The sequence below is a fragment of the Ornithodoros turicata genome, chromosome 5 (genome assembly GCF_037126465.1).
Source record: "Ornithodoros turicata isolate Travis chromosome 5, ASM3712646v1, whole genome shotgun sequence".
Taxonomy (NCBI): domain Eukaryota; kingdom Metazoa; phylum Arthropoda; class Arachnida; order Ixodida; family Argasidae; genus Ornithodoros; species Ornithodoros turicata.
The window spans coordinates 81,492,306-82,069,021 of record NC_088205.1 but is presented as its reverse complement, the minus strand read 5'-3'; the positions used below and the strand labels follow the sequence as shown (position 1 = coordinate 82,069,021).

The window sequence follows — 576,716 nt, the reverse complement described above, 5'->3', positions numbered from 1 at the left end:
GTACTAATAAAAGAGTAACAGTGTGTGTAGTACAGGTCTTCCGAAGCCAGCTAATGAATGTATACAGTGCCTATTCGGCATCCACACTTCCGCGTCCTGCAACAGCTCGTGAGGAAACCTTCGCGCCGGCTCTTGGTAATGAGAGCCGGCGTGTATCGATCGGTCCAGTCGTCGCCCTCGTGACTTTCTTCCTTCTTTGTATTTTGCGAGACGGTCCCAAAGAAGGGCTTCATTTCCACTTCCGGAGAAGGAAGACTTAAACAGGCAATCAACCGGACTCCTGACTACGTGACCAACGATTGATTAACGGACGGCCATTCTCTCCAAGCATGCAAGAAGGGAAAGTGAAAAGAGAGCTCTCCGCAGCGCGTAAACATGCGACATGATCCGTGTTATGTAAACATAATGCAGCTGTTTGTTTCGTTGTTGTTTGCTCTTTCACCAGCCTCGCTGGATAATCTGGTCGTGCCTCCACGAAGTGATCGCGAGGTCGCGGAGGTCCGGAACCTCGTCGGGGACGCAGTCACTCGCTGATTGTACGTATAGTAGAGATACCGTTGCTAGCGGTTGTATAAATTTCATATCACGCGGTGCTGCCCGAAGTTTTTTTTTAGAGAACGCCCGGATAGGGAAATTTAACCTACGAATCGAACCCAACGGGCCACCTGGGCATCGCTCATTATCATAGTTTGCTCGCGACTAAAAACAAACACAGAAAACTACGGGTAATTATTTCCTGCTTGAGAAATTTCTTGTGGATTGATTAATTGATTTTCAAAAGAAAAATGGGGATGTTAGTCCCGAGCCACTCGGGACTGGCTACTCCAGGACGCGTTATGTAGGAAAGAAGACAGGGAAACTACACAAACCCATACACTTCGAAACAGAATGGGTGAAAAGGTCACCACTGAACTTGGCAAACAAAAACAGCAGTGTAGGAGAGACCACGTGCGAAATCTCAATGCACAAAAAACAAAGAGCGTCAAGAGCGGATTGATTGATTTTAAAAGAAAAAAATGGAGATGGTAGTCTCGAGCCACTCGGGACTGGCTACTCCAGGACGCGTTATTAATAAAAGAAAGGGAAACTACACTAACCTCGACGCTTTGAAACGCTTTGAAAGAATAAATGAGAACATCATCACCGAGCTTGTCACCAAAAGCGAAGTCTCAAGGCACTAAAAACAAAGAGTGTCACAATGTGTCAAACAGGTCCGTCGAGACGAGAAATTGCACAAGGGCGCGCATGGCAGGTATGAGCTGATTTGCTGGCCAGCACCCAAGAACCTTTTCGGTGGAGTATGGCCGATTATCCAGGCGAGACAGGGACGACACAAGGGTACATCGGTGTGCACTGTACCTCGGGCAGTCTTGGAGTATATGATCCACGTCCTCAACTACATCACACAGACTGCAGTTGGGGGACGGGACCATGCCGAGCTTAAACAAAAGTCGTCCACTGTATGGCACGTTGAGGCGAAGCCTGTAGATGAGCGACGTGATGGGTCGAGGAAGCGCTGACGGCATATAAAAACGGAGATCTGGGTCCACCCTGCGCAGGAACGGACATTGCGGTCCGTTCCACTGATCTTATGTTGTCTTTGCTCTTACATACATACATAGGTATTTACTGCCATATACATAAGTGATTGGGGTAGCCTGGTCCTCGATTATTGAAACACGCGTAGTGATCATTTATCTGTTTGGTTGTATAGGAGCAAACACCTTTATATCTTTCTTCCTACATCTATCCTATGGAGATATCGAATCTGAAGTGCTCTCGGGCTATAGCACTGCGAAGTTCCATCGAAGTTCCATCTGTACAAAAAATTGTACCGAGGTACATTTTGTCGAGCCACTCCTGAGCACGCTTGTCTCCCTTTCGAATACTGTAAACGTATTTTTATTCGCCACGTATTAATTTTCGCGAATTTCGCGACCGCTAAAAAATCGCGAAAAGTTATACTCGCGAACATAGCTTGACGTTTGTCCCATGAAAGGAAATAACCCTGGAATCGCGAAATTAAATACTCGCGAATTTACAACTTCACAACCGACTGAATGCGCGATTAACGAAAATTAATACATCGCGAATAAAAATGCGTTTACAGCATTTTTTTTAAAGTTTCGTGTTAGCGCCGCGAAGCAACTGTGGCTATGAGCGGCGTACAGACGTGCACAGATGGAGAGAGGACAGCAGGAAGGAGTGGGGGGGGGGGACAGGGTGGTTAGTATGCTACCTGGGAAGACTTCAGTGGTAGCTGAGCCGAGATTCATCTGAAAAGTCTCCAGGAAAACCCAGGGAAAACCTCAGACAGCACACAGCCGGTGGTAAGATTCGAACCCACAACCTCCCAGCTTTCGAATAATTATTTGTCTGGAGTACAGAAGGAAATGTGTCTACACGGTCGCACTATTCCGGCTGTATTTTACTAACAGTGTAATTTCCTTTCCTATTTTCAATCCGGTTTGTGAATTTTCGAGCGTCTGTTTGCTCAAACTAGCCCCTGTATGACATTTCTAAGATTCCTTAGTTCTTACTCAACTATTTGCTGATACTGATCCATATACTGCTCGTTATATTCCCATACTGTTTGATATCCAATATGTGAGTTCGCGAACGTCGAAATTCCTAAAGCGTACAGCTATAATATTTCGAATACTTTAGTTCTTACTCAACTATTTCATAACATTGATTCGTATACTCTTTGTAATACTATTTCTGAGCTGTAAGCCCTAATTTTTTTTTTCCTTTTCATCTCTTCTTTATTTTCCCAAGAAAAATTGGGCCCAGGTACAAAAGGGATTAGGATCCTTGACGAGGAACCTGGTCCTCTACAAGCAGTCACAGCGATTTTATTTCGCATATTTCTTAGTTGTTACCTATTTCTTCGTATTGGTTTCTCTCGTATATTTATAATCCTATTTCCCTCGCAATGAGACTTAACACTATTCTATTTCTTGTTTCCGAACTACAATTAAAATTTATATACTATTTTATGCAACGAAGCGAAAAACAACTGCTACACTATACTATTCCTGGTAGCCATTACTTTTCTCGTGAAAACAGTTTCGTAGAGGGCGCTCTGATCGCGCAGCTGCCATTTTGTTCCAGTGTGACGAGCAGCGTGGTTCTCGAGGGGGAAATGGGCCGAAAAATGTTTCGACGCAACAACGCAGGACGCATCCGTTGATGCTGGTTAGACGCCGTTAACGAGTCCCACGAGGAATGACGTCCAAAGGTGCTCAAAAATTAGCTGATTATATAGCGGGTTAACCGGTACTGTATTCTGGCTTTCATCTGCTCTATCATCATACGGGAAACGTTCAACGAACCACTATCGCCGGCCCCATTCGTAATGATTCAGACAAATATGGACTCGGAAAAATGATTTTTCTGTAGTGCAGAACTTCGCGACGGGTACTACTGAGTACTACGCTGTGAGTTTGCTTCATAACTCTGATATGCGAACCTAACGACGGCTGATTAGCTGAGCGCAGTACTAATCAGCACTGCGAAGAGCCTGATATTAGGCGGAAACTTCTTATTAGAGTGGACGGTCCCCGTAAAGGAAGATAACTCTCAAGACTTCTGCACTGACCGTCCACGACCATCATATCGTCTCATTAATTAACTTTCTTCGTCTCCCTTGAGAAGTCTCTTCCTCTTCCTTCAACACTTCAACACAAGGCTCCACACCACCAAGAAAGCCACCTTATTTTTCCGACTTATTAACGAAAGGAAATATCTCGTCGAAAACTTGTAACTCGCAAGTGGAAAGTTCGGCAAACGTCTAGCTCATGAAAAACTTATTCGTTTCCCACCTAAAGAAGGCTTTTCGAGCGGATCCTTAGAGAGAAATAGAGTCTACGAGGAGCCAGAACTAATTAGACACCTCTTCGTACGAGGTATTCCTAATGAGTGGCTCCTCCCTGGGGCAAACTTTTAATGTGACCCTTGTACCTGCCACGGCACCCGTATGGTAAAATTTCTCAAAGCGGGCGGGTGTCGAGTTATAGAGTTTAGGACGGGTCGACAAGGAAGCCCTATTTGCATATTCCGCAGCCTGTTTTAGATGGCAACAAATTGATTTCAATTAACATACACGCAGTTAGGGAGAGGTGTTTCCCCGTCCAGACACACGAGTAGGGAAATTAGGGAAGATGTTAGCTGCGGGGGAGGAGGGATGACTCTTCCTAAAAGTATTCTCTTTCTTCTGTGTGCAGATGTGCTTGTGTGGTGTAACTCTGTGGCGAGAATGGTATTAAGAAGTGGGGCAGAAAGGCATCTGGTGATCATTCAGAAAACGTAAAAGCATCCTCACCTTTCTCCTTTCTTTCCTTTCGTTTCTCTTTTCTTTTCCTTTCCTTTCTTTTTGTTTCTTGTTTTCTTTCCCTTTCCTTTCTTTTTGTTTCTTTTCTTTTCCTTCCCTTTCGTTCTGTTTCTTGTTTTCTTTCCCTTTCCTTTCTTTCTGTTGCTTTTTGTTTTTCTTTCTTTCCTCTGTTTCGATCCCCCTTTTTCTTTTTTCTTCCTTTTCTTTTTCGTTTGCCCCTTCCCCCTTTTTTTTCGGAATAGCAAGCCGGCTCTTTGCCTGGCTAACCTTTCCTTTCTTTTTTTCTTAATAAACATATCCCCCCCCTCTCCTCACCAGCTACTGCCTGCAGATAATATGCACTTATGGGCACATAGCTCTGTGTGACGTAAGCGTATTGAACGTTAAATAGCGCTGGCAATAAATATGTCTGCAGTGTATAACGCCCCAAGTATTGATAGCACAAACTGAATGCCGGACCCTCGGTTTCCAGTGTACAATAAATCGTCCTTCAACATAAACCAAACAGCAATGGTAGAAGTGCAAGGGTGCAGGCGAGCTGCACAGTAAGTCATTTTACACCTTTATTTGCTCAAACAAGGTGTATTCTTATAAAAACACCCTTTTCTATTCCACAAAGAGTGCAAAAAGTGCATTACTAAAGGTGTAATATCGACATACACCACGTCTTATCCAATGTGGATCATTAAGGGTGTAAAGTGGGGTGTTCAAACAGGTGTTTTCCGTCGAATGCACCTCTTTTACACCCATTTGAATTGGGAGTATGGTGTTAAAAATGGTGTTTTATTTCGCGAGAGAAAAATTATGCTGGTTTCACAGCTCCGCCAAGCAAGTAATCACATTATAGACGATAACCTCAGTTAAAAACACAATATTTGACAGGGACGGATGTTAGAAATTTAACCTATACCTTTGACTCGTTGCAAACGTGGGTGTTAATTGCAAAAACACATTCCCGCCACCGTTACAAACGTTACCCGCCCCACCACATGTAACGAATGTGCCCCAATAAATTTTATTTCAGTATATGATGCATCCGACACGCCAATATAGGCTACTGAGGGTGCCCCAGGTCTCTTTATGCCTCTGCACTCACGTTGGTCCCACAGTGTTAACAAGCTAACGAGGCGTGCCTGCGACGCCTGCACTCCGGTTTAGGTTCTACGATGGAACCACGGCTGGAAGTGTACCGCGTTCGCGGTGCTGCTTGCCATAGAAGCAAGAACGTCGAACTGTTTGTCTCAGCCAGTGGTGTCGCTATGCTGCCGCGGAAGCTCCTATTACACTATTTGCGAGGGAATATTTTCTAGCAAATAATTCCATCATAAAAGGTGTTTTCAATAGAATACTCCCATTTTAAGGGTGTTTTTGTTTTTAAACACCCATTATAATAGTGTTTTATTAGGAATACACTTAAGTAAAGGGTGCATTAGGAAACACCCATCATTTGAGTGTAAAGGCAACACCAAAAAGGTGTGCGCCATGGGACAAGCCATTTACACCAAAAAAGTGTAAAAAAGTTTACTGTGTGGTACATTGTAAAAACGACGATAAAACCAGAGACACGGAACAGAAGAGAGAACATGTCGTGTTGTCTTTTTCTGTTCCGTGTCTCTGGTTTTATCGTCGTTTTTAAAACAAACAGGCTCGGTGTACTAGACGGATTTCTAGCAAATTCGTTAGCCGAATGAATTACTTAGGCTATGCAGTCTAACCATGATAGTGTTTATTTCTGTTTAGTGATACTTTTTCTCTCTCTTTCTTTTTTGTATGAGCTGGGTGCTAGTCACTCGGGCGAAATGGCTTTTTGAAGAAAAAAAATCGGTAAATATCATTTCAAGTACCGTTCAGTAAAACAAAACCAAACCAAATGACGAAAGGTCTCGCCCGCACATTTTCTACTTCCAACGTCAAGAAAGTCAAGGTTGTGCCGCCCTTTTCCCTGTCCTCCATGACCTTTACGCATCGCGCAGAAAACAAAATAAAAGCTGTTTTTCTACGGCACAAAGGATATTTGAAGCCCTGTCGCTGCTGCCCGAGTGTCCACCTTGATCGGAGCATCTGTCACATCCAGGCGCGTGTGTCCAGCAATTGTATGGTAGATGTTCCCTCTCTTCGTTATCTCCTCGTACCTGGACTCGTCCGTATTGTTTGCCGCCCCCCCTTCGCATGTATCATTGTTCTCTTTTCTTTTCTTGTCTGTGGGCGTCGGAAGCAGGGCAGACGTGCTACGTGCCATTGCGGCAATCATCATGAAACCGAAACTCCGGCATTTTTCTGTTCGTGTTGCCAGTGAAAGTGTCGAAAGCCCCGAACACCAGAAACACTCTGTCGAACATAGACTATTTGAAATGGAGAGCTTTCTCTATTCCCGGTTGCGAAATTCCCGATCTCGAAACAACGAAAAGGCTCGATGTCGTTGTTTAAACATCCCATGTCACTAATTAACCTCTCAACCTCACGAGTTTTCACGAAGTCGTTTTAGCGAACGATAGCTACGGTTTTTTGCGGTCACTGCATTCTTAAAAATGAACTTCACCGCATAGCACGCACCTAGCCAACCATCATCTCGAATAATACCGTTATCTGTCCCGATTTGTTGAAAACGGGAGGCGTACGCCTGTTTTGTGACACCTAGGCTGTTCATAGTTGTCACAAAAAAGGCGTACGCTCCCGGTTTTCAACAAATCAGGGAAGATAACGATATCATGCCAGATGATGGTTGGCTAGGAGCGTGCTATGCGGTGAAGTTCAATTCTAACATCTGTTATCACATCATCTCATCTCATTCTGGCTACAGTCGTGACGCAGCCCACATTCGTGAGGCCAACAACGGCAACCCGGTTTGCGTCGCCACCACATTTCTAAGAGTGTATGCTTAGGAGGGCAGACACGCTGGATCAGCAGCTTTGTTAGTTTATTATCAGGTTAGTTTAAGTTCGGTGTTTGCTTTTTCTGTCCAGGCTTTCTCGCGCGCGAGTGTGCATTTTTGGCAGCTTCTTTTCAATAAGGGGGGGAGGCGGCACGAAACATTTATTTCCAGCGGTGTATTTTCTAACGGGGATTTCGATCACTTTACTTCGTGGTACACCCCCTGAAGTACAAAGGAGAAGCCGGGGAAATAAACGAATCGAACCCCGCATGAGACCCCGGAAGCGAACCCGGCCACATTCTTGGCGCATTTCCGGTCCTTCTCTTCCACTTTCTTTACAACACTACACCGCTTTCCAATTTTCAATCCCCTTAAACTCGCCCGCCCACTCGTTAAATTGATTTTTCTTTGTGTTTTATCCGCCTAGACTGCCTAAGAAAAAAAAAAAAAGAAAGAGAGAGAAGAGAAACATGATACTTTAAGAAGGACATAAAGCAAAATCATTAAATGAGGAGCAGTATTTAAAGAGACGAAAAGAAATTGAAATCCACTGCTCCTGCGCGGGTGAATGTCCAAGTAAAGAAATCGTCACTATATTGTGTTTCCGCGAGACGATCTGGGCTCCGGAATCCTCGACGAATTGTCGTCCTATATCGGCGAGTCAATATTATCGGACCTATTTGCGGAAAACAGCACGGGGGGTATCGGGAGAGGGAGAGGAAATTAAAGTTACCCGACGGGACATCCACCGATTAAAAAATGGGTCATTCCAAATCCAGAGAACAGAAAGGTCTCCGGGAGTATTACAAAGGAAATTACTCGAATGGTTGATAATGATGTTTCCGGAACAGGATAATAGAGGCCAGTAAACAAAGCAGGGGGCTAAGGCGCCTTTCGATCGATTAATTGAGTGGTGGACGGTACGGTCCACAACAGTTATGGTAATTCGGAGCAGACACAGTCTCATTGTTGCATCGTCTGGTTTATCGGATGATCTATAATTTAGATGGATGGATGGATGAATTGAGCAACCAGTCTTCCATCCCTGGTCTGTGCAGCGTTGCTGCTGCTGAGGACTAGATTTGGCGTCTTTTTGGCATGCCTTGAAGGGCATGCGACGAGAATCTAGCGATCAACCTAGCAATATAGAAACGTATTTTGAAGATTCAGAATGGGCTCCGCGGCGAAAATATCGGAAAAATCGGCAAAATACGGCAACCGCGGTTAATTTTCTTGCCGTTCGTCCTGGTTTTCTTAAATTTCTTTTTGATTCCGTGACACCACCGCGAAGCAACTACAGCTGTGAGCTGCACACAGATATGGACAGAAGGAGAGCAGCAAAAAGGAGCTGGGAGACAGCTGGAATGGTGCAAGTTCTCGGCCTACTTCAAGGGAACTATGCCAACATTCCTCAGATTTTTTTTGTTTCGTTTTTTTTTTCTGGAAAGCACGAGGGAAACCTCGACAACACATTCCGCCACTTCACGGTTTTCTACGTGGCCTAGCTATAACCTGCCAAACCGGCGGATACTGTGTCTCTAAAATCCAAACAACCTTTATCATTAGTCACAGCAGTGAACCTTAAAGGTCGAAGGTTTTCATTTTTTTTTTTTTTTCTGCCCAGTGTCCCGAACGCAAATCCCCCCAATTACCCAGAGACAACAAGGGAGACCAACCCAGCCCCTGGATTGGTCACCTCACCCATGCGCTTGTCTACTGCAGCAGTTGATCCGTTTCCGGTTGGAGAGCACGCAGTTATATACTGGGAACCAGCTTCCGTTTGGGAACAAATGTCTGGCACCCCGCGCAGGAAGTGCATCTTCTTCCGGTCTCTTCTCTATAACGAGGGACGTGCCCGCAAAGCGAGTTGGACGCCGAAATTAATAGGGAAGAATGCCAGCCCTCACTCGCTCTCGTAAACACGGAGAAAGAACAGCCTCTGTCTGTGGTGGCGGATAGAAAGCATCCACAGTTGGGCGCCGGAAGTTAGTTCCGGTCTGCGAGGCAGCCGGTGAAAGCGGCTCTTTATTCTCGGCCCTGTTGAACGCGTATCGAACTCTTGCAGACCCCTTGTGCGGAGACCAGAATAGATCATGGGTTGTACGACGCCAGGTTTAAGAAAGAAGATGCGACCCATGATGCTACACCCCCCCCCCCCCCCCCCCCAAAAAAAAAAAAACGAGCCCTGTTGACCAGAATAGAACCTAATCAAATCACAATGGGATGAGTAGAAGAAATAGATCAATGCCATCTTAAGCTCAAACCACGATATTTACGTTCAGTTTATAATTCGAACTGAGGCGGCTCGAACAGGATGAGGTGGCTCGGTTTTGGGTCACAGACCATCAATGTTGGGAGGTAGTACGACGGATTGAATGATGGCAATTACCAGCAGGCAGTGGGAGTGCAATCGGCCTCATAACATATTTTCAAAATTTTCCGCTTTTTTCTTTGTTTGTTTGTTTAAAAATTGAGAAATTTAACTCGTCTCCTGACGAGTTCTACTGCTCTTAACATAACCCTCCTCCCCCCTCCCAAATAAAAATAAATAAATAAATAACGCTATACTACTTCACTACTTCTCAAGTTCTCTGCTCGCAAGTACACTATTCTTAAGCTCGCTGATCCTAGAGATCACTAGTTCACAAGAGCATAGAGCAGTGCATCCATCCCACAGCTCTGAACAAATTTCACAAGTGCCGCCAAGGTAGCATTCCTCTTGTTCGGAGCTATCCACTCGATCAAGTGCAGCTTTCAAGGTAGCTCTCTGTGATGCATACCTGTAGTGCAGTGCGTTACAATATACTCACTATCCTCCACTGTTGCACAAACCGAACAATTCGATGAGTCAGCTCTTCCAACTTTATGAAGAAAATGACGGCCATAAGCACATTCAACCGACACCGGTGTCAAAACATCTGAATAGTGAGTTCCCGCTTTCTTTTTCTCATTTTTTTTTTCTTTTTCCTTTTTTGCGATCTTTTCTCCGAAAATCATGGCGTCGACTATCCGACAACCGCGCATGGCTGGTCAGAAAGTGAGCCGATGATTAATTTTTTTTCACATGAGACAACGTAACGATCCCCACTGCTGTGAGGCAACAACGGCAAGCTGTTCCCATCCCCATCATCACCATCACCACCACTTCTTCGCATAAGCCGAGGCAGCATATAGGCGCGACAAGCTGCAATCACCACCATCTTCACATGAGCACGCATGAAGACGTGACTGACGGGTACGATCCTGCCACTTACTCTAAAATTACAACTTCTCCAACGATGAATATTACGCTATATCTTCCGATTAGCGCGATGGTTATCAACTGCATCCCCTTTTGCGCGATGGTTCGCGTAAAAATAACTGCGCTCTCAGTGGTATTGATAGGTCTGTACTGCCAACTGTAGGACGGGACAAGGCGCAATGCTCGCCCACATCGCGTTTCAAAAATAGTACTGCCCTCACAATAAAAACGAAGAGCAGGCACTCACTGCTTTGCCTCCCTCCCCGCCGAACATCAGAACGCATGCTCTCTGTAAAGTGTTATCACAGGTTGAGGCCCAAACAGTGACAAGATCAAATGCGCCAGAGAAAATTATAAGAGGTACCGGTATCAGGCATACCCTTCAGCTCAACAAAGGCCCGTTGTTCCTCGAGTATTAAAGCGGACGAACACCCCATTCTGGTACTGTACTATATGCCGACGCAGAAGACGTACACCTATGCACTTCCGCACCGACATGGCGTGCACTGGCGAGAACAAAGCCGGTTCCTCGTTAATCCCCCCTTCCCGCGAGGATAAAAAAAAAAAAGAGGGGCGGCCGAAAAGATAAAACGGGACGTCATCAATTTTCCATTAAACATCCATTCGACCCGCGTGTAATGCAGCCCTTATGTAAGCGGCGTCCCACGACCAAGTTAGCCACTTCATCGATCGGATCAAGGAAGGATTACTCGGACTTCGCTCTTCCCCGATCTCAAAAAGCGTGCGCTCCAACTAAAGCACATAACTACTTATCGTACTGCACTACCAGGAGGGTTTAAAGCGGGATTTCGCCGTTGGACAGTTTAGCATCCAGAGCAGCGCTAAAAGGCGAATGGTGTATACACTTTCGCCGTGTAGGTCCTGAACAGCGTTACGAACTGCGCCAGGCTGCTTCTGTCAGGCGGAAAAGCGAAGACACGCAGGTGTAAAACAGCCAGTGTCGGTACTGTTTTTAATATTCTTCCTATATGCATAGACCGGCTGATATGCGCGTTCGCCATCAACAGGAAAGATCGCAGAATGTCGCCATCAGAAAAGACGGGAAAACGCGTTTGGAAGCTATAACTTCTTTTGTATGTGGTGTGGTGGAATGTGATGGTGAAACATCCCATCTCATCATCACTTCTCCTTCATTTATTATTGTTGTTGTGAGGGTGAGGTGTTTATGGGATTAATTTTACCCACGCGAGGGAGCTTTAACGTGCATAGCAACCCGTATATAATGTCCCCCGGGGAGCTTGCACCTGTCGCCAAGTTCCCGAAGTCATCGACTGGATCCGAACTCACCACCACGTCACCAAAAAGGGACACCTTTGCAAGGGAAGAATCAAATCCAGCGACTCTGAGTGGGTATCACGTGGAGAAGAAAATCACGTGACTCTCTTCTACAAGTTCCCTCGCTTGCATTGACGTTTCCTGTCATATGCTGTCCTTTTGATGTGCTTGTGTGGAGCGATTGTTTTCGGTAGCTTGCAACTCACAGCAACACTTTATAGAGTTTGAAAAATTCCATTATTCGGGCAAACAGAGCTGCTGTAAGTAACGACTTTTTAATGCCCTGCTAGCACCGCGATACAACTGTGTCTATGAGCGTTGTACGAATATTTAGTACAAATGTGCATGGCAGTCGTCGAAAAAGCCAGACAGCGCAGACAGACGCATTGTGCTGACTCTGGAGTTTTAAGCAAAAACAATTTGAAGAAGGAAATACATCCTTGACGCCATTTCTCGTCTGCCTATACCGTTCAGCTTTCCACTTCCTCAGACTGAATGATATGTTGTTGCCCTCTTCAAGTTCTCACCACGTAGTTTGCCGTCTACTATGAATTCTAAGAATTATTTTGCTACGCGTTTCCGTGTTCGATCTCTGATGTCAGAGGAGAGAAAGAGAGAGACCCGGCAATTCCTATTGGTTCTCGTGGTCACATGACCTCTGACGCGACTGCCTCACTGGCGGAGACACCCGCCGTGATGTCATAGTTGGAGAAGTTTCGGTATTGCCTATTTCCCCTTTTGACTCTAGGATTTGGAATGCAGCTCCACATCGATGCAAATCGCCGACTTTTAGATTTATCTGAAATAACTTTTGGCGAAGCCAACGAAACAACGTGACGCGGACGCTCGCTTAACTTTTCAGCGTTATCTCGCAGCGAGTGAGGGGAAACAAATGCCGCAGAGCACGTTCTTCCCCGCCCGAAGCAGAGCCATCTTTCACCAGGCGGATGAAGGCCACAGAAAACTGACCACCAGCACGGAGACTCCCTCGTGGGGACCATGAATCAAAGGGCCGTTTATTTCGGCGAAACTCCGCCGAGACATGGCGCAAATTCATTAGCCAGGACCAAAGAAGTGGGTGGGACTCCACTCGGGGGTACTCTCGCTCTCAGTGACACGTCATTTCTCGTAGGACGTCAGCGGCGCCTGCGACAGGTCAAAACAAGGATTCTCGCTGATTACCAATCTTGGGGGGTTTCAGGAAATGTTGCGTGCGGCCGAGCTTAGAGTGAGTTTGCCGCGAGGATGAAAGAGAAATCTGCGATCGTTTATCCTGCGGTTCCGTGCGTTGGGGTAGCTAATTTGCTACGCGAGGTTCTCCCAGTTATCGAATATTCGGTCCGTACTGCCCCGAAACACGCTAAAGAGCATTCTCGTGCCAATATTCATACGCGTGGTCGCGTTGCCGCAACTTTTGGTTGTCGAGGTTACCAGCATTGAGCGCTTCCTCCCCCCCCCCCAAAAAAAGTAAATAAATAATATATATACGTATATATATATTATCATTCTTCACTAGAAGATTTTCACCTTCTGCGACAAGTATATGAGTGAATAAGCAGGGTACCTAGTCTTTAAACGAAATGCAAAGCAAACCCGCCCGCCACCTACCTAAGGATGTGACCGAAGTAGAATTGAGGGCGTGTGTGTGTGTGTGGGGGGGGGGGGCATAACAGAGCACTCGAACATGTTCGATTGACTAACAGATGCCCTAAGGTACGTCTAAAAATACGTATTTTCTTAAAAGCAGGGGCGGCGGAGGGGGGGGGAGGGGGTTACAGCGGTTACTGAAGACGCCCTGAATTTGTGAAGGGGGCGCAAAATACCCATGGAGGTGAGGCGCCAAAGTGTTATCTCAAAAGTCGGATGCGAATAGCATGCCATAAACCCTTTTCTTTTGCCTTTTTGGGCCCCGGGCATGAATTGGTGGTGGCGCTGGGGGACGGAAGGGGGGCAACCGGTTGGGATCTGGGGTCCCCCTGAGTTCAGGACGTTGCGCCGCCTCTGCTTAAAAGCACGTATTTTTATGCACGAGTGCCTTTTCCTCCGACCTCAACTTGAAACACAGATGGCAGCTTTTCAAAGTCCGTCGCTACAAAAATCTTGACATCCACCGATAACCTCCCACTTCTGAGCGACCAAATATAGCGAGGCCAGACTTGACGAGAGCCAGATTTTTCCCCCTTCAATGGTAAAGCATGAGTCACGCCGCGGCACACGCCAGACGGCGCTGTTGAACTTCTCAATGTCTTGACGGCTACTACGGGAGACCCAGATAAACTCCGTGAACGACAAGAGTGTGCGGGAATTTCGAAGCAGACGACATATTCGTGATGAGCGCCGCCTCGGGTTACTGGGCGAGTCAAGGGTTGCGTTGGCAGACGAGTTCCGCGACGCCGTCTGCTACGTCGCCTACTGCGTGGGATGACATTCAAGGAATGCGCGACGCACGTCATGGTGTGGTCGTGTTGACGGAATTGTTTCCAACTTGTACGGACAGCGACGTCTGCGTTTTCAGGTGAGGTCTCCTCGCGACGATGATGTTTCGCTGAAGCGAAAATACCGATGGGACGTTCTCTGATATAGGGTACTACTCCCTCCGAAAACGACATTCGCATAGAGTGAGCATGATGGGAAATCGGGTGGCGAAAACGCTCCATAATCCGCTCTTCATCTTCGTGCTCCACGAATTGGAAATGTCATCACTCGCACGTAGGATTATTATTATTAATCGAAAATGTTATCAATAGTACAACCACGTGAGCACTGATTGCTGACAACTGAATTTTTATGATAACATTTTGCATTACCTACATTCGAATTTACCATCATTACATTCATTGTGTTTACGTCGCTTATTACGTCTTGACATTAGCCATATAATACATTGCCAGGAACATGTTTTGTGTTATGCGTCGTTCATGCAATTCGGAACCCGTTTAGCATCGATCGTTCTACTCTCCATGGCTTGCTTAGTAATAATGCACACGGGGTCCAAGAATTGACTTTCCAGTTTTTGCGCTCAATGAAACATTCAAGGAACACCGTATAGATTATCTGGACAAAGTAGTCAACACGTCATTAAAAGATTCACGGTGGTCGATCCATGCGCTGTTTTTCATCCTGAACTATTCATTTCGTGCAATCACAACAATGTTACGACAAACCAGGGACGCCGGAAGGTGAGGACGAGAGAGGGGGCCCCGGCCACCCCTCAAAGCTCAGACTGCGCAGGCCCTTTAGCGCATGGAGATCGGTCAGTGTGTCTCATATTCTTTATTATAAGGTATATCTTTGCAGGATTTGCATAATCACTCGCATAAGTTGCGATTACTGCACGTAACGTTATTTTTATGCAAGGAAAAAAATCTTACTTCGCATAAGCATGTTCACTGCCCATCTGACACAAAACACATTCCAAAACTAAACGTGTCTATTTCTGTTACTCACAATTTGGGAACAAAACAAACAAACTCCAGCTCGTCCTACCTGTGGCGAGGGTCTAGCGACGCCGCTGTGGCAAACTTTAACGGGACAGCCCCGACCCAAACCTAAAAAGTAAAAGTAACATAACATCAAACGGTGCCACGTGCTTTTCTATTGTGCTTAGAATCACGGTGCATTTCTTCTGTCAAGCACGGAAGCCGATTCGATACATAACTTCCTGATTGATTACGCTTTATTAAATCTCAAAGCGAACCTGAAGCATTTCAATTTCTTTCGACACGCTCGAGACATCCTTCCGGGTAGCTTATACATACGTGACTGTAAAACCAAAACCGCAAAAACATGAGAGAAACTGATGTTCTGAGGCTGGAACAACATAGAAGGGACAGATACAAACAAAGCCTGTATGAATGTGTGTATGAGTGAGCAAAAAAGGTAAGAGTGAAATGAGAGTGAATGAGAGTGAGTGGCTGGTTTGTCGTCCCTTCAGATGACGCAACCCGAAAGTCGCTGGAGAGGCGTGTTAGCTTAGCTCAATTCGTAGAGCCCTGGACCGGTAATCCAGAAGACGTGGGTTCGATCCCTACAGCTGGCTAACCTTTTCAGTGACTTTCATCTTTCACCGCAAAAACATACCGGTTCGTTTTCCGCATTTCTCGAAAATTATGAAGCTCCACTTGATGAAATCTTTCATATGGTATCTACACAGAAATTTACATTCGAATACAGACTGTCCCTTTACGGAAACGGATCACGCGCGGCGCGACGACCTTTAAACAAAAGTAAATGGCCACGACCGCGTCCAATTTCGAAGTATCTTGTTTACGAGAACCCTGCAAACGGTGAACAGGAGCGATGATCCACGCTGATCCGGGGCAATAAGGCGGTCCAATCGAGCAGCAGCGTTTCTGGTCCGGAGTTACGACCTGGGATTTGAATCACAGCTACGAGGGAAAAAACCAACGAGGCGGAAAGCAGCAATCTGGTCGCATATGAGACTGGCCAAATGTACATACGCGAGAATTTGTAATCCGTGCCGGCCTTCCGTATACACAGTCTGTTTGCTGGGCCAGATGAACTAAATGGGGGCGTCTGTAAGAGGAGAGGGTGTTTTTGTATGCCAAATCACGAACCAATATTTTTGTTTTGTTCGTGAGATCTACGCATGCGCAAAGGGCCAGGGGTAAGGTCTAACGTCTGAGGTCAGGGGTAACGTCTTCAACAAATCGCCACACGGAACATTCAAACATTTCAAATGTGAACATTTCGACAGTTCCAGAACATTTCGTGACAGTGTCACCCTTCCAGGTTGCGGATGCAGTTTTGTGCATGCACCACGTGACAGAATGCAAATTTATGTGCGGCTTCACACGAATTCTGTTTCGCGTTGTTTATGTGTTAGATATAGTTCTGCGCCTTCAATAACAGATTCTCTTTGTGTGTAGTCTGCTACAAGAAAGCTATTTTGTCCGAATAAACCGAGTTATTATTCTTTGTGCCCTTCTGGACTAGACTCAACTTCTGACATCCTTCCGAAGGAGCTAATAAGTTACACGGAACCTGCAGCTGTAACTATTTGCACCTTTTGTCAAAGAAGTTATAAAATGAGACGGCAATTAATTTACTCAGGTTTTATCATAATCAGTTCTCAAACGTCGTTTCGCTGTCCGTGATAACGTTATGGTGAGAAAGCGCTCCCGTTTCATTTTCACTTGTCCTGTGTTTTACGTTTATTTGTTCGTCCCTTTGTCTTAACCCAAACTCAGGGATATACTACCCGCGACTTTTTTTCTCTCTCTCTTTTTTTTTTTTTTTTTTTTTGTTAAGGATGTGTCTGCGCTGAGGCGGTGAAACTTTACTGACGATAACTTCAACAAAAGAACTATCGTATAAGTGTATCAATATCCGACCGCGCTTGGACGTTTTAGGCGTTAAAATAAAGTTCATGAGAGTCGCGTCCACTCATCTTTCGTTTCTGAAAAGGTAAATGGAAACTACCTTTATTTTAGCCTCGATTACAGCTATAGTTAGATTTCGAAACATAACAAAACAAAGCAACACTAACTCAGTTACTAATGTCGCAAGCCAGCCGCAACTGCAACTTGGTTGCTCTTTGAAGTGACTTACCGGTGACTGTGCGCAAGCAGCATTTTATTCCAGACGCCCGCCCAAGTGTGACGAGCATAAATATTCTTTTCGCTTCAGGAATTCCACAATGCATGAAAAGGATACTCAGCGTGGAGACGTGACAGATTAAGCGTTCGTTATCCATTAGTAGTCGCGACTGAAAGTGATGTAATACCCCGTTTAACGTAACAATCTTTGTGTTAACGTCGGAAATGCCTCAGACGCACGTATTACGTAGCACGAGCGTCGGCATATCGCGCGGCAGTAACTCAGTTATGCTCGGCGGCAGGGTGAGGTTAGAGTGCGGAACAAACGGCGCTCCTAGAGAACTTTTTCTTTTCTTTTCTTTTTTTTTTTTTCGAAGAAGACGACGAAAACCGCCACGGTACAGTTCTTGCTTCGTGCGAGTTTTCTTTTTGCATTTCGAAATAAAGTGGTAGAGACGGTCTGCATATTTTATGCGGAGCCACTGCCACGATTCGTTGCCAAAGAGAGAGAAATAAGAAAAACAAAAAGCAATCTATCTCTCCCTCTCCTTGTTTCTTCCCACCTAGTGATTTAGGACCTGTGTCCGTTTCGGTTGTGAATATCTAGCAGCTGGACGTCTCCTTTATATGCGCGCAGAGGAAAATTAATCCGATGATCAGCCGATGATTCGCTGCCGATCATGCCGTTCACTCAGAGTGCTGGCTTGCTGAGCTCAAGATCGCGGGTTCGATCCCGACCGAAGGGCGGTAGCAATGTTGGGAAGATAAACATTGCTTCCAGCACCGTGTGTACGTCAAAAGATCCCCAGGTGGTCCAAATTATGCGCAGTGGCGACGTGCAACATGTCGCCACACTGCGCGGACAAACCTTACGTCTAACATCACGGTACCATTGCCGTTATATTTCGTGTCTCTATATACTGTTAGAAAAAAAGGTATAAGTAAGGTATAATAATGGGCTGTTATACCTCTTTTTATACCGTCTGCTTCAGATGTATACCTTTGGAGAGTATAAAAGAAGATCACATTTCCGATTTATACCACCAACCCTTCTCGAGGGTATAAAAGAGGTATGAAGGAGGGCTAACGTAACATATTCATACCTGACTACCGCGCGTTTATGCCCGGTGACAGGTATGGATCACCCAGGCTATACCTCTCACGGTTTAAGTGCGGGGATGCTTATACCTTTACTTCCGCAACATGCTCTATCACATCACTATTGCTCTATCACATCAACATGCTCTATCGCATCACTGCTCTATCACTTTTTTATTGAGACGGAATCGCCTGAATTAAACGGATATTCAATAATGTCATTTACTTGTTTCTTTAATGGCTTTTCCCCCCTCATTATAATTCACTGGCTTGCACTGTGGCATTGCGGAGTGCTCATTCACCCTCCCAGGTCCCATTCACGTTCGCTGAGTGACCCCTGGTTTGCCAATCCCGAACGATGCGCTGCTACCCATGACGAGCCGCAGACACGGCGAAACACGTGTCCTCTAGTGCTGTCGCATCGTTCCATGAGTATCTGTTTCTGCGTGCAGCCATAGAAGCCATCTTAATCTGTAATTTTGAACTTCAAACACGCCTAGTGTCATTTAGTTGTTTCTTTAATGGCTTTTTTTTCCTCATTATATATATATGTATACATATATATTTTTTTTTCTTTTGTTCCCTTCAAATGTGATTTTTCGAGTTCCCTCCCCTAAAAATTTGTAGCGAACTGGATTAGAATATACCTTGGCAGCGGTATAGAATGCGGTAGCGTAGAACCTTGCGGCGGAATGCGGTAGAACCATGGTAGCGGTTAGAATGTACCTTGGCAGCGGTACAGTTTGTGTACCCAAATTCTAGACCTCCACTAGGGTATAAACTACTTATACCTTATCGGAAGATATACATTTATGCCCTAGAAGGTACGAGTTATTGCACGGGCGATTTATACCCTAAAAGGTATAAATTGTTCTAACAGTAAACGGTACCTGAGCGAAGGATCATTCGCGCGAACACGACGGTGTTTTTTCTTTTTTCTTTTTTTACGTTCATGGAAAATGTGCCGCGAAAACGGCAAACATCGTACGAATAAGCACTTGTGTACGCTTCGCTTGCTCCCGCGCATCTGCACGTCTTTTTGTCGGTCAGTGAGAAAAAAAAAGGACGTGTCAAGCAACACTGTCGCAAATGCTTCACGCGACAGGACGAACCGAAACTGGAAAAAAAAATCGAATTGTCAAAGTCATCACGCAAAAATAATTTGGCAGCCGAATACCCCGATAGGATGCCTCTAACCAAGTGACCTCTCTCACTACATGTAGGATGTTGATGTTTGCGGAAAAAATATAGTTCTTGTACTCGTCCATATCATCATCGTACTTGGCTCCCGGGGAATTATATTGGCTGCGCGGTAGAATCTGTATTGGTTGCTGACAGGGCGCGATGGATTCTCCCTTGCACAACAACAATCGGCCTGGGAACCGGAAAGCCGTCGGTTTCCGGCCTCCCATCCGGTGTCAGGTTCGGAAGCCCCTATACGTCCACGAAGTACGTGCATGCGAGCCGTACGGACCATTCGTGTGAATCCTGTCCGTGCTGAAGTCGGAGTGAGATAGACCCCGTATGTCACCGGCTCAGATATGGCGGTGAGTCACGAAACATTTTTTCCCCTTTGTTTGACCATTTCCGTCGGACAACGCGGGTTCACAAATCTCTCCTGTGGACTTGCATGAGCACTAACGCCTATCAGAAAATGTGGTCTCACGTTGGTTCACAAAATATGCCGAGTGTGTTCATGTTTTCCAGTATCGGTTACCATTGTTTCGTAACATTTAGCAGTATTGGTGGTCGTTTAATTCCTTAACACTACAAACTTACCGTTGATGCGATCCAGATCCTACTGCTGACCCTAAAAAGAAATTAAAAAAAAGCAAAGCAGAGCTAGGCGTTAAGACTGGTCCGCATGGTGCGTATTTCATGCGTAAAAGTTTGTACGTCGCAGCTGCTCGTAGCGCGTGATTCAGTGCGTCAGAGCAGATTTGATATTTCACGCGGCAGTCAGTTCATGCGTAATTTGCATCTACAATCAGAGCAGGGAACATCTTTTAATGTGATAACCAGTGGATGCCGTTAGGCTGTTCCTCTAAAGGTACTTAGCCTTCCCCATCGTGACTATGTCAGGGGCGGTGACGTACCCATATTTCACGGTCGCTTTCAGTCACGGCCCAGTTTGTGAAGGGTCGTCGCGTATGTGGAACACTATACTTGCACATTCTTGTGTCACCGTTCTCCAATGAGGCATGTAAGACGAGGGCGTCGAGCTGCTTCACAGGGGCAGGAATGTGGGTGGAACCATCCGGAAGGAAGGAAGGGTGGAGAAGCCAAATCATGTCACACCCACTGAGGGGATATTCGGAAGCAGAAGTTCGTTGAATAACAGTGGTTGCCCGGTAAAACGCCCCTTTTCGCCTATCGTAACCTTGACCCTGCGCAGTTGGCGAGCCATTTCGTTGCCTCACGTCGTATGTCACAGAATCGAGGCCTTCGTTTTTCTGTTTTTCTTCCGTATCATACGCGCAGAATATATCGAGTACCGTATTTTCACGCGTATTAGCCGCGGCTTATGCGAGATTTTTTTGTTTTCGCGGACGCTCTGTGGCTTATACGCGGGTGCGGCTTATCTGATGACTATCTTTCCATGTCTGGAACATGACTTAGTGACTTTCTGGAACATGTCTTAGTGAGCCGCTCTGTAATACTGATGTTAGCCTCTTTTCTGTCGAATAAATGATACCCGTTTTCATAGCGATAAAGTCTCTATTGATTTTGTATGCGCATCACTGGTTTAGCGCACAAAGCAATCGCGTCGTATTACCCGCGGCTTATCTGCGAGTGCGGCTTATCTGCAAAAAAAATTTCAAAATGTATCTAAAAATGAGTCCTGCGGCTCTGCGGTGCGGCTAATACGCGTGAAAATACGGTAAATACAGAGTACGCTGCCATCTCTTCGAATTCCAAACCCCACGATTTACAGGAGCCTATTGCTCCTTTGTGAAAGCTTACATAAGTGAGAAGTGCACACGCTCAAGTGACATAAAGTGCTATCACGCTGCGGTCTAAGCCTTGTGTCGTCGGCATGGGGGGGGGGGGGGGGGGGATCTTGGTAGAACGGAAACAGCGCACTAGAACGACGACAGACGCAAGCTTTCATACGTAACACTACGTTTGTATCTCTTCGTAAAAATTGTTCGAGTACAGCTTAGTTCCTCTTTCCCAAGAGTCGTTCCAATGTTGTGAACATCCCCTCCTCCATCTCACCCCAAAAAGGAAACATCAGTGATAACCCCGCAAGACACAAAAAAAGGGCTTCTCCCCAAACCCCTCCAGCCATATATATATACTTTCAAAGTTAACGTTCATCGGCCCCATCCTGCACACCACGCTTTCCCACACAACCGATGGCATCCTCCAAAGCCTTCCTTCTGCTCGTAATCCGTCACGACGTCCCCCTCATCTTTTCTTTCCCCATCCCTGCCTGGAGCGATGACGCTGATGATGGGAGAGGATTTGGACTCCATTTCTGGCCACCCTGTCGGAAGTAATGAGCGGCAAAATGCGCACAAAGCAACTGTGTACCAGGTGTCTTTCAAGTTGCGATTCAATTGCGCCGCCGAAACAATGTTTTTCGCCGACCTTTCCTTTTGTCCCCTTTTTCTGCTTTCCCGTTTTTCCTTTTTTAATTCTCGACGTCCCCAGTAGAAGTTGGCGATTATATAACACCCGCTGTCAGGGCCAATTTTTGCACAAAGGCTCCACGTGATGTTGCAATGAGTCATCATTTCATGTCAGATTTCCCCAAAAGATAGCGCAAGCTCCATGGATGGTGACTGCTACTTTTGCTGTTGGGACGGGGGTGGCATTAGACCTATTTATAGGGTCACAAATCGGGTTTCATTTATTTTTGTGCTGCGCCGGTGGGGAAATTTGGGTGTCGTGGGAAAGGTCTCCAAAAAGAGCGGTTTTTCCCACGAATAAAGGTGAAAAGAAATGTCAATTGGCCACGTGGTTCCACTCAATGTGATTCGCTCAGTACCGCCACCTAGGGAGATAAGTGCGTGACACCGTAACGAGTTCTGCGGACTGGACGTTTGGAATTCGAAAGAGATGGGTAGTTTTTCTCCCATTTTCCTGAAAGCGTGGAAAGTCGCCGCACTGAAAAGGCGTGGCTGTTACTTGCGGGATTTTCAATGGCTCCGTCACGTAAATCAGGCCTTGTGTAGCGCAGGTAGCGTTGGTATATATCATTATTTCAAAACCAAACTAAATTAAAAGCAGTGACACTCGAATCACCTTACATGTTCTCGATAATTCACATAGTTCCTCGATAACCACTTTTACCAACCGGCTTTGAAATCAGCTACGCCTACCACAAACGGAAATTGGGCAACTCGCGACGCTCGAGTCTTTAAAAATCAGTAAAATTGATATACCCCAGTGTATAGGGCAGATGAAGGGACAAGACACAGAACCCAGCGCCCTGCGCTGGGGAGCATCAATTTTACTGATTTGAATATGTTTGTGGTAACAGCTGTCTGGCGACGTAAAGCCCACGAATTATCAATTTAACGTGCTTGACCAACCATGGCAGCCTTCAACGCTTTTTAATGTCGGGTGTTTCTTTTGCATCTACTGTCCATCACTTCCATGTCGAACGAAAAGAGGGGGATCGAGATATGTTCGTTATTCAATTCAATGTTGTATTTATCATATTTAGAGATTTATCAGATTTAGATTTATCAGACAAGGGTCCTACCAAATGAAAAAGGGAAAGGTTTAAAGCACGTGTCACTAAGAAAGCGACACGGAATTTCTCAAAATTAACCCGAACATAATGTACCAAATTTTACGAGCACGTCGGATTCTTTGACGAGCATAAGCATCATTTCTCGAAGAACCAAACAACTTGTGACACTTCCGTGCCTGTAAGAGAAACACGCTAGTTCCTCCGTCCAACTCACTGCCATCTAGCGGCACGCATCGGAAACTAAAGCAAGACACATCAAGAACACGCGTGTAGAAGCGATTTTCTCGGCATCGATTTGCTTCCATTCGTTGTTTACCACTTCCGGGTTGATACGAAAAGAATATTCCCTCCCCATCATCAGACAAACGGTGTAGCCGAACAACGCTGTTTTGCGTTCGATAAGACGCAGTTCAAACACACCCATCGCTGTATTCCTTACGGGAGTGGCACGAATGCACGCCATCTAATCAATACATGTAAGAGCGATGTACGGATATAAGAAAATCATACATCCACTGTATCTTGTGTACGTACTCGTTCCCAATAGTTTGATGGAACGCTTCGAGACGCTCGAGTATTTTGCAACATCTCGCTTATGCGGCGCGGATGGGAGGATCGTACGGAGAAGAATAAAGCAGGGAAGGAGGTACTGTCATTGGCTGAGGAGGGCTTCTCTCTTTTCTTTTCTTTATTTTTAGTTTAACGCTGCTCAGCATCTGCGGCAACTTTCGAAGAAATATGCCCGACTTTGACTGGGGTCGTCCTGTCCTGCAGACCTTAGTTAGAACTGCACCGAAACCAGCCGGAAAATCAAGCCGAAAGCTCAGCGGCACTCGCACTGCCAGCTGCCACACAGGGTCTAGCGTAACCTTGGAGTTCCCATAAGCGAGCCGGTGCTGTATCCACTGGATCACGCTGTCGGTGTGGCCATTGCGGAAATCCGAACTGAAAGTAACACCACTAAGCTGCTGTCATATTCTGCGTCATGGTGCTCAGACACCACGTAGAATATTTTAAACGAGCATGAAAAGAACTTGAAACTTTTTTTTTACACCATCATTTGAGCATACTACCTTCAGGAACCGTCACGCAAAATATTTCGTTTTGGAAGTGCGAATTTACTGAGAAAATTGCTTTGCAAGAGAGCGCGCAGCGGCGACGACCTCGCCCAGCGCTCCTCGCGTCTCGTGACGTCAGGTGGCAGAGGCCTCTTCATTGGCCACCAAGAATCATCTGCTAGCGACAGCGGCCAGTCGAGACGCGCGAGGGGCGGCGCAAAAAGCGACTGCAAAAAGGTAGGGCATACGGCGGAGCAACCCATCCCATCGTCATGCATGCACCTGTTGTTGTTAGAGTGAATTCAAGTCACAGAGTTAGCAAAACTCTGTAATGAACAAGAATTATGTGAAGAAGAACTACGAAAGGCGTTCCTCTATGTCTCGAAATAGCTTTTATTTTCCTCCCTTTGCTTCACCTGTACCGCTTACAGCCACGGTTGCGTAGCGACGCTAACGCTCAAAAAGCTTCACTTCTGACCTGTATATCCGTGATTACCAATGACAAGTAATACGATAAGCCCATTGTAAGTCAAGAGTCTTAAGCGGCATCCCTGAGGGCACACTTGGAGGGTACTTTTCCCATTTCTAGGGAGGTATCTCACTAAGGGTTCACGTGAGGATTCCTTTGCAGAAGAGAGGCATTTATCGTGCTATTCCAGGGTGCAGGCAGCCAATGGGGCGTCCGTGCTTCGATTTTCGATGTCTCCCCCGCAGCAGCCGGCCGTAAGGAATCACTCCTGCCTATCGGAGATCGACATGAACCCGATGGATCGTCTCTCCTCAGAGTTCCGTCTTTCGCTCGATACCAGATTGGACCGATAACAGCAGCACTGCGGGGTATCGAAGCTTCCTGATTGTTAGAGACCTTTCGAAACAAACACGAGCCAAATATATAGTATTCTCGCACGTAGTTTAGGTTTCTGTACCTCGCTCGCCATGACAGCGCCCATACCCCATACTGAGTACCACGTGTTTGTGGCGCAGTTTCATCGACAGACACGCCGATGGGGTACATGCTATTCACTGCATGATGCATACCAGAGTATTAAAGCAAAAAGGGCTTCAAAACACGGGCAAACTTGGGCGACGAGCTCTGACATGAAAGAAGATATACGTATTCCCTTGACGTCTCCCGCGGCGACCTCTCACGCGTAGATGGCGCGATTTCGTAGCACGATCGGTGCCGGTATTCGCGGTGCTCATTTTCTACGCCTCTATACGCCACGCCGAGCAGGATCAGACTCAAGATGTTCCATTGCGGGACTCCATGAGCGGACAGGTAGTTGCCGTCTGTGAAGGAAGCCCGTTATACACAAGAGTACCCGGGATGGCAGGCCAGCTTGAATGAGGGCATGCAGAACGGAGACGTGGCTCATGCTGCCGTAAGCGGTCTGGGGTTCTCACACGCCATATCTTCGCAGTACTATCGAAAGGCGATAGTAACTCGTTTGTTCACGCGACGAGCCTCTATAAGGTATCTTCAAAGAGCCCAGTCCGACTGATGAGCTTTACGTTCAGTTTTGTGATCCGGCCTCCAGTCTCTCGGTGAATTTTTCAAAGTGCCACGAAAATAGAAAGAAAATCACCTCCGCTGCTATCCAGACCAAACAACAACAACTTTATTCTGAGATGATGAATGGGGGTTCTAGAGCTGCCATGCCAGGGAGTCATGGGCTGCTATTCAGACCAGCTGCCCCATGCTTGGTGTCTGGAAAAGTCATTTTAGCGCAGCGATATTTTGCAAACAGTCAGCCTGAAAGCACCGCCCCACGAAGGTAGGAGACCCACCGTTAAGAAGGTGAAGGCGAAGCCTTACGTTCTATAACGTCCGCCCAATCAAGATCGCACGTCTCCAATTTCGAGTCTCGTTTCGTATACGTCATTTTAGGCCAGCGTATTTATCGATGCAGAGAACGTGCGCGGACCCTTCCTGTGGGTCCTCAAGAATAAATATGGTAGTGGTACTGACCTCGTGGCAAAGCAGCCCTCGATGGAGACCCTGCTTACAAAATAAACAGTAACTAAAGCAAAAACAACAACACACACACAAAAAAAAAAGCTCTCGAGGAGGATGGCCCTCCTCTAACATTGCAACAATCATGGGGGACTCGGCGGGTGGAGGAGGAAATATAGCGAGGTGAAGGATCCGTTGGAGGTCCCCGTAATTACGCGCCTGGGCGCGGCTACACCTTGTTCAACGACCTGTATGTCAAACCCCCCTCCCCTAGAAATCCAACCCCCCACCTTCATGATGTATCTGGTTGGGCGGTTCCACTCGGTCGGGGGGTATTACTCGCTGGAGCAGTTGTTGTATGAGCAAGTATCAGGCATGTCGCTAATAAACGCGAGGGTGGACCAAAAATTCGTATTTCGCGAAAAAAAAGAGCTTGTTGGATCTGAGCGGCGACGTTAAACGCTCCCCCCCCTTTTTGTCTCTCTCTCTCTGGTCTGTGTGTGTGTGTGTGTTTAATACGTCTGTGACAGCGACTGCCATTGTAGCTAAGCACGCGATAATTGCAACCAGATTTTGTGGAATGAAATTGAAAACAGTTTTCGCAACGGACATGACGATACATGTATACGTAAGAGATGACAGCTCTCTGTCTTCCAGCCTCAGCCTATAACTATAGAAGGCAAAGTAGAACGCGCGGTGTGACACAAGTGTTTTCCCAATACATCGGGATGTTTGTCTCCCGCCCCCAAACTACTGGGTTTTCTCTTTTTTTTTTAACCAACTGCGGCTAAGTGGTCTGGGGTAGCAAGTCTGACTTCGTCGTAACTTAAATCCCCCCCTTTTTTTTTTTTTGTCTTCTTCTTCTATCACATCAAATCACATCGCGCAAGGCGTGAATAAATAACTTTTATTTACTGTTCTGCGTTATCACCGCGAAGTAACTGCGGGTAGGAAGGGTATACAGATGCGGGGCAAATGGAGATATAGGACATGAGAAGGGAGGGTTCAGCTGTGACAACCCTCCGTATTGGTTGTCAATAAACCTTTCCTGAACATAGTTACAGGCAGTTTTAGTAGGCACCTATATTTAAAAGAAAAAAGAAAAGCAAGATAAGGAAGAAGAATCCATGTGTGACGTGCGAAGGTCGGAGGAGTGTGAACTCTGATTATTAAGCGATGCTTCATTTCTCGTTTCGTTTTCATTTAAAGGGGTTGTGTCAGGTCATCGCACATTTTCCCAGATAAACGTAAACGACAGTTCTTTGCGTCAATATGAACCTGCACTGAAAGTTTCACAGCGAACAGGGTAATAGAAGCGGAGAAAATGAGCACCGCGAATACCGAAACTGACGCGGCTCTGACATCACAGCCCTCACCGCCACCAATGAGGGCACCGCGCGAGAAGTCACGTGCTTACGGCTGCCAATGGGAATGGACGCAACTCTGAGCTCTGTGACGTCTGCTCTTTGCTCGGGAGTGTGTTCGAGGCGGGCTTGTATCTCGTTAAGTACGACACGTAGAACACATTCTTTTTTTCCTCAGTATTCTGGCTTGCAGTACAATGCGTCCATGATGTAATTAACCACATCTACGCAAGTGTCCCATCTCAATTAATGTGCGTCGTACGAACACAATTAAAAACGCAGAAAATTATCCACGTCAAGTTCGTCACCTAATGAAGGCATACGGTGTAAAAAAAAAAAAATGAAGCATCATCCGCAATTGCAAATACAACAACAACAAATTTATTTAATGATGATGATGGAGTTTCATCGCCAGGGGGCGATACTCTACCCCACTGCAAATACGTTGTTGCTCTTTTATTGGCATGTTTGAAAGCGAATGAAAACAATGAGGAGAAACAGAACCCAGGGAAGATCCCTAAAGCGAACATCGATCGGCCAATAATAACGGAGCTGTCCGAAAGCAATAAGTCCGAGAACATTACTTCCCCTTCATTTTCTTTTTTTAACAATTTTTTACGACTGGCTCCGCTTGTTCACATGAGCCAGTAAAAGAGCAACGGCACGTACCACAATCCATACAGGCTCCAAGATTTACGCCCAGCCTGTCGGGTAAAGGCAGTTTTACTCCCTCATAAAATAATAACAATAAATGAGGGGATTCGCTCGCTTCCACCAAGCGAAGGTCGTTCCAGCCTGGCAACCCTGGCCATGAAAGCTGCCGTGTTATGGAAATGTGACGTCACACCCTCTAATATTGGGTAATCAAGGCACAACGCAGGTTTCTGTCTAAAGAAGAGGAACGTTCTAAATAGCCATTCGAAGCTGAAGAATTTGAAATAGCAGGAGGAGGGGCTACTGAAAACAGCCATGAGTAGGACTCTGATATAACGACCACTTGATCGCTATATCCGAAGAAGTTAGGTTTCGACAGTGGGTGACTCGAAAATGCGTGAATTAAAAAAAAAAGAAAAATCGAGATTACGTCGCCGCCTCTGAGGGTCCAACGTAAGTTCTACGAAATCAATGTTGATCCTCGACTATAAGCTGAAGAAGCTCGAGTCACAATATACACGGTCATAACACATTGCGCAGTCGTCGAACAACAGTAAATTTCCTATTTGTAAACGTTGCTTCGAAATTGTTTGTTTCAAAGAATTCTATTTCAGTTTTGTAAGGTAGGGACTGTATCTTGTGTGTAAACAAACTACAGTACGGTGCGTAAATATTGGGCACTTCTGGCAAAGTGACGGGTATCGTGTCCTACTAGCGATTTATCTTCGTTCGGAGCTGCGTTATCTGATTCAGCATGGTTGGACGTGGAAGTGTATTTTTGTATAACTTTCCTCGTACAAGTTTTTCACAAACTTTGAAAATTTGTACCGGCGCAAAGGTGGTCGTGGTAGTGATGGAACTGTTTGCCGTATAGTCGGCCACGCTTAGGCGGGCAACGTCACGACTATCGCACGGGTGGATCGTGCGTCCTGGGCAGACTTCACAGGGAACTGTGCCGACATTTGTCTTAAAGCGTCTGGGGAAAAAACACAGCCGGCGCCCGGATTCGAACCCGGGTCACCCTCCCAGTCTCGGCGTGGAATGCAACCGGTGCAACATCATATAGGAACACCTATGGATTGCGCCACTAACACAAATGTTGTGAATATCGAACTTGTGAATAGGAATCTTATGAGAACTTGAAGAGTAACGAAGTAGAAGCTTCTGGGTGGGGGGTGGGTGGTATGTTAGGAGTTGCAGAAGACGTCGGGAAACGAGTTCAATTTCTGCTTTTTGTCACAGACAGACAAGCAAATGTTACAGTTAAAATGGGAAGTATGACAGCACGCACGTGCAGAGTCTTGGGTTGCGTCGCTCTGCCACTGCATCAGCCATTGCTTTCAAGAATGGTTGGTGGGCATTTCAATTCCGGAAGGCCCAAGGAAGCTGGTCCACGCGTGATAAGGCGATGTCAGGACGACGCGTGTCCAACAGCACCATATCCGCCAACCATCTGAAAGCAGAAATGGCCCTCGTTGTCTCCAAGTGTATGATCCCATTCACCTTTGAAAGACATCGTCCGGCAAACCACGAGTGCCGCGAAACTCACCGATTCGCACAAGCGCGCTCGAGTGGACTTTGCCCGACGAAACCATCAGCAGCGACTGGGGGTTTCTTCTCATCGGCGTGTCTTTCTAGAGTTCCACGTTCCATGTGATCTTCACCCATGACAAGTTTAATCTGGACGTCTCCCGTCTCTACTGGAGGAATTGCGCAGGGACACCCTTTACCATCCCGTATGAAACTTCGGTGGCAGACCAGCGATTGTTTTGGGCGCCTTCTGCAGCAAGGGCGTGCTTAATGTCGCCTTCGTCGGATGTAGAATGTACTCAGTAGCCTATCAGACGGTCCTGAAAGGTCGCCTTATTCCGTTCCTTCGTCGTCGATGTGTCAGGGCGTAGTCTTCTAGCAATTCAATGTTGTAGTACACGCGAGCCAGCCCACCCGAGCAATGCTGGAGGCCAACGAGGTCATGGTCCTGCCTTGACCTGAAGCCATTGGAAAACCTCTGGGGAATCGTTGTGCGCAGGATTTACACGAACGACGCCAGCATGGTACGCGTCAAGAGCTCGAAACGGATGCGAGGAAGTCCATCGATACAGACACACAACCTAATTGAGTGTTCAACAGCGTCACCTCGACGTTATTGCTGCCAATGGAGGCCCTACGAAGTATTGTGCGATGTTTTGTGCTTCTTGCGCACGTGTTACAATACATTTCACAAATTATTAATAAATTAGATAAGAAATTTCATATCCGAAAATATTTCAAAGACACGCCATAACTTACGATTCGGTACATTTTCTGGTTAATAGCACCATTTTCAATTCAACCCAGCACATAGTATGTGACAAACAATCCCCCTTGCTTCCTCTTTTCTTTGAGTAATACCTCTCGTAAGCAGTTATTACGTCGTTCGCGTTATTCTTATAACACCGACCGAAAGCTTCCATTCAGTATTCAATAACGAGTACTGGATCCAAGAAAAGGCGGCGGCGTACACTGCCGCGTTCAGAAGCGCCATCTGCAAACATTGTTCCGTTTAATGACGCGGTAATCTTCGAAGCTCGAGTTTCGCATGACCTTGCGTAACCTCTCGTACTAATTGCATTAGGAAGAGGATGCAGTGCCGGGGCATCGAACGCTCATGCTTCAGGATATAATCAGCGGTTGCTTGAACCGCAGCTTGGAATATCGCGTTCTAGCAAACTTGGAACCGATTCTCAAATTAAAACCCTGCTTTCGCTCCGGGTTGCGACCAGAATAGATCGTGAAAAAAAAATATAGTCGCTGCGCATTCATCGATTGTTTCAAGATATATATCGCAGGTATAAGATCCCAGCCCAGGCAGATCCATCGACTGGTGGCGCCATCTCATTTGGTCTGTTGTGAAGGTCTTTTCGCACTGTTTCTGGAACCTCTTCACGACGACTGGCAGTTTCTTTATTCAGTGTTTGCGCGCGAAGCAGCTGGGGCTATAAGCGGTGTACAGACGTGGACGGATGGAGAGAGGACAGCAGCAAGGAGTGAGAGACAGAGTGATTAGTATGCGTGATTTAGCCCACCTCAGAGGGAAATGTCCCAACATCCGTCTGGGAGAATGTCGGAAAACCTCATCCAGCGCAGCTGGTGGGGAGGATGTGAACTCACCGCCTTCCAGTATTCAGCATGACATTGGAGCTAGCACCAGCGAGGGAATGACGACCACGACCGGCCTCTCTTGCGAACCGCAATCGACTTACGTAATTTAGCCTCACCACTCCTTCAGACGAGGAGGTCAGCCTTAATGATGATGGACAACTGTCCCACATCATCATCATCATCATCCGCGTGTGCATGTCATTATTTTACACAAACACAAACTATTCTTGCGGCTGGGATGATCAAAGTCTATGACACGTGGGTACGTTCACCTCACTAGGTTCAGGCACGCGTTGGCTTTAATCCGGTGTGTTACAAAAGCAGGCTGTGAGCGTTTTAGTGACTCTTCACACGCGTGCAAACTGTCACAAAAAGTGTATGCCTTTCATCTTTATTCTATCTGCCGCAAAGGCATGGCATACGCCTTCCTGCGACAATTTTCGAGTACTCAAAACTGTCACAAGAAAACATCCAACCTGTGTGACGATCGTCAATATTACATAGGTGCGAGAGCACCAGAGTAAGCCGAGGCGGTCATGGAAGCACAGATTGAAAAGAGTATAATGTTTCGGGAACACTCTATAACCTGCACCCAACCGTTTCTTGAAAGCGAGTCTCATACCGATACAATTGGAATTGTTTAGAAAGTATCATTTACCACCCTCGCGAAATAAAATAACAGCCCCCAAGCAACCTCAGTTCAAGGTACGAGAGCGAAAAAAAAAAAAAAAATCTCCTCGAGGCACATTCTGCTTCCAACTTGGTTGTCTGCGCAGCTTTATCTGCAATTTTTCTTTCAAACTACTCATTTCCCGCAAAAAAGTTGTAAATAAAAAAGACATAATAGAAGGAACGACGACGAAAACACATTTTATTTCTTCAAATTGAAGTCAGGAGGGCGGTGGTATAGAGGAGGCGACTCCATTGAAATCGACGGAGACCCCACGCTCCAGAGAGCAGGCAGAATTTAATGGAGTTGCCCTGTTCGCGGCATGCGCTTTCAACAGAGCATCGTGCTTATTACGAAGCCGCAATGATCCTTCTGCTGGCTTTTCTTCCGCGCACTTCCGGGCCTCATTTTCTGTCGATACAACCCTCCTTGTGAAGCTGTTCGATTGACGAAAGAAGGAAAAACCTTGGCTATTTTACTTTTTCGAGCGTGCGAGGGCCCTCTGTCGTTAGTGGTCCTCGGGGGAGAGGGTGACGCAGTAAATACGGGAATGGGAGGATTGTCGAAAATGGACGTCGTTGCCTTTGTTGCCTTGGCAACGCGTTTCGGAAATATTCACGTTTCTAAAGAGGTTGTAAAACGAGTTTTGAAGTCGTTCAAAAGGGGGGATCGTTATTTTACCTAGTGCTCGCTCGGGGTTTCATACTTTTCCCGAAATCGAGAGTGAACTTGGCAAAAGTGAGCGTCAACAACCCGCCATCTCTTTTAACTGTAGGGGAATCGCTTTTCAATGAAACGTCGACGACATTTACCGGGGGTTAAAAGCATAATGTACTAAGTCAACAAGTAGTTCACGAAAAAGCCTTTGAGAAACAGCGCCAGAGGTTGAACCAGGCCCCCTCCTGATTACCGGTCAGGGGTCGGATTCACAAACGCGAGCGTAAGTTACGCTAAGATGCGCTAAGACGTCGTAGCCTGCGACGCGCGTACGACGGCGTCGTATGCGCGATTCACAAAGCTATCGTAGTGGAGAGGGTACCCCCTTTGACGAGGAAGAGGAAGTTGCTCGCTTCCTGTCACGTGCACCTCGGAGACAAACAGTCAAAGGGTGCGAGGCTATGTTTTCGCTATGGTAACGATGACGAAAATGTGTGGTCGCACCAATAGGAGTCCTCCCATTAGAAAAAGACGAAGTTGTTCGTCCCCAAATGTTTTGTTACTGCACGTGCTCTCGGTCTTTCGGTAGCCATAATGGATGCCATGCAATCACAGGCGAAACTCGCGTTCGATGACACAGCAAATATATACCCAGTATGTTCGTCTCGGAGACGGGGGGGGGGGGGGGTGAGGGTGTCTTGTAAACGGTGTGTGGCACTCAGTTTTGCAGTTTTTATGGCTTCTTTTGCCTTTCTTGCAGACAATTTGGAGGGGTGTTGGGGGTGTCTTAGCGGGATGTAGGGGATGCTTTAAAAATCTCTGCGACCCGATTTTACGGAGCACAAAGTTGAAGCATTTGTTGAAGGTTACCAAGCAAAAAAGTGCCTCAATGTCACTTTGGAATGGTCTCGAAGGTTCTGTAGCAAAGTACAATACGTTGGCGCGTATTACGGAGTCTGTTTCCCATCTCCAAATTCACCGCTGCCAAATAACGCCGCCATCTTTCTTCGTAAGACTGCTCGGGAGCTCTCGCAGGATTCTGCCGTAAGCTGCGAAGATTTTGCGACGCGCGCCCTTCGTGAATCTACACTTCGTCGTAACTTTCCCGTACGACGGAGTTACGAAAGATTCCGTCGCACGAGCTCTTTGTGAATCCGGCCCCTGGACTGTTACCTTTACTTTTCTTTTTTTTTACTAATTACAATAATGCTAGCTTTACACCACACTGGTATGACCTTCTCGTGAATTGGGGGGCCTCGAGTAATCAGGACGTTCAGATCATATACTCCTTTCCACTCACTCTTATATGTTTTTTTCACTCACTCACTCACACATTCATACACGAGGCAGGCAGCTGCTGAGAACAGAGGGGGCAAACGAGCCGAGGCGAGCTCCATCTATACAGTCTGAAAACAGAAGCGTACGCCTTTTTGCGACAATTTGGATCTACGATAATTGCTGCAGAAAGGCGTACGCCCCCTTCTTTCTTCAAATCACAATCGATAACCCTATCATTCGGGGGAGTGACTTACGTGCTATGCGGTGAAGTACTGTTTTTAGAGTGTAGGGACAAACACAACACACCCCAGACCGGTAATCGTGAGGCTCCAGCTTCAAACCCTGGCGCTTGCACTCATTGGCTTTTTCGTGAATTACTTCGTCCCTTAGGCTCTTGGAGGCTCTATATGTGTGGAGCTCGTTTGCCTGCCTGTGTGATATATACTGACACGTAAAAATGATCACCGGGAACGCAAATCCGCTAGCGCACATAACTCGCACATGAACGCGCATATTGACCTTCCGAAACTCTTAAAGTGGCCGAGTCATATTTCACAGCCTCAACCTTCCGAGGCGGAGAGCGATAACCCCGGCCGTCATCCATTCTAATCACCGGTCAGTTCCGAGTGACGAAATTGCGCGTGCCCTCTTCCTATGCATCATTCCCGGCAGAGTGCGTTGGTAGAACATCTCGAAACACTCGCCCTCTTCTTATCGGAGATACTTTTAGGGCGACACATTTTTGAGGAGGCACGACTGCATGCAGGAACCACAGGATGTTTAATTAGCATCCCTGCAATTGTGGTGGTGGGCTTATCGCTCTCAACGCGCCAGAGCCTCCCCTGTGTTCAGTTGGTTTGAGGACCACGATAATGAGCGTCGGGGGTTATCGGGCTCATCCCGGCCGGCCGCCCGTCTGCCCAGTGAATAGCCTGCTTACAATGGTGGCCTGTACGAGGACGGCGCATTCAGGCCTAATTTTGTCAACATATTGTGGGTGCATGCTCAGCGTCTCTTTTATATCTTTTGAAGTATACAGACAGGGCGCTGGTACAGCGCGTCTGCTTTGTGTCGCGTTACACTGTGCGGTGCATCTTCATTTTGTGTCGCGGAAAACCTAGACGAAAAAAGGCGAACGAGGTATCCCAAGTTTCCAGCTGGACGGCGCGTTCTGTGGTATTTGATAAAAAATTTTAACGCTACAGTTGATTGGGAAGGATCACCTTGTGCAGTGAAGTTCATTAACTGGCTAGTGGAATAGCAGTATTCTAGAATTTAGTGTTTGTCACTCTTAGTTATAGTACAACAACAACTTTATTTTGTGATTATGTTTGGGGAGTCTCATCGGCGGGGGCGATGCTCTACCCCATTGCTGGTGGTAATGTGGTGAAATGCCTCACAGTAGCTATAGTACAGTGTGCTGTGGAACGCTTCAGAATTTATATCTTAGAAAGAGGCCATATCCGCGGAAATCAGCCAGATAGTGCAGTTGTACCAGACCGGGTTATGGAATTATTCGACTATAATTCCTCGTTTGCACGTTTCGCACAGCTGTTGGCTTGGTGTGGTGAGACAATATCGGGAGTGTTGCCCCCATGAAGATGGACGGCTACTCCAGTTATCGTAACTGAACGAAAAAAGCGGTACAACCACGTTCATGGTCACTGTAAATCCATCAACTTGGTGTCTGTAAAAAAAAAAATGCCTCGAGGATATTATTTTTTTACTCTTTTCCCTTTTGTTCTTCCACAGTTGATGCTATGAGTCCTCCTGCCAGCATCCAGGCTACGTGAACTAGTGCCAAGACTACCCCCCACCTTCTCTGAAGGACCGTACAAGATGGACCACCTCCTAAAAACCTTCCTGGTCCTGGTGAGCCTGCTGTCTTCAGCGCGGGCTTCCTCCTGTCCACAAGCGTGCGTCTGCAAATGGAAGGGCGGCAAACAGACAGCCGAGTGCGTCAGTAAGGGCCTCTTCTCCGTACCCGCCGGTTTGCCGCCCGGCATCCAAGTGATCGACCTGGAGAAGAACAACTTCCACTCACTTCCTTCGAGAACGTTCCAGGAACGCGGTCTCGTCAACCTCCAGAGGATATTCCTCTCCGAGTGCAACCTGGGACGCATCGCTGCCGAAGCCTTCCACCAACTCACCAACCTCATCGAGCTCGACATCAGTAGAAACCTGCTGACCTCAGTTCCGACGTCAGCGCTGCACGGAGTGCCGCACCTCCGCAAGCTCCAGCTGAGCGGTAACCCAATTGCCGCGCTGGAGAACGGCAGCTTCGCCGGACTACGTCATCTTACTTACCTTCATCTGTCCAACTGTCAGTTGACCACCATAGAGCTGGGCGCATTGGATGGTTTGGACGCGCTCGAGTTCCTCATGTTGGACGGGAACCGGCTGGCTACCTTACGGGCCGAGTCGGTGTCCGTGCTGCCTCGGCTGTCGACGCTCTACCTAAATGGCAACCCCTGGCGGTGCGACTGTAGGCTCAGTAGCCTTCGAAGGTGGATGGAGGCGAGGAATATTCCGCTCAGCGTCCCTCCGCGCTGCGCTGAGCCGGATAGGCTGGAAGAACTCTCCTGGGAAGGATTGCCTCTGGAAGAGTTTGCGTGTATGCCGGAGATTGCGCTCACCGCCGATATCTTCGTAAACGTTGAGGAGGGACGCAATGCTACGCTCACGTGTAGGATACACGCACAACCTGCTGCTATTATTCGGTGAGTGTGCGAAGGTTTCCAATGTACTACATTTGAAAGGAGCTCTAGCGAACGTTAATTAATTCTCGGCCAGTGTTGAATCGAAGCCGTTGATTCCTAACCTTTCCTTTCTTTTTTTCTTAATAAACATATCCCCCCCTCCGTTGATTCGGTGTTCACACAAAAAGGAAGTTAAGAATTGACCTGGTCAGCGCACCCGTGGGTTTCAAATGTAGAAAAGGACATAGGGAGAAAACTCAGACCAGCAATGAAGCTTTAATACATTCGGTGCGCGGAGGAACAACAGGGTGGGGAGGAGGGTGCAACATCGTCGTATCGACAAAGCAAGAAATTTGAGACAAGAGCGGCAGTTGAGAGGCTCGCAGACAACGTTTTCCAGAAACGGCGTGCTTCCGAGGTTAAAATAGCTTCTTTGAATGTCAGTTTCTGGCCTGGGAAACGTTATCTGCCAGCTTAACCGCTAGTCTCATGTTTCGGGCTTACGAGACTCACGCTCTCGAGACTTCCCCTCACCCCTTTGTTCCTTCGTGTACTGAATGTACATAAAGCTGTACATTCATTTGGTACACCTCCTCTCCTTGTCTACACCCCATACTCTGGAGTATGCTCCCTACGTCATTGTAAAAGACGGTGTGCCAATATTCAGTACCATAGTTACCTGTTATTTGACCTTTGAGACTGTATTGCTGCGTGTTGCCTATAACGGGGCACACTCTATGCCCATCCTCCTCCCACTATTAAGAGGGAAAATACATTAATTTTGTCCGCGTTGTCACGTATCCCATACGCTTTGTCCAAATGACTCTTTTGTGATGTGTCGCGCTACAAACGGCACTAGGCTTTTCCGAGTAAACGCGACAAGGGGAATCAAAATATGAAATCGAATACACACAATTGTTCGGTTCAGAGGTCCTTACGCGTGCGCGCCGAACGCGGTCCAGTACACAGATTTGTCCAAATGCCTCATTTATGCGGACGCCATCTTACAACATATTATATGCACGCAGGTGGGAAGCAGCCGGCTGGTCTTCCTATAACTGGACGGGTCCGGAGCCCGAACGCTTTCGCGTCCACCAGGACCAGAACGGACCCTTCCAGATAAGCTCCTTATTTATCTCCGCCGTTGGCATGGACGACAGCGGCCTCTTCGTCTGCTCGGCCGAGAACAGAGCCGGACTCTCTTCCACAAACTTCACCTTGACGGTGTTCCGTCCTCCAGCCGCCGTCGCCAGTGGATTATCGAAAACCCAGAAGGTGGGCATCGTACTCGGCAGCTTCATGGTCGTCGTCATCCTGGGCGTCCTGCTATGCCTAGTCATCGTGCGTCAGCGAGCCATCGCCGCAGCGGCGGCCTCCGACACCAAAGTTCCTTCCGGCGTCAACTTCCTCAAACAACTGACCGTCAAGAAGGCCGAAGTCGTGGAAGTGACCACGCCGACAAAAGCTACGGAGTTTTCCGAGAAGCCGCCGCCGCCTAGGCACGAAAACGGAAGCTCCGGGTACGCTTCCGACCAGCAACATACTCCAGACCTGGTGAGTAAAAGCACCGGAATCTCTGGCTACAGACTAGCGCCTTTGGAGCCAGACGTCTATGGAGGCATAGGCAACGGCTACGCCAATCCGGCCGATTCCAGTTATCGACGGTACGGGCCGTGCGACCTTAGCGACTACGCCTTGGGACCTCTTCCCGAAGAGACGTACTCCAACGGATCCACAGCCCAATTACCCTGGCGGGAAGACCCTTACTACAGTGACCAATCCAGCCCGACGCATCAAATGGGCAGTTCTTCAGGAGTACCTCAGCATAGTGCACAACAACCGAAGCGAAGTTTGCCACATCATGCTGTCCATCTACCTGTCGAGGCGAGGTATTCCCCGGACGAAGGGTACGCCGAAGGCAACTACGAGGGCACCGAAGTGTGAATGTTTGGGAAAAAAAGGAAGAGCTGGGATCTATGCCAAAAACGTAAAAATCCAAGAACAGACACGTTGCGTCTCTACAACGCTGGTCTGCGCTGACTTGAGTACGGTGACTAGATGGCATCCGGGTTCTTACGGGATGTTCTTACTACAAGAACGAGGAACTCAAGCGGAGCACGGATTGGCGCATCAATAGTATGAAGGATAGATACCTTTTTTGTGTACAGCCCAGAAAAAAGACTGCATACAAAACTGCATCGATGAGGAAGTCTCGCTCTGTTGAGACATGTGGCGCGCAGTAACGGCTGACAGCGTGTGGAGCAGGCCGAGAGACCTGAATGTCTTTCCTACGGACTCATTTTGTGAAAGCTGACCGTGTGTTTGTGCGTGTCAAGAAAAAACTCGGGCAGCATGTTGTGCTGAAGAACACATGGTGTGAACTGAAGCATCCTGGTGGTTTTATACCCTTCCTGTAGAGGCGTATATGTAACACCTAGCTTGAAAGAGATATTGTAATTATGTTCCTGTACCAAATTTTATGTTGCATTTTTTTCTCAGTGTACCTAAAGAGCATACCGCCCACCGGCACGTGTGGAACACCGGTGCAATGAACACGTCCCTTAGGGGGAAAAGGAGGTTTTTCTCAATCTGAATGAAGTTTAAACGTGTCAGTATCAGTATTTATATGAGATGCGTAGATTCAGCCTGCACGCAACACCGCTTCCCCTTGTTTTTACGCGAGACAGACCAAAGGAAATATGCCTTTGAAAATGGCCCTGAAGGCAGAAGGAACCTTCCTTGTTTTGTAGGTCTGAGGAAATTTACAGACTTCATACCAGAATTCATATTTGGGGTACCGTACACAAAATGGAAACAACGACCAGTGCATTCCACAGGGTGTAACAGCAAGGAGGCCGCACAAATCATACGCGATGTACAGGGATGATACATTCCACGCGAGCAATACTGGGCGGACTGGTATTTTACCGGTACACGCACACTGGAATGTCGATGATAATCCCCTGTCGTAAGGCATACTATATTGATAGGCCGGTTACTTGGGATGCGCGCCAAAGCGACTGTTTCATCGGTGAATCTTTTACGTGAGCAAACCTCTTTTCCTTTTGTGCATACCCCTTCTTGTTGAAACATACCCGTTAAAGACCAAAGAATCGGAATCGCGGGTCGAGGCAGACAAACAAGACTGCTTTCCGAGTTCCGCATGATTAGTTCATTGCAGGGAAGCTACCAACAATAACTTATGAACTATGTCATGGTTCATAACTGTCATGTCATTCTCCCTATTATTATTTTTCGTCAACATCAACATCGAACATGTCATGGTGTGTTCCTTCAGTTTCGACGGTGTAAAACACAGGAGCTGTACCTTGTGGTTGTATGTTTTTTGAGTAGCGTACTCGATGAAGATGGAAAGCTCGAAATTCTGGGATACGGCTTTGTAATGTTAGTGCGGGTCTTCAAGTATTTTAGTTGTGCCCGGATGAAATCAGGCGTCTCACATTTTACAGGCAGCTTCTTCAGGTTCGGTTGGGATGGGTGTTTATGGGAGAATTACCCAACGAATAATCATTCAGAGATTCTTCCGCATAATTTTCCGTATTCCCAACGAAGAACCGCGTCATTTTTCAACGGTATCTGCCGTTCGCCAACCTAACGAGTTATCGATCTCGTAAGACCAAAAATTTCGAATCGCCGACTATTTTTAGTGCACTTCTAAAAAAAATCTAAACCTCTCCGCTAGCATTACACCGCTAACTCCTCCGTCTATTAGAGTTCCGAACCGTATACAGCAATCCAAACACACCAATCAGGTGCCGAAAATAGGTCAATGAGAACAATGCTCAATCAAGAGAAACGCATTTTGAGCAACTGGTCAATCTTCGAACGAGGTTCTTCTTTTCCCACGCAAAAAGAAAACGGAAGCTTTGACGCAACGAACGCGTATATGTTATTACAAAGAGCGATTCCTAATGCGAATATCAAAAATGCGTACGCCGAAAGAGAAATAATGGCTTTGGACAAGAATTTAAACTCCGTAAAAAGCTTCCAATGCAGTCGTCGAAAAAAGCCCCCCCCACCCCCCGAAATATAATACATCTATTCCCCTTCCCGAAGGATTCATTGGGCCGTGAAACAGCAACCGCTCCGGTGCACTTTCCCCGCTAGCGACAAGACATTATTCTTTCGTAGAATCCAGTCGTAAGACATCCAACATTTTTTTCCCCCCTTTTATTTCTCTAGGTTTGCACGACAGCCAACAAAAGACAAGCCGACTGTATGTATGTGTTTATCCTGATATGTGTGGATATATTTATTACCGCAAAGGTATTCCTTTGTCGTGCGAAAAAAAAAAATACACGCTAAGACAAGGACTGATACGCAGTACTGTGAAAAAAAAACTGAAAAGAACAATAAAAGTGTTGCACCGGGTTTTAATAAACAAACAACAACTGAGAATTGAGTAGTGTCTGGGTGGGGTGCGTTGATGAGTGCGTTTTGGGTCGTGGCTCGTTCTTTTTAAATTTTTTTTAAAAATGAAATATGATACTTGACGCGTGTGAATCTCCTTTGCAGTAAATAACACCGCCATCTGCTCGCCAGCTCGCTCCCTATACTTTGAAGCGTAAAGCTAGCTTCCCCGCGCGAACATCTACAGTCCGGTAAAGCACGCTTTACAGGACCTGCAAGTATTGAATTCCAGTGATGGCCACTAACTACTTCTACAGTAGTTTAACTATAACTACTAACTACTTTGTGATTGAGTAGTTTAACTAGTAGTTCAACTACTTTTCAGGGGAGTAGTTAAAACTACTTTTTAACTACTGCAATCTAGTTTAACCACATCTATAACTACTTAACGTTGTCCACCAACACCAATCCCTTGTAGTGTTCTTGTCACCTAAATATGAATCAGAAGCAATAACAAACTTTGGCTCAAGCCACTGCTACGATCGTCAAATACAAAGCTTGCGGCGGGATTCTTTCTGTGCCTAGTCGATAAACTAAGTTGCAGAATTATTTCACAGCAAATCAAATAAGGCTTCACTAGACAAGCATTAGGAGTGAAGATTTAGTACACATGCACGACACAATTGCTCTGCACCGCCGTTCTCATCAAACAAGTAGCTCAAGGTAAAAGTCAGTAACCTAACTACTGTAGTTAACTACTTAAAATAGTAGTTTAACTAGTAGTTGCCACTACATTTCTGCCACTAGTTGATAACTACTTTTTAACTACAACCAGGTAGTTTAACTAGCAGTTTAACTACATGTAGTTAACTACTGGCCATCACTGTTGAATTCTAGCTGGTTTCTTGCTTCCAAATGCCTTTAACAAACACTAGAACCCTACCCATGAAGCCGGGGATAATTTCTTCCGACGCAAACATCTGCCCTTATCACGTGTTAGGTGCGTCACCTTGAGGACCGGCTGAGGAAATATTCAGATAACGCCTCACCAAGAACTTCCACCACCATTCGGAGCCATCCAGTAAAGTCTACCGTTCAATTCTTCCTTCTCTCATTCCACAAGCGAGGGACGATGAACTGAGCAGGCGAACGACTGCCTCTATTCCTGACACTTAGTCGAGGGCTTGTACCTCCCTTGAGGAGCGGGGTAATCTCTCTCAGGAGCCACTCTTCACTTTGACTTCGTCAGTGCAACCTCGCTTGTGTTGGCATAGGACCGGTCTGTCGTGTCCCCATGATACTGCTATCCTGGAAGCGTTATGTTTCTTTTTTGGAAACAAAGCTTAAAAATGAGATAATTTTATCCGAAATGAAGCCTACACACGACTCCACACACACTGCCAATCAACTGTGACTATGAGCAGCGTGTGCTTTCCAACCAACAGGAATAGCTGCGGTTAATGCTTATGGACAGATTGAGAGAGAGAGGAAAGCCGGAATGAGTGGGAACCACGCTAGTATGCGTCCTGGGCTGACTTCGCGGGGAACTGGTTCGACATTCACCTGGAAAGTCTGCCGGAAAATACCGTACAGCACTGCTGGCGGTAATATACGCACCCACCACATCCCAGAGCTGAGGATGACCTTGGAACTGCTTACCAACGAATGGATACTGTATCCACTCGGCCACGTCACTTGTGATGGCGTATTTCGGGTTGGCTACATGCCACAGCCTCCAGTTTTGTTAGCTCCGAATTCATGCGCTGCTAGCGTGCAAAACTGCATTGACTGCACTGACTGCGGTACCAAAAGCAAACTGTACCTCGACATCGAGTCCCCATTGCGACACTATACGGCATTGCGGCGATGCACAAGACACGAATTTCTCCAACATTGTACTACATACCGAAGAAGGATGAAAGATGGAATTCACTGAAAAGGTTAGCCAGCTGTAGGACTCGACCCCACGTCTTCTGGATTACCGGTAATCCAGAAAACGTGGGTTCGAGTCCTACAGCTGGCTAACCTTTTCAGTGAATTCCATCTTTCATCATTAATTTCTTAGGCAGTTTGAGGCTTTGAACGTATTTGTCCTTTCTGTGTTGTTCCAGCCTCAGAACATCAGTTCTCCGTGTATACCGAAGAAGCATAAAAGGTACACTAAAGTACACGTAACGCATAAATAAACTTGGAAGGCATCAGAACGAATGGCACAGATAAATGGGAGAGAGCCGCCAACACAAAAGAGGCACCGCGAACAAAAACGCGAGACGTGGCTCCGGCGTGGACAGGTCGTATTTTATAGGAGGTTCCCTCTAGCTAGGGAGAAGGTCGGACCTTCCGTCTCACCCTCTTCAACACGTGTAAGTAGAAGAACCTGCTCTCTTTTCACAGGTAGAAGCAAAGAGAAGCCACCACCTACAAGATGTCGAAGAGAGGTACGTTTAAGAAGCACGCGACAGTCATAGATGAACGAGTGTAAATGCGGGGACGACGGCGGTTAAACTTTGTCACGAGCAAATCTTTATAGTGGACGGCAGCTCAAACCGGTCCCAAAAAACTTAAAAATAAATAAGAAAAAAAAAAACACCGAGCATTTACGCGAAATGTAACGAGAATGACAGCTACAGCTGTTGTGGGGGGTTCCCTGCGCATTTGCTGCTGTTAACTCCGTCTATAGACGATGTTTCTGTTTTGTTTTTTTATCGAAATTTGTGCAGCGATCGCGCCCTGTCACAACGTTCCACTTCCCGCTCCCGTCGCTCTGTAATTCGCGTTCTCGTGGAGCTGGGTCTTGACGACTCTGATGTTTCCTAGCAGCATCTTGTTCGCTAAACTGCCGCAAAATTACCCCGTCGTCGTCGCTGAGCTAGTTCCTCTACATGCTTCTATGCGTTGGTTTCACTCGCAATCAAGACGACGTCTGTGCTCGCGTTGCTCCGAGGGGCATCGGACTGTGCGAGGTCTACCCATGGCACCCTCCGTCTGCCCGCTGTCAAGAAGCGTAGAAGATAGTCACATGACCACGCTCCCAGCGCCATGCTTCTATGCTTCAGCACCTTGCCGAACTGCCGACGCCAGACACCGAGTTTCCCGCAGAAAGTGCTACCAACAGCGATCGCTGTAAAATGATTTTGCTGACACGCACAGCAAATGTATGCCGAAGATTAGCGGAAACGGATGAAGTTGATCTACCCACGCTCCAAACGGACACAAAGTTGACACACTTTCTGTCTGTTCTGTATGCCTACGTTGTATTTACATTTGCCTCCCCTTCTTCCCAGGGTGCTTAGGTGCATCATTGCATTTATGTGTTTAGTAAAATTATTTCCCGCTTTGAGCTGTTTTCGAGTTGTCTGACTTAATTGGCGCCTACGTTCGGGCCTTTCTCACGATGCAACCTTGTACTTCCATACTTAATCAGATAACAGACAACACAAGAGGCATCGCGCGTTTCGATATCTCGAAAGCTAGTGCCTCTACCGACCCAGGAATAAGTTCAAGATTGATGCGATGCGTTCAATTGGTCCATTTATCGCCTTTAATCGGATGCCCAAATCGTAGTACTTTAGAGAGAGAAAAAATCAATTGCACACTGGGGGAAAACCTCGGTTGAAGCTTGTAACAACGTTAATGAGTGTTAGTTTTACTGTTTTACCCTCCACCTCAGAGTCTTAAGCACTGTCTTGGCGTCACCACAGACGAGTGGACCTTGTATCCCAAGGTATCGAATTCGAACCCGGCCGAGGATGCCAGCAACTTGATGGTATGCGGTCCACGTTGCTTAGACACGACGTTCTCCGCGAAGGACTTGAAATACGGTGTCTTAAGGTTTCATCTCACCTCTGGTGGGCAGAATTAATGCAGAGACAGACCACTGTGGCGTCGTTCATGATCACAGTTTGATCATAATCACAAAGCGAAGCAAAGTCACGAATTATGACGTTGTATCCAGCTGACTCACTGGTAGTGCAAAGGCCGTAAGTGCACAGACATGAGAGAGACTATGGACATTTGAATGGACAGGCAACCAGTCACAAAACCGGTCTTGGGTCTGCATCAGCCGAGCCGTCGCGGTGTCGTGAATCTTCAGCAAGCGTCGTACCCGAGCAGAGACGGTCAAGCCAGAATGAATGGGCTCTGGGAACGGGACGTCTAAGACGCCATCTGTCGAGTGCAAAGAGAACGTTTCGCGGCGCTTTCAAGGTCGCAGGTGCCACGCGCGTGCGTATATAGGCAATTAGGGAGTTTTAGTAAAGAGGAAGCCCTCTACGAAAACGATACGATACAGAAAAAAAAATCAAATCAAAGATCAGCAACGCGATGTCATAGACTTCAAGAGAATAAGGTGATTGGCTTATCATGTTCTCTACCATTTTCTACAAAAGCTCGGTACTGTTAAAGAGGTCCACTGCGCCTGCGATTCAGTACTTAACGAATCCTTCCATCTCATCTCTCCCTCCTGTAAGATGCCAAACTGCGCTGATCATGGGAGACAGTCGTATACATGTCTATTCCTCGGATGCATTCAACACACTGACGCTGTTCAAAGAAAAAAACCAGGAGGGTCACCGTCCCTTCTATTCTGTGACGAATACTCGGTCGGCTTTACCCGCACCCACTCAATTTATTTGTTTTATTTTTTTTTTCAAAATCCCTTCAGGAAGCATAGTAGCGTCGAGTCAATAAAATTTCTTCCACGATCGATTTATCGATCCCCGACGAATCGATCAGTGACGAACGTCTCCACCATCCAGGCAGGTGCCCGTCCTCCCTCTTCGCGTAGAGGAAAAAAGTTTGCGGGTCACGCCTTTTCCCAATAGATCGAAGGGTTCGATAAGCATTGTTTAAGAGCGAGCAGCCAGCAAACGCACGTCCGCACTTCAAGTAGCGGAGGGTGGGTGATGTGGACGTGCGGAAGTCGTGTCACGATCTGTCGCAGAAATGATCGCCGGATGCGGACATGGACAGAGCCCGTATGGCTGAAACGGAATCACGTCTCCAAGACCGATATATTGGAAGAAGTGTGGAAGAGACGAAGGAGAGCTGTTTCAGGATGTCACTCGAAATACGTCATCCCTGATCAGGACACATGTCGCAGGGATGCTGTCCACATCTTTATCCGCCTTGCACCGCTAAAACCAGGCTGTTATGACGGCAACCGTCTCGTCGTTCAGGACGTGTCGACTGTAATCGGGACGAGGCGGAGGTTTAAGTTTGATAACCGTGGAAGACGGCGATAGTTGACAGCGGGAGTAGTACACAATATACAATGGTGAGTTGTAGTGCATCGTACGCTATCGCCCCTTTGCGTACGAAAGACAGCATTGGTGGTTCTGCGCACGCGCAAAACATGGAGCTTCGTGTAGTGCGCAGAGCCATCACGTCATCCCTTACGTACTTTGCCGTAAGCAATCAACGGATACGTCTCACACTATGCGTGCTGGAATTTGTTCTGGAAGATACGGGACTCCGACGGCTACCTCGTCAACGGTTCGTTAAACCTCATGTTCACTGTGTTATGGAAGTGCACACCGCAGGTATCAAAGATACTCTTGCACCACTGTTCATTCAAACGGAACAAAGAAATTATCCATTAAACGCTTCTTCATTACACCCGTTCACCAGTACCGTGCGAATATTCGAATTTTTCGAATATCGAAGCGGATACTTTTATGTTTGCTTCGACTTCCGAACCGAATACGAATTTCGGTATACGAATTGAGAATCGAACCGAGTGCCTCTTCCATATCGGATATATTCGAACAGTTTCCGCGCAAAAAGCCACGCAAGGACAAACAATTAATCTACGGTGAAACCGTCACAGACACCAAGACACTGTCTAAGTGCGTTACTAGTTTAGGTTGCAAAAGGGGACGTCGGACAAAGTAGGAGACACGACAACAGAAACAGCTTTTTTTTTCTGTTGTCGCGTCTCCTACTTTGTCCGACGTCCCCCTTGGCAGCCTAAACTAGTGATGTCACACCAACTACCCCAACTTAGCACTTTGGTCTAAGTGTACTTCCTTAAGTGAAAACGAGGTGGCGCAGCGCTCTGCTTCATCCCCGTTTTCTTTTGTATAGCGCACAGAATGACCACCATCACGGTCGCACACTACTGTTTGCCGGCTGTACAACAAGCTTGCCAACGGGGCACGGAAATATCTTTCTATTCCAGCTACCCTAGTAGCGCGCGAACTAGTATTCTCCGTCTGTGGCCTTACCGTGACATCCAGAAGGGAGTGTCTTCTGCCGGATCATGTAGAGCAGCTAGTGTTTCTGCACGGCACCACCACCTTCTGAATGCACTGTAACAGAGATTTAGCGCTTGTATTTCGCTACCAATTAAAACATATACAGGGTGTTTCAAAAAACGTGTCATTGGGACTTTATAAAAAAACGGGGCGACGGAAAAATACGGGGTAAAGGGCACTTGTGTGGCAACTGAATTTGCTTTCTTGCAAAAATATTTTAATTTGATTTTAATTAACATAAATTGAATTTCTTTAATTGAACTACAAAATTTCCCAACTCAACCTAACGTTTTTTTTACAGAATGAGAGAGCCTGTAGCGAACTTAGTCAGATCCACCAAGAAATCCGCTCGATATTGCAAAGGGTACTGCCCAAAAAAAGTCCCGAAGTTGAGGCTTCAGAGTTTCGGGTATTCAACAGCGCACCAAATCAGTCGGAAAAATGCGCGGAGGGCAGGACATGCTCCTGCCCCCATGAAGCTAGAACAGTTTATCGCCGGACCGGCGTGCAACACAAGACGCGCAGATAACAAGGCAGGTGACATTCCACCATACGTTGATAAGCGGCAAACAAAAATGATTCCGCCTCTTTTTTCCCGCCCTGTGTTTTTTCGACCTTCTATCTTTCATGAGGGCAGGAGCAGTCCTCCTCTCCACGAATCTTTGCGCCTGATTTGGTGCGCCGTTGAATACCCGAAACTTGGAAGCCTCAATTTCGGGACTTTTTTTGGGCAGTTCCATTTGCAATATCGAGCGGATTTCTTAGTGGATCTGACTAAGTTCGCTACGGGCTCTCTAATTCTGTAAAAAAAACGTTAGGTTGACTTGGGAAATTTTGGAGTTCAATTAAAGCAATTCAATTTATTTCAATTAAAATCAAATGAAAATATTTTTTCAAGGTGGCAAATTCAGTTGCCACACAAATGCCGTTTACCCCGTATTTTTCCGTCGCCCCGTTTTTTTATAAAGTTCGAATGACACGTTTTTTGAAACACCCTGTATGTTCTCCGTTTACGTTTCTTGTACGTTTGCACTTTCTTTCCGCGCCGCTTATGCGTGCAAACCGTATTTTGCAACTATTCGCTTCGGTTCTGCCAGTTAATCACTTCATATTCGAATATCCAAATCGGCTATTCGCTTCGTATTCGCTTCGGTCCAATAACTATTCGCTATTCGCGCGGGTCTACCATTTACCATAACGGTGACTCAAGATGGGCGTAACCTACGTTGCACCTTCCCACAACACCCAAATATTGTCAACACTCTAGCTTTCTATCTCCCCGAAACGATGGAGGAGGCTTCATACGGCAGTCCTGTCACGATCGGTAGGAAAACTGATCGAAGACGTGTACATCAGCGACCAGAACAGTGGCAAACAGCAACAGTACGCCGTTTAGTACCCGCCATAATGATTCGGGGGCGCAAGTTGTCCCCCCCCGCATGTAATGAGGGTTTCTCTCCTCAATGTCTTCCCCGATTGTCTTCCAGTTGAGATAAAAGGGGAGGTATCGTTCCGATTGGGTAGATGGCCATTACGTGAGGGATTTCTTGACGTGCTTCTTTCACTTTTCTTTTAGATAGTCTCGTTGAAGTGTAGGAAAAGAAAAGACATCGGTGGAAGAGGCTGATGCCGAGTTAAAGGTCAGTGCCAGAACGAGATTGAGTTTCCCCCCTCCCCCCTTCAAAATTATACGCGATGTTTTCTCTTTTCTTCCTTTTTTATTGACTGCTCCCGTAAGCTGCGCACAGACAGACTGTATACAGCAGGGAGGAGTGGGATACACGGGGGTTAGTATGCGACCTGGGTCAACTTTGAGGGATTTGCGTCTGGAAGGTCGCCGGGAAAGGCCGATGGAAAACCTCGGAAAAACTCCTCCCTGTTTTTAGCGTGATCTCGAAAGTGCCTCCACACCGTGGTTGTTGTATCGACTCGGCACCGCAGATGTGGTGGCTGCACTTCTGACGTTGGCCAAACACTGATACAATTCGGATGATCTGAGTGAGTAACATAGTTCGCAGATCGAACTCTAGGAAGAGGTGTGGGGGTACAAATGGGTCGGCTTCAACCGCGTAACAAAGCGGGTAAAAAAAAAGAGGAAGAAGAAAACACGGATGAAGCTGAAGAAGAAGAAGAAAGGGTCTGTGTCCCTTTTTTTTTTTTGGTGCTTCGCTATGCTATTGCACAGTCAGTACCAACTACCCCGATTCTTTTTCTTTATCTGACTTCAGCGCGACATTAGTACAAGTAGATCAACAGAACCTGTACCGGTACATCTGCACCAACAATAGGAGAGCAGAAAATGCCCCATACATCCCGCGAGGGGACCCGAAGGTACTCCAATTGTCTATGGACCTGCGAAGCACACATTAATCCCGCAGGTGGGACATCGGATCCCCTCCAAGGCGATTAGTATGCACGGATAACACTTGCTTAGGCTATCCTCGCTTGCATGCTGGGGCATAGGTATCGTATACTTGGTAAGGCACTATGTAGTTCATGGCGTGATAGGGAACAAAGCATACGTACGACACAAACGCCTCCTACCAGCTGGTTTTTATTTGGTAGCTTAGTATTTGGTCATATTTATTATCCGAGTGGTTCGCGGGCATTTATTTTTCCAGAAATTCGGGGGGTGTTTATCGACGTCTATTTCATTCCGAGAAATCTGATTTTTTCGGCAGTAATATTAAGACTCGACAATAAATGCGGTAGCTAGAGTAAATTTCAAACCAACAGCCTGTGGTTGCTTTGAAACGATAAAGAAATATTTAAAATATAAAAAAAATAGCTCCATATTTTTTTTATTTTTCAATGACTCACGCAACAGTGATTCTGCGAGAGCGTAGCTGAATGGCAGTGACTGAACGGCGGGCAGGAACGAGCAGTTCGGAATTGTTCCGGATTTACCGTAACGAATACGTAACTTCAAAAACTGTAACCCGATTTCACGATTCACGTACCACTGGTTAGAAGTACTACGAAATCTTGTGTGGAGGAAAAACCTTTGCTACCCCGCCGTCCCGGAGGCTCCAATGAACATTATTCCTTATATCTTAGAATATGACCTAGTTAGGTGATATGACCTTGAGAAAGTTACGTTGCCAAGAGATGACGTTCAGAGCGCGTCCTGGCGTGAAGTAAATGTGAAAGTCCCACTCTTTCGTGACCTTAATGACTTTCTTCACTGAGCATTCTGCAATCGAGTTACAGCGAAGGAATCTACGCGGAATGAAACCGTCAAAGAGAAATCACGAGAGCGGAGGAAATAGAATCACGGTTGGCAACACAATTGAACATTCTCATCCGTCTCGGAATTTTGTACGGTTCCGATCCCCCCAACGTTATTGTTCGCAGCCAAACCGGGCTTTCGGCGCATGTACATCCAAACGCGTCATCGCGTCCATTGTTCGTAGCATGAAATATGACGAACATGCGGCGCTTGAAAGCGTATTTTTTCTGGCAACGACGATATTGTGGCTTAAATTCGAAGACGATGGTGCAATTGGGACTCATCCAAGTTCAGCGCTAATGAGATTTCTTCTGCCTTTCTGAGTAAAAGGCTCTAGAGGAGCGGCTCGAAAAGATCTCGCGGAGTAGCCGAAGAGAATTGCACCAGTACGGCAGCGGACGGAGTTTATTTATTACAATCACCGAGACCCGAGAAACTGAATTATCATTGCGAATTCTTAGAAAATAAACGTGAAAGAGAAAAAAAGATTTATGCGTGTTTCTCATTATGCTTGTCGGGGGGAAAAGTGTTCAAAATGAAAGCTACATTCTGAAAAAGCAAATAAATAACAGAAAATGTTTTCGTTGAGACGAAGTATTGGAAAGAATAGCAATATTGCAATATGCAAATATTGACAATATGTAATATTTTTACGGACGTTAGTATCATGTAACACATGCAGTAACAGGCGTTTTTAGTAACAAACCAAACTTCTCTCATTTCGACCGGTCCCATCATTTTAGTTTTCTTTGCCTTTTACAGGCTACGCGAGGCACACGATGTATTTCGACTATAATGTGTTCTCCTTGGTATGTCTTCATACTTCGTGACAGTGTATAGGGAGAGAAGCTGTCATCCCGAACTCCTCGCTCAACTTGCCCTCCCCCATTTCCTTATTATCGTCAGTGCTAGGATGATCTCTGACCAAAGCAGCTTGATGAGCGAAGCGTACGCAAGCAAAGTTTGGTTTCGAGAAAGTTTTGACTGCGGGAATCACGGCCTATACTATTATACTAGAGACCTGGACATCCGCTAAGCTCCCAGCACCGGGGTAGTATAGTTGTGGCAGTCGCCGCTTCCCTCTGCGATTTGGCGCTAGCTAGCACTATTCGTTTCCACGTGATTTTCCGAATCCACGGCAACGTATGGTGGGCTCTGTTCACAACGACGAAGAGAGTAGCGCGTGCATAGCAACAGCCTGTGTATAGCCCTGATAGTACACTCTAGCCCTGTGTGCCTGTGTAGCAGACAAACGAGTGATGATAATAGTGTAAGTTTCACTTCCTCTCCCCAATAATGCCATGTGGCGCTTGCAGCGGCCAATAGTGGAACTATTGGCTGCAGCTGTTGGCAGCTGCAATGCCTAGATTGAGGAACGATGCGAGCCTAGAGAGACACACCTCGATGTCGAAAGCGCTCCTGATCTTTACCCGATTTTCCATTCTGAGTTCGTTGCGGCCAAAGCCAGACAAAACGCCGTCCCGCAGGAAGGTTGGTGGAGAAGCGGGACAACACCTCGAAAAGCGAGACCTGTAGCACCTAATCGGGATGTTTCGTCAAGTTCAGTTTATTAGGATCAGTGAAGCGACTACATGAACGTACGTGTTGTATGTCGTAACAGGCGGATTGCACCATTTCAAATTAAATTAATGCGTATCTTTCCGTATAGAGATATTACGGGTGACTTTCGAATTTAGGAATGTCTTTCTCGTGCCCAACACTACCAATTAGACGTCCGGCAGCGTTTGTGGCGGTAACGTTTTGGATTCAACGACTAGTCCCATCAACGTTTTCTTCTACTCTATCTACCGGCCAGCAGCCCAGGTTCAAATGGTATTATATCAACAACAACAATAATAAATGAAGGAGAAGTGATGATAACATGGGGTATTGTATAAAAAAAATCGCAAATTTTACAAATACATGTATAATGCACCGTAGAAAAGACTTCGAAAAACGTGTCGTAAAGCAGATCGCAGAACGTAGTCACGACGACATTTAGATCATCATTACATCTTTTATATATATATTTTAGATTACATTAAGATCAGACATTATTTTTTGTAATACGAACATTGTACGCGAAACCCGAATAGTCAACTGAAAATGTTTTGCGTGCCATACGTTTTAAGTTTCATTTTGTAACGTGCTGAGAGGAGAAATAACTGAAAGACTTACACCTAAATCTAAAAGCACGCAACATCGCCTTACGATGACTACGAAGCCCACGTCAAGATCATGAAGCCACACACAAGCAGCAACACAATAGCACTGAATAAGACGTTGAGAAAGACGTCACCACCCTTTTCAAACTGTCACATCTTGAAATGAAACCTGGCTGTTGTATTGGAAACACCAACGACATGATTTCATTTCAGTCGAACACAGTAGCTCAAATGTTAGTCTGCCATCGATGTTCTACCTGTCACGCTTCTTGGAGTGAGGCAGCCAACACATGTTGTGCAACTCAACAATTAAATGAAGAGCCACCGAAAGAAGTCGTCACCTCGTCTTTCTTGCCGGGTTCATAAAAGCCTTCGAGACAGTATTGTGTATCAAAAGTGCAGTGGAAGGGATACAACTATTGACAGTTTAAGTGCGGGAAGCTTCCAACCCTTCTCTTATATCGAACTGCGTTGACGTTATAACAGCCTTTTAGAGCAACGTCTTCAAAAGGACGATCAATCCGTCTTTTTTTGGAACGAGCATTCTCTTTTCTTGATTTCCACTTTAGAGTGCTGTACAGACGAGCACGCTCTCATTCTATATTGTTTGTTAGCACCGCGAAGCAACAGTGGCTATGAGCGGGGCTATGTGGCTGTGTATAGGTAGGAGGATTAGAGGACAACAGGACGGAATGACAGTCGACTTCAGAGGGAATGGACCTTTTCCATATTCGCGTCGCCCCTGGCGGGGGAATGTCGAACGTCGTGTCTTTCCCCCCAATAATGGTGACGCTTTACGAACTGGCACGTACGTTGCGTGGGAAAGTAGCGAGAGAAGAATGCGGAAAGAGTGAAAGCGCATTGTACTCATTACCAGACCTCAAACGTCCGCGTAACCTTGAAACCGATTATCTCCCCACAATGAACGTGACAGTCGCCCGCAGGTGGATCCATGGCGATGTTTTCAGCTCAAAAATGGCGGACTCAAGGGCTCTGCATGCGCATACGCGTTGTCGGAAATGGTCCAACATCTGTCCCAACAGCTACTCGTCCGACAACTCTCTCAACATCTTTCTCAAACCGCACGTCTGGTAGTGGGACACGATTCCACCACTATTTCCACTTACTGTCACAGTTACAAGCAGTGTGCGGATGTTGCGTTCGCTTGGCTATATGATATGCCTGGTACATGTTCCAACTAACGAGTATTACGCCGAATAATCGATTACTTATAGTCGGACTCGACACGGTTTTGAGACATTCAAACTCTTCGATATTCGACGGCGGATACAACATGAGCCAAGCCTGTACGGGACAAGCTACGAACGAGCTAATATGCACTTCTGAAACACTGTTCGCTCACAGCTTGCGTACGGGCCTAGATCACTTCGTGTTAGCGCGTCGAAGCAATTGTGAATTGTATAGAGCGCGTCACTGCACCCATTCCGTTCCTCGCGCGAGACGACGTGTCTAAGGTATGTGCACCGTGCCAGCGCTCCGCTGGCATCCTCGGACGGGTTCCCACCTTCTGCTGTGGTATAAGTAAGCGTTACCAACTGATCAGTTGGTGCATCACCATCTATAATGCAGTAACAGATGAGGCTAAACACTGTACTTGAGCCATACATCGCCAACGCCACTTGCGACAACTTGGTTACCCCAACGTCTCTTCGGCCACCCTGCTCGGGCGAGCCCTGCGCGCAACAAGGGGACGGCTACGACTACCCTCTTGCGCTTTTATGCCTACGGCCTCTCGACAAGCCTCTAGGGCCCCCTTTTTTTTCTTTCTTTTTTTTTTGTGTGTGTGCGATTGTTTTTTTTGTTTTTTTTAAGGAATAGCAGGTTGGCCTACGCCTGGCTAACCTTTCCTCCCTTTCTTTTTCAATAAAATATCGCCCCACAAACACGCACATCGGCCAGTTGCATGACGTCGCCTACGAGGTTGTGAGTTCGTATCCCACTTGTGTGTTTCATCGACTGCCATTCTTGAGTCCCATTCTCTCGTGCCAAAAGAGTCCCCCCTGAGTCACCTATAGAGAACACCTGTTTGAGTGCATCTCTCTGGGAGTTCCCTCCGCGAGTGACGGACCGAGGAATCAGTTGAATCGCGTACGAGAGAGAGTCATCTTTCTGGTGAACCTTACGGCAAAATTTTGCAGCCCTCGATCTCTTCACCTTTTCGTGTTCCGCCAAAGCTGACAGACACAGGCCGGCTGCGTTGAAATGAAATCAGCCGAGCGAACGCCGGGAAGGCCGCAAGACAATTAATTAGGGCGCGCTTTCCACGGCTTCCGAGTTTTTCAAAGCGTCGGCCCTGGTTTCGACGTTCGCCGCTTTTGCTCTTGTTGCTGTTCGCGCCAGGTAAACGGAAGCCCTCGAAAACAAACACTTTTCGCGTCGAGAAGCGCCTCCACTCGCGAACAACATCCAAGGAAGGCCATTAATTAAAGGGCGAGATTATAAAGACCAGGGCTTTCAGGCGAAGTGAGTCTTCACCCCCTTCGCTCTGAAAGGGAGCAAGAGAAAAGTAACAGTAAAAGCGGATTCTTTTACTACCATAATAATAAAATTAATTTGCTTAAATTGTTGCGTAACAATAAATGACTTAATTTATATCGCGATATAACAGTGATGGTAAGGGATGCCCCGGTGGTCGGTCCGTCCATTAAATTCCCCTACATCCTGGGCCGACTTCAGGGGTAACCTCAGCACAGCCGGTGATAAGATTCGAATCCTTGTCACCCGAGATCGCGGGTTCGAACCCGGCCGAGGATGAACTATCCGAGCAGATGAAGCTAGCCTACGAAGCAGACGACAGTGTCGTCTGCTTCGTAGATTAGCTTCATCTGCTCGAGCAACGAGAACCGAACGATATCCGAAATTTTCGACAGTCTGCTTCATTGCGATGGGGCCGTGATGATGTCTTTCATGTCACTTGACGACATCTGCAGCTTTAGTTTCGTTTTCGGGCACAGCGCCAAAACATCCGGTACGGCATGGAACGGAGAGAACTGCTCCTGCGCAAAGCCTAGCGGCAGCGGTGTACGGCAATCAAAATGCGTGGGCTCCGGCATTCTTTCACTCCTATCTCGGAACATGTTGGCTGCATAAATGAAAGCTTGAGGTTTTTTTAAACTTCTGACAAAACTACGGTAGTTTACCAAATTTCGTCGTTATTAGACATGCATACGATTTTTAATGCTTTTTCGAAATGTGTCCAAAGATCTTGCCGCACCCTGTATATTTACGCAGCGTGCGCCCGCATTAAAACCGAGGACGAAAAACGCTTCGGATACCGCAGAGACACTCGAAATCAAAAAACGAGCAGCACAAAAAATGCGAACGACCGACGCAATCTGCTAGCGACAAATTGTTGGGGATGTACACGGGGACAACGGTAGAGAATCACGTTACTCATTTCGTGGTCTGGAAGTGCTTTCGGTGAAAATTTCAGATTTTTTTTAACTTTCCCTCAGCAAAGCTTGCACGAGCAGAAGTGCCTCGCCTTAATGAGACCACTTAAATCGACTCTTTTTTTTTTTTTCGCTGACGAGGACACGCCGCTTCCATTATGTAGTAGAAGCGTAATTTACGAGCTTGCATAACTAAGCCCTAACGACGCGAATCGCAATCAATCACTGAGAGTAGGAAAAATTTTAGTTCTGCCTCGGCCAAAGTAACGGAGATTCTTTCGTTAGTACAACGGCTAGTGATACGGACAAGAAAGACATTGTGATTGGTTTATAAGCGCGTCGTTTCGTGCAGAAGTGTAATACGTGAAGAGACCAATGTTGGTGGGACACGCTGCCGTTACGCAAGACGGTATACATAGCCACGAGAAAAGAAAAAAAAACACGGGACGAGCGTTCGTCTGTTCCTCTACGTGTCTGTGTATCCTACTGAACAAAGCCAACACGCTCTGAATGTGCCCTTTCTATTAACACCGTTATTTTTTGTGCGAGTTTGCAAGGCGAGACGACAGTGTGGCTATAGTAGCCGTGCACAGACACACAGTAGGGGGAGCTGTTGGAGCATCCGCTTGCCTGCGCGAAAATCCTATGTCTGTGATGGGATTCATCCCGCTACCTCCTTTCCCCTACCACCACCAACCGGTCGAGTGGTTACAGCAGCCGACCCCTTGGTCACGCTGAACAACCGTGAGCTCGAATCTTATCACCGACTATGGTGTCTCAACTGTCCCCTGTTTTTTTTTTTTTTTTTTTTTTTCTGGCAGACATTTCACGCGGATGTTCCACGACACGGTTCCCTACTCAGGCAGCACAACACATTTGCCCAATACTGGCCCAATATTGGCAATACCGGCCCAATATTCATCCAATATTGGGCCAATGTTGGGCAACGATGTTGTGCTGCTTGGGTACACTCTTAAGAAAAAGGGTGTACTTTCACTCCTTTCCGTGCCACATACTATATCGCTCCCCTTTTGGGGAGTACAATTACTCTCAAAATGGAGTCTGCTCACTCCCTTCAGACCCTTGAACTCCCTACTGGAGAGTAATATTACACTCCAGTAGGGAGTTAAAGGGTCTGAAGGGAGTGAGGAGACTCCATTTTGAGAGTAATTGTACTCCCCAAAAGGGGAGTGATATATGTGGCACGGAAAGGAGTTAAAGTACACACCTTTTTTTTTTTTTAAGAGCGTACGAATTTGGCGCAGGACGCACATTAACACCTCTGCTTTCCAAACCTTCCTGCTCAGTTCTACATGCGTTTTCCGTGCATCCGTTCATAACCACGATTGCTTCGCGATGTGAGCACTGAATGTATCCATTGACGCGCCGCTGGTATACCTTTCTTCGATACAGTGGCAACGTTAAACGTTACCAGGCTACCAGCACAGGGACCCGGCGTGACAAAGCGATGCGACGACGTTTTGCGATTCCCCTGGATCTGACGAGCTCTTTTGGGAGGTTTTTTTTTTCTTTTTTTTTTTTTTTCCGGTGGCCGGGAAGGGAAGGGTTGTCCGCCGGGAGATCTGGCGCAGCTGTCGCCCAAACGGAAGGATTTAGGCCTGACAGGCGGGGCTCCTCATTGCAATCCCTGATTTACGGCCGCTCCCTTATTGGAAGACAATTCCGGATCAAGCAAACACACGAAACGCCCTCTGCCAGAGGAAATTGCCACTAATGTACTCCGGCATTCTTTCTCCATTTCTTTTTCTTTTTTATCTCCCAGCCGAGTACTTTGCAGGTATTTAATAAAGGCAGACGGCCAACTATTTTTCTCACTTAGATTTTACCTTTTTTTTCTTGCTCGGAAGTTGAAAGTGGCGGCTGCTTAAACTGAACTACTTTATAAACTATCGACGCTGACTGTAATGTTGATGGAGAAACGGGCGCTTCTTTTAGCTATGCCTCGTTTATTTAAAAAGAGAGAGAGAGAGAGCACAGAGAGGGAAACGGGAAAGTGTGTCCCTCTCAATATTAGACTGGATAAAACTAGACAATTTCCAAACGGCAGCCAACGGAATGGAGCTATGAATCGTCTGAAATATGGCACGATGAAAACAAACAACATGCTGGAACATACAGAGGGACAAAAACAACACAAGCCTCAAGGTGCCTGGAAGGCATGAACCGTTGAAATATGGCAGCTGCCGAAAAAGCCAGACAGCGGCAGGATTTGAAGCACGCATCTCTCGATTACCGGTCGCGCGCCTTTATTAATTCGACCACGATGGCATTTTTCTTTTTTCAAAGCTGATTTTAATGCGTCAATCGTATATACGAGATGTGGTGTAGAAAAATAGCTATGTACACCATGTATAGTACAGCACTACTTCCCAGTGACACTCCGCGAACAGGCATCAGGAAGATCTAACATACACCACCACCCAAGAGGGCGGGAGGGATGGAACAATACAAAGGGAAAGCCAACACAAAACTGCCTCAGTAATCAACGGGTCCCGCCCGAAGGATGTCAATCATGTGCAGCCACTTCTAGAATGTCTCCTCACAAGACGTGCAGTTTTTAAAAAAATCACCCAGCGAAAACAGCATTCGTCGAAATATGGGCCACGATCCTACAGACGGTTGATTGGCGTCATATACCCTACGTGGGACCCACAACGACTATAATCCCAATAGGATTTAAAATATCCCAGGTAAGTGCGCTACCAGTCCGCGCAGGAAGATAGCGTATTGAACGGGGAGACGAGAAAATATCTTCCCTGAAAGTGCGCTGGAAGACATCCGAGAACAAGATGGAATCCGTACAGCCGTGAAAGGCATGTTCTATTGTTTCCTCCTCCCTGAAGAGACGGCATGCCGACCTCTTGCCTGGGGACCTCATTTGACTGGACATACATTGTTTCACATTCTCTCCTACAGTCCTCCTTTCATACAGACATTCATACGACACAAGTACATTCATATTTAAACTGAAATATGGCATGGCACTTTCAGGCATGTGTTGTGTTGTCTGTTCCAGCCTCAGAACAGTTGCTTTCCATATGTTTATAGTCTTTATTCCATCGTTTATTTTTTCTTGAATTCCACGTTAGCACCACGAAGCAACTGTGGCTGATGAGCAACGTAGTATAGTACATACGTGGACAGTGAGGAAGGGAGAGAAGGAAGGAGGCAGGGTAACGACGACAACTACTTTATTTGACTGATGATGAGTGGGGAAGTTTGTACGCGTAGGTAAGCAATAGGTAGCGACACGTCCGCGCGCAACCGGAAAACCCAGTCAGCTTGTTGGTGCTACACGCTAAGTGCTGGAAGGTGTTGGGGTCAAATCCCACCGGCTTTGATGTCGGACGCTTTCCCTGGGATTTCTGCCAGACCTCGCAGACAGATGTAAGAACAGATTCCAAATTCCGCTCAGAACGCACGCTAAACTCTATCACCCACTCCTCCCTGCTGTATAGTCTCTCCCTTCTGCCCACATCTGTACACCGTTCATAGTACCAGTTGCTTCGCGATGCTAACATGGTTCACAGAAACAGAGAACGTCTTCATCGTCGACAGGAACCAAACTTGGCGGGGACGCTTCGTGCCCTTTCTGTAACAATTTCGTGACACACGCACAGACGCTGGAAACTTGTTTGATTTGATTTGATTTGGGGTTTTTTGGCGCAAGAGCAGCTCTGGCCATACTGCGCCAAGACAATGGTTAAATATAGCAAGCTTCTATATAGTTAAACAATTAAAAGCTGTGACTACGGCAATTTGATAATGAAGTGAATGATGAAAGTCACCCATGTGGGGTGTGAATGGGCGAGACTTTGAGGCAACCCCAGGCAAGGGAGTCTGGAAACTTGTATGATGAATAGTTTTAGTATTGCGTACGGAGGGAAATAGCGGGTGTACACTCCGCATGCGTCGAACGTGATTTTGCGTTTAGCGCGTACGTAACGTGAACACGTTCTTTCCTTGCGAACGCATGCGGCTGCGTACGCTGCAACTAAAACTCCGAATGGCAACAAAACAAATATTGTACATAAAAACAGGAAAGCAGGTGCACCGTTATTTCAAGAAGCACAAGAAAAAAGTCCGACGACAAATATGTTAGCGTACCGTGCGTTTATCTTTCCGAAAAGATCGAAAAATTCATCGGTAATAGATAAATTAGCAAACCCTGACTTCCATCACGAGACCAAGTGAGGGTGAGGGCTATAAGAGACGTGTCTACAATATGAAAATGAAGCTTGGAAAAAAATAAACGTGGAAATTTATTTCCATATTCCAATTTAAAATAAACCTTTATTTTGTCAGTACAGTGCCGTGCGTCTCTGTCGTCCTTTTCGTAGCCCAGCACTGGGATTTTTACCGCTTTTAATCATCTTAACATAGAGCTCGCGCTTACCGCTTACCTCGCTCTTACCGCTTTGTACGTCACGAACGCCGCCCGATACACATACACTACAACAGGACGCTGACAGAGCCGCTGAGCGGCACAAAACGGGTGCCTTTTATCTTAAAAAAAGAAGAAGAAAAGGCACTGAGAGCGAGACGAGAGTCCTGGTTAGGCGAACTGTCAACATCAGGAACGAGGCTCATACTTCAAAAGAGAGCGGCGCACTTTAATGCTTCGATACATCACGGGGGCAAAAATAGCGTTGGCAATGGTCACATCACCCGGACGACAAACGACCCCCTAATGGCGTCACACACACGCCGCCAATCTTCATACATTTTATAAGAGCCGCCGCCACACTGACGATTCCATAACATGTATTTTGCATCGTTACCAGTGTCCAATTGACTGGCCAAGGTGGGAGAAAAAAAAAACAACTTGGACAAAAGCAAGCGCGTGCGTGTGACGGGCGAGCATTTATTTAAATATCGTACCGCGCGCGGGGATCACCAGAAATATGGGCTGGATGGAAGGACATTAGCGGCACGAGGAGTGCGAGCATATTGTATCCCTTTACAGTATGCGGACGACATTGTCATTAATCAATTGCCGGGGATATTCAAATATTTCCTCCCGAGCACCATTGTGTTCCACACGAGGCCCTGATCAGGTCGTTACATTCGCGCTTTTCACATCATTCTTCCATTCCTTCTTTCACTTGCAAAGTACTTTTTTTCTTCGCAGGTCCCTTTTAGAGTGCTTTTTTTTACCTCTCTTTCTCTCTCGCTCTTTTTACACCTTCGTGGCGCTCTTACCGTTATCTGGTTCGTTTTTTATGTGGCGTTTCTAAAAAAAATTACTCGCGTTTATTATCACGTTTTTATTCTTCCTTTGTACACGTAGAGGGTGGTCACCGAGTATTCATATTCAGGGCACTAAGCTTCTTCTTTTTCTTTTTTTTTTGTTCTTCGTCATTGCCTGATGGAGTGTTTGCCATGTGAGATGGTTCGTTAGTGAGGCAATTAGAAAAGAGACCAACATAAATAGTATGCGCTCTGAAAATAAAAGAATAAGAACGTGAACCTGATGAGACAAGAGGCTGTTCAAACATTTTTTTTTCTCTCTCGCCCTTTGACCATAGAATGTGTGACGCGTTGAGACACGAGACATTACTTGAAATCCAGACATTGTACGACGCAGCATGAAAAGTTATTTTTACGAACATAAAATACCGTAAGGAAATATTTATTTATTCATCGTCGTACCCCGAGGGCCATACGGCAAATATGCTGGAAGCTTCTATTCCGCGCGGTAGCGAAGACAGAAACTCCGCTGAAAATGAATTTACTAATGATAGTTGAAACAGAGACGACAGTGAATACTTTTGTAGCAACGGACTTGACGTCGTTAAGATACATGCGCGAAAGAGATTAAATGAACCCTAACAGCGTGTATTTTCCTTATCGAGCGAGATCGCTGTCCGGGGAATACTCTATTTTTAGACAATTTCTGGACTCATTCCGATAATTCTCAACGTGTACGTGAGGTAGTCGGAGCAGAAAATTTTCTTTTTGAGCTGTTCTTTTCTTTTTGTCCCTTCTGTCAATGACACGAATTATGCTAAATCCTCTTCCAAATTCAGATTCACCTTCTTTCACCGAACCTATTGCGGAAAAGGAAGAGCAATCGTGCCAAAATCACTCTAGAGAGGTGCAAGCTCTACGCAAATACTCAATTATTAGGGAGTTTTATTACATCAGAAGGCGCTCACGATAAGCCAATCGCGCTGTCCCTTTCAAAAGGCTGACTTCACTATCCTCACCTGGGATCTGGCAACGTCTTTTACGTATCGTATCGTCTTTGTACGATGCTTCCGAACGACCTACTAAAAGTCAGACAAAGGTTATTACGCATACGTGTCATATTAGGCGCAAGTGTCATGTTGGCTTGGGCCCATTTGCGTAGCGAAATTCAGGGATGGATATTTCGCGGCAAGAGCTGGTTTCAGGACTGTGTTTCAGTTTTTTTTTTTTCTTTTGCTTCCTTTTTTTTTTTCTTTGCTGGGAATAGTAAGTCGCCGTAGCGCAGGCTAACCTTTCCCTCCTTTTTTTTTTTGTCGTAATAAACATATACCCCCCCGGTTTCAGGATTTTTAAAAGATGGGGTTGTGTCCCGTTCTGCTATCTTGCTTTGGCTCCAAAAGTTCCCTAATTGATAGTTGCATAGTTACATACTCTCCTCTAGAGGATGTCTGCCTGCCCGATACCTCAACTGCAAAAACAATGTCTATTCTGCTCTCACATTTTTATATAAAAAAATATATATAATGGATAAAATCACACATCCTTTATACATGGTGCGTTCACGTGAAACTGACAAAAAAATATCTTTTTTTTTTCTTCGAAAGAGTTGCTGCTCATAGTTACTCCCGATATGACCTACTTAAATGTACAAGCGTTAATAACTTTTTATAAAGAATATCCTTAATTACTGAAAATGGGTTGACGGTTTAACTGCATAAGCTGTAGGGCACAACCTTGAGGCGTCTAATCCTCAAAAATCGAAACCGCAACGAGCCTTCTGTGGCCCCAGTATAAACAGTGTTGTACCCGTTACCGAAATATTGTATCGCGATACAGATACTTCCTTTTTAAGGTAACGAAGTACCGCTGCCGTTACTAAAAAGTAACGCCATACTAGTAAACCCGATACTTTTGCTGAAAATACGAAGAAGTTGCATGAAATCCGCAACACTGAAATATCGCTTACGTGAAAATTCTATAATTGGGAGAAGAGAGGTTTACAACAAAAAAGCAGAACATTTATCATACAGCTTAGACACTTCGGTTGACTTTTAGCAATAGCTCGCGCTCAAAGTTTTCGTCTATCATCCTAGTGCGCTTTCCTGTAGAATGGCTTCACAGATTCTGAACTGCTGTGTACATTTTTTGAAATAGGAGGCGAACGTTCGTAAAGCTGTCCCCGCGGGCTAGTGACAATGAATAAAGGTAAGAAATATGACCGGTGAAGCAAGAGTGGGGGCACTATAAAAGTATCAGTATCGATAACGATACGAAGATCGCATTATCATAAATTTGTAACGGAAATACTTTTCAGATACCGATTTACAAAGGTGTCGATACCGAAAACAGTATGGATTACGGTAACGGCGTTACGTATAACACTGAGTATTAAAAGACGCGAAAATGACAAATCTTGGAGCGTCCTGCGGAGTTCCGTTTTTCCTATCCTCCTCTGGGTGTCACCCTCCCTCGCTCTTACGGCAGGCTGGTTCCTGAATGCATGGTGCACCCCCCTGTACGTGCCACAGACTATGTGACGAGGCCAAGGTTCCAATTCTCAGGCTGTACCACCAAACGCAAAGACCCTCTTCCCTCGACACAGGCGCAGAAATATGTTACGAGCTTTAAAGCGCATCGCGTTCATTAACAGAGACGGCGGCATGAGCTCCAAGAGTGGTAAATCACTGGTTTGTGGCAACATTTATTCCCACTAATGAGGAGATCACAACGCCAGGTTGTTGGCGCCGTCGCATCGCGCAGCTTCCATTATATGTCACGCGGGGACGGGGGAAGCATAATTTCGAGTCCCAGGCACCGTCCATGACAACAACCTAAATGGGGTAACAGGTTATTCGCTTCGGGGTGCCGTCGTTCCTAGCTTAGGGAGGGGAGGGAATTAGGGAGCGTGCCCTATACACGTTGTTAGGAGAATAGGAGTGCCACAGAAGATGATAGCCGACCGCCCAAAAAGGGAGTAACGAAGCAATACGTCTGGGATAACCTCTCCTTTCGCCCATGAACAAAGAGAGAAAAATTCGAGAAGAATGGTTTGTCTATTTTCGTATTTCCTTATGACTACCAGGTAAGAAAGGGGAGCGGTCTAATAGTCAGTCGCGGTCCAGACCCGTATGAGTACCATAAAATGTGATTGTGATGTGATTGGGTGTTAGCGCCGCGAAGCAACTGTGGCTATGAGCGGCGTACAGAGGTGGACAGACGGAGAGAGGACAGCAGGAAGGAGTGGGGGACAGGGGGATTAGTATGCGTCCTGGGCCGACTTCAGAGGGAACTGTGCCGACATTCGTCTGGACAGTCTTCGGAAAACCCAGGGAAAACCTCAGACAGCACAGCCGGCGGTAGGATTCGAACCCACCACCTCCCAGTCTACAGCACGACCTTGAGTACCATAAAATACCACGTTCCACACCGATGCTTTTTATTTGTTGCGTTATTATAGTGATTAGATTCGGTGCATAGAAGATACACACACATGCATGAAGAAGGACAAATGACTTTTTGTAGGGCATTATACATGCGGCTGCCATGTTGAAAAGAGAGAAACGGAATACCCGCTTTCCGAATGACACGCGAACATTACAGTGCAAATACAGAGGAGCGTTCTATGCCATGAAGTTCCTACCCACTACTACTTGGCCCTACCCAGCACGCTGAAGTCACGTCTGCGCTGACACGATTCCTTCGGGAATCTAAACTCCTGGGCATTCTCTGATGTGTCCTATGCGCAGCGATTAGTGAAGGAGCTGTTTTCTCTGTATTTTTGTATAATTTTCTGTATCCCAGCTGTTTTCTTTTGTTTGCTTGAAAGCATTAGGGAATAGCAAGCCCACACCGTGGCTAACCTTTCTCCTTCCCTTTTTTCTTACTTTGCATTAAACATATCCCCCCCCCCCCATGAAGTTCCGTTTAGCGCTGTCACGATTATGTTGCGTTACTACTTTCCGGAAATTAAAACAAAAATACGAAATTTTGACGCTACCTACTGAGAATAAGAAAGAATGATAATAAAAAAGTACATAAAAAGATAGAGCAGACACCGAGAGAAAGCGCTAACTTGGAAAGGTTCGAAAAGGCATAATCTCTCCGTGCGATGCAGTTTACTTTTTCTTTTGGAAACGAATCCAGTGACGGTTTTTCTGTCGCACCTCACAAAATGAAATAAGAGAGCGCTTCTTTTTGCGTAATGCTCGAGGAAAAGGAATCACCATTCTCCTTCCCGTTTTGATATTCCAGCGAAACGACGCGTCCTGACGCAAGGTGCGCACTACCGTTCGCTGCAACAGATGTGTTCGCTCTTCTCTGGGGGGGATGAAAATCAAACTGCTCTCGTTCTCTCATTGGCTGGAAAAGAGACGGACTCGTTGCGCAACTGCAATCATGGAGGCAATCTGATACCGATTATACCGGGCTCCACTCATCACGGCGTATGGAAGCTTTCGAGTAGAATTAGTAGAACGATTGCGTAACTTCGTTCAAACATGTCCCAAAGTTGTCTGCCAGTGATGTATTAACTGATTAGCTGCCATATCGAGTCGGTGTCGACTCCTGGCGCCCAGGCAGACCTCCCGCGAAATTAACCAATTGCAGAAAGCCGAAGAAGCTACATTGTTAGAAGCTTGTTGTTAGTTGCTGTTAGATGGGCTATGACCTGTCTGTGGCGTTCGTCGCCGCTTCGCGACATCTCCAGTGGGTGATGGTGGATGTGTCTGGAATTCCTTTCCTTAGGTGATCTGGGGTAGCCGGCCCTCGTGATGAGGGCTACAATCCCCATTTTTTTCTTTCTTTCAATCAATCAATCAAGCTACATTGTGGTGCGTCACATGGCGTCCCCTCTGTTTTATTATTACGTGTATTCGCCGCTACTGATAACCGTCATACGTGCTGTGACGGAGTGGTAGTTTATCCCAATGAAACGCACAACGGGTATAATACTTAAGCCGCCAACTGCGACTACGAACACACAGACAAACTGAGAGACGTCACACTTCGAAAGTGCGTCAGTCGTCCATTTTGTGACCTGCCGCATCCAAATCTCGTTGTCGAGGGTGACGCGCTTCTCAGGCGCGCTTTTTCGGTTTCGGCTCATTTGCATATCAAATTTCGGGGATAGATATTTTAACGCACGTGCGCGTTTCAGGATTTTTTAAACCTGGAATGGAGTTCAACGGGGATGGTCTCTCAATCTCCTATCTCGCTTTTGCCCGAAATTCCGTAATTACAGAGTTAATTAATGAATTTCAAGTAATTAGTCATTTCGTAGTTACATACTCTCTTCCAGAGGATGTCCGCCTGCCGTGGAACTCAACTGCAAAGACAACATATGTGCTGCTCTCGTAGCTTTTTAGTAAGAATTCTGTAAAGGCTAAAAAATACACCCGGTATGTATAGAAGTATCAGCGATGCGTGAACCCTTTGCTATGGCAAGGCCGAGTGGATGATGCATCAGTCCACTGATGCAGATTCCAAGGTCACTCTAAAGCTGGCAGGCGGTGAGATCGAATATCATCACCGGCAAAACACTGTAGGTGAAGTCGACCCAGGGTGCTCATTAGGCAGCTTTCCTGTTGTTCACGTCTATACACCGCTCATAGCACAGTCACTTCACGGTGCTAACGACGAGTCAAAGAAAAAATATTCTAAATAACCTTTTTTTTTTCTAAACCGTTCGCTCCGCAGAGTTGCGGTCCAACCACAAATTGTTACGCTGCGAATCTCACTTTCTAAGGCTGTACATTTTTCTATTATCTGAGGTAATCGAGTGCAAAAGATGTCGCCCGCACTCCTAACAACCCCTCCAGCCAATGAGGAGAAAGAAAAAGCCTCACGCAGAAAGCCTGCGATGGAGAGGATCGCACTTTTCGCACAACAACCTCTTAAGGTTCCCCTTTCTGCGGAAAGAGGGCCGGAAAATTAATTTCTTTCCGGCCAGACGAAGACTTTCGAAATGGCGCTCATTACAAAGGCTAGCGAGAGAGAGAGAGAGAAAAAGGGGCCGCTAATTTTCAACAATCCCTTTCCCGTCGCAAATGATCCGCGCATCGCTGCAGCCTCCCTGCTGTTCTTGCTGTTGGCAGCGAACCTTTATGCAACAGAGACGGGGAAAGCAACACGAGTGCAATCACCATTTGGAGAGCACCCACTCCCCCCCCCCTCCCCCCTTTTGTAACACAGCGCTCGACTAATTCGAGTGTTTAAAAATTGGGGTAGCGTTTCAAGCAGCTGTTGTTGTTGTTGTTGTGGACCCGCACTGTTGCCCCACTTTTGCCCGTTCTTTAGAAAGCTACAACGTGTACTATGTGTACGGCCTGACTTTGTCGGGTTAAATGCCTTTCTCAAATTCGAAGGGTGTAAAATTCAAGCCTCCCCCCCCCTTCTTTCCTTTATTATTTTTTTTTATAATTCTGTGATCTTCGCAGCAGATTTTGGAGCATATTTATGAGCTCGTATGGTACTCTGGGTCAACGGTGCATCGCACAGCGCCTATATACATGTACGCCCCTGTGGCTATAACGCGCAGCGATTGATGAGGGCGGGGGGATGTGTTTCGTAAGAAAAAAAAAAAGAAAAGGAAAGGTCAGCCAGACGGAGGTCGGCTTGCTATTCCAAAAAAAGAGAAAGGGGAAGAAAAGGAAAAAGAAGAAAGGGAAAGAAAAGATTGAGGAATTTGCTGTGAAAGTGCGGGACGCGCAGTGGTAGTAATGTTTGCAGATTGTTCATGATGGAAAGTAACTGTTCTGCGGCTGAAACACACAAATAGACGAATACAACAAAGAACATGAACAAGTGAAATATAGTATGGCAGTCGCCGAGAAAGCTAAGCAGCGGCGGGAGTCGAACCACGCACCTCTCGATTGCCGGCCGATTGCGCGAACCACCAGAGTGAGTGCGTTTCCCGATTGAGGCTCCTTGGTAAGTAGTCGGAAGGAGATGCCAGCGTAGCGTAGTGGTGAGCGCCCTGCGCTTGCGATTCCCGCCGCTGTCATGTTTCCATTGTCGAGATTGTTCGTCTTGTGTGGCTTACATCAGAGCCGTATATTAAAAGGGAACTTGGCCATTAATGGGTCATGCCTATACCTGAAGCTCCACCCACTTTTTCAGCTTTCTGACCAATAGAGGCATGAAATATGGGGCGCTATCAATCAACCTATCCTCACTATTTGTCCCCCTATCACACATGGGCAGCGCCATTTTGGGTGGCAAGTGGATTGGATGGGATTGAAATGGATACCTCTTGCAATCTGCAAAACTAGAGGATTTTTGTGCAAATTCGATTAACGGAACCTAGGGCGCGCGGGGCACGTCGGGAATTGTCGTCTGCTTCCGTCGTTGTACCGCTGCCGGCAGAACCACCTGCTGGGACACATACTGTCGTCGGTACGATTTTTAAACAAATCTACACGAATAGATGGAATATAAAAGGCAAGAATGATTAGATCCGTGAAATCCAGCAATTAAATATAAGATTGTACAGCACAGTGCAGTTTTTTTGTTATGATTTAATTGTGATCGCCGCGAACGCTGTGTTCCCTAGGCCTAACACCGGCGACAAAACGTATCATTTTCGGGTAGACATCGATGGGTGAGCATCAGTTGAAACTGATTACCGCGAAACGTATACGAGGATGTACAGCAGCTTTCCACGAGTATTCGTTCGTTGCATGGTGACGTCCAGCACACATATTAATCTAGAGGTCATATTGCTCTAGAGTTGGCATCTACGTAGCCTTAGTTTAGTCCGTGTGAAACGTTAGAGGGAGCCAGTCTGTGTGGCTGGTCTTCCGCTCTGATGCCAATACAGAGAAGGGTAAAATCAGATTAGTCTGTGAAAATTTTTTCACGAAATCCCCGCTTCACTGTGTTCGTTTTCGTCGCCATTTTGGGTGGCAGTGAGGTGCCATGGCGACCCCCTTGATAAAAAGCAAACCAATCAGTGGAGCGAAACTGCGATTGACAGGTCGAGCTTCTTTTTATGACTCCTCCCAATGGCTAGACTCAGTTTTAATATGCGGCTCTGGCTTACACTTAATGGAAGCGCTACCGGTGCTGCTGAAACCTCAAGACAGAAGAGACATACAGTCCGTTGACATGCGTCAGACCAACGACATATACTCGCAGCATCTTAACGGCCACAAGGGTCAACGAAACGACTGCGTGAATTAGGCCTATACTCCGTCGAAAAAATTACTCTGTCTTCACCGCCGACAAGCTTAAGAGCACTTTCTCACCCAATCAGCGGAGAGACACCTCATCAACATTTTTCCAACCACCCGACATGAACCCGTAATCCGAACCAATTCCACCGAAAACTCCCTCTTTTTTTCTCTCTCTCTCTCTCTTTCTGCCCTTAATCGGGCCGCCCTGCAAATTGAATCTGCGAATTGCGCTTCCATACCTTTCCATATAACTCCGACAATTCACTCTCATGCGAGAGGAAACCCGGCTGAAAGAAATCTTTATAAACCGACCGCTTTCAAATTCCGTAGATTAATGAGAAAGAATCTCACGTTTCAAACCGTCGTCGTCGACGACGACTGGGCTTGGATTACTAAACACAATGTCTTTCTCCAGTGACGGCTGGAAGTCTCGCGGATTTACCGAAGTTAACGGAAGTTTGTTATAACGCGACGCCTTGTTTCGAAATCCGTCGGAAATATTGAAGTTCATGATGATTCGATATACAGAAACGCTGTGGACGTTCTTTAGCGACGCGCTTCGAAAAAGCGAACTAAGAACTTGGTGACGGCTTCGGCTTTCCTGCCGTTGTCATTCCTGACAATGAGGCATACGACTTTGCGTTGTGATTAACGAGCATGAAGAGAACGACAAATAGGGCACACGCCCCGTTCTCTGAATCCGGTAGTTAACTTCTTATAACGCGATATTCGCGTGTGCCTGCCGCTGCACAACCGCATCAGTGCGCCCATCTTTTGGATCGCGTATCAGCAAGACATCCCCCGAAATCCGCGTGATATGGCGATAAAAGTTTCCACAATTATTGGACTAGACACGATGCTAAGCGACATTCAAGATGGCGTACGGCTTTTTATGACCCGGTGCACTACGGTAAGCCCTAATGCAGCTGGCTTTCCTTCCAACTGCGAGTCACGTGAAACCAGTCGTCACAAAAATTCAACTGAAGTACGCCATGAGGAACATTCTGCGATGAATACTTTATAACACGTTAAGGAACACACAAGTGGATCCCAGTTTCGCGACAAATCAGAAGAATTTGTTCATGAATGGCTGCACAATAAACGATGACGAAGTGGATTTCGATTTTCAGATTACTGGTCTTCAGCCGCTTCTCACATTTGCGGCCTAATAATCCGATTGGATCATAACGTGTTGAGCGGTGAAGTTTCCTTTCGGAAAACGATCCCGTTCCAGATCTAAGGAAGGTCCTTCAACCGTTACAGAACTGAGCATAAAGGCACGCCTTCATGACTTGCGCAGTCTCCCGGAACACAGCCAGTTACCAATTTTCACCCAATCTCAAGACATATCTCTACCTAGATGGTAGTCGATATCTCTTTTAAGTGTACCTTTTCTTATTACGTATGGGCGCCGCGAAACAGCTGTGGCTATGAGCAGCGTACAGACGTGGACTGATGGAGAGAGGACAGCAGGAAGGAGTGGGGGACAGGGGGGTTAGTATATGCGTCCTGGGCCGACTTCAGGGGGAACTGTGCAGACATTCGTCTGGAAAGTCTGCCGGAAAACCCCACGAAAACCTCAGATAGCACATTGAGATGTAGGATTCGAACCCACTACCTGCCGCTTTTCAGCACGACCCTGACTACCACCTACGACCGAGCGCCACGCCGCCGGTGGTCGATATCGCCGTAATCAGACTCGAACTGACCGAGCAACAACTATCACAAACGATCCTTTTGTATCGACCGATTGCAACTCCACAGACAGCCGAATCGTTCCTTTAAACAGCCGAACCATTACGACCTATCTCCACATGCGCAGGCTTCGACTAATCAGATTAAGAGCACACGCGCACAGTGTTGTTGGTGCAAGAGTGCAATCGTGTTGGATTTAGCCTGCCAGCTGTATAACCGAGCCAAAAGTAAACAGGGGGCCCCAGATCATATTGGCTCATGAATAATTTAGTAGGTGAAGTTGCTCCAGGACGCCGGCTACCGTGGATGGAACATAACGCCCGCCTAGCTCAATTCAAGCAGCGGATTGTCTGTTTGTCAGACCCGGAATATATACACCGTAACTCCCGACGTGCGAAATTTCGCGCACATTTGCGAAATAATGAAAAAAAGGATGGGTGGCATAGAGAGTAGTTTGTTCCAACCGAAAGAAAACACGACACAGCATCCAAGTATAAGGATCATAATCTAAGGAGAGTATAGATAGGACCCAGTTTTACGGCTCCCGAAATAATACAATTTTTACACCCGATTTTCGAAAGCATAAAACCCGAAAACACAAGGCCCTAAGTATAGACGATACCCTCGCAACTAATTAGTAGCTGAGGCTAATCAAAAAGGACAGGCGCAGCACTTTGATTCTTTGACCAATAGTACTTTGTTACCTATACATAACAAGTAGTCATATAATAGATTCGTAATTCCGTTCTGGTCAGTAGGTGTTGACAACGGTTCCGAAAATTCCATAAGCGAATCGCCGTACTGCTCTGACGTGGCTTACAGGAGACGAGGGTCTCTAATATAGAAGATGATTACCCTACTCTTGACCCTCCGCTCGGTAGCGTCGTCGACGACGTCACCGCATGGTACGCTTATCATTGGCCGACGTCCCTTTCAGCGAGACGTGCGCGCATACCCAACGTAGGGTCGCCCAAGACCACGAAAGCAGCAGTCAAGAGGCGAAAGGCGGAACAAGAGAGGAAGAAGGAACGTTAGGTTGATCTCAACCGCGCACGTTTTCTTTTAAATAATTTTTAAATAATTATAAATATAATTATTTATATAAATTATAATATAATATAATATAATTATAATATAAATATAAAAATTATATTTATAAATAAATAAACTTTTAAATAATAAACCTGGTTTTCTTTTAAATAATCAATCAATCAATCATCAACCGCGCACGGATAAAACTCGGGAAACATATCAGGTGTACAAGTTTCTCGACATGAAAAGCGTTTTTAGCGAAAATTGTACGGGGATTTTGAGCAATTTCATGGTTTCTTTAATACCTGACCGTTATTCCGTATATAGCTAATTCCTTCAAACACCCTAACGGCGCTGGAAACACTGTGCCGTTCAATTCAGATTTATAAGCCGAGCAAACTACGAGGAGGACGGTACCCAAGACAGGGAGAAACACACACAAAAAAAACTAACGGAACAAACTCTAATGGCCGTGTTGTGTGTTTCTCCCTGTCTCGAGCAAACTACATGAACAAAAAAAAAAGTGAGTGTTTGCACGAAGTAAAGCAAGGTGGATGATTGGACTATATAGTTAGTACATATTCATAAAAGAGGATCTCAAACAAAGGAGGACATAGACCAGACACGGACGAACGCTAAATGCCACTTGAACATTTATTAGAAATTCGAAAAACAACAAGTTCCATTAGATTAGAGTTCCACAAGATTACCACGTTCACGAAGGAAAACCAGTTCTTTCTCCGATAATGCTATTAACGGGATGCTGAGACACGTTTTGTTGTTGTTTTCGAATTTCCAAAAAAATTTCAGTTTGAATTTAGCGTTCGTCCCTTTCTTGTTTTGCGTCCTCGTCTGTTTGCTCTCCTCAATTACACTCTTTAAAAAAAAAAAAGGTGCACTTTAACTCCTTTTTCTTGCCACATATATAACTCCCTTTTGGAGAGTACAATTATTCTGAAGAAGGAGTCTCCTCACTCCCTCAAGGGAGTAGCATAACACCTTTCTCCCTGCAGGAGAGTAATATTACTCCTTTTTTGAGAGTAATTGTACTCTCCAAAAGGGAGCGATATATGTGGGAAGGAAATGAGTTAAAATACACCTTTTTTTTTAAGAGTGTATGACTAGATGTAGGTTACGGCAATATACCCGATCGCAATGAAGAGGTTTCACTTTGCAAATAGGTGCGCAATGCAGAGCCTACATTGATGGGACGAGGCGTTACCTTTGATCCCAGCCGCGCTTCCTGGCAATAATGCTGTCTGGGAAGAGCGCAATGAAGACTAAGAGGCCACCAAATCCCCATCAAATGAAAGCCCGTCTTATTGTCATTCTGACGCTCATCGGCGTACAATGTCTTATGGCTGTCACGGCGCCCGTTGCCCGGACAACGCCTCTTCTCAACGACATAACCTATATACTTTACTTAACCCTGCTCGATTACTTCTCCTTTGCTTGGAAACAACAACCCTACGACGTGCGTGTTCTGTTTGCTAGAAGGATCGTTACTGTTCCTAACGATTCTTTTATTTATTTATTTTTTCAGAAAATTCCGATATGAAAGAACTGTCTATCCCCGATTGTTATGTACAGTATCTCGTCTTTTTGTATTCCCTGCTATTATCGCGAGGCAACTGCACTGTGGCCACGAGCGGTCTACAGGGGTGGAAAGATGGAGAGCAGGAGGCAGTGCGTCTTGGGGTAGATCATAATACCCTTGTCACATGGGCAGTCTTCAACCATTGAGATCAGTGACCATTGAAAATGCAGGTAGCACCACCTGGCGTGTAACGTGTCAGCCTGTCAGGAAACATTGGATCCAATGCGCTTGGAGAAGTTGACGCGTTACTCGCTTGGTGGCGCTACGTGCATCTTCAATGGTCATTGATTTCAATGGTCGTTTCTTTCATCAGTTTTTCCACTGCCCATGACCTAATTTGCTTCGTACAGTTAACGGGGAGTTTATAAAAAAATCGTTCCTCTTAAACATCCCGTAAATTGCGGATGTGATGCTCCATCCATACCTTATGGCGTCATTACAGTTATGTGGTAAATTACACCGAAACGAGTGTCATGCTTTTTATACTAAGAATATTTCATTCGGTTTCCGCTAGTTCACAACTTACAAAACAATACAACGCATAAAAAGGGAAAGGGGCGTGGCTTAGTAGATACAGCTCACGATCGTTGGTAGTACCAACAGTGTGACATCCACAGACTGTGCAGTCTGAGGTTTTCACTGGGTTTTCCGGCATGATTTTTAGGAACCAAATTCCAGCACAGTTCCCCGTGTTTCCTCCCGCTATCTGGCCACACTGGTACGACGTTCATTGCCACAGTTGGTAAGCGGCGCAAACGCGGAATAGTAAAGCGTAGGCAAGTGAACATGCGCTATAGACCAGGGGTTGGGAACCTTTGCAATCCGAATGGCCATATATCACGTCGATTTTTTTTTTTTTTTTTTCAGGGGCCGCAGAACATATTTGAAACCATTCCCAAGTAGCTCTAAATTAACCTGCCACTATTATTAAGCGGTCGAACGAGCTGAAAATTCCTTTAAATTCCTATTACTTTTTAAGCGTAATGTACTGAAAGCTCGCATTTTCCGTGGCTCGTTGCATTCACAATGTTATGGTAAGAGTGTACACAACGCAACACGGAGCGCGCGCTTTTGCCTGAGGAATTCGCTTGCCGTGCCGCTGCCCAGCCAGTCCAGTCTCGGCCTCAAACCCATAACCAACAACACTCAAAACAACACTCCTAAGCACCGGAATCTTTGTCGCGCGCTTGGTCCGCGCTTTGCCGCAACAGCAGCGCAACTGAGCCGCATGCGGGCCGCGGGTTCTAGACGATACTTCGTCGTACTCCACTCGACCTCCATTTACCTTAATCGCGTTCTCCATTTAAATGCGAATTTTAGACGTAAAATATGAACTCTACCCTTGCACGTTCCAATACAATATCAAACGACTCGTCGCCGAACCGCGCATGGACGAAACGGAAACTACCCCGAGAGAAAGCTCTCCCATCTGCACTAAGGTCCCATCGTGCTTCAACAACCTTCATCTGCACCGCTGAGAGCTTGTAAACGCGGTGCAGTGAAGCTCGACTTCAAAGCCCGGCAAATAAACGGCAAGCCCCTCGAGCTTCCTTCAAAGTTCCCCCCCCCCCCCCGCCCCCGAAGCCATTATGCATCTCCCTTTCGCAATCAAACAATTTTCTCTTGGAAGCAGCAAAGCGCACTTTTTCCAGGCAACTTAGTAAATCGTTTCTTTCGACTTGGTGGCCGAATGGCTTGATTTTAATTAGAGCCTCCTCTCGACGGAGTAAACAGCCTTTTACGACGATACTGGTCCGCTCTACTGGGTCACCGGCAAAGACGGTCTTCCGCCTGGTCGGAGGGGCGAGGCGGTGAGGCCGCCATGATAACGGATGACGCCGAGGCTTAGTAGGCGGTGTCAGAGCTAAAGGAGTTGCGGTTCATTAAATCACGCATGCCGGAGTATTCAGAGAGCTGCATCTCTGGGCATTCCGTCTTTAAATGCGGTAACTTTATTAGGGCTTCCATATAGAATTTGAGTACTTGGCGAAAATGCCAAGGAGTGCCGGCTCTATACGACTTCCTCTATCTTTATTAGGTGGTGGTGGTGAAAGAGCTCGATCGCCATTACAGAGGTGGGCAACGGCACGACTAACGCTCCGGGTGAAATGTGCGCCCTGGGCCGACTTCCAGGGGCCGACATATGTCTGACAGTGTCCGAAGAAAACCGGACAGCACATCAGGCACCAGGATTCGAACCCGGGTACCTCCCAGTCTCGACATGACATGGCAAACACGCTATCCACTGAGTCACGCGAACTGGTGTCCTTGTTAGGCCATCTTGCGACCAGAGCTTCGAGCTGAATCGTAACTGACACGTGGAACGCACTCCCCCACAGCAGTAAAGGAACTGTAAAGTGAATGGCAAACCTGTAGAAACCGTATGGTTTTCTGAAAGCTTCTGACTTGGACGCTTCAGATTCGGAATAGTTCTGCTGTATATTGAGCATTTTTTGAGCAACCGAATTTCAAAGGTTGATACGCAAAGCAAGCTAACGGATTCCACAGGCACCCAAACCCTGAACCGACACGCGCCATCTATTGAGAACGCAAGGAACTAGACGAGATAGTGCGTTCATTGCGAAGGTGCAGTTTGTGTATTTCAGGACACTTGAACTCAAGAAGTACAGTGCACAGACGTAAGAAGTACAGTGTGAGCGATTTACACTCTCTTTGGGTCCCCGTGACGTCACTGATTCTTTGAAGGAGCTGAGAGGTTTCTGCCTGGATCCAAGACCTCCCTCGCGGGTTAACTACGACCTCTTCTTTTTATTGCGTGTTATAGCGCCGCGAAGCAACCGTGGCTATACGCGATCCATACGCTAGACCATGCCTCTGGTCTACGGCCATTGATTTTGTGCAAGACGGCTTCTGGATTCTAGCACAATCCGGCGAAGCCAACAATTACGGAACGGCATCTCAGTATCCTTTCAAAGATCGTTCCCTTTGACTAAGTGTTGTTAACTCAACTACCCGGGAAGAGCTACGGCGTAACTCGAAAAAGTTGTCGCGTGCAAAAATGAGACTGATCGAATTCTAAATAATGGAGGGAGACGGACACATGGCCCGAATTTAAGCGACAATCCATACTTGGTCGTTGCTGACTACCAGCGCGTATCGCGGGATATTATATACCTTTGACACAACCCCGACAAAGCCGAGCGTAAAATTTAAAGGGCCGAGAAAACGACTGCTACAGATCGGTCCACGTGAATAAGTAAAGAGGAGAAAGAACATCGATTCTGGACGAAGAAAAAAAGAAAAGAAGAAGACGGGGCATTCAATTCCATCATCGATCAAAGTAGACTTGGAACCCTGCATTTTGTGCAGGTATTTCACGTGCGCGGGGAGGCCTGGAAAGCGGCCCAGCTGTTGGAAAAAGCGCTGCCACGCGGACAAGTGAGCAAAAGACACAAAAGGCGTGTTCTCATATTCAAACTTGCCTAGGAAGAGAACCACTATGTCCGCGTAGGATGTGCCTACAAAAGCTTTCTTTTCTGTCGTCGTTTTCGGGCGATTTATGTAAATGCCGATAAACACCGCTTTTTTTCTTCTCTTTTTTTAGAACGAGTCTACCACACGCGTTAGTGGTGCAAGCCTGCACGCTAGAAGGAAAGAACTTCCCCGCAGAATACCGTTTTACGTTGTATTCGCTGAATACGGAAATGGATTGGACACGAAGGAGTTATAGTTGCCTACGCAATGAAGTGGCCTGTTCACACTGCGCACGCGCTGTCATGTTGTGCGCATGCGGAGTGTCCACGCGCTATTTCCTTGTGCAGGCAGCACTAAAACTCTGAATTGTTAACAAGCAGACATGATGACGCACAGAGAAAGGATGTATACCCAACAAAGATAGATCGACAGCAGTATCTATACGTGATCAGAGCTCTGTGCGGTTACACACCATCGTCAGGATTTTTTTGAGACTTTACGTATTTTCAAAGTGTCACAAGAAGGGGTACGCCGACTATCTCACTGCACAAAACGAGGCAACGACATCAGTTCGCGAGGTCCTTAGCTACGGGTACTGTTGGGAATCCAGAGTCATAAGGGAGTTTTAGGGAACCGGCGCGGTACATATACGGTCGGATCGGTCGGTCGGTCGGAGGGAATAGAAGGAAAACATTTTTCCGATACACTGTGAATATTCTTTGACGGAACAATAATAAGCGTATTCCCACACGTCACGTATATTCGACCAATGAGATATTGTACAATGCTACGAAATGGAACGTTTGAACAGTTATAAGTCACCACAGCATCCCCACATGGAACGGCATTCAAAATGGCGGCTGTGATCTTTTCAGCTATTTTCTACGGCGAGTTTCTGACCTTTAGTCTGACTAACGGTGAACCAGAAATATCAACACATCGCGAGGTTTCCGGGGAACGAAACTTTGTGAGGAACCATTACGCTACTCAAGGAATACTTGTCTGCTGCCAAGTAAGGGGAATCCATCGCGGCGGCGGCCATGTTTCAGGATCGTTGATGAGTCCCGCAAAGAGAATGATCGAAAGCGAACCGAGTGTGAACTTGGAACGGCCAGGAAGATCGCCGCGAGGAAAGGATAATCCCTACGAGGTAAAGCGCATGCGCGTCGCTCCCAAAGGATAGCTCCGGGTGTGCTCAACCGGTTCCCGAAAACTATGTTTTCTGTCCATGGATCATGGAACAGGATTACAGGATTTCAGGATTGAAACAAAGCCGAGACCGCACATATACACAGTAGCACATAAGAAGAAGGAACATGCGAGCTGGTGTATGCGATCCAACGGAGTCGTCTTGGTGGGTTCTTGTTCTGTCGTTGTCTTGTTTCTCACCGTACTCCTCAGACTCAAGGAGATGTTGCCGTTGGATCACATACACAGTCTTTGTGCAGGAACTCTGACGTTTCCTGCCTCCTGAATACTGCCTCTATGTGTTGTCTCTGCTAACGACAAATACTTGTAGATCATTCAAATCAGTGCTAGAAATGAAACAACCCGTTATTGTTGTACAGTTCTGCGTCGCGACAGCGCCACCAGCAGCGTCCCAGTATTCCCCTCAAGCCCCGAAATCCCCAGACTAGGATCCCGAGATTAGGGATATCCCGGATTCCGACACTACCCACGAGTACGTCATGCGGACGGATTCTATGCGCGCACATTTTTTTATGACACTTCACAATGTCACAAAAGGGCGTACGTCCCCGCTTCTCCTGCCATTGACATTTAAAGTAGATTTAAAGGAACCCGAAAGTTGAGAGTTTCACTGCAAGGATAAAACGCTCGCAGCTCACTGCACAGCCTGTCAACGAGAAAGGACACATCGGGTCACCTTCAGCCTTCCTCCAAGGTTGAGTGCGCAACAAGAGAAATAGTGGGAAAGCTGGCAGCTGCCCTCTAGCGGAAAGACCTTCAATTCTTCATGCCACCAAATGGGCAGAGTACACAAGCGGATAACACGTTTCAAAGTTGTGGAGGAAGTGTGCGAAGATAAATATTATGTCAACCAGGTCTATGCTCGCCTTGAGAAGAGTTCTACACGATGATCCATGGAGATTTGGGTGGAATTGCTAGCCTGCAGAGAATCTTCCATGATGCTAAATGCTTTCGTGCCTATCACGGCAAAAAGATCGAGAGCATATACAGGCGAGCTGGTACATGTTGACTAAGAAAATGAAGGATGACACACACATACACGATCTCAAACACAGCAAACCCTTTAATGAAATAGAAAAGCCTAAATCCCCGCCAGCTTCCTAATAGGTGGTGAGGGAGAGAGCGAAGGAACACTAACGCATTTGCCCTTAGTGACAATCTCTTTGAACTGCGTCAAAAGTCGGCACATGGCAGCATTTACAGATTTTTTTTTATAAAAAATGCTATGAGAGCACCATAGATGTCGTTTTTGCAGCGGAGTCCTACGGCCAAGCGAAGATCCTCTTGAAGAAAGTATGAAACTACAAGATGATTAATTACCTACAATGCATTAATTAACTCTTTAATTATAGCGAATTTCGGGCAAAAGCGAGATAGCAGATTGAGAGACTATCCTCGTTGAATGCCATTCCACGTTTAAAAAAAATCCTGAAACACGCTCGTGCGTTAAAATATCCAACCCCGAATTTTGATATGCAAATGAGCCGAAACCGCGGCGACCGGGAACGCAGGGAGTGCAGCGCTTATATCACGTCAGAGGACCACGTGATTTCGAGCGATGGCGGTGATTGATGTAGGTGCCGCTTTCCGGTCCAGATAAGCCGGCGAGGGTGATGTGCTCCTTAGGCGCGCTTTTTTCCATCTCGGCTCATTTGCATACCGAAATTCAGCGATGGATGTAGTTCATGGCACGCGCTCTTTTCTTGATTTTTAAAAGATAGAATGGATTTCAACGAGGATTGTCCCCCGTCCTGCTATCTCGCTTTTTCTCGAATTCCCTATTTAATTAGTTAATTCGTGAATTTTAGATAATTAGTTATCTCGTAGTATACTCTCTTCGAGAGGATGTTCGCCAGGCCGTAGAACTCAACTGCAAAAACGACGTCTATGCTGCTCTCGTAGCTTTTTTTATAAAAGTTCTGCAAAGGCTAAAAAAAAAAACACCCTGCATATCCTTAATATCCAGAGAGATCACATCACAACTCATTCCGCGAAAATCGGAATTTAAGGAATCAGGTCATCGGACAAACTGTTGGGTAGATCAAGAGTATGTAACGCCTCTTTCAAAAAGCGCGACACCATCTTCTGCTACGTGCCAATTTCGCTGACCACAACCCTGGACGGCCTATCAACTAGGATTTGACGGCCAGTGCCGATGACTTACATTCCCCGATTTCCCCACGTCATTGAGAATGTCTGTGATCGAGCGTTTAATGTGGTTGAGATTACCAACGAAAGGTTCGAACAACTCTTTAACAGCGTCGTGAGCCTTCTTACCAAAAAGACTCCGGGGTGGCACAGCCAACCTCCCAGATTTCTCACATTCAACCAGACCCTCTCACAGTTCTCGCAGAACCAGAGTCGTTAATAGACCTCTACTCGAGAAACGTCATCATGACGTTGGTAGACAGACTGAAACCGAAATAAATCGGAAGGGGATGGTTGGGTTCCACGAATGGGCACGTGTTGCCGTCTATTGACAGAAACGTAGGACCGAAGGTCGCGTCCTTTTCAGGGACCATCGTAATCCCCTCAAGACCATGGCTTTCGGGCGCGACCTTGTTCGCCCCCCCCCCCCCTAGCTTCTAGCGTAGTTCAACTCTACCAGATTGGTGGCGCTGTCGGACACTACGACGCCATTTCTTTACAAACAGGGAGAGGTATATTGTGCCAATGGTGTTACCACACTCGACGAACCTGGGGTCTTCGTCACGTGAGGCAAACGGGGCGCTGTTTCGATACGAAGCTCCTTGGGTACAAAATGAAGGCTCAGTCCCTTTCAGAGAATTCGGAGCCTGTCGGACATGTAAAGTTGTGCCCCCTTTCCGACGAGACCTGTTGGCCGACGTTTGGCGAAGTTCAAAAAGATTGTCACAAGGTGGAACTGCGCTAGTGTCCTGTTTTGTTCAGCTCTGCTCTGCGTGCGTGCGTGCGTGCACGCGTGCGCGTTTCCTGCAGCGTTAAATCCACCCCTCATCAGTCATCCGTGTGTACTGTAGATGTGGTATGGGGCTGTTAAGCAAATACTATCACGGAGCACAAAAACAGCATTAAGGTTTACAAAACTGGCTTTTTTTTATTATCTATAACTTTGTGATAAGTTTATCGAGACTAAATCGTAATTTAGTTTATCACTCGTGTGTAATGTTTGCTGCAAATCTGCAATATCCTTTTCTTGTATCTCAGACGCCCGCGTGTTTTAAAGGACCTCGTCTAGCTCACGCCTCTAGTGCCTGGTCCATTCATTTCTAATGTGAACGAATTTAAATAAAGATTATTCTAAACATTATATTATGTCAGCTGTTTCACATAAATCCCCCGGCTGAATAATTCAGCGAGAACTTGCGCTATCACTTTCTTGTTTTCTTTTTTTTTGGGGGGGGGGGGGTTTGTTTCAGTAAGCAACTTTGAGACATGGGGCGGGAAATGACCTTATAAGTTGCTCATTAGCATGCTCTCATTCATTAAATAAAAATACGAACTTTTAAGTTTTATTTCGAACGCTTTCGGAACCTCTGTTTTAGGTATCAGGACGTTCAGCGAAAAATATTCGAAGAAAAATCCCGCGTCGACACTTCGTGACCGTTTCGAGTAATGAACTGGTTTCGGTTTACATATTTCGTGCACGGAGCGGTGTACCAGTGCGCTCTTTCACTTAGCTATCCGACTGCCAATTACGTGTTCATCCGCCTACTTCATACACGGGGGGTGACGGAAGATAAGGAACAGCGCAAGACATGCTTGCAGGTTACTTTATCGTGAACATATTGAATGTATGTTATCCTCAATCAAGTCGACTAGCTCTAGTTAATAAACCCGATAACACCTTATTACATCCAGAATTGTAGTTTGAAACATGCCACAGGACTTTTACCCGCCAGTGGCAACTCCGGACGTGTGAAATGCACTTGACTTCACAAACTCCTAGGTTGACGTCATTAGAGGCCCCTCACCTTCACGAAGCCCTTGCAGGATTAACAAAGACAATCTCACTGAGAAGTTCCACGTTCCCTTGGAATGGTTTTTCGAAGGGGAGACGCCATCATTTCCATCACACTATGGATGCAGCACATGAAAAAGAACCGCAATACTATCGCCCGAAGAAGAAAAAAAATAGGGAAAAAGAGGAAGCCGATAGGGGAGGAAGGGAAGCGTATCACGGCTGGCCAGTCTCCCCTTTTTCAGGAATTCGCTTAACCTTAAAGGGTTGATAGCGGAGGCGAATTTCGCCTTTTCAGCTCAACGTCGTCGTTCAGCACGCAGAATGAAAGAGGGAAAAGAATAACCGAGAAGAAGAAGAAGAAAAGGGTCGTTGGGACGAAACCGGGAAATAGTGAAGGGTGGTCCCAACTAATACGAAAAAAAAACAGAAAAGAAGGCTAGAGCTACCTTCTGATAACGGAATACAAAGGAAGTCTTTGGCGTCGCTACTGATGGATTCAGGGAGCATACTATTCACGTGGACTGCTCCTTTCCCACCTCTCCTTCCTCCTTTTTTATGATATCCGATGGTCAAGCAAAGCCCTAAAGAGGCTGTTCTTCGTTGTTTTTTTCTCTCTCTTCCATTCGAGGGTGTATGGTGTGTACAAATACAATAATGTTACAACTTGCGATCATCGTGTCTCATTGGCAGTCGATATCTAATCTGCTCAGAATAGGATGGATAGTAAAGAACCGTGAAAAAAAAAAAGTAAATGAAAGAGAGGAGACGAAGACAATAGACGGAAGAAATTTAATAATGGGAAATAATAAAGAGGGGTATGGAAGAGGAGATCTATCCTGAGAGAGGGCAAATGAAGGACGCAAGCTGTACGCTTCTTTACCCGAACAGAACATCTCTCGCGAAGTCTTCCCTTGCGAGCAATGTGGTCTCGGCTCTGCGTGTACTTGGAAAGAGCACAAAAAAAAAAGAGAGAAAAGTTAGGTAGTTTTAGTTAAAGGTTTTCTGCATGCATTTATGAATGCCCGCGAAAAGAAAAATGAAACAATAATTTTGAAACTACTGGGCTTCATCGCAAAGCGGGTCTTTACTCAACAGGGTTCGGAAAAACCCGGGTTTTTTTAAAAAAGCCCGCCCCAGTGGGTTTTTTCGGGTGGGTTTTTCGGGTGCTGGGATTTTTTTCCCGAACTGCTGCATATGACACGCAACAGCCGTTCTCCGCCTATTTCTCATGTTTCTGGAAGAAATAATTGTTTGCCGCTGTAGAATTTACGGTAAAGTAACCTCCGAAGCAGTCGTCCCTTTTCCTTCTTTTCTTTTTTTTTTTCCTTCGTTTCTGTATTTCACCCGCGTGTGGGCTTTATTGGGTTTTTCAGCCCGGGTGGACCCAAAAAAACCCGGGTGGGTTTTTTTAAACTGGGTCCATTCGGCGAACCCTGTTACTCAACCAGCATTGTGAACGACACTTTATACTTTTCCTGATTGGAACGTAGAGAACAGCGGTGGTGTCAACTGGATGCGCCGTACACTCGGTGGTTGGTAGGTTCCAATCCTATCACTGGTTAATTGGGCTTTCCGATACATGTCGGCATAACCCTCCCAAAGCTAGTCCAAGACGCATGCTATCCGTCTGCCTTCCACATCTTTCTGTCCGATCACCATCTGCTCATGTACGTATACTGCTCATAGCTACTGTTACTTGGCGATATACGCTAACTCGAAAGGAAGAAAGCAGGAGAGGGAAAGCGGGTCCCCCTTTTTTTGAACTTAACTGTAGACAGTCAAAAAGGCGCCTCAATATGAACACGTCCGTTATAAGCCCCTCCCGAAGGAGTTGGCACATATATATAGAGAGAGAGATCATATTTGACCCTGAGAAGAAATCAATTACTCCAGCAAAGGAATGAACAGCGACATCCATCTAACTTCCTTGAGCTGCGCTGTCCGAAAGAGACTCAAATGTGTGCAGACACTGGATTTCAGGAAGTCTCTTTCTTAGGCCGCGCATTTATCATTCATAATAGCCCGCTTTCTTTTTCTCCGCACGACACAAGCTTTGTCTTCTTCGTCTGGTACCTTTCTTGATCCGGAGAACTCTTCCTCCGTTAAGGTCGTTTTCGCCGCAAGACACCTCGGCCAGCCTGCGTGCTCGCTTTTCACTCTCTGGCTAGGCTGTCTTTTTTTTCTTCTTCTTCTTTCTTCTTCTTCTTTATTCGGCGTTAGCACCTCGTAGCAACTGTACAGATGTGCGGCAGCAAGATGGAGAAAGAGTACAGCAAGAAGGAGTGGGAAACACTTGGTTAGCATGCGCCTTCGGTCGACTTCCGACTGAGTCATAAATACTCATCTGAACTTTTCGGTGAAACCAGAATGGGGCCGAATTATATTTTCCCGCCGAATCATCGCAGGACCGAAAAAGCCCGAGAACATCAGCGGCGTCATCTCCGACATACAAGGGTCGTTCAAGGTTGACCGAGACTTTTGCTCAAGAAAAATCAGTGAGTGAATGTAATTGAATACAACTTTCGGGGGACGAAGTGCGATCCTCCTCGGGTCAGCAGCACGTGCAGCAGCCGCAGCTGTCATGGCGGCGAGCAGTGTGTCTGTAGCTGTGGACCCGCGATTCATAATCAAGTTCCTCGTGAAGGAGCACGCCAAACCAGCTCAGATTTTGCGAAGATTACAGGTACAGTATGGGAAGGAAACGAAAGACTGTACGAATGGTGCAGACAGTTTGGCACGTTCGTCCAACTGCAATCACGCCAGTGAACATCGCAGGCGTTGGGCGAGCCATCCTTCAGAACCGGCGAGTAACAGTTCGAGACCATTGCAGCCCAACGTAATATTATAGGGTCGGCACTGTGGAGATAATCATTCACGAGCACTTACTGTTCCACAAAGTCGGTGCAAGATGGGTTCCCCCCGACACCTCACATTCTGACCAGGAGGGAGCGCGCACGACAGTCTCTGAGCAGCTGCAGAAACAGTTTCAATCCGTGGGGGACGAATGTTTGCAATCAATCATCGCATGTGATGAAACCAGGATGCATCATTTCACCCCAGAGATAAAAAAGCGGCAGCATGGAATGGGAACATAAGGCTTCCCCGCCGCCAAACAAAAGCAAGATATGCAGCCGTCTGCTGGGACGTCCATGAGAACTGCCTCTGGGACACGTGCAGGGTGTCATCCAAGTGGACTACTTGTAGCAAGAAGTCACGATTAATGCCCAGTACTACTTTACGTTGATAAAGGGCGCCGTGCGAAACGCCACTCGAAAAAAAAAAAGAAAGAAAATGGCATGGGACCTTGTCCGGAAGGGCAATTCTTCTTCGTGACAACGCCCCAGCCTCACACGGCAAATTTGACGGTGGCAACCCTGATTGAAATGCTCTGGGAGGTTTTTGCCCCGTGCCCCTTACAGCCCAGATTTAGCCCAAGCGATTGCCATTGTTTGGCCCCTTAAAGAGCACCTTGGAGAAACGACGTTCCACGTAGATAAGCCCTCCAGAAAGATGTGCTGCAGTGGCTACGAGAGCAGCCCATTTCTTTCTCGGCCAAAGGCATTAAACAGTTGCCACGGCGACTGTCTAGAAACGTCGTCTTGTGCTTCCCGAATTTTCCATCGCATTTAAAGAAATAATCGGTCAGCCTTGAACGACCCTTTGTATGTACTTGCACCTGATAAAACGTAAGAAGCAAATGAAGATGTCGCTATACAAATTCCCGAACTGGCTTTGTACACTTCATGCAGTCCCATATGTGCGCAGCTGAATTTCTAAGACATAAGTATCTGCTCAAATGTGCAGGACTTTATATAATGTGATAAATTTCCGAAGCCGTCTGGCACCCCCATTGAAGGAGACTTTCATACGCGGTCAAGTCGACTCTTTTGCGTCTGACGAAGGTCGCTTCGTTGTATAATCAATCGATAAAAACACCATTACGGCACGAAGCTTATCTCTACTGCGCACTCTTGGCCTTTATGCAGTCTCCCTCATAATCCCGCGGCATTATCTTCCTTACAACATTCTAAGCCAAGATTAAAGATTTTTTAACCGAGCAGCGACCGACGAAAAAGAAGAACTGCAGGGTAAACTGCGCTTGAGAACCAACCTTCTTTCCCACCATTATACCGTTTCACAAAGTCGACTACATCTCCATTCAATCGCAGAGAAAGGAGGGTCGAATGTTAAGAACGGAAGAATAACTGAATATAATTACAAACACACCACTCCGAAGGCGGCTTCGAGCGGTGAGCCGGTAAAATCACTCCCTGAATTAAATTATCAGTCCCAGTATCTCCTTTTGTTAAACAACTGGCCTACGCAACCGACTTATTGCAACACGCTCACCTCCTTCTGCCCCTGCTTACTTATTGGCGGAATAGCGTCATCCGAAGTGCAGCACAAAAAGCCGATACGATGAACGCGGTCCTTGTCTCGTAGGAATTAGCATTTTTCGCTCGCACTACAAGTAGGGGAGCCCATAATGAATCCCGGCATACGTACACAGAGTCCACTCCGGTGTGATTCAATCTGGAAAACCTAATTCCGCTGGTGGACTTTTTTTTTCTCTCTCTCTCTTTTTATGGCTCGCATCGCAATTATTGCGCGGCGCCGGCAAGGAGACCGATATGGCGGAACACAATTCCCGACAAACGATTTGTCCTCTGTGCCAACTGCGCGATGCACCGGAGGGAAGCAAGGAGAAGATGCTTACGGCATAATCAAATACCCTTTCTTCGAAAGGTTCGCGAAGAGGGACCGAACGGACGTATAACTACGTTGCCAACTGCTGCGAGGGCTCTTTGATTATAGGCGCGCGAAAGAAAGCTGGTTAGGGTTCGCGGGAAGCGGTAGACACTTATGAGTTGGGGCTTCGTAAGCTCCAGAGCGTACCGTATAGTACTTTCCTCCAATAAGTTATCTCCTCTTTCTCCCCTTCGCTTTCCTTCCCCATTCTTTTGTTCTTTATCAAAACTTTCGTTTTAAAGTCGGACGTCCTTCCCCCCATAGCTGCAAAACTTATTCTACGTACCAGACGTGGGGAATGAGGTGGCTCATCATCGCCACCCCAACGCTACCCCTCAATGAATGTTGCGATGTCCACGTTTCGTAGCTGTCGTCCCTATAACATGAGAGATGTGGGTTCGAGTCCTACAGCCTGGCTAACCTTTTCAGTGACTTCCATCTTTCATTGTCGTCCCTATTTTGTTTCCAATAATTTCATCATTGTCCAGTCTATTCATTCGCCATCCTGAATACAAGTAGCGCAAAAAAAAAAAAAAAAGAATTGGCTTGGGCTAATTGAATTTCGTCTCGTCCTATTGTGTCTTGCCTTTGCGCATATCTCCCCAGACTAGCGAAGTCGACACAATGGGACATTTTCATTAAAGGTGGCGCCATCGCACGGAAATGGTTGAAAATGAACGCGTGTGAGACTCGCTCGCGAGATGAAGCGGCCCTCACATGGCCGACCATACCGTTGCCGCGACCACCCGAAGCGACACCCCCCGACGAAATTCCCGAGCAACGTGAAGCCAATCTAGACAGGCAGACCGCTCGAAGCCCTACGTCACCCTCCCGTCGAAATTGCCGAATCGGCCCCAAGACTCACTCCTGACGAACCTTGGTCCGAGTCCAGAGTTTTTCCCACTTATGACAGCGGGAAAGGGGAATAACATGCTCGTTCATGTTCCGCAGGATTTCCAGAACTGCTTACGCATAAACCCTACGCCTCTGGGAAAAGCAAACGAAAAGACGAAAAGGGAGCTCGTGCCTAATAGTCGCCTAATAGTCGTGGCACTATAGTCCGTGTGAGTGACAAGCTGAGTGAGTACCGCTACGCAGGGTCGGAGTCTACAGGGAGGCAGGGGGGGGGGAGCAATTGCTTCTCCCAGAAGTCCGTGGAGGGGGCAAAAAATGACGGCCGGATGGCCGGAAGTTCACGGTGTGTGGCGTCCCATAATCCGATGCCAGTGGATCATAAAATGCACGCTGTTCTAAACCAACGTGTGTATGTGGCGCATGAAGCAAAAAATACCGTATGGTACGCTCTTCACTCATTCCCTTGTGCCGTGTTTCGTTTCGGGGCGTCATGTGCGCTTAGGAATCACCCACGGAACGCACGACCAAAGAAGTTGTGTGGGAGAGCGGGGGCGGGGGGAGGGCACAAATCTCGGAGTGTGCCCCCCCCCCCCCGGGGCCAAAGAGTAGACGCCGATGCTGCCGAAGGAGGGGCGTAGTCCCATGAAAGCGGTCCATTTTGGCGAAGACAACTTTATCACTCGACTTTAGGAACTCGGTGCAGTTACTCAGCTCCGTCATTCCGACCGTTACACCTACCGGATGTTTGAAAAAAAAAATTAATTGATAACGCAAAATAAAGAGGGCGGAAAGAAATTTAGATCACAAACTCTAACACTGATTATCCGAGACATCATTACTCTTCTGTAGCCCGATCGACGAGTATGGAGGAACGCAATCCTAGCGCAATCAGAGACGCCACTTAGAGAATGGAAATAATTATTCCGCGTCATTTCCTAGCCTGTACAATTTGCATACCTTTTACGCGGAAATGAGGGGCCGTCAAACAAAAAGAAGGAAAAAAAAAAAAACTGTAGTCCTACTTTTTTTTTATTTTCTTCTGTTTCGCAAAACGGAAAAATTAACGGAGCGCAAACTTACAAGACCGGACTTCATTAAAAATCACGCACACGCAAACAAGGAACATTAAAATACAACTGGAACGGAGAGTAAAAAATAAAACGAGATAGACTCCGTGTAAGGGACAGTTGTCGGACCTGGGTTTTCGCGATCGTTAATTTGATACGGAGCGAGATATTATTCGACGGGGGGAAAAATGAAGCCAAGAATATATTTTCATGCAAATGCCGTAAGAAAAAGGTATATCGGGGAGAGGAGGATACAAATGAGGGATTCGGACGTATGTAGGTCACCTTTAATGCGAGCCTCGTACTTTCCATAATCAACCGGCATTTGATTGAAATGCGAGAGAGCGCGGTTCCGTGATTGGAGGATATGTACCACGTGGTACATTTTTGAGTGTGTGATGGATCGGCGCAGTAATGAGCTTATAGCATGACTAAGAATTACGAACGGTCACGGCGGGGAGGGGGGGGGGAGTACATATTTCGTAATAATGTTAAAAGCTTCAATTTTAAATGGCTCGGTATATCGACTGACTGCTGAGTGGCAAAAGCTAGCTTTGGAGACTTTTCATCATGACGCGAAGGAACGGGGCAATACTAAAGTCTAAAAATAAAACACACAATATTCACCAATCCAGTCAGTGAAAATGATGAGGTGCGGGTTCTAGTCCTCCAGCTTTTCAACCTTTTTCGACAACTATCTTATTTCGCTCATCGTAGATGCATAATGTTTTGAAAGACAAAAGACGCGGTTGAATATACCGTTTATTTTTTTATCTTATCTGCAGTATCGCAGTGTGCTTTGGCGTTTTTTAAGCAACAGCTTTATAGGGCCAACCAACGACGACAGCCGTGTAGGTCCGTCCGTGACAGCAGTGGAGAGAGAAGAGAATGAAGAAGCCCTTGCACTCTACCGTCACGCAAAGTCACACTACCAAACCCCACTAGGAGCCTTTGCATAACGCTCCAAAAGCGCGTCACCTATAACTCTAGCCACTTCCACTAAGACATGGTTTCGCTTCGGAGAGCGCGAGGAAGGTTTCTTGTTTGTTCGTGGAGTCGACTGAAGTTGAAGGAAACCGTACCGGTACTGCAGACCCAAAGTTACCTAGGCGCATCAACGAGGCCACCATGTCATTTGAATGCTGCCAAAACGCGTAAAAGCTGGTAGAACTACGTCATAGGACTCGCGTTACGTTGCGCTTCTGATACCCCTTCGTTTGTATTTACGTTCTTTTCATTTTTACCTGTATTTGCATCCTTTCCATAACCCTGTTACCCTCTCATGCCCCAGACTCTGACCCTGTTACCCTCTCAAAACTCCCCCGTCAACTGTATATACGTTCCTGTACCATTTTCATATTTTTGTAACCTGAAGAAGTGCAGTCTCGTGCACGAAAGACTTGTTACCATGTGTAAATAAATAAGTTGCTCCTACCGTTTAATATGACTCTTAGAACTACGTCACTGCACTTTCGTTTCGCTAAATGACTCTGTTTTTTAGATACAATAACATTTTTTTTGGCTGTTAGCGCCGCGAAGCAACTGTGGCTATGAGCGGCGTACAGATGTGGACAGATGGAGAGATGACAGCAGGAAGGAGTGGGGGACAGGGGGATTAGTATGCGTCCTGGGCCGACTTCAGAGGGAACTGTGCCGACATTCGTCTGGAAAGTCGGAAAACCCAGGGAAAACCTCAGACAGCACAGCCGGCGGTAGGATTCGAACCCACCACCTTCCAGTCTTCAGCACGACCTTGGTTACCACCAACGAGCGGACGCCTTAGCCCACTCGGCCATGCCGCTGGTGGATACAATAACAACAACGACACCTTATGAATGGGAAGTTTCATCACTTGGGGCGATACGCTATCCCAATGTTGGTGGCGATGGGGGGAATGAAATAATGAGCCCCATGTGAGTTCGTTCAGTGGAAAGAGTCACGACTCGTTTGACTCTGGAGTCTGGAGTAGCTACTTAACGCGCCCAATGGCACCGGAGCGAGTGTGCAGGCGCCCCAAACCAGTATCGCAACATGGCTACCGGATTTAACCCCGTTTGGCCATATATATGCCAAAAATTCCTACTTGGCTTTTTCCTCCCCGTGGGGTGCTGAACCCAATGACAACCCGGTCACTCCCAGGGGCTCCACTTTAACGATTCAGAAAAAAAAAGGGGGGCGCAAATTGGCCGGCGAGTGAAAGAATTAACGTCTCCGCCACAGCCAAACAGCGCTGTCAAGAAAATCTGGCGTTGAGCTGACAGGCAACGCGGATGTGACCTCCCCTTAGCGAAAAAAAAAAAAAATGTCGCCAACAAAACGCGGTATGTCAACAAACACTCCAAGTAACAAGACCGTATACACGACGAAGGTGTCAGCGACGGTAACTTTGTACTACGTGGGATTAAAATGGCGCCGTCGTCCTCAGCTCGCTTTCTGACGGGATAAAGGGACTCGCTCAAGAAAGGTTGCCCAGATTGAATGTTTCCCTGGCGTGCATTAAAAGTTTCGCGAACCAAAATTTTAAAAAAAAAAGAAAAGTTTCAACAGCACGACCTCTGTGTCTCCTTATGGCTGAGCAGCATTAGAATTGTAAGTGAACCAGAGAGAAATTTGGCGGGATTTCGATAAATCTCGTATCAGAATGGACACCGTCTACGTTTCGATTTCGTAACAGCACTGGCAAAATGTCTGCTCGTGACACATTGCGCGAGTTGTCCCTTTTCAAGCTCTGCTACACGTACTTTGCGCGCGACTCTCCTGTGTGCGTGAATACTAGGACGTAGAAAGTCTTAGCGGGCGTTCACACGGGCCAACTTTCTGCACCAACTCGGACCAACTCTGGAGTTGGTGGCAGTCGGCCGACATCACCGACCATGACCAACTCGAGTTGGTGGGAATCGGTCGCCGAGCGATAACTTCGGAGAGTTGGTGGTGGTCTAACCAATCAACGCGAGGAGCATAGCCACGTGACCCTCCAGGGCCTCAAGCGATTTCGTTCCTGTCGTACTGCCTGGCATGGGTTCAAATCCTACAGGGGTACATGATAATTTTTTAATTTTTTTTTTGTTGCTAGCGCCATATAAACATATCAACAGGCATTTTTTGAGATACTGGTGACCTTCTGGCGAAATAAAATGACTTCGTTTTGATTAATGGCAGTTAAAAAAAAAGTCACCGGCGGTTGGACTTGAACCCATACACCCCGATTGCCCTAAGGTTGGTTGTGGGCGGAGCTAACGAGTTGGTACGTGTGAACGTGGAGACGGTACCGTCTTGAAGTTGGTCCAAAGACGTTGCTTCGAGTTGGTCTGAGTTGGTGCTGAAAATCGGCCCGTGTGAACGCCCCCTTATATGCCTGACACACGGGCACGTTCGAACTCCTTTACACAAAGGGACACCTAACGGAAAGGCGTTGTGTGACGTGACACACAGCAGAAGAGAACCTCCTTTCACGAAGTGGTCCTTTTGGGAAGCTTATATCGGTGATCTCCTGGCCGTATAGCGCAGCCTCGAACGAGGGGCGACACGACGACAATACTCTCGAACGAAGGCTACACCGTGTCTTCATTTTTCAAGAACTCGAAGTCCGCGTGCAGATATTGCAGTGGCAGTACGCATTTTGAATTCGTTGGTCGCATTGTTACGTTTACCGTTACTACGTCGTACGTGTAGGCTGGTTCTAATGGAAATATCTAGCGCGACATCTCTGGGTATATTTTTCGAATGAAACACCAAACGGAGTTAGCGTTTGCCGTGTATCACCGGCGCGGACTCCTTTCGCAAAAGGTGTCATTTGCAGCTGTAAGGTCCCCTCATGGAAAGGAGTTCAAAGGTGCCCGTGTGTTGGTGTATTACTTCCCAAGCAGCAAAATGTACTGAAACTCGAGTGCAATAGGGGTGGACGGGTAGGTGGATGGCCTTGAACAGGCACGTGAAACTGAAGTTCTCTGATAAGACGAATACCGACCACCCCTATTGCACTCGACTTTCAGTACATTGTGCTGCTTGGGTTGGTGTATCGGAAAGATAAGTTCTGTTTGTTCGTATCACTAAGATAGCGCCGTTGCTTATCTGTTCCACACGTGTACGTGGGCCACACCCCGTCTGCTCTGTATTAAGTCGGCAACAGTAAAACATCGCGAGCAGTTGGCACTGGCACCTGACCACGTCGTCACGCTTCATGATACATGGCGTCGGAATAAGTGGCATTCGAACCCACGCCCAATCCCCGTGTAATGATTAAAGAGATTCTGATGTGCAGAAATTTCTCCTCGCGGAATGAAAAATCGCGTTACCTTAATATGGATACAAAAGGAACGGCCGAGATTCACCCGTTGCGTCGTTCGTGATTTATGTGTACGCTCTCTCCCTTTCATTCTCAAGAAGCGCGACACTGTGCAGAGGCCTCCGATATAGGTCTCCTCAAAACGATCTGCCGCGATGATTGGACAAAGCGCTTGAAGAGACCAATGAGAGCGCGCCACGCATTATCTGCCTTCTTGATAGGGAAAGCGTACATTGCGGTTCCTTTCGCTCATACATCATGAACGATGCAACGGGTGAATCCCGGCCGTTCCCTTTGTATTCATGTCAAGGTAACGAGATCTTTCATTCCGCGAGGAGAATTTTTTTTTTCACTTTAGTGACCCTTTAAGGATGCTAAGATATATGAGTAATAAAATGATTACCCCGTTGCCGCAGATCATCCGAGACCATCGTGCAACAAACGGTAAAACCCCAGACAGGGACAGAAAGAGACGTTCTCCATCTTGCCCTGTCGCGGGGTTTACCGCGTCCGTGTGGAATATTATTGAGGCAGCTTTGTACTGTTCCCTCCCTCCCTCTTGGGTGGTGTTGTATGATGGATGCTCGTTTGTGTGTTTCGGGAGTGTAGCTGCAAACTAGCGCCGTGATGTACATAGTGTACATACCTATTGTTCTGCACTACCTCTTGTATATACCATACATACCATGCGCATTAACCTCGTCAACACCCTGCAGCGGGACTTGTTTGCGTTGGGCAAGACCACCTTCGAGCGGCTGTGGTGTTCGCATCCCTCCGTTCGTGTCGTTGATGGATGTGTCATCGTGGAAGGCGCTCCTCCTTAACTGTACATATTGTAATTCATAAGATGTTGTTTATAATCCTTATTTTGTAGTAATTACCTGGTCTTTCTGTTGCGGTTTTGCGCATACTTGGGCTAGCTTATGCCTTAATGTTGTACATAATGTACTTTCCTTTTGTTGGTGTCGCTGTATATATTTTCAGGCTTGCTGTTGCATGTTCTGTTGCGGTTTTATGACACATTGTTGGGTCAATGCCTTGCTGTTGTACATTCTCTATTCCTTTTGTGAGAGAGGTTTTGTTGTAAATATTCTGCTGTCTTGTTGTTGCATGTCGCTTGCGGAGATGTTGCGTGTAATGAACTGTATATAGTCTGATTTTACTGACTTGTGTTCTTTGTAGTTGTGGAGTTTCTGTATGTATTGATGTATGTATGTATTGCTGTTTGTTTGCTGTACTAATTGTCCTATTCACACTTGTATGCATTACCACGTTATATTAAATTTTCCTCCAACAATATACCATTGACTTAAATAAAATAAGTTAAAGTAAGTTTTGGAGAAAAAAAAAGAGCTCGGCAGCTCAGTCGCTAACGTGTTGGCTTGTTGAGCTCAAGATCGCGGGTTCGATCCCGCCAGCGACGTGAAGCACCGTGCACCGTGTGTCGGAGATTTCCGGCGCACGTCAAAAGAACCCCCGGTGGCCTAAATTATCCGCGTGCAACATGTCGCCACACTAGGCTTACACACCTTACGTGTAAAATCTACTCCAATTGCTGATTCTTACCGTAGAGCAATCAATAACTGACCCGTACGGGTTATTTGAACACTCGACCGCACTATCAACGTCGTTCCTCACAATAAGCAACCGTCAGCTAATCATCGTCACTAGTTCAACCCACCATTCAGTAAGTAATGATGATGCACGTCATCCTGCAATGCAATATGCCTGGTGCCATCCCATTTTTCTGAACAGGTCATAACCATAGGCCTCAGAAGTTGACGCGGGTGGTGCGATATCTCTCTCCTATTTCGTCTTGTTCTTTTTTTTTTTCTTTTTATAGCATACACCGTTCCCTTTTAGAGAAAAATAGAACGGCCCACCTATAGTGTCTCAAAAGAAAAAAGAAAAATAAAACAGGAAGAAAAGTCGTCCAACAAACTTCTCCAAAGAACAAGCCGGAGATGTCCACGAGATAAGCCTGAGCGAACATTCAGAGCGCCATATGTGCGAGGTTATCGATTCCTGAAAAGAGTCTCCTTCCTTAGCCAGGTGCTAAGTGCACTTTTCTGTGACAAGTCGGTCAAAATGCCCTTCGAGATGACCCTCCCTATCAACAAAAAGAAAAGAAGAAGAAAACAATCCGCTACTGCAGGTTGCGCAAATGGATAGGGTTTTTCTCTCTTTTTTTTTTTTTTTCTTCTTCGGGGTAAACGCATCTTGCGCGCTATTTTGCATGGACCAGAGAAGAGGGGTCAGAAATGGCCCGGGGACGAGTATGATAGGACGAACGACTCCAGGCGATGTCAAAGGAGTGCCAAATTCCACCACCAGCTGTCGCTGCAAAGCGGATATCGCAGATACCGATGACAGCATCTTGGACGGTTCGGTTGAGATGCAGCCGAGACGTCCAATGTAATAAGGTGGCATATTCAACTACAGTATCCCCACGGGTGTAAAGTTTTGAGCTAAGCTGTCGCCAAAGCTTGTGGCGTGAGAGACTGAGTGACGTGAGGGACTTAGTACAAAAAAAAAAATCGAAAGACGAGCTAGAAGAGGAAAACTGAACGTAGTATCAAGTGTTTTTTCAACCCAAAAAAAGGAAGCGCTTAACCTTGAGAAACGACGCGACGGTACCTCATGAAGTATGCAGGTTGATGAGAGTATGTGTGTAGGCGCCTGTAGTTGGTTTCGCCTTATAGCATACGTGTCATGTAGGCAAAGCACGAGATACAGGATGCGGGGCGACTACGGAGTGGTGCACGATACACGAGCAGAGGAGGAGGAGGAGGATCGGTTATCTTATCTTGCGTTGCGCCCAGGCAGATTTTTATATCTGTTCCCCGCCGTGTCTCCTCCTCCATACTCCTTTTTCGCGTTTCGTTTTCGTTAATCGTTTACAACTGCGACCCTGGACACTGGAATGCACCGATAACCCAAAGCAATAATGGCTACACCACCGACACCAGAGTCACAGTAGGGCCGATTCGAACATTTTTGTAGGCATTTTATATGGCTCATTCAAATTCCGTTTAGAAGTCAGAGTTTAACTTTGTTGAAGTGTCCAGATTATTTATTGTTCTCCTAAGGGTTCTTTGTGGAAACAAGTGATATACAAGACAACTTGCGGAAAAATTATACTTCCATAGCTATCATGTAATGTCGTGCTACATTACGAATATCAAAAACGAAAAATTACGTTTCGTTTGGGGTTACGGGTAGTCTCAGTCCCCACCTTTCGACTTTATTGTTTTTCTTTTTTAGTTTTTTTCCTCGGGACTATATTTAAATCTTTAAAAAGATGCTGGTGACAGAGCCCCCTGCTCGTATTCTTTGTTCTTCTCCATGTGTTTCTCGGCGTCGGACTCCCCCTTTGTCTCTCTGTGCGCATCTTTTTGCGCTTCTAGTAAACCAAGACTACCATATCGAGAGTCATTGTCAGTTTTCGGGACAAATTATTCAAATTAAATTATTACTAAAAAAAAAAAACACTCAACACTGTCACGTCATGGATATAGTGGCTCGTTCCACAAACTTGGCAAACTTCTCTTCAACGTAGAGGGCGCCGACAAACCGAAATATAACACGACCCTACAGGACGAGGTACGAGGACACGGCTTTCGTCTTCCAATTTAAACATTTGAAACTCGAGAGCATCTCACGCGCCACGCTTTTCGCAAAACCCGTTCTTATTAAATTGAGCAGCAAACGTTTGTCCCAAAAGTGTCCTTCCGCTCAAGCTCGTTCTCCTCGCGAGCACAAAGCGAAAGCTTTTCCCGCCTTCTCATCTCCACGACGCTGGCGAATTAAAGAGCCAGAATCCAGCCACCTTCGCTACAGAGCCGAGCCAACATCCGGAGGAGAAACAACACCCATTAATATTTGTCCAGAAGAAAACAGCGAGAGAAAAAGAGGACATCGCATAAAAGAAACAACCATCCCTGTCTCTTTCGTAACCTTCTTCTTTTGGGCTCGAGACGGATTCGTCCTTGAGGCAGTAAAAGCCGTTGTAGTCGACATTGGCTTCTATGTACGGCGATAAAGACGGACGTGGAAGTTATTTATGCAGGCGTGCGTCTGCTATCGATGGCCTCGCCGAGAATCTCGCCGATTAAATTAGAAAACAAGACACTTAGCCTCGAATGCGGGGGCCGCGCATTAATTCCCGGAGATTGGTAGTCGCCGAACACAATCGACTTTTGTGCTTTGCCTTCGACTGCCGCTTTGAATGCGGTATACTTCACCCCTTAGAAGTAATCTAGTTTGGCAATGAGTCGAGTGGATACGCAGCACGTAAAGAAGCACCTGGAAGCTATAAACGATTACTGAAACGGGGCAACTGCTGTTGTTGTTGTTGATGATGATGATAAAACAAGAAAATAATTGGAGGAGTGAGTAGCGATAAGAATAGCTAAACGGGAGGAAGAGGAACAGCGTTCGAGTTCATCCGACGGGAATCACCAGTGGAAAACAGTTGCCGAACGACACCATGCACTTAAAGGGACGGTCGCATCCGTTCCAGTCGATTTCGAAACTATGGTGGGATTTTATTTCCCGTGGAGCTCTGATCGAAAGTTCAACACCAAAGAGTCTCGTAGTTTCACTGTTATTCAATGGAATACATGACAAGAGCAGACGCGGGATGCTGAGCGTATGGCAGAATTCCCTCTCCGAAAAAAAAAAAAAGGAAAAGAAAAGAAAACGAGAGAACGTCACCTCTTAAGACCCAATGAGGGCGCGACCTCGAGAAAAGGAAGGCCCGTCCAAACCAGTCCACCACCTCAGCTGAACTGCCTAGCACATCCGACGCGCCGGCGCCACGTCGCGCACTCTTCTTCCCTCTCCACTAACTGCGCATGCGCGCCGCGCGGTGGCTACAGACAGACCACGCCGCGATTCTTGGCTAGCGAGGACTCTAATGTCAACGCATTAAAGGCGTGTGCCTTACTTTTGGGAAGATGACATGACGCGGAGGAAGGCGACTTTTCTGAGCCGGGAAATTGAAAACTCGCGTGCGCACTGCGCTCGTACTCTTTGTACGAAGACAGTTAACCGGCGATTTATGAACGGTTAACATTTCTCAAAATATCGCTCATAATTCGAGGTTGCGAGTTTATTCCGTTCGTATCGGCACAATAAATGTGTGGTCCCTTAACTTACATCTAGTGCGAGGTCCATTAAAGACATACACACACCAATTTAGACAGGGATACAGAACACATTATACTCGAACTCTGATATAACGTATTATTTGCACTATTTCGTAGCAATTTGCGCGGATGTTCGATGTAAATAATATTTCAGTGCAACAGTATGCTATACGAAGCACATTTGATGCAACAGCGTGTAACGATGTCACTGTGAATTGCAATGTACGCTTATTTGACTTTGCTTATTTGATACACGCATTAATCGCGGGCGTCTTGCTGGAAAAAAAGAATAACCCTATAACACCCGAACGTATCAGTAGCACCCGATGTCACCCCGAATTACAGATTTTAAAATCGCACACGAAAAAGTCAGACCCTATACATATATGGCCTGTCACACAGTCTAATGAGCTGCGTAGGGAAACGAAGCTGCAAGGCTCGGTACAGCTTGACAAGCAGTACGTTATCTCGAAGAAATATGCAGGACGCGCAAAACGTAATGTAATAACCCACGTGATAACGACAACCTCTATCTCTTCGATTTTCTGCACGTAGGTCACTCACCTGGTGCGACGACGACGAACGTGTAATTTGCAGCCTTTTTTTTTTTTCTTCTTCCAGGGTCTGAAAAAAAAAGGTCAATATGTACTGCCGACAGAAAAACTTGTACGTGTCCGTCACAAAATATAATTTCATAGTCTCAACCAGCCTTGGGTCTTAGTGAAATTACAAGCAACTTGCAAAGAGATCATAAGACAAAGTAATGTTTATCATCGTACAAGCTTTCCTGCACTGGACTGCGTTTCATCAGGTACGAAAATAATGAGGAAGTGTACTCATTATTTTCGCACCTGATGAAATGCAATCCACTGCGTGAAAATTTGTACAATAATAAACGGTAGTTTTAGTGTTTTTATCTTTTTATCACTCGTGTTGACCGTACTTGACTCAGTTTCAACATACCCATGTAACTTGTAACCGTAACCGCTTACAACTTTTGACAAACGTGGTTGTAAAACGTAACTTTAGGACATCGTAAACTTCAGCAAACGGACGCGGGTTAAGACAGCAAACGACAGATAGACCTGCAGATATGTCTTAACCCGCTTGTCCGCGTCCTTTTGCTGCAGTTTTTACTTTAGTATGCGCTTCAACCAGCTACCGCGCTTCAATCCACTTGTTAAGTTACTAGGGTTGTGCTAAATTTCCAGAAGTTCCAAACGAATTCCGAAATAACGTTCTGTTGTTCTTTAGAACGTTCTAGCGAGAGAGCTATAGCGCTCCTGTTGCGATGCGTATGAACTGAAACGGTGGAAGCCAACGTTAATTTCGAAAAACAAGTACAGTGGACCCTCGTTATTATGACCATGGTCGTTCCCGAAAATTTGTGTCATAATGCGGAATTGTCATATTAACGGGGGACATTTGCAGAGGTTTCACTAAATTGTTCCCTGTGAGTATGGTCGTAAAGCGCGTATGTCAGATTATCGGGGGTCATATTAACGAGGGTTCACTGTATTCCCAAAGTATAATAACACGCCACGTCATTGTGGTGGGGCAGTACAAGCGCTGAAATGATGTTTCCGAAGCTATAACTCGACTTACGTTTCTTAAACGGTAACAATACAGTCTGCAGATGTACAGTAAGCAATTTACTTCGACTCGCTAGCAGCAGTTGGAACTCGTTACATTTCGAGAACACCCTTTACTATATTCTAACGGGCTAGCTGTACCTGGAACTTCGTAACGTTTCTGAAGTAGCCTACCAACACGTCCGGACTTAATATTTGGGGACTGGTGACGCTATGGACCTTGAATGACACTCGCCCTAAAGTATCGTCTATGCCGCGGTGTTTGACAAATACATCTTTCGTTGCGAGCGCCGTATCCTGTCCTACGCCGCGTCGCCCTTCGTCACTCAAAGATACGATGCCTCTAATATCGGGAGCCGTCGTTGCCGGACACCCCGAGGCAACCGTGAGCCCAAAAAGAAGCAACGGCGGCATGCTGGAAGTTGATACGTTGCCTGGCAACCCCTCGATATTAACGGGCTCATCTCGATACAAACGATGCTCACCGCCCGTGGATAGACGGACACCGGAAGCGACAGAACCTTTTCTCGACAACCGAGCTTCTATCGCGGCATACCGGATATCGTGCACTCATAAAAGGAGGGAAATTAAAGTTCCTTCGTGACGGGACGCATTCATGGTCAGAGCAGTGCTGCATGTGTAGATGTGCAAGTGTTTTTAGTGCGAGTAATGTGTATAAATCAGAGGCAGCGGCTCGTATTTCGAAACGAGCGTAGAAATGCGGGATAGTTGGTAACTGTACATAATGATAAACGGAACGCAGCCAGGGACACGGACGAGGAAGTGCACAAACGAACTGCTGACTCTCAACAAACAGAATCTAATCACAACGTCAGAGGAAGATCACTGTGTTAGCACACCGTCATTGTCACTCTTATCAGCCGAAATTGAATAACTTGGAACGTGCCCGGATCGCAACCATCATGTGTTGAGCAGCTAGTTTTTTTTTTTGTTTGTTTTTTTTTTTTTTTTCGTTTTGCTATTGTGACAAGGTGTCATATTCCTTGTGTCTTGTTTTTGTATTTAAATGTGTGTTTCAAGTAAACTTCTGTTAGTTGAGAGACAGCAGTCCGTTTGTGCACTTCCTCGTCCGTGTCCATGGCTGCGTTCCGTTTATCATTATGACTCGTATTGCGACTGTTGAGCGGCGCCTTCGTTCTCATTCACGGTTCGTGGTAGCGAGACAACCATGATCGTGAGCGACGCCACAGTGGTCAGTGTGTGTGGATAAATTTTGCACGCTGAAATCGCTGCACCCTTCTTTAACGTCCCTCGCGGAGGCCGACGTCACCAACAACAAAAGCAACAACAACGGGTAAATTAATGATGATGAATGGGGAAATTCGCCACATAAGGTGCGGCCCACTACCCCAAGGCACAATGGGGCAGGATGAGATATGTCCTGATGATGAGGTGATATGAACGACACTGAATAGGGGTCGATAGTCAGTGGAGTCAGTGAGACGTCGGCAGAACGCTAGGTAAAAAAAAAATAAATAAAATAAAACACTTGTACTGCTCCACAGGAATACTAGACTGCTTCGAACCCGCTACCTCGGGTGCGGCACCGAGACATTTTACCGTGCAATATCCAACTCATCTAGAACATCGATACCCGTCATCTTTGTGGCATCGACAAACACGTAATTTCCCCGTAAACAGGGCGCGATTTAGATACACTAGGAATCTCACATCCGATGTTTTTTTTTTCGTTCACTGGAAAGTAAAACAACCAAAAAAAGACACCCTCGCCATTTGCTCCTAGAGTAGCCGCAATAAAGGAAGTAATCCGTCACCGTCGCACGCAATACACCTCCTTCTATTTCATCCAGAGAGCAGCCACCTCGCCGTCACTCGCGTCCAGTCGACCGTGAAAAGCAACTTAAAAAAAGAAAAAGCAATCAGGTGATATTGGACGCCATTTCCACCCACCTGGCTACCTTTATTTCCATGCAGATGGATAAAGTCGCGCTCTGCTTCACACAGCACTATACACATATTGCACTGCATATAGAGGATGGTTGGAAAACGGTGCTCCTGCCCCTTTTTAATAACGGTCCACGGAAATTTCGTCAACTGTTCTTTCTCTGTCTTGCAAAGGCAACGCGCTACGAACCGAGGGCTGTCGCAAAGACGCGGCTGTGCTGGGGTGGACGTCGCGTAACTATCAAAACAGCCACTGGGGCTACGTAACAAAATTATTTAATCCGCACCTTGGCATCGTCATACCGTGCCCTGTGACAGAAAACAGCCGTGTGCTCCCGAATTTTTGGTTAACAATAATAAAAATCGAAAGTGAAGGAGAGAGAAGTGTGCTCTACACATCTTTATTCTGCGAGACAGAGCCCCTACTAGTATTCCTTACAATAATATGTCGCGCTGCTGAGATAGGCAACGAATTATTTTGACTATCGTAATTCGTTACTTTTTCGACACGCGTAGCTATACCATGTTATAGCTACAAACTACTGTTGTCTTTGTACGAATATTCCTTCGCTTCAATCCGCTGTAAGACACTTTCCGAGTCATCTCGAGGGCGCTTAACTGCTTAATATATTCTAGCTCCCCGTCCAGGAGGGTGGGTCTCAGTGTCTGTGTACTTGTTTTCTGTCGGAATCACCACCACCACTAATCATCATCATCATCATCCTGCTCACCTTCATTGGCATCATCATCCCAGGAGTTTTCCACCAAAGTAACTGGTGCAAGTGATGTGGAGTTGCGGGCCTCGCATTAGTGAAGCCAAAAATCTCCATTTTATATTTTCTTAAAACCAACCAACCAATCACGTCTTGGACGCGCGAGCCGTTAGTTCTCGTGGTACCCGCCACGCAGACTCTAGGAGATCACATTTTTGATACGGTAGCTATCAATAGAGTAGCTATTGCAACAAAACGCGGGACAAAATAATGTATGTCTGCCCACGGAACATTGAGTGACAGTTCGGTCCTGCCTGCCGCGAGAAGTAGCAACTCCTTTCAGAACAAAGAAGGCCTTCTTCGTCACGTGGCTACAAAGTTGCGGTGTCGTCTGCTTCGGCTCAAGGCGGCTTGTTTCTATGGCTACGGTCACTACAAGTCTACTGGGGAGCGAGACTACGGACAAGCCAACACTGGGGTTGTTTCGCGCGGCGTTGATTTTAACAATGTTCTTCAACGTACGCGTCCTAGTGTTCTAACTTTTTGCGATCGGTAACGGAAGCCACGAATGACGTGGACACGAAGCTCGTGGTGATTGAAAGCGTAGCTGTGACTGTTAGAACCTAACCTAACCTCACGCTATACATAACGCCCAGTAGCAGAGCCAGGGCTTAATCTCAGTTGCATCTGCTACAAATGTGGATCTATGGAAGTTTTAGACATTACCTATACTTGTGATATGCCATTCTGGACCAGTGTGGCGCGGATAGTGCACACGCACCATAACTCATGCAACAACATAATGAGACGTGGTTCCCATTAAGATGCAATGGATGAAGCGCATCCTTGAAAGTGAGCTATCAAACATTACGTTCCACATGTGCCGCAAGGGTTAAGAGCGTCTTTTGAAGCATTCCTCTTTAACGACGTCTGCTTCCGCTCATTCAGTTCAACAAGTAAAAGACGACTGAACAAACAGCGTCTCGCATGTGTCTGGCGAGCCTCGTTATGCGAGCGTACATTTCTTTTACGCGTTTATCGATGTTGCGCTTAACTTTTTTTTTTTTTCTCACTTCGCGGGAAATTCGAGAAAAATGAAACGTACCGTGGTGGGTGGCGCTGCGGTCCGACGGAAAATCGCGAAAGCGAGTTTTATTTCGTCGACTGTTGCGCCGTTTTGTTGTGGACCGGCGGAAAAACCATTTAGCCCAGCTGTTTGAAGGACGATGATTGCCCGTTTTAAAACAACTGAACACCACCATTTGTCATTCAGAAACGCCATGTTTACGACGATCGAAGAATGAACGAAAGGAGCAACGATATATATATATGTAGTTTTTCATTATTTATATTTTCTCCACGAGCGATTTCCGAGCATGAATTCAGTCGTTCCAGTCGTGGAGGGAGAGGTTTCGCGATTGAAATATAATGTCTCCATTTGCTGGAATAGGTTAAGGAATGGAATTTTTTTAGGAAAGTAGTTCCTGCTTCTTTTCTAAGTTGATGAACAAAAAAGAAGCGTGCGGCACTGTACGTCAACCCTCCGGGTTTGAAGCATTAAAAAGAGCACAGACAGTAAGCAGTAAGCAGCTGTAAAGAGTGCCTTATGTATGTATGCCAATTAAGACGGAGAAGACAGGCAAATGACGCAATATTTCCACGACAAGGAAGAGTGGAGAGAAAAATGCCCCAGAAGACTAGTACTGGCTTCAGAAGAAATACAAGAAGATGCATAGAACTAGATGTACAGGTAATACAAGAACCATAAGAAGATGTAGTACAAGGGGTGGAGGACGAACAAGAGGAAGCATCGAACAAGAGGTAAAACGAACAGAACAAGTAGAAGAGGTAGAACAAAGGGCAGAAGATGAATATGAAGAGAGCAGCAGCACAAGAAGCAGGTGACTGCGAAGAAGATTGTGCAGTAGAGAGTGAGGAGGAAGTACGCTTAAGCATGAACTAGAAGATACGTATGTACAAGTGGAAGCACAACAAGAAGAGTAGGTAGGGGCTATGGTAGAGCAAGGGGAACGTGATAAAGTACAGGTTGGGACAAAAGTTTACGGAACACGCGAGCGGCGTACTTTTTCTTCAGTGCGACACCCTAGCGGCTGCAGGAAGCGGGTGAGTTCACTGTTTCGGAGGGGTGGAAGGGTACGTTGTTAGCGACACACAGCGGTAGCTTCCACTTCCCAAATACAACCAGGCGATACCGGAACTACCGCTGTGTCTCTGGCATCGCACGCTTGCACCCCACCGAAGCAGTGAACTCACCCGCTTCCGCCAGCCGCTAGGGTGTCGTACCGACGAAAAAATCCGCCGCTCGCGTGTTCCGTAAACTTTTGTCCCAACCTGTACAACAAGATGAAGTACGCATGGACGAGATGGAGTATAAAAAGCGGAAAACGAAAAGCATAGTCGCTAGAAAAAGAAGAGCTATGGATAGAGGAAGAAGTACAGGAAGAGTACGTACCGGGACAAGTAGAACAACAGGTTACAAGCACAAGAGGGTGGTAACGCTGATAAATTACACGCTGAAGACGTGTAAACCAATCAGGAACACAGATTGAAGGAATACAGATCGAAGAGACAAGCGCTGTTCATGTCTCGTTTCGTTTAGTTGCACTATTCACCCCTGCAGTGTTGTCATCTCGCCGTGCTTCACGCTCGCGACAAAACTGCCGTCCGGAATGTCGTCGTTATCACTCAAAGGCGATTTTCTTCGATGCAAAAAACAGACAAGTTCAACCCTCAGTAAACCTTCTAATACATAATACAGTTGTCAACACAGTGGCCAATGCGAAAACTTTTTCCTCTACAGTCTCTTGGTCACTCCAAGACATCACGAATCTTTGGATTTCTGTATAGATATCGTACGCACATAACGAAACAAGTCGTCATGCTACTTTACTGCTCATTAATCTATTCACATTTTAACTATAGCTTCTTGGTGTGGGGAACAACCACAAAGTATAATTCCTTCGAGTTTGGGATTGTCTACCATATAACCACACCACAACTGGTCCGTTTGAACGGCATTCTTTGATTAATATCCACGATCTATATAGATATAAACGTTTGTGCTAAAACCGAACTGCTCATAAGAAGTCCCTAACTAAGGTTTTGTCACTGTTTCACACCTCAAAGAGCGCAGTTATCTTTATCATCATCGCGCCCAGAGTTTTTCGCATGTCCCCCACTGTAGAACCAGATATGGTGAACAGAGTGTTGCATATACTATATTACCATGTATATTGAACGAATCCTCTATTGATCCACTAACAGCGTCAACGAAAGATATTCATACTGCATGCGTTTAGTCCACATGCCACGGCTGCTTTCTGCGGTGCTTCATTAACGCAATTTTTGTATGGGAGCTGCGAGCCCGACATTGCGACTTTTTTTTTTTCACAGCTCCCACCACAATGTGATATGGAAATATTTCATTCGTTCATTCATTCCTAACTCGTTGAGCCGTGGGGGCGTACGCCCAGCTTTCGTAGCAAGTCGGAAAATGTGCTGCTGCGATACGCCGTTCTGCGAATTCAAGAACTCGCAAATGATTACGTCAGCTAACCTGGAACCTGTAGACCTGAATCTGTAGACAATGCATCTGCAGAAAATCAGTCTTGAGAAAGATACGGGACCGTGTTGCGCTTTATTTTAAAGTTTCCCCGTTCAGTACGCAGGGACGTTCAATCACTGCTCGCAGACGACCGTGGTTTGTCTCCATGACTACGACCGCTAAAAGAAGGTTCATGATTGGCTACCGCCGTTGAAAACACGATCCTGATTGGCTTAGTTGTTACGTCACGTCGATGCGTAAGCAGCCTTTCTCTATCTAGGTGGTGTTGGTGCAGTCTGTTTGTAGCCAGGGCGTAAAGCAAGGTGGCCCACGTAACGCGTGCCCCGTGTTTTCGTCAAAGCAATATGTTACACGTACAGGTTGGGACAAAAGTTTACGGAACATGCGAGCGGCGTATTTTTTCTTTGTCGCGACACCCTAGCGGCTGGCGGAAGCGGGTGAGTTCACTGTTTCAGAGGGGTGGAAGCGTGCGCTGTTAGCGACACACAGCGGTAGCGTCCAGTTCCCGGACACACCCGAGCGACACCGGAACCCCCACTGTGTGTCGCTAACAGCGCATGCTTCCACCCCTCCGAAGCAGTGAACTCACCCGCTTCCGCCAGCCGCTAGGATGTCGCACCGAAGAAAAAATACGCCGCTCGCTTGTTCCGTAAACTTTTGTCCCAACCTGTACCATGTGCCGGGTGATGCTCCGTTTACGGACTGTGGAGCAAATCCGTGTCAGAAAAGAGAAGGGGGGGAGAGAGAGAGAGAGAGAGAACGGCACGCAACGACCTCCGCTAGCAGTGAACGTTCAAAACACTTCTACAACGGAAAGCACGAAATGCAGCGTACTTGGTTCAAGATTAACGTTCTCAAGCGAGGAGCAGCGCACAAAATATTATTACGCCGTCTGGGTGCGAAAGACAGAGCTAAGAAGCAGAAGTAGTGTCGCCTTTTTCTTTTCTTCTTTTTTTTTTATGTTCCGTTTCGAGACACGAAAAATTGCACGAAAAGGGGGGGAAACAAGAGAAAACGCAGCAGGCATATACGTATGAGGAGCGGCACTTCGCACAGCCGCCGCTATCATTCAAGATTATTCGAGGTTCGGTAAGCTTTCGCGCAAGTTTTTTCGTGAAGCAAATGTGGTACAAACGCTGCGTTAGGGACGGGAGAAAACTGGGAGGAGAGGAGTTTGGGGAAAACAAAACCAAGAATGCGTCGCTGCAAACCGACTGGATGACACTTATGTGTCTCGAACGCACGATATGATTTTTTTTTTTTTTTCGCGCGTACTAAGTGGACCAGTCGATATGGTGGGCTAGTGTGAAGCGAGACACACATATGGTCGGCGGGATTCCGATCTGAAAGGCAGCGAGTATAAACAATAGTATAGAATCTGCTCTCGAAATATTATGGTGGTGGTGTTTGGACAAAAGCATTCGTGCGACTGCGTTCTCTACTTTATTCTGCGTTAAAATCGCGAAGCAACGCTGGCTACTATCGGTGTACAAACGTGGAGAAGGGGAATGGACTGAGATAGCATGCGTTCTGAGTCGACTTCAGGGGTGTTCCCATTCAAAAAGTGGACTTGCACTTTGAAATATCTTGGAATTTGAAAGGTAATTTAAAATGTGTTTGAGATAGTGCGCCCTTTCAGCCAGTGCAAGTTTTCTACAAAACAATTTGAAAAATTTCATGGCCTCCGCCGTACTATGCTGCCAATGGAAAGTCAGGGAGTGTTTCCAACGTTGAGGGCCATATCTGAAAGGGACAGTCCTTAGAGCTGTATTCCACTGTAAGTGACGGTCCATGGCGTATATGCCACGAGCGAAATATCAAACAGCGGAGCGCTTTTGAGATAAACATGGAAAAAGGAACGGTAATGCTTACATCCGGTTTCGGCTTTACCGTGACGTTGTTATAATATACTCCCTGCACGTTGCGAGGACCTCCCGAGTGTGCGCGACCGAGATAAAGGTAATTGAGAACTGTTTCGAAGTATTATAAAACATAATCAGCGAGTTTTGTCTCAAATCGGTAGATCGAGTGCTTGGGAGAAGAAAAGCCGGAAGCGAAAGCACTGGGTACAAAATTCAATTATAAATAAATGGCTCCGAATTTAATGGAAATGAAGACTCTGAGCTTCATAAGAAACCACGTGGTAGCGTTCACTTTAGCATTGATTTGGGTCCGGATGGTCGCTTTAAGTATTTATGCGTATATACTGCTAAAAAATTAAAGCACTTGACGGTATCCACCTTCACAGGCGCCCGCAGTTTCACCAAACTAAATATAACCGCGACAAAAATATGAACCAAAGCAAAACACGGCACAAACCTGACAGGAGTCAAATAGGTCAGTTCAGGTCCTCGTTCAGGCAATATGATGCCCGCGGGGTTGCAGTAGAAAAGAAAAAAATAATAAATATGAAGAAATACCACTTAATATACTCCTAGTGTCGTCATCACAGTGTGCCCTTATACGAATTCGACGCTCAGGTGATTGGCCTAGCAGGCCACAGCCTAACATCGAACTGCGGCTGAGCATGATCAATAGTCACCTGTTACGGATCGGACTACACTGATGGATCACGTGCGACGCCTTTTCTGTACCTCTTCATCGATCTGTTTCATCTCCTACCGTATTGTTAGCCGAGCACTCCGCAGAAAAGCCTGCCATTATGTCCAGTGTCTCTCATCGAGCGTGCGACCAAACTGTTGTGAATGCAACTACTGGGGCGTGTCTTGAAAGCAAGTTCGCGTGCCGTGTATGATTCTAACCATGGTTGATTACTGAAAATAATAATGGTGCCGTTTCCGGTACCTAAGAAATTCAATTTTTCGTTTCCGTTACCGTTACCAGATGATTTCCGGTAGCGGTTTCCGTTTTCTTTAGTTTCTGGTAAAGGTAACGAAAATATATTCGTTTTCAGTTTCATTTCCTGCAGAACTGGGGTATTTAACGTTTCCGGTAACAAGCCCTGCTTTCTATGTCATACGTGAAGTAGGAAAACACAGAAGACGTCTTCCCCGACCAATTATACCCCGCACAGATCCAGGCACCAACTTGGCGCAACTTCGGTACAAACTTGAACACAGCCAACAGTTAGTTGCGCGCTTACGACGTTGCGGTTTCGTCCGGATTGGATTGGATTGGATTGGATTATTTTAGTATCCCGATAAGCTTGTGAGCCCCTGCTGTAACCTCTCTGCATGAATCATTCGCGTCGTCTACATGTATTTCGTCATTTAATACCCAAGTACCTAATACCATTAAGTACCCAACCCTGACTGTAACAGACAGTGAAGCCGTCTCATGCTACTACCCTTCGTTCATTTTTCGCATATATATGCTATGCTACGCTGTCGTTAGGGTGTCAAATGAATGCAGCTAAAAAACGTGACAGTTAATTGTGCTAAAATTTGTGGTACGTTTGTGACGAGAACAAAGAGGCGACGAAGTGCACTGTACGCTTCCCTGGTTGATTGTGTTGTTTCTTCGCTGCAGACCGTTCGGCAATGAAAGTTCTCGGGCACAGAGTCTCAAGATAGGATTTCATGCGATTCGAAATAAACTGGCACAAGGATAACGAAGTCGTTAGATAGGAGCAAATACGCATAATTTCTAATTTCACTCGAGCTTCAAACCATCATTCGATTCAATTCTTACGATAAATTATGCGTTTCTTTTTTGTTTTTTTGCTGATTTTTTCAGTGTGGACATTGGGAACATAAAATATTCATTCCCAAGAGGGGTGTTACGACAGTTCTCGTTTTTCTTTTTCAGAAGAAATCGATTAATTGGAAAGCAGGTACACCGCATGTGCGATTCACGCCGATACATTCCAGTTTCAAATGATCGTGCCACTGTTCCGCGATACCACAAACTCTGCAGCAGCTACCGCTGCCCGCACTTTTAAACGGGACCATCAAAATGCGAAGGACGACGCCATCTCATATTTACTCTGGAGGCGGCGGAAAAGAGGCAGCACATAAGCGACACTGAGCAAACGAAGGCAGAGCTAAGCGCAATCGCTGCTTCCTTCCATGTTTGTCCTACAGCGGGGGATTTATTTTCGCCTGGGGTCTCCTTCTTGCGGTTGATTAATTTAAGGAGGGCCCCCGTGATGAAGGACTGCAACCCACTTTTTTTTTTTTTTGTCCATGCCTCCCAATGGTAGCCGCCAAGTAAACAAAAAAAAAGAAAAAGAAGTAGACGAAAGTCGATAGGCCACCGTTGTTTTCTCCCCGCTAAGCGAGCATGTTGACAGCTGCCGGCCCCACAGTGGAGTTCGTTATGTGGACACGGCGCTGTTTTCCCGCTTTTCTCGCTCCTTCCAAAAAGTGTGCCCCCACCACTGAGTTACGAGAGGAATAACGACGCGAGCGTGGACGTTCGTACAGATCGTTATACGTGTATAACGATTGGGAATGAGTAAAGACTCCAGCGTGATTTATCTTGGCACCGCACTTCAGTTTCGTATCTAGCAGACTCCCGAGTGTAGAACAGGGACAGTACACCTATTTCTCAAAATGGAGGAACATTAACGAAATAACGGATGAAAAATGATTTGGGACTTCTCCTTGGGGGAGAAGCGCGCACCGGCCCCCGGTGGATCACTCGTGATTGCTTGTTTTCGGTATACTGCCAATATAACTGCGGCTTCCATTTTCTGTATCTTTATGTAAAAATTATATCGCAGCCGTCAATATTGCGTCGTTTATTTTCTGTCAAGTGCGAGAACCGGAGGAGGGGGATACGTTTATTACGGAGGAAGAAAGATTTACCATACGAGGTTCGGCTTGCTAGTTCTCAAATAAATAATAGGAGAACAAACACGATGGATCAATTAGACATAAATATGAGAAGCAGCAATCCTCCGAGGAGAACTCCGCACCAGAGGAGAGGGAAGGGGAAAGCACGCGTTATGTTTTTAGTTTGAATTTTACGTAAACAAAATACAGAAACCGACACTGAAGATTTTTGTTTAAGTTTAATTTGTACAAGCTTTCGCGTGGAGGTTAACGCTTCCTCAGGTGCAAAGTGAAGTGGTGACACACATAAGTATATATAGTATAGCCATATACACGACTAAATATACTGCTGTACAAAGAAAGGGAAGGGGAAGGAGATATGGTGCCACATGTCTGTGTACAATGAATAGCTGGGCAGACGGATAAGTGACCTCTAACCGTTTAAGAACAGTAAAAGGTGTTATTGTGAACAAAAAGGCTCGCCAACCCAGTTTGTGTTTATGTGATCTACAGGACTTGACACCCCTCTTCGTATACGCTTTTGAATTTTACGCTGAATGTAGCTAGGGTCTTTAGTACTGTAGTGTAATGTTCGTTTGGTTTGGTGCACGGAAAAATGCAATGAGGATGCTGTAATGTAATGTCTTCAATGATAACTTAGGACGCGTAAGCGGACCGCCCACTTCTGTATACGATGTGTACAAGGTGCACAGTGTAATGTGCACCTTGTACACGTCGTGAAGTTCGGTTAAGCAGAAACGTGAGAAGGAAGGCCATTTTAAAGGCTAAATAATTTCCTCGTAAACAGAAACCATCGGTCTACAAAAAGAACAGGCGTCGTCGGTGGGCTCAGCTGGACATGCCAGCAACTTGATGGCATGGCACGAGTTGCACAGACACGTCGACACTCCGCGTGTTGCATATTCTACACGCGGGGGCAATGTGCTCAGATTTCAGCGCACCTTAAAGAACATTGCAGCCACAACGGCATGCAGATCGCTCGGAAGTAGCACGCCACCACCCCACCGTTAAAGAAGCCTCAGTTGGGCAACACCCAGCCACGACCTGAATACAGTGACGTCGTCCACAAAAGAACTTTTAGAATTGCGCGATGTGATCATGAAGGGATGAAAGAAAAGGTGCCAAAAGGGAGACTGAAAAGGTTAGCCAGCTGTAGGACTCGAACCCACATCTTCTGGATTACCGGTCCAGGGCTCTTACCAATTGAGCTAAGCTATCACACACCACCCCCCAGCGACTTCAAAGGGTGCGTCATCTCAAGGGACACACCAGCCACACTCTCTCGCTCATTCTCCTTTCACTCTTACATTTTTGCTCCCTTATACACACATTCATACGACGGGACCGACGCAAGCGGCAACTGTTTAACATGAGAGAACTGATGTTCTGAGGCTGGAACAACATGGAACAACATGTCATATTTGAGGCTTTGTATGTATTTGTCCTTTCTATGTTGTTCCAGCCTCAGAACATCAGTTCTCACATGAAGGGAATATTATGCGAAAAAGATTATGCAGACAAGCAAACCACTAAAAATTAGGACCCGCTACTTTGCATTATATGCTAGCAAATGCGACCACGTGCTACCAAAATAAGAGCAGTACAGTCAATTGGTACATCACTACATGATTGATACACTGTCATAACGTAAACTACTGCATATTCGAGGATATTAACCAGACTTTTGCTTTATCGTTTCGCATATACGACACCAATACCCAAAAAGCCAAGAGACGCCACACTCAGTCTCTCTAAATCCGCTATCAAGGACGCAATCTTCCATGTCTTTCCTGCGTTCAACCTCTTTTTTCCTTGGTTTGAAAAGCACATTTCTGAGGCGTCGCCAGAGAAAGCGGAATACGTGTCGGTTCCAAAGTGCGGGAGAACTTTTACGAGTCGCTCCTGACGCGGTCCCGCCGGAGACGTCGTAAATCCCTCTTTCCCCCAACATGATCGCCTCCTCTTCCTCCAAGCATTCCGGGACAGCAAGGAATGTGAGAGCTGCAAGGTGCTCATATATCCTTCACCAGAGGAACTCGGCCAGGAAGACAATAATCGATAGTTCTTCTTCGGACGCCCACCTGGTCCCTATTATAGTCGCGGAGAAACTATGTGCAACTTTCCCTCCAACTATATAATGGTTCGTGGATTTCATACGCGAGACAACAATGATCATGAGCGACGTCACGCTGGTCGATCTCTGGATTTAGTTGAACCCATCCGAGGGTTCTTAAACGTGCGCTCAAGTGTAGAAACATCCTCTCCTGTTATCAACGAGGACTACCTGTTTGTTCCAAAAAGCGAGCCGTGTCCGGAGTTGCAGCTCCGGTTCGGTGGCCTATGCGATGATAAAAGAGAAAGAAAATTGAAATTATTTGCGGGTACTGTCTTTCATAGCCTAAAAACTCGCATTACTCTGACTTGCCCAACAGGTGTGAAGCGAAATGAAGTGTCTTAGTTCTCTGTCAGTTTAGCGCAGAACAAGCTTCTACTGTAGGCTACACATGTTTGCGCCCACTGTAGTCGTGTTCAAGTTAAAAAGGAAAAGAAATCTAGTCCGCCAACTACATACGCCGTTGGAGATCACATGACGCCAGGAGGAACACCGCAGCGCCGCCATGCGCCATCAGTAGGGGAGCGCACTTTCTGCCGCAGCGTAGTGTCATGCGGCCAGTCTTAACAGCCAATACGGCAGCAGAGTGAGTATGATGGATTACATTATCTGGTGCGGGGAAAGAGCGTGACCTGTCTGTGCCCAGCCATCCTATCTGCGGCGCAGTAATATTTTGAGAGCTGACGGACTAGATTCCTTTTCCTTCTTAAGTTGAACACGACTAATGGAGAAAAGCCACGCCCATCTGCGCGCGTCATGCCCCGTTTGAACACGCATTGTCATATTTAATTTCAAAATCAACTTTAAAGCGTATCTTGCGTGTAACGACCTCGGCAGTGATACTCAACTGATTCAATTACAGCAATTAATTACACTCCCAAGGAAGATTTCGCTAGCTGCAGCTGCAAGCTAAATACGTTTTGAATGTAACTTAATCCGGGTGCTATACCACTCGCTGTATTTCATACTGTGACAATTAACTTCCTTCTATGTCCGCGCGCTGATACTGACGTAGTCACTGATCACTAAGCACCCGACGGCACAGTACCACGGCGAGAGCTTATGTCCACCCAGTGTGTGTCTTGAGAGCGTGCATTTCTTACTCGCGTCGTCACGTATACCACAGCAGTCTGAAACGACTCAAAACTTGCCCGCAGCACAAGCTACGGACATAAGCGTGGCAGCGTTCATCACTGCAACTAATCTTGGCTGACGATCTTCGGTGACGTGCACGCAGCCGCGTGTACAGCAGCGCTGCGGATAATTAATGCCATTGCTGCAGGGGGATATGCCGTCTCCAACGTCTCCTCTCTAATGGATCACTCCTAGAGCAGGCGCAGGACTTCGCATGTGACCTGTGGCATCGCCGCCAGAGGAGCAGCCTTAGAAAAAAAAGGAGTAACCAGAACTCATTTTAGACCAGGAAGGGAGTTGCCTCAGGACAGAAGCCGCCGATATTTCGAACAGAGACTGTTCTTCTTCTGGGCACTGTCCTCATCATTGGCATGGTATTTAAAGTGTTAGGTGTGACGTGTTTAAAGGTTCATGCGAATTGTGGGTCAACAGCCCGGAGGGAAGAAAGGGTCGAAAGGGTCCGTATAGTTTGAGGACTAAATCCATTGCCACAACCATTATTCCCTTTCGGGAGTAAGCTGGCGGAAGTTTGCAGAACATCTGCAGTGTTGGGGAGTAAATTTCGGGGTCAGTGGACTAAAACGGGGAGTAGTTGCAATCTGTACACTCTTAAAAAAAAGGGTGTACTTTAAGTCCTTTTCCTTGCCACATATATCACTCCCTTTTGGAGAGTACAATTACTCTCAAAAAGGGAGTCTCCCTTAAAGGGAGTGGGGTTACGCTCTAACTCCCTACTGCAGAGTAACATTACCCTCCGGTAGAGAGTAAGGGAGTAACGTTACTCCCTTGTGGGAGTGAGGAGACTCCTTTTTTTAGAGTAATTGTACTCTCCAAAAGGGAGTGATATATGTGGCAAGAAAAAGGAGTCAAAGTACACCCCCTTTTTTTTTTAAGAGTGTAGGAGTAGATGTTGTAATTACTCCCCGATATACTCTAATATTTCCCTTTTAGAGCTTGGGAGATATGGGAGATGCAACGAACGCGGTAGACATTGCTGTAACTTTTCACTGTTCCAGCTGAGCTCGATGGCATTTATACTACGAGGGAGTAACGCCTTGGAGTTGTAGACGCGTTGTGCTTTTTCTGGTGTCATCGTCAGGCTTAGCTGGAGTTTGTTCAGGGAGGGGGAGGGACACATCTTTGGGTATTTTCGTGGAGCACAAAATGGAACGTCACTTCAGCGAGGTACTTTTTTATCCATCAATATTATTCGTTTAGAACCGTAGTACAGCGAAGCAACTGTGGCCATATAGTGAACAGTCGTGAACAGATACAGAGCGTGAAGTGCAGAGAGGATTGAATGACGGGGTGAACCTGTAATGCGTGCCGATTTCAGGGCTGACACGTGTAAGACAAGTGCGCGGGAAACTTCACACAGCGCAACCAGAGGTGGAATACGATCCTGCGACCTGTCTTTAGCACGACCTCGGACTAACGACCACCGGGCGAATGCTAGATCAGACTACTAGATGCTGTTGCTATTACAGTTCCCCTTTTTCTTGCGTGTGTTATGCCGATTTTGCTTCATCTTATTTTTTCGAACTGGGGTTTGCACAGATGCGGATGCAGTGGCGGATGCCTGTACATGCGGATTCCCTGTGGATGCGCCTTGCCGCGAACACCCCCATTACTAGCCACGAAAAGTCCCAGTCATCTTTCAAGACACAGATCTCTAAATCCCCGACGGGGAATCCCCTTTCGACTTCTCGGCGTTTTCCAAGGCGAGAAACGGAGCTACAAAAATCGAGGCTTATTTCTAACCGTTCTATAGGACCGTCGCGGAAAGAAGGAAAGACACGCTAAAAAAATTCCTCTCGTCAGTGTCCGAACCGTTTCTGCTCCATAATCATTGAAATCACTTCTTGTTTGCGACAATCCTCGACGTCTATCGAAGACCACAAAAAGGCCGAAAAGAGAGAAATTATCTGAAGAAAGAAACGGGAGAAGTATTAACCCTGATTAGGAATTATCTCAGCTCACCGCCTTCAGTTCTCGCCTGGATCGTATCGCTATATTTCTCTTTTCTTCATCCCCCCCCCCCCCTACACTTTTTTTCCCTCTTTCTTTCGCGGCTTCTAAGTCTCTGTGGCGGCACCAGGAGGCGAAGAACAAGGATGGCTTTTCGAAGAAGAAAATAAAAAGGAGGGGAATAAAAGGGCCATTGTGTATCTGGAAAGTCGGTAGCGGGATTCAGGGGCTTATCGCAGCCGGGCCAGGTTTGGAAATTCAACGCGGACGCGGAAGAAGTTCAGGTGACGTTTCACGAAAGAAAAGCGAGAACAAAGGCTCTGAACCGTGGAACAAAGCCCTGGACAGAGATAAATCAGGTATCGGCGCCTATTTTCGCGGCACGCTAGCGCCGTAAGGCCCCGCAAAAGCAACTTCTTACAAGGATTTTCCCACCCCCAAAAGTAAAGTTTTTTCTTTGATGAATATTCAGGCTGTCTTCAGTGGAGAGTCTGGAGCTGTTTTGGGGTTAGAGAGTTGTGTGGTGTTACACTGTGAGATCCGTGTAAATGGCTGCAAAATTTCATCAGTCGGATCTCTCGGGATACGCAGGAAGAACGAACGGCTTATTCACATCGCGGTGACGTATGTATGCCCACTTTTTTTTTTTTACAGAGGAAGAACCTGTTTCACGTGATGTTCTTTCAAATCCCCGGTCGCTGGTGGCAGCTCCGAGGTCACGCTATGGAATGGAAGGTGTTGGGGTCGAATCCAGCTGACGGTTATGCTCTCTGTAGAGTCACTAAATAAGCTACGCTTCAGAGTAACGACACTGAGGCAAAAACAGCCGCCATGTTGTTTCGGATGACCTCCAGCCCCACCTCTATTTTGGCAGTAGAAATAGATGAAGATGAAGTTCAGCAGTGGAAGAAGACAACACTTCGAAGAGCGCTACATGGATGGCGCCGGAGGTCATCCGAAACAACATGGCGGCTCAGTGTCGATAATCTGAAGCGTAGCTTATTTAGTGACTCTAGCTCTCTGAGCTCGCTCTCTGTCAGACACACAAACACACACATTTCCCCTATCCTGTCTGCATCTTTCCGCTAATTTGTCATAGTTACTTGGCTGTGCTAAAGAAATTCAAGTTGAAGGCATCCTTCCCTTTCCGAGGTGGAAGACACAAAAAATCCTACTAGTGGAGATGCTAGCTGCCTATTCCCCTAACAACCTCATGAGCAACAAACAACCGGGCCGGCTCAATTGAGCGATTATTTTACCGACGGCTCGCGAACGCTCGTCGATGTCGTTATCTTTTCTCATATCGCGCGTACTATAACGTCGGCGCAAGCAAACGCCTTTCCATCGCCGCTCTTAATAAATACGTCGCTCGTAACGCCGTTCTCCGACGATGAAATAAATAAAAGGGTATCTCAATCTCCGTTTTCTGAAGGCCAATTCCTTCCTGTCCCCATCCGTCGCGACACACACACAAATCCTGCAATGCCGGGAGAGCATACATTCCGAATAGAAGTTACGAAGAATCTTCCCAAGCCCCGCAATGCTCGCGGAAGTAAAACAAGGAAGAAAAAAAAACGCGGGGATACAGTGCAGAAGGCGACACAATGTTGAGCAACCAGGGAGTCAATTCGCGCAATCCTGACTTTTCCAATCAAAACCGTGGCCATCCAATCCAAGCAGGGCTCGACACAATGAGACTTTTCCATTGTTGACTAGAGGAACAAAGGACACACACAAAAGACGTGTCTCTCGAGCCTCGGATATATAAACATATATGTACGACCGTGATTTTCTGCTCTGGCGCTTTCCTATCGATGCCGTAATCATAGGCTCTGATCGCTTTTTTTTTTTTTTTTTTTTCCTGTTACCGCTTCTGTAATCAAACCAGCGCGCTACGTTTGTATTTGCCTGAAGCCGGGATAATTTGATCTACTGTGTTGACACGACCGACTTCGGTGACATTGGTTAGGCTCAGCGGCGGTTGGGGATGGAACCGTATCTGTCTATTTCTTCCCAATCGACGTTATCGACGTATTAAAAGTATAATATTTTATCCGCCTGCACGTGGGTGTATATATAACAATATGCGAACCCCCTGTTCCCCTCCCCACTCCTTCCTGCTGCCCTCTCCCCATCTGTCCACGTCGCTCATAGCCACAGTTGCTTCGCGGCGCTTACGCGGAAATTAAAAAATAAAATAAAGCAGGCAATTTTAACAGTTGTTTATTGATATACTGTGTACAGTGAACCCTCGTTAATATGACCCCCGATAATCTGACATACGCGCTTTACGACCATACTCGTGGGGAACAATGCACTGAAACCTCTGCAAATCTCCTCCGTTAATATGACAATTCCGCATTATGACCAAAATTTTCGGGAACGACCATGGTCATAATAACGAGGGTTCACTGTATATATATATTGTGTCTGAAAATAAATGCAATAATTCACACACACAAATATCTCACAATATCTCACATTACAAAATTTCAAAACCTATATTTTTTTAACCATGATCTCAAAGCACCTTTTTATCTGGGCGGCACAGTCCTGTGAAGTCCGTTAAGGTGCAGTAGCTCATGCCTACGTCACCGCGATGTGAATAAGCCGTTCGTTCTTCCTGCGCATCCCGAGAGATCCGAACTGATGAAATTTTGCAGCTATTTACGCGGATCTCACAGTGTAGCGCACACAAGTCTCTAAGCTCAAAACAGCTCCAGACTGTCTATTGAAGGCAGCCTGAATACTCATCGAAGAAAAAAAAAACTTGATATTCTTCTACTTTACGGTGAAAAAAAGAAACTACGAAAGTCGCGCAAATTTAACCAAAACTTACACTACAAAGAATGAAAACAGGGGAAGAGAATATCCTCCTCCGACCTGTACGCAGGTCGTTCAAACCCAAATAGCATCCTTTCGATCCCTGAGACGAGAAGAACTTGGCGAGCTCCCTCTTGCGGAAAGGAGGAAAAAGAGAGAGAGAGATGTTGACACTAGCCGCCATCAGCCTTAGAAAAACACACAGTTCTCCCTCTTCCCCTCGAAGATACATTAGGTGCACAGCCGTATGCAGCTCAAAATATTTGGTTCCATATTTTGAGGACTGATCGATGAAGGAACATTGAAAGGCGAGGAGACGATGGGAGACAGCCGGTGTCAGCGCCCCCGCTTTTAAGCCGCACGGATCATCTTACGAAGGACCAACAAATGTTGGCTGGCACAGGGCCCAAAAATGGTCGCGCGGCTGCTACTGTTATTGCATAACACGAAAGCGACCTAAAATGTCCGCCATGCTTTTTTTCTTTCTTTTTTTTACTTCTTCTTGTCCTTCCTGCTGAGTTTTCGCCACTTTGTGTTGAACGACGCGATGGAATGTCATCCACTACGCGTGATTTGGTGGTAAAAAAGCGGGTACGCAGTGGGAAATTCTAGGCAGCTTTCCAAAAGGGGCGTTCGTTCAGCTCTTTTTGCGACGAAGGTGGAGGAAGAAGACAGTGATTGATTGATTTTTTAAAAAAAATTTTTTTAAAAATAAAAAAAAATTCATAAAAAAAATGGAGATGGTAGTCTCGAGCCACTCGGGACTGGCTACTCCAGGACGCGTTATTAATAAAAGAAAGGGAAACTACACTAACCTCGGCGCTTTGAAACGCTTTGAAAGAATAAATGAGAACATCATCACCGAGCTTGTCACCAAAAGCGAAGTCTCAAGGCACTAAAAACAAAGAGTGTCACAATACAGTACACACACACACACACACAGTACACAGTACACACACACACACACACACACAATACAATACAATCACACACACACAGTCACACAGTACAATATGTAGCCAGCCAACTCGCTAGGCATTTTCGCGATAGGGTACCAGAGCGATTTGGGCCCTCAAAGAATCAAGTGACCGTCATTGGGCATGCCAAGAAATCAAGGTTCAGCGCAATGTACAGTGACGACACCATATTTTATTGGGGTCTTCTCCCACATTTTCGCCTGTACCACACGAAAGTGCTGCGTGCCCTTATTCATATGGATCAGCCATCGCTGAACCTAAAACCTGGAGTGCTATTTTGTGACAACTTGTGTACGCATAAAGTGTCACAAAACAGCGTTCGTCCTCCGCTCACAAAATATCGAAGCACTGACGGACACTTCGCAATTATCAGCTCCTATCTGGGTTTGAGTGTCGTTTGCATACACACCGCTATCTACCCGATTCCAGTCCACAGTCCCAGAGTACAAAACGTCAATCAACCATTTTCGAGAGATTTCGTTCCCTGCCCACAACAAATTGACTCCGAGCCCATCATCACGCCAGTCGTATCGCCGCGGAACTTAGAAAAACGATCACGCCACCGACAGACACCATCTCCAATAAAAAAAAAAAATAAAAAAAAAGAAACCCGAAAAACTAAGTGCACCAGGTTCCTCCTGGCAGAAAGGAACAAAATACTCACACTCTCCGGAACCCTTTGAAAAACGGCACAAAGCAACGACGTCTACACGTCATCAACTATGTGTCCGAAAGCAACTTCATTTATCACGGGCACAAATCTCGAAACAAACAGCCAAACTGCTTCTTTCGTAACTCCGTCGGGATTTCGTTTAAACAACTCGGACGCATTTTCCTCGCCATCTTTGTCTCTTTTGTTGCGCCTATGTTTACGTGTTCGAGCGGTGCCGGCTTCATTTCAGACAACCCATACACAGCAAACAATGAATGGATTCTTTCCGCCCAGGTTTCGCCTTTTTTTTCCCCCTCGCTCTCGCCGAGGATAAACAATAGGTTCCTTCCTGTCGGTCGCGTTGCTTATTGAAAATGTTACCTTTTTGCGCTGTCCCTGCCTTTGCCGACTCGATGCCCAGCTATAACGCCAGGAATTGAGATCCCTTCGGTGGTTCGTAAAAGTATCGGTGACACGTGAAATTGATTCGTCTTATGAAAACTCCCACACAACGCGAGGACAGAGAACCTGGTCGTGTAAGGCAGTTTCGAGGCTAATAGGGAGTTTCAGGGAATGGCGAGAGTACCCCGACTCACTGTACCCCAAGCGGCACAATGTACTGAAAGTCGAGTGCAATAGGGGTGGACGGTATGTGTCTTATCAATGTTCTTTAGTTTCACGAGTCTGTTCAAGGCCTTCCACCTACCCGTCCACCCCTATCGCACTCGACTTTTAGTACATTGTGCTGCTTGGGACGTTACGCGGCTCCGAGTAGATATGCTAAAGAGTATTATGGATATACCTTTTACCCACTCGTTGAAGCCGCTGGGCCACTGGTAAAGTGGCGCACCGATAATACACAACGCTGCAAGGTTGCGTTAGCGTCACTTTTCTTTCTTCTTTTTTTTTTTTTTCCTGCTTTTCATAACTGTATTCGAAGCCGTTGCCTCACTTCTGTTTACATGATCGTCGTTAACTTCACTTCATTTTCCACTTACATATATCATTTAAATAATCATGCGCAGCCAAGCGGTGGGGGTCGAGCCCACACCCTAGGATCTACGGTCCTCATCAACATGCCTCACTCACATGCACACTCACTTCTAAATTATTTGCAGATCACACCCCCATCTATACGCATAGATGCATCGTTCTCTGGTAACGTTCTATGTACGTACTATTGTTTATCGTGTTTCTTCTGTGTTTGCGGCCCGACGTATTACTAGCAAAGTTGCGCAAGTGTACATTTTATCTTCTACTTTCGCGCTTCGCATATTTATAAAAAGAAGACACAGTTGGGACGAAGGGATATTTCTCAGCCGTACGCGGGAGACCACCGAGCGGACGTATAGGCCAGCTTTGAAGGGGAAGACCTTCTCTGACAGGGGCTTCATTATTGAACAATTTCCTTATCGCGACCTCCTCCTCGGGGAACGTTGACTTTGCTCTTTTTAACCTTCTCGCGCTGACAACCACCGATCAAGCGATGGACAAAGTGCACCGTGTTCTAGGTACATTCCCTTAATTGATTGGATTCGTTGCACTTGGGAGAAATTATCTAAAGTAACAGGGAGTTTCGCTTCATTGAGATCACTGTCACAATCGATGTTTGTTGCTGACAGTTCCAAGGGGGCTTAATAAGGAGATGGAGGATGCCTTTTTTTTTTTTTTTTTTTTTTTTGCGACCCCAGTGAAGAGACAATGAGACATCATTTCGAATGACGGACGTTGTCTTTTGCGTTTAGTTCTGATACTCCTAATTCGAATTAGTGGTCTATAAGTGTGGTCGTCTAGCGCTCAAAGACCGTACGACGGTGGTGGGTCTTATTTCTTTGACGCCTCGAACTGATACCGTAACGATTGCAATGAGGTAAGCATTATGCTAATAATTATTACTTTTAATTATCAAATTATGCCGCGTTATCTGTAACCACCGATGTAAGATAACTTGGCTGTAAAAACATGACTGCCACACTGCTGTTTTTTTTTTGTTTAAGCGCTGTGTTAGCAGCGCAGAGCGACTGTTGCTTTGACTATGTAGAGACGTACAACAGTAGAACAACAACAACAATAAATGAAGAAGTGATGATGACATGGGATGTTTCCCCGTGGTAGCCACAGGACACTACCTCATTTCACAGTGGTTAATATGAGAGGATGAATTATGGTGAGAATGAAGCAACGACAAGTCGGAGTTCTGTTTAGAGCTCTTCAAGGAGTCCAGTCAACAACAGTAGAAGTCAAAGCAAAAAATTGGGCATGTTGGTGTTGATGTTGCATGGTTGATAACGAGGTAAAGTTCCTAAAAATGTGGGACGATGCGACGGATGATGAGCGCGTGGATCACGTATTAGCCGTGTGTGATATTTAATGACACTATACTATGTTGCCAATAAGTTCTTTTGTTGGAAGTCTAGCACTTGTCCTGTCGTCTCTTCTCTCGGTCCCGCTCCCAGTGCATCATGCAAGAACAACAGTAGAAAGTCACAAAGAATGAAGCATTTTTGTAGGGAACAAATGTATTTACGTACGAGCTTTCGTGCAGAGTCAGCACGTCCTTGTGACCTTCTTCTTCTTCTTCTTCGTCTTCGTCTTTCTCCGCCGTGGCGCATAGCACGGGGCAATTGGCCACGGATCGTGACATGAGGGCCCAATTAATGACGGTTACGTGAAGCGATGAGAGGATGAGATGAATGAAATGACTGAATAAAAGATGAGTGACCTTCTACTGCTGTACATCTCAACTGGGCTTCGTCTCACACTTCATCGTCTTCTTCGCTATTATGTAGAGACGCGGATGAACAGATAGAGGACACGAGGAAGGGGCTGTGGAAGACATCTCGAGTTTACCTCAAAGGGAACATTGCCGATGTCCTTACGAGATATAACAATCTAGCGCAATCTTTTCCAGGCAGAAGAGAAGCGAGTACTTAAAAATCGTGTAAACGTTTATTAGGAGAGTTTGGCCATTGGGTGGAGCCTGTTCCAAAGCGCGCCATTTGACGTCACACGATGGGCGGCGCCAAGGCCAGTGGCACCATTTTGGATCAGGGCTCTCGTCTTGAAATCTCCCATTCCGCCATTTTGGAGCAGAGGCACAGCCTTGAAATTCCTCCGTGCCGCCGCGGGTCGCCTTTCATCCGGGTCAAGTGGGCGGAGTGATGACGTCTGTGACGTCACGGCGGCTCCCCCATCTCCAAGCGGCAAAAGATCATAGAATGGCCAAACTCTCCGTATAAACGGCTCTGGTGTTAAGTATGAGTGAGTGCCACCTGGTGTAAGACTTACCCGTCTACCGCTACCAATACCGGACCGCCGGTTTTCGCTCACATGCCACCATTAAACAGGTCGCGAAAAATCCTTACCCACTACAGGATCGATACAGCCCTTCATGTCAGACGAAAGAGTCGGATTAGATCCGAGTGGACTCGAAGAAGACGTGTCCCCGGGCTAACTCGTTCCCTTCGTTGATGAATAACGGCCGAGTCAGTTTAAAGCGAAGCCTTCGATTATGACAAAGAAGTCTGAGCCGGCGGCAAACATTAGGAACCGCTTTGAATATTCAAAAAGGACACTCTGCATATCAACGCGTTTGCCAGCGTTTGCAAATGGAAAGTATTACGCAAAATTTAGTACAGAAAATGGAGAGTAAAGCGAAATGTAGGCGGCCGACTTGTTCCAAGGAAAGACGTCATTTAACCCCGTATGGGCAGAGGAAAAGCTGGGAGAGGGAGAGTGAGAGGGGGGAACGAGAAAGGGTTAAGTATTCGTAAGAGGCAGACTTGTGCCCGTTACTCGAAAAAAGTAATTGATTACCGTTACCGTTACCTGTACGGAAAAAGTAACTGATTACCGTTACCAATTACTGGACTCCAAATGTAATTGAGTAACGAGTAGAAAAGTAACGCGTTACTCCGGTCGTTACTCTGCATTCACGCAAATTATACCCGTCTTTGTGTGTCTCAGAGGGGGGAAAGAAAGAAAGAAATCGTTTAACAGCGGAACAACTGAACACGAAAAAAAAAAAAAAAACGCGCAGGACAAGTAGATCTGTACGTCCACTGTATTTATCGCCTGGGAAGACGTTGACCCGATTGTGGAAGAGCATTGCGTGGATCTTCCCATGACTCACTACACCTCCAAAGCTACCACAATGGCGCCACCACACTGGTGTAGTAAGAGATTAGGGAGAGAGACCCTGAAATTCCATAACCTTATTACAGTGACCTCCGCTTGGTATAGTAGAACGGTACAAAAAAGGCTCACTGCACGAGGTCTTGACTTGGGGCAGAACATCTGAAAGATGAGTTAATCTCTACCGGAAAAGTAATCAATTACAGAGTAATCGATTACTCAGAAAAGTAATTACTCGAAAAACTACTTCGACAGTAAAGTAACTGATTACTCTAAAAATTATTCATAAAAGTAATTGATTACAAGTAACGCAATTACTAGTAACGCGTTACGCACAAGTCTGGTAAGAGGAAGCTGAGCAGCCTTTAGAGTAGCTAAGTTCGGAAGCGGCCACGATGCACAAGACCAGTGCTACTGCCGCCGCCGAGAGGAGTTTGGAGAAATGACGAACTCATGACTCCTTCATATCCAATCCAATCCAAGTCGTCTTTTCCGTGTCTTGCGGCCCACGTTTGTCCCGTGTATTATCACCGCCTGTGAAGTTGTCTTATTTCCTGTACTCAACGGAAGCGGTTCTTCACAGTGTACGCCATTTGTTGTAAAACGTCAAAATGGCTTAAATCAATCCAATCGGACGCGCAAATATCAGTGACTTTGCGCCAAACGGAATTTGACCATAATGAGCCAGTAGGGCAGAGGCAGGTCCCTCACAGAATCAGGGAGAGTTCGCGTAAGCACCTACACAGACGCCAAAGTTTCCCAGAAGCGGCGCGTCTCGAATGAGGTACATTACCGCTCCTTCGGGGGTCTTTTCAACTGGCGAAGCTCAATCGCCTAATTTAGGTTCACCCTAATAACACGGGACGTCTCCAATCGGCCACCCCCACTTTAAGCTCATCCATCTCGTAAACTCTACTGGCCAAACTCCATTAGAATCAGGCGCAGATGCGCCGCCCGTCCTCGTGGAGTCTACTCTATGCGATGCTCAAAGGATATTCAATGAAAAACGGCTTCCTTATTAACATAGCCGACCTTTAACCTGGAAACGTGGGTTCGCGGAAATAACCGGGGACGCGACGTTGTTTCCAACCCACGCAGCACAATGTACTGAAAGTGCGAAAGGGTGGAAGAGCTATAATAGTTAGCTTTAGTATATCGTATACGCTAGCGCTTTTGCGTACGTAAGGGATAGCGTTGGCGGTTCTGCGCACGCGCAAAACAGAGAGAGAGAGAGAGAACCACCACGCTCTCCTTTACGTACGCAAAGGCGATAGCGTACGATGCACTAAAAGTCTAAAACTCACTATTGTATTGAAGTTTTCCTTGTCTCGCGCAGCTCCGCGAAATGAGCAGCTCCAGTAAAACATTCATTTTGGCTTGTTGGTTCATTTCCTGGACCATAAAAGTGCTAAAAGAGACAAACACAGAACGACACAACATAGAGCACTTCTTTCAACAATTTAACCCAAGCAGCACAATGTAATGAAAGTCGAGTGCAATAGGGGTGGACGGGTAGGTGGAAGGCCTTGAACAGACTCGTGAAACTAAAGAACATTGATAAGACACATACCGTCCACCCCTATTGCACTCGACTTTCAGTGCATTTTGCTGCTTGGGGTCAAACCATCTTCATTTCACCTTCACATCACCTTGATAAAGGTGATGACACATGTGTTAGCACAGAGAGTATCACACTATCGGAGAGGGAAAGGGAATTCCTGCTGCATAAATGAAGATGGTCTGACAAGCCATTAAATTGTTGAAAGTAGTGCTCTATGTTGTGACGTTCTGTGTTTGTCTCTTTTAGCGCTTTTATCGTCAAGGAGCAGCTCCAGTGATAAGATACAGAAGTGGATAAAGCATCCGCTCGTCCGATCTGAGATCCAAGGACACATGTTGTGCCGTCTGAGCAGGAAACCCCCGAAATACCAGCACAAAAAGCCAAAAAAAATACGGGGAACCAGGACGTACAGGGGACACCTTCCGACGGAATTCCAACACGCCCCTGAGACTAAATCCCCGTACTTCGAGACAACCTGGGTTTTCTGCCAGACTCTCCGATACCCCTGAAGTCGGCCCAGGACAGCTCATCTGCAGCCTACCCGCAATCCTCTCTCTCCACTTGTGTACGCTGCTCGTAGCCACAGTTGCCTCGCGGTGCTAATACGAAGAGTACGTCATCCCCTCCCAATTACCCCATGTCTTTTGTACTTTTCGTATAGGCGTGAGCGAACTCCATTTCCGGATGTCGTACCGTGAATCCAGAGAGCGGGGTATCTTTGCGAAAGGCACAGTTTTAGGCCAACTAGTTTATTTTATTTTACTTATTTATTTATTTATTCCTCGAAATAAAGTTGCTTCTTTCTCGACACCTCCATCTGCATTTTTTTTTTCTTTTTCCTTTCCTTTCAACATAAACTATTACTGAAACCAACTGGTTATTAGATTCCTTGTCGGTTTCCAAATTTGTACTCTGTAAAACTCATCAACTCCGACTCGTCTGTATGTCTGTCTGACCTTGTCGAGCCACCTCCTACTGATTGCGTTTTATTTTTCATTTTCATTTTTTTTTTGTTGATATTTGTATCGCGTTTGTATTTCTCTTCACCCTTACCCTTTTCTCTTGTACCATGTGACTGGTTTTTGATATATGCTTCACCACTTGTAACAGGTCCTCAAACCTGAAGAAGTGCAGCCTACTGCACGAAAGTCTTGTTTTTAATGTATATAGTAAACAGCTGATGCTCTTAACCGTCTTTGTTATTATTGAGAGAAGAGTTAGGAACTCCGCGATCGAGCCAAATTTCTGTCACTCGTACACATTTTCGTATATGTTTTTGAAATAAATTCAACTGAAATTGAATTGGATACCAGCAGTAAATACATTCCTTATATGCTACCAATGAGAGGTAGGAAACTGCAGGAGTGAGAGAAAAATAATCACTTCAGTCGGTGTACTTTCAGCAGCTGTAAAAAAAACTGCTGTAAATTCTGAATTTACATAACGAAAGATTTTTGCTGAGAAAGTGTGGCATGAGGCAGGGGAAGGTGGGGCAATGCGGTTATACTAAGGTTCAAGAATTTTTTTTAGCACGTTCATAACTTGCATATTTTACATGATCGTGAACCACTTTAGTGACAGCAGTAAAAAAACGTTATTTATTTACTTACTAACATCCAACGCCTCCGTACCTCAGTGCACCGCCACGAAATTTCGTCCATGCATGTACCTAGTCCTGTTGAATAAACGTTCCGCATGTGGTGATGATGGCGCCACCAACAAACCGAAAAGCGACGATTTTTTTTTTTTGCATTCCCCCTTTCCCCTACGAAACAGTCGCGCTGAAATCGTTACGTTATGTGATTCGCGATTCGTAACGTGGAGTCACTGTCAGGTTTTCTTTTCTTTCTTATAAGGAACACTGCTGAATTGCTGTATTATCACCATATAAACAAAATACAGAAGCCGACACTGAAGATATCTTCAGCGTCGGCTTCTGTATTTTGTTTATGTGATCTACAGGACTTGACTCCCCTCTTCGTATACGCATCTATTATCACCATAGTAATAGTCAGTTTTAGCATATCGTACGCTATCGCCTCTGCGTACGTAAGAGGTAGCGTTGGTGGTTCTGCGCATGCGCAATACATGAACAGGGCTTTTCGCATTGCGCACATCCACCACACTATCCCTTACGTACGCAAAGGCGACATTGTACGATATACTAAAAGTCACCAATATGCTGCCACTCGCTCCTAAGAAAGAGGGTGATTGGCTTATCACGTTTTTGGAACTGTTATCGTGAACACCTTCCGATGTACTAAAACTCCCTAATAACAACAACACCTTCCTCGACACATTGCGACAAATGCACATTTTCCGACTCTTTCCGCAAATCTCCCGAACCGGTTATTATGGAATCGGGGCGAAAACAGCAACTGGCCGAATGGCGAAGATTATGCGATACCGCACCTCCTCGAGCAGCCGGTGGTGTCGCATCGCTGGTGAGAACTTGGACGGAGGAAGAAGACGGATTTCCCCCCATCAGCGCAAGAAGCTCCTCTCCCTTATAATTAATCTACGCTGTCTCCTAAGACAAAATAAAGGGGAAGAAATCGTGACGAATGCACGACGTGTTACCTAGAGTGGGGAGGGAATGAGAAGGAATTTCATTCGGTACAGATAAAATATGTCATACTTTCGACGCCCCTTCAGTGAAGGATGCAACATGTGCAGTAGGCAGTTTGGCGTCTCGCGTTAATTGCCCCGAGACTAACCTACGAAGTCGTTCGTCAGCTTCGCAGTTCCGTTCGACGCGTCTGCCGTGATGGGTAGCTACCCTCTGTTTTGTTACGCAATGTTGCGCAATAATGCGGTAGCGAACTCCGCTTCTCGTGGCAGCGAAAGAAATATGATTTAATGATCTCTAGAGGAATTTAGGTAAGGAAGTAGACAAAAAAAAAAAACGAGAATTGAAGTCGATCAAGAGACAGCGTAGAACTGATCTCGAACTACAGCAACGTACCAGAGCGTAGCATTACAGCTGATATCCTCACAGGCACTTCTTTCGTAAGAACATGTTTCGTACAGAAAATTTAACCCAAAGTTCGAGGATTTCAAGCATTCCAAAGGGCAGAACCCGAGGAAGGTTGAAATATTAATTGAGCCTTTTTTCGAGTTTTCAACGATGTAACGCCTGACACAGCATGGCATTGACATCCATTGACATCAAGTGGCAAACAGAGTTTCCTCATCACAACAAACCCCGACAGAGTGCGCTCCACCGTGCAGAGGCTTGACAACTCCGCATCACTTGCTGCGTGTTGATTTCGGCTACATTAGTGAGTTTTAAGTATACCGTTTATAAGGATATAGTGCCTATCGGAACCAATCGCAGCCGTGCCTGACTCAGAATCTCATCCACTGATTAGTTCCGGTTGATACGGTTCGACGCAAGCCACGTTGTCAACAGTCCGCTAAAACTCTCTAGCCCCGCCAGCATTTTCAAGGGACACAAGGACTGAGTCTGTATTTAAGGGGGTTCAAGGACCCTTGAAAAGCTTTTTTTTTTTTGTTTAATCAAGGGTAATCAAGGATTTCAAGGGTCTGTACGAACCCGACAATAATAATAATAATTCGTGGCTTCACGTCGCGAGACAGCTATGATCGTTTGCGACGCCACAGAGGTCGGTCTCTGGATTAATTTCGCTCACCTGAGGGTTCTTTAACGTGCGCCAATGTCTCAGCACACGGCACATCGTATTTAACGTCCCTCGCGGAAGACTGTGTGTCTAAGCAAATTGTACCCTGCCAAAACGTTGCTGGCGTCTTCGGCTGGGATACTTGGTTTCTGTATACACGCACTGGGTTCACATCACGTGGCAACAAACCAATAAAATGAAACGGAACACTAATCTGAGTCATACTTTATACGTGGACAACGCTTTTACGACATTCGGGGAGGCGCCCCCTGTGGAATGTATGTGTCAAGATTCGAGGAATTCTCTTACCCCTCCTCCCCTTCCAACTGTGTTCGCGTGCCAGAACCACCGCATTGTCAAAGTCGAAAGAATGTGCCATTTCCGATGCTTGATCAACCAGCGGGAACATTAAAGGGACAGTCCGGGATAACCGGAAGTTGATTTTTTTCCAACTGCCACGGAGGCTTACATGCTGTGTGGAAAGTTTCAGCTCACAAAATCGCGTGGTTTTCGAGATATCGAATAAAAAATACTCCTCTGAAGACATCCGGTTTCGTTTTTCTCCCTCGCATACTCCTTGCCCCTAGGATCCTCTATGTACGTCATCCGTCACGTGAGCACGACGTCCCCAATGGACAAAGTGGAGCGGAGGACTGCGCCGTTGTTGGGAATGCAGAGAGGTGCTTTTGTCCATGAGTGTACTGAACAGAAGGCTGCGTCGTGATACCTGTCTTTACAGTGACGCTACTCTGCATTTTAGTCTACATAACGCGTGATTACTACTCAAAAACATCATAATGGACAAATGCTAGCACGCAACAATCAACTATCGCGCAAACAGGCATCCGCAAGTCACGTGCGGCATTGCTCTTATGCACGTCACGCGAGAGCTCGCTGCGGCCTTTACTCATGACCAACTGCGGCATAGAAAAAAAATCGTATTATAAATCGTGCGATACGATTTCTTCTGAAATATTTTGCACAGTTGTTGTGAGGAGTATTAGAAATCATAAGGCGGTATTTCCCAGACCTATGTTTTCGACCGGACTGTCACTTTAAGGTAGGACTCGGACGACGTTCCGTTCCGTACGTGATGACGACACGCCGGTCCAAGCGTGGAAACGTCAAACCTTGCATTGTTTCGTTGACATGTTACGTGAAGCCAGTGTGTGTACTCTAAATACAACATTATGTCTCGTGACATTTGGCGCGTGTTTAACTTCATAAAGGAACCAATGTATTTTTTTAAATACAAAAATCCGGCAACGTATAGACGAAAGGAAAGGCCAAATAAACTTTCTCCTAGCCTCGATAACGACACTATATGTTTCCAAACCCTGCCCTCTATAAAGCCAGGGTAAGACTCGTCAATCTCCTCTGACAACCGGGATGTCGTAACTGGAGTCCCGCTCTCCAGAAAGGCAATTTCATTCATCCGTTTTCCCCCACGCGTCCAAGATCCATGTCTTTCCCTCCGCTCAACTTCTTCTCATCAAAACCGAGAGCTCCGCATCCCCACCCTTCAATAGAAGTTCGACCCCGGCCAGTCCATTTAGAGACGGGGGTCAGCTGGGACTCGTGGTAATGCATTTCGCTCGGGGGGTCCGTACCTAAACAAGTCATCACCCATCGGATCAGCGGGGGAACCTAATCCCCTTAATCCTTGCGGGAGCAGAGCGTGGATGGATGTTCAGCCAAATACACAGACGCCTGGGCAGACAGTGGGAAGAATTTTCTACACTTTGTCAGACTTCGTGTTAGGACGCCAGGGTAGTTTGGCGGCATACCCTGTAAAGCGTGCTCTGCCGCAGTATAAGGTCCAGTGAGGCAGAGCGAACTATAAGGAATAGCGAAATAGAATAGACTTCAAACGGTTGGAATCATCGAGTTTTGTTACATTTTATGATTACAGTTTTAGTACATCGGTGTAGCACAAGCTATCGCGCAGAGCCAATAAAACTATACATGCTCCTAACCGTTTGAACACTATTCCGATGGACTCCTTCGTGGATGTGACGGGGTTTCTATATTTTGTCCGTTTACTGATTACACTTTGTAATATGCCCAACACAAGAACCTTCATTTTATTCTTCGTTGCCCGAGGACTAACTAACCTCTTCTTCAATTCTTCTTCTTCCGACCCGTCGGCACCCTACACCCTTAACACAATTAAAAACTTACGCAGACTTAGAATCGAGATGCCTCAGTGTACTGGCTATACGATACTTCGTGTCCTGTTGAATACGTAGTCCCGCGAACTCGCATGATTTTTGCCTCGCGATACAACTTCTCCGCCAAATTCTTCTGTAGCCTTCCCTTGTTATTACTGGTTGTTCATTCTTCATCGTATTTCTCAAGATACATCGTCAAGGGAAGCGTATACGAAGAGGGGAGTCAAGTCCTGTAGATCACATAAACAAAATACAGAAACCGACACTGAAGATTTTTGTTTAAGTTTAATTTGTACAAGCTTTCGCGTGGAGGTCCACGCTTCCTCAGGTACCAAAGGAAGGTACCTGAGGTACCAGGTATGTACCTGAGGTACCAGACGATGTATAAACAAAATACAGAAACCGACACTGAAGATTTTTGTTTAAGTTTAATTTGTACAAGCTTTCGCGTGGAGGTCCACGCTTCCTCAGGTACCAAAGGAAGGTACCTGAGGTACCAGGTACCTGAGGAAGCGTGGACCTCCACGCGAAACCTTGTACAAATTAAACTTAAACAAAAATCTTCAGTGTCGGTTTCTGTATTTTGTTTATACATCGTCAAGCAATAGATGAGGCGTAACTTCGTCGCCAAAATTTAAGCTCGCAGAAGGCGCTCACCGCACGACGAAAGACGCCATTTTCGTATAATCCAATAAGACTAGAAAAAATTGCTTCCGTTCAGATATCTTTCTCGTAGCTCTTTGCGAGCGCGTGGACACAAAATGCAGTCTCAGTTTGGCCTCGCCAGGCTCCCGTGACACCAAACTTCGCCCGCGTTGCAGAGACAATTCATCACGACTTAAACGTACCATGTCTGGGTGTTCTCTCTCTCTCTCTCTCTTTTAAGCATTTCTAACCCGCTTCCATGGCTCCACGTGAAATAGTGTGTTCTCCGCCACTAAAGCGGTCGATTATGCTGGGAAGGTGGCCAGGAATGAGAGAAACTGTCGTATCCATCATCGCCATCTGACAGATCTCTACCAACACACAGCTAAACAGCGACACCTACATTTGGTCGTGTCTTTTTTATTTTTTATTTTTTTATTTTTTTCGCGCTGTAGAGCGCGTCGGGGAAACAGCAGTCACCCCAAGAATCAAAGTTGCTGAATTACAAATGACTCCTTTCCCGTTCCCGAATAATGTTTTGGTACGGGAATAGGATTTGTTTTGATCAAAGTATCAAAAAAGGAAATCTTACATTTAAAAAAAAAAACACCATATGATATTTCTTCGAAGTACCATTCCATTCTTCACGCCGTACTTTCGTACAATATGTAGCCCGTTGAAGAAAAACGGAGTAAAAAAATACAACCCGGCATAATTAATGTGCGGCCAACGCGGTCCGTTTCATTCTGCCGCAATTATACCCGGCCAGTTTCTTCTTTTCCCAGTGTTTTTTTTTTTCTTTTTTTCCTACGCGACATTGGGTCCGTAATTTCTTTAGGAACTGCACGAGCACGTGATTTTGGTGAAGATGCTGAACAATTTATCACTTATGATCCATTTGCCAAATGGCCTTGAGAAACCGGAACGATTAAGCTATTTCGTTCGGGCTCGGCACCATAGGGGCAGACTTTTTGGCAGCCTTACATCTTCGGAGCAGAGTGCTGCCTTCGGATAGCTTAAGAATATGGGAAGTATATTCCCTTTTGAGACGACGTGCGCGAATACTTAAAACGTCACAAAATGGCGCAAGCTTCGCTCAACAAACCCAATAAAACGGGCGAATTGTTTTTAATTGCGAGACAGCGGCACGTGCTCAATGATCAACTTACTTCGAAATAGCTGTTTCAGAAATCGGTAACTAAAGTGACCTCGAATTAGTTGATAACGCAGGGCGTACGCCCCCTTTGTGACACATTGCACGTATGTCTACACCGTTAGAGAAAAGCGCGCACTCCATTTTGTGAAGAAATTTGGAGACTGTGTGCGTGGTGCAGCTCTCGTTCTCAGGTCAAGAATATTTGGTTAGTTCTTTTCGTTTTTTTGTTTCAGTGCTCGTCCGTTGCCTTTATTTCTCGGACGTTCGCATTGGCCTTCGTTAATTAGCTCTACAATTAGTCTTACCACCACGAGCTGACAGACCGAGAGAGACAGACATCAGAAAGAAGTGGGAGACGAGCTGGTAATTATGCGTCCCGGGCAGACTTCCAATGGAACTATATGCATATGTGGTTGCAAAGTCCAAACAAAATATCGGACAAGACATCAGACAGACGACGTTGGGGTTCGATTCCACTAGTTCCCCGTCTTTAGCGCTGCCTTGAAGCTCCCGCCAAGGGGATGATGCTGTACCCTGTACGCCGCTAGTTGTGGACGCGTCTTGTCCTTAAGATGGGCGTCTTATCGTGAAGCGTAATAAATTACTCGTATAAAATAGAATGAAATGATCCCAAGCTATAATCAACATCGTGCTAAATGTCTAAGAGGATCGCTGATAATGCAACCCAAGCGAGAGTATTAGAAACACAGCCTGTATGCTCTAGCTTCACTTCGCCAAAAGGGAGCGAAACTTTTCAATCCTGCACTTTCATAGGGACGAGCTCACATCGAGAGAAAATTGTTATTCACGGACTCATTCGCAGGAGCATTTTTCTCCTGTTTTCTTGGAATGCTTCTTATGAAGTCTTCTTCTCGCGCGCTCGGCAACAGTCGGCAACAAACAGCGCCGGCGTCTGCAGCGGCGGAAAGAAGTCGGGTGAAAAAGAAGAAAAAGGTACGCATATATTTTCTCGCCGTCGCAGAATACAGGAATGTCTCCCCGAATGGTCGTTTCTGCCTAATGGAGCCGAGTTTCTTATGCCTCGAATCGGACGCAGCCGAGAAGCTTTTTTTTTACGCTTCCTTTTTTTCTCGTTCCCGAGCAACATCTTTTATGCAGACTTATGCGGCTATTTTTCTTTTTTTACAGCGCGCAGAGTACGCACTCTTAACCCGAACGTTGAGGCGAAACAGTCCATAATTTTACGGGCACAAGTAGTGGTTAGTTGTGCCGCTTAATTGGCGCTGTGTCTACCTGTCTACCTATATGGCAGCATGCTGCTCGTCGTGGGCAGACAGGGAAATCTGCCGGCTTTTGTCGTACAACTTGTGGAGGAATCCCAGAAGAAACCCCCAGACACAACAGTCAGGGTTCCCGAAGTTCCTTGAACCCGGGTGACTTCAGTGTCTCGAAGCGGAAGACTCCTATCAAAACACTGAGCCCCGGAAGCTGGTCGCCTGAACGCCTTCTTACGACTCTTCGCTCAACACGCCCACCACATCATCATCCAATTTATTTATGCATGTATGTATGTGTATGTGTACGCATGCATGTGTATGTGTATGTATGCATGTGTATGTATGCATGTGTATGTATGCATGTGTACGCATGTACGCATGTGTATGTGTATGCATGTATGCATGCGTGCATGTATGTGTATGTGCATGCATGCATGCATGCATGCGTGCGTGCGTGCGTGAGAATGGCTGTTACCCAAGAGCATTTCTACGCTACGCAGTTTATTACTGCATGGTTATTCGTGACTCGACACTTACCGTTAATCTAATTTGTCGTTAACATTATTAACACTTATTATCGGTTAATGTTGCTTTCATTTGCTGCATTTTACATTAGTTTACTGGCATTACGGAATACTTCTATAATAATATTTACGTTCCGTGCTAGTTACTTCGCCGTAGCTCTTATTACACATCCTGAAAGGTACAGTCTGACTGCAACTTTACAAGAACTGCAACTGCCACTTTGCTACTTTACAAGAACCATCGCAATTGGAAGCCGAACAGCCGACCTCACTTAGTTCCCCCTACCAGAGGTTAGCGACGGGGCGTCTAATTAAGCCGCCACAAAGTCAACAGCCACTCATTCCGTGGGACATGTGATGGGGGAGCTTGTTTGGGACGACGACGACAACAACAACAGTGTCGCTAACTAAAGCGCAGCTTCACGTATTGTAAAAGACGACAGCTGCCAGGGGGATCCTCTATTCAAATGAGCTCATCCTCTTCATCAGCGCCCTCTCCACAATCGACGCTCGAGTCTAATGACAGCTGTGGAGGGTATACGCCGCGTTGAAACAAGTAAAAGAACTGGGCGTATAATATATAACAGATTAATACAGGTATGGTACAATGTGTGCGGGAGTAATATAGCACAGGCACAGCCCTGCGACAAAAATCATCGGGACAAAAATGGTATTTGCCGAGGTGACCAATTAATGAATAAATGCTCTGCCACCGGACACCTAACACTGCAAAAGGGGGGAGGGAGAGAGAGAGAGAGAGAGAGAGAGAGAGAGAGAGAGAGAGAGAGAGAGAGAGAGAGAGAGAGAGAGAAATACATGATGAGGGGGGAACACCCATAAAGCCGTGCTATTGCCGTGAAATCAAAGAAGAAGCACATGTTGTGGTTTGTTGTGAAAGTACGGCGGTCATGTATATTTTGACAATTGTGACGACGTCGACGGGCCGTTGACAAGAAAAATAAAACAACGAGAATAAGAGGTCAGAAAAGCTCTCCTCGTGGTCCCTCAAAAAGCAAGCCAGGTGTAAGCGTCTCGCTTGCGGTCCCGTTCCTTACGACGTAACGCAAAAAAACGTGAAACAATATCAATATACAGTGTCTCTTTTTTTATTTTTTAAAGATTCCTTATAAAAAAGCTATGAGAGCAGCATAGATAGTTTTTTTCTTTTTTTTTTTTTCGCTATATCAGGAGTATCTTGTCCCGCGGCTAAGCGGGTTTACACTCGATATTTTTCTTCTACCATCATCATCATCATCATCAGTTCAGCAAAGCTTTTAACAATTTTGTTCCTGTTCTTTGTCTATTATTTATGCAACCCTTACGTACGTATATTGCTTATATCGGAAGGTGTTCATGATATGATGTCAATCATGATATGATGTCAATCGCCCTGTTCCTTTCAAGCGAGTGGCATGCTGAGCTTGGATTTGATAACTTCCTTTATCGTCTCGTTACGTCGACAGCAGTGTAGGTGTAGAAGGAAGAGACGAGGAGGGGAAAAAAGGGAAGCCACCGCAGTTAAACTCGTTCGGCAGAACGCTAAAATATTATTTTCTGACCACTTTTCAATGTGTATAAACTGATGCATTCTAAAAATAAAATAAAATAAAACGCACCAGCACTCCCGCGCAGAGCAAAGGATGACATAACCGTACTCTCTCCGGAAGCGTTACCGGGGAAAGTTCCACGCGCGTCCAGATAGAGGGAGGACCGTTTGACAAATTCTCCTCTTTTCCAATTCACCGGCAGCTTGCTCTCATTGAAAATGGCTGGGTTTGTAATCCGTTCTCGCACGCGTCGAACACTGCGCCGGTGTGCGAGCCAACAACGATGCCGGGGATAACCATCTGCTGCTGGATGTCGTTGCTCGAAATGCATTTATGTATGGCAATAAAGATTGCATCGCGCCAAGGCGACCGCGCGACTTAGAATACGTGAGCCCGTTCAACATTTGAATTTCAAAGTGGCTCCCGCTATGGTCGCGATACGTCTTTGGGAAGCCATAGCCTTACAAATAAGCCGCTCAGGGGAAAGAGAGGTCCTCTTCTTACGAGCCTGGATACGGGGATGTACCGAAATTTGTGTCCTCAACGAAGAGAAAGTCCCGAAGAAGAACAGCCTCGGTAGGTTTTTGAAGCGTACAGATCGGCGTCATGCTTGAGCGCAAAAACAGCGAGTAACAATTCTCCGACTGGACCCCCGTCGTTGACTCGGATGCTGGGAGAAACGGTCACTGGGTGGGCAAAAACGTTGAGGATGACGACGTGCCTCTTTGGTGTCTCATTTAATACAAAGACCACAAAGAAATGCTTCTTTGCTTGTGAAGGGCTTTTTTGGTTTATCGGGGTCCACGCATTAAAACGTAGTTACGCGTTAAAGATGAAAGGTGAAAGTCACTGAAAAGGTTAGCCAGGCTGTAGGGATCGAACCCACATCTTCTGGATTTCCGGTCCAGGGCTCTACCGATTGACTTTCAGCGACTTTCGGGGTGCGTCATCTGAAGGGACGACAAACCAGCCACTCACTCTCACTCACCCTCCTTTCACTCTTACATTTTTTGCTCACTCATACACACATTCATACGACGGAAAGCGACGCAGCGGCACCTGTTGAACAAGAGAGAAACTGATGTTCTGAGGCTGGAACAACATAGATTGTATCTGTCCCTTCTATGTTGTCCCAGCCTCAGAACATCAGTTTCTCTCTTACGCGTTAAACTGCTCTGTACCCAACTGTTATTGCTTTACGATGCACGGGAAAGCGCACTACAGCAAGCGTGATACAAACACTCGGAGTAAAAAAGGGCACTTGTATCCAACGCCTTGGTCCCCCTGTATTTTTTTTCAAACCCTTTCGTATGAACTACTACAGCGTAAGAAACAGCAGCACCATCTCATACGATTAACCGTAGAATATGAGCGCAATTTGTGCAAAACGTCCGCTGCTTTCGCGCGAGACACCTCGTGAAAGCAAAGGAGGAGGAGGAAAGAAAGCTAACCGACTATCAGGAAGACGAAAGAAACTTCCTTTCATTTCCGGTGGAACCTTATCAGCTCCAGAGCGGATACACAGGCACGTATCGGCACCAAAGGCGAGACCATTTATACGTCCGCCTTCCTACTCGAGCATTTCCTCCGTGCACATCGTGCCAAGTAAACGAAAGCAATATCTGATAAGCGCGGTCGCTTCACCAGAAACATTCGAGGAGAACAGAGGGGGAAAATATTCAAAGTAGAGATTGCGGGTACTCTGAGGAAAGGGAAGCTGCAGTTGGATCTAAACTAACTATAGCCCCTCCTCCTGTCACGATGACCAAGCTGTTCGGGTCATGGTCGAAGCCAGCTCACCAACAGCATTTCGTGAAACCACCGTTCACTTTCTCGGACACTGTACGACTTCTGTCCTACACCGTCAGGCTCACTGTTATATTTTTACCAAACTATCGCGAGCTATGGCGTAGATTGCAGAAGGCCTCAAACTCAAATCGAGTCGCGGGGCGCAGCATTGCCCTTAGACCACATCATGGAGTGCCACACAGAAAACAAATAACGGCAATTACCATAAAGTGCCCTATAATATACCATACAATAAAATGAAATGAAAATAAAATGAAAACAGACACACAAACACAGGAGCGGTGTAGGTATTGTGGAGCCGGACGGTCTGTGCAGAATTCGTTACTGAAAAACTCCACTTGGCACACCAAGGGAAACAAATAAGCTACCATTCCGACCTGTGCTGTCTGAGGTTTTCCCCAGGTTTTCCGGCAGACTTTCCAGACGAATGTCGGCACAGTTCCCCCTGAAGTCGGCCCAGGACGCATAATAACCCCCCCCCTCGTCCCCCACTCCTTTCTGCTGTCCTCTTTTCATCTGTCCATGTGTGTACGCCGCTCATAGCCTCATAACCACAGTTTCTTCGCGGCGCTAACACGAAATTTAAAAAACAAAAACAAAAATCGGGTATTGAGAATCTGAAACACGATTTGAGAAGAATACGTAGTTGTTCACGAACGATTATGACAATGTTCAGGAGCACTGAAATTATCTCCTATTTAAGCACTGTATCGTTGCCTTTGCACACTGTTTCAACTTGGGAAAAAGGAAGAAAAATCAGAGAAACAGCTAACTGACATTATTAACAATGGATGGCTTCGGGTTTGCTACTTTAACGTCACCCATACAAAAAATAAGATACAATGGCGTTTGTACATAACTCTTCCGTCTCCACTGTTTTCGGGTGTGCCACTATTGACTTTAATTCACTCGACTATTCACAATTGAACCTCTGTATGCAATAAGGGGATAAGTCGACTTATCCTCTTTTTACTATTTTTGTTGCAATGACACCTACATACCAGTATGCACCTGCCAATGAAAACTTAGGACCTTATTGCGATTTGTTGGCCCGCTACAGCATGGTAAAAAAACGGGAAATGCATTGTGTGTCAATGGGACGGACAATCATATCAGGCCCCTTTTCTCATTTTGGGATTTTTCGACTTATCCCCTTATTGCATACAGAGGTTCAATTACCTTGAGCCGATTTCAATCCCCACCTTAGCTACATCGGTTGTTTACCAAAGTGCACGCGAAGGTCAGGTTGCTGCGTCCGTAACTTGTTTGAGGTTTGAAGGAAGTGAGTCAACAACCTTCATGGCTGGTGAGAATAAAGACGACCGTTTTATTTCTCGTTTTATTATTCGTGCGCCGACGACGTGATACAACCGTGTAAGTTGTGCCGTAATACCACGCAAGGCGAATTGAGCTTCGATATTCGCAAACCGTAGCGTAGGGTCGGCAGGCCAAAACGGGGGAATCTCCACAGATACCGTGTGAATAGCTTGAGAAGGGGAAGGAGCGCTGGATGCAGGATTCGAATTTATGAGCGTTTAGGACACCAAGATGAAGGAACTGAGTGAACAGCCTTCATAGCCCGTGAGAACAAACACGGTTTTATTTCTCGCGCCGAGCGAGGCGCATGATGATGATGATGATAAGCGCAGAAGCTAGTCATGCAAAAGCAAATGGCGATGAGGCCGCCACAGGTTCATGAACGACAAGAAGTGCTCATATGCATATGTTCTGCCTAACATGGACAGGGGACGCCGCGCCGTGAAAGGGTAGAAACAGTTGCTGAAAATCAGGTTTTATTCCTAATTTTTCATTAAAGATTTTGAGAGGGTAGCTTTCCTTCTGCTAGGTGCTCAAGAGCCCTCGAGCCGCAGAATAGATCATTGCAGGCCTAATGCGGCCCGCGTGTTTCCAACCCCTGGGGGGGGGGGGGGGGATATAGGTTTATTGCAAAACAAAACAAAAAACACGAAAGAGGGGAAAGGTTAGCCTGGCTCCAGCAGCCGACTTGCTATTCCCGCTTACAAAAGGAAAAGGGAGAAAAGGACAAATAAAGAGAAAGAAGAAAAAAGAAAGACAAATCGGAAAGAGCGAACCCCTGGTGTAGACCACCTTTAGCGCAGCGAAGGAATCCTAGAAAGTGTTAGGTACGGACTGAGATTTTGACCCAAAATGTGATTTGACATTGTATTTCCTTAGACTCGTTCGAAATGTTGCATCTATGCATATTACGATTATCCGCTTCAGTAGAGACTTCATTGGGTACCCTCATCTTGCTCTACAGTACCCTGACCTATCTCCAAGTGACCACAACGCAAGACAGGAGATATATCTTCGTACTGCGCACTGACGAGAGATGCTAAATGACTGGTGCGGTTCTGAATAGGAAACCTCGCCAGTCAAGTCGTAAAAACATGCAGGCCGTTATGGCACCCATATGGAACATATATTGTCTCACTGCACTGCATAACTTGAACCAGAGCAACACCGTCTTCCTCACGTTGGCTTCTCGCGTTAGTGTTCACTCCGAGAACGTATCGGTTGCGCTGCATTCTAAATTTAGAATGGGAATTGCGCACGCTTCACTGCTGCGCTTTTGTACTTCACAGGCAAAGCACGCTTTACAGGCATGTAACGTTTCCGTGTGGCTTTACGGTTACATTACGACAAGATTGATGCTGGATCGATATCAACGTACAAAGGATGTTGCCTGTGGTACACGTTTGGCACGATTAAAAAAAGTAAGCCGCAGCAATATCGTCATCGACCATTCCTTCCTTGCTAGACAGAACATCCGAAAAAAAATAATGACTCGAGGGGCATCGTAATATCATCAATTTTTAATCATTCCTCCCTCGCTTTCATAACATCCTGCATTTCCACATTTATCTTCACGGTACCCACCGCCCGGAGCCCCGTGACTATCTTGAATCACGTATCGCGGGAGAAGGGGGGAAGGAGGGGGGCGATAACGTCAAACATCATCCTACCGCCCACCCCAAATAAAAAGGATCACTGTAGCAATATAAGTACTCCTTGGAGTACTGTGTAAGTACTGTAACTCGGGGAGCCACTCTCCCCGTCCTTCATATAAAATAGCTTAGAAGCACGGGGTGGAAGACATTTGAGTTTTTGACGGTTATTTCGGATTTCAATTTGCTTCCCGGGAGAAACGAGGCACCAATCAATAGCCGAAGAGGAAATGAAGAAGCAGCCTTATAAGTTCGCAACGGATAAGGGGAGGAATACGGGATGAGTGTTTCCACGGCAACGCCGGCTTCGTACACGCAACCTGCCGTGCCATGTCAGTGGCCAGAGTTCCTCCCCCGCTTATGTGCGCACACACAACGAAGGTCACGTGACCTTTCGGGAGTTGCCTGCCGTCACGAACTTGCGTTGTCGTCCAAACGGTTAGCAACACACAACGGGGATGTTGCCTCCGGTTTTACAGTATAAGAAAAACAACAGCCGAACCGTCAACGACGCTAACCTAAAATTAAACAGGAAACAGTCAGTCGAAGAAGAATGTGTGTTGTTACTCCCGAACAACATCGGTGGGATGGGCTAATGAGAAAACACAGTCTCCCCAACAAAACCGAATACCCTCTGGATGTACGAATAATGTCCTAACGAATTCGTACGTCCGAGAGGATATTCTGAGGATATCCATCGGACGTACGAATTCGTTAGGACATCGTTCGTACATCCAGAGGATATTCGGTGTTGTGGCTGTGATGTTAAGCGAACACGCGTCAAAAACAATTGGAAATTTCCAAGTTCCATACAAAACTATGGCCAGTGCTCACCACGCAGGTATGAGCTTGAACCCTTCTTCACGCCGTTCCATACATTTTCCTAAAGGGCTAAACGCATGGAGCGTTTTTCCGACGTTTTCAGGACGCGCGCGCGCTCGCCGTGCGTGTGACCTCGTAAAAACTAGTTTTTCAACGCGCGCGGAGGGCGTACGCCGGAATCTGTCGACTACAGATATTCGCGCGCGTCTAGGCGCGTTTTCCGAGAAGTAGACAGAACCATGGCCGTCGTGCGGCAGACAAGGTGGCGTATGAGCAGCTCGCATAAATTTTTGGGACATTATCCGTCACACTAAATTTACGTGAACATTTTAATGGTATCTGGAATGAAGGAACGCAGGAACAACAGGAAAGAAGAGCATCGGCACGTTCTAACAGATATTTGTGGTCGACGAATATAGCAACAGTGGCGGGCGTCACTCGCTCCGTACGCGTCCCATGCGTTTCGGGTGGTCGCCTCGCTGGCGTTTCTTCGCCGTGTGTGCAAGGCCATGGCGTACGCGCGACGTTTTGACGCTGAGAAAACGTCCAATGCGTTTCGCTCTTAAGACATTCACGTACACACAACGAGGCGTCTGATGAGCATGATGGAACGTAACCAGGCAGAGACCAGGATGCGAATGGAACCACGCATCAGTGGCGGAATTCAAACACCATTGAAATAAGGCTGTCGTCGAAAAAGCCAGGCAGCGGCGAGACACGAACCCGCGTACGCCTCTTGATTGCCAGTGAGGTGCGTCATCGATTACGATGGGGCAATACGTCTGTAACAAACCTAACCCAATTACACACGTACCATAAAAACGGTTAGGAGCTCCTAACCGTTTTTATGTTACGTGTGTGATTCCCTCATCGCAGGCTCCTTGACAGTGTTCCTTCTCTTTTTGTTGTTTCTCATTTCGACTAACCCAGTTACATAGAAAAGAAACGCAGTACGCCATATAGCGGAAGAACATTAAAATGCACATACTACGCCATTATTTAAGCTGCTTCGGCGGATAACGGTACGTAATCATTACTCGCATAACCTAGCAACCCGCTACAAGCAACATTTAAACAGCTCGTGCAACATATTGAATACATTTGTTCACTTACACGCGAATACTACCCATCACGATTCACTGAAAATTTGGAAAATTCTCTTCTCAAGAACTACACTTGAACAACAAATGCTCAAAGACACCCTCCCTTTTTTATTGAGCGCTTTACACAATCAAAACATATAAATAGAAAGGGCAACAAAAGACACGTTGCGGAAATTCTACAACTGTAGTGCTTTTTCTTTTTTTATATAGAAAAACAATAAAAAGATTTTAAAGTTTGCCGTTAAGGGTTACATCTTTATTTTTTGTTGTTGCTTTCTTTGTTTGTTTATTGGAGATTGCAACGTGTTGCATATGACTCGGAACCCAGATATTATATCACGAAATTGTGTGTGTTTGCTGTACTTCTGCATGCCTCGTAAATGCGGACCCGAGTGTTGTCAAGTGCAAGAGCCTTCACTTTTTGTTCGATCCCATCCATTCAAATGGCAAATAAACGAAATGAAAACACTCCAAACACTGGCACGAATTCCCAAAGACTTGACCAGAGGCCCCCACCCCCACCCACCCCCGTTCAGATAGACAGGATACACTCTCGTTCGCCTCTTGAATGACCTGCGGTCAAGAGCTGGGGGTTCGATTGCAGGCGGCTGTCTGTCTTTTTCAACTCTTGCCTTTTGTCCACGCCTCTACACCGCTATAGCCCCAGTTGCTTCGCTGTGCTTAGTCGGAATCAATAATCACTTTTTTATGTTTGTCCTACATATGTTCTCGATCAAAATGGGTAACGGGCTTATTAAACAAATCATGGTCAAATAATTATCAAACATCATGGTAACGGGGCTTATTAAACAAAAACGCAAAATTTTCTTAGTAAATTTAGTTTATTTAGTTAGTATTTAGTTTATTTAGTAATTTTAGCTTAATTTTAGTAATTTAGCTTAATTCTGGGCTTAGTAGCCCAGACAGGGACGAGCAACAGCAGCCTTGAATACTTCCCTATTTCTCCCATCTACATACGGGGAAAAAGAATCTCATCGCGATCGATGCAATGCACAAAAATAATGGCAATCCACGTCCGAAACTCCCAATCTCGTTACGCAAGCTCCTGTCGCGAGCCGTTCCGAAAATTGCGTTGCCCATTCCGTCCGTTTTAAGCGCCGCTTGTAAAATGAAATGTCACGAAGAAGCCTTTTACTGCGCGCCAAAAGTCACCCTGCAGAGAACGCTCTCCTTACATTCCGATACACCCGTAGGGAGCCTCAATAAAGCCCGGCCCATATAAAAAGAATACGGGGCCCCAACACCTGTTTGACGTTAGGAGCAAGTCGCAGACAGCAAGCTGCCGACGGACGGAGTCATTCGCCCTTACCGGCCTCCGGGGAATCATGAAAAAGGAACACGTCAGGGTGCGCGCCACTTTGGGCTCGTAAAAGAAAGATCGACCTTCCCTTCGCGTCCTCCGAGGATACGGAAGAACACGGTCAGGACACGGGCTATAACAGTAACGCGGGGGGTTGGGCTCTTTGGATGAGATAGTTGCGTTAGGGCTACTACGCGAACGAGTGTTGACCCCGTTAACTTAAAGTGGCGCTGAGGACTAAATCTCGTGTCCTGAGAATTCTACTTTATTGGCGCCATCAAGTCCCGCCTTGAATTCTCGCAAGATAGTGTTACTTTCTGCGACGCGGAAGTTAACTAACGTGTTCACGTGGGCTAGTTGGTACGTGTTAGCTACGAAAGGAACGCAGACAGACAAGGGACGACAGACATCACGCAACAACTGCTTGCTAACAACTGAGAGAATTTAATGCGACAAAACACACAGGGAGGTGACAGGAAAAACTGGCTTGTTAGTCATTATCTTCTTGTCCGGACCACCTTGGTCTAGTTAGACCACCGGACGAGAAGATAATGACTAACAAGCCAGTTTTTTCCTGTCACCTCCCCTCGTGTTTTTCCTTGTTTTTTGTCGCATTAAATTCTGTCACTGGTTAGTAAGCAGTTGTTGCGTGAAGTCTGTCGTCCCTTGTCTTTGGCTGCGTTCTTTTTGTAGCGGAAGTTAAAGGAAACGAATTTCAGATTTTGTAACGACGCGCGCGGTCTGGCTTCCGAGTTCCGACTAGCAACGCTGTTGCTGCACGAACTCCACCACCCCCAATGTCGCCTCTCGTCACCAAATATGTACAGCTCACCAACCTGCGTCACGGACATCCCAGGGATGCCCTGCACCATCTATTCTCCGGAAACGCACAGAAACAGCAATCGCCTTGTTTGCAAACTGTTTGGCCGCTGATCATTGGGTGCGGTCATTTTCGTGGTTTGCGTTCGCGCACGAGCGCGTGATGGTGTCACCTGCCTCTCCACGAAGCTAGTTCCAAAGTCACCTAGGTTGAGAAAGCCTGCTTACTCGTCGACGTGACGTAACAAGTAAGAGTCAGCCAATCAGGATCGTGTTTCCAATGGCGGTAGCCAATCACGAACGTGCTTTCACCGGTCGTGACCATGAAGACGAACCACCGTCGTCTGCGAGTGGTGATTGCACGTCCTCGCGTACTAAATGGGATATCTTTAAAATAAAGCGGAAAACGGTCCCGTATCTTTCTCAAGACTGATTTTCTGAAAAGCGCGTTCCACTTTTTGTCTACATATTCAGGTCTACAGTTTCCGAGCTGCTGCAATCATTTGAGTGTTCTTGAATTCGCAGAACGGCGAATCGCTGTAGCGGGCGAATTCTGACGTAGCGAAGGAGGGAGAGGAGGCAATAAGCGGGTCTTCTGTGTCTAGGTGGCGTTGCTATAGGCTCAAACCTGCACACGAGCTTTACTGACGGCTTTTACATTTGGCGTACGCAGAGCTTCTGAGTGACGTAATTTTACAAGAGGAATCAAAATAAATAATTCTTTAGGTTCCGATAGACGATTTCAGGAAATCCCAGCGCTCCTTGCGCACGCATTGCGTCCTGTTAGATTACTCAAAATGAGGCGAGGGAGATCAGTTCTTCACGTTTCGTTTTCGCTGACCTCTACACCTCGTGGACAATGGGCGGAGAGAGGGAAGGAAGCGAAACAGCTTGGAGACCTTCTCCTTTGTTATAAGCAAGTTCCCACAGTTCAAAGCGACGCCGAGGTTTCTGGGATTTCCTGAAGTCGTCAATTGGTACCAATTCCTTGGTACAAGTCGCAAGTACACGTCGTCCTCGTAGTAGTAGTAGTAGAAGTAGCTGGCGTTTTGGAGCTTGGTGACGCCCGAATAATCGTCTTCCTCGCGGAGAACGTTAAATACCCCAACGAAGATGAATGCCAATATTAATTGGACCAAGCACGTACAGCTTGGGACAAAAGTTTACGGAACACGGCACTTGCGTATTTCATTATCAGAACGGCCCCCTGCTAGCTATCAGGGAGAGATCGAATAAGAAACGGGTGACCGGCTATTATATCCATCTCTCGGTATGTGTGTCCACTCCTCCTGGCTGTTAGGGTGTCGCTCCAATGGAGAAATGCGACAACCCGATGTTCCGTAAACTTTTGTCCCGAGCTGTACCGTCGTTCATGATCATAGAGGCCTCGTGACGTAAGACTATTGTTCTAGACTAATATTCTCTCTGAAAAGTAAGCGGAGCGATCTTAAATTATCTTCTATAGAGCGTTATTTTCCGAAGGTAGTCATACCGGAATATACATCGTGGACTCGAAGCTTCTCTAAAACTTCATCTCCTTATCGCCTTATACGACCCGCACCGACGCCTGCACGCGGTACAAACAGTGGCAAACACAAACACTACACGTGTCACAATCCCCTAAAATCAACACCTGCTCTCCAGCGTCAACAAAGCATAATCCAGTCAACGTCGCCATGTTGATTATAATCTCGCTGCCAGAGAGCAAATTGAAGGCGACGCGAGATGAAAAAAAAAAGAAGTTGGGCGTCGTTGCCGATTGAGTCCCTCGGCAAGTTTATCTTGGGGCGATGTTTGTCGAAACCACCATCGGGCTCCGCTCCAGTCCCGAGGGAAATTCTGTCCGGTTCCTCTTAAAGACGAACAGATTATCTCCCGGAGTAAGTCGCTTTTCTTTTATTATTTTACTCTCTCTCAGCTTTTGCGAGCGATTCCGATTTAAATTCAGACTAAATGGAAACGAGAGAGAAACAAAGTTAGATTTTTTTTTCTTTTTCCTTCAAGATGAGCGGACGAATTGGATCGCTTCCGTTTCGTGTTCATGACTCAGGAAAATTCGAACAGATCCTCTGGATTGGAGGTGAACTCGGTAAGACACCAGGGCGAAAAAAATAAATAAAGGGACGATTACGCAATTGTAACGCGATTTTCAGCGTCAGCTACGTGTGAATCAATGTTTGATGGTCGTTATAATGCAATGGTGACCACAGGCGACCTGGGAACCACACACCGAGCAACTGCGATCACAACACACCGAGAGGAGATGGTCTTCGTCTACACGAGTCCTGAGCGCCGGGGATGGAATGCCCCAGCGGACAGATGTTTATGGCCTCACGGTATGACGATGCCGGCAGAACTTAGCTCATATAAATCGAGGCCGTCCAAAATAAGGCAGTCCGTTTTATCTTTAAAAAATATGACTGGACCAGCATTACTGAATTCAAGCAATCAAATTGCATCCCACTTCTTGCTAACAGAAGGAAGGTTAAAAGGCTGGTGAACATTTTTCGGCTTTTCCTCAATGGCTCTTCGTATATTGAACCAGCCCACCACTTATCGGCCCGTCTTGACCACCATCACAAGCTTAAGACGACATTTGGCATGACAGACTATTTTTATAATTCCCCCCTTCAGACAGGCATCCGTGATTGGAATTCTTTGCCTGAAGAGGTTGTCATGAATAATAACATTGATACTTTTACTAGGGCCTGTGAGAGATTGTACTTAGAGTAGGTAACAGCTTTATGGTTGTGCTTTCTTGTGATTGTCGTGTTTTTTTTATATGTATCCTTTTCCTATTGTTTCCCCCCTCATGTAATGCCATAGCAAGGGCACTTAAGGTATATAAATAAATAAATAAATAAAAATAAATAAATATGGCTGATAGCACTTTACCCATAATAGAGAACTTGATACTGGCTTGCACGTCGTCGACGTCTGTGGTAGCAGTGTGTAGGCCGCCACGGACGAGAACGTTATCTTTTAGCATGATTAGTCACGTGACACCCTTTCGTTTTCTGGGGACGACCACGAGATCTCGCGTGGGTCTGCTCTTAACAGCTGACGCTGTACAAAACATTTCACTGCGTTCTAAGGTTGACTGCTAAGCGTTGATTGCGCGCGCCGAAACACCTAGTAACAACAATAACTATTTTATGATGATGACTGGGCAGTTTCATCGCCAGGGGCGATGGGTGCTTTAAGATGTTGGTAGATATTGGAATGTATTACAATGTACAAGATTGAAACATTGAAGGATACCGTGCACCTCTCCGTGAGGCTGCATAGGAGGGCCAAGAATCTAGCAAGGTTCCTTCGTGAAACGTGTGTGTCTTCTGTGATGTGCTAGGTCAAGGCTTTGGACCCCTCATAGCTTAAACTTGCTTAGAATTCGACTTGGAGTACCCGTCAAACGTCGATTGATGTCAATTCCCTCTTACCCTCATCTCATCTCATCTTCCAGCTATAGTCGTGACGCTGTCCACAACTGCGAGGCCAAAGGCGGCCTGGGCGCCTGTGCAAGTCATTATTTATTCGTGGTCTTCTAAAAATGTTGATAATGAAGAAGAGCGTCGTGAGAAAATTTGCATACATGATGCAATAATGCAGTACCGCCTTCACTTGAGATGATGGTCCTAGCAGCCTGTCGAACAGTGTTACCACATAAGATTAGCGTTCGGTGGCTAACATTACTTGTTTTTGACGGAAGATTGGATTTTAAAAACTAACGTGGAGGTTGTGGCTCCACAAGTGGGCAATCGGCTACTCCAGCTCACTTGACGGTAGATGTATATACGTGCGGTGACTGACGTTGTTGTATTACAGCGATGAAACTCCCAAATCATGATTATTAAAAGAAAGTTGATGTTATTGTTGTTCGTTGTGTCTACGCTACACATATGACACCCGTGTGTTTCCATCAAGCAGAACGACATGCACACGTCAACGAGGGGAATGTGTTATGTCAAAGAGTTCATAATCTGTCACGTAAAACTCTCCATGGAGCAAATCGGTGACAGATAATTTCAGGTAGCATCGGAAGCAACGACAAATTGAAAAATGAACCCATCACGACCCGGTAATGTCCGAGCACAAAGCCATAAAAACTCCACCTCAGCTAAAGGAGACGAGTGTTCATTAGAGGGCTACCACAATCAATCCCCTAACATTCATAGCAAACACCATCAGCAGATGACATCAACATTGCCTTTGAGTTTGAGGTATAGACACAGGACGTGATGCACACACGACAGACAACCACATGTCAACCATGTCTCTGTAAGATGAAGCCTGTTCGACTCGTCCTGTGTTTCACCTCAAGTTCAAGCCAACACCAGCTAGCTTGCCTACTCCCGTTAATTATGTTTACCATCAGCGGGTTCGCTACGTCGAAGGCCCGCTCTTTACTTTAGCCCCGGAGTTTCTCCAGCTGCCAACACACAGGAAAAATCTAAACATGCCGTCAAACTCAACGAGTCACTCTCAGTCACTATCTTCACATTCTCTCCAATGTATTTTCTCATAGACACGAACCAAGATGCCCTTACTGTCTTACTTCTTCATCGTAAATTCGGCACGTACGGCGGCATTTCTATTCTCCTAGACGTCGCCAACACTGCGATACCAACATCACCAACCCTGGTGCCCAGACTCACACCAACCCTGGTGTCAGAATGTTAAACCTCCCAATATGGATTCAAGCGATATCGATTTCGAGGCGCGACACATCCGATATTCATAAATATTCCGTCCTCAACAAGGGTTAGCATTCCTATCCATCTTTGTTTCATGCTGTAGTTTTGTGAGTCTCTGGCACTGGACAACTTTGTTCTGCTTAACTGTTTCTCACGTGACACTATCCCAAGTAAGTGATGATAATGTTTGAGATCAACCGGTCATGTCTTCCTCCATAGCAAACCTTAGTGTAATTTGCACGACAACCTAACTTCATAACCGGACTGCTGCAACAGCGCACATCATTATGTGCTACTGGAGCTGAGCCGCCTCCGGGACATCATAAGAGCTACTGCACAGTGGTACATCTCCGCCAGGGCCTGCTCAGCATGATCAGGGTAAACGCACAACAAAGCCTTCCAGCCGTACTATACGTTGTGACTCGGAAGTGCCATGCGCCTGTCTACGCCAATCACAGACGTGTTTAGATCTGTGGGTGGAGTTCAACCTGAAAGAAATGACTCGTCCGAAAGTATAGATAGAAAAATAAAAACGGAGAAGTTAGTCCCGATTCAGTTAGTTAGTCTCGCGGAGTTTGAACGAATTTTGACGTGAAGATTTCGTATATTCAATCATGCGCCAGATGTGGAAACTGCAAGTGTATAGCTCAATGGCTCGGGAAAGCAGTGTTATATCACGGAGTTAAAACGAATTGTAACCTGAAGATCTCGTATATTCAATCATCAGGACAAATCCAAATCAGGACAACTGTAGCGGGCCGTGTACAACAACGTAGATGGCCACGCGCCTGGAGCACCGGCTTCAGTTCCACCGGCGCGGCCATGGAGATAGGCCACCGTCATCGCCTCTCCGTGGCATACCATCATCGCCGGTCGGGACTCATGTAGAGGAACAACACCTCCTCTACATTTGGTGACCCGAACGTGAGGACCCAAATGTAGAGGAGGTGTTACTACACAATCAAAGCAGTCAGGGCTCGTACTCCGGGGGAAAATACGCATGAACAGTAGAAATAAAAGAAAGACCGCTACTTTGTTCCTGCCTTCATTCATTCCCTATACTTTGCGATCCAATTTATTTGCCTTTCTTCTTACGAAGGCGGCGAGCAGATTAAATTCGAGGCATATTCTACTATCTACAGACCGGAACTCGTCATAGCACCTAACAAAACTAATTTTTTGGCACGGTGCCAATACGGCGATATACAGGAAGCATTAAATTTTCCCTTCAGGCAAGGCATTTCTCCGTAACAGCGGCGACAGCAATTTGGCCCAGTCGCTAAGTACCTTTAACAACCGGGCGATTTCTTGCTCCCAGATCGTTATACGTCCTCGATATCTCTTCTCCAAATCTCCGAGCAAATGAGAAGCGCGAAATTACAAAAAAAAAAAGAAGAAGAAGAAATGAACGTTCCGAAACAAATGACTTAATTAGGAAGAAACCAAAAGACGTTGGCAACGAAAAAGGGTATTCATTACCGCGTCGGACAGATCGAGTTCAAAATTAATATTAATATCCGAAAAGGCGGGAGAAATGATAAAACTTGTTGCGGGCAACCATTAAAATTAATCACCGCCTTTAGATACAGCTGTGGCGCCACCTACCTTTCTCCAAATGACTCCGACTCCGGATTGGTTCGATCAGCCCTTCCCTGGTGTATGGCGGGCAATAAGTGCCTGAAAAGAATGAGGACTTATGAGCCTCTGATGGCGTCAATTAGACGGCGACACTTTTTGAAACGGCAGCAACAACGATTATGGCCCGGGGGCAGTTATAGGTGCTGCCCAGAAGTAGGGTTCAATAAGCAGCTCCCATCTTCCTTGATAGGTGGCTGTTTCCGAGCCGAAAGGATGCCTTTGTTCTTATTGAGCTCTCGGTTACTAGGGGTGGGGGGGTGGAGGGGGGCAAAAGACGTGAGGGAACCTTTTGCGCAGCTGCGTACTCGCATAAGGGTTACTCGGTGATAATGGACTTATTTGCGCGATTAACGGTTCCAGTTAACCCCGAACGAACAGGTGACTGAAATGGTCACTTGGCCGTTATGGGAGCCGCGGGTTCTTAAAGGGGCACTAAAATGCAAAAATGCGCATCATGCCGCTCATATACGGAACACTACGATCGGACCTGTTCCAAATCCACACGCTCACGTTAGGTATGCGCGCGCCCTTCTCCTGCTGTCTCATTGGATACCGTCAATCTTTGCCTCCTGGGGACCCCATTCGTTGCCGCAAAAGACGGCTCTGTTTTCATTGCGTTTTTCTTCTAACCGGTACCACTGTGTGAACTAATTTTCCTTGCATGATGCTAATTAAAACACTGACTTTCATTTGAGAGCAAGTTGTTTTTGCATTTTAGTGCCCCTTTAACATCTGATGAGAGGGCGCAGCTTGAGCACTTTTTCTCGCGGGTAAAGTTTCTCAAAATGCGTTCTGGTGTAATTTGAACTCACAGTCTAGATATATTGGACACTATACGCGGACAATGAGACCGTGGTAGGGCGGTTGACTTCAAACCAGAGGGCCGTGGCGAAATTTCGCGAGGCGACGAGATGCGAGAGAGGGTGAGAAGAGGAGGATGGATTGAGCACAGTAATCGGATGAGAGTACGGTACGTTTTGTAGCTGACAATACACAAGTCGAAGAACGTATTCTGCTTTCTCAGCGAAAACAAAGCATTCCACACAACACAGCACAAAACAGATAGACGGTCGCATGAGGTGTTTCACCGAAGGAGTTGCGGTACTCCCACAGCACGTTGCATGTGGGTTACTATGTGAGTGAGATGGGAATCAGATCAGATGGGAATTACACAGACAGGTGAGGCCGGGACGTACGTCACCGCAGGCATCTACGTAGAATGTCGCCGCCAGTGGGGAAGCGCGAGAGCGGTCACGTGCGTACGGCTGCCAATGGGAATGGCCGCAGCTCCGATGTTAGAGCTCGACAAGTACGTGTGTTCAAATGTTTATAACTCGCAAAGTACGACAAGTAAAAAAGATAATTATTTTTTCCTCAATACCTTAGGTGCAATACAATGCGTGGATGACGTAATGAACCGCATCTACCAAAGTGTCAAAACCCTTTTAAGAATGCGAACGTAGAAAGGTAGAACATCCAGCAAACAGGTGAGGAGAGATCTTGATCTTCATTTGCGGGTGGAAATCGAACGTTTTAAAATCCGCACAGATAAAATGCGGATACAACACCGCGTCTCCGCGCGCATGCTCGAGTCACACTATCCGCGAGTAAGCATTCATATTTCTGCCGATGTTTCCCCAGACGGAGACGCAAATAGAGAGCACCTGCTCGTGAATCCAAAATGGCGTGTACAAGAGGGTCATCCGTTTGCTCAGTGTCAGTTATACCCACGCGCAGCCTTCGATAATCATTGAAGCGCCATGAATGACGTGTCAACTTCGCAAAGAGCATTGGAATTCAATCTTATTTGAGAAGTTCAAGCGTTATACGCTTGGTGGCACTACGTTCAATGGCCATGGTTTCAATTGTCATTGAAGACTGCCCACTCGTGTGACATGGGTATTAACTGCTATTAACTGTGCGTGACAAAGTTCCTGGATAGTTTTTGTGTTCTGAAGTAGAAGTAAAAAACGAATAACATTTTCATCGTGTCGATCTTTCCGTATCACTGCACTGATCGCGGAACTGGATATACCTTTTTTTTTTTCCTGTTAGCGTCGAGAAGCAACTGTGGCTACGAGCCGCGTACAGACGTGAACAGATGGAGAGAGTACAGCAGGAAGCAGTGGGGGGCACACGGGCGTTAGTATGCGTCCTGGGCCGACTTCAAGGGGACCTGTGCCAACGACCTTGGCTACCACCACCGAGCGGATGATTTATCCCGCTCGTCCATGCCACTGGTATAGTGCACCCATTTCAAGCAGCGCGGTTTCGGATACTGCGGGTACTGTGATACCCGCGCCCACCTTTCTAGCGATAACACACCGTTTACTAATCCGCCTTTTCAGAAAGAGCTAAAGCGCAAAATAAAGTGGCAGGCATGAGCGCAGCGCGTGAGCATGTTTTCTTCGTATCCGCGATGGGTATGGAAGGCTATTTTGGGTTCTAATATCAAGACCGCGGAGCCCCAGGAAGCAGCATCGTCTACTGAGGACACTCGTTCTTTCATCACAAGCTCGAGAAAGGTCGTAAGCAGTTTTCTGTGCCGCAGCGCGCCAGCAAATACGGGACTTCTTGCGAGTGCCGGATCTGCTATGTTCACGGCAAGCGAAGAAGCCATGTTCACTTACGAAATCTGCCAAATAACAGTTTTGTGCCACTTTTTAAAGCACGCCACTTTTTATGCCTGCCACCGATGAGGAACTTCATAAACCGTAAGTTGCCATTCAGACCTGAAGCAATGACGCGACGGTGCACGACGATGTTCCGTGTCAGTAGGCGAGAAAATGTTATTTATTTTCTGTTTTAATGTCATATCGTCCGAGATATCATAATATGCGTGGACAGTCAGGAAATAAAAATGAAAAGGTCCGCACTGCCTTTGTGTTACTGAATTAGTGAAGGTGAGTAAGCTACGCAAGGTATGTCGAAAAGGCTGTTTCACGCGTAAAACTTGTATATCAGACTGCGGATCAAAAAATGTGCAACAAAGAGTTGCAGTCAAAGTTGAGGACAAGTGTCGTATAGGTCTAGATCGGAGCCCAGTCTGCGCCCAAAGGCAAAAGAACTGGGATCATGCAGAATCCAGTCTGCAGGCTCCAGTTCTCTGGTGTCCGGTTTTCTGATTTCGTGTGCCTGACCCTGATTTTCAGGCCAGTGCTGTCCGTTGCAGCGCCCTACTGACCCTCCTTCGAATGCTAGCTTCTGCTTCTCGTGCGTACCAATCTGCTTCGCCACACCGGCAAAACAGCTGCTCCGTGCCTACCAGATCGTTTCGGCATTCTGCCGCGTGGTGCGCAGCGGTCTTGCGCATGCGCTGTACACATTTTTGGAAAAGTAGGATTACCTTTTTTTTTTTTCTTCTTCCTACCTGCGAGCGTTATATTCTCTCATTTTGTCCCTAAATCCCCAAAATGCACCTTCCCACCTCTCGGGTGAAAGAAAAGAGGAATAGAGGATAAAACAACTGGAGAATACGCGCTTTCCGGGCGCTATTCGCAGATCCTCTCCGTAATGCCTTCAGATTCCGTGAACCGGCCACGCATACACAGCCGGGAAAAAACAGTCGCTTCCTATCCCAGTAAATCCCCGTCAAGCCATGGAATCCTTGTTTTCTTCCCCATAATCCCGCTCTGTTTCAACTCCGCTTTCTTATTCGGACGGAACAATAATTAGCCGACACCTTCTCTTTTTTTTTCTTCCTTCTCGTTACGAGGCTTTTATTACCGAATAAGATATCCCCGTCCTAATTTAAACTTGACTGCAGACCGACTTATCTAATTATCGAGCTGATCCCTCCAAGATTAGCGAGTGTGTGCTTTCCGCTCTGAATAATAAAAAGCAGCGACGTCAGAGCGCATTTCCCCGAGGGAAGCTTAGCGGGGGCTTCCGCACGGCGCGCACCTTAAGTGGCGATGACAGAAACCAATTTGTTCCGGCTGGGCTAAAAACTTCCCTCTTATGAAAGCCGAGTTTCAACCGCACCGAGTTCGTCACCCGCGAGCTGATGCACGCGAAAAATTTCGTCGCATTATCCGTAATTGGTGCAACTGAGGTGTTGAATCATTTCGTGAGCGTCGTGACAGGAGGCGATGAAAACGTTGAAGGGCGGTACGCCCCCTGAGAAAAAAACGAGCGACAACAGAAAGAAGTTGACCAGCGTCGTGGCCATGTTATTATAGCGCTATAATAACATGGCCACGACGCTGGTCAACGTTGGTGGTATATCCCCAACAACACCGAATATCCTCTGGATGTACGAATTGTGTCCAAACAGATTCGTACGTCCGATGGATATTCTGAGGATATCCGTCGGACGTACGTATTACTTAGGACATTATTCGTACATCCAGAGGATATTCGGTGTCGTCGCGGAAGCTACAAGTATAGACACGCTGAAGACTGGGAGATTGTGAATCCGTGTGCTGAGCGTATACGGCAGTGTCATTCACATCACAACCGGGGAACAAAATGAAATGGGGTTGGTGTATTGGGGGAACATCTCAGCGAGAAGTGACACTTATTTCTGCTTTCGTGTTAGCACCGCGAATGGGAGAGAGGAGGACTGGAATGCGTCCTGGAAAGACTTCGCGAGGAACGGCGACCATATCTGTCTGGAACGTCTGTCAGATGATCCAGAGAAACCCCCAGAACTATGCAACGTGTGCTGCTCTACAAAGGATCTTCCTCCTTAATGGTTTTACACTTTTGTGCGTAGCTTCATGTTTAAACTGGTGAAACTATAGTCGCTATACTTTAAACAAATTCCAAAAGAGCTATTAATATATAGATGGACATACTCTATTAAATCGAAATTCTTTATGGACACCTCTCCGGATCGGCTCGATCACGGGCGCACGAGAAAATACACCACCTGATGGAAATCTAGATGGAGGAAACGTGCCGCCTCTGGTCGTTTGACGCAAGGGGCATCCCAATACAGACTGCTCAGGGATGCTCGTATGTTTTATCTAGTCGGTGGTGTTTTGGTGCTTTATGGCACAAGGAGAGACTAAGCTCGGGTAGGTAGTTCTTCGGGAATACCGGGAGCAAGATGTACCACGTCTAGTACCACCATATAATACTTCCCCCTTTTATCTTGTCCCATCTGTTCCTTTATCCGTCCCGTCCGTCCAGCGCGAGCGAGCGCCAGGCCAACACAACCTTGACACAAAAAAGCCCGCTTACTTGTCGACGTGACGTAACAACTAGGAATCAGCCAATTAAGATCGTGTTGTCAAACGATTGTAGCCAATCACGAACGTGCTTTCAGCGGGCGTAACTGTGAAGACGGGCCACCGTCAGCTTCATGGACAGCAGCTGTCGTCGGCGAGTAGTAAACGCCTCCGTACTAAATGGGAAAACAAAATAAAGCGCAACATGATCCTATATTGTTCTCAAAACTGTGTTTTTTTAAGCGTTTTGTGCTTTTAGTCTACCGGTTCATATTTGCGAAGTTAGCTTCAATCATTTGCGAGTTTCGCGGAACGGCTAATCGCGGTAGCAGACGAATTCTGACTTTATATGTTGACGTAGCGAAGGAAGGAGAGGAGGATATAAGCAGGCCTTCTGTATCTTGGCGGCGTTGGCCATGCCTAGTCGACACATCCTCTCCTTCTTTCTCTACGTAGACACATGTTGGTGGTGGAGATGGACCTGTTTGCCGTGGTCGGCCACGCTCAGGCGGGAAAACGTTACGACGTATCGCCGTGGGGTGGGGGTGGCAGCGAGGATCGTAGACATACGACTTGAGACACAGAGGGCCTGTGGATACGGGCGACTGCTCGTGTGGCTGAAATCGGCTCGTTCCCACGGTTACGCTGCTGAAAACCTGCGTCTCATTGGAGCTCCGAAGGATTATGCCACGTTCGAAAAACGATCATTCTAGGGGACGACGGAGCCGTAAGATTCGAGCCGGTTGACCGCATCTGACCTCTGATACATTTTCTATTATTTCCTGTAGGACAGATTTCCCGTGAAAGTAATTAGTAGAAAAAAAATGCAAAAAAATACTCGACACTTCTGGTGCTCCCGACTGTGAGCTCCACCGTTTACGGCTGGTCTAACTGGGCATCAAGTTCGAGGCTTTAAGTTTCAAACGTATCTAGATAAAACAATAAAATTAATTAATATGAACCGTGTGCCGACACTGACATTACAGCACGCACACGGTGCACAGACATCTACAGATGGCGGAGGGGGCACCGGGAAAGAGTGAGTGACAGGGGGTTGCTGCTCGTTTAACGCCTGGAAACACTGGGTAAAGCTCAGAGCGTACAGGCGATGAAGGGATTCTGTTCGGCCATCTCCTACCCACCACATCTCCTTTTACCGTGGTTGCATTGCTCCTGAGAGCGTGCACGATACCAGTCCCCAACATTGTTGCCAACTGTTCTTTCGAAGTGTGCTACACTCGTCGGAGATCCTAAATAACTGCAATATCGTGTCCATAGACACGAGCGAGCGGACTGGCGACAATAAATCATCCATCGCAGTAAAGTTATGAGGGAGAGCAATAAACGAGTTGACAACCACCACCGCCGCGCTCAGGGTGGACGAAAAAAAAAATCTATATAAGACGGTAAAATATATCGTTCGGACGGTGGAGGAGCAAAAACGAAAATGCTCGATGAAAAACGGAAGCAATGAGGAAGGCATTATGGATGGTGCGATGCGGAAAACAAATGGGCCCGTCCACCTTGCCTGTTAATATCTGCAATCACTCACCGGCCAAGGAAGAAAACAGCAGACGCCGTGCAAACTGCCAGGATGGACGTTTTAATTTCCTGTCGCAACAAAAAGACAATGTAGAGTCAAGAGACTCTCCCTGTCCCGAAGTGTCTTCACAATGGTGGGTAAAGTGGTCGGGTGCGTGGAATTAGCTCAGCAACCTCAACACACGAAGCTCCGTTAAGCGTTCTTTCCAGCGAAAGTCACGTCGGAACGAATTATATGAAGGGAGTGACTTTTTCGGGTTAAACCCGATTCCGCCCGGTTATTCCCCCCCGAACTGACCTCCGACCTACTCGGGTTAAACCCGATTTCTCCCCGAATTCCAGTCACTATGAAACACTCAAGTGACGTTTCCAGTGAAGACGAACAAAGGTCGCAACGTGTAAGGATTACCGATGGAAGGTCACGATCCCGAAAAAAAAAAAAAAAAGGAGAGATTAGGAAATGACTTATTAGACAAGAGGAGAAACAAAAAAACATCCGATAACACCCGAAAGCACAATTATCGCCCAATTTTCCCCCCGAATCACAGATTTAAAAATCGCGCCCGATTTTTACCCCCTGAATCTGAGAAAGGCATTTACGGTAACCCGAAAAAGTCACTCCCTAATTATATGCCATGGCGGCAAGTTACAGGCATCCCGGGCCAACCCACAACGATGAGTGTGTGGGCGGACGCTTTCACACCAGAACCGCCGAGCCCGGTTCGTAACCCTGCGAGTCATCGATGAGTACGATGCATAGCGTCATCCGTACTACGAGGGAGCGTAAGAGTTTACACCTGTGCCTCACTGGCAGAACAAATGACATTGTCGTCTAATGCCATGGTCTAGAAATGGGCCAACCGAATCAGCGAATCCTAGGCAGGGATTCGAGATTCGAGAATCGAATCTTTCGAATCCACCAACCACGTTTGTTTGTTTGTTTTCTAAAAATGGCGCCTCCGGAGTCCGCCGAAAGCCAGATTGGCCGGCGGGCCCCGGGGCGCGCACCACAAACCTCAAAACCCCAGCATAAAGCTCCGACATTACAAGTTTAAAGCTAACATGGTTTTGCTTTTGATTGTTTCTTAGTTTTATGGAAAGAATTCGGACCTCGAGAGTTTGTTTTTCTTGGAGTCGATGAACAACACGTTAAATAAATTACATTTTAAAGAAGTATATATGGTTATGTTTTCTCCTGAAAATGAACTAAAGGTAACATGGTTTCGCTTTTGATTGTTTTAGTTTTATGGAAGGAATTCGGACCTCGAGAGTTTATGTTTTCCCTGCAGTCGATGAACAACACGTTAAATAAATTACATTTAAAGAAGTATATATGGTTATGTTTTCTCCTGAAAGTGAACTAAAGGTAACATGGTTTTGCTTTTGATTGTTTTTTAGTTTTATGGAAAGAAATCGGAATCGAGAGTATGTTTTCCCTGCAGTCGATGAACAACACGTTAAATAAATTACATTTAAAGAAGTATATGGTTATGTTTTCTCCTGGAAGTGAACTATGATTTAATTTGCTTTTCGTTTAACAAAGATATCAAGTTCTGCTTCAAAATATTTTTTTAGTAGAAGCGTTCTATTTTCCTGGCTTTTTACTCGCGTTTTTTTTTTTTTTTCTTTCCTTTTTTTAGGAAAGGAATTGAAAGATTCGGGATCCGTAAGATTCGTGAATTCGCAGAAAATTCCTTGGATTTGGATTCGGGAAATTCTGGATTCGTCCGATCCCTACCAATTATCCTTGCAGTCCTGCCGTCCTTATAGCGCCGACGTGCGTTCTCTTGGTATTGTCGATGAAATTTTCAAACAACTACTGCTTTTCCTTCGTCAAAGGATTGTCGTAGAACCTCAAATTATGAAATAATCTTGTCCTGCACGGTACAAAGTGGTTTTATGCGAGAGTTCAATTCCTACACTACACAGACAATGGGAGGAGAGAGTAAGCATTTAATCGGCAAAAGAGTTACGGCGATCTCACTAAACAGAAACTGTCATTCAGACAAATGTCATTAAAGTAGCACAGAATTCTTTTTTTAACACCCTGTTTTCTTCCTATAAAACTGTTAAGTAGGTCAGTAAGATGCATCATGAGACGTAATTCACCCCACAGAGTCATAATTGTCGCAGAAATTGAATTTAAAGTACGCCGCAGAAAGCGACCGTGCGCAACGGTGGTTGAGAGTAGTGACAGCTTGTGATCTGCCTGTGACCTCGCGCTGACGCTACAGAGTCCGAGCTCGCTGATTGGTTCAGAGGAATGTTGTCTGCTACTCAGCTGTTCGGGGCTCTGAAAAAGCATTGCTCCTGGCTCGGTCATGATTCGGCCGCTGCTTCTATCTCCAATTCCCCGGGGGAGCTGGCAAAACTGGTTTACGGAGGCAAAGGGACAGGGCGCTGACCTCCATTGACCAGCGAACCAGAACGCGCGGACTGTGCAACGTCATCGGTGACGGGGCATCATGCTTCTCCTCCTCGTTATACCCGGAGTAGCGGGTTAAAGGTGAACGCGCGGAGCTATGTTTATGTGAGTTTTTTTTTCTTTTGTCTTTATTTTTTCTGGGAAACAAATTGCGCACATCAAAACCTTTCGTGATATTCGGTAAACTGACACACACATTTTCATCAGACGTCTTAATCTGAGTTTTATATATATATATATATATATATATCCCTCTGTACGTTCAATAAATGTCTCCATGTGGCACTGCACGATTATCATTAAGACTTTAGGCGTTCAGCACTTGATGTCATTTTTTTCGTGCCCGTGTGAATGGTGTGTATCTCCGCGAGCGGAGATGCACCCCTGTAGTCCACACATTGAGAGTGGACATACGAAATGTGCTCTAAACACATCATCTCCGATGAGTGTTTTCGCAACATGGTCAATGTACAGGCAACAGTAACAGCCGTGTGGTGATGGAGGCGTCATGCGCTGGACTAAGCCAATCACAGCCGTTTTTAGATTTCTTGTAGGAGCTCACATGCAGGAGTTAGCGTGTCCCGAATTATGCACTAAACGCTATGCCGGGATAACACCTGTGAACAAAAAAAAGAGTTATCCAATTTACGTAACACCCCCACAACACCGGCCTGAAAGCTTACCTTCATTGAACGAGCTGCCACGGTAAACCATACCTCCCTCTATGCATGTGTTATCCCTACTACGCTCAAGCTATGAACCAAGCGCTAAAACTGAATGAAGCATCGTGTCGCAAAGGCTTCCAAATAACGTCCCCCGCGAGTATTGTCTCATATAAGACACAGCGTGGGCACGCAAAAAGCGCAACTCCAATCCCACGCGTTTGTCATCCTGCACCGTGCATTCACGTTTGACAAGCTTACAGCTACGTAGGCTGTACCGATAGCGTGTTTCGTAAATACGCTCCCGCCTGGGTAGGGTGAGAGAAGAGGATGAGGTTGGAATTGGCAGAACGATAAGCGAAGCCGAATAAAAGCAGTTCTCTTACATGTTTCATGTGCTTTCCAGTGGCTCGAATTGGGCTCATCAAATGTCAAGACCGGTCGTTCACCCCCTTTTTACGTAACAAAATCTGAAAGACGACAGAATTGGCGCAGTGGATGGACCATGACCAGCTTTTATGTGGGTAATGTTTTTACATTGGTGATTATTGAAGCTTTTAACGCTTTGTGTCAGCTGTCATCACAGACTTACGCGCCTGTAAAGCGTGGTTTGCCTGTCATACAGAGGGGTGCTGCAGTAAAGCAAACTCAACGGCACGACTTGAATAACGACGTCTTTGGAAAGATCAGTATCTTTGCTCTTCCTTCCAACTTTGTCCTCTCCCCGACCCTCCTAAAAAATTTCTTTCGTGTAATAAATTTTATTCTTGCACGCTTTTGTTAGGATTTTAAATACTTTTTTGTTGTTCTTTCTTTCAAAGACCGCCAGCACCTGGACACCTTCCGACAGCCGAAAAACACCCCTGAGGCGACTCCATCCAACGTATCTCTTCTAAGAGTGCTTCGTACAATATTCCACGGACAGGTCAAAAGGCGGCGAGCGAACACACTAACCCAACATGAGACATCTTATTTCCGTTGCCACGTCCCCCTCCCCTCCTTTGTAGATATCAGCTTTTCTCTTTGTACCTGCTCGAACGAACTGCTGCTGGCATGCTTTGGCACCTCGGACCAATCACAAGCGCTGCCAGCGACAGTGAAATATGGCTCCCACACCCGAACGAAAATAGAAGCGGGCGAAAGTGAACCTGTGGAAGAGCAACAACGTATGTGCCGGAGCCTTTCCCGCTCCAGGGAATTCAGGCTGAAAAAGGAAAAACAAAGTGGGTCTGTAACACGGACAGCATTTTAGGTGAAAAGACAGCAGACCTGATGGATGTACGGAACTGCACGAATACATGTCTCCCTCCCCCCACCCCTTTTTTTTTTCTTTTCTTTTCCAGCTTTATGGCCTGTGAGGATCTTTTGAGATGCACAGGTATTTATTTATCGGGCCGTTTCTCATTCGCTAGAATAGAGAACAGAGTTGAACCGCCTGAACGTGTGGTGGTTTTAACATGACGGAACCCTATCATAAACCATGCTGCTTCTTCGAAAGCGGTCGTGGCCATGTCAGAATGAATTTGTATAGGAGGTTCGTTGCGTTATTTAAGGCAAGATGCATGCATGCATGAAGGAGTAGGGTGTACGGGTTATTCACCGTTTAATCTTACTTCGCAAGCGGAGAGGGTACAAACATAGCCTCCTATATGGGTGGCTATGGTACAAGGCTGGCTATGATACAAAGACCAGTCCAGGGTTTATTGCAGTATTGGACTCGAAAAATTACTATGTACACAAGCGTTCGCGTCTAGAATTGTGATGACCGGTACAGAGCAACGATAACGCTAAATATTCGGCTTTTCACTTGCATAACATAGCTAAGTCTTACGCAATACTGGTTATACGAAAGATATTACGAAAGGTATAAATAGGGATCAACGTAGAGATATAGCGGACTGCTAATGAATTCCGACTTGCATAATCATCCGTCCGTCTTCGTTGCTGCAATCGTAAAATAGAATATGGTCGGCATGCTGCATTTTCTCTGTTCTCTTTCAGGAACGTAGGCAATAGATTATTATATAAACTGCACGAAGTTTGATGTTTGATGTTTTTTGGCGCAATAACGTCAGAGAAACTGTACGAAGTCCCCCGAGTTCTGAGCTACTCAATATAAATGGATAATAGCGAAGTCGATTTGAAGAAAGGAACAATAACCTCGTTTATAATTTCATCATCGCACGAGCTCTGGCGAAAATATCTTCTTGCATTGTTCTGTAAGACGGCTAATACGTTGGAATAGAATTGATATGTGAAGAAAAATGTGGACACCCACAACTGTGGATCCGTGTAATAAATTATCGTGCACTAGCGTGGCATGCGCCGCTGTAGAAATAAAATTTCAGTTCGTGTGAAACTACCTAACGCAGGAGAGGCAAACGCGTCTGGGAATGTGCTTTACATCATTTTGCTGTACGCACCCTTTGGTCGCTTTGGCTAGTTTGTAATGCACCAGGAAAGTGGAATTCGAACTAAGAACTTAAACACGATACATTTAACAGTGCTAGAGAAAAGTAACAGTAACACAGAAGCGCGCCACTTCTACTAAATTTTGAAAAAAAAAAAAATACAAGATCTATTACCCACGTAAGTACATGAGGACACTAACAATTTCTTATCTATCAGTGCTTTATCCAGGAACAACAAAGAAAGTATATTCACTGGATGGGCGCGATCAGCACTGATAGGAAAATTACACTCGCTTTCGTGCGTATAAATGTCTCGCAAAATTTTGTTCAGTAAACAGTTGAAGTGCCGCGCTTGTCTTTATATCTGTTCTTAGCGTGTAGAACGGTCATATAGTACCTTCGATGTGCAACCGCACAAACCTCAATGTCTGGTGTCCCGTGGGCTACGTGGTGTGAGCAACAGCGCTATCACCATCACCTAAGCACACCCATCCCATCACCAGCACCATCGTGGCAGCAACACGTCAAGGCAAGAAGCACCGCGCAAGCCCCGGGAGTTCATCGGGCATCTTCGACGAGTAACCACCTTCCATGAACTCTTTAATTCTGTCCTTTACCACTCAAAAGCCCTAATAAACCTCTGCTTTGCCTTTCTTAAACTCGCCCTGCTGACTGGTTCCTTCATCCCAACATCTCGTCTAGCTAAACGTGTACGTCATCTGGACCACCGCCCATCAGCGGGGCGACGTACATAGTCTTCCCGCTTACGCCTGACAGTGGACAGACCGCTTCGATCAATTTTGGAAAACCCATGCTCGACAAAGGACGCCCATCTTAGCTTCATAGACTACTTTCTAGCTGAATCACCAGCCTGGATCACATCAAGAGCGAAGGGACGAGCGCTTACTAAAAAGCCAGGATGGCAAGTTATCCTTTGCGTGGGAATGCATCGTATTATCAGTTTTGCTTTCGCAGGCGTTTTGTTTTCGCCCACACAATTGTGGGAGGACCGTACCCTTACGTGTGAATCTTACTCCCAATTATTATACTTTCGCAAGAGCCCCGGAAGCTTCAAGTGTCACGAAGCGCTGATGCGCGCAGTGAGGAGCTTTCTTGTTCGACGGAACTGTGAACACCGACGCGATTTCATGAAATTCGTTGATCAACTAAATGGCACTGAGCGGCATCGAGGCTGCATTCAACAGGACGGCGCAACTTGCCACGCGTCATTGCCGGGTCATTTGCAAGAGCTCCAGGCGAGAGAACTAAACTCGGAGGCTCCACACAGGAAGAAGGCCGAGAAACAAGTGATGATTCGACAAGTGAGTTTTGATGATTGTGCTTCGCGCATGAGGAGCGTGTGGAGGATAATCGTTGTTATATCGATGCAGATGAGGCACCACAGGAGCCCCCCCTACCTGAACATATACAGTAGACTTCCAGTGGTCTTCGCGCGGGAGCGGTGCAGGTGTAGTTTGTGGTATCGAAGGACTGTAAGAAAGGTAACGATAGGTAAGGGAACATCGTGGGGATCAGCTTCAAGCGTTCAATTACCACGGTGTCTTACAGGGTTCGTAGTATGGTCGCTGTAAGGGGAGGGGAGGGGGGCGTCGTTTCGTAGGAAAACATGAGTAGCTGCATGGATGTCCTCGAACGTAAACGGCGTGGGTGCCGATGACGTACGAGTCGGGGTGGGCCGAAGACTACGGAACGTAAGTCTGTTTTGACGGTAGAACGTAGTCGCAGATGTACCGAGCACAGACGAGGCGTTGCGCCGCACGGGTTCCTGGATGCGAGAGGGAGTGCGACATTTTGGAGACCGTCAATAGGAATGGCTACAGATGGATGTTCAGAGTCTGGTCACCAACTGTGGAAGTAAATTCACAGGAAGAAGGCCGAGAAACAAGGGATGATTTAATGTTCGAGCACTGACCATGAGGAGCGTGAAGATGATTATCGTCGTTATCGATGCAGATCGGGCACCACAGAGGTAACAACGAAGCCGCTCCAGATTTGCGAAGCTGTACAACCTCGATGGGCACCCGAAAAACTTGTAAGCAGTAAAGATAACCCAGAAGGGTGTATCACGAAATAAACTGATCGAAACCCCCGATGCAAAATAAACTGGTGGAAGTAAATGTTATCTGACTATTCAATGCACAGTCGAGCGCGGGAAAATGCCAACAGGGAACTTAGACTAACCTGGACATAGAAATGCAAATACTGAACTTATAAATACGACTAAACTAATAATAAACTAACCAACGTGCTGTTTCGTCGTGGCCGCACTCCTAAACCTAACGGCCGCTAAAATGTGGCTTTCGTTCGCTAAAACGATTTGCACAGACATCGAAAACCCGCGAATTTGACCGGTTAAATAGTGATATATCGGATTTTTAAACGCGGCATATATTATCATACGAAGCAATCGAGCACTCTCCTTCATTATCCATGTTACGAAACCGGGAATTTCAATTCGCAGCCGGGAATATCGAGGTCCTCCCACCCAGAAACAACGATACTAATGCGTAAATACGCCCTGCGGTCAGTACAGCATCATGAACGAAGGTACAGCTCCTGTCAAAGTTAACAACGTTGCGGAGCGCGATTACAGCAACCCTTAGGGCCATGAGGAAATCTTAATTGAACAAAATTATTCCGTTAGTTTAACGCGAGGTTTTTGTTCACTTAACATTCCCCCAGTGTCCCAAGGGTGGCCGTTATCGCTCCGGGAGATGAGACGGAATTTTTTTTCCAGCGTTATTATTAAGGTTGACCGGAGCTGTACCATTTCGTCAGCGATGTCTACAACGGTCGCTGTTCCGGGGTTATACACCCGTGGCTCATTCCTCGTCAGGACGAGCACCCGGGATAGAATCCGACTATCTATTTGGCCCGGGTCTCCTTGGACGCTTTCAGACAAGCGTACAGTTCCGTAAGAAGTTGACCCTAGACGCACGAAACAGTATAGCGGCGTCTGGCAAGATGATGATCGAAAACCACTTATCGAGAAAGATATCCTCCAATTTTAGGCCAACTACCTTCGGTGTCAGCATTTAGTCCCTCTCTTCGAATGGCCAAAGTGAACAGCGTTCCTCGAATACTATGCTGTTCTTATACAGCTGGTTTACAGGACCCGGGACCGACTCCCATCTCAAGACAATCTTTCACTCTTGCTTGGGTGGGACAACAAATAATGTCTCCCCCACGAAACCATCCATTCTCTTATACGTTAGGTCGCCATGGAAACGCACTCCTCTGCGTGAGGTACACGGAAGAAAGACGTCGTCTATAAGATGCTCCATCAAGAGTCTTGCATACTTGCAGCGCCAAGGGGTGATTGGCTATCGCTTTCACGTGCAAGCCCTATTTTGTATATTGTGCGTCAAATAGCGCATCATTCAATGGACGTCACACAACTTGCGTAGTGGTTGGTTCGTCGGCCTGCCGGTGTGATGGCATCCTATTCGGGTGGCTCAGTGGTTAGCGTGCTGGCCATGTCACGCCATGTCACCCCGGTTAGAATCCCGGTGTCCTGACTGAGGTTTTTCCTGTGTTTTCCTCAGACGCCTTCAGACATATATGGGCACAGTTCCCTTAGAAGTCGGCCCAGGACGCACATTCCCGCAGTATAGGCGTCAGTCGTGACGTTGCCCACCTCTGCGAGGCCAACAACGGCAAGCCTTTTCACCGCCACCACCAGGGGCGTCCTGGTCATTTGCCCTGCACAGTGTTGTACCCGCTACCCTAAAAAGGTAGCGCAATACCGATACGCGCTACCTGAGCAAAAAGTAACGAAATCCCGATATCGTTACACGTACCTAAAAGTAGCGGAATACCGCTACCGTTACCCGTAAAAAGTAACGCGATACTTCATGCGATACTTTTTAGGAACGAAACAAAAAGTATCGTTGATGACGTACTTCAAACGTCTTAAAATAATAAATAAAATAAAACAATATCTCAAAATAATAAATCGACGTTCAATGGAGGTTACACGTAGTTTGCCTGAAGGCTAAAATTTTGAAAACCGTTTTTTTACAGATTCACTAAAGCCTACCCGGTATCCTGCATATCTTTTTCTCTTCCTCTAAAGCAAATAAAGCACAAAGCAAGTCTACCGATAAAAGGCTCAACAGCTTTGTCACAAAAAGAACTCGCATTGCCCGGAATGAGATTTTAGTAAACATACCATGGTGTGCTTTTTCAAATTGGACGTTGACTTCCTTGACGCACATATAAAGCTTTCCCACCGAGGCGCATAGTAGACATCTGAACACCACGCTACTGTTTTGTACTGTAGCAGGCCATGGTCCCTCCATTGCAGCGGACAAGAAATGGCAACTGTCAAGCACCTAAGCGTACGTGGTGCAATGTCATGTGGAATGTCATGACTCATAGCTAGCTAGGACGGCTCCAGAATGGAGTGACGTCAGTTTGCAGACAACTCCCACAATGCACCAAATCTTCAAGAACGTTCATCCCAAATAGGGAACACGTGGAGGACACATCTTTGCAAGATAACGGCCTCCTGTGCCCTCCTTTTGGCTATTTGCCCGGTCTTCCCAGAATGAGCGCTCAAAGATTGCGCTACCGCAAATTTGTAGCGGAAGTACTTCTTTCGTTACCAGTTTAAAAAAGTAGCGCGATCTCTACTCCGCTACCGAAAAAAGTAACGGATACGGTAGCGCCGCTACTAGTAACGTCGCTACGTACAACACTGGCCCTGCAACGTCTGAGGTAAACCCGGAGACGGCGCCGAAATTCGATCCCGCGTCACCTCCCAGCCACTAAGCCACGGGAGCGTTATTGGGAGGATTTCCGTGCCTTCACTTTGTGGATTACGTTCAAGCATGTGCCTCTCAGTACTTACCTCGAGAAACTACGAGTAGTTCAACGGGAGCAGTTACGTGACACTGGCCTATCGACGTGACCTGCGGAAAAAGGAAAAAGAAATGTTTACCTCACTGCGTATCCCAGATTGGTCTAGTTGACAGTACGTCACATACTTCTCGAGCACGATTATTATTAACATAGTTTACTGCGTTAACAGCATAGCGTCGGTGTATCCGAGCCATCGCAACTAGACTCCGCCATCCTCGATAAGCCCTTTCCACTTCTTTCTTTTTTTTTCTGTCCGACCGTTGCCTCGCCATTACGTCGGACAGGCATTGTCCTCCGTGATCTGCCAGCGAGGCTAATCTGCATGGAGAGCGACGGCGTGCGAGAGTGCGCAACACGAGAGCCTGCGGATGTCAAACGGTCCCTCTTACTCAGAGCCTTGGGCTGTGTAACAGCACCCACTAAAGAAAGAGCGAGTGACGGCGATAAGAGAAGCCCGGTTGACCATCTATCAAAGCGCCTGGACGATAAATAAGCTTCATGAATGTTGTATGTCCCCGGCATCGCATTACACGGCGTCCCCGTTATCGATCCGGCGAGGATTCGAAACGTCCATTCGAGGTCCTAACGCCTACGCATTATATCAAGATATGTTACTTCGTATCGATGTGGGTTCCACGCTAATGCGACCCCGCGCGTTAGCTTTATTCGTTTCGAGTAGTCCGAAGGCTCTCGAAGCGGAAATGGTTTCTATAAGGGCGAGTTTTTTTTATAAAAGGACGCGCATATTCCGCAAATTTCGCGAAAATACAACCCTTATTAGTGATAAAGGCCAATAAACAAAGTGGCCCGGCTTGTAATCAACAGGGAGGTCATAAATCGTTGCTCGGATTAATAGAAATACTACCATTTCTAGCGAGGGCAAATCGACAAGTTACGACAGAAGCACTTCTGTCTCAAGGTAATCTGGCACAAGCACACGCAATTTGGTGACAAACGCCTGAGCTTGGAAGGAAAATAACTCTTCCGTCCGTCTTTCGTCGCCAGGCTCGGCCCAGGCTTTTCTCGTCTTGGGAGTCTACACGGTGATCAATTTTAATTAAGGTTGTAAAGTAGGCAGCCAGTTAAGTTGAGCACAATTACAAAGATTCTACACCTAGATATGTTCCGATGTTCACTAATGTTCTTCGAAAGAAACAATTATGAGGGTTAAGTGAACACCCCACCCCGTGTCACGCTCATTCCTCGTATTATCTTATTATCTTATCGTATCTTATTGTCTCTCCATCTGCCCACGCGTCTGAACGGCACACATAGCCAGAGTTGCATCGCGATGCTAGCGAGGATTAGCAACAAAAAAGTGAAGAGCTTCAACTGCGACCCATTTGGAGCAAGTTCGCCATAAACGCGTGTACTTCTGTTCTGCATAGGGTTGCCACCAGGCCGGTATTATACCGGCACGGCCGGTTATTTGCTCGCTCTGCCGGTTGCCGGTAGGAAGGTGATACCGGCAGCCTTTTGCCGGTATTTGTGGCTCAAGACCTTTCATATGGGCTTTTGTGAGCTCTTCCCTTCAACATTCCACTACAGCTTGAATAAATCTGGAGCACAGACCCAACTCCGTGCAGTCACCATGTGTTTCCTTAGTTACTCGTTATTATTATTATTATTATTATTATTATTATTATTATTATTATTATTATTACACACAGGAACACGTCTCCTCGTATTGTCTTGAGCTCTATCTCTCTTGGGTTCTGTGTGTACTCTTCCACCCCTCACTCACTTCCCTTTCCCGCGAGCCTTTCCCCCTTTCCCTCTATTCCACCTCCTCTCCCTCAGCCGGTATTTTTCACTATGAAAGGTGGCAACCCTAGTTCTGCACCCTCCGCTAGACTCAGAAGCAGGTATCAGCTGGTCCACGTTCTTTTTTGAGCTTCCACAATACCGCGTTGGCCCAGAGAGAGAGAGAGAGAGAGAGAGAGAGATGACATTTGAACTCTTGCATAGAGTTAGACGTGCTCCCGACAAAAGGGGTCCGGAAATCCTTTGTCGTCCTTCATGCAGATTAAGAGCAGCGTGTCATTTTAACGAGCATCCTTCCTAGGCGCCTCCAATCAGATCCCACAAAGGCTGGGCTCCAGTCAGATCTCTCACGCCGTTTCCTCAAATTCCCTGCTCTTACGTTGTTAGCGGCATTTCTGAAGTATAGGCTTTGAACTTTTGGGTTTTTAAAAAGCGCAAGTGCCCGCAACGGTGCTCCAACCAGCTACGCCTCGGTCATTTCAGTCAACTATTTTTCAATAATGCCACAGAGAAACTATTTCATTTATTATTATTATTATTATTATTACTCCATGATAGCACAACATCTGTCCACACGTGGACAGATACTGGGCTGTGGGAGAGACGGACTTATGTGAACCTGCATCCGAAGTTTTACAGCGGTGGTGGTGGTGGTGGTGGTCGCGGCCACACTTGTAGTGAGCAATGTCAAGACTAACGCAGGTAGGATGAGGTAGATTATTAGATGAGGATGAGGTTGGATGAGGTTCCGGGCATTAGTTTACTCCGCGATGATGATCTCGAGACGTCCGTAGGGGGACGCAGAGCACAACACACAAAAAGGCTCAGCTCAGGTACAGGGTTAGATGAGGTTGGTTAGTTTTACAGCAATGGGAGCACGTTATAGACATAGCGCAGAAAATCGGCGCAGCCAATACCGAAACATGCGGTTGGAGAGTGAGTACCGGAAGTGTGGTCGGAGAGGTCACGTGCGTGCGACAACCAATGAGGATGGCTAAGGGTCCGACGCGGCGGAACTTAGCTCCAGAGTTTGTATCTTGGCAATTACAACACGTAGAAACGTAGAAAAACATTTTTTTTTTCCTCAATATCCTCGTATCTAACATATTCTGCCGTGACCACTTTAATAGTTAGTCGACGGCAGTTCGACATTTAGTAGCTTCTCCAACGCTTTGTACTGTAACACTCTCGGTGAATACCAATAATAACACCCAGTCTTCGCGTTCAATGCTAATCCAAGCTCCACTTTGGTTCCTTTCAAATTTCGCAATTTCATTCATTCAACCAATCACCGCCGTTTATTGTATAGACGAGGGAACGAAGCGGACACGTACACGGTCAACTCCCACGTGTACGAAGTGGTTCCAAATTAAAAGTTTAGCAATAAGGTCGCAGAGTGTATATGTGTGTGCAGCGAAGAGTTGCGCGGCCCCCGTCCAACAGGGATCCCCGAGAGAGGCCTAAAAGCACCGGGGGCGATTGGTTCACGCCTTTCATTAGGAGCAGCCAAATGGACGGCAAACACAAAGAGGCTACACTAAGAAGCCTTCCTCTTAGGAGAGCCACCGCGTAGTACATTCGCTCAACTGAGGAGCGCGAAAGAAAAAACGGAAGGACAGTCTCTCTCGAGCGGAGAGTCCTGTTCCAGGGTTACGTAAAGTACGACGTCAGATAGATGCTAAAGAAGCGATATGCGCCTGATTGTACAGACAAAGCCACGCTTGCCTTTAACGCTGCAAGAGGGAGAGGGCGCAGACTAACTGGCGCGTGATGATTAAAAGAACGAAAAACCGAGAGGCACGGGACACGTAGAAAAACACGATGAAGTTCTCAAAAGTACTCCAAGAGCTTGAGAACTTTTTCGTGTTTGTTTAGTGTCCCGTGTCTCTCGGTTTTTCGTTCTTTTAATCGTTTAACACGAGAAATGTGGACTCTTACGGGGTTTGTGCACCTATACCCATGTAGCACAAAGTGGGTGCATAGGGCCAGTTGGGTAGTTTAAGGTGTTCGTGTCTTTTTTCTCTCTGTGTGTGTGTAAGAGACAGTGAATTAAAGCACCGCGCTGATAAGGCCACCTGCCAGCCGCCCCCATGCACATGAACCTTCGCTACTTGGCGCTGCTTGGGAAATGACGGGATGTGGGTTCCCGGAGTTCCGCTGAAGGTTTTTAGCTTTTAAGCGACCGGGGCTCGGTTCATCTTTGAACTTCGTCGACCCTGCGCGTACTTGTCACGTGGACACTATGTCAGCCGAAAACACTGGAGAAATCTGATGGGAAGTAGCGGTCCTGAGGCTGAAATACACAACATACGAACACAACACGCAAGCCTCCAGGTGCTGTCTGACTCTTTCGACGACTGCCATATAGTTCGACTCGAGAATTGCTTCGCGGCATTGAAGATAACTTAAAAGATGCGTCGTTTTCCTTTTAAATATCTATTCTTCAGAGTCAAGGGTATTGTTACCTGTATATTGGTGTGTCGATGGCATATATTTTTCAGACCGTTTCAGCACCATGACGCTCATCTGCTTAACCGCTTCAAACAACTGGTCACTTGATCGCAGCAGCGGCGAGGCTTCGTTGCGCCCGGTAATTACGGCGAGCGTTTTACCGCCATTCCCGCTATATAAAGGGTAAGTTAAATAATTATGGCACGTCGCCATCAAAAAGGATGAAAAGTAAAATTCAGGCTGGCCACGAGCTGTAAAAGATTAAGTGGATCCTTACACGCATACCGGAGGAACTGCGGGGATTACGGCCAGTCACGACACACTTTTGACAGCTCCCCACCATCGGGGGAAGAAAAATATGCGTCCTTTTACGATAAATATTTTTACAATGCTCGGAATGAAAAATCGTTCGAAATTCTCTTCGCGGACTCCGAAATTGTTCGAAAAGCTTGGCAGGATATTGTTCGTTCGCTCCATTTATCGATATACAGACTCGAGATATCAATCAAAAGAAATATATGTGGGTAGAAAAGAATTAATACAATGTTCAGCTTAGTCACGCTGTTGAAGAAAAAAAAGAAAAGAAAACGCGGTTCACGTTCACTGAAGTTCCGGCAAAGGAAGCATCTCAAACAGGACTACACGCAAATGGAGATAAAGTATACACGAGTAACAAATCTGAGTTTCCTATTTTGTGCTGTGTATATGTATAGCTACACGTCGCAAAACGTATCGCGCGTTATGGAAAACTTCGCGAAATAACGTACGGTGTTTGAAGTGAAACAAAGATAAAGATAAATAGATTCTCCGTAATATACGTTGAAGGATACACAGTAGAAATTCATCATATCACAATAAAGTTGTTGTTACACACTAGGACACGCCACAAAAAAAATCATAGCGAAATTGTCATTTGTCAACAGCCCAATGTTTTGAACTATTGTGTTCGTGTTGTCTCGTGTCTTTCGTTCGTTCGTGTTCGTTGTTTTTGCTCATGCCCAGGCTTTTTTTTTTTTTTTTTTTTACTACCGAGTTCCTCCAGCAGCTTGCCTGTATCTACGCGGTTTTCTGTCTCTCCACAAATGTTTGGAGCAGATTTACACGTAAGGTGTGTTAGCCTACATTTGTGTGGAGACACGCTGCACGTGCCGCAGGTTGTAGGACTGCGAATAATTTAGACCACCTAAGGTTCTTTCGACGTGCTCCGGAAATCTCCGACACACGGTGCTGAAAAACAATATTTACCTCCCCCCCCCCATTGTTACTGTCCTCGGCCGGTATCGAACCCGCGATCTTCATATATCATTCGGTTTTGACTGCGGCGGGTTATGCAACAAATAACGTGAGCTCTCGCGAAAGAACGATTATCGTGGCTGACCTCTAGCGAGAAAGAGAGAGGGGAGGAGGGTCTTTCACCCTCTAGAAACCCCTCACCTCATTCAGAACGCTCGTAAGCGAACGAGTGATGTTCACGTCACTTAGAGAGTAAGTGCGCCGCAAGTAGCTTTTTTTTTTTTCAACTTAAACGATGTATGTACTACCGACAAGGAACTGGACCAAATGACGATATTGATATGAATTACTGGCGTGTGTCCTATTGTGTATCCCATGGCACTATGGCATTTATGGAGAGGGCTTTCGCTGCTTCTTTAAAGAGCGATATTTCCACTTGCATGCATGCAGGTTTCACTAGCGGAGAGGGGCGAAGCTCTTTTCTTTGCGGCATTTTGTACGGGTACAAATTGAGGAAGGCATTTGGGCTTTTTGCTTGACTGCCTTTAATTGGGCCAGCATTCCTAGGCAAGTTCATTTTCTTTCTGTTGTGCGTAGCAGGTGCTTCCATTCAAGGAGCAGAGACCGTAGCTAATTACTTAAAAGCTCTGGAGGCTCGTGTTCTCATTTCGTTGCCTTTCGGCCCTCGAAAAATAATTTAGGATAAAACGAGGAGAGTAGTCAGCAAATGCTCCACTAGAAAACGATATCTCGTGTAAGGCTATAAACGGACGGGTTGCAATTCCAAGCTGTTCTTTCTTTCGTCCGTTCTTCACGCGGTTCCGCGAAAAGCGTTCGGTTTATTCATGATACTAGCAAAAGTGTATGGCGGACAGCGACTAAGAACCCAATATATCACGGTCTTTTTACCTTTCCGGGGCAATAAACTCCTACCTATCTCCACGAAAAAAGAAAAAAAAGACCGTGACCAGCTTTTATGTGAGTAATGTCTTACAGGGGTGGTTACTGAGGCTCTTATCGCGTTGTGTCAGATCTGTAATGACAGACTTACGCGCCTGTAAAGCGTGCTTTGCCAGTCAGACAAAAGTGCACTGCAGTAAAGCAAACACAGCGCTACGACTCGAATAACGACGTTTCTGGAAAGATCACTATCTTTACTTTTCCTTTCAATTTTGCCCTCTCCGCGCCTCCCTAAAAATATCTCTGCGTGTAATAAATTAAATTCCTGCGTGTTTTTGTTAGGATTTTAAATATTTCTTAAAAAGAAAAAAAAGGAAAAGAAAAACAATCTGATTCGTAACAAAAGTGGGGTGACCGCGCTTTCGACAAAATGTGCAGACCCCGCGCAAAAAAAAGAGCGTACGCCCTGCCTTCCTCGCAACAATCACGTCACAGAAGAGAGACCGCTAGCGATGAAAGTCAGTCATTAATTATTCCCCTTTGCCACTTTTTTTTAGGAATGTTTTGTTATAATGATCTCGAGCATCATTTCGAAACACGAAACATAAGTTTTCTTTACCAAATAGTTGTTGTTTGTTTCTGATATGTCTATCGCAGCGCCCGTTAAAAACTCTCCAACCCTTAGATCCTCGAAGTCCAACAGCTCCACGTTTGCCTTAACCATGATCCCCAATTATGCGGCTGTCACCGAGGGACTACCGTTCCGATCCCCTTAACGAGCCCATCTCCCCCGGGACGGTAGCTATGCAAGCAGCGTCTCGACGCCGATTACAGGAAAGTCCCCGCTAAAAGCGGTTCCATGTTAAATGCAGCCTGCACGCCCTCACGCCATACGTCTTCATCTTGAACCGTTCATCACGGTGGCGTCATTTCCGCACAGAACCACTCCGCTACCGGAAGTCGCTCGCCGGCAACGAGTTGACAGTTCGTGTTGACAAGCAAAGGCATGCCAATGCCCCGCGGGGTTATTCCAACCTTTGAGAGGCAACGGTCAATATGAGATCGCCGGAGGAAGATTGGCCGTCGAGTAGCGAGATATATAGTTTTCGGTGGTGCGAATATTTGACAACTTTATACGCGTCCTGGAGCGCGGCGAAAGTCAAACACGAACCCGATCCCTATTTCCGAAGCAATCCTGCTGCCACGCAATCTGAAAAAGAAAGTGCACGTCGGACAGGACTGTCGCCGAACTGTCGCGCGCGGTAACGTTTCTATCGCTTTCAATCTGAGAAGGGAAAAAAAAGGGGCATGCGCCCCCTTTGGGTCAAAATTTTGGACTTGTGGCCGGCTTTGGAACAACAGTTATGCTCGTATACTAGGAAGGGGCGTACGCCTCCTCCATGCAAGCTTCAATGAACTAACGTCTATACGAACATATAGACGCTTCCGCGCAACATAAAAGTGTTTGATGAAGGATGAAAGTCACTGAAAAGGTTAGCCAGCTGTAGGACTCGAACCCACATCTTCTGGATTGCCGTTATTCGTGCCGTCATTCATTGCGGATTCATCGTTAATTTCTTAGGCAAATTGAGGCTTTGTATGTATTTGTCCCTTCTATGTTATTCCAGCCTCAGAACATCAGTACTTTCATATAAAAGTCCTTGTATATCGTCAACAGGGGGTGTTGCTAGCATAAGCTATCCAAAGCAGCACAATGTACCGAAAGTCGAGTGCAATAGGGGTGGACGGTATGTGTCTTATCAATGTTCCTTAGTTTCAAGAGTCTGTTCAAGGCCTTCCACCTACCCGTCCACCCCTATTGCACTCGGCTTTCAGTACATTGTGCTGCTTGGGATGTGTCACTACAACTTGCAGCTGCATAAGATGATGTTTCAGTACAGACACCCGTATTACCCGCGTCGTTAGATAAAAAGAAAAGACGAAGCGCAAGATGCGTCCGCCTACAGCACGTGCAGCATGTCGCCACACATAATGCCTTAATAATAATAATAATAATAATAATAATAATAATAATATAATAATAATAATAATATAACCTTAAGTGTAAAACAACTGTCAATTACTGCGAATCATCGTTATGACCATGGTCGTTCCCGAAAATTTTGGTCATAATGCGGAATTGTCATATTAACGGGGGGATTTGCAGAGGTTTCACTGCATTGTTCCCCAAGAGTAGGGTCGTATGTCAGATTATCGGGGGTCATAGTAACGAGGGTTCACTGTATTATGTCCACTCGTTGGACATATGCTATTCTCTGAAACCCTGAATACGTATCATGTGGAGTACTCCCCGCCATCAAGAGTTCCAGAAGGAGAACCGTTCTCTCTTCTGCCGTGACCGGCTGGCCCTGACAATGCTGTGCGGTGAAACACGGTTTGAAGTTTGAAGTAAATCCACTTACGCAATATCTGTGACACTCTGTAGCTGCCACCGCCACGGAGCGCTCCGCGAGAATTAACGTTGTTATAGCACCCGTGAATTAGACTCAAGCGTAGGCTGAGTCTATGTGGAAGCGAGGGTAGTAGCAGGTGGTACCGCCTTCTTAACAAAAGGTGCGTTAAGAGGGCATACCAGCTCCCTCTCCCCACATGCATTCTGTATATTTGAAGCTTTCCCTCCGTAACCAGCGCTCAGATCCGATTTTAGTACGGATGACCATACTGGAAAAGGGGACGCAGAATGTAGATGAGGAGAACCAATCAGCATGCAGGTGAAGCCAATACAAAAAAAAGAACCAACGATGAACACTTCTTGTCGAATGGATGTCGAATTTATGTCCGTGGAATCTTTCTCGTATAGGGTTTGATATTTCTCCGACGTACTGGACATCGCATTTGGTGTGTGACATTAAATAGCAAACATTTGTGCTATTACAGTGGACATCACTGTAACAACGGACTCGCTAAATAATCTATCGCAAGACGACAGGTAAAGGCTTTCTTTTATTTCGTCAAGAATACGGGTTCCTGAAGTCAAACGGACGCCCCTATCTCCTCGATGAGAAAAGGAGAAAGTAGAGGATGCAATAAAAAAAAAAAAAGGCCAGGTTGGTTTATGCCCCACACGTTTGGTTTACGCCCGACAATCGTCGAAAGAACAGTCGATTCCCTGTTTGCTCTCTCGCTGTCAGAGACAATGTATCGAGAAGGAAATGGCTGCTTTTGGCCGCAATGAACGTCGCCGAAGAACTCCTTAGGAAGACGTGTCTTTAAGGGGTCCCATCTCTTCAACGTGTCTATATTCCGTAGTGAATGATAAATTCGTCACTTGTCCGGTGATTCGCCACCAGCTCCCGTGTGGAGGGCCAATCGCTATACGCGTATCGTTAGAATTCGGCCGTATTGTCGTGCCAACTGAAACAGGCTAACGTATCTACATACAGTCGACACGCGCTATAGTATGACACTCCTTAGTATGACACTCCTTAGTATGACATCCTCACTTTATGACCACTTTTGTGGCGCACCGTTTCTTCCCAATGGCGGTGCTGGGTAAAGTCCCCTCGTTATTATGACAACTGGATAATCCGACTATGACCAACATTTCGAGGGACGAACTGGGAAAAGATACGCGTATTCTTCCCCCGTTATTGTAACCGTGCGCCACAGACGGAGTCATCATCCTAACCCAAAAGTCCAGTAGCACTGGGAAGACGTACACGCAGTGAATGACAAAGTCACCACTCCGCTTCTACCAAGTCATCCTCCTGACCCACAAGTCCAGTGGTCCAGGGATGACGTACGCGCGGTATGTATTCGCCATCGCCCGTGCAATTTGGTGCGTGACATTAAATAGCAAACATCTGTGGTATTACAGTGGACATCTCCATTGAGACCACATCCACAACCAATTGAGTCAGCGGAAAAGCTGCATATTGACAGTTTTTCTAACCAAGACGCGTCTAACGGATTTCTTTGGTCGATAAACTGTAAATAAATTGTAAGGTTGTAAGTAATAAATTATTGAATTTAAATATTGTACCCGCAGTATCTGCATCTTCAATAAATGAGACAGAGCCAGACAGACTTCCCTTATGAAGGGCTTCCCTGGAGCATTACCCATGTTGCCCGTTAATATGCCAATTCGCTTTATGACCAAAATCTGCGGGAACGGCCTTGGTCATACGTATTAACGAGGGTTGACCGTATAGGGTTCTTCGCTAAACTGATATCGTAAAATAGCGTATGGGAACTGCTCCACGCGTTAGCACAATAATTATTGCTTAATCTCAGTCACTTTGCAAAGTAACCTCTCCTCCACGGACAAAGCAACGGGAAACGCTATATCATTCTCCTGTTTGTAATGTAATGCATGAGCTCAACTTGAGTCGAATTTTAATAAGCCGAAACCGTATTCCAAAGTTGTAGATCCACGTGAAATATGTTAATTCCAGGGTGTTGTTTAAGCATTAATTCAACGTTCGTGGATCTAATTTTAATAATGAAATACGAAATTTTGCGCAACGAAAGTGGATCCGTAGCCTTCATCGTATATTCCAACGGCTATTCTGGAAGTTAATCCGGAAAGGCACCACATGGAACAGTCAGTCTTTCTCGCAAGTCAAAGGTCACAAAGTAAACTTCGGCAGCATGCGTGGTACATGAAACGAATAAGTAACAACGATTGTAGCATTTCCTTGGCGCTATGAACAGAAGACGGAACACGAGAATGCCGATGATGATGATGATTATGATGATTATTTGGTGTTTAGTGGCGCAAAAACAGCATGTGTTACATAACGGAATGGAACGGAACGGAACACGGGAATGATAATGGTAATTCATGATTTTACGACGAAACAATCACGATCATGACCGACGCCATGTTTGTCTTTGGATTCATTTTGATGATTTGAGGTTAAGTACTTTCAAGAGACAATTGGGACCCCAAACGAACGAATGCTTTCTTGTGACGTCACCGTGCAAAATATTTAAATTACATTGGCAACCAATTATTTGTAACTGAATTTTATAGCCAGTGCTCTCGACGTCGCACTGTCAGTATCTTCCGGGTCCTGTTAGAGGAAACCTACTGATTTCCTGTTTCACCACATCTCCAAATAATAATAATCTAATATAATAATCGAATCTGGGGAGCCAGTGCTTACGTCAGCGTGAAATCGGACGCGATCTCACCTCAAAAACTACGACGCTACGCTGGATTCAGATGGAACGCAACTCTACTCTTAAAATCTGTCAACGCCTCCAGACTGTCCCCTTAAAGGGACGGTCCGTTCCAGTCGATTTCGAAACTATGGTATCATTTTATTAACTCGTCCGCCAATGACCACGGTATAGAAAATCCCACGCCAAATAGTGGCGTCGCTTGACTGTTATTCGACGGAATACGTGACAAGAGCAGACGGCGGATGTTGAGAGTATGCCGGATTTCCCTTTCTGGAAAAAGGCGAAAGCGTCATTGCCTACACAACTAATCAGAACACGGCCCTGAGAAAAAAGAAAAAGAAAGAAATCAGACTGGCACTGACTGGAAGACATATGTATCCTACCGCTATTCGTCGTCATACTGCCATGTTTCTCAGAGGGTTTTCTCAAATTCATTACGAGGTCAGATGGGAGATACAAATAAAAAAAAACGATTAAACTTAAACAATTATTAGACAACGTCGCAACGTCTGCGGCGCATCTTGCACAACGCTTCGCGCGCAGAAAGACGAGAAAATATATGCCACGTAATCACTTCGTTCCCAAAAACGCAAACTAATGAAAGGACCTCCTCGCTAACGAACGGTACATTATTCAAAATAATTACCGTATTCGTGAAAAAGACGGGGAACAAAAAAAAAGTAGGGGCCGGCTAATTATTTCCTGAGGATTCATTACTCCTTGTCGAGGCTTAGTACTCCCAAGTCGACCGCCAGCCATCAAAATATTTCTTCCACAAAGCAATATTTGAGGGGGACGGACATACCACTACGGACATACCACTCTATAGATATATACGAACGAGAAAACGCACCTCAGGATGTCAAAACACACTCCGAACATCCTTAGGCGGGAAAGGAAAAAAACAAAGAAAAGCCCAGAAAAAGCGAGACAAAAAAAAAATCGGCGCGTGTCTACAAAAATACACATCATCTCACGGCATTGATCGGAGGGGAAAAAAACGTAGTGGTGCCGATAATTTATGAGCCTCTGGAGAAAGCCGACCTTCCACTGGCGCTCCAAGCAGCCATTTTGGATTTTTTCCTTTCCCTTTCGCGCTTCAATACATAAAGGCAATTATTTGTTCCGGAAAAATCTTCCAATGTCCGCGAGGAGTTCAAAGGGAAGAACGTTTTGCTTATTTGCGCGCGTTTTCTTCGGAGGCCTAAGTGGAAGAGTAAATGAATATTAACAAGCGTGGCCGTCCGCGCCAAATTGGCGTTTTGAAAAACGAATAAAGTACGCAGACTCCCTCTCGAGGCGAATGCTAGAAGTACACCACTTTGGTCTAATCCTATTATACCTCCCCTTCCATCTTCTGCAGCGGGAAACTTTGTGTCGCAATGATATTACGCAGTGCATAACCGTACAACTTTGCACGCCACGAGACAGCTTTGGAAAGCGAGCTTGAAATGGTTTTGATATGCGGGTGGTGTCGCACACAAACGCGCGGTCTAGAATCACCTTGTTTGAGGGATTAGTGCCAACAGCAGAACCTCGACTAAACAGAATCTATAAGCCTCAATCGTGTAGGACATGTAGGATGGACCTTGCGTGTGGGACCCTTGAAAACATCGAACATATAAGTAATATACAAGCGAGCTGGTGTACATTTGACGTTGGCAACATATCCCAGAGTTTCGGGAAAGACAAATGGACAGAAGGACTGCCTGAATGAGGACAGCAGAAGGAGGAATGGACAGCTCATGTTGACCACTACAAAATTTCTATTTCTCCTTCAAATGTGTTTGCAAATGTTTTTTTTTTTAATTTTGGACTGCTCGTGATATATTGTCATTTTCGTAAACGAGTTGCTCAGTAATGCTCCATTTTGTCAATAATTGAGGTGTCAACCCTAGTTTGTTAACTACGGGATCTCCTCCTGTATAACTTCTGCCAAGTGTAACTGCCTTGTAAACAAATCTGGTAAAAATCTAAAATTTATTTTTAGAATAGAGTGCGTGAGAATAGAGGACCAAAAACGCATGTGTTATGATTTATGTGCGCTATGTGCTATGATATGAACGAAGACTGAACCTCTTCTGTTCTTCGCTTGCACTGCTGCTACGCCTAACAACCGAGAGTTACAAAAAGAAATTCAGAACAAGCCATTTATTAACGCATTGCATCGTTAGTAGCAAACACAGTTGGTGTCGTAAGACAAAACCTTTTGTTGTCGTCGTCAATGTTTTCGGTCGTTTGCAGGCGACACGCTCACGCGGATTCTCGCCTGCCGAACAACAACAACAACTTTATTTTCGGCCTTGGAGAGTGGGGAGTTTCATCGCAAGATATTTCATCGCATGTTTCATCGCCGAGATAGCGAGGCAAGCCAGCTTTTTCGCCCCACGCTATTTTCAAAAAATACTACGCATACCCAAAATCCAAAGCGAAATCTGGGCTCTGGGCATGCGCAGTGCCAATGACGCCCCAAAGAGATTCCAGCTTCCACAGAGCTCCCGTACGGTGTATAGGATTGGCATCGTAGGCACTCCCGCTCAATACGGTCAACCTGATTACAGCCGTCGATTACAACCGCCTACAGTAGGAAAGCCTAGGCCTTTTTTGGCTAATCGCAGGCGGTTCCAAGCACAGTAATCGTGTGGCTACGACTACGATTGCCCGTTACGGCGGGTTATTGTGGCTACGGCCGCGTCGTCACGACTACTGATGGTACATCTCGTAAAGTAACGACAAGGCCTTTTCTTTACTCTGGAAGCCATCTGGAACACGGGAAGCCGCCAAATTATATAGACTATATTATATAGGGAGTGACTTTTTGGGGTTAAACCCGATTCCGCCCGGTTATTCCCCCCGAACTGACCTCCGACTAATTCGGGTTAAACCCGATTTCCCCCGGAATTCCAGTCACTATGAAATCCTCAAGTGACGTTTCCAGTGATGACGAACAAAGGTCGTCACGTGCGTCAGCAATACACCCATGTGTGTCAACACTGTCTATGCCTTCGGGGATTACCGCTGGAAGGTCACGATATCGCAAAAAAAAAAAAAAAAAAAAAAGAGAGATTAGAAAACGACTTAATAGACAAGAGGAGAAACAAAAAAAAAACGATAACACTCGAAGGCACAATTATCGCCCGATTTGTCTCCGAATTACAAGTTTAAAAATAGCGCCCGATTTTTTACCCCCCGAATCTGAAAAAGGCATTTAACCCGAAAAAGTCACTCCCTAACTTGTATACCACGTTAGGCCGGCGAAGTTCTTTGCAGCTTCAGCATTTCAGCGGATCAAAGCTTTCCGTCAACAACGCCGAGGTTTCCACGAGATGTTTATACCTTGAAACGTTTTCTTTTTTCTTTTTCTTTTTTTTTTGCTCGTTCCTGTCTACGCCGTAGATTCCGCTGGGAATCGCGTTGTTGGAAGGTAAGAGAAAGAGCTTGTTCCCGGACGCCCATTATCCGGGCAACAGCAGCGGCTTTCTTTACGATTGCAGCCAGTATCAATGGAAGGCAGTGAGCCGCGACAGAAGGAAGATGGTTCCCAGCTGTTGCCACACTAAAAGCTTCGTCGCAAAACTGGTCGCGACCCTCTGGGGACACACACACACACTTCGATCCTGGACACCAAAGATCATTACGGCGGCCAAATCCCCGTCTTTAGGCTAAAAGACATCTTCCTCCCCCATCACGTTTTGCCTCTCCACTCGATCGCTATACCTTCCGTTCTTTTTTTACGTCTTTGATGCGCGTGGAGGGAGGCGATGCCATGCCGCAAATCAAATCTGTCCTACCGTGATTATATTAACGAAAAGTTATATGAAAAATAAATTATCCGCTTTTAAAATCGTGTAGCGCCGCAAGCAATTGCTCAGCTCGCGTGGTCTAAGCTGGCAGGTTTTAGTGATTTCTATGGTGCTTAATGAGGCCACATTTTCGGTTTCGGCCTCGGAAGCTTCTTTGAGAGCTCTGAGAGGATTACAAAAAGAGCCCGCTTCATTCACTTTTTTCATCAGTCACAAAGTAAAGACACCTCAAACGAGAATTCTAATCGCATTAAGCGCTAGAAAAATATGTCCAAAATCAATGTATCCGACAATATTTCGTCTACGTTGAGCCTCTTACACGATATTTTTATTAGCATATGATTAGCCGACAAGAGTCTCGAAGACTTGGGTTGTAAGCTATAGGTACAATGTTAATCACATGGTAACAGGGTGGATACATAATCCCTCTGCGAGCGTGGCTGGAGAAAGCGGGCACGTTTCTAAATGGTGGAGCCGGTGCTGAGAACCAAACACTCGCTAACACGTTTTTATTTTTGTTATTATTATTATTATTATTATTATTATTATTATTTAGTGTTAGCACCGCGAAGAAAAACGTGACTTGGCGGTCTACAAACGGGGGGGGGGGGGGGGAATTTATTGGCAGAAAAAAAATAAGAAAAAGAGAATACAAACGGGGGTTTGGGTCCTGGGCAGACTTCAGCAAATCCCTTCGGGAACCATGAGTAATGAGTAAAATCTTGCAGCCAAAGAGAGGACGAAGACACAACGGAGTGTGTCTTCGTCCTCTCTTTGGCTGCAAGATTTTACTCATGGCTATGTACCAACTACCCCAAATTTCTACCTTGGTGCCCTTCGGAAAGTCGGGAAAACACGACGAGAAAATAAGACAGCCGGTATCGGGATTCGATCCCGCGAGCTTCCAGTCTTTCGCATGACCTTGGAATTATCCCAATCAACGACGAGTAGCCTTTTGCATCCACTCAGCCATGCCGCCGGCGCGCTAACAGACACGAAGACGCGAAGTCGCTCGTCAACGCCTGAACAGCTCCCGAAGTTGTTGCTCGAACGTATAGCAACTGCAGCAATCATTCTTTCGTTTACTCAAGTCCTCTGTGACCTCGTCAAAATGCCCCTTAATTATGCGCCCAAGCCCTCTTTGTATACATCAAAGGCGTGTCACGGCGATTCAACTGGACAAGCTAATGAGTTCTATTGAACTGTACGGTATACGCTATTTCGGGAAAAGAGACGAGGCCAATGTAGACGCAGGGCGGGAGTCTCCATTAAACGGGATTATTCGATAGACACATACTCGCACTCGAGGTTTTCAACTTAACCAACCAGCATGGGGATGATAGACAACACTCACGAAGGAAGAGTCATATAGTACACCCTTTTGCGGCTTATTTCAGCCAGGGATCGGAACCGGTATTTTTTTCGGTCCGGTTCGGGTTCGGGTTCATGCATATTGGTTCGGTTCGGGTTTAGCTCCGCTGAACCGAAATTACCAGCTTGAACCGGTTCAGGTATATCGGTTCGGTTCGGGTTCGGCTCAGGGAGAACCCCCCCCCCCCCCCCCGCACATACACAGACAAAAAAAAATCTGTCAGCGGTCGGGGCATTTACATGGATTGGAACAGTTACTTTTGTCGGCCTCGGTTTAACCGGTCCACGGGCAGTAATTTTGCTGCACGCAAGCAAGCTTACGCTCACCGTACACGATTGTAAGAGAAAGGTGTGAGATAACCGTTTCAGGTGAGCAAAAAAAAAGGTCGGTCAGTAGTACAATTAATTCACCTCTGAACCGACTCCCGAACCGGTAACCGTATCAATTTTTTTCGGTTCAGTTCCGGTTCGGTTCAGGACAAGCAAAAAAACTGTTCGGGTTCGGTTCGGTTCGGTTCGGGTTCGTCAGAAAATAACGGTTTTTTCCGGTTTTCGGTTCGGGTTCAGTTCCGGTTCCGATCCCTGATTTCAGCACGAACTGTTTCGCACGAAGCAGCCAAACTATAGGCGTACGCTGAAAAAGGTATGAGGGGTCATTAAACGACTATTATATCAGAATATTACAGCGGCTTATGCGCGGGATCATTAAAGCGACAGACTGGGCCAATGTCGCGCCTAAACGTGAAAAAATATTTTTCGATACAATTCCTGGACAATATTTGTAATTAAATAAGATTGCCAGCGCTCGTTCCCGCGTGACGTGACGACCGTCAGCATCCGGTTCCAGTTTTTTGCTCAGTCAAGAATTCTAAACAAATGCGTGTGGTGTGTCATATTCTTGTAACTCTGTGACTGACTCCATCCACAAGTAGTTTCACCTACTTGATGTCAATACACGCATGTGCATGTGGGGTACAGTTGGGAACTGCCTTCATAGGTAGATTCCCCCTACTAGATGACAATACACAGCCATGAGCGTAAAAACGTAGAAGATACAGCGAACACACTATATAGTGTATCACACCAAGAGACCGGGCCAGCGCCGTGACAAGACGCCGTCCGACTTCCGCTTGACGTCTAATTTCATTTATCCTTCAAGGTGCACACAGTGTAAGTACGCCTCCTCATCACCGAATACTTTACACCACCACGCAGCATCAAAGTAGAAAAGATAACAAAAAAGCAGCTTAAGGAAATTCTTTCTCGTGCAATAGTAGCGCATTTTTTCTTCTTCTTCTTCTTGCAGTTGAAGGTTCTTTGCTTTTCTTTAAGGTTACGTAGGGCGCAGAAGAAACACCATTACTTTATGCTACGTAATTATGCTACGTAATTATGCTACGTAAAAGGGTCTCGAGCTTTGCCGAGTGCCCCTTCATTTAGTTTCATTTGAAATGGAAAATAAGCTCCGAATTTACGTGGAAGCGTTCGTGGTAAAAAATTATCGACCAGAAAGTGCGCACAAGCGGACTAACAAGACATCAGTCTAACGACAACAACAACGAAATAAATAATTAGCCGAAGAAGCCATAAATCGGCGGGGCTCGAACACACACTACTCCTCGATTACACTGGTTAAATGCGATAACCACGCTGCCGGGTCTTCGGGACGTCTTGCCAAGAACCTCGAATTCGAACGGACTGAACGGGCTCTCATCCTCTTCACGCCCTCAACTGCACTCAGATACAAATGGTGAAGTAGGTGGCATCTCATGATACATGATGGATGGTAATAAAGCGAGACGAGGTTAGCGCAGAGGTGTCGGGTTCGTCTGACTGAAGTCCTTTGCGAACTTCCTGCGTGTCGTTGAGGCCTAGCCATGCGGTTAGCGCACAAGAGCAGTAATTAACGAGTGTGGGACCTTTTTCGGCCACTTCCACGTTTATTTCGTCCAGTGAGCACTTGTTAGACGCAACTGCGAAGCCGCAAGTAACCAGCCCCTGTCGCATCATCCTAATTAGTCGCGCATAACAGCATACCATGTAAAAACATATCAAGCCACGATTAGGATAAGCCCTCGCTCACCAGAGTCGTTAGTAGGCGTCTATATGATCCATCCGACCGCCAATTAGTATACGCTCCTGATGCTACTATATATGGGCGGCTGGGTCGGTGGCTTTTCTTTTAAAAGCGATAAAACCCCAGTGCAGGGGACACAAAGCGAATACACATACATAGGGGACACAAAGCGAAATTTCGCTTTGTGTCCCCTGCACTGGGGTTTTATCGCTTTTAAATGTACCACCAAACAGCCCGGTTTTTATCGCTTTTTAACCTACAGCTTTTCTTTGCCGAGCGGTCTGCCTGCCGATATGGCGGAATATTGCCAGAGAGGAGCGTGCGTATCGTAGAACCGTGCGTGGGCGTACTTCGTATAGGGGACTGCCCACATTCCCTTCACAGCGTCTGAGGATTACGGGTGGAACCTTTTTATTAGTAATCTTCAAATTAGGCGGTCACGTGGACAAAGCCCCAGGCGAGACCCGGAGGAGCTCCGTTGTGCTACTCGCAAACTTGGAATGAGATTGCTGATAAGCTATCATCTTATCCACAGTGACTGGTCTCCGATCTCAGCGCCAATCATATAGGACACGACCACAATGCGCGCCCGTAACGTCGTGAACGTTCAACCGGACGACAGCAAACGAAAAGAAAGCCGGAGCGAAGAAACAGCCGCGTCATTCTTTTCAATTTAGAACTGCAGAATGCCAAAAGAGAAAACGCGAAGCCTATACCTCACAGATCCAACGCTTCGCGGATAGTATTAAGCAGAAAAAGCAAACACAATCAGAGAACGGGAAGAAAAAGAAAAAAAAAAGAAAACAGCTTTCCTTGTTTCTTTCTTTTTTTTTCCTTTTTTTTTTTCTGTCTCACGTTATGTCTCTGGGTGCGAATGGGAAATCTAAGGTCGTCGTAAAACCCTCGTTTTCACTGTAGAGTACCCGAGCTTATACAAAGCATGTGATGTCAACAGTGAGGCGGCCGCAGGAGAGTCACGTGCTTACGAGAACCAATAGGAATGGGCGGGGCCCTCGCTCCTCCGACGTCACAGCTCGACGCCAGAGTTTATGGACTTGCCTGGTTGTTCTCTCGCCAACACGCTATAAGCCCAACCAGTGAGGGAACGGCCAGAAAAAAACGAAAAAAACAGGAATCAAGCTAGAGGGATGCGTGATCCCATGATCGAACTGCATAGCCTACTCTGGCATGTAGAACAATGTGTGCAGGTAAGCCTCTTTAGGAACATCGTAAAGGTTGAAAGCTTTTTATTAATCGGTTCTCCGAGATTAAAGCACGAACAATTCCCTCCGTCAAACAACGTCGAGGTCTATCGAAAAGTCGACAAGAAATACATTTAAACCCGTTATTATTTTCGCACGAGATGAGCAACATAAGTACGTACAACTCATTACCGAATGCGAGATTTCCAAACTGGGCTCCCACTCCAGTTTAATTTCAATCTTTCCCTAGAACGAAAGAGAAAAACCGCAGTACAGACCACGATGCATGTCTCGCCAAAGTTCGCGGGGGGAGAAAGGAACATATTCGGACAAAGCGCAAGGACAGATAGAAAGGGAGAGAGAGAAAAAAAAAGAAGAAGAACAAGAGATAAGGCAGCGTCGCCAACTTCTAAAACGAAGCCAATTTCCGAGTGATCTGCACAATATAATCTGTGCTCCCGTACCATCCATGTTCCATGGTTCTCTGATGGCTGCTTATCTTACTTCATTTTCCTTTATTCCTTCGATATTTTTTTTTTATCGTCAAGTTCGGATTTGGAATAAAAGTGAATCTGGTTAAAGGGTCACTGTCCCGTTTCTTCTTTTTACGTCTGCAGGCGCGGCAGGACGATTTTAAATTGGGAACTCGATAAATATTCTAGCTGCGAGAGTCAGGAAAGCGATACACGTAAAGGTTGTTATAAAATATTCCGTCGTTCTATAATCACATTGTTTTTTTTCAGTTTCGTAATGAAACAGGGTACGTTGACGTAAATGAGAAAGTAGAGGCTTCGAAGTATATTCGGAGTTTTTTTTTTTTCTCTCTCTCTCTCTCTATTTATTTTTCTTTTTCTATTCCGATCATTTAAAGGAGTTGTGATATTTCTCCCCAAGTTATGCGTGACAGTTGTAAGAGACCGTTGCTTGCATCGATATGAATCCACGCTCCAAGATTTCCAAAGCGCATAATAGCGTAGAAAATCGGCGACGCGAAATGTCGTAACGCATCGGGTTCCGGCATCGCAGCTCAGAGGTCACGTGTCTTCCAGCCCCAAAACAATAGACCTCTCCCTGTTTGTAAACGAGTGACGTCACAGTGTTCGACAGCGCCACCAATTTGGTAGACTTGAACTACGCTCGAAGTTAGGGACGAACAAGGTCGCGCCCGAAAGCCGCGGTTTTGAGGGGATTACGATGGCCCCTGAAAGGGACATGTCCATTCGTGGAACCCAGCCCTCCCCTTCAGATTTGTTTCGGTTCCAGCCTGTCTAACCAACGTCATGATGACGTTTCTCGGGTAGAGGTCTATTGAAACTGCTCTCGCTCCTCAGCGCTCGACGCGAAATTGTGCTCAATGGTTCTTCAATTATTTTTTCCTGCATACTCTCGCGCACAGCACGATGTGTTTGTGACGAACCACAAATATTAAGCTGTCACAACTCAGACTCGAAACCGAAATTCACCCGTACATGAGAGCTAGAAAAGGAGACCAAGAACGATAGTTCAGGGTTGCTATTGCACAGGGTCACTTGAACATTGCGCGGTAGCTTTCGTGTCGACGTTGCAGATCAGGAACGAACACTTTTAACCGTTGGGAGCGCCAGGGGTTGCATGAGTGCGAGTAAGGCAACGTTTCGTCCACGCTGAACAACACGAAAGTCGACGGTTGCTCCGTTGTTTCCCGCTTTGATCATTGGTGAGGACACCAAGGTCATGCTGGAAGAACCAAATCTCACCATCAGCTGTCGTAGGGATTTCCAGGAAAATGTTGCCCATACTCAGTTCCCCTTGAAGTGAACCCAGCCTGCCTCCCAGTCAATACTGCTGTCTTGTCACAATGCAAACATGCAGCAAAGAGCACAGGTCGATTGTTGCTGTTCGCGCTAGTTTCGCAGCAGGGGAGTCTAGTCCGCGGCTTATCGAAAGAATTATCTGTTAAGCGCGTGTATACGTAGATAATCGTGACTTTTGTGCTTTCTTTCCCTTTTTCCCTTCAGGCATCTTAGTGTAAATGTGGCCTGGTGCATGGCTGGTCAAAGGGGGGAAATCGACCAGACCTACTGTTGCGTTTAGTGCTAGCGTCGAATCACTGCTCTGGCTCTTACTATGATACTTGGTCAGTGGCGGATCCAAGAGGGGGGGATCGCCCCCCCCCCAAAAAAAACACGTCAGTTTATACATTGGATTTCTTCCTCCCCCACTACGCGCTCCGACAAAGAACCCCCCCCCCCCCCAAACCGAGGGTCTGGATCCGCCCCTGTACCTGGTCCAAGCCATACCAAACATCACGAACCAGCCCGTATAGCCTATGAGAGTCTGATCCGCGCGTCCTTATTGTTTTCCAAAATTAGCGGAGTTGCAGCTATGGCCGAGCTATGGCCGGGCTGTAGCACGAGGCTTCGTATGTGAGGCTCATTCCGAACGAAAACAGACGACTTTCGCGTTGATATCTGAAAAATGGTCTTCTGCAACAAATGTCCAGGATTGTTCGCATTCACCACCTGCACCTTCACCGACTATCTAGCCGCACGTAAAACGCTTCGATACTTTTACGCCGCCTGTCAGCAGCGCGTACGCGCTAGGCCTAACTGCGATGTTGCCACGAGCCTACGTCAGCGAGTTCAGTATTGTGTCTGCTATCCAAACATTAACGGCTATCCAGAGGTTCACGAAGAAAGTAGTGTCTAGGTTGCACTGCCATACGTCGAGGGATGTGTTTCATGGCATGATATGAGCATCCCGGGTCATTTTCTGGACGTGTGTACCGAGGTACGTAGACGACCAGGATCAGCTTCTGTGATACGCTTATTGCCTCAAAGTCAAAATAATTGAGATCATATACACAAAAAGCTGAAGGAGCGTACTTACCAAAGCGCTTATCGATGATATTCGTGCTACCTGGTTCAGCGTATCGCCTTCCTCACACTCGGTAACGCTTGCGGGAATCTGTCGTCTGTTTCCCTGCGCGGGAAACTCGGAGCTGCGTCTGCTTACTTTTGTAAAACTCTTGCTACAAAATAAGTTAATTAATATTCTTTGTCGATTCAAATCATAAATAAAATAAGTATTTTTATTTTATTTCACAACACATTCTAGAAATTCCATCTCCAGAATATTCCCTATGTGACGGCAGCGACGGTGCGGTACGGCGATGAAGCGGTCCTCGCATAACGACGTGTAGTAGTCTTCAGCTCTGCCTACTCGTATTCCATGTTTTGTTGCTATCAGGGGCGGAGCCAGACCAATGTTTTTGTTTCTTTTTTTGTTGTTTTTTTTGGGGGGTGGGAGGAATCTTAATGTTTAACGTGATGATTTGGGGGAGGGGGGGGGCGGTCGGCCAACCGCCCAACCCCCCTTGGATCCGCAACTACATGGTTACTATATAAGCTTCTCTTATTTAGTACTTCAACTTAAATCGTCAAATTGCAGTACAGACATACTCATACCTATGCCAGCATTTATTTGCGTTGCTACCCCACTTGTACTAATTTCTGCGCCTTTCTAATCATTCACTCAGCTACATTTCAGAGTTTACAGAACGCTCAACATCACGAATCAGTGTCAAAATTTCACAAAGCCCCCTGAAACCCCTTTCGCACCCCTGACCCTAACCCACACCCAGACTGGGAAATCAGGCAGTGCTGTCACTTACCTCACTGCGGGACTTCACATTCACACTCGTAAAGCAAGCTTTTTACGGGCTCTTGTATGACAAGTTTCTTACCACCAGCAGGGGCTTTTGGATGGGGATTGGAATTTCGTAGGGCGTGCGTTATACAGTCTGCTGGCTTTTTTGGGCTTAACTGAGGTGGCTGGGGGAGAGGTCACGTGTTTATGAGGCACAAGAAGAGTGGCCAATGCTCTCACTCCGCTCACATAAGAGCTGAAGTGTGTTCAAGCGTTTGTGTCTTGCAATGCAAGCTACGACACAGCAAAATAATTAGCTTTTCCTCAATACTGTGGAGTGCAGGGCAGTGCATACATCACACATATAATGAGCCACAAATAGTATACAGTGATGAGTCACACAACAGTTACAAAATCTCTTATTTATAACAGCATTCCTACGTTAACTATCAAACAGACAGGAAAATTCAGTAGAAGAGTGACTGTTCAGCGTAGAAACAATCTCCCCAACAATGTCTCTATTAAAGTCCACCACACTTAAAATTTCCTCAGCATCTGTTAGCATCTTCCTCCATGTTGCAAGAACCTGCACCAGATCAAACAATACATGCCACTTCGAACATGTCGGATCATTGCCAGATTCGAAGTCTTCAGACTCCAGCAGTCGCAACCTTGTTTTGGCAATCACTTCCAAGAGCCAACAGAATTCTGACACGTTGAGGCCGTGATGTGCTCGGAGAATGATCTGCAAGGCAAGGAATCTCTCTGTGATGCTAATCAATCTTTCCCCATTTGTTGCACGTCAAAAGGTGTGGCACTCCTATTTGTCTAAAAACTGCGCGCTTGAACGAGTTAATCGCTTCTGACACCTATTTTGCTGGCTATGTTACACCCCCCCTGTAACACGGCAAATTGAATGTCATTCCCGGTGAATGACATTCATTCAGTGTCACACGGTGACACCAAGCACCGTTTTATGGAACTGGCATTCGCTCAGCAAATGAGTTTGGGGAGCTTATTGGCTTTTCCCCCTCGTACCAACTGTGTACCTCCAATGGCAGAGAGGCAGCAAACAGAAGTGCAAATCCTCTCATCATGGAAAGTTAAGTTTTCCCGCGTTTCTTTGTTTCTGAAATTACAGAAGGAAGTCTTTGCACCATTTTCAAAAACTACTCTTCTTCCCAGTCAACTCGTTGAGTGCCAAGCTGATTCGTGCCATTCCCATACACCGTACCACAGTACTATAACTGCCATCTTGCCTGTCGATTGGGATTCTGTTACGGCTTATGCCAATTTCACGCTCGTCAAAGCGAAGCAAACAGAATAGTTGTGCCAATGATGTTCATACATATGGTTTTTAATTTAATTTTTATTAATAAGAAATGCCCACCAATATTCACACATAACAAGGTCAAACTATTTCACAGATCGTCATCATCGTCACCATTAGCAAACGACATTTTTTCTTTGCTGCGTAGCTCTATCTTGCTCGAGCAAATGACATTCAGTGTGGCTGTCATTTGCAGGGAATGACATTCACTCTGCTGTGTGACACGGGTATTAAAAATTCGGGAGTTTATTTCAACATTTTCAGTTCTTACGTTAGTCCCCTAAAAATGTCTTTTTTTTTTCCTTTTTGTGCCAAAACATCTGGGATCTACTCATCACATCTTTTCCCGCCCTCTCTGTATCTACGACACAATCCCCTGAACTGACCTCACACTGTTCGTGCCAGTTTTCAGAACCGCGTAGCTCAGAGATCTCTTCTTCAACATCGTGGTGGGCATGCCACAGTTTGCGCCATACCAAGTCGATGTTGCACCCGTTGAACCAGTTGTGGTTGATGGATATCGTGTCTTCCTAAAAGGAATGCATTGAAAGAAGATAAAATATGGCGAATGTCAAACAAAGATGTTGCAGAAAGGAATGATGTCCCCCACCAACATTTCTTATAAAGTCTGAGTACCTACTAGGTAGAGTATAGCGATTCTGAACATAAAATTACGCAACTTTCGTGTACGAGATGGCTAAACAGAGTAAATTGTTAATCAATGAATGATGCTCGTCAGAATTTAGACAAATAGAAGGATTCAGAGTTACCCTGCTAAACAATAAAAGTAGCGGAGATTTAAAACCAGGGATCGGAACAGAAACTGAACCTGAACCAAGAACCGCTAAAGATCCGTGTTTTTCGCTGAACCGGAACTGAACCGAAATACGAAACGGTTCAGACGTAATGCATGTTGTGAGAGGTCGGAACTCCGATTTACACAGCGGTTGCCAAACGTACATATGAACACATAAAAGTGGGACACACCATCACTGGAACATTACTCTCTTGGCCTGCACATCACAAAAGCAGACGTATCAAAGGTATACCACAAACGATTACATCCCAAATTTTCAAAAATGCTGTCTCGGCTGAGAAACTCCAAAAGCTTACCAAGTTATAGACCTGGTGATGCCATCCACTGGGAACAAAAATAGCTTCGCCAGGTTCCTGCACGGTGGTAATGCCAAGGCTTCCGTCGCTGTTCCTAAGCTTGTACGCGTTTGGGAACTCTGCAGAATTGTGCAGGTCTGGGGAAGTGATGTCATAAGCCAAGTTTCCCAGCTTATCCTCTAGATATTTCTCATCACCGGGACAAAAGATGTACCACAACTTTCGTCCGCAGACATTGGCTGACCAGCTGAACGAGCCGTAGACATCTGCATGAAATGGGGTCCTGGACAGTGAAGGGACTAAGTTAAGTATGGACTACTCAAGTATACTACATGAGGTACATTTCAAATTCTGTATTTTGTATGTTTCTTCCATCCCATCTCATCAAGTACGATGCAATGTGGATCGATAAAAGCTAAATATATATATAACCAGGGCCTGACTTTTTCGGGTTTTATTTTTGGCCAGATTCGGGGGGGTAAATATCGGGTGATATTTTTCGTTCGAAACTTCGGGTGTATTCGGGTTAAATCCCGTTACGGTATATTCTGTCGTCAGGAATTCGGGTGTATTCGGGTGATTTTTTTTTTGTTTAATAAAAATTTGTCTTAACATGGAACTAATGTTCAGCGATGTTATCAAACTTTATTTTAATGCGCGCTTACGAGTGTGCCACGCGACCCGGATGTTTTCGGGTAGATTCGGGTTAAACCCAAATTTTACAGATTTCTTTCGGGGGGTAAATATCGGACGGATACGGGTGTAACCCTAAAAAGTCGGGGCCCTATATATAACGTACTTGACAAGTACTTTAATGCGCTCTGTGTGCCCTTTGAGGTCTATATGAAAATGACCCCACTGAGAGAGGCCGGCAAGAGGAGCCCACGATACTGAGACAGTTAATGGCATCCCTCTTACGTCCTCTGCCTGCCAACTGAACATCCACCGTGTCTGTACCAGTGGCACTCAGCCCTTTGTGCAGGATGCTGTCAGAGCTCATGCCTTCTTGCAGTCCACTGACCCCTCGATGGTCCGTATTCTCCGTGGACATCTGCCACGGAGGGACTCCATCAACTCCATAATCGGTACTCCATCAACCGCGTTTGAATGTTGCTCAAACTCTGCAGCTTGTGTTTAAAGTGGGCCAACTGGATAATACAGCAATCTGCCCCAACTGTAATGTAGAAGGGGTTATACTTCTTCAACTGCCACTATTCAGTGGGTATGTTCCGCTTGCGGTGCTCCACAGTGCAACAATGTTCCACTTCCTCATCAACTGCCAGCACTATGAGAGCTGCCGCACAATACACTGGCACCCTTAGGCGGAGAGTTTTCAATCTAGAGGAGAGGGGGTCCCATTTCCTATCGCAAAGGCTCGAGCCTCCAAGCCCCTGCATACTGCCAACACACCATTAGATGGAAACAGTAACACTATAACACAAGCCCTAACATATTCACATGGAGGTCTCGAAAAGCTGCAGCGGGCCCAGAGACAGAAGTTTAACATTATTTTTGATATTTCGTGGGTGTTCCGTCAATGTCAGCATTCTGGCCCCCATGAGCATGCCACATGAAGTTTCTTCACAGGCGCATGTTCACATGAAGCAGCAGATCTTCCTTTAGCCAGGATTGCACCACAAGAGACTGGATTGACTGGATAGTGTGTTTAAGTGCAGTATTCTGAAAACCTTAGTCAGACAGAGAAGAGATGGATATTTCGAGAAGGTTCTACTATATTAGAGCCGTACCATGCACACTTTACATACTTACTTTTTGTTGCATATGTGCAGGTTCCGTACTCAAGACTGGAGTAAAATGAAGTGAACAACATTGCCTTGAGTCTGAGGATGGGACAAGAACTTGACACTCGAATTTGTCCGCTGTCCCTTGTCTCGTCCTCAGACTGAAGTGAAAATGTTGTTCACTTCATCTACACACCATCTCGCTTGCCTTCTTATATTTTGTTCTTTTGGTATAAAATATTTTTGTTGTGGGGCCAAGAAAAAGGAGGTGACCTTGATGTTGCAAATGCTACCCTCAAGGGAGGGTAAGAAGCATACCTCCTCCAGAAATATGACCTGTAGCTTGAAAAATTACTGTCCACCTACCAGCTCCCCTTTGGCCCCATGTAGACAAAACGGTAGTCGTCATTAAGGTCCGTTCTTTGCATCCAGAATTCATTAAGCCAGTCTGATGTGAAGAAGGTTGGTGTGTTGTATGCGTGGTAGACAGGGAAGTCCCTAAGATGAAAATCGTGCATAACTGTATTAGTGTACCTTCACATGAAATAAAACGTCTTCTGTTTAATCCAGCATAATCGCCTGTCATTCTTCAATAATAATTATGCAATCATTTAAAGCTTGCCAATCAACTTACTTCACTAAGTGCCAATCCTTCAGATAAAGACAAGGAGTCTCTGAGTAGTCGTGGCCATTCTTCATGACCTTCTCCCAGTAACTAACAAAGTCAGCCACTGTCATGTCAGACTTCAGTTGGGAATTGTACGACTTGATGCTACAATCGGCGACAGGTGCTACGGCGAGCCCTTTTAGAAGAAAATAACACATTAATTTCTGAAATGTATATTTTACAAATGCGTTGTCTACAACGAAAAAGCACTTACACACCGAACGTTTCCCGAATATACTGTAGGTCCGGCTTTCCGTGGCTGTCTACCCAACGGGAACTCTTCCAATCTCTTGTTGCAATAGATGATATCTTGCACGGCCTATTTGCTAACAGGTATCGTTTGAAGAATTCCTCATACTTCTCTGTCGTCTCTACTACGTCTATCTGCGATATCATCGTTTCCGTTTTTCTTGCTTTCTCAATCGCAAAAGAACTATAGTTCTGGGTGCACTTTTCGACAGCAGCCGACAACGCGCATAACGCCATGTTTAATTAGTAAACCGTAACTGAAGCAGACGAGCAAAAGTTTCGCACGCGAACATTTGCAGATAAAATTTTTTAGCGCTTGATGATTCCTAATTACATCACTTTACACATTTATATTCAGTTCGGTGAAAATATTGCACACAATATGCAAAATATCCGTTACCAAGCTCTGATACGATACTATGGCTGATGCTTTTATTAGTAAACACCGTCTGCTCATGCGTTATTATGACCGTTGCATAGTCGTCGAGATATTTGTACTGTTTTCACTGCTCACTCTTAATCATGGTGCTATTTTACCGCAGCGCATCGCTTTTTCCGACATACAAAATCTGCTCGATTTATTACATACGTTGATTTTAACACTTGCATGGGTTTGGATTCCCAGCATCCTTACTCGGCACTCTGTGCTTGCAATGTAACTCCAAAACGATATGCCAGGGAATGCATCAACTAGTCAAAGGATTCTGAAAGAAGTACCACATGCGGGTGACATAACGAAAGAAGGTAATTCGTGTCTTACATCGTTGAGAGCGCCACCTTTTTATTCCTCTAACCGCAGACATAGAACTGTATGCTGACCAACTTGGAATAGTGCTGCCTGATGAACAAGATCTTCTTTGGATTGCTCAAGCTGGGCTTGAAGTATCACTCCCACCACCATGGTGCCCTGTGTAAGTCACTCTCAGTTTAACGTTGCCTTCTGGTCCAAGTGAATCGTTTTCAACCCGCAGGGAGGATGCTCAAGGGAGGATTTACTATTTCAATTCGGTTACAAAAGAGACAATCTGGGAACATCCCTTGGATTCTTACTACAAAGATATGGTCAAGAAAGAACGGCGGAAACTAGCAGCCGCGAAAGAGGGATCGGCGTTAGAAAAAGCTTTGGTCGACAGCGGTACTTCCTTGGTAAGATCATTTTTATGAAGGCACGCGTGACTGCATACCGCAACTTTTATGTTTTAGATGTCATCCCTGGATGATGTACCTCCTTTATCTACCTTTGTAAAACCTTTGGTGAGTTGCATATTCGCAAAATTGGGTCTTGGCACCAGTTTGCAAACATGGCTTCGAAGTCCTGTACGGAGGGCTTCTCCTAAGCAGTCGGTGACACTTGCGTTGCCGGGCCATTGTTTTCGCACGAGCAGTCATTAGCTAGCATTGGAAAGCGCAGCAGATGTCCCGACTGAGTGTTGTTGCGTGACATTGGCAAATCTGCCTTTGCAGGAGTCCAACCCATCAGTGTTCAACCCATCATTGTGCAAGCCAGATAAGCAGAACATATTTACCTCAAGGTCGTGTCCAGCAGATCTGCATGTTATTGGGACACATAGAAGTGATGTAAGTACAGTAGCAGTGACAAAAACACCACACATTCATCACAAAATCAAACTTCCAGGTTGTGGTCCCGAAAGTGGAATCCCAGACGCTGAAACCCGTGAAGAAAGCTCCGTCCGTGAAAGAACTGCAGAGCCAAAAAGAGACGCTCTTGTACGAACTGGAGCTACTAAAGAAAGCGGTCGAGAAGTATCGTTTTCTTAGAGAACAGATGAGGGCTTCCATGAAACAGGAGATGTCCCAGAAGTCTTCGAGGACATCATCGGAGAAAAACGCCAAGTCTCCAAAGCGCACTGGCAATGGATTCCCAGAGGACACTGTTCCAAAAGTTCAGGATGGAGTGCCAAAGTCACAGTAAGTGTAACACAATGGGGGATGTCAGATGTCGATGTCGATGTCGATGGTGGCTGTACCCTTTGTAGCGGGCTAACGCTAAATAGCGCGTCCTAGCCTTCCTTTGACATGATTGCAGGGTTGCCAACTTGTGCGAACGTGAAAAGACACATTTTTCGACCCTGCCTTCAAGACACAAACGGCACGTGAGTCATGCAGACCTGACAAGAATCAGCGATCGACTGCGTCAACTACGTCAGCGCCACATGCAGCTCACCATGCGCGCCGCTGAGCAGGTGTCGGACGAAGCTTTGGCCGGGTCAGTGTTTTGATACAACTCTTACGTTTGGCAGGTGACATTCCAATTTTGTGAAACGCTAATACGTGCTGAATCATCATGTAGGTCCATAGTAGCACAAGCCGCGTACCATTCGTCGCTGAACAAAGAGTTTGCGCCGTTGCTGAAAGTAAGTACGAAGACAAGGGTTGTGTTCTGTTGATAGGGCTACATAAATCACAACTGCCAATGCGGTTTCGTAGCCTTTACTAAGTGTGCAAGAACTCCACGCTAACTATAAGGTACAGCGTGCACCTTACACAATCCAATTTTACAGCGAGACAATATACTGAAATACAACAAGAATACCGTGCAGTGACCAAAGCTGCCAAATTTCATGAAAGCAATTACTACAGGTTTTCATTTTAATCCATTGGTCACTCAATTTGATCCAAGCGCTACCCAATTTAATCCAAGCGCTACCGAACTTAATCCAAGCAACACATGCAAATGCATTCCGTACGTATTCAGTCGTGTCATGACTGGATACACAGTAAACAATTGGATTAAATTGGGTAGCTCTTGGATTAAATTGGTTGGTGTCTGGATTAATTTGGTTCACCACTGGATTAAATTGGGTAGTGCTTGGATTAAATTAAGTGACCAATGGATTAAAATGAGAAGAGAGGAGAGAAAATGAGGAAAACCTGTAGAATATGTCAAAAGAAAGTGGAAAATGGCACGCGTGTTGACATTAAGAAACAGGGTCTGTCATATCCTGTGTCTTTTCTTTTTTTTTTCGATACAGATTTTTCATAAAAAAACTAAGGGCTATAGACATCCTGTTTTCACTTCTATCATCTCTGGGCCGGCGGACTTTTTTTGCCATCTGTTGCTCAACCGTCGAATGACTAATTGCCCAAAAATCGTTGAGTTTTAATTATAAAAGCTACAAGGTCGTCCCAAGAGAACATCTGGTCCCTTCGGTCACCTGATACCGTTACCGTTTTCGGAACAAAAACCCATTTGATAGATCACCCGCAAAAAATTCGTGAAAGAACACCATTTCTTTCTGTATTTTGTTCGTTGCGCATCTTGGGAGATGCATCTTTCCTTCACCCCAATGTGAGAGGGTGAAGGAGCACAGTGCCACCTCATGCGTCGAAGATGAGCTCCAACTTGCGGAAACAAAACAAAAAGAAATGTATCGGGTGACGTTATCCGAACTGCCCTTACCTTGGGTTGCATTTTCTGTTTTCTTTTAACCTTTTTCCAGGACGCAAGGAGCGATAGTGTGCTCTTTCACCCTCTCACATTGGGGGTGAAGGAAAGACGCGTCTCCGAAGATGCGTAATGAACAAAATAAAGAAAAAAAATGGTTTTACTAAATTTATGATGTCCTGCCCTGACCCGGATTCATGTTGTATAGTCTGCCACTGCCAGCTTATCAAGAAAACCAGCTCGAACAACGGAGCAGTCCAGCACTTTCGATCCTGGACTTGGGGACACATTGCCATGTGAGCATAGGTCTTTGAATATGGTTATCTTGTGTCATGTGACCTTCACTGCGGAAACTAGGGACATTGTATCTCACTTTTGCAGATCTAGGGAAGCGTTCCAGCTGGTGCTCGGGAATGTCCCCAAGGCAGCAACCTGACACCAGCCACGAAGAGTGGATGAAGAGATTGGCGGAGCTGCGGAACGGTGTGGAGGAATGCAAGCTCAAGCACCTCCTCATCAAGTGACACGAGCATTTTGTAATCAGACGACAAGTTTTCTCATCCGTGCCATTACGTCTGTTGTACTCACGTGTATGTTAAATATTGCACTCCATCACTCTGTACAGCCATGCTGAATATGTGCAGCAATCAACTGCTTTCAAGGTTAAATGTGACATGTTCTGTGGATAATGTCAAGGATCTCTGCAAACTGTGTTGTAATTGCAGAGAAGTCGATGATTTTGGTGCTTTGGACTTGACACGAGTTTGTAGTGTTGTCAAGGAAACCTTTGGAAATGTCACCCACCTCTCCCATTTGAAAATCAGTGAGTGCCGGTGGTGGGACTTGAACCCCACGTCCCTCAGATCGCCCATCAGGTGGTTTTTCATTGTGCGTCTTAATTGTTTGTTCAACATCCGCAACTTCTGGTACCGTTCTCTCTACCTGATGGTGCTGGCTTAAATATTCACAATGTACGACTGGTTAACGTGATCATATATGTGATGATACTGTGTAGGCAGAAGACATCTCTACTAAAAGTAGTATACCGCATGTTTTATTGACGGCGTTAGACTTCGGTGATATGCTCCTTGCGGACGTATTTCGGACAAATGTTTCGGCGTCAGGAGTGAGCTCTTGGGTCTATTTTCGTCCTCTTTATATGCTCTTCATAAATTTGGGGGCAGACAAAAATTATGTTCGTAAATTTATAAAATAAGGGGTAAAAAGTAAAAAGCTTTTCAACTAGTTGGGATCAAATGTGTGAAGGCATTTACGGGATATACGATTTCCTCGTTTCTGTAGAACACACTGCCATAGTAACGTGAAACTGTTGTCCTCTGGTGCTGACCCCCATTTGCCATCACCATATCTGTTGTCTCTCGCTACTATCACTGAAGGATGCTTTTGAAAGTTTTTGAGAAATGTTACTGTAGTTTGTCGCACCAAGTGCAGTAGGAAGCGTAGTGTTGAGACACCGTAATGGTCACTCTCAACTGTTACATGAAAAGCCAGGGATCTTTTTTATGAGTCATTTTAAGCTATTTATACGCTCATCTAGTCTAGTGCATTACTGGCAGCCAGTTATATGCTTTCACACAGCATGCACCTTTTTGCTCAATCTTTGTTACACGTGCATGTGCTCGTTGCTGTGTATTATTTGTGCACTGCAGCCTTCACACATCCGCTGTGACATGGTCGTCTCAACGTAGTCTCGAAAATGATGTCAAGTGTTGAGCTTTGTTGGATGTGTTGGAAGCAATGTGTAACAAATCTGCAAACAGATTCATAAAGATAAATGTGTTAGTGTTGGAGATATATATATATATATATATATCTTTCTTTTTTTTCTGGACACAAACCCTTTCCAGCTCCGCAGAACTAATGCTTGGTGATAAGTGTTCAGCTTGGAAAGTGAAACCTACAATATGCCATAACCACATTACTATATATGCAGCATGAAAGGATGCAGGGTGATCCATATTTCATTATCCAGGCTATGTGATCTGGATGTCGAAACTGCACAATAAAACAGCAGATCATAATTATGAAGTTTGGAGTAGAAACACACAAACCACACTTTTTCTTAAAAGAAATCTGCATTCAACCGGTGTTAGACATTTTTATTTTTATATCGCTACTTTATTTTTATTTACCTCTAGTCATTTTAATTGTGGTAGAATCACATTCATACCAGTATTATCACTGTACATTATTTTACATCTTCTGCATTATCTGTGGAGAAGAGAATCTCATCCAAACAATTAGCCAACTCATTTTTAGATATTCTGCGCAGCAATGATAAAAAAAGAAAAAGAAGACCTATCAAATAAACCAAGTTGTTAGAATGCCATTGACTCGTGTATGTGCTCATGGGTATGTGAGCAAATAAAGGTATTTTTCAACTGTAGTAATAACCAACTGTGTATCTTTACTGTACATGAACTGCGCAAAATTAAAGGACCAATCAAGTGGCATTCCCCATTGGTCGAGACCCTGCTTCGTTCACCAAGGAGCCACCACCCAAAATATCTTCACCGAAAGGTGTCGCTTCGTCACTGCGCAATTTAATTTACAAAGATGTCCTACAAGACCAAGCCATGAGCGGTGTGACATGACCTTGAAGACCCGACCCTCCTGGTGTGGCATAGCAAGCAGCCATCTCATTTGCCGCTGAAACTTCATCCACAATGGATGCGACTTATTGCGACAAAATTAACATTTCCACAAATTGAGATTTACAAATGCACGGGCAAAAGAAAACAAGCAAAAAAATGTTGCAGCATTCTCCCAAGATTGCTTACCGACTCGTCCCGCATGCATTTCCAGCCTCTCGTAACTTTTCACTGAGCAAAGAAAATTGGACTCAACCCTGACAACTGCTCTCCACGCATTCCTGTTGTTAAATTTTCTTTCGTCGCGGCACGTTCAGACACGTGAGTGCCACCAGGATGAGTCGCGACTCATCGGGTTTAACCCGCGACAATGTCCCAGATCGATTGAAAACCTTAATTCTGCAATATATTGAATATTCCACGAAAAACATAATGCAGAGGAATGGGGCAGGTTCTGCGCAGGGACTGAAACAGGAACGGAACTGTAAACCGAAAACTGCTTAGAACCCAACTTTTTTCAAGAGCCGTAACCAGAAAGTAACTGCAATTCACCATCGTCAATTAACCGAAACGGTAACCTGAACCGAAAAATGTGATTTCGGTTACCGGTTCATATGAATCGGTTCAAGCACGAACGGGAACAAGTTGGGATGCAATATTTGTATCATCTTACAACTGTGATTAGTGGTATAGCGGTTTTCCAGGTTGGTATAGACACCCTGAGTTGAAGAAAAGTCAGCGAATGCAGTCTTTTATATCATTTCTTGGGCGTTGGGGTTGCTTGAATGTTGCGTTGTCTCGATTATTGGGTCAGCGTCTGCAATTTACGTGTCTTACAATCATGCCACATGGGCAGTCTTCAGTGATCATTGGAACCAATGACCATTGGCACAGTAGCGCCACCAAGCGCATAACGTGTCAACTTTGCAAAGAGCATTGGATACAATGCTCAGTGTCAGGTTGACACGCTTGGTGGCGCTACTGTTCAACGGCCATTGGTTTCAATTATCATTGAAGACTACCCACGTGGCAGGGATAAAAGCAACTTGCACTTTCAAGTTGTGGGTGTCCTCGGCCTGATTCGAGCGAGCAACCTCGAGATCGTCGGGATGACGCGGAACCGGCCGATCCGCAGAGACCAGTACAGAACAAATTCTGCGTGCGTAATACAGGAGCATTGTACAGAGTAGCTGCATTTATTTCCATTTTATACGCAAATTTGCTAGCCTCCCATAAATTGACTATGTTTAGAAAAACGTCATGCGTTAAAGCATGTAGCTAAAGAAGGGCACCTTTGGCAAGAGTATTGGCAGACACCATTCAGATGGCTTGTTCAGCCTTGACCTTTTTGTCAGCCAGCTTGAGAGCCACCCAGTTGTTGTGCTGGTTGGCCCTGAGCCTGCCCCAGATGACGTGGTCGCTCAGTGCCAGAATCTGAGCTGCCGCAAGAGCGGCTGCTTCGGGGAACAGCACAGTCGTGCAGCCCAGTCCTAGGGAGAAATCACAATACTGATCACTCTCTGACTGTTCAGCGACTCCACTGAAAGATCGACAGAACATTCACACCTGTGCATTCCGCCTTCTGCATTCTACATTCAGGCCTGTGCATTCACACAAGCGAACTTCCCATTGAATATTGTATTGAAAAGAAAAGCACAAAAAAAAAACTGCTCCCTAGGCGGAAGTTCCACCGAATCTTATCTTGAGCATTCGCAAGGCACACGAATATCGGGGTGGTGCACTTCGCACGAAGCAGACGACACCATTGGCCAGGCTACAGAATGTCGTCTGCTACAGAACTGCCCGCGTGTTGTCTGCCCGAATTAACTGCTACAGAATATCTCGGGCCTGGGCTGCACCATATTCCCCGAGGTTAGAAGTGCACGAAGAAACATGACATTGAGAACTCACGCTCACGTGACAGCAGAAAGATGTGATATTCTTCCCATCTTCCGCTGGAGCATTCTTTGCTCGTGTGAGCACATGGTTTGATACCTCACACAAAATTTTAATCCCAAGTCCTACACACACATCTCTCGATGTCCAATTTTCTGTTCAGAATATCCGAACAATACAAAAAGCAACCAGAGGTTCAAATGAAAAAATTGAAAAGGGAAAAAAATAAAAATGTGACAAAATGTCCATGCATTGCAGTTGTAGCATGTTTTGTCACATGGTATTCTTTTTCGAATACTTTCTTTTTAGGCTGAAAAGAAAAACCCATACAAAGTACACCCTGTGTGAAACTCCTTGGTCAGGTGTTCCAGGCCCTTAAACCAATAGTATTTTAAAAGCTAGCTAATTAGTCTCATCTAATAAGTTAACAAGGCACAATGAAAAAATACTACCGACTACAATACCTGACAACTAATGACATTCAGTTTGTTTCGTTCGCGTACAGCTTTTGTACAGCTACTAAGTCTCGTTGCAAATCTTGGTGCATGTTAGTTGGGACACACCGAATGCATGAATACCCAGACCATTTTTTCTTTTTTCTGGGGACAAAACCACGTTTCATGTCAGGAGCTGTTAAGCAAGGTAAAATCAGGCGATAGTATCGTGCGAAAGAGATTTTGGGGACCAAAAAAGGAAACGGTATTTGTCACATATTGGATGAACACAAGATATCAAGCGGCAGCACCAAGCGCAAACTATTTAGTATCACCTGTGCCTGGAAGATTCCCAGGGTTTGCACTTTGGAGAGCTTGGTTTTCAGGACTTTACCTGAGTGACATTATGTAAATAAGGGGTAAAAAAGGGTCTTACTGGGTCTGACCCTAAAACACAAGCCTCTATGTGTACCTTGATAGCAGCATGATAAATGGGAATGATAAGGGGGAATGATAAGGGGGAATGATAAGGGGGAATGATAAGGGGGAATGATAAGGGGGAATGATAAGGGGGAATGATAAGGGGGAATGATAAGGGGCAAGCCTCACGCGCTGTGCTAGTGAGTCGACAAAGACTTACCGGATGGAACACGGAGGGATGACCAGATGTCATGAGGCCCCCATTCGCCAGAAACGGGTGGGCAGTTAATTACGGGGAATGAGCAGTTTCCAGAAGTAACAGGTCCCAAGCCGTTGCTGCGCCCAGCCACGCTTACAAACACAGTGGGAATGCCTTCACCTGAAATAGTTATTGTCCCATTGAATGATGAGTCGTGACAAACCTTAGACTGGGGACATGGGGCAACCTCACAGTCCCGATACCTAACGCGATTGTAAATGTATTTACCAAAATAAATACATAAAAATAGGCAAACCTTCGTATTCGGCAATCAAGTTGAGTGTCTGGTCAGTGTTCTTGTGAGCCGAAGCAACTCTGACTTCACAAGGCACACCGAGCCTCTGGCAAGCCTTTTGGATCTTTTCGCAGTGTTCTCGGTCACTGAGGGACCCCATTACCACTGCAACCTGAGATTTGGGCTTGGGGCTCAGTTTCTGTGAAAAGCGAGAAACATATTAGCAGTATGGTCAAAACCAGTCGTGGGTAAGCTAACTTAAAGGTTTGGTCACATCCGTTCCTGTCAATTTGAAAACTATAGTGTCATGTTATTCTTCGTGGACCACTGACCACGGTGTCGAAAATCCCACGCGAAATAGTGGTGTAGTTTGACTGTTATTCGTTGGAATACATGACAAGAGCAGACGCCGAATGCTGAGAGTATGCCTGAATTCCCTCTCTCCTCCCGTTAGGAAGTGACAGTCGAGGGAGTGGCGTGCCTTGTCGAGATTGGATACTTTGCAGGGATCTATCAGTGATAATCCATGATAAGAGTACTGATAGAGAGTACTGAAGATTTACTGATAGTGATAGCAATAATGTCTGATAACGGGTTAAATGCTCAGACCCATGAGTACTGTGGCTGACTGATACCTACTGACCAGTTGATTTCGGTTGCTGATAAGAAGCTATAAACTGATAAGGATTGATAATTCGGGATATGGGGAAGTAATAAGGCAATTCCGACACTGTCGGCAGATAACAACTGACAAGATCATAGGTGTCATAAATGAGATTTAACGCGTCCACTGATAAGGAGTTGCTGATAAGACTCACACAGTTTTATACTAGCTGTATGTCAGCTACTGCGCTCTGTTTGGAATGGGCATGAGGGTTGATGAGCAATAGCGACTGATAAGACTTCGTGGACTGATAAGGTTACTAACTGGCAAGGAAATGACAAACAATGCCCCACACTCTGATCCGGGTCAAGTTTTGAAGCGTGCCGACAAAACAAGCTGTTATCACTATCTTATCAGCAGCTCATTTTCAAATAACTGCAATTACCTTTATTAATGAGTCCTATCAGTCACCTCTGCATTTCATAAGGTGGCAGGTTTTCGTGCTTGTCGACAATAAGAGCATGACACCTTGTTCATAATTTCCTTATCAATAAGTAAAGTTATCAGTCTGGCAGACTTTATCGCTTGTGATCACTCAGCGAACCATTATGTCCAGTTGAGCAGGCCACAGCAGCTACATCACTATGCCGCAAAAGTCGACGCGCCCCCATTTTCTCATCATAACACCAACAGCCTTGTTAGTTGTTATCGGTCAACGAAGTCTGAATGACCTTATTGGTTTCCTTTATAGCTAATTATCAATCCTTATCAGTAACCAGAAGCTGGTCAGTCCCTATCAACTGTTGGACATCAATCCACATGGACCTTGGAGCATTTCGCCCATTATCCGTCAGTACCGTTATAAGTAAACTACCTCTTATCAGGAATTAGCACTGGTTGAAAATTTATCGCGAGTCCATGCAGAATATCCAGCCTCGATTAGGCGTTTCTTTGTGAGTCCATCTGTATGAATCATCATCAATAAGGCGTCATCAGTCTTTTCCCGTGAATTAATTTGGATTTCAGTCAGCTTTTGAAAATACAGCATTACCTAAGTGCCTTAGTTACATTTCCCAGCTACTTTTGTGAAAGGTGCTAACTGTCTACAGTAACTCAAGACTGCTGAATACATTGTTTTACCTGAACCATACAAAAATGAGGTTGGGGGTAGACAAGAGGTGCAATCTAATTCTACAAAAAAAATAAAGAAATCAATCCCTAGGTGTGTACGTAATAACCTGGCAATATAATAACGGCAATATACAATCATTCAAGTGACATTATTACAGGAACCCATACCTGAATCTGTTCAGCCACCCAGGCAAAGTTACGCTTCACTGTTTCCAGGTCCTTCTCTGTAACTTCCTTCAGGTTCCTGTACACCTGCTTGTCCACCATGAGCCTCTTGTCACCAGCGGGCCACAAACGCCACGAGTCACTATCAATAATATCGGCCAACAGCAGTTCACCTGCACCAAATCGATTAAATAATTCCCCGCTACAAGCAACGTTAATTTTGACAGCAATTTTGCCCGACATACCAGTCTCCATGTCAACGCCATATTCCACCTTCATGTCAATGAGGCTGCAGTTGAGGGACGCCCAGGCCCTCTCCAACACCTCAAAGACAGTCCTCGTAGTCCTGTACATGATCTCTACTTCCTCTTGTCCAATGACAACACTGCCACACTTGAGCTTGGCTTCGACCAGTTGCTCGTAGGACCACTGAGGGTCGTGGTTGGCATCATCCTACAAGAGCCAGAACATCGTGGGAGCTTCATGATGTCACGACAGGTACACCATGTTGCTACCTTGTAGAAGGTCTCCAGCTTTGGTGGGCAGAAGCGGTACCCTTCATTGACTCCGGGGTTCCTCTTGAGGAAAGAACCTGTGGCCACCCTGCGGCTCACCCACTCTATGGGCACCATCGCACAGTGTCTGGCCACGAAGGAGCGGTCATCGTTCTTGCGGACAAAGTGAGTCCTCACGCCTGCCACCAATAATACGAGCTGTTAGGTCGCTTAGTTCAAGGCATAAACTTTGGTGGGAGAGGGCGGGGAACATCAGCTTCGATAAAGCTGCTTGAAAAAATTATTATGATGATGATTTCGGGTTATCTGGCGCAACAACAGCACCAAATAACCCGACTTATTATGACTCATATGACTCATATGATATATTATGACTCATGACTCATAACCAATAAAATGAGCTCCTGCAAAAGAACGACGAGTGCAGTGACCTACAGACCGCGCGAGGCCTCTGTTCCGCACACCTTTACCAAATTGTTTACTGGTGAAAAGAGCGCTGATTGGAGAACGAGAGAACGTCGTGACGTAACGTGGTCCCCGGGCACGTGACTCGCGCGGTTGAGCGGCGCGTGAGTGGAGACGAAAGAAACAAATGGCGAATTCCATTGGGAGAGCACTTTTTTGCCCGGCAGTTTTTATTTTATTTTATTTTATTTTATTTTTATTTTTTTGTGGGGTGTCGTGCATGCTGCCATGGTCGCACGGGTTTGCTTCGTCAATGGCATTCAAGGTACGATGCGCGCTCTGTTAGCGCGTGACCCGCGTGCCTTCCCGGTTTTGCTTTGGTCACGTGGGGTTCAGTAAACTGCTTCGAAATCGCACAATATAATTACACACAGCGGTACGCACAGTTATTCCCACTGTTCGAGAGACGCATGACTACCTGCTAGACACAAGAGCAGAAAGAAAAAGAACGCTCGAAGCTTTTCGCTCCTGCTCTACCGACGGAATATCCAACGCGTGCCCCGCTCTGCCAGTGGAACACTTTTTACTACTTCCCGGTGCAAAATCTTTGACCAAACTCTGCCAATGGAATGTGCCAAAAGAAAAAAGAAGGCACGAGGATCAGGTCCGGCAGGCTACTTTCTCCTGATGTTTTCGTCAATTTTGATTGCGCAGTGACAATACACCGCACAGCGAAAATGTTTTGCATGCTGACCCTGATGGACAGCTTGGCGAATGAGACAGGCTTTCGAGCCCCATCGTTCCTTTAATGCTCACACGCGAAATTACCACTGCGCGCGTTATTGTTTTTAACGCTGCCACTGGGAACTGCGAAGAGGTGTGCTATGCATGGAATGCTGCAGACACGTGGCAGTTTCACCAACAACTTGTCCTACCGCCGAGGCGTCCTTAGTTCGAGGAATCAACCTTACGATCATTTTTCTCATTCATATCTGCCTCTCTTATCAACGTCGACCGGGCGAAGACACGGAGAGCAGGTAAGAGTGCCCAGACGACCTTGTTGGCCTCTCCATCCTACGTCGTCAAGTCGCTCGGCCATTGCGCAAACGGGATCGGACGACAACGGAGCGCAAGCAGACATCGTCCGCCTGTTGCGTCCTGCCAACGTTGCCAGGCCCAAGTCGCTCCCCTGAGGGCATGGGACGCCGAGAAAACGTCGTCGCACTGGGGAAACATGTTCCATTTGCGGTACACCTGCTCGATCGTCAAGCGAACAATAGAACAATAGATTTCGGGAACCAGTGCGGTGTATACTAGTATAGAGTCGGTCGCTGCGTGGCCCAGCGGCAATGAACCGATCAGAGTATCGCCATAAGAATGAGTCTGACACAACCTTCCGAGACGCTGTGAAGATACCCTCAGAGCACAATTTCTTGATGTACTTATAAACACGCAGCCGATAAACTTCGACATCTGTTCTACTGGTTATGAAATTTTTGGCTTGAGCACTCGCCATCTGCACGCATCAGAACAATATCCCCATCTAAAATCGCGTTCAAAATGGTACATCAGCTTGTACGGATATCTTCTACGGCGACACTCCGATCGCTAGTCTGGATGAGACTGCGTCAGGTTTTCGAGGAACCTGTCGAAGCTCTCAAGAGGCACCCTTGCAACATTCTCGGTCTTGATTGCTCAGGGGTGCGATCAGATGCGCACCGACCGACCGACATCCCGAAGTCAGTGGTGGATCCAGGAGGGGGTACGTTCGGTTGGGCGATCCCGCTACAAGTGCCGAAATTCCTATGTTATGTCTTTAGCCGTGCCAGGCGCTTCCAGACACCCCCTCTCACCCTAAGTGAGGGTCTGGATCCGCCCCTGCCCGAATCCCCCCCCCCCCCCCCCCCCCCACCACACCCGATCAGGATGATCCCCGTGCAAGAAGTATTCGCAATGAGGTGCATGAACATCGCGCATCGAGTAGACCTCGATATTTCCAGTTGCGAAATCCCCGATCTTGAAATTCACGTTCTCGAAACAAGGAAAATCAAGGAGAATGCTCGATTGCTTCGTAAGAGGTGCTGTCGTGTTTAAAAACACGGTATCAATATTTAACCACGCAAATCCACGCGTTTTCGATGTCTGTCCAAGCCGGTTTCGCAAACGAAAGTCAAATTTTAGCGGCAGTTAGGCTTACCGGACATACACTACGGAACACCACCACGTTGGTTAGTTTATTATTAGGTCAGTCCAAATTCGGTGCTTTCATTTCGATGTCCAGATTAGTCTAAGTTCGCTGTTGGCAGTTTCCACCGCGCGACTGTGCATTTTATAGTCTAATATCGTTCCAGTAGTTTCGACCACTTTATTTCGAGGTACACCCTCGCACATCTCCCACCCCATCGATCGAGGCTTTATGGCGTGAGACAGCTGTGGTCATGAGCAGAACCGTCCCGAGGCGAGCTTCCTCCTGGGACAGCATAAACCAGGAAGTACTTGCTTTTCCTCTCCAGAGGCGCTGTCTAAAAACGACTGCACTCACAATAGCCAGGCAAATGTTTTCGGCGATTAATTTACGTAAATGCTCTTCATATTCAGCTACACACACATATCAAGACTGTTTTCTAGCATTAATGCTCAGAAAAATTCTAATTCCTCTCTTCTGCAGTGAAAGTTGTTGTGTGAAAGGGAAAAGGGTAAAGTGCGGAGATATCACGTGACCGAGTGTCTGTGTCCACTCACAAGGCAGCAATAAGGATCGGGGTATTCGCAGAATGACGTCGCTCCACGTGCAATAGGGGAAAGAGGGAAACTGGGGAGCTGCGCAGATAGCTGAACTACTTGCAGGGCGTATTGTGAATTGCGTGCAGATATCTCTTACGCCAACACCCTTCACGTAACGCCACAGTCGCCAGGCAAATACTCATCCTTTCTGTTCTCTCTCGTCTGTTCTACTACGTACAACGTTATCGTAGCTCCCTCATTCGGAAAAGTTCCTGCAAGAGATTGCAGAACAGGTCACAGGTGTTGGCCAATGAACTCCATTTGGAAGCTCGGGAATGACGACAACGAAGGACAAAGCACTTAACCACGATCACGTTTCGTGTGGCATTGCGCGCCTATGACGTAACGAGCGTCAAGTTACGGAAGCTTCGAGTAAATGCGTTGTTCATCAGATTCGGAGCTCAAGAACGAGCACGAGATTCGTGGAGCGACAGGAATAAGTGGATACATATTTTAGCTTCACCGCGAAGGGACTGTGGCTATGAGCCGCGCACAGACGAAGACGGATGCGGGGACGTCGGCATGATAGGACACAGTGGGTTGGTATGTATCCTGGCTAGACCCTCGAGACCTGTCTGGAAAGCCTGCCAATAATCCGGGAGAAACTTCGGCGGATTCCCCAGCAAGCGTGGAACACAGGGTACATCCCCACACGTCACGGTTTCCCTTTCTGCTTGGCACTAGAAATAGGCTTTCGACCAGCCATTCATGTCCTAGGACAGCCAACGGAAGGCGCGACAACAGATATTCCGTCCTTCAACCTAGCCGCAGTGACGTCAAACGACAAGCTCCATCAAAGAGACGTAAATAGATGACGACGCGTAATGTACATGGTGGCATTACGCTACCGATATTTCGTCAACCTTTCAAGGTCTTTTCAGGGTCGTTTCCACGCGGCAGTGGAATAAGTATTATATGATTCTCCTAGGAGGAAGAAGTGGCTCGTCTCAAGTGGCGACCGAACCGATAACCGCGGAGCCACAAAGTCTGCAATTTCTTACGACTTCGATAAGACGAGGTCCAGAGGTCGCTCGCGTGGTCCTCCCCGGAGAGAAAGCTGTAAACAGTCTCCGGGACAAAAAAAAAGACGAAGCAATTCGCACTGTGGGGTGTTTGAGCAGGAAAAAAACTTCTCTTGAGAAAGAGTCAGGATTTGTACTGGTCATGGAATAGCGAAATGGTCGCCCGCGTGTAAAATATCTGAACGTTTAAAAATTGGAAATGCCCTCCTTTCACGGAAGGATCAGCGTCATGGAATCAGTGGCGTAGCCACGGGGGGGGCTAGGGGGGGCTCGAGCCCCCCCTACTTGCAACGGACCGACCCACACAAATCGTGCAAATCCGAGGAGAACATATGGGGGGATCAGTGTGACGATCGCGAAGGTTCTTGCAGTTCATGGCGTCTATCTAAGCGGCACTCTTTAATGGTTTTCAAAGTATGAGCTTTCCAAAATACTTCCAATCTCGTGACACCACCTCGTTGGTCATGACAGCCTATACATGTAATCGTATTGTGAACGTCCAAATCAACTTTTTTTTTTCATCCGCAGCTGGCAGTGTGCACAAGTATGTGTGTTGTCGCACACAGGATCAGTGGAGAGCGGGCGAGTTTTCGTATCCAGCCCCCCCTACCTTGGAGGTCTGGCTACGCCACTGCATGGAATTCAACAGCTGGGCATAGCCCCTTAGTCTTATCCGTTTCATTGCCCTTACTGTCCCTATGAGTACTCTTCAAATTACAAGCGGCGTGGTCCAAAAACCAACAGCCTCTGCTCGTCGGTGGCAGCTCGTATGTCACGCTGAGGTCTGAAGAGGCAGCGGGTTCAAATCCTACAATCAGCAGTGCTGTTTCAAGTTTTCTCCGAGTTTTCCGACACGCTTTCCAGGCAGATGTCGGCAGAGTTCATCCAGAACTTTGTCCAAGAGTCTCCCACTCTTTCCTGTTGTTTTCTGTCCACATTTGTACAGTGCTCACAGCCACTATTGCTTCGCGGTGCTAACACAAAATCCGCACCTCAGAATTTAAGGGTACGCTGCCAACGGTCCTTTATAGCCATTACAAACTTTTAGCCTGAATTTTGAAGACGTTCAGTTTTACAGGGTCCGTGCATACCCTGTAGAAAGTTGCGAGATGCGCGTACTCATCTCCCAAGAGTCAACAACCCCTGGAAGCGTAAGTAAGCTGAGGCATAAACGAATGAGATAAGGAAGTGAAAAACAACCCTACTTGGACCAGCAGGCGATAAACTCACTTTCTGCCTCGGTGCCGTAAAATATTCGCCGTCAATGTCGCGTTGCAATTGAGCCAGAAGGGGCCTTCCCAGGACAAGCTCATGTATATTCAACCCCCCCCCCCCCCCAATTTCATTTGTCACCTCAGAAAAACAACGTTTGCAGTTACGCTGTGACATCGCAATACAGAATTAAGTTTGCGTGTCGATACGTGGTTATAAGAAACAAAACGTGAGATAATGTGAACATGGGACTAAAGTTCCCGTCAGGTGGCGTAGCAAGTAGGGGGCCACGCAAAGCAGCTTTCAGCCAACAAAGAAAGAGTACGCCATTCAAGAGACAACATAGTCACGAGCACAGGTTCAGAAACCACGATTGTTACTGCTGCCTCATGTAACGTATAGTGGTATAGATGAGGCATTTGAACATCGAACGCTAACGTTCTATTTGCTAACGAACTCACGAGGGCACACATTTATATCAGTTTTATATCAATATCTGAATGCCACAAACAGCCCACTACTCGTGTTTTTTTTCTCGATATTTTGATTTCGTCAGTAACAGTAGAAATTATGGTGTGTTGCTGACACTGTACGTACTCTTCGGCTGTTCGTCACTGATTACACCCCACTCGCCGCTGCAGCTAATCCAATATTCCTTACCTTTCTAATGCGTCTGAGCGAGCGTGACGATGGATCGTGTTATTACACGATCTTATGTACATACCGACGTCGTTGAGGTACTGGAAAAGGGAGGAGGCCGTGGTGTTGGAGATGGCAGCCTTGCCCGCCATGTCGTGAGCCCGAGCTCCATCTCCAGCAGTGATGCGATCCTTGGAGATGAGAACCACATGACCTGGCTCCCCGGCGATCTTGTGCACTTTCTTCGTCTTCCCCTCGATGACCAGCTCGCCCAGTTTCAAGTTTCCTGCACACATCCGATTCTTCATTGACTATACGTACCCTAAAGGTTCTGGCTCGAGAATGGCTTGCGGCAGGGTGTCGAACCGACACCGAACCACAATTTTTTTTTTTTTTTTTTTTTTTAATCTTGGAACCGAACTTAACCGGGACTCAACTGGTCCGAAAAGAACAACTCTTTCAGCGGCATCGCTTTTTTTTTTCTTTTTTTTTGTAGTAGCTTGGACAGGGATATGAGAGGTGCGAGGGACAGCCTAGTCGAGGGCTTATACAGCTCATATGCTGCAAATGTTGTTCAACTTGGTCGTGGTCCTATTGGTCGTGCACTTTGCGTCTTTGTGTTTAGGTCAAGCCCCAGCTCTGAGTCGTGTTTCTAACTTTGTTGTACAAAACTTATTTTCGTTTCTTTGTGACGTTGGATCGCCAACTGTAAGCCTGTGGCGATCTAGAACCACAAAAAGTAGGTACTATACTAATAAACATTAGTTTACTAACATTTTCTTACTTCTGCTTGCGTTCAACAACCCGCGTAAGTTCTCATCAACTCGTACACTCATATTTGTACACTCCAGCGTATTACCGGAGCATGTTAGCAAATATTTTCCCGCAATGCGCTGAACCGTTCTGAATTCGAATAAATCGGTTCATTTCTGCGCTCCGGAACTGAGCTGGAACCGAAACGGTAAATTGTTCCGTTCTATACCCTGGTTTGCGAGTGATATCGCTTTCTCAAAGCAACCCTCGCCAGCTCCAGCGCCCGTGACGAAACTGGCGCAGCGATCGGCAACGTTGATTCTCCTCAAAAGGAGGTGACTGCTACAAACTGCGGGCGCCCTCAGTTAACTATGGCCGGATGGAACAACACCCAACAAAGGACAGTCTGGATGTGGCAAAATTGTGGAACAGTGTGGTACGTTGTGCTCGTTAGCTTTCTTTAAAAAAAATTGTTATTGGTTGATGGCGTAAAGTTTATCTCGAACATCCATCCTTCGTTGCAGTTTTTTTTTTTTTTTATTTTCTGACGGTACCAAAATGCCCCCGTCCTACTCTGTGCTGGGTGTGCCCAAGAAAAGCATGCGGAATGTCTCCAGCCTCTTATCTGCTCTAACGAACTCCAAAGTGAGACGAGAGTCATCCAACAGTCTACCAGTAATCTCGTAGCCTTGTCGCAAACATGAGATAAAACTGGAGACTACACTATAGACTGCCGCGATAAGGAATCTCGTTTTACGAGACCCTATTCGAGCAGTCGTGCTACAGATTATTGGTTGATAGTTTGTAGCAATTATTCATTGTGTCGTTTTTTTTGTTTTTTTTTACATGAACAGTGTCGCACCCATTACAGCCGGACAGTCACCGCAAGCCACAGGGTGGACAGCGAAAAAAGCTTTCGGTTGGCGTCGCCTGTGCAGTGCACGACGGCCATATTGGCCTGTTGAAAGTTTTTCTCCTGCAGGCAATTTTCGCTAATAATTCGATTAAACACGTCAACTAATTACATCAGACCACATTTCTCTGCCAATTCGCCGACATGCAGGCATCCTGTTGACAAATTTCAACGAAATCCGCGAAGTTATTTATTGCCTGTCTCGTATGAAAACTTGCCTCAACCTCGCAGCTAGCAATGTGGCACAATTCGGATTGAGAGTGAGAGTGAAAGGGTATCGTGAAACGCGTGTTTGTCCGTCTGAACTTTATGGGGTCACGTGATCGCTAGGCTCTGTTTTAACGCTGAAATTGTGGAACCACCACAGTAACAACGAGAAGAAAAACGAGTCCACGACACATTAACGGGCTTTCAATACAAATTTAATATCATTTCAAGAAGGGTTTCGCCGAAACTTTATGCTATAAAGCTGCCACATCTAAACTCGTTTGGCATAATGCCAGAAGACGCAGCCAATATTTCGTTTGACATACACACACATGTATTAAGTTTAACATGACGGACAAACAACAACGCAAAGGAAAATAAACGCATATAATGGAGAATAAACACACGACGACTGATGTCTACGAAAAGATACTAACTTCCCGCCTTTTTGCGCTTGTGAAGTATAATGCTTGTTCTAGCTTGTTAGATGCCGTTTACTCTCATTAGGTACCCCAGTATTACACCTTACGCACTAGATTACATTACATTGGTGCTCTGTTACGTCGTAGATGTTTGGTGTATTTGCACGGTTGTCATACATGACCCCCGAGCCAGTGGACAGACATTCGCGCTTTTTGTACCTCACTGCGTGAAAATATTTCCATCATTTCATAACGTTTTTTCACGAGCACTGAACGTGGCAGACGGAACGGACAGGGCAGAGTTCCAGAATATGCATTAAATGGCTATGTGAGGTGACAAGAGGCCGGCGAGTAACATGCAACCGCATACTTTTTCCATCATCAGGAAAATCATCCATATATAAAATTTGATCTGGATCAAGCAGGGGAAAAGACATATGCACTGCCATTCAGGTTCAGCTGACACCGCGGTTTTTGTGCAGGCTGCAACCGCAACCGTGCAATCGAGACAGGTCAAGGCCGGTTTCCCCCGAAACTCCAAACCACCAAAGACACATCCCAAGACCAAACCTGTTTTCGATTTCGTTCAAAACACTCTCAGCTTGACATCAACTGACGCCTATCTCTACTAGAAAGCTTTCAAACAGATATGCGTTTGATCGCAGGCGAGCATTTGGCCGCACCATCGCTCGCAGACGACACACGCGTAGGATTCTAGCAGACGACACAAAGTTCAATGCCAGCGCTCACATAACGGACGGCTAGCCGTGAAGGGCGCGGTGGAAACCGACGCAACAGGCTGCGCAACGCTATTTCGAACTCCAACCGAAGCACAATCCAATCGTCAAGTTAATGTGCTCACCTGCCATACCGTCTTTCACTGCAAGAAGTTTGATCAAAGCCAAAAATCGACACTTGGTCGGGATCAGTGCGCACACCTATAATGCCGATGCCGCCCAAAGACGCGCGCAGTAGCACAAAAGTTATCACGTGTATCTTCCGCGTGATGGTAGGAAGCACGACATAAAATAGTGCGCCGAATTCCTTCGGTTTATAATTGCTGGGAGAGGATAGCGATTGGTAAGTGATAAACGATTGCCTTCTCAACGGTTTGTACGTAGCTGGATGTCAGGCGACAGCTTGACCTTGTACCCAAGTTTTATCGCGATCAAGAGAGGAGGAATGTACGCGTGAAAATACGAGTAGGAATAAGGAGAGAGAGTACACAGGAAGAGGGGGGGAAATGGCACCACGTGGTATGGATATGTTGCTCAGGTTCAGTCGCGAGCGCGACAACTCCGACGAGGTTCGCCCTTTGCGTACTAGCGGACATTTCCTTGTGATATAAGTTAATCTAGCCGAACAGTATGACAGACGTCAAACTCGAGGAGGAACACGAACTTCGTGAAGCGTGCGGTGTATTCGGGTGCATCGCCAGTGGAGAATGGCCCACGAACTTGGATGTGAGTCACATCATCTGTTTGGGACTGGTGGCCTTGCAGCACAGGTGAGAGCACTGCGCTTGTCAACACAGATCGTGTTATTGTCGCGCAACCGTAGCAGTTCGGCGTGGTCGTCGCTCCACATTCCAAGATAGGGATCTTGTGCCATTCTGTGGCTGATATGGAAGGATAGCCTGATTTCCTGTTACCGCAGGCAGAGTAGCAGAGAGCGTACCATATCCCAAGCAGCACAATGTACTGAAAGTCTAGTGCAATAGGGGTGGCCGGTATGCGTCTTATCAATGTTCTTTAGTTTCATAAGTGTGTTCAAGGCCTTCTACCTACCCGTCCACCCCTATTGCACTCGACTCTCAGTACATTGTGCTGCTTGGGATGTAACGTGCGTTTTCCCGACACCTATACTGTAAGAGGGCACCGTTGTGTCGCGCGGTGGGCTGTCGCTAGCGATCAAAATAACTCAATGTATGGCGGGAGAATAATATCGAGAAGCGTTTCTTGTTACAGGTAAAGTCTGGGTTGAATAACAGCAGAAGACACGGACAGTCTCCGTGTCGGGTTTTCTTTCCCTTTTTGCGCTCCCCCTTTTGGAATATGGACCATACCAACTTGCCCCGTCTTTCAAACTCTGATAGGGTGTCGCACGTGTTTTTGTTGACATTCGCATTTGGCGCCAAGGTTGCGGCCAAATGGGTCGATCGGGGCGGTGCCTGTATGTGGGACACGCCTACGAAGTCTAAAGCTACTGATCACCGGTCATTAAGCTGGCCGCTGGGGTTTCCGTGGAAGTTACAGAATTCGAGAACACTATGCGAGACCAGTGTCCTTGAACTTTGAGATGATCATTTGAGTTGACATCAGCTCAACTGCCTCGTGCATTGATGCGCGGAATCTTAAAGCCAGGCAAACCACTGGTGTCAAGTTACGCGAAAAGTACGAAATAAAAATAACCGTGCCGTTTCTTGGACGCCATCTGTAATGCGAGCGTTAGAATGTCTTCCCACAGTCCTCGTCATAAAGTAAACGACTTTAGCGCGAGACGATGATTACATCATTACCTCCGCATGAAGGTCCTTCACTGCACCCAGATACAGGCAACGTGATAACCTGCAGGAAGCGTTCTTGTCCACTTCACTTATCGCTTCAAATAGCGCCAACAACTCGGGTACAAAGTACACTGGTGCCCACCTACGGGTACCGACTTATTGAAAATGTCTTTGTACTCTTTTATTTATTTTTTCACCCGCGAACGTGCACTTCGAACATGACGGAGTTAGGACTTGGCGAGTGATTCCAGTGCTATCAGTTATCAGCTATTAGTGATTCCAATGATATAGTGGGGTGGGGAGAAAGACAAAAAGAGAAAATGTACTATTTCCAATACAGGAAGCCCCGAAAGCTGCGCAACACACACCAAATGTACTGCAGTTATTTTTTATTTTTATTTTTCAGCGCGACGCATCATTTGGCAGAGCTTCATAGAAAATACCGCTGAAGTACCCTATGCACTTCCAATACATCGTGCTGCTTGTGCACGTTAGGGAAAAAATCTTCAGCTCAGCACCTATAAGGGGGCGTTCTAGACTACCTGAGGGCCTGAGTACATTGTACAGGCGCCGTTACGATGTAATTTGCAGTGACTGGTTGCCAGACGCAGAAAATGAATTCGGTGAACGCGTAAACAAAGTGACCTTATAGAGTATGCGCTTAGCAAATATCGGGCGACAATGCCTTGGGCAACCCCAGCCTTGGAGTCGGATCACGATAAGAGCGGGTGTTCCTTCTAATGCGTCACGCACGGTAGAAGACAGTTTGCGCAAACAACGCTTTCGCCGTCCACAATGTTGCTCCACTGATAATTATTATTACACAGAGAGGGAAGTTTGATCTCCGACAAGGAAATACGGTAATGGTGGGGGATTTGCTCCTCCGTACTAACCATATATCGTGCCACTAAACGCAGCGTTGGTAATTACAAATTGCGAAAATAAGAAAGTAGTCTAGCAATCGATACACATTTCGATAGCATCGAAAAAATAGGAAGACTGCGTTTATCCCGCCCCAAGCTTTGCAGAGTGATTGCTATTTGTCCGAAGTTTTATTGGAATTTTTTGTAAACGTTATGGTCCGGTAGAAAAAGAAAACTAAAATTCCAATAAAACTTCGGACAAATAGCAATCACTCTGCAAAGCTTGGGGCGGGATAAACGTAGTCTTCCTGTTTTTGCGATGCTGTCGAAATGTGTATCGATTGCTAGACTACTTTCTTATTTTCGCAATTTTTAATTACTAGCGCTGCGTTTAGTAGCAGGCTATATGGTTAGTACGGAGGAGGAAATCTCCCTCCATTACCGTATTTCCTTGGCGAAGATCACACTTCCCTCTTCCCGTTATGGTCCAGTAGAAAAAACTAAAATTCATACAAAATCTCACCCCATGCATTTTCTATGGCCTATCTCACTCAAAAGCCGCCATTTTTTTTCCTCTGTAGACTTCATTTTCATATCACCGCACCACGGTGTTTCCCTTGTGTCCCTTCCATGTTTGTTCCAGCCTCAGAACATCAGTTTCTCTCTTGTTCAACGGTGGTGCCATCACACAGAACAAGAGGATTAGGATAGGATTAGTGCGCACCGTCAGCATGTCACATTGTTGGGCGCAGTGCGGCCTGTTTGTGGTGATGCACTGTGTAATGTAAGGGCCAATGGCCACATGTGAACTCCTGAGGCACTAAAGAAGTGACCGCCCTGATTCAAAAGGGTGAGCAGACACAGGAAAAAAAAATGACTGTGTTTGTGATACTGTAAACGTATTTTTATTCGCGAGTTTCGCGACCGCTAAAAAATCGCGAAAAATTGTACTCGCGGACACAGCTTGACGTTTTATCCCGCTAAAGGAAACAGCCCTGGAATCGCGAAATTAAATACTCGCGAATAATTTCGCAAATGACTGGACGCGTGATTCGCGAAAATTAATACACCGCGAATAAAAATACGTTTACAGTATACGTAGGCAATTGAACATGCATGCTGTGAGAAGATATTGGTTGAGTTTATAATTTTCTCTCTACGTGATCATAACGCTTGCAAAAAAATTCCAACAAAAATTCGGACAAATGGCTACCAGTCTGCAAAGTTTGGGGTGGGCTGAACCCATTCGTCTATTTTTACGATGTGTGATCGAAATGTGTAACGTTTGTTAGACTAAACCTGTAGATGACCGCGACAAAATTGTGATTCCCCCAAATCTGAGGGTATGCGAGCGCTCAGGTTCTCGAAGGTGTGGCGTCAGGTGACCTGTTCAAGATCTGTAGTCGCCCATTTCACACTACCGTTATTTTAGTTTTTTTTTTCGTATGCTTCAGAAATACTACCGAGAGGCAGTCGAGCCCTGTACATTCCAATGGGTCAGATTTGCCTCCGTGAAAAACGGTAGTATGAAACCGGCCTAAGGAGGATAATAAAAAAAAAAGGTTAACCGTGACGTCACCGCCAAACCTAGGATTACGCAAGTCCACAAATAATAAAAATAGCGAATTTCTAATTGTACTAGTTCATTGCATGCAGATTTCATTTTTCTCCTACCACGAAAAAGTTATCTTTGTTCGAGGATGGCACCACCACGGTCAGACGATACGTTCCGCTGAAGTGGCAAATACGCAGATAAGAAATTCTCACCTCGCAAGGTCTACGCTCTGTTTGCTCAATAACTTATCTCACAGTGCACTCTTTTAAGTGTATGCGTATTGCAACTCGTAGCTCCCACATTTCTCGATAAGGTGTACACTTAACTAAAACGTGAGACAGAAAGTTGCCAGTGAGTGACACAGGTTGCCCGTCGCTCGAAGCCGGCGCGTTTTTTTGGCAGACTTTCCCGATTGATGTGTGCACTGTTCCCACTCAAGTCGGCCCAGGCGGCGTACGGGCCTTTTCGTCTCCCTTCTGCTGTCCTCACTACGCACGCCTTTCATAGTCCACAGCTGCTTCGCGGTGGCTAACGTGAGATGAAAGAATTGTGCTGTGAGGAGATACATAATCATACTCTTCGTCTGCCGGTTCCCTGCAATGAACCAATCAATGATTATGGTTGTGTCACATCCTTCAAACTCCAAGTTGCCAATCAATTATCGATCGTGACTCTCTGCTTCATCGCTTATCGGCCGCCGTAACTCTCGCCTCGTTATCCTCCACAAGAGAAAGAAGACAGACAGAGACTGTGTCGTAAAACGAGATAGGAGTTATCGGTACTTGACAGCCGTGTCATAGTTGATAGTGTGTCGCTAAACCTTGATAGGAGAATGACTACCACGTGCAGTGGCTTATCATTCATTGTCGGACGAGACCTCATATTCCCCCTCGTCTGTGACCTTCTTTACCTCAAGAATAGGAGAACCGCATGGAAATGAGACAGCGTGCCGTTCAGGGCTGCTATCTTTAGATCTCGTATCAAGATAGGAAAAATGGGGTGAAACATTTTTCCCTTCGTGTCACTGACACGTGGCTGCAACTATGCGCATGTACGCTCAGGAAGAAAACACACACACACACACACATACAAAAAAAGAACGAAGCGAACATTCGAAAAATGTACAAGTGCATCGTACTCTGTCACCTTTGCGTACGTAAGGGATAGCGTTGGCAGTCCTGCGCACGCGCAAAACAAAGAACGTGCGCCTTTGAATAAAAACGACGATCGTAGTTGACACCTAAGGCTTTTCTTGATAGAGTTCCTTGATATCTGCTTGGCCTGTATACCCTTTGGAAATCGCTCCCTTCCTTCGAGGGAACCGTAAGTAAATAAGTGGTGTTGACGTCATTACGTGACGTGCTGAGTCCCCTACAAGAAGCTCCGCGACCGCTCTCTACACTGACGCTACGTCACGTGCGTTTTTGTAGATTTAATAGCACTGGAAAGACCGTGATGTCAGCTCTCCCCTGGCAGGGCAGATCACGCGACTCGTGACATAGACCAACGCAGCTCAAGAGTGTGTGAGCTGAGAAAAAAAGGAACTAGGATCGTGCTGGTTGGCTGTAGCTGCTTTGCTTTCTCCGAAATTCATGGCGCAGGAGCTAGGAAGACTTCGTGTTGTGTCTGTCCCTTCGTGTTCCCTAGTCTCGGGGTTTTTACATTATGCACTCCCCATAGTGTGGCGCGGCCAAGTGGGGGCTGGGGAAAGACAGAGCCGGCACTACATCGCGAAGCGGGGGCGTCGTGCAAAGGCTGGTAGCCAATCGCAGGAGCCTTCGACGGATGAGTGGGCGGTCACAATTGTAGGACTTAAGTTGACACTGACTATAGTTCTTTATATCTTCAATGTTAGCCTCTCCGAGTATGTGTCCCTTTCAAACAAATTTCAGCATTTCTCACTTAAAAGACAGCAGCAGACATTTTATACAATTTTACACGTTTTCTATAATCAAACTCAAACACGTGCACAAGTTTGTTACGTTTTACACGCGGCGTGGTTTACTAGACTTGTCAGGTGTTTATATTGTTCTTGAATTTTGCGTATCGATTTGGCGCACTTAGCCTGCAGTAAATAAAGATTGATCTTTTTTTTCTTCACATGCAACAAAACCTCTGCTCTGTCCGTTACAGAGGGCAAGAAAGTGCAGGTATCGTCACCAGCAAAGGAGAGAGCCTCAAGAAGTTTGCTGTCCATCGTGGCATGGGTCTAGTAAGCAATGTCTTCAACGAGGATATCATGACAAAGCTCAAGGGCAACTTGGGTGTCGGCCACACCCGTTACTCGACCACCGGAGGTTCGGAACACGAGCTGGCGCAACCATTTGTTGTCCACACAAACCACGGTCTCTTGGCCATTGCACACAACGGGGAGCTTGTCAACGCTCTCAACCTCAGGAAAAAGGCAAGCTCTGTTGGCTGACTGCATTGCAGATGTACAAAGACTCGTTATAAAATAGTTAAAGGTACCCCTCACTTAGCGACTTCCCGCGCGAGCACTCTGTGACTTATCCATGTTGTAGCGTCTGGCGATGCGCGCTAATCACGTCGGCTCAAACCTGCCGTGGCTGGTGCAGAGACGCGGCCCGATGTCCCTCACGTCCTTGTTGGCTTATTGTAACCAGAGCTACAGCTCTCATTGGAGCCTTGAACCTCCACCTTCCACGATGCTAAATGGACGTACATTGAGCAAAGCTACTCCTCTCTCACGTGACAGTGGTTCCTTTCGCTTTAGGGCAAATGTGATGGCTAGGACAGATTCATTAAATAAGCTTATTTAGTGACTACGTAGAAAACAGCACAGAGACAGGACACGAAGCAGAAACACGTGCACACACAGAGCGCTGTGCACTTGTTTCTTCTTCATCAGCGCTCTTCTTCAGCGCTGTGTGTGTGTGCACTTGTTTCTTCTTCGTGTCCCGTCTCTGCGCTGTTTTCTACGTAGTTATGTACCAACTTGCCCAAATCTCAGTTATTTAGTGACTCTAGGCTAGGAAACCTGCCGCAGGGGCGGATCCAGACCCCTTGGGGGGGGGGTCTTTTGTCTGAGCGGGTAGCGGGGGAGGGGAGAGGAAAATGTAATGTATAAACTGACTTTTTGGGGGGCGATCGCCCCCCCTCCTCCCTTGGATCCGCCACTGATCTCCCGTCGTGTTCACAACTATGGCTAAAGAAACTCTCTGTACACCCGATACCGTAGTTCAATATATGGTCGTGCACCCCAGATGCGGTAACTTCGCTGGCGTTTGGAGAATTTGATGGCAAGCATCTCAAAGGTCACCGGCGATTTGCGCGTCAAATGAGCCCTCCCTTGCGTCGCCTTCGCCAACTGGCAGTCTGGATGTTTACACACTGCGTAAGATGCGAGCACAACACGCACAAGAACGGCGGAACGAAACCAACAACCGATAGCGATTGCACACGTGCATGCAACCCGTGCGCGCCACACGCTGTTGCGTAGTTCTGTGTCGTAGAAGCTTTATTCGTGCCTTCTATATGGATTTCTCACGTAAATTTTCAGTCATCTATCGCGTGCGTTTCGCTAGTGGAGGCTCGTTCCCAAGAGCGGATCTGAACACGGCGCATCCTGCGGGACTGGCGAGTAGCCGCCGAGAAATCGTTCGCGGACCCGCTCGATGATTTGGCGTGACGCCAGCCGCGGATCTAAGGGGGAGGGGGGTTCCAGACTTGAACGTAGGTTTCAGTGGACCAATCCCAGCATGCACGTGGCACTTGTCCACAGCAGACCCCCCACTCGGGAAAATCCTCGATCCGTCCCTGCGTGACGCTGACATCGCGAGTACAGAAAGCTCGAACATTCGAGAGCCACGAATATAAAATCATCGAATCGAATAGAAACACTGAAAATATTCCATTCTGCATCGAAATGTTGAATAATCGCACAGGCTTACTTGAAACAGAGTACTGGGTGTGCTAATATTGAAACAAGCAAACTAGGTCAAGAGAGTTTTTTTTTTTAAATATTAAAACTTGTTTTAACCTCAGATCCTCAACCACGGAGTGGGTCTAACGACAGGGTCGGACAGCGAGCTCATCATGCAGATCCTCAGCCAGCCTCCACCAACGGGTGAAGAAAAAGACGGTCCAAACTGGCCCGCTCGCATCCGCCACCTCATGTCCCTGACTCCCACAGCCTTCTCCCTCATCATGATGTACGACGATACCATCTATGCAGTCAGAGATCCCTTTGGCAACCGGCCGCTCAGCATAGGGGTACTGGTGCCGCCTGGTGGCGTTCATGGTAACTAACTGATCACGATAATACTCTGCAGCAACGTTAAGTCAACCAGCTGATGAGAGGTATACTGTATCAGAAATGGTTCCACTAGTGTTGTAGTCTCAAATGGTTTCATAGAGCGAGTGAGTGAGTGAGGTCTTCTGCAAATTTTGTGAGATTTTTAGAGCTTTTAGCAATGCCTGCACACCAATAGGTTCGGGTTGATGCTTTATGTGCCACTACATTTAACTACGGGTTTTCCCGGTGATTTTAATCCAAGCGCCATCGAAATTAATCCACGTGCCACGCAAACTTTATGGGGCATGGATTAATTTAGCTGGAACTTGGATTAAAATCGCCCGGAAAACCTGTAGTATTAGCATCCACTTGCTCCTCTACCTTATATCACCACCTTTCTACCACATTATAAACGCTATTCAGCGTGGAAACACACCTGCGTGATAGGATTAGACGAGCTTTCACTAGATGTTCTTTGTTTCAGATAAGGCCAACCCGCTGTCCGAGTACGAGGGCTGGGTCGTGTCTTCAGAGTCCTGCGCATTCAAGTCTGTGAGTGGCGTCCTCTATCGAGAAGTGCTGCCAGGAGAGATTGTCGAGATCACCAAGCACGGGCCAAAGTCAGTCTGCATAGTTCCCAGGCCGTTTGCGTCCGTCCCGGCCTTCTGCATATTTGAGTACGTCTATTTTGCAAGACCGGACAGCATCTTCGAAGGTGAGTGCCATTCAGACTTTGTCAACGAAAACAAACAAACAATAAGGGAAACACCTTCTCTAGTGCCTGGAAAGAGTGTTACATAGGGTCAAACTTGCAGTAGCTTCAAAGCTGCATAAAATGGGCACCTTGGCTTATCAGGTGCCCAGTAAAGCTTTCGTACGCGAATGTACTAAATTGCTGGCTTCATTAAGACCATTAACCTCCCAGGCCAAATGGTCTACACTGTCCGAAGGGAATGTGGAAAACAGCTGGCAAAGGAAGCACCAGTGGAAGCCGACATTGTCAGCACAGTACCGGAGTCTGCAACACCCGCTGCCCTGGGCTTCTCCGAAGTGGTAGGCACCCACCTCGGTACTCGGTACCTAGGACAAAAAGGTTAATAATCTGCCCGTGTTACTCCGCAGACGGGAATCCCATACGCGGAAGTGCTCTGCAAGAACCGCTACGTGGGACGGACGTTCATTCAGCCGAGCACCAGGCTTCGACAGCTGGGTGTTGCCAAAAAGTTTGGGCCCCTGTCGGACAACTTCGTGGGGAAGAGGATAATCCTCATTGACGATTCCATTGTGAGGGGCACCACAGTTGGCAGCATCATCAAGCTGCTCAAGGATGCAGGTGCCAAGGAGGTGAGCATCACGTGCGTTGCGTCAACGACATTTTGCGCTAAAAGGGTGACGGCCATTTCAATTTCACGTGATGTGCCTCGCAAATTGTCATTTGTGTTTTTGCCTTTTACGTGCACGTCGGAATCCAAATTTCCAGCAAGAACATTCCTTATATAACTGCGGAACATTCCCTACACAGTGAACCCTCGTTAATATGACCCCCCGATAACCTGACATACGCGTTTTACGACCATACTCCTGGGGAACAATGCAGTGAAACCTCCGCAAATTCCCCCCATTAATGACAATTCCGCATTATGACCAAAATTTTCGGGAACAAACCATGGTCATAATAATGAGGGTTCACTGCAGATCCTAGCATCTTTTACGTCGGAATCCCAAATTTGTAGCAGGAACATTCCTTATATAACTGCGGAACATTCCCTACACAGTGAACCCTCGTTAATATGACCCCCCGATAACCTGACATACGCGTTTTACGACCATACTCCTGGGGAACAATGCAGTGAAACCTCCGCAAATTCCCCCCATTAATGACAATTCCGCATTATGACCAAAATTTTCGGGAACAAACCATGGTCATAATAATGAGGGTTCACTGTAGATCCTAGCATCTGTTACGTCGGAATCCCAAATTTGTAGCAAGAACATTCCTTATATAACTGCGGAACATTCCCTGCAGATCCTGACATCTGTTGTGATAACAAACCCTTCACGTGGACGGTATAACAGATGCATACGTACCCCCATTCAGATTCTCTTTCCAAATAGCGCAGTTTCTATTGACACCACCATCTCCGCAGGTCCACATTCGCATTGCCTCCCCACCTCTACGCTTCCCCTGCTACATGGGCATCAACATTCCTACGAAAGAAGAACTCATAGCAAACAAGCTCAATGCCAAGGAACTGGCGGACGCCCTAGGGGCAGCCAGTCTGGTCTACCTGTCCGTAGAAGGCCTTACTGCGGCAGTTCAGAGGGGAATAGACCGTCAGAATGGAAAGAAGGAAGTGGGCCACTGTACAGCCTGTCTCACGGGAGACTATCCCGTGGAACTGGAGTGGTAGATGGACTGTTTCTTCAGAGTGTGCCTCGTGCAAATAACTTTGCATACGACTCTCGAAGTATGTTCGGGGAATTGCAGCTCACATCCTTAATCCCACGTGTAACCATTGCGTTCTTCCTGCTCTTCAACACCCCCACAGCTAGTTTTATCACCTAGGAAGAGCTATTCCAAATTTTTCTTGCTGAAAGGGGCCACAGGAAAAAGGGCCCGCAAACGTTAACCAAGGTTTTATCGGTTGTTTTAAAGCGTTAAGCTTCGGCACTACTTAAACGGAAATCGTTTCAGGGTACATACCGTCATCAATCATTCCAGCATCGTAAGAGCCTGTTAAGAGAGTATTTGAGTTAACTATAGCAACCTGAGAGCTGACAGCGCTGGTTTAAGCGTGTCAATGATTACAATTGAGGTGTGTGCTTAGCTAGGTCTCTTATTCGTGCTACAACTACCCTAAGCTACCACAGAACAGACCCACCAGCGCAAAGTAAATTATTTGACTTCATTCTGACATCGTAGCTTGTACATACTCTACTTACTGCTCCCTATACATTCCCCTGTACAATGTACAATCACTCTTTTTTTTACCGAGCTATTTTTGTAAAGTCCTTAGAAGGAAAATAAATTTGTTGAAACTTACCCACCTTGTGCTCGATACACCTACATGGACCCCTAAAACCAGAAATACCTCTTTGAAAAGCGCAACTTGAGTGCAGAAAAAAAAAAGAGCTTACACTTACCAATCACCACATCCGAGAAGATTTCAGCGTTGCACACCTCGGCACATCTCCTGATCTGCACGCTTCTTTCTTCTCTTCTTTCTTCGGCACATTGGCCAGGGTTTTCTGTTTTCGCAGACGCTAGTCTTTGTGACAGCAGCTTTGTTTTTTTTTTTTCTCTCTCTCTTTTTTTTTGTTCTTTTTCCTCACAAAATGTGAGAGGCAATCTTCTTTTTCATTGTCCCCAAAAAAATATGTGGCAAAAAGATTATGTATTTTATACATGGTATTTCTTTTTTTCATATATTCTCCAGTCTTTTCTTTTTTTCTTTTCTCTCTCTCTCTCTCGTCTCTTCTCTCCGCAAAAAAAGACCACTCGCTTAAACACATGGATGTGTCTGAAATGTGTGTTTCTTTTGTGCCCGTGTTCTACTATTTACAAAACCGAAAGAAAGTGAACTCACTGCAACAAAGTATGACTTCTTAAGACTTGCAAGCAAAGAGAAGAAAATGTTTATCGGTGCACCTTCCCACTTTTCTTTTTTGCAAGCGCACCACACACCCCTGCACCCTTTCTGGCTTTCAAGAAAGAAAGAAAGAAAGAAAAAAAAAGGGGGTAAAACAAATAAAAAAAGCAGACAATCAACCACAAATACATGGCTATACATACTTCCTTTTCACGTCACTGATGTTGCGCGAGTTTTTTTACGCCCACTCTGCTCTGCCCAACGTTAACTTAACAACGTTAACCGAGTTGCCAGGGGTCTATTCCCCACATGCCAACCGAGTGACAAGGAAGGCACCTTTTCACACAAGAGCAGGGGTTGTGCAGGGGTGTGCGGTGGAACTTGTGCATAGAGTGTGTGTGTGTATACATGTGTGATGTGTACAAAAATGGTAGCGGCCAAGTATAAAAACACGGAGGCAGGCACACGTATGTACAAGCTAGTGACTTCCGGGCGACGTCAGAGTCATCGTCTCCAAGACCTTGCTTCGCTGTCCTCTTCGTCCTCGTCGTCTACCAGCAGGAGATCTTCCTCCAGCAGCAGGTTGGAGTGCTGCGCAAAGGTAGACACTGTGTGTTTCGTAAAAGTTGTTAAAAAAAAATGCACACTGGAAAAATGTGGGTAATTCTCCTTTCTGGTGAAATACAGTACGTTTATCTCTGCGGGGAATTTTATTTAAAAAAAAAAAACTTTGTACCTGGTGCTTTTTACCCGAAAAAGAAGCCGTTAAGAGTCATTGCCATTAATACCCAAAAATCTACAGCGGTGACCCAGGTGTAACTCTTCACAGCTGCTTCTCTGCGACGAATGTTCACATGAACGTGGAAGCAATGACGATGTGTAATGTTTGCTTTAGCCTTTGTCAGTACGTTCTCGAACGAGTGCGGTGAATATTTCATCCATACGCAAGCGCCTTACGGTTTTGAGCACTAGTAATTGCTAGGAGCTTTCACTGCCTCAATTGCAATAATATAACGCAGAGAAATGCACGCCTTATATACCTGATTACGGCCTGGCCTGTTTACCTGAAACGTGATATTCAATCAGTGACAGTACTTTATTCAGGAAGTAGAACCGCTGCCATTGAAATGAAGCTGAACCAGTGTGTGCCCACAGGGAGTAAGACGGGTAACTTCTCAATCTATGATTATTAGTATATATATATATATATATATATATATATATATATTAATGTTCATTACTATTATATTAGTATATCGTTCATTATTTGGGAAACCAGTTTATCTTCCCGAAGTGGCAAGGGTACTCACTCAACACAATATGAACGGCACATTTCTCAAATGTTACCCACTGGTTGTTCATTAAATGCACAGAGAGCAATACCTACCTCATCGTCCACAGCCAAGTCATCATCGTTGACATTTGCCGTTTCGGACACATCACCCGTTGAGGGCATTCTTGCAGGCTCTTTGAACCACGCCCATTGCAGAGGCCGATTCTTGAACTCTGAACCTTGGGAGACACCCTGCAAGGTGCACCGGACCAAGCCATACTTAGTTCACCTCATCCACTGCGACGCGCTGCACCAATCGCCAGCGTGCAACCTTACCAGTTCCGCATCTTTGCGCGTCTTGAACGTAATCACTAGCCCCGAGGACGCAGGTTCCACTCCTTCAACTTCACCGTATTGCTGTCGAGGAAATCGTGTGGAAGTGAGCAACGATGACGATAATTAGACCCTGAAGTTTTCGGGTTTTATATTTTTCCAAATTCGGGGGGGGAGGGGGGGGGTAGAAATCGGGTCAATAAATTGATGTAAAAAATTTGCGCAAATTCGGGCAGAAAAATTACCATCAGACTGAGTTTGGGGAGAAGTCGGGGCATTATTGTAGAATAAACGTTCACTTTATCGTACAGTTTATCCAGAGTGCCAAAAGTAAGGGGGCAGTCGCATATTTTGTGAGAAACTAGTATGTCGATGCCTCGAGGTGCCTAGCCTAGGTGCAGTTTTGCAGGCAGAAATCGGGTTGAACCCTAGATAGGTGAACCTCAATTCGGGGTGCAAATTCGGGGAAAAATCGGGTTTAACCCTAAAACATCAGGGTCTAATGATAATCTGCCGCTTAATGGAACAAGTGAAGGACTGGACAAAATCGGGGCACATCACAGATCATCCAAGATTTCTTGCATTAGAGCAGAGAGTGTCTCGCAAATGCATATCTAATGTCTGCCGCAAGAACACTTCTCATCTTAACTCATTTGAGAAGAGCTATCTTATCTCATCATACCATGCCAACCTTCCAAAGAAAATGCGGTACTCACAGCGAAGTGCGCTTGCAAGTTCTCCTTGTCTCCGCCGTCCATGCCCTTGACAAAGACCTTCCGCGGTCGGTGGTCGATGACGTTGAGGCGGCTTCTGGCGGACATCAACCCGCGCCCCCTGAGGACAGCACCTCCGCGACGAGCCGCGCCTCCTCGCCCCCGCCACTGGCCGAGCAGTCCCAGTGCACGGGCCTTCAAAGTGCAATGTACACTTTACATTTTTGTTTGACATTGCACACATATAGAGCCTGAATTTTTCGGGAAATATTTTCTTTCTACATTCGGGGGGATAAAAAAAAATGGGTAAATAAACGTGTGCACTAAATTCACGCAAATTCGGGTGAAACTTCCAGTACGCTAAATTCGGGGAGAAATCAGGCTCAGTTATTAGAACTAACTGAAGCAGTTTGGTAAAAATGGTGATCTAACTGCATTTTTCTGCCAAACAAGTAAGTTAGTGCATTCCTACAGACATCCCAGTGAGGGCAATTTGCCGGGTAAAAATCGGGTTTCACCCTAAAGAGGCAACCTTTCGATTCGGGGTGCAAATTCGGGGAAGAATCGGGTAAAACCCTAAACCTTCAGGCTCTACACACATACCATATTTGTGGTAGCACAATGACATGCATTTCTTTTCCGCATCTCATTGAGGTGGTGTGATTTGGGTAATGATTTTTCTGGTTGATACATTACACAGATTTTTCTCCAGGAAAGCACACAACCAAGACTCTACTGGACCTGAATTATACTTGAAATATAGCTACAGAGCCCGGTTTTACATGTTTTTGTGACACGTCACACAACTTTTTTATATCCAGACTTTGTGACAACAAAGTGTTTCTGAGGAGCCGAAAGATAAAAATTCTCCTTGGAGCAAGATACCTGCAACTGTCCTTCTGACACAATGTCATCCGAAGTAAAAAGATACTATTATAGTAGGTACCAGTGATGGCCACTAACTACTTCTACAGTAGTTTAACTATAACTACTAACTACTTTGCAATGGAGTAGTTTAACTACTTTTCTGGGGAGGTAGTTAAAACTACTTCTTTAACTACTGCAATGTAGTTTAACGACGTCTATAACTACTTAACGTTGTCCATCAACACCAATCCCATTCTATAGGGTTCTTAGACACCTAAATATGAATCGCAAGCAGCGATAAAAGTGAAGATTTAGTACACACGCACGACACAGTTGCTCTGCACCTCCGTTCTCATCAAACAAGTAGCTCACGGTAAAAGTCGGAAGCACAATCGTGCCGTAAAGCTTGCGGCAAAATCGGAAGTGGTTGGCGACTGTAGTAACCTAACTACTGTAGTTAACTACTCGAAATAGTAGTTTAACTAGTAATTGCACACTACATTTCTGCAAGTAGTTGATAACTACTTTTTAACTGCAATCAGGTAGTTTAACTAGTACTTTAACTACATGTAGTTAACTACTGGCCACTCAACATCATGCATGTAATCAACAGGGTAGCTCGTTTTCTAATCCACGAGCTACTCCCAGAGATACTTTAAGGAGCAAAAAAAGGCTTCAACAAAAGCAACAGTTGGGCAACAACACACAACAGGGTAAGCCCCAGATTATACGCCTGAAGTTACAGCAACCCCTTACACCATCGCGCGTGACACACTTCACTCCTACTGCCTACGTCACAGCTTGCCTACGCACCTGCTGCTTCAACTCGTACACCTTCTTCTTGAGGTCGGTGGTGTCGTCCCCACGGTGGATCTTGTTGTACAGGTCCATCTCTGCGTCCAGCAGCTCGCGTTCCGCCTGTGTGTGCGAAAATAATAATAATAAAAAAAAAGAGGCATAAGTGCTCATCCCCTCGACAACCGTCACATCCTTTCTCCCCTCTCAGGTTTTCTCCTCCCCCACCCCTCCCTCAAACGTGCACAACACGGGAGAAAGGGGAGACCAACCGTGAGTACGGAGGCCTTGCGCACCTCGGTAGGGCGCGTACGGGAGGCCGCGGCCTGGCCCCCCGCTGCGGTTCGGCTCACCATCATTTCGCTCGTCGCCTTCTTGATGTCCACCCGCAGCTTCTCGATTATCACACGGAGGGCTTCCAACGTCTGCGGAGAGAGAGGACGAGCTTCAGGCACTGTTACCAGGCATGGGTAAGCCACCCCAGAAAAGTAACTAACTAGTTACGGTTACACTTCTTGAAGCGTAACTAGTTACAGCAACAGTTAAACACGTTAAAGTAGCTCAGTTACTTTACAGTCTTCTACGAAAAGAGAGCCAAATAAGTGCAACTCTGAAAAACTTTGTTTTAGTGGACTTTGTACTTGTGGAACTCTTGGTTGGGGAAACTGGCAGTGCACTTGAAGCCTCGACAAAACATCGCAAGGAGACCGACACGTGGCAAATGCTGTCATAGCTGGGTATCTTAGCTAGTTACAATTTGCAGTTACTTTAATCAAAAGCAGTAGCTAGTTACAGTTACTTTTCAAGTCAAGTCAAGTCACTTTAGCCAAACAGTTACTTTTTTAGAAAAGTATCCCACTGAAAGCTGACGTTTTAAAAACACTGCCATACCTGGGTATATTAGGTAGTTACATTTTACAGTTACTTTAGCCAAAAGCAGTAGCTAGTTAGTTACTTTTCAAGTCAAGTCAAGTCACTTTAGCCAAACAGTTACTTTTCAAGTCAAGTTACTTTAGAAAAGTATCCCACTGAAAGCTGACGTTTTGAAAACACTGGCATACCTGGGTATCTTAGTTACATTTTACAGTTACTTTAGCCAAAAGCAGTAGATTGTTACAGTTACAAGGTACTTGTAACTTAATTACTACCCAAGACAGACTTGTTATGCCTAGATGCAACGCCTACCCATAGACGTCAGTGAGGCCAAGAAAACAGATAAGCCTAAACGTAATGTACTTCGGAGATAACCACTTGGAGATGTTCCAGGAGGAACAAGTAACTCACCTGCTTTATCTGAGTCTTCTCCTTGTCCGTTTTACACTTCTCTAGTTTCCCAAGCAACAACTGCGCACAGTACAGATTGCACATCAGAAAATTTAATATAATTTATATAATTTAATATAATAATTAATATTTAATGTGCCTCGTAAATGCCACCAAACTGAGCCCCAAACGCTCCACACCTAGCCCACATACTACGAAATACCGTATCTGACCGCGTATAACGCGAGGTTTTTTTAACTTCGAAACGAGCCCTAAAAATGGGGTCGTATTATATGCGGTACACCTAAGATTATCCTAGTTACCTAGTTAACCTATTAACCTAGTTATCACAGACCTCTCTCCGAGTTCACCATAGTTTTTCTCCCACCGGGATAAAACATATATGTACTTTTTTTTTTAAACATCATTCATATTAACCTTGGTGTTACTGCGTGACACAATAGTGCTGGAATCTGGAAATCCGACTGTCAAATTATTTGTGAGACAAAGATTCCTCTACACGATCACAAAAACGATAGCGATGGCACTTTACTACCGTAATATTAATAAAATAATCATTATCGACCAGAGAACGCAATTTACCTTATTCTGCTGGAGGTGCTTCTCTAATAGCTTCTGCCTCTGGCCTTGCACTTCCACTTTCTTTTTAATAATTTCCTGCAAAGACATTCTTTTTTAACATTAAGCACCAACAATGCACAAATGCCAGGATCATATTTCAGAACTTGGAACATCCCAATGCACACAAGAAAGCCACACGTACCAAAATACAGTTGAACATCTATATAACAAAAATGAAAATGAACGCACTTTAGTTCGTTAAAGAGAATAATTCGTTAAGTTGAACCCGTCGAGAAAAAATGGTCCGAGCGCCGATCGGTGTAGCTTATTTTAGCCGTAACTTTTACGATTAGTAAAGTTTTACGTAAGTTACGATTTTATGTCGTAACTCACAGTAGCAACGTCCCTTATCCTTTCGCCCTTGGACATGACATTGATTATTGCAAGTTTCTAGTCAGCTGACAAAACCTTTAGTTTTCAGGCTGCACTAATCGCAAACAACCACGGGAGACAGATCCAAAGACGAAAGTGACAATGAAGCGAACGCGTGGCTTCCATAGCACAAGTGATGAGACGGATTTCCGATCTGCTGAGTACTTTATTCCACACGTCGACGTCAACAACCAATAACTCCTTCACCCCCCTCTCACCATGCGGTGTCGCAACAGTTCTTTCTGGCTTCTTGCGTTACCGTCTTCGTTAAATAGAACATGTTGAACGAGGACACACAGAAGGGTACGTGCAACAGAAATAACGCGCTGAACGGAGGATTTTGTTAAATCGACGTTCGCTATATTGAGGTTCGACTGTACCCCCACATGAGGCCAAACAGACACTCAACAGACAGCAGGAAGAATTTACCTTCTTCTGCTCTTCCTTCGTCTTTCTTGGCACAGCTGTGTTTATCACATTATTTTTCTTCAAGGCAGCGGGGTTGAAGACGGTGCGGGAGAGGTTGCCAGCGGCCGCAGAGTAGACGACGGACTGAAGAAAACGTCCGCGGTTAAGAGTCATAAAAAAAAAAATGTGCCTAACATTCAAAGTGGCATCCACGGCTGAGTGAAGCCACAAACGACCGACCGCAAACAAAAGAGCGGGTACCTTTTCAACTCCAGGGGGCGCAGACGTTGCTGGAGTGCCGAGCCTCTCCTTCACGGACTTGCCCGGCGACGTACTAGTCGCTTCCCCATCTGCACCCGTCGCGGCAGGAGCAGCAGCCGCAGCCGCGGCGGACTCCGCCTGGGGGGCGCTGTTGCCGTTGGCGACGGTGGCGCCGCCGGTGGGGGGAGTGCCGGGTGCCGTCGTGGCCTGTTCGTTCTGACGGTCCTTGTTGTGCCAGAAAACCTTGATGAAGCGGTTGTTGAGGACGGCTTCGGTGCAGCGGTACGCCGCGTTCGCTTGAGCGTGGTTGGCAAAACGAATCAGTGCAGCCTCGGGGTCTCCTTCGTAGCACACCTGGGGCGGAAAGGAATCGTAAATCTTCCGCACTCGTTGGCTTAGTTTTCTGCAAATTCTGCAAGAACCAGACAAGTCCTGTCTGACAAGTTTTACGCAGCGAGTCTTGCGACATGCTGCGCCGTTTTATCTATCGCGCACCAAAGGGTAGTACAGCAGAGCAGGTTAATAACGATATTGATGGCAACGCAAAATGTGAGTATTATATCGGAGTACCGTTACGTGTGAAGTTGACGGTTGGTATCAAGTTAACAAAGTAGAATGCTGAAGAAACAGCGTGTTTGTTGAAAGCTAAACAAAAAAAATTATATCTGGCTCTATACTGAAGCAGCTTTGTGTCACATGTCACTATCTTCTGACAGATCAGAACACACAGTACTCCTGCCTAAATTCAAACTCCAGTTTTTTTAGAGGCGTGCAAATATTTAATTAAATTAATTTAATATTTCTAAGACAAATCGAATACAAAGCACCGCAAAACTGCCCTTCAAATATTGAGTCGCGCATCACTTCATAGGATAAAGACACATAATAGCATTAACCTGCAACAATAGAGGCCAGGGAACTGGCGTGAATTGTCACAGTTGTGCGTTGCTAACCCTTAGAAAAATGCCCCAAGACGCGCTTGAAAATGGCTAATAAGTAGAGGTGTGCAAACATCGAAATTTTTGAATACGAATATCTGCAAAATTGCTCTCAAATATTCGGTCCAATTTCAAATACTGCATCATACGATAAAGGCTAGGATAGGATAAAGAGTAACAATAATTAAGTCCAGGTAAATTAACACTGTCGCAGTTGTGTGCTGCTGCTGCTGACTGGTCCAAACTCTGTAGCATAGCAATGCAAAAGGTCACTACCACAAATCGAAACAGGAAAAAAAGATGAAAGAAACGGAAGAAAAATCGCATTCGGTATGCAAAGCACATTTCTGAAGTTTCCCCGAAGCCAGTCCTTGAATCCTGCCTCTCAATCCTGTCCCCTCACCTGGAGGTTGACGATGTTTCCAAAGCGCGAAAAGTGGTTGTTCAGTTGAGTAATGTTGTTGAGGTTCCGGGGGACCTTGCGTACTTCCAGCTCACAGCGCTCGTAGTGGGCACTGTTGGCACCACGTCCCATGCCACGCCCATACTCCCGCATGCCACGGTGGTGCTGGCCCCTGTAACTCCAACAAGAGGGGGCGGGACGGAACAACCAAAATGAGGCAATACGAAAGGACACATCAATCTCTCTAGCAATTCCCACTTGCTGTGGGGGCTTGCTAGTGGGACTGCAGAAATACTGCAAATAAATGGGGATTTCCAATACGAATAATAACGCACCTTTGTGCACGGCATAATCGCTAGAAAAATTACGCGCAGATTTTGATGCCAGAAATCGAAACAAATCGTGGACTCGGTGGCTAAAGATGACAGGGAATTTTTCAATATTTGGAGTTTTGAAATACAGAAAAGAATAGTTGTGTACTATTTGATTGGAAGTCGGAGTCGAATGTGAAATTTTGTATTAAAATTTTGAGTCAAAGGGATGTCTCTTTGAAACCAAACATATTTGAATAGTTCCTAAGCCAAAAAACACCATGCGCGAAACAAAGTGAACGCTGCTTCGTACAAAGGGACGTAGGCATTTACGTGTATTAGGTACGTACGCTGGACACCCGTATACATGCTGTTCATGTTGGCAACGTAAACGTGTATGTAAGGCCTGACTTTTTAGGGTTATACCTGATTACGCCCAACAACTGAAGCTCGTAAACGCAACAACGCAACAATAAAAAAAGTGATCACATGATGGGTGCAAGGAAGTGGTGTCTAACAGTGATGTGTTTAGCCAACTCTCACTGAGCTTTCAATCTTCTCGTCTGGACTTCCATTTTTTGGACATGATTGTAATTAGGGCCTGACTTTTTAGGGTTAAACCCGTATCCGCCCGATATTTACCCCCCGAACGAAATCTGTAAAATTCGGGTTTAACCCGAATCTACCCGAAAACATCCGGGTCGCGTGGCACACTCATAAGTGTGCATTAAAATAAAGTTTGATAACATTGCTAAACATTAGCTCCATGTCAAGAAAAATTTTTATGAAACAAATAAAAATCACCCGAATGCACCCGAATTCCTGACGACAGAATATGCCGTAACGGGATTTAACCCGAATACACCCGAATTTTCAAATGAAAAATATCACCCGATTTTTACCCCCCGAATTTGGCCAAAAATAAAACCCGAAAAAGTCAGGCCCTAATTGTAATGCATATCATGTGATTTTGGGTGCATATTTTGAGTTAAAAAACAAAAACAAAAAATGCACTGTACAAACTGTACAAATACGGTATTTCCTTCGCGCTTGCTTCGGGTATATAAATCTATTCGCCCGTTTTTAAATTGTTTCGAGCCCTCGGGCCTAGGTGGTCCCACTGATGCGACGTATTTAATGTCAAAACAAATAATACAACAAAATAAGGAATAAGAACGACTTGTGCTGCTTTATAAGGCAAAAAATATGAGACACGGAGCGCAAGAGATTTCAGATAGACAGCACGATAGGTAAGATAAAAAAGAAGAAGAAAGACTACGTGGGATTTGCTAGATAAGACAAGAGCTTGAGAGGCACCAACCCCCTTCCGTGCTGCCGCATGTGCATTCCATTGCCGACCATCATGTTGGAAGGTGCCATGGGGCGCGGAGGGTTCCCCTGCATCGACGGATCCTCGTGCATGGGGACTGCCCCTTCCATGGGTGGGGCCCCAGGAGGCGGAGGGGGAGGCGGAAGACCCGGCGGAAGGTGGTGGGGGTCGATCACCGTACGACCAGGAGTGGGAGGAGGAGGTTGACTTAGATCTGCAACGAACGTCGAAGTTCAAGTGTTACGGTGTGTACCATCAGCGTACCGTGCAAAGTGCATGCAACACAATGCTTTTACTATACGGGGTGTTTAGGTGAAGTGATAAACTATACTGGGTGTTTCACCTAAAGTGATAACAAAAAATTCTAACTAGCGACGTACTCTCCCGATGATTGTGGGACTTTAGGCATTCTGGAAACTTTTGCCAGCATTTAGGAAGGCTTTGGACAATTTTTAAACGAGGGAAATTTATTTTCTCCGATCGAACCTCGAAAATTATCGAGCGAACCTCACTTGTTTTTTTTTTTTCAGTAATATTAAGTCCTACAATAATGTAACGCAATAATGTACACAACTTCTCAATTTTGAAAAATTCCCAATTTTGAAAAAATGCAGGGACCGTGCTGACTCACCAGCTGGAGCTCCACCGACGGTAGGGACACCGATTAGCTCGCGATGTGGCCTGGGGGGATGAAACACTGGGGGCGGTGCCCCCCGAACAGGGGGATGACCCCAGTATGGGGGGGCCTGTGGTAGCCGCAGGGGGCGCTCCATGCCGGGGGCCTCTGGATTGTAAGGTTCTGCAATCGCCGTAAGTACAGTTATAAAAACTTCTCGCGCTTTCAAAAAGCACAGAATGCTCTTTTTTCTTTCTTTTTAGACTGAGGTTTTTGAGGGAATATGGTACTTTGTGTTTTGTTTTTTTTTTACCCCAAAGAAAATTACTTTCGCTACATCTGTGAGCCAAACCCGACATTCCACATGACAAACAACAACTTTATGAACACTATACAAATTTATGTTTTTATGAATGGGGAGTTTCATTGCCAGAGGCGATACTCTACCCCATTGCTGGTGGTGACGTGAGGCAGGGATGAGGGGGTTACCAAGCTTGGCATTACTGCTACAAAACTGCTGCTACTCCCAGGGATTTTGTTTCCTACTGGGTTCTCCAACTGTATGTAAATATGTATGTATTTTCTAATAGAGTTGACTAATAAATATATAGAAATATTGAAAAATTTTGAAAACTTTTTCCAGCTGGACACATCAAGATGGCATCAAGACGGTTTGCTCTACACAGTGCAGTTGAATAAAATTATCAATCATAATTTCGTAACGTCGTAAATTTCCACCATGTATAGATGATACCATTTTTAGGATCTCCTTAAAGGGGTTATCAGAGTACTGATAAAACACTTTAATATTTTTCTGCGTATCCAGATCAGGATCCTTCAAACAAGTTTTGGAGCAAGGGACCCCAGCCATTCCAACCGGTGACCCAGTCACTGGGGGAGGCACCCGGCTTTTCAATTATTCCATTGCCAATTTTCTGTGTGTCTATTAGACCCCTTGCTATAATGCTTGGAACGCTGGTTTGTGTTGATGCAAATAATGGTGTTTTTCAGGGATAACGACGCAACGTTCCTGTTCTTCCGTTACACCGGTTGCTGCTTTGGTTCGAGATACAGCAAAACACTCAATCAGCAAGAGCAAAGGTCCGCTCAAGAAAATTTGCCTTGTGAGCTAAACCAAGGAGGACAGTGCTGAATCCAAAAAAACGTCAAGTCGGTCACATTTAAAGCGCAGATACGCAAATTTTAATGCCACAACACCATGCTGCTTTGTGGCCATCTAAAAAGGCATGTGCTGAATAAATTTGAGTCAAATGTATTACTACAAGTAGCAAAGCAGAGCATCAAACAACAGAATGCAACCACAGCAAAGTGACACAAGTAGTACAAGCCAGCATTATGGATGCCTGATTTAGCAGAAATCAACTTTGAATGACAATCCCTTCAAATCATGTCTCAAGCAAATGCCACAAGAACCCTATCAGATCTGACAATATGAGAGCCCGCTCTGATAATGTGTCATGCTCTGCTCTAGCTTACAGCAGTGCATTAAGTTCAATTGACGTACGGTCGTGCTCCCTAGTAGTTACTCATCTGTATAACCAACAGTCTCTCTTTGTTTTGTCATTACTAAATCTTACTATTCACGCAACCCCAGCATACAGGAATGGTCAGACGACCAAATTTCTGTACCAGTGGACAAACACAGTTTGTTAGCAACCAGGCATGGTAAACAGGTACATTGTACAGAGAGAGTACACTCCTAAATAACAGTCAACAACATGAAAACTTCAAGAAGACTGAAAGTTCGTATGCAGGGTTAATGCACAAATAAACATTCGAAGCACGTGCGAGAAATGTTGATTGACATGCCAGCTGAACAGTGGACTGGTCAACACAACACCATTAAATGTGACACATTGCACTATATACTGAGACTTTGGCTACCTTCTTATGCAACTTGGAATGAACATCAAGCAAGGTCCACACTAGGAAGATGGGGTAGGTTAGATGGGGTGTGATAAGACATTTTGTACGAACATGTATTGTCACTTTTATTTTCCGAGCAAGCTCTCGAACACAGATCATAAAACGAAGAACAAAAAGCTCCGCAACGTTGGTTAGGGAGAAAGCCGCAGGCAGGCAAGCACGTACGCAAAAGGCAAACTGAAACGGTGTTCCGTGGCAAACAGGGGGGAAGAAGAAGAAGAAGAAGAAGAAGAAGAGGAGGAGGAGGTGCAAGAGTATAGCTGTCAATGAAGACACTAACCAGCAGGGGGCATCAGTGGGGGTTCCATCGTAGTCAAGGGCGGGGGCAACCCAGTGTGGGGCAGATGCGGCATGGGAAGCGGACCTAAACATCAACACTCTGTTGGACACTCTCCTGAAATGTATTATTTGCCCCCCCCAACCCTTCACAGCACAACAACACAATGTCCCTATAGCATTATATTAGAATGCAAAGAGAAATAGATTTTACATTACATTCTCTCTCTCTCTCTCCTAACGTTCAATTATGCAAAAAAAAAAAAAGAGACTTCCTATCAAGTTCCCAAACCGGGTAAAAAAAAAAATGAGCGGGACGTCCGATAAATACCTTGCTGTATGGGAGGTCCCGGTTGCGATGTGGGAGGTGGTGGACCAGAGAGGCCAAACCTGAGCATGGACACGTCTTCGACAACCACCGGGTCCTTCCCGTGGTCAAAGGGGCAATAGTCGCCCCGCATGCAGTACCCACGCTCTGGAAGAGTCAAAAGAAAGAGTTAAAAGTCACCCTTGAACGTTGCAGACATCTATGCTGGACGCCGTACATTGTTTACCGAGAAAACTGGGAAACACGCTGTCGCTTTAACTGCACAATCCCAGTTGTTATAAATAGGGCCCGACTTTTTCGGGTTTTATTTTTGGCCAAATTTGGGGGGGTAAATATCGGATGATATTTTTCGTTCGAAAATTCGGGTGTATTTGGGTGATTTTTTTGTTTGTTTAATTAATAAAAATTTGTCTTAACGTGGAACTAATGTTTAGCGATGTTATCGGGCGGATACGGGTTTAACCCTAAAAAGTCAGGCCCTAGTTATAAACCCTTCTGAAAACCCCTAGAATTTCGAGTCGATACAACACCAATGGTTGAATGAGCAACACATAATATAGTATGTGGGAGAGTGCTTAAAAAAAACAAAAAAAAAACATCAAACTGTCACACTGAGCTAATCGGCTAAATTAAACGAGATCAGAACATGAGCAGAGCAGAGCACGAAGTTTTAGGGTATTTTAACCCGATTCTTTTCCCCGAACTGCAGGTTGCCTCCTTAGGACGAAACCCGACTTTCCCCCGGCAAATTGCCCTCACCGAGACGTCTGTAGGAATACGCCCTAACTTGTTTGGCAGCAAATGCAGCTACAGTACCGTTTGTACCAATCCAGTACAGCTAGTTTGAGTAACTGAGCCCTATTTCTCCCCGAATTTAGTACACTGGAAGTTTTTCACCCGAATTCACACGAATTTAGAGCATATATTTATTTACCAGATTTTTACCCCCCGAATTTAGAAAAAAATATTTCCCGAACACTTCGGGCTCTAAACACAAGGCAAAAATGCACTGTAGTTATCTGACGCTCCCGGTGTAATTAAAAAGACCACCAAATCGTGCAAAATTCCGGCAATCGACAGAACCGCTTCGTACGCGAAAGCGAAAGTGGAGAAACAGCTACCGTCGTAATCTCTGCAGCGCTTGGACATCTTGGGAGTGGGATGGAACGAGGCGGGAGCGGCATCCCCACCGCCTCCGCCGGGCAATAGGGGTGCCTGTCCTGCCCCCGGCCTGTAATCCGTGTCCCCGTGAGATCCTTCCGTCCCCTTGGCAACGGGGGCCTCGGCCGCTGGGGCCGAACCGGGCGTGGTCGTGTGAGGTGCGTTGCTGCCACGTGTTTCACCACGGGATGCGTCTGTCAAATGTAAACAAAAAAGAAAAAATGTAGAAAGAATGGTACAGCCGACCAATATCATTAGGGAGTGACTTTTTCGGGTTAAATAGCTTTCTCGGATTCGGAGGGGGGGGGGGGGGGGTAAAAATCGGGCGCTATTTTTGAATCTGTAATTCGGGGAGAAATCGAGCGATAATTGTGCTTTCGGGTGTTATCGGGTGTTTTTGTTTCTCCTCTTGTCTATTAAGTCCTTTCGCAATCTCTCTTTTTTTTGTTTTTTTATTATTGTTGTTTTCTTTTTCTTTTTTTTGCGCGATCGTGATCTTCCAGCAGTAATCCAGGAAGGCATAGACAATGTTGACAAAAATTGGTGTATTGCTGGGAACGTAAGTGACCCATTCTTACATGTATGTATGTACATTCTTTGTTCGTCTTCAGTGGAAACGTCACATGAGGATTTCATAGTGACTGGAATTTGGGGAGAAATCGGGTTTAACCCGAACTGGTCGGAGGTCAGTTCGGGGGGGGGCAATAACCGGGCGGAATCGGGTTTAACCCGAAAAAATCACTCCCTAGATATCATGCGCCTAAGGACACAAGAGTATGGGACGGTTCAAGCAGAGATTAACACCGCGGACATCGTAGATGCGCGTGCCCCACTGGCAGCAGCTGCAGAGATCTACGGATAATCTGTCCAATCGCAACATTTATCATTAAATATGACCAATGGCGATCAAAGCAAATGGCAGAAGACTTGCGGTGTTTGCACGCGCTTACCACCCCCCGTGGACACCGGCTGAGGGAGAGGAGGTGGAATAGAGGGAAAGAAGGAAATGTTCGCGGGAAAGGGAAAGTGGGCGAGGGTGGAGAGTATACAGAGAGAGAGAGAAAGAAAAGAACGAGATGATAATAATGAACAACAACAATGATAATGATAACGACCAACTTAGAAAACGACTGGTGACTACATAGTTGGGTCTGTGCTCCAGATTTATTCGAGCTGCAGTGGAACGTTGAAAGGAAAACCCCATAAAAACCCCTGTGAAAGGTGTTGAGCCACAAATACTGGCAAAAGGCTGCCGGTATCATCACCTTCCTACCGGCAACGCAGCAGAGCGGGCAAATAACTGGCCCTGCCGGTATAATACCGGCCTGGTGGCAACCCTAGCCGCAGCACCGGGACGGGTAGAGAGAGTCGTTCGTACCAAACAAACCCGCTACAACAGCGCATCCTATCAGTACCCAGTACCTATCAGTACCCAATACCCATCAATACCCAGTACCTATCAGTACCCAACAGTACCTACCAATGAAATGATTGACAGGTCCATCACGTAGCCCAACGGCTGGGCATCCCTCGTCAATATATCTCACCGTTTCCAGCAGCGGCTCCTTTCTCTCCCCTCGACCGATTCCGGGACCTATGCGGCGACCGAGATCGGGACCGGGAGGCGGAACGTGACGGCGACCCGGACCAGGAACGTCGGCCGGAGTGGGACCTCTCTCGAGCACCTGCCGACCGTCCGGACGACCTCTCGTCCGACGAGCCCCAACGACCGCGACCGTCCCGATGACGGCCGCCGACATCGGCGTAGCGGCGGCGGCCGCGATCGTTGGCCCGCCGGCGTCGATCGCCCGAGAAACGTCGACTGCCTCGGCGTTCATCCTCTCTGCATGATAAAACATTGGGGTGATCGGACAACATTGGAGCCACTCGTTTCCGGGACGAAAAAAAAAAAAAAAAAACGAGAAAAAAAATAATAATAATAATAAGGGAAGGAACTTTTAAGACGCGATCTGTCCTGACCTGCTCCGACTGCGCGTCCTGTTTCGGCTTCGTCCTCCTACCGGACTCCTCGAACGACTTCTGGACTTGCGGTGGCCGCTACGTGATATGTCCTTTTCGTCCTCTGCGGTCTAAATGCAGATGTCCGAAACGGACACAATTCAGTGAAACTCTCAATTGAACGTCTGTATGCAATAAGGGGACAAGTCAACTTATCCCCTTTTTACTATTTTTGCTGCAATGACATCTACATACCAGTATGCACCTGTGAATGAAAATTTAGGACCTTATTGCGATTTGCTGGCCCGCTACAGCATGGTGAAAAACGGGAAATGCATGTGTGTCAATGGGACGGACAATCATATCAGGCCCCTTTGCTCGGTTTGTGATTTTTGGGCTTATCCCCTTATTGCATACAGAGGTTCAAGTGCGGGTGGAAGTTCGAACTCAAAGGATGAGCTTTTCACCCCCACATTAAAAAAGCATAACATACACACCACACAGACATTGATAACATTAACGGCGGTTGATAACAACAACGGCATTGATAACATTAACGGTTAACGGCGTAGAACGAGAAAATAACCGTGCAAGTCTCGACACTACTTCGTCTCAATTCCGAGGTAACCACGGCAACTCAAAGACACCCACCCCTTCCTCCTTGCGAGGAGCTGCTTCGCTCTTCGCTCCGGCACCGAGAGCGGGTGCTTCGGGCATTTGTCCGGGCATTCCCGACGCCTCGCTGCCCGGCGGTATTTCCCTGTGCGACGGCAATGCCGGTGGAGGTGAGGCCACGATGGGGGCAATCTTTGCCAGGGGGGGCGCGTGAGGGGGCAAAGGGGGTAGGGGTGCTGCCACCGGGGGCGGCGGAGGTTGGGGCGGCTGCTGAACGGGAGCGCGGGGCCCACGACTGTGGAGGTACGACTTGGTGGAGAGAGTTTCGAAGAGCATGTCAACGAAGGGCTTTGTCTCTGAAAAAAAAAAAAAGGGAGAGAAAAGAACGATAAAGGACATAAGGACTGAGTACACAAGAAACGAGGCACTGCTGGAAAGATATTCGAACAGAATTAAATTAAAGAGGATCAAATTGGATAGAATTAACTAAATAAATATTTATTCATTATATATAATTAATAAATAATTAAACAAACATTATTAATGATTATTAATAATGTTTTTCATTATTCATTATTGAATGAATGTAATTCGTTATTAATGAATTAATAAATAAACATTATAAATAAATAAATAGAAAATTTAGTCTCCGGGCCGACGGGCTCGTTTCTACTTCAGAATAGTTAACAGATCAAAAAGTAGATTACGGCACACAAATCGTCATCAACAACACTACGTCACGAATTAACCGTGATCATGACCATGAGCGACACCGCGGTGTGGGTAACCGGACATGTCGCCAACTGATCGACCAAGGTTGGTGACGCATGCAAAAGCAAATGTCAAAAGCAGATTGATGTGGGCAGATTAGAATACCTTTCTGCAGAAAGACGTCCAACTGGTCCAGACAAATGTCCTTCAGTTCTTTCTCACTCTTGTCCTTCTTTACGAGAGCCATCACGTACTTGGCCAGAGCTGCTGGATCTGCATCGCACCTGCATAAACAACCGCAATCCTGCACTTTGCACAATTTCTTCCGACAAATTAGCGCGCTTTCTAAATGCAAGTAATAGAAATCGAGGAATGCAAAAAGTATCGGACATTTAAATGTACTCTGCGTAGAGGAGAAATTACACACGGCTGCCCGTGTTGGGCAGCTTGTGTAAAAGCCAGCTTACGGAAAGGCATTTTTGGAACGCACATTGAGCATTACTCCATCCACAAACGTCTGTTTTTATCGCATAAATGTGCACATTTCTCAATTCATTTTACATTTCTAGCACAACGGGCAACGTTATCTCAACATGGTTTGCTTCACCTTCGCTGACCTTATCCACTGTACTGACTGATACAGTCAAACTCCTTTACAACGAAACTCAGGGGACAGCAAAAAAAATTCGCAGTAAAGGTATTTTCGTTAAAAAGGATATCCATTATTGGACCTATAGGGCTCCAGGGGGACCGGAAAAAAATTTGCTGTAGTGGTATTTTCGTTAAAAAGGTGTTCGCTATAAAGGAGTTTGACTGTAACGGGCATCCTGAATAGGGCTTCTGTGACATTTGCTCAACAATTCTCAGCACTGACTCAACAACTCAGCAATTCAACAGCACCTATCACTCAAACCTACTCTAAAATACTGAAGAAAAATACAATGAGCAAAGTGGTAATAATGACATACTTTCTTTGTAGAGTGTATGCAACAAGTCTTGGCTGAAACTGGAACTTTAATGTCCGACAGTTCAATGTCCGACATTCTCAGGATTACTTCACGACTTGGGGTAAGTTTTTGATCATTAATATGACTAGGGTGTTACAAATGCACAAACTACACCTTGGACATGCTGCTGTTACACATGAAAATGAACCAACGAAGTCTCTGCTCCTTGCAAAAGAAATTGGACCAACAAAGTCTTTGTTCCAAAACTTTGCTCCTACGCGGCTAACAAAAATATGTAAACCATCAAAAAAATTGCAAGCCTGTAGCAGAAGATCTTCCGAGGAATCAAAAGTATGTCATACATTCTCATCTCACATCATTTGGACTACAACACAACACATCCACATAATTTAGTCTTGTGTTGAAGCTATCAGCAATACCTACTTTCCACATCAAAATCAGGGGGACCAACCACCCAAGATAAGGTACATAAAGTAGTAGAAGTAGATACTAAGACTGATGGACAATGGTTTAGACAAGCTTCACAGAACCAGGGATCGGAACCGAAACTGAACCCGAACCGAAAACCGAAAAAAAAAAAAAAAAAAAAAAAACGTTATTTTCTGATAAAATGGTTAAAAAGAGTTATTTTCTGACGAACCCGAACCGAACAATTTTTTTGCTTGTCCTGAGCCGAACCGGAACTGAACCGAAAAAAATTGATACGGTTACCGGTTCGGGAATCGGTTCGGGAATCGGTTCAGAGGTGAATTAATTGTACTACTGACCGACCTTTTTTTTTGCTCACCTGAACGCTTATCTCACACCTTTCTCTTACAATCGTGTACGGTGAACGTAAGCTTGCTTGCATGTAGCAAAATTACTACCCGTGGACCGGTTAAACCGAGGCCGAAAAAAGTAACTGTTCCCATCCCTGTAAATGCCCCGACCGCTGACAGATTTTTTTTGTCTGTGTATGTGCGGGGGGGGGGGGTCTCCCTGAGCCAAATTCGAACTGAACCGATGTACCTGAACCGGTTCAAGCTGATAATTTTGGTTCAGCGGAGCTAAACCCGAACCGAACCAATATGCATGAACCCGAACCTGAACCGGACCGAAAAAAATACCGGTTTCGATCCCTGCACAGAACACAGAGAAGAGCTACCCGCAGAAATGTCTGTGTCGTCACATTTGCTTGTCGCCTACACTTTTCATAAAGGCCAACTATGCCAGAATGTATCAGCGAAAATGTGCACAGTGAACAAATGAACAATGAAGTGATCAGTCAACAATCTGAAGCATGATGCACACTATTCTATTCAGGGTAACTACTGGTCTGACTTCTTTGACTTAGAATGCATTTTGCAAATCTTGGAGCCAAAAGTTGGGTGCTATTTCTATATCAGCAAGAAATCTGTTGGACACCAACGTTAATGATATTTAGGGAAAGACATATACATGATTTGGCACAGACTCAATTCTGGAAATCAGAAAGTTGGATAGTGATAGGATTTATTGTGGATATGTCAGGCACACACATATCATGGATGGTTTGGCTAGCTGGAGCATGTTCATGCCCTCTGGTGCACAGGACACAGGACGCTAAGCTCTCTCTGATTTTCTGAAGTCGCCTACTGAGACAAAATGCATTCAGCAGATGCGGTAAGACTGGTTTTTAGCTGAAAAGGTCCTTCCCTAAGCATGTACAAGAAATAATAATAATAAAAGCAAAAAAAAAAAAAAAAGAACGTGAGCAGTGGTCTGAAAGGCTACAAAACTGCCCCTCCTGCCAATGGTCTAAACCCTCATCAAAATCTAAATGTTCTACGTACTAAACTACTGTTCAACGTGCCAGAGAGAAGCTCTGACGTAGCAAAGTAGCACATCTGTTTATACATAACTCTAGTTTGTACTTTTTAAGGTATTATAATTTTTAAGGCTCTTATACTGCACATGGCAGCATTGGGATCAGTTAGAAAGCTTCTTGAGCAGCATTACTTAAATGAAAAAACAGTGCGATTTGCTGGAACATCCACTGCTGTTTCTGCACCAGTGCAATGGAATAACCTGTTCTGCCTTAGCAAGTGTTAATGTGCATTAATTTAGCAACAAGCTAGTCACTCTCGTGTACTAAAGAGCTTGATACACTTCACGAAATGGGACATGTGCCAAAAGTTTGTTTGGTTAGATGGGTTTTCTCCCGCCTCACATGTCATCTGCCATGGCATCGTCCAGATCAAACCTTGCTGACAATATTGCGAGCACTAATGCATACGTCTGATGCTTTCCTTAGGTCGTCTGCTGTATCTTATTGTTCCGATGTTCGGGCCGCAGTTTACAGAATATGGTACTAGAGTGCAACGTTTGCATGCGTTGCGAACGCGCATTATCTATTACATTAGCGGTTATATGTCATACTAGTTAAAGATATAGGATGTATAGAGTGCTTTATGCGTTACGACAATATCAATATTTTTCACCACAGCCGAGAAGCACTACTGTGCCGGAAGATACCGTTAACCCACCGCCCGAAAGCTCCTCGTGTAAAAACCTTAGCTTTCTCCTAAGTGGAATCTATCAGACAGTTGCATTTGCATTGCAGCATACTCACATATGTTCTAAGCAGCTGGTGAGCCAACTCTTTAATGCCTCCGAATTCTCGATGATCATCCTGGATGTGTTTACTTAACTCTGTTCACAACACGAACAAGATGGAAATGACAGCCTAGGCCTAACGTATGCAATGTGTGCGATCCTATTTACAGTTTTCTTCACGGGTTCCTGTATTTCGATGTCTCGAACGTGTTTGAGCACATCTTAGTAAAGTTCTAGCGTGGTCGTGCTGCACAAATGCATTTCACTTCACGGGAACGTCGGTATGAAAAAAATGGAACAGTACTGTACTTCTCGTCTACTGCCCACTAAAAATGAATATGGCGATGTGAAGTAGCCGCTTCTAAGGGCAAGTAGAGGACACGCTAATAAGTCACAGATATTATTATTAATGAAGAAATATTTGCCTTCTATACTGCAGAAATATTATTAAATCTGGCGGACGATTTTACGAAATGATCTGCACCAAGACGCCCGTTTCGTTCCATACCGCGTTGTAGACATGCGTCCCCCCTCATGATTTGTAGCCGTAGCCAGCAGAGTAGCCGACTAACTTACGAATTTGTAACTTGTACCGCTTGTACCCATACTTGTACCGCTTGTTCCTCGTGAGAAACTTCTTTTCCATGGCACCAAAGTTAAAACCCTCAAAAAGTGAATGGCAACAGTGCAATACATGCAAAATAATTGTATCGACGAAAGATGTGGACCAGCATGAAAGCTGCTGCCTTCGCAGGGAATGCGAGCGGGATACTGATCTGAAATTACCGCACGACCACATTACGTCCTCAACACTGCACGGAACTGTTCGTGAACTTCCTGACAAATGTAGGTTCCTGGAGTCAAACCACAGCACAGATCACCGTTTTTACTTACGTAATCCTACTGTGTGCTTTCCGACTCCATCCGGTGAAAGCACGCTTGTAGCCACCGTAGGCATGGAAACCAGCGAGCCGTCGGCCGCGCTGGCAATTCGTTAGAGCAGACACCGGGACTTTATGCGACCATGTACACCACTGCTCATGTACACGTAGAGAAGGAGGAAGCAAAACATTAAACATAACTACTACTTGATCCAGTTTATGTCCGAAACACGATACCCTAGACGAGGAAGACACAAAACACACAGAAAATTCTCAAACATACCAAAGTTTAATAGACGACAAACCATTATATGTGTTGCGTTTCTTCCTTGTCTCGGGTATCCTTTTTTGCAGTCGTGCACCAGCTTGTCAGCACCCTTGTGCTCCTTTCAACTATATTGACTTCATTGTTTCTCTTTCAGTCGAAGATGTGGCAGAGCTACCTGCTTCAATTAAATCGCGTCTGGTTTTCCTCAATCCTTCGTGCATGAGGATATGCAAAATAGGACTGAAGGACAATGTAGCTGTTACATTGGAGGACGGTACAACATCGCTTTACGTCGCTTGGCCCGTAAAGAACATCGGCCTTACTTCAGTGTGCTTCGTAAACTGCAAGAAAATCGCAGGAAAGCGAGCTGCTGTGAAAAGATACTCCAACTGCATTGTCGGTGCAAAAGCAATCACCGTTGTTGCCAACCAAGAAGTGCAAAAGGAACTGATGTCTGATATCCCGAAATGTCTCTTAACCCAAAACAGTGAGTACGTAATTTGATACAATTTCATTGCAGACAAATACACTGTTTCATTATTCCACTTTTAGGACACTCCATAAGAGCAGGCTCCACGCTGCTGTGCAGGCTATACGGACAAGAACTGACCTTCAAGGTCGCAGAGGTAATTGGAGAGGACGGTTCCACCAGTTCGAGTTGTGACGATGTCCCCGAAGTTGAGCGGAAGATGATGTCACTGGCGTTGGACGACACCGATCTCGAACCTGAACACGAGGACGATTTATCGGATTCGTTGCTGGAGTCAACGCCGGTTCGAGCTCCCCGCCTTATTTCCGCAAATTTTTCCACGCCTATGCAACAGACAACCTGGCAGGATAGTTCAAGAGAAGCGGGCCTTCCTGCTTTCTACCTGATGAAAGGTTGGACGAAAATTTCAGTCGTCTCCGAAATGAACGAAGCTGGAAAGGACGTGAAACAAACAAATTACAATGATATTGGAGGGCTGGAGGAGGAGATACGCAGTCTGAGGGAGTTAATCGAAGCACCAGTCAAGTTTCCGCAGACATTTGCAAAGTTTGGTAAGTTCGTTTTAGACAGTTTTCATCAGCTTGTTGAGAGAAGAAATACGTATTCTGCTGTGTGGGGAAAGGTTTTTGGTAACATTTCTTAATTGTTGGGTTTTTATTATTATTATTATTATTATTTAGGTCTAAAACCACCAAGAGGTGCACTGCTCTATGGTCCTCCAGGAACAGGAAAAACGATGCTTGCTAGAGCAGTTGCAGCAGAGGCAAGAGTCAACTTTGTCACAATCAACGGTCCCGAAATATTCAGCAAGTAAGGAATACACGTTAATACAGAGGAATACACATAATTAGGTGAATAATGGGGTATCTTTAGCGTCTTCCAGGAGGAAGATATCATATTTCCATGGTTGAAAATAAAAAAAAAAGAGCCTTTTTGACTTTCAAATGCAGGTTTTATGGCGAAACAGAAGCTGCTTTGCGTGACATCTTCAGAGATGCTGTGGAAAAGTATGTATGTCACAGTATTTGAAGATGGCATATCTAAAGTCGAACCTTTTCTTTCTTTCTTTTTTTTTTTACAGATCGCCCAGCATAGTGTTTATCGATGAAATAGATGCCCTCTGTCCCAAACGGGAAACTGGAATTTCGGATCAGGAAGCGAGGGTCGTTTCAACGTTGGTGACGTTGATCGACACACTTCCAGTGAGTGTCGTTCCAGTGTCGTTAACGTGCCCAGGTTAAACCCCGTTTTTCTTTTTTTTTTGCAACCCTCTTATTTTGATATGCCACTGTTGGCTATCTGGAAGCAGGCAAGTCGCGAAGCAGTTTGAGGAACTTTTATCTGATTTCAATTACCTTTCTTTATTTGAGTTCTCATCTATTTTTCATCAATTTCATTTTGCAGGAGAAATGAGGTGGCAATGGGCTATTTAAAGTAGGGGTATGCGAATATTCGAGTTCTCGAATTCGAGTCGAATATCAAACGCTCGAACTATTTGATTCGCGAATCGAATATCCAATATTCAATTTTCGAATATTCGACTATTCCACGAATATGAACGACACAACCCGAAAGTGGGCTTCACCTGATGCTTCCGTGCATGAGGTGAAGCCTGCTTTACGAAATTGCCCTTGCTGCAGGACCAACACAGGCGGGACGGTGTTTAGTTTGAGATAACGTTATTCAAAGTTAGTTTTGTAGACATCATCTGCGGAAGGGGTGGCGCCCCTCCCATATGCAGTTTAACGGTGCCGACGAGGAACTTTGATTTGATGTCTGTGAGGTTGCCTTTAAAAAGTTAGAACTCTCGAATAATGACTACAGCCCACGAACAAGAAGGGCGTCTTAAAGATGTCCTTTTCGTCTAAAATTTCAGTAGTGCAACTTCCTAGGGCGAGTGGCAAAGAAACTAAAGGGTGTTCATGGCAAAGCTGAGGCAGAATGCCAATTCGTTTGTTTCACAAATGGCCTGTGGTTGTCTGAAGCAATTACAGCCTCATCCATGTAACATGCTACTGCCTGAAATAGGATTTTGAAATGAAGGTAACCACTCTAGTACTCCAGTAAGTGTAGGCTCACCTAGAAAGCAGGAAGCACTCTCATGTAAAATTAAAGAGTAGGGGCTTTAAAAAGAAGAATTGCGTGTCTCTCTTGTGACAGTTAATTCCAGAAAAATTACACTAAAGCCATGGGCTACAAATTGGAAACTTCTAGTGCGAAAGTCACATATTGTAAATTTTGCACGAATATTCGATATTCGACTCGGTATTCGGAATTTTTTTCCCCATTCGATTCGATTCGACTTAAAATATTCGGATTCGCACACCCCTAATTTAAAGTGTTGTGGGCCTGTTTAAGTTAGCACACACTGCCACATTAAAAAAAAAAAGAGAAAAAAACTTTTGCACAGCTCAATAAATGATCATTGCAGGTGGGCGAAGGAAAGTGGGCCATCGTCCTGGGTGCGACAAACAAGCCCAATTCTTTGGACCCTTCAATCAGGCAGCCTGGACGACTGGACAGAGAGATTGAGATCGGTGTTCCGACAGTAGCCGCACGCCAAGATGTAACTATGTTCACTTCTCGTATGTCCAGCTTTACTGTGTCTTGCACACGCTCGTATGTGCAGCGAGGCAAGACCTTGGAAGCCCAGCCGGACAACGCCACCTAGATACAGAAGGCCCGCTTAATGCCTCCTCTCACGCCTTTGCAAGTAGACATATGAAGTCCGCCAATCACAGCAGCCGGCCAAGAAACGCAGACAATTTTGAAACCCAGGCTTTCTGTGGCTGCCTGTGCAGCTGGTGATGGCTCGTTGCCATAGCTACGGCTGCTGAAAGCACACGAACACTGTTACATCACATCGCTCAAGCGATCAGGCTTTGTCTCTAGGTGGCGTTGAACCCCACCTCCAGGCATGACATAATCACACTGGTGTAGCGAGGTCCTGTTTCCAAGTGAAAATTTGCTTCTTGCTGAAGAGTGCACATTGTTTGTTGCACAATCCGCTGCAGCCAGAACCAATTTATCTACAGGGTTATTCTAGCAACGTTTACACATTTCGATTGCACTGTAAAAATAGAAGACTAGATTTGGCCCATTCCAAACTTTGCAGACTGATAGCCATTTATCTGAAGTTTCATTCGAATTTTTTTTATAAGCGCTACGGTCACGTAGAAAGAAAATAAAAGAAAATCTCGCCCCATGCATTTTCAATGGCCTATCCCACACAAACACCGCCATTTTTTCTTGCGCCTCCTTCACATTCACATCACTTCACACAGGTAGCGCTGCCTACAACGATGTGACATGTCGATTCTGACGTTATGCAACAATCCTCATGTTCCAATCTTGTTCTGTACGCTGGTGCCACCTGTGTGTGGTGCAATGAAAATGAAGCGCACACACAGCAGAAAATGAAGGCTTTTGAGCAAGCTATGCCATAGAAAATGCATAGAGTGAAATTTTGCTAGATTTTTAATTTTTCTTCTACAGAATGCTCCCAAAAAATTCCAACGAAACTTCAGACAAATGGCTACCAGTGTGCAAAGCTTGGTGTTGGATAAACCCCGTCTTCTATTTTTACGATGCTATCAAAATGTGTAACGTTTGCTAGAATGACCCTGTAGATGACTTTCGGGCTGGGCTATTATTGTTTTTTCTGCTCGTACACCATTCTTCGAGGGAGCGATTACAAACCCATCATACTACAATGCTACGATGCTATTTATCCAGATACTACGAAAGATACTAAAAAACGTCAAGCATTCTCTAACGGACCAAGAAATATCGGACATGGCGGAAATGGCTCACGGTCTCACGGGAGCAGACCTGTCGGCAGTTTGCAGCGAAGGTAACGCAGTGTCGAAATAACGCGATACCGACGTTGGTTTGAACCATTACGCTATTCATCCGCAGCTGCCTTACACGCCATGGAGAGGCACATAGGCGGATCTCACCTTTCAGATGCTCAACTCAGCCAAGTGATCTCGGTTGACCTGGAAGACTTCACGTACGCACTGAAACGCGTCAAACCGAGTGCAATGCGAGAAGTCATGTTGGAAATCCCAAAAGTGAGGAAACGTTCTTGATATCTCTCTGTGCAGTGTGACACGATGTCTCATTCTGCTCTGATTTGTAAAAGGATAAAACATTGAAACTAGTGTGTCTATTATGATGCAAGCTTTCACTGCATGAATGCATGTGTCGTGAAACTTGGTATATCACAATAAACGCGGTACTTTTTTATTTATTTGCGATACTTCCGGCATAATGCTGTAGAAAGAGAGGCATTCCCCAAACACAAATCGTTGGAACATCTGGAACAAAAGCAAAGAAAGAAGAAATACGTAAGAGTAGAGGGAACACTCTGTGTTATATAAAACTAGTTGCTAAAAAATGACTGTGTTTCATGAGTTGCTGTGTACCTGAAAACAAAACAAAAAACAGGCTAGCGACAGCCTCAGCGAAAGAAGAGTAGTTTTTATCACTTGTGTTGACCATACTTGACTCAGTTTCGACATTCCCCCGATTGCCTCTGCTCTGGTTTGATAGATTCGCTGGTCTGACATAGGAGGCATGGCAGAGGTGAAGCTGAAGCTCAAGCAAGCTGTCGAATGGCCGCAGCAACACAGAGACGCATTTGAGAGGCTCGGAATCCGACCGCCGCATGGCTTGCTGCTCTATGGTCCTCCAGGATGTTCAAAAACTATGATTGCCAAAGCTCTAGCCACAGAAAGTGGGCTCAACTTTATCGCGATCAAGGCATGGTCTTTCTCCTGGTACTTCTCAAATGCAGTAGAATCTCGATGATACGAATCTCACGGGGTCGCGGAAAAAATTCGCATCAACCGAATTAAACCAAAATAAAAATTGAGGCAAGAAAATAGACAGTGACTGTTCATTTTCCGTTACTGTCAATGAAAGAGGTCGGTTTTAACGCTTTTGTGTCTCCGTTTTTGGCCAATGCTGGCCAAATACGCGAGATGATTCAAAAGACGTAGCACGTTTTCACCCGCGAGTCGCGCGACAGTGGTCTAAAGCGAGCTTCTCCTAAAGCAAGCAGGCGTTAGGTGAAGCCGACTTGCGGAATGGTGACGCGTAATGTTGCCACAAGTTGTCCTGATATGTTCCCTCCACGTGTTCTGGGGTTCTGGTCGCTGTTTTCCGCCAGAGCGATGTCACACAGCTTCGCGGTTTATTGTTGCGAGGGGGGTAAAAAGGTCAGAACAGAGATAAGGTGATAAGGTTCCGGGCCGTTCAATCCCTTTGATCTTATCTCCAGGACCACCACCAAAAGAAAAGTCATTGCTTGCATTGCGCTACATGATGTAATGGAGTTCGTGGTGAGGATCGCCCTCCCTTTTCGAAAGACGCAGCAGCATGACTCGAGCGCTCTGGCGTCACGGGGAAACGACCTCTGTCGCATCCTCGGCTCATTCGTATCATCCGTAAAGGCAAGATAACGCGTTCGTATCATCCGAACTCTAATACATGGGAAGAATAGGCATTCCGGCCGGGACCGGAAAAGAATTCGTATCATCCCGAAATTCGTATCATCCGTGATCGTATCATCGATATTCTACTGTATTTCTATTTTTTAAAGAGGGTTAAAAACTGGGCTGTTTGGTGTGGAAACACATGGAAACACAGTAGTACACAGCCATCAGTAACTTGGTGGCGGGGTTCAAGTAGATCAGGCATGCGGCTTCCGCAAGGGACGTGAAATCGGTGTGCCAAGTGTTGAGATTTCGGCACTCGTTAAAGAACCCTCGGGTGGACACACTCAATCCAGCACATCTGCTGAGTGGAACCACCTTCCTAGTGACATCATACACATTCGCGATCACTCCCGATTTCGCTCTGCATTATGTTCCTTTTTTGACTCACAGTAACACCACTTAGTGTCATATCAACCTGTACACCTTAATATAAACTCTCACAACTCACTGGCTCTTGTATTATACAATTCTTCATCAATTTGTAACATTTTAATTTAGCATCTTGATTTACTGACCTTTGTTCACTGTTATTTATTACTGTTTTGTATTTTCTTTTCCCACTCTTCTCTGTAATGCCCAACGGGTCTTGAGGGTAAAATAAATAAATAAATAAATAAATAAATCCCTAGGCCGACTACTGTGGCATCACCCATGATCAGAAACAACATTATCCTTGCACACCCTTTACATTGACTTCATTCATGAATCTTGTCCTCTGTGAAACCCGTTGGGAAGTGAGCTGGTACAGAAGGAACATGACGTCCCCCCGTTTGCATGCAGGGACCAGAACTCTTCAGCAAGTGGGTTGGTGATTCCGAAAGAGCCGTGCGGGAGGTCTTTCGAAAGGCAAGGGCAGCATCACCGTGCGTCGTTTTCTTTGACGAGATTGACGCACTAGCTGCACAGCGAGGAAGGTGAGAAATACCTCGAAGTTTCAGTTAATTTTAACAAGTTAGTAAAATTAAATGGCTAACTCGTGCTCGGATCATTAACAGCACAAAGAGCAGTAGCAACGTCGGAGATCGTGTCATCGCCCAGCTGCTAGCAGAAATTGATGGCATCGAGCAACTGGAAGATGTAGTGCTTGTGGCTGCCACCAACAGACCTGACATGGTGGATGAGGTGATGCTCCAGAGTAACAGCTTATTTGGAAACAACTTAAAGTGTCGACAGATTAATGCGCTTGTCAGACGGTATCGTAAGTGACAGTTAACATAAAGGGCCTTTCGATTTTGAAATGGCCTTTATGGAGTAGCCACTGGCAGATGAGCCGTAAAGGATCCTCATGTTGCCATCTCCTTGCGCCATCTGGTTCCTCTCTGTTTCATTCTGTAACCCCCGTGCTAGTTATCTTTCCAAAAGCTTACCAGCATGGCTATAATCTGGTTCTGGATCTTTCTTTTTTTTGTCACATTTATATGTTTTATCTTTCATTTGAGCATTGTCAGAAGCGATGTGGTCTGATGCTGTTGTCGAGGGAACTCCATTTTTAGTCGTAAAGGCCGTTGGGGAGCTCAGTTGGACATAACGGGCAATTTTTAAAAAGGGCCGATGCCGTCTGACAGGGTTGTAAAAGGTCATTTTTTTGGAATGACTAATTCCCCAAAGGCCTTTGAGCTTGTCACCTGACAGTGGATAAGTCCTGTGTCTTCAGAATTCTACCTAATTTGAATTTACCTATCATTGAATCTACATATCTTACATTGCGTTTTTGCGAAATATTGTTTTGTATTGCTTCTGACCGTTCTGCAAGCGCGTCGGACAGACACGACCTGGAAAAACACCAGCGTTCCTGCCAGGGAACAAGTGCGCTTGCTTCTAATGACATCAACCACTTTTTGCGAAACTGAGCCTTGTAAAGGCCTCCGCGTTCTTTCAAAAACTGCATAATAATCGTAACACTGATTAAAACGATTTATTGTTCATGCGTTCATGCTTTGAGTGACATTAATTTATAATACAAAATAAGATTAATAGAATTTTTTTGACTGGAGTAACCCTTCAAATTGTCAGCGGAGGGCACCTTTACAGGTCATCACACGCCAATGAGTCTCAAAGTAGCAATGCTCTTTATAGGCGATGCTGCGACCTGGCAGGCTGGACAGCATCATCTACGTCCCGCTCCCCGACTTAGAGACCCGGAAAGAAATCTTACGCATCAACCTCAACAAGCGCCCTGTGGATCAAGATGTCGATCTTGATGAGCTCGCGCAGAGAACAGAGGGCTATTCGGGTGCTGAGGTACAATCAGATACTCTCATAAAAGTGACACTTATTGGTCGGTCCAGGAGACCTTGCTGACATAGGTCCACCATATAGAGTTTATTCACTGACGTCACCCCTCCAGAGGGCGCCAGCTTCGAAAAGACGAAATCTCCGCCATAATGTAGGTCCCTCGAAGTTTGGCTCCGGTTTTCGTTCACTGTGATATGCTATTTAAACGACTATTAACTTTGAAAATATGGAAATTACTTGGATATGATACAAATAGTATTCACACAGTACAGTAAATTTAAAGCACCAAATGTACGGTGAATGCGATGAAGTCCTGGACAGTCAAAACTTGAGGACCTACATTATGGTGGCAAATCTGCTAACGACAGTGGTGCTCTCCTGCGGATGATGTCATCTGAATAAACTCTGTGTGCTACAGCCATGAATATGCTGCACCATAGAAGATTCTATAATGCAAGGTAGGATAGATGCTGCATTATGGGAAATGCCTTGCTAGGCAGCAAAACTTTACAAGGCACCAGGCTAGCTAGTAAGCATTCTTCCAAAGTTACATCGCTCTGCACAAGGCAAATTTTTCCTGGCGCGATTGTAGAGTGAATTGCGCAGTGATAAGATCCCGATGGACTGCTTCATTATTTAAAGCATCCTTTCCAGTCGATTTCAAAACTATATGGTGTAATTTTATTCCTCATGGACCACTAAAACGGCAACGAAAATCCCACGCGAAGCTGTGGTGTAGTTTGGCTGTTATTCGACGGAATACATGAGAAGAGCAGACGCCAGATGTTGAAAGTATACCAGAATTTCCTTTCTGGGAAAAGGCGAAAACGTCATTCCCTACACCACCAATCAGAGCACGGCTTCAAGAAAAGGGATGCCGCAGCGGTGCGGGCGTCTGGACAGTGCCTTTCACCTCTGAGCGTCGTCCTCTCACTTCTCCTATTAGGGAGTGACTTCACTCTGATATCGTTGCCGCCACAGCCTCTGCAGCCGCGGACGCAGCGCTGATCATTAAAATTCGTTGACTTAATACCCAAGCACTTTTCGAACAAAAAAATTGGCCAAGTAGATTGTCAGCCGATGCCGGACATAATCGAGCCCGTTTATAACGATATGAACGAGAACGCGAAATCCGATCGCTATATCAGAGTTATCGTTAAAAACGAGCTTTCGCAAAATCGCCGGTCGGGATCACATCAACGAAGTACGACGGCACAAGTAGAACGCCGTTGAACGTGCGCACGTTTGTTGCGAGCGCAAAAGCGTTTTATCTAGCTCTAAATTGACACAGCTTTGTGTCAAAAGCTCTTCCAAGAACAACAGACCCGCCGATACTACGCACCTTTTGAGATCGACGTCATCCAGTGCCGTAGTCATCATCGTTCTCACTATCGAAACTGTATTGTCCATATCAGAACGCGCACGGGTAATTCGTGGACGCGTGTTTGGGTGGCGACACGCGACTGTCTGCCAACCCACGTTTTCGAAGCCATGGTACCTCGCAACGACGTTTTGCGCCAGTACAAAATCCGTCCAGCACGTGCCTTTCCTCGTAAAAACGCATTCCGGAACCGCAGACGCCATGGTATCACGCGTAAACCAGCGAAAAACTTTAGTGCGAGAGAACGATTTGGAGAGGGAACCTCCTCTTACTTCTCGCGGGCCTCTTCGAAGTCGCGCATCTGATCCCCGGTAGTCATGCGCGGATAAAGGCACTGCGTTCTCACTTTAATGCTCACGGAGGCTAAAGCTCTTGAAGATGCCACTCTAATTTGTTTTCAGTTAAAAGGTGGGATCTTGCTTTTCGATTTTCACGCGTTTTACCGGCCGCCGGGAGAATTCTGATCGCTATACGTGAGCAAACGCTTTCGCGGCGATCGTTATATCGATGTCTTGTTTACACGTACTTCAATTGGTGAGCTGACGGGAACCAGCAGTTTGATCGTAATATCGGAGTTATCGTTATATCGAAGATCGTAATAAACGGGCTCGACTAGTATCTGTTTCATAGACGAGTTTCCGGATGCGACCGATCCTAAACATCATTTCAGTGCTCCTTTAACAGATTTCTGCGGCAGCAAATGAAAACAGAAACCAAACCTTACAAATTTATGTCGTGGCATCCGTCTCGCCTATTCGAAGCTAGTGTCCTCTAGAGAGGTGGCGTCAGTGATTAAATGCTATAAGAGGCCTCTTTCTAAAAGACCTTCTACAGCAAAGCAAGCTCAAGACAGATGAACAAAGGTTGTTTTTGATCTGTTTACAGGTGGTGGCTGTGTGTCAGGAAGCTGCTATGAAAGCCTTGGAAGAAGATATCACAGCGACGGCCATCAGAAAGTCTCACTTCGAAATGGCACTGAAAGTTGTCATGCCCCGAATCTCCAAGGAAACGATACAGTTCTACGAATCGTATAAAGCCTCCGGAAAAGGAGTGAACAGACGCTGACGCCCTTTATTGCACTGTACATAACAGCCTCTTTTTAAAAAAATAAATAAAATAAAATGCTACAGAAAATACTGAAAATATTTCTTTTTTACATTCCATTTTAGAGGTGCGAAGTTACCTTGGCTATGAGCAGTTGGAGATAGGAAAGCAGGAAGGAGTGGGAGGGGGTTAGTGAGCGTCCTAGGCTGACTTCGGGAGGACTGTGCCGACATATGTCCGGACAGCCTGCAGGAAAGTAAGGGAAGTACAAGGAGAACTTGAGACAGCACAGCCATGGTGGGATTCGAGCCAGCCGGCGTAGAGCCCCGACAGGAGTGAGGACAATTTCTATTGGTCCTCCTCAACACGTGACCCGTGCTACAGCCGCCTCATTGGCAGAGATCGCCTCCGTCATGTCAGAGCCGGATGAGTTTCGGTATCGTGGTGACAATTTTCTACGCGCGTATTATCCCATTTGCTGTACATAGAAACACATATAACTGTTACTTAACTTACTATACTATAACTATTTTACATTTATCCCACATTGCTTTGTGCGAAGTGTCACGACCCCTTTAATCCATCTTGGCGTTTCTTTTTACAATCTCAAGTTTCTTCGTCAACGTGGTATTTGTCGAGCCTAGAAGTTTGAATGTTGGTACAGATCACGAAATCGGATTACTGTATGGTGGAATGAAACGAGCCAGTCCTGCGGTGTGTCTCACTTCTGCACGACCAATCCGTTGGTCTGTCTCACTTGGGACGCAATTAAATGGCACGCTTCCTGCAGATACAATAGGGCCGGGAAGCGAAATTTCCCGTCGTTAGTAGGCAGCGAATAAAGGCGGCGGTGAGTGCAAAGGCGGGTGGTCAAAACGTGGTACGGAAATACATTTGCTAGCAGCCGACCACCGACGGCGAGACAGAAAGCCTTATTACGCTTGGCCACGCTGTCCAGCCCATGCCAGCAGGCAAAGGGGTGCCATTATAGTGCCAAGCGATATGCGTAGCTCCCGCCACGGTTTATGCTCAGCCAAAAGGCTCTTAATAATGCTACTGATGGCAACAGCCTTCGGCGTACGTAAGTATAGTTTGGGACCTGAGTTCTCGAGGAACTACCACGTGTTCTGGCGTTTCAGTTCTTCTTGCTGTTGTCGTCAAGTTCGGACTTCCTGTGAAGACCCCAGAATGGTACAGCACTGCAAGTATGAAAGTTTTTCCTTTCGTAAAGGATATGTGGCGTGCCTGTACAGGGTGTTTCAGTTAAATCCCCGGTCAGTTCAAGAACACATAATTCATTGGTGGATAAGGGAGTGGAAGAGCGTCCTTTTGCGCTTCACCGCGACCAGCCGCTACAAAAATATGTCAACCGAAACCAATAAATTACTGCAACTTTAAATGACCGGCTTCGGTGGCAGATTTTTCTCTAAAAAGTGTCCACTGAAGGTCACGAAATGGGTAGTACCCATTTTAATGCCGACGGCGCCCTACTTTCGAGGTTATGTTTTTCACGAAACTCATTTGAATTTGTATTTATGAGCGCCTCCCACTCATTCACACGGCGTGCAGCTTGTAGGTGCTATTTGACAGATACATGTAAAAAAGAAAGTTCTTCGATTGGTGCACACGTTCGCGAATTATTTAGCCTGGGGATTTAACTGAAACACCCTGTATAGCATGTCATCTGTGCAGTTGCCAGCCCGGACACTGTAGCATTGCTCCGAATATTGGGCCTTCATCAGCCATTTTACTGCAGGATCATCTCGTAGGAACAACAGTCTAGAAGGATTACCGAATGCCATCGCGAGAAGCAGCGTTTTCTTCTTGGAGACAGCAGAATCACCGCCGTGCATCAGCGCTCGCCAGTCGTGTGCTATCGAGTCAGCGGCCCTTAGATCGTACAACGCCAAGATCGTTCTTCTCACTTCATCCTCGATATCTGCGGACTGTGAATACATCAAGATCCTCTCAAAGTTTCCAAACTTCAAGCTGATGTGCGTTCCATTCGAGAACCTCTTCGACGGCACTGTGTTGAACCAATGGTTCCAGAATGGAAGCTGGAGTCGAAGCCCGTTTCGTGCCAACCACCTCAGCGACGCGCTGAGGCTGTTGTTGTTGTGGAAGTTTGGAGGTGTCTACGTAGACATGGACGTGCTGGTACTGAAGAATATCGCCGCATTAAGGAACAGCGTGTCCAGGGAGAGATTTCCAGCTGTGGGAAATAGTGTGCTGGTTTTCAATAAGGGACATCCCTTTTTGCTTGATTGTATGCGAGAATTTGCATCGTCTTACAAGTGAGTCCTGGGGAAATATTTCGGGATGGGTTCCGGGGGACTTTACATGGGGGAGGAGGATTTCACCATCGTTTCCCTCTTCCAAATGCACTATACCTGCATATGTACGATTTCGGGGGGTGGAACCCCCCCCCCCCCCCTCTGGCTACGCCACGGCACAAAAAAGAGGATTCCTGTTACCAAACCACCGTTTAAACTCCCGCTTATCTTCTGTTGCTGCAGGTCAAGGTTGTGGGCTCACAACGGACCCAGACTCCTGGAACGGGTTCTTCTCAAGTACTGTCCTCCGGAGCTCCTCCGTAACCAACCGCATCTCAAGTGCAGCGGTGACGTGACGGTTCTTTCCGCTGAGGCTTTCTACCCGATCCCTTTAGCAGAGTGGAAGACACTGTTCCAACCGGAATCCACGTTCAAAGTGCTCAAAGCCACAGAGGACAGTTACACCGTGCACCTTTGGAACTCTTATAGCAAAAAGAAGCGGCTCTCAATCGGGGATGCTTCGGCTTATGATGTGATGGCCAGATTTGTCTGTCCTCTTTCGTATCAGGTGGCAAAAACGCAAGGATTTCTTTGATCCTGGGACGATGACCCCTAGTTTTAACCGGGCAGCTTCCCGTCGAAAAGGGACCCGCCGGAAGTCCCGACCTCTTCGTCTAACAATGATTTTTGAAATCACGTACCAGCGACATGGCCGAGAAGTATCCTTTCGTTGGTGGTGGCCAAGGTCGCGCTGAAGACTGTGAGGTAGTGGGTTCGAATCCTACCAACGGCTGCGCTGTCTGAGGTTTTTCCTGGATTTTCCGCAGGAGTGTTTGCACAGCTCCCCCTGAAGTCGGCCCAGGACGCATAGCAACCCGCCTGTCTCCCACTCCTTCCTCTACTTAAATTTCTGCGTCCAATGGACGTCAGAATGGGCCACTTTTACCTTCTTATCAAAGTTCATAACGAAAACAATTCAGCGGAAGAGCCATCATTTCAGGTATATTGACACCCCAATAGAAAAACTCGAGTGAGTAGTCGACCATTGTATAGCACCCCTTTTCCCATCCGACATTAAAGATACTAATGATTCCCTTTCCAAAATTAACGCTGTTGGAGATAGATTCGCTAACATCAATAACATATTTTTAGCCGCTACGGATTTTGTTTCATTATATATACTAATACTTCCATTTCATCGTGAGGACCTTCATGCCGTTCAGCTTTTTCTAAATATTCATGCATCCTTCCAACTTCAGCTCTCATTCCTCTTTTAAAATTAGTTCTTAATAAATAATTTAATAATTTTATTTTTAACGATTAACACTTTATTCAAATTCATGGAGCAGCCATGGGTTCCCGAGTATCGCCTAACTACGCCGACTTATTTTGTTTTATTCAAATATCTTAAATGCCTAGATTGCATTTCATTAAGGGGGGGTTACAGTAGGAACTGGGTTTCACAATAGACGGGTTCAGAAGATCCCAGTGCTCTTCGCGCACGCATTGCATCCTGGGCGTTTGCTGAGCGGGGGAACGTAGAATAATCCTTCACATTTCGCTTTCGCTGACTTTGACACGTCGTGAACAATGGACAGGTAGGGGAGAAATCGGAACAGTTTGGAGGCCACCCGTTTCTTTCGTATTAGTAAACTCCCACAGTGCAACGCGACGCTAAGCACTCTGGGATTTTCTGAACTCGTCTATTCCTTACAAAATCGTCATATGTAGAAGAATTTACAATGTGCACAGACAGTGAATTCCATTCTCGGACTTGGGGTGTGAGGTATACATCCCGGTACTGATGTGATTTAATTTACACAGCAACGGGTGATGATACGGGAGTCTTTTTAATATTTACACACGTAATTTGTTTGTGCGCGTGTGTGTGTGTTGTCACATGTGTCTTCTGTTTTGTATGTCTATTATGTTATTCATGAGTAAGTGAAACGCGTTCAAGAAATGGAGCAGCAGACCACTGATGGGTGTCACCCAGCTCCAGTGTTTGTAAATAAACAGATATTTCCTTCTCCTCCTCCTCCATTCTCGCATGGCAGTTTGCATAGGTGAATGGTAGCTATAGTGTGTGGCTTGAGGCATGGTGTGCCATAAGTGCGAGGAACCGGAATGAAATAATTTATACAAATGGCGGGGTGTAGGACAAAATGTCCCCGGACAAAATGTCCCCGGACGAAATGTCCCCGGACAAAATGTCCCCGGACGAAACGTCCCCGGACAAAATGTCCCCCGAAAAGGCCCCGGACAAAATGTCCCCAGCTGCCGTCACTCAGCCGTCTGCCAGTCCTCAACTGCGTTCTTGTTCGGCGGATTAAAAAATCAAATTATTCAGATTTTTTTCATTTAAATATGATGAATATTGATTAAATCACTGAGTTGATTTCTGTCTTCTAATGCTTGGTTCACACTGTTGCATTTTCATGCGTTACGGATGCGGCGCGACACGGTTGTCATGACAACGAAGCACGACACTCCGAAAAGCACACGCACCGCAAGAGTTGAGCTCGACCGAACTCCATGCGGTACGGGCTACCTGCGGAGATGCAGCTGACCAATGAGCGAACGCGCTCCGCGCAAGCTCCCCGTGCACGGCACGTTCCTGTAGTATTTGGCGAACCCACTGTCGTCGTCGTTTTTTCCTTCTTTTCAGCAGAAGCGCTGCTGCTGCCATTTGAACAACAAGTGGCCAGTTTACGCGCTCTGTATGACGTAGATACGCTTGCCTTCAATACACCTCAAAGTTTCGACGACCACATCACGTTGCCCGTTCATGGCTGGCTGTGGAATGGAGACGTGGTGGAGTGGAGACGTGATTGGTCAACCACAAGCGTTTGACGTATCAAGAACGCATATGTCTGAACAGCGTGTCGTACGACAGCCGCCTCCGCACTGGATTCGCACCGTAACCGCAACGGAGAGAAGTTGTAGTGTGAACCACGCATTAGACAGATCTTCACCTCATGGCTTCCGTGTGCCACCTCGTAGTAGCGAAATCACTTTTTGAGCACATACAAAGAAGGGCGTCTAGACTTCTAACAGTGCGGCTAACAGTTACTAGCTAATGCAAATGGAGATCTATTTGAAAACTATATATTATGAATTACACCGAATAGTAATAGGAAAAAGAAATAACTGGAAAAGTTCTACGCTCGTGGAATGACCACCCGCCATGTGTAACCAAATTGTTTGCCAGTGTGCCGGAGAGCCACTGAAGGGGTCACGTGACGCTGTTTGCGCTAAAAGTCACTGAAGTATATATTTCAGGCAGTAGTTCATTTCCAGGCTCAGTCTCATCTTCCCCAGCGTCTCCAGTTTTAATTTACTATTCGAATTGAAACATAACATAAGGGAGGTGATTTAAATCTTGATTAATATTCATTACTTAAATCGCGATAAAAATCGGTGATTTAAATCTGGCTGATTTAAATCAATCAACCCTGCACATGATAGCATGAAAAACATTTGTCACATTTGAGGTACCAACGGCTGTGCAACCGGACGGCATCTGGGGACATTTTGTCCGGGGACATTTTCGGGGACGTTTGGTCCAGGGACATTTCGTCCGGGGACCATTTGTCCGGGGACATTTCGTCCGGGGACGTTTTGTCCGGGGACATTTTGTCCGGATCCCAAATGGCGACAATCTGCGTACTTTTCTAGGAGTGCTTTCCCTTTCCTTGAACTCGGTTATACTGGAACGATGATACTTTTTATATATAAATAATGTAAGTATATAAATATATGTTTTATACATAAATCATTTATAAATAAATATTCATGGGCCAATTCGAAACTATAGCAACTAATTCTTTACCCCTCAAACCACTCTTATTTCTTGGGTTTATTGATGATAAATATGTTTTCTGCTGTGGTGATGAATCCTTTTTAGAATCGTTTTTTTTTTATCATATCGACTCTCTCCACGACACAATCAAATTCTCGTGTCATTACTCTACAGCATCAGTGAACATCCTTGACGTGAACGTTTTACTTACTTACTCACCTATACTTACTACTTGCCATAAGTCACTGTCCAACACTAGTTGTGTTCTCTGGTGACATCTCAACATCCTTCGTGGTGATGACAAGGAAAAAGACATTTTCCCATCTCCCCTTAAGGTTGTTTTCCGTCGATCCAGTTATTTACGCAACGTACTTACGTCTTACTGCGTAACACAACGCCAGCCTGGCTGTTATTGTTCCGGTAGTACTCGCCGCCAAACTTGTAAGTTTATTTACCAGTCATGGGCGTTCCCAGGATTTTTTCCAGGGGGTGGGGGGGCACCGCGAAACAACAGTGGCTGTTGGACAATGTGCAATGCATGGCCACACCCAGTTTTAAAAAAATGTTACTTATCTCTCGCCCTAAATCGAAGAGCTGTCTCAGTGGTGTCCCTCTCCCTGGTACAGTGAACCCTCGTTAATATGACCCCCGATAATCTGACATACGCGCTTTACGACCATACTCCTGGGGAACAATGCAGTGAAACCTCTGCCGATCTCCCCCGTTAATATGACAATTCCGCATTACGACCAAAACTTTCGGGGACGACCATGGTCATAATAACGAGGGTTCACTGTATACACCCATAATATCGCAAAGAAGCGGAAAGAACTGTGCGAGAACAAAGAGACTGAAATTCAGACTTCCCCTGATTGATTGATTGATTTTAAAAGAAAAGAAAAGAAAGAAAGAAGAAGAAGAAAGAAAGACTTCCCCTTTATTATTATTATTACTATGGTTGTCGTTTCCGTAGTGAAAGAACTACAGGATCAATCGCCATTCAAGTACATAAGTTCATTGGACGGGCACTTAGAAACACGTAAACGTGGAAGCGAGACCAGACAAGCGAACTCACAGGGAAATCTTACACAGGATTCTGCGCCTGTGAGGTTAGTGCCTCCAGGACGATATCGGTAAATGACAGTGCCTTGTATGATGTGCGCCACCTGTTTCACAATCACAGAGAAGCCGCACAAACGCTGTATCCCTTTTCTCCCAGAACATCTTATCTGCATAATGTAAAACCACGAGACTAGGGAACACGAAGGGACAGACACACACAACACGAAGTCTCAAACACAGCTGAAAACTTTACTTCACAGACCACAAATATAGACACAACAGAGGGAAGGAAAAACGGGAACCGGAAAAAATGTTCCCGGAAAAAATGTCCCCGGAAGAAATGTCCCCAGAAAAAATGTTCCCGGAAGAAATGTCCCCTGGAAAAAATGTCCCCGGAAAAAATGTCCCCTGAGAAACTTGCACTTTTGGTACGCGTGGAATTTTTGCGAAATCCCCGGTTGCGATATTGCCGGCCTTGAAGTCCTCGGATTCGAAATAAATACGAAAATATCTAACCACTTATTAAGTGTTTTTACTTTGAAAGCTTGGGCCACTTTCACTTATGATTTCGCGTAGAGAATACACTGCAATCAATCAGGGGACATTTTTTCCGGGAACAATTTTTCCGGGGGCATTTCTTCCGGGGACATTTTTTCCGTGGACATTTCTTCCTGGACCCAGGAAAAACACACGTTTGAAATAAGAGGTCAATTCGGGAGAACGAGCAGGTCTGCTCAAGGCCGGACCGAAGATTACGGATGGGTTGCTGACACAGTTCCCACAAGAGGTTGTACAAAGGAGAGACTTCTCTTGCGACTTCATGTTGTGTCTGTCCCTTCGTGTTCCCTAGTCTCGGGGTTTTACATTATGCATCAACAACTTCACCAGCTCGCTTACTTCTTAGCCATCTTTTCATTGTAGAACGTGAAGAAAAACAATGTGCAAGTTTCCGGCGATGCAGAATCAAAAATAACAAAGACGGTTAAGAGCATCAGCTGTTTACTATATACATTAAAAACAAGACTTTCGTGCAGTAGGCTGCACTTCTTCAGGTTTGACAATGTTTGACAAGCCTCAAACCTGAAGAAGTGCAGCCTACTGCACGAAAGTCTTGTTTTTAATGTATATAGTAAACAGCTGATGCTCTTAACCGTCTTAGCCATCTTTTCATTATCTTATCTGTGATAAGCCATTGTCGCAAACGAACCAAAACAGAAAAGAAAGGTAGACGAAGCAAGTAGGATGTCATGCACGATTGTGGAACGCACTTGCCCTTCACGTGGCCACCCAAGGTGTGTCAACCTTTTCTCCCAAGGACATTGGCGTATCAGACCGGTAACCAGGAGCAAAAAGGCGGCGCCTAAAAAGCAGGAACAGAGAGAGGAGGATCTGGAAGTTTCTGCACAAATGACACCCTTGTAAACCAGCGTTCGGCGGAGACAACGACGACGCAGGTAGAAGAAGCACGCGCGTAGAAGCTGCAGAAGAAGGTTCCGCTGTCCTTCCCGAAGAGGCATCGAGCGCACCCAATGGAAGCCGCAAGAAGATTTACCGTGGTCGACCACATTCTGTTGGGGCCTCACCGAAAAGACGAGGTAAGGTTGGCATAGAGAACGTTTGAATGAGCACAAACTACATTAGATGACTACTGAAATAAAATTTCAGTAGGAATATTTGTCAACTTCTGTCATTTGCCTGGACTCCCAAGAAAGCAAAATGCGTGTGTTGTAAATGCCAAATTCCAACTTACCAAGTTTCCTTTCCTGGTATTAGAACAGCCTAGAAAATTTTGAGGGAAGTTCGCGTGATAATGGTTCCGAAAGTTGCTTACGTCACATATACAGCCGCAATCATGACCTGTGCAACGCATGAGGCGACCTTTGACGCGATACATGTGGCGTGATATGGAACTAGTCGGATCAACCGCTATCAGTTTCTAAGGGTAGGGCGTCTGTACTCTCTATTCCATTGCACAGCAAAGCGCCATTAAGCTCTCACTTGCACCCCATTGCTGGTGGCATTTCACCACATTGGGGTATAGTATCGCCCCCGGCGACGAAACTCCCCAATCACAATCGCAAGATGGTTTTTTGTTGTGTATCTGCGCTCCCGTGCACTCTAAGAAAAAAAGGAGTAAAACGGGGAGTAATTGCAGCTTCTACTCCCCTAGTGTGCAATTACTCCCCATTTTAGTCCCCTAACCCAACATTTAGTCCCGACATTTACTCCCCAGGACTGCAAATTGTCACTAAACTTCGCGAATGGTCTCCTGAATGCGACAGTCACCGTAAATATGTGCCCTTGGCCAATTTGAAGGGCATAAGGCTGTATAACTCAGAAAACGTAGCAATTTTCCAGCCACACAGAGTAAGAAACAGTTAGCGCACCTTTCTTCGCAAATTGTGCCCTAGTATGGCGCAAGATTTTATATCACTCGATATATCACGGTTGACGGTTTGCTTCAAAGTATTTTCATGCATGCGCACCAATTATGTACCTGGGACTCTTACGACAGCGCGTGAAATGCGGTCTTCACTCTGTGACATTCATTTACTCCTGTGCATTTACTCCCGAAAGGGACTATTTTTTGTGGCAATGCAATTACTCCCCAAAAGGAGTAAAGGTACTCATTTTTTTCTTAGAGTGTGCACGTGAATGCTCCCACCCCTACAAATATAAGTATATTTGAACCAGCTTCTTTATCGTATTGTTTTCGAGGGCAGCATCCATATTCTCTTTCCAGGGGTGCTCATGTGACAGAGCCGCCTCTACGCTCCTGTGTCGCATCTGCGGTCGGAGCCTGAAAGGGCGTCTGAGACGCCACTGCGCTCAGCACCCCAACGTGGTGCACCTCATGGATATATCTGGATGCCCCTCGTGCCACTCCAGGGAGATCCTGGAATGCCCGGTGCCTCCAAGACGGAAGCCTCCATCACCCTAACTGCTCCTTTCGTGTACATAGACGACATAGATTATCATCGAGACGGTGATCATTGATGACAGTGTGATTAAACGGTACAAATTATCACCGCTGAAACGAAAGTGTTCTGGACTAAAGGCGGGCTTTTTTTTTGCCAGTTTTCTTCGGGTTTACCATTGCGTGGCAGCTTCCATGTATATTTATATTGCCAGGTAGGCCGCATGACGCTCGGGCGGTTTTTCTACAAGGAATCTTTTTCCAGCTCTCTATATGTATGCTGCGTAGAATAAATCTTTTTTATGAACTGGTGTGGTCTTGTGGTTAGTCGTTACTAGACCCCATAGCTCGGTCTGCGTCGCGGGTTTACCCGGCAGTCCCATTGTTTTGTTTTCGATTGCTAATACAACAAAACATTACATGCCCTTCCTAGACCTAGAGAAGGCTTCTGATCAAACCATCTATTGTCAGACTACAAAAAATAGACGCGTGTTTTGAAAATAGACTGAAGTCTACGGTGTAAGCTATTGATTCTTATAAATACGCGGTGTCATTTAGAAACTATCAAATATCGAAAGCTACTCGACGGCTTTGGATGTCAAAAGGAAATTTCGCTTTGGGGCAACGAAAGAAATGTGTATACAACCACATATAAACAACTTTATCTTACGATGATGAATAGGGAGTTTCATCAGCATATAAATCATTACATGTCCCTTCGAATACATCTGTATCATCAGTAAAACAGCGCGCTGTCCGAAAATACAAAGGTCTACTGCACGTTTCATATGGTCCAGGTACAAAAGGACTCCCTCGGTAACATCTATAGTATATAAGTACATTTCAGTGTTAAATCAATATTTCAATCAATCATACATTTCAATGTTAAAAATGCATGACTAAGTTGTGAAGTTTTCGTTTCATTTGGAGGGCGACTGTCAGATGGATGGTAACCGCAAATTTTATGTTCAGTAGTGGTAAAAATGAAACTGGACGGTAGACCTATAAACGGAGAAAACATAGTTTCTATCTAGGTGTCGTGAAGCCGTTCCCTGTGAGGTGGAAAAAAGAAGCTTCCTGTGAACGGCACGAGTTGCTAAAAATTGCTAAATATGATTGAATGCACCAGCAAAAAAACAAACTAACAAGACGAACAATGAAATTTTATTATCATAAAATAATTTTTGTCCATGAATGTTATGATACGCCTATGTCCTTATATCACCTACATGTATAGGGGCGTAGTACAAAGCCATAGAATGTCCTCATACGTTTCACGCAGTTTCTTTCAATAAAAGTTAAGCAAGCGTTTATACCCGAGGATTAAGCAAAAGCAGCGACAGCTGTTGTATACCTATGCGATTATGTATGAAGAGATGGTGCAGTATTTGAAACAGTTGAAGGTAATAAAGCGTATGAGGTAAGAGTAATTAAAGAAAAATTACAGCAAGAAAGTTGAAGACGTAACGAATGTAATATATATATACAGTGAACCCCCGACCATGGTCATAATAACGAGCGTTCACTGTATAGTATGTGATTAAAAGAAAGCGATGCGATAGTTCCTTTCAAATGCCGTGGAAGATATTGAGTGACGTCCTTTCAGCAACACCGAGGCACTGGCAGCTCCAATTGTTTCCTACTGTTGGTAAAAAATGTGGCGACCAACCACATTTAAAAAACCCCTTGATCGCGAGCAAAACCGAACGTAAAAAGATGGACGAGTTGGAGGGACACCATAGTTGAATCAAATAGGACACAAAACCGCGAGCGACGCTCTCAGTTGTTAGTCAGGGCTCGTGCTGCGTTGTCCGTTTTTGTTTCGTGGCTGTTTTATTCGTCCATGCACAAGCACAATTCTCAAGAACCTATGACACCTAAGACACGACACGGCGCTGATGTAGGTAGACATGGGTGCACACATATGAGATAACGAGATAAGTGGGCACGGTTCCGACAGGCCTAGAATACCGCAGCGTGAAAAGATAACGACAGTTGCTGCGGCAAACTACGCGCCATAAAGACCTGTGTCGTCCTGGGAGGCGCACAGACTACCGCGAGCCAACCTGCGTTCTACTGTGTGCGTGAGGGACACAGACTATACCCGTAATCCGCGAGCCATGGCCTTCGGTGGATTGTCCAAATGGACGGCCATAACTCGGAAAATGCGCCGCAACGGACCCGCCCATCCAGAAGAACTCGAGGAGGGCCTCGAAGACCTTCCGGACAGCAATACCGAGTCATGGAGCCCCGAGGTATGCGTCAAGTTTTTACGTATGTCCAGCGTCCACAACTACTCGATCATGAAGAAGGTATTTGAAACATGTAATTCGGAATGGATGCGAGAGTTTCTAGAGAAGGACGGCTTGGAGGCCCTCTTTGAGTCTCTGGAGAAACTGTATGCCAATCCGTCGGCATCCGTCGAACGCGCCATTCAAGAAGCCACCAGAGTGGAATGTCTGCGGTCGATAATGAATTCAAAGCCTGGATTGGATCACATCATCGGTCATTCCAGGTACACGAGGAAGCTCGCTGAAGGTAAGTGATTGTGTACGAAATGAGCAAGTAATCATTTGGAATGGGTACTCAGTACGGGTGTAACACACGATTCCTCCGTCCCAACTTCACCGTCACATTTCCCGCACGCCGTTTCCCCAGTCAATAAACGAGTTCAAAAATTAACTTTTAATTTGATGCTTTCGAGAAAATACGAGACAGCAGAATTGGAAGAGACCGACCATTATTTGAATCCACCCTCTTTCTCAAATATCCTGATACAAGCACGTACCTTGAGATATAAATTGCTTTCATATGCAAATGAAGCGAAACCAGAACTACGCACTACTCCAGCGCAAAAAAAAAATGAAAGGGGGAAAGTACGGTCCCGTCGGAGGGTCACGTGCTTTGTAGTGATCGACCTGATTGGAATAAACGTTAACCTGTTGGCCAGACCGACGACCTGAGCACCCACGTCATTGATTACGTAACGGCACCGTGCAAAAGCATGCTGCTGGGCGCTATCATCTTTATCAGCCGACGCGTTTTTCACGCTTCTACCCCACCACTACAAAATATAACCTCGAACCAGTCTCCTCGTGACGTCACATGTTTGTAAACCTACGGTCGTCTACAGACAGAATTGCCTAGATAAGCCCAGATAAGCCGAAGCGATGTCGTTCCTGCGCTCGAGAAGTGCGTAGTTATGGTTTCGCCTCATTTGCATATGAAAGTTTGACTATTTATATCTCATATACGTGCTCGTTTGAGGATTATTAAGAAAGAGGGTGGATTCAAATAATGGTCGGTCGCTTCCTATGCTGCTGTAGCGCATTTTCGCGAAAACATTTAATTGAAACGTTAATCAATGAAATTTAGGTAATTAGTCGTCCAGTAGTTACACAGGACGTCCGCCTTACCGCGCAAAAATGAAATCAGCGCGGGTGAACTTGGAAAGAAAGTGATCGTGAAATCCCCGGGGGGGGGGAGAAAATCCGAGGAGAAAATATGGGGGGGGCCAATGTGACGATCGCGAAATTTCTTGCACCTCCTGGCGTCTATCTAGGCAGCACTCATGAATGCTTTTCAAAGTATATGAGCTTTTGAAACCACTTCCAATCTCGTGACACCGCCTCATTGGTCATGACACCCTACATGTAATCGTATTGTGAACATCGGAATCAATTTTTTTGTTCATCCGCATTTCGCGGTGTGTACAAGTTGTGGTGTGTCGTCGTACTCGGGCATAGAAATCTTAGGGAGAGAGGCTAGAAGGAAAGCTGGGGAGGAGGATCGGAGGAGAGCAAAGCACTTGAATGGGGCTCTTCCCTCTCTCAATGTATGCGCTCGGAGGCAGCCATATTGAATCAGCCGAGGAAACGTCGTGTATTTGCAGCCCGTGAAAACAGCCACAGTTCCAAAAACTGTTGCAACACTTGCTCCGTTGCTCCTCTGCTTCCGTCGGCTACATATTTTGTCAGTGTCCGCCCCTATCCAAGGCTTTGTAGTCAAGGCTGGTTGAGGCAGCGGCGGAGACGGCGTCCCCATGTGGCGTCCGTGTCGTGTCTGTTTCCTCGTGTGTGTGTGTGTGTGTACAGGGTGTGTGCAGAAAAACATGACCTGCATTTTTACATGTAACTCGTTGTCTACTTAGCCGAGGAACTTCCGGTGGCGCACGACGGCGTATTTATGCGTGCGAAAGCTACAAAAAAAATCCTGGAAGCCATACTCAGTGTACAAAAATAAACAGAGAGCGAAAACATGGGCTTCCATGCATTAATATAGGGCGGTCATGACAGTGCATGGTAGTGCATTTCGGTCTCAGGAGAGTTATGTGCAGGCACCGCTAGGGGTACTGCCGATGAGCATCCATGTGGGACATTTATGGGATTTATGCACCGATAGCTCCCCTAGCGGTACTGGAACACAACTCTCCTACGTCCACCGTGTTGCCCTTTCACATACACCATGTTGCCCTATTCTGATGCACGGAAGCCGACGTTTTCGTTGTTCCGTTTATTTTTTAAGCTGAGTATGGCTTCCACAATTTTTCTGCAGATTTCGCACGCATAAATGCGCCATCGTGCGCCACCGGAAGTTCGTTAGTTAGGTAGGCAACAAGCTATGTGCCTAAATGCGGGTCATGTTTTTCTGCACACACCCTGTATGTGTTTTCATGTATCTTATGGTTTCATGGGTTCTGGCTGTGTGTTACTGTACCAAAAACATTTTTGGCGTTATGTTTGCTGTATGCTTACTGAATTCCTTTGTTTGCATGCGCCGCGGCAACAGTAGCTGATTCAACATGGCGCTCCCCTCGCCCGTACGTCCAAGTTTCGGAAGTTTCCTTCTAGCATACTCCTTAAGATTTCTATGTACTCAGGATCAGGGGGGGGGTAGACTTTTCGTATCGTGCCCCCCCCCCTACCTCGGAAGTCTGGCTACGCCACTGTTCCGAAGTCGTCGTTGTCATGAACAATAAACATCCGCATTATCATGAAAGTGATGATAGACACAACTGTCCTGCCTATATATGGCTTGACAAAAAAAGGAAGAGAAAGAGAGAGGGTGAGAAAAACTCTACGGACCATTCGCAGCCAAATCTGCAACTAAAACCGTAAAAAAAAACAGAGTTTATCACGAGCGGTCTAAAAGTATACGTACCCACTTAGATAGAGGGTATACGTGTTTATCGGAGCTAATCGAATTTGCGCGAGATGTCTGCAAGCAAAATAAACAGACTGCAAACTGAAACTTGCTTAAAGGAGCAGACGGCAGCATATCTTTCTCACTAAAACACTCGCAACAAACCAGAAGTCGTCGGACGAACAAGAAGCAGGCGTCCTGCTTCCCTTTCCACACTTTTAAAACAAGTATCCTCCCCTCCGAAGAACATCCACGCGTGACTGCCAGGACCGGTAAAGAGTCGCCTCCTGCACAAACAAGCCTGCGACCCCTCGCGGCACGCTACCGACACTACCTCGAGAGCGCGTCTGCTTCTTTCGTAGCCGCACAAGCAACAGACGGTTGCGCTGTGACGTGCTCCAGTCATACTCCGCGCACCACCTGCGGTCGACATGTGAAACGGCATCACCTTGAAAAACACATCATGTCCCTTCGTTCAAGGCTTAGCAGCGCGTCGAAATGGGCTGCACTTGCTGACAAAGCACGGCACAGTGAAAGTGACTTTCCGGACAGCCCCACTCTGGAAAATGCTCGCCACAGCAGCCACGACTCTTGGGACCCCGACGCGTGCGTCAAGCTCTTGCGAATGCCCAACGTCCACAACTATTGCAGTCTCAAGAAGACTCTAAGCCAGTGCGACGCCGCCTGGATGACTGAGTTCCTGGAACTCAGTGGACTGGAGGTTCTCTTTGAGTCCCTGGAGCGGCTCACCAGAAGACAGTCGGCTTCCATCGAAGATGCAGTGCTCCAACTGAATTGCGTCGAGTGCCTACGGGCTATTATGAATTCTCAGACTGGTCTGGATTACATCGTGGATCACTCAAGGTACACCAGGAAGCTTGCAGAAAGTGAGTTGGGAAATATCATTGCAGTAATGAGGGTTATAGATGCAGCTGTCGACGGCGATTGTGCAGAGGATGTCGTACGACTTCGATAGAGGTACGGTGTCACGCTGTCGTATATGTCACGTCGATATGTGATTCCGCTTGTCGCTGAGAAGGGTCATAGAACACCACAGACAGGTGATATGGCTCTATACAACCTGCCGAAGTTACGATATAGTAACATATATGCGTTAAACCGGAACGACGAAGAGGGTGCGACCCTTCGTGTAGTTGGTACACATGTACGTGCTTTCTTTTTGTTGTCCGACGAAGGATTCCGGGGGCGCGCCTCGCATAATAATGAGACCGATGGACTCTGAATCAGGGATAAGTTATTCAGAGAGTGCCCTTGAGCAACAGCGGAAACAGAGCGATCAAAACCCAGAGACACTCGCTCGCATAGTCGTTCTTGTTGAAATTAACTTAAGTGTGTAGTGTAAGTAATTTTGTGTAATAGATACGTGAGTTACGCCTTGGAGGTGTAGTTCAAGATTGAAACACAGGCAGAGAAAGAGGTTCTTTAGCGCTGTTTTTGAACCTTAAAAATTCTCCAGGTCTTTGAAAGGTAGTCCAAGGTCTCCATAAATTGAATTTGTCGACAGACGTTCGTCGTCTTTCGTTTCATTTTCTTTTCCTATGTCTTTTCTCTGTCATCGCTGAGACGCACACACAAGGCTATTAATGATCACTATATATAGTCTGTGAAACATGACGTCCTTTTGACAGGTAGACCTCACTCGCCTTCCTCTACGATACAGCACTCCATCATCGTAGTCGCTTTCTTGGCAGAACTAAATAGTGAATCAAGTCGGGAAAGTACTCAGGGTGAAGCAGACACGCAGGACATTTTTTCTTTTTCTAAATCTCGTGGTGGAGGCGCTCGTTGTCGGCCTCACAGAGGTGGGTAACGTCACGACTAACGCCCTTGGGGATTGTGCGTCCTGGGCCGACTTCGAAAGGAACTGTGCCGACATATATGTCTGAAAGCGTCTGAGGAAAACCCAGGATAAAACCCAGACAGCACAGCCGGCACCGGGAATTCGAACCTGGGTACCTCCCAGCATCAACTGATAGGAAACTGTCTGTTCCCATCAGTTGAAGCAGGTCGCACGCACGGGTCTCCTCCGTGAGGGAAAAACGATGTGTTCGCATCTCTCTTCGTTCAAAAATTCTCAGTGGGCAAAATTAGTTCTCGGACTGCGGTGCTCTTCACGATCATATTGTCTCGCGACGTAAAACCATCGAAATCTCGCAGTGTGTTCTATGACAATGAATGTCGAGATAAGGGATTGACACGTACGGGCCGGGCCACCCACACCTGTTCGGCTCGGGCCTGGATTGTTCTATTGAATATCCTTTATTTCGAAAAACAAGAGGCACACCCGCAGCGCAACAAATAAAACAGTTTAGAGACTCAAAACCTTTCAGGACCCATAAGGAAGGCGTAGGAATGAAAAATGACAATCAGAACGTTCGTTATTTATTAAAGGTAATGGTGTAGCAGTCCGGAGTATAACAACGTTCTAACTGCTTTAAACTGCAATAATTTTTAAAGAGCCAATAGAGGTCGTTGTATGTTGATCTTTGTGTGCTTGGACGTTGTCCCTGGATATTCCGGAGTGATTTTTTTTGGCAGCTCCTATAGCGGGCGAGGACTAGGCGCTGACGGACTCGGGCTGCTGGGCCGAGCGTCACTTCGGAATGTCAGCGCCGGGCCGAAAAATAGCGGCCATACCGTGCTCGATATACCTTTCACTGAATCGTCGTTCTGAGTGACCAAAATCAGTGTCCAAGATTCAGGAAGACTGATTTCCCACGAGAAAGGAAAAGTGCTACAGTTACGAGGAAACGATCGTTCATTGCATTATCCGTTCCGAATGATCGGTCTCTCGAGATGTTTACCGCGGCAGTATTTGGAGCAGAACATGCATCTTGTTTACGCTCCAGGTGGCTGCGTTTTGTGGTCAACAAGTTTCCCCGCACGCACTTGACAAAAAAAAAAAAAAAGTTGTTCGTTTCATTCCCCAATCTGTGAGACAAACATGGCTTCCAGCGGCGCATGTCGGAAATTAGTATGCGTCCAGGGCCGACTTCAGTGGGAACTGTGCCTTCATTTGTTTGGAAAGTCTGCCGGAAAATCCTGGGAAAACCTCAGTCAGCACAGCCGGTTCCGAGATTCGAACCCATGTGAGCTCCCAGGCTCGGCGTGGAAGCCTGTTATTATTACGAAAAATTGATAACGACTACTGCTGAATTAAATACGTTGTCAATTGGGAAGGGGCGTATTAACTGATACAGGAAATACTGCGAGACTTATTTCGTCTTCAGGAGGCGAGGAAGATTTGATTGGCTCTGGTGTAGGAGAGGATCATTCGCCACGGATTATCCGCTCGAATACCGCGAGCCAATAAAACTTTCTTGACCTCCTTGAAGCTGAAGACTTTCTGAGCTTGAAGAAAGGAGGAGGCTATAGACTGTGACGAAGAATTCGTAGATAACAGGTGCTGTTTTAAAACACATGGGCTGCAAACGATCAGTATAACATAACGTAACTTTTACATAGCATCGTTACTGTTGTTGTGTCATCGTTGTTGTTCTGAGGAAGAGGAAATAGGGAATGTCTGTTTATTTACAAACATTGCAGCTGAAATTCTATTTACCAGTGGCATATGACCGCTCGTTGGTGGTAGCCAAGGTCGCGTTGAAGACTCTGAGGTGGGGGGTTCGAAACCTACCACCAGCTGTGCTGTCTGAGGTTTTCCCTGGTTTTTCCGACAGACTTTCCGGACGAATGTCGGCACAGTTCCCTTTGAAGTCGGCCCAGGACGCATATACTAACCCCCCCCCCCTGTTCCCCCACTCCTTCCTGCTGTCCTCTCTCCATCTGTCCACGTCTGTACGCCGCTCGTAGCCACAGTTGCTTCGCGGCACTAATATGGAATTCAAAAAGATATTTCTCAATCTCTGGTGCACTGCCCTTTAGGCTTGAGTTGTATAGGCAGGCAACTCAGTAGAAGAAAAATAAGTCACTGTTAAGAAAAAACATCATCACGGCATCGCATCCCTGGTGACCTTGTGGAGCGAGGTTCTTTCGGATTAAAATTGTATGATTCAACCTAGACTGGAACCCTTGACTTTTTGTACAGTCATCGTGTCTGGGTGTTTGAGATTGGCATGAGACGCAAAAGATTTGCTCGACCTATAGTTAAGTACTTACTGTTTCTAAAACTGCACCGCGAAAAAGGAACACCCTGGTTAGAAACAAGTGGCCAAGACACGGAATCAAGACGCTCTCGCTCTTTGTGCGCCGATAAGTAAATAAATAAATTTATTTATTTATTTCAGAATACCTCCAAAGTCCCTTGGGGACATTACACGGGGGAGTGGGTTACAATATTAAACAGCATCACGAGTATATGTAAATCACGTTTAGTACAGAAAAATAGTGAAAATACAACGCCGTGATAATGTGAGATAATAATATGACATACAACGAAGTTTATGCATGAAGACACAACATGATAAGCTACAATGAAAAATGGATCATGTGATATACGTTAATAGTATGTTAAAAAGTACTCTACGCAAGCAAAACACTTAGAAAGGTAACCGAATAATAACTATGAGAACAGAACAGAGATGGCATTACGAAATTCTTGAGTTTGCTTTTATTCCTTAAAATTAATTAAAATTGCTTTTATTCCTTTGCTCTGCGTGTTCATCAGCGCGTTCTCTTGCCTTGATTGCACGGCTGTCGAAAGCAAGTAGCTGTGACATGGGAAGCTGTAAAGTAGGTAATAAAAACGAAAATGCAATACCATAAGCGGAAGCATCCGTGTGACGTCGGCACTAACAGGTGTTGGGGTAAGCAACGTGTGATTGATCGTTTCCTACCCTGTTGTCTCGTGACGTCATTTGACACTTCATTTCGTCACATGCGAGGTTTATAACGTCACTGTTTTTTTTATATATTTTATGTTATGAGCTGAACTGTTTACATATAGAAATTAATTGGGAAATTGGGATAATCAAAATATAATTTAGCGTGACATAATAAATGAGACTTCGGCTCAGGTTCGTCTTCATTATTATAAGCAACTGCAATTGTATTATGGGCAATTGTACAACTGCTTAATATTTCTGCCTAATCAGTCCTTCACGGTTCCACGGCAACATACGGTATAGATTTAGTGTTGTAAGACCGCTGGTGCAGGACGAGACGATTCGACGATGAACATGTTTATTTTTAAAAAAGTATTGTTCTGACTTATTTTTCGTTGCCGCTAATATAGGCAGAGTTCTACAATAGATGATACGACAAGTTCCGTTTTGCTGGTTTCTTGTACTTTTTTTTTGTGACTTGTATATTATCGAGTTCTCTAGATTATAAAAAGCACAATCAGCAAAAAGATCATGCGCTGTGGTCAATATCCTTACCGTGTTTTGTTATCAGCTGGGCATAACCACGTGGAAAAATAATACAATTAATGGCAGGCAAATGCACTGCGTGGCTACACTATTCTAAGAATGCACATATTCACACATCTGTGGAAACGCGCGCGTGCGTGCATGCGGAATGGGCAAGGTATTGTTGGTTCAACTTTCCCGTTACCCAGCTTAAATGGCTATCATTATTAATATTTCATTATCATTTACCCGTGACTGCTTCGGTGAGGTGATTGATCCAACGACTTTTTCTTTTTTGTCCAGTTATTTCGTGACAAAAACAACCCACTCCAAGGCGCACAATGCCCTTTGCTTTGCTGGTACTACGAGTGTAGTTCACTCTCTATCAGAGGTGGGGAAATTACTTTTATTTTGTAATGCATTACCATTACTCATTACTTGTATAAAAAACTAATGCATTACATTACTCATTACTTTTTGGATATTAGTAATGCCATTATTTTAACGAAGTAATGGCATTACTCTGGCATTACATTTACGTTTTAGGGCATAAGCCTCAAAGGTGCTATGCATAAGTTTTTTCCTTGCTTTTTTTGCTTAGGCCACACGAATGTCCCCAAATCGGTGCCACTAAATCCCCACAGAAGCGAGTCTGACATGCAAAAACTATACATAAGATTTAGTGCAGATGATGCCTTTTCTAGCATTATGAAGCCGGCGGATGAAGCTCAGCGTACAGTTCTGTCCTAGCAGAGAAACTACCTCTGACAGCACAAGAGAAACTAACACGGTACCATACCAAAACAGTGAATCCCTACAGCAATTGTTACGTGTTATCCTCACAGAGACTATGTTTCTATTTCATTGATTTTCCTTGAGTCCAAATGCGCACAGGAGAAAATCGGTGATATCACCATGTAGACACTTGTGACACACACCGCCAACTGTTGAACTCTTGCAGAATTCCCCAAGGCTGCGCCTTTCTCTTTCCTTGTTGCCCTGTGCTCATTGTTAAAGGCGGGTTGAAGAAAATTTGGATGTTCCCAATCTTCACGTGGCGCAATGAACATTCGACAAAAGTAATGAGTAATGCCACCCTGCATTACTCAGTCGAAATGTAATGCATTACCATTACTCATTACTTGCTGCCAAATGTAATTCATTACCATTACTCATTACTCAAAAGTAATGCATTACCGGTAATGCATTACTTCCCACCTCTGCTCTCTATGAACGGAAGGGCAATACACCCCCCGGCGGCGGCATCTTCGTACTATACAAGCGAGTCGAGCTGCTGGCTGCCCCGCAGCTGCTTGTCGATGAGAATATCTGGAAACACCTGTTTCACCTTCCCATAATTCAACTTCCCTCTCGTGCAGCGGGTGCAGCTTTGTCAACGTCTCGCGCTAGCGCTAAGGTCGATTCGCTGCTTGCCTGCGTCATTCATATTCTATCTTTACGAGCTTCTTTCTCGCGGCTAATTATTATGCTCAAACTCCGCAGTCGAGCTTTTCTTCCACGGTGATAATGTATTGGTACATAAAATAAACTGAGAACATCGCCAGTGCAATTACTAATGAAGAATCGTACATAGAATTGGCAACATTATCTTCATTTCCAAAGTAGAAATATGACCGAATAATAATAATAATAATACGCATCATGCCTAATATTAGACGGTGTCGTTGCTCTGATCACACGCGCAGTAAATACAAATGGTGTTTGCCTATTCCTTCCTTTCCCTATTACTTCTTATTTTATATGCAGAAGCCTCTGAATATTTGGCTCGACATCTACTCCTGTCCCACGCCGCGTACGTCGGGACAATATTGACTCAACACTCCTCCACACGGACAGCGAGGCTTAATTACAATTTATAAAGCGAGTGCAGCCCGACAAAAGCCCCAGGGTGAGCTCGAGGGTATTATTAATTACTGGGTCGAGGCGGCTCCATATAGATGATATTTAATGGACGTGTATCCGTGGACTCAGTGGCGCTGGTGTGAAGTGGATCTCAAAGGCGTCCGTCATCCGACCGTTCAACCAACCCATCTGCTAAAGCCATCCCATTAGGGATTATGTTTTAAAGGGATCAATAAGCCTACCCTCAATTATTAATTTAAAGGTATGAATCCTAGTCTTTCCCAGCCACGTGTAGGTTACCCAGAAAAGTAACTATAAGTTACAGTTAGCCTACAAAAGCAGCAACTGTTGGCAAATTCGGGTGGTCAATTCATGGCAACACGGCCCAGCGCTCGGAAATTGCTAGGTCGGCGCCGGTGCTGGATCACGTGACTGTTGCCACCTGAACATGAGTGCCTGGAGTCTAGCGGTTTTAGTCACTTAGATCACGCAAGGGGCATCGCCGTCGCCCGTCTTCGGGTTCCGTCGTCTGCTAAGCCACGTGAACTTCGACGTGCGGGCCAATGAGGACACTCGCCACCGTTGCAGTGCGGATGTGACGACACCGGATATAGTTGGGCAACCCACTGCTCGGTCGTTTCGAGACCGGGCGAAAAAAAAAAATGCTAGCTGGCAAATTCCAGGCGATCGGAAAGCACCAAGGTAGAAATTTGAGGTAGTTGGTACATAGCCATGAGTAAAATCTTGCAGCCAAAGAGAGGACGAAGACACAACGGTAGAAACACACAACAGCGGAACTGCAGATTGCAGTTCATTGCAGTTGCAGTTGCGGATTGCATTGCGGATTGCGGATGCGGACTGCATTGATTGCAGTTGCGGAACTGCAGTTCCGCTGTTGTGTGTTTCTAACGTTGTGTCTTCGTCCTCTCTTTGGCTGCAAGATTTTACTCATGGATCGGAAAGCGTCACGCGAACATGCGAGTTTGTTTCACTTTGACCAAGCGAACGCGACTACTCGAGATCTGGCGAAAAAAGTTGCCACGAAATGGCCAGCCGAATTCGCCATAAGTTACTCTTTTTGAAACGTAACTACAGTTACAGCTACAGTTACCAACGTTAAAGTAACTTAGTTACTTCACAGTTACCTTTTACTTACCTTGTACTTTGTACTTGTACTATCCTAGCCATTGTTATACCATGTTAGAAACGGGGGATTTCAGTCTATCTATAGACCATCGTGGTTGCGTGAGAAAATTTGTGGAATTCCTGGTTGGGAAAAAAAGGCAGTGTATACTTGAAGCATCGACAAAACTACGCTTAGGAAGGATTGCCGCGCTTGATGTAACTTAGTTACATTTTACAGTTACTTTAGACAAAAGCGGTAACTAGTTACAATGACAAGTTACTACCCGAGACTGCGTCTCCCTCGCACTTTCTGGCCTTGATCCAGTAAGGAGATTAGTCAGCTAGGTCATGAGAAAAACGGACATATTGATACAGTATACCCAGCGGCACATATTGCATGCATGTCGCCACACGAATGTAGGCTGGCTCACATTACATGTAGATCTACTTTTTTTTTTTGTCTTTCAATCATCATCATAATCATCTACTCCCAATTATAAGATGCGCGTGCAAGCAAATTAAATGTTAGAAAAGCACCGCAGAAGGTGCGTCAAGTTGAAAGCTGTGGGAGTGATTACAAACGATGCGATGCAAGACGCCAAGGACAAACTCCGCTTCCGAATGAACTGCGCTAATAATGCTAATGAAAAAGAGGCAATGAGTGCAAACTAGAGATAAAGGTAGTCTGAGAGAAAATCGATCTACGAACAAGTATGGCGGAAGCGATCATAGAAACGACAGTGGAACAAGAAGAGGAAGGGGGAAAAAAGCTAGCTCCGTATTTTCTCGTCCTGCCCACAACGGGTGCACGCTGAGGATGTGCAAATTCCTGCACGCTCAGGATAGTGGAAGTTGAGTGGAGGTGCAAGACATATGTCAGGTAGTCTCCGGATCGACATTTTCTTTTCTTTTCTTTTTTCTCCGACACGCGAAATAACGTCCGCGGATGCGATGCGATAGGTCACACAATGGCGTCGAGCTTCAGTGTCGTATTAGGGACTAGATTATGTGTAACTTTAAATGACACTTCATGGACAAGTTTCTGGTGGTGAGGGTGCCTCTCTCTCTCTCTCTTTTCGCGCCGCTAACACGAACTAGTTGCGGCCGACTTGTCGAAACAACTGCAATACAGATCCTAGAGTTTTAGAGTGGTCAGTCTCCTGTGTGCGGTGAACTGTGCGTCAACTAACTAACTAACTTCCTTGAACTAATGACACGTAAAGCAATAGAAACGCGGTTACCGGAGCTAAGTTGTGACATAGGTTATGACAGGTGCTATCAACGTGTGAACTTTATACGATGTCTGTCACTCTCACAAACAGTTGAGCTGACTGGCGCGCTATCGTTGCAACTTTGCTTCCCGCTAGCAGATAATGCGAATATGCTGATAATGCGATTGCTTTGAACACCCGGGATGGTGGTGAGCAGGGACTGAATCCAGAACTGGACCTAAAGGCCTCTTTTTAGGAACTAACAGCAACTTTATTTTGATCGCCCACCTCATCATCTCACGTACGTGTGTGTGTCGTGTTTACTTTAATGATGATGATTGTGGATTTTCATCGCTAGGGGGCGATACCCTACCCCATTGCTGGTGGTAATGTGATGAAATGGAATAATGTCTAAAGTCATAACTCATAAGTGATTTGAGGGCAGGGCGTTGGTGGGCTGGATTGGGTGTATGGACCAAGCAATTTTGACACGTCTTTTTTAGGAATACACAAATACGGAGACCCCGTCTCATTCCTATGCACTTACGTCAGTGGCATTCCAACCAGCGTTGGGGGATTTGAAATCTCGGATTTCATTTAAATTTGGATTTAAATTCACAAAAGAGACTGGTAGGTTTGATTTGGATTTAATTGGCGGCTTCGTTATGAACAGGATTTGGATTGAATGACACTTTTGCTTAGGGATTTGGATTGAATCACGTTACCTTCATCACATTTTGATTTGGATTTACATTATTTGCCACGAAATTCAGCCTATATATTCACGAGCGATGCGCAAGCTATCGCGACCGTGGCTGCTTTCTCCGGCTCTAGCTGCTTCTGCTATACTTTGTAATATAATGCTGGCAGTAAATCCAATACACTTCAATATTCGGCAAATAGGCCACTGTGAAAACCTCGGCGCCTCTTCTTAGGATAAAAGGTTATCCATCGACGGTACTGCCCGAACACTGCAACGACGGTTTTGCGCTCTACTTATACGCCAATTTACGGCCTATACTTCATGCGCGGGAAAAAGAAAAGCGCTAGTACCCATCTTATCCTTCCTACCCATCACCAATATTTGCAGTATGCTCTATCATTATGCTGCCCTCCTATCTGTATATTTCACACATTCGTTCGTACATACTGCATATAGCGAGAAAAGTATCATGTGGCAGATGGACCGTACCAAGACCAGCGACACGGAAGTAATAAGCACGACGTTTCCCGCAGCAAAATATTCGTCCAGCAATCAAGTTCTCATTACTTTTTGCCGCACTTTATGCACATGGGGCTCCACTGAAATAGATGTCTTCCATATGTTTAGCCTCTTTTTCCTAGTTACGCAACTGTTAGGAATTCCTGTTAGTAATTATGTATTCTGCGTAAACATCCGGGCTTCGAAAACTGCGGTCCATTCTGAAGCCATTCCACAGCTGTTGAGCAGTGTTAGTTCCTCTTCGGGATTTGTGATGGCTATTAAAAATTCCGGATTTAAAAAGTGATTTGATTTACTCGAGTAAATTTAAACCCGGACTTGATTTGGGTTTGATTTAGCGGCTTCTGCAAACGGTGGATTTGATTTAAATCCGATTTGTTTCTTCAAATCCCCATTTCCCCTTTTGGGATGATGCGGTGAAGCATTTGTGGATCGGATGTGGATCGGAGCCAGCACTGCGGATGCGGATGGTGAAAAAGCTAATCCTCCCAGTGCTTTACTCTACACGAGGTACAGCCACTACTGCTTTGCGGTTCTCGCACGGAATAAGAATAAAAAAATAAATAAATCCCTTCCAGCTGCTGATTTAGTGAAGGTGAAGCGCACCCGTACGTGACCTTTCATTTGACGTCGAACACGAAGGAAGTTTTTCGTAGGCACGCTTCGAGCCCCCGTCCTTGAGCCTGTCTATCGTCAAGAAGGGGACTCTGGGTTGTGCTATCTCCAGTGACCCACTTAGCAATCAAGCACTCATTTGGTCGAAGGACGTCATCGACTCAAATTCAGAGTATAGATGTGACGTTTCTCACGTTGATTGAGAGACCCCTGACAAGTTACGCTCGCTTCTCCTTGAAGGCTCTGAGTCATGGCACTGTTTCACGGCTCTCGAATCAAGTGTCGGCGATTGTGTCATGTAGCAAGGTGATATATGGCCCTAGTCACGCATATACCTACTATGCATATTACTTGGCTGAGCCATTTCCTCGAGCGAAATGAGGACTGCAGTCGCGACCACGCTTACTTTCTGAAGTTTGTATGTAAAATAACAGACACGAAGAGAGAACTGTTAGCACGCAGAAGTTTATGCGAGGTCAGCGTCTGGGCCAGGGTTGCCACATTTGGGTAACTTTGCGCCAAATTGGCTACTTTCTAACTGCCGTGGCGCCAAAATTTGGGCGACGGTGACTAGTGTCTGGATACTTTGCGGACCCATTACTGGCAATATATTTGAGACTTCCACGTGAGACACTCGGGATCGACTTCGTAAAGACGTTCTGAATCAAGCGGATTGGACTGTGAGGAGGTGACACCTATTCAGCAGAGGCTGCTTTGTCTTCCCCAAGACACTCGATCCTGTGAGAGTTCCAGAATGGCCTTCCGAAAAAGACACCGCTGTGCAGAAACTTGCGCAGAAACGATCAGTACCGAGAAAATCATGACGATAGAATGATGTAAATATGTTTGAGTTGAGTTGAAATATGTAATCAACTTGCCATTGGAACTTTGCAGTGTTCAATTATACGAATTATCATATGGTTTATATCGAGTTATCCTGTGGCCACTAGGCTGGTTATGTTTGGCTTTCTGGTCATGTTTAGTGTGGAACTTAATTGTTTTCGTTTTCTTCATGAAAAGATCGTATGCCTCAGGAACTTGACCCGAATATTTTACTAACTGGTAGACGTGTATCGCACGCGTTCTAGTACAAATGGCAGTTTCGCATTCGTAGTACGATTACCTTAGAGGAGCTGAGCCCATTCCATGTGATATATGATGCCTACACAGCAAAAGCCCTTCTTCGTCTCTGATTATTTGGAGCTCACGGTCAATCTTTCTAAATCGTGTTATGGCACGGTATTCATTTCCTAGTTGTCCAAAGAAAAGAAGAGTAAGATATGAGCTTTTTTTTCTGCTGTAGCCCTGGACACGAAGAACACGGTGCTCAAGAAACAAGTGTTCGAACTGCTCTCCGCCGTCTGCGTGTACGCACCTAAGGGACATGACCTAGCCATAGACGCCCTAGAACATTACAAGGTTCGTATTACGATCTTCATTGATTTACTTTGGCTCTACGGGGGCTATGACTACAAATTATGCCAAATAAAGTATCGAAGACGTTTATTTGCAACGAACGATGTAAACGTGCGCTCTAAGTTTAACAATCAAGGCTATATCTCTACATAATGATACACGGAACGCAGCCAGGGACACGGACGAGGAAGTGCACAAACGAACTGCTGGCTTTATCTCGCCATTTATGAAAAAAAATATATACTCAACACTCTGGCGTTTTCCCGAGGGCATTCTTTCCTACACCCGTGCAGTACAGTGCGTGCATATGGTGTAATGAAGCACCTAAGAAGGTGTCACAACCCCCCCCCCCCTCACCCCAAAATGAAAATGCATCATATACGCATTGCCCTTTCTTTCTTTCTTTCGCGTCAGACATCGCAAAATAAACGGTACCGGTTCGCTCTGCTTGTGGAAGAACTGAAACAGGCGGAAGTACTCCCTTACGCAGCCGTCGTCTTGGGCTTCATCAACTGTATCATCGTCAGTACGGATGACATTCGTCAGCGGCTGAGGATACGAAACGAGTTTGCAGGTACGTTAATATTTCTATCGACAAATTTTCCTTTCACCCAGAAGGCTTTCGGTGTTTTCCTTTCAAGTCGTATTAGGTAATACAGTGAAACTCCTTTACAACGAAACTCAGGGGACAGCAAAAAAAAAATTCGCAGTAAAGTAAAGGTATTTTCATTAAAAAGGATGTCCATTATTGGACCTATAGGCTCCAGCGGGACCGCAAAAAAAATTCGCTGTAGTGGTATTTTCGTTAAAAAGGTGTTCGCTATAAAGGAGTTTGACTGTACCAATTACGAAGCGAACGATATTTTTATTTCTTTAATTCTTCTTTTCTTTCTTTAATTCTTCTTTTCTTTCTTTAATTCTTCTTTTCTTTCTTTTTTTTTTTTTGCCCGCAGAGGGCCCATATGCCGTTGTAGAACTGCACCTTTACTGGCAGCATGTTGTTTGGACCACGGCCATTTGCTAAGCCATAAGCGGCCATAAGCTGTCAGTTTCCGGGGAATATGACGAATGTGTCGTCGTACCTTCGTAATGACTCGCATTTGACAATATTCTTTGTCCCATCGTTTTCATGCAATGTTTCCGAGCTCCCCACTAACAATGACATTTCCTAGCAAGATTTCCGGAAGAGCCAGCGCAAATTGCTTTCCCCGTCGTCATCCATACTTAAGAGTTATCCCGAAACGCTTTGACCCAGATGTCCAGAGACAATGATCTCCTTTCCCCCGATAGGGAACATATGGGCAAAAGGGCTTTTCCAGTAAACTATGACGTCGGAACAACGTGTGTCCACGTCGTCTAGCTCGGGGTGCGAGAGTGTCCGCCTTGTAGATACCAGAGTGATGTAGCCCATTTGGAAAAAAAAAAAAGACGTGGTGCCTGGAGAACTGATACAAGCCTGCTATGGCATTTGGATGTAAGCTGTCACGGAGGAAGCGGTTGTACGCGATTGGCGAAAGCGCTACGCAGCAGTTCGGTAAAGTCTACATATTTATTTATATCCGCGTTTGTCGACCCTTATTTCTTTGTCCCTCCGCTGTGAATAACTTACCGTTTAGTATGGAGTTCTCGGGACCCCCATATCCTACATATAAATATATGGGGCAAGAAAATCTGCTTAAAAATTATGCAAATGAGCAACCGCATGTAAAGACACCATACTTTACAATATGAAGGGAAGTGCCTCAGGACAAGAGCCGCCGATGTTTCGATCAGGGACTGTTCTTCTTCTTCTGGGTACTCCTCCTGTATACTTTACAATGTGGGGGTCTTATAGGCACATTATGAAAGCGATTGGCAGTTCATATCTTTGTTAACGAAGATATGTTACGAAGATGTAATTAATAGAAAGAAGTAACTTGTCTCGCTCGGTCTTAAAAAAAGAACGGTGTCAAGGATAGGATAGGATTGCAATCTCCTAGCCATTTCCGACGACGTTAATTTCCTTCAACAACTGACTGGTTCGCCCGTCCACAGTACATCAGTGGAAATCTCTTGCTGTGTTGTGTCCTGAAACGTTTGTGCTCTACGAGTGATACTGAAATGATAGATACGTTGGAACACATAGGGTTGGGTCTGTTGGACCTTGTGTCATCGTTACGCAATGCTGGGGACGACGAAGTCTTCATCCAGTGCCACGTATTCGAGACGACCAAACACGCGGACGACGAGGAAGCCCTCAGCCGTGGCCTCTTAGCCTCCATCAGTCATCACGAACTCTTCGTCTCCATCTTAGACAAGGTGAACTTTTCTCAATTACCCGTATCAAATGTGCCGTGTCCGTATAAGCCTCATCTTCGGGACAAATTTGTAGGCTGTGTATTTCAAATTCATTCAAATAATATATTTTGGACCAGGGTGGTCAGCATATTTGTGTGTGACGACACGCTGCACGGAGAGTTCCGCTGGATAGGACTACGTATAATTTCGACTGTCTCGGGGGTTTACTGTGTGGGCCAAATTATTACTTACTGTCAGAGCAACCAATTCTAGCAACCAATGAGTTTCACGTCATCTGAGTATCTCATTGAGTGCAATATTCCTTGCAGTATTCGAAATACTATTTTACGTACCACACTTTTAGCACACTTGGGTTACATTTTCCCAACTGGACATTAATTCCTCATTCACCCCAACGTCGTATGTTCATTCCACGCCCGTTATCAGCACTCGAATGTCATCGACGTCAATTTCACCGAGGAAGGGTTTCGGCCCTCGAGGGTGTTACAGAAGCTTGTGACCCGGATGAGCTCTATGGCGTAACGTATAACCAAAAAGAACGTGGGCAGAGACGCACGATGCGACGGTAACACTCCTTCGCCCTCATTGCTTTTTTTACTGCTTTTATTATTACTTCTTCCAGTTCCGTTCTTATTGTAGAGCTTAGAATAGGGGACGGCGCTACGCACATTCAAAATATTTTCGATACCTAATCGGGGCCCCTATCACGAATTGTACGTATTACGAATCGTATACGATCAACGTGCAGCTCAAAATCGAGGTTTGCTTGTACTTACGCTTCTGATGCCAAAGATGAAATACTCCCAGTAAAGAATACAAAAATGACGATTAATGAATTATTGATCGGAACATACTTTAGCGCATAAACGAATAGCCCTTTTTATCATTTACGAAAAAAGCGTGTGTGTGTATGCGTTGCCATCAAGTAGAACTACTTACGGAGGCAGTTCCATTTTGTATTGTTATTGCTACCTCGTCGTACTGTCATCGAGATTTTAGGATGAATCTTTCGACGAGCAATGCTGCTAGCAATACGATATCAAGTAGGATTGCCGACCGACATATAGCAACACAAGAGCTCCCATTATAACAAAGAGGTACAATAGGAGCTCACGGGAGTGCTTCTTCTATCTGTCATCATACGCGTGACTGAACCGTGAAAAGCAGACGACGTCTCGAGCAGGTGACTTACGACGCATTAATGGCGTCATTACGCACTGCCACGTACACACTTTGTCCTTGCCATTGTCTCCACTGGGAAAACTAGATGGCAAACAACGTACGTCGAATGCATTCCATAAAAACAGGGCCATCGCTCTTGGGGCCACGTATAGTTTACTACTGTAGCCTTCGAAGGAAAAAGAGCATCACTTCTGAGCTAGATCATATTTGAGTGTGCCCCAGCGCGCGACCTCGAAATGCTGGCAATCACCAACATACGAAGAACTTCTTTCAACAAAAGTTCCGTTGGTATATAGGAGGAAAGTGGAAGAAAATAATGTTGTTAGCTGATTACCTCGTTGCCGGGGAAGTGCATGAGAGCACGCACGTAACTGTCATTAACTGGGCCCTCATGTCACGATCCGTGGCCAATTGCCCCGTGCTATGCGCCACTGCGGAGAAAGACGAAGAAGAAGAAGAAGAGCACGCAGCTGTTTGAACAGGCATAACACACGTGGCTCGATTGATAGATACCACGTTTGTGGTACCGTAATCCCCCTCAGAAAATATAGCTTGTATAGGAAGACGGGGCGCACATGTAAAGAGGCACACGCGGCAGCTATGAGGATCTGCTACCCCGTGCGTTGCAGAAGGATACATGTGGGTTTTATACGAGTGCGCGATGCACTCAGCCACTACAATATTGCAACAGCACATCTAGAGAGGCCCATAGGGCTGTGGCAGTGAAGTTTGCACAGCGCCATTTCGGGCCCAAACGGCCACGGATCCCAACAGTAGGTCGTTTCATCAGCGGGTTTCGCATGGTATTTCAAACGGTATGGTGCCAAGGAAAGCTACAAAACCTGTAGGAAATCCACAAAAAAAGTGGTGCTTCATGAAAAGAGCAAACAACTCGAGACCGTGTACAGTGGACCCTCGTTAATATGACCCCCGATAATCTGACATACGCGCGTTACGACCATACTCCTGGGGAACAATGCAGTGAAACCTCTGCAAATCCCCCCCCCCGTTAATATGACAATTCCGCATTATGACCAAAATTTTCGGGAACGACCATGGTCATAATAACGAGGGTTCACTGTATTTGAAAGTGCCGCGTCGTCTGCTAAACTACCGCGTGTTGCATAATTTGGGGCGCTGACGTTGCTGCTCACTCGCGCCACCTGGAGGTCTATCCCGTCAAGAAGAGTATAGCTTCAATGGCCAGGTGCTGGGATGATCGATATAGGCCCCACTTGCTCATAGCCAGGCGCAAGCTCGATCTCGCACGCTTATGATCCGCGCTTGGCTACAGGAGGACGTGGTCAATGTCCACTAGTGTGGCACAAGTGGAACGCGTCTTTAATGCTAGTAATAACCTAATAAAGAGGTATTTAAACCCCGGTTTCACCAACGCTGGTTAACTTTGAACCGAGATCAAGGGTCATTAAAACTTGAAGTTAGCACTCAATTCTCTTTTAGCGACATTAGTTAGTGTGGTGATGAATGCTTCAGTCACAATAACTGCCCATGGTGAAGCAGAGTTGAGTGTTAAATTCGAGTTGAGGGACCGCTGACCTCGGCTCAAATATTAATCTGGGTTGATGAAACTGGGCCTAAGAATTGTTACGAACGGAACCTCGATTCGTGGCTTCTGAACAAACAAGGTAGCATTTTAGAGAGTGACAATTTAGAATTTCTTTGAAATTTGTAAGCCACAAGAAAATCGGGACGGTGCTTCGAGACGTGCTTTCAAAAAGAGTAACTGCGATTTTACACTTGGTCACCGATTTCGCGATTCAAGACAACGAGGCTAAGAATCCTTCCTGATAGCGGGTTTAATCTGCACTTTCCTACGATGAGAAAGGAGGGTGATCATCACGTAAGTGCCATTCTCGGAATTCCCCTTCATCGAGTAATCGTGCTTCGACGCCTACTCTATGGAGAGAGAGAGATCATGAGGGGATGATAAACTAGCTGAGCTTTCAAGGCTAGGCGGCTTTAGCTAGGCGGGGACGCGTGTAAAGAACCGGACAGTCGGCAGAGTCCGGAACCGTAAACAGGCGGGGTATGGCGCCTGAACACCTGATGCTTCGACAGGGCAGAGATCAAAATCGCAAGAATTTCCTAGCATACAAACTCAATAGTAAAGCATACGTCGCCTAAAAGGAGTATTACTAAGTTGGCGTACTTGACAGGTAACGAAGAAGTGTGGACTCCATTGAATGGTGATGATTGGGGTATGTGATCGCGACAGAAGATGCTCTACTTTGCATTCGATTTCGTTGGTAGGATCCGACTAAACTCCTCGTGAAAGTGAAATCAGAATAATATATTTTATACGTAATTTGTAAATTATAATTTATATTTAGCGCGGCAGAGTACCTGGCCTGACAAACAGGCTAAAGCATGAGACATTCTCGCTAGCCAGTCCTGCAAGCCTTTGCCGTAGCGCGAGCCATGGTCTAAATTATGTAGTATTATCTTGCACCGCGGTGCAAGCGCTACCCGTTTCTCTAGTCCATTTGTAGCTTATGATACATCCAGATCGAACGTGGGCTCGAGAAATAATAAGTTGTGACTCAACGCGAGGCAACTGCGGTCATAACTGACACCGACAGGTCGGCCTCATTTCTCGCCCTACTGCTCATGCAGCTACCTGTCTGCCGGTGAGGACGTTGTGTCTAAGCAGTCCGTAATATCCCAGCAAACTGCTGGCGTCCTAGGCTGCAAGCTTGACGAATTCATCGAACTATCCCTTTTATTTACAGTCTAAACTCGTTAATATGACCAAGTCCGTTCCCGCCGATTTTGCTCATAGAGCGGGATTATCATCCATGACGAAAACCCGAGACTGGGAAAAAGACGAAAAACAGACGACACAACACAAAGTCTCTTGGTCACAACACAGTCACAACACAAACTTTAGCTGTGTTTGAGACTTTGTGTTGTGTCGTCTGTTTTTCGTCTTTTTCCCAGTCTCGGGTTTTCGTCATGGATCTTAGCCACCAGCTCGCTTGCTTTTTAACCATTTTATCTGAGATTATCATATTAACGAGAAACACGTGGAAAAAACGTCCGCCCCCCCCCCCCCCCCCACACGCACATACACCTGTGTGGATCTACTGCTACATGCTGTACTAAAATGAAGACGATTCAGTTGCTGAGTTACAATTTATTTGCGAAAGAAAAGGCAGGGTCAACAGTCGGTGGTCACGATTGGGACAGAACACCGGGGTTTTCCACCGTTCGTTCTCGAAACTTTGTTCATGGTCGACGAGGTCAACAGTCGGCGGTCTTAATAACGAGGGCAGAATACACGTGTTCTCCTTGGTCCGTCCTCAAAATTTCGGTCACAGTCGGATTAACGAGTTGTCATAATAACGAGGGTGGGTTACATGGTGTTTCTATGGGGAAAAAAAAAACGGTTCCCTAGAAAACCGGTCACAAAGTGAGGATGTCGTATTAACGAGTGTCGTAATAACGAGTGTAGACTGTACTACAGATACGTCAAGGGCCCCTGCGCTCATTACGTGACGAAAGGGGTTAATCATTATGGTTTTACGTGCGAAGCACAGTTAATGCATTACGCCATGGAATGTAACATACAACACAATGAAACAAGCCTATGATAATCAATCCAATATAGAGGCTCCCAAATGAGTTTTGTAACGTGTGTTCTGGGGAACATTGTTCCATTTGGCTACAGTTCGGGGAAAGAAAGAACGGGAAAATGATGACGAGCGACAAAAGGGAGGTTGGATTTTGAGTGTATGGTCCAAACGGGCAGGGATGGGAAATGGAATGGGCAGGGAACAGGAAAGTCGGTCGTATTGATAGGCCATGTGGGACGAACTGGTGTTTTAGCGTAGACACGCTGGTACGCTGAGAGCAGTCGGTCGGTACAGATGAATCTGGCCGCACTGTTCTGCGCGGCCTCTGGCTTCTTGGACAGGTACAGTCTTGGTGAGAGTCCCAAATTGATGAGGCATGTTCTCACTTCGAGCGAATCAGACTTGACTTACGCAGGCTGTTTTAACTAAGCAAGCAGGCGAGGGATTGAGGTTATTAGCTACGGATACGATGTGGGAGAAAGACCAAGAGAGAGAGAGAGAGAGAGAGGCCAGGTGGAGGCCGATATATTTACAATACTAAGTAAAGTAAAGAGTATTGAGAGACCGTGGTATGAGTAAGAAGAGAGTTGGAAAGAGGATAAGGATATGAAATCGCGGTTGTGACTACGAGTGAAGGATGGAGAGATGACAGCAGGAAGCAGTGCGGGACAGTATGCGTCCTGGACAGATTTCAGTGGGAACTGTGCCGATATTCATCTGGAAAGTCTGCTGGAAAACCTCAGGGGAAAACCTCAGACAGCAAAGCCGGTGCCAGGATTCGAACCCGTGTCACCTCCCAGTCTCGGCGTATGATCTTACACTTGTTACTGTTTAATGGTACGAGCCAGATTTTTTCCTCGAGATACAGACTATAGGGACAAAAGGACCGACAAATTTGGAGAGAAATGTTTGGCATTGTTTGTAAGCGTCGCAAAAAAAGAAAAAGAAACTCCTTCCACGTGACCTCTTCGAACTCGCGCAATGGCGCCGAGACAGGGCACGGGTGAGTTGCTCCGCTAGCACCCGTTGCCTCGAGAACTATTAGTCATCCATCTATAGACGTAGTCGGAACAAACATGGGCAGCTCCACTTTACAGCTTCACCAAGGTGAATTTAACATTTACACGTTTGTGGAGGGTACGCTGAACACGACCCATACGACAGTAACCCATAGTCGTGCTGAATATATTCCGTCCTTGACATTTTTATGTGCCGCGTACGGAACATAACCAAGCGTTAATTTCTTGACTCACTGAAGACAGTCGTAGGGCCTCAATGAAGTGATCACAAGTATCAGACGACGTATAATGAACGTATATTGAACACCATGGACCGATTGGGTGTAATATTTTCGTGGCCAAAATATTAAGGTGGCAGCGACAGATTCGTTCTGCCTACTACTACTATTCGTTCTACTTTTGAACAATATATATATATATATACAATTTTTTTTTTTAGATTTTGTGATCGCGTAATCAAAGTTCGTTGCTGCTATCCAACATCATTCTGACGAGCACAGCCGCGTATTACTGCACTGTCAATGTAGCTCAAACCAATCAGTGAGATAGTGTGTGTGTGTGAAGCAAGACATATTCGGTACAGATCCCTAATATGCGCTTCTGAGACAACCCCTCGTCAGAAACAATTTCTCTTGCATTGCAGGTGTACAGCAGTCCGCAATGTTTAACGTTCCTCATGGTCTTGCAAAATCTCAACCGGCTCAACCCAGATGACATTTCGAGGTAAGATACCTTCTTCGAATTCAAACAACTCAGGGGGGAAAGAGACGTGTTTGTCGTCCCTAATTGTGGTCTGCCTCGGCCATTTCTCGTTGTTTACATAAGATACCTTGTTATATACAGTTGTGGGACTCGAGATTTCACGCCTGTGAACTAGGTGAACTATGAAGCACGCTTACAACGATGATCGCTGTATCCGAGCTTGATCAAGTGAAATGTACACGTCGTAAAACAACAGATACCCTGTGGCTTTCTGTAATCTTCAATGCTTTCAGGGAATGATTTTCCCGGCATGGAATAATTCTGCATATCATGCTGCCGTACCGTTATCGATGTGTCGGGTGGACAGTTTCTTCTAAAGACTGCTCTCACATGGAGACAAAACAAATGCAATCAATAGCAATGTAGCAAATCAGCAGAAAGGGGAAACGCGGCTTCAAAGCTCTTTTCGTTTCCGTAAAACAGTTTCCGTTTTTTCTTTTGTTTCGAATCCTCAGGAAATCGTCTTGTGTACTGTGTACTTCCTTTATCCCGTCTTCTGCAAGGTGGCGTCGCTGATAGATAGTACGAAAGGAAGTTCAGATAGTAGTTGTCTGACATCAATTTTGGAATCCCTTCGTTCGCGTATATCGAACTAATCTCACGTTTATCGCAGCGATCTCGCATGGGAGCTTTTGGAACGCGTCTCGGAGAAGTTGGCCTCTTCCCCCGTAGTTCCTTTCTACAACGCTGTAGGAGAGACGCTCGACTGCAACTTCCGCTCGAGGACAGAGAGGTCCGTCGCGACGCAGACGTCGTCGGAGAGCGAGCCTGATTCCATGGACGGCAGAAGGAGGCTTATCTCCCTCGCAAGCGACGTCGGTGGGGATGAGGTCTTTGTGGACAGACCGCAGCGAGGAGGCAAGCTCAACATCTTCAAGTTCATCAGCCATGTAAGACGAAAGGGGTGTCAATCTGCGTATCATACACATGGAGACTACCACCATCACGTGATCCCTAATGCTGTTCACAATCATCGCGGCAAATAATTTAAAATGAGTCGCGCATAAAGACTGCTCCATCACCGCTGTCAGGTACCTGTGGAAATGTAGCAATAAGGAGACTTGGGATGTGGACAGTTTTTGACGGAATGGTTGCAGAAGGAGTATCCGACTAGCAGATGAGAACGTGATTTGTAAACACAATGCAACACAACGGCCTACGCAGTAGAAAACAACCAAGAGTGTCTAAATTGTTACGAATTTTTGCGACATTTAGGGTCCATTCACATTAAAAGGGCGGTCGCATGATCGGAAACCCATTTATGAAACCGGTACCACTATGTTTGGCATCGGCCGACAATCTACCCGCTTTTTCTTTTTTTTTATTCGTGGGAAAAGTACTCGGATATGGAATTCCGTGACAGAAGCAGCAGCTCCGGCGACGTGACGTCACTCCCTAAGCGGAGGAGTGAGAGGCGGGACGGCGCTCAGAGGAGAGAAAGGTGCCGTCCAGACGCCCCCGCGGCATTCCTTTTCTCAAGGTCGCGTCCGCGCCGGTTCTTAGGGAGTGACGTTTTCTCGATTAACCAGGTTGGGAATACTCTCAACGTCCGGCGTCTTCTCTTGTCATGTACTCCGTGGAATAACAGTTAAACTATGCCACTATTTCGCATGGGATTTCCGATACCCTGGTCAGTGGTCCAGGAGGAATAAAATGACACTGTAGTTTCTAAATGGACTGGAACGGATGCCACCGTCCCTTTAAAGGGACCAACATTTCCCAATCACATCGCAGCCGAGCGACTCTTCGGCGAACCATTCTTGTCGCATGGTACCCGTTCACAAGACCAGTCTTGGAACTGGCCTGGCCTGGGCTGTTGAGGTTGAGGGCTGCATGTGTTGCACTCGGAGAGAGGTGTTTCGCACGGATTGGGTGCATATAAAATGCCATCTTGCGAGTGCAATGATAATGTTCCGTGGCACCTTCAAGATCACAGATGCCATGTGTACAGGCAATTGTGAAAGAGGTCCATTAAATTCTCTGCTTATTCCAACATCAAGGGTGTACTTTTGCCCACAAGCTCATCTCAGGTAGAATCCCTAATCTCGCATTTTCCCGTTAAAGGTTTCAAGCCTCACGAGATCTCGCTCCTTTCGTGCAAACAAGATGCAACAAGCCCCGGAATGCAAAAGCGTCAAACCGGCCTCTCCAGTCATCCTGCGGCGCCGCACCCTAGAAACCAGCTCACCTACAACAGCCCCCAAATGCACACACAAGTCACCACATGCCACACGTGTCACAAAGCAGTCGCAGGCAAATGAAACCAGACCTCAGCTTCCACAGTCTTCACCGCAATCCACTCAGCTGACACGATCCGCCACACTGAAAGCGCAGACTTCACCTTCAAGCAGGCGGAAACGGCCACCAGAACCTACACAGAAGGAAAGTACCATTCCTGCTCCCCGTCCCTCTGGGGTCCAGCCAGCGGGACCCCCCGGACCACTCAACGGACCAGTGGTTGGCCCTGCAGCGCCCCCTGCTCCCCCACCACCACCACCACCACCCCCACCGCCTCCCCCAGCATGTAACTCTCCCCCACCTCCCCCGCCACCTCCTCCCATGCTTGGTGGTGCGAAAACTCCTCCACCGCCTCCATTAAGTCCTCTGGGTGATGGCCTCCCCGTAGACAGGCTGTCAAAGCAAGGGAAGCTTCCTGGACCTTTCCACACCTTGCCAAAGCCTCAACACAAGATGAAGACCCTGAACTGGACCAAAGTACCAGACATGTTGGTCTGTGGTTAGTTATCTTTTTTGACTCTGCGGAGCTTCGTGCATTTGCCATTGGGTGATAAAATATGTGGTACTGCACACCACAGGCGGGAGAAATATCTGGAGCGACGTCACCCGTGAAGCGGAAAAGGAAGATGTAGAAAACTCACTCAATTTCAAACAAGTTGAAGAACTCTTCTGTCAAAAGGCAGCAGCACCAGCTGAACAGAAGGCAGCCAATGAGAAGGCAAAGAAAGAACCAGCATTTGTAAGTGCCCACAAAAAGTACTCTTTCATAACTCGCACATGACAAAAGAGAGTCATGTGGTAGAAGAGAATGCTGTTCCCAAAAACTGAGACAATAATCTGTAGAGCCACACTAGACCATCAGTAAAAAAAAAAAAAAAATATTCCTTTTCAGATATCCCTGCTGGATGGCAAGAGGAGCTTGAATGTGTGCATCTTCCTGAAGCAGTTCAAGCAGAGCCCCGAAGCCATAGTGGACCTCATTCGTAAGTGTAAGTCAAAGGACATTGGTGCAGAGCGACTTAGAATGCTACAGAAGATCCTTCCAGAGCCTGATGAGGTACGACAGCAGCAAAATGTGAAACAGAGAGACTAACTCTGATCAATGCTTCTAGCTGGCCATGCTACAGGCATACTCTGGAGACCGCAGCAAGCTGGGACCCGCGGAACAGTTGTTTCTTTTGCTGGGCGAGCTGAAGTTATACGCATTGTACGTGGATGGTCTCCTGCAGATGGAAGAGTTCCAGCCGAGCGTCGAAGCAATCAAACCACAACTGGACAACTATACGACCGTTTGTCAAGAGATACTGACCAACAAGAGTCTCAAGGAGTTCCTCAAGCTCATCCTAATCACGGGAAACTTCATAAATTCTGTATGTGGCATTGCTCATTAATAGACCCTGAAGTTTTCGGGTTTTATATTTTTCCAAATTCGGGGGGGTAGAAGTCGGGTCAATAAATTGATGTAAAAAATTCATGCAAATTCGGGCAGAAAAATTACGATCAAACTGAGTTTGGGGAGAAATCGGGCATTATTGTAGCATAAACGTTCACTGTACCATTTATCCAGAGTGCCAGAAGTAAGGGGCAGTCGCATATTTTGTGAGAAACTAGTATGTCGATGCCTTGAGGTGCCTAGCCTAGGTGCAGTTTTGCAGGTAGAAATCGGGTTTAACCCTAGATAGGTGAACCTCAATTCGGGGTGCAAATTCGGGGAAAAATCGGGTTTAACCCTAAAACATCAGGGTCTACTCATTAATCAGGTGCCCGACTGGCAATGAGAGGCTAACGTTCTGGTCATTGCAGGGAAGTTACGCAGGAAACGCCTTCGGATTCCGGTTGAACACCCTTCCTAAACTGCTCGAGACCCGATCGAATAAACCTCGAATGACGCTCTTGCACTACTTGGTGGAGACAGCAGAGAAGACAAACTCAAACATGCTAACCTTCACCAAAGACCTCAAGCATTTAGCACAGTGCTCTAGGTGTGTAACAGCAGATTTTAATTATAGTAATGGGGATAAGAATATGGTGTCTGCAGCTTTGGCATTAGGTAATTTGCTTTGAATACAGGCTCTCTCTTGATGGCATTCGCACTGACATGAAACAGTTAACAGCTGGTATCACAAAGCTGGAACGTCATCTCAAGGCGGCCAGCAACGAGTTCAAGGAACAGTTTGGAACTTTTGTAGAGGTGAGTACGGCCATTTCCGTTGAACACTCCCCATGCTCACTATTCTTTACCGGTTCTGTAGCACGCAAAGTCACAACTCAACGACCTCAACAGTCGCCTCTTGACAATCAGTGAGCTGTCCGACCGTATGGCAGATCACTTCTGTGAAGAGAAGAGCCGTTTTTTCGGTCGAAGAATGTCTGCACATCTTCAACAACTTTTGTGAGAAGGTCAAGCTCGCCCAGAAGGTGAGGGACGACAGTTAGTGGGTGGCGTTTTCCGACATCGCCTGTTATTATGTTCTAGTGCAGGGATTACCCCAGCACCCCTCAAAGAGCCAGAAAAGCAGCAAATATGGGTGTCACCCACCCCCTCCCCCTGAGACGAAAAATCCTGGGAACATCCCTGTTCTAGTGTTACGTAAATGCCACTAGGGGTTCAGCAGGAAATGTGGTGTGGAAGCTACTATAACCTCTCTGCAACACATTTCCAAGGCATGAACATAACAGAAAACATAGCCATGTTTGTCAGAATGCACATGTAGCAGAGCAAGCGTTTGGGCTGGTTGGTTCATACTGAATTAAAAACAATTAAAAAACCCTAGTGCTGGGTAGGACAAGGACAGAGGATAAAAGAGGTCAGTGCCGGTCCTTGTCCTACCCAGCACTGGGGTTTTTTAATTGTTTTTAATTTGTCAGGATGCCTAAACATTTTTATAACAGATGCAGCCTTGGGCACCACCATACAGCCTAGTGGTGTAACACTTGGGATACGTATATACAAACCTGTCTTTCTGCGAGACGGGATACATTGAATAAAAAAAAATCTGAAGTACGTGTGTGGGCATTATACCATGTGCAAAAATGCGGAACATTTTTATAAATGAAACAATGCCTCGCAGGAAAACGAGGAGCGTCGCTTGCAAGAGGAACGTGCGGAGCGGCTTCGTACCTCTCGACCCATATCAAATATTAAAAACGGTAAGCAACGAAATTCGATCATTGGTTGCCTACACTAACCCCCGCAACTAAGATGTTTCAATCAACAAGCAGCAAGTGTCCTCGGAAACATTTATGACATTAGAGGGGTTCTACTCTGAGTTAAAATTCTAACCGTCAAGCACTTGTTTCTCAGCGGACACCAAAGCGCAGCCGTCTTTCCAGCTTCTGATGCAGCTGCTGCAGAAAAATGTATGACATTGACTGGTGCTACATTTTGGTGGTGGTAGTCTGCACCCCATGACTAAGATGCACAAGCATGCTGTGCTCTTTAGATGCATGAAGGCATGCTATTCACTGACACTGTGCAGTTTGGACCTTGATGTAACATAAGAGCGTGGTAGTAGCACTAAAGTTTTCTGCTTGGTCAGTCAGGGTTAGCTGCAACTGCTGACCAGCAGTGCTGTTCTACCAGTAAAGTAGTAACAGCAATACTATAGTGTAACAATTTATTTAATGCGTTATTAAGTTCAATGCAACAAAATGATGTCCAGCGACCAGTGCTGGATACTGATGATCAGTTGTGCTGTGTTAATGTCCAGGCAGGCAGTAATAAAACCATAAAAACCATAATGCATGACTATATGAGAATACTACTACTAACTAGTAATAACAAACACCTATTGTATTCAGCATTAAAAAATTAAGATTAAGTGCAAAGCCTCAACCCTGAATATTTTTGCATAACGGCAAATAACTTTGTAGGTGTATTCAATGAATATATGTTCCTCTACTACCTTGCTACATGAAGGTTCAGATACACAAGGTAGAATCTGAATATGTTCTGCACCCTATTGCCTGATGTGCATGATTTTTCAGCACTTGCTGCTTGCTTTCAGGGTACAGCGGTGCACTGGTTCTTATTCTTTGCTAACGTCTGCCAAACAAAGAGCCCGCAATTTTACTCTGAAGTGTCTGTTTGATTGGTGGACTTACCCCCAGCACTGTGTTTTGCATGTGGAACTCTGAGCTGGCTTCTCTAACTATACATTACGGCACACAGTAGAATAGTAGGTAGTGTAACAGAGTGCAATGCAATGCAGCGTGCAATGTAAAATATTCGCTGCAAGTGTTTCTTTCAAGGTGTGCACTTGCATAATATTTTACATTAGTGTATTTTATGACAGTAACGTAAATTGCAAGTTTCAGCTAACACTTCGCTTCCTTGTAGGACGCAAGAAAGGGCCAGAAAAGCCTCCAGCAGAAGAAGAATGCCTCGTAGACAGACTGCTGGCTGAAATTCGCCAAGGCAGTTTTAAGCTCCGCCGGACAACTGCCATTGGCAGCACATGACAAACTTTTTTTAACACTGCATGACAACCTTATGTACACTTCAATGTAAATACCCATTTGTACATACTTGCATTATATGACAAATTTCTTTTCAGTGCGCACAATAAAATCTCAGGTTATGTTTTAGACAGAGAAACATACTTGTATTATGTATATATTTACACGTATATTACATCACACACATGACTAGACGAGACAATGTTCTTACCTATAGTACCAATAGGACATGGTTTAAGCTCAACATGGTGTGAGCTCTGGGGCAAATTCATACAGGAATGCTTCAAAAATATCCTGAAGAAATGAATGACATTGGTTCATCATACTGTCAAGTAACACGAAATGATGTAATAGCGAAGAACAGAGCGAATACTCACGTAAAACAATTGCTTGTTGAGCCTGACATCTTGCAGAATGTCAAATGCTTTGGCCACACCTTTTCGTGCATTCTGTTGACCGACGAGATTCAAGACTTCTGAAAAATGTAATAAGGCACATGATGACAGAAGTCAAGAGCGACAGCTAAATATGGAATATGTTTTGCGATTGCATGACAAAAGGGACCATGTGTAGAGGAGTATACACATTTTCGTATACTGTACAAGTCGATAATCTCATGGGCATCTTAATTCCATGGGCAGGATGCAAAGCATTACCAAAGGTACGGTTTCTGGGGGTGTTTGAACCCCCCTTCTGGCTACACCAGTGCTGTAACTGACCTGGAATGTTGTTTAGCAGCAGCATCTTAGCCTCGTGCTTCCTGGCAGTATCTTCCTCCAGACATTTCTCTGTGTCTGCCTGTCCTGATGCTTGTCCTGGTGTCTGTCCATCCGGCCACATAGAGTCTCGGAATGTGTCCAGGTAGTAGATGAGCATGGGCTCGGAGACTATCCAGGCAACCCACTCTCTGAGCTGCCTGTCATTTCATAATAGGCACATTGGAGGGGATACTACCCGTATGGGGTAGGGAGGTCACACCAATGAGCACATTGGAGACACCCAAAACCAAAGGACCCTGGTTTAAGCCCTTCTCAGAAAAGATACTTTTTCAATGTTCTTTCAATATTATGGAGCATAGACTGAGAGTGAGCGCACCGGAGAAATGGTGTCAAGTGGAGGGGGCGCCACAGAACCCCTGACAACTGTTGTTCAAATTCATTTCACACTAATGCTATCTTGCAAGATCCAAGGGGGTGAAGTGACCACATTTCTTATACACATGCCAGTAGCACTTACAACTGTATGAGTAGGGAAGATTGAGAAAAATACCATACGTTCCAGCATACTAAGCACAAGTAAAAAAAAGAACCTGAAGCAATGCCTTACTTGTTTATAGTTTTTCCATAAGAGGTTTGCACAAATGCGATAAGTGTCCTGCGGAGCCAATTGAAGACGCCCTGCAACTCAAATACTTCGCCGGCCATGGCGTAAAGAGGGACAGCAATGTCATCCTTCCGGTCTTCTTTCCTGGACAAATCCATTACATAAGACTGTGCCCGCCTTGCCCTAAGTGTACATAGGGCCCCGTGTTTATGGGTTTTGTGTTTTTTGGAAATCGGGTGGAAGAGCAGTGCTTCTCGCGTTTTACACGAACATGACTACTACATTTATTAAATCACCCATCCCATTGGCCATCTCAGAATGGAACACATTACCATCTTCCATAGTCACAATTAAAGATGCAGCACTTTTTAAGGCTTCTTTGTCTGATTTCTTTATCTAATTAACGCTTATATTATATTATTAAATGTTAATATTATATTATATTATATTATTATATTATATATTATATATAGAATTAAATTAAATAAATTATATCTTTGTGTTATCTATGTAAGATTGTTCTATTGTTGTTGTTCAATTTTGGATACATCAGTTGTACCCCCCTTATGTAATGCCCCTTCGGGCTCTTAAGGTAAATAAATAAATAAATGAGATGCAGAACATAGTGTCCTCTAGTGCCGGTATTGGTGGCTTAATTTGCACTTTGCCAAGTTCGTTTTCGTGGCTTTTCGGGTTTTACCCTAGGTGATGATGCAAATCAGGGGGGTAAAAATGGGTTTTACCCTAAAACACCCTTAAGTATACGGGATTCTAGTGGCATTGGTTTTTCACTTACAGGTCTCGGTCGTTTAAGAACAGGACGCTGTCGTCGTCACTACTGTCTGTCAGCAGGGGAACAGAAAAGCTGCAATAGGAAAAGTTAATAAGCATAGAAGTCATGTCTATATTAAATGGTTCACCTGGTTAATATCTTGTTTGTGTGACTAATGAACAAGGTCATTATACGGGCATTTTTTTTGTGTGTGTGTCCTTTACGGAACTTTAATTAAAAAAAAAGCTACGAGAGCAGCATAGATGTTGTATTTGCAGTTGAATTATATGGCCATATCCTCTCGAAGAGAGCATGTCACTACAACAAAACTAATTAACTAAAATTCATTAATTAACTCTTAATAATAAGGGAATTTCAGGCAAAAGCGAGATAGCAGAATGGGAGACAATCCTCGTTGACTGTCTCCCATTCTGCTACCTCGCTTTTGCTCGAAATTCCTCAATTTTTCCTTATTTCATTTTTATTAATTAATTAAAGAGTTACTTAATGAATTTTAGATAATTCGTAGAGCTGTACGAATATTCGAAATTTCAAGTAGGAAACGAATATCTGATGCTATTCGCAACCTATTTTCAGTATTCAAAATTTTCGAATATTTTTCGAATAGTACTGAAGCGAGGTACCGTTATCGCCATTCTGCAAGTGGGCTTCGCCTCATTACATCCAAGAGTTAGGTGAAGCCCACTTCACGTTACTGCCATTGTTCTTTTGGAGTGCGGCTCCACTCTGCAAGTCGGCTTCAGCTCATTACTCTCGAGCGTTAGGTGAAGCTCGCTTTACACTGTTGACAATATTCTGTCACTGAAGTGGACAAAGTTTGTGAGCTCAGGGTCATCACTATACTCCGGGCATTGCAGGTTCCAGTAATGTACTCCCAACTTTGAGAGTGTATGTTCAGTAACAGATGGAAATATGTGCAGTTTCTAAAAAAAAATACGGGAAATTCACAATGTCAAAACACAGAAATGAGGAGATGCACACAAAGCAGGCTGCATGCAACATGTTGGCTATCTATGCTGCTCTCATAGCTTTTCGAAAAAAATGTGTAAAGGACAAAAAAAAAGAAACGCCCTCTTATATTATATCGGACAGTATGTGTCATGTCATACGCGTCTGATGTAGCTCCTTCCCTGGTGGAAATAGTCTGGAATCCCAAGTGGTTTATGAAACCTTTTCCACATTAAACCATTTACGCACAAAGTGGTTCAAAGTGGTTTCAAGTGGTTTCAAGTGGAAAAGGTTCCATAAACCACTTGTGATTGCAGACCTTTTCCGCCTGGGTTTGTTTCACGCTGTGTGCTGGACATTACATGCGCCTTGGCTCGGCACAAAACACAGTGTCCACAAAACATATTTGGGTCCACAGACACACAACAGACCTCTTTCCTCATAGCCTAGTGGTTTTTCAGTCAATTACTTTAGTCACGTCTCATGGTGCATACTACTACGCTCACTCTCCACACCTTACATAGTAGCAATTCCAAAAGAAGCCTATTGGGGAAAATTCTCGGAATTGCCACATTTTTGCGAGTTATTTTCTGTTCGCATCTACGACAGTTCTAACTTTGGTTAGACAAACAATGTTGTCAGAAGCCCAACTTACTTTTTAAACCGCTGGAAAAGTGAGATGGAAGATGCCTTTTTTACGACAGGCACATCGTGAATGAGGGCGTCTGGACCTTGGTTGAAGAAGGTGTACAGTGCTTCGCTTTGCCTAAGAGCATCTTCCTCCATTACATACTGCGAGAAAGATACCGGTGGGTAGCCAAGATACCGAGAGGTAATATGGTGCAGCCCGTCTGGTTTGCTACAAATAGAATTCTTACAGAAAGGAATTGTTGAAGCACAGGTTCTGTCTTATCCAAGAACACCTGGTCGTAGCTACGAAACCTCGGTTTTGTTGATGGAGGAAGAACTATCTTTTTCTTCAGGTTTGGTGCTACCTGTCGCACAAAGTGAGCTAAAATATGTGACTCGACATAAATGCAGCAAAAACACTGTATTTGCTCACGTACATATATTTCGAATACATATATGGTAAATTCGTAATATGCCGATTACAATGAATGGTTGTTCTATTTTACAGTGACTGTATTTTGTGGTTATGTGCTATACTTTAAAGTGATTTTTCTAGACATTTCTTTCTTTCTTTTTTGCTGTCACTGTTGCCAATGTCGCTGATGAACGTCTTTGGTGGACCCATCACTAGCCTCTGCTAAGGGACCACTCAGTTTTTGTGACTTTTTACCTTGAAGAAAAGACAAAATAAAATAAAATAAAATAAAATAAAATAAAATAAAATAAAATAAAATAAAATAAAAACATAGCTAACACGCCTTTCTACCCGAAAAGTAGCCACCAGGGAGAGGGTACGCCACCAGGGAGAGGGTAATTATGTGAGGAAAAACTGAACCTCAGCAGTCAAGGGAAATTCAACATATATGGGTCAAGCATTAAAATGCAAGCAAGCTGGTGTATCGATGTGGACAATTATTTCCTTGATCCTGAGGAGGTGGTAGGGACATTTTGAGTGTAGGGTAGGGTATTTGTTTTGTGTCTCTGTCAATACAACCTCCTCTAGCCCAAGAAAAATAACAACAACATAAACGGATCAATAGGCATTAGCTCGCTGTATGAGGGGAAGAAATTCGAGTTTTTGTTAAGTTTTTCACAATAGCGCCAGGAGATATCATGTACAACACCACTTCCAATAGAATCATCGAATGCCCTCTGGCGTTGCACAAAACACAGACTTTTTGGTATCACTCCTGCGCGATACGGGTTTAGGTGTGCTGTCAAAGTTTGGATGCATCAACTACGCTGGGAAAAAAAAAACTGGTACCAACATTTGGGCACTCTAGCGAGTGGGTACAGCAAGTAAAATAGGCGTTAAGCTACACTTACGGGTAGTAAAATAGGCGTTAGTATATATAGGTAGAATAGGATAGGTATATATAGGTAGTAAAATATGGTAGTAAAATAGGCGTTAGTATATATAGGTAGTATAGGATAGGTATACATAGGTTAGTATATATAGGTAGTATAGGATAGGTATATATAGGTTAGTATATATAGGTGGTAAAATATGGTAGTAAAATAGGCGTTAAGCTACACTTACAGGAAGCAACTTCTGTTGCAAGTGGTGGAAATCTGCCAGGGTTTTCGTCACTACCCAACCGGTCTGATGAGCACCGCTCGACTCGACCATGATGGCAAAATATGGCAAAGGCTTCAGGTTCGCGTCTTTGACAATCTGTAGATAAGAGGGAGTAGATAAGTCGCAAACTTCCCCCGTATCGAGTTTCACGTTCTGTTGTTCACCTGGGAACTATGAACCGTCGCCTTCCACTTCCCAATGTTTTCCGCCCACATCTGCGCTCTTTCGATGTGGCGTTCCAGCTGGTTCTTAGTCGCTCGCATTTCGCTCATCTCCTTCTCCAGCACCTGCACCATCTAGAAATCAAACGCGTCGAGGTAATGTTACACGAAGGCTGCACATCCCTGGCCAACCTTGGGGTCGGAATTGAGGGTGGCATGTAGAGCGTGAAGAGCCTTCTTTTTCTCGTCCAGCTTCGCTTCCAGCTGTCTCAGTTGAGACTTTGCTTGAATACAGCTCTCAGTGACTGTCTTATAGGGCTGATCTGGAGCAATGACGGTGTCTTCAGTGCGCTCGGAGAGGGGGTCGCGTTCGTCATCTGTTAAGGCAACGTTTTGTGGATCAAGTTTATGCAATATGTTGAGAAGATTGCCCTCGATCAATTTTTAAAAGATGACAGACAATGCATTGCGGCAGTGTGTGCAAAAAAAGAGCCCGAGTCAAGGGCTCATTTCCGCCAATTTATTTCAGCAATTGTCGTTGCGTTACAGGTGCCATACTGAGTAAAATGACCGAAATGACCACGAGGAACCCATTTCTGCAAAGAAAACGTTAGGTTGACTCGGGAAATCTCTGAGTTCCATTCAAGAAATTAAATTTTCATCACTCGAAATGAAATAAAGATGGTGCAGCTTGGGACAAAAGTTTACGGAACACGGCACTGGCGTATTTCTTCATCGAAGCGGCCCACTAATAGCTATCAGGAAGAGATCGAATAAGAAACGGGTGACCGTATATCCTGTCCATCTCTCAGTATGTGTGTCCGCAGCTGTTTGCTGCTAGGGCGTCGCTCCTACGAAGAAATGCGACACATCGGCATTTCGTAAATTTTTGTCCCAAGCTGTACCAACATGTGTCAAACATTCCTGGCAGAAAAAAATCCCTCGACTGCATGTCTCTCCGTTGCCTACATTATTTACTACGAATTTCTATCATGGTTGCTGGACCACCTCATATCACACCCCACACTGTCTCACACACATCTCACACCTACAAGTACCCACACATACACTTCCCATCTCGCACATTAACATAAACGTGCACACTTACCATCCCTGACGCGTCCGACGTCTATGCAAGACTTTTTCGTTTCGAGGACCAGATTGTGATAAGCCTCGCTCAGGAGGAAGGAGGGATAATATCGCTCTTCGAGGATTTTATAAATTTCTTGCTGCGCCTGAAAGAACGCCTCTGGACCCTGAAAGGAGCAACATGGAATGAACGAGCGGATCTTCCAGGCTTGTATCGGCTGCATTACCGAGTCAGCCATTATAAAGGCCTCAATCCCCTTGAGAATTGTCCGGGACAGCTTGATTCCCATGCGTGGATTTTTTATGTACGTCTGGTAGATGACGTTGCCCAGCTGATGCCACTCGTCCTTGCTCGACGTTCTCATTTCTTCTACATCTCTCCAGAAGCTGCGGATGAAAGTTTAGAAACCTGTTTAGCATAACTTAGAACTCTGCAGTTCTCTGTCATGTCTGGTTGGGTGCTGGGAGTTTGGGCATGGATTATGCAATACCTAGGATATTAGTACTAAGTGCTGTACATACATGTATACTATTGATGCAAGTACAGATATTAAGCACCGGTATCGATACTGCAGACGCTAGTACTGGATACTAACACTACATAGTAGAGATGCTATGGATACTAGTGCTAGATACAGAGCAGTAGCATTGATACTCAAAAATCTACGACACTAAGCCATCACATGGCACTATGAAAATACTGCAGCAGAATGCAAAGGCAAAGTAGAGCACTTTTAACCCCGCTGATAACCTTTGTATGTTTTGTATAACCTTTTGTATAACCTTTGTATGCTCCATGTATGTTTAACATGGAGCAAAGTTACACAAAATGGGAAAAGAATGAAATACAAACGCAAAAAGTGATCGGCCTCCTTCTTCACCCCGCAGGAACTTTGCCAGGTATTCTCGACACTGTGGAGACTCCATGATGACGGAGAAGGCAAAGACTTTTTTTCCTGGAAGGCTGTCTTGCTCCTCCGTAGGAGATGAGAAGTCCATACCACCAATCAGCTTGAGGCGTTTTTCGCACATTGTCTTGGCGTAGGTCAGCTGCACATAAATCCAGTTCTCGTTCCTGCTCATTCTTACTTTATAACAAAGTAGGATACCATTTCTTTTAAAGCATCCACTCATGCCCTTAGAAATCAGAATTACGCAAAATTTGAAATGTTTTCGGAGGGTTTTCGGGTTTTACCCGAAGTGACGATGGTGCAAATCAGGGGGTAAAAATGGGTTTTACCAAGTTTTTACCACGCAAAAACCACAAGACCTCAATTATACCATACGCCATGCAGCATATGCTATCCACAGAACACTTTTCAAATTCCGCTAACTAGGGGATGGGGAAGCATTATACATCAAAGTTTCTAAACAATGAACTCCAAACCTATACCAACCTTAGTATATACTGCATACCCATAAATGTCTCTTACCTGTTTAATGTATTTGGTAAGGTTACGAGACTGAAGCAAGTCTCCCTTGGCTGTACTCTGAGGCTCATATTCTTTGTCTATTCAAAGAGTAGTACGCATCACATTCACGCCAGAATTCTCACATATTCCTCGGCACATCTTACCCTCGCTAATACCCTTGGCCTTCTTCAGATTATTTTGGGTAGTAGCTTGCATAATTTCGGCAATAATGTTGAATCTAAAGTAAGTGAAGTTTCATTAATTAAAAAAAATCAATAGATAATCAATCAATAAAATTTCAATAATCAATAAAAAATTGCATGCATAAAAATCAATAGATAATCAATCAATAAAATTTCGATAATCAATAAAAAATCATGCATAAAAAATCAATAGATAATCAATCAATAAAATCTCAATAATCAATAAAAAAAATTCATGCATAAAAAAAAATCAATGGTCCCCCTTTGTGCAAAATCTTTCACCTCATGCGCTTCAGGTTATCCACGTCCGTGCACGTTTCGATCATGAACACGAAGTCCTCCCACGTCTCAGCGTACGCATACGTTCTGCTGTGCTTCTCGTTCTCAGACTGCAGCCACTTGAGGTAGGCCAACATCTTCTCGTTGATGTACTTTGGGTCCGTGATCATGGTCACCATGGGGTAGAACACTACGACGCATATCGTCAGGTTAGCATACTGGGTCACACATACGATTCCCAAGTTTCTAAGGTCGCACGTACATATAACGCACATTCAGTCAGTATGAGCATCTTAAAGGAGCAATTTCTCTGAAAGAGTCGAGCACTTTTACAGGGTGCACAGATCAAAGACATTTTTCTCGCGCTCTGTCGGTCATCTACGATGATCGTGCTTACGTACGGGGTGACATTATTTGCTGCAAATCCGCGGCCAAAAAAGGCAAAAAATTTTGCATCTTTCGCGTTTCTTTAAAGGATTACTTGGACACAACCATGCAACTCACATTGTGCACAGAAGTTTGCACAGAAGTGCACGGAAGCACAATTTTACTCCCACTGAAAAGGTTAGCCAGCTGTAAGACTCGAACCCACATCTTCTGGATTACCGGTCCCGGGCTCTTACCAGAGACTTCCTTCTTTCATCATTAATTTCTTAGGCGCTTGAGGCTTTGTATATGTATTTGTCCTTTCTATGTGTTCCAGCCTCAGAACATCAATTCCCATCATGTTCAACAGTATATTTGTGGACATGAGCATAGGGAGCAGGATATACTGTCACATCCCTTGTGGCAGCGGAGTGCTACAGCTGCACATTTTAGAGCAAAAATATGGCCACTGTCTAGTTTCTGATACAACCCGAAGCATTCCCTACTATGGCACCGGACGGGCCCAAGCGCACAACCCTGGTCTGACCCAGCAGCCGGGTATTCCTGCCCAGCCCGGCTCGACCCATGCCACAGACCCGGCCGGATTTTGGGCCAGTGTATGTCCGTGCGGTGTTGTTATCTCTATCGGAGCAAGACGACTTATGACATTACCTAGGCAGGTGAAGATCTCTCGCAACAAATGTCTGACCGAAATGCAGAGGGCGTATTCCGAAGGCAGCAGAATGGCAAGCAGAAACTCCGTCATTTTGCGCACATGGTCCTGTTCACTGTCCTTTGTCCTGAGAAAAGAGCTAAGTTCGTACGGCTGCTTCTCTCCGTTCCTGCAAGGGACACCCATTCCACATTCAAAGGAGAACTCCGGTAGAGCCACGGGTAAGTCACTTTTAAAATGTAACCAAGTTACAGTTACAGCTAGGTTCTGAAAATGGGAAAGGAGTTACAGTGGACCTTTTTTTCAGAACGCTTCTGCGCATTCTCCGCGACCCTTACGGCACCGAGGAAGGTTCCCTCTATATTCAATAGATGGCGCCAATGTGGAGCCGGCTGTAGGGTGCCTCGATACTCAATGCTTTTGCTACTTGCACCCTCTATGCAAAGAGGGCGCAAGTATCAAGGCACCCCAACTGGCATGTGCTTTAGCGCGCGCCGAGGGTGTTTTGCTGGATAGCCACTAGGATACGACGCGAGTGTGAACAAGGTCCACTGCAGGTACTTTTTCTCTGCCCCCTATCTTTAACTCGAAGTGCAACTAGTAGTTATATAGCCGTATCGATTCCAAAGCTTGTTTTGAGCGAATTTTACCCCATTAATCGGTACATCAGTAACTCGGGGTAACACAAAATAATTCAGCGGCACAAAGCTGATAGTTTTTCGAGCGTAATTACCCCGAACCCGCGAGTCTGACTTTTTGAAAGTGGACGTGAATCTTTTTCACGACGTCTTCGGTGAAGAACTTGACGTCGTCCATCTTGTGACAGCGATCTTTGATCTTCCACAAGACTCGCCATATTTCGTCTCTGAAATGGAACGAAAATTAAAGCTGGAGCGAAACAGAGCTAGGAAATGAACTGTGGATTACCTCAAAAGGGCGCAGAAATATCTGTGGTCTGGGACAAGAGTTTGGTACCACGGGATCACAAAGTCCCTCGTGACTAGGTCGATAATCTCGTTGAGCTTGGCGTCGATCGCTCTTGAGAAAACGATGGGAGGATGTCTTGCTGGAACAGGATTTATGACCCTGTTGTACTCTTTCAGTTTCTCCTGAAGAAATTAATTGCGTACCAAAATTATAACTCCAAACGGTCACAAATAGCGCAGAAAAGGTTAAGTGAGTATGCCACGAGTTATAAATAGGGCCCGACTTTTTCGGGTTTTATTTTTGGCCGAATTCGGGGGGGGTAAATGTTGGGTGATATTTTTTGTTCGAAAATTCAGGTGTATTCGGGTAAAATCCCGTTACGGCATATTCTGTCGTCAGGAATTCGGGTGTATTCGGGTGATTTTTTTTTGTTTCATAAAAATTTGTCTTAACATGGAACTAATGTTTAGCGATGTTTATCAAACTTTATTTTCATGCACGCTTATGAGTGTGCCATGCGACCTGGATGTTTTCCGGTAGATTCGGGTTAAACCCGAATTTTACGGATTTCGTTTAGGGGGTAAATATCGGGCGGATACGGGTTTAATCCTAAAAAGTCAGGCCCTAGAACTTATAAAGAAGTATTTAGCAATAAAAGCTTCCAGCCTAAAAAGCCATATAGCCTTACGGCTGCTCAGCTCTCCTGCGAAAAATGGTGAACATGCAGGCTGAAAAACCTGGTGCTAATACGAGCCCGAGCACACAGAAAACATGGCGGAACACAAGCACCTCGAAAGCCACCCATGTTGCGTCGTGTTTTCCGTGCACCAACGCTTTGCAGGCTTTGATTAGTGAGGACATGCAGGGGCATGATGAGGGACCAAGCAATTTTGATAGGGAGAACGGGCGAGAGTCCAGCTGACTAAGAGACCCGATTTCTGATCTTTTTTTCTGTTTCTTGCCACCATATAACTTTGTGTGTAGTGCACTAAAAATGCTGTTCAAGTCTGTACCTCGAACACTTGTTGCAACATTTTGTTTCCTGGGTGCTTCTTTAGAACTGGAGTGTATTTTTCATCAGTACAAAGCACACTCTTGCAGCCCAAGAATAGTCCTACGGAAACCATGCCTAGATACATGAGGACTACGCCAGCTGATTCCAGATGACCGCAATAGTGTAAAAGCGCTGCTGTCACGCATACTGCTGCACTGCCCTGAAAAGATGGAAGAATACGCATGACGTGACATGCTCCAAACACAGTGCCTTTTTATGCTTTCTGAGTCATCTACGTTACAAAGCAGAAATTTCTGCCGATAAAATCTTATCTTAAGAACCTTGCTAAATATGGCTTCCTATATGTCAAGTGTCGGCATGCTGCAAAAGAAGCAACATTATCTGCTTCTGCCTGCGCACAAGCTACAAGGCGCATATAATCGTGCTATGAATGAAGTATGACGTTTTAGACTAGTTCCAAGACTCGAATTGTGACATATCTCTGCATGTTTACCTTAACAACCAGCCTCTTCCCTGGCATTTCGTCTAAAAAATCATCTGCCTTGTTTCGTCGAAGCTGTCAAGAATGTACGCAGCTCTACAGAATTATCTACTTATGCAAATAAAAAGCGCAAATAGCAGCGAAGCATCAACAACTACGTCTACGATATCTACTACAAATCCGCCATGTTTTTGAAGCAGCCGACAGCGTCAGTACTGCCCTTACGGCCACCCTCCCATCCCTTGCTTACTGTAATATTGCATGTTTGTCCCTTCTAATTTGTTTTCCATATATACTCAAGCTAGATAAGAGCAAAACGCAGTTCTAATTGTCTTAGAACAGGAGCGAAACTAGAAAAGCGGAACCGAAAGAAAAGGGACGAGGAACAAAGCATGACGGGTAAGGTGGTTTCGCCCAAGCCATAATATCGGAAATCGTAAAGAATTTCCTGCTGCTTATTTGATGGTTATCAACAGAACATCTGTCTCATGTACTGTAAACTAGTTTAAAATTTTAATAATGACATGGCATGAAATCATAAGGTATGAAGGATTGTCATAGCATGAGATGGCGTGACATGCAGTCGTACGGCTGAAACTAAAGCGGCTAAATCAGTTTTCACATCGAAATGTTGCGAAAATTGCGATCAAGGTGAACCGTGGATCTCAGTTGCCCCGAATAAAATGTAATAACGTTGCCACTGCAAACCGCAATACTCCGACAGCACGATGTGGCGGAGCAGTAGCTTTAGGGGTACGTGCTATTTGCTACTAGCACAAAACGTATCCTTTACTTGTAGCTGAAATTACAATCTATAGGAATCGCACAATGATACCGTTTGTGTTGTTGCAGCCTTTGCGCGATGGGGCCTGTGTCAGCACTACAGACCGAAGGCAAAGCCAACAAAAGAGGACAGGTAGACCCTTCTCACTGCTGCGCATCTGTTGCCTACTACTATACCTACAACTCTTTTCTTTTTTTAGGTTGCTCACTCCAACTAGTACCTTTGGAACCCAGCACGACGGACATTCAAATTACAAAAAAGAAACTTCCAACGACAACAGATATTTTGCGAGAAAACCGGACTTCTCTTTCTTAGAAACAGTCGGATGGGTGGTACGTGTACATTTTAAGCCATTATATTAGAGATCTATGTGAGCATTCAACATCTGACGACACTTCCTATACTTCAGGGGACGTTGTTGACAGTCGGCCTCAACTTAAACCTACACTCTAAACAGACCAGCAACAATGAGGTTGCCTCACCTACAAAGGGCAGCTGCTCTCCATCATCAGCATCGTCATTCAGCATATGCAGTTTGCTGCAAAATTTCTTGCTGAAGTTCGCACTCGCATCACCATTGAATGGATTGAGCTCATCAAAGTCTGTGTTGCCAGATGAACCCAAGCAGACATTGCAAACAGAACGCAAAGACACTTCGATAGAAGCAAAGGATAACTTGTCTTTGGTAAGTTGAATGTTGTCTGATTAATTAATAGAATGGTCATGCTTGTGGCTTTGAAGGTGAAGTGCAAAGGGGATGCTTACGAATTACTTTTTTTTTTCATATATTTCAAATTAAAATTTGAGCCTATAAATTAAGCGTACATTAAAACATTGAAACTTAACTCTCGTTAAACATTGTTTGTTATTGATATTCACCGTCGTGCGCGTGTATAACTTAACGTATATGCCATCAGCTAGTTGCTCTTTAAAATGATTGTTTCTGCTTTTTTTTTTTTATTTGCTCGCTTCTGTTATCAATTAATCGATCGATTTAATTACTGGCCAACGTCTGTCAGGGTGATAGGCACAGGGAACCAGAGTTACCGACAGACACAGTAACGATAAAAGGTGCAAGCAGAAATTACTCGGAGCATTTTTACCTCAAAATTACACCTCGTTACATAACATTCAATATTTTTGGTTCACTCTCGTTTAATTATCGTTGATGGACACAGAACAACAGGTTTTCCCAGCAATTTTAATCCAAGTGCCAGCTAAATTAATCCATGCCCCATAAAGTTTGCATGGCACGTGGATTAATTTAGCTGGCACTCGGATTAAAATTGCCGGGAAAATCTGTAGCTAAAAAAGTTTTTAGACTGTGCTCATGCACCCACCACAAGCACAACGTTGAAACTTTGAAACGTTGAAACTTCACGGCCTTTACTGAGGCTATTTCATTTAAGGCCATCGGTGCTACCATCTCACCAGGTGTCGTAAGTCAGACGCAGGACTAATTGATGTGTGCCTTGACACCCGCAGAAACCGGGCGAGCAACTGGAGCAGATAACGAGGGAATACTTCGGCCAGCTAGAAAACCTGACGGGGACGGAATTGTATCCCTCAAATGCTACGAGGGCCGTGGAACACTTCGAAAGGGCAACGGCGCTCGGTGTGAGCAGCGCGCACTACAACCTCGGCGTCTGCTACGAGAACGGGACCGGCGTCGCTGCGGACGAGGCCAGGGTTAGGACCCCCCGAGATGCGTTCCGCGACGGGGTCTTACGGAGTTTTATGCGTCTTTGATTTCTAGGCCGCATATCACTACCGCGAGGCTACACTGGATGGTCACGGATTGGCGACGTACAACCTCGGAATCTTTTACTTGGACGGACGAGGCGGACTACGTCGAGATCCGGAAAAGGCCGTGAAACTTATCAAGAAAGCGTCAGTGTTGGGTGTTCCTCAGGTAAGGCACACTAAAGGGATAAGTGGCTTCAGAGTGCTTTCAAGATGCTGAAGAATTTTGTGCGCTTTTAGTGCCCTTCAAAGGGATGGAGTAAAAAGAAACAAGTAGCGAGAGGGAGAGAAAAAAAAAAGAAAAGAGAGAACACTGACAAAAAGACTACACACAGAGCTGCCCTCTAATATGCATACACGGTTAATTTAGGAAGTTCATACAGTTTCACATCTAAGTCCTTGAGATGGCCGTAAACGAGTTCAGTAACTTTTATGGCAGTCAACATCTTACTGCTTCCAGGCCAAAACGTACATGGGACAACACTACTTCCACCAGAGTGCCTGGGAGAAAGCCTTGCCGCTCTTCAGGGAAGCGGCTAAGAAAAAGGTTAGCAACCCTGCACATATCTTCCCTCGCCCAACTTGCCCACCGTTTCAATGTCAGGATGCGGACGCCTCGTACTTCCTGGGCTACTGCTACGAGAAAGGGCTCGGAGTGGGACGCGACCTGCAGGCTGCGGCGCAACATTACAGGGACGCAGCTTCTGCAGGCGATGAAGTGGCTGCGGCAGCACTCAAAGAACTACCTCAGTATTTTGGTAGGGCTTTCTGGAACATAGTACTAGTGCGGAGTGTATAAAAATAGTTGGTATATGTGTAAAGAGTTACGCTTTTGTTGTTACATTGTACAACCATTTTGCATTTTGTAGAACCCGAAACACCCTCATCTGTTCCAGAATCGGCTGAGCCAGGTAAGTTGTGTCCTGAGTAGATATCATAGTTGGGCTAGAGGCAATATCTAGCCAACATCAAAGCGCAGAATGTCTAAAAATAACCCTTACGGTTGTTTGTTTGCCTCCTGTAATGTTTACTTGTCTCGCAGTCTTGTTTTCTGCTTTGAGTGCAAGAATCCTGGTGGAATCATGTTATGTGGTAAAACAACTATAGGGCTAGTAGTTTAATTTCAAAGCTACATGTATTTGTAAGGGCAATACTGCCCGAAAACTGTTGTGGAGTTACCAGGTGCACCTATGCGACAGAAAAATAAATACGCGTAGAGTAATACTGAGAACTTGGTGTTGCTTCTTGTGGGAATTTGCAGAAACACATTTGCATGCAAATAAACTCCTAGTTGCTCTATAATTGTGCAAGGTCTCCTCCAGGCTTTTGCCATTGAAATTAAAACAGAAAACATGACCTCAGTTTTACATTTGAAAGGAATTTGGCATTACTGGAAGTGAAAAAGAAACTGTGAAGTTTATCACTGGACACCCTGTACTTTCGTCCCTCCTCCCTGTAATGACAACTATAACAGTGGAGGCAGTAGTTATGATTTGCAGTAAAATGCAAGTTGCATCAAATAACTGAATGATCATGTAGATACGGGAGATAAAAAGCTAATACTCTTATCAGAAGTATAATACCAAATGTTAAAATCAGTGAAATATTATTCTAACTGAAACCCCCCTTTCTTCTCTCACACAGAGGAGCGCAGTTACTACACCACCACCACCACCAGTACATCACCACCTAAGGAACCTGCACAGCTTCACCACTCATCATCATCCCCTGAATTGAGCCGGTGGGGTTCCTCACAACCACCCGCCAAGCACAACGTCCCCATTTCACAGTACTTAAATCTCATGCTGCCAAACATCATCTCTTACCCGCGGAGTAAATTTGTCGTGGGAGACAATCTCGACCCTGCACCTGAAAGTATTAGGGCTTGCCATGAAGTGTGTGCAGCTGTGTAATGTTTTGTACATAGCTGGAATGTTACATTGTGAATGCACATTTTGAAAGGTATATAAATATAATATGATGATTGTGTACAAGATGAAACGTGCCATGTAAATAAATGGACTGTATCTGTATTAACTGTTAACCTGGAGTGGTCTACTGAATCATGAAGTCTACGTGCACACATCAGTTAATGTGTACAGTAAAACTGTAAACTATAATAAAATGAACAAACAATAGAAAAGAAAAAACTAACACAGGCACAGCTACGTTTATGCAGTGTAAACTTGGGATGTTTCCATGTTTTCTTTTTTTTTAAACTGAAGATAAAAATCTGGGGTTTTATTTCAGGAGCTGTAAAATAGGATAAAATCGGACTATACGAGTATTACACAGTTCTGACGGGGACTATAACTTTTTTGAGATTGTAGATGTACATACAAAGCAACATTTGAGCCACAAGAAGAAAAAGAAAAGAAAAGAGCATCGCATAATACAACAGAGTGCCATTTACTTCCTTAACTGTACACAATGAATCACCTCATTCTGAGACCATAATCAGAAGAATCCAGATGTGCTCTCTTCGATGAAAGCTTTGTAGATGTACATAAACTTTGCCACAAAGGCTTCCAGATGGTAGATTGCTTTGCTTCCTAACTGAAGTCTGTGTTCGTACTGAGCAGCCAGGGCAGTCACCTGTCCTTTGAGTTGACCGTCACAGTTGGACACCAGTTCCCTTAGCAATTGCTGCGGTGAAAATGGTCGAACATGATGTAACAAACCGCTACATTTCAATTTGCCTAATATAAGGACGTGAAATTGAATTGAACTCTACTACCTTGAAAATGACATCTGACGGAATCAGATGTACCAGGAGTTCGTAGAGACGTCCTCGAACCTCAAATAGCCTAATAGCAACGTACATTTTAGTGAGTGTTTGATGACATAACATTGCATTTTTTGCACATCAAAAGCGTGCAGGGATATCCTCACGCCCGTACCTCTTTGGACTCTGCTCTTGCACAATCATGTTCGCCGTGTCCCTTAGAAATATTTCCCAGTCTGGCTGACATACCTCCTGATTTGCTGAGAAAGGGTACCTAGAAATAGTATAGTGTTTCAAGTGGCTAGAACTGCTGCTGTAAGTTACTCCAGAAAAATAACTAAGTTAGTGTTAGCCTGCAAAAATAGTAACTGAGCTTGTTATACTCTTTTTTTTTAATGTAACTAGTTATAGCTACAGTTACCACATCAAAGTAACTTAGTTTACAGTTGCCTTTGAAGAAGAAAAGCGGAATAAACGTAACTAAAAAAACGTTTTAGCACACATACTGTTCTAGCACACTTATACCGTGTTATAAACGGATGATTTCCAAAAGGTCTTAACATCATGGTGGGAGGTCGTTTAAGACCATCCTGCAGGGTACCTGAATCCACAACAAAATGTCAGGGAACCGATGCGTGGAAAATATTGCAGTACCCGACTAACTTGGTTACATTTTACAGTTACTTTAACAGAAAGCAGTAACTATAGGTTTTCCCAGCAATTTTAATCCAAGTGCCAGCTAAATTAATCCATGACCCATAAAGTTTGCAGGGCACATGGATTAATTTCTATGGCGCTTGGATTAAAATCGGCGGGAAAACCTGTAGTTACAAGTTACTTGTAACTTAGTCGCTGCTCAAGACTGCCTTTGTATTGTCAAGGTGACATGATCCTTAATTGTAAAAGAATAAATTTTTACACTTTGGTGCCCCTTTAATGATAAACCGAGCAGAAAATGCTAAAAAAATGTGGCGCCCTCTACCACAAACTCACTGCTTGACGCGACAGGCCTCCAACATGAGAATGGCACGGCGCATGTTCCGACTGCTTGCCACTGCAATCTTTTGAGCGAGGCTCTCGGGAAGGTTGATACCTTCCTTCTTCGAGACATAGTTCAGCACACCTACAACCTATGAGAAACGATCGATGAGAAATTGTCGCGTACACCAAGTTACCTGTGCCGCGGGGTGAGCTTACTTCGTCTATCGACGGAGCTGCAACCCTGACTCCCAAACACCGACTGCGAATGGCAGGAATCACCTTGCTGCAGGAGTTGCAGCAAAGAATCAGACGGCATGTCGCCATGTATTTTTCCATGGTGCGCCTGAGGGCGTGCTGGGCGTCTTTTGTAAGCTTGTCAACTTCGGCGAGTATGACCACTGTTGCGTGCGAGCAATAAAGAAGTTTCGTTTAGTTATTTTTGACACAGGACTCGAAATAACCCACCTTTAAACTCTCTTTGTGCACTACTTTCGAGTTGTTGTGCCTGGGCAACAGTTTTCAGCAGTTCCTGTATGACTACACGATCATAAATACCTACGTCGCTGGAAAGGGTAAAAGAAATCTTTTTATTACTGCTATTCTCGAAGATATGCATTTCCTAGCGCCTTAGGTACCTGGGATTCACTTCTATATGGTAGTTACTCGCAATAGTTGTGATTTCGATCTTTTTTTTCGAAGGCGTCACAAAGTTCTGGTGCTCGATGCGGAGCCTCTCCACACCGGCCCCGTACACTTCACGCAGGAGGCACATGATCCTAGTTTTCTTTCCAGCTCCTGACGGTCCGTACACGAGCAAGTGTGGGAAATCACCGGTATGAACCTGTACAGTGGAATTTGGGAACGTTAGCACGAAGCTATGGCAGGCTATGGGTTTGGTTCAGGCGCGCATGTAACAAGTGATGCTATACCAACTCACCAGTTTCTTCAAATAGACAGCTTGTTCCTTGTGATAATCGAGTTTGGCCAAGCTCGTAGGTCGATGTTTGTCAACCCATAAAACCATTTTTGGCAGTCGAGGTAACTGGATAACAACAAAAATATCACCGCAATACAAGTAAACAAGTCTTCCGCGCGCGCTCTCTCTCACCCAGTGTGGCCAGAGGAGAGGCATGAAAAATGAAACCCCCCGAGATGCCCGAGACAGAAGAAACGAAACAACCACACTTACAAGAATTTAGTAATGAAAGGTAAGTATTAATTTAAGCTGACCTGTATTGCCAACTGTAGGATGGAACAAGCGTAAGCTTGCCCACATCACGCTTCAAAAATACCTACAGAGTAGCAGACGACGAAGCAGACACCGGCTAGAAGCGCACTGGGCTGTGCGCTCCTAGCCGCGGTGTGTGCCTCTTCATGAGATGCAACGGAACTTCTGCGCTTCTCCATTGATTGATAATTGAGTGACATAGAGCACTCGTTGGGAGGAAGAACGTATCTAAAATACCTTTGTGAATGATCGAAAACTTGGTTAACCTGTCTTCATTTTTGTAGTAATGACCAAATGTACATACGGATCCTCACAGACATTCACGGTAGATCGAAGTTGAGACGCACACGTCACGGTTTGTTTCCGCGCTGTTATTACAACATCACGAATTTACGAATACATTAATGCACGAAAATAATAAAACGCCACTTTTCAGTATTTTTTTCCAAGTCCCGTCACGTCGAAACCACTGTAGGACCTGCCACTTCGATGTCCTTTTCCGGCACTACAGAGAGGTGTCCCTTCCGTCTCCGCCACTCCTGGAGGACCTGCTTGATCTTGACGGTCAGTCCTCTTCTGGACTCCTCTGTTGGAACGTAGCTGTAACCCTTTGGCTTCGCGAAGTAAGTTGCGAAAGGCCTGAAGGTGTCCGAGCTGGAGGACATGGCTTAATTCACCTTCTAATGACCGATGAAAAAGTCCAGTTCCTCAATCGGAAAAACAGATTCATGGACGGCGATGTGCCACAGAAGGCCGTCGCACGCGCGAGCTTCTTCTTCGGGTTGTCTGTATATCATCAGCATAAATTAAATAATTAAACAGAAGAGGATTATGCAAGCGGTGGCTGAGTTTGGGGTCTGTGGTGGTGTCTGGCCTAGTTTAGTTCCTTGAAAGATTAAACCTGTCATTGACCAGGGCTCAAATGAGGAATACCATAAAATGACTCATTTTCACATATATGTGTCTATTACTGTCAATATTACTGTCTCAGATGAACTGTTCGTCACTTTCGAGAAGGCACGCCCCTAATGGTAACCCGAGGAAAGAGTAAAGCATAATATAACAAATAATAAATGTTTAAAAAAGTTAATAAGAACTGAGATAAAAATTCTACGCACATCCCTGGGTCAAATAGTCTCTGCAAAGGTCCAATTGAAAAGCATTGAAACAACTGAAAGCCTGTGCCAGTTACCGCATTTGGCCGGTAACTCGGGTAACTCGAAGTATGGCTCAAAGCTCACGTTATCTTTGGTTTCGATTTCGCATTACGTTTTCGCCCGATAGGCGTGCTGGCGGTGTCCAATATGTCTGCCATCGGGCAGAGGCAAGTGGCGGCAAGGACGGTGTGGCTTCTGACCGGTGCTATTTATCTTTAATTCTGTTCCTAGTTTCACAACAGAACTATGTGGACTTTGAAGATGTTCTATACGCTCCGTGGTGAGTCCTTGATTCGATACATGGTCTTTACATCCCGAGCAGCAGATGTGAAGATACGAAATCTCTCTCACGTCCCGCTTCTCTTGGTTTGGATGATTTGGATTTGGATACATGGAGGCGATTGTGTTCGCCGCTGAGCGAAGCGCTTGGAACAGCTGATGCAACAGACACTACGAAACGCAACCACATAAATGTTATTCGAGTTAAATGTTATTCATAAATGTCGTTCTTCGAGTATCTGTATAAAGCTGTCTTAAATATGTATGTATGTATTTCTTCGTCTTTTTCTTCTTTTTTTAGCCCAATGCTGCACTTCGCGAAAACTCTAACACTGCTTGTACGAATTATGTAAACGCTGTATGCTCGCATTTATATGCAGGGGTGACCGATGCTGTAGTACATTAACAAATTAACAGTGTTGTCATATTTGCAGTCGCCACGGAGACAACCCGTACTAGCACCTGCCGTTTCTGTCAGGCCGCAGTGGCACAGTCTCGGACTGCATCGCACACGCCTCAACTCTACGGACAGCCAACGGCGGAGACCCACCCGCACTTACTCCGCAAGGGCGAAGTTACTCCCGGGATCCAGAAGGAGGAGTATCAGAGCAGACGACGGAGACTCGTGGAGAACATCCGTCAACTCTGCTCCACGTCCAAGACACAGCACGCTCAAATCAAGAACCATGCCATCATTGTGCCATCTGCAACCAAGACCTACATGTCGGACAAGATACCGTACCCGTTCCGACAGAACTCCGATTTTTTTTACCTCAGTGGTTTTCAGGAAATTGACAGCATTCTTCTCATCCACACAAACTTTGAAACCAACACGACAAAAAATATCATGTTCGTCCCGAAAAAGGACCCGCACGCGGAACTGTGGGACGGTCCGCGATGTGGTGCCGACGGCGCAGTTGAACTTTTGGGTGTGGATGATGGTTACGCAATGGACGATTTTGAATCATTCTGTGCATCGCTCCTATCCCAAAAGGCATCGACCATGCTCTGGTACGATCACATGGCGCCGACCTTCTCTCGTGCTCAAGAGGCCATGCACGATCTAGTCAACGATTTCAAAGGAAGAGTCGTCGTCGAATCCCCGCGAATGTTGATTCAGAGGCTGCGGCTGACTAAGTCCGCAGCCGAGGCGGAACTGCTGCGACGGAGCTGTCGAATTGCGGGCGAGGCGATGTCCGAGGTAATGAGGGCGTCACATCCAACGGTGTCCGAGGCGCAGTTGCACGCAAAGATGGAGTTTGAGTGTCGGATCCGCGGCGCAGAACGCCTGGCGTATCCGCCCGTGGTTGCCGGAGGAAACAGGGCTAACGTTATTCACTACATCGCAAATGATCAGAAGATTGAAGATGGTGCTATGGTGTTGATGGATGCAGGTGAATATGCCGCAAGTTCATGAATACATGTAGTGTTGTGAAACGACAAGAATATTTTTCAGAATGTGGGAACATGACCTTGAGATAGAGAATGGGAAGTAGGGATCAAGTTCCTACTTACCATCATCTGATTCAACGTCATGTTCCTCTCTTCGAATACCTACCAGCTTGCTTGCCTCCTCCTGTGTTCAATAATATTTTTACTTTCACTGAGCATGTGCACTATTTATGTTGCTGAATATGTGCTGCCAGTACTTTCATTTTCGTGCATCAGTGCTGTTGCTTGGCAGTTCAACATGCAGTGGTTACAACATGACGCTTAGAGCCCCTAGCTTTCTGCAATTCCGCAAAATTTTACAGAATCTGCCATGTCTCACGGAACATGCTGTTTTCCTCAGAATCATGTGTTTTGTGGAATGTTCGATGTATTACAAAATTATGTAAGGATTTCAGTTGATCTGCGCCACTTTCGTGTGTTTTTTCAATAAGGCTTCTTATGTTATCCAGGTATTGTTTCGATAAGGCTTCTTATGTTATCCAGGTATTGTTTCGATAAGGTTTCTTATCTTATCCATGTAGTGTTTCGATAAGGTTTCTTATCTTATCCATGTAGTGTTTCGATAAGGTTTCTTATCTTATCCATGTAGTGTTTCGATAAGGTTTCTTATCTTATCCACGTATTGTTTCTATAAGGTTTCTTATCTTATCCACGTATTGTTTCGATAAGGTTTCTTATCTTATCCACATATTGTTTCTATAAGGTTTCTTATCTTATCCACGTATTGTTTCGATAAGGTTTGGTATCTTATCCACGTATTGTTTCGATAAGGTTTGGTATCTTATCCACATACTGTTTCAATAAGGTTGCGAGCTGCACGGCTATGCGAGTGACCTCACCCGTACATGGCCAGTCAGCGGAAACTTCAGCGAGGGCCACAGGGAGCTGTACGAGTTGCTGCTAGATGTTCAGCAACAACTGCTGAAGATGCTGCACGAACCAATCTCATTAGACAGCCTTTTTCATGCCATGTGCGACCTGCTTGGAAATAGGTTACAGGAAGCAGGCGCCATTTCAGCTTCCACGCCCAAAGAAGAATTGTCAAAGGTTAGTTTCCTGATGGAAGAGATGTCTTCTATATGATGTTTTGTTTTTTTACTAATTTTTTCAATTTACTTGGAAATGTTTAAAACAATAATCAGGCTGCTGCTACGTTAAAACGCAGGGGCAGAACTTTGTATGAAATGTGTGCAACAGAAACTGATTTTTATGCTAATGAGAAATAGAAATACAAAACAATCTGTTGCTAAACCCTCATTTCTTACATTTTTCACCCAAATGGTGTGTTTGTGATAGAGCAATATTATGCTAAGGATCATAAATATTCACTAGTGACACCACAGTGGTGAGTCTTATTGATTATTTTTGGACATTTGATAGTCCGTTATTGTTCACTGAAACCTCAAGCACATGGCACTCTGTACATGATATGCTCAGTGGAGGACAACATATCTAGGTGACTTGTAACGTGCCACCATATTGATGAAGATGGTGTTATCAGTGCATGTGCACTTGAACATTACTCACATCACAATACATGATTGCTTAGGTGGCATATCAGTTCTGTCCTCATCATGTGGGACATTACCTCGGGATGGATGTCCATGACACGCCTTTAATTCCACGTGGTATCAAACTTCCTCCCGGAGCTGTGGTCACCGTAGAACCAGGTAAGCGGGGAGGGAAAAAAAAAAGCAGAGAAGTTGAATTCTTCAACCCTTATTGTTGAATTTCCAGGGATCTACATCCCAGAGTCGAACCACAAGGTTCCGGAAAAATTCCGGGGCGTAGGGATGAGGATCGAGGACGACGTGCTGATTACGGAAAACGGGCCCGAAGTTTTGACAGCGGGATGCCCGAAGACTGTTGAGGACATAGAAGGTCTCTTTGGAAGAAAGCAGACGAGGACCGTTTCAGAAAGGAGAAAGTGCTGCGAAGTTAAACAGTGAATTTGGAAGCACAAGTTGGGCTGTAGGTTGCCAAAGTGAATTAGGCACAATATTTTGCACAATTAAAGCGTGGCAGCGACATGAAGCGTGCAATTAGTAGTCCCTTTCTTTCGGAAAATAAAATATATAGAACAGTTGAGATACAGTATAATATTATAAGGCAACAGAAGCCAATCTCTGAACAGGGTTGCGCTGTGGCTGTGGCCCGCAAGTGCTGTGGGACACAAATGAAAGCTCAATATATACAACTAGACGAAAAACTGGGTGAAAAACTTACGCTGGTGATGATACTTCTCGTGGAACATTACGTTTTGACATTTCGAGGTTCGACAAACTAAGTCTGCTCACGTGCTAGACATGTCGTCTGCTAGAGGACGCACTACATATTTTGTGTTCGCACATTCCACAAAACACTTGTATATAAGTTACGTAATTTTCATGGACGCGTACAGACTAATCCTAGCTTTAACAGTAATTGCCATTAAGTTACGTTGATTTACGCCCGCAGGTGATGTGATGGCGCTAAAAGAAACGAAAATAAAGATGGCGCCGTCCATCGCTCGTCCCGGAGGCCAGCGAATTTAACGAAAGTTCGCCGATTTTCGAAGGCGATTAAAGCGCGATTCAGTGTAAGGTGCTTTCAACACGAAAGCCACTGCACTAGATATTCGCTGAGAGCTGACAGTAAAGTCGTTTGAGCAGAAACACTCGTGAAAACGATCGGTAGGCTGATTCTGTGTCTCTTTTCACAAGAAAATTAAAGTTTCTCACGTATATTGTAGAGGAAGTGAGAGACAGACAGCTGCGAGGGAGGCGCGGTGCTTCAGCTGATAAATCTCTCTTGTTACTATTGTTTCAGGAAAACTGAGGATAACAACATGAACAAAGTAAAGAAGGTACCTTTCTCTAATTTCATGGTCGCTTGTGCTGTGTCACTGAACAAAAGGAATACACATGGAATGTTTATAACAATTTTAAATAGCACAAGAAAGAGAAAAAGAAGCACAAGAAACTTAAGGCTGAAACTTCGGAGAGTGCTGTAAGTATGCAAAGCTGCAACTCTGTTGATAATGCAAGCTTGGCATCTCAGTGGTGTTTGCATTAAAATTTAGGATTCATCGAGCAATGATGAATGGGTTGAAGCAGGAAAGGCCAGCACAGAAGAGAGCAAACCCCCTCCAATGCAGAAAGTGAGACATTAATTAAATTAGAAAATACAAAATTAAATTCGAGCTAATTATATTAACAGGTTAATAAATGATGATCAATGTTCCGTGTGATGCAGAGAGACGAATGGATGGATATGCAAGACTCTTTCATCCCGACTTTCACGACGAAAGACTACAGAGCTGAGAAGAAGGCAAAGAGGCGAGAGGAAGTGAGCAGGGTTGCCAGAATGACAGACACGGTAATGTATTATTTATACTTAAGTGTATATATGCAGGGTATCATAACGGACATGCACCAAAATTTAAAAAAAGGGAAGACTGAACACTTCACACAAATAAGAAACGTTGTTAGCAGTCACGTATCGTAATGTAGTCATCAGTATTGTTTCATCAATTTGTAATATCCTTTTGCCCAAGTTATCAGCAGTTTTTCTTCATTTGACAACGAGCTTATTAAAAGCCTTATCCATTAGCGAGCGCCGTTAATTGAGTGCGAACATTGCCAGGAACTACCGATGAAATATGTTACGCCCTCAAAAGCAGCAATCGGGAGCACTACTTCTACTCTGTGGCAATAAGTAGAAGCAGTAGAGTAAACACAGTTCTGTCTGGTAGTACCTGTTGTCCACTTTGTGTCATATTTATTTTTATTTATTTATTTATGCAAATACCTGAAATGCCCGCGAGGGGCATTACATGAGGGGGGTGTGAACGAATAATACAACAAGAACTACACATCGCATAATGAATATATTAATATAAACTAGCACGCGAGGTTACATATGTTCAGTAACACACAAACAAAATAATACAAGTAAATGAGACACACTTTATAATAAAAAAAATATGGTCTCATGCACGCAGCCGGGAACGCACGAACGAGAATTGAACCCATACTGGAAAGAGGGTGGAACTGGTCTTCCGCAAGAGGAACAACCCAAAGAACTGGGCCTCACCCAGTCCAACATTGGAGATGGTGGGCTGAAATGGCTCAGACGAGCGTACAGGCGGATACAGGAGCAGGCGGAAGAAGAGGGGAGGCCCGTTGAAGAGATAGCTGCACAGAGATATGGGGTAGGTGCCCTAGCTTATCAGTTTTCTGATTCCAGCTCTGATGTGTGATATTTACCTTTTGTAAGTTCTTCTCAAGTGTCATAATTAAGGCCCCTAGCTTTGTAAGGTGGATAAGGTGGAAAGTTAACGTTTCTGCGAACTGGGATTTACAAGTCCGGAGGATTCCGTGGGCAAAAGAAAATGAGCAGAAAAAAAAAAAAGTTGCAGCATTCCCCCAAGATTACTGATTATAGTCCCACATGCTTTTCAAGCCTTTCATAACTTTTCAGTGTGCAAACAAAATTTGACTCAACTCTGACAATTTCTCTCCGGGCATTCCTCTTGTTAAATTTTCTTTCATCGTGGTTGTATCAGCTGATCAGGTTTAACCCATGAAAATGTCGGAGTCTGATCGAAATCCTTACATAATTCTGTAATATATAGAATATTCTGCGAAAAACACGATATGGGGTGAAACGGCAGTTTCCCAGAGACGTGGCCAGTTCCGTGAAATTTTGCAGAAAGAAGGCTAGGGTCTGTAGTCATAATTTATATTCTCGCAGTCACTTGAGAAGCTGCAATCCATGATAAGGGAAGCAGAACAGAGATGTGGTGTTGGCAACAGTGGTCGTGACAGGGACCGAAGACATTATGACAGGAGAGATAGCAGACACGCACGAAGGACTCCGCAGGACACTCAAGAGGAACGTTATCATGCCTGTGAGTTGAACGACTGAAGGACAATGCAGAGTTAAATATCAGTGTTCATTCCAAATCTGAAATACTAATATTGCGATCAACAGTTGGAATTTTTGTAAATTCTACCGACAACTGTAAAGAAAAAAAAAAAAAAGTAACTGTCTTTTAAACCACTGTACTATCAAACCATCAAAATTTTATTGTAGCACCATGGTGGCCTTTGTAGAGCTTAGCTAGACATTCCTGTTCACTTCTCGAACTTTATTTTACTTAGGGTGCAAGTTGGGTCAGTTGTGTCGAGCAGTTCACAAATTAGAGTTAGGACCTCCTTCTTTGAAGCGTGATCGCCATTCACTTGCTCTCCATTTGATCCGAGATGCTTAAGCATTCTGGGAGTTGCAAGAGGTTTTTCTTTCAGCGCACCGAAAAAGTTCAGCATCTGACAGCAAGTTCCGAAAGCCATTGGATGATGACGGGAACGGTGAGGGTTCGGACGATATCAGTTCTGAGCGTTATAAAAAGAGGGATAATTTCAAAGACAAACCAAGGAGCCAACTTTCAAGAATGCTACGACCATCGGAGAGCGAGGAAGGTTCCAGTTGCCAGTCGTGGCGGTCGGAGCGCCGATCGAGTTCTAAGCCAAGCTGGATGAAGAAGGAATATTACGAGGAAGAAGCGAAAGGTAAAAGGGGGAACTGTATGAATAGCGGAAAACATTATATATTCCATCATGATGGCCACTAACTACTTCTACAGTAGTTTAACTATAACTACTACCTACTTCACAATGGAGTAGTTTAACTAGTAGTTTTAACTACTTTTCAGGGGAGGTAGTTAAAACTACTTCTTTAACTACCGCAATGTATTTCAACTACATCTATAACTACTTAACGTTGTCCATCAACACCAATCCCATTCTATAGTGTTCTCGGACAACTAAATATGAATCGCAAGCGGCGATAAAAGCAAAGATCTAGTACACATGCACGGCACAATTGCTCTGCACCTCCGTTCTCATCAAACAAGTAGCTCGAGGTAAAAATCGGAAGCGCAATCGTGCCGTAAAGCTTGCGGCAAAATCGGAAGTAGTTGGCGCCTGCAGTAACCTAACTACTGTAGTTAACTACTCAAAACAGTAGTTTAACTAGTAGTTGCCACTACATTTCTGCAGGTAGTTGATAACTACTTTTAAGCTACAATCAGGTAGTTTAACTAGTAGTTTAACTACATGTAGTTAACTACTGGCCATCACTGATATATTCAACGTGAATAGTTTGCTCTTACTTCGGTGTCTTACGTCACAGTTGAATTACAGTTGCGAGCGCGGACAATAATCCATGTTCAGTGATCAATTCGCGATATAATTTTGCTTTTCCGCGGAATTTTGTAAGATAAAATTTGGAGTTTTGCTGCACAAATTCTCGAAGATATGTAGGCGGTCCGACTTTTTCGGGTTAAATGTCGTTCCCGGATTCGGGTGTGAAAAATTGAGTGCTTTTGATACAATCGGGTGTTATCCAAAACAGCACATGATGCAACAATAAGTGCGCTTCGCATAGTTTATTGTCGCGCTCAGATAATATTTTCATCAGATGTGCGCACAGATTGCTACTGAATCATGCATGTGATACGTAATACAGTTGAACCTCTATATAACGAATTTGTAAATGCTGGCTCTTTGTTTCGTTAAATAGAGATATTCGTTAAATGGAACACGCCACGGAGGAGAAGTAAGGAGAACGAACTTCTCGAAATGAGGTTGCTGTAATGCACTCTTTCACATGTACTTGTGTGTCCAGTGTGAGCAGAAAAAATATTTTGATAAGTAAACACGTCTGTCGTGCATCGAGGAACGATCTCGCTATGAATTTTTTGCCTACAGTTTTTGTTAGTGCAAAGCGAGAAGCTTTTATTTTAGAATGCGGGGAAGCCGCCGTGAAGGGGGCTCCGTGTTGCCTTGAAGGCTTGAATGTCTCCGTAAGCGTAGTGCTGTCGCAGTTTTGCAGTCAACAAGCTGTTCTCTTTTTTTATTTGAGATAAAACATGACACCCGAAGAAGCACAAAGGTTGTTGTCCGACATCGTACAGGATATGGTACGGGTATTTACATCACCGCCAACGCACAACCAAAATATCAGCTGAGATATCAGTTCAAATATCAGCTAAAATATCAGCTAAGATCTTAGTTAAAATAGCAGCTAAAATGTCAGCTAAGATATCAGTTAAAATAGCAGCTAACATAGCAGCTAAAATGTCAGCTAAGATATCAGCTAAAATATCAGTTAAAATATCAGCTAAGATATCAGTTAAAATATCAGCTAAAATGTCAGCTAAGATATCTGCTAAAATATCAGCTAGGATATCAGTTAAAACATCAGCTAAGACATCAGCTAAGACATCAGCTAAGATATCAGCTAAGATATCAGCTAAGATATCAGCTAAAACATCAGCTAAGATATCAGCTAAGATATCAGCTAAGATATCAGCTAAGATATCAGCTAAGATATCAGCTAAAATGTCAGCTAAGATATCAGTTAAAATAGCTAAAATATCACCTAAAACATCAGCTAAGATATCAGTTAAAATATCAGTTAAAACATCAGCTGATATATCAGCTAAGGTATCACCTAGATATCAGCTAAGATATCTGCTAAAATGTCAGCTAGATATCAGCTAAAATGTCAGCTAAGATATCAGCTAAGATATCAGCTAAAACATCAGCTAAGATATCAGTTAAAATATCAGTTAAACATCAGCTAAAATGACAGCTAGATATCAGCTAAACTGTCAGCTAAGATATCAGCTGAAATATCAGCTAAAACATCAGCTAAGATACCAGCTAAAATATCAGCTAAGTTATGAGTTAAAATATCAGCTAAAACATCACCTAAAATATCAGCTAAAACATCAGCTAAAACATCAGCTAAGATATCAGCTAAAATGTCAGCTAAGATATCAGCTAAAATGTCAGCTAAGATATCAGCTAAAATATTGGTTAAAATATCAGCTAGGATATCAGTTAAAATAGCTAAAATATCAGCTAAAACATCAGCTAAGATATCAGTTAAAATATCAGTTAAAACATCAGCTGATATATCAGCTAAGGTATCACCTAGATATCAGCTAAGATATCTGCTAAAATGTCAGCTAGATATCTGCTAAAATGTCAGCTAAGATATCAGCTAAGTTATCAGCTAAAATACCAGTTAAAATATCAGCTAAAACATCAGTTAAGATATCAGCTAAAATATCAGCTAAGATATCAGTTAAAATATCAGTTAAACATCAGCTAAAATGTCAGCTAGATATCAGCTAAGATATCAGCTAAAATATTGGTTAAAATATCAGCTAGGATATCAGTTAAAATAGCTAAAATATCAGCTAAAACATCAGCTAAGATATCAGTTAAAATGTCAGCTAAGTATTCAGCTAAAATATCAGCTAAGATATCAGTTAAAATATGAGTTAAAACATCAGCTGAGATATCACCTAAAATATCATCTAAGATATCAGCTAGATATCAGCTAAAACTGCTGCGTGCGAATGGGGCTCTAAGATAAATGTCGACACAGTTCTCTGAAGTCGGTCCAGGACGCACGATCCCCCTGCGGTAGTTGTGACATAGGCCGCCTGATACCACTACGAAGTGAGGCAGTAACAAATCAGCTAAACATAGGGTAGCATTATCAGCTAATGGTAAACATTATCAGCTAAGATATCAGCTAAATATCAACTAAGCTATCAGCTAAAATATCAGCTAAGATATCACCTAGATATCAGCTAAGATCTTAGTTAAAATATCAGCTAAAAGGTCAGCTAAAATATCAGCTAAGATGTCAGTTAAAATAGCTAAAATATCAGCTAGATATCAGCTAAGATATCAGTTAAAATAGGTGAAATATCAGCTAAGATATCAGATAAAACATCAGCTAAAACATCGGCTGAGATATCAGCTAAGATATCAGTTAAAATATCAGGTAGATATCAGCTAAGACTCCTGCGTGCGAATGGGGCTCTAAGATAAATGTCGACACAGTTCTCTGTGAAGTCGGTCCAGGACGCACGATCCCCCCTGCGGTAGTTGTGACATAGGCCGCCTGATACCACTACGAAGTGAGGCAGTAACAAATCAGCTAAACATACGGTACCATTATCAGCTAATGGTAAACATTATCAGCTAAATATCAACTAAGCTATCAGCTAAGATATCTGCTAAATGTCAGCTAGATATAAGCTAAAATGTCAGCTAAGATATCAGTTAAAATATCAGCTAAGGTATCAGTTAAAATATCAGCTAAGATATCAGTTAAAATATCAGCTAAGACATCAGCTAAGATATCAGCTAAGACATCAGCTAAGATATCAGCTAAAATATCAGCTAAGATATCTGCTAAAATGTCAGCTAGATATCAGCTAAAATGTCAGCTAGATATCAGCTAAAATGTCAGCTAAGATATCAGTTAAAATGTCAGCTAAGTTATCAGCTAAAATATCAGCTAAGATATCCGCTAAAACATCAGCTAAGATATCAGCTAAAATATCAGCTAAGATATCAGTTAAAATATCAGCTAAAATGTCAGCTAAGATATCAGTTAAAATATCAGCTAGGATATCAGTTAAAATAGCTAAAACATCAGCTAAGATATCAGTTAAAATATCAGTTAAAACATCAGCTGATATATCAGCTAAGGTATCAGCTAAAATATCAGCTAAGATATCTGCTAAAATGTCAGCTAAGATATCAGCTAAAATACCAGTTAAAATATCAGCTAAAATACCAGTTAAAATATCAGCTAAAATATCAGCTAAGATGTCAGCTAGATATCAGGTAAGATATCTGTTAAAATGTCAGCTAAAATATCTAAGATATCAGCTAAAATGTCAGCTAGATATCAGCTAAGATATCAGCTAGATATCAGCTAAGATATCAGCTAGATATCAGCTAAGATATCAGCTAAACTGTCAGCTAAGATATCAGCTAAAACATCAGCTAAGATATCAGTTAAAATATCAGTTAAAACATCAGCTAAAATGTCAGCTAGATATCAGCTAAAATATCAGCTAAAACATCAGCTAAGATATCAGTTAAAATATCAGCTCAGATATCAGCTAAAATGTCAGCCAAGATATCAGCTAAAATATTAGTTAAAATATCAGCTGAGATATCAGCTAAAATATCTAAGATACCAGCTAGATATCAGCTAAAACTCCTGCGTGCGAATGGAGCTCTAAGATAAATGTCGACACAGTTCTCTGTGAAGTCAGTCCAGGACGCACGATCCCCCCTGCGGTAGTTGTGACATAGGCCGCCTGATACCACTACGAAGTGAGGCAGTAACAAATCAGCTAAACATAGGGTAGCATTATCAGCTAATGGTAAACATTATCAGCTAAATATCAACTAAGCTATCAACTAAAACATCAGCTAAGATATCACCTAGATATCAGCTAGATATCAGTTAAGATCTTAGTTAAAATATCAGCTAAAATGTCAGCTAGATATCAGCTAAAATGTCAGCTAGATATCAGGTAAACTGTCAGCTAAAATATCAGCTAAGATATCTGCTAAAATGTCAGCTAGGTATCAGCTAAAATGTCAGTTAGATATCAGCTAAAATGTCAGCTAAAATATCAGTTAAAATATCAGCTACGATATCAGTTAAAATATCAGCTACGATATCAGTTAAAATATCAGCTAAGATATTAGCTAAAATGTCAGCTAAGATATTAGCTAAAATGTCAGCTAAGATATTAGCTAAAATGTCAGCTAAGATATCAGCTAAAACATCAGCTAAGATGTCAGCTATAGCAGCTAAAATGTCAGCTAAGGTATCAGTTAAAATAGCAGCTAAAATGTCAGCTAAGGTATCAGTTAAAATATCAGCTAAGATATCAGTTAAAATAGCTAAAACATCAGCTAAGATATCAGCTAAGATCAGTTAAAATATCAGCTAGATATCAGCTAAGACTCCTGCGTGCGAATGAGGCTCTAAGATAAATGTCAACACAGTTCTCTGTGAAGTCGGTCCAGGACGCACGGTCCCCCCTGCGGTAGTTGTGACATAGGCCGCCTGATACCACTACGAAGTGAGGCAGGAACAAATCAGCTAAACATAGGGTAGCATTATCAGCTAATGGTAAACATTATCAGCTAAGATATCAGCTAAATATCAACTAAGCTATCAGCTAAAATATCAGCTAAAATATCACCTAGATATCAGCTAAGATCTTAGTTAAAATATCAGCTAGATATCAGCTAAAATGTCAGCTAGATATCAGTTAAAACATCAGCTAAAACATCAGCTGAGATATCAGCTAAGATATCAGTTAAAATATCAGGTAGATATCAGCTAAGACTCCTGCGTGCGAATGGGGCTCTAAGATAAATGTCGACACAGTTCTCTGTGAAGTCGGTCCAGGACGCACGATCCCCTCTGCGGTAGTTGTGACATAGGCCGCCTGATACCACTACGAAGTGAGGCAGTAACAAATCAGCTAAACATACGGTACCATTATCAGCTAATGGTAAACATTATCAGCTAAATATCAACTAAGCTATCAGCTAAGATATCACCTAGATATCAGCTAAGATCTTAGTTAAAATATCAGCTAAAATGTCAGCTAAGATGTCAGTTAAAATAGCTAAAATATCAGCTAGATAGCAGCTAAAATGTCAGCTAGATATCAGCTAAGATATTAGTTAAAATAGCTAAAATATCAGCTAAGATATCAGTTAAAACATCAGCTAAAACATCAGTTAAAACATCAGCGAAGATATCAGTTAAAATATCAGCTAGATATCAGCTAAGACTCCTGCGTGCGAATGGGGCTCTAAGATAAATGTCGACACAATTCTGTGTGAAGTCGGTCTAGGACGCACGATCCCCCTGCGGTAGTGGTGGCATTGTGTGTTCTTGTCCGAAAACCCAAAACAGGTGCGAAACGGCGTCGGCAACGCAAATATCTACACTCTCGTGCCTACAGCACGTGACAACCAAAGTAACCAACGAAAACACGCGTGAGGACACCGGAGAGGGGAAGGTTTTTCCTCCGCCTCCTCTTCTTCTTCTTGGTGAAGGAGAAAGACACGTGCGGAAGGCTTTCGTCGCCCAGAGACTTTGTGAAATGGAGGTGACCAAACGAATGTATTTCGTTAAATCGAGTGCAAAAATACATTGGCGTCTATGCGGACGCGTACGTGCAACAGAAATTCTTAGTTAAACGGAGGATTTCGTTAAATCGACGTTCGTTATTCAGAGGTTCAACTGTGCATGATTAGAATTAGGGGAGAAATCGGGTTCAACCCGAATTGCTTTGAAACCGTTTCGGGAGGGAACAACCGCGCGCAATCGGGTTTAACCCGAAAAAGATGCGTAGGAAATCACAGAAAACTTCAAATGGATTCAAAATTTTCCTACAAATTCCATTTTCTAGACATGTTCGGAACATTGAGAGAAACGCTTAATTTGACTAGAAAGGTTATAAATTTTGATAAGGGATTCTAAGCGTGTCGGAAGACCCTCTAAAATTTCTGCCCGATTGCAGTGGGGTTGGTATACAGATCATGCAATAAAATGCTACCTTTCACAGACACCAGAAAACGACCTTCTCCGGTTCCTGCGCGACAGAAAAAGGATCATCCTGCTCCTGTCGCGCAGACTGCCGAAGAACAACCAAAACCGGCAGAGGAGACTAACCAAGGTGCGACTAAGCTCCTGTCTGACATGGAAATGAACGCTCTTGGAGCCAAGCTCATCAAAGCGGAGCTACTTGGCAACACTGCACTCTACAAGAAATTGAAGGAAGACATCGAACGCGCCAGGGCGGTGAGGGAAGCCGCTGGAAACAACGCTGAAGGGCGCACGACAGAACAGAGGGGGCAGGCGGAAGTTGTTGTCTTGACCAAAACAGACCACAGAGGGATGGCACGTCCGTTGCCGGATCCCATTCAAGGATCTGGGAAGAAGAAAATTAAGGTACAGCACATGGCTGTAGTAGTACGTTTACGTGGAAACTAACAGGCAAAAATGGGAAAAGTCTAGCACTCGCTAGTGAATAAGATGAGTATTTAAAGAGGTTGAAACATTTAAATAGTAGTTTATTTTTGCTAAAGAACAAGCTTTCGGACGAAGTCTGTCCTCCGTCAGACGTGATACATTGAACACTTGGTAGAGTTATTTATACGTACTAATGTGTATAAGGGAAAGGGGACAAAGACGGTGGCAAGGTTAGAGAGGACTGGGGCCATGCCTTCTTTTGTATTTTTTTCGCAGCCCTCTGTCCTCTCTAATAAGAATTTGTTTGCTCCTCACGACCTTCTTTGTCCTCTTTCTCTTATGCACATTAGCATAAGTATCTCTACCAAGTGTTCAGTGTATCGCACCTGAGGAAGGAAGGATGGATTCTGTCTGAAAGCTTGTTCTTTAGTAAAATAAATTATTTAAATGCTTCCATCTCTTTAAATACTCATCTCACCTTTATGTGGGGAGACATTCAGTGTGCTCTTATTTTGTACTCATTTGCTGGAGTAGTTTCTCTGATCACGCTTGTGACATCATTTTCCGTGTTTGCACACATTCGAATATATTAGTCTAGCTAGAAGACTGTTGGGAATAGTTGTCACTTCGGCCATTAAAGGGTCCATGAAGAGATTCTAAAAAAAGATCAGATTTTTGTCATATTGCATTCAACACGGGTGCAGTTCATGCGCAAAAACCCGCCCTGCAAGCGGACTGACGTCACTTACATCCTTTGGTCACTCCGAGGTTTCATCAAGCTAGCCCCCTAGTGGCCAAGGTTGCCTGGCTTTTACGTCACAGCCAGTTTCTCCGTCGTGCTGGCAGCGATGGCGTCTAGGCAGAACCTTTTTTGGACTTCATTTTTAGTTAATATCTCCTTTAATGTTGGGTTCTACTCTGCATGGTGAATGGGTTAGTAACTAGGAATCCGTTACATATGCTTGCAGAGGTTTTTGGGATCTCTTCGTGGTGGCTGTGGCCCATTGGCCAGACACAACATTTTCTTCCATACTGACTTTCACAGTTTTGTATCTTCAATTTATCGCGTAATAGATACAAACAGCGATTTCTCGCAAATTTTTTGTTTTGTTTCCACCGACATTTCCATATTTCAGGCTGCCACGCACGACAGAGATGGCGAACGCACTTCCTACTTTGCAGACGACAACCGCTTTAGTCTCAAGGAAATGGTATGTGTTTCGCGGAGAATTATGGGTGAAGTGACACGACATTATTAATGGCTCCTCAACAGTTCCAGCGCGAAAAGGCAACGACTGCGGAAGACCAGAACCTGGAGTTTGCCCGTCTTGCTGGAAAGGTGGGCTTACACAAGTCCTGCGTTTGCAAAAAAATTCGCCATCTTTACCCTCCGCAACTTTCTAGGTAAAGGCATCAACGAGTCAAGAGGACTTTGATGATGCAGCCACAGACGTAGCAGCGAGGTTTGACTCGTCGGCCAGGCAGGATGCTCATGACAGGATGAGAGCCATCACTGGTGAGTGCCTGCTGCTTGTGTACTGGTAATGTAGTATTAATATTCGCGACGGAATAATAAGCGTGAAAAATTGTAGCTGTGAATAAAGTGTCGATCAAGGTACACTGATGTCGGTCAAGTAGTTGCACTGCAACAAGCGAATGCTGTATTACAGTAAAACCTCGTTGAAGCATACTTGATGGGAAAGCAGGAAAAGTGTATAGCTACCAGAAGACGACAAATATACGACAACTTACATGCTATAAAATGAAACCAGAAGAGTACTGTAAATAAATGACAGACATACTATAGCATTCTTTTGGTAGGCATCACCATTCTTCGAGTCGGCTTCACTGTATGCCTGTGAGCGTTAGGTGAAGCCTACTTTGCGGAGCTGTCAGTGTTCCTGGACTGCGCGTATGTTTTTGTCTAAAGTGTTGTGGCTGCGGCTGAGGCGTCGTAAGCATTTATTAACGCCGAATGACAGAAATCCGATTTGTGTTTCGCCGAGCTGGCTTCCCGTCAACAAGAACAGGTTCAGACAGATTTAGACCGGGATACACCAGGACAAGACCATGACAATACCAAACAACAATGCGTGGTAATGAACGAAAATGCCAGAAGCGCTGACGGCGCTGAAATTGAAACTGCGCCAGTCGGACCAAGTCACGTGACAATGATGATGCCGGCGATGGGCACACCAGCACAATCTAGAAACCTTGACAGCATGTTGTGTTACTTGCATACGCCTTGTGTGCGAAATATATTCTATGCACAGAGAGTGAAGGTAAAATTATGTACAGTGCCACCCAGACTGCCATCCAAGAGGCTGCTTTCGAGATCGTACGTGACAAGAAAGTGCATACTAAACGCATTGGGTTTAATGGCAGTAGAGTCTGGGACTTTACGCGATTACATTTTAAGCAGAACTATCGGTTAAGCGAGCACGTATTAACAAGGTCCCAGTGACCTTTGTTTGCTTCATCTCATGAGCTTGATGACTGCTGGCATTGTCTGGACCTCCTCACTGTTACCTGCCTAGCATAAAAGAATTAAAAGTGCCACCATTCCTGGAGGTTATAAAGCCAGCATTAGGGGGCCAGACCTATTATCAAAGAAGCTTCCTCACGGAATGGCACCTGCCAACTGAAGCCCTAACAGATCTTCACCTTTCCCTTTGTTTGACTTCTCAATTTGCTTACAGAACATAAGAAGATGACAAAGTCATTGGAGAAGTGCAAGTACTGTCTGGAGAGCTCCGAAATGAGGAAGCACCTCATTGTAGCAATCGGGCTCAAGGTAAGGCGCTAGTCTCATTTATGGTGATGAGATAACAGCATTATGGAACTAAACGTTCACTCTGCTTCATTGTTGCAGACATATTTGTGTCTCCCGCCGTACCTGTCGCTCACAGAGGGGCATTGCCTCATCGTGCCACAGCACCACGTAACATCAGGAACGCTGGTCGACGAGGACGTTTGGCTAGAGATGCAGGTGGGTGGCAGAGTACTATTTACCATAGGATCGAGAAGTTACCCATCAAAAAGAACTCGCTACGAGTTAAGTTACCGTGTGAAAAATGTAATTAAGTTAATAGCTAAGTTCTTCAGCCTGAAATGTAACTCGCAGTTACAGAGTTACTTAAACAAAGAACGAGTTACCTCCAAGTTACTTCGGACACAACGTAGCACTACGCAGGTGCAGCGTGCATGAGCAGTTGAGTTACAGCTTGAGTTGCCTGTGGTGGAATGCAACACACTTAGATCGTTTTTTGGTTTTATGTCCAACAATTCGAACGCTTTACATCTTACTCCCTGTGGGCGCACAATGGTTCAGCTTCATTTGAATGGCAGCGGTTCTTACTTCCTGAATAAAATAGTGTCATTGATTGAATATCACGTTTTATGGGAAAAAATGCCATGAAGGAACCGGAAAGAAAGCGAGAAACTATGTGGACGTGAGTGAAAAGCAAATTAAAAGTAACTTGTAACTTAGCTTAAGTTACTTTGGGAAACTGAGTTCCTCTGAAAGTTACCACGGCACAAAAGTACCGAGTTAAGTTAGAAGTCTCCGAGAAAAGGGACTTAGTTAAAGTGACGAGTTACCTCGAACTCTGCTATTTATTACCTGTGTGCAAAAATTAGGTTACATATGTGCTAGCTCTGGAGTGAAAAGCAAATTAAAAGTAACTTGGAACTTAGCTTAAGTTACTTTGGCAAAGTTACCTGAAAAAGAAACGAGTTCATCTGAAAGTTACCACGGCGCAAAAGTACCGAGTTAAGTTAGAAGTCACCGAAAAAAGGAACTTAGTTACAGTGACGAGTTACCTGGAACTCTGCTATTTATGACCTGTGTGCAAAAATTAGGTTACATATGTGCTAGCTCTGGAGTGAAAAGCAAATTAAAAGTAACTTGGAACTTAGCTTAAGTTACTTTGGCAAAGTTACCTGAAAAAGAAACGAGTTCATCTGAAAGTTACCACAGCACAAAAGTACCGAGTTAAGTTAGAAGTCACAGAAAAAAGGGACTTAGTTACAGTGAGGAGTTACCTCGAACTCTGCTATTTATTACCTGTGCGCAAAAATTAGGTTACATGTGTGCTAGCTCTGGAGTGAAATGCAAATTAAAAGTAACTTGGAACTTAGCTTAAGTTACTTTGGCAAAGTTACCTGAAAAAGAAACGAGTTCATCTGAAAGTTACCACGGCACAAAAGTACCGAGTTAAGTTAGAAGTCACAGAAAAAAGGGACTTAGTTACAGTGAGGAGTTACCTCGAACTCTGCTATTTATTACCTGTGCGCAAAAATTAGGTTACATATGTGCTAGCTCTGGAGTGAAAAGCAAATTAAAAGTAACTTGGAACTTAGCTTAAGTTACTTTGGCAAAGTTACCTGAAAAAGAAACGAGTTCATCTGAAAGTTACCACGGCACAAAAGTACCGAGTTAAGTTAGAAGTCACAGAAAAAAGGAACTTAGTTACAGTGACGAGTTACCTCGAACTCTGCTATTTATTACCTGTGTGCAAAAATTAGGTTACATATGTGCTAGCTCCGGAGCTTGTCTTATGTACTGGAGCACGGCTGCGCAGATTTTCCGAAAAGGCCTGACCAGGATGTTTGAGGACATGGAACAGGACACAGTCTTCATGGAGACAGCCATGGGGTTCAGACATCACCCGCACACAGTTCTGGAGTGCATTCCTGTTCCGAAAGATGTTGGAGCCCTGGCTCCCATGTATTTCAAGGTACAGGTTGCAGTGGAGCTAATTTTCGTTGGAATGGTGCAAATTTTTCAGGTTACATGGGGCTCAAACCGATTGACATTCATACGTTGATTTGTAATGATAGGTTGATAAGTAAATTTTAAAAAAATATGAAGAAATTGAAATCGACATTGTATGTTGAGCCATTATAGTGTACTTATTTGCATAGTAATGTACATTTTTTTAACAAAAAATGCAATTATTCGAGTAAATACCGGAATAGATTGCTACACGTGCATTCAATATCGCAGTTTGTTGCATGAGGAGTAAACAAGTTTTTATACGGTAGATTAGTACAATTTATCTTCATACTAGGAATCATGCTAGTACGTACATATTTTGTTATACGCAATATTGACACTATAACCAAGTTAGACATTTCTTTTAGCTCGCAGTGCTTGTATGCACTCCATCACGTCAACCGTCCTTAAAACAAATCCCGTGATAAGAACCATCTGCACGTCAAATTAAGAATAAAATAGAGGCTACCGGTAGCATGGCAGAGTGGACAAAATCATTCCGCTCCTTGCTGATAGCTCCAAGGTCGTGGTTCTGAATCCTGCCACCGGCTGTGTTGCCCGGGTTTCCCAGCAGGCTTTCCAGACTGACGTTGGCAGTACCCCTGAAGTTGGCCCTGGATGTAGTAAAACCCGCGGATAGCGATATCGCGTATAACGATATCCTTCGTAAAACGATTGTTCATGATTTTACCGTCAAAATATACATTGTTTCTATGGGGAAACGACCCGCGTATAGCGATGGAGACCGCGGTTCCGAGTACTCGTATAACGATGTTGGGAGCTGTCCCGTGCGCGTAACCTCGCGACGAAAATCGCCGCGATAAGATACAGTAGAATCTCGATGATACGAATCTCACGGGGTAGCGGAAAAAATTCGTATAATCCGAAATTCACATCAAAAGAATTAAACAAAAATAAAAATTCAGGCAAGAAAATAGACGGCGACTGTTCATTTTCCAATACTGTCAGTGAAAGAGGTAGGTGGTAACGCTTGTTTGTCTCCGTATTTGGCCAATGCTGCTCAAATTCGCGAGATGATTCAAAAGGCCTAGCACATGCTTTCCACCCGCGAGTTGCGCAACAGATTTCTAAAGCGAGCTTCTCCTAAAGCACACAGGCGTTAGGTGAAGCCGACTTACGGAATGGTGACGCGTAGTGTTGCCAGAAGTTGTCCTGCTATGTTCCCTGATACCCTCCACGAGTTCTGATCGCTGCTTTCCCAAGCCAGTGCGATGTCACACAGCTTCGCGGTTTTTTTTTAGCATCTGTTTCTTTTTCTTTTGCTACACGCGGGGTGACGCGCGACTTTTCGGGGACGCGCCATTTATGTCATCCCTCGTTTAACGATGTATCCCGTATAACGATAGAATTCGCGATTACCGTCAATATCGTTATACGCGGGTTTCACTTACACTAATCCCCTGTCCCCCACACCTCTCACCATCTATTCATGTCTGTATGCTGCTAATAACCACAGTTGCTTGGCAGTGCTAACATGGAATCAAAAACTGTTTGTGCTATACACGGTATGCTGACCCAGTCCGTTCGTTAACTGCAGAAAGCCATCCTGGAGTCCGAAACCGAGTGGGCTCAGAATAAAAAGCTGGTGGACCTGTCGCAGAAAGGACTGAGGAACTCGGTAAATACTATCGAGACTTTCTAACGCGTTCCCGCACGAGGTGACCGATGTTTTCCCGCAGATTCCGAGAGGTCTGCCGTACTTTTCTGTGGACTTTGGATTGCAGTCTGGCTTTGCGCACGTCATCGAAGACGAGAAGGAGTTTCCTTGGTATTTCGGAAAAGTGAGAACGATGTTCCTCCTCTAGAGATGACCTTTAGGATTGCTTGAAACCTGCTTAATTAATGAAGAACTCTATGGGGAGTGACCATGCACAATATTTTTGCTGTACATCGTGGTTACGAAAACATCTTGAAACCATCCACTGTGTGGTATGGCTCAAGCCCCTAGCTTTCTGCTGTGGAAAATTAACGTTTCCGTTAAGTGGGATTTACAAATCCGTGGGTATCCGCAGACAGGAAAGACCAAGGGAAAAAAAAAAGTACCGGCAACGTTCTCCCCAGATCGCTAACCGACAGGCATTGCAGTTACGACCCATCGGGTTTAACCCACGTAAATGTCGCGATCCACTGAAATCTTCGCATAATTTTGTGACATGTAGAATATTCTGCGAATAATAAATAATTTCAATAAATTGTGCTGCTTTATATGATCATGTTGTTATGCAAGAATGCTAGTTTTTTTTCTCTCGCAATGCATGGCAGAAAAAAAGCTATTTTAATTTTTCTCAGGAGATTATTGGTGGGATGCTCGACCTGGAGCCACGACTGTGGAAGAAAATGCAGCCTGAGAAGTTTGACGATCAGAGGAAAAAAGTTCTCCAATTTGCTGAATGGTGGAAACCCTACGATTGGACAGAACGCGTTAAATCGCAGCTGAAGGAATCGTAGTTGAGATAAGCCCTCATCTGTAAATATCGATGCTGAAGTGTGGACTGGTGTAAATGCTCATAATGTGGTATAATGCATTAAATCTTTGGAAACGAAAGAATTAGTAAGGTTTGCATCATTAATTTAATTCTGCTTCTTTCCATATTCTATTATAACAGGTTTCCCTCTGAGGAGATATCCATTGCATAACATTAAAGCCTTCTCTGCAGATTCAGCACCTGAAACAATATACAAACAGTACATCTGTATCTGATTCCCCAAGTACTTCATTTTTCATTCAAATATCTGCAAAAAATAAAAAAAATAAAGAAAAAAAAGTAGCCTAAAATCCTAATATTCTGAAGAGCAATAAGCACCATTTGATAAGTATGCTTCAACTATCAGCACACTTCCTTGTAGGTATTTCCAAAGTCTGTTAAGAAGAGAGAAAAAAGTTTTATACTTACTAGGAAACGTGACAAATGCTTGTCCTCTGAGGCGCCCGGAAAGCAGACGATATTTTACGACTGCGTCGTCTTCATCGAAACGTAGAAATAGAGCCATCAGTTCTCTAACATCTGTTTTGGGATGTAAATTCTTGAGGTACAAAATCTAGAAAGAAGCAGTAATTCATTATTTGAGTACAGGCTGTCGAGAGACAAACTTTGTTTCCACACCTCCTGCAATGTATATTTTGTGACGGCTAAGCTTGGCACAAAATCTCATTTTCAGCTTTCATATGGCTGGCAAAAACGCGATAGAACCTCATTATCTCGATGGAAATTGATGTTCTGAGGCTGGAACACAGAAGAAGCTCACTATCTCACTTCACTCATTATCTCAAAACGCTTCATTTTCAGTCTGCAGATATTTCTACGGAAAAATACCTTCATCAGAGCTACATGTCTTGGCATGACCAAGATACATTTCCAAAAGGTGCAAACACTTCCTTGCTATCTGCAAGCCAGAACTAAGTAAGTGACAGTGAATATTTCGTTGTTCCTCTGTCGAGACCTCAAACAAATGCATCTGGGTGGCAGGGATTTCTTTTTGAAACCACTGCCCTTTTGTTCAGTAAATCATGCACGCATTGTACTGAACGACACAGTATTTCTCTACGTGCCGTACTCAGTGATGTACAGTTCCGTGGACACACTACCCATTCAAACTACGACATCAGTGAAGTGAAAGCATCGGCTGTTCCTATTGGTTCTTGTAATCATGTGACCTCTCCCGCTGCCAGCTGCTGTGATGTCACAGTCGGATGAGTTTTGGTATTCGTGGTGCCAATTTTTCATTCATCTATTTTGCCCCTGTGCTGTAAAGCTTGGAACGCATGTTCACATTCATTCAAGTAACAGTCCTTTTTATCTATCCGTCATTAATGTGGGGCAAAGTGCCATGGACATGATGGACTCAATTTTTTGCCCCCTCGTCACTACATCACCATTGCAAGGAACCTGAAGATTACAGGAAGCAAACAAACGACCATTAGGTTTACGTCTGTACTCCCTGTAGTTTCTTCCCTGCTGATTATAAAGAAAATGGTGGTCATAAAGAAAAAAACAAAAGAAAGAGCTTACATTTGATTTTTCTCCCGGACTGTAATTTTGAAACCGTGGCAGTTTGCAAATTTCGTCACTGCGCAGTCTGTTGGCAAGAATTTCGTCCTCGGGTAAAGGAACCACGGTATGTAACCTCATTGGGTCCGCGGGCTCTACGACTTCTTCCGCCCTTTCGTCCTCTCTCTCGTTTCTCTTTTTCCTCTTCCTGCTGTTCACTCGTTCCATCAAGGACTTCGAGAAATCCAATATGTGGCTCAGTGGATCTTTCGGGAGTTTTGTTTCACTGCTTTCGTCATTTGTTTCGGCGTTAAGCTGTGTATCTCTCAGGACTTCACTGTCCAGTGCTTTGTGGTGCCTCACTTTCTCTCGAATTTCATCGAGTTTTTCCATGAGGGCAGATGGTTCCATGCGCGTGTGCATCTTCATGTTTTCCTACGGGACAAGACGTTGAGAACAGGTGGTTGAAAATCCTTCCTAGTATGACGAACTGTTTCCTTGTTCAGGTTTTTTAATACTACTTACCAAGCTACCAGTGTGTTTCAAATAAAAATCGACCTCATTCTCCGTGAGGCCACAACTAAGCAGGTGCTCAACATTTTTCTTGAAGTTATCCGCAGACACGAAGTCGTGAAGAGTTGAAGTGCCGGCCTTTGACAGAGGTACCTGTTTCTCTCCGACTGTGAATGACTTGTGGCGCTCGAACTGCCTGCGAAGTCATTACAGATTTGGTGGTCTAGCAACTACACAGACCCTAAGCGTGTGATGGAAAGTAAGACTCAACTCTTTCAATGATATGCTGGTGTCCAACTGACGATTCAACATTTGACGCAGGAACTTTTCTGCTTCATTTTCTTCTTCCGCTTCCCAAGTATCATATTTGCACCATTTTTCGTGCGTCCCAACGCAAAGACAACCACGTGAATGGCAATTCATCGCTGTTTTCAACTAAGCAAATGCTGGAGGCTGGAGACAGTAGGAGCAGTACATGAATCAGTAGCAGAAAAGGCTCAATGCAGAAGTAGGCCGCTGCTTCACTTGCTCTATTGGCGAATAAATGATATCTTTGTTAAGACTCTGGTATATAGCAATATAATTACATAAGTTACTTTATGTTTAATTTTGCAGAATTTACAAATATCTAAAACTGTGCTACATTTTCCCAAATCAACACGCCATTCCACCACTGTTAGTTGCGTATCGCTGTCATGGCGGACCGCGGTGGAATATTTCAGGTGAGTTGTCAAAGCTTGCCAACACACCTTCGCTACGTCAAATTTAAACACCGTATCAACGTCCATGGTGAAGGTATATGCTCGGCGTTACCCAGACTCACAGAAACAGTGCTGATCTTCTACCTTCCAGTTGCTCTAGTTCAGAGATCGTTGTTCCAGCTGAAGGAATAGCGGGACCAAAATGAATTCATTTGTTCCGAACACGGATGAGTTCCTGGTTCAAATCACTAGAATAATAAAATATCGGTGTAGTACAGCCAAGGTATCGACGAAGATCTTAGACGTTATGAATATCAGGTTGCACCAATCTGGTAAAATGATCGGGGCTCTGTGTTGTTCGCCAACGCTAAAGTTGTCTTTTGCACTGCAGAACAGTGGATATCAGAGACCACCATTTCAAGAAGCCAGTCTCGAAGGAGACATTAATGCCGAACTACCATCGGAAGACAAAGTATTCAACACCCTCGATGAGCCTGTCGTTACAACTATCGTAAGTTTCGGTTTCATCACCTGTGGACATAGTCATGTAACTATGACTCATTCTAGGGTCGTGACCTGAAAGCGATTGGTGTGAAGTTCGTTCATGTCCTGTACCCGAAGCAAAAACGAACACTACTCAAGGACTGTGAGTGCCTGATGCGCGGAAATAATGACGAAACATATTGATTCTATTCGGCATGATATGAGAGTTGCACCAGTTGCATATGTGTCTGCAGAATGTCACTTGCTTTTCAGGGGATCTATGGGGACCTCTCATCCTATGTGTCTTTCTTGCATTGTAAGTCCATTAAACTTGTTTTTGACTGTAAATTTTTGTCTGTAAAAGGTAAATTTCCAGGATTAAAAAAATTTGTGATGGGTTGTACTTGGCTCCTTGTGAGAAAAATGTCCTCGTCTAGTTTTTGTTTTTCAGTTACGTTTGAGAAAGTAATTATACCTGTTGTACGCAGAATGTTACAGAAACCCGGTGCTCCGCAAGACGACGGAGCCCCACAGTTTGCGCAAGTGTTTGTTCTCGTCTGGGCAGGAGCTGCAGTGGTCACCCTTAACTGCAGGCTACTTGGAGGTGCCATGTATGCATCTAATACTGAACATCATATTATCTTTTACACTCTCGAACTTCCGTATATACCAGGGAAATGTAACGGAATATTTTTCGTTTCCGTTACCGCCTCCGTTACTGGCCCATATTTGTTTCTGTTTCCGTTACCACCATATTTGTTTGCGTTTGCATTGTACGTTTCGGTTTTCGGTACCGCCTCCCCTCCCTTTCTTGTTTGTTATTTTCCTTCTTTATTTTAATAAGCTTAATTTGAGCCAGACTTAATACCTCTTCGTATATATTCTGAAATCTATCTGAGGACTTTAGGGATATGTGCACACAGCAGACATCATTTATTAAAAAATATACTACGTTGTTGTCTTTCAGTAGCTAATACTATGAACATGATTGTTAAGAATGTTACTCACACTTGCAACTTGCAAGCCATAATAAGCGCATGAAAACTATGCTTGTTCTGTTACAGTTTGATTGTTCATTTTATTTGTAGTTCATCAGTTAAGTTTAGTTTGCTTAATTCAACTTGATTTTGTAAATTTATCTGAATGATATGTTTAAATGATTGTAATAATTCGGGCCCTGCAGGTACCCAAATTATTACCGTAAATTATTTTTGTTTCTGTTTCTGGTATTCTTAGCGTGCAATATCTGTTTCTGTTACCTGCTATAATTCTGGTGTAATACACTTTCTGTTTCTGTTGCTGTTTCCGTTACCTTCCCCTGGTAAATACCAGTTTTGTAAACTATACCAATGTCGACCAACAGTGACCAATTTTGTACCAATACAAACCTGCCTGCCCTCTGAACATACCTATTTCCACCTGATTAGAAAATTCAAGCAGCAAAGCTTTCCTCATTGCTTTCTTTCAGCTCATTTTTCCAGAGCGTTTGCGTCCTTGGTTACTGTCTTCTTGCGCCCTGCATCGCACTACTCATCTGCAGGGCTATCCTGTTGGCCGGAGAACAAACAGTCATCCTCTTCTTCATCAGGTTTTTCGTCACAATGCTGGGATTTGGATGGGCCACTTTTGGTAAGTGTATGTGAGAGTTGGCATGCAAAGTTAATTACAAAGGACAGACATCCATGGAACCATACACTATAAAAAAAAATTGTCTTTCGCAGTAAAAATGGGGTATTCGAGACACAGAATGAGTGCACTTTAAAGAAAAAGAAAAAAAAAAAGTTGGGTATAACATGTCTCCTTCTGTGCAGTAATCTATGGGATTAGTAAGTGGGAGCAATCTTAGTGCAGCTATGAGTGATGAGGCAGCTTTTGTAAATAGGACCACAAGCGTTACTATTGTACAAAGGCCAATGGAAGTGATATCATTATAAGTAAGGTTGTTGAAGTCACTATGAGGGGTTTCATTGTAAGAAGGATGACTATGGCATGGTTTCACCAATCTCGATTGACTGAGATCAATGGTCCCTTAACTCGAATTTAACGCTTCACCCCGCTTCACCCAAGGGAGCTATTGCCACTGAAACATTAATCACATCACCTACTACTAACATTTGTAAAAAAGAATTGAGTTTTAGCAACCTTTGATCTCTGTTCAAAGTTAACCAGCGTTGGTGAAACTGGGCCTATAATAAGGCTCTGCTGAAGAGCCGACCTGTAACAGCTGCAGTATGTGAATCATGTTATGTTGGTGGCTGAAAAAACTATCTTCATTCTCTTCCCACAGCTTCAACAGCTTTTCTTGGAGACAGCCAACCGTCAGGGAAGAAAGCGCTGGCCGTCTATCCGATATGCCTCTTCTACTTTGTCATCAGCTGGTTAATAGTGTCGAGGTCACCGTAGGCGTAGCGGTGTAAAATCCTGCGACATCTGTCAGTCCACTGTGTGGGTAGCCAGACAACGCCGGAGAGATTAAATGACCAATTTTTCCCGTGTTGGCCAAACTTTCCTGAGCAAAGGAAATGTACGAGTAGGCACATTGAATGTTTGCCAGAGCGTAGAGTGACAGTGAAGCCATTCCAAGCCTTTTATCTTATTCTTTGTATATTGTAGACAAAGTGCTTCTTCCTTTTCTGCTGTATTTTTTGTTTTTTTTGTTCAACTTTAAGAGGAAGAAAAAAAAGACTTTCATTGAGATGCTGTGATACATGAACCAGCTTTTTGAGACAGGTGTGTATGAATGTGGGGCCGACGTACCATTCTTGTTCTGGAGATTTTCAGAAATTGGCAACGCAGGGATGCACCAGACTTCCTTCATTTGCCCTTGACGACGACATGTGACATTTTTAGTTGATTCTTACGCTTCAGTTATTTTCTGTTTATAAGTATTTTTTGACGCATCGATTTCTGTATCGTTACTATTGAAAGACTGATATCTGCTCTAGACAGCATTGATCTAGTCAAGTGTGTTCAGCTGCATTGCAGCTCATTTTCTATTATTCGTATGGGTGTGTGTCAATAAAACATTTTTTTTAGGCTGCTTGAAAATATAGAACGTGTGTTATACTTTTCACGTAGAACACATCTTTGGTGACGTGTGGATCTGCCATCCGTCCAGTATTTGGAAGTTGTTGCGATATGTCACTTATTTCGTTCTGCAAGTCACAACTTCGTTACGTTCACATCCCACTGGATACGGCATAAGGAATTTGTAAGAGCGTTAGCCCAGTTTAGGCTTGCTTTTACAGCAAACTTTTTTTAGCTACTTTTTGTTATTAACTTTTTAGTTATTGTTGTTGTTACTTACTTTTTACTTAGCTTGTAGTCAAACTTTTACAGTTATTTACAGTTAGGGCTGGCGGGAGGCGGGTGGGGCCCCGGGCCTCTTCGGGGGCCTGCATGACCGACCCAAAGGCCAGTCATAATTACTTTGAAGTAGAAGTACTTAGACTATGGTATCCAGGCGTGAGCAGGGGGCCTGGGCATGGCCCATCCCTGTAATTTCTCTCTCGGGGCCCTGCTCCCCTGCCCCTGCCCCTGCCCAGTTATGCAGCTCCCACCTGTGAATGGAGATGCCAGATTTGTGCATAGTTTTCAATATAGCCATATGTTGAAACGAATTTCTGTTTTTTTGAATTTGTTATACAGTCAAACTCCTTTACAACGAAGCTCAGGGGACAGCAAAAAAAAATCGCAGTAAAGGTATTTTCGTTAAAAAGGATGTCTATTATTGGACCTATAGGCTTCAGCGGGACCGCAAAAAAAATTTGCTGTAGTGGTATTTTCGTTAAAAATGTGTTCGCTATAAAGGAGTTTGACTGTACATGAGTAAGATAAAAAGATCAAATTAAAGTTATTAGGAATGCCGACGTGCAAGCTCTCCCTCCTACTGATAACCTCAAGAAGCACCATTGATAAGATGCGGCTTTACATGATAATGATAAATTGATAATTCGTGGCATTACGTTGCATAGCTTGCCATTTTACAGTTTGAGCATTCAAACTAATGTCACAAACTAAACAAATTTTTGTTCAACTTTTTAAAGCTAGACACGGAACACCACTTGGCCCTTCCTTTATCATTCCTGTCCCTTATCTTTGTCCCCGGATTACGCAAGTACGAGCAACAATGTCCACTTTGAGAAACCAGCGATAATTAAGCGTACTTTCCTTTAAATCTGGAGACAAAGCCTCTCCCGTCCATCGGACTCCGGATAAAAGCAATCCTTGCCCCGTAAAGACGGCAGAGGGATTAGACGACAAAGTTTTCTGAGTGACCACTTATGAGCCAATCAGTGCCGGGGGCAGACAAAGGGGCAACTTTCCTATATTTCAGTATTTTTAATCTCTTTCTATTTAAGACTACACTGGGCACGTGCTAAAGATTGGTAAGGTCGTGGAAGCAGATGGTAGATGCAGGAAGTATTGATTTATTGATTTTCGCCTTTTATTTTCTATTTCCTTATAATCTCTAAGACCTAGGACATTGTGGAAACCGGTTGTACCCTCACTTTTGTGGTATTCTTCGGGTAGTTATTTTTTATTCCGTATTTTCGCCGCGAAGAAACTGTGGCTATGAGAGGTGGACAGACGGTGAGAAAGGACAGCAGGAAGGAAAGGGGATAGTATATGCGCCCTGGCCAGGTTGTTCGCGGAACTGGATCAACATTCGTCCGAAAACTCTGTGGCAAATCCAGAGAAGATATGTCAAACGGCTGGACCACAGCATGAGGCCTGAGGTTGCAAGACATCATTTCGTGGCAACACTGCCTAGCGCTCGGAAATTGCCAGGTCGCCGCCCGAGCTGGATCACGTGACCGTTGCCACCCGAACATGAGTGGCAGGAATCTAGCGGTTCACTCGGATCACGGTAGGGGCATCGCGGTCGCTCGTCTTCGGGTTCCGTCGTCTGCTAACCCATGCGAACTTCGACGTGCGGGCCAATGCGGGCCCTCGCTACCCTCGCGATGAGGATGTGACGACATCGGATATAGTTGGGCAATTCGCTGCCCAGTCGCTTCGAGGCCGGGAGGAAAAAGTGCTAACTGGCAAATTCCCTGCGCTCGGAAAGTGCCAAGCGAACATGAGAGATCTGGTAAAAACGTTTCCATGAAATGACCACCCCAATTCGCCATTAGGAACATCACTCTTCCGAGAAAAACTCCAATGTTTAACGCCTCTCCTGAACACTTCTTACAATGTATAAGGCGTGCGTTATACAACGGTAAATACGGAAATTATTGCAACTAAGTACGTCTAATTGTTTCGATCGTAATTGCGTAGCACGCGGAGTCTCTTTCGAATCGACAGGAGCTGGAGGTTAGTAGACAAAAAAGAAATTCGCTTCATCTACGCTAAGTCGGTCAACCAAGAGGCTCTTCCACCTGTGTGTCTTTCTTTTTTCTTTTTTTTCGTTGTGGACGCGAGCCGTGAAGCGAGATGCGAACCTCAGCGACCACGGTGCGATTCATTTCGCCACGATGGGCTGATTGATCACTCCGGAGCTCTTCCTTCGGAAGAAGGACGGTTCATCAAATACTGCTCTGAATTTTTTGTTTGTTTTATCCTTTTTTTTAAAAAAAGAGAAGAAACAAAAATAAAATTAAGAAAGCAAAAAGCAAAACGAAAGGAATTGTACTGCACAAAGCTTCTGCAACATGAAAAAGAGCCACGTGATATGTTTTTGTTGGTCGATGTTAAAGAACAGTTCGACATTTCTTTGACGTTGGGAGCGAACAGCGAATTCGCCCTTGTTTCTTATTTATTTATCTTTTCTGAATACAGCTGACAACGTCATATTGACGTAGTAATAGACGAGACCAATGCTGAAACACGGGAGGACGAACGCAGCAATTAAAGCCTCACGGCGATCAGTTTCGTGTCACTAGTGGAACGAAGTCATACTGATTATTTTACTTATTCAGGAGAACGTCGCAGTTTCTTCCAGCTCCCGACATCATAAGCCGACTTCATAAAGAGTAGTGCTGACATATGCATGAAAGGCGCGGAACAGCTATGCACAGTCGGTGCCAGGATTCGTCACCCAAATTGTACCGGACACGAAAACTTCAAGTCATAGCGTGCTACATCATGTCACGTGATGATATCGCAGATTATTTTCTCAAAGGTAACTCTTACTGATTAACTCTGTTCTTAATCCGGCCGCCGCGGTGAATCATGCAGGATCAGTACCTGAGTCACCTGAGGGTGGACGAGGAAGTACGTATGTAATTGTACACATTTTTTTTTTGCACACTGTAAATTTTTATGTGCATGAAATGTATCATGGTTACGGTGTATCACTTCCTACATAACAGAAACAAGATAACATAAGACAAGACAATAACGACAATAACATTCAAAATTGCGGCCAGTGTAATATATACACGGAATCGTTCCTGTAAAGGATGCTTTGCCCCTCTATGTGTATATTTGCGGCGAAGCGATCTTTCGGGTTTCATTCGGGACATTGACATTTCAGTGTTCCAATTGTGTTAGAAACCTAGATCACGAGGGTTACCCAATACCCGAGATAGCGATGGTTTTGTCTTGGAGTTGTTTTGTCTGCTTTGAAACAAAGGGAAGTGCAGAGGTCCTCAGCAACAGGTAGTCGTGTTCCGGGCAGCGACTCGCAAGAATGCAAGTGAGGCATCATCCACAGTAGATGTGTTCTACTCTTTCCATCCATCTATAACCAAGATACGAATAAATCAGCTAACCGGTAGCGAAAGGTTCTCCCCTTGATGTCAACACAAGGTAGCGGTATCGAACACGGCCGATTACGTCAGCAGCTTGGTAGCACGGTACAGGTTGCTCAGGCACGTCGTGCTTTGCTTGGAACTTAAATACGGCGTGCCGTGCGCTGCTTTGAGCACACGGTAGGGACACTTGAAGACGAATTCGCGTGGTCATTTCCTGGCAGGTTTCTTCTTCTTTTTTTTTTTTGCCAGATTCCGAGCAACTGTGTTCGCGTAGCGCTTTCCGAGCGCCAGGAATTTACGAACTAGCACTTTTTCTTCCGCACGGCCTCGAAGCAACCGGGCAGCGGATTGCCCAACATATCCGGCGTCGTCACAGCCACACCGCGATGGTGGCGGAGGGCACTCATTGGTCCGCACGTCGAAGTTCACGTGGCTTAGCATACGACGGAACACGACGACGGTGAGCGACCGCGATGCCCCAAGCGTGATACAAGCGACTAAAACCGCTAGATTCCTGGAACTCATGTCCGGGTGGCAACGGTCACGCGGTCCAGTGCGGGCGCCTACCTAGCAATTTCTGGGCGCTTTGCCGTGTTGCCACGAAATGACCACTCACTCGAATTAGCCATTAGATGGTTAAAAGTAATCCACAGACCTACCAGTCTTTATCATAGTCGTACTGCGATGTAAATGCCAAAGTCGAATAAATCGGTGCTGTTGTCGCTTCTGTTGTTGACTCGCACAGGCGAAGTAGAGAAGGAAAACATAAAGCAAAGTGAAAAAGGCTTCTTTTCATTGACCCTTCTTGTGTACCTGCTTCTGCCTTTAAGAAGGAATTTCAGGAACAAATGGCGTTCACTGGTTTTGCTTCCTACTGCTGGGACCAGAGGTGGGACTGACCGGTTTCAGCAACGTCTTCTGCCCGGCCTACGACAGCCGTGGCGACATTTCAAAGCTTAGGGATGTTGCTCCCTTCATGGAGTCCCCTTAGAACAGCAATATGCCCATAGGCATCACCTAGCAGACGGTGTTTTCGCACCACTTATAGGAAGCAGGCTATTTCCGGATTGTGATCGACATATGGACATGACGTCATAAAGAAGGATGAAGTAACAAAAAGGAAAGTATAATGCGCGAGATATATATGTTTTAGAAGCTGCTCCAGTCTACGTCCTCAACTTCCACGTTGGCTGGCAGACGATTGTCATCGATTTTCAAACCATACAATACAAGATAAGTGAACAACAAAAAAGAGGAACAGAGAGAGAAATGTCATAATTACTGGGCTCATTCCTTTCCGGGAGGAATCGCCAGGTGTTCCGATCGAACCCATAATCAAATCGTCGATTACCAGTGGAGAAGGTAACATAATTTGCCACGGCAAGATTCCGGTTCCCCCTTTTGTCGGCTTAATATCTGCTGCGGCGTCGAATCGCGCGGCAACCCAATCAGGCGCAGCGACATCCTTTGGCATCAGTCGGAACCACTTGACGAGACGTCAATAAATATAGATCAGCGTCTCTTGTCAGCTTTGTTGGCGGCAACTTGCATGGCTTATTAGGTGGTGAGATTGTCTGCGTACAGTCGGAGCCATAATAGAACAGACGTGATTGCTGGGAATTGAATGGCCATGCCAGTACTCGCTCGAATAACAAGCTGGGTACAAGGAAGGACGATATTGCCTCCGAGTTTTCGAGAAGATGATGAAATTTAAAGCTAGTACGCACACATAAAATATGAGGAGTTACACTCGAAACAGCCAACGTAACCTTTTCTCGACGAATTTTCAGTTTTTCACTTTTGAAAGGACAGCCAACTCCTGAAATTAAAATTGCGTGCGACAGCCAGGTTCGTGCAGACGCTGCAGTCCAAACAGCAAAGGTCCGTAGTTTTTTTTTTTTTTAACAAACGTGAGAAACGGAATGTACAGCTGGTCTCCGTTTTCGATTAACGTGAAGGACCGATCAATAACTAAAGAGACAAACCCCGTCTGCACGTGGGAAGTACAAGTATTAAACTCGGTTATGGGTAAGTTACACAAAAAAAAAGTAAGGAAGTAAGATACAATTACTCTGCAAAATAGTAACTGAGTCGCAGTTACTGTTTTTGAAATGTAATTGATTGCAGCTACAATCTCCACATTAAAATAACTTACTTACTTTACAGGTACACTTTTAACGAGCTAAATAAATGTAACTTCAAAAATTTATGAGCATAGAATTTCCTATGGTCTAGTGTAAGGTCGTGGGAGCTAGTCTAGAGGCCATCCTGGCTGCGTATGAGATGACAAAATATGTGCAATTCGTGTTCGGGAGAAACGGCAGGGCATTTGTACGCTAGAGAACTGACGCGGGGGAAATATTGCCATAACCGAGTAACTTAGTTACAGTTACGTGTCACAGTAACTTTAACCAAAAAACGGTAACTAGTTACAGTTAGAAGTTACTTAGTTACTACCCAAGTCTGATTACACTAAAGATCAAGTACTTTGACCTCATAACAAGATGACTCATCAACGACGGCCACAGACGGCCACTGGGTTGAAGCAAAAAGAGAAGGCAGAGTATGAGATGGCATCTCTAAGGAAACGATTATGTTCTCAATTCCTGCAGACACGGGAGGAACTTCTCAGCCCGTCACAGCGGATAGAACAGTCCACTGGGTAGAAATGTCCAACAAGTTTCTGATAATTTATGACGATGAAGGAGCATTACGCTTATTTCGTCTCCACCGAAGTCAAATGCACCTTATCCGCACGAGTAATGTCCTATGTGGGGAAGCTCACTTTAGGGAGAGCTCGTGCTTAATGGATTAATTAGACGTTGCTCGTCTTAGCTGGCTTGCGTACTGATTCTGGCAAGTGTGACACGACTAGTTAGGAAAATGCACGAAGTGTGTCTCGTTTCATGAATGCTTGCTGGATATCTTACCACCATTACTCTCATAGGAGATGTGATTAGACGCCGTCTAGCACAAGCCCAATAAGCATGAGTTGTAACGTCTTGGCGTAGTATGTCCTGTTTCACCACAAAACGCCCAACTTCCTATCGATACAAAATCTCTCCTTACCTCATCATACCGCATTGTGACCACTTAACGGGTCAATAAAATCTGCTTGTCAAAACGATATCTTCTCAAGTAATTTTTCCCTGAACGTTTTCCTTCTCCGTAGATGCATTAGCGTGGTTTAAACCGGAGTTTGGGGGCACTTTTATCACTTTACAACTTTAGCAATAAACAAAATTAATAAAAATAGCGTGGCTAGAAGCACTTCTGTGAATGCACGGGCACTCGATAGATCCGCGACGAATTTTTATTGCTTTGCAACTCTCACTGTCGTGATACGCATGGCACTGTCTTCATGTATTTCGTTATTGGTGTTGTGATAAGCATTTTTGTCACGATTTCACCCTTGCGAGTTTGTTGTGCGTGGTTGTCCAGTGCTTTCCTCAGATTCAAGGAAATGCCATCACCAGGTTGCTTGCATTTCTTTTTTCTGCACTAACCCCTAACTTGTGAAACATCTGACAAAAAAAAAAAAAAAGTGCGGCACATATAGCATACTAGAATGCAATGACATTTACCCAAAACTCAACTTTAACTGTAGCCACGTAGACAATTTATCGAGGTTATTTTTATTTACACTCACTCGAACGGCTGTCAACATCCTCCGGCACAACAAGTTTTGCTCCCCGTGCTCTCATTATATTCTTCCGCCGGGGAGAGAAGGATACTAGGGCGAAAGGGGAGGCAGAGAGCCGCTTCGCCCGTCTCTGCTCTGGGGACCGCACACTCTGGGATGGGCTTGAGCCCGCCCTCATCGACTCCGACGCTGTCGACACACATTACACACCTGGCGGCCGACATCGAGTTCCGGTGAGTGACATTTTTTCCTCTTTACGACCGCTTCAATTTATATGAACACACATAGCGTAACCGTGACACAAAGGACCAAAAAGGGGAAAAGTGTCTCATACGTTTCATTTTCTACGAAGCATCGCCGAAATTTTGGCGCTAAAGTTTTCAAAGAGGCGCTCACTGGCGAAGACCGATGTTGAATATTGACTAACGCAAGTTGTTACTGTTGTAGTTGACTAACGCTGCCGTGGTGCCGTCCACCGTTCATTTCTCTACTCTTTCTTTTCTTTTACTCCGAAAACTCTGGGCGTAAACTCTGGGTCTGCTGGATGACGCGGGAATGGCAGAGTTATATATCAGGGAACGATTCAAAGTCTGGATGCGGGGTAGTTATAAAATGGTGTGTTCTTGCTTTAGACCGCGTTCTTTCGCTACGTTACATCACCGTGCAGTGAACGATGCTTTATTTTCCCATGACGACGCGACAAATTACCACCCGTGGTTTAAGTGAGTCGGAATCTATCGCGCTGACTTTGATGGACAAGAATTTAGAAGGTGATACGTTTTATAGGTTGCACGTGACCATTTTCGACACAAATTCGTGTGATTAGGTGAAACTATGGTAAACATACAACTCCAACGATGGTTCAGGAAGCGGGTACAACGACGTTTCGGAGCCAATTTGGGTCCTTCCCCCATGGGGGTGACCGGAGTGGCCGCTGGTAACAGCATTTATGCTTTATGCTATCGTGGCTCAATGTTCGTGATCTGTGGGAAGTGAATATTATAAAAGAACAATTGCAACATGCACAATAATGAACACTCATGGCCTTGTCATCCTATCAATAAAAATAGAGGAAGTAGCAGTAGAGGTTGTAGTTCCCTTTCTTCTCGTGCTTCCATTCTCGGGATGACATGACATCTCGTGACGTCATTTTCATGGTACCAATGTTTGTGACAAGAGCAGTAGCCAGTCTCCAACTCGATATTACACCTGTTACGATAATGGTAAAATTAACCGGTAAAGACGACTCTCAGAAGAGAAAACGGAAGCGACGTTAATCAGTGACGGAAAACGTTGGTCACGACTATTCATCATTAAAAGCGCGAGGACAACCTCAGCTCAGCCCAGGGCAGACTGAAGCTACCTACATTGTGACATATTGCGCTATCGGAGGGAATTCTTATCATTTTAGGGTCACTTTTATATCTCGAACGTGCTGGGGACTGAGTTTCTTGGCTCTTCCGGCACACATACATGCAAACGTTGGCAGTTTCCCCAGAAGTCGGTTCAAGACACACACTAATCCTCCTGTACCCGTATAAGCCGCTGTTGTTTCGCGGTGCTAACGCGAAAATTAAAAGTGCGTTTCCGAGTCACACTAAAATGGAGTCACACTAAAAGTGCGTGAGTCACACTAAAATGGCGAGCCACGCTGTAGAGCGAAGCACAGTGTCATGTGCGGCCATGCTGATACTCGTACAGCTCCGATGAGACTTAATAATAACACTGAAAAAAAAAAAAGAAAAAAAGAAATCGGTCTCATTTTCCAGCGTGATAACAGCCACCCTTGGGGCACTGGGGGAATGTTAAGTGAACAAAATCCTCGCGTTAAACTAACAGAATAATTTTGTTCAATTAAGATTTCCTCATGGGTTGCTTCTAATCGCGCTCAGGAACGACACCACATTTTTTTCCAGCGTTATTATTAAGGCTGATCGGAGCTGGTCAGCTATCGAATGTTGCTTACCCAATGGTAATGTAAATGTCGCGTTACATTAAATACTACGAGTAGCTCGCGTGGCATAGTGGTGTACTAAAGGTGTGTTTTTGAACTGCATGTGGTGTCAGGACCACTAAGAAGGGACGACTGAGTCCGAAGAAGGTCGGTATGAGAATGAAGGTTTATGAAGAACCTGAGAATGAAGGCTCGCGGTTGTCGAGCGGATGACGATACCGATGAGAATTCAGAGGGTGAAGACGATGCGCTACACTGCAGGCAGGCACACTATTTTTGGACACCGTGGAAACTGATAGTGCAGAACGAGGAGGAAGTCACGTGGCGATGACCTCAGTTCCTCCATGCAAGAAAGCGTAATAGCCTGACATAAGTGGCTATACAGCTAGGATTGTACGCACTCTGAGACACCAGGATGTACAATATAAACGCTGCCAAAAAGGTCAGATCACCTCTCGAAATATTTAGGACGTAAGAGAGGTAGTGCGAAGTGGAAAGGGGGGCTACGAAGCAGCACGAAATCGAGCACCGTCACACAGTCCTCTAGAACAAGATACGAAGTTGTAGTGTGGAAGTCAGCAGTTTGTGAGTTGTGGCAAGGACACCGTAGATGCGTTGTGTGCGCATGTGTTTGCGCATATTTCTTGAAAGAACATTTTTAGTATAATACATACCCCATCATGTGTGTGGGAAATGCAGGTGAACACGCATCAATGAAGAAAACGAGGACTGAAGATCAGGTGTACGTGAGTGTAAATAAATACGTATATGGTATAATAAAATTACTATAATTAGTAAACGAAAACAAATAGTGCGCCTTCCACGCCGAATCTGGGAGGTGACACGGGTTAGAACCCAGGCACCGGCTGATGTTCTTCCGATATGTTTTCCGATAGACTTTCCAGACGAATGCCGGCACAGTTTCCGCTGAAGTCGGCCCAGGACGCATACTAACCCCTCCTCCCCCTTCTGTCCATGTCTGTACTCCGCTCATAGCCGCAGTTGTTCCCGGCACTAACACGAAAAAAAGAAAAGAAGAAAAGATACGATTATGAATATCAGAAATAGTCGCGAATTCCGTTCATTTCTGAGGACACCAAGTCCTAAAATCTCATGGGTTTGAACGCATAGCAAAGTGGTACTCATCCGGCTTCGTCGTCTATAGAAAGAGCGGAGAAAGAATTTCATTTTCATTTTATTTTCACGTTGCAACGTTTGCTTTCATTTTTCTTTCCATCCCAAGCGGACACGGAGCTTCAAGTGTTAGGAGTAGCAGGATCCACATTTGTGGGACTATAAAATCTCCATATTTTTTTTTAAAGTACCCATTCTTCATTTATGAGTTGCCTTCAAACATTTTGACACCTTCCACAAAGAGGGAAAGCGTTTTTTATAAGCAGCCTCGAAACCAGTTTCTTTCGAGAACACCACCATTTCTTTTAAAGAAAACAATTATTTAACAGCACCACCCACGTCTTCAAATGGAATTCCACTCCATCACTGAGACAAACGGGAGTTCGTGACGTCACAAATATGGCGCGTTTCTCGCGTATCCATGCCTCCATGTGTTCACCACAGAAGAGCACGGGCTCGACTCGGTCGCCGTAGCCTCACACCATCACTGTGGCGGGTCGTGCTCCGTTTTTAATGTTGTGTTTTCGACCCCGATTCGTGTAGTGCTTTTTTTGTTTTTCGGGTGAATTTACTCGACGCTCCGCAGACAAGTGACGACATACAACAACGAGGATTGGCCGAGGGAGACCACAATTAGGGACGACACAGACACGTAAGCCTGAAACGCCTGAGTTGTTTGAATCCGACAGTGACGATACGTTTGTTCAAAGAACGAGGATAGTTAGCATTATGAACTATGTTCTACGCTACGTACAACCATTCATAACGAATTTATCGATAGTCACGTCCATAGCTCTTTCCCCATTTTTCCCCTTTGTTCTAATAAATATATCCCCCCCCCCCCGTCGTCCATAGCCTCGTCAACTTAGCGCTTTACAGCAGTCTGGGGAACAACAACGAGTTCTAATGCTCTAGTACTTGCATCGCCAAAAACTCTCTGTCCGTTACTGAGAGTGAGTAAATAAGTAAGCAGTATGGGTTACACTCTATTTTTTAGTACGATATAAACGATGGAGGATGTGCTACTTTTCCCCATCTTGAAACAACAACCGAGATGTAAAAGTAAGTTAAAAGTGCTACCGAAGGCAAAGACCATCCACGGAAACTCTTCCGCAGCAACGGGTGGGACGTTTATGCCCTTCTCGCCACTGCGAAAGGGATGTAAAAGTCACCCTTGTCTGGCCGCGAATAAATCGTTGTTGCTTTAGTGGATGCCTTCTTCGTTCACCAAACCTAACCTCGCAAACCGTTCCTCCACACTAGTGACGTCACTCTGACGTCATTAAGGTAGATAGTTATGCCGCGACACGCAACGAATTATATATATTTTTCTTGTTCGATGTTAGCATCGCGAACCAACTGTGACTGTTTGTGGCGTACAGACGCGGATAAATGGAGACAGGGGGTGTGGTTAATATGCGTCCTGGGCCGACTTCAAGGGGAACTGTGCCGGCATTCGTCTGGAACGTCTTCGGAAAACCCAGGGAAAACCTCAGACAGCACAGCCGGTGGTAGGATTCGAACCCACCACCTCTCAGTCCTCACCACGACCTTGGCTACTAGAAACGAGCGAACGCCTTAACCCGCTGGTTTGTCGAAAAACCTGCCAAAAATCCCCGGTCGAAATTCAGAGACACCACATGCGGTTGCAGGATTCGAACCTTCCACCTTCCGGTGTTTAGCGTTATCCTGGAGCTGCCACAAACGGGCGGGTAGCTTATCCACTTTGCACATGTAGTGCTGCTCCCCAGCGGCGAAACACCTCCATGACGTAGTCGCCATTCAGCCGTTGCTGTTCACCATGCCGCTGGAGCACGAACCAACGTCGAGTCGAGGGGTCGCTGGACAAAATATACGTGAATATCGGAAGGCAGGATGGAAACTGCTCGCGTTTCTTTCTTTCTGTTCCCGCTGTATTTAGCGACGTTATGTACACACCGTGCAAGTTTGCGTTTCGCTCCGTTACCTCCTTTCCATTCGACTGGAAAAACATGGGTCCTCGCCTCAACGGGTTCGTTCTGTCACGAGAGGAAAGTTGTTCTTTCTTTCTATCGGAGAGAGCGCAACTGGGTAAAGTAATTAACATATTTGTCGAGCGCAATGATAATTTTGAGCACCTTTGCTGAGGCCGAAAGCTGAATAATAGCACTCCGTTTTGCGTTCTTGGATAGCACCGACTGCCCTTGAATGCTGGCCTAAGGCTCAGGTCTTCTACTTTCTGTAGCAAGCGCTAAACATTGATTGGCCACGAGCTTCCGCGCGAAGACCAATCTCTACGTATATTTGATTGATTGATTGAAGGAAAAATAAAATGGAGATATTCGGCTACGTATATCTGAAATCCCGGCCAGCCAAAACTGTTTTCACGTACGTGACGTTTATATATGCGGAGCGCGCCAAGCTGAGAAAATTGAAACAATAAAAATTGAAATTGAAAATTCATTTTTAAAAATAACAATAATGCTCGTTATGTGCGAGTTCCCCAGGTACTATATCAGGCTCTTAGAAGAAAGAAAGCCCTTACTAAACATTATTATAAAACGAGAGAAGATACCACTAATCCAAATACGACGGATTGAACGCAGGTGTGATATTCTACTCTTAGCGAAGCAATTCTTCAGTTGAAACAGCTTTGCAATAGTTGGCTGTTCATATTTAACCGAACATTTAATCCGATTTACGTCGGAAAATCGCTGAAGCACACTGTTCCGTAAAATAAGGCGAAAAAAAACTCGTTAACTTTTATCTGATGATGCAGAACTTCTAAGTGCCGCAACTAAATGCCTCCCATTCATGTTTTTCTACTTGAGCTTCCTTTATTGTTGGCTACCTCGCCCCTTGTTAAGTCCTACTTTTGAAGCAAATGTTTCCGCCGATACAAGCTACTTTTGCAAAGCATGCTTCTCATTTGCACAGACGTGTCTTGAGGGGAAATCAGCTTGTTTTGTTTTCGCAAGCGAGTTGATAGCATTACTCCGTCCGCGCAGTGAATTACTTGCTTCGCTACTGGAGTAAGAAAGCACAGAATGCCCGTAATGAGTGTATATTGCACGAATACGTTCCAAAATTACGGATTATGTATTGGAAAACCTCTTGCAATTCGGGGTGATGGACTATGACCAGCTGAGTGTCGCACACTATACACTTCATGTGTTGCCTGCCCTTACAATGTGCAAGGGCCTTTGAATTTTTGTGACCAACAGCATAAGATCCTGGCCAATGACTACATTCTGGCCAATGACTACATAAGATTTTACTCATGGCAATGACTACAATAGTTAAGTGAAAGACGATTAGAAGAGATTCACTCAAGTTCGTCTCAAGCCTTCGTTCAGCTTGGATGGATCCTTAGTTCGACTCTCCAATTAAATGAGGCCTATGGGGAAATTCAAGTTAAGGGATGATAGCCATCACTGACGGTCACTAATCAATCTCCTTTTCATTTCGTTTGAGAAACCTGCCGCCGATAAGGCATTCAGACCCCTCTGCATCAACGCTGCTCTACTCCATTAATAAACGTAGATACGTACGTTGATTAATCGCGAAAGAAAGATAAGACACGTTAAGATAGGAGGGACCGTAAAAGAGAGACAAACAGCTCTAATCGAAAAAGGTGAGGTAAAACGAGAAAAGTGCCAAAAAGGAAAGGTTCCGACCTGCTCGTAAAGTTTAACGACTGCGACCCGACCAATATGGCGGCCAATTCGTCGTCTTCTGACCGTGGCTTTACTCCCTATCAGTGTCGTTATCGCGCAAGTCAAAAGAGGCAAGAACGCGTCTCCTCCGGAAATTTGCATAAATTTGCGCGTCATTTGCATGATCTGAACCGCGGCGTGAAGTGATGACACGTTTTCGGTCGCCCTTTTTATAAGCGTCGATTAACGGAGGAGGAGGAGGAGGAGGCACAGGTGAATTTTTTTTAAATTTTTCATCCGTTTTATTCAAAGGTTGGACACCTTCTACATTCAGCCATCGATCTGCAGGACAGCTTTTTAATTACGGCATTAATACGTGTGATTTTGATTGGGTGCGTTCTAATAAGTTACACGTCCTTTATGGCGAGGATAGTGTAACGCTGTCCTGACAGTTACCGTGGTAGAGGGAGCGTCCCAATGAAGGTTGCTGAGATGATCCCATGTTTTTTTTTGTTTGTTTGTTTGACTGGGCTACCAAAATTGCAAAGCAAGAGGTATCGCGCACCCCGCCATGTCTCTCGTACGGGTGTATGTTGAAATAAATGATTTAGGCAAGCATTAAAATATCCACACTTAATATTGCACACTCGCTAGAATCCATCCGCCGAAATAAACCATTTAATAATCCACGCCTTTAAAATCCGCACTGTCAGAATAAACCATAGCTAGGCATAGTAGGGTACCCTGTCGTATGGCCGACGCGATGTTCTGTTCAGTATAACCCACAAAGGTAATGATTTTGTTCACGTCTGCACCATAATTATTGATTAAGTATGTTTGTTCAACAAAAAAAAAAAAAACAAGGAAAAGAACGAAAAGAAAAAGAACAAGAAGATGACGAAATATCCGATTCGAAAGTGTACAACGACGACGCGTGTGAATACGTGAATAACGCGCACGCTTCTGCGTTTGAGCTGTGAACGAGGCTACTCCTATAAACCGGAAGTACTTTCTGAGAACATAGTTCCCAGAAAGTAACCTGACTGTAACCGGCACTTCTTCACGTAACCTGAAGTACTGCAGTTTCATGCACGAAAGTCTCGTAATTAATAAATGGATAGATAGATGCATCTAACCTCTCTCTCTCTTTTGAATTACCGTTTTGTCGGCAACTTGACATTGTTTTTCACACCTTTTGTTTTGAGAACCTTTTTTTTTCTTCAGAGCAGAAAAATACACATACGAAGTACGCAGTCACAGAGAATGTCCTAGACAACTTACATCCGGCCTTCCGGCGTAGCAAGATCCGCGTTATCAGATAAATGCCCATTTGAAGAGCGTATTATTTATTTTCCGACGGCGGACGTAGAAAGCTTCGGCTGTCCAGCTCAGGAAATCAGCAGCAATTCATTACTCTGTCAGTGATTAGTTTTGTTAGGCCACCTTGTCTGTGTGTTTTTTCTTTTGTTTTGGATTTTTACGTTATGTTATGACTGAAATTGCCTTGTATGTGCCTGTCGTTTCTCCTTTAGTTGCTTGTCCCACTCCTCTCTGTAAAGCTCATGCCCTGAGGGTACCAAAATAAAAAATAAAATAAAATAAATAAATCAGAGAGGATGGGTTTTGAAAGATTAATTTTCTAAAAGTTTATTTTGAAAGTTGGATATTTGAGAGATGTATTTTTCAACGTTTTATTTTTAAATTGCTCATATCAGCGTTAGCTCAAACAGGGTGTTTCCCCTTCTCCTTCCGTCTCGCGCCTCTCCCATCTCCTTAGAGGACAGATATTATATCAATGACTCGATAGTGCTCCTATAATCAGAGATTAAATCGTTGATTTCGCGACCCTGTATCAGCACCGGGTGTCTACATGTCTTCTTTATCACGTTTATAACAGTAGATCCAACATAGCGCAGAGTAGATCCAACTTAAGCTTCCACATGTGTATTTCATAGTTATCAGCGGTCATTGCCCGTCAGATGAAGCTTCAACTCCCAGACTGCCAGCAACAGTGGGCCCTCGATGTGACGATGTAGCCGGAATACTAATTACGAGGTCTCGGACCGATGGATATTTTAATCAGCACGCGTTGTAACTCATCAATCGAGACAGAGATTAATTACTCTCAACAAGGGGGAGCTACTGAGCTACACAGTCTGTGGAGACACTGTGCGGACACATACGAGGCTACATCGCACAACTGCGGTATTAGGAGGTCACGTCAAAAGCTTGTGTCAAAGCCAATGCGCGCAATGATGAAGCACTACCATGCGCTTATGCGCTTTAGGATGAAGTGTTTGACCAATAGGCTTAGTTTTCGCATTTTTACGAGGCAACTCGTAGTATTATGTAGGATTTAGAAAAGGGACAATGCGTCAAGTGATACATTCTAAAAGCAGACGATTAGTGACACAACTAAGACACAACTTCAACTTCATCGCATAACGTGCTTAAGACCAACGAGAGCACAGTGATATATGTACGTATATAGGACAAATAGGTTAATATATCAGATGGCTACGAAGTTGAATAAAAGTGAATTAATAAGACGTGGACTACAGATTACAGGGACGTTAACAAAAACTAATTTATTTAATGGATAATTTAACACATAGATTAAAAAAAGAATCGTCGACGTTTCGACTAGAGTCACTAAATAAGCTATTTATAAGCTTATTTATTTATAAATAAGCTTATTTAGTGACTCTAGTTTCGACAGTGGCACTGTCTTCGTCAGGACAAAAAAGTTTGCGTATATATATATATATATATATATATCACTTCCCTAACTTTTGTCTTCTGTCTCCTATTTATCTCAATGTTCACTGTAATTATGTAGTCGTCCGACCCCAACTTCAACTATGCAAGATATATACTGTAAACGTATTTTTATCCGCGATGTATTAATTTTCCCGAATTTCGCGACCGCTAAAAAATCGCGAAAAATATTGCACTCGCGAACACAGCTTGACGTTTACCCCGCGAAAGGAAAGAGCCCTGGAATCGCGAAATTAAATACTCGCTAATAATTTCGCAAATGACTGAATGCGCGATTCGCAAAAAATTAATACATCGCGAATAAAAATACGTTTACAGTGTACATATACTGTATACATACATATCTACATGTCAAGCGTGCCACTATCCCAGCTGTGGACGGCCGCTTCGAGCTTTTCCGAGCGTATTCTTTTTGAATGTCGGATTTCAAGAATTTTTTGGCAATTAGTTCGACAATATAAGAACATCATCTGTCCAGTGGCCTTCTGTCGACAGTCGGGACATCTCATTATAGGGTACTATAGTTACGGCGTGTCGGGCTATGGAGAGTGCTATGCAAAGTTGCGGCACTGCGTCGACGCAACATTCATTTGTTTCTACACGGATACAAAGATTGCTAGTGAGCGTCGCAGACATGTTACAGCAAGACGTAGCCACACTATACGAGGAGGCGGTTTCCGGCGGCGGTGACACGACCACCCTTCCGCTTCCATTAACATTCAAGGTGTCTATTAGTGAATCTACACAGAAAGTCCCATCATATGTACATAGCCACAGTCGTGCACCTTGCTCGAGGATATGTGCATAGCATCTTATGCATTCTCGCATCGCGATAAGTAGTATCCGCAATATGAATTGTAAATACTGCAGACAGTCGTTGAATAAACTTTCTCAAACCCCATAATTCAGAATGATATCGTCCAGTTATTTGGGATGTCTCGAAAATGAGTCGCCTTATATACGCTCTCCTCAAGTGATAATTCTATGCAAATCTAAAAACGTAACTTTGCTCTATATACCAGGCTGTGCACCAACCACTGTTATCGTTTCCGAGCTTTGAAGAGGGGCGAACGCCTGTTTGTGATAATTAACGCATAGCCAAATTTGCGCAAGGTATTGCCAATTACGAACGCAACGTACCAAATCCAACGAACGAAACTCGAATTTCCACCGAGCTACGACCGCATATGTGCAGAGTCAGAAAGCAGATATGCGCTGTGCTGATTTCTTAAAAAAAAAAAAAAGAAAAGAAAAGAAAAACTATTGGAAGTATGGTGGAGCGAAGACGAAGAACATTTCAGTCGCGCCGTTGAGAAGCGTAAATTAGAAGTCATGCAAAATTTCATCGTTAAATAGCGCTCCATCTACAGCATGACAGTTTACACTCTTCGTAAATTAACCTCGTCGACTTTTTCGAACCTCGCTGTTAAAAATATCTCCACTCTTTGAACGAGTAGAAGCAGCCTTGGGGAGAAGTTCTCGTTAAGGACACATTGGTAATGCATTGGAGAGCCCCGAAGCTACGCTGTCCACGTTGGCGTAGAAAGTGTTTGCTCAGAACATGTTGATTTTCTTCTTCATTTCGAGTCGACCAATTTGATTCAAGTAGAATAGAAAGTGTCTCATCTACGATGGTGGAAACTTGACCAGTTGACTACTTCGTATAGACAGACCACTCAGAATTTTCACAAATTGCATTCTAACGGATGTCCCGAAGGTGGTTGTATCGACGATTCAACCTAACTTAAGGATAAGTTAAAAAAAAAAGAAAAAGAAAAACATCTGTGCTAGAACGGCGAAGCAACTGCAACCGCTGAGAGTGTACAGATAAGGAGAGGAGAGGAGAAGAGGAAGGAGCTGAGGACAGGGGAAGAAGGGGGGGGGGGATTGATTGACAGAAGAAAAAAAAAAGGAAAAGAAAAGAAGGGGAAAGGTCAGTGTTGTGTATGTCCATAGTCACACGGAGCACTTGGAACATCCAACAAGAGGTTCTTTAATTTCGGCACATCATGGCCCGACAGCTCGGAGCCACGTAGCAAGTACAAGAGACTCAGAACCACCTACAGCGCGATCTTATACACAGTTAGGCGGCGCTGCTTATCAAGGTCAGACATGTAGGCACGTGGAACAGAATCACAACACGCGCGATAAGATTAACCACTTATACACATCAGTCAGCCATGCAGCACGCCGCCTTGCGATACTCTAAAAAAAAGAAAGAACAGAAAGAAAAAGGAAAAGTATAAACAAGAAAGAAAAAGAAATAACAGAAAGACAAATAAATAAACAAACAAACAAATAAAAAAGGGGAAAGGGGTGTGGTCGCTTCCTGGGCCGACTTCGTAGGGCGGCTGTGCCGGGGGATAACGAGGACGGAGAGAGCAAGGCGTACGACTTTCTGCGAGAACTAACGCGAATGGAAAGGGGGGGGGGGGGGTGTCACAGAGAGGCGTAGTCCTCCTCCTTTCGTCAAATCAGGACAGAGCGCTTTGAGGGAGTTTGAGGCGAAGTTGTGTCTCTTTTCAGCTGTGACAGTAGCCGGAGATGCATCAACTATCATAACGAATCTCACTGGGGACGTGGATTTGACTTTTGAGATACCTCGCGTGGCAATTCTCATTTGTTCGATTGGGCCACTTCGAAAGAGGGACTCCCATCTGCGTATAAATTGAAATCTTGCTCCCTGCCTTTTGGGTTCTTTTTTAAGGGGTAGTTTCTTTAGATTCGGATTTAGCACCGACTGCCAAGGCTCCATCGGCCATGTTCCTTTCATTTTGCTCTATCGCTCTCTCACAGAATTGATGGTGTAGCGTGGAATTAGACTGGCGATCCGTGCCAATGTAGTTCTGCCATTGAAGTAGCCGAAGAAGTCTGATTTCTGAGAATCGTTCAGAAATTTGTGCAATTCCTCGGGGATGCGCACTTATACACTTTAATGCGCCGTTCTCCACATTGGGACCTCCCGCAATTCCAGACTTCCGGTTGAGTTGGGCGAGGGAATACGGGTCTGGAAAACGAAGGACACCTTGATACGTCTTCCAAACCAGGGTTGCCAGATTTGGATACTCTGCGCCAAATGGGCTCCTTTTCTCACTGCCGTGGCGTCGAAATTTGGTCCATGGCGACTTGGCTATTTTCTGGCTACATTTGAGGATACTTCTTTGCGCTACATTCGAGACTGCTGTGCACCTGAATCGGGGTGGTTTTCATCGTGTACCACATAATGGCGAAGTATACGCATGGTGCGAGGAGCATTCCTGTTCCCTCGACGATCGGCCTTCTCTCTCTCAGTAGGTACGATGTCCTTGTCCTTCGCACTCTCTTGTTTGTGTTCTAGCGTTTTAGCACTCGTGAAAGAGTCCTTCATTCAATATATGATGCCTGCACACCACTGGCTACAGAACTGGCTACATGCAAGGGAAATTGGCTACCTCTGGCTACTTTCTCACTGCGCGTTGGCGACGTTTCCGGATTTTGACCCAACAACTTTGCGTCAGAACTTCCCTGCCAGTGTGGTGACGACCTCCGGCTATCATCATAATCAAGCATTACAGTCCTTCAACTCAATATAACGATGCACAAGACGCTCAACATGACGCCACGGCTCAACACGAAAACCGGAGAGAGAGAGAGAGAGAGAGAGAGAACGAAGGAAAACTGAAGTCGGACACAGGTACAGTTTCTTCTCGGAGCAGAGGAAGCAGTTATTCTAGTTGTACCATCCACCTATCGATCAATGGAGCAAAGCAAGGAAAAAAAAAACATCTATGGCCTGTCGCTCATTTGACGAACTGTCTCTATACCTTTGAGGTTTTGTCTCTTCTTTTTCGTTTTAATCTCTCGACGTCGGAATCTACTACCCCAGTTTGTTTCCTACGTGTGTCAAGTGATCGAACCTTCTTTAATTTCGAGACCCAGGTCACTGTTTGTTTTCCCAGGTCGCCCTGTAGCAAGTATAGTAATAAAGTTGATCTCTGCCATACCTTTAGAAGGGTTGTGTTGTGCAAAGAAATTGCTGTTCCGGAAAATGGGCGGCAAGTCACGGAACAAGGAAACGGGGCAAAGCCTCGATATATAAGATAGGATTCATTTTTATCGTGACCACGTTGTACTGCACGTCAGACTATACGGAGGAAGAAGGACTTTTTCTCTACGTATCATTTCTGGCGAGATACGAGCCTTTTAATACACTAGTCACACGGCAAATTTAATTCATTAATCGGAATGGTACGTAGTAACTTCACCTCCTAACTACCACCATTTCGAGTGACGTCGCTGTCTCCTCAGATTTGTTGAAAACAGGAGGCGTACGCCTCTTCTGTTACAATTATGTCCTGCATAATCGTCACAAAAAAGGCGTACGCCTCCGAGATGATGGTTGGTTAGGAGGTGAAGTTACTACGTTTCCGTTTAATGCATCACTAGTCATCCGTATGACTAGGGTGTAACATACTTCGCCGTTTAGCTCTGACGGAAGAGGTGCGAGAGCTTCGAACATTCCTATTGGTGCTTGTAAGCACGTGATCTCTCCCACGGCCTTCTCGCTTGCCGTGATATAACAGCTGGATGAGATTCCGTGTTCGCACACTAGAGAAACAGAACCTCACCGCATAGCACGCTCTGAGCCAACCATTGCCACGAATGAGAGGCTCGTCGATTATGATTCGAAGGGAAAGGGAGGCGTACGCCTTTTTGTGTCGACTTGGATATATGGTAACTGATGCAAAAAGGCGTACGCCCCCCCCCCTTTCTCTTCGAATCAAAAGCGATAACCCTTTAATTCGTGGCAATGCACTTTTAAAAATACAGTTCACCACATAGCACGCTTCTAGCCAACCACCATCCAGGGTGACATCGTTCATTCCCCTGATTTGCTGAAAATGGGGGGCGTACGCCATTTTTGTGGCATTATGCAGTTCATAATTGCCACAAAAATGGCGTACGGCCCCCGTTTTCATCAAATCAAGAGAGAGAGAACGTTGTCATTCGGGATGATGGTTGGCTAGGAGCGTGATATGCGGTGAATCTCAGTTTTTAGAGGCCTTCACGGAGCTGTCACATGTACTGTAAAAACCGCGAGAATATTTCAGTAACAAACCCAATTAACGTGACACGGGAGGAAAAACCTGGAACCAATCATACGTACGGGCAGAGACAACGTTGTTAATCTTTATAGTTAATCTTGGTGTTAACTTTCCTCCCTTTTACGACAGGTCGGTCGCACGAGTTTTTGTTCTGTAAGCACGCAAGCAGTAACTTAAACGTGATGAACGGGGCGAGAACAATATGCTTGCTGTTAGGACCAGTGCGAATTGACGGCGCCGAATGATCCCATTACATCCGTTACATTCACAGCTCGCCGAGCACGCTATTACCCCCTTATTACTTTAGTTGTTTAGTTATTTTAATTTGGAATTATGAAGTATTAAGACATTCTGTCATTGATAGTTATTAGGAAAGCAGGACGTGCCCGAAGCATCGCTAACTGGTGAAAATATGTACTAACTAACCTAAGCAACGGCCTCTGGGTATCGGTATTTATTGCAAAATTAAGGCACATGTTACTGGTCCAAATATGTGTGCAATTTGTTCGAAGACCTTGGAAACTACAGGAAGTGTAGGTAGGTAGGTTTATATTCATTTCTTCCGTAGTTCGTAGTGTATAAAGTTTCTCAAAGGGGCCGCAGGTATGCCTGTGTTGCGGTCTCATCAAAGCACATAATGCATGCTTGCAAATTGACAGAATAAAAAGAAACACATTTTAAAGCTCATCGTTCGAGTAAACAATAATAAAGAAGAATCAGTCAATACATAACATCCCCGAGATCGTATTTTTAAACGTTTCGCAGTTCTAGTGGAAGTGCATTCCAATTTTTTTCTTGTAAAATACTTAAACGAGTACAACCGGTGGTTTGCGTAATTTGATGCATAGTTCGTTATATCTCAAACCGTATGGGCTGATACAGTAACGAAATGTAATGTAGTTAACAAGGAGCTGTGACTACATTGTGGATGAGTTTATACAGTACAGTACAGAGTACGTAGATGGGTAGAAATCCAGCGAACCGGTAGAGATGTAGGAAGGGAGTTGCTTCAGGACAGAAGCCGCCGATATTTCGAACAGAGACTGTTCTTCTTCTGGGCCAGAAGAAGAACAGTCTCTGTTCGAAATATCGGCGGCTTCTGTCCTGAGGCAACTCCCTTCCTAGTACAGAGTACGTGACATTTATACGTATTAATGCTTATGTACCTAATGCCGGACACAGTAAAAACAAATGTAACAGCTAAGCAAAAGATAAAGCAAAAGTAAACGGAAAGGTGAAAGGGAATGGTGAAACTTGAATGGTGAAATTCCCAACATGATTCGCGATACTTTCGTTTGTAATACAAATAATGGCTGCAACGAGGCTTACGTGGAAGAAAATAGAAAAATCAGATTCTCGGTCACCCCAGTGGCGGTTGACTGTCAGGAGATAATGCTACATTTCGAACTTTCTATAAGCAGAACTTCACTGCATAACGGGCTTAGATGCATGGTGGGTTGTTTGGTTCGATGGCGTGTTCTTGCCGCAAAAGTGTTGCTCTGTGCGTCCTGGGCCGGCTTCACAGGGGAACTGTGACTATATAGTTGTCATACGGCGTTCGAGGAAAGCCCACCTCGCTTAGATACCATGGCTTGCATGTTGACAGCGCTATTCTCAAAATTTCCGAAAAATACATGGCATACATCTTTTCCGTGACAAGTTACATACTGTATGCAAGGTGTCACAAAGAGGCGTACGCCACATAATCTCGGATAATCCAAAGACAGGGCGAAATCATCATCAAGAAAGACTCGCGCATTTCCATCGTGTGCTGCTTATCATATCACTTTGAGTGTGAATTGTGAAGTGAGCATCGAACGCACCAATACATTTTGTTCCTTTTCGCCTGTTCACCTTTTGTTCACGGCTCACATTCCCACGAGAAGTCAAATAAATCGGATTGAATTAACATGTTGAAACGACACCCTCTTGTATAACGCCTTCTTCTTTCTTTCTAATGTGGCAACATATATTCGACTAATATTACAGCCGTACAAAAGTGGGTTCCGTTTACAAATGAGGCTTGTGCAGTGACGTCATGTTTGGTCACATGACATTGGAAAACATATTGCCGCACTGGAGTCACAGTAGGAGGGCATGCCTGATGATGATGATGATTATTATTATTAAGGTCTTTCTGGCGCATCGACAACTAAGAGGGCATGCCTGAGTTGTTGCGGTATGCGTGCCGTTACGAGAGGAAACTGCAAAAACACACGCTGCTGCTTCATTCGGCCGGCAGTAAGACGCTGGTGGGGATGTTCTCATTTATTCTGTTTCCATTCCGTTGCAAAGCATCGAGTTTTGTGTAATTCCCCCCCCCTTTTTTTTTCTTAATAACGCGTCCTGGAGTAGCCAGTCCCGAGTGGCTCGAGACTAACATCTCCATTTTTTTCTTTTAAAAATCAATCAATCAAGACGCCTGTGACGCATCCCCATGTTTCCCCATGTCACGTGGTTCCAAGGCGCTCAAAGGCTGCGCGTGACGTCATGTGCACAAGCCCCATTCACCGCCAGACGTCCAACATTCACGTCCAAACATTCCGGCGTCCGTACAATTCCCCCTCTGTTCGCTTCCCGGAACCAACGCAACGATCAAAACACGGCTGCTTCGACAACTCCATCATGTAATGGGTCGTCGTCCCATTTTGTTAGTTACAGATAAAGTGCGCCGATAACGGCGGCCACGCGAGAGCGTCTTCCAACGCGCGCGCCGCGTTGTTGCGTTTTCCGCTCACACTTGGGAGTCGTTAATAACCACCCGTCCAATGGCGGGGCAAAATTGCGGCTCGATAAGTGGCCTCGGGGATGATGATTGGTTGATCCTTGGAAAGAAACCAAGTTGCGGTTCCAAGAAGACAGATTAAATGCTTCGTGGGCCTAGACAAATTTCCTCGCCGTGCGTTATAAGGTTTATGATCAATGACCGAGTATCAAGGTTATCTACTATGACGATGCCAGGAATGTTCGCCCGTTGAAATATAACTGTGGTATAAATGTCGCTAGCCAAAACCTATAGAGCTGATCAATGTATACAGTTAACTATGGCATCGTGGATTATGGCCTCATATTATTCGAACTGTGTATTCGCAATACCAGCAACTTCCAAAAATACATAGTTAAGAGAAGGAACGTTAATAACGAGGAAAAATAATAACGTTAATGAATAAACCCCTAAATATTAGGGGGGGGATATGTTTAATGCAAAGTAAAAGAAAAAAAAAGAGAAGGGAAAGGTTAGTCACGATGTGGGCTTGCTATTCCCTAAAGCTTTCAAGCAAACAAAAGAAGATACAAACAGCTGGGATACAGAAAATTATGAAATATAGAAAAATACAGAATAAAATAAAAATAAAAATAAAGAAAAATACAGAATAAACAGCTCCTTCACTAATCGTTGCGCATAGGACGCATCAGAGAATGCCCAGGAGTTTACATTCCCGAAGGAATCGTGTCATCGCAGACGTGACTTCAGCGTGCTAAATATTAGGTAAATGCCCAAATCACCCTTTTAGGTAAATTGGATTATAATAGGTAAATGCCCTATTATACGTTTCGACAACCGCAAACCTTGCAACAAGATGCAGAGCTCTTCCTATATAGACGGCTTAATATTATGATATATATTTTTAGAATATATATCCGGCAACAAAATGCAACTTATTTGATTATTAGGAATCAGCTAAGTGCAACTTTTGTCCGATCACTGCTGCTACGAAATGCGGGTGTTTTACAGGTTGCTGTGAAAGATTGATGTTCCTGACGATATTTTTTTTATTCTGAATAATTCTTGCTACACCTCACGCTTTTTAATAGAAATCGTGGGTGACACCTTCAGCTTGATAGCAGCGACGTAGACTTGAGCGTGATAGTTTGTGCCAGATTACCATGCTTGTACAGATAGCTGAAATGTCGTAAAAATGTCAGGTAGAGAACATTTTGCATGATATTGGCCTTTTGCTATTCGGTTTGAGGAATTGCAATTTTATATAGGAAGCTGCTTAAATTCTACTTTGCGAACGATTGATGGAACAACAGCAAACAGCGTAGGGGGAACGTTACCTTCACCGCCCAACAGACTCCAGACAAACCAGCGTGTCAGATATTGCCATATTTACATGTGCAATAAGTAGTTCAAGAAATTCTCGCGATACGTGTATCAATTTTCGAGATGGGGCGTACGCTCACCTTTCAATTCTAATCACAACTGAAAACAGGTTGGCACCGCATAACATGATCCGAATTAAGCGTTCAGAATATACGTCTTTCTTGTGATTCTTTTTTTTGTAGACAAAGTGAATAATTGGGTGTTTACGTCGCGAGACAACTGAGATCATAAGCGACTGTAGACAAAATATTACAAAAACAAGAGTACGCCCTTCGTTCTCAACAAATCAGGAAAAAGGAAATCATTCTTAATGGTGGCTCAACCTGACCGTGCCATGCCGTTTGATGGATTCGAGAAGAGGGGCGTACGCCTTTTCACCGATAATAGCATCAGGGCGACACCTTGTGGTTTTTTGAGAGCACGACAGTGTGACCTCTCTAACCTTGCGTGACTTTTCCTTCTGCTACGGTTGGTAAAATGGCGTTTACTATTTTTTTTTTACGATGCGTAAAGGAACGACCACTTTTCCTTTCCTTTCATTTATCAGAACTACCTCCATCGTAGACAGAAGGATCATACCAATCAGTATAGTAGTGCTGATTAGCGATAACACGTCCGTCAGAGGGAGCAAAGGCAAACCTACAAAGCCAGCGAGAGAAGCTTTTGCCATGCTCTCTGTCACGGACGGAGGAATCGTACCGTTGTAAATCTGCGCGTCTCAAGAGAGTCCTTATTGGTGGCGTGTCTTGGAAGTATTTGTCGCGGCCGAAACTGATGGTCCTTTCTGGGCTGTTCATCCTCCGAGAGCACAACGGGGAAGATGTCTCCATAGGACATTGCGTCTTTGTTATAACGTCCAGCTGACACATCATCCCGCGGTTCCGGTTGACTTGTTTAGATAATAGTCTCCAATGCTCAAGTGTGCACGCATATGTGTACTTCAACGGAACGCGATATCGGTGTCATTACGGGACTGCATGATGGCAGTTTTAGGACATTCAACTCACGTGCGCAACTGGGCGTCATAAGGTTTGTGTTGTTTTTGTTCTTCTATAGTTGAAGTGAGAGGGTGGCGTACGCCTTTTTGTGCCGATTATCATATATGCAAATTGACACAAAAATGCGTACGCCCCCTCTCTCTTCGAATCGGAAGCAATAATCATTCGTGGCAATGGTTGGTGCACAGCGTGCTATGCGGCGAAGTCCTGCTTCCAGTCCAGTCCAGTTCCCCTAGAAGTCGGCCCAGGACGCACATTTCCCCAGGGCGTCAGTGGTGACGTTGCCCATATACGTGAGGCCGACAACGGCAAGCCCTTTCACCATCACCACCCGCTTCTAGAGTGTATTATCACCATCATCATCATCATCATCGTCTTTACGCAACTGCATCTTCAACGGCGCTGCCTGAAAAAGGTGTAGCCGCACCCGCGCAGATACTGAGCATACCCGCACATCCGGAAATATAACATTCGCAGGAAAAAAAAAAAAATCTACGTGACGAAAGTGTTACGTGACAAGCGGTTTTAATTCAGACTCTAAAGGCTACTTAAGAAGATTATGTGTTCCACAGTTGTTCATTAATAGCAGTCAAGTGCACGGCAACGGAAACGGATGACACTCTTCGGCATACCATTTTGGATTCACTAAAGACAGTGAAGCTCGCTGGCAGCGTCCTCACGCACAGTCTAGTTGCGGTAGAGGGCTAGTCCGCGCGTATGTAATTTTCGACACCAAAAATGAGGTATTTAAACGGACGTCAGCAAGTACAATTACTAATAAAAATTTGCCTGTTTCAGTGCAATGAAGGACCACGCTCGAATTCTAACGTGCTGGTTATAAGCGCTGGACAACACGCAAGCGTCCGCTCGCAGCTAGTGCAGGCAAGCGCGTTTCTTTTTCCTTTTTCGTTTGTGGCGAGCTGCTACAGTACTTGAACTATGCACAGTACGCTTTGGTTCTCGAGCAATTTTTTTGGGAAAGTAAATTAAATGAATACATAGGACGTTTCACGGGAAGGCACGTGACTCGAAGCAGAAGAGCATCTCGGAGCACCACAAAAATCGTTCCGCAAGGCGCGCAGCGAGCGTCAGCGCATCCATGTAAACAATCTTACGTCACCGGGTGCCATTTCCGCGACCAAGTGCTCCCATGCATTGGATAGGCCGGTAAGCACACCAGTCCTTCTAGCTCACCATACTTGAACTATGCACAGTACGCTTTGATTCTCGAGCAATTTTTTTGGGGAAAGTAAATTAAATGAATACATAGACCGAACGGGCGTACGAGATAAACGATTACAGGGTTGTGACTCTTGGTCACAAGCTATCCCAGTTAAATGTAGCATACTTTCGTTATGTGAACGTGCATTGTAAGTTTTAAAGCAAAGGGGGAACAGACGCGTAGCAAATCGGAACCGAGACCCATCTGACTGTGAACGACATATATTACAGTGTCACAGCCCCTTTAACCTCACAAAGTTAGAACAACTAAAGACCGTAAGTCCATCGGGTCACTCGGGTCAACTTTTTCGACTTACGAGAGGAGGATTTTAAGTAAAAACGATTTAATGAAAATCACAGCAAATAGAAAGAAAAGCAAAAAAAAAAAAAAGCCTTTCCATGCAACGAGACTAGAGCTCGAAATCTCCTAATCAAATTTACCACGCACATACTGAAATTAGATGGTAATAATTACGCGAGAGACGGGACAGAGAGTTATTACGGTAAGAGATGCACTCTAGACAATGCGCACTTACGGTTATGTTTGTACGCTCTAGCCATATTCGCCTACTTATTGTCGCTCGCGGGTGGAGAGTGGCCACGATACACGCAGTTATTCTTTTACTATCTTTTCTGCGTCCTTTCTACTCGGGTTCACAGACCTTCAATACGGCCACGCAGGCTGCTCCTGCTATGAACGTTACTCTATCCTGCTCTGCCTGAAGCAACACTCTAGCCCTGTAGGTACATGAGGTACAGCATTAACAGAATTGAATAACGATATAAAAACGCGAAGTGCTATTTTCGGTCCTCGTCGTTGGCCGTCGTTGGTCAATGCAAACGAGCGATGCTGCCCGTGGACGCATTTGCTTTTTTGCAGCGGCAATTCCAAAGTAAGTCCTTCGAGTGAGGTGATGGTTTGCACATGAGCTGATTCTCAGAAAGTGTGCCGGCCTCGGCGAAAATTGGCGAGTCATACAAATGAATTAAGGAATGACGCAGCTATCGTCGCTAGAATTTGTAACCTGCAATTGTAACTTGATAGGAACGAAGTTTCGCCCAGAGCGTCGATCACCTAACGAGGCAGTGCATGTGTGGAACAAAATGGGAACTCTACGCACGTCACAAAAGAGAACGCAAGTGCAGTGTCACATGGGTACCTTTTCTACGACGGCATTTCATTACAAAAGCGATGGGCTGTGAAACCGAAAGTATATTAGTTGCTAACTGTGTTCGCAAACAAAATGGCGGCCTGCAATATCAGAGCCAAATTCAAAGTTAATACACCGATAATATATATATATATATATATATATATGTGTGTGTGTGTGTGTGTGTATGTGTGTTTGTAATTTGAACGTGCACTCCCAGCCGAGGACAGCTGTTTCGCTCTACTTGAAACTCGTCAGCCCAGCACACGATCTTGGGTCGGCGCTAACAGTGTGTCTCGGCGAGACATCAGTGTTCCACGGTGAAGGCGCCACCTGTGGAGGCCGCAGTGCAAGCCAGCAAGTGCATATACAGAGCGAAACAGCTGTCCTCGACTGGGACTGCACGATCAAACTATAAACGTATGCTCAACGTGCAGCCACAGAGCTTCGGCTATTTTTCCTTTGTATATATAAATACATATATATATGGTGGTCGCCTTCATATCAATACGGCGCACTTCATCTCTGGGGTCGACAACCGCTTCTTTCTATCTCGACTGCACTTTGGAAAAGAAACATGAACACTTATTCGACATATACAACAAGACCCCACCTTCCAGACCATCCTAACTTTCCAGACCAGTTTCAGGTCTCTGTACTTCGCTTATGGCGAAAATATTCAGCTAGTGACACGAGTCGTTTTATTCAATAGCCAGATAGAAAGATGTCTTTGTGACGAAAAAGCTTTCCAAGGGAGATATTCTTCGTCGTAAATCTTGATGATTTCAAAAGCCCCGTTCGGGGGGAATCCATTTCACGGATCAGCTCGCTTTTCAAAACCACTCTGGCAACTTTGAAAAGAAGCAGTTATTTGGGGATGATAGAGAGAGAGAGGGAGGAATAAGGAATGTATGAATGGAAGGTGATTCCACGATTAGCGATAGGCACAATTGGCGCGAGGACAGAATATTGATAAGATACGTGGAATGGCCTGGATTCACGCGAAAAAAAAAAAAGTTGCGCAGGGTTAAGAGTCGCGCCGATGGGACTAGCGAATAGTAAGTTTGTAGTTCACCAAAAACTCAACTTGAACGCGCTTTAGTCTGGCAGCTATGCTAATTGTGTTCACAGACTCTTTTCGTGTAACTGAGTTAGAAACTAAGAGCCGGACAACGAAAAACAATCGGTTCGGGACCATGCTGCCTCTCGACTGACAGCGCTCGCTCATGTGACACAGGGGGGGGGGGGGGGGGTATGGCCCTTCTGTGACAACCATGCCAGTCGCATTCTGTATCATTACGGAACCGGAGAGCTTGAGGACGAAAGCAGCTTTTTTTGTAGCACTTTTCACGTACTATAAGTATTTCAAAAGGGCGTACACTCTTAAAAATGAACTTCACCGCATAGCACGCTTCTAGCCAACCATTATCTCGAATGATATCGTTATCTACCCTGATTTGTTGAAAACAGGGGGCGTACGTCTTTTCTGTGACAATTATGAACAGCATAAGTGTCACAGAAATGGCGTACGCCCCCGTTTTCAACAAATCAGGGCAGATAACGATATCATTCGAGATAATTGTTGGCTAGGGGCGTGCTATGCGGTGAAGTTCATTTTTAAGAGTGTATGGTCCCGTTTTCTATGCTAACCACTAGACATAACACTTCGTCAAGCAGATGGCTGACCAACGCGCGTTATGGTCCGACTGTACAACGAAAAAAGAAAAAGAAAATAGCTCCCGAGACTCAGAAGCGAATTTTCATGTAAAGCGTAAATTCGTGTGAAGTGTATTTTCTAGGGCAGCTTCATTCACAACCACCAACACCGAAGGTGTCTAAGCTGCTGCTGCTGCTGCTGCTGTCGGTCGTCAACGCATCGCGAGGTTAATGGATGTCGACCTTTACAACACTGCCCTTTCTTCTCCTCGAGCTGGAAGAAACCCGCTTCTCGGCCGTCTCTTTCCAGAGTAAACCGTGGCTACTCTCTCGAAAGAAGAGCTCCTTGGGATAAAGTTATGGCTGTCCGAGAGACCCCTGGTGCGGAACTAGCTGGTCACACCGATCAAACAGAAAAGGAGAAAACCTGAAAGCAACACATTCACGAAAAGGTGAAACACAAAAAGAGGCCAGAGAAAAGGCAGGATAGAGACGGGTTTGCTGAACTCAAAATGAAAAAATAAATAAATAGGGAACTATATGATGCTAAAAAAAAACACAAACAAACTTTGACATAGACACCAAATAAACAAGTAAATCGTTATGTAATCGTACTCGTAACAATTAATTTGAAAAGCCGTAGGTTTGTCAAAGCAACGGCAAAAGCTGAATATTTAACTGTTTCACGGGGCACAATTGCCTTATCTCTGAGACGTTTCTGACATAGATCTCAATACGGGGATTAAGAAAGCGGAAACACAATCACCTATACTGCTTTCGAAAGCACTTGATCCTTTCTGGAGTACTATATCAATCTTGTCAGTCGGAATGTTTTGCCAATCTGGCTCTCTGGGTTGTATTCAAAACGAAGATTAACGGGAAATTTAGCACCGTTTAACGACACAGCCAAGGACACGCATACCAGACAATCCAATGTGAAGGAAGCTTCTTGGAAGGTCGGCACAAGTGGCCCCTTAGGCGAAAGTTTCCCAAGTGTCATCCACATCGTCGGAAGACTCCTTTGAAAGCGCTCGCCTACAAACAGGACTTTTACATAACGAGGACTATCGGCCTTCGTGCATTCTGAAGGATGTACTCTAAAGACTGAACATCTCTGCAGGCAAATTGAGTTCCATGCTTTCGGTAGCTGCTGCCAACAACTCCTAAATGTAAACCACTTTTCAGGCAAGTACGCGTCCCTTTCACATATCGCGTGACTTTGCTTGTTACTTTGAACTCAAGTAATGGCGCGGAGCAAGTTCACTTCTGCCCTCTAGTTTTTGCCACCACTCGGAAGCAGCTGTATTTTAATTTAAAATGCAAACAACGAGAATTGGCCGAGGCTGACCGCAATTAGGGACGACACAGACACGTAAGCCTCAATGAACCCTGCAGTAAGCCTGAGTTGCTTGAATTTGTTAGAATTAAGACTTACAATACCTCTCATTGACTGTGCCGTAATGTGTCTATACGCGAACCAACACTGGATATCTTTTTACAGTACTCTAAACACGTGACTGTACGGTACTATGCTGTGGAACCTCGTTAATATGACCACGACTGTTCTCGCAGATATTGGTCACAAAGCGAATTGTCATATTAATGAACAGTATATGACATGGACCAAAACTAGAAAGCAACCATTGTGCGTAACGCAATGATGTGTTATTATTCACCACAAAACAGGACGCATTGTCGAAGAGCACGTTACAGTTTATTTGCGGAAGACGTCTCATAACAGCGTCTGCTTAGTTACATTTTGAAGCTGCAGCCTCTCCAATGATACTATTGCATAGTCAATGGGAAACACATTCTGAATGTCTTTCTGTTGCTCCGTACAGAGAAAAAAAGACTGCAGCAGGTCAGTATCACCAGTGTTGGTTTGCTTCTCTTGAGTACACGTGGCTAGTGCAGTGAAAGCACGCTTTACAGGGTACCACTCGGAGCGGACATGTATATATTTTGTGAACAACGGGAATTAGCCGAGGCAGGCTACATTTAAGGACAACCACAACACGTAAGCTTCTCCGAAAATCAATGCCCGAAAACCAATGAAATCAAACAAGTCAGGAAAAGGGCGCTGACGCGAACTTGGGCCTTCTGATTTCCGGTCAGATATGCTACCGCTACACAACGACAGCAGGACTTTCTCCTGAGCTAGGGTGCCTCAAGTACAGGGAGGATGGACAACCAATGGAAATAGTTTGATTAGTCCCCCCCCCCCCCCCGTACTTGAATCCCGGTTCGAATTCCGGTGCCGGCAGTGCTGCCTGGGGTTTTTCCTGGGTTTTCCTCAGACACTGTCAGATATATGTCGGCACGGTTCCCTTAGAAGTCGGCTCAGCGTTAGTCGTGACGAGGCCGACAACGAAGAGCTCTTTCATTAGCACCACCACCACGACCTAGCTCAGGAGAAAGTCCTGCTGCCGTGGTGTAGCGGTAGCATATTTGACCGGAAATCAGAAGGCTAGTTTCGAATCATTGCGTCCCTTTTCCCTGAGTTGCTTGATTACATATTTTGTCCCTGAATGTATTGTACATTTTGTATTGCAAACTGCCGACTAGCGCGCGTAAAAGCAGACGGTTTCTGCATCCAGTTGCGGACTTTCCCGCAGGGCGACGTAGCTGTTCTTATTGTTGCCAACACAGATCGCGGTATGCTGTGCAATCTTTATCAATTTAATTCGCTTATGTAATGACCGTGACGTACTTTGTCGGGTAAATTCGACAAAGGGCAATCGAATGGTCCACTTTATAAGAGGAGCGGGGGTACGAGACCGTCCCTTTAACGGCCAGTTGCAGGGGAGTAAGACACTTCGTACATAGCCTCAACTGTCGTAACTTTCGAAACAGTTCAGCAGTTTTTGCATGAAACGATTCAAAGACAATCCGGTAGACTACTGCCATGTCGTTTCACTCGCGCATGATGAACATGTTTAACGACATTCCAACACGGCTTCGCGTCCGAGGAACTCAGTACAGCACTGTTTTGTCGCGCGCGATAACTATTCACGCTACAGCTCTACTTCCTGACACGATTCAAATTTCGTACGAATGCATCCTATACTAAGGCTGCCTCGACATTATTGTCTTCCTGAGCTATATAACCCTTTATCGCGAAGCGCGACCGGTCTGTTTAAGAAACAGTGGCAACGCTTGGCAAATGCTCAGTTGCGACTGCCTAGTAAACGTCGGAGAAATAACCCCTCATTCGGAACGGAGCTCGCTTAATGCTGTCTTTCGAAAACGACCATGTTTTCCCCCGCAAGTTGGTATAGCCGCGTTTTTGCTCCATTTGAACGCAGCCGCTGTTGCACTATCGATGCCGTATGAGGTTACCATTTACCAACTCCTTTTTGCCTCCTGCGTGTTGTATACTTTTTTTAAAGCCTTGTTTTCGTTTTGTAAAATGAACTTGCCTTTGATATCGTGCACGTCTTTCTCCTTCCGATCAGCGGAAATGAAACTCGAAGGAAGAGAACCCGCTGAATGTTTTTTTTTAAGTTTGCCGATATCACGCGAGTGCATCCTAGCGTACAAAAGCTGAAGCTAAAATCAGGTTTCTGAATCGGCAACTCATATTTTCTTTAAAAGCTCTACATGGAGCCCCGTAAGTCATGCACTGTATTTGTAGCGTTTGCGACAACTTCCGGCCTCGAGTAGGATGGGAACCCTACGGCAGTTTGTTTATGAGACATATGTAAAGAGTAGTGTACCTAACACTTTCAATGTCGAGACACATTTTGAAGAGGAAAGAAAAGAAGCAAAGAAAGGAAGAGGAAAGCGCCTCAAAATTTCCTAATTGGAATCCAGTTACACAATAAACCGCCGATTAAATTGTTTGTGATTCCCATGTTCAAATGCTGATTGAGATAAAATTGACAGTTGCGAGATTCATGCATCCTGAATGTTGTCAATCGGCCTCGAAATGAAAATTTGGAAAACATTTACCACGACCTCCTGCTACAGATAAGTTGCTAAGTAAATTTACTGCTACAAAAGTTGCTCATAGTATAGTATATAGATAGTGTTCTTAGTACAGAATAGTACAGAAGATAGTTCAGGTAGGAATCTACGGTGGTAGGTCCTGGCGTTTACATATGTAAAAAAAGATTATCAACGGCTTTATCCTCGCATTTTTGCTTTTCAGTTTCAGCACGTTACATAAAATCAAAGTAGGCACGAAGCTATAAGTCGCGTAGCTACAGAGCAGAAAAAATAAGTACTGGCATTCCGTAGAAATAGACCGACTCAGTGTTGCAATGACGCCAAATGCTTGACAGGTTCATCTTTGTGCTTGGTGTATACAACAGTTCTTAATAAAAGAGTTGAGTACATCAGGTATAATTTCTGTTCAATGTTCAGCTCTTATACGTATATTCCTTAGGAGGAATCCTTCGTAGATATCTCTCAATAAAGGCGCAGGTCGTCGTTTAAAGCTGGACAAGCGGCTGAAAATAAGAAAATGCGGCCTGTGGTTTTAGGATCGTTGTTAGCGCAAGCGTCAGCCAGATCATTATTTCATCAAGATCATCGTAAACCTGCGTTCAGCTGTAATTAAAGGTATAGTAGTAGCTGAGTGAATGAAACTGAAGGACCTCTTTTTTTCACTTACAAACAAACAAACAACATCCAGTTGCGTACTCCAATTAAATAATGCAGTGGGGGCCAACTTTATGTGAACTTTATTGATTAAAGGTCACCTAAGAAAGCTGTACCAAAGCACCGGGAACTGTGACTTTTGTATTTCCTACAGACCTGTGCTGTCGCATCTCAGCGGACCGCATCGAGAGATACGCAGAGATAGCAAAGGGGTGGAAAGCAGTGCCAATTGCCAGAAAATAGTGATTCTGATGTCGTTTCGTTCAAGCTCTAGCGGCCATGTCTTTTTCAGTGCTTTGCACGACATGTTGGCTATATACTCAACGAGAATTAGCCGAGGCAGGCTACAAAGAAGGACGACAAAAACACATAAGCCTCCAACGCCAAAGAGTATTATAACGAGCTGCACGCGTATACGGACACGAATAGCTACCAGGTATTCACGGTGGGTTCTAGGCGTCATGACTAGTGATATTCGCTCTTACTGAAGTTGCTCGAACTAAGTATTACGTGATACGCTCCTCCATTTTATGAACTCTAAAGAAGTACAACAGACAACAACGGGGTTTCCACGTTATCCGTGAAGCTCACCTTTTCCAAAGAGAAAAAAAAAAAATGTTAAACATAGAGCATGAAGTACGAGACGCGGCTAATTGTATCAAAGAAATAAAAAAAAAATGTGTCGAAAGTCCTCTTGCAGGAAACATATTTTTGAAAACCAACTCACATTCGTGTTTGCTTCAGAAAGGTCCACCAAAGAGAGGTGCACTACGCTTCAAACAATGCCTCGTACGATCCTCTTTCTCACGCTGTCAGCAAACACGATGACAAACAAAGACCGTTCATTCTCACATTTCTCACGACAAAAAGAAGCTCAAAGCCTTTCGAAGAAGTCAAAGAACTATAGCGGGGTAAAACAGAGATAAGAACACCGAGGGAGTCGTTCGGGCAAAGTTCATGGAAGATCGAAGAGGTGGAGTTTTAAATTTACTCGTAGGCACTAATGTAGCTGTGCGAGCTCTGTCAACATTCCCATTCTAACGAGTATGTCTGTTTGTCTTTCGTCGAGGAAGAAGTTGAGAGAGAGAGTGGAATGGGTTCAGTTGGAAGAGAAAGGATAGCCGTGTGATATGTTAGTCTTAGCTTGACGGTATTGGAAGAACTGTGGCGAAACATTCAACATAGTACGCTTTGCATCTCATTTCAGCGGTATTTCTTAACGAGGCAATATGTTCTGGAGGGTTCTGGAGTGGAACAATGGGAGAGATAAGAAAAAAAAAAAAGATAATTGGTTTGATTTTGATACCCGCAAGAACTGCGGAATTGCACAGGTGGGAACGTATGAGTTAAGTTTTTTTTTTAAATTTCTCCAATCTATCACTATATATTTACCTAATCAAAACCTGGATGAAGTTTAAAGTCTACTATACAGCTTTCGTACAGCGGCTACACTCAATCGGGTAACTCACGAAGTGCAAGTTTCTACAGGAAATGTTGTTCATGAAGTACATACTGCTAGCCGGTTAAAAATTTCGGGACTACCTTCTACTTGGACCTGATGGCTTTCTATGTATTCCGTTGTACTGACGTAAGGTAATCATAGTCTACGCAACCACGGTGCTTTCCTGGTTAGTGGTATATTCTTGCCGAGAGGAGGGGGGGGGGTACATATTTATTTATTAAGAAAAAAAAAGAAAGGAAAGGTTAGCCGGCTTTCTATTCCGACAAAAAAAAGGGGGGGAACGCAAAAGATGAAAAAGGAAAGGAAGGAGAAAGAAAAAACAAAAAAGGGGAATCGAAAAAGGAAAAGGAGATCTGACATGTTGCTACCCTCTTAGAAATGAACTTCACCGCATAGCACGCTCCTAACCAACTATCATCTCGAATGATATCTTTATCTGCCCTGATTTGTTGAAAGCCGGAGCCTTTCTTGTGACACTTATGCTGTTCATAATAGTCACAAAAAAGGCGTACGCCTCCCGTTTTCAACAAACCACGGCAGATAACGATGTCATTCGAGATGATGGTTGGCTATGAGCGTGCTATGCGGTGAAGTTCATTTTGAAGAGTGTAGGGCAGATCGTGAGTCCTGGGTCGACTTCATACGAAACGACATTGCTCTTACTGCGTCCGAGCATCCAGACGGCACAGTCGGTGCCGGGGTTCGAACCCGGATCACCTCCCAGTGTTGACGTGGAAGGCGAGTTGCCGGGAAAAGATGCGTGGTTAGAGGAGATGGAAGAAGAGAGCTAGGGAAATAAGGAACAGTGGTAACACAGTAACTGCTTCGAAGTCGCGATGGAGTCAATTAACCCGGCTCGTATTTCAATAAGGTTGCAAGTGTGTGCCGGGACACCAACATTCCAGCCTCTTACCAACAGTGTTTGATTATTGAACAGCGAGGTCAGACCTATTTTCCGGAGTCTAAAGGGAGAGGCGATCTTCAGTGTACGTCCCGTGCATGACATTTCCAGGTGTGTGTCTATAAACTACCGCGTGGTTACAGTTTCGCGAATTTCCCGATTCAATACAGGACGCATTGAAGGGACATTGAATGGCAGCTCGCGCGTCAGAGACGACGCAGCTCATAGCAGGGAGTGGAGTGAATTGGAAACATCAATTTCTGGATCTACCCTGTCTAGAGTTGCGATCTATGTTGTCTATAACCTAAATCTACCCTGTCGGAGAACCGCCGCAAAAATTTGGTAAAGAGACGTACTACCTCAAGGCACAGCGGGTTTTATCCGCGGGGTTAGCAAGTTCATTTTTAATAAATACACTAGTGGTATAATACTCGGAAGTTATTGGATCCCGCTATGAGACGCTCAGGTCTTATAACGGTACTGAGTGTCTTTGTCAGTAATTGTTCTCATTCTAGTTAGCCATTTTTGTTTTTCTAAGTGATCTGGAGTAGCCGGCTGTCGTAATGAGTGCCCTATTTCTCAATTTTTTTTCTTCTCAACTCAACTCAACTCTTATCACCGATTCTTAAAGAGGGTCATCATCCTCCAAAGCCACGAAATGTTAACTTCCTTAGCACGATATGTTTATGTTTAAAAACAACTGCATGAAGTTAAGGGTCAGTCATGGTGGCATGGCCTAGTCAGGCATCGCTATGCCTTTATCAGTGTCGCCCAAGATAATATCGTAAAGAAACTGTCTTAAATGAATGAATAAATAAATAAACAGGCAATCTCTGAGGTTGTGTAGCTGATGGTTCGTAGAGGTTCAAGTCACCCTATCCGGACATCGCATAGCCTACCATTTTTTTTTTTTTTTACAAAAGTAACATAATTCGAGAAAATAGTATTTAGAATGCAATGAACTGAGGAAAAACCACGATGATGATGATGACAGAAATAATATGGGGACATTAGTCGAGACAGGGTCTGGACTTGCTGCCCCATTGCGCCAACTCCATTGCGACTACAGGAGAGAACATCAAAAGTAGAAAAATGGAAATAAAAAGAAAAGAAGAAAAATTTGAGGGCGGTTAATGTAATTAATGACAACGCGTTAGCATTAGAGGTTCGTCTGGCTTCTAATTACTTCTCTTGTGCTTCTTATATTTTGACTAGTAGAAGGAAGGTCCGGGATCCATTGGAGAATATTGCAGGTTAAGCTCCCACACGACAAGAGACACACAGAAACAGCCGCTCGCGAAACTCTCGAAGAACGTACGAGACACGTCTGAACACGTCCAGAGACGAGGCGCAACAGACGACGGCTCCAGCTGACGAGCTCCGCGCTTCCACGTGACGAAGAAGAGCGAATCAGCTTGCGGAGCACAGCCTGATTCGCTCTGCTCCATCACGTGCCGCGCTGTACGCGGAACCAGAATGACTCCGCTACGACGCCGGCTTTTTCTTCAAAACTGGGCTTCGTTCAAATGCTAGCACATTAATAATATTTATACTTTATTTCCAGGTTCCAGTTTACGGAAACGTGCAGGATTCTGAACCAAAGGGCCTAGCCTCATAATAAAAATGAAAAATGAAAATTAGGGCAGACTCAGAGTAAAAGCCGAACCGGGAATAATCGGACATTCATAATTCTTCAGTTAATAATAACTGAACTATATCTCACGTGCGTAGGTAGTAATCACGCATTGTAATCTGTAAGATCTATTTAAGAGTGACACAATTCGAATGGCTTACAATTTCAACAACTTTTCGCACTACAAGATAAATAGATGCAAGGGCACCGAGCACAACGAGCATTCGACACGACACTCCGTAACACATAGGGGGGTGAGAAATTCACTTAGAGCTTAATTTGGAAAACAAATAGGGATAATTGGAGGAAACTAGTTTATGTCTGGCAGAAAGGGTCTGGAGGGAGCTAACTCGCTGACGAGGCTTAACAAGCTTTCGACAAAAGGATATTATACTTTTTACAGAGAGGCGCAATCTTGGAGCTCGGCTTTGGCATGCTGAGCCCGGTCTCAGCGCTTCTTTCCATACCAGTGACCGTCAAATTACTACTACTGCTGTTCATTTCAAGCTGCAGGTAAGCTCGCTACAGCTTTGCCGTACTTCTTAATTTATATTACGCTCAGGGTACAGAATGGAGTGGAGTACAAATAATAAAAAGTCAATCAATGTGGTGGTGGCGAAAACCGGCTTGCCGTCAGTCAGTGTGGTACAATAGTTACCGACACACAGCACTGCAATATAATTCAATTAAAGCGAAACGAACCAATGTTATTCAAGGGCATTGAAGTGTGTCCGTACTGAAATTTTAAAGAGTGTAATCTTCCCGAGCGAGATGAGTGAAATGAGGAAGGGGATTCCACTCAAGTGATGTTTTTGGGACAAACGAATCGAATAATATTTGGGTTACACAGCGATGAATGCCTACTTTCTGGTGATGGTCACATAACGTCACCTAACCGAATCAAATCTAAATTAACTTAGACTCATTAATAAAGACTTCGCCACTGTTTGCGAGAGTAGAATAGAGAATATGTGCAGCAATAAGGGGGAATATGAATACATTCGAAGCCAACATTCGTTATCGTGAGGTTGCCCATGAAGAGCCGAATGGTCTTAAAAGGTGTTGAGAAACCATCTCTAACCCCATTTGTTTACTGCAATGTATGTAGTATTGTTGACGAAATATTAAATGTGCAAAGCCTAACTTGTCTACGCGTCGTTTTTGTAATAACATTTAGCGGCGTTTTTACAAAGCTCGGCAGATAATTTCTTATGGGCAGATAAATTATATTTATGGGAACTGACGTTGAGAGAGTTAGGGCGCCTCTCCTGCAGTTTTATCATTAAGGTTATATCGCTCATAACATGTGTTTCAAAGAGAATACAGTCAACCCCCGATCTATGAACACCCTCGGTCCCTGAAAAATCGTTCATAAATCGAGGGATTCATAAGTCGCAAATTCCTTTAAGTGAGTTCTATCGAGCAAATGGAACGGTATTTCCGAGTTGGGATTGTGTTTATAATGCCGTATATTGTGTAATTTTGCTTTTGGCCATGCCTTCTGCAGTATCAATCTCACAAAGCACAGATGTTAGTGCATTCACACTATGCAATACTAAATAGTTTAATTTTGCCTTGGACCATGCCTTCAGCTGTGTCAATCTTGGAAAGAAGAGATGTCAGCACATTCGCACTCAATTGGTCTCGGATTTCCTCTGGGGTTTTTAATCTGCATTTATTAATCTCCGGGTGACAGCGGACACCTTATTCATGTATTGAGGTCAGGAACACTTCTGCAAAAACCCGTTTGTTGTTCGGATTTCGAGGGGTTAAGAACCGAGGGTGCAATACCTGGAATACGTTTTGTCTGTTCAGACGTCATTCATAAGACCACGAATAACGCCTTTGAAGGTTTTTGTTGGCCTCGGAACGATCCGTTCATAAATTGAGAGCAAAAACGCTGGGCAACTCCTAGTAGGTTCCCAGAAATTCCATTCATTATTCGAATATCGAGGTTCATAAAACGAGGGAAAAATGCATGTAAAAAGTTTCGTTCCTCGTGTTAGTGTTCATAAAACGAGGTTGACTGTATACTGATACTTGACCCTATAGTCTATCACGATTCCGATAATTCATTGTTTACGATGAAAATGTGACTGTTCTGAGGCTAAAGCACACAAACAGACGAACACAACACAAGTCTAAAGGTGTCAGAGAACATGAACAATCGAAATTTCGATTTTCATTTCAATTGTGTGCTACGGCAAAAAGAATTCAGTTCATTTCACTGTTCCTGTAACTCGTAACTTGCAGGTTCCCGTGCTTCTGCGCCCCACCGGAACACCACGAGGATAACGTCAACGTGTCATCCTTATTGGACAGCTTATTGCAAGGCTACAATCATCACGTTAGACCTGGAACAGTCGGTAAGCTTATCTTAAGCTTAAGCTTCGAAGCTTATCTCTCCCGTGCCATACCTGCTTTTTCTTGTGGGGACCATCGCAGGCCGTGACTCGTGATGGATCGTTGGTTCTCAGTGTATACTTAGCTCACGCTTAAATTGAATCCCCCGGTTAGGGTGGGCTACTGAAGTTATTACACAAAGTGCAAAATCTTTTAAGGAAAATTTATTCAACACGCGAAACTTAGCTCATTAGCGAAACTTAGCTCTTAACTTCTGTCATCGTCTGCCCCGAACTACTATCGTGCATCAACATTCGAGTGCCCTCACGTTCTCTGAGGTCGCATCTTCTTTTCTATCCTCACTCTTTTGCAAAGCTTCATCCAATCAATCGTTTACAACTAATGTTTAACTCCGCCTTACAACACCATGACATCGACATTTTCGCTCCTTCTCGTGATTTTCTTACTAGTATTAGTGCCATTGTTTCTATTTAACTTCGTTTGTTTCACCGTTAACCTTGTTGGCTTTTTGTATATTTTACTGTCGTTTTGTATATTTTACTTTCTTTGTTCACATGTATAACCTTATATGGTGCACCAATTAGTAGACCCTAGTGGTTGTTTTTGGGTACCATAACAAAAATAAAGTTATTATTATTATTATTATTATTAGCGAAACTCAGACGTTATTGACGAAATGGCGTAGATGCAGGATAGCTGGGGGATGAACTGCATAATGTAAAAAAAAACCTGAATCTGGGCGCACAGAGGGACGACACACAGCACAGGTGTATTGTGTGTCGTCCCTCAGTGCTTTTTTTATCTACATAGAGTAGATGTATCTACATTAACGGCCGTATTCTTAAACGGTCCTTGACTCTGCACCCCGCCTCGACTCCAGGCAAGCGCTCCTCCGCTTGAGAACGGGCACCGGCGCAACTTCGTAGCTCGTAGTGCTCGAGGAAAGCGTGGACAATATCCTCCGTTCGGAGAAGCGTTTCGAGTCGAGGTCGATTTTTGAAACGCAAAACCGGACTCGAGGTACAACTCGAGTGGAGGGTCGAGCCGAGGATCGTTGAAGAATACGGCCCTATAGGTAGCTCTTTTTATCTACATGGAAGAGACATATTTCAATTAGATTTGCGACTACAAAAGTAAGCATGGAGCGCGAAAACGACACGAATACCCTCATTATGGATGTGAAGAACCCCGTGAAAACCCCAAATGAGAAGTACCATTGAGGGTAAGGTTCGGGGGAACAATGAACCGGTAATGTTGTTTTCTGAGGGGTCGCATGACAGGACTGGGAATCTTGTATGCGTTCAACGATATGCACTGTACTTGGAGAGATTTTCAATGCGGGGAAGACGCACGAATGCGAACAGGTCAGACACATTCTGTGATGCAGCACCATATACTGTCTTCTTCTATAATAATAAATTCTGAATAAATAAACAAATAAATAAATAAATAACAATAAAACAGTTTACTCCCTAAGACACCGCTGTCGTTGGTTGATAACACCTCGGTCTGTTGCTCTAAACCGTCAGGATTGCGTCGCACACCGTCAAGATTTCGTCGTGCCCACCCACCGCGACAACGTTAAAGCTGCGAGCAGAGACGAACTGATTACTCCGCACTCCACATAATGCGCGTGACAAATTTTGCGTAACCACCCCGCGGAGTCGACAGCTGGTGAAAGTTCGAACACACTATTAGGAAACTTATTTTTTTTCTTGCCGCTCGCAATTTCTCCTGGTTGATCCCAGATTGAGTGTCGATGACAAATAACTGGGCCGTCATTTGCTGGTGCCTCGAGGGCTTCGTTGGATGTTGGCTTTCTCAAATCTTGCGTCGAAGTTGGCGAAACGGATAGGCGTGACCTACTTTGTGCAGACAGATATAAAAAGATGGTTTTTCGAACATCATCATCATCATCACCGAACATCAACCTTCACTTCGCTTAAAAACATCACGTGATTGTGAAAGTGAGAAACGAGTGCAATGTGCTCGTATGTCGCGTTTTGTACAACATCATCACGCGTGATAGTTTACGTAACATGCGAGGTCCGTCTGTGCACGTGGAAATACGTCTTTGCTTGTTAGCAGTTTGGCTACTCGGATTGTGGTTGCGGTACGATATAAAAACAGCACAATTAAAACGAAATTTAAAAAAGTCAAACAAGGACAAACAATGTGCGAGGGAAAGTATGTTGTATTGTACCTGGTATTTGTACACCAGGTACAACAACAACAAATAAGTGATGACGATGTAGTGGGATGTTTCGCCGATACCAGGTACAATACGACACAATTAAGAAAAAATATAGTAATACATACATACGCAAAATATTTACCAGAGCAACGTGTAATTTGCATGAAAAACTCTCACAGCGCTTTTTGATTACAAGACGAAGCAGACAACACGAGTATTCGTATCGCAGAAAGACTTCGAGACTCGAGACTAACATCTCAATTTTTTCCTTTTACAAATCAATCAGTCAATCAAGACTTCTGTCGCATTCTTCCGTCAAGTCACTGTAGGCGCACCTAAACGTTCCACCACAACGGTTCCACCCTGCGAACGTTATCCTCTTGAGTATGCGCGCGGGATGTTCCTCGTTAACAAGAATTTTGCTGTCAACGCCTTCTTTAAGCTTCGATATTGTGCTATTGCCCACAGTCAACAGCGCCTTCTATTGCGTTCAAGCGCGCCGTCTCTTTTCTGTGGCGCAGCAGCGACTCTCTCAAGGAACAATACGGTCTGCTGCTTTCTGCAAGTTTGCTGTTTTTTGTGTGGGTTTCTTCACCGAGAAGGGGCTATAGTGGAGATTCCGGGACACTCATCGTAACATCCCACGTTATGTAAAGAAAAAAATAAATAAAATGTTATGTTCTGCACATGTTTTCGGTACATTCCATAGCATGGAAGGAAACGCCACAAAAAAAAAAAAAAGGAGCACTGATATAGTATTGATACAGATAAAATGGTTAAAAAGCAAGCGAGCTGGTGGCTAAGATCCATGACGAAAACCCGAGACTGGGAAAAAGACGAAAAACAGACGACACAACACAAAGTCTCAAACACAGCTAAAGTTTAATGGACAACCGCACACTTTTAACACATCAGGTAGGGGAGGAGTCTTTGTGTTGTGTCGTTTGTTTTTCGTCTTTTTCCCAGTCTCGGGTTTTCGTCATGGATAGTACTGAGTCTTGTACATTACGCGCCCTCATGCTTTTGCAGGTAACGAAATGGGATTCTTCATTTCAAGTATTGTATCTACTGGTGCCCTACAGTGTCGCGAGTGGGCAATGTAACGCACATTTGTATTAAAAAATATTCGCAACATATCGCAGCATATCATAGGGAAGCATGCGAAAGAACAATACATGGCACACAAAGCATTTTTTTCTTTCTTTACCAGCTAGCGTGGTGTAGTGGGAAAGATAATCGCCTTCCACGCCGAGACTGAGAGGTGACACGGGTTCGAATCTCGCCACTGTCCGAGGTTTTCCCTAGGTTTTCCGGCAGCTAGGCTTTCCAGATGAATGTCGGCATTGTTACCCCTGAAGTCAGCCCAGGATACGTACAAAAACCCCTTGTCCCCCACTCCTTTCACGTGTCCATGTCCGTACGCCGCACTAGCCACAGTTGCTTCGCGGCGCTAACACGGAATTAAAAAAAAAATTTTTTCACTTTTCACACGATACCCGTTAAGGAACACCTCGCAGAACACTTTCGTAGACAAGCGAAATAAATATTCTATTCAGGAACACCTCTGACATTTACACTAAAATTACACGACCCACGTTGACCGTGCGACCACTTTTTCTTTTTCTTCTCTTTTGAAGAGTAGCAAGTCAAATATTGGCTGACGTCTCTCAACACCGTAGAACGTAAAAAAAAAAAAAAAAAAAGATAATGTGCAAGTTTCCGGCTATAACGACCCGCAAGTAAAGAGAAAACGGTTGAGAGCATTAAACAGTTTAATTTGCGAAAAACTTTCCTACTGCACGAAAGTCTCGTTTTTCGCAAATTAAACTGTCTAATGCTCTCAACAGTTTTCTCTTTACTTGTGAACCTCACGCAACACTTAAGACCATAGATTGAGAAGTTACCCGTCAAAAAGAACTCGTTACAAGTTAAGTTACCGTGTGCAAAATGTAACTAAGTTAATAACGAAGTCGTTCAGCCTGAAGTGTAACTCGCAATTACTGAGTTACTTAAAAAAAAGAACGAGTTACTTACTTCCAAGTTACTTCGGACACAAAATAGCATTATGCAGGCGCAGCGCGCGTGAGCAGTTGAGATAGACCTTGAGTTGTCTGCAGAGGAGTGCAACACGCTTAGATCGTTTTCGTTTATGTACAACGATAGACCCTGTTTGTAAACAAATGACGTCATAGTGTTCGACAGCGCCACAAATTTGGTAGAGTTAAACTACGCTCGAAGCTAGAGGTGAATAAGGTCGAGCCCGAAGGCCACGGTCTTGGTGGGATTATGATATGGTCCCTTAAAGGGACGCGACCCTCGGTCCTGCTTTTCTTTCAATGGGAGGCAGCGAACAAGTGCCCGTTCGTGGAATCCAGCCCTCTCCTTCCGATTTGTTTTGGTTTCAGTCTGTCTACCAATGTCATGATGACGTTTCTTTGGTAGAGGTCTATTCGAACGCTTTGCATCTTACTCCCTGTGGGCGCACCATGGTTCAGCTTCATTTCAATGGCAGCGGTTCTTACTTCCTGTCCAAAATACTGTCATTGATTGAATAACGCATTTTATGGCAAAAAATGCCATGAAGGAACCGGAGAGAAAGCAAGAAAACATGTGGGCGTGAGTGAAAAGCCAGTAAAAAGTAACTTGGAACTTAAGTTACTTTGGTAAAGTTACCTGAAAAAGGAACGAGTTCCTCTGAAAGTTACCACGGCGCAAAAGTACCGAGTTAAGTTACAAGTTACCAGAAAAAGGAACTTAGTTACAGTAACGAGTTACTTGTAACGACTTACCTTGAACTCTGCTTAAAACCACCACCACCAACAACACTGCTTTAGAGTCTATGGGCTTTTGTTTCTCAAAGAGTCTTTGTTCTACACCAACTGGCGCAGAAGCATATGACAATTGTAACGGGTGCAACAATTAGTGCGGGCGACGTTATTGCACTGAAATTGCGAAGGCCTCATTATGAAAGGGCAGACCAGTCGTATGGCTTCAACGGTATACCTCAGTCCTGCTGGTTCAACAAATGTGCTCTCTCGCATAAATATACTTGAGTATATATGGAATTCGTTTGGGACATATAGACAGGTCTTTCGGCGTGGGACACCTAATTAGAGCTGGGTTTGTAACAAGCGTAGCGGCGAGTAATGAATTAAATCGGAGGACTGCGAAATCGTACTTGACATAGTCTGCGTCCTCAATTATCTTCTTTAGTGAGTGTCGAAGAGATTTTTTTTTAAAAATATGTCTTCTGACCAAGAATAAGAAAATTAGCCTAATTTCTTTTGTAACTTTTAGGTTGTTCGCAATTATTTTTTGAATGTCACAACCTGGTACTTGAACACGGGACTAGAACATTATTATCGCCGTTATTCATCACGTATTTAAATGAATACGGGTGACCAAGTGCTATGCATTTCAGTTGGAGGATATCATTTTTAATAGAAGTAACAGCACCATTTGACTTCATGCATTACTTAACACAACAGCCGACGGTGCACGCACATTGGTCAACATTGGTAAACCATGGTATATTAGCAGTGTTTAAAACTATTATGATTTGTGCGGAGAGTCCTTCCATTCGCAACCGAAGTGAAATTTGAGTACATTTCCACGTGAGCAATAGAGAAAAGCGATGACGTAATTGTTTATTCCGGATATTATGCGCGCCACCTGGTGTCGACACCGTGCCCTTCTCAAGATGGAGATTCGATCTGAACGCATTCTAGAACCATCCAATCGGAGTGCATCCGGGTGTTCAACAGCAGACGACTTCTCGCTCATGATCGCTTATGCGTAGGCAACAGCTTTTTATGAGTGCTCCCCTGTTGTGTCTACAGTTCCGCACTCTCTACTTTTATCGATAAAAGCAGATTATACGAGACATCGGAAGTGTTCGTATCATAATGAAGCCACCGAAAAATCGAGCGAAAAAATCTAAAAATAAATAAAGTGTAGAGTAAAGTTGGTTTCGAAGCACAACAGAAGTGTTATGCAGGAAAGCCACGCGTTACGAAAACTGCCTCAACTGCATTGTGAAGAGGCTGCGAGTAATTCGGGTTAACTGCGCGTCACACTTTCAAATGCTACCGCGTGCAAATGGTTATGATGAGTGGTGTTCACAACTCTAATCCTGCCGTGTCTTCCTCTCACCAGGTGTTCCTACCGTCGTCTACATTGACGTCGAAGTCCGAAGCATGGGCCCTGTTTCAGAAGTAGACATGGTAAGGTTGTTCCTTCAAAAACTACAGCTTTTCTCTAAAATAATGCACTACATTTGTAACGAAACATGGGTTAATGCTAAGGTTGCTTTGGACTTCCATATACTTTGTGGGACAGATTAGACTAGCGACAACGACAAGAGCAGATAAGTGATGACTATCACGCGGGGTGTTTCACCGCTTGGAAGCAGTACCCATTACATGTGTAAGATTAGATGATAGATTAGTCTAGACGCGTCCCAACCCAAGCAGCACAATGTACTGAAAGTCGAGTGCAATAAGGGTGGACGGGTGGGTGGACGGCCTTGAACAGACTCCTGAAACTAAACAACATTGATAAGACACATACCGTCCACCCCTATTGCACTCGACTTTCGGTACATTGTGATGCTTGGGTTAAATGTCGTAAGAAAATTGGCGTTTAGTGGAGCCTTCCGATAAATTAAAGAAATAAAGAGGGTGACCTCTTAGCACTCCGGAAAGCCCGTAATTTTCGAAATGGTTGGTTGATTTCTATATATTTTGCAGTTCTGTTACAATTTCATAGGGCAACGTGCACTCTTGTCGTTTTGTACTTAGTACATATACGAGTATATGCCATTTATAATTAACTTTTAAAGCGTAAGTCGTTTTTTGAGAGCTCGGAAAGGGGTGCAGTAAGCTATTAACGGTGTAAAAAAAAAGGCGTGTTGTTTAATTTGAGAAACAGTGCAATAATCTTAAAAATTTCGACATGAATTTCAAGCACTTCGTGCATCGCCAATGGAAACGTTTTTGCCGCGCGAGCTGTCTGTTCGAAACCAACGCTACATATATTTGCAGTCCTATTCGATGGACTGCTACTTCCGACAGAGCTGGATCGACCGACGTCTTGCGTTTCGGGGTTCCATGTCCTCCATGACGCTCTCCATATCAATGCTGGAGAAGATATGGAGACCTGATACCTCCTTTCTCAACGGCAAGCATTCCTACCTGCACACTATCACTCAACCAAACAAGTTCGTTCGTCTGGCACAAGATGGCACTGTACTCTACTCGTCCAGGTAACGTAAGTTCGTTATTAAATCCATTTCTGTTTTTCTTAGTGTCTAATTGTAAAAAAATATGGTTGCCAGCTATGGTTTTGAGGAAACGAAAAGCCCATTCGGATTTGAAGCAAAGTTTGGGTCGTTGCCCAGTGTGCCTACGGTATTCTCACTCGGCCCTGAGGGACGCCTGCACTTCCAGGAACCCTCTCAGTAGTGCTTCCTGCACGCCCAATGCATTGCCAAAGCTACTGGAAGGGTCCCCGAAGTACAGGGATCTCTCAGGGCCGAGTCAGAATACGGCCACTATTCGAGATAAAATATGCTTCATGGCAGTTCATAGACCTCTTCGAGGGCTAATGAAGAGACAACAAAAAGAACTACCGTAACATTAAACAGTTAACTACACTCGTTTAACATTTTACAACTTTTGTTCACGTTGAAAGTAAAGGACCTGAGTTAAATATATGTTTCCTATGCGCCATTTCGACTCCAATATTGAAAGTGGGATTCGTGTTCAAGTGGCCATAGGCTTTACTTATTCTACTGACGAATTTTTCTATTGCTTCGCGTTATCTAAAAACAGTGTCGATTCAGTAAGATATGTTGAACGTATATGCAAATTGAATAAGCCGGTTACGATGCCCTCCTTTAGAAAATTAACAAGACACTCGCCTGTAACGAGTGGGCTGACAAAAGCGGTCAGCCATAGAAGGCATCTTACGTTAATGCTATAATCTTATCAGTACCGAAGCCTTTTCCTCCCGTTTTCACAAAACCAGCAATTAGTGCAGGTCTTACCTTAACTATACTTTAATTACGTCAGAGACAAGTTATAGAGACCTGTTTAGACAGATCCCTAACGAAGACTCTTAACGGCGTTGCCCAACCCATTCAGAAAAACAGGGCTGTATAAAGCGCTGAATGAGCTTCAACTTCCTTGAAAGGAGCGCAAATTCACCTCGGATACATTGATCGCATTGAAATGCCACCTATTCAACTTCACCAGTGAAGCGTGCCTTCAGAGCTTCTCGCGCAATCACCTTTAGCCGCCATTGATTCATTGCTCGACCCCAGAAATAACGCTGCCATTTTCTCCCTTGGGAAACGCATTCCGAACATTCCATTGTTCCTTTAATGCACGTCACAAGACTTTCCGCAAGCTGTTTAGGTGCTACCTGCGAAATCAAAAAGTGAACGCGGCGAGGATCAGCGCGCGAAGTGCGATGTGTTTTTAATATCTCAGCTCTGAAAGGAGGGAAGAAACCATCGTGAATTTAGCTAGCAAAAACAACTGTTGTTACTGGAAGAAAAGAAAAGAAAAGAAAAGAAACTTGTTGGGGAGGTTGTCCCTGGAAATTGCGAGAAGAATTTGAACGATAAGAAAGGCTGATCAAGTTTTCACTTGGTAACATGATCACGATTGTTCTCTGGATGATTTTGGCGCTCCACAGGGGGTCTTTGATGCGCGTTTAAAATTTGCTCCACTCGTTAAGAGGAGGACGACATCCCTGATCAATTTTGACAATGCAGGCGTCCCCATAAGCTGGCTTCGAACCCATAAGCTCAGAATCAATGATAGGGCACGTTTACTGCTAAGCCATAGAAGTGGCATTTCCCCCCAAGGGACAGCGTGTATTTACTTAATAATTACATCCTGACATAACACACGTCTAGTATTGAAGGAGTGTCTGCGACACGCACATGCACGCTAAATTGCTTTGAATCAATTACATTTATCCCGAAGAAGCAGGTTCATATGCCGCAGCTCTTTCAAGAGGGGTAGGGTTATAGTAGGGTCCTGTGGCTACCACGGGGAAACATACCATGTCGTCATCACTTCTCCTTCATTCATTGTTGTTGTTGCCGCCGCAGCGTCGTCATCTGTATTGTAGGTTTTACACAAATTTGTTTTAGAAGTACCTAGTTATATTAGCTGCTTAAACAGTTCACCATTAACAAGTAGTTTGTCTACTACTCTCCGGTGCATTATTTATTTGAATGCAGCATGAGAGTTCCCATGGGACACATTCAGTTCCGCAGTTCCACAAGGACATTGCCACACTTGTGCAGAAACACTTGTACAAAACGTCTGTCGCATCTTTGCCTATAATCATAGGCACCAGTGTCATCATCTTTCCCAGTATACATTTTATGCCCGTTCTCTACAGGCTCACAGTGAGTGCAAGCTGCCCAATGAATCTCCAGAAGTTTCCTATGGATACCCAAAAATGCCCACTACGAATCGGAAGCTGTAAGTTATCAATTACAGTTGAATAGGATTTGCTGCAAGGGGGTTAGAACTTTTACCAAGTTTCAAATCATGGCACATCGATTCCTCACACAGCACATCACTACACAACCTGTTCACGTCCTAACTTTCCTTGCACAAAGGTCGTTTGCAACGCAGCGTTTCTGGTAAGAGTGACGCGTCGTCTTCAAGGCGAAGAGCTACAGATCCAGAGCGCATCAGCCACGGAACGAGTAAAAATAAAGAAAAAAGATTCTCGGATATAGTCATTCGATCATTTCATGAATTATCTATGTTGTAAGGCTCATACATAATCTTAACAGGAGGCGAAAGTACGCAACAATTTAATGAATATTGTTATTTAGTACCAATAATTCTACGTCACGGAGCACGAATGGCCCGCAGTGTATGATTCCACTATTTTTTTTAATCAGTTACTACGTAAATGCCAGGTAGCAACTCAGGTGGCCAATTTCCCCATTCATCGTCATCAGTGTATTTGTTGCTGTTGTAGTAGCAACCGCGTTAAAGAATAATGACGTCGTCACTTTTGATACCGGGACAGCTTTCGAAACGTTATTTCTGTCGTGAATACGCAGCATGAGATCCTACTAGCGAAGAGCGCGGATCGCGCTACTGCTTTTAAACTACAGTGATGGTTTGTGATGGAAGTCCTTTGTGAGACGTCGATTAAGTGGTGTACGAACCCTACTGTGACCATCGTGCATAGGTGAGTACATACCGGAGCAGGAGTTATGTGGCAAACGGCTATAGGGCTGTTGCACTGAAGTTTGCACAGCGCCATTTCTGGCCCAAGCGGCCACGGATCCAAACAGTAAGGAGTTTCATCAGCGGGTTTTGCATGGTGTTTCAAACGGTATGGTGCCAAAGAAAGCTACAAAACCTGTAGGAAATCCACAGAAAAAGCGGTGCTTCTTGAAAACTGCGAACAACTCGGGAGCGTGTATTTGAAAGTGCCGCGTCGTCTGCTAAACTAGGGAGTGTTGCATAATTTGGGGCGCTGATGTTGCTGCTCACTTGCGCCACCTGGCCCAGAGCAACATGTCTATACACAGATCAACGTTATACAGAGTTTCTTTGCAGAGAGAACCTATTGTTAGAGCGTCATCTCCGATGCTGTTGACTATAGTCTTACGTAACACTTCCGTACTTTACAGCTGGCTACCCAGCGAGAGACGTCTTATTTCGCTGGAATCCCAAACGACGGGTGGTCATCGCCAAGGATATGAAGTTGAATCAGTTCGACCTCATCAAGACGCCCACTGATAACCAGAGTGATTACTCGAGAAAAGGTGAGGCTGCAAATCTACTACGAGACTTGTAAAGTTCAATCCGACAGGAACAATACTCACGACAAATGTTCCTAACGAAACGAGATTTGTTGATTCCGTGTCAGCGCCGCGAAGCAACTGCGGTTATGAGCTGCGTACAGACGTGGACAGATGGAGAGAGGACAGCAGGAAGGAGTGGGAGACAGGGGAGGTTTAGTATGCGTCCTGGGCCGGCTTCAGGGGGAACTGTATATCGACATTCGTTTAGAAAGCCTGCCGGAAAACCTCGGAGAGCACTGCCGGTGGCAGGATTCGAACCGATCACCTCCCAGTCTCCAGCACGACCTTGGTTACCACCAAGGAGCGGGTGCCTTTACCCACTCGGCTATGTCCTAGTCACAAAACGAGAGGCCAGTTATGTTTTGAACATAAATGTAATTATATAGCGAACATTTTCTCCCGAGTAACTCCGCTGAGATTCGTAACCATAATTATTTCGTGGACAGCCTATGATCGGGTACTTACTTTCTTTGAGGAGATAATGGAGTTCAACATGTTCCATTATCATCTCTGTTCGTCTCTGGACATCATCCTTTTGCGTTTTCATCATCTCATCATCGGATTGAACTTTCTGTATTAAGTGTACTGGGGTAGCCAGTTTGACTTCGTCGAAACTCACATCCCCATTTTTTTCTTTATTCACATCACATCACATCACATCATCTTTGAGGAGATAAAAGTCGAGGAGATAAAAGTCGAGGAGGAGTAAGGGAATACGTTGGGGCACCAGCATGTACAAAGTAACGCAAGAACCGGAGGAGTAATTTGGAAGGAAATTTGAAACGCAAACTATATACTGCCGGTAATTATTGTTCAAAAGAAACAAGGGCGCAGCTTTAACTACAGTTTCAGTTCTCGCTCAATACAACCTCAGGGACATTTCATTGTCTACTGCATTGCGTGATCCTCACTAACGCCCTCTGCCGTACATTCTTCGCATAAAATTGCAACGAGGCCCATACACGTTATCGGGCAACACACACACACAAATCCAAGCCTAATCCAACCGACAGATCATCGCGCTAAGGTGCGAGATTAAGGTCGAGTTACGTTCATCCAACCGAAAGGTTTAGTCTCGACTGAGCTTATATAACGCGACAGCTCGACAGGAGGAAGAGGCTGCACTCGGCCGAGTTGACAAATCACTTCTACTGACTGTCAATTTCTGCTGCGGGCCAAGATCTCAATAACGATGGGGCTCCTTTCGGTCAACACTTGACTGTAGCTTTCATTGTCGGCCGTGCGGATATCGAAATAGACCACCAAAGGTGACATCGGAGACAATCGATTCATGCCAAGGCGCCTTGCAATGAGACTGTCATGTTCAAGATCTAGGCTGTCCTCCGGTAACAGGTTCAAAATCTAAGACAAAATCGTGGACTAAGTACAAAGCCGTACCGAGGTTCCGCGTAGGACAGGATGGACACCCTTCCTCCCCCCCCTCAAGAAACAATGTCTAAGAAAGATTGCGCAACCACAATAAAGAAGAAGAAGAAGAAGAAGAAGAAGAAGAAGAAGAAGAAGAAGAAAAAAATAAGGCACAGAATTCATCTACGTACTCTTCATTTTTAGGTGCGCAGACAGAAAATGTATTTTGTTTCGTTGCATAAATGCATTTCAAATATCTCCATCAAAATTCAAGTTTAAAAAGGTGATACCAAGAGAGAGAGAAATATATGATGACGATGATATGGGGATGACTTCCGCTCATTGAGCGGAATGCCAAATGGGTGATACCAAAAATTATATCTTGAATTCAAGTTCTAGAGATAAACGTTACGGGCTTGACCTATGGTCCAACGCCCCATCGAAGGAGCTCTAATCAGCTCCGCACTCTTAAAAAAATTGGGGGGGGGGGGTTGTAACTCCTTCTTGGGGAGTACACCCTTGCCACATACAGGTTATTTGCTGTAACGTGTCCCTGAATTATATAAAAAAATCTAGACGTTGTACAGGGATGCCGCTTGCTGCATTGGTCTTTGCGGCACTTTTGCCACCAGGAAAGACCGATTTTGTCCATTTTCAACTGCAATAAATTCAATTTTTAAAAGTGATCTCGCTAATTTGCCAAGTCAACCCCACGTTTTCCAACGGAAATGGAAAGCGCATGTTCGATTTACCTCGAAACAGCACTGAAGGCATCAAGCATCACAGCGGAAACGCAAGAAAAAAAAAAAAAAAACACACACATGCCGTTTTGGGATTCGCAAGTTGCGGGCGCGCGTATTTCAGCGCCGTGTGGGCCGTCGTTGCTCCATCCCCTTCACATTCCTTCGCCGCGCAAAATCTGCTGTCTCTGATAAGGTCTCGCCTTCATTTTCACCTGACTTTCGCCTGTCGTTCCATATCTCGGAGGGAGAATCGCGGCGAAGGAATGTCAAGGGGGTGGAGCAACGACGGCCCACACGGCGCTGAAATACGAGCGCCCGGCAACTTGCGAGTCCCAAAACGGCGTTTTTTTCTCTTTCTTTTTTTTTCTTCTTTCTATTTTCGCTTTGGTGCTGGATGCCTTCAGTGATGTTTTGGGGTAAATCGAACATGCGCTTTCCATTTCCGTTGGAAAAACGTGGCTTTGACGTTGCAAATTAGCGCGATCAATTTTAAACATTCGATTTATTGCAGTTGAAAATTGACAAAATCGGTCTTTCCTGGTGGCAAAAGTGCAGAAGACCAATGCATCAAGCGGCATCCCTGTACAACGTTTAGATTTTTTTATACAATTCAGGGACGCGTTACAGCAAACACTCTGTACATCACATATATCACTGCCTTTAAGGAGGCTCCGCACTCCGTTCATAGCTATGAAGGGAGTGAGGAGGCTCCTTAACGAGGGTAATGGAGAGAGGAACTGATATATGTGGCAAGGGTATACTCCCCAAAAAAGGAGTCACAACAAACCCTTTTTTAAGAGTGTGGCTAAGGGGGGGGGATATGTTTAATGCTGATAGATAAAAAAAAAGAAGGGAAAGGTTAGCCATGATGTAGGCTCGCTATTCCCAAAAGCAAACACAAACAAAGTAAAAGTAAGATGCGGAAACCGCGATACAGAAAATTAAGAAATACAGAAAAAGACAACTCCTTCACTAATCGCTGTGCAGACAGACATATAGGAGGTATCAGAGAGGAGGAGGAGAGGAGAGGAGAGGAAGAGGAGAGGCTAAGCAGCGCCATCCAGCGGCGTAATATCTGCAGTCCAGAAGAAAACACTGACTCGGAAATTGGCTGGCGCTGAAGCTCGGTGCAGGCAGCTCTAAGACCACGTTGAGGATTGGGTGTTGGCTGGATCTAGTCCAGCTGTCTACTGTGCTGTCCCAGGTTTTTCTTCAGTCTCTCAAAACACTTCCCAGACAACACAACTGGAGATATATGTTTATCTGAAGAAAAAACAAAAAAGAGACAAAAAACCTCAAGGTGGATCTCGACGCATAAGTAGCCCTTTGTCCCACCCTCCCGTTCTCCTTTCCTCTCTTCATTTGTTCACGTTTGCGCACCGTTCATTTCTACAGTTACTTCGCCGTGCTAAAACGCCTCTTTCACTGTTCTCTGTTTTTTTTTTTGTCGTCTTCGATTGACGGCCACGCTTTTAACCGATCTAAGCAAATTAACAGAAAGAGTATCCGAACTTTGATGCCATTGTCTAAAGCGTCTCTTTCTACCTGACAGAAGGTCCTTTCACAGTGCTGCTGGTGAACTTTCAATTGAAGCGCCATATGGGATATTTCCTGATTGAGGTGTACGCTCCTTGTACGCTGCTCGTCGTCCTCTCTTGGGTCTCATTCTGGATTAATCGTGAAGCGACGGCCGACAGAATTGCTCTAGGTACATTTTTTTCCCTTCGTGTCAACGTTTGTACGACATACTTGAAGGGGTTGCTTGTTGATTCTTGGTGCCCGGATGCGGAAGCGGACGAGGTTACGAAAACAATGAAATGTGAGAAAGGAGATATTTGTTTTTGGTTGGAGAACGAAGGAAGCCACAAGCTACAACTGACACAGAGTCGCGGAGAGTAAAGGTAGCCATGCCGATGTCTTGAAGTACCGAGGATATCATGAGGACCTTTCAGCCCCACATAGCGCATGTATGAATGACAGCGGATGGCAAATGAAGCATTAGTTGCGAAGCGTTCGACTGCGAAGAACAAAAATACGCTTTGGAAAATTCATTTTACCTAGGCAACAGTTCAATGGTCTCGTATTCTGGACATTTTGGCAACAATTGACGTAATTTCGAAGCACTTGTGGCATTAACCCTGTTCTGGCGAATACCATCTTACCCTATGTGTACCTTACCCTACCCTTACCCTATCACCCTAAGTGTATAAAAGCGTAGAACACTATCTTGCAAGTAAAATATGAGATATGCTGCACTTTCTAAGTAAACTTTGTTCGTTCTCGGCAAAAGCATTTTCGAATTTACACGGCGAGGCTGCCCTGACCTTCATTGAGACGTGCGCGAGGCTTTAGCGGTTTACAACTTTCCTCTACTGGACTGAAGTTGCCTGAAGCATCGGTCGTTAGGAATGTTAGATATGGGTTAGATACCGTATGCTAGACATGGTGTGAACATCTCTGCGCACGTTAAAGGGCTTGTCACATTTTCATGTGTGTGGTTCATTACATCACATGTAGGCGTTGTACTGCATGCCAGAGCACCGAGGAGGAGTATAATTTTTCTACGTTTCGTATTGGGCGAGATACAAACCCTGGAAGAAACCTCTAGCCCCGCCCAGCTAGAAAAAGAAACCCAGGAAGAAATCAGCATTGAGGTCGTCAGAGCATCCTCGGCCATTCCTATTGGTCCTCTTAAGCACGTGACACCTCCCGCGGCCGCCCCAATGACGGAATTGCTCGTCGTGTCGTTACAGCCGGATAAGTTTCGGTATAAGCGCCGCTGATTTTCTACGCTATGTGTATTACCCCATTTGACGTAACACCCTTTGGAATGCCTGTTCACACGAATCCAACCTTTCCATTTATGAGGCATAACTTTGGGCGTCACACTATATGTGGGCAAAATTAATGCGCGGACCGACCGCCATGACGTCACTCATGATCATATAGTCTCGTGACATCGTACCCGGAATTATATCATCGCTATACTTGAGGACCAAGATGTGCGCCACACTTTCTACAAGTTTTACCACAATCTCAGAATTTTTCTGAGTTGATTACTAACACATGAAACACGGGCACGCATCCGGGTCGCCCGACATGTCAGTGAACCTGAACACCTGCACAAACGCCATCGCGATTGAACGAGCAAAGTCTCTGATCCTGCAAAGCTGGAATCCCGCTTAATTCGAATCGGACTCACTAATTGGTGTCCATTAGTAATCTGGATCATTCGCCTAGACTAATTAACCCTGCAGTTGCCAGCAGGGCACTCCCATAAACGCGCAACAATTACGTCATCTTTGCTGGGAGACGATTGCAGGCGAAACGATACAGACTCCACCTTCTAATCGTCCTCGCTCGGGTGTTATACGAACACGAACTTGGACACGAAATGGACTTCGTAGGTTATCTTGTAATGTGTTTGGATTAGCTTGCACAGAAGAACACGAAAGACAAGCTGTCACGCTTCAGTTGCGCTGTTATGATTCAACTCACTCTTAGGACCCACTAAGTCTGGGGGTTTCAAGCAAGGCGTCGTTCTATATGCAGATTTATGCTTAATCATGTAATTATCCCCAGGAGTGCATCCTCGTATGTTCACTTTGGATTATTATTATTATTGTTATTACGAAATATCGCAAAACAAGGAAGGGAACATAACATAGAAGCATAATCTTAACTCGACCCGGCGAGGATTTGCGTTCTGGCACATTGATGACGTCAGCAGAATACTGTTGACGAACAAACTGAGTCAAAACCCCTTGTTCACTCGGCACGCCAGTAAAGAAGCGCACACGCTGGCGTAAGTGAAGCGTGAGTAAGTGAAGACGTACACCAACATCCGTTACCTCCGACGATTGTACCCAGAACGAAAAATTGATTTGTTTATTTGTTTAGTGCTAGACAAAATCAGGAACACACGAGATAAGGTGATGATTGGGAGTTTTGTGGCGCAACGACAACAAAGATCCACGAGATAAGGGACCGCGAGAGGAAACCCTAAACTTTACTTTAAACTTAAATCTTTCTGGTGGTGTTCATGCACAGAAAAAAACTTCCGCCTCCCTGAAATTCAGTGAACGATGTTCTTTTACTGCAGGCGTGACCACCATATTGACCATGACGTTCCTAGCACTGGAAAGTCGCAACGATTTGCCCAAGGTGGCCTACTGCACTGCGCTAGACTTCTACGTCGCACTGGGGTTTGGTTTCGTCTTCGCAACCATAGTAGAATTTGCCATCGTTCATTACTTCACAAAGGCGAGTAGTCAGTGCGGAAGCTTTCGTACTCTTGAATATGTGGAACATGACGCAGGTCGGCAGCGGAGAATTCCACTACCCTCCCGTCATGGACAGCGACTTCAAGAGGAGGTCCTCTTCCTCCACGGAGGAGGATGACTCTTCGGGGGAGGACGTCCAACCGCAGCAACAGTTAAAAGCAACAGCAGGATCTGTCGCAAGTCGGTCAGTTGCCTCAGCACTCAAGTGCCGAACTTTAAATAGCAATGTAAGTAACATGCCATGGACGTTATAGAATTCCAACGCTACGATGATATAGCCAAGAACCATGTCGTTCCTTGCCATGTTCTACAATCTTTCAATCTCAATATTTCTGCATCATTCTTCTGGTAGACTTGATCCAAAATGAGAGCATTAGAGATATGAAAGCTGTTTGAAGTCTTTTGTGTGGCCGACATCTGCAAACGCTTCATGTACAGCTGGTGTCAGACTTAATTGGAACGTGCGACCGGCGCCGCGGAGTGTTGACCGCAGAGTTTGTGACTGGGTCGAGGTACGCGTGCACACCACTGCTGGGTTTTATTATCTCACCTGGAACCGTGCTCGGGTGCCCACTGATGCTTGCCACCGGCGGTACTACGTTCGCTGTGGGACCCGTAGTCTAAGTCCAACGGTCAACGCTTCGCGGCTGTGGTGTCCTTGTGGGCTATGTGCTCGTGTGTCATGGTGATTTCTGACGACGGCTGTACGTTAGCTGTGATGCCAAAGTCCTACATGTAAAATTGGTGTGCTAGCTTCCCTCACTGAAATGTACACAAAATTTTTCGTAGCAACCTTAAAACACCACTTCGTGGGTCAATATTGACGATGTGTTAGTGCAATGGGTGGCCTTTACAGCTCAGTGGCGTCACCGCTTGAGACAAGATGACTCTCCCACCTGCTGCCACTGTGGTGCTCTTGAGGATCTGTAGCACATTCTTCTTCACTGCCCCCACTACCAACCTTCCCGAACCGCACTCTCCGAGTCTCTTCGTCAGACGGACTCTCGCCCCTTCTCCCTATCGAAATTGCTTGGTCCCTGGCCCAATCCAGCCCAGCAACGATCTGCGCTCAAAGCTCTTTTGATATTTCTGAACACCATCGGACTTCGATCGTTATTGTGAAGGGGCTCCTTATTTTACTCCCCCATCCCCACCAGCAATGGGGTAGGGTATCGCCTCTGGCAACGATCCTCCCCACTCTCCATCTCAAAATAAAGTTGTTGTCGTTGTGTTAGCGCAAGCGACAGCAGGTTACGTGTCTTAGAAGTGCGGTTCCGTAGTATTTGCACACGTACCTATACAAACACGTAGTCTACATAACTAGCGCAACCCTTGTTTTGCAGACTGTGTACTGCACGGAAAGTGAGAGAGCTACGACTACCCGTGCATTCGACTCAACCAGCACCCGACGCCTTTCTCGGTCACCCGTCATCGCCAACGAACCATCGGATGTGGTGCTCCCTCCTCCTCCGGCCGCACCAAAACACCGGAAGAAACGGTTGAAAAGATCCAGGTCCTTAGATCGGAGACGACGTTTGTCAAGTCAGATCCAGGAACTGTGGATCAACAGCGTCAGCCAAGTGGACCGAGTGTCGCGTGTGCTCTTCCCGCTTTCCTTCTTCGTTATGAACCTGGTGTACTGGCTGACATTCTTCAAGGAGGAAGAAGACAGCTGATGACGAAGAGACAACGTACTGTGCTTCGCAGAATGAACAGAATAACGAAGATGCAACGAAAACCAGGAACGTTACACGTGTGCGGGTTTATTCGTGCGACAAGTACGTTGTTTCATATGCAGTGTGTACATCCGGAACGCCGTAATGTCGTTTTTTTTTTTCTGCCGCATTTATTACCATTTTATGATGACAGGGTATACCATATTGATGTGTTCGAGCGAAATCTAAACAAAATAAGCGCAGACGACACTTTGCAGCTGTAACACAAAGTGATCTTTGCACTTCCGCTAGTCATCCACAAAATATTCGCAACAGCTTTCGCGGGGTTGCAGAAACGTCATCTGCAAACGGATGCAGATGTGAGATCGCGCCCATGCCGGTCCTGTCGTGTACTACGATTGGTCTTAGAGACACAGACAGGAAAGCACGACATTCTTCCTGACGTCTTTCTATGTTACGCCCTGCGTATAGGAAGTACCCTAAAAAATATTTTTGCATCCTGTACCGATCGATACACTGTGCCTGCAGACATTGAGTCACGAGGGAAGAACTCGTGACGTCGCGGAAAGAGTTGTTACAGTCACAGAAGAGTTGCCAGTACTATGCCGTCTGCCATATTATTATCACGATTGCTCCCCCACTGTGACCACGGTTGCCAATTTTCTCCCGTGCAACATTTTCGCCACAACTTGCCACTGTGGCCCACGGTTGCAAGTACTGCATGAAAATTTTCCGTTTGTAGTAGACTTGAAAGAAAGAAAGTGAAAGGCACTAGCTTCGGGTTTACAGATAAAAAGACATTAAACCGTGATATTGCGCTCTCGTAGCAGACGACACGAACCATATACGGTGTCGTCTGCTCACCAGTATGGGATTGTGGGCGCACGGGTGTACATGAAGAAGGATAAGCGTTTTGTGATTCTTTAACGCTTTCTGTTTCTGAGTTTACTGAAGGCATCTAGTAATCAAATAGTACTGGCCAGTACTCGTAGTCGCGGAGGACAAGCAACAAAACGGACTCAGCTCTTCGTCACCAAACAATTTTAGCTCTCTATCAGGCCCATTAAAGAGTAATTGTCCATGGTTAAAGTAAATCGAAACTACTTTGTAAGCTGACTGTCTGGCAACCATCGCAAAAAACATCGACAGCTCTTGCCTTTCATTCATTCGTAAACGACTTGTACATAGCTCATTTAACTTTATTCTCACATCGCTCATCTAATGTTTCGCGTGTAATAAGGTAGGGTACTGCTCTCCAGCGGTCAAGCACCCCTTGTCATACGTCACGATTTATCTATTGTTGTTGCCTCTCATTTCGTGATTGACATCATGCGAGACACGAATCAATATCTTAAATATTTTCAGTGGTAAAATATTTTCCCTACGAGGTCTCCTTAATTACCCAGAATTCCTCTTATTCAGGATTCCTCTTATCAGCCTCAGCAACCCTTCCTTTGAACGCCGTCCGTTGTAGAGCTTCCCCGGAGCAAACTTGGTCTTTGCGATAATGACTAAGGAATAGGCTTCACATAATTTTCGGAGCCTCGGGCGGAACACGTCCAATTAGAGACGGGAGGAAAAAAAAAACCTAATGGGTATCGACCCATAAGTCTTGCCTATTTATACTCAACAAGCAGAATTCTTGTTGTAGAGGGATAAAAAGTACTAAGGCCCGTAATAAAGGCCTATTATTATTATTATTATTATTATCCCTTTGGCAGACACAAAAATAAAAGTGAAGTCAATGCATCCAATAACAACAAATATCCCGGAATGCCATGAATGTAGGTATTTAGCATTGTAACAAGCGGTTGTTGGGACCTTTACTGTTGTTGTACAGAATCAGTTATGTGTCGGTCGTGGAAAAAATTTCTGTTGCTCCTTCACCTTAAATGTGTTATGTGCTGTAATATGAAATGCAGAGCACATATTGTGTTACGGTGACATCAGCGCACCACGTGTTAAATGCATGTTCCTAGAAGCAGATGGAAGCCCGTTGTGCAGCTATACGTCGTGCCAAGGTGCACAAATTGTCCTCCATGACGGCAATAATTTAGGCGGACCACTTACCGTGTCCGCAACCTCGTTGTATGTTGTGTGGACCACATTGTTTCAACTACAAGCACCAACACGTCTACAAAGTTAAGCGCCGTGCTCGAAGCAAAGCGCTTCATGCACGTTCATATGCTGTGTATGTGTGTGTGTGTGTAACAATGCGTGCCGTGGGTAACAATTTTGTTACGGCAATTACATTCAATTATCTCAGTGAATGTGAACATTGTACACGTTAAGGATGGTGGAACGAGGGATGTTGATCATCAATACGAAACAGTGTTCGTACAGACGAATGACCGCGCATTTAATTTTGTGCAGCATTGCCCTAATAGGTGGCACAAATTCTTCGCTCAGTGCCGGCACTAGAGACACCAGAGCTATGTCTAAAAACAAACAACCACGGTTCCCTTCATCTGTGACAGGACGAACGATGTATCACCATGTGCACGTGCACATAGTAACGCTGCTCCCGTAGTGGGATATAATGGTCGGTCGGTTCTTGTCATAATCCGGTCTTGTAGAACCGTGTGTACCGTATCGCAGGCGATTAAACGTGGCGTCATGTTAGCGTTGTGTCCTATATATGTTACATCAAACTGCAATCTATCCCGGTATTCGTCAACTATTGTATGTTGTGCCTCGGTCTACATGTGTAGGCGCATAGGCCTATATAGGTTGTGCGAAAAAATCACGACGATAATGTTGGACCTCTAGCGAGGGGATATACATACGTGTACGGACGCAATAGATAAGCCTATAAGGTTGCTTTCGTTAACTGCAGATACGAGAGATTCACCGTATGTCTTTCAGTGAAGCGATAAATCATTGAAAAAAAGAAACGTGTTTCAAGACAATTTCTTCGACTATGCGTTTAAGGCGCAAACCTATGCACCGGAGCGTTCCAGCGGCGTGTTTCATCGCAGCGCAGAAGGCGCGAAAAAATAAGCAGACAAAGCTAAAAACTGTAATACCATCTACGTCCTTAAAGACCGTGTCTTCGGGGCAGGGGGCCTATACCGCACGCGTGGTAACAAACAACCCCGAGTGGCTATACTTTGCTGTAAACGATCATTCTAAGATGAAACCAGGTGATTATCTTTCAGATGACTTTGTGGCAGACGATGTTGTTGTGGAGGAGGATTTCTTCGCTCATGAATTGACAGCCCTGTTAGTCTGTTGCAAATTTACAGCATCCCGATAATTTTTGTGCAGATGTCGTTTGTAGCAGATGGTTTGTTCATCGGATTATTTCGTAGCAGAAGACTCTGTATAGCAGATATGACTATTGCGGGTGAGTTTGTTGCGAATGGGTTGCTGCAGATGATGTGTGCATAGGTTAATTACGTGTTTGCCTGCTACGAATCTTCTGAACTAAAATGTGAATGACTGCCATACCCCACCTTGAAAGTGTGACGCGAATAAAGAATATTTCGTTATTTTGACCATCATAGAGGAAATGTGAAAACACAGCATATAGTACACGGAGCCGCACGGCTGTGAACCGATAAAGATATCTTAACATTAAAAAAGGAAACACTCTTTAAAGAACATGGTGGAGCTTTCTAAAGCGAATGAAAACCAGCACGATGAACCAGTAACCCTGAGAGAGAGAGAGAGAGAGAGAGAGAGAGAGAGAGAGATGGTTGTGCAGAACAACAAGTATAGTTTGACGATGAAATGGGAGGTGTTCCACTCTAGTAGTGGAGGTGTTCCACTCTAGGAGTGGAACGCTACCCCATAGCTAGGGGGTCTGATATGAGAGATGACGACGATGATCAAAGTGGCGACGGCGATCCTGATCGTGATGGTGGTAATGGCCGAGGGCGCTGTAGGGGTCAATAGTTGTGCAGAACGGCAGCAGTCAATAGGTAGTTTTAGGATAAGGTACGTAAGCGCTTTTGGGACCCCAAGAGGGATGAGGAGTCGTCACTGCGCAAAACACTGCTTGGGTTCTGAGCACGTGTAATGACGAACTTTGGGGCCCTAAACCGCTTGGAACTGCCTAGCGATTCCGCCGCTTCAAATGGTTCACCCCCAAACGATCCAGACCTGCTACTCGTTGAACAGCCGTTGCTTGCTGTGCGAACGGTCCTGCAGTTTGTCGTGAGCGTAGCTATCTTTATCATGGTCATGTGTGCTGTGGCGTTCTCAATGACCAGTACCAGTTCGCAGTGACCTGGCAGGAAGTATGTGTATGTCAACAAATCTGTCCCTGCAACGTTTTTGCCTCTGTAGTTCCAAAAGTGGAACAAACTCATCGAAGCTTTTTCTGAACATTTTATCATCCCAGGCCGTATGTTTGACCGTATTGAATAATACGTACTAGAAATCAGATTCAGGTTTACACGTGACAGACCATCCTGATAAGTTGATAAGTTCAATACGGTACACAACTTCAATACTTCCCACCCATTTGGCATTATTAGACCGCGAGGGGCTATAGGAACTCTCCACGAGGAACTCTTTCTAATCTTTTTTACTGCATACACACTACGTCATTATCTAGTACATCCAAGGTCTTCACTAATAAAACGCAAAAACAACAAAAATAGCCCAACTATACCTTCAAACTCACAACTTGCCCCCTTATCTTTCTGTTCTTCATAATCCACTTTGACGTAAGACGAGCATTCAGCATATTATCCACCACCCCTCCGCAACAAAGCGCCCCAAGGAAGATTGTTGCGCACCCTAGTTACAGGGCCCAGTAGCATGATCTTTCCATCAGCGCCAGCATCGACCTTACAATGACCTGCGATTAACGCGACATTCCCCGGCCATTAAAGTACACTGCCATTGATGAGGACGGTGTCTAGTAGAAGAACAGTCACTGTTCGACACATCGGCGGCGGAGACCTTTGCTTCAAACATATCCCTTTAGATTGTTCCACTATTTGGCCATTGCGTACCCACACCCCGGAATATATCCTTGCAAAACAACCGTATCCCAATGAATGACGGCAACGAAAGCTGCCTACCTTCGAACACCACCTTTGAGTAAGGAAGAATTGAACTGTTGAAACGTCAGACACAATTGAATAACTCACCTTATGGAGATTCGTGTATAAGATGGAACAACACAAAAGCCTCATGGTAACTGTAGCACAAACCAAGGCAAGGTTATACACCATATATGGTTAGTCCGTACCGCACCCGAAGCACGAGGACGCATTTGCTACAGCAAGCCAGCAATGTTGCAGGGTTCCCATACCGGGACACACTTCACAACCTCCGCTGATACACGAAGTTGGCGGGTTGCTGTCATCTTTCCTTATCGCAATGCACGTGGCTCTGCGCTGATAACATCACCCGACGGGCGATAACATGGTTGGAGCACGATCGCGTCATGCACAGACAATGACAAACGCGTTTGCAACCTGCTTCGTGATTATCTTCATAGAACATTCCCAAGCAGCACAATGTACTGAAAGTCGAGTGCAATAGGGGTGGACGGGTAGGCGGAAGGCCTTGAACAGACTTGTGAAACTAAAATACATTGATAAGACACATACCGTCCACCCCTATTGCACCTGACTTTCAGTACATTGTGCTGCTAGTGTTCTTGCAACCACTTTATATGACTGCCTTATAAAACTGCCACCCAATCAATACAGCCTTTTAGTTCGCAGCACGGAGCAAGCACACGTCCTACAAACAGATCTTCACTGCATCACACGCTCCTCGCCCAGCAGTGCTCGCTGGTCGCTCCTCTGATTTAAGTAGACAGAGAAAGAGAGAGACAGCGGGCGTACGCCCTTTTGTGGAAATGACGTATATCTAAATTGCAACAAGAATACGCATCTCAAAAGTTCAAAAAGAAAAGAAAAATAAGAAGATTGACAACGATATCATTCTGTATGGCTCCGAGCATGTTGTACGGTCAAGTTCTGTTTTTATAAGGTGGAGAATCAACCCTGAGCTGCCAGTCCACCTGTGCATCGTAACGTCCGACTAAACGATTTTTTTTCTGCGTCTGGTTCTCTGCTGGAGTTCCTAGTAAAGGTAATATATTTCACTAGTTGAAGTAACGCCGAATTGAACAGAAACACAAAAAGTGTAGAACTTATTGTAATTGTTCTTTATGCAATGTATTTTTTACAAACATACTTACAATCGGTAAAACGCTCAGTGCGGGAACGAGAGGACGAAGGACCAGCACAAAAAGGAGACGACGACACACTGCACTGAAGTGCCAACCATGAATTTTATTCCGTGGAACGGTGGGTGTATATATAAACACATTTCCCTTTCCTTTCCATAAGTGCGTTGCGAATAGCAGTCGTAATCTCATGACCACATAGGGGATATGCGGATCCCACAGACACGTAATATTGTTACATGAAGACGATGGAGCGGACGCCGAAGCTCTTACTCAGAACCTCAGTAAAAAAAAAAAAAAAAAAAAAAGGGGGGGGGGGGGGTAATGGCAGGATCGGCTCGGCGTTGTTGGTCACACAGAAGTGGGCGTCCTCACGGCTATAGCAAAAACAGAAAGGAAGAAAAAGACGGATGGAGGATAGAGGATGAAAGGCGTAGATGCGTAGAGGGTGCATGAGTACCTCAATAGCCTATGAGGTGGACGAATGTACTACCAATAATGTTTCTCCTACGCTTATCATTTGGGACATTAGTGACGGCTTTAGCCTTCTTAAGGTCAGGTCGAATTCGTTCCGGGCAGACAAGGTAGGCTAGGACAGTTAGCTAGGCGGCATCCAAAGTGGCATTTCTCGTGGTTGAGGGTGAGACAGGACAAGGCTTGCCGTATGAGGACGGTGTCCATAAATAGAGCAGTCTCTGTTCGAAATTTCGATATGATGTCGTTCTGAGGTCCTTCCCTTAACACTTCCTCACCGGTGCGTTGAATTTTTACCATTCTACGTATAGGCAGTTGTTGTGATCTTCATGGAATGAGGCAAATTGATGACAATGTCATCAATATTGTACGGAAGTACAATTTTGTGTAAGACAAGCGCGCGGAAATTTCAAGCGTCTGAATAACTGCGTTCGTAGTACTTACTCAAGACACTTTTCAATCCCATCATTACCTCGAAGGCAACCGGATAAGATTAATTCAACCGAACAGCTCCTAGCTGGCAAAACACCCGGTCATCGTTAACTCTGCACGCCGTCTGCGAACTTTCCTCCTTGTATTATTCCATTCGTGTTCTATAATAAGACACGCAAGACCACACCAAAAAGAAACATCGTCACCTTGATCTAAATTAGCTTCCGCTCTCCTCATTTAGGAAGGAAAAAAATTTAGCGCAACCCACAACCCATGTAGACCAGAACATCATTCCGTTTCTGAACTCGGCACATCAAGAAACCATTACTGGCAGCCCGACGAAACTGAACGGTTCCGGAAATCCACATTTCACTTTGTTTCCAGACTTAGTTAAGCCGATCTTGCGCAACGATGTGTGAGTCTCTTCCAGAACTGTGACAGAGACTTTCTGGCCAGACGTTTGCGCATTAGATTAGTTCTGTTATTATGCCGAGCAAGGCATAGTTGTCTTTTCTGAGGAGGGTGAGTCAGCGCGAATGTGCTATGAGATGTAAGAGATAGAAGAATGTAACGCCAGCTTCCAAGAAGTAAGGAATCAGGAATAAAGAGAGAGATCCAGATGTGGGAAGCGATATTTCCTGAGACTAGGACAGTAGCAGTGTCAGACCATAGCTACCGTCCTTATTTAATCCTCTGCGGAAGTAGTTATTAGAAGAATCGCCAATTCCTCGTTGGGAAAAAGTGGCTACGTTAGCGGAGTTTGGCAGCTATGGGAAAGTGTCTACAATAACGGCTTTCCAAACCCGACAAGTACTTTGAAACGGTTGACATCGCATGGCTGAGCTTGTATTCGTAGCTTTATTCATCTTACCATTTTCGATCAGCTAAAACTTGTTAGCAATGACGCAGTAATTTATCCAGACCCTCCTACAGCACCAAAACCTGGAGGAGACCCCCAAGATTTCGTGAGATTGCACAATATTTCGTCAAAAGCATGTATATACACCCCCTTGCTGAGCACAACAACCCCCCAAGGACAAAATCCTGGGTAAACCACTGCAATGACGTGAACTCTACATCGGCCTGGCACAATAGATTGGTGGTTTCGGTTTGCTCGGAAGGCTATCAACGTGAAAAATCTGAAAATTACAGGGATATTGTAGGAATAATATTCATACAGTATAGCATCTCAGAAAGACCAAGGGAACTGTGATTGCGATGAGGGTAAAGGCCAAGACGGTCAGTATCGCTCTACCGCCAGGGCCTGTGACAGGGGGCACATCTGCTAGCGACTGCGGCGCCCCCTGCGACTGACGTCACGCGAGTAAGCCCTGTTAATACCGAGCTGGCAGCTGCCTTTCCTTGTGTTTATGTTGTCGATGGACAACGTGGATGCCTTCTTCTTGGTGTGGAGCGCCAAGTGGGATACAGCTTGACCGATCCTTTGACCTGTCCGACACAGCCTCGGGGACCTGGAAGATTCCGTTAGCCGAAGTAACCAAAGTCAGCCAAGCCCTGCATGTCTTGTGTTCGTTGGCCCTTCTTTTCCCCGAGGCACGTCATCGTCACACACGTCTTCTTTTTCTTTCTTTAGTCTTCGATCGCGGACGGCTCTTGTGAAAGCAGTTTTTTAGTCAAGACCTGCAATCGTATGAATGTTAGGATAACATGGTGAACCAGCACTAGAAACATGGACGAACAAGTAGACGCCGTGTTTGTAGGCCTGGCTCATCATGTTAGACATTCACCAACTCGTCTCATTTGTCACCGTGGTGTGTGTTAGGCATCATCGTCCGGAAGTGATAGTTAGGCGAGTTGTAACTGTTCCTCCTGAAACTGAACCACTTTATTCATTTACTTCTCTCTGTAATGACAGTAAAAACCCCGTTATAGAATGAAATCTCCGAACACATTGTGGTATAGTTTTCCAGCAACACATTTGTTGACATGCGTGTATTCCTACTCGTGTTCAAACAGGAAACGGGAACAGTCAGTACAATGAATCACATTCTACGTGTCAATCAAGTTCTACGTATAGGAAATTGGGCATACATTATGTACGTACCGGAGGATCTCGATACGCTGTAATGCATGTGTTCAGTGCTTTGATACGGTACAGGTAACATCAGCAGAAACACATCAGCACAAGTTATCTACTGTCTTAGTGGGCGTTACAGTTCGTGGTACGGATTGACTTCTGCGTCCTCGTTCTTTCATTAAAACGTGCTACTCTATTAGAAACGATGCACATGTTCCCGTACTGCAGATACGGACACATGTCAGACTCTCAAGGGAGAGGACATTCGGAGGGAACATTTTGGTTCAATGCTTAATGTTGAATTCCAATGGCAGATTCGGAGCGCTTCCAGAGCAAGTTTTATTGCTCTGCCGAGAGCAAGTCTGTTCCATTGACAGATTGGGAACAGTTCTGGAGTCTTCCAATGGGAGCTTGGGAGCGGCATTCGAGCCAAGGTCGCTCCAGGGAGCAACCCAGACTGCTCCGCGAAAATAGGCAGATTCAACCGGAACTCTACGTGACGTGTCACTTGTCGCTCGTGCTTCTTATTTCCTGTCTCTGCTTCGGTAACATGGCCGCTTCCCGACGCGTCTTCGCCGTGACTAGTATTTCGCGTCGTACGTTAGCAATTTTGTTTCTTGAAGAAAGCAATAAGCCAGACATCACCAGGGCACCGTTTGGAGATTAAGAGGACCTTGATGTTGCTAAACATGGCGTTGTATGGGAACATGAGTACAATCTTCTTCTTCTTCCTCCGTCTCTGGCCGCCATCCACCAAGGAAGATTGGCCAGGGCTAAACTCCAAGTTCGGCGCATGTGTTCCAGTCGCAGATTCGGATCACTTGCTCTATCTCCACTGCGGAGTGCGCCACTTGCTCCGACTCTGCCATTGGAATTCAACATAAGACAGACCTGGCCTACGAACAGCCCTGCACAAGCGCTGTTTCTTTCACGGCAAAGGTGACTTTTAGGGTAGTTACAATGGTGGCCGTTAGAGGAGCTACTTGCCTTCTACTGGGGAGCGGAAATCACATGCACTCTATGATACATTACATCACAATGATTACCGCAGTTGGCGTGCTGCATGACATCATGTCTGCTCTAGAGGCACGGCCCACTTCTTCATTCATGTGGCGAACTAGAACCTGAGGTTTCCGACTCAGTTAGCATTTCAGGTTATGACGAACAGATCGTGAATATCTCAAATGGCAACTGCCGGAGCAAAAAAACAATTCTGACAGGAAGCGCTTGTCCAGGACTGGGACTGTAGTAGCGGATCATACTGAGGTCACGCACAATATGTGGCAAACACTTTAAAACATATACTACGCTTCATGATTTGCTCTTTTCGCCTTTTGCATAGCTAGCGACATGCGAACCAAATAATAGTGTACAGCCTAACCACCAGAATACCTGACAGGGCATGACGAAAAATCGGCTTACGTCTTCCGCGTTAATATTCCTATAGATGCTGTTCGCGGGTGACCCGTTTGCCTATCACTTGAAGTGGATAGCAAAGCAAAATGTCCTCTTATGGTCACGTGTTTTTGCTGGTTTTCGTGCAATTCAATGATGTGCCATAAAAACCAGTATCCCTACTGATAGCTAAAGCGCGCTATATTAGTGATGACTGGTGAGCAGTAGATAGCCTACGTCTGGTCGAACCACTAGTTAAACTTATTTTGAGGCACCTATACAGTAATAGAAATCTATGTACGTAAGCTGCAAATTTTCGGGAGAACTACTATAACGAAACTGCGTATTTGGGAGTTTGGCTGACAGATTACGAATACGAAAGAAGAGAAGATCCGGGGCTTACTATTCTCGTTGTCTGACACAGACAAAGCAACTGTCAATAATTGGCAGATTTCATCCTTATATAAAGGATACTACATGCCAATTACTGACCTCTGTCCTAGTTTCTTGCACACAAGCGCACAGCGCATACGACCTTGGATTCGATTTTTTTTTCTTTTTTCTTTTCTTATCAACTCAACTTAACTCATGAACATTGTGCACCCACTCAATGTTTGTTTTCCAAGCATGCGCTAGACCGTGAGAACACGAGAAAGGATGTCCATTATATTTTCATTTTAGCATTAGACGCGTTTTCTCCAACAACACGGAATATCCTCAGGACGTACGGATAATGTCCTAACTGCTTCGTACGTGCGCCCGATGGATATCTGAGGGATATCCATCGGAATATCGGAGGGACATCGAATTCGTTAGGACATCCAGAGGATATTCGGTGTTGTTGAGGTTGATTGTGCCTAAAAAAACTGATCACTTCGTGACATCGTGTAAGTGTTTCTCAGAATGAATGCTCTCATACTTTTACAACACTATAGGGAGCGTCTACGTTAAGTGGTCTGCACCGACTCCCATCCTTCTGGCCTGTCTCTACCGAAGCTGAACCAGTAGAAGAGATTGATGAGGATGAAGCTGACGGGGAAGAGTACCCTGGATACTCTGTCTATCTGCGAAACGCTGTTGACGAGGGTACCCTTGGATGCCCTGCTCCGCATCTCGTTGCGGAACCTCTCGTTCCCGGTGATGCAGTGCAGGAATTGGGCGCAGCAGTTGTAGCGTCTCCTCGCCGGTCTTCTGTATCGGGCAGCGGTGACGTACGCCAGGTATCTGCTGGACACTGGCGAGCTTTGTAAGCTCTGAGAGTCGCACTCCTACGAACACGAAAGATAATACAGGCATGTAACTATATAGTGACGTCTATTAAGAAGTGGGAGACAGGAGGTGGTTAACATGTGTCCTGGACTTACTTCAGGGGGAACTATGACGACGTTTGCCTGGAGCCTGCCGGGGAATTCACGGGAAAGTTTCGAGTAGCACGGCTAGCGGATCACACTAGGCATCGCAATGCTAGCAATTACACCCTCTCAGCGCTATCTGGTGTCTTCCACAGTTTGCCTTCACCCTTCCGGACGAATGTCGACATTCTTCAATCTGACACCCAGGACACCAGGCCCAGGACACAAGAGCCTGTCCCTGTCTCACGCTCTTTCCCGCAGTACCCTCTCCACCTGCCCTCGTCCGTACATCGTTCACTGCCATAGCTGCTTCGCGGTGCTAACAGCGAACTCGTAAACGAGTCTTAGTCAGCCCGCGGAGTGATTTGAGCTATTCTAATCCCGATAAAGGCGGCACCTTTAGAATATGTCTCCTGTGAAGTCGGCCCAGAACGTACGCTTTCCCACATTCCTCACAACGCACTTTAGATGCCGCTCTTGAAGACATTCTTTTAATGAGATAAATATTGGACAATGGAGAGACCATATAATGGAGAAGAGGAAAATAGAAACGTTGCTCCTAAACCAATCAGGGCCCCTTAGTTTTCACCAACCCGGGGGGGGGGGGAAGACACGTGCCTGTCTACGGGAAAAAGTGAGCGCAAAGCACGATCAGCATTTTAGATGAACGCTAGCTACTGTTCTTCTTGCGCGGTCAATTAGTCGAACCGATGGCGACCATCCGTTCTTCGTGCAGTCGACGCCTGAACGCTTCACTGACGTTCCTCCTCTTCTCTTCTTCTCATCATACGCTACGCTGCCATTTTCCCTTATGCGGGAACGTCACTCATTATACGAAAAGACTGCGGTTAGCACCTCGTTGTGCGCATGCGCTTCGCGCGCGTATTGTGGTCACATTTTGAGCGTGAAAAACTACGTTCGCCAGGTCGGCTGTTTTCCCGTTGTTTAGTACAATCTAAGAACTGATATTGAGTTGACCCGGTGTATGTTCTTGCTCCACCGCCATTATTCCGTGCATGTGATGCGCGAGGCGTCGGTTTACACTGGTAAACGTTAGGTAGCATTTAAGTAAAATTATCCACATTTGCACTTTTTTCTTTTTCTAGTAAATCAATCAATCAGTTTCTGCGTTGACATCGTTTGGCGTAGTGTGAGTAAAACTAACCTTAAACACACAAAAAAGAAGGAAATGAATAATAAGTAAAAGAAGAAGAAGAAAAGAGAGAGAAATGAATTCGGGACATTATAGTCATGACCTTCCCTTGACAGAAAATGAAAGTGTAGAACATGTACGTTCAGAGGTTACAATAAGCCTTAGAGCTTTAGGCATAAAGCATAACACGGGCTTTAAATCTTAGACATGAATTAAGAGACACCTTAGAAACTTGTAATGCAAGCTCAAACAAAAAAATCCAGTCCGATAAAATCCGACCGAATGACGTCGAATGCGATAAAATTCGACCCGGTAATGTTCAATCCAAAATAAAATACGATACGAAATACAAATGAACCATTAACCCCCTCGTCTTGTATTGTGTGGAACACACTTACGACTCGTTGGTACATTAAACAGATATTGGCACAACTATAAAGTCAACACTTATCACGAGGACGCGATACCCACCCTGTTTATCTTACAGACGCATTTGTCGATGGGATGTACGGGGATGAAGAACTCCGGTGACTCCACTTCGTCATCCATCTTTATATCTTCGTCTTCGGGAGACCCCGGATCCCGCTCGGGCGTGCAGGGAAACTCACCGCTGCCTACTTTGGTGAAATAATGGACGCCCGCGAACTCGAGCAAGGTAAAGATGACGAAAGAGAAGCACATGATGACGAACCAGTCGAGGGACGTCGGGTATGGAACCTTGGGAAGATCGGTGCGCGTGTCCAGGCCGAAGGTGGATAGCGTTAGCACGGTGGTGATGCCTGTCAAAGACGACAAGGGGAGACGCATAGTTAGAGAGCGAAATGCTACGGATTATTGAAGTGAATGCTCCTGACGACGATTCTCCCATAACGTTGTGGTGGATGAGGCAATGGAACATAGGACAAACAACTCAAGCCTCACAACGCTCAGTTGTATACTTGAATTTAATGATGGCGGTTGAAAAAAAGGCACCTGGCAGTGGGATTCGAACACACACCCTTTGATTACTGATGATCAGAGATGCTGCCAATTACACCACGCTACGTGGACCGCGACACCGCTCCTTGGAACGCTGAAGAGACGACAGCTAGCACGATGTAATTGGGAACATCTCTGATCGACAATAAGAGGGTGTGGGTTCGAATCCGACTGCTGGTGCCTTTTCTTCAACCGCCATCATTCAATAGAAGATTTCCTTTCATCAGTACGTACAAATAAAAGGAGGAGAGAATGTCGTAAGGGTCACTCCAGTACCGCTTCCATAACGAAACGTCCGAAGCACGTTCCATTCTTTAAAGCGCCAACACTGCCTACCTTCCCGAACCGCACCCTCCGGGTCTCTTAATTAGCTGCACTCTTGCCCCCCTTCTCAATGAAAATTGCTTGGTCCCTGACCACATCCAGCCCACCAACGCTCTGCCCTTAAAGCTCTCTCTGGGCCTTTCTGGACACCATAGGACTTCGGTCCTTATTGTGAAGGGGCTCATTATTTCTTTCCCCGCATCACAACCAGCAATGAGGTAGAGTATCGCCCCTGGCGATGAAACTCTCTATCATCATCATCATCATCAAATAAATGAACGAGGAACGAGGATAAAGGACACAGCAACACAAGCGCCTGTATCCTCGTTCCTCTTGGCGCTTACAAGAATGGATTCGTAGTTCGTACCCGCTGTCCGACTTATCGTATTAACGAAACAAGTTCGCGTTCGTCCTACTTGTCCTCCGTCTCACTGTCTTGCTTGATGTATCTATGCCCAAAGCTCGCTTGCTTTTTTAAAACATACCTTCAGTATCGGACCGCGTATCATGTTGTAGGAGAGCAGTTCTGTGTGAACGTATGAGAATTTGTTTGAGGGACGTTTCTGTGGTGCTCATTTTTGATGAATATTGGTTCGTTTTAGATAATTTGTAAATTTGTTAATGATGTTTACTTTTATGACTTGTTTAGATAAGTTATTATAAAAATTTTAGATATGCGAAAATTAGAACAAGACGGAGAACTTGCAGTACAGAAAAAAAACGAAAAAAAAAAACGAGGGCACTTACTTCCACTAACTGGGAGATTGATTTGATTTGATTTTAAGAAAAGATAAAATGGAGATTTTGGTTTCGCTAGTGTGAGGCCCGCAACTCTACGTCACTTGCACCAGTTACTTTGGTGGAAAACTCCTGGAACGATGATGCCAATAAAGAGGATTAACTGAATAACTTACTGATTAAGAATTAACTAACTAGGAGAGTTAACGTTTCGGCAGTCAAGTCCTGTTGAAGGTAACGCTGCTTGCCCAAACATCGACTCCACAAGCTAGTGGCAATAAACCCCTTTTTTTTCTGCTTGCAAACTCTTGGTCTTATCTCCATTTTTCACATCTCTCTCACCTACTTGGTCATTCGCACCGTTTAAACCTTATTATGTAAAGCTAGAGTATGCATTTGAAGAAATAAGTCTTTTGCAGAAGTTCCACAGCTAAAGAACTAAAATCTTCAATATTTTTTATTCGTGCATAGCCGGTACCCTAAATTTACTCGTAGAATGGACTTTCTGGATTTACTCTTACCGAGACCCACTCTGTCGGCCGTGGCCTCCCGATTGATCCAGAAAGAGACCCACGAGAGAACGACGATCAAGATGCAAGGCACGTACACTTGGATGAGAAAGTAGCCCATATGACGCTGAAGGTTGAAGTTGACGTGCAACACTGAAAACAGCCCTAGGGAAAGATACAGTGCCACTTCGGCACTATTCCAAAGCAAAGCATTGAAACCAAAACGAGATACTAGAGACAAAAAGAAATTGTGGGGACAGATGCCTTTGGAACTGAAAGCGTGGGCATGACCAATTTAGCCTTTATTTTTGTGTGAGCATGCCCAATAAACATGTGGAATTAATAACGTAAATGCAAATTAATACACACAGAAACACTGTGCGCCGAACTACGAAAACTTAAGAGCTGTGAAAACAGACGATACGCTGCTACCAGAAGTGCCATCAAGGTAGATGCTGCGCCTTTATCCTTACTAAAAGGAAGTTTAATTTGCTTATAAGTTATTGTTTGTTATCGGAAAATTTATTAAACGTCAAGACGCTCTAAGACTTAATGACACGCACTCATATATGCACTTCCCACCACATATTATGTACAATCGCTATCTACAGTCATTGGATTACTTATTGTTGTTGTATAGCTGTTCATCTGTTACACGTTACGCACTGCACGTCGGCTTTCACGACAATAAAATACTGTGAATTTATAACCCAAGCGTCGCCATACCACCACTGGACAACTGTTTCGCACAATTTGGTCTTCATCAGCAGTGCGCTGGCTGGCAACGTTTGAGGGAGTGGCGTCAGAAGGTCACGTGGCACGTGGTGTTCTCCCGTCAGGGTATAGTATATTTAATATTCCTTCGCTGTAATACGTACATTTCAAATTGAAACGCGTAAGCTCGTGCTTCAACTTAGACATGAAAATCTCGCGGCTCGCGAAGATTCTTGGACCGTGATCGAACGCTGCCCACCAGAAAGTTTAGTGTGCACCTCATCATCATCCAATGTATGTGTGCGTGTGTGTTAGATACGAAAATGTTCGGGTATAATTTTCATCCCTCCTTTAATATACGTACTTTGGGTTGTTTCTACGTCAGAGTTTATCTCCAGACTCAAAATTTAGCGAGGCCTCGCCTGCCTCATTAGCGAGTGATCGCCTGCATGGGAGCTTTGAGGCCCAATGTACACCCCTCGGATTTATTTATTTATTTCTATGCGTTTAGGACCCCCAAGGGGGTAAAGACATTTCTGAGTAATGTCCCTGGCAGGAATATTTCGTTGGGTGAAATGAAAAGCAACTCAAACCAGTGTAGATAATGAACTGACCATTGTTGAAGACAAATGTAGAGTTACGATAAGGGTAGTTGATAAGATCAAACTGAGACAAGGCGAGTCCTGGAATCAAGTCGACAGCCACTCTTGAATCCCACTTGTATACAAGCTGGTCCGCCGTGTAACCGTCTGCAATACGAAAAAGAAGAATGACACGTGACTTTGGTCAGGGGCAACCTGCTCACTGGGAAGTCGCAACATGCAGACGACCCCCGAATATCCCTGGACATGACATATTCTTGTTCCATCAGTCATTTAGGTTGCCGGTATTTTGAAAGAGCTGCATGAAGCTTATTTCATTTTTCGTTCGTGCTATTGATTGGGAAACACTCCATGACGCCGTCCTTCATAACTAATACCCTTGTCACACGGGCAGTCTTCAAGTACCATTGATATCAATGACGATTGAAAATGCAGGTAGCACCACCTAGCGTGTAATGTGTCAACCTGTCAGGCAACATTGGACCCAACGCTGTTTGAGAAGTTGGCGCGTTACACGCTTGGTGGCACTAGGTGCATTTTCCATGGTCATTGGTTTCAATGGCCGTTGAAGACTGCCCGTGTGACAGGGTTATTAATTGTTGTTGTTGACTGAGAGTACCCATTTAAACGCTGCTGCTACGACCACGTGCGCGTACGGACAGCAATAACGTTTCATAGTTTTTCACTTACAGCTTCCGAAAGCCAAGGGACACGACTGGCGATCCATGGGAAAGCTTTGGAGCTGCATGGGGCATCGAGCCTTGATTGTAAGCCTGAGTACAGAACACATTATGTTGACAACTCCCGTTCTTACGCTGATAAGTGAAGGAAAGTGATTCTGTCACTGTTAGGCCAGTTTCACGCTAACGTTTTATTCTTGTCCGTGCTTTTCACGGACGAGAAACGGACCCGTTAAAGTCTACCCAAGCAGCACAATGTACTGGAAGTCGAGTGCATTAGGGGTGGACGGTATGTGTCTTATCAATGTTCTCTAGTTTCATGAATCTGTTCAAGGCCTTTCATGTACCCGTCCACCCCTATTGCACTCGACTTTTAGTGCATTTTGCTGCTTGGGTATGGTGTTATTCACACATGCACGTCTGTTCACGAGCCACGTATACCTGACGTGTCCTATTCTGGAACGTTCTTTCACGCACTCGGCTCGCCGTGTAGGTGTGCCCTTTCCCAAGCAGCACAATGTACTGAAAGTCGAGTGCAATAGGGGTGGACGGGTAGGCGGAAGACCTTGAACAGACCCGTGAAACTAAAGAGCACTGATAAGACACCTACCGTCCACCCCCATTGCACTCGACTTTCGGTACATTGTGCTGCTTGGGTTCACACAACCGAATTCCTCGTCCGTTTTCACCCTGATACTGATAAAAATAAGAGATCAATATAGAAGGGGAAGAGAGTGTTCTTTGATGTGGGCTACCCTCAAAGACAGCGCCCTTATCGGATAGGCTAGACAACAGTTTCTGTATAATTGTAAGGTCAGACTTTTTGGCCCGCCGTTTCGCCATTCCGTGATTTGAGGCTATGACTCTCAGACCTTTATACCGCGTCATTTTTGCCTGTCGTTTCCGTGATAAATGATTCACGACAAGAATATGGTCGTCATGTGTATATAGTCACAGTTGTGTAGTCATATATGTACAGTCCCATAGTCATGCAACCATATATACATTGTATCTTGTGCATTATAACTAATTCCAACTAGTGCATTAGTGTGTATTAATATTAGTATTAGTACTCGTAGTGTGCTCTATAGTATGAGTCGTCTAATAAATTTTCTCAAACAGAAATGTTACAAGCAGGGAAAGTTTTTTAATTGCAGTCTTTTGTCAACACAGAGGCTAAAATGTAAGTTGTACATAAACAAATGTAAGCACAAATATTGTAATATTCATGATATGACCGCTAATGGAGCAACGGCAATGTGTACTTCCAACAGAGAGGTAAACAAAATTCCAACGTTCTGATATCGTTGAGGAGCGGGAGCGACAGAAGATGCATCCAAAGGGGGTGTGGTGCCCGAGAAACACGGGCAAAAAACGGACATGCATTAATTTTCACGGAGTGGGCACACGGGCTCGGACAGTGTGAATACCAGCCTTGAGCAATGCTGGTCCGTTTTCTATCCGCTACAAATTTCGACATGACACGGAGGAAAAACTCTGTAGTGTGAAAAGGCACGGAATTAAAGACGAGTTTGTTCCGTGAAAACTCGCGAGGAAATACTGTAGTGTGTATGGCCTACATGAACCCGGTGGAGCCCGTGAAAAGTGAGAAAACAGGCACATGTGTCGACGACGGTGAGCACACAAATAATCACCGAGAAAAAAAAAAGAAAAGAAAAGAAGAAACGCATTTCACGGACGCGAAAAACGTCACGTTAGTGTGAAACCGGCCTTAATGGTATTCTCAAATAACTAGTACAATAAAAAGAAAAAAAAAATTCAAATTCTTTCTCATTCGAAAATGTCTATTAGTTATACCACAACAATCTTCATTTGATCTCTGTGACGGGCCGAGCAGTTCAACTTTCGCAATCCTGCGCATCGTCTCAGCTCATCAACAGCTCCCTCGTGCGTTTGCTTTGAAGTGAGTTTGAACTCCTCTCAGAGAGACGTCGCCACTTCCGACTATAAATGACACTTTATCATCATCAACGTCTTCATCGACGTTGTCATCACCATCATCATTATTTGTCACCGATGAAAATGATCCAGTACATATTAGAAAACCAAATATCCCGTAACCCGAGGCGTACTCCTCAGAACGACGACAGCATCACGAGCTCGTCTTGTTTGCACCCATGTGGTTTCACTTGTACAAAGGCCGTTCATAAGTTCTGTGCCTTATAGGAAGTGCATTTCTCCTCTTCTTTTGTTTCTCTTTCTCTTCTTCTTTTCCCTTTCTTTCTTCTCCTTTTTCTTTTCTAATGGAATAGTAAGTCTAACTTTGCTTTTGACTGGCCTTTCCTCTTTTCTCCCTTCCCCTTCTAGTCTGCTCTCACCATGTTGCAACCTTAATAACTTGAGACCCTCTAAAATTAACAACGCAATTAATAAAAGGACATCAGAAACTCATCTGATTGACATTATGAGAGACTTTCTGGTCCCTCGTTTGTGAAAAGTGTTCCCACTAGTTCGGGACGTCTGTCTCACTGCCCCAACTACTGGGTTTCCTCCTTCGTTTTATTTATTTCGACTAACTGCGGCAAAGTAGTCTGGGGTAGCCAGTCAGAGTTTGTCGCGACTTAAATTCCTCCTTTTCCTATCACACGAGATCACATCACACATCGAAGCTAGAGAGGGTCATTCCGAAGAATGATGTCGTCACAATACAAACACGTACTTTGAACCTTAAGAAACTCGCGAGTAATCTTAAGTAATTCTCGTAGTAATGACACAAAAGCTAAAAGAACGGTCAGAAATTAATCGACACGTGCAACTTAATCTCGTAAATTAAACGCCATTGAACGATGTCCAGGTATAGCGAGCGCACCAAAGCGAAAACTGCAACTAGTAAGAAGACAAGAGGGCCGGGTGTTAATGGCTCTTTTCTTAAAGGGTATTCATAACGGCAGCTGGAACGTCTAATAAGTTTCGGTGCGCTTCACCGCATGGTTTATAATGAGAGGCGAATGAAAAAGCGCCCTCGCTTAGCTAAATTCAGAAGCGGGCCGTGTAATGCACTCTGCTTCATTATTATTTGCTGCTTTGTATTGCTCTACAAGGTGAAGAAGAAACTGAAGAAGAAACGAAAAGCGGCAAAAAAGGCGGAAGGTGAAAAAAAGAAAGAAAAAGAAACTATCGCTTGCAGGGAAAAAAGTGTGATGAATAAGAAACGGGATAGAAAGAGTAGTTGCAGGTCTTTAACGAAGCCATTATGTCTGTGTTTAACGGGAATTCAACGTCCTTGCAGGGAGAACTTCATAGCATAACAGGGTGTGAACCGACTACTTCGCAAAATGGTAGAACTGTTGTCTGGTAACTTCTGCTACGACTTTCGAAAAAAGACGTTCCATGACAGATTGCACCGTCCTTGTCATTAGAGGGTTTTAGCAGACCGTTGATAACGTGGCTTGCGTCGAACCGTATCAACCGGAACCAATCAGTGGATAAGATTCTGAGTCACGCACCACTGCGATTGGTTCCGATAGGCAGGATAACTTTATCAACGGTATACTAAAACTCACTACTGGCATGGTATTTACAGTGAACCATCGTTATTCTGACCGTGGTCGTTCCCGAAAATTTTGGTCATAATGCGGAATTGTCATATTAACGGAGGGATTCGCAGAGGTTTCACTGCATTGTTCCCCAGGAGTATGGTCGTAAAGCGCGTATGTCAGATTATCGGGGGTCATATTAACGAGGGTTCACTGTAAAGAGTTAGGTATAACGTGTTAAAGGTTCATGCGGATTGTGGGTCAACAGCCCGCGAGGAAGAAAGGGTCCGTTCAGGCTTTTACGGCCGAAGTGAATGGCCGCTTTGATAGAGTGTGTGTGCCTGGGGGGAATTATGTGAATGAAGTTCACATAATCACACAGTTCATTGATGTAATCCCCTCCACACTCTAACAAAGCGGCCATTCAATTCGGCCGTAAAAGCCTGAACGGACCCTTTCTTCCTCGCGGGCTGTTGACGAACAAACCACATGAACCTTTAACACGTCATACCTACCCCTTTAAATGCCACGCTAATGCTGAGGACGGTACCCAGAATGAGAGCAGTCTCTGTTCGAAATATAGGCGGCTCTGAGGCAATTCCCTTCCTACTACGGTGCATAGTCTGTTTTATTACAAAGGTAACACAGTACCCCCATATACCTCACGTGTGCCCAGAGAATGAGCGAGGGAGGCAACAGTTCCCAGGCAAGCCTGTCAGGTATTGGCCCAGAATTGATTCTGTCTCACTCTAGTTTATTTACTTCTTTTCTAAAGTGCTAAGAGGCGCTTAAAGTGAAGCTGTGATTCGAGAACCTCGCAATAAAAATTCCGACTCCACTGAGACAGTTCTCACCGCTCCCTGATATCCCCAGAGGAAACAGCTTCTTCGCGCGAAGCATATCCCCAGAACTCAAAATGAAGCCCTATAAGCTGCCATCAGCGACCGAACAATCGATGAATAGTAAATTGAAGTGAGAATTGGGACATTTGGTTGCTACATTCTTCGGCCTATTACTCTTAGTGAACCGCAGTATCGCTCCCTCCTCCACGTTATATACAGGGTGTGTCACGAAAACTGAGCCAAAAGTAAAAGTAATAATATAATATAATATAATATAATAATAGAATAAATATAATAAAATAAAATAAAAGGTTCATCGCACACCAAAAAGACAGATTGCATAGCGTTACCAATTGTGTGAGGATACTCAAACTGTATTGTGTTTTGTTAATTAATTCGTTAATTAAGTGAAATGAATTAGTCAGATTTTTTTTAATTAGCAGATTTTTTAAATTTTTTAATTAGTTGTTTGCAACTTTTTGCCTCTAACGGATCCTTTTTTTTTTCCGGCTCCAAAGACTAACTTTCGGGTTTGCAAAAACCCGACGCGGGACCTGTCGCAGAAGGTTTGCACTTCGTCCTCCGAAAAAGTTGTGTTCAGTTACATTTACTCGCTGATTTTTCTCGAGCAAAAGTCCCGGCCAACCTTGAACGACCATCGTACTTTTTGTAGATCACTCACTACGCACTCTCCCGCAGGTTAATTCTGATCCGCCAATACCGCGACCGTCCAAACAATGTTCAAAACAACAGTTTTGAGAGTTATCGTTAGCACAACAACAACAACAACAACAAATAAGTAATGATGATGTCGTTAGCACAAATCCGCATGCCAATACCGTAAACCCCACACACCTGTAAGAGAAAGCAATGTATCTGATGCCAAAGTGAACCTGTCAGAACCCAGTTAACGGTGCCATTTTGGAGCCTTTCAGCGAACGTGACTTTCTCCATCTCCAATCCATTGTTCGTAACTGAGACCGTCTGAGCCACGCTATCAGCGCTTCACGGTTGGCTACTGAAACGGAGCCTCGCAAACTATAGAGGGAATCGAAAACCTGGCGAGACAAAAGAGACTATGGCGTTCGTCCCGGTCTACCTTCATTCAAGAAAAACGCCGTCCAACCTCATTCAGGTGTCGCATCTGTTGCATTCCTTCGAAATACGAGAAGAAAATGGAGAAGAAATGGGCAGCAGAAAAACCGCACAGTTCGAACGGTATGCTTACAAAGCATAGAGAGCATCGATTTATTAAGTGACCGATGGCTCGGCAACGACTGAATGTGAGGTGCTGAATGTGCAAGGAAGTAACTCCAAGCCCTCTCCAGCGATGTTTTAAGCGTGACAGTAAACGTAAACGATGGCAAAAACTCATGATGTGAAACAGATTCGCTCCCATAAGAGCTGACCGGCAGACTTATATAGTCTTTGTCATGGTCCAATATCAGTTGTGTGCATGCATAAAGGAGCAGTCCTGAGTAGTTATTACGTTACAAGTAACTTTTAACTGTAAGCACTTACTTTTTACAGTAACTGGCTACTTTTCTACAAACGTATACCTTGTAACTGTAACTGATTGATCGATCGATCGAATCAGTGTTTTTTTTGACGCAATAACAGCAAGGGTCATAATGCGCCAGTACTGTGGTAAAGTGAGTATACTGGTTTTATAAATTTATCTGGTGGTATTATGTGCACTATTAATTTTCATAATATCCTTCATAAATCTTCACGGTGTACCACTTGATACGTACCCGAAAGAAAGACTAGAGCAGCATATAGGCTAATCTCAAGCAGCCCACGCTGCAATTTATGCGTTTCATAGCCCTCTTTGTTTGAGAAAGCCTGAAAAGCCTTGCTTGAAGAAAAGGGGTGATGTAACTAGTCGACGAACAGGTGAGGCATGACTTTAGAGCAACCTCAGACTCCTCTGCCTTAAAAGACTTCGGGGAAGCTCTGGGCGAAGGGCATCGCCTTACGTCCTACCCTAGGGGATTCCAGGGCGAGCTCACGGCCAGGGAGTTGCCGATCCTCCTCCCTCTGTCCGTAACTGTAGTTAGTTACAGCTCTTGGTTAAAGTAACTGTAAAATGTAACTGTATATAAGTTACTCAGGTGTTGCAATATTTCCCACGCGTCAGTTCCCTAACGTCATTTTGTCGAGGATTCAAGCACCTTGCCACTTTTCCTTACCAGGAAGTTCCATAAATTTTGTCACCTCATACGCAGCCAGGAGGGCCTTAGACTAGCTCCCACCGTGCTGTTAAGGCCCACGGGAAGTATTCTGTTTATTACATGGTATAACTATATGCTAGGACAGTACAACCGCTCAAACATTTTTTAACAATTACATTTATTCGGCTTTTTTTCTCAAAAGGTAACTGTAAAGTAGCTGAGTTACTTTATCGTGATAACTGTAGCTGTAACTAGTTACATTTCAAGAGCAGCCCTTAACTCAGTTACTATTTTGGGGGGCCTAACTCTGACTGTAACTTAGTTATTTTTTTGAGGAACTTACCCGTGACTGCAAAGGAGAATATTATTCCCCTCCCATGTTTTCCATTTATTCTTTCCCTTCATTTTTTTAAACATATAATGAGCCCTAAATAGTCCTGGAGTAGCCAATGCCGAGTAATTTGGACTAACATCTTTTTTCTTTTACTAATCAATCAATCAATCAGAATAGTATTCGCGAACGTTTTTTAAGATACATATTCCGTTAGTTAATCAATGATTAGGAGATACCGACCGTCCAAAAAAGTTCACATGTTCAGAGCAACAGTTTTGCGAGTTAGCGTTAGTACAGATTGGCTTTGATTCCTAGGAGCTTGCACTTCGTACTGAGCACATTCAGCCGGCGTTGTCAGAATGTTTTCAACTGCAGCCTGTACTTGCAAAGAGGTTGTTGCGGTTTGATAATGTGACTGGCTACCCATTTCCCCGTTGGAAGAAAAGTGACTCTGTCCAAATCCTTCTCTCTCTTTCTTTCGCTTGCTGGCAGCTGCACTTTTGAAACCGGATGTTTCTCGCGCAGACGCATGAAGCACACCTTGTGAAGACTGTTTCGCCGCATAACAGTGAAGTACTGCGGTGAAGTGACCCAACTTCGACCAACAGCAGGGGTACGGCGCAGACCAGCTGGCGCATGACGTGTCTCTCATTTCTCTCCAGTGTCCGAATGACCGAGTAGTCGCATATGAGATTGATTGATTGATTGATTTTAAAAAGTCCATTTGCAGAACATTTTGCCTGTTTCTATTATCCGCATTCTATCTTTTGACCGTTTTAGTTTTTGAACAAACTCCTATTCTTTTCTTTATTTTGGGGTAACGTTGATAGACCTTACCGCATGGAATAGAGGACGTCCCCGTTTCGTGATATTCTTAGCAGCTTGTTGGGTTGCGTGATGGTGTGCAGGTAGGAGCCTTTGCCGTTATGGAAATATGTGTCCGGTTTCCATATCCCCTCCAGCATCTTGATGTGGAGGCTGATTGGGCTGATGGGTCCGTCGAATCGCAGGCGGTGGTCCGTCCACTGTTGCCGGAAATAGCAGTCCATCGAGTACTCCTGAAACATCCACGTAGTACTTTGGTGAAAGTATTTAGTTAATTTTTTATATTCGCCGACATCAAGCAGCTTTCGTTCGAAAGATGTGGCTTGGGGACAAGAACATGGTACGCATGATTATGTTCTTTGTTATGTATTTCTTGGGCTATATAGCAATGGCGTAGCCAGAGGGGGGTCTCAGGGGGGTTTAACCCCCCCCCCTCCCTAAATTCCTCTCCTCCATGCAAAGTACCCGTAGAACCCTTTCCGAAATATTTTTTCCGACTACGCCGGTGGCGTCACTAGGGGGGTGCGGTCCGCACGAAGGATATATTAATGTAATTTCATTTGCATGTCTTATACAGTTCGCACAAACAAATTTGCGGTTTTCATTTGAATATTCGTAGGCGGGAAAGTTGAGTATGTGACATTAAAGAAGGAGCTACATATGTTGTCAGCCCCATTTTTACATTACCATTACCCATTACCACATTTTTACCATTACAGCGCTATTATTTTGTATGCACAGTATTGAGTACACAGAAATAATATTTCATAAGAAATCTACTCCCAGTTATTATTATTATTATTAATACTGCACTTCCCGAACGCACAGATACAAGCGCTATGATCGTTTTCCTCAACAACAACAACAACTTTATTTTGGCTTTGGAGAGTGGGGAGGTTCATCGCCATAGGCGATATTCTACCCCATTGCTGGTGGAAAGGGGGGGAATAAAATAACGCGCCCCGTCACAATAACGATGGTGTCCAGAAATGTCAGAAGAGCTTTGATTCTTACCTTAATTGCACTTAAAAAAGAAAAAGACTGACGTCAGTTAAAAAAAAAACACTACCTTTGAATCAGGTAAACAACCACCGAATTATGAGCATTAATAAGAGTAATGCCTTCCCAACCGGCATGAATAGCAGCCAGACGATCGACACGATGCACGGAGTTGTTCTTCTCGTGCGTCCATTTACTGCCCATCCCAAAACGCATCTGTGGGGAGAGGGTTTTCTCGTTGCTTGCGAGTCGCAGATATACCTGGTGATTTGGAGCGCCCTCCAGGGGGCAGTAGCGACTGGCCTCCAACATGACAGGATGACAAAAGGCAATCTAGCTTTCTTTTCTCGCTTCTTTCCGTTATTTTTTGCTTCGCGAATTCACCGCTGGGCAATAAGTCGTCGAGTGAGTGAGGACGATGAGGGGCTCGCGCTCCGTAATTGGCAGCATTCGACGATCTTTATCGGACGCTGGCCACGGGCGAAACGCGTTGTGAAGAGCTCGGTTGCATTGCTCGTACAACATTTCGATTATTCCGATTTCGTTTAGGAGCGTACTCGTTGAAACGTTATTATTATTATTATTATTATATCATTGATACGTCGCAATAGTCAAACATAAATAAAGCGATGTCAAAGTACCTCTTGTAAGCGGAGAAGAGGTGAGGTGCTTTATTTAGAATTCGTTTCTGCATCGACTTCACGATAAACAGTTTTAGTAGATTGGAAGCGTTCTAGGATAACGATACGATAAGCAGTGCTACCGATAAACAATGTGACGTCAGTCACTCACAGGATCAGCATGATTGACTTGTAATGTTGTTGGAGCGGTTATTGTGAACAGCTTTGGATCCGGAGACCTCTTTCCAGATAGTTTTAATATATCAGAAAGGGCTCGCGACAAATCAATCGCGCTATTCACGTGAAGTGGCTGATATCACATGATTGAACTTCCATTTGATAGCACTGCATATGGAATCGTTTTCGTAGAATAATTCCGAACTACTAAAATTTCCTAATATCTCGGTGTCGTGGATATTATATTGCTCCCGGTTAGTTGGTTGGTTGGTTTTAAGAAAAAATAAAATGGACATTTTGGCTTCACTAGTGTGAGGAACGGAAATCGAACGCTATGGTGCACTGCTAATAAAAAGAGTTAAATTGCTCACATTAAACTAAATTGTTTACGCCATTTTGTGTCCTTGATGATTCGCACGTAAGCATTATATCGACGTTATATTAATATAGCTTAGTTCATTCTTTTAGATATCATCCTTATCATAGTTGTCTCATCGTTGTACCTCCCCGCCGCGGTGAAACACCCGATCTCATCGTCAGTATCTAGTTGTTGTTGCTATTTTGTCTCGCGACGTTAGCCCACGAATCATCATTGTGCACAGTTCATGGCTTCGGCCATTTTACGTACCCGATATGAACAAATGCAGAATAGCAACAAAAGTGAAATAATAACTCTTAAGTAGTGTGCAGGAGCGTAACAAAGATAGTGAAGCAATATTACAATTTGTGAACTCTCGTGAACCAAAAATCGGCAAAATATTAGCAAGCGGTGTCCATGAACGCGCCCAGAAATCTTATCAGCTGGTTCTCGTCTTGGTTATCAAATCAATTTTACACCTACACACACACAAAGAGAGAGAGAGAGAGAGAAAAAAAAAGAAAACGTCCTTACCATATCCAGTTCTGAGATGGGTCCCATGCTTCTTATCAACATATTCGCAGTCACTTGCGTTGGCCTAACTGAAAAATGCAAATTGACATCCGAAGCCATTACCTATACAGTGATAAAAAAAGAGGGACATCACAATCACCGCAGTGTTTGGCTTACCCCCTTGATGTGGTCGTTGGTTATTATCATAATTTGCTAGCAAGTTCTCGAGTAACTGGCTTATATTCCTGGTAAGCTCCAGTTCCGACTGTCGGTCCGTCTCCCTGGACAACCTGACGAGTTCTTTCGGCGCCAGCCACTTTGAGGCAACACTGCCAAAGGAAAAAGTCAGTTTCTTCGCATAACGACCAAGCCAAATATAAGACTCCGGTTATCCTGAACAAACAAAGCGTGCTAGTGGACGAGTCGTGCAAGTAAGAATAAGACTAGATAATGTGATATGCGTGGTTTTCTGCAGCCGGAGAGCCATTCAGTATCCTTGCCTAGTAGAGAGCGCTCCTTCGAGTGTACAAGTATTTTTCAGCCGTTACCCATCTTCTTTTCTTTCTTCTTTCCCTCCTCTTCTTTATTATTTTCTCCTTTTCTCAATAAAATGGCAAGTCCAACTTGCGCACGACTGATCTTTCCTCGAATAAGCACATCCCCACCCCACCCCACCCCACCCCACTGTTTCTTCTGTATTTTTTCATAATTTTCTGTATCCCAGCTGTTTGTATCTTCTTTTGTTTGCTTGAAAGCTTTAGGGAATAGCAAGCCCATATCGTGGCTAACTTTTTCCTTCTCTTTTTCTACTTCGCATTAAACATATCCCCCCACCCCCCCACCCTAACCCACCATACCGCGGCATAATGAGAGGGTGTCGCTTCACTACAACAACCAAGGCAAAATGGCGGAGCTTACTTTGAACCAAATAGAGAGAGAGGGAGACTGGGAGATGGTAACGAGGGAAAGACGCCGTGCGATCTCGCGAAGGTGGTCCTCCAGGAAGCTGCACAAATACCGCAGAAACGATGAGTTCGGCACTGACGCACCCCGAGGTCTTTAAAAACGACCCGCTTCTTCTTGCAGTGCACTCGCGCGATGCACGCTATCTAGGATCAATCCAACAGCCTGGCCGAGAACCTCCAACCTTTTTCTTCAAAAACGACCGGATCCACTTTTCATCCGCGTGTGACACTGATGATCGTGCAGACTCCCGTTATCTTCCCACAGTCATCCTCTTGAATTACGCTTTTACTTGTTTAGCATCCTTCATTCGGCTCTCGTACCATCCCTGTGTTATGGGGAGCGGTAGTGCATGTATCCGGTTGCGTGCTGTCTGTGAAACTATGAGACCACCCGAGATGAAGTAGGCAGCAGCAAGTACTCTAATCAGATTGCCGCTGGAAAGAGATCCTTTTTCTCGGGTTCAGTGTCAACACAGACCGCCGACAATATAATCGGCGGCCCTATCATAAACACGTTGATTACTCCACGGCGTAGCGTTCTCTGGAACGAGGCCCCAATCCGGGCTCTTCATCGTGCGTATTGGGTGAGGAGGCAAATACTGCGTTAGACTGAATTCCCAAGCAGCACAATGTACTGAAAGTCGGGTGCAATAGGGGTGGACGGTATGTGTCTTATCAATGTTCTTTAGTTTCAAGAGTCTGTTCAAGGTCTTCCACCCACCCGTCCACCCCTATTGCACTCGACTTTCAGTACATTGTGCTGCTTGGGTTAAGCTGCCTTATTTCTCAGAAATTGGAGTGTTTGGTACGAGAAACACTGAGACGTGTCTTTTTTTTTTTTTCACCATGTGACTTCCGGAATATTTTTTTGACCTGTTATCCCATGGTGCACACATGACATTCTTTTGCGCTAATGTGATCATAGCTGCCTCACGACGTTGTGCCACAAACTACCCTATCTATTGCGCTAATTGGTAACGTGCGTATTCCTTCTGCAGGTGACGCGGCAGTGATCCTCTCCAGCAACATGCTATGACTAATGAAAAAATAAAAGTGAGAAATTTGCGCATTGATGCCAGACCATAAAATCATAAAGACAGTAGACACGAATGATAAGCAGGTGTAGCCGACCCATAGCCTGCCCATTGATGGTAGTTTCAATGTCATTCTAAAGTCTAGGAGGTACCGGGATCGGGTGCACCACTGGCTATGCGGAAGTTTTTGCTACCATTTCAGGCTGCCTTAGCGACGGACGTCGGCAGAGCCTTCCCTGAAGAATGCACGGTACGCCTACTGCCCCCCCCCCCGCCCCGGGGTCTGATGTTCCTTGTTCGCCTGCTTTTGTTTGTCGCTCTGTCCGCACCAGCACGCCGTTACGTTTGATTTTTTTTAAAAGAAGCAGAGACATATGAAAGGGGCAAGAAGAAGAAGAAGAAGAAGAAAAAAAAAGCTATATGAGCAGGCTGACCTCACCTTCCCCCTACATCGTTCCCCCCTCTCCCCGCAAAACATATGCCCAAGTCGGCGTGCTTTTGGATGGTGTCGCCATTTTGCAAGTCAGCTTCACTACGAATTTCAAATATGAGGTGAAGCAAACCTACAGTTTTTGCGACAACACTGCAGACCATGCTTCACCTAGCGTACAAGAGCGGAACGAGAAGCCGACTTGTTGTTGCTATTACAGTACTGTAGAGCCTGTTTCACCTGACAGGTACAAGCGTCAAATAAGACCAACTGTTTGTACGGCAAACTTATAGGGTGCGTTTCACTTAACGCTCGCAAGCGCAAAGTAAAACCGACTTTTTTTTAAATGCCAGTCCTGTAAATCGCGCTTGGCCTAATCTGTACAAGCGTAAGATGAAACAATATTGTTGTTTGTGTGTCAATCCTGCAAAATGGGCTTCTCCTAACGCGCGCAAGCGCAAGGTGAAGCCTACTTGCAAGCGTGATGCGAGGTCGACTCTCTGATTGGTTGATTGAAAACAGTAGACCGTAGAGAAGCCGATTTGCTGAGTGAGCGACATTTCCTACGGAACCCCTCCCATTGTGTACTTTTACACCTTCGTTCCTGTGCACAGGAAATCCACCAGTGAAGCCTCCTTTAATATACACAAGCTTTCGTGCAGTAGACTACATTTCTTCAGGCGCAAACGGTCTGTACAAACGTTTTGCACTTGAAGAAATGTAGTCTGCTACATAAAAGCTCGTGTATATTAAAGAAGGCTTCACTGTTCGACCTTTTGTACTGTTCTGGACGCTGGCTTTTTTCTTTACTTCCCTCTGCTGTTACCTTAATTCGCAGAAAATAAAACAGCACAGGGAAGTGAAGAATACAGTCAGCGTCCGGAACAGTGACGATACGCATGAAATCCAAAGATGAAGCCTTCTTTAATATATACGTACACAAGCTTTCATATGCAGCAGACTACATTTCTATCAGGTGCAAAACGTTTAGAGAACGTTTGTACAAGTCACACAAATTTTTACACGAAAGAGGAAATATATACGTTTCTTGTATATATTTGTGTAACTTGTACAAACGTCTTACAGCTTAAGAAATGTAGTCAACGACATGAACGCTTGTGTGCGTATATTAAAGAAGGTTTCAGTGTGGGACTTCCTGCAAAAAAAGAACGTAAGAAAGCATCAAATCAAATCAAAATGTTTTTATTTGGAGCTCTAGATACACATGATAGGTGTGGGACTGCGAGGACAAGGCCTGTGCTGCTGTCCCGAACATGATAGAACACAGCAAGAAACGCACGTCTTGTGGGCCTACCGCGTTATAACCAGTTTGTAGACGTAAAAAAAAAAAAAAAGAAAAAGGTCTGATATCTGCATCAATTACGCAGTATTACGTATTCATATGTCGCAAAAATAACTTTGAGATACTACAAAGGGAGGAGACATTAATATCACAAAGAGAGAGAATAAGGCTGACATCGATCCTATCACATCTCCGACAAAACGAAGGCCTTCAGGTGTTTTTTAAAAGCTGGAAAATTATTCATATTGTAATGGGAGTGCGTTCCATAGCTTTGGACCTTTGTACCCTTTGCTGTACCCTGTACTTTGTAATGGAAGTGAGACTGAACCCAATTGGTTGAATCAACAAAATAAAGAGCCACATACACAGCGTATAGCCTCCCAAACACACGCATGAGCGAACAAAAAGGAAAGATTCTGCAATAATCGCAACCCTACCAATAACAAAGCCAACGCTTCCAATCCGTTCACACAATAGGCAATGCAACCGCAAATCTGGTATTCGGATTGGTTCAGACAAATGGCAGATGCGAAGCGAACTTTGATGGAATGCACGGCATTCGTCGATTACCGTTGTGCGACCACTGTCGTCGTTTATTCGCTGCCGAAAAGAATATAATGGGTTTTCGCAGAAATCAGCAGCAGCAACCGCTCTGGGGGTAAATGAGGAATTTCTTGAGTTCAGATTACAGCTCAGGCTGCTCTATAATAGCGGTGTTGACAATATGGGGAACTGTTACTGAGTTTCAAACCATTCAGCGGCGGAGATTGTTCTTTCAACTCTTAGTTATCAACTGCGTGTGAACACGTCAAATAAGTTTTTTTTTGCCATGCGCGCCCTTGTGCAATTTCTCGTCTCGACGGACCTGTTTGACACATTGTGACACTCTTTGTTTTTAGTGCCTTGAGCCTTCGCTTTTGGTGACAGGCTCGGTGATGATGTTCTCATTTATTCTTTCAAAGCGTTTCAAAGCGTCGAGGTTAGTGTAGTTTCCCTTTCTTTTATTAATAACGCGTCCTGGAGTAGCCAGTCCCGAGTGGCTCGAGACTACCATCTCCATTTTTTTTCTTTTAAAATCAATCAATCAAGTTTTTTTTTTAAAACTCCCATCTGAGATATACTTCACACAGATCTGGCGTTCTTCGTACGCCAAATACATTTATGACTGAAAAACTGAATCCTGAATGAAATTATTATGAAATCATTCCGTGTTTGCACGGCGAGGAAACTCTCTGTCCATGATAGAACACAGAGGTTGGGGTTGGTATGTGCGTTTTCGGCCGACTTCACGCGGAACAACTTTACCGACAACAACAACTACATGAATGACGATGGGGGAACACCAGACACACTAGCCGGTGGTATAGGGCTCGAATCCAGTACCTCCCAGTGCTCAGCATGAATTTAGAGTCGCCATGAACGAGCGGTTGGTGTATCTTCTCGGCCGCTCTATCTCTGTTAGCTTCTACGGAAACTAATCGAGCTCTATCTTATTATGACTCATTAGTGAGTTTTAGTGCATTGTACGTAAGATATAGCGTTGGTGGTTCTGCGCACGCGCAAAACATAAAGAGATTTGATTTCATTTGATTTGTAAAAAAAAAAAAAAAATGGAGATGTTAGTTTCGAGCCACGCGGGACTGGCTACTCCACGCTCTCAGAAAAAAAGGCTGGAGCAGTTACAACTTTCAGGAGGTAATAGTTGTAGCATATGTTGTGCCTAAAAGGTTGCAAAGTTCTACCTGCTACCTACGAATGATAGTGTTACAGCTTCTGATTCGGTGAGCGGGGGGGGGGGGGGGGGGGGCGTACGCCTTTTTGTAGCAATTTGGATATAAGATAATTGCTTTTACCACCCTTTTACACCCTCTATCAGATGCGATGTTGACCTAGGTGGTAACTGTAGAAGTTACCACCTTTTCACGCCCTTTTTTTCTTAAAGTGCAGGACGCGTTATTCAGAAAAGAGGAAAGGGAAAGTACACAAATCCAAAGACTTTAAAAATGGAGTAGATGAAAACATCACTACAAAACGTAAAGAGAGCTTCGCGCATTGAACCACCACGCTATCTCTTACGTATGCAAAGGCGACAGCGTTCTCTATTATATTACAGAGATACGCTCTTTCAAGCATCAGGCAACTCGATACTTCAGGACATGTCTCCGACCATTATATAAGCTGTGGCAGGGCAATATTTCCTCCGAAGAAGGCCTTAAGAGCTGACCGTGAACTGCCCGTCAAACGGTGACTGCCCAATAATTGGCGGGGACCATGCTTAAACTAAGGACCGAATTTAGGCAAAGTAAGGGGAACATCCAGAACTTATCCTCTCTTTTTTCCGACCAGTGAAGCTGCGAAAGGAAATGGTCTCGTCTTTGTTAACGGAAATCCATATTAGCGCGAACAATGGCTGACTAAAAGCGAGTTCCAGTACCAATACTGAAACTTCAACTCTGCTGAAGCAGATCCGACACGAGCAAAAATATTCACGAAATATTGCCGTCACAAGGTCTGACAAAAAAGAAAAAAAAAATTCGGTGAATTACGGCACGAATCACGGTAGAGTACAATGGTACATCGGCAGAAATTTGCGTAGTGTACACTCCCTTCCGTCTATTTGGTCTTCGGATTAATACGAAAAACACATGCCGGAAAAGTTTCTATAGTAACACGATCAAGGCACAGAATGATGCCGTCATCAATCCTGATTCGAGAATAATTCCAAAACAAATTCGGCAAAAATTAAAAAGCTGTAAAAACACGGAACACTACACTGTAAACTTTTTCACACCTTTAAAGGTGTGCGCTATGAACATTCAACCTGGTTGCGTAACATTGCATCTCCAGGATGGTATTTTACAAAATTTGGAAAGCATTACTAAAGATCAAGTGTCTGTGCAAATCTTGCTTTCATTATGTCTTGGATATCGTAGGTACGAGCTAATGCATATATGCATCGCTATCGATAATCGAGCACGCGCAAGTGTCTACAATACTGTTGAACAATGTTGAGATGTTGCAAGACTGAATTTTTGGAGGACAGACAACACTCGAGTAAAGAAAATTTGTGCGAAACCGTGCTCCATTATGATGTTACCAAAATTACACCTAAAAAGGCGTGCGCCATGCACGTTGTTACACCTTTAAAGGTGTGAAAAGATTTAGAGTGTACTTAATCACCGCGTAGCTGAGAATAATAGCCATATTGCTGCAAAGGGAAGATTTATTTGACGCAATAAACTTGCCATATTACTTGGCACAGAGAAGCTGTATTTGCAGCTGGTGTTTGTGTATACGAAAGCTGTACAACCAGAAGCAACCTTACAGGAAAGCTTAAGTTGTCGACTGTAAAATGCTAGAGGTACTTTCATTCTGCAGGATAATCCTAAATCTCCTGAAGAAAGGCAGCCTTCTTTCAGTTAGGGTTAATATAAAACGGATTAAGCGTAAGCAGATTGAATAAGCCGGTTTTGGATACACTCCCCAGCCACTGCGGATGGTGATGGTGATGTGATAAAGAAAAAAAAAATGGGGATGCCAGCCCAGCCACTGCTGCAATCAAAAATATAGGATTTCATGACTTGATGCGTTGTACACTGAATGGTTCTGTGAAATCGGTTTTCTCTACTGTCTGCTTATTGATATATACAATTGACCTCTTCTTTTCTACATGATCTGGCGGAATTAACTAAAAAATATTGCACACAACAACAACAACAACAACAGTAAATGAAGGAGAAGTGATGATGACATGGGATGTTATTTCACATCTGTTAAGTGTTCAAATTGACTGATCCTCTATTTTTTTTTAGTTTTTCAACAGCAAGGGAAGGGTTCAAATTCATCACACAAAACGCTTCGGTATATTGCCCGCGGTACATGCAGATACGATTTCAAGGAAACTACTTCTGATCTTTTCTTGCTGATTTTCTGATCTTCACTATTTTGTACCAACTCGGAAACATTCCATAGAATCATTACGGATCATTAGTAAAACCTCACCCCTCTGTAGTGCTTTGCCCTGAGGGTATTAATAAATAAATAAATAAGTAAATAGAAAATAAATCTAATAGTATGCAGCGACGGGCGCACTTGCACGGAAATTTTTGGGGGATAGTGCGACACGAGAGAGTTTTTGAAAAACTCTCCCAGGAGCTTTAACGCCCCTATAGAGAAGGCGTCGTCATTAAGCATTGTGCCAGGGATTTCCCTGCTCTCCCTTGCTTTTGTGCAACACTCCCCCTGAAATTTCTGAGATTGTCCAATAGAGCGCGGCTAGCAATAGAAAAACCTATAAGCATATACCGCTACTCTCTGGAAGCTCGGTTCCCCCCCTCCCCAAGACATCGATTACTAGGGAAGCTACAGCATTGTGCAAAAGAGTGTTTAACTTCTGGGCGTGTGCCGTGAAGGCGTTCTCTTTATTTGAGGCCCAAAAGCGCTTGTGTGCACTACTCCCTGGTACACTCCAGGGGTACTCAAGGGTACACTACTCCAAAGCACTCGTCTATCAAGCTAAAGGAGCCGAAGAAGGAGCTCAGCGACGTCCCTGGTGGTGCCGGGTGAGAACAAGTCCCAGCACCATTGGTTTCGGAGGTTTCTTTTAAAATTCCGTATCAGCAAGTATGACTGCGAGCGGTGTAGATGCATTTGGAGAGAGGATTTGCAAGAAGATAGGAGGGTTAGCATGCGTGATGACGTCAGCTGCCTCTTCGCGAAACCGAAACCAATGAACGCTTGTCGGTTTCGCCTGGTTGGTTCGATTGGGAAAAAATATCTCGAAATGTTATTGGAATTAGTAGAGTACATAACATTCTTTGATAATATTTACAGGGTGTTCAAAATTAAGCTTTCACGAGCGCTACGCAAACACAGCGATGACAGGAGACCGGATGATAACTTTACGCTACTTGTGTAAGAAACAGGTGCTGCTAATTATGTAGCACCTGTTTCTTACTCAAGGAATAGAAAAAATAGCACAAGTTTTCTTTTGTTCGCCTATTTATAAAGTGCTAGTGAAAGCTTAATTTTGAACACCCTGTATATTTCGCACACTGAAACTTCGAGTGAAATTTTCTCATAATACAAACTATTTTGAGTCCAGTATGGCCTCATCCGGTTGCTCCCCTGGCCCTCAGTGCCACCGGGTGAGCTGAATACCACGTATCAGCCGCAGTAACTTTATACAAGCGCTACACGTCTCTGATGTATCAGTGAAGTCACGAACAGCGGATGACTTGAGCTCATGACGCTTAAGAGAAGTCGTAGGAAGTAAGCTTTAATAATGGCGAATCTATTAATGTGATTCCGCAGTGGCAGCGAAGCGTGTTGAAGGCTGAATGAAACGCATAACGATGGACCCACTGGCAGGCCGATCACGTCACTCCATTATCGTCGAAAGAAACCCCACCCAGAGGTGAGCATTCCAAGCTGCTTTTCAAGGTGCCATAGAAGTTCTTCAACTATTCTCGGCATGCGTCTGCGAGTCATTCGCGAACGGTAGGAACGCTGCCTCAAAGCAGGTACCTGTACTAGCTTTCAAATGTTTATATTTAGGAGAAGTCCTTATGGTTACCGTTATAGTTATGTAGTTTTCGACAAATACAATAAAACCTTGTTATAACGAAGCCAACAGGACCGGGAAAAAAATCGATATAAGCGTCAGTTCGATAAAAGCGAAGGTACCACAAAAGCAGTGACAGTAGCCTCGGAGGACAAAAGTATTCAAGCCAGCAAACAAACCTCGGTGGTGAGCACCTTGGCTGCCTTTTAGTAATATGAACAGAAAGAAAGAAAGAGAGAGAAAGAAAGAGAGAGAGAGAGAGAGAGAGAGAGAGAGGAGAAAGGGTGTAAGCTGCGTTTGCGGTACGGCCTTTCGTCGGCTCGCCCTTGGCACTAAGTGGAGTCCGTTGGCAGGGGACTTCGCATAATCGGGTTCAAAACTCATGCTTTTCGATAGGGACAGCGTGCGACTTCAAATAAAGCGACAATTCGAGAAACAACGATTTCGTTATAACGAGGGCTTGCTCCGTACTCCTCGAAATGTGAAGATGAACACATGTCGCCAACGTGTGTCAGTGAGCGCTTATTCTTGTATCTCATTCATGTCTATCTCCTAAAATTAAAAAGTACCCTGTTTGGTTCATGAACGCAATCATGAGTATCACCTTCGCTAATTATCTTTTGCGATCGACACGTTGCAAATAATGAAACAGTGTTCTGATGTTGCTTGAGTCGGCCAGTTGTTCCCAGTACGAAGATAGTGTTGCATTTTTGTTACTACTGCCCGTTTTCACCAACACAAGTTAACACTAGAACCGAGACTATGCTTCCATAAACTCTGTTCCCTAAAATCGTTCAAGCTGCTCCCTTCCTTAAAAACCTAGATTGGGGGCAAAAAGTGCGGCACAGACAAGGTCACAGGAGGGCCTCCTCGTCTGTTTTATTCACAGAAGAGAGGTTTTAAAGCATAATTTTATTTATCATTATTCTAACACACTGCCAAGCTCTGGACCTATCATCGAAAACTTTCAACTTGGGACACAAATGTGTGGGCCGTGCTCGTTCACGAACTGAATCCCAGCCGTGCAAGGTTATGTTCATTGTTAATGAAAAAAAGAAAGAAAAGAAAAGATTCGAGCAATGAGAAGTCACGTTAATTAAAGTGGAACCGCATCTTTCATTGGAAAATTTCTAAGAACTTGCCTTCACTCTGTTGAGAATGTTATGGAAATTAACCTGAGAATGGCGAAACCGTTGCAGAAGTCGAAGACCAAACACACAACTGAAAATTGATTTTCTTTTTCGCCACACTGATGACGTCAGTAGACGAAAGGGCGTGCTTTCAAGCACAGCCCCAGCGCCGTATACGGTCACTCCCTCAGGTTGCCCACGAAGGAATTTCGTTGCCAGAAGACACTCGTACATTTTTGTAAAATTCATTTTAAAAGTATCCAGGTGAATGTAATATGCGTACAAGTATTGTCTCATGCACTCTTCAAAATGAGGAGGGCGGTAATTGCGGGATCGGCACGCCGTTAACTCATTAAAAACGTGGTGGCGGTGACGAAAACCAGCTTGCCGTTGTTGGCCTCAGGAATGTGGGCAGCGTCACAACAGTAGCCAGGATGAGATGAGATGATGTGATAACAGATGAAGGAACGATGAAGGCCGAAAGTTACGATCTACGGCAGTCACTGCCAGAGTTGATGAGAAGTCCGAGCAGTGCTCATAGCCTTCACCAACATGAACTTCATGAGGGGGGGGGGGGGGGGGTGTCGAGGTAGCTTGCCGTTGTTGGCCGCACTCAAGTGGGCATCGTCACGACTATAGCCAAAAAAAAAGGAAAAGAAAGAAAGGAAAGGAAAGGAAAGGAACTTCATGAACTTCACCACATAGCATGCACCTAGACAACCATATCACCACGAATGACAACGTTCTTGATTTGCTTAAAACGGGGGGCGTACGCCATTTTTGTGGCAACGATGAACGGCATAATGCCACAAAAATGGCGTACGCCTCCCGCTTTAAGCGAATCAGAGAAAAGAACGATGTCACTCGGGATGATGGTTGGCTAAGAGCGTGCTTTGTGGTGAAGTTAATTTTTAGGAGTGTGGGTCCTCACATGCAAATTGTTTCGTGCGAGACCTATCGAATTTCAATATTATATTTAGACATTCATGTGCAGGTTAATGACCAAAATCATCGTCGCATAGAGATAATGCCTCCCGCTAGATGGCGTTTGTTTTACGATCATCGATCAGACGTCCGAAGCGTGGATCATGGGGGGGGCAAGGTACTCTTCACGATTCCAAGAGCGTACTTCTGTCGAGACGTTGCGTAATGAACGCTGTAACTCTCTTTCCCTTCGTCTTGTGTCTTGGAAAAAGAAAAGGCTCGGTCATAAACGTGCGCTGAGAACTCAACCTCCTCCGTCTCGACAGCACGCCGAGTCTCCTCAAAGGCGTCGCATAGTTATAGTTTACAATCAGAGCGTATTGTAGGCTTACTGCGCACATCTTACATGCGATAAATTCTACGTAGTAGACTAGAGGTGTATTCAATTACAGTTGTTGTCGTTTATTTCAATGGTAATTTAAAGCAACTAGCCTATTCAGTTGAGCTGAGAATACCAATAAAAATTGAATTTTGATTAAGTAACCCCCCCCCCCCCTCTGTTTCTTTCCAAACTACTCCAAAAAACCTACAAATTTTTTGAAGCCACATGTCACCCACACACCCACAAAAGATTCTTTGTGTAAGTAGGCTGCATAAAGTGTACTTCGAAGTTAGTCCCACAATTACGATGTTCGTGTCACGTTCCCATCATGTTAATATAAGATGCCTCTCTCTCAGCCATCGAATAAGCACGCCAAGTCGTTCCTCTCAGTAAGAAGGTTCTCGCTCCGCCAACAATGCTACAGATTGGAAAGTTTCTAAGGAGGATTTCCGGGCAAGTCTTGTCAAAGCATATCATAGGTGGAACACCTCAGTGGTGTGTGAATAAGGAGGTACCCATTTATGTCACTAAAACAGGCTTCCTACTTCGCAACCCATGTACCAGGAAAGCGTCATTCATTTCACAAGAAAGTTTCCCAGTCTGTCATGAAAGGAGAATGCCATTCAAGCTACATTCAGTGTACTAGTTCGTGAAAACAAAAAACTATTGAACTTGATGTCCCTAATAGGTCCCCTACCCCTGCAATAAAGGGACGTACGCGCATTGATATAATTAAAAGGAGTTGTCTGACAAGAAGGCTGTTTCTTATCGCAAGTTCTTTCCGAGGCTCAAGACCCAGCGCATTTCCCCGAAGCAAGGCACTTCTTCAATGGGTGGTAACTGCAGCGAAGTGCAATACGTGATGTCAAGCAGATGTACCATCCGGTATGTACAAAGTAGAAACGTGCAACGTGTGTCAAACAAGTATGTTCCCTCCTTTGGTTGAAACACAGAAATCGCATTTGCCTTGCGAATTACAAGATCCCCACGCGCTCCACGTTATCATCTTCGATCGATTCAATCAGCTTTTGTGATGTCAAACTATCCTCACATACAGTGTGCACACTAGTAACGCACAACTATCGATACATTGACTATCGATAGTCCTATCGATTGTTAACTATCGATAGTGTTGAAAAATTATCGATAGTTTTACGATAATTGACTACCGACAGTACCGTTCATTTGTGTTCTTTGCTATCGATAGCTAGATTTGGTTCTGACTATCGATGTTTTCTTTCCCGTCTTCGTTTTCGCACTGGCACAGTGGCAACGAAAACAGAATCATGTGCGACAGAAGTTCTTTCCATAGTAGAAGTTCCACATAGAAGTTCTACCATAGCTGTAATGTATGAATGATGCACTGCAAGCACCGAAAGAAGATGCTCATCATAAAATCGTACGCACTCATGAGATTGCAATGCCAGTGCAATGCAGTGCAGAGAGTATCACGTGACCTTGCGGTTTGAGCAGCATGAGGACCTCAAGGTCAGCGTCGGAGGGAAAACTGCTCGGAATTGTATTGTAAAATTTGGATGTTATTTCTGTTTTATTTTTCATTTTATTTTTACGTTTTTATTTTATTTTTGTTTTCTTTTTGTTTTTATCTGCTCCCGGACAGTTTTTCCATCAGCCGACTATCGATAGTACAATCGATCGTTTTAGTCCAATCGTCAGTCAGCTATCGATAGTACTCTCGATAGTTTTTTTTACTATGGACAGTTCAATTTTCATACGACTATCGATAGTATTCACGATAGAGTGCAAAGACGACACACGCAAACGCAGAAACGTCCGAAGCAGCAGGCACTGAACCATTGTACCAGCGTCGTACCAACGTGCCGCCATCATTCCATTCGACAATCGATGGTATCGATCTACCGATTGATTCTACCAAGATCTACCGATCGATTCTACCCATCTACGATGGTATCGATAGTATACTATCGATAGTTTTGCATCACTAGTGCACACTTCTATGGTCAAGTTGTACCTTCGAAATAAGGAGTTGACAGTTGAGTCGGAACACGCTCTGCACGCGCCATATGGTAGAAAATTTCCACCACCTGCGGTTCTTTAGCGTGTGCCAAAGACCTCTAACACACACGATGCTTCATTTTTAGTCTCTATAGTGCCCGGGTGAGTAGCACAGTTTGTCTTCCAACACCGTGATCGGCCTGAAACGGCTACTCATATCTCCGCTCGTCTTCCATTGTCGCTCGCTGTCAACAACGCTTTTGGTCCGTCTTTATAAGGCGGGATGGCAGATCCACCTATCGGAAGTAGAGTCACTAAATAGGGAGCAGAGTAGCGACACTGAGCCACACCGAAGAGTGAGACCGCCATCTTGGGTCCAGAGCGGCTGCGTCGCCTAGCAACGGGACGCCAATTTCCCCCTTCTCCGCCGGAGAACAGCGCGCAGTCGAACCAGCTCCTAACCGGGAAACCGGTTGTTAGAAGGGAAGACTCAACATGGACGGCGCGTTCTTGGAAGGAGAAACCACGTGACACGATCGGCCCAATCGCGGACACCGAATGGCGGCTCCGGCGCGGAAAAAGGAATGCGATATACTCTGTACCCGTATTGAGTGACTCTAATCGGAAGTAGGGAATGAGAGCGGACAGGAAGTGACGAGTCATGGCTTAGCTTGTTCCAGGAACAGATCGTCCAGTCTGCAGGACACAGCAGAAGATATTGTTCTCAGGTGATGGGTTTTAAGGAAAAAAATCTTCCCGGGAACAGAATATCATTACCTATGTCCTTACATTACGGGCCTATGTATTCTCTCCAGATTTGTTCTAGACACTCCGAAAAAAAAAGGCAAAAAGAAAAAAGAAAAAAAAGCACTGATTGAATCCTAAAGAACGGTCCCCCAATTTCTTCTTCCTTTCATTATTTTGCCTCGTACGTTTCGTCGTCTCGAAGCGAAATTTTCTTCGACTCCACAGCTGCTAGAGTTGAGGCATCACGCCAGCGTTGTTGACACAAAAAATTTTCATTCTCTGATGGAAAAAGAGTCTTGGGACGGAGGGGAAGCGAACTGGTGACGTACCTGTTCCGTACTTGTATCGTCGACCGGATTTATATTCTCGGCGTGCGTCTTCGGAAATTATTCGGTCAACAGTCCCTGTGATGAAAAAGCGCGGACACGAGGAGGATTCTTGTTCTCCCGCCTGGTAAGTTTGCTCTCAAAAGTTTTTTTTTTATGTTTAGTCTATTGTGTGACCTCCTGGCGTTCTTTTTTTTATGACGCTTACCGGTGACCTGTCGGCTGAAGAGATAGATGAATCTCCCCAGAGGGTTAAAACCAGGGTCCACACCGACCGAGGACATGCAGCTTTGTTAGTTGTTTCTTCTGTCTGTTTTTGATGCCTTAGTTAGCGATTTATTACGACAGTTGTCGTGTTTGTCGTCTGGTTATAGTCATAACTAGCTTACTTAACGCGCCGAATAATGCGGTCGGTCGTTTTGCAATCAGTCAGTCGTGTACGGTACGATAAAACGACGGAGCAAAAAAGTAGCTAGACTACCAAAAACAGACAAAGACAATTCGTGTAGACAGACGCCATACCCACTATACCAAAACACGCCCAGCTCAAGAACAGTCTCTTTGAAGTAGTGGCACTTTCCGACCTGCGTATTCTGCTTCAAGACATCTATTACATAGTATACGTCAGGCATACGGGCTCAGGCAGACAGAGAAAAAGAACCACTGGGCGATAAGCCGCATAAGAGCGTGTAGTCCGTGTAGATTTTGCTCGAGTGGCAAACACCCCAAGTCTTTTTCAATGGTAGCAACGCAGAAACTGTTTCATCATCGCTTTTTTCTTCATTATTTAATGTGACCCGCACAGAGGTGCGGCGGCATAAGTCGGGCCGGGCGCCTGCAGTATTCATGTGCAATGCGTGCTCCCATGGAACTTGCGCGCGTGTTGATATTCATATTAGCATATTAGTGAGGCAGACCGTACTTCTTTTCGTTTTAATTATTGGACGTCATCCCCCCCCCCCTCATATTACTAGCGTGTACTATTTGCTAGCTAACGCCCATAGAAAGAGATAGACAAACATGCGACGCGTTGTACTCATAACGGGGTCTGCGACAGCGCAAACGTCACGAGGTTTATCGTGTCAACGTTTGATGATCTCAAAATTAGCTTCAATTAGTTGAGTTCGAGTTTGATTATAGGAAGGCTTCAGGATAGGCTTCAATGAGGATCCTGGCCAACTGGGACGTTTATGCAAAATACGATTTGGAAGATATTCCACACTGCTGTACAAAAAAAAAAAAAAAAATAGCAAGCATTTTGAGAAATAGAAGACTGGCAGTATTTGAAAACTGTACAGGTACAATTTGTCTATGACATGTCGTGCAAGCGTAAAGGCATAAATGAAAGTTAGGTCATTTGTTCTATTCTACGTTCGCAGCTGTGGAGTTCCGAAACTCAGAACGAATTATGATAAGCGAATGTTAAAATTCACTGCGGCCACTCACACTTTCTTACAGTTGGAGGGATGACATAGTCCATTAATTGTCGGGCATCTAAGTGTTTTTGTATCCTTTTATACTCGCTTTTTGAGTTTACTAATCTCAATGGTCGCTGACATTTTCATCGTTGAATTTATATATATATATATATATATATATATATATATATATATATATATATATATATATATATACAAAGAGAAAATAGCCGAAGCTCTGTGGCTGCACGTGGAGCATATGTTTATAAGTCGGTTGGCGGTTGGTAAAAGTCGGCGGTGTTTATAAGTCGATCATGCACTCCCAGCCGAGTACATACATATACATACATACATACATACATACATACATACGTATACATGTATATATATATATGGGTTACAGCAACACTTGTATTGACACAGGCACGAATATCCTTGTCGCAGCTGCTCTGAAAAAATAAAATAAAAATAAAAAACAATTTCCTGTTTCTCTAAACACAGTACGTATTATTAATAGTATAATTACTATTATCCCGCTGGTATTGCCTCTATGCCTTAGTGTGTCAACTCAGAAGGTAAACACTACTTCTGTCTCCAAAGCCAATGATAATCGTTTATGTATAACACATGTACAAGCAGTAACAGTTAAAACACTCTCATGTTGTATAGGCTACTACCAACGCAAACAATCGTTCGATGGCCCTTTTTAAAAGAGGTACGCCTCATCACCTTTCAAGTGCCCTCTTCCATGCTCTCCTCCTAGAAATATACACCTTTATAAAAATACGGAAGCGCTTCTTTGACCCCTTTTATTATCATCGCTTTACGGCCTGCTTGGAAGGCGTTATTACTCCTTAGATTTTGTCTCTCTGTGTTCCGATTTCAGAAAGCTTACACAAATCAAACAGATATTCAGCGTGTAAGGATGACGACAGGCGCAAAGAAAGTCTACAAAAAGAAGAGTTAAAATACCGTGAAAGGAAAATATTATCTCTGCACAAGGAGTACCGTCGCAGTTTCGTTTCAGAACGAAATTATTTCCTTAAACGCAAACACGCGCGACACCGTCGAAGCTGCTCCTCTGGTGCAGCTGTTCGTTCGGATTTTCAGCATGTATTATGTTTCGGTTGTTATTATTGCACGAGGAGAGTTTGAGAACCGACGGAGCGCCTTGCTGAGCTCGAACTGCCCACCGTTTCTAAACGACGCACGCTCATGACCTTATCCAAGTGGATGTCGTGGTGCAGTCCTCATCTTCTCGCCATGAGTTGGCTTAAAGTAACGTGTGCGGAGTATATCCGTACTCTGCTGAACGGAAAAGCGTTACACGAAATGTAAGATTTTGACATTATCACGAAGCTACTTTTCTTTTACGCGAGAAATTGAAGCAAGAACTTTCGCAAAATCCGAATCTCTGCCGTCTCTTCACGAGAATAACATATGCATTTGTATTTTGTTGTAGGAAAATTTAATACGACGTGGAACGGTCAGTACATGGACAGCGCCTCAAAACAATATTTACAATTTATGAGCTATGAGGCTACCATATTGCTTTAAAAGAAGAGTATCACCAGGTAACGGCATTGCGCGCTCTTGCCGACTTCCTCGCCGCTTCGAACCTGCCTGACACTCAGTGACAACTCCTGTGACACTCTGTGTTCGCGCGGTCCCTGACATTATGAGCCAATGAGTGTTTCTCCGTGCCTAATATCTCCCCCTTTCCTTTTCCCCTTTTTTCTTTAGGCTTTCTGCTGCTTGATCCACTCTGCCTCTGTCCTGTTTGTTTGTTCGTTATTTTTCTCTTTTTTTCTGGCTCTATTGTTACAACCACAAACGCGTTTTGGAGTATAGCCAGTCGTGACTGGGTCGGGACTAATCTCTCCATAATTTTCTTCCATATCCAATCCAATCCAAGAGTATATTGCGTCAATCTGAAGTTGTTACAGGCTCCTTGTACCCGAAGTAACGATATTTGCTATACTAAAAATAGAAATAGAACGAGGCATCGTGTCAACATGTATTACACATTTATGGTTGTCACAAAATAGCGAAGTAATATATTCCCGCGTAATATTTACGACAGTACGTGTACAGCTCGTGAAATAAAAAAATATAATTGTGAGTACTGTTGCATGTACATAAAAAGATAAACACAACCTGGAAATTCACACTGTACCTACGAGTATAAATAAGTACATAAATGTATAGACGAGAAAGTACACAGTAAGCGTAAATGGTGCGTGTTTAGTTCCTTGCAACCCTTTACCTTTCGCCCAGCCACGGCTAATTTCTTATAGTTCTAAAAGCGGCAATCCTTCACTCAGTACACAACCCGTCCGCAGTACCAAGCGACAGAAAAGAAGCTTTTCAATACTATACCACTACGTACATTCATAACTGTGGCGCTTATACCTCAGTCCTGCAACAATGCCAGTCATTCGATCCTCGAAAATGGAAATTCACGGTCACTGGTCACAAATATGGGGGCTACAATAGGGTTCAACGCGGGGATCATTTTACGCAAGGTTCGCCCTCCATTTCAATTGGTTGGCGACTGAAAGCTTTCGTTGGCACCGAATCTGAAAAAGCGAGAAAACCAGAATGCTCTTTTATTACATCCACCTTCGTTTCAATTGATAAAAAAAAGAAAAGAAAAGAAAATATCTTTGTACGCGGGAAAAATGGAAAAAGGAAAATCGTAATCGGAGGCTCGCAACTGAGCTTGGAAGCGTGCCTCGTTTTATGCAAAGTGCAAGGCAATAGTGGCTGCGAAAGGCTATTAGGTATGCAAATGATTTCAAAAGTGCCGCATAATTATTCAGCTTCTTTTATAAGGCTACCGTAGTTTTGACGAACGTTGAAATGCCCGAAAAAAAAAAAAGAAAAAGAGAAAGGACAAAAATAAGAAAAGGGAGGAAAATTCGTGTGAGAACTACAACTTTTTTTTCTTCTTCGATGAGGTATACGTTTTTCTGGTCAGGGCTCGATTTTCTAAAGCTGCTACTGATCTCTCGCGAATCCGAGACGTATAATAACGCTAAAAAATTTCATTGCGCGTTTTTATCTGTTATTCGAGAGTCGCACAGTTTTTCCCGACGCTTTACTACGCATTTAGAATGACGCAGTTATCGCTTCTGATTTGACGGCACGCGCACTTTTTTTTCCTTTAATGTTTCATTTAATGTCTTTGATCCGTATGTATCTGTGGAGAGGTAGAGAAAGGGCAGAAAAAAGGAGTGGGAGACAGAGGGGTTAGTCCGCATCATGGGCAGTCTTCAGGGGGAACTAAAACAACATCTGCCGGGAAACATAGGAAGAACCTCAAGCAGCACAGGCTGAGATGAGGACTGAGCTTGTCACTCGGCAACGCTACTGACATGTACTGACTGACATGTACGCCCCTTTTGTATTATCTAACGTAGTATCCTGAAGGGGCGTCGAGAGACAGCTCAATTTATCTGCACTCATTGGCCCCTATGAGGATCCTGTGCTCCAGTGTCCTGCTCCTGTGTGTGTGTGTGCTCCATCGTCGGGTTCTCCACCTGTTCATGGACTTTCTGTCGTCCACTGGATTGCTCCAGACTCCTCAATGCTTTCTCGCATTTTCATCCTTTCTTCATCGTCTTCATATAATGTCCCACGTGCAATAGGGGTAGGGTAGCGCACCACCGCGGTGAAACACCCCATCTCATCGTCATTTATTGTTGTTGTTGTTGTTGTTGTTGAAGGGGTGTCGTCTATCTGCCGGTGTTAAAGGGATCAGGAGAGGGAGCGCGGTACCGTTCTAAATAATGCTTGGCTCTGAGACTGTTGTGCGGTGAAATTCCCGGTTAAGAATGCAATCCTCAGCAAAGTGTGCTGTGTCTGAAAACGACTACACACACACGCAACATTACTCACGCACAAGGATCGTCTGTCACCTGCTACGCAATAACACTTAATAAATCAATAATAAATTAAAAATAAAAATAAATTCAAAAATTCAAAAATAAAAGTAGAATAAAAATAATAAATAAATAAAAATAAATTAATAAATTTTCCTTTAATAACACTCGATAGTTCTCCCGTGCAACATCCTGTCACACAGAAAAGGATACCGCGAATTCACTCACTCCTTTTCTCTCACTTTCTCGACGTGTGTTTGCCGGGCGGTTTGCCCGACGCGCAGCGGCATATGTTGCTTGGAAATCGTGCTCTCTGTATTGACTTCGTATCTAGATATGCCGACGTCTGTTTTAACGCGACAGTCCCAGGGAGAACACTCCTATAGCACAGCCTGTGCCAGGAGTCAATTCCAGCACACGTTCCAGTCCAGGCGCGGATGGCGATCATCCTTACCGTGTATTTTCGCGTCATAGAGACTGCGCTACATCTGGCATCGTTTCGCACATATCACGGTAGATAGATGACGATGATAAGAAGAAGACGTGGACGTCGACATGATACTGGCGAACCCGGGTGCTCCCGCTTCGTAATAAGTGAAAATAATGACAAAGAAGGGGGGATACATAAATAGCACCGTGTGCTAGAGATATAACAACAGCCGCTTTGAAGCCGCACCCGATACAGAAATAACGAGATTGTAGCCCTCAAGTGCTCCTATTCAGACGGACACACACTGATTATTGAGCTCAGAATACATCGATCAACTTTTAATGATCTCCCGAAACTCGATATCTGAGAACAGAGACAAAAAAATAAAAAATAAAAAATTGAAAAAAAAAAAAGAGTGCGAGAGAGACATTGACAAGGGCAGTGGCCATTCTAAGTGAAATCTCAGCTATACGCACGTGCCAGGAGCACGGAATAAAAGTGAGACGGTTTAAATTGCTTCCAAGGTTTTCCTACTGCGCGAATTTGGTCGCGACCACCCTCACTGCATCGGCAATCGAAGCCGTTTAGCATATCACATTCTTTTTTCCGCCTCTCCCTCTCGGACGGCCTTTTTAACGAGTATTCGAGAGCACTCAGTTTTTGAGAAAGGAACATCTGTTGCGGCGAAAAGAGGGGTTCACTTATGCTATTAAAAAAAAAAAAAGAAGAAAAAAAGAAATCGCGAAACAAGGAATCTGTTACGGATTGTGCCATAAAAATTCTGGCGAACCGAAGATGACTCCAAACCGTTTGTAGGTATAGCGCGAAAGTTATGGCTTTTTGCTGGATTTAGAAAGCATACAATGTGTAACATGCGGAAAATAAGTGCGAAGTAAAAGAAACAGAAAATGTCATGGACGAAAGTTTCCTTTTTAACTTGTGATGAAGGTTGCTATCGTTTATAGTCGAACCTGGTTAATATGACCACGGCCGTTCCCACAGATTTTCTTCATAAAGCGAATTATTATATTAACGAACACCACGTGTTACGAGTCGTACCATGCCCGTTACGTAAGCCTTGAAAGGTAGAACATTACGTAAGCTGGTAACAGAATACGAGTAATGAGGCATTTAAAAATAATGTACGGACTTAATATATGAGGGGTGTTCAAGTCAAACCGGGACTTTCTGTCTCCAGAGTGTACAAATGGCTCGCGCTACTTCTTTTTCGTCATTTTAACACGCGAATGGCCTCCGCGTTCACCACGTGGTGGTCCAAAGTTTGTGCAAAAAAAAAAAAAAAGAAAAAGACACTTGCTGGACAAGATGGCCAACAACGAGGTGAGCGCGCACATCGAACAGCAAATTGCCATGAAGTTTCTCGTGAATGAAGGCGTAAAGTCATCTGAAATTCACAGAAGACTTCAGGCTCAGTATGGCCACGATACACTTAGCCGCAGCAAAGCGTTTGAGTGGTGCAAACGATTCCGAGACGGCCGTACATCAGTGCAGGACGATCCCGGCCGGGGCTGCTCAGAGCCGAGTGTCAGAGTTCCTGCGGGCAAGGTCATGGCCACGGCTTTCTGGGACAAGGCTGGCGTTGTTCATGTTGATTTTCTGCCCAGTGGTACCATCATCAATAGTGTATATTACTTCCAGGTTCCCAGGGATGTGCATAAGGCGCTGAAGCAAAAGCGGCCGGGCCTCATCACCAAAGGAGTTCTCATCCTACAGGACAATGCACGCCCGCAAACCACGCATATCACGACACGCACCTTACAGGAACTTGGCTGGGAGTTGCTGCCACATCCTCCTTACAGTCCAGACCCCGCACCCAGCGATTTCCACCTCTTCGGGCCACTGAAGGCGTTCCTTGGGGGCCGCCACTTCAGCTGCGACGACGAGGTCAAGAATGCGGTCCGATCATGGCTGCTACGTACCGGCAAGGATTTCTACGCTGCTGGCATCCAAGCCCTCGTGAAACGCTGGGACAAGTGCATTAGTGCAGCTAGGGATTACGTTGAAAAAGAAAACTAAGTTCTCGCCTGCAAGTTCATTTTACTTTTGCGAAAAATGAAAAGTCCCGGTTTGACTTGAACACCCCTCGTATGTATGTATGCGCGGTCGCTCCTCGAATGTGACGCATATCTGCTTCTTCATTCCAGCAGTCAGCTCTGTTCGTTTGCGCTTCTTCTCAGACATGCTGGTCGATGAATGCCACTCGACTGCAGCATGTCACTGTGGCCAAGAACACTGCTCTTTTGAGCACGTCAGACAGGGGCATCAGGAACCACCCCGAAAGCAGGCCCTCGTTTTGACCGCAATAGCTCAGGAGAACCACCGGTTCAGTGACCAATGGTCGTAGTAACGACGGTAAAGTACACGTGTTCGCAACTAGTTGTGCTGAAAATATCGGTCATTGTCATATAAACGAAACGGCATATTAACGAACAAGTGTTACATGCGGGGGCCATTGGGAGGGAACCGTCTTAAAGCGGGGATGTCGTATTAACGAGTGTCATATTAACGGGGTTCGACTGCATAGTACTCATGTGCGGAAACTACAGGAAGGCACTGACTGCCATTAGTGAACAGGTGTCTGTGGTGCTTAGAAGGTACTCTTCCAGCGGCATGGCCAACTGGATATCGGACTCGCTCGTTTCTAGTACCTCCAAGGTTATGCTGAAGTCTGAGAGGTGGTCGGTTCGACTTCTAGCAGAGGCAGCGCCGTGTGCGGGTTTTCCTGGATTTTATGCCAGACGCACGTCAGCACAATTCACCCTTAAGTCGGCCCTGGGCCGCCTAACGTCTCTGTCTTCCACTGCTTCCTATTGTCCTCTCTGCATCTGTCCATGTGTGTGTATCGTTCATAGCCACACTTTTTCGCGGTAGTCAGACAGAATGAAATAAAAGAAAAAGGGCGTACAGTGCGTTCACAATGAATAGGGCGTCTGATGACGGCTATTATAACAAAAATAAATAAATAAATAACATAAAATACAAGAATGAACGATACTGTTAACCTCGTCGTTAAATTATCTGCAACGTCTAAGACAATTGCAGGAGATGTGTTGTGCCACCTCACGCAGCCGCATAGAAGCGGGGCGCCGTGTGCTGAGATCTCAGAGCACGTTAAAAAACCCTCGAGAGGGTACAAACTTAATCCATGAATCCACTGTGGCGACACTCGTGCTCGTAGTTGTATGGCGACGTAACTTCCCCAGTTATTTTTACTGATGAGTACTTCCTTATCGGTGTCCCAGTCAGTAGTCTACTGGTGCACTTTAAGAAAAAAAAGGAGTAAAATAGGGAGTAATTACAGCTTCTAGTCCCCTAGATTGCGACTACTTCCCATTTTAGTCCCCTAACTCCGACATTTACTCCCCAGGTCTGCAAATTGTCGCTGAACTCCGAAAATGGTCTTCCGAATGCAACAGTCTACGTAAATATGGTGCTTTGGTGAATTTGATGGCATAAGGCTGTATAACTCAGCCAACTTAGCGATTTTCCACCCACACAAAGTAAGAAACAGTTAGCGCATCTTTCTTCGCAAATTGTGCCCTATGTATGCCGCAAGATTTTATATCGGTCGATATATCACGGTTGAAGGTTTGATTCAAAGTATCTTCATACATGCGCACGAATAATGTACCTGCGACCTTTAGAACAGAGCGTGAAATGCAGTCTCCACTCTGTGACATTCATTTATTCCCGTGCATTTACTCCCGAAAGGGACCATTTTTTGTGGCAATGCATTTAGCCCCGGAAAGGAATAAGATTACTCCCTTTTTTTTCAGTGTGTGCTCATGGCGCTAAAATCATTTTCGATATTACAATATATGTTTGCTTTCGTCTCGGAACAAAAGCTGTTAACCCCGTCATAGAATTTGCTGCACACAAGGCACAAGCTAATCCTCCGCCACCTCGTGCAATCGAATAGGTAAAGTGTGTACGTAAACGCACTCAGTTTTACGATATTTCCTACGCATACCTAAGTTATCATAAGGAAACTTCTGCGCGACTGAGCTTACGGAAAATAGCTGTTATGTAGCACCCTGTAAGAAAGAGAACGCTGTGCACGGACTGTTAGCTCGATCCTGTCGGTGAATATTATCCACGTTACGAGTCGGAAACCGCAGCTTGTAAAGCGTGCTTTGCCTGCATAACAGCAGTGCACTACACAAAAGCCGAATAATGAAATGACTCCATCTAGCCGTGCTTATTCAGTTTGCTCTCAATGTTCGCAAGAGCGTTAACAAGAGCTATCACTCATAGTAGGTACACCTTATATTAAAACGAATAGCTGGAGATATCCTGGGCACGTTCCCGATACCTGCCAGGCACTGCATCCGTTACACTAAAACGTACTACAGGGTTCCGTACTACAAGTGAGAAACATCCTGACGTTTGCAAATACAAGTTAGCTTTCCATTTTAAGATGCAGGTCTTCGTCGTCCTGAAACATTGTTGTTACAGCTCTCGTCCGCATGGATGTTTATAGGTCTTCCTCAACTTGGACTGCTTTCGCGGACTAGTGATCTGCTAGGACTTGCCGTATTTAGAATTAATATGTGATTCAATAAAAAAAATACATTCGCAACATTCCCATATTCTATTCACTCGCTCGTTACGAAAAACAACCTCTAAGCTCACCTCGGAAAAACTCCGAACACGAAACAGAGCACGATGACCAACTTCCCTGCAAATGACGCCGGCCAAAGTTGTCGATGATACCCGACGGCGAAAAATCGCATCCCTTTGACCCTTATGAGGGTGTGCTACTCGATTGTCACACCTTGATGCATGTCAGCTCTCGGCACCACTCGGCAAACAACCACCACTTCCGGTGGAACAAAGTAGTGCTTGTTGAATGCCGGCGCGAAGTGAACCAACTTCCCGGCTTCCTTCTGCGCATGCGTCGCCCCAACATCCGCCTCTCTATCCTCTCTCCCTACGCACTTCGGGATACTTACCGACTCGCTTTTCTGCTTTCCCTCAGAGCGCGTGTTGCAGTTAGAGGAACAAGCTGCGCTTTTCGCAATATCTTGCGCTGGGACGCTTCTTTGATACAGAATTTCGGAAATATGGGCGCTGATGCCGAAGACGTAGCAGCCGACAGGCTCGTTGTCATTATTTCACGGAAAACGACTTCCTCCGCGGTCGCGACATCTTTGCAGACCCACAGGCATTCAGTACCGATCACGTGAATCCGCGAGGCTGTAAATTTATTGGAGCTCGCGGAGTCGCGTGGCATGCGTGATCTGACTCGCGGACGGAATGTAACCTGACACTCGGTTTTTGTGTCTCCGGGAAGCAGTCTGGACTGGGGTTCCCAAGGAAGCGGACGCTGCAATAAACACGGTTCATAATGTAAAGAAGTTGTCTTTCTTCTGTTGACTTTGAATTCACCGTCCTTCAACTGAAAGGTTCAGTGGCGTCCAGTTGGGTTTGTAAGTGAGCACAAATTCCACACCACAGCGTAAGTAGTCTGGGGTTTTATACCGTAGCGTTCTTCCGTATTTCATAGTAACGATAACTGTAAGAAAATCAGTATTCGTAATTATTTACCAGAGGTAAGGGCCAAGTGTTTGCAGCACTTACTCACTTGTGCTGACTCCAAGATCAAGGTTATACAATAATATTGTGAGGTCGTGGGATCGTGTCGACTGTGACGTCTGGGTTTTTCCAACAGGCTTTGCACATATTGGTACAGTTACCGTGAAGTCAATCCAGAACGTATATTTACAGATCTGCCTTCATTCGTTTGTGTTCTTTCTCTATCTGCCCGTGCCTGTAGACTACTTGCAGCAAGCCGCAGGGGCATCGCTGTCTGAAAAAAAATAAAATAAAATAGAAAAGCAAGAAGAAGAAGAAAACAAAAGAGAAAGAGAAAAATCACTAATATACTGCAATGCCTGCTATACACATATAAAATGTTTTGCTCCCCTACGCATTTTTTAAACATAAATATTACCAGATTTTCGGAACAACACAATCGGTTGTTAGCGCGAGTTCATACCAATCACGAAAGACAAAGGGGCTTACTTTTCATAACAGATTAAAATATGCGTTTGTGTCTCCGAACGGTTAGTTTACATCATATGGGACCTTTCAGCCGTTAAAATATGGAATTCGATACCCACCGTCATTAAATCACCGCACTGCCCGCGCACTTTTCATAACTTTCTGGGGAATTGCCCGTTTTGCAGCTTACCTTAATTCCCTGCTTAGCGTATTATGTTGGGCTTTCTGTTTAGTTGTTCTAGTCTCTTTATTTTCACGCGCAACAACAATATCAACAACAATAAATGATCACGATGATGATGATGATGATGATGATGATGACGATTTTCACGCGCACTGCCTGCACTGCTCGCCTGTAAGTGTAGCGCAGAAGTAACTATAGTCGTGTTCAACTTAAGGAGGAAAAGAAATCTAGTCCATCGTCAACATACGTCGTTGAAGATAAGGGGACACAACAGCGCGCCAGAAAAAATACTGCAGCGCCACCATGCGCCATCAGTGGGGGAGCGCAGGTGGTGGGACGGTGAAAGGGCTCACCGTTGTCGGCCTCACAGAGTTGGGAAACATTCCCTTAGAAGTCGGCCCAGGCCGCACATTCCCCCAGGGCGTTAGTCGTGGGGGTGCGCACTTTCTGCAGCAGCGTAGCGTCATGCGGCCAGTCTTAACAGCCAATACGGAAGCAGAGTGAGTATGACGGATTACATTACCTGGCGCAAGGAGGCAACGTGATTTCACTGTGTCCAGCCATCCTATCCGCGGCACAGTAATATTTTGAGAGCTGACGGACTAGATTTATTTTGCTTCTTAAGTTGAACGGGACTCTAGATTAAAAATGCTTGTTAGACGCTGTCGAGCCGTGTCAAGAGGTTTGCCCTGTCAAGAGTGGGTTATAGAATCTTGCATAAGTAAAAACCCCGAGACTAGGGAACACGAAGGGACAGACACAGCACGACACACGTGTTCCCTAGTCTCGGGGTTTTTACATTATGCATCATCTTCACCAGCTCCCTTGCTTCCTAGCCATTTTTTCATTATAGAATCTTTTTTGTTTATAGGTGATGGTGATGTGATAAAGAAAAAGAATGGGGAAGTGAGTTTCGACGAAGTCGAACTGGCTACCCCAGTACGCTTACACACATAAAGTACAAACAGATGAGAGATAATGAACAGAGGTGAACAGAGGTGATGATGGAGTTCAACATGTAGTTCAAAAGTTTCGACCAAGTGAGTGTAAAATGTCGGAATCGCTGGAGGCACACACAGCACACATTCAGCGAGTCGTAGAATGTCCGTAAGCCCGGTTGTATGCAGAAAATGTTCAAGTGCCCTCAGCGCCTTGACGGACGACGGAGGACCTAAGAGTTTCGTGATGTCGAAGGCTCGGGAGTCCACACGAGAAAGGTTCGTCTCTAATACCCTTCGAGCATCAACGTATTTCCGACACCTGAGAAGGATGTGTTCTACATCCTCTACAACGCCGCACTCACTACAGTTCGGAGAGCCTCGCTTTCCAAGTCTGAAGAGAAGACGTGCGCTGTACGGTAACATTGAGCCGTAGCCTATGTAGGACAGTCGTCGTTTGTCGCGTGAAAGAAGGTTGTAGGATCGACCTTGTACAGAAGCGAATCCCGAGCAGATCCTGTTAGCCAGTCCAGGAGGTGGCTGCACATTTATTGCTTGAGCTCGTTCAGCATTCGCCCGGCGTCACCCTTGGTGAAATAAATGGGCATCAGTTGGACGTGCCTGAGTTGAAGAGCCCGCCGTGCAACAGCGTCCACAGCCTCGTTGCCTGCAATGCCACAGTGACCAGGGATCCACTGCGTTTGGATGTCAGGACCTCTTAAAACATGGTATATGTGTGCAAGGCACCTTGCGCTGCTGATGCCAGAGATCCCGTAGTAAACATGGAAGCCAGAGTCTGTAACGCACATTTTGAGTCGCTATAGATCATCCAGCGAGCAACTGAAGATCGCGAGTGGACAAAACTTAGTGCCAAGAGGACTCCATGAAGTTCAGCGGCCGAAGCAGAGGGGACGTTGAGACAGCCGCACCGCTCTTTCGGTATTCGCCTCCGAGATAACAAACGCACACGAGGAGCCGGATGATGTCGTAGATGCATCCGTGAAAATCTGTATTCTGCCTGCGGTGCTGTTTAGTAACTCAAGACTGAACTGGCGAAGGACACGCGTTGGTATATCCTTATTTCCCGGAAGTCCAGGCACATTAATTCTTATGGACTTTTTTTTTGTGTGTGTGATAATTACGTTATTGCAATATCACCAATTTTAGGAAAAAAAATCTTACCGGGAACTGCCCCGACGACGACCACCAATTTGTTAAATGACACTCGCAATATCGCGAGCAATCATTCACTGTACATCGCGACCGTGGCGCCTCCTGTGGACACGGGAGCACGACGTATATATGCCGGTGCGTCTGAAGCGTTGATTAAATCCTGGCCACCTCGAGACAATCACTCGACGCTTGAGAACGCAATATGGCAAAAGGGGGAAACAACAGCGGTGTCCAATACACGGTCGTGTCAATAGGTGACAAAAACGCATTCTCAGGCTTCCCCGTCAATGACAGCTTCATACAACTTCCGATGAAACTATAAAAATAAAAAAAGTTGTCAAAGTCTCAGCCTTCAAAATTTTCATCTCAGGAGGGATCGAAAGAAAAATAAACGGTGAAGAAGCACGTCTCTGGCAGACGAGTCGCGAAGAGATGGCTCCTTCAATTTTGAGAGGTTGTACGGCCTTCGCCAGCTAATAATATCGCTTTCATGTTGCAGGTTTCTGCGATGTCAAATGGTCAACAGCTTTATTTATAGCTCTGAAAGTGTAGTTTCTGTCCCTATACGATTAGTATTATCATCGGGTCTTAATATTACTTTCAAAAGTAACTATTTGGGTTTTTAACGTTGTAGTGGATGGGACAATGAACCGTAGAAGGATAAACGCGACACAATCCTTACAACGCTCAGTTGCGTACTTCAATAACTATCTTCAATTGGGTTTTTACTTCGCGAATCAAGTGTGATTCCGTACTGTCCCACTCATTTGCTCCCGTCCTATGCTGGGACAGAGCTCCCCGTGTTATGTAAACATAGCCGGTGCAGTGACAGAAGCGCCACAGTGGTGGGCACGGCCACCGTTGGAACTATTCGTGTGCCGTTGTCTGACAACGGCACACGTGCGAAAACGAAACGTGCGAAAACGAAGCCATGCTAGATCAACGGCCCGTTGATCTAGCATGGCTTCGTTTTCGCACGTAAAATATTAGCCCGTGGACAACGGTACTTTCGGAAGACTTGTAAGGATGATCCATCAACACTTACAAGCTCAATCAAACAATCAGTATTAGGTCAACTTACATAACTGCGTATAGTGCCAAAAAGCAGCAAAACGGCTGTATGACGATAGTAAAATCCCCAAGGATGGTTACACTAGTTTCGACAACGTTCGCTACAATACAATGCACGAAGTACAAGATTAGGGACGAACTGGGTGGACGAGCCTACTGCATGGCCAGCCAATGACATCCACACATATTTACATCCATGTAGTGAACGCGCCGGACCCGTTCAAACATGATCCGTGAAGGTCCTATCGCACATGTTATCAATATGGCTATCTCATTTCAGATCGCACCTTATAATCACAGGTATGTATTTGAAAGAATCAACATTCTTCAATAGCTGACACTGGAGGCTATAGCCAAATTTCAAAACAGCTTTTTTTAATGGTGCAATACACGGTTTTGTCCAAATTAATTATCATCTGCCAGTCGGAGCACCGCTGTGTGATGCTGTCAAGTCCGATATTCAATTTATCTGGTAACTGGGAAATAACTCATCTAAAATAAGTCTGATCTGCAAACAGTCGTACAGTAGTGGGACAATCGACACCAATAGAAATATCGTTAACATATACTAGAAATAATACTGGTCTGAGTACCGATCTCTGGGGCACACCAGAGGTGACAGGAACAATGTCAGATCGATTACTTTGCAATTCAACATGCTGTGTTGGGTGATATAAATATGGCATTACCCGTTCCACTAATACCTCATCAGTGACAGCACTAATAAGCTTAATAATTAATTTAAGGTCTTCATATCAAATACCTTGCCGAAAATCCAAGCAAATAATATCCATACCACGGCCAGCTCTCGTAATGAGTGCCTCTTTCTAATTTTTTTTCCCTTCTCTCTTTCAACTCAACTCAACTCAACTCAGCATCCACCCGAGTCCCTTCATTTAAACAGCGCGCACAATCGTAGGCTGTTTTTTTCTCGACATCATGATCATCATCTGTTGCAGACATTCGCGTTGTTGTGGGCACACCTTTGCGGAAATGGTGGTTTATGGTTCCCGGAACTGCAATATGTGGCTACTAACTTGTCCGCAGGTCTGGTCTGTCCATCTAATGCGTACCGAATGAGAGCAGAAGATCGTATATATATATATTGCATCTCCAACGTCTAGCTGTCGCGTCGAACAGTTTTTGCTGCGCGAGGATGCAGCAATAAACGATGAGACACTTGGTACCCAGTGGGAGTGATATTTCTTGTGAGGGCAGTGTCCTGCGAAGCGGGGGGTGGGGGGTGGTGGAAGGGGGTGGGGGGGGAATTGTCGGTGTGTCACATGTGCCCTACAGTTCCGTGCCGTAATACATAACCCATATATTTCCCATATAACCCGTACAACCCATTCCTGCAGTCCATACACCCATTGATGGAGCTCGTCGTCGCTTGCCACTGCAGTCGTAAAGAAGAATTTCCTTCTCCACCGCCAACGACTCAATGTTGCCCGTACTTCCTCGCTCCTCTCCAAAATGGACCGGTTAAGTTCCCCAAACTGCGCTGTCTGTGGCGTGGAAGCTGACATACCACACCAACTCCCGTATTGTCAACTGCATCTTCACCATCGGAACGCCCTCAGTCGCAGCCTACTCCAGATTGTCTGTAATGACTTTTCATTGGCCGCTCTCCCTGGCCCCGTACTGCCCCGTCCTGAGGTACCCGGGTTCGAATCCCGGTGCCGGCTCTGCTGTCTGGGATTATACCTCGGTTTTCCTCAGACGCTTTCAGACATATGTCGGCACAGTTGCCTGAGAAGTCGGCCCAGGACGCTCATTCCCCCAGGGCGTCAGTCGTGACATTGCCCACCTCTGTGAGGCCGACAACGGCGAGCCCCTTTCACCACCACCACCACCACCACCACCACCACCACCACCAGCACCACCACCACCTGTGGGCTGTCACTGCTGCTCTACTCCGTTTTCTCAGAGCTCCAGGGCTCAAAAACTGCATGCATGCGACTTTTCCACGTTATAGTGCCTCTTTTTTTTTTCTCTTTCTTTTATTTCATTTTTGTTTTCTTTGTTCTCTTTCATTGTCTTTAGAATAGTAAGCCGGCTATTTGCCTGACTAAACTTTTATTTTCTTTTTTTTTTAAATAAACATATCCGTCCCGTGCAAGTCTGTGCAGAAGGCGCCTAGCTAAGGATGTTTTGCCACTCCACGACCACCTGTCCCGCTCTGGATGACGACGCCGTGCTGCCCCTTCCGCGTGCACCGTGATACGGTGGTGGTGATGGTGATGTGATAAAGAAAAAAAAAATGGGGATGTGAGACGGCAAGTCACACCTTTAGCATGTTATGTTTTTTTTTTCAATGTCTCTGTGACATATCTTCGCAATGCTGCATGGTCTTTCCGGACGTTCAGTGGAGATCTGTTCAAGGCTTACCGCCGCTTCCCGTCTCACGACAGGACCTGAAGGAAATCGCCAGGTGTAGATCGCGCGCTGTTCGACTATACAAGAACAACATTTCAAGCTAACACAAGTGCTTCACTTCGTGGATGCCGGCATTCGCAGAGTTCTTTGCAGAGGAAGAATCCTAAAGTAACGGACTCTTGCGCTGAGACAACAAGCACGCACAGGGTCTTGCCGAGGGTTGCCATTCAGATCGTGTTAGTCTAAGTCCGTCTGAGATGTTTCAGGGAGGCAGCCGCAGTAGTTGGTCTTATATATTAAAATACAATTATTTAAATTATTATTAAATACATTTAGCTGTCCGTGTTCTTTGTGTCATCCGGCGATGAGGGCAAGCATTACGCATTGTCCCATTTTCCAGTCTTCAATTGAAGATAGGGCGATTTTCAATTAATAAAACGATAACGTTTTTTTACATGTTTTATTGAAGAAATGTTCACGAAGTAATGATTAGCGCACTTGAGCAGTAATCAAAAAGCTTCAGCTCGAGTCCCTCCGCTATCTGGATTTTTCGACGACTGCCTCGGTAAATTTTCTCTCCCGTGTTGTGCGTTGCCTACGCAGAGGGTGTTCAAGTGGAGACCCTAGGCTGGAGCAGTCTTGTACAGTAACTTGAGTAGAGTATTGAAGTTACGTATCTCAAATACTTTTGCGAGTAACTTGGCGAGTACTTTTTGCAGTAACTTCTACTCATTTTCCAAGTTACTTTAAAGTACTTCTGGGTGCATGACACGGAGGTCGAGCGAAAGATTAACTTTTGTGTCGGCAATGCGCTTTGTGCTGTACGTATGCTTTAACAACTAGATATTCGGGACATCCACGGGACGGGACGGGGAAACATCCCATGTCATCTTCACTTCTCCTTCGGTTATTGTTGTTGGTGTTGTTGTTGGGAAGATGTAGTGTGCAGCGCCTCGGGTTTGGGAGCATGCATGAGGCGATGTGTTGTCCTGAAGCGTATACAGGTAAACCATTGAGATACCTTTCAGGCAGGAAAGCAAACCAGTGCCGGAAGTCGTAGCGAGAGAATTCTGCCGCTTCTGTAGGGCATTCGTTCGCATCTGTAGAGCGCGTGTTCAGTCTTGAGAAATAATGAGTGAAAAAAAAAAAAAAAAAGAAGAAGAAAAAATACCGGGGCAGGCTATTGGATAGCAATTTTGGAATGCGGTTGCTCCTGCAAACTAAGGGAGGTACACGGGTTCGAATCCCGGTGCCGGCTGTGCTGTCTGGGGTTTTTCCTGGGTTTTCCTCAGACGCTTTCAGACATATGTCGGCACAGTTCCCTTAGAAGTCGGCCCAGGACGCATATTCCCCCAGGGCGGTAGTCGTGACGTTGCCCACATACGTGAGGCCGACAACGGCAAGCCCTACCACCACCACCACCACCACCACCACCTGCAAACTAAAAAATGTATTTGGTAATGTCATTTTCAACTACACTTCTCTTCGTATTTCTTTTATAGGGGATTCCAATTGTGATGTCAACGTGTCTTGAAAGAAGCTCCTAAGAGTATTATTACTCTATCTTAAATACTTTTCGCGATAGGGTATTTAGTACTCTACCCAGTTTCTTTTTTTTGCCCGGTACTCAATAACTTAACTGAAAAACTTTTTGTGAGTATCTTGTACAAGCCTGGGCTGGAGGTGTCTTCGTGTAGTGCAATTGATTAGAACAAGTAATATCTTTTCACAATGTTGCGTTCACAGCTGAAGTACAATGAGCAGCTGGTTGCTGACAAAGAGCGGCGCACGACCGGAAGCGTCCAAGGCCTTCGCCAAACTGGAAACGTTTCGTTTTCCGTTATCTACGTTAGTGGTTGCTTCTCCAGTTGCATGCGAGCGCCATCTGTGACGTTTATCGGCTACGACGCGTTGCGAGCGTAGGTCGATTCGAACCATATAACACCGACCGGCGAGAGGTGGAGCCACGTCGTTTTAAAGTTGTCGCTGCAGTGACGTCAGAGGGAGCCACTCTATGCTTTGAGTATGGAGAACTTCATGACGGCTTTGCCGCGTTTTCCTTGGGCAGCTATGGTGACATCCAAACCCGGGGACAAAATTCTTTGTGTATTACACGCCTTAGCACTTTGTGATGGACGAAATATTGACAAGCTGTCTCAAATAGACAGAATAACAGGGAGGAAGGAGTACAGGAGGGACATGCCTTTGAAATAGGGGCGAATCGACGATATTCCTGGCATTGCGTTTACGTTGTGCGCATTTGTGTGTCAAAAGTGCATGAAGTTAACTAAGTCCTAGAATTGTGTTTCAATGGCGCTGTGTGAATATAGTCAGTCTCCTGGCCGACCGAAACCGTAGCCACGGGGGGATTTATTTATTTGGCAGGAAAAGTCAGACAGAAAACATCGGCTTGCTATTCCTTAGTAAAAAAAAAAAAATATTTGTTAGCAATCAAGATCCAGGGGCAGTCAAGATCGGTCGGTCACCGAGTCCTTGTGGAGTCACCGATCTTCGCCGACCCACCCACGGTGTCACAGGCTGCTGAGGAGAGTGGGATCCCGCAGGTAGTTGAAAAGCGCTGCGTGAGGGGCAGAGTCAACACCTTCTAGACAACAGAGAAGGCCTCAACACGCTTTCAATAACGTCACACACCTGGCCCGGCTGCCATACATTTTCAATGAGCAAGCTTTTCTCTTCTTCGCTCTTTCAGTGACGTCACATATCTATCTATCGCCAATAGCCTCAGTAGGGCCAGGTGCGTGACGTCAATTGAAAGAGTGCAGAGGCCTTCTCTGTTATCTAGAAAGTGTTGGCCAAGTACGGCTGCAGGCGCCCCATGGGGCAGCCACCCTGCTCCAGCACCCCATCCGGCTTATGTATTATACTTGCTAGGAAGATGTTCGGGTGTACGAGGATGGTAAGACGAGACTTGAGCGTGTCATGAAAGGTCTTGAAACGGCTGCAGTCGAGAAGGTGTCTGCCTCACCGATGCAGGTACAACATAGGAGCTGGCTTGCTGGGCCTCTTTGAACAGTCGCGACGGAGCCCGAACAACATTAAGGCGGGGCCAATGAGAGGACATATCCTTCCCTCCTGGAACAACAACTTTATTTTCAGAAGGAAAGGGGGTTCATCAAAGGGGGGTTTGGGGAGGTTCATCGCCAGAGGCGATACTCTACCCCACTGCTGGTGGGGATGTGGGGGATAAAATACAGAGCCCCCTCACAATAACGATCGGAGTCCGATGGTGTCGAGAAATGTCAAAAGGACTTTGAGCGCTGATCGTTGCTGGGCTGGATTGGGCCAGGGACCAAGCAATTTCGATCGGGAGAAGGGGCGAGAGTCCAGCTGACGAAGAGACTGGGACAGTGAGGTCCGGGAAGGTTTGGTAGTGAGGGCAATGAAGAAGAATGTGCTCCAGATCCTCTAGAGCACCACAGTGGCCGCAGGTGGGAGAGTCAACTTGTCTCAAGCGGTAACGCCACTGAGCTGTAAAGGCCACATCGAGTCGCATTCGGTGGATTAACGCAGCATCTTGACGAGAGGTGTTTCGTGGCATGCGGAAAGCGAGCGTTGGATATTCCCTCCTGGAGGCACGACAGCAGTCAATAGAATCCATCGATGTAGACCCCAAAAAAGGGGTTGGTCCTGGCAACGTCCTCGACAAAGACCTTATTCGCTCTGACAATGAGGAAGCATACTAGCTGCAGATGGCAGACGTATGCCGAGATACGTCATATAATAATAATTCGGGGCTTTACGTCGCGAGACAACTGCGATCCTGAGCGACACCACAATCGTAGGGTCCGCGGATTATTTTTGCCCACCCGAGGGTTCTTTAACGCGCGCCATAATCTCGTCAGACGGCACACCACAATTAAGGTCCCTCGCGGAAGACGGCGTGTCTGAGCAACTTGTACCCTTCCGCCAAGTTGCCACCGTCCTCGGGGTAGCTAGCAGGCAGTAGAGAGTTTTAGCAGGCCGTTGATAACGTGGCTTGCGTCGAACCGTATCAACCTGAACCAATCAGTGGATAAGATTCTGAGTCACGTAGGACTGCGATTGGTTCCGATAGGCACGATAACCTTATCAACGGTATACTAAAACTCACTAATCCGGACCAGTACTCCTGATGGAACGCTAAAGATACCCTTGCGAAAAAGACAAGTTCGAACTGCTAGTTGCTAAAAAATGTTTAGGTAAAGCGTGGAAGTTGCTGAACCTTTTATTACTTGCTTACCTTGCGACGTATTCCCATGGAAGCCATTACTACGTGTTCAAAATGTGCAGAAACTACACGGAAGCTTTGACATCACGTCCACGGTTTGTTCTTATCATCATGGTGGATTAGCAGGTTAACGAATTCCCTAACGGGTTCAACACAGATGGTTGACGATAGTGACACTCTCAGTCGCTCACAGACCTTTCAGTGCAAACATCACCGCGATGATCTGCATTCTGGAAATTCAGCTAAGTTGAACCTGTTCAAATAAGGCACTTCTTGCTCACTTACAGACGAGATAATCAAAGCAGACGACGAGCAGATAAACTAATCACACTGCCGTGTCGCGCATCCTTTAAAGCTATGTGCACGGGGTGGGGGGGGGGGGGGTATGCTTATTATAAAAAAAAGAAGGGAAAGGTCACGAAGTACCAAAAACGTATCTATTACACGTAAGAACAACAATACAAGCGTTGATGCATGTCTGATCATCCACTGCTCTTGGCAGACGACAGTGTAGCCGAGGATGATTGGCATACGACGCAAGAGCAGACGACAGCTGAGAGATGACAGTGAGGCAAATCGGCGGGAGCGCGCTTTAAAATATCCACCCCGCGACTAAAACATCGTGACAACTCCCAAAATTACAAATGAACGTCCAATCCTCGTCGAATGACGACAATGACGTAATTGATCGTATAGCACTTTTATGTGTCAACTCATGAGAATTATTACATGGACGTACCTGAAGAATCGGCGATGCAGATACAGGGATTTTAGTAAACAGGAATCGGTTGTCCTGCCGTCTTTCGTTTTTGCAAGCAGGTACTGTGTAGCGGAACAGTTCTCAACCATCGGAAAAACACGCCACTAGCGTTTACTCAAGTGTGGAGGCAAAACCACGATTCCCACCCAGCGAGATAACGTCGGAAGAGATAGTGTGGGGTTGTCGCATCCAATGCGTTCTGGGTAGCATGACCATGCCCTTGATAAAGGAAATGAAACTGATAATAATGGCGCAACCATGGGGGGAGGGGGGGGAAACGGGAACATGGCACGCTGTAAATGTCAGCGTAGGTGACGGTCTAGAAGTTGTCATTTTCCCTCACGGAATAAGGGATTGTGCTGTCACTATCGTGAATAGGAATTGCCGATGTTACATACGCGGTGCCAACGCGATTATGAGGGAAAGAAAGTCATAATTTTTGAAAACTTATTGGGCAATCCCGGGATATCAGGAACTCGGCAACCTTCAGCACGGCTGAAAAGTACTTAGGCTTTACTTTCACACTAAGAAATTTTTGTGCCAACAAAAGTTAGATAAAAAAATTAACAGGGTCTGCCACCACGACAGCACTGCAATACCATGCACCACACAATGCTCGTGTGAGAATCTGGGTATACAAGTACTTCTACGACACAAGTTGATCTTTGTGACTTACATAAAGTTTGCTCTCGGAATATTTCTGCTCCTGCGTATCATTCACGACTGAAATTGCTACTAGAAAAGTAAAAAGAATCTTATCTAGTATAGACAATGTGCTCGCTATTAAAAATTCCATTATCGCCTGAGACGAGACCGATGAAACTAACGCAAAAAAAAAAGAAAAAAAAAAGTGTTGTTAGGCGAAATGGCTAGTTTTAGCTGGTTAATATCAGAATGGTTTGAACAGCCTCCTTTACAGTATCATAGAATATGCAGACGTCTTTTAGCCACGCTATGTCTGCCTCCCCGACATTCGCACGTATTTCCTCCCGACGTAGCGCTCCTAAAATGTCTTTTTATCGCCCCGGTTATTGCGAAAGATTAAAATATACTGCTAAACATTTTCGTTTAACGATGGGAAAATAAAGATAAATCGCCGTAACCGGCCCAATAAATGAGAAATAACGTAAAAGGAAAGAAAACAACGGGAATGATAAAACATTTTCGCTCTCAATATTTAAACGGAAGGAGCAATTTTCTTGAACTTGTTAGCGTAGAGCATCAAATACCACTCAAGGACGTCTGCGGCAGAGCCCGGCTATCCAGAAGGAATTGGAGACAGAGGATATACCTATCGTCATTTCTAGGACATTATTCGATATTCACGTAGTGCTATTGACCTTAAGTGGATAATAATGTTTCAGCGAGGGATATCCCTCGTCCTATAGGATTTAACATTTCCTAGGAACTGGGAAATCGTGCGGTGTCTTGGAACCGATACATGCTTTCGTTCCAGCTGAAGCTGCGTCAATGTCCGTCAGAACACGCGTATCGTAAGCTATTTTTGATCTTGACCCTACCAACAGACTAGAATGTACAGAGATGAGTTCCGTAACTTCCTGAAGGTATTTTAGGGAATGAATTCATCACATTCTTACACTTTGTGTTTGGATTATTTTGATTACTTGCTGTTTATCACGCATTGCTGCAGCACAATCATCGCTTAAAAGCGGTTGTATCAACTTCCCTAACCATACGTACAAAACAAATAATGTAATGGCTCATGTGCCGCAGCATAAATATCAACTTAACATTTCCCCACATAAATCTCAGATAAGGTTAGTGCATAATTCCAGTAGCCACCGTAAAACCTGACAACAACAAGCTACAACTTACCATGAGTGTTTCAATCTGTAGGATGTGTACAAACTACTAGTTCCAAGTTGAGTATCGTAGTCATTACATGACACTTCGCCTATTTTCGCTCCGTGAAACACTCTCAACGTAAACACCCTTCATGGCTAAAGCGCGTGAGAAATGCACAAAGAACTGAAAAAGACAAGACTGAAAGAAGCATCTTGTCCCGCAACACAAAAATGCAATGCGCCTACTGCTGTGAAGCCACACGGCCGACATAGCGGTCTCATCATAACAGAAAGAGAAAGCATTTCTGCTTCAATCAGCTGCTCCACACTTGATTTTCCCGCATTCGGCCAAAAAATAGCACTCGCAGGCGACGTACTTTGGCTGCGCCATTTTGGCTCCTTCTCTCCGGTGCGATCTAATCGAGTTTGCTATTAAATCAGTGTCATCGGACGTGATGCGTCCTGAATCCAGTCCTAGCTGTCACGTGATCCTGTTATTCTAGCTTTCATGTTATCATCGATGTCTTTTGAAGTAAAAAAAATCCTTCCTTCGGCATAAACGGCCGTCAATAGATATTTGAGCGTTATAGAATAGAGTACCCAAGTTAGCCAGTAGCGACCCCCTTATTTCATTGCCCCACCCCACCCCCCGCGCTTGGGTACCCTACCCTAAACCCATTTTGTTGTCGGGTCGTACCCAGAACCTCCCTCTGCTTATAATGAAACCACTATGTCAGTAAATGATAGTTTGAAATGAAGCAGCAAGTACTGATATGATAGATACAAAGATAGTAGATGACACATATCGGTAATCTTACCACGTTGCTCATTGTTCGTTGCACGAATCACACGTCACTTCCTGTTCATAGCTTATGAGTCCTTCGCTCACAATTGAGTTCCATTTCAAGTCCACATTCAACGACGCAGTCCTCCACTGCAGATAACAACCTGTGTACCGCAACGCTATGATATGGTTATGAATGGTATGATAGAATGAATGTCGTCCAACTTTGTTGTAAGTCTGAAACAACACGTACATGAGTTGCGCAAGTTAGGGGATGTTGAGTAACCTTTGATGCCAGTTTCGAAACCTCTCAGTTTTCAGAATACCCCCGTAATCTGTGCACAAATTGTTGGGTGACCTGTACAGCGGTGATAATTCGTTTCATGACTGCCTTTAACGAAATTTATACACGGTTGTAATTTAGTTTATAATTTCTTATGTCTAACCTGAAGAAACTAAAGGGAGGGTACGGTGGTACTTTGAACACATGCACGTAGTACGTTGTAGTAATAGTATAGTATGTGTTCGAGTGACCTCTGGTACCCCTAATCGGATACTAATACATCTGCCTGCTATTTCGCGGACAGCCGAATTTGTCTATAATGTCTACGAACTGAACTGAACGCTACGAATAGTGTATTTCCTGTTCATAACCCGTTTTTGTGCGCATAGACGCCTTAATTTTAAATGGACAGACTAGTTTCGTGATTCCAACCATCTTGCATGTAGATTTCATTACGCGTTTTCAACGTAAAGGCAACATACGACAATATTGATAACTGATAAAAGTTGCGAGTTTTGCATTCGCGGCTTCGATGGTTCCCAGAGCAAAAAGTGGAAGCTGTCCACAATACCGCCAGGCGGATAAACCGCTCTTTATAAAAGTCAATTGTAAGCGATTGGGTGATATCGTGTTTTTTTTAAATATTTTGCATGGTGGCCCTGAACACCTAAAAAATCATGCTATACAGCCGACTTGAGCGTTTCGTTTCCATCCGCACTGTCCCTTTAAATTTAATAACTTCAGGACTGGCACAGCTTCGTTGCAATGGTCCTCCACAGCGTGGGAGACTGAGGACACCTCCAGGCATCTATTCAGGCACAGCCTTACTTTGTCCCAAGAACGGAAAGATTAAGGATGAAAACCGAGTCCACAACCTCTCAACCCACCTCGGAGGTTGGAGGGTGTATGATATAGGATGAGGCCCACTACTACGCGTGGGTTGGGGGATCTTCGGGAATTTCGTCGTCTATGAAGTAGAGAAACATAGTCCAGTACATGATTTTAAGAACGGTGAAAGTGACGGGGAAGATGATGCGAGCCCAGGCGTCTACTTCGGCGGAGACCTCGCTGGGTGTCATGGCGTCCTCGTTGTTTACACACGTCCGGTATTGAGACGAGAGCCGCCGCCTTCGTCGCCATTGGAATCCGAGTATCTGCTCCCAGAAGCTGTAAACTTTGCTACGGCGACGGTGCTGCTCTTCTTCCGCCGCTTCAAGGCGAAGTCGAACGTTTTCGCCGTCTGTGTTCTGAGGGTCGGAGTCTTTCAGTTCCTGCACGGCATCCAACTCGGCATGATCACGTGTAATCAGTGTAACGATGCAGTCTAAAATCTGGAACTGGAATTCGGGACACAGAAGTAATTGGGTGACGCGAGCAGCATCCCGGGGGAGGAGCAAAAGCCTGATTCATGTTAATGAAACTCAAACAGTCAAGAAAAAAAAAAAAAAGAAGAAGAAGAAGACAAGGTGTGCCGCCACCGTGGCTTGAGCTGCTATAGGCTCCGGATTTGCGGTCTGGGATACTGCCGCCATATCGGTCGCCAGTCGGCCCAGGACGCACATTCCCCCAGGGCGTGAGTCGTGACGTTGCCCACATACGTGAGGCCGACAACGGCAAGCCCTATCACCACCACCACCACCACCACCGCCGCCATATCGGTAATGGCACCTTGGGTGCAGCAAAGTGTCCATGGCCGCTCTCCTTGGTCCCGTCTCTCGGCCTACCCAGTGGGCCGTCACCACAGCCTCCACCAGGAAGCCTCCACCATAGCAAGCCTCCACCAAGATGGCTAACCTTCTTTATCCCATAATCAGCAACAACAACAACAACAACACAGCCCTTCTCCGCTTCCTGCAGGATTCGGGCCTCGCGTCCGTCCTCTGACCGGGCTTTCTCACGCCATGTCGTGCCTGTGCTGCACTTATGTCTTTTCTTTATTTTTTCTTCTTCTTCATTTTTTAATGTTTACTTCGAGTTTCTTTCTTTTTGGAACAGCAAGCCGGCATCAACCTGGCTGACATTTCCTCTTTTCTTTTCTTCCTGTTAAACATATCCCCTTTCATGCGGATGCGGTGTAATAGTCTATACCATGTTGCTGGGCGGAGCGCCTATGAATATGTGATACCTATGTCACACGGACAGTCTTCAATGATGATTGAGAGCAATGGCCATTGAACATGCCCGTAGCGCCATCAAGCGTGTAACCTGTCAACTTCGCAAAGATCACTGGACCCGATGCTCCCTGACAGGTTGACGGGTTAGACGATTGGTGGCGCTAGGCGCGTGTTCAATGGCCATTGAAGACTGCCCGAGTGACTGGGATATTAACCATGTGCAACACTATACGAAGACGAGCACGAGAGCTGTCCCATCCCTTATTTTGTAAAGACACTCGTGATCGGAATGGTTTGCTTATTCTACGCCGTGCTCTTCCAATAGTCCACTTGAAAAAAATCGAGGGAGCAGCGCGCGCCCTGGCAGGGCATGCCGGGAATTGCTGTGCAAAACGACAGCGATTTCTTCTTCTTCTTCCACCACTAGGAACAGTGGCCGCCAGCCACACAGGGCGATTGGCCAGGGTTTGGTGCGGACTAATCTCTAGCGACAGCGATTTGCTATCGTCTCCGATCGTCGTCGTCGTCGTCGTCGTTGTACTGGTGTATGCACCGTCGCTGTCGTTTTGCACAACATTTCCCGGCATGCCCTCCCAGGGCGCGCGCTGCTCCCTCGAACCTGCATATGGCAAATGGCAAAAATGGCAAAATGGCAAATGGCCTATTGAACTGACTCCCATCCTCATCTATCACTGCAAAATACTGCAATTGACAGGGAGGCTATTTTCTAACGATCAACATCGGGCACTCACACGGAGTCTTCGAATAAGGTTTTCTTTAAAAAGCGTGAAAATTTCCGCACATTATAGTGTCAACGAACGGAGATATATAGTATAGGAACACTTGTGCGATGCGCATTGTTGTGCATGAAATGCTGTGTGTACCTTGTTGTGGTCCTGCCTCTGCTCCTGCTTGGCTAACTTGGCTAGTTTCGCCCTCTCTCGGTGCTGCAGGAATCGCTCGACGTAGTTGACGCATGCGTATTCTACCAGGGCTGTGAACACAAAGGTGAAGCACATGATGACGAACCAATCGAGGGCCGTGGCGTAATTCACACCAGGCAAGGCTGCCCGGCCGCCAAAGCCCATCGTGACGAGAGTGAGCACAGTCGTCGCCCCTGAAGGAAAAGAAAGGTAAGATCCAACTGGTAATCACGAATCTTTTGAATAGAAAGGTGCACTCTACGACTACGTTCACATCCTACAAAGTAGGGTTAAAAAGCCTGGATATTCTTTCCCTTGTTTGTACGACCCAGTTCTTCACGGGAACGCCTTCAGAGACAACCTGCGCTCTCTGGCCTGGAGCTCTTTCTTAAGGACATGGAACCACCAGCCGGTAAAGGCTGAGTTTAAAACTGACGAGCTCACCGAGTGTGAGCCTTGCTAGCAAGAGCTCTCATGTAGCTAACCGTAGCAATGCAGGAAGCTTTTTATTTCGTTTTTCTTTTCTATAATCCATATCTACCTATAAGGACCTTAGATATGTAGTTCTCAATGACGCCTCTGCGGTGGGCCCCTCTCTGGAACGCCTAAACACTGATACTGGCGGTGATTCTTCTTCTTTTTTTCCCTCCTTTTCGATGGCAGCACGTGGTCCTTGGAAACGTATTGTAAAGTAGTCCTCGAAGTGTAAAACACGAAACCACCAGAAATCCGCCATGAAGTATCAGTACATGACGCTTGCAGACATCGACTCGTGGCTCGTCCCCGGAGTTTTACTGAGTACCACAGCTGGGTCTAATGGTCGGTGCCTCAATATGTTTACGTACGTATCTATACCTACCTTACGTAAGATGGAAGGTGTGGTTCTAGAGATTCACGTACCGACTGCGACCCTTCCCGCGGCGTCGTTGCGGTTAATCCAGAAGGCGACCCAGGATGCTCCCACTATCATGGAGCAGGGAGCGTAGATCTGAAGGATAAAATACCCGCGGCGCCGACGCAAGATGAATCTGGCCATCAGGGACGAACGGACTTCTGCAAAGACAGCACCGAACCTTCAAGATAATGCTGAAACACAGTAGTGAGCACAGACATTACCACTCCTTTAATTTGCGGTGACCTGAACTACAACCATAGCCCTTTTACTCCGCGTATGTTCCCCTTGATTGGGAACCACAAATTTTCTCCAAGGGGTCGTGCCGAACACCTTGAACAGCCTTGAAGTTAAGCCGGAAGGAGGCCAGAAATAAAATTGGATTTCTTTTATCCGTTTCTTTCTCAAATGCCATTTTACCACCGCGAAGCGTCTTTGGCTATGTGCAGTGTACAGCAGGAATATTGTTGGTGTCCAGTAGGGAGTGGGTGGTGTGACACCCATATTTGCAGCTTTTCTGGCAGGCAGTTTTAGGGGGTGGGGTGCAAGATTTTGGGGGGGGGGTGTCTTGGGGAGTGTAGGGGTGCTGGGAAGATCCCTGGCGTACACAGACACGAAGAGATGGAGACAGGGGCGGTGTTAGACATCTGGGCGGACTTTCGGGGCAAAAACTGCAGCGACCTCTCTCTCGAACGACTACCGAAAGACAAATGCGTACGAGAGTGCACAGGGGAAACCACGTACAGCACAGTCGGTGGTGGCATTCGAACTCATCACGTCCCAGTTTCTAACACAGTCTTGGTTCCACCAGTAACAGACACCGGATCCGCTCGTCCATCCCGCTGGTGCAGGGGTATTTGTGAACATAACTTAGATATGTCACAAGTTGGCCTGTAATGCCGTAAAGCAACAGCCACAGAGGCTATGTTGACGGCGTAGTTTAACAGATTGTTGCTTGTAAACCCAGCACGACAAGTTATACATGCGTCAGGGAACGCTAAATATTGTAATTTGCTAGTAAAATTGTTGTAAAAAAATAGGGCGCCTCAATACAGCTAGTATTCGGGCACCCTAGTAAATAACGGCTCGGGGCGACATCTGGTGGGAAATAATACGCAATTGGTCAAGCAACAGTGATCTATGTTCCCGACTGGTTTGCTGCTCATGATGACTAAGTAGCCGACACGTAGCCGACTTCTTTTGTTTTAGACACAGTGTTATGCGCATGCAACGTGGTTTTGCCGCCGTACTTGAAGAGTAATACGCAGTGAGTAGCGACTTGCACACAGGTAGTACTTGCCCGTATTCTTTAAATTTTCTTTAAAAAACAAACAAACTATTAGTGCAATTGGAACAAAAATTGTGACGTAAGAGTACCGAGGGCGCATCGATAAATTTTCTGAGATTCTGCAGCTCTACAGCATTACAGCACCTTTAAAGCGCGCAAAGTCGCGTTGTTGTTTCGCCCAATAGCGTCGTTATAAAATCACGAAAGGAACGAAACCGAAAGAACAAAAACACTCGAAACCTCTTTAAACTAGTAGTGCAGAAAGAGATAATGTTCGCGCGGGCTGAGAATATTAAATGATGTGCCGGGAGAGGCACAGAAGGGCGTGTCCCGCAAACCAAAGCGAAACAGAGGGAAAAAAATGTGATATTATGCAAAGTGCTGTTTAGTACAGCGAACTTGGTCTATGCCCTCTGCTTGGGGGACGCCGTGTGTTGTGTCGAGTATTTAGGTCGCGCGTACATATATACGTATGGCGTTAAAAATACTACTTTTAAGGCACGAGGTACGAATAGATGAATATCTGATTGTGGAGCGAACACGAAAATAAGAGAAATAAAACCAAAGATAATGCTTATTTAATGAGCGGTCTTAGCGTTACTGTTCTACATTTTTGGGATGCGAAAAAAAAAAAATTCTTACCGCGCTGAATGGTCGCTTCATCGCCGCTGATTTCAAGAGAGAGAGAAGGTACCTGCGGCTTTTCGTGCCAATTAAATCCAAATTGCCACACAAAAAGGTGTAAGCCTCCCCCCATTTTTAGAAGAATCGGGAAAGGGAATTAAAAATCATTCTCAGGACGGCTGGTTCTGACGGTTTCGCTTTTCCGCGATCAAAGAGCGAAGGTTGATGAAAGGGCATCAGCAGCGGGCGTCCAAACCCACCCCCTCGGACTTCAGGTTTCTTCTCACCAACACACCAAGCCTGGCTTACATACAGAGGGACACGCAGTCGCTTTCCACACATATTCTCCTAAAAAACTTCTCCTAAATGTTTCCCAGTCACGCTTATGTGCGCACAGAAGAACAAATCAAGGCGTGCGACATGTTTCTCCAGAAACGCGGTTGTTGTGCTTGAGCTAACGGAACACTGATGAACGAACGCAAGATTAAGCCTCACAAATCCAGAAGAAAGTAGTAAAGAGATAGTAAGTATTTGGCTTCGATCGATTATGGCACAACATATATAGATTCGCTGTAGAATCTATCACGCAATACGGTGCTCACGACCAAGTCATTTCACTCTCCACCCAATGATAAAATATCGGGACGCAGTGCTTCCTTACGCAAGAGGAGCTGTAAAGCTCCAGTGACGTCCTTGTCTCAAATCAAGGATCACCCGAGGGGTTGTCGTGTAGGGAAGCATGGGTAAGCGCTGTTCAGGAAGTCAATCAACGGCAGCATCTAAAAAGGAAGCCACCGACCCGTGGCCAGCATCCTAATAACGGCGCAGGTACCGGCGTCCACGGAGAGCTGTGAACTTCGAGGAAATGAGGGAGCCGTGTATAAGATGCAGCGATGTTGACATACAAGGCACGTAAGACTTGAGTCGAAAAATTACGGATCTGAGTTTCGAGGCTCCGCTGTATCGTAGTAGTTCGTAAAACACTGTGCAGTTCGAAAAAAAAAAAGAAAGAAAGAAAAAGAAACAGATTGATTATGTAAAAAGATAGCGGTGTTCAACCCGAGAACAGCACGGAATGTAGACCGTAAACTCTAACAAACTTACTCCGCCGGAGAAATTACGCCCACCAAGTGCTGCCTTGGGGCTCCCATGGGTGTCGGAGCACTGGCTATTGCAGCCAATGAGAGGAAGAGTAGGGCGGGGCTTAGACGTGACGTTCTTAGGTTGAACACGACTTTCGGCTATTATATGAACGAAAGTGAGTACAGTTAAGTGAGCGTCGTAGTAGTGCATTTAATTGGCAGGGAATAGATGGGAATAGACTGTTCTCTGACTGACCGTGACCGCTAATGATAACTGCTGATAACCGACGTTACGAGCGATCGTAAAGCACCTCTCGAATTATTACCAACTATTAATTAGTTTTACACTAGGGTATTTCTTTTTCGATTTTATTTGGGGCCCGAAAGCGTTCAGGTACCTTTCTATAAAATACTTGCATTGATCTACGAACTGCGAAGTGGCCCAATTCCTCCCCTCCCCTCCCCGCTCCTAAACATTGCAACCGAAATTTTTCATGCAACGCCTAAATATCATTTAATAATAGGTTTATTAGCTTGTCCATAAACAGCGCGATGGCGTTCTAATATGCTACCATGGTTAGTAGGAAACAGCGGAAAATTAATTAGTTAAACATTGTACAATCAAAAACGTCAATGTCACAAATTTCATCATTATAAAGACGCTGCACACGGGCCAGGGGACTCAGTCAGCTAAATCTTGGAACCTTAAAAACACGACACTGACGGAAAGTTCTCATTGGTGCGTGAAAAACTAATTGATTCAATCAAGCACTGAGCAAGGGTCCTGGGTTTTCCTCAGACGCTTTCAGACATATGTCGGCACAGTTCCCTTAGAAGTCTGCCCAGGACGCACATTCCCCCAGGGCGTGAGTCGTGACGTTGCCCACATACGTGAGGCCGACAACGGCAAGTCCTATCACCACCACCACCACCACCACCACCACCACTGAGCAAGCATTTAAGTGATGTATGTGAAGCTCACGTACCGCCTCCAGGTCCGTAAGAGGTAACATTGGCTGTGGTGATCTTCAGAATCTCGTACTGTGACAAGGTCACGTCTTTGGAGATATCGACGGCTTTCACACCTTTCCACTTGAACACCACGTCTTTCGACGAGTACGCGACTGCGGAAAGAAAAACAGAACATATCTAGTACCGCTTGAAGCATAGTTAACAATAACACAGTTTCGTAGGTCAGAGCGGAGCCACGCTGGAGGCGCTTGGGTAAATGGGCAGAGTGTTTGGGCTAGGTGCAATTCGCAGGAATTCAATCCCAGCCGACCATTTTTGTTTCCGCTCCTGTTTCTGGTAATGGAGGAACGTGGTATGCATCCGCTACCGTTATACAAGCTACAATTTCGCTAATACAGTGAACCCTCGTTAATATGACCCCCGATAATATGACATACTCACTTTATGACGTTTTTCTTGGGAACCGTTCCGCCGCCATGTAAATCCATCTCGTTAGTATGACAATCCGCTTATCCGACTATGACTGAGGTTTTTGTCACAAGTAGAGTTAAACGCGGGTATTATCTTCTCGTTATTATGACCACGTCACATGACCCGCAGAGTAGACCCAGGGAGAGGCTACAGACATACCTCAGGCAGAGGGTGACACGTGTTGAAGTAGTGCCCCAAGGTTTGGGATGACTCGTGATGTTGTTGACCTCGGAATTACTCATAGCTCTTTTCGGACTGCCAAAGCAGTGTAGTGCTTAAAACAGCAGTGACCACGAGACCAGGTCACACTGTGCTGCTGCTGTTGTGCACCTAAGAATGGCCGGAACGAAGCGGTCTCTGAGGTCAGCGGATTGTGCGTTTCTCGTTATTATGACAATTCGCTTTATGACCAAAATCTGCGGGAACGGTGGTGGTCATATTAACGAGGGTTCACTGTATACCGTTTCTGTGTTCGTTATGACTACCATCACCGTTGGCGGTTATTTCTGGGCGTGTTATGCCGTGTTTTCAGAATGTACGCAAGCAGATTGATTTGCCAAAAAGAGCGAAAAAGTGTATTCTTTTTTTTCCTTTTCCACATTACCACCAACAATGGTGTAGAGTATCGCCTCCGGCGATTAAACTGCCCACTCATCCTCGTTCTTAATAAAGTTGTTTTTCTTTTCCTTTTCTTTCAAACGAGTCAACAACAAGCACAACTTATTTGCTTGACCGCAGGCTTTGTTTTTCTGACGCGACCGTCCACATTTTCACCTCGGTAAGCAATACGGTCGGTTTAATTAAAAATATCTCCCACGGCGCTCCATCGTACTTGAACCCTGAGTCTGGGCAGGACAAACACTCGAGACTGAAACTAGCAAATGTTTAAGAGGTTGTTCCTCGCGCGTTTGGTTGTTTGTCTTGCTCAGCACTCAGGCTTCAAGTGTGACGGAGTTCGTCCAACAGATAGCTTGCATATATGCCGTCCTACCTCCCAGGGCACTTCAATTTTTAAGTAATCTACCGCGCTTTTGTTTGTTTCTAGGCAGCTGCTTTGTTTGTTGACTGCAGAGAGAGAGTTTGGCACATCTCGAAAGCATGACAGAAACAAATGGAACGAATAGGGTTAGGTTAGGTTAGGTTAGGTTAGGTTAGGTTAGGTTAGGTTAGGTATGGCTTTAGGCTGTTAGTAGACACATATATAAATAAATAAATAGTACTTACAACTTCCGATCTCCAGGGGACATGCTTGAGAGTCCAGAGGATATTTTCGAAGATGCATTATGCAGCTGGCTTTGATTGTGAGCCTGGAGAGGGAAACGAGGACACCGTGAAACTGAACGAGTAATGTTTTTCAATCCTGCTACACTGTGAATACAGAACTCCACCCACCGGACGGAGCCAACGGCCGTTGAATTTCTCGCATGACATTCGCTGTGAATGATATTCGTTCATGCTACGTAGAGCCACAGCGAAAGAAACTGGCATTGGCTAATGATGGCAATGACGACCCGTAAAGTATTAGACTCTAGTATTAATGCCAGAATATTATTATTATTGTAGCGGAGTATATGCGTCTATTCTTATCACTTTTTCTGCTTCTAAAATATTTTCATAGCAGCACCGAATTTTCAGCCATAGCTGCTCATGATGATGCACAGCTTGACAGCATGCTCAACAAACTGGACGACATGAAACCCGAGCGCTAAGGTTGGCTGGGATCAATGTTTTTTTTTTAAATAAAAAAACAAACAAACAAAAACTCGTCTACAAAGGCGAGTGAGTTCCCCAAATTAAATCAGTAAGCGAATGTCGTTTGCGGGTAATGTCGTGACATGTTCCCGTGTGACAGCAAACGAATGGCATTCAGTGTGAATGTTAGTCGCAGGAAATAACTCGGTCGTTCCTTCTAATTGCATTCCATTTTAACACCATTATGTAAATTGATATAATTGATGTAAGAAACGTAACCCTAGTCTGCAGTTTTTTTAGATAAAGAAAAAGAGATGGCGATATCATTCTCCACAGCGACTGGAACTGTGCCCGCGGTACACAGACAAGATGTGATTGCACCGCGGTCAGACTAATCTAGCGGACGCGTGTGGTTGTGTACACATCGTCGAAGATGGTTGATCTGGATCGACGCCAGGATTGACAGCCGTGTCAGACGGCAGCTCGAAGGACCTTTCTAAGAAATGACCATCAACGCGAAAGGAGGCCCCCAACGACATTTGAGGAGCAGAAAGGAGCAATCTCGACAACAGTGTTATGCCATTGTACCCTCGCTACCTTCGCAGCTGAATGTAGGAAAACCTATAAAATGCGGATAATGGAGTGAAACTGTGTAAACGTATTTAGATCCTATGTAGAGCAGTGCATATGGCTTCTGCATCTTGATTTGTGGCGCACAGACCAACTTCAAATTTCCACAGCAGACAGGGAAAACGAAACCGAAAAAGGGAGCCGGTGAGGGCAGTCAGTTGAGGAGCACTCCTTTCCCGCCTGTCTGGCAGGCGCCCCCGAACAAAGGTCATTTGGGAGTCCGAAGGCCATTTCTCGCAATTGACATTTGAAATGCTGTCTGACTAGGGTATAAGACTGAACAACGCGTGGAAGACTTAAGATAACCACTGAGAAACGGGAAAGAACGGGGGACATATCTCCCTTTTTATTATTTTCGCCAACATCAACATGGGACAGAAGGAAATGCAAAAGCGAAAGCGACAGCCCAGATATGACAAAAAGCTTCCGTCTGATGCTTTAAATTTACACACAATATATTTCAATGCAATTTGCGACCAATTATTCGTAATCGAATTCCCGCAGGCTTATTTTTCCCCCATGATGTTGCCTTTCAGCTCTTCCGACTCTTCTTTTTGACTATTTTCTAGGAAATTTCAAATTAGTCCTAGGTCGCCTTTAGTACGGTCACACCACCCTCCCTTTCTCCGTTACCTCCTCCATTCATCTCTTGTCCCCCCTCCATCTGTCCGCGACTACGCACCACCCACATGCAGAAAGCCTGCGCAGTAAGCTAACGTAAACGCCCTAAAAAAAGAAAAGAAAGGAATTATAATTTCCAAATCGCCCGATGTATCTTCCCAGCCGCTCTGAAGCCACAAAAGCCGAGGCGGTGCCCAAAAGCCGACGTTTCCGGGGACGAGTCTCCGTTTGAGCCTGATAATAGCGACAGCGCGCGAGTTGCTGTGCCAGAGCAGATAGCTCCGCCGTGATGCCGATTTTTCAGAGAACGCAGGTACTAGCGTCCTCGACGATATTATAATGGGCACCACTTACGTGTAAGATTGTTCCGCCATACTTTCTGCTGTTGCGTATTTCGACATATGCTCGAGCGGCGCGTCGTGGGACGGGCAACAGATCAGCCTGACAGATGAGAAATGGGAGGATAGTGCAATAATGAATGCGACAACGGGGGACAAATTCCGCTAATGCATCGCGCTTGATTCACTTGTCAGAACGATAAGCCGAGATTTACTGGACGAGAGCGGGCGAGCTAAATGACTGCAAACGTGTTTCCAACTCCGAATAGGAAAGAAAGGGGGGGGGGGTATGTTTATTAAGAAAAAAGAAAAGGAAAGGTCAGCCAGACGGAGGTCGGCTTGCTATTCCAAAAAAAACGGGGGAAGAAGAAAAGGAAAAGAAAAGGAGAAGAAAAATGAGAAAAGGGGAAGAAAAGAAAGGGAAAAGAAGAAAAGAAACGGGAAGAAAAGAAAATGAGAAGAAAAAGGAGAAGAAGGGAAGAAAAGGAAAGGAGAAGAAGAATAGGAAAGGGGAAGACAAAGAAGAGAAGAAAAGGAAAGGAAGAACATAAAACTATAACTATAGGAAAGAAGTTTTAAGATAGGGGATCCGCTAGTCGCACTCCACTGGCTCAAGTTGGTGACTTGTCCATAGATGTTAACTCATTCCTTTTTTTTCCTAGTTTTTCCTCAGACGCTTTCAGACATATGTCGGCACAGTTCCCCTAGAAGTCGGCCCAGGACGCACATTTCCCCAGGGCGTCAGTCGTGACGTTGCCCACATACGTGAGGCCGACAACGGCAAGCCCTTTCACCACCACCACCACCAACTTATTCATTACGATTAGTTGAAAGCGCTATAGCTAATACGCTTTAGAGGAATTAATTAGAGCAGTGCGGGTAATTAAGATGTATCAAGGAAAAAGAAAGAAAGGAAAGAAAGATCAAAGGAAGCGTTAGCGCAAGCAAGGTTCACACTATCGCGTTTGAATGCGTGCGACGCAGGCATCTCGCTAGGCCCTTTACATACACGCGGTCATCGCAAGACTCAGCCAATGAGCGCCTTGCATCATGTCCCTGCTCTCCAAGCGAAGCTGTCTCAAGGCGCGTGCCCGGAACGCGTCCTTACGATTGGTTCTCCGCTTGCGTGTTGGTGCGTGCGTCGTAAAAAGTTCAGCTCGAGCGAACTCCTTTGGAAGGTCCCGCACGCGTCTGTTGCCACGGCAACTAACGCTCGCCCGCGCCCGCACGCTATGAAACGCAGCAGTGTGAACCATGCTTGACTGCTATACCGCCCTCAGTAACCTTCGTCTCGATTCTTCTGTCCCAGTGATTCACACAACAAAATCCTGTCTTCCATTCCGTCTTGTTGTCCTTCGCGGTTCTAAGAAACGGTTCAATGGCACAGCAAAAATTGCTAGATGCTGCAGACGGTCATGGGAAGGAGAACGGCAGCAACGACGTTACATTAAGCATGGTTGACACACGACTGCGTTTCATTGGGCACGGGCACGGGCGAACATTGGCACATGGCAACAGACGCGCGCAGGATCTTCCGCAGCAGAACGCAAGGAGTTCGCCCGAGCTGAACTTTTTCCGACGCTCGCACCGACCCGCAAGCGAGGAACCACCCCACGTTCACCACCCCACGTTCCACGTACGGGTGTGGAGATGAATCCCAACATGGTCGCGTGGAATGTGCAAGAAAAAAAAAAAAGATGTAAGATTAATTGCATTTCCATCGGACTGGCAGCAGTTTCTGACACGCCAGACTAAAACGTCGAAAGAAAGCTTTCACCCATATTGATTGTGGAAAGGTTCACGCATATTGGCCCCACTTGCGCGGTGTGCACATATACGTGTGCAGGCATCTGCACGCTATGAAACGAAGTATTGTGAATCAAGCTTTATGCACGCAACATAGTTACATGATGCACAGGTACTTGAATGGGAATTTTATTGAAAAAAAATTGTGCTGAGACATTATCCATCACAACACACACACACACACACACACACACATGCTTTTGCGAAACGGATGAGAGAGAGAGAGCTGACCAGTTTCCTTTTTATAAAGTTTTGGCTTGGGTCGCTGTTGTCTTAGCAAGCAGGTTGCAGCCCATGTGGTCAGTTAAGTAACGACTAACAGCAACAAACAGCGTGCAATCTTCAGGCAGCAAGTTAAGCGACAGCGATAAAAAAATCAAGAAAAAGACAACAACAACACACACTTAAAAAATAATGACGTCAACATACCTCATAGAATACATGAGGTGTCCATCGTAACCTAAACGGACAAATTTGTTGGGCACTGTGACCTTGTGCAGGTAGGACTCCTTGCCGTTGAAGAAGTACGTGTCCGGTGTCCAGACACGCTCCAGGAACTGCCAGCTGACGGCTAGAAGTTTGATGTCGCTCTGGAACTGCAGGCGGCGGTCGTACCAGGACTGACGGAAGTAGCAGTCCATGGAGTAAATCTTGGATGGAGGTGCACAATAAATGATGCAGACGTCAGCGAGACAATCTGACAGAGGTACTCGTTACAGCATACAATGAATGTTGCCAGACGTACCATGTCTTTCTCCGATATCGGGCCAAAGCTGCGGATGAGGAGGTCCGTCAATATCACTGTGGGAGGGCCTGGAAGGGAGAATATGTGCGGTTAGGACATTGCAAATATTACCAACTGATGAATTCATATATTGATTATTTATTTATATTAACTAATTAGTTAATTATTAACTTATTTAAAAAATATTAAATTATTAAATTATTAAGTCAATTAACGTCCCTCGCCTAAGATTATGTGCCTCGTGAACTTGTACGATCCCCCCAAACTGCTGACGTCCTCGTACTCGGATACACATATGCGTTATTATTTGTGCTCGGTGCATACGTCTACGGTCACAATGGGCATTGAAAAGTAGAAGCTAAAAAAAGGGCAACGAAGAAGAAAGACAGAAAAAAAAAAGCTGCTATGGGGGTAAGTTGAAAGAACGAAATTCAGAAACCGAAACTACCCTTTGCCGTCGAGTTCGTATAGGCGAGAAGGTGAGACAGTGTGACACCACTGATACCACCACGCATTTTGGAGACTCAGGGAGGGTGAGGGGGGTGGGGATGGAGGAACAGTGTTTGGGTACACTCTAAAAACAGAACTTGACCACATAACACTCAGGGAACCAACCGCTACTCAGTAACAGCTGTTTTGGGAAAATTTATTTTGCTTCTCACATTAGTAGACACTAAAAATTACACAAGCACAAGACACAAAACTACGGGCGTACAAATTCGAACGTATCAGTCTATCTACGGTTCAGCCTGCCTTATGTACACCTCAATGCAGAAGAAGGCTGTACTCAACAGTGTACAACTGCGCGCTTAATCCGCGTGATATGATGAAAATATGAGTCGTACGCCCCTTTTGTGGCAATTTGGATATCTGGTAATTGCCACAAAAAGGCGTACGCGGCGCTTTCACCTCGCATGAGAAGCGATAACTGTGTCATTCGGGGAAATGGCTGGCACAGAGCTTTGTTTTCAGTGCAGTTTTGTTTGTAGAGCGCAGTCTTGTAGCTTTCGTTTTTGAGAGATGGGAGAGGGGCTCAGTTTGTGAGTGGTGGAATTCAACGAGTGACGCGTCCAATTTACCCTTCCTTTAACTCACGTTCAGTTCAATTATTCAACTCGATTCACTGATTTTTTCCTGTTGGTTCAGCATTTACTGCTCCCGCTGCGTCCCGCAGTCAACACAATAATCATATCTGTGTCCATTAAATAAGCACGAGTTGCGTAATATCTAGAAGGAACGACTGCCCCACGTCTGGTTTTTACTCGACGGTTGTAAAGTTATATTGGGGACATAAAAACGTAAAGGTAGAGGTTTGGGACCCACTGCTAGCGTATAGAGGCCAAGTTGAACTTAAACTTTCTTATTGGCGCTTTCCTACTTCGATTTATCTATATCACCGAAGTAAAAAACGAGAAAAAAAAAACGGTAGTCGAGTGTCCGTTAGGAAGAGGTTCATAAAAAAAAAGAAAAAGAAAAAAGAATAAACAAAAACGATTCGTACGCATATAAAAAATCAGCAAAGTACTAAAGGAAGTCGTGACTTATACAGCTATATTTGCCGATCGCATAACTCACTCACACAAGACATGTCAACATCCACACTACAGAAGACAAATACCCTGCGTCCACACTGCAGTGCTGTCAAACCCTGACCCCTTTGGCGTCTATGTTGAGCCGTATATATTTATGTTGGAGCTCAAAACTGTTTTCTATTTGCCACGGTTCTCGAGTAACGTAGCTGGACATAAAACCTTGGCCGACAAGCACCACAATTCGGAGAGCACATAGCTCAGGGCAGTCGTCTAATAGAAGGGAGACAGGCGAAGTTCAGCTCGCCTCGAGACAACGAAAACACAAGTGACAACACGGAGTGACCTTTCTGTGCTTTCTCAGCACCGCCAACGCGAAACGGGTATGAAGGGGGTGATTGCCACTCTGGGAATGCAACTATCAAGTGAACGCCTGGTGGTAACTGGAGAGGGCAGGCATACCCTGAAAGCTGTATCTTATCAAGTTAAGAGCGCAAGAACGAGAGACTTACCGAATTACCGTGTGTGCATTGTTTTACGGCCGACTAGGAGATGGAGAGGCGGTAGTGTCAATATTCAATGTCAATCTCCGTTTTATTTTTTCTTTAAATAAATCGATCGATTTATATTCTGCATACTTACAAATACGATATCGACAACTTTCGACTGAAATGTCGATGCTTTATTGATGATGTGTACACTGATGTTTTTATGGTAGGATAACAATATTTATTAAAGGGGCACTCAAGTGCAAAACTTTCTCTTCGCAGAATGAAGCACGCTGCCGTTACTTTGACACCAATACAAAGGGAACGGGATTTATTCGTTGCGTCGTTCGTGACATCGCACTTTCCTTCTTCTTTCTTTCTCGAGAACGGTGCCCTATTGGTGACTCCTCGAACGATTTGCCCAATCAACGCGGGAGATTGTTTGAATAGGCCAATGGGACGGCGCTCCACATTCCCGCTCTTCTTGAGAAGGAGAGGGAAAACGTAAATTGTGGTTTCTTGCCTTGTGTCCGAAAATCGTGGTACGACGTTGTGGATATATGGAATGCATCGATATGGTATTCACACTGTTTCATTTAATTTGTTACGTTAGGCTATATACCATTATTTTACGTGTTTTATTTGTTCAGCTCTTACACCAGCACAATGTACTGAAATCTCGAGAGCATAAGGATGGAGAGATAGTTGTTTTCTTCCTGAGCAACTCCGTGAAAGGAACACAACTCCCAGCCTCCCCGACGTACTTGAACTTTAAGCACATTGGGACCGCTGTCCTCATATCGCAATATGTCTTCACCTTGAATGAATGAATGAATGAATTCAATTAAATTCTTGGGCGTGGAGGTTTACGTGTTCGTGCATCTCCTTAAATGTAGCCTGCCTGGGCTAATTCTTGTTGTTTATGTCTTTACCTAATTGTTACTTTTCCAGCGTACTGGCTACACCCTGCGGTGTGGTTTAAACTACACCGAAAACAACATTGTTGCGCCAAATGTATCCACAAACGTAGATACGTATCGATATATCGCCTGTGCGCGATATTTTACTGTTTCATTTTTTTAAAGACATTTTTTGATCGACTGTCTTCTTAAGAGTGGGTGTTGTTGCACATGATCACAAAGGAAGAACAAAGCGTACACAATTATGCGACAACATGCGTATCAATTGACGCAGAAGGGCGTGCGACTTGTAAACCATAATGACGACAGTCGATACTGCAGTTCTCGTTTGACTGTGCAGAATGCTTGTAATTGAGAAAGGAACTCTTAATCCCAACCACACGCCATTGAGGAGTTCATCCTGCTTCCGAATGCGGTCCAACCCCAAGCGTAATTCCACGCCACGAAACAAATGCACGCAAATTAAACGAGCTCATCGTATAGCTGAATGCAAATCCACCTCCTCGCAACGGAAATAGGTCTACGTTTCTCCGAGTCGCCGACGACCCATTGCAATGCGAGATGGGTTTCGCAATTTTAGGAACCGTCGACGCATTTGCATTAGTCGTAGCCTTCAGACAAAATCCGACTACCTCCTAGAAAGAAAAAAAAAAAAAAAGAGAGAGAAAGCTCCAGGGACAACCGACGCGAAACCTCTCCTCTGATGATTGTACTTGTTTCGTTATCGTTATCTTATAACGATATGCGCGGGAGAATGCATTACACATATCCCGTGAGACAGGCACTCTGTAGCGGTCGCACGCTGCTCGGAGTGTTTTCCGGCGTTGAGACGGTCCAAGTTGAGAATTATTTGAGCACCGTGGAACTGCGATGAAGAAGGTCGGTTAGCGGGAAACTCTTGTGAAGTTTAGGATAAACAACGCATTTACTCGTGTATTGTCTTCGTTCCTCGTTACAATACTCTACTCGGCTACATCGTTCATGAAGATGTCGATGTCCATTCATCTCAACTGTCACAAAAAGTCACACGTGATGTGATAGAAGAAGAAGAAGGGAAAAAATGGCGATTTAAGTCACGACAAAGTCAACACGTCCCGGGATACAGTCCAGCAATTCTCCTACAACGCGCATCTGCGAACAAAATCCCCTCCCTGCGCGCACCGTTGTCCATTAGCTCTTTCCCGGCCAATTTGTTCCATCACGCAACATGTTGATGTTTATCTTACAAGTTCCATGAACGGATGGGACGGTGACCACCAATAGTTAGAAGCGGCGAGGGAAAGGAGACCCCCTCACACCTGGCTCGAGTCCCACGACGAGGGGGAGGACACCTCATACGAAGAGGAGAGATGCAACGATTAATCAAGTTGCGGGGAAAGCGAGGCAACACAAATTGCCCACATTCTGCCTATTTTTAAAACGAGCCCAAAGACCTACCCTGAAATACCTGCCACCGACGCGTCGCGGTCGTCGTCGTCGTCGTCGTCATCTTGTCTTTTCTTTTTCTTTATGTTTTGTACTTGCCCTAGAAACCCATGATAAACTTTTCTTTTCTTTTTCTAGCCAGTCCCAGTGGAAATGTTGATTAAACAGTCATCGTCTCTCATCGGCCTCTCTCTGGAGTTCTCGTTTGAAAAGCGTGTCTTCGGCGCGATAGGAAATTTATGAGATTCCGTCGAATCGTTCGGTCGAAGCGACGATATTTTAACGGCCTTAATTTGGTGTCCGACGGCGAATACTGGGATTCTGGTGCCGTTAGGGATTGGTGTATGTAGGAAAAAAAAAGACGGACACGTGTGAAACGGGCGATGTACTCTCGGGAAATGCACTCTATAGAAGAGGCTTAAACACATTAAGAAGGATATATTCGCCAACTTCTATATAGTCCATAGAAAGTAACCTCCTAACCACCCTCTCATGGTGTTGAGTTTCGCCATTCCATTTTCTTTCTCTTCTTTTCCTTTTTGAGGTGTCGATCTTTCACCTTATTTATCACCTTATTCACTTTATTCACCTAGGTTCGAAGCCCAGTCGGCGTTATTATTACTTGAATATTACTAGATTACTGAGAGAGAGAGAGAGAAAGAGAGAGATAGAAATAAATGATGACGATGATAAAGAAAGAAGATTAGAATACTGAATACTGATTAGATTGGATTACTGAATTCTTGCTTCTTGAATATTAGAATACTGAATACTGATTAGATTGGATTACTGAATTCTTGCTTCTTGAATATTAGAATACTGAATACTGATTAGATTAGATTACTCAATTCTTGCTACTTGTTCGGATTCTTCTTAATGTAAAGCGTATGTATGCGCGCTTAGCTCATCACGCAAAGGCGTGTGCTCGCTCCTTCTGCAAGCGACAACAACATCGCACCCCAAGCAGCACAATGTACTGAAAGTCGAGTGCAATAGGGGTGGTCGGTATGTGTCTTATCAGAGTACTTCAGTTTCACGACTCTGTTCAAGGCCTTCCACCTACCCGTCCACCCCTATTGCACTCGACTTTCAGTACATTGCGCTGCTTGGGACAATGCTTTGGCCCTGAGCATGCCCCCGTGTGGTCTCTTATCTGTGTGTACACTGTACACCAAGCAATGTTCCCCACGCATATACGTGTCCAAAATGAACCACCACGTATCCAAAATCCCACCTCCGAATTCAGACGACCATACAAGCGGATCGGGGCAAATTGGAAAAGGAATCCAAACGTGTCAAACAGCCGCGAGCTGTAAAGTTAATGTGGATCCTTCTTGCGGAGGCTGAGATTAAAAAGACGTATGATTCTTCCACGCCATTGGCTCCATTGATGGCACTGGGAGGAGCCCCCATGAATATTTGGCTAGCTAAGAACGACACTCTCTACATCGAAGCGCTCTCTTCGCTAATGAACCTGCGCGTTCAGCAGAGCTTACGGGCTTAGCGATCTGAGATGACCGTAAGCTACATCCCCTGCTCCACTCTGAGAGAGACTACGAACATTCTATTTGGGAGAGAAGTTTTTCCCCTCATTTTTTCCTTTTTTTTTTTTGCATTCGAACTCAAAGTCGACTTTCTTCTTCTTTCTTTTTTCTTTTCGGCATGAAGCCAGTGCTTTTATGGCCGAACTTCTCCGGAGCTTGACACATGTGGCGTTCCAAAGCGAATAGTGATACTTATTTGTTGTGGTGCCCATAATATAGTCGGTGTAATTAGAGATGCGAAGACCTGAAAAAAAACCCCGGAAATTTTGAAGAAAAAAACTTTTTTTTTCGTTTTTTTTTCTCGTCGACGGAAAAATTGCCCAAAATTTCCGCCGACAAAATTCAAAATTGTAAATTTTCGTGCCTTCGATGCGTTCCAACCCGCCAACAGTGCCTTAGGTGCCTCTAATCCGCCAACAACCACCAACTTAGAGCTCCGTCTGACTGCTCCAAGCGATCGCCATCGCGTTCACATAATGTCGGAGTTCTGGTCGGAGTGGACGGGTTGTTCTAATTACCTATCGCTGAGTATAGACAGCAGTCTCATGGGATGCTCTGCTCTGCATTTATGCCAAGAGGGTGAACACTACTAAAGTTTCTAGCTCATTGTATGCTGTGCTTGGCCGGCAATGCTTCGACTCAGCAGTAACCGCGTTTGTTTCCATTTTCTCCAATTTTTCGAAAAAAAAAAAAAAAGAACACCCGAAGAAACCGTTTTTTTTTTCGAGCGATTCAAAATTTCCGGAAATTTTGCATCTCTAGGTGCAATACGGCATGTTATCTTCGTCGACTAATACTCACACATATCAACTGATGCCGGTTATATTCACAGAGTGTTAATTTTTATCCGTTACAGTTTTTTTTAATTAAAAAAAATGTATGGAAGCTACACACATGCGGGTTTTGCAGGTGGGCTATGCGGCCCGGCGGGGCGGACACTCTCAGAGAAAACACATATAACTATTGCACAACTACGTAATTACCTAAAATTAATTAATTTTTTAATTAGATGTTTCGATGAAAATGCGAGATAGCAGTTATTGGAGGCAGCCATTCTTTGAATCCACCCTCTCTTCTTTTTTACACATCCTGAACTGAGCACGTGCTCTGAGATATAAATCGCCAAAAAATTTTACATGCAAATGACCGAAACCAGAGCTACGCACATCTCGAGCACACAAACGACATCATCTCCGGCTTATCTGGGCCAGAAAACGGTGGTAGTCAGCCGTAGTCAGCCACGCTCATGAGAGCAACGTCACGATCGGGAGGATCGTGCGTCCTGGGCCGACTTCGCAGGGAACTGTGCCGACATTTGTCTTAAAGCGTCTGAGAGAGAGGTCTATCTGGCCATCGGGTCAGTGTCTACTCCAATGAGCTCCATCTCAGCAAAACACGTGACCCTCCGACGCGAACGCCCGTCGCTCCTTTAGCAGTCGAGAAGAGCGTACTTTCGGTTTCGAGTTCATTTGCGTAGCAAAATTTAGTGATTTATGTTTCAAGTTACGTGCTCGGTACGGGCTCGTTCCGACAAGATGCCCGCATGGACGTAGGACCCGCAAAAACGGCATCTGTGTAGCTTTCATGAAAAATGTTTAACGAATAAAAGTGAACGCCCTGTTGCTACAACTGTGGGTAAGTTACTAAAAAAAGTAACTATGTTACAAATACAACAACAGTTAGCCTGCACAAACAGCGACTCAGTTAGATTTGCTCTTTTTGATATATAACTAGTTACAGCTAGTTACAACCGTTAAAGTAACCGAGTTACTTTATAGTTACAATTCAAGAAAAGAAAGACGAATAAATGTAACTATAAAGAAAATTGTTTGAGCACTTGTTCTTTCCTAGCATAGTTATACCGTTTTATAAACAGAGGATTTCCCATGTGCCGTAGTAGTTGTCACTGTGCGTATAAGATATATAAAAAAAAAAGGGGAAAGGCGAAAGCGATGATCATCGAATTGAATGATAATCGGACGCTACACGGTCACTTTGAATTACCATTAAACTGGGCGCTCATCAACTCGATGGAGACTCCAGATGCATCATTCAAGTTGTCGATGATCATGGAAAGGTGCCGGTGGTAGTCTCAGCTAGCAAGTAAGCGGTAAACAAAAACTCGCAATAAGGCGACAAATGTGAGTAAATACGAGGCAATAAAGTACAAAATTATGTGTAATCTGAGCGGCGCCGTGTAATTAGTATCGTACATTTTCTTTTTTACTCTTTTCCTCAGCTCCCCGCAACGTCGCGCATGCGCAAATCATCCGTTGAGTCTCCTGAAAGTTAGTCTGCTTCCGTGACACCAACGAAAAGAAGCAAAATGCAAAGAAATAAACACACTCCGCAAAATAAAGTTCCAAAAATAATTTTTTGCACTCAGTTTTACTTCTCTGTTCATACGTTTTATCCTACAAACGATTTCTGCGCAGGAGTCGCTCGTCACGCGTGGCGCCATCTCTCAATGGGCATCGAGCAACCCGTGTAGCAGCGGTTACGCATCAATGAACATCGAAATGTCGGATGGCCATTGAAACGCCCGTGTGGCAGGGGTATTAGCTGCAGGTAATTTTACAGTTACTTTAAACGAAAGCAGTAACTAGGTGCAGTTACAATATACTTTCCCAGAAAAATAACTTGTTACTGCAAACAGTAACTAATAGTTAAAATTACAAGTTGCATGTAACTAAGTTACTACGGACGACTGCTATGCAGTATACACTGTAAGCAAAATAAAGCAGTAAAATGGGGAGCAATTATAGCCCCTAGTTCATCATATTACAATTATTACCCATTTCAGCTCATGACTCCGAAATTTACTCCTCAGCACACATAATAGTCCCTATACATAGCATAAACTCCCGCACACTTAGTCCCGAAAGTGTCCTATCGTGATGGCAGTGCATGCAGTAACAGAAACGACTACAGTTGGCAACACGACTACAATAGACGTTTTTAGAAAAGCAAGTTTATGTATTGGCATCATCGTGGAAGACCATCGTGGAAGACATCGTGGAGAAGGAAGCAAGTGTCACGCAATGGCTCATGGGAACTTTGAGCGCCTTGAAGCATTACGAGACGGCGAGAAGCGGAAGTAGAAGAAGAACAACAACATTCCCGGTGTGCGCAGCAGCAGCGTCAGTCGAGGTAAACCATAAACGAAGCAGACGACACAGCAGTGTCCCTCAAAGTTCCCATGCTGCATTGCGCCGCGCGCATCTTTTGAAAATCGTCTATTACCTTCTTTAAGAGCGTGTGTAGTATACAGGCTGTATAGCGCAGTGTTATTTTATTCACAGCGTGACTTCGGGTGAGTATTCGATCTATCGATACTCATGAGAGTACGATGTGACGCTACTTCCTTTTCTTTTAAGGAAACTGCTGTCGATATCTGCTGCGAGACTGCTGCGGGTTCGTATCCAGTTCCTGTCTTATATTGAGATATCGGATGAATGTCCAAATAAGTTATTTAACGAACAGTCTCTCCGAAGGGGCACTCCCATTACACGGCCTTCCACATCCTTCGTGTCATGCTTCCTTGTCTTTCCCTTATCATTTTCCCTATCTCAATTTTGACCAATCAGAAGTCGATACTAATCTTTATAGGAAAACGGCCATCAAATATGTCCTTTTAAAAAGGCGATCACCACTTTATGCGCGCAGCCAGCCAGTACAGAGGTTGATTTCCCCCCACACGAGTTTATCTTTCTTTTCTCTTCCTCATCCGTTGAGCGGCCACTAATCGATGAATTTGTCCAGCTCTAATGACCGCGTCCTTATCGGACTTCACCGCTCATATTGGCGGCACTACTGAGCAGCATTTAACGTTCATGAACGAATCAATAGATTATGGATCCGTTCATTAGCTACTTCTTGCTTTCACTGCGCGCGCCACTCCCACCAATACAGTCGCTATACTTCGCCTCCACGCTAACTCTGTTAGTCTACTTTGCTAAAAGCTATTTTTAGCTTATCAGATTCCGCTCTCTAAAAGGTGAAAGTTATCACACAACACGTCCTATAGATGCGTGTTAGCTTTTAGCAAACTACCTAATAGTGAGTTTTAGTATATCGTATACGCTGTCGCCTTTGCATACGTAAGGGATAGCGCGGTGGTCCTGCGCAATGCGTAAAGCTCTCTTTATGCTCTGCTCTGCGCGTGCTGAGAACCACCAACGCTGTCCCTTATACGTACGTAAGGGTGAGAGCGTGTGATATACTAAAACTCACTAATGTTGTAGAAGCCAGTACGCACACGCTAATAGAATATTACCGTTGCCACTTTGGACATTCAGAAAAATCGGCTCGCTTCCCTTTTCGCGACAACTCACATACGTCGACATATGCTACTAAAAGGCGTAAGCATTCCGTTCTGGCCATAGCTACGCCATTAATCGTTGCAGCCCAATGAGCACTCAGCGTGCGTGATGACGTCACCTACTTCTTCGGCAAACCAAAACTTGTGCAGGACTGCCGGTCCCTTCAAAAGGATCGTAGAAGTTGCAGAAAAGAGCTGCAGGAAACACATTCACTGCCGCGTCATTCATGAGTCACGTGCGCGGACGTTGTTTTGTGATACTCTTTAATTCTGATCGTCTCGCCTTCTACAGCTTCATTTTTGTTTGTTTTGTTTCTCGATAGTTTCGTTTTTCAATCATACGTTTGCCGCACTATATATATACGGCCTTGGTTGCTACCGCGCCGCAAAAAACAGAAATCATCAACAATGAACCTGAACCACATCCGTCTATATCTCGACCGAATAATATTCCTCTAAGCGTTCTCCTGGATGGTGTGTTAAGCACTGTTTCACATCCACTCCAAACGATGCCCATAAAAGATTCACTGTGAAATCCACTGTCCGTGTCTCCATCACCGAAGCCACCGAGGCGGCATCGATTATCGTTGCTTTTTAGATTCTAACCCGCGCGGTCTAAACGAATCAAAAGGCGCGTTCATGACAGGTATACCCTACCCTTCTTTCCCTCAGGCGTTGGGAAAACATTCAGAGCGTGACAGGAAGGGCTTGCATACAACAGTCACGTTCACCTTTTGCTGCTTGAACGGCCCCGGAAAGAGCGACCCTGCACAGCATTTACTCTGCTGCTTTCTGATTTTTTTGCAGTACGCAACTGGCGCCCTTCATCTACTATCCCGGACATTTCGGTGCTGTTTTGGATGGCGATTCTGAAACATGGACTCGGTTGTGTACTAACTGCCCGGTCGTAATATTTTCGTTGGAGACTTTTATATACGGAATGTTGAATCACATCACGAGGGGTATGTGATAAGTATAAATTAATACGCACTCATATGAGAGATGACAGAGGAAATCGCACCAATAATCACTGTTCTGTTCTCTTATAGTTGCTATCCGGTTGCCTTTGGATGAGTTCTCCTTGTGTCCAGGACCTCTTACGCCACCATTAAAGTATATCACATGATCCATTTTCATCGTAGCTGATGATGTACCATATTGCTGATTCACCATGCATAAAGTTCGTTGTATATGATACCTTATTACCTTACAGTATCATGGCTTTGTATTTTTTTGTATTTTTCTGTACTAAAAGTTATGTACACTCGCTATGCGTTATAGTATTGATGTAACCCAAACCCTCATGTAATGTCCCTCAAGGGACCTTTAGAAGTATATTGAAATGAATAAATAAATAAATAATCTTGTAACCTGGAAGCATATAATATCAACGCGAAGCTATGTTACTCAGGGATTGATACTTTCAAGCATAATCTTCGCTGTAAATGCCAGTAAAATATGCTTAGTGACGTCTCGAGCCTCAACTGTCAAGTGCATTAACAAGCTATACGTGTAGCAGGACGTAACTCCACCATAACTCCTTTCAGCTCCTCCACAGGAAACATCGATTGTGATTACGCTAAGTAACTAAGCGGACCAAAGGGTGAAAATGCGAAAGCTAAACTCGCTGACTAATGGCTACTACTACTATAGCAGTACAGGTCATGGCTCGGCCGTTCCATAAACCACATCACTGCCGTTGTGGAAGTGCATTTGCGCATTTCTTTTAGGTGTATTTATCCGACTTGTTTGACGCTGCACGTCTGTGCTCATTTCCGAAGAACACTGAGCAGCGATGAGCACGAAATGCAATAATGGACCAGGGGTTTGCAGTAATACTATTTTTTGGGCATAATAATAATAGATAATACTGGACGAAAATGCGTATTATAATACTAATACAGTAATATTTTTGAATAATATATATATATTATAATACGCCATCCTAATGCTATATCATAATAAAGTGGTAATACAGGAAATACATATGCCTTTAGAACTTGCCTTTAGAAAACACCGACGCATATGCAACATTTATTTCGGTACGTAAATTTCTTGTGCTATTACACAATAGGCGTCCATACACAATTTTAGCGGCATTTGCTCCAAAAAGGAATCTTCAAGTGAAAACGGTTAAAAATTGGGCTGTTCGGTGTGTTTCTCGGCACGGGGGTTTTATCGCTTATCGTTTATCGTCTTGTTCGGTCTGAGCAAATGGTTTGCACACTGTCAAAAAAAAAAAAAAAAGAATCTAATTTTACACACAAGTGACTGCTAACTCTGTTGCCGGCATATGCGCCGTAAAGTAGTTATTGCAAAAAAAAAAATGTTTGGAGGGAACACTGCAAAGCTCCCATAAGCGAAAAGAGAGCCACGACTTACATTAAAGGGATACGAAACTGCGAAAACCCAGTTGGGAACTGTGCAGTGTGCTCTGCAAATGGAATTTCTGCAGAATATAGGTTACGGCACAATTAGTAGTCAATTTCCCCACTCATCATCATTAATTTATCTATTGTTGTTGTTGTTGTTGTGCAGTACAATAACGGATATTTTTCTTACAGTCCAAAGGAAAGTCGTTCAATCTACAGGCTAGATATGTTAACAAAAACGATAGCCTTCTCCACACCTAAAGGTGGCCTCAACGATATACGCTTTAATTGTGACTTCTTATCAAGTAGTATTGACTTCTTAGTCACCAGGCATAATACTGACACAGCCAGTGGGAAAATGCAACAGTAAGAATGCGTAATGACATGACAATCTGGTTTGAAGGCCCAAGTTGCCTTTTCCATGAGTGCATGCCGGAGCCAATAATTCATACAGGGGCCAGTGGGAATGCCAGCAAGTATTACTCACTTATGAGCGCTGCCCACATAAGTAAGGCCAACAACGGCAAGCCGGTTTTCGTGACCACCACTACCACCAACTCCACCACCACCACCACCACTGCCTTATCAGTAATACACTAATACCAGTAACACACATTTTTGCGTATCATAATACTAATAATATTACTTTTTTTCAAGCTACGTAATCAGCTACGTTTTCAAGCTACATAATACGTAATACAAATACAAAAAGTATTACAATGATACTATTATAATACTTTATATTATAATACATGGCCACCCCCGATGTGTACAAAGCAACGCTCATTACAAAACAAACGATCGTAAAACAGGGAGAGAGTGTAATTTCGGATCCCTCGGAATATAAAGTACATGCGATCGGGAATCTGAAAGAAAAATCATCTCAAGATATGAAGAATCTTTTCCACAAATTGCCGTCCGTTTTTCGTTCGTGTTGTCCCCTAATGTTCTTGCAGAAAAACGAGATTGTTTTTCATGATGCACACTACACAAACGTTGTTCAAGGGATGTCGCTGATAATTAAGGATACATCACGTTTCGCCTGAAAGAATCTGTCGCGTGTGAGTGGATGAAATTGAACACGAAGCCTTGTTGATAGACCGGAAGCAAGAGGCGTATTTCTATTGAAAAAAAAAAAAAAAAGAAAAGAAAAGAAACATCATAAATGCAGCTCGTGATGTAAAACTATGATGGACGGGTTAGATGGCAGAATAATAATAATTCGTGGAGCGACAAATATGCTAGATTACTGGAGAAGACGAAGAACGAAGAAGATAAAGATCTTGTTATCTGCGCACTTTCGCATAATCTACGTCGTTTTCTGCCAAAGAATTACCATTCCCGGTTCAACCCCATTCCCCCCCCAAATGCAACCAGAATTTTCTTTCATTCTTTTTTTTTTCTTTTCAGCAAATAACTCTCTTACCGGAAGGGGAGATTCCATCGGAGGAACGTGCAAGGACTATAGCCCCGATTGGTGAACTAACGATATACGTCAGCCGAATTCTATTTCAGATTCCTATGAATACAGAAAGAGGATTTCCTAAGAGAGCTGCTCGGCGGATGTCGGAAAGGATAGAGGATGTAGACGTAGCTGGCATTGGAATGCTACTAACCACCTTTTCTCAAAGCATTTTCGAAACGAAGTTTTTTTTTTTTTTTTTTTTTGTTATACTCGTATTTTCGTCTGGTGGAAAGCCAGAACGCATTCACGGCTTGTCGAATTACAGCTATTTCCAGTCACAGCAGTGCAGAGGATGACACAATGTACTCGTCCATTCTCCGAACACTGCGTGATTTATTCGTCACGTTAAAATATATTGCTGCCGATTTTCTAGATTGTTCCTGATTATTACACCTACGTCATCCGCAGCAGCATACGCTGCGTTTAGAGTTGCCGTCTGCATTTAAAACTGTCGTCTGCTGCTGAGGCTGCCGCTCCAACCACAACCGCAGTTACAGCGACCGCCGTCGCGGAAACGAGCCGTCTTCGGCCGCATAGGTGGTCGCTCGTAGCCACACTCTTTCTGTATTTGAAATAATCGCGTGTGGCGATTCATGCAACATTTGGCTCCCGATATCTCATACAGGGTGATAATTTTTATCCGTTACAGATTTTTTTTTTATTAAAAAGCTGTGAGAGCAGCATAGATGTCGTTTTTGCAGTTCACACGGACTATCTGACCTCCTCCCGAAAAAGAGCATGTAAATGCGAGACGACTATTTACCTAAAACTTATTAATTAACTAAATTTTCGGGCAAAGGTGAGATATCAGAATGGGAGAGAGTACTCGTTGAACGCCATTCTATCTTTTAAAAATCCTGAAACGAGCGCGGGCCGTGAAGTAGCCGAATTTCGCTGCGCAAATGAGCCCCGACCAGAACCGCGCGCCTCCGGAGCGACTGATGTTCGCCGACGGAGTCTTAATCGTGATCGCCTTCAGGTGCGGACAAAGCGAGTCTGGGCGACACGGATCAACAACGGAGACATTTGTCCCCCGTTCGCGAACGTGATTACGCACTTCAAGGAGGGTTGGCGCAGGCGCAGTGGCTCCGTGTCTTCCTCGCCACTCGTCCTTCCGGTTCCGGGCTGGCAAGATGGCGGCGGCCCGCACGAAGAAAACAACAACAGGGACAAACGCCGAAATAACTGGAAGGACATTTGGTGTAATGTGAATTTCGTTCGTGCAGACATCCTGAACCACCGTATCGTTTTAATTTGGAACTTCAGTGGGTAGTTGCAAAGCTCTCGCTGGACGGTGTCAAATGAAAACCGGGATCAGTGCCGCGTATTAAAAGAGAATCTAGCCATTAGGAGGAGACTAAATAAGAGGCTCGGCCTGTCAATCAAACTCGGACGCCTTTTATTGGTTGCCGTTTTCCATGGGAGTCGCCATGACATCGAATTTTCTCCAAAATGAAGGATGGGGCATGAAACGGGGAAGCGGAGATTTAGTGACAAAAAATTTTCACGGGCTACTTTAATTTCATGCTGTGAATATATGTATGTCCTCATGTACGCATTTGCAAAAGTAAGCTTCAACTTTCGATCCGCCATCATTATTTACGCGAAAATGAGATGTTTCGTCGCAAGACCGTTAGGCCTAGGGAAGGCCGCTATCCCAAGAAACTTGCAAGAAAGACGCCCTGATGAGTAAGATTTTACTTTATATCATTGGCATTTTATTCATACATACATCTTTGCGCATTTTCGATTCAATCTACTTACTTTACGTGATTTAAAAGTTCATACCGGCAGTTGTCTGCTACGAAAAGATCGGTTCTACCGCTCACTTCTCCACTTCTGCTCACTTCTGCCAGCAGCCATTTCTGCAATTCTGAGCCTTCCCATCATGCCTCTCTCCATGCAGATGGCGTTGATAAAAGTGGGCGCAAAATCTGTCGTTTTGGCATGTCACCAATGATATCCGTTTCAATGCAAATGAAACCAGTTTCTCAAAAATGGAGGCACACAGTACACAAGGGTGAGGTATAAGTACTGGATGGCCTGTAATAATAGGGAACTGTATTTCGACCTGTGATAGGCTAGATACCTCAAGATGTGGGTGGAGCCTAAGGTATATGCAGGTCCCATTAATGGCCAGACTCCCTTTTAATACGCTGCACTGACCGGGGATCACGAACGTGAAGTGCGGATGGCGCAGGCGCATCCTGCAGGATTTCGGCGACCAGGATTCCGCGCCGATCCAGATTGTGTGCGATAGTGCGTTTGGGGTATTATCCGTTGTACAAAGCGGTTGATCTTCCCCGCAGATGAGCACTTACTCCATTTACCTCCATCGCTCCAAAGCACGTGGACCTCTGACGTGGAATGAGCGCTCTCTTCTCTGCGCTCCCGATCGGCACGGTTTCGGTTTCGCTTCATTTGCATTGAAACATTCGCCGATGGATATTTCAATGCACGTGCGCGTGTCAAGATAAAAAAAAAAAAAAGGAATAGCTTTCAACGAGAATTGTCTCCCATTCTCCTATCTCGCTTTTGCACGAAATCCCCTAATTAAAGAGTCACTAATTAAAGAGTATAACTCAACTGCAAAATCGACATCTATGCTCTTATATCTTCTTTTTTTTTTTAAATAACAAATCTGTAACGGATGAAAATGAACACCCAATATATCGGCGTGCTTACCTCCGAAGTCTGGCCGTATTTGCCTATTGTAGTTTTCCTCCGACAAGAGGTCATTTAAGAGTGAAGTGGTATTGGTGAAGGCAGATCGTCCTCCAGCTGCTGGCCTGTGTCACAAAGAAAACAGGCACTCATCAGTACGGATGTTTCAGTTTCAGTTTCAGCACTACGATAACATGTTGTGTATCTGCTCTACACTTTTATTATCGTCGTTATCATCGCATTTCTACGGTACGTCGTACATTCATAGAGGTAATGGGCGATTTCGAAAGAATAACAAAATTACGGTTACTGGTACCTCATGAGGTACCACTGCGTTGAGGTATACAATCTGGGTTACAATGACGGCTAGACTTGCCAAATTAAAGTAATTTAGTTATTGTACAGCTGCCTTTTAGGAAACGAAATTAATTGAAGTAAATGAAACCCCCTCAAAAAAAAAAAGAAAAGAAAAAGAGGAACTGCAACTCACAAAAGCTTTATGCTAGCGTATGCTGTCTACCCACAATTATGTCACGTGCTTTCTACAGCTAGAGCAGTTACACACAACAAGTATGGCACCAGCTTTCGTAACCTAGTTGCAGTTACACTTTAAGGCTACATTCGCCAAAAATGCTGCCCATAGTTACGCGTTAAATTGAAAAAGTAACTGGTTACCGTAGCTAGTCACTGAAAAAATTAATAAAAGAGCTGCAGTAAAATGTTATTTGCAAGTTGTAACTTAGATACCATCCAAGTTTGATTCTTTTTCCCTTCACCACAACCTTCGTCCCACTGAACCGCAGACATGGTATTCCACGATGAAAGATGAAAGTCACTGAAAAGGTTAGCCAGCTGTAGGGATCGAACCCACATCTTCTGGATTGCCATTGCCTGGATTGGATGGTATTCCAATTTGTGGACACGCAAAAAATAAGGCGAAAATGAAACGTCTCGAATTCAAGGCTAAAGAAATTTTGAAGCTTCACTGAGCGAACGACAACACCAACAACAACAACAATGTACATAAGAGAAGTGGATGTCTACGGCATTCGAAACATGTTCCCTTGGGACCTATTTCGGGGTCCAAGTTAAGACCTCAGAGCGCACAGGAGTCAGTCATGCGAGTGTGTATCGCCCAGACTTAAGTATCCTGACTAACGTACCGGTCCAACGGAATTCTCTTTATTTGAACTGTTTCTTTCGGCCTGTTTAGCTTAATTCGCATGCAGGAAGGCTTTGGTGTAATGAGGCCTTAAGAGGGAACGGTACATTGTTGACGAATTCGTCTGCTGAATAAGTAGCCAGTACGTGGCTCAAAATAGAGCGAGTGAAAGCAAACGCGAAGCAGCATGGCCTTATGATGCACTGCATAGCATTTGAACGCTGTTGCTTATTGGCTGTTTTTAAACATCGCAGTAGCATCGCGTAACAACTGGAGTGACGAGCGGTGTGCCGACGCGGACGGGTGAAGACAGCAGTGAGAAAAGGTGTGTGAGAGGTGTGAGACATTAGGGCATTAGTATGTGCCGTGAGCGGACTTGGTGTGATAATTCGTGACTGAAGTACGCCCAGGACATCCGCTATCGACCTGTTGTTATCTCACATCTGTCTGACAGCCTTTCCCGCTGTTGCCCTCTACCCATCTATCCGCGTCTGTACATCGCTCATAGCCCCAGTTGTTACACGGTTGCTACTACAATGAAAAAAAACATAAGAAAAGGTCACCCTAGGTGGTCCGGACATCGAACAATTCGGCCCGTACGGGCCGTTGAAGAATTCGACCCTTCACAATCACAAATTTTTCAAGACTACCTACGAACCATTCCGGAAATCATCGCTGGAAGTACGTTCCTGTTCTTCCAAGGACTCGCTACACTCTTAAAAAAAAAGGGTGTACTTTAACTCCTTTCCTTGCCACATATATAACACCCTTTTGGAGAGTACAATTACGCTCAAAAGGGTGTCTCCTCACTCTCTCAAGGGAGTAGCATAACACCTTCTCACTGCCGGGGAGTAATATTACTCTCCAGTAGGGAGAAAGGTGTTATGCTACTCCCTTGAGGGAGTGAGGAGACACCCTTTTGAGCATAATTGTACTCTCCAAAAGGGGGTTATATATGTGGCAAAAAAAGGAGTTCTAGCACACCCTTTTTTTAAGAGTGTATTCAGTGACGCTCCGCACTCAATCAACGACCAGCAATTTCACGGCGCCGCTTTCGCCTCGTACAAGCTGCAACACGCCACGGTCACCTTCACGATGTCACGCCGCCTCACGCTTCGACAAGAATGTCCTTGGACACCCATCAGCGACACCTCCCTGAGCCACACGCTCCAGTATCGGCCGCAGTACGCCGCTGTCGACCGCACCACAGTCATCCCCTACGTCACCGGGTCCAGAAAACCAACCCACGCTACCTTTGCACCTGGCCTTGGCCCCAATGTGCCTCATCTGCGGCAAGCCGGCAGCCAACCACCAGTTGGTAGCCAAGGGGCACCGGGACGACTGTTCCACCGGGGGACTCGCAGGGACACCACAGTGAGCTCCGTTCCCGGTCTCCACCTTCTTCGTGAGGGTCCTCCCTGAGGAGTCCACGCCGCTTCAGCCCATTACTGGGACCCACAGGGCGTATATCGCGCTTGCCCATGCCGCCATACACTGCCATAACCAACATAACAAGGCGTGCGCCCAGCCGTCCCGCGTCCGTGTCTCGTCCTCATTCTCCACCTTGCGGTATCGACGCGGACCTCAACTGCAAGCACCGCTTCGTGTCTGAGGAAGGGAGTGATGTAGTGGCCCGTGGACGACGACGACGCACCTCTACTACCGCGTGACATGGGCCTGTAGAGGAGATAGTCTTTCTCCACACGAGTCCTGACACAAGGTTCATGGCACTAGCTTCAGTTCTATCGGCAAAGTCCTGGAGTAACGCTACGGGTTGAGAATGCACAGGTTCGCAGCACATCCGGCCCTCCGGGACAGTTCATTATCGCCAATCAGGACTCAAGCAGGGGAACAGCATCTCTAATACACTTTTTAATAATAGTGCGTCAGCATGTGTCCTGGGTGGACTTGGTGTCATCCTTAGCGGGTGGACACGTCAGTGCGGTATGGCGTTATCGAAGTTTGTGACCAATAATTGTGAAACGTGACACCCATAAATTTGAAGGAACACAGAGCTCTCCAAGATATCCTCACGGTTCCTTGGGCGGGGGGGGGGATGTATGTAATGCTGATAAGGGGAAAAAAGGATGGAAAGGTTAGCCATGATGTAGGCTTGCTATTAAGCAAACACAAAGAAGCAAAAGGAAGATGAAGCAGCAGGGACAGAGAAAATTATGAAGAAATATAGGAAAAGACAGCTCCTTCACTAATCGTTTTGCAGACATTTCCTTGTATACAATAGGACGTAACTACTACTGTTACTTGACAATATTATAATAATTGAGAGTAGATTTACACGAAAGTTCCCGCAGGAGTTACTTGACACATGCAGTATTAACCAAGAAGATTCTGTACAAAAAAGAACAAAACTGCCGCGTGGGAGGAGATTAGCCCTTCTTTTTTTTTTTTTTTCGCTTTCGGAAGATTTGTGCCAGCCAATGGGCAAATCAGAGAAAGAATTAGAGGCTTACGGGTCATTATAGGGGCGACAACAGGCGTGCCTGGCCAATTAGTTCAAGTGCGGTGTCGTTATCCGGGTATGTGTGCAGGCAATGAATATCAGAGTGGCTTGGAACACACAGACAGGAAATTTCTGCCGGCACAGTATAGGATGTTCAAGCAGAACCATTCCATTCCAGTATATTCCAGGACCATTCCATTCAGAACAGGGTATTCCAGCTCTTCAGATGTGCGCCCTTACTCATATACGCCATGTTTGATAACAGACCCTCATACTGTAACTTCAACTCGTGATCTCTGATTAGAGGCTCAGCTAACTATAGATGATAGAACGATATTATATCTAGTCTTGATGGATGACTCAAATTTTATGAAAATGAAAGATGCTTAAAGAACGAGATCAGGAAGAAGTAGAACAGCACAGTTTGACATGAAAACATCCAGTATTGGGCAGTAACTAAATTATGAGTAACTTTGTAAGTGTAACTATTGTTACGTGTGATTAAGCCGTTGTTGTAATGGCCATCACGTCGGGTAAGCTAACGACAAAAATTGAGAATGCCCTAATGCAAGTATTCTTTCCTCGAAAATTTGGTGCACCTAAGAAAAAAAAAAAAAGAGGAAAAGAAAAGCACCCTCTATTGCTTACACGCATGAGTCTCCAAACGTCGTTTTGTCGTCCTTTACAACGTTATTGCGAGAGCTCTCCTAGGGAACGGCATTTTACACTGGGAAGGGGTTGGTTTGGACAGAAACTATGGAGGCTTGCCTAAGACAACTCGAAAGAACTACTGCTTTAGTGCAACGAGGATGTGAGGTAAGTGCGGCTGGACAAGTGCGAAAGTAAGGTTCGTGACATGCGCATCTACTGGGCTTTTTTTTTAAAGGGAAACTGCAAAGTAAAGAAGGCGGTTTCATGAGGTAACGCTGGATTTAACTAGCAACATTTCGCAAAAGTAGATTTAGCTTCAACTGTGATACTATTTTCGCGAGCTAAGTGTGAGTGTAGCTTAGTTACGTGCTTTAACGAAAAAAGAAGCCGATGTTCTCGCGAAGCGCTAAAGGTTATGGCGACATTTCAGTTCTGGCACTTACTCTTGACTGAAAACAACTGTAGTAGGCATATAGCTAACGCTATCCTTTTCGTCCACTTTTTAAACCTTGGTTCCACTAGCGTTTGTCATATTATCTCTTAACTGCTATTTGCCGTCATTTATTTATTTCATTATACCGTTTAGTTAATATTATCGTGCGTGGTTTTACACCTCGAGACAAATGTGACCACGAGCTACACCGCAGTGGTCGGTCTGTGGTGTCATTTTCCCCCAGCTGAATGTTCTCTAGCGTGCACGGAAAGCTCAGCACACAGCACACCGTATTTAACGTCCCTCACCGAAGGCGGTGTGTCTAAGCAACTTGTTACCTGTCATCAAGTTGCGGACGTCCTCCGCCGGGTTCGAACCCGCAACCTCAGTATCAGCAGGCAGAGAAGCTACCAAATGATTTAGTGAGGTTTGAGCCGGTCAGTAATGCTGCCAGCAGTGCTCAATCGTGTCGCGGCTTATCTGAAAGATCTGTACGGCGTTCGGTTTCCTTCATCTTTGTTTATCCACTAAAATGATGACTTGGGAAGCCAGAAGGAGGCGAACAGAAGAAGGGGAGTAATAGTACGACACGCAATGCAGAATGAATGTGAGTGCGTTAAACAGCATAGCTTCCGCTTACAGCATTCAGCTAATTACTAATGTTTCCCAATGTGGATAATAGATATAGTATAGGCATGTCCAGGTTCGAAGTGTGCTTTGCTGGTATAGTGATGCTATCAATGAATATGTTTATGGCAAGCAACACGTTTTCCTTGCTTAGTGTGAAAGGCGTAAAAAGCGGTTCGCGTACCGCGGTAGCGCGTAAAAAGCGGTAAAGTTCAACGGGACACGTGCATAAGCCTCGATTTGTGAATGGTTAGTATTCACGGAAAAAAGAGGTATTCATAAAACGAGGTTTGACATGAGGAAGGCGTCGTACGTAAATCGAGGTTTCATAAATTGAAGCAACGTTGTCATGGATAAGGCAAATACAACAGAAGCCTCACAACCGCCCAGTTCTATTTAAATTAACTGCTACGTATTTAACGACGGCAATTAAAGAAAAGGCACCAGCAGTGGAATTCGAACCCTCTCTGACCAGCAATCAGTTCAGTTTAGTTCAGTTCAGTTTATTTTTGCTTGACAAGGCACAGCCTCCCTGCGTTACATTCGGCCAATAGCTGCGGTGGGGGCAAATACATAGAATATAGAGAATACTGAGGGCATGGGTTCGAATCCAACAGCCGGTTCCTTTCCTCCAACTGCGATCGTTTTCATAAATTGAGGGTTTCTTTCTTTCTTTACCCTCAAGTCACATGGAATTACAGAGGGGAGTGGAAATAACAATGGAGCAAATGAAAAGTTACACATCAAATACGTCATAGCAAGATGATTGACCGTATTGCGTTTAGACAAGCGAAAAGCGTAAAGTGAACACGCAAATCCTGTGAAAACAAGATGGGGGTGCAAAACATCCTGTCCGTTCTCCCACGCTTGAAAACGGGGGCGGAGGAGAGAGCGTACGCCCCCTTCGATCCCTATACCGTCCGAGCAGCTCCGGGATCGCTCCCCATATACGGGTGTCGCATGGAAGAACGTGACCTTTAAGAGCCATGCTTCCATTCAAACGTCCTCGACAACTGTGGAGAGCGAAAACGTAAAGTCTATTTTCAGAGTGCGCTCGTTCATTTATAATGTAGCCCGATCAAGGAGGGCGGGTCTTTTTCTCTTCCATGCAGGAATCACTGAATAAAGCAGTTTCAAAAGCAGAGACACCTGGCGCAAGCAAGAAGAATGATGGAAGAGTGACTCACGGCTGCCTAATCAACCTCCTCTTCGTGCTTTGATATTTCACTCACGTCCTTCTTCACAGTGCGGTAATTCGGGATCTCTGGTTTCTCGCGGCGCCTTCGCTTCTTCCTTCCTAACTCAATGTTCGCGTTTGTCAACAGTGCAAAAAAAAAAAAAAAAGAAAAAATGAGCTTCAGCGTAAAGCTGCCGAGTCCTTGTACGGCATGTTCGGGATCTCGCTTTTGATGAGGTAAAAATGCGGGCGAAGAAAAAACTTTAAATGGAAGCATCCGGAGGGAAGTTGATGTGTACGTTGTCGCTACGAGGTCGCGCACGCTGATTTGCGTTTTTGATTTGGCGTACATATACAGGGTGTCCCACCGAAAAAGGACCAGGGGCTAAAGAAAAAAACGGAGTGCTCTACACAAATGGAACCAACTTTACGTGCTTGGCAGTTGTGTGGCCTATCCAAAAAAATTTTTTTCATCGCCCCTTGTCAATTAATTAGCGGTAATTAATTTTCGAACTTTTTAATTATTGGTTTTTGCTTAAGATGTCAATGAGGAAGTTGTAGTACATGTCGAAAAAGACACGACGGAAGTAGTTCGAGGTCGCTGTAGCTTGTGGTTTCGTTTTTTCCCGGGCTTAAAAGTTGATTTCAGATGCCGGGAGGACCACAGATCGCTGCGGCCAATTCGGCACCCGCGCGCGACGATTCCAGCTCCCTCCGGGGTACATTGACTTTGGGATTAGCGCTTGGAGACCATCCTTGGGCCACGTCACACAAGAGGAAGATATTTCACCTGTTTCACGGCACACCTATCAGAGTGCACTGCAATCGTCGCGCGCGGGCGCCGAATTATGGGGAGCGCGCTCTGTGGTTGCGCGCGGCTTCTGAAACCAATTTTTAAACCCGGGAAAAAACGAAACCACAAGCCATAGCAACCTCGAACCACTTCAGTTCCGTCTTTTTCGACATGCACTACAACTTTCTCATTGACATCTGAGAGCTAAAACCGATAACTAAAAAGTTAGAAAATTAATTACCGCTAATTAATTGACAAGGGGCGATGAAAAAATATTTTTGGATAGACCACACAACTGTCAAGGACGTACAGTTGGTTCCATTTGTGTAGAGCGCTCCGTTTTTTCTTTAGCCCCTGGTCTTTTTTTCGGCGGGACACCCTGTATGCACGGATGGAGATGGGGCAACATGAAAGAGCGTGAGACAGAGGAGGTTACCGTTACGACGTTACCAACGGCGGTGCTGTACGAGGTTTTCCGTCGTTTTTCCAGCACATTCAATTGGGAAGGATGTCGGTATACAACTCCCCCATGAAGTCTGCCCAAATCGCACACTAACCCTCGTGACTGCCACTCTTTCGTGCTGTCCTCTCTCCACCTGCGCCGGCCTGTACAACACTCATAGCTACAGTTGCTTCGATGTAGTAGCGCACAATCAAGCAAAAAACAATGCTAGTCAATGTTGAGGGCTATGCTGCGCTGGTGCCTGCGCTAGAAAGAAAGAAAAAAGAGAAACATTAGGCTTTCTGCATCAGTCTCCTTCCTTCAGTCGCCGACGAGACCACTGATGGTTGTCGTCCTCGACATCTGTAACGTCGATGTCGATTCAGTATTCTTCTGACCACACGTAACACGTCATATCACAGGAGATGACATTCCCTGAGATTGAGGGAAAACAACGACGAACAAGAAGCTTCTTGGTCGTAGTTGTCTTCCCTGAATCTCAAGGAACGTCACCTCCAGATTATCACCAGCTCGCTTGCATCCTACTTTTATGTTCAGCTGTAACACAGTTTTGAATGGACATACAAAAAAAATAAAGACAAAGAAAAAAAAAAAACAACGGCCCATGAGACCCATCCAGAACAAGAACTGCAGCGACTGAAGTCGTTTTTATTATTATTATTATTATATCTTTCTTTTTTCGCGTAGCAATCGCGTCCAATTATTAACCAGTTTATGACTATCGGAAGTCTCATCATTATTCTTAACGCTAGCGCAAGGATCCATTAAAGGCATCTCTGCGGAAGGCTCTTAAATACGAACGTGCTCTGATTCTTGCCACCATTGCTATGAAGAGGATTTGGGGCTCCTCTCGTTTGCGCATGACAGAGAGGCCGTAAAGATTCCGGCTTCTATGCCCAGTCGCAAGACAACGTATCCGCCACGTGAATGCCATCTGTGATTGTGTTGAGCAAAGAAAACGCTCGCAAAACACGAACGTTAGCCAAACCAAGAACAGTCCGGTAAAAAAACTGGTAAAAGAAACAGTCCGGTAAAAACTGCACCGCACCAGAAGGAAATTAAAAAAAAAAGGTCACCAGAAAGTGCTACATTGAAATCCGCTCACGATCGCTTGGACAATATAGAACCTTCCGTATAGTAAAGGTGATGGCTGTGAGGGAATTCAAGAAGAGAAGAAGAAGATTCACTGTCCCTCCTTCCCCTCTCCCCACTCCTTCCTGCTGTCCTCTCTCCATCTATCCACGTCTGTACGCCGTTCATAGCCACAGGTGCGTCGCGGCGCTAGCACGGAATTAAAAACGAAAGCAGCGTTGTCAGCACTTGTAAACTTTATAGTGAGCTGTGATATCGAAAGTGTATTTTAGGACCGCGTGCTAGGCATGTGTCGTCGAGTTCCTTGGTCTAATTTTAGTTTTTGTCGCGATTCCGTTCACTTTTAGGGGATGCAGATGTGCATGTGCATATGCAGTTCGGGAAGAGGGAGGGGTGATGCTTTTTTTTTCCTTTTTGTGGAGCTCATTCATATGGGGAGTAGCAGAATTCGTCGGGTGAAGACTTCAATTTCTTCTTCTGTTTTGTAACATTCAAACTCGAGCTAACTCAAACTAACCAAGGTGAGTCTGGCACACAAACAGATAGGACAAAGTTACAAATAACACATTTTAACAAACAAAGTTAAAACAAGTTTAACAAACAAAGTTAAACAAATAACACAAACACAAATAACACAAACAAAGTTAAACAAATAACACAAACACAAATAACAGAGCATGAAATGCCAAAGAACTTTAAAATACTCCGGGACAGTATTTATATAAGACAGTGCTTGAAAAAGACAGAGACCCCTATAAATAGGGGCTGACTTTTTCGGGTTTTATTTTTGGCCAAATTCGGGGGGTAAATATCGGGTGATATTTTTCATTTGAAAATTCGGGTGTATTCGGGTTAAATCCCGTTACGGCATATTCTGTCGTCAGAAATTCGGGTGTATTCGGGTGATTTGTTTTTTGTTTAATACAAATTTGTCTTATCATGGAACTAATGTTTAGCAATGTTATCAAACTTTATTTTAATGCACGCTTACGAGTGTGCCACGCGACCCGGGTGTTTTCGGGTAGATTCGGGTTAAACCCGAATTTTACAGATTTCGTTCGGGGGGTAAATATCGGGCAGATACGGGTTTAACCCTAAAAAGTCAGGCCCTACCTATACACCCACCAACACGCAACGCTACTTGGCACACGCAGCGCTCGTGTAGCCGTGGCGCTTCTCCATCACCTGCGTGATACCGGTCTTCTCAGCAGTCTGTGACATCGTGTGTGGGACGGCGGAAGACCTCTGACCCCACATCCATCGCCTTTCTCTAACTACACCAGGAACTTGGCTACCCAGGAAGGAATTATTTAACACGGAATAGCAAGCCGTCTTTTCTGGCTGACTTTTCCTGTCAAAATAAATAGATCCCCCACCACCACCAACCTGTGATGGTCTGTGTGACTGGCCACTCTCTAGTGGTACAAATGAGCTGGAGTTCACCGGCTCCACAACTGCGGAGTCACAACATTCATATTATTTTTACCTCCAGTCCGACCCAGAGAGCGGCGAGACCTGAACCCGCTCCTCTTGATTCCGTCCTGACAAGGCAACCAAGAGGTGTGAGTTCGATTCCCATCGCTGCAGGCTTTTTCTACTTCAGCCTCGTACCAATCATTCACTGCACCAGATAAAGCTAATTTCAGCAAGTCGTACGGAAGCACGCATGTGGGATTGCCAGATGCCGCAGGAAGTTTGTATTGCCAACTGTAGGATGGGACAAGACGCAATGCTTGCCCACATTGCAACGAGCAAGCCACTTATTCAGAATTGATTGATTGATTGATTGGAAAAGAAAAATATAGAGACGCGAGACCCGACAAAGTCGGGTAAGGCTATTCCAGAAAACAACCTGAACAGAAAAGAAAGAAGAAAACTGAACCCCGAATCGATAAGGGAACGAAGCACATACACTCTTCAAAATGAGTTTCACCGCATAGCACCGCATAGATTTGTGTAAAACGGGCGGCGTACGCCTTTTTTGTGACAATTATGAACAGCATAAGTGTCACAAAAAAGGCGTACGCCTCTCGTTTTCAACAAATCAGGGCAGATAACGATATCATTCGAGATGATTGTTGGCTAGGAGTGTGCTATGCGGTGAAACTCATTTTTAAGAGTGTAGTTTGATGCTTACTGAGCACATCTAATATGCTCTGGTCCAACAGCCGTCTTGACGGTGTTCTCAACTGATCAGCAGCGTGTAACGGTTTGGGAAGAAAAATCTATGGGAAGGATGAAAGATGGGATGGGAAGAGGATGTCCCCTGCACGACCTAGTACTATATGCTATACTACACTGCTATAGGTCGTGGCTCACTCTACCTTTCCAGCACATATGTACATGTGTATGTGTACACAGAGATGTACGGGTGTATACACACAGAATAGACTGGTAACGTGTGACGTTTCTTGTGGATTCACGTCCAGCATCGTCATCGCCACTTCGATCATTCCCGTCATCTCTCATCGTCATCACTCATCATTGTCACCACTCCTATTAGACCCCCTAGCTATATGGGGTAGCGTTCCACTCCTAGAGTGGAAAACCTCCCCACTTCATCATCACAATATATATGTTGTTGTTGTTGTTCTTGTGGATTGCATTCACTGCGTGAAAAGTAGTACACTCGTCCATATCAAAATATATTGAACTATTAAAGTACATATATTGAAATCTATGAAAGTATTAATGTCGAACAAGGTGTCAAGGTAAAAATGTTCGATGAAACATCGAGAGATCGATTCGAATTAAATTGAATCAGGTGTTGTGCAGTGAAGTTCTGGTTTTAGGATGCGTGTAGCCATGGGCGTACCGAGGGGAGGGGAGGGGGTGGAAAGGGGGGCCGTGGGACTCCAAGGTCGTTTGTGAAAATAGTGCGCACTTTAGTCATAGTCTCATAGGTCGCAATGATTATTCTCAGATGTCATGATAGAACACAATGATGATGAACACCCACACAGTGCACAACGTCCGAATCCAGAAAAAGATGTGGTAGGGGGGTGGGGGTGGGGGTGGGGGTGGGGGGTTTGAACTCTTGTCCCCCTCCTGGAAGCGCTTTGCTCCCCTTGGAAAAAAATCCTGGGAACGGCCATGCGTGTAGCTGCAATGCTGGTTTGTGTGCCCTGGCAGAAGCTCAGACATCAGGTCTTAAGCTCGCTGCAGCATCGCTAGACGGAACTAACGTCGAAATACTGAATCAATTCTGTTGAATTTCATATTGAAATTAACATACAGCGAATTACTGTAAAATAGAACCTGTAGGGTAGGTCTTCGACCTGAGGGTTTGTAGCCACAGGTCTGTACCCGAGTTCATTCAAGGCTATAGACGACTTGCTACCTCTGTATAACGCTAGTAATCTATTCCACGCTATTCCTCGTTTCAGAGACGGATGCAGAAATATGTAGCGGAGATACACTGACACAGTTACGTTTTTGAGGCTACACATCATCGACATGGGACGGGATGAGGAAGCCACACATGCGTGCACCACGTGCTCTTAATTTCGTCACTTGATGACTTCTCCATGGACGTCGACGCTAGGGAGCGATTTAGATGTAATGCATTCAGACACTCATCATGACTCCTCTCCGCTCTATAAATACCCAGAGAGTCCCAGAAAGCTTCTCTCGCGTTGCCAGCTTAAATAAAGTGGCTGCCTCCAAAAACTAAGAAAAGAAAAAAACAGAAAGAAAACTAAAAAAAGGGTTCTCCCCGTATCAGAGCGGGGCCAGGCACTCAGAATATCAATTTGAGAAACAACTTCCTAGTCGCAACCCAGTAGCAACGTGGAGCATCGTACACTCGAGGAGATGGGCCGATACTGTCGACCGGAATTATAGTATACCACGAGAGGTTAAACGAGTCAGGGATCGATTTTTATGCTCTCTAAAATGACAGATTCTGTCGACCTCGTTCTTTTATTAACGTCTCGATCTCACTAATTATTTAGGCTGGATTATGGTTATGTCTACACGTGTTTTTTTTAGAGGGGGGGGGGTTAACATTGGGTAGACGAGCGGTTTTTTAGTGGTTTGCTGTACACGCTCTTTTCTTTCAAGTTTAATTTTTCCTACACCACGTGTTTTTTGGAGTTACCAATATACTGACCAGGTCCGGGCTAACATCTTCATGTTTTTACTTCTTGCATCCAATACAATATAACCGTTAGAGGGAGATACACACCAAGGTTATAGTTTGGTTTATAGCAATATGATTCTTATTCTTACGAGAGCACGGTCTTGCAACGGAACTCAGAAACAGGAAATGATCAACTTTCATTCACGAGAACGTCTTTCAGGGTGTCGGTGTCTGCTAAAATTGCGCGGCGTACGCCGCTATGCGAGAAGTTGCGTGCACTGATGTTTGGCGGGTTTATAAATTTCGTGTTTGGACCGCGAAGCAACTGTCTACATGAGCGATGTACACACGCGACCCGTTGGGGGCAGCGGGCTTAGTGTGCATCATGTGTGCTTTATGAAAAACAGAAGGTTGTATGCGCTCTGGGCTAGCTTCACGGGGCACTGTGCCTACATTCACCCGGAAAGTCTACGAGGGAAAAAGGTGAGACAGCGCAGCCGATGGTGGTGGATCGCCATCACCTACCCGACTTTAGCACGAACTCCCAAGGTCATCACGGACTTTGAACACCGGAACACCGCCAACGAACTTATGATGTATCCTACCGGGTGCGAAGCTGATGCTATCACCTTCGACGCACAAGGTGTGTGGGAACCTACGCCTTCCCCCCACGATCTGAGTATTGGTAAACTAGAAGATACGAAGGCAGAAAAATAGGCGATGTCAAGTTGCCGGTGGTGAGTAACTCAAAGAGTGATATTAAACGGTAGGAACAACTTATTTATTTGCACATGGTAAACAAGACTTTCGTGCACGAGACTGCACTTCTTCAGGTAACCTGAAGAAGTGCAGTCTCGTGCACGAAAGTCTTGTTGCCATGTGTAAATAAATAAGTTGTTCCTACCGTTTAATATCGCTCTTTGATTTATTGGTAAACTAGTAAGAAACCATTAACAAGAAGTTTGTAAGTCAAACGTCGCCATGCCACGTTTGACTTACAAACATATGCTATACGTGCAGCCAAAGAGCTCCTGCTAATTTTTTCCCCCCTTATACATTAACAAGAAGGTTTCTTCCAACTCTAGCTGTGCGCAATTAGAAAACTTTTTCTAAACATTTTCGAAACAAATAAATAAACAAAAAAACATTTTCTAAAAGTTGCGTCGTAGCTCCGTCAGTCTGTAAAAAAAAAAAAAAAAAAAAAAAAAAAATCCCTAAAACGTGTTTTTCCTCGATGCTGTGCAGATAAACGACCGAAACGCGTCACTGGAAAAAACGATCAATGCGTCCTCGGAAAATGTGACACCGACGACAGCCCGTTGTCACCCGATGTGGCCACCGCTGCTCTTCTATTGATCTCAAAACCGAGAGAGAGAATTCGTTGGTCATTCATCGTTGTAACATAATCTTAGCGAAGCGGGCGACGCTTCCTCCAATTACTTCCCATCAGCTTAGCGAGACATTCGGAGCTTTGTTAATACACGTAACAACATTTGTGGTAATAGGAGAGGAGCAAAACACTGAGCTGAAAAAAAAAAAAAAAAAAAGAGGAAACGAGTGTTAACATTTTTAACGCTCTCTCTCTCTTTCTCTTTGTTTTCGTACACACCAATCAATCGAACGGAATTTCCGCTTTAGCAACACGAGATATTTTTTACGAAGCAGCCATGGGCACAACCTGGACGCCGACACAGGACGCCTTCGTAACTGCCTTCTTATTTTCTGATCTGCTGATTGCAATGTGATTAGGTTGTGTCTAAAATGCGGCGAAGTAGGCACAGTTATGGAAGATCGTGTTGCACAGATGGGTCATTCATGTGAAGGGCAAATTGTGGTTTTCTGTCTGCGTAATAATTTTACTTCTGTTTCATTTCTTATTTGATCGTGTTGACGGATGTAAAAAAGCTAGGAGGATTCGATTTATTTGATTTGTAAAGTATAGGAAAGCTATCCGCCTATCTCGCTACTCCTATATCAAATCTCATATTTGATTACAGTAGAAAAGTACATTAATGACACTTAGAAATGTCACTTCAAACAGTGACGTTGAACTTTTCTCTCTTTTTTTTTGTTGTTTTCTGTGTACACACTACTCTAATCTTAGAGACTATGGAGCAAAAATGGCCTGAGGCTGAATGTTCAAGCTGAAATCGCTACTTATTATGTATTAATGAATGACGTAACAAACACTTGCCTCTGGTCAGCTTTTGATTCTACTGACTTTACTTTTATGGTTTAACGTCACGTTCCTTTTTGAGGAGACTAGCTAGAAAAAAAGACTACTAATCACATAAAACCGCGATACGCAATTTGTGCTAGAACACTTTCCGTAAGAAGCCCTTCTGCTCCAACTCCTTTTCTTACCATATACCATATCGCTAGAAACTACTGAAAGCATTCCATTACAAAGCACACACCTTCGCAGTGTGTTCCCGGACAAAAAGCAGACGAGCCCAGCCTTCAAAAACAGCGGCATGACGCAAACATCCCTCTCCTCATTTTCTTCCTCACTTGCTTCCTGTACAACTGACGGCGGGATTTTCTCGCAACATCCCAGGAAGGGTAAGCGAGAGAGAGAGAGAAAGATTAAAAACTGTTACCCCTTCCCTGCGGAAATAAGGGTTGACAAAGACCACTGGCGCAGTTTATTCCTGCGCAGCAGACTGTGGACACCGAGAGGGCGAGGGTAGCCGGCCGAGCGGAAACCCGGGCCAGGTTTTGGGAGTCGTGGCACATGGCTCCATTTTGCACGGCCTGCACTCTCTGAAAGCTCACGGGGGTGCATTAGTACAATTTGACATTAGGAGAAATGACCAACATCCTCTTCACCGGTTACTATTTTAAGCGGGGGGTTCAACTGCCCGGAACGGAGGCTGATTGGGTTTATTGATAAAAAAAATTGTACGGCCGCTACATGACCTTTTCAAGCTAATGGCGATCTTGAGCAGACGCGCGCGGCAGGTACAGTTACGGTATCGGTGGCAGTCAATCGTAGCGAGGAGTGGTGCGGAATTATGGGATATGAGCGTTGATCAGTGAATGGAGACCCTGTCGTTAGGCGGTCGGAGTTCGTTCTGGACAAAGTAGGATATGATGAGTTCGGCAGCGCAGTGGGACATGAAGAGAGGGTGGAATAGCACACATTAATACAGTACGGCACTCACGTGTGAATGTGGCAATTTAGGGTTTTACGTCGTGAGATTATTATGCTCATATGTATACGAGAGACTCATTCAATGCTAGCACAGCGAAGCAAATGTGTGGCTCTCATCGATGTAGAGACGTGGACAGATGGAACTGCAGTAAGGCGTGGGAGAAGTCAGGGAAAACTGTGATGTCATCTGTTTGGAAAGTCTATCGTAAAAACCCACAAGAGTCGGTTGTGGGCGCTGTCACATTCCTGTCATTGGCATAGCTTTGGAATAACTACTGAGGAGCGAATGATGTATCCACACATGCTGTCGATGCTGATTGATGAGAAGAGCTTGCTAAGCTCAAAGAAATCTGAATCGTGCACTTCCGTATCAAATTCCGAGCCTCTACGTAAATAATTATATTCAATTATGATGCAGTGCAGGGAGATTGGATCAGCATCGCCCTTATTTGCTTCCTCATTACCGAGCTCGTCTACACTTAAACGTTCCACCTTCATCACCAACTAATAAACATAGTATTTCGCTCATATTCACTGCCTCCAATCTACTCCAATTACCAATTACTGCCTCATTATTATAGCGCTCACTGATCGTCAATGACACGTCACCGGCCGACCGACCGACAAACATTACACTGAAATATTCAACATTCTATGGTGTCCTGCTAATTACCTCGAATTATAATAATATGAAGTATAAAACTCATTAGCGAATAGTGTTGATATATTGAGGAAATTACGTAGAATAGATAGAAAATTTTGCTGCAGCGTAGATGCGATTGCATCGAATTATATTAACGTGTAGAAATAATTAGCGAATGTTGTTGAAGTGTACAAGCAATGACACAGAATCAGATCCGTGGGAAGGCGATATCGACACACAAGTTGTGGAATATGATTTCGAAAACCGCCGTGATGCCCCAGACCATAATCCATTAAATTGATAGAACGAAAAGAAAAAAGGCAAACACACTGAATGTAAACATTGTGATTAAGCCCTCATCGCTAAACGAGCCGTTTTCATGAAGGCTAAAGTGATTATCTGCACAAGGGGTTTCCAAAGCTGCTCTTGATTGAGCCCGGGGATAATCAACATCCACGAAGGTGCGTTCAACATGCTCGGGCATGCTAATGGGCTCGCCGTAGATGTCGGCTGCGAATTCGAAATGCGCAAAACGGGGCCTCGAAAAAAAAGAGTTAATTGCGCAAAAACTGTTCCAGCTCATCAGTAAGCGTTAGGAACTTCGATTGTGCCGGGCTTTCTGTAGGTCAGCGGGAGCCTCGCATATGGTTCTGGGATATGACTAACATGACGTTAGAACGGTTCATACGTGCATCTGAATATTGCATGAAGATTATTCAGAAGGTCGAAGGGGAATCAGATCTCGATTTGGCGCAAAAGTGGTAGAGAAATGAAGCATCGGACGCCGCCTTGGGTTTTCGGTGGGACTCCGCTTACTCTGGGTATACAGTGAACCCTCGTTAATATGACATACGCGTTTTACGACCATACTTCTGGGGAACAATGCAGTGAAACCCCTGCAAATCCACCCCGTTAATATGTATTCCGCATTATGTATTCCGACAATTCCGCATTATGACCAAAATTTTCGGGAACGACCATGGTCATAATAACGAGGGTTCACTTATCACGAAACAGCATGTGAACGGGTTGCGTTCATGTCAGAGGATCACATAGATGATAATGTGTATTAAGTGTACTGGGGTAGCCAGTTTGACTTCGTCGAAACTCACATCCACATTTTTTTCTTTATTCACATCACACCACATCACATCACAGAGGATCACATAGTGAGCGTATTGGTTATGTTCAGACATGTTTTGGGAGAAAGTAAAGGATGAGGGAAGCTAGCTGGTGTACACGTGAAAAGTACGTACATTTCCTGGAATTTGACGAAGAACAATAAGAGAGTGAACCCGCGTCATGTAACCGTCTTATTGTGCTTCCTCAAATTCGACATCATCAACATCATCCAGGAAATGACACCCTTTTCACACTTGTTAAGGAACACACACAAACGCTCGCCCTGGGTTGCTGCATGTTTTCCCCCTTGCGTTTCGTAACGTATTAAGATACTTTCCGCACAACAAGTGCTTGACACAAACAGCCTTCAAACACGTCTTATTTTTTTTTATTTTTTAGCACAACGAGAAGAAGATATTTGAGTTAAATTTACGTTCTGGGTATTTGATTCTTCTCTGACTGGAATTTCTCCGTTGACAACCTGTGCGCGTGCCATGACAACCACGGCGCGCGTGCGGCGTTTTTACGCGTGCCGCACGAAGAAGTGTGCGCTACAGTTGATTGGCGGTATTCCGCTGACGTCACGAGTATGGCAGGACGAAAAGCATCGGGTGATGGCGGGGTAGGTTGCGGTTTCAGCGTTACATTTTGTTAGAACGTGAAGAAAAAAACAATGTACAAGTTTCCGGCAATGCAGAATCAAACCTGAAGAAGTGCAGCCTACTGCACGAAAGTCTTGTTTTTTATGTATATAGTAAACAGACGATGCTCTTAACCGTCTTTGTTATTTTACATTTTGTTCTACGTTTTGCGCGACAATGTTCCGGTTCTGTGGCTGGCCTACTTAACGTTCCGGAGTAGTATCATATTAAAAGCAATTTCGAAAAGAACAAGGACTCCTAGGTCGAAGAGTTGGAGCGCCGGGGGAGTTTACTCTGCGGAGTTCCACTTATCGTCAACAGTTTTTCTCGCGATACTTAGGAGAGGGAAAAAGCTCCAGATACGAAACTTCGAACTCATTTGATTACTTACTGCTTCAAAATTCACACGCATCCTATTATGTTTCACGGATTAGTTTAACAACGCTAAAAGCACCACATTACACTAAAAGTGTTTGTGTGCTTTCAAGAGAGACGACCCAGTTATTATTTTTCTTTCACTTCTTCACCTTCTTTGTCTTTTGCATTGACGTTTGCGTTGGATACGTGGTAAGAGGAAAAGCAAGAAAGAAGCCGACACACTATTCCAACTCGTGCGTGTGAACCGAGGACTTTTGCCCCTGCGCGAATAAAAGTTAAATCAGAAAGTAAATATTTTACTTCACATAACTAAACCGCCCCACTAGAGACCAGCGCTTTTATCCGTGTGAAGGTTTGAAGTTCTCAAGCTCGAGGGACTGTACGTATCAAGCGTGCCTAACGATGCATAGGAGAATATGAGCTCTTCGAGACAAAAAAAAGAAGAAAAAAAAGAAACCACTTTTGTTCCTGTAAAGCGTGCTTTGCCTGCATATCTTGCGAGCAACACGGAGAAATAACCATGGTGCGCGAAGGTTTACGAGGGCGAGTCAGCGTGTTTGCAAGTGTGTGTGTGTTCGAACTAGTCATCCAACAGGTTAAAAAATCAAGCAAATATTACATCAATGTAATTGATAATTAACATACAAACGTAACATAAAAACAGGACAGACGTTATGACGGAATTGAAAGAACTGAAGCCAAAATGAGCACTCACATATACTCAAGCACAACCTGTTCCACGGTACATTGCGTTTGTCGCCACAAAAGCGGATTAAACCAAGGCGCGGTTAGCAATCCACAAGTGCAGTGTCGCGTCTGAGGAATGTTGCTTTAAATAGCGTAGAGGAAAGCAAAGTTTCCGTGTTGCTCAATTTGCTCTGTGTCTCGTCTGGGCGACGAGCACGAGTACATACTTCCCACTTCCCAGACAATGAAGCTCATTGAGAGAAACAACAAAGCGACCACGATGGCGAATACAGGACGCCGCTCGGGTCTTGCAATACCTTATAACCCACATTACGGACATTACATCCGACACGTGCAATCTTCCAACGGAAGACAATTGATAAAACCGTAAATATTTAAACAATTTTAGAACTGAATTAATTCTAATTAATTTTTAATCGCCCATCTCGCGTTTCCTCAAGCCGACGTGACTACCACAACAACATATATATTGTGATTATGAAGTGGGGAGGTTTTCCACTCTAGGAGTGGAACGCTACCCCATAGCTAGGGGTCTAATATGAGTGGTGACAATGATCAGTGATGACGATGACGGGAATGATCGAAGTGGCGATGACGATGCTGGACGTGATCGTGGTTGAGGGAGTGTCCGAGGGCGCTGCTGGGGTCATAGTGAGTCCTTTAGGCCTGTCGCCTCAAAGAACGTGACTACCAATAGAAAGCGTGTCCCCAGGATTTTCATATTCAAATGTTTTAAATTGCTCATGAGATTTTGAGAGAGGCCTGGACACGCTCTAATAGTACTTCTGGTGAGAACAACGATGATTTTATCTCTCATTATCCCAGATAGTGCAGCGTTCACCCTCCTGATATGTCACAGAGTGGTGTAAGCTTCTTTATTTTACAAGAAATCGAACTAAACGACCACGTCGCCCCTGACCCTCGTTTTATCTGAGCTTGATGTGGGATAGTGTTCCGTTTAGAACGGCCCTATTTCAGATAAAGAATACAGGACAAGATGACGTAAGAAGTCACAAAACGATAGGCAAAACAGATAATACAGCCGGTAAATCCCTCCAGACGCATTGCAAAAACTGCATCTCGATCTAAGCACTTCACCTGAATCTTCGTTGCGACTGTGTTGCTTGGTGACAGTGATAAATCGTCTCCGTTAACGACAGCGCGGCGCTTGTTTCGAAATATAAGTGCAGTATGGAACTATTATAGGTGCTCTGGTTTCCTTTTTTTTCCCCCTTGCTGCTGGTAAGTCCCGGAGTTGCTCGAAGGACTCACGGAAGAGCGGTGATTTTAACAAATGATCTTCGACGGCCGGCTGGGGAGCCCGCACCCGCGCTGAAAATCGTATTCCAGCGCTACATACATCACAGCTTTAGATGCTGAGAAATAGCTTCCGAGATTGAAATCGCACGTAAACCGTGCGCTACAAAAGTATGTGTGCGGGGAAACAGACATTGTGAGCTCATGACAGAATACCGACGATGCATTGTGGCTGCGTGATCGTCTGCGTGCAAACTTCATTTAGGAAATTATTAATACTCGGTTAGGTAATATTAATTTGATATTTTACGTTACGAAACAACTACTTGCTACGAGTGAATGCACGAATTAATTTTGACAGACCTACCGAGAATTCTTGAAGCTGTGCACAAACCTTCTATACAGTATACACCACGTCAATTGCGGGGGGACGACCTGTCCAACAAAGACACATCACATCCCCTGCTTTTCTATTTCCTACTTCTATTCTTTTCTTCCTACTTTCTACTGTCTTCTTCACTCTTTCCTCATATCCTTTTTACTTTTTCTACGTATTTTTTACTCTTTTTTTCTTAGCGTATCTACACTATCCTAATATCTTTCAGTTAGCCGGTTAGAAGCATGAATAATTTAATTCATTTAGACTTTCGTGCAGAAGTCTACACTTCTTCAGGTAACAAAATACATGGTACAACGAGACTTTATACATGGTTAACTCATGAAAAAACGGGGGGAGGAGAAGAAAGAGAGAGGGAAAAAGTGGGCAAGGGTTATACAAAAACCTCAGATGGCAGACGGCTTGAAATGGGCACAAAAATTCGGGAACCAATTCAACCTGGTGGTGGTGGTGGTGTGGTGGTGGAGAAAGGGCTTGCCGTTGTCGGCCTCACGTATGTGGGCAACGACTGACGCCCTGGGGGAATGTGCGTCCTGGGCCGACTTCTAAGGGAACTGTGCCGACATATGGCAAATCCAAATGGAACGTCCAAAGGGACAATGCATTGTCCAGTTAGAAGCATTGTCCCTTTGGACGTTCCCTTTGGCTTTGCCATGTTAAACTGCTTCCCAAAATTTTGTGCCCATTTTAAGCCGTCTGCCATCTGAGGTTTTTTTGTATAACCCTTGCCCACTTTTTCCCTCTCTCTCTTTCTTCTCCTTCCCCCGTTTTTTCATGAGTTGACGACCATGTATAAAGTCTCGCTGTACCATGTATTTTGTTACCTGGAGAAGTGCAGACTACTGCACGAAAGTCTCGAAATTAAATTATTCATGCTTCTAACTGGTGAATCGTCACTCATCTCACCTTATCTCGCGGGCTTCTCATTTACTTTTTATCTACGCGTATCTTAATATCTTTCCTATACTTTTATACTACTATTTTCTACTATTTCGTGTCTTGTCATGTTGTGCTGCTAGTACTGCAACAACAAGAACAAATAAATCGTGACTATGACATGGGGTGATCCACCGATGTAGTGCAGCACACTACTCCATTACACGCGAAACATTAGATGTGAGATATGAGAATAAAGTTAAAGGTATGTACAAGTACAACAACTGAGCTGTCCTCCACTGGCTGCACCTGCCGCACTAAAGGAAGATGAAAAATAAAGAAAAACACACACATGAAAGAAACACCAATGGTCATTGAGATACACAGTATGACTCTACAGCGTCTGGAGCAAGCCGGTAGACAAGAGGTACTCCAAGAACATCGACGATGTTGCACGTGGCTAGAACTGCAGTAGTGGTAGTACCAACTACCAAATACGTGATTAAATATGAGGATTAAACACAAATGTTAAATATATACTACATATTCTGCGGGTCATTAATGGAGAGCGACCTAATATATATATATATATATATATATCTGGGCACGAAAAGGTATACGTTGTCCTTCGTAGTAGTGGTGGTGGTATAAGTGGCACACGTCCCGGGCCGACTTCAGGAACAGCTGGGGCGGTCTTCGACTGGCGAATCTACTGGAAAACCCCATACATAAACAGACATGGTAGGATTCGATCCTGCAACCTCCGAGTATATAGCGTGAGGGATGCTGATCGATAGGCTTAACTACCCACGAAGTTCTTCTTTCACCACGCGTCGCCAGATGATCGTTGACGGCAGAGCGATAGATGCATGATAAGCGCATGGCGCGGACTAACTTCTTACGAGGAAATAGTATTTCCCGTCCACAGAGGCATCCGTCTTCTCTCGTAGCCCCATTAAGCGCCAGTGCGGTATTAGGCAGTTCCCTGGTGAGATCCTTAATTACTTATCCGCCCTAATCAAAGTGGAAACGTAGTGAATCTTTTATCAGCTCTGAATTCTTAAGCAACACCTTGAGCTCACTTGGAATTCGCTCAAATTCGAGCGCCTTCTTTTCAAACTGTGTTTACTCATTGTGGTAGAAGCTTTTCGCACGGATGTTAACGTGGTTTACGCCCCGGGATAATTAGCCAACGGCAGAGAAACGGGAAAGAACTCGTGAAAAATCGCTCGTTGAATGAGCTTTATTTCACGAATTAGCGCGAAATAAAAGAGAAATTCGCGGATGCGTAGGTTTGTGTTCTTGCCTTTGTGATTTACAGTCAGAGCTCGCTGTTTGGATTTTGGTGAACAGCTTCGGCAAAGAAACAAAGGCCCACTCTTTCTGTAAACCTGGAGGAAGGGTTGAGACCGAGGGCGTCTTACAGCAACAACTTGCATATGTACTGACTTCTACAGAGTGATACGTTGTCCCTCGTTTTGAACATAGTCCGAGGTAAAATTACCTAAATGACGTTTGTCTCATGCTATACAGTGAAAAGTAGTCTGATGAACGTTGATCTTGACGTACAGCATATGCATTAAAGGAAAAGGAGCGCGTACCACCATGCACCAGCTCGCCTGCGCCTGTGCCCTTCTACCGTTGGTACCCTTTAAATACGACTACTGATTCACGGGCATAAAAACCACAAATAAAATTAGAACACGACACAGATGTCTGAAACCAGCAACACATTTAATTTGCACAGCGCAACAGGGGTATTAATGTTTAAATAGATATCAAGCTGCGTTATCATATTAAACGTTTTAAAAACAAGTTTTCGGACCAACGGCACCAACGGCTTTCGGACCAAACAAACTTTCGGACGGACGGAGTCCGTCCTGATGAAGGACGGACTCCGTCCGAAAGTTCTTTCTCAGTAAAATAAATGTTTCAATCTCTTTAAATACTTATCTCTAAATACTTCTCGTCTCGACGGACCTGTTTGACACATTGTGACACTCTTTGGTTTTAGTGCCTTGAGACTTCGCTTTTGGTGACAAGCTCGGTGATGATGTTCTCATTTATTCTTTCAAAGCGTTTCAAAGCGTCGAGGTTAGTGTAGTTTCCCTTTCTTTTATTAATAACGCGTCCTGGAGTAGCCAGTCCCGAGTGGCTCGAGACTACCACCTCCATTTTTTCTTTTAAAATCAATCAATCAAATACTTATCTTAAAGTAATCGTCGCAAGTGTGCGCTGTGTCAGTCACTTCTTCCTGTTTCCGTCGTGTGTCATTTACCCCTTTTCAGTATGTCAGACCAACAGGCCCAACTAGATGTTTTATGAGACATTCCAGGGTGGATGGACATGAAGACACAGGACTACATGAAGACGTCTTAGAGCGCCCCATATTGACCCCACCCCCACCCCCCACTTCCTGCCTGATCCCCTCTATCCCCATCTGTACATCCTCTGCGCCACAGTCGCTTTCCAGTGATTAAACGGAAGTAAGCGAAAAAGAGAAAGTAATCCACATCATTTTCACTACACATGCACTTGTCTTTGTTATCGCCGTTCGGTTGTTGTTCCATTCCTGGCAGTGGGAGAGACGTACAGAGACGAGATGCAGCCTCCAAAGGAGCGTCCTCCCGTTGCGTAATGTTGCACGCTAGGAAGAAATCCCTGTGCAAAGCGCAATTTTCTTAACAGCCGCCACCAAATATAGCGCAGACTCCAACGACACCGAATTGTATTCGCGCTCTCCTTGTATTAATGTTCCTTAGGCGTTACCCATAAGCAAACACGGCCAGTCGTGCAGTATATACTCGACCAACCGGTGCGCGTTCCTTTCACTAAAATGCGGATTGCGCGTCTTTTTTTTTTTTTTTGTGAGATTGTGCATGATCGTAGTCACGTCGTAAAACATAAATAATGCGAGGAATTAAGCACGCTGGACAAGTTAACTTTATTTATTAGCTTTATGTCTTTATTAAAGTTAACTTCTCCGGAATTCATTTCTTCATTTCTTTCTTTCCGGAGTCGGTTCTTCACTACCACCCGACTGGACAGTGCATTTTTTCCCCCAATCATCGCCCAAGTATCACATCATAAACTATAGCACAAATGGTATGCAGCGTGAGCAAAACAGACTATTTTAGTCCGTCCAACTCCAACTCCAGACTATAGAGCGCTTCTGTTACCTGCCAGCTGTGCTATTCGTGCGAATTCGCGCTGTATACGTTGTGAGAGTCTATTCTGATTCCCACTAGGGTTCACCGTCGGATCTGTCTGATCCGCAGCCACTACAGAAGCGAACGCAAGCGCAGCAACTCAAACGAAAGACACGTGTACTGTTAAATGTGCACGAATTTCGAGCATTCTGTAAAACCTCTGCACAAAAGGTCCCGTACAAATAGCCCCCCCCCCCATGTCCATCAGCCTTTTAATCAATGTATATTAACAAACACTGGGTTCTTCGGGCATGTTGGTAGCTATCATTAAACATTGGAGCGCTATGCAAGACAACATAAATCCGAGATCACAAGCGCCCTGGCCGTGTGATCTCGGTTTTGTGTTGTCTTGCGTCTTCTTAGTGCTCCAATGTATCCTGATAAACTGGGCGCGTTACGAAACATTTGGTGGGAGCTTTAGTGGGGTGTTGGGGGTGAAAAGTCGGTGACACACACCATGGATCGTGCTAGTACAAACATCAGTTCGTCGTACTATTTTAAGGAGACAGGGCCGACGTTTCGGTGAAAGCTCAGCCTTCCTCAAAGTGGAGAAAACTTGATCTAGGGACTAGTGTTTAGTTCGAGGGAAATCGGGTTTAATGGACCTTTTTCACAATGGCCTATGCGCATGCGTATGACCTTGAGGCGCCGGGGAGAATTATCTCCGCCTTCACTAGATGGCGCAGCATGAGGAGGACAGAAATGGGGACCAATGGGGAGACCGCGCGAATGGCGCGAGCTTGTCGGCCCCACTCCGGACCGGTTTTGGTCCTTTGTGCTACCCACGTGATTTGTTTTGACGCGCGCCGAGCATGGTTCGTTGGGGAGTCGCTAGGGCACGCCGCGGAAAAAGGTCCATTTCATGCAGACAAAAATCGATCCCGAAAACGATATCGGGAGTAAGAACCAGATTTCGACCAAGCAATGTCGGGCGGGCTAAGAACTACAACCAACTACACTATATCGTAATAATAAACATATTGCATAAACAGTTCTCTTACGAGTAAACATGATAGACCAGTAAAAAAAGAAAAAGAGAAGCACGATATCCTCCTCTTTAAGTAAGTGAAATGGACAATACATTTCGGATGCCACCCAAGACTCAACTGAGACAGTTGTAATACGAAATATTTAGAAATTTGTAAATCCTCATCCATATATCCTTATATATCCCAATCCTTACCCAGTCGTATCCAGGAGATCTAGGTGAACCATGCAAGTTATAAATCTAGATCTACGCTCTAAAAACACAACTTCACTGCATAGCACGTAGTGCGCCAATCATTGCCGCGAACGATAGGTTTATGACGCCTTTTTGTGGCAATTACTATACACCCAATTACAATACACCAATTGCCACAAAAAGGCGTACGCCCCCTTTTTCTCCTCGAATCCGAAGCGATGACGCTATCATTCGTGGCAATGTTTGGCGCACAGCGTGCTATGCGGTGAAGCTCTGTTTTTAGAGTGTAGGAATCTAGGAGAAATTCGAAAATCAGGAGGGTCCAGGTTCGAGTCCTGCACTCTAAAAATAGAACTTCACCGCATAGCTCGCTGTGAGCCAACCATTGCCACGAATGATACACTGTTAAAACAGAACTTCACCACATAGCACGCTCCCAGCCAACCATCATTCCGAATGATATCATTCCGTGCAATGGTTTGTTGAAAATGAGAGGAGGCGCCTATTTGGGACAGATTATCTTGTCCCAGATAGGCGCCTCCCCCCTGTTTTGAACAAATCATGACACAGAATGATATCATTCGGCATGATGGTTGGTTAGGAGCGTGCTATGTGGTGAAGTTCTGTTTTAACAGTGTAGGGTTATCGCTTCTAATTCGAAGACAGAGGTAGGCGTACGCCTTTTTGTGGCAATTTGGATATATAAAAATTGCCACAAAAAAGGCGTACGCCCCCGTCACTCTTCGAATCAGAAGCGATAACCCTACTATCATTCTTGGCAATGGTTGGCGCACAGCGTGCTATGCGGTGAAGTTCTGTTTTTAGAGTGTGGCGTCAGCACCTTTTCCCTGAGTAGCATTTGAATTTTAGTGATTCTGGAGCGTTGGAGGCCCATGTGTTTTTGTCATCCATGGTTGTAACATGCCCCAGCTAATTCTGGTTGCTACTTATCCACCCTGATCCCATAAATATGAAATATTTCTACCGAGGACGGATTTTTAAATAAAGTCCTTCCGCGAATTGCTATATGCATATGAAGGGAAATAAACCTTTATGCTGGTTTTCTGGTCCCAATGATTGCTTCGTCCGCAGCATCTACTGTGTCTGAATGCCTTATTGAGAAACAAACTATATCCCCCTCCTCTTCTTACGGTATCTATACAGCACCATATACTCGCTTCGCGATGCCTCTGTGAAAGTTAATTTATGCGGCTGCTTTGTATTCGCGTTCCTAATGATCAATGATGTGGTCGACCAACCCTTTCCTGGTTCCCAGCGACGAAGTCACGCGCGAATCCAGCGACGAAAGCGGACAGTTGGAACGCGTTCAAGAGAGCATCGCGTTTCTGCGCTTTTTGGCCTCCAACGTTTCAATTTCAGTTTGTTTGGGAAGAAGTACGCTTATCTCTTTACTCTTCATAATTTGTAGGTTACCGTCTGAATTCCGTGCGCGATGCCAACTTTTGCGGACGGTTTCCGCTTTCCGACGGTGGCTGTTTGTCGTTTGCATCATGCAGGGGAAAAAAAAAAGAAGAAGAAGAAAAAAACAATATAGAAAACGAAAAACACATATACAGCATTGAAAACGAGAGAAGAAAGAAAAGATGCTGAGGCAATAATGTCATAACAAATACTTAGTAATCCGTTATTAAAAGGCTGTTCTATATAAATTATACGCTGGCAGTGGTAAGGTGCGGGTCTCTTGCTTTGCAAATCGTTTAGTCGATCGCGTAGTTAATGGTGGTGGGACCAACCTGTACTGAACATTTGATTCTGCGTCACGACAGGTAATAATGTCATAACCGCCGTGTAAAATATGTAAAGAGCGTACCAGAAATAGGTGACTTCTTTTTAGTTGTCACCAGTTACGGCTAGTTTATATATGACCATGTCTCGTACAATCGAGTTCCTTGTATGTTCGCAGATATTACGTGCGTTACTTTAAAGTGCGAAAAGAAACGAAAATATTGGCTCAAAGAAAACAACGTATATCTGTGAATGTGTGAAAATAAACTATACGCTAGTTTCAAGTCGTCTGTGCGAACCTCAACGTAGCGTATCAGCACTCCAATTTCAGACGGGGGATGCTGTGGTCGCTGGATATCTAGATGACTCGATGCGTCGAGAAGGCTAACACAACTTTCTTATTGGCAGTGATGGCCAGCAGTTAACTACATGTAGTTAAGCTGCTAGTTAAACTACCTGATTGTAGATAAAAAGTAGTTATCAACTACTTGCAGAAATGTAGTGGCAACTACTAGTTAGACTACTATTTTAAGTAGTTAACTACAGTAGTGAGGTTACTGAAGGGGCCAACTACTTCCCATTTTGCCGCAAGCTTTACGGCACGATTGTGCTTCCGACTTTTACCTTGAGCTACTTGTTTGATGAGAACGGAGGTGCAGAGCAATTGTGTCGTGTATGTGTATGTGTGTGTGTATCTTCATTTTTAATGCTTGTCTAATGTAGCCTCATTTGCTGTGAAACAAATTCGGCAACTTAGTTTATCGCGTAGGCACAGAAAGAATCCCGCCGCTAGCTTTGTATTTGACGATCGTAGCAATGGCTTGAGCCAAAGTTTATTATTGCTTGTGATTCATATTTAGGTGTCGAAGAACACTACAAGAGATAGATGTTGGTGGACGACATTAAGTAGTTATAGATGTAGCTAAACTGCATTGCAGTAGTTAAAATAAGTTAAAAATTAGTTTGAACTACTCCCCCGAAAAGTAGTTGAACTAATAGTTAAACTACTGTAGAAGTAGATAGTGGCCATCACTGCTTATTGGACAGCGGGGACTCTGCTGTCCCACTCCAAGCGTCGTGCTAGCTCTCTCGACCCATGATGTTATCTAGACATTCAGAGAACATAGCCAACGAGATGCGTGAAAATACTCTGACTGACATCTTTCCTTGTGTGTTTGAGGGGGAGAGAGAGAGACAGAGTCGCTAAAGTGTGCAGACATCATGCACATCATTTTTCTTTGAGCGCGAAAAATATTCAGTCGTTGGCGTAATCCCGCGTCAGGCCACTAATATTATTGTATTTTGAGCTTCTAGTACATCAACATGCGTTCTGAGGTACCGAGAGCTGGAAATGAAGTTGAAAGGTGAAGCCTGATACCTATGAAGCCCGAGAAAAAGATTGTCCACTATCAGAACTCAAAATACAAACATTTGTTGATGTCCTTGAAGCCTCGAAGAAGAATTCCGTGGACTGATAGCTTGTATCGCCAACTGTAGGCGACGACTTGCCCACACTGACTAACGTAGATTGATAGTTTATGTACCTTCTGTTGCTGTGCAAGATGAACAATAATCAAGCAATACGAACAGTTTCGAGTTTTTAGGTTTTAACAGCTGTTCCATTCGCAGCGCGTCTACAATCACGATGCTTCTAATAATAAACAGCGAATGTCTGCTCCTAATCTAGTGCGCCAGAAAGAATGTAAACAACGGTCTTGCTCAAAACATTGTATTTTCCGAATCCTCTACGGTCTCAATATACGCTAACGCCAGACAGCTTGCTCAGACATAAACATGTACTGGCATCGATGGAATAGATGACAACGTGTTTCTCTGCTGATCCCCAAGTTACAGATTCGAACCTTGCCGAGACCTTCGTCAACCTTGCGTCGTGGTTGCCTTCGCTGCTTAGGCTGTTGACAGTAGAGGGTCGCGAAGGACAGCCTGTTTGTTCTTCGTGAGGGACGTCAAATACGGCATGCTGATTTGCTCAAGACCTACTAGATTATAACGACCATGTCATAATCAGCAACCCCTATGAGGAGCCCGTCCGCACAATCCGCTAGGGGCGCTACTCATCGGCACTCGAGATCTGCATCACGATTGGACGATGGAAATTTGAATTCTGAACGCGCAGAAGCGTATGTACGACTACCGTAGCAGACGACAGCAATAGCTGCTATGAAAACGCGTAGAGTGATGATGATAATCAACCTCAGAATGAAACATCCGTGGAATATCCACCGCTTGTACAGAAATACTAAGGTAAGCTGAAGTACAAAGTATCGTAGAAGTTGAGGAAGCAATAACTGGGACGATGAGTAGCGCCACCATTACCTTCCAAAAATGCGGCGCTGGGAAGGGGTGTCTATAACATGGTCTTTATAATATAGTAGGTTGTGGTTTTGCTGAGATTTCGGTGCATGTTAAAGAACCCCCCCCCCCCCCCCCCACGGGGTTGGCAAAATTAATAACGAAGCCAACCACTGTGGCACCCCTCATGACCAAAGCGTCAAACCGAGGCTGTTGGTACGACATGGCGAAATTAAAAGCGCTAAAACAGACAAAGACACGGACACAAATATAGCGCTATCTCTGCGTACGTGTCTTCGTCTGCTTTTAGCGTTTTGAATTTCACCTCATGACCAAAGTTGTCTTTCCAGATAAAACGCCCTATTATTGACGTAACACGCCAAGCCACCAACGCAGGTTGGCGTATAAAGCGTAGAAAGTTGGTATGTTGGATAGGGTGTGTGGAGTAACCGTGTGATTTGTAGTTGCGGCAAGTTCAAGTACTGCTTATCCTTCAGTGTTCAATAGAATAACTATAGTCTCAAGTACACATAATTGAGGATTATATTCAACCAGTTCGAAGGCTTCCAAGTCTTGACCGCCAGGTTTAATTCGCGATAAAGTAATAAACGTTACAATTTCTTTTTGTCAGATAAAAAAAACAAAAACAAATTCACGAATGATACGCCATGCAGTGGTTAGCACACGAGCCGTACTTCGACTTTTGTACGCCAGGTTTGTGACACTCCGAAGTTAAGTTTTCACCTGAGACGTTCAACAAAAAAAAAAAAAAAAAAAAAAGAAGAAGAAAAACACATCGTAATGGTGCATTGAGTGGCCTGCGTAGGTTGAGGTAAAAGTTAATGCGGTACAAGCAAGAAAAACGAAGTTAACAAGTCATTCCAGGGTATCTCAAAAAGGAAGGAAAAATCGCAGCGTCAACATCCCATAGAAAATGCGTCACGCTGGAACACATATTTCATTATTTTCTGTGACGCGGACCTACCGTTTATAAATCAACGAGCGTGCCTTAAAGCGTGACCTAAAAAACCTTACACCCTGCCGAGTTACAAAAGTCATTCACGCGCCATTAACTCTCTAAATGGCGATAAAACTTAACACTACGTAACGTAACACCTTCAAACGATGCTCTCTGAGTCTTGAAAAGAAACATGCGGCGACACCTCGTACCTGACAAGCATCAGCAGCACGAGCTCGAAGAGGAGTCCAGTGAGCAGTGTCGTTTGCCGGGCCCGTCGCGTGGTGCCAAGGTGACAACAATATCCGCTGCCGGAAGCAACCTCCCAGCTGTTGGTCATGGTAGTGTCCCGTGCTGGCCCCCCGACATTGTAGCATCGTGGCTTCCGGCCGCCCTTGCTACCGGGCCATGCCACCACAACACACGATTCTGCCGCAGCAGCAGCCGACGACAACCAACGCACGCCTTCTGTACGGGACTGCTCGTGATCCCCACTCCTCTTCCCCTCACCTCCGCTCGGCGCGCCGCCGCCCTCGGCCGTCCACTTGCAGAGTTCGCGTGGAAGAATGCGTTTAATTGCGACTCTGCGATACTTTGCAATTGATGTGGTGGACACAAAACTTCCTTTTTTTTTTGTCGTCGGAGTGGGGGTTGGGGAAGGGGATATGTTTATTAAGAAAAAAGAAAGGACAGGTCAGTCTGACGGACGTCGGCTTGCTATTCAAAAAAAAAAAAAAGGAAAATGGGGAAGAAAAAAGGTAAAGAAGAAGAAAATGGAAAGAAAAAGAAGAAAAGGAAAGGAGAAGAAGAAAATGAGAAAAAGGGGAAGAAAAGAAAACGGAAAAGAAGAAAAGAAATGGGAAGGAAAGAAAAGGAAAAGAGGAAAAGAAAAGGGGAAAACGAAGAAGAAAAGAAATGAAAAGGAAAAGAAGAAAAGAAAAGGAGAAGAGAAAGAAGCTCTACACCGGGACGAAGGAGGAACAGACAACGTATAAGTCTTTGGAAACTACGTGCTGGTGAAACTGTTTCTTCGACCAAGTCAGTTACTGCGCGCTTTGCCGTGGATGTCGTACTACGTTTTCGCGTAAGGAAGCGTGATGGTACAAAAGTAAGGGTATATTTTTTGCCTGCGCTCTTTATCTTTTTTTTTATTCTCTGTCAGCGCCACGTAGCGACTGTGGCTATGAGCGGCGTACAGATGTGGACAGATGAAGAGAGGACAGCCGGAAGGAGTGGTGGACAGGGGGCTTAGTATGCGTCCTAAGCCGACTTCAGGGGGGGAAATGTGCCGACATATACGTCTGGAAAGTCTTCGGAAAACTCAAGGAAAACCTCATACAGCGCAGCCGGTGGTAGGATTCGAACCCACCACCTCCCAGTCTTCAGCACGACCTTGGCTACCGCCAACGGCGCTCTTTATGAAGGTCGGAGTATGAGGCGCAAGATAACGTTATTTATTTCGCAGAAACACTTAGCTGTCGTGGTGCATAAAATCGACATCACCTGACCCGTGACGTCATGATGAGCTGAGCGTGTGACTGATGTTGATTGGGGGGGGGGGGGGCATCGTTTATCTAAGTTTATCTAAAGAAATATTTAAAAAAAAAAGAAAGAGAGGGCGGTCTGCCTGCCGAGACGGCGGCCATGTTGATTGGAAACAAACAAAACGAGTGTGTCTTATATTACTGATTCCGAGGTGGCATGTGGAAACTGTGCGGAGAGTACTCGTATTGCCGCTTCGCCGACAGGGATCCCCGGAGCCTAATGCGCTTGCTTCAAAACTCATTCGAATAGCCCCGAGAGCGCCTCCGGCACTGCTAAGGCTAATGAGAGTGTCCCTTGAAGGCGCTCCAAGTATCCCTCGGGACGGAGCCGGTGTACGACGGTTATTTTCCCGATACAAATTGCACATGTGGTACAATTAGACACGTGCTCCAACGCGAGGGGCATTAAACAAGGTGCACGTTAAAGAACCCTTACGTGGGCAAAGTTAACTCCACGGATCGACTGCTATAGCGTGACTCGTGACCACAGCTGTCTATACGTATGATATTGCCTAACAATGTTTCATTTGAATACTTTTAAATGGAACTACACACAAAAATATTGTTGTTTCTTTTAACACTACACTCTTAATACTGAACTTCAATATAATGGGGGGATATATTCCCCTCCCCTCCGGCTCTTAAAACTGAACTTCACCGCATAGAACGCTCCTAGCCAATCATCATCTCTAATGATATCGTTATCTGCCCTAATTTGTTGAAAACGGAAGGCGTACGCCTTTGTGACACTTATGCTATTCATAATTGTCACAAAAAATGCGTACGCCTCCCGTTTTCAACAAACCAGGGCAGATAACGATATCATTCGAGATTATGGTTGGCTAAAAGCATGCTATGCGGTGAAGTTCATTTCTAAGAGTGTAGGAACGGCTCCAATAAATGCACGGCTGGATACAGTGCTTGACTGCACAAAAAAAGAAAAGGAAAGGTACCGTTTACATGTGACATAATAAAATAACAATATGAGCTTATCCTTCACGTAACGTACTGTTGGGGACACGGTTAGCTAAAATCGCCTGTCAGTACTTCACCGTCCAATATTACCTCGGTTGCGCTTGAAAGTGTTGAGCCAATATTGTAGTTGAAGGTGGACCGTGTGCTGCACGTGTTTGTTTATTACTTGAAATAAATAGTCTTGCAGCACCTGGAGATTTGAGATGAACTAAACCACGGAGTGCTGATTTTGGACAACCGTGTCCACACTCTTAAAAATGAACTTCACCGCATAGCACGCTCCTAGCCAACCATAATCTCGAATGATATCGTTATCTGCCCTGATTTGTTGAAAATGGAGGCGTACGCCTTTTTTGTGACACTTATGCTGTTCATAATTGTCACAGAAAAGGCGTACGCCTACCGTTTCCAACAAATTAGAGCAGATAACGATATCATTCGAGTTGATGGTTGGCTAGGAGCGTGCTATGCGGTGAAGTTCATTTTTAAGAGTGCACTGCAGTACGTCAGGCTCTATGGTACGTACGCACCGTGGCAACACTGCGCATAATTTGTTTAGCAATTAGGACGTAGGAAATTCAAACGCTGCCTAGGTGTCGCTAGGTGTCGAGCTTCGTTGATACACCAGCGGACTGGATGAACGGCAGTCGGTGGTACTCAAGTTCATCCTGAGGAGTGGGAGGTAGAACTTGAAATAATAACCTTGATTTGATTTCAGATAAATGTAATACAAATGTGCTCCATCAAGTCGGCAAAGGACACACTTAGTAGCATTCAGCTTTGCGGATCAATCACATCAGAACGTGTAGATCCGCTCCACGTATAGTTGGTTCCATTTACTTTGCTCTAATATTGTTATTTGAAAACAGCAGTAATAACTGCAAATATCCGGAATGGAGCGGCAGAAAGCTATAAAAAGTTTTACTAAAAAAATAAAGACACATACGCTACCAGTGATGGCCACTAACTACTTCTACAGTAGTTTAACTATAGCTACTAACTATTTTGCGATGGAGTAGTTTAACTAGTAGTTCAACTACTTTTCAGGGGATGTAGTTAAAACTACTTCTTTAACTACTGCAACGTATTTTAACTACATCTATAGCTACTTAACGTTGTCCATCAACACCAATCCCATTCTATAGTTTTATCGGACACCTAAATATGAATCGCAAGCAGCGATAAAAGTGAAGATTTAGTACGCATGCACGGCACAATTGCTCTGCACCTCCGTTCTCATCAAACAAGTACTTAGCTCAAGGTAAAAGTGGGAAGTACAATCGTGCCGTAAAGCTAACTGCAAAATCGGAAGTAGTTGGCGCCTGCAGTAACCTAACTACTGTAGTTGACTACTCGAAATAGTAGTTTAACTAGTAGTTGCCACTACGTTTCTGCAAGTAGTTGATAACTACTTTTTAACTACAATCAGGTAGTTTAACTACATGTAGTTAACTACTGGCCATCACTGTACGCTACTTCTACTAGACCTGTGAATTAGGAGGTGAAGTCACTGCCATTCCGTTGAACGCGTTAAGTTTGGCGTGTTGCTGGGGTATTGGACAGGGAGAATGTGACCTAAATCGATAAAGCGGCAACGCACTCTTTGAATAAGCGCGGACAAAGCTGAATGTTTCAAGGTGCAGCGAGCGATATCGAAATAAATGTTCAAGCGCTAGTGACTTTGCATGGTCCGCGTTCTGGTGCATCCGTGAACAACACACGGTAGGTGTGTGAGCCCAAAAGCCGTGACCCGTACTGCCAGGGGAGCTTCAGGGACGTAACTGTAATTTGCAGAACAGCTCTCTCTGCTCACTCAACTGTTAAACAGATGCATGGGTTCGTGCGGCGTGTCTGCGGAAAACAACAAAAAAGAAAACGCATCCTTACCGCTATATTAGGATTGAAGTATAGCGCAGAAACCATGGTCATGCGTGGTCATTAAGTCGATTCTTTCCTATTATATCCTCGCTGGTCTCGCTTCGCCGAAATTCATGTTTGCTCAGTGATACTTTCACAGACTAGGTTTAAAATCAATATATACAGGGAGTGTGGTTTTTACTGGGCTGCTTTGCTAGTAAGAAACGAGGGCGACACCGTGTCCCAAGTTATGATCGATGTCAATCTACGTTCCAGATTTTAGATTAAAGGGGTGTAATATAGACATAGAGTATACACTCTTAAAAATGAACTTCACCGCATAGCACGCTCCTAGCCAACCATAATGTCGAATAATATCGTTATCTGCCCTGATTTGTTGAAAACGGGAGGCGTACGCCTTTTTTGTGACACTTATGCTGTTCATAATTGTCACAAAAAAAGCGTACGCCTACCGTTTTCAACAAATCAGGGCAGATAACGATATCACTCGAGATTATGGTTGGCTAGGAGCGTGCTATACGGTGAAGTTCATTTTTAAGAGTGTAGGGTGTTTTCACATGAATCAAACGAACGGTTGTCACTTTTTTGACGCAGCTGCCGAGATTATCAAACATTTTGCTCGAAAACGAAGCCTTGAATGGTGTTTTGAAATCTGGTCGCGTCCACCCCCTTCTTTTATCCCGAATACACTTGGTCATTGTCGTTCTCACATTTTCTTTTATGAAAACTATGGCTGTCGCATTAAAAAAATGCGCAGTTTGTCATCTTTCAATGCCGCTAGCACGAAAAGTGACCACCAGTGGGGGAGCCTACGAGGATTCCACGTCACTACCACGTCACAATGTGACGTAGGTCAAAACTTCCTATAGAAAGTCGAAACTGATCCGGCTCTGAAATTACTGCAGGCGTCCCGGCCAGTCAGGTCACGTGCTGATGAGTACGAATGGGAAGAACCAGAGCTCTCGCTCATTTGACGTCAGAATAAATGAGCAAAAATTATATATATAAATCCGTAGTGTATGAGGTTCTTTTTGACGAATGCAGCCAACGTACTTGTTACTCCAAAAACAGGACAGAAAGTACATTTTGGCGGGTGGCGGTGGTGGTGGGGGTGGTGGTGAAGTTCCGTTTTTAGAATGTGTACATTCACGTACCTCAGGGTGGGATAGCATTCGATGAGTGGCACCACGGGGCAAGAGGTACCTGCTTCTCTGTCTGTCAGGCAGGGTTCTGTCTGAACAAATCGTTTTGAGGTCAGAGCAGTGTACGACTGTCACTTATGCAGAGTTGCCAAAATAGTACGTCACTGCTCTTTAAGCCGACGAAACTCTACTCTGGAAAGGGTAACCTAAAGGGTTACGAAGGAAAGCACGGAGATGTAAAATCCGACAACCGAGGAGTCGGATGTTAATTCAGTATGTATGAAGGTAAATAATGGTGTATATTTTCCTTTGTGTGTTTGAGAGAGAACACAAAATAGGATAACTATTATTATGGAGAAGTGGCTACGGCGTTCAGCTGGACCTCTCCTCACCTTTGCCGGATCAGCGAGTCCCCAACAGCAGGTCTAATGGACTGATATTCGTAATCGTACTACTACCACGGAATACCAATAACCAAATATAATACTCACGGAATAATAACCATAAATTGGAGTAGACTAACACGCAATCACGAAAACACACGACTATACAGTAGGCTGCGTTGCACACGGAGTCTGAGCATGTAACAGTTTTGTGTTCGCATTATCGCTATGGATCTGCAGAGATGATGTTCCTCTACATGAGCCCTGATCAGCGATGATGAAATGTCCCGGAAGGCCGGATGTGCTGCGGAGTTTCTCAACGGGCGGCTTCGCACCGGGACGTTGCCGACAGAAGTGACCAGAGGCTTGCACCATGCCACGCGATGCAAGGTGTTAGTATAGCGCGTCCTCGTCAACGGACCGCTAAAGATCCATCGACATTTACATTTCTAACAAACCGCGAAAAACGTCTTTCGTTGACTGTTTACCTGAATTGGAAGCGTTATAGATGCATCTCGCCTATGACTAACGTTATATTCCGTTTTCTTTGCGCCTGTGTCAGCCTACAGTTTGCAATACAAATACATGAAACATAAATCAAAAAGGCAAAAAAGGGAGCCTGTTCTTCTTCTAGGCTGATATCATCTTGGTTAACGCGGTCCGCCTCGGTAGACCGTGTCTTGGAATACGGCCGAGCGGTTGCGGGGCAGTATTGCTTGTAGTACTGCTCCTGGAAGATTTTTTTCCTAAAAATGTAGATTGTGCCGTTGACACGTACGCAACGTTCCGCGAGTCTTGGATCGTTGCATGGTGACGTCCTGCGCAAATATTGATATTTGACATGCAGTGATCACGTGCATGTGGAGTGGGCATTTACGTAGTCCTAGTCTAGTCCGCGTGAAACGTTAAAAGGAGCCAGTCTGTGTAATTGGTCTTCCGATTCGATTCCAATACATGCGTAATTTGATTAGATTATAGATAGCTCTCCTGCTTGATGACAATACAAATACAAACATATTGCTATCGATTGGGTCACCGTAAGATACTTGCCGCAGTGCGCGCAGAGCGGAAGCAGTTGTCATTGCTGATCGCTGAAATAAACTTCCAAATTTGGATTCGCCGGTGTCCATTGCCCTTCGGTGGCCGGTTTGGCGTATTTTCCGGCCAGTGAGGGCCGGACTGCGAACGCACATCATCCGTGATGAGTCATTGTACGGGCTTGTGGAATGCTTTCGCCAAAGGTTTACCTCGACTCGGCCCTTTGGTCATCAAGGTGGGTGGCACATCAAGTTCTAGTAGACTGTATTGCCCTCCGTAGCGACTCTTCCGGACGTTCAAGATTGTCCGCATGGCACGTACAAAAAGCAACCTCCCCTTGGGAGCGTTGTTATCTGGAATGTAAGATAGAGATTCCGTCTGTGTAAAGGGAACCACCTAGATGGGAGGTTCTCTTACTTGATGACAATACACACAAATAAACACACATAGAAATTAACTTCCAAGATGATAACCTCTAATTAACTTCAACTTGATTAGCTGGTGCCGCGTAGCGTTCGGTGGCCCAGACTCCGGAAGCGCAGGGTGCATGCCATCATGCCATACGTGCTGGTCTTCGTGCGCACCTTGGCCGTGAGCAGAGTCTGTATGGAACCGTGTCATCCACACATCTTTTTCGTCATGTTCAAGTGAGTGGGAGATCGCATTCTTAGTAGGAGAGCCAGGACCGTAATACCTGGGGAAGTGAATGGTTCCTGAGTTCTGGATTGTTCGCATGATCTGGCGGGTACGCACAGATGTCCCCCTTCGTGTGGAGTTGTTCTCCAGTACGCAAGTTGGAGTTTGAGTGCGTGTAAAGGGGGCCTACACATCAATAGGTAGGTTCCCCACTAGATGACAATGCACGCACATATGTAATCCGAAGCAACGGAGACGCTTAAGCACGTATATTAGCCTCTGAGCAAATATACGTTCTGGCTGGGGGTTGGCATTCAGATTGTGTTAGTCCGTTTGAGCCGTCTTAGTTAGTCAGCTTCTGTGGCTGACCTTCCACACTGATGTCAATGAAAGCATGTAATCAGTCTAATCTAATCAGACACTCATCATTTAATCAGTCTAATCTATTCTGTCATCTAATCACCTAATCTGTCTAATTTCATCAGTTAACAATAGAAGATGTACTTCTCCTACTTCATGACAATACACACCGTTATAAAGCACGTCTTTTTTATCCTTTACCGATATTTTATGATAAAGCTATGAGAGCGACCTTATGCTCTATGTAACTACTGGATGACGAATTACTACGTAAAATTCGCGAAATAACTTATTATTTCATTAGGTGTTTTCGGGGAAAACGCGAGATAGCGGAATTGGAGCCTAGCATTATTTAAATTCGCCCGCTATTTCAAATGTCCCGAAACGAGCACATACTTTGAGATATAAATCGCCAAACTTTGGTATGCGACTGAACCGAAACCGAAACCAAAACCACACACTTCTCGAGCGCAAAAGAAAGGGACGGGCGTTCGCGTTGAAGGGCCGCCGGGGTTTGTACCGATGGAGCTGATTGGAGTAGACGCTCACCTCAAGGCGTGACTTTGACATTGTGAGCGCGACCGACTACGGCAAGCAGTCCAATCAGCACTACCACCACCGCGTTCCTGCCCAGGCAAGCCGAAGCGATGTCCTTTCTGCGCTCGAAACGCGCGTAGTTCTGGATTAGCCTCATCTGCATATCAAAGTTTGGCCATTTATTTTTCAAAGTACGCGCTCTCTGACGTCACTGACGTTACGGACGTTTTTGAATTAGGTGGCCGGAATACTGTCCAGGATCTCGACAGTGCGTCGTTTCTCGATGCATTATAGACAACTGACAACTCCCACAAGCTCTTCAAGAAAAAATTCAAGGGCGAGCTGATACATGATGAAAGAGACATACATCCCCGAGATAAGGAAAAACAAAGACAACTTTTGCGGTAGTATTGTGTTTGTCTTCTTCTTCGTTGTCTCGAGTTATCTCCTTCTTCATGTAAGTGAGTGTCCTCGTCTTTAGCGAAACGCGGGTTCTCGTGAAACCGGTCGTTATACGACCCCCTGCAACGCAAGCGTCGTTCCCAAACACGACGTTTCCCATTACATCCAAACGACAGGCCCACCTGTCACAGCGCGCCCTAGACGACTCGCACCATGACGGTCCCGTGGTCGTATACATGTGACTTTGCACGTATACCTTTCACCTGGGTCACTGGATGAATACATCCTTCGTGTCTTCGTCCGGCATGGAAAAGCACAGAAGGTGAAACGATGTACCCCAACAACATTTAATATCCTCTGGATGTACGAATAACGTCCGAACGGACATCAGTTAGGACATCATTCGTACATCCAGAGGACATTCGGTGTTGTTGGGGACTTAACGATCAAAATTAGAGTTGCATAAGTGCAAATGAATGAGAATAGCCAATTTCCAAACTGTATTAGAATTCCTGGTCACGGCGTCAACTGCGACTATTCAGGACTGCGCTGCGTATGCAGCAAGTGCTGACGGGGTGGTCAGTACCTGACTTTCCACCAGTGATGGCCAGTAGTTAACTACATGTAGTTAAACTACTAGTTAAACTACCTGATTGTAGTTAAAAAGTAGTTATCAACTACTTGCAGAAGTGTAGTGGCAACTACTAGTTAAACTACTATTTCGAGTAGTTAACTACAGTAGTTAGGTTACTGGGCAGGCGCCAACTACTTCCGATTTTGCTGCAAGCTTTACGGCACGATTGTGCTTACGACTTTTACTTTGAGCTACATGTTTGATGAGAAAGGAGGTGCAGAGCAATTGTGCCGTGCATGTGTACTAAATATTCACTTCTATCACTGCTTGTGATTCATACTTAGGTGTCCAAGAACAATATAGAATGGGACTGGTGTTGATGGGCAACGTTAAGTAGTCAGAGATGTAGTAGTTTTAACTACCTCCACTGAAAAGTAGTTGAACTACTAGTTAAACTACTCCATTGCGAAGTAGTTAGTAGTTATAGTTCAACTACTGTAGGAGTAGTTAGTGGCCATCACTCCTTTCTACCAATGACGTATGCCAGCCCCCTGTCTCTCACTACTTCCTGCTAACTGATGTCCTTCTCTCCTCGTCTCTACAACGCTTGTGGCCACTTTTGCTTCGCGGAGCTAAACAAGAGATAAAAGGAAGAACAAAGAGTAAACTTTCTGTGAATAGCTTAGGCGGCGTCGCATTCAGAGCGTTCAGTACTTTAACTTCGGTACTCTGTCTTCCCGCGTTGGATCCCAAACCCGGGCCGAAACCCTCACTAGCGCCCTCGGTTGAGAGCGAGACGCAACCCTCGTCGCGCACGCGCAGGTTCCACCTGGCTCTCCTCCGGTGCACTTCCCTCCTCCCCTCCCAGTGTTCGACGGCCCATCTATCCGCAGTGACAGTGAATCGTTGGATCGACGCCTTTGGGCCGTAGTGTGGGCCACTTAGAGGGGCCATGGCCCTCATTACTCTGCACCTGCCCGTCGTCTTTATCACCCTTGTGCTGCTCGCCAATCGAGGGTAAGTGAAAGTGACCGAGCGCTCGTGTTTCGACGCAGAGTTTTTGGCTCCAACATTCGTGGCCATTGCGTTGGCGACGGGCTCGCGTCGTTGTTTGTTTTCACTGTTCGGGACGTAGGAACGGTCGACTAGATTGTTCCTAATTGCTGAGCGTTCCCCGAAGATCGATAAGAGACCACGAAAGTCCGGAAAATATCCATCGCGGCATTACGGAATTAATACAGCTTGCGTACAGGAATAACCGTAACGTACAACGTTTCGTGAGTCGTTCTTTTTATCGGTCGACCTGTCCTGTGAATGAAATGTCGACGAGGCATAAACTCTAAGGGTGATTCTTAGTGTGAAAAAATTGCTAAGGAATGCCTGCGATATGCAGAATGTCGTGATCTTGTAGGGTGCCGCGCAGTATAGTTTACACAACCACATCATGTTCCATTCAGTTACCTGTTCAAACGTATGACTGCATTGGCCATTAGTATGAGCTCTGTGGAACGTCAGGTTACTTCCCTGAATGACAAGTGTGGCGTTACTTAATGGTGATTTTCAAAATTGCGAACTGTGTTGATTGACTTGCACGCACCTCATTTCTGGTGAGCTGTAATGACTGTACATAATTTGAGCAACAACAACGCTTTTTGTAGAGCACGCCATCGCAAGAACTTTCCCATGTGCTCTTTGATAGGTAGTCATTGTTGTCAGAACTGCATTTACAAACAAACTTCATGAACAGACGGAGCAACCTGCCAACCATTTACTCATAGTGATCACCGTGCTTTGGCTTTCCTGCAAGACACGCGCTGGTAGATGCAAAGAGCTTTTTGTGTCTAGGAATTTCATCTTCTTTTTTTCTATCGGGAAGCCTTCTAAACATTTTTCGTCAGCACAGGAAGCGACAACTCTGCTTCACCTCAGCATCTACACCGTAAAGCAGAGACAACAAATGCTGAACGATTAGTAAAGAGAACACCTGCAAGTCAGTAGATACAGTCAGTGCACCTCCTTTTTCAGGATGGCTTCTAATTTGTGGAAAACTTATCCTTATCATCCAAAGCAGTAAGTCTTCGCTAAATGGGCTGACTAAAGCATACTCTAAACGAATCATCAGCACTTTTGCTCTCTCTTTCACTCTCTCACTCTATCTCTATACATATATGTATCACATGCTTCTACTTCATTATTATTATTATTGATAATCTTTTTGTATGGACGCAGTTACATTGCTTTGATATTTTTACGAATTAAAATTTCTTTCACAAGGCCGCACAAGTCGATACCGCTCGCTTGGTTCATGCTAAAGCGCACCTACAGGGTCAGAAGTGTTTTTCGAATATTTAGAATGTACGCGTCGATCATTTTTCCAAGGAAATTTACTGTGCAAGAGCCCATTTATCGGTAAATCTTACCTGCTGCCCCAGGAAGATTTTTTCTAATATCTTACCTTTTTTTGGCAACATTAAGCTCGTGCACTGGTATTTATTTTTAGATTCGTCTTGCATTTTTATCCTTCTAGGACACCTGTAGCATTGTTTCTATTGTTTCACGTGCGCTGAAATTAATTAAAATAATTGATAAAAATTCGAAAAAATTCTGACTCTGCTTTTATGGTCTCTTCTGCCAGCATGACCTTCGTTGACAATCTTCCACTTCTCTTTGATTATCAATGCCTTTGCAGCGGACAAGAATGGCTTTCATGGAATGCTGTCATGTCACAGTGCAACATGGCTATTGAGAGCACCACGGGATGAAGGGCACTTTACGACAGGCTGCGCTGGTGGGAATTTCAAACCTCACATGCAAACTGACATAGCATAACTAAGTCAGACATCATACGTGTCCTAAGAACGATATTTGTACAAAAATCGCGCTATTCGAGATAATGATCCTGAGCTGAAGAAGAAAACGGGTGATGATAATGGCGATGCGAAGACGTTAGTGGTGGCACGGTCTGGACTGGGTACCGAGACAGAAAGAAATAAAGACGAAGCACACACGATCTGCCTGTCTCGGGTTTTTACGGCTAGCGTTGCTCTTGTGCCACAGAGAGAGAGAGAGAAAAAAAAAAGAACAAAGAAAAAAAGAAAAAAAAGAGAGAAAAGAAATCGTACGAATACTGAAAAGATAGACGTATGGTCAGCCGTTTAGTCTCTCACGAAACTGCACCCTTCTGCTCGAATTTGTCAATGCTATTTAGTACCGCTGCTCTGGCTTAGTGCACTTTTTATATTTTTTGTACTGTACCTTGCCGCAGTCACTCTCATTTTGTAGGGCCCGGGCCCTTGTCAAGCTGCTCTGATCTGTTTTTTTTTCTTCGTGAACCCGCACTGTTGTCACGTACAGCGAAATAACTAAATATATAAATAAAAAATAAATAAATAAAATTCTCAATGACGGATGCCGGCTTCTTCACTGCACGTACACGCAGTGGAGCAGCTTGTTTCGCGACTCCCAGCTGGCGTCGCCATAGTCTCTCGAATGTTTGAGTATGATTATTTTTTCTTTAATTGCGTGTTAGCACCGCGAAGCAACTGCGGCTATGAACGGCATGCAGACGTGGACAGAAGACAGAGAGAGGGCAGAAGGAAGGAGAGGGAGACAGGGGCGTTCAGCATGCGCCCTGGGTATGCCAACATCCGTCCGGAAAATCTGCAGGAAACACCCGAGGAAAATCTTAGACAGAAGAGGCGGTAGAAGGATTCTAACCCGCCACCTCACAGTCCTCAGCATGACCTTGGAGCTGCCACCAACGTGTGAATGCTGCATCCACGCGGCCCCTCTGCTTGCGTTTGAAAAGGAAAGAAAGACAAAGTAGTGCGAAAAGAATCGTACACTGAAACGAAACTATGAAAAAAAAAACAACAAAAAACGGAGTTTCGAAAAGTGATTTTTGTTTATAAAAAAAAAAATATTCGCATGTGTAGTGGAAGTCCTCCAGGGTTGCCGACGGGGGATAGTTTCAACGTAAGATTTGGACCATGTTGGGAGAAAAAGATACGAATTAAAACGAGCGTACGTATGAGGTTTCTCGAGGAGCAGTAGCGTGGTAGTGATGAGCCCTCTAAAGCAAGGTACACTCTTAAAAGTGAACTTCACCGCATAGCACGCTCCTAGCCAACCATTATCTCGAATGATATCGTTATCTACCCTGATTTGTTGAAAACAGGGGGCGTACGCCTTTTCTGTGACAATTATGAACAGCATAAGTGTCACAGAAATGGAGTACGCCCCCCGTTTTCAATAAATCAGGGCAGATAACGATATCATTCGAGATAATGGTTGGCTAGGAGCGTACTATGCGGTGAAGTTCATTTTTAAGAGTGTACTAAAGATACTTAAAGACACTATGGCTATACAACCCTCGTGGCCATATGTATACATACTGCGAATATAAGATGGTCAAACCCCGCACGCTTCGGTAATAATGCGCCACGAACCAACCGAGTCACACGTCAGTTCAAATGCCTCTCTAACGAATGATAACGTAGGATCGAACCCCACCACCGGTAGTACCCCACGAAGTCGGCCAAGGACGCGTACTGAGCCCCCGTTTCCCGCCCCTTCCCGTAGTACCGTCTCCGTGTGTCGGCGTTCGTAAACCGCCCATAGCTACAGTTACAGTTACTACAGCTACAGTTACTTCGCGGTGCTAACGGGGAATTTAATAAAAAGAAACAGAGAGTTTTTGAAATATTGACAGCGTTAAAGTCATCGTCATTTCCTTGCTTTTGTTTCTGCGTGAAAAGTGAAATGAAGCCGTACACTCTTAAAAATGAACTTCACCGCATAGCACGTTCCTAGCCAACCATCACCTCGAATGATATCGTCATCTTCCCTGATTTGTTGAAAACGGGGGGCGTACGCCTTTTTTGTGACAATTATGAACAGCATAAGTGTCACAACAAAGGCGTACGCCTCCCGTTTTCAACAAATCAGGGAAGATGACGATATCATTCGAGGTGATGGTTGGCTAGGAGCGTGCTATGCGGTGAAGTTCATTTTTAAGAGTGTAGTAAGCGATGGCAAAAAGTCTAAAGACGCTACACTCTTACAAATGAACTTCACCGCATAGCACGTTCCTAGCCAACCATCATCTCAAATGATATCGTTATCCGCCCTGATTTGTCAAAAACGGGAGGCGTACGCCTTTTTTGTGACACTTATGCTGTTCATAATTGTCACAAAAAGGCGTACGCCTCCCGTTTTCGACAAATCAGGGCAGATAACGATATCATTTGAGATGATGGTTGGCTAGGAGCGTGCTATGCGGTGAAGTTCATTTTTAAGAGTGTACCAGCTCGGACGACCTTCAAAACGTCTGTTCTGCATTCGGAACTTCATCGCGTTACACTCTCTCGACCAGCTGTCATTTCCAAACACGGAGAGAGAGAGAGGTCGGAGAGTACCTTTTTGTGACAGCTCAACAATCTGGGAATTGAAAGATGGAAGCCTCAGATTCGTGCACATTGAGTTGGAGCGGTAGCAGGCAAGCAACGCGTTGATTTTTTTCCCACGGCACGCAATCTCATCGCACGCTTTCGAATCCTCTCATCAACGATTCTTAATGCAACTCTGACGCCGTTTTTTCGTGAGCTGCACGAATTAACTGAGGGTTCGAATAAAGTTTACAAATAAAAATTACTTTAATAAAATGTTTATCAAAGTAATTGCGCAGTGAACACGTCAAAGAGAACATGCGTGTACGTAATTTGTTAAATATGCGGAAATGTACCTTTTTGTGCAAATACGATGAGATAGCACAATGTCAAATTGTGTGCTTGCTCGTTATGAAGATTTCTTTTTTTAAGAATTCGTCATACTCTTCACCGTGTAGTGCATCATGACTCATCTGTCGACGACAACGGTGAAAAAATGCTTATTACTATTCCACATAATGAAGGTGTTAAGCTTGATTAGAATTGCCGTGAACTCTCTATGAATCATGTCCTTGAATGTCATGCCCACGAACTTTTTTTTTCTCTGCCAGTTTATGCGAGTTGAGTGAGCCACCGGAGCAGCTGGACAACATCACGGATATTTTAAAGACCATTCTGGACGGCTATGATATCCGGTTGAGGCCAAATTTTGGAGGTAAGCCGCAGACATTAGAAAAACATGATCTCACTTTTGTATTGTCACTCATTTAACGGTTCTTCTAAACGGTTCCAACCAGGTGTTCTCTTCTGTGTTCACAGACAACATCATCATCTAACAGGGCATACAATGTGACCGTACCTTGATTGAGGTTATCAGACTATCAGTGCTGCAGCTAATATCGTGACACCAGGTCGTGGTATTGAGGCTCGTGCACATGACGTCACGCGCAGTCACGTGACTCGGGAAAACATGGGGATACGTCGCAGGCGTCATACTACGGGCCGAATGAGGTCACAGCCATACCGCAACAACAAACGGCATGCCCTCCTACTGCGACTATGTTTTCTCGAGTCACGTGACGTAACGTGACGTCACTGTACAAGCCTCATTCTTACAGAGGACGTACTTCCCTCGTTCTCAAAGTCAAAGAGTGAGAGAAACGCGCAATAATTCTGAGTGGTTGTTAACCTTGAACGTTGACATGCCATGATGTTCTCTTCAAAAATTGCAAATAAACAACATTGGGCGTCTTGCAAACACGATACGGCCTTGTCGATTAGTCGTACACTCTTAAAAATGAACTTCACCGCATAGCGCGCTCCTAGCCAACCATTATCTCGAATGATATCGTTATCTGCTCTGGTTTGTTGAAAACGGGGGGCGTACGCCATTTCTGTGACACTTATGCTGTTCATAATTGTCACAGAAAAGGCGTACGCCCCCTGTTTTCAACAAATCAGGGCACATAACGATATCATTCGAGATAATGGTTGGCTAGGAGCGTGCTATGCGGTGAAGTTCATTTTTAAGAGTGTAGCTGGAACACGATGGTATAGCCCCCATTTTCAAATGCACATAAAGAAAGCGAAACAGACGAAACAGTCAAAATAAGTATTCCTTCGAAAGCGCAGCTCATGGGGCGGTATTGTCTTGAAACGTCTGACCTGTTCTTTGTGTGAATCTAGGCCAGCAGCCAATTTCCCATTGAAGGGTTGCCAGACTTCATCTTGAAGCGGGAAATGGGCGCCGACGGCGGCAGCAGCCCAAAATCGATCGATGTTCGGATCACGTTTTTTTTTCGCTTTTGTCCTTTCGACGTTTCCTTGCAACTTTTATTTCCCCAATATCTCCCCTCGCGTGCCTGGCTCAGTGGAGGATCGAGAATAAAGATGGAACTCTCTCTCTCACTTGAACGATCTTTCATCCAAAGTGGCTCCCTTTCTCTCGCCTATTAATTATAATTACAGGTGCGCGCTTATTACGAGTGTAATCGGTTGATCGAGTGGCTTTTCAATTCATTACTCGATCGATATATCCGAGCAATGGTGTCGCGTTCTTAAAAGGCGACTTCGCCGCAATGCACGCTCTGTATGGACGGCTGTGCAGAACGGCGTATCTTCTTTGGGTGTACAGGTCCTGTGTCCTAAAATATTGCGAGGATTAAATATACACGGGGGAGATAAACAGTCTCGTGTTTTGAAGTAGATCGAGTGGTGGTGATGATGATGATGAAGATGATGATGATGATAGGAAGTAGTTCAGGTAAAAGTGTTTCGCGATATGCCAAAGAGTTTAAAGAAATGTCGCGGGCATGTTCTTACAGGTAACCCGCTGTTCATTGGCATGGACATCAACATTGCAAGCTTCGACAGTATATCTGAAGTAAACATGGTAAGGAAGTGCAATACGTTCAGTCGTTGAAGGCAATACGAAGTGGAACGTCGTCTATTGACCAAACGCTTCACTATGTGCTACGCCTAAAACTGCTCTAAATTTCCACAATTGGAATTACTACGTTTAATGTTCTTTCTGCACTAAAAAACGAAAAACAACCGGAAGCGTGGTCCGCGAAACCATCTTCTGTGGACGCCACGCTAGACGCCGAAAGCCGTAACACGGTATAATAAAACAATAGACCTCGCAAATGTCACGCCATAATTAATAGGGATCAATTAAATTAATTGACGCTACGCTAAGGGGTCTCACGAGGAGCTAGCTGATAGGGTGTATGCCCAATTATAGTGCTACAACAAGCGTTCTCTGTGATATACATACAGGGTGTCCCAGAAAACGTGTCATTGAATTATAATAAAAAAACTACGCCACCTGGAATCATGCGGTTAACGGCATTTGTTCTTATTAGGTTTTTGCCACCTCCCATTTTTGTCGATGGGTCAGCTCCTGAATATCCCTGTCAATTATCATTAATTTGAGTAAATTAGACACGCTCTGCACACTGGTGGGATAAAAAAGTGACCTTTACTTGGCAAATTTCCGACCTAGGCTCGCAAAAATGTACATAATTAAACTTACGTTACACGACATTCGCATCAGGAGGTGGCAAAAACCTAGTAAGAACGTATGCCGTTGACCGCATGACTCTAGGTGGTGTAGTTTGTTTATTATCATTCAATGACACGTTTTCTGGGGCACCCTGAATAGTTTCATATTGCCACAGACACGGCAGATACGAAGAGGCGCTTCCTCGTTATACCTTTCTACAACGTCTTTCTTTCTCCAGGACTACACCATAACCTTGTACCTGAATCAGTACTGGCGGGACGAGCGACTCACCTTCAGCAAGGAAAAGTACGAGCTCACGCTGTCCGGCGACTTCGCAGAAAAGATTTGGGTTCCTGACACCTTCTTCGCCAACGATAAGAACTCCTTCTTACACGACGTCACGGAGAAAAACAAGATGGTGCGTCTTCAATCGGACGGACATATCACCTACGGCATGAGGTAAACGCATATCTCACAGACTGAGGGAGTCTGCTATCTATTGTCGTCATCACTTGTGACTAATCTCGCGTTTCTGACCCCTGACTTCTATGGGAGCCCGCCTGGTGGCAAAACCAGAGAAGCAACATTGCGTGTCACATTCAAAGGTCCAGATGCAAGAAAAAAGCAAGACAAATTGTGTGTGTAATAGCTAATTCCACGGGTCGTTATAGTGAAACTCTTACACTGACTTGAGCGTGCATGTTACACTGGTCAATTCAGTGCAACGTTGCGTCGCGTTTCATTGGTCCTCTCTTCGGTTCGCTCTTCCTTCGTTTCTACACTGAGCCACACTACACTGCTCTGCACGAAATCGACCAGCGGAATTCGCCATAAGATAGGCCCCAGAAAGGACGCAAAGCGATCTCGGAAGAATGCGGCAACCACACGTCTATTGTAACCTCTTGGCCACCCCGTTTTTCTTTGTTTTTTCTTGTGTCCGCGATGGAGTATGCTACACTCAATGCCATGCCGATACCCAGCCACCCCACGACGAGTCCAATATGGTTTCCCCCGTGGGCCACCACACGCGCTCTTACACTCTTAAAAATGAACTTCACCTCATAGCACGTTCCTAGCCAACCATCATCTCGAATGATATCGTTATCTGACTTGATTTGTTGAAAACGGGAGGCGTACGCCCTTTTTGTGACAATTATGAACAGCATAAGTGTCACAAAAAAGGCGCGTTTTCAACAAATCAGGGCAGATAACGATATCAATCGACATGACGGTTGGCTAAGAGCGTGTTATGCGGTGAAGTTCATTTTTAAGAGTGTATCCAAGAATGCATCTTATCGAAAGCATTTTGGAAGACACTGTACGAAGAAAGTGAAAGGGTGAGATTATCCCCCTCTCACATGACCAGCATGCGCTCTTAAAACAAAGCTTCACCACATACACTCTTAAAAATGAACTTCACCGCATAGCGCGCTCCTAGCCAACCATTATCTCGAACGATATCGTTATCTGCTCTGGTTTGTTGAAAACGGGGGGCGTACGCCATTTCTGTGACACTTATGCTGTTCATAATTGTCACAGAAAAGGCGTACGCCCCCTGTTTTCAACAAATCAGGGCACATAACGATATCATTCGAGATAATGGTTGGCTAGGAGCGTGCTATGCGGTGAAGTTCATTTTTAAGAGTGTAGCACGCTGAAGGCCAACCATTGTACAGAGTGTATCACTGTTGATTTGTGGAAAGCGCGGGGCGTGCGCCTTTTTCCTGACGCTTAACATTGCTGCTTAAGTGTCACAAAAAAGGCGTACGCCTCTCGTTTTCAACAAAAAAGGGGAGACAACGATGTCACTCGGGATGATGATTGGCTAGGATCGTGCGATGTGGTGAGGTTCATTTTTAAGAGCAGGCGCGACTTGGCGGGAGGAACCCACGGCAAACATCACGTGGATTTCACCGTGTTCCACGGACATGAACGCAATATAATGGAAATGGAGAAGAAGCTAGACCTGAGTGTCACTGGGCCAGTCTACATTCTAGGAATAGAAACTTCGCCGCAGAAACAGTTCAACTAGCAGCGTGGGCTAGTGGATACAGCATCCGGTACAAGGTCATGCTGGTGGGTGCCGGTTTCGAATCTTACTTCCGACAGACTATTTAACAGTTCACCATGAAGTCGGCCCACGACGCTTACTCTTCCACTCCTTCCTGCTGTCTTCTCTCCATCGGTGGATGTCTGCATGTACACCGCCTGTAGCCGCAGTTGTGCTAACATGGAACAAAGAAAGTGTTCAGATCTAACCACTATGCTTTTCATTTGGGGATAAGCCAAGGGGTGCGCTGTTTCGTGACACTTGCTTTGAGGTCTCGGGCTCTGTACATAGTTTGAGTGATTGATGAGAGGTTGTCTGTGATGTTCATCAACGGCCGTATTCTCAAACGATCCTTGCCTCGACTCCTGTGAGTAGGGGAAATTCCCCACATGAGGAGACGTTGGGCTTCAAGGAAACAGCGGTACGCGGTAGTCGAAGAAAGTGTCGAGGATTTAGTCCGCTGGAGAAGCGTTACGAGTCGAGGCCGATTTGTGAAGCGCAAAAAGGGGATCGAGGAGCAGCTCGAATGGAGGGGCGAGTCGAGGATCGTTTCTGAAAAAAGGCTGGCAATCCACACTCTAAGAAAAAAAGGAGTAAAATGGGCAGTAGTTGCAGCTTCTACTCCCCTGGACCGCCTCCCCCCAAATTACTCCCCATTTTAGTCCCCTAACCCGACATTTAGTCCCGACATTTACTCCCCAGAACTGCAAATTGTCACTAAACTTCGCGAATGTTCTCCTGAATGCAACAGTCTACGTAAATATGGGCCCTTGGTCAATTTGAACGGCATAAGGCTGTATAACTCAGCCACCGTAGCAATTTTCCAGCCACACAGGGTAAGAAACAGTTAGCGCATCTTTCTTCGCAAATTGTGCCCTATGTATGACGGAAGATTTTATATAACGCGATATATCACGGTTGACGGTTTGCTTCAAAGTATTTTCATGCATGCACACGAATTATGTACCTACCTGGGACTCTTACAACAGCGCGTGAAATACAGTCTCCACTCTGTGACATTCATTTACTCCCGTGCATTTACTCCCGAAAGGGACTATTTTTTGTAGCAATTCATTTAGTCCCCAAAAGGAGTAAAAGTACTCCTTTTTTTTTTTCTTAGAGTGTATTTGCCGTTAGTCTATACTCGTGCCACTTATCAGGAATCACTGATTGCAGATTCACCACCACACTGGCCTGCATGATGGACTTGCACTATTACCCACTAGATTCTCAAAACTGCACAGTAGAGATAGAGAGTTGTGAGTATACAAGGCTTGTCGTGCACTTCACGGATATAAGCGAATATACAGGGCCTTTTTTTTTTCTTCTATCACTTGCAGAATATTTATTAAAAAAAAAAAAACTATGAGAGCAGCCTAGGTGTCGTTTTTGCAGTTGAGTTATATACGATCAGGCAGACATCCTCTCGAAGATGCATGATTAATTACTGTACCTGAAACTCATTACCTAACACTTTGATTAGGAAATTTTCCGAAAAAGCGCGAGAGCAGGATGAGAGACAATTCTCGTTGAAAGCCATTCCATTTTTTAAAAACTCATGAAACGTGCACGTGCATTGAAATATTTATTGCCAAATTTTGGCATCACTTTCACCGACGGAGGCTTACCTGGCCCGGAAAGCGATCAGCAGCTACTGCAATCATCACCATCGCTCCAAGGCACGCACGTGGCCTCTGACGTAGAATGAGCGCTGTGCTCTCCGCGATCTCTGTTGCCGCGGTTTCGGTTTCGGCTCATCTGCATATCAAAATTCGGCGCTAGAGAGGGAGAGAGAGAGAGAGAGAAAGACACATGATGACGATGATATGGGGGTGACTTCCGCTCAGCGCATGTGCGCGTTCCAGGATTAAAAAAAAAGAGGAGTGGTTCTGAACGAGGATGGTCTCCCATCCTGGTATATTTGCGCAAAATCCTCTAATTAACGAGGTAAGTAATGAATTTTAAGTAATTAATCATCTTCTACATACATACTTTCTTAGAGAAAAGATGTCCACCCCACTATATAATTCTAACTTCAAAAACGACATCTATGTTTGTAGGAAAATTTTATTCCATGGGTGGCGTAACTACGACAGGGTATACGAAGACATGGCTTTTAAAACTAGTGTGCTAACGAACATGTGTGAACGTGATAGAAAAGTCAGGCCTATATATGCTACGGTGAAAAAAAATAAAAAAATAAATGTCCAGCTGTTATTGAGCAATGAAAAATGGAAATTACGGAATGACGAAATCATACCACTTATCGACCTCCGCGCTGCAATACTCGATAGTCCCGCAGGGAGATCTATCCTCCACGACGTTCTAGATAGGACAGGTCTCCCCATCTTGCAAGGAAAACGTGGTCAGCACTTGAAGAGAGCTCTTCTTGGAGTGTCTGGACTACGAGACACCTTGCCCGATGTAGAAGTAGCAAGATGGGAGTCTCTCGACGACTCTGAAGAACAGCTTTGCACCTGGCGGACCACGAGATCGATGATCCGCACGTTGTTAGCAGGATGTGCATGTGACCGTCGGGCGAACGCAGACGAGGCAAGGTTTCACGAAAGTCCACGCAAATTCTAACTGTAAAAACGACACGTATGCTGCTTTCATAGCTTTTTATATATATAAAAAAAGAAAAGTCTGTAAAGATTAAAAAAAAAAACCCTGTATATTAACTATTCTTTCACTATATGGAAGTAACGGTGAATGACATATTCTATTAATTTTTACTTCCAGACGGCTACACGGTATCGGACGTGGTGATGTTTTGGAAAGAACCTGAACCCGTTGTCGGAGTGGAACAGTCGGAACTCCCGCAGTTTTCCATAATGCGGTACGAGACGAAAGACCGAATAGAATCGCTCGCCACGGGTAAGCAATGACTGTTTTTTATTAACAGGTCTCTCGAGACACATGCATTGCCACCTGAAACATGACATTATACAGCCTATAAAATACGAGTATAACTGACAGTGAACATAATGCGAGTCGGCGTACTAGAACAAGAGCAGGAGGTAAACTAAACGTAACAACATTTAAAGCCAGTTTGGGGAAACTGAGATTTATCTTTGATGATGTGTATGAGTGGAAGTACGAAGTACCATCAGAAATAAAAAGCGCTACAAAGCTATTAGGCCTCTTTTTCAGGAAAGAGGTCAAACATGTTCTCTTTTATGTGTAGAATTTTGACCATTTTTGGACTTGCTTATAATCTAGTTTATTGTGCATCTGAGATGTTCAACAGTACCCATTGTAATCATCAGAGAGTACTGCTCCACCGGGAACCTTTCTTACGGGGTCCTCCATCTTACACATTTACATTGTAAAACGTATAAAGACCCTAGACACGATGATAAAGAAAAGTGACTCGAAAGCAAATTGTTACTTTGTAGTGTGTTTGGAACACCCTTCATTGCAGCTCCCGTAGGAATATATCAATGTCAACGTCTTTTGTAGGAACTTATCAGCGTCTTTCGTTAAGCTTCGAGCTGAAGAGGAACATTGGCTACTTCATCTTCCAAACCTATCTTCCTTCTATTCTTATTGTGATGCTCTCCTGGGTTTCCTTTTGGATCAACCACGAGGCGACCTCAGCCAGGGTCGCTTTAGGTATGTATTGTCGTCATCAAGTAGGGAACCTACACATGCAGATAGGTTTGCATATACTAGAGTGTCTGGAAGGCTATGTGAACACTTTCGTGACACTGCTCAGTGAAATATAACATATATAATGCGAACAAGGTAAGAGCAACGGCGTCAAAGGGATTGTAACCTTTGCTGCTCCAAATGACCGAGGACTTTGCCGAGTGGGTAGCCGTTTGTGTGCGTCAGCTCCAAGGCCATGGTAACGGCTGTGGGGTGTGCACCATGGGATCTTGCCATTCGTGACTTTACGTCACGAGACAACTATGATGGTCAGCAACGTCCCATGTAGCTCATGTAACATGAGCTCAGTGCAGGTCTGGACACCCATTGTTCGCGTAGAGTGTGTTCTATTGACCTCCAGTCTCCAGCATGACGTTGATTGTGTATTCACACGAGGGACATCCTCACGGAATATTCTAGTGGTAGAAAAAGCAAAAATACTGCTTTCAGAGACGAAGTTCCGTCCTGTATTACGTGAGCATTCACACGGTGCAGAATATCGGGCGTGGCGTGCGGCGCATTTAGCAGACGACGCTTAGCAGACGACACCGTCAGCGTGTTTTCCTGTCGTCTGCTACGGAATATCTTGTGGTTGCGTAGCTGGATATTCCCCACGCGTAGCAGTGCACGCGAACGCTCACGTGACAGCAGAAAGCTATGACGCTTTTCGCATCTTCCGCTACTGGGGGAATGTCGCTAGTGTGAATATACACGGCGAGGCTACCACTCACGCCGGACGCTTCAAGGAAACCCAGTTGACGCTTGAAAAGGAGAACCTTTGTTGATGGAGTCCTTTTTCGTAGGCATCACAACGGTGCTGACGATGACGACTATCAGTACGGGAGTCCGATCTTCACTTCCACGCATATCGTACGTGAAAGCTATCGACATCTACTTGGTGATGTGCTTCGTGTTCGTGTTCGCCGCCCTCTTGGAGTACGCTGCCGTCAACTACACCTACTGGGGAGCCAGGGCCAAAAAGAAAACGAAGAAGTCAAAGGAGACGAAGGTTCCTCCTCCGCCTCCGGCACAGAGCGAACAGCTATACGCTGTAAGTTTCTCTAATGTCAACCGAGCTGATACTTTAACAGCCCGCTCTGAGGTCTGGGAACAGGTCCTCAGTTGCAAACTCCTGCTGAAGGTCACAAAACGAGGGTACCGACCTCCCGTGAACTCCGCAAGTACTCCATGCAGGTGGAGCATTGTATTGTCTACACATGAAGATCTGGACGCAATTCAATTCTGTTGAATTCCAAAGTGATTGAGCACCACAGTGCGGAGTTATAATGCGAACTAAACGAAGCCGGTATAGTCCAAACAATCAAAATGGCGATGTTGCGACGAACAGTTGAGACCATGGGCGTTCCCAAGATTTTTTTTCCATGGGGGGCGGGGGGGAAAGGCGTGCAACCCCCACACCTCTGTCCTTGTAGACGGACGCTAAGGATTGGTGCGTGTGTCCAGAGGTTCATATTGTTATGACATCTGAGAAAAGTCACGCCGACCTATGAATAAAGGTTCCCCCGCCTCCATAACTCTATATCCCCAGTGAATAAAGGGTTCACAATTTTGTTAACAACCTGTTACAGTTGAGACGCGACTCTACGAACGGCAACATGACATACAACACTGAAGCGGGTGGGATCTACAATAAAGGCCGCTGCAGTCTTGTGCCCTAGTATAGGGTCTCCACTTCTCTTTGAAGAATTCCCTCAAGCGGCCAACACAGCCATTTTGATTGTTTTGACAACTGGGTTCGTGCATTTTTTGCATTAGAATTCCGCGCCGTGGTTGTCAATCACTTTGAAAATTCAACAGAATTGAATCATCTTCAAAGCTTTAGGCGTCTGCAGACAACACAATGTTCCGCCCCGCATTGAGAAACTGCCGAGCACGGCACGGCGGCTCTAATAAACAAAGATACAAGTAAGATAATACATAAATCTAAGACAATAAGATACGTATTTCCGGGCATATAAAAATACGCTATATAAAGGGGGGGGGGTTCAATAAATATTAATGATTGATTGCAAGGTAAACAGGTTGTTACTTACACCGGTACCAAGGGTCACAGAAGCAAGGAGCTGTTGGACTAAGGTAACCTCCAAATAGCCTAAAGATAAACGTTAATACAAGGGCCGTTCAAGGTTGACCGAGACTTTTATCTCTTAAAATACAGTGGGAAATTCGGGAAGCACGAACGTACTTCGGTTTCTCAAGGTATTCACCGTGCGCATCTGAACACCGCTGTCATCACCGTAGCAACTCCTTGATGAATGCTTTGATGCCTTTGGCGTGGAAAGAAGTGGGGCTGCTGTCGTAGCCAGTGCAGGACATCTTTCTGGAGGGCTTCGTCTGCGTCCGAGGTGCTCTTTAAGGGAACCAAACAAGTGATGACCGCTTGGTGATAACTGTATTCAGTTACATTTACTCACAGATTTTTGTCGAGCAAAAGTCCCGGTCAACCTTGAACGACCCTTGTACATAACAGAGTCGGTATTAACCGCTATACAAAAGAACACTGCTGTTACTTCCAACGTCTTGTTAAAGTGAAATGTTTGTCACAACCACAGAGATCCATTCCGTGACTGCATACAATATATAACTTCAAAACCGAACTGTTCTTTCACCAGAACAACGAGGAGATAATCGAGCTGCACGACGTGCGCCTGTCGCCTCTTCCCTGCCTGCGGAACCGACACCGACCCATGTCAAACCCGGGCAGCGACAGCGACGTCAAGTTTCCTCCGTCGTTCCGCATGACCGGTCGGTATCCCTACAATCCCCGCGGCCACCCATCCGGTGGCTACCGCGGAGGTCGTGCCCGGGGCTCCGAGTACGCCACACGGAGGCCTAAGGTGTTCCAGTCCCTGAAGCGCGGTGCCAGTGCCCTCCGGGCCTCCATGCCAAGAATCAAGGATGTGAACAAGATCGACAAGTATTCCCGGGTCATTTTCCCCATTTCTTACCTCATATTTAACGCCATTTATTGGTGTTTCTATCTCGTCTGAAACGACTCATCGTCAAAGTCGACTCTACTAACTATGCTTGATCCAATTGAGCAACGACTCTTCTGGAAGAGCGCCGTTGTGCCGCGGGAACTCTTTTCTAGTGAGGAGGATTGTTCGCGGGCCAATGACACTGTCGTCGTGGTGAGACCACAGCTGGTGCATCGCGAGGAGGAACGCGTAACGCCATAATAATTGTTATGGTCAAAGGTAACCGAAGCCTTCGGGTTCCGGTCCCCTTGCGAGTGCAGGAGGAACGGGAGGATCTGTGTGCTTATAATGCTATATAAGAGCGAGAAGGACCTGTGTAGTTCATCGAAATTCTGAAATTGGGGATGCAGTTTGATAATCACTGCTCGCAGTTTTCCTAATCACCGGGACTAGACCTGTACGGTTACAGGACGCCTTTCTCACGAAGACTGTGAAACTTGAGGGTCTATTCCTAGTCGGACGTTTTCATTAGTGCCACTCTGAGTTGTTTTCAAGTGTTACAGTAAATTCCATCACGATACCGATACCTTCCTTCTCTTCCTTGTTCCGAAATGCGTTTAGAGTGCCCGCGTGCCATGGGGTATAAGACTTGTGCCACATTTCATTGCGTAAATGGTGAGAAGGCCGTAGGTGCACCACCACAGAAGAGAGTGTGCAGTGAAAACAGCAGCGTAACACGGCTTACATTACAAGGCGTTCAGTTTCTTGTGTTGCATAAGACCTCTGCCACAGGAGCGCTAATGGACGTCCTGTTCCTGTTCCTACAGTGGTGATGCAGGACAATGCTAAAAGAGGAACAATGCCTGCGTCGTATAGAATGAAGATATCCTTGTCGACATCCATGTCATCTTGTTGGTGTTCAAAGTGGACCAGAACGATTCAATGAAGAGCGTCCTTAGTATGTGTGTAAGAGTACGAATGCGCATACGATGAGCTTCACCATAGAAGGCGCATTACCAGTAGCGCCAATTTCGTCATTATTTTTCTTACATCATCATCATCATCGTCGTCGTCGTCAATCTGAGGTAAAATCAGGATGTACGTGTTTATCACAGGGTTCTTGTGCATCCATCCATGTTCCATCCATGCATCCATCATGTTCACGTATTTGATCATTTGAGGTACATTCGTACAAATCATTTCATATAGTTACTGTGCTTGCGTTACTAGATGCCTTCTTGACAGTCCTTATAACCACGCTTATCATAGAAGTAATAATTTCTGGTAGCGTGCCTCTCCTCTTTATGTTGACCACTGTTCAGCCACTTTTTGTCTGACTTTCTCGTGGTGCAGCGAGAAGTGACGTTCCACCACTCAGTGGGATGATGGGACACGAAGGATTGGGGGCCCTTCTCTTGTACAGGACCATTGTACATATGTAGATTTGCACTGTGTAGCGGTAATTAATTCTCGCCTTGTATAGGCGGCTGTTGAAGGAGTATTTATATTTGGATGGAATAAAAGAGTACGGCGGACGTGTTACAATTTGTGCGCGTTTGTCAATATCTCCAACCCTACTCGGAGGTACGAATATCTGTAAGCACAGTGTGCTTTTGACGAAGACAAGTGACGAAGGTCTTGGATAAAATGGGCAGGGATGCATGCACCTCCCCTTAGAACTGCGAACATTTTCTGATATGAATATACTATATACTTTATATTGTGAGACGGTATCAGCCATGATCACCATTATCTTCGTCTTCATGGCCCTAACAAAAAGGAAAACACTGGAGAGACAGTGTTTTTCTTTTTGTTTGTGATTTCCCCCCTTGTGGACCGACACTTCTGTCATTTTCTTCTCTTCGTGGCCATCCCAGATGCTCGGGTACCATGGGTAACTCATCAAAAATAAAATTATTATTATTATTGTTATGGTGTGCGTGCTTGTCATGACCAGTTGCATACCTGGATTTCAAGCGCACCACACCTCAGACCATCGGCTAAGACATTGACAGACACCATCTCCTAGTCTTCTTCGCTGCTTCGAATAAGCATTGCAGTAGCCAGTCGGCACAAGTGACGCCCTCCACCCCCTATCGGAGTTCTAACAACTACGCAAGAATTCCCTGTGCACACATTAGAAGAAGCCGAATGGCAAGGAATTGTAAATGAGACTGAGGTATTTTGTCGGCGGTAGTAAACTGATCCCGGTCGGGGTAACCCAGTAAGTCCTGCTCTTGCCTAAGAATCCTCCTCGCGTCCATGGTGATTGATTGATTGGTCCATGGTCTGACCCCCGAACCCATGACTTCCTCCACCAACTCCTAGCTACATATATGCCTGCTACAACAATGCCAACTGCAGGATGGGACATGGCCAATGCTTGCCCCATCCTACTGTGGGTAATGCAACACATAATCTGTCCGGCGAAGTACGCTGTATGGTGTGCATGATGACGAATAGCAGCAAGAAGGAAAGGACAGGGTAGAAGTAGACAGGAGAACTGCAGACCCTCAACTGAAGTTTAATCAAGGAACACAACATCTTAAACGCTAACATCTAGGTCACTGACTATCACAAAAAATGTACGGAGAGGACAAAGGTTTATGCTGTCGG

The 576,716-nt window shown here is 45.1% G+C and overlaps 19 protein-coding genes, 1 long non-coding RNA gene and 1 pseudogene across 33 annotated transcripts in view; 13 read left to right on the top strand and 8 right to left on the bottom strand.

Annotated features, from left to right (window-relative positions):
- Positions 1–40,991, top strand: part of LOC135394990 (leucine-rich repeat-containing protein 24-like) — a 133,217-nt gene extending 92,226 nt beyond the window's left edge. The window contains exons 1-3 of one of the 3 annotated variants that reach the window (XM_064626136.1): positions 14,043–14,257; positions 35,632–36,599; positions 37,607–40,991. In XM_064626136.1, the coding sequence (XP_064482206.1) occupies positions 35,719–36,599; positions 37,607–38,522 (1,797 nt within the window). In that variant the 5' untranslated portion in view covers positions 14,043–14,257; positions 35,632–35,718 and the 3' untranslated portion in view covers positions 38,523–40,991. Of the gene's footprint in view, positions 1–14,042; positions 14,258–19,828; positions 19,946–35,631; positions 36,600–37,606 lie in introns of those variants that run through there. The other 2 variants (XM_064626135.1, XM_064626134.1) reach the window with 2 other exon arrangements.
- The window catches only part of LOC135395963 (uncharacterized), a 372,855-nt gene extending 180,154 nt beyond the window's left edge, over positions 1–192,701 (bottom strand). Inside the window, exons 1-6 of the mRNA XM_064627047.1 lie at positions 192,691–192,701; positions 192,358–192,499; positions 169,530–169,590; positions 152,410–152,481; positions 98,974–99,033; positions 15,229–15,290 (exon numbers count right to left, since the gene is read on the bottom strand). Of these exons, the coding sequence (XP_064483117.1) occupies positions 15,229–15,290; positions 98,974–99,033; positions 152,410–152,481; positions 169,530–169,590; positions 192,358–192,499; positions 192,691–192,701 (408 nt within the window). The remainder of the gene's footprint in view (positions 1–15,228; positions 15,291–98,973; positions 99,034–152,409; positions 152,482–169,529; positions 169,591–192,357; positions 192,500–192,690) is intronic.
- Positions 192,702–193,461: 760 nt separating this feature from the next.
- On the bottom strand, positions 193,462–198,464 carry LOC135396257 (2-oxoglutarate and iron-dependent oxygenase JMJD4-like). Its single transcript, XM_064627280.1, has 6 exons — positions 198,187–198,464; positions 197,936–198,104; positions 197,668–197,799; positions 195,560–195,842; positions 194,833–194,976; positions 193,462–193,861 (listed from the first exon to the last, which is right to left on the bottom strand). The coding sequence occupies exons 1-6, from the start codon at positions 198,452–198,454 to the stop codon at positions 193,559–193,561; spliced, it is 1,299 nt and encodes a 432-aa protein (XP_064483350.1). The 5' UTR covers positions 198,455–198,464; the 3' UTR covers positions 193,462–193,558.
- A 206-nt stretch (positions 198,465–198,670) lies between these two features.
- Positions 198,671–203,440, top strand: LOC135394984 (uncharacterized). 3 transcript variants are annotated; one of them, XM_064626127.1, is made up of 10 exons: positions 198,671–198,961; positions 199,017–199,128; positions 199,189–199,363; positions 199,421–199,471; positions 199,682–199,795; positions 199,854–200,146; positions 200,265–200,444; positions 200,529–200,592; positions 201,846–201,919; positions 202,005–203,440. In XM_064626127.1, the coding sequence occupies exons 1-10, from the start codon at positions 198,889–198,891 to the stop codon at positions 202,057–202,059; spliced, it is 1,191 nt and encodes a 396-aa protein (XP_064482197.1). In that variant the 5' UTR covers positions 198,671–198,888; the 3' UTR covers positions 202,060–203,440. The 3 variants fall into 3 exon arrangements, with proteins under 3 accessions (XP_064482197.1, XP_064482194.1, XP_064482195.1); XM_064626124.1 differs by having other exon boundaries at positions 201,832–201,919; XM_064626125.1 differs by lacking the exon at positions 199,421–199,471 and having other exon boundaries at positions 201,832–201,919.
- A 1,970-nt stretch (positions 203,441–205,410) lies between these two features.
- Positions 205,411–219,288, bottom strand: LOC135394985 (multifunctional protein ADE2-like). 2 transcript variants are annotated; one of them, XM_064626129.1, is made up of 8 exons: positions 219,114–219,288; positions 216,042–216,242; positions 209,895–210,073; positions 209,625–209,832; positions 209,383–209,552; positions 207,501–207,678; positions 207,206–207,364; positions 205,411–205,725 (listed from the first exon to the last, which is right to left on the bottom strand). In XM_064626129.1, the coding sequence occupies exons 1-8, from the start codon at positions 219,118–219,120 to the stop codon at positions 205,556–205,558; spliced, it is 1,272 nt and encodes a 423-aa protein (XP_064482199.1). In that variant the 5' UTR covers positions 219,121–219,288; the 3' UTR covers positions 205,411–205,555. The 2 variants fall into 2 exon arrangements, with proteins under 2 accessions (XP_064482199.1, XP_064482198.1); XM_064626128.1 differs by lacking the exon at positions 219,114–219,288 and having other exon boundaries at positions 216,042–216,279.
- Positions 219,289–219,476: 188 nt separating this feature from the next.
- LOC135394983 (amidophosphoribosyltransferase-like) lies at positions 219,477–230,473 on the top strand. Its single transcript, XM_064626123.1, has 7 exons — positions 219,477–219,758; positions 225,309–225,579; positions 227,181–227,436; positions 227,915–228,145; positions 228,356–228,483; positions 228,553–228,774; positions 229,578–230,473. Exons 1-7 carry the CDS (start codon positions 219,619–219,621, stop codon positions 229,839–229,841), a joined length of 1,512 nt encoding a protein of 503 aa, XP_064482193.1. The 5' UTR covers positions 219,477–219,618; the 3' UTR covers positions 229,842–230,473.
- A 556-nt stretch (positions 230,474–231,029) lies between these two features.
- LOC135394981 (RNA-binding protein 26-like) lies at positions 231,030–252,425 on the bottom strand. 5 transcript variants are annotated; one of them, XM_064626119.1, is made up of 21 exons: positions 252,101–252,425; positions 248,708–248,826; positions 247,868–248,187; positions 247,238–247,347; positions 246,805–247,100; positions 245,218–245,451; positions 244,100–244,243; positions 243,773–243,856; positions 241,561–241,728; positions 240,921–241,143; positions 239,289–239,460; positions 237,948–238,301; positions 237,708–237,830; positions 236,868–236,942; positions 236,286–236,345; positions 235,274–235,426; positions 235,020–235,124; positions 233,343–233,534; positions 232,630–232,710; positions 232,408–232,545; positions 231,030–231,611 (listed from the first exon to the last, which is right to left on the bottom strand). In XM_064626119.1, exons 1-21 carry the CDS (start codon positions 252,157–252,159, stop codon positions 231,525–231,527), a joined length of 3,297 nt encoding a protein of 1,098 aa, XP_064482189.1. In that variant the 5' UTR covers positions 252,160–252,425; the 3' UTR covers positions 231,030–231,524. The 5 variants fall into 5 exon arrangements, with proteins under 5 accessions (XP_064482189.1, XP_064482188.1, XP_064482190.1 ...); XM_064626118.1 differs by having other exon boundaries at positions 239,289–239,470; positions 240,922–241,143; XM_064626120.1 differs by having other exon boundaries at positions 235,355–235,426; positions 239,289–239,470; positions 240,922–241,143.
- Positions 252,426–252,634: 209 nt separating this feature from the next.
- LOC135394980 (ATPase family gene 2 protein homolog A-like) lies at positions 252,635–263,976 on the top strand. The gene is made up of 14 exons (XM_064626117.1): positions 252,635–252,930; positions 253,388–253,720; positions 253,786–254,274; positions 254,404–254,533; positions 254,674–254,730; positions 254,805–254,925; positions 256,155–256,289; positions 257,459–257,576; positions 257,642–257,796; positions 258,278–258,487; positions 260,005–260,138; positions 260,220–260,346; positions 261,301–261,465; positions 263,726–263,976. The coding sequence occupies exons 1-14, from the start codon at positions 252,729–252,731 to the stop codon at positions 263,903–263,905; spliced, it is 2,556 nt and encodes an 851-aa protein (XP_064482187.1). The 5' UTR covers positions 252,635–252,728; the 3' UTR covers positions 263,906–263,976.
- Positions 263,977–264,934: 958 nt separating this feature from the next.
- Positions 264,935–266,752, top strand: LOC135395962 (lactosylceramide 4-alpha-galactosyltransferase-like). The gene is made up of 4 exons (XM_064627046.1): positions 264,935–264,965; positions 265,024–265,089; positions 265,641–266,178; positions 266,401–266,752. The coding sequence occupies exons 1-4, from the start codon at positions 264,935–264,937 to the stop codon at positions 266,750–266,752; spliced, it is 987 nt and encodes a 328-aa protein (XP_064483116.1).
- A 5,443-nt stretch (positions 266,753–272,195) lies between these two features.
- On the top strand, positions 272,196–274,241 carry LOC135396256 (uncharacterized). Its single transcript, XR_010423359.1, has 2 exons — positions 272,196–272,616; positions 273,765–274,241. It is a non-coding gene; the product is annotated as an uncharacterized LOC135396256 (long non-coding RNA).
- Positions 274,242–275,900: 1,659 nt separating this feature from the next.
- Positions 275,901–307,541, top strand: LOC135394975 (inverted formin-2-like; annotated as a pseudogene).
- On the bottom strand, positions 306,558–422,376 carry LOC135394976 (sorting nexin-25-like). 2 transcript variants are annotated; one of them, XM_064626111.1, is made up of 21 exons: positions 422,231–422,376; positions 318,809–319,009; positions 317,796–317,977; positions 317,602–317,733; positions 316,868–317,037; positions 315,833–316,019; positions 315,512–315,585; positions 315,369–315,445; positions 314,789–314,985; positions 314,163–314,322; positions 313,955–314,102; positions 313,039–313,223; positions 312,850–312,981; positions 312,647–312,781; positions 311,355–311,471; positions 311,132–311,268; positions 309,532–309,600; positions 308,739–308,879; positions 308,132–308,328; positions 307,790–307,887; positions 306,558–307,706 (listed from the first exon to the last, which is right to left on the bottom strand). In XM_064626111.1, exons 1-21 carry the CDS (start codon positions 422,312–422,314, stop codon positions 307,653–307,655), a joined length of 2,877 nt encoding a protein of 958 aa, XP_064482181.1. In that variant the 5' UTR covers positions 422,315–422,376; the 3' UTR covers positions 306,558–307,652. The 2 variants fall into 2 exon arrangements, with proteins under 2 accessions (XP_064482181.1, XP_064482182.1); XM_064626112.1 differs by lacking the exon at positions 422,231–422,376 and adding an exon at positions 319,131–319,154.
- Positions 319,885–323,862, top strand: LOC135396255 (DAP3-binding cell death enhancer 1-like). Its single transcript, XM_064627279.1, has 10 exons — positions 319,885–320,044; positions 320,144–320,207; positions 320,275–320,407; positions 320,485–320,760; positions 321,561–321,764; positions 321,832–321,987; positions 322,279–322,365; positions 322,423–322,576; positions 322,688–322,729; positions 323,463–323,862. Exons 1-10 carry the CDS (start codon positions 320,020–320,022, stop codon positions 323,729–323,731), a joined length of 1,410 nt encoding a protein of 469 aa, XP_064483349.1. The 5' UTR covers positions 319,885–320,019; the 3' UTR covers positions 323,732–323,862.
- Positions 324,209–327,546, bottom strand: LOC135394978 (replication factor C subunit 3-like). The gene is made up of 9 exons (XM_064626115.1): positions 326,990–327,546; positions 326,462–326,566; positions 326,160–326,365; positions 325,990–326,087; positions 325,741–325,922; positions 325,537–325,673; positions 324,719–324,817; positions 324,556–324,625; positions 324,209–324,464 (listed from the first exon to the last, which is right to left on the bottom strand). The coding sequence occupies exons 2-9, from the start codon at positions 326,546–326,548 to the stop codon at positions 324,276–324,278; spliced, it is 1,068 nt and encodes a 355-aa protein (XP_064482185.1). The 5' UTR covers positions 326,549–326,566; positions 326,990–327,546; the 3' UTR covers positions 324,209–324,275.
- Positions 328,018–331,674, top strand: LOC135396254 (xaa-Pro aminopeptidase 3-like). The gene is made up of 6 exons (XM_064627278.1): positions 328,018–328,076; positions 328,141–328,189; positions 328,623–329,582; positions 330,446–330,687; positions 331,190–331,310; positions 331,378–331,674. The coding sequence occupies exons 2-6, from the start codon at positions 328,156–328,158 to the stop codon at positions 331,587–331,589; spliced, it is 1,569 nt and encodes a 522-aa protein (XP_064483348.1). The 5' UTR covers positions 328,018–328,076; positions 328,141–328,155; the 3' UTR covers positions 331,590–331,674.
- Positions 332,130–349,850, top strand: LOC135394977 (CWF19-like protein 2). 2 transcript variants are annotated; one of them, XM_064626114.1, is made up of 19 exons: positions 332,130–332,312; positions 332,449–332,485; positions 332,572–332,628; positions 332,702–332,779; positions 332,875–332,997; positions 333,623–333,832; positions 334,375–334,531; positions 334,929–334,991; positions 335,049–335,192; positions 342,101–342,486; positions 343,644–343,718; positions 343,781–343,846; positions 343,912–344,023; positions 345,207–345,301; positions 345,380–345,496; positions 347,091–347,246; positions 348,843–348,923; positions 348,985–349,086; positions 349,595–349,850. In XM_064626114.1, exons 2-19 carry the CDS (start codon positions 332,468–332,470, stop codon positions 349,751–349,753), a joined length of 2,199 nt encoding a protein of 732 aa, XP_064482184.1. In that variant the 5' UTR covers positions 332,130–332,312; positions 332,449–332,467; the 3' UTR covers positions 349,754–349,850. The 2 variants fall into 2 exon arrangements, with proteins under 2 accessions (XP_064482184.1, XP_064482183.1); XM_064626113.1 differs by having other exon boundaries at positions 334,929–335,192.
- Positions 352,429–356,042, top strand: LOC135394979 (protein YIPF6-like). Its single transcript, XM_064626116.1, has 7 exons — positions 352,429–352,529; positions 352,900–353,019; positions 353,076–353,154; positions 353,265–353,307; positions 353,480–353,602; positions 354,460–354,620; positions 355,279–356,042. Exons 1-7 carry the CDS (start codon positions 352,503–352,505, stop codon positions 355,392–355,394), a joined length of 669 nt encoding a protein of 222 aa, XP_064482186.1. The 5' UTR covers positions 352,429–352,502; the 3' UTR covers positions 355,395–356,042.
- LOC135396253 (gamma-aminobutyric acid receptor alpha-like) lies at positions 405,251–420,364 on the top strand. The gene is made up of 7 exons (XM_064627277.1): positions 405,251–405,473; positions 407,627–407,709; positions 408,885–409,019; positions 412,722–412,877; positions 415,272–415,432; positions 415,488–415,679; positions 416,796–420,364. The coding sequence occupies exons 1-7, from the start codon at positions 405,262–405,264 to the stop codon at positions 417,126–417,128; spliced, it is 1,272 nt and encodes a 423-aa protein (XP_064483347.1). The 5' UTR covers positions 405,251–405,261; the 3' UTR covers positions 417,129–420,364.
- A 3,634-nt stretch (positions 422,377–426,010) lies between the features above and the next one.
- LOC135394973 (gamma-aminobutyric acid receptor alpha-like) lies at positions 426,011–482,387 on the bottom strand. Of its 2 annotated transcripts, none has more exons than XM_064626107.1 (9): positions 482,257–482,387; positions 445,188–445,339; positions 445,032–445,099; positions 442,356–442,576; positions 434,682–434,764; positions 434,004–434,138; positions 432,688–432,840; positions 430,598–430,905; positions 426,011–428,889 (listed from the first exon to the last, which is right to left on the bottom strand). In XM_064626107.1, the coding sequence occupies exons 1-9, from the start codon at positions 482,364–482,366 to the stop codon at positions 428,569–428,571; spliced, it is 1,551 nt and encodes a 516-aa protein (XP_064482177.1). In that variant the 5' UTR covers positions 482,367–482,387; the 3' UTR covers positions 426,011–428,568. The 2 variants fall into 2 exon arrangements, with proteins under 2 accessions (XP_064482177.1, XP_064482178.1); XM_064626108.1 differs by lacking the exon at positions 482,257–482,387 and adding an exon at positions 445,929–446,104.
- Positions 482,388–486,064: 3,677 nt separating this feature from the next.
- On the bottom strand, positions 486,065–548,098 carry LOC135394974 (gamma-aminobutyric acid receptor subunit alpha-6-like). Of its 2 annotated transcripts, XM_064626109.1 has the most exons (9): positions 547,813–548,098; positions 516,097–516,200; positions 499,348–499,415; positions 499,032–499,252; positions 494,740–494,822; positions 493,059–493,196; positions 489,087–489,239; positions 488,148–488,380; positions 486,065–486,420 (listed from the first exon to the last, which is right to left on the bottom strand). In XM_064626109.1, the coding sequence occupies exons 1-9, from the start codon at positions 547,938–547,940 to the stop codon at positions 486,079–486,081; spliced, it is 1,470 nt and encodes a 489-aa protein (XP_064482179.1). In that variant the 5' UTR covers positions 547,941–548,098; the 3' UTR covers positions 486,065–486,078. The 2 variants fall into 2 exon arrangements, with proteins under 2 accessions (XP_064482179.1, XP_064482180.1); XM_064626110.1 differs by lacking the exons at positions 516,097–516,200; positions 547,813–548,098 and adding an exon at positions 513,373–513,420.
- A 9,853-nt stretch (positions 548,099–557,951) lies between these two features.
- LOC135396252 (gamma-aminobutyric acid receptor subunit beta-like) lies at positions 557,952–575,639 on the top strand. Its single transcript, XM_064627276.1, has 9 exons — positions 557,952–558,086; positions 563,068–563,171; positions 564,781–564,848; positions 565,699–565,919; positions 568,687–568,769; positions 570,253–570,387; positions 570,973–571,125; positions 571,965–572,212; positions 573,795–575,639. The coding sequence occupies exons 1-9, from the start codon at positions 558,022–558,024 to the stop codon at positions 574,170–574,172; spliced, it is 1,455 nt and encodes a 484-aa protein (XP_064483346.1). The 5' UTR covers positions 557,952–558,021; the 3' UTR covers positions 574,173–575,639.
- Positions 575,640–576,716: the final 1,077 nt, after the last annotated feature.

Bases quoted from the DNA above. Each gene is read 5' to 3' on its own strand.
- LOC135394979 (XM_064626116.1), top strand. From the start codon at position 352,503: ATGGCGGACCGCGGTGGAATATTTCAG. The intron at 353,020-353,075 runs GTAAGTTTCGGT...GACTCATTCTAG, and splicing joins AGCCTGTCGTTACAACTATC to GGTCGTGACCTGAAAGCGAT. The intron at 353,603-354,459 runs GTATGCATCTAA...GCTTTCTTTCAG, and splicing joins AGGCTACTTGGAGGTGCCAT to CTCATTTTTCCAGAGCGTTT.
- LOC135395962 (XM_064627046.1), top strand. From the start codon at position 264,935: ATGCTACTGATGGCAACAGCCTTCGGCGTAC. The intron at 264,966-265,023 runs GTAAGTATAGTT...CTGGCGTTTCAG, and splicing joins GGCAACAGCCTTCGGCGTAC to TTCTTCTTGCTGTTGTCGTC. The intron at 266,179-266,400 runs GTGAGTCCTGGG...CTGTTGCTGCAG, and splicing joins GAATTTGCATCGTCTTACAA to GTCAAGGTTGTGGGCTCACA.
- LOC135396253 (XM_064627277.1), top strand. From the start codon at position 405,262: ATGGACTGCTACTTCCGACAGAGCTGGATCGACCGACGTCTTGCGTTT. The intron at 409,020-412,721 runs GTGAGGCTGCAA...TCTACCTGACAG, and splicing joins GAGTGATTACTCGAGAAAAG to AAGGTCCTTTCACAGTGCTG. The intron at 412,878-415,271 runs GTACATTTTTTT...CTTTTACTGCAG, and splicing joins GGCCGACAGAATTGCTCTAG to GCGTGACCACCATATTGACC.
- LOC135394977 (XM_064626113.1), top strand. The intron at 332,998-333,622 runs GTAATGTATTAT...TCATGCACGCAG, and splicing joins TTGCCAGAATGACAGACACG to CCGGGAACGCACGAACGAGA. The intron at 333,833-334,374 runs GTAGGTGCCCTA...ATATTCTCGCAG, and splicing joins TAGCTGCACAGAGATATGGG to TCACTTGAGAAGCTGCAATC.
- LOC135396252 (XM_064627276.1), top strand. From the start codon at position 558,022: ATGGCCCTCATTACTCTGCACCTGCCCGTCGTCTTTATCACCCTTGTG. The intron at 558,087-563,067 runs GTAAGTGAAAGT...TTTCTCTGCCAG, and splicing joins GTGCTGCTCGCCAATCGAGG to TTTATGCGAGTTGAGTGAGC. The intron at 572,213-573,794 runs GTAAGTTTCTCT...TTCTTTCACCAG, and splicing joins AGAGCGAACAGCTATACGCT to AACAACGAGGAGATAATCGA.
- LOC135394985 (XM_064626128.1), bottom strand. From the start codon at position 216,264: ATGAAGAATCGGATGTGTGCAGGAAACTTGAAACTGGGCGAGCTGGTC. The intron at 209,833-209,894 runs GTAGCAACATGG...TGGCTCTTGTAG, and splicing joins AGCTGGAGACCTTCTACAAG to GATGATGCCAACCACGACCC. The intron at 207,365-207,500 runs GTTTGCCTATTT...TAACTATTTCAG, and splicing joins CTTGATTGCCGAATACGAAG to GTGAAGGCATTCCCACTGTG.
- LOC135396257 (XM_064627280.1), bottom strand. From the start codon at position 198,454: ATGGCGTTATGCGCGTTGTCGGCTGCTGTCGAAAAGTGCACCCAGAAC. The intron at 198,105-198,186 runs GTGTGTAAGTGC...TTCTTCTAAAAG, and splicing joins GTATATTCGGGAAACGTTCG to GGCTCGCCGTAGCACCTGTC. The intron at 194,977-195,559 runs GTAAGCTTTTGG...CATTCCTTTTAG, and splicing joins ATCACCAGGTCTATAACTTG to GAAGACACGATATCCATCAA.
- LOC135394981 (XM_064626118.1), bottom strand. From the start codon at position 252,159: ATGATCATCGAGAATTCGGAGGCATTAAAGAGTTGGCTCACCAGCTGC. The intron at 248,827-252,100 runs GTGAGTATGCTG...TTGTTTATGCAG, and splicing joins ACCAGCTGCTTAGAACATAT to GTGCGATGCAGATCCAGCAG. The intron at 235,125-235,273 runs GTTGGTCTCCCC...TCGCACACACAG, and splicing joins GCAAGGCCTCCGTACTCACG to GCGGAACGCGAGCTGCTGGA.
- LOC135394980 (XM_064626117.1), top strand. From the start codon at position 252,729: ATGGCACCAAAGTTAAAACCCTCAAAAAGTGAATGGCAACAGTGCAAT. The intron at 254,534-254,673 runs GTAAGGAATACA...TTTCAAATGCAG, and splicing joins GGTCCCGAAATATTCAGCAA to GTTTTATGGCGAAACAGAAG. The intron at 256,290-257,458 runs GTAACTATGTTC...CTATTTATCCAG, and splicing joins CAGTAGCCGCACGCCAAGAT to ATACTACGAAAGATACTAAA.
- LOC135394984 (XM_064626124.1), top strand. From the start codon at position 198,889: ATGCCAGGGAATGCATCAACTAGTCAAAGGATTCTGAAAGAAGTACCA. The intron at 199,472-199,681 runs GTGAGTTGCATA...CTGCCTTTGCAG, and splicing joins CTACCTTTGTAAAACCTTTG to GAGTCCAACCCATCAGTGTT. The intron at 200,147-200,264 runs GTAAGTGTAACA...ACATGATTGCAG, and splicing joins GATGGAGTGCCAAAGTCACA to GGTTGCCAACTTGTGCGAAC.
- LOC135396254 (XM_064627278.1), top strand. From the start codon at position 328,156: ATGTGGACTTTGAAGATGTTCTATACGCTCCGTG. The intron at 328,190-328,622 runs GTGAGTCCTTGA...TCATATTTGCAG, and splicing joins GATGTTCTATACGCTCCGTG to TCGCCACGGAGACAACCCGT. The intron at 330,688-331,189 runs GTTAGTTTCCTG...ATGATTGCTTAG, and splicing joins CCAAAGAAGAATTGTCAAAG to GTGGCATATCAGTTCTGTCC.
- LOC135394974 (XM_064626109.1), bottom strand. From the start codon at position 547,940: ATGACCAACAGCTGGGAGGTTGCTTCCGGCAGCGGATATTGTTGTCAC. The intron at 516,201-547,812 runs GTACGAGGTGTC...TTTGTGACACAG, and splicing joins GTGCTGCTGATGCTTGTCAG to GCCAGCAGCTGGAGGACGAT. The intron at 499,253-499,347 runs GTACGTCTGGCA...CCTCCATCCAAG, and splicing joins CGATATCGGAGAAAGACATG to ATTTACTCCATGGACTGCTA.
- LOC135396255 (XM_064627279.1), top strand. From the start codon at position 320,020: ATGTGGCGGAGCAGTAGCTTTAGGG. The intron at 321,765-321,831 runs GTTAGGACCCCC...TTTGATTTCTAG, and splicing joins TCGCTGCGGACGAGGCCAGG to GCCGCATATCACTACCGCGA. The intron at 322,577-322,687 runs GTAGGGCTTTCT...TGCATTTTGTAG, and splicing joins AGAACTACCTCAGTATTTTG to AACCCGAAACACCCTCATCT.
- LOC135394983 (XM_064626123.1), top strand. From the start codon at position 219,619: ATGACAGACGTCAAACTCGAGGAGGAACACGAACTTCGTGAAGCGTGC. The intron at 219,759-225,308 runs GTGAGAGCACTG...TGTCCGTTACAG, and splicing joins CTGGTGGCCTTGCAGCACAG to AGGGCAAGAAAGTGCAGGTA. The intron at 225,580-227,180 runs GCAAGCTCTGTT...TTTTAACCTCAG, and splicing joins CTCTCAACCTCAGGAAAAAG to ATCCTCAACCACGGAGTGGG.
- LOC135394978 (XM_064626115.1), bottom strand. From the start codon at position 326,548: ATGGTTTTATGGGTTGACAAACATCGACCTACGAGCTTGGCCAAACTC. The intron at 324,626-324,718 runs GTACGGGCGTGA...CGTTGCTATTAG, and splicing joins CAAGAGCAGAGTCCAAAGAG to GCTATTTGAGGTTCGAGGAC. The intron at 324,465-324,555 runs GTAGTAGAGTTC...TTTTCACCGCAG, and splicing joins CGTCAGATGTCATTTTCAAG to CAATTGCTAAGGGAACTGGT.
- LOC135394973 (XM_064626107.1), bottom strand. From the start codon at position 482,366: ATGGTTGAGAACTGTTCCGCTACACAGTACCTGCTTGCAAAAACGAAA. The intron at 434,139-434,681 runs GTAAGTGAAAAA...TTCGTATTGCAG, and splicing joins TCCCTTGGCTTTCGGAAGCT to ACGGTTACACGGCGGACCAG. The intron at 428,890-430,597 runs GTGGGTATCGCG...TCGTGTTCGTAG, and splicing joins GCGTCTGTAAGATAAACAGG to GAGTGCGACTCTCAGAGCTT.
- LOC135394976 (XM_064626111.1), bottom strand. From the start codon at position 422,314: ATGGTGTATAACCTTGCCTTGGTTTGTGCTACAGTTACCATGAGGCTT. The intron at 317,038-317,601 runs GTAATTACGCTC...TGTCCCTTGCAG, and splicing joins GTCAGACTCGCGGGTTCGGG to GAACGGAGAGAAGCAGCCGT. The intron at 315,586-315,832 runs GTGAAAGATTTT...CACTTACTTTAG, and splicing joins GATAACCTGAAGCGCATGAG to ATTCAACATTATTGCCGAAA.